At 37.6% G+C, this 561696-nt stretch overlaps 20 protein-coding genes and 4 long non-coding RNA genes across 70 annotated transcripts; 15 read left to right on the top strand and 9 right to left on the bottom strand.

Annotated features, from left to right (window-relative positions):
• Positions 1 to 2290: 2290 nt before the first annotated feature.
• On the bottom strand, positions 2291 to 3938 carry iscua (iron-sulfur cluster assembly enzyme a). The gene is made up of 5 exons (XM_039658796.2): positions 3804 to 3938; positions 3118 to 3231; positions 2898 to 3008; positions 2701 to 2779; positions 2291 to 2591 (listed from the first exon to the last, which is right to left on the bottom strand). The coding sequence occupies exons 1-5, from the start codon at positions 3909 to 3911 to the stop codon at positions 2500 to 2502; spliced, it is 504 nt and encodes a 167-aa protein (XP_039514730.2). The 5' UTR covers positions 3912 to 3938; the 3' UTR covers positions 2291 to 2499.
• A 1558-nt stretch (positions 3939 to 5496) lies between these two features.
• sart3 (spliceosome associated factor 3, U4/U6 recycling protein) lies at positions 5497 to 20569 on the top strand. Its single transcript, XM_039658795.2, has 19 exons — positions 5497 to 5829; positions 9366 to 9492; positions 9893 to 9997; positions 10221 to 10405; positions 10608 to 10713; positions 11481 to 11605; positions 12597 to 12752; positions 14689 to 14827; positions 15091 to 15198; positions 15322 to 15399; positions 15483 to 15541; positions 15658 to 15767; positions 17334 to 17446; positions 17532 to 17608; positions 17742 to 17910; positions 18004 to 18470; positions 18609 to 18761; positions 18939 to 19126; positions 20135 to 20569. The coding sequence occupies exons 1-19, from the start codon at positions 5632 to 5634 to the stop codon at positions 20343 to 20345; spliced, it is 2874 nt and encodes a 957-aa protein (XP_039514729.2). The 5' UTR covers positions 5497 to 5631; the 3' UTR covers positions 20346 to 20569.
• Positions 20570 to 64772: 44203 nt separating this feature from the next.
• Positions 64773 to 67904, top strand: LOC148981744 (uncharacterized). Its single transcript, XR_016168366.1, has 5 exons — positions 64773 to 65085; positions 65334 to 65393; positions 66724 to 66793; positions 66905 to 67071; positions 67772 to 67904. It is a non-coding gene; the product is annotated as an uncharacterized LOC148981744 (long non-coding RNA).
• Positions 67905 to 76701: 8797 nt separating this feature from the next.
• On the bottom strand, positions 76702 to 80401 carry ficd (FIC domain protein adenylyltransferase). Of its 2 annotated transcripts, none has more exons than XM_039659639.2 (3): positions 80272 to 80401; positions 79286 to 79617; positions 76702 to 77874 (listed from the first exon to the last, which is right to left on the bottom strand). In XM_039659639.2, exons 2-3 carry the CDS (start codon positions 79554 to 79556, stop codon positions 76799 to 76801), a joined length of 1347 nt encoding a protein of 448 aa, XP_039515573.1. In that variant the 5' UTR covers positions 79557 to 79617; positions 80272 to 80401; the 3' UTR covers positions 76702 to 76798. The 2 variants fall into 2 exon arrangements, with proteins under 2 accessions (XP_039515573.1, XP_039515575.1); XM_039659641.2 differs by having other exon boundaries at positions 79286 to 79634; positions 80272 to 80385.
• A 3417-nt stretch (positions 80402 to 83818) lies between these two features.
• Positions 83819 to 94873, top strand: LOC120470075 (chemerin-like receptor 1). Of its 5 annotated transcripts, none has more exons than XM_039659489.2 (3): positions 89193 to 89675; positions 92091 to 92138; positions 92895 to 94873. In XM_039659489.2, the coding sequence occupies exon 3, from the start codon at positions 92905 to 92907 to the stop codon at positions 93883 to 93885; it is 981 nt and encodes a 326-aa protein (XP_039515423.2). In that variant the 5' UTR covers positions 89193 to 89675; positions 92091 to 92138; positions 92895 to 92904; the 3' UTR covers positions 93886 to 94873. The 5 variants fall into 5 exon arrangements, with proteins under 5 accessions (XP_088986620.1, XP_039515423.2, XP_039515424.2 ...); XM_039659490.2 differs by having other exon boundaries at positions 92091 to 92166; XM_039659488.2 differs by having other exon boundaries at positions 92091 to 92176.
• Positions 94874 to 103766: 8893 nt separating this feature from the next.
• On the top strand, positions 103767 to 109910 carry cmklr1 (chemokine-like receptor 1). Of its 6 annotated transcripts, none has more exons than XM_039658219.2 (2): positions 103767 to 104067; positions 108153 to 109910. In XM_039658219.2, the coding sequence occupies exon 2, from the start codon at positions 108172 to 108174 to the stop codon at positions 109231 to 109233; it is 1062 nt and encodes a 353-aa protein (XP_039514153.2). In that variant the 5' UTR covers positions 103767 to 104067; positions 108153 to 108171; the 3' UTR covers positions 109234 to 109910. The 6 variants fall into 6 exon arrangements, with proteins under 6 accessions (XP_039514153.2, XP_039514152.2, XP_088986619.1 ...); XM_039658218.2 differs by lacking the exon at positions 103767 to 104067 and adding an exon at positions 104421 to 104794; XM_089130493.1 differs by lacking the exon at positions 103767 to 104067 and adding an exon at positions 107395 to 107528.
• An 808-nt stretch (positions 109911 to 110718) lies between these two features.
• Positions 110719 to 113697, top strand: LOC120469309 (chemerin-like receptor 1). Its single transcript, XM_039658221.2, has 2 exons — positions 110719 to 110946; positions 111734 to 113697. The coding sequence occupies exon 2, from the start codon at positions 111749 to 111751 to the stop codon at positions 112787 to 112789; it is 1041 nt and encodes a 346-aa protein (XP_039514155.2). The 5' UTR covers positions 110719 to 110946; positions 111734 to 111748; the 3' UTR covers positions 112790 to 113697.
• Positions 113698 to 116369: 2672 nt separating this feature from the next.
• On the top strand, positions 116370 to 121382 carry LOC120469308 (chemerin-like receptor 1). Its single transcript, XM_039658220.2, has 2 exons — positions 116370 to 116645; positions 119045 to 121382. Exon 2 carries the CDS (start codon positions 119060 to 119062, stop codon positions 120074 to 120076), a length of 1017 nt encoding a protein of 338 aa, XP_039514154.2. The 5' UTR covers positions 116370 to 116645; positions 119045 to 119059; the 3' UTR covers positions 120077 to 121382.
• A 3413-nt stretch (positions 121383 to 124795) lies between these two features.
• wscd2 (WSC domain sialate O sulfotransferase 2) lies at positions 124796 to 193975 on the bottom strand. 6 transcript variants are annotated; one of them, XM_089130488.1, is made up of 10 exons: positions 193951 to 193975; positions 153697 to 153811; positions 151706 to 152586; positions 144312 to 144426; positions 136896 to 137080; positions 132966 to 133087; positions 132699 to 132873; positions 130694 to 130858; positions 130400 to 130600; positions 124796 to 126910 (listed from the first exon to the last, which is right to left on the bottom strand). In XM_089130488.1, the coding sequence occupies exons 3-10, from the start codon at positions 152130 to 152132 to the stop codon at positions 126558 to 126560; spliced, it is 1743 nt and encodes a 580-aa protein (XP_088986614.1). In that variant the 5' UTR covers positions 152133 to 152586; positions 153697 to 153811; positions 193951 to 193975; the 3' UTR covers positions 124796 to 126557. The 6 variants fall into 6 exon arrangements, with proteins under 6 accessions (XP_088986614.1, XP_039514145.1, XP_039514144.1 ...); XM_039658211.2 differs by lacking the exon at positions 193951 to 193975 and adding an exon at positions 182787 to 182926; XM_039658210.2 differs by lacking the exon at positions 193951 to 193975 and adding an exon at positions 179497 to 180039.
• Positions 193976 to 196937: 2962 nt separating this feature from the next.
• Positions 196938 to 222678, bottom strand: LOC120469766 (sodium- and chloride-dependent GABA transporter ine). Of its 2 annotated transcripts, none has more exons than XM_039658929.2 (13): positions 222023 to 222678; positions 220379 to 220513; positions 209697 to 209907; positions 208039 to 208171; positions 207593 to 207727; positions 206862 to 206965; positions 206560 to 206684; positions 202546 to 202658; positions 201523 to 201663; positions 200818 to 200917; positions 200578 to 200678; positions 197994 to 198164; positions 196938 to 197904 (listed from the first exon to the last, which is right to left on the bottom strand). In XM_039658929.2, exons 1-13 carry the CDS (start codon positions 222264 to 222266, stop codon positions 197812 to 197814), a joined length of 1806 nt encoding a protein of 601 aa, XP_039514863.2. In that variant the 5' UTR covers positions 222267 to 222678; the 3' UTR covers positions 196938 to 197811. The 2 variants fall into 2 exon arrangements, with proteins under 2 accessions (XP_039514863.2, XP_088986612.1); XM_089130486.1 differs by lacking the exon at positions 222023 to 222678 and adding an exon at positions 214662 to 214757 and having other exon boundaries at positions 220379 to 220515.
• Positions 222679 to 235222: 12544 nt separating this feature from the next.
• Positions 235223 to 261797, top strand: limk2 (LIM domain kinase 2). The gene is made up of 16 exons (XM_039659181.2): positions 235223 to 235510; positions 236648 to 236744; positions 243958 to 244093; positions 247871 to 247980; positions 249262 to 249453; positions 249850 to 249955; positions 253702 to 253910; positions 254105 to 254291; positions 254689 to 254775; positions 255087 to 255218; positions 255866 to 255922; positions 257434 to 257499; positions 258074 to 258251; positions 258516 to 258571; positions 258845 to 259002; positions 260180 to 261797. The coding sequence occupies exons 1-16, from the start codon at positions 235495 to 235497 to the stop codon at positions 260340 to 260342; spliced, it is 1950 nt and encodes a 649-aa protein (XP_039515115.2). The 5' UTR covers positions 235223 to 235494; the 3' UTR covers positions 260343 to 261797.
• A 2665-nt stretch (positions 261798 to 264462) lies between these two features.
• On the bottom strand, positions 264463 to 274231 carry pik3ip1 (phosphoinositide-3-kinase interacting protein 1). 2 transcript variants are annotated; one of them, XM_039659554.2, is made up of 6 exons: positions 273812 to 274231; positions 273383 to 273496; positions 272873 to 272989; positions 270376 to 270570; positions 270205 to 270283; positions 264463 to 265857 (listed from the first exon to the last, which is right to left on the bottom strand). In XM_039659554.2, the coding sequence occupies exons 1-6, from the start codon at positions 273879 to 273881 to the stop codon at positions 265641 to 265643; spliced, it is 792 nt and encodes a 263-aa protein (XP_039515488.2). In that variant the 5' UTR covers positions 273882 to 274231; the 3' UTR covers positions 264463 to 265640. The 2 variants fall into 2 exon arrangements, with proteins under 2 accessions (XP_039515488.2, XP_039515487.2); XM_039659553.2 differs by having other exon boundaries at positions 272873 to 272992; positions 273812 to 274108.
• A 133-nt stretch (positions 274232 to 274364) lies between these two features.
• LOC120474276 (uncharacterized) lies at positions 274365 to 276719 on the top strand. Of its 2 annotated transcripts, none has more exons than XR_016168365.1 (3): positions 274365 to 274917; positions 274982 to 275065; positions 275901 to 276719. It is a non-coding gene; the product is annotated as an uncharacterized LOC120474276 (long non-coding RNA). The 2 variants fall into 2 exon arrangements; XR_016168364.1 differs by having other exon boundaries at positions 274373 to 274917; positions 274997 to 275065.
• A 7612-nt stretch (positions 276720 to 284331) lies between these two features.
• Positions 284332 to 304039, bottom strand: LOC120470258 (tRNA (32-2'-O)-methyltransferase regulator THADA). 2 transcript variants are annotated; one of them, XM_089130478.1, is made up of 31 exons: positions 303831 to 304039; positions 302759 to 302939; positions 302566 to 302652; positions 302459 to 302486; positions 302209 to 302357; positions 301993 to 302115; positions 301780 to 301900; positions 300458 to 300600; positions 300288 to 300372; positions 300060 to 300187; positions 299611 to 299808; positions 298352 to 299069; positions 296925 to 297077; positions 296604 to 296713; positions 295928 to 296088; positions 295253 to 295386; positions 294984 to 295142; positions 294729 to 294886; positions 294043 to 294177; positions 293808 to 293912; positions 293256 to 293456; positions 291374 to 291524; positions 291038 to 291275; positions 290628 to 290867; positions 290253 to 290454; positions 289994 to 290176; positions 287667 to 287920; positions 286591 to 286761; positions 286142 to 286408; positions 285324 to 285526; positions 284332 to 285117 (listed from the first exon to the last, which is right to left on the bottom strand). In XM_089130478.1, exons 1-31 carry the CDS (start codon positions 303959 to 303961, stop codon positions 284879 to 284881), a joined length of 5556 nt encoding a protein of 1851 aa, XP_088986604.1. In that variant the 5' UTR covers positions 303962 to 304039; the 3' UTR covers positions 284332 to 284878. The 2 variants fall into 2 exon arrangements, with proteins under 2 accessions (XP_088986604.1, XP_088986605.1); XM_089130479.1 differs by having other exon boundaries at positions 290253 to 290451.
• Positions 304040 to 304076: 37 nt separating this feature from the next.
• On the top strand, positions 304077 to 309420 carry LOC120469385 (retinol dehydrogenase 11). Its single transcript, XM_039658334.2, has 4 exons — positions 304077 to 304277; positions 304543 to 304785; positions 305911 to 306213; positions 306309 to 309420. The coding sequence occupies exons 1-4, from the start codon at positions 304157 to 304159 to the stop codon at positions 306566 to 306568; spliced, it is 927 nt and encodes a 308-aa protein (XP_039514268.2). The 5' UTR covers positions 304077 to 304156; the 3' UTR covers positions 306569 to 309420.
• camk2b1 (calcium/calmodulin dependent protein kinase II beta 1) lies at positions 306985 to 379591 on the bottom strand. Of its 22 annotated transcripts, XM_089130492.1 has the most exons (25): positions 379308 to 379591; positions 375873 to 375967; positions 361802 to 361861; positions 361628 to 361682; positions 358865 to 358930; positions 348113 to 348185; positions 341781 to 341883; positions 341538 to 341621; positions 340008 to 340102; positions 338708 to 338830; positions 338515 to 338598; positions 338383 to 338425; positions 336181 to 336276; positions 330606 to 330643; positions 327386 to 327418; positions 324288 to 324356; positions 320466 to 320510; positions 317499 to 317547; positions 314429 to 314521; positions 313682 to 313822; positions 313328 to 313495; positions 311857 to 311932; positions 311659 to 311753; positions 311334 to 311568; positions 306985 to 310026 (listed from the first exon to the last, which is right to left on the bottom strand). In XM_089130492.1, the coding sequence occupies exons 1-24, from the start codon at positions 379367 to 379369 to the stop codon at positions 311336 to 311338; spliced, it is 2079 nt and encodes a 692-aa protein (XP_088986618.1). In that variant the 5' UTR covers positions 379370 to 379591; the 3' UTR covers positions 306985 to 310026; positions 311334 to 311335. The 22 variants fall into 22 exon arrangements, with proteins under 22 accessions (XP_088986618.1, XP_039514115.1, XP_088986615.1 ...); XM_039658181.2 differs by lacking the exons at positions 313328 to 313495; positions 313682 to 313822; positions 314429 to 314521; positions 320466 to 320510; positions 348113 to 348185 and adding an exon at positions 354074 to 354146 and having other exon boundaries at positions 379308 to 379588; XM_089130489.1 differs by lacking the exons at positions 313328 to 313495; positions 313682 to 313822; positions 314429 to 314521; positions 320466 to 320510; positions 348113 to 348185 and adding an exon at positions 354074 to 354146 and having other exon boundaries at positions 330606 to 330640; positions 379308 to 379588.
• Positions 379592 to 382133: 2542 nt separating this feature from the next.
• LOC120470447 (protein transport protein Sec24C) lies at positions 382134 to 397760 on the bottom strand. 5 transcript variants are annotated; one of them, XM_089130484.1, is made up of 23 exons: positions 397291 to 397760; positions 397147 to 397199; positions 397034 to 397074; positions 396490 to 396754; positions 396330 to 396409; positions 395037 to 395105; positions 394811 to 394922; positions 393594 to 393721; positions 393239 to 393374; positions 393039 to 393142; positions 392179 to 392291; positions 391852 to 392043; positions 391678 to 391771; positions 391464 to 391568; positions 391194 to 391361; positions 390002 to 390098; positions 389675 to 389823; positions 389015 to 389153; positions 386209 to 386330; positions 385544 to 385723; positions 384326 to 384523; positions 382885 to 382974; positions 382134 to 382651 (listed from the first exon to the last, which is right to left on the bottom strand). In XM_089130484.1, the coding sequence occupies exons 4-23, from the start codon at positions 396731 to 396733 to the stop codon at positions 382514 to 382516; spliced, it is 2658 nt and encodes an 885-aa protein (XP_088986610.1). In that variant the 5' UTR covers positions 396734 to 396754; positions 397034 to 397074; positions 397147 to 397199; positions 397291 to 397760; the 3' UTR covers positions 382134 to 382513. The 5 variants fall into 5 exon arrangements, with proteins under 5 accessions (XP_088986610.1, XP_088986611.1, XP_039515965.2 ...); XM_089130485.1 differs by having other exon boundaries at positions 396902 to 397074; positions 397158 to 397199; XM_039660031.2 differs by having other exon boundaries at positions 396902 to 397074; positions 397147 to 397760.
• Positions 397761 to 406213: 8453 nt separating this feature from the next.
• On the bottom strand, positions 406214 to 412346 carry LOC120470410 (uncharacterized). The gene is made up of 3 exons (XR_005620513.2): positions 411688 to 412346; positions 411547 to 411603; positions 406214 to 407187 (listed from the first exon to the last, which is right to left on the bottom strand). It is a non-coding gene; the product is annotated as an uncharacterized LOC120470410 (long non-coding RNA).
• A 1679-nt stretch (positions 412347 to 414025) lies between these two features.
• Positions 414026 to 431882, top strand: hs3st1l2 (heparan sulfate (glucosamine) 3-O-sulfotransferase 1-like 2). The gene is made up of 2 exons (XM_039659843.2): positions 414026 to 414602; positions 429869 to 431882. Exon 2 carries the CDS (start codon positions 429946 to 429948, stop codon positions 430855 to 430857), a length of 912 nt encoding a protein of 303 aa, XP_039515777.2. The 5' UTR covers positions 414026 to 414602; positions 429869 to 429945; the 3' UTR covers positions 430858 to 431882.
• Positions 431883 to 433656: 1774 nt separating this feature from the next.
• Positions 433657 to 456390, top strand: cds2 (CDP-diacylglycerol synthase (phosphatidate cytidylyltransferase) 2). The gene is made up of 13 exons (XM_039659613.2): positions 433657 to 433824; positions 438697 to 438836; positions 439074 to 439170; positions 441346 to 441443; positions 442510 to 442649; positions 444876 to 444934; positions 446261 to 446343; positions 446506 to 446593; positions 450231 to 450299; positions 451724 to 451876; positions 452225 to 452344; positions 452442 to 452545; positions 453339 to 456390. The coding sequence occupies exons 1-13, from the start codon at positions 433759 to 433761 to the stop codon at positions 453469 to 453471; spliced, it is 1350 nt and encodes a 449-aa protein (XP_039515547.1). The 5' UTR covers positions 433657 to 433758; the 3' UTR covers positions 453472 to 456390.
• Positions 456391 to 456553: 163 nt separating this feature from the next.
• On the top strand, positions 456554 to 474249 carry arhgap25 (Rho GTPase activating protein 25). The gene is made up of 11 exons (XM_039659614.2): positions 456554 to 457085; positions 461166 to 461365; positions 461760 to 461841; positions 462025 to 462138; positions 464538 to 464742; positions 467191 to 467323; positions 467401 to 467474; positions 467564 to 467685; positions 468501 to 468661; positions 469405 to 469988; positions 471171 to 474249. The coding sequence occupies exons 1-11, from the start codon at positions 457022 to 457024 to the stop codon at positions 471370 to 471372; spliced, it is 1941 nt and encodes a 646-aa protein (XP_039515548.1). The 5' UTR covers positions 456554 to 457021; the 3' UTR covers positions 471373 to 474249.
• Positions 474250 to 475663: 1414 nt separating this feature from the next.
• bmp10 (bone morphogenetic protein 10) lies at positions 475664 to 479834 on the top strand. Its single transcript, XM_039658542.2, has 2 exons — positions 475664 to 476430; positions 476984 to 479834. Exons 1-2 carry the CDS (start codon positions 476031 to 476033, stop codon positions 478063 to 478065), a joined length of 1482 nt encoding a protein of 493 aa, XP_039514476.2. The 5' UTR covers positions 475664 to 476030; the 3' UTR covers positions 478066 to 479834.
• Positions 479835 to 482972: 3138 nt separating this feature from the next.
• Positions 482973 to 495584, top strand: LOC120470208 (NLR family CARD domain-containing protein 3). 3 transcript variants are annotated; one of them, XM_089130481.1, is made up of 12 exons: positions 483076 to 483542; positions 483711 to 483863; positions 484570 to 484716; positions 485170 to 487176; positions 487946 to 488119; positions 488830 to 489003; positions 489429 to 489596; positions 489800 to 489973; positions 490213 to 490386; positions 492255 to 492428; positions 493456 to 493502; positions 493595 to 495584. In XM_089130481.1, the coding sequence occupies exons 1-12, from the start codon at positions 483292 to 483294 to the stop codon at positions 494200 to 494202; spliced, it is 4251 nt and encodes a 1416-aa protein (XP_088986607.1). In that variant the 5' UTR covers positions 483076 to 483291; the 3' UTR covers positions 494203 to 495584. The 3 variants fall into 3 exon arrangements, with proteins under 3 accessions (XP_088986609.1, XP_088986607.1, XP_088986608.1); XM_089130482.1 differs by having other exon boundaries at positions 483077 to 483542; positions 483720 to 483863; XM_089130483.1 differs by lacking the exons at positions 487946 to 488119; positions 488830 to 489003; positions 489429 to 489596; ... (3 more) ...; positions 493456 to 493502; positions 493595 to 495584 and having other exon boundaries at positions 482973 to 483542; positions 485170 to 487180.
• Positions 495396 to 551591, top strand: LOC148981743 (uncharacterized). Its single transcript, XR_016168363.1, has 4 exons — positions 495396 to 495510; positions 495618 to 495697; positions 550732 to 550821; positions 550906 to 551591. It is a non-coding gene; the product is annotated as an uncharacterized LOC148981743 (long non-coding RNA).
• Positions 551592 to 561696: the final 10105 nt, after the last annotated feature.

Below are 561696 nucleotides of genomic sequence, written 5' to 3'. Positions count from 1 at the left end.
CCTTGTTTAAGAGAGATGAATTTTCCTCTTCCAGAATGTGAGAAGCTTTCTCTTCCGTGTGAGAAAAGAGAATGCCGTTGAAATGAGAGGGTTTTAATGTGAATTGCAATCTGTAACCCTGCATTATTGTACGCATAACCCACTCGGGAGCCGAAACGGTTCGCCAAGCCGCTTCGTGACTCGCGAGTGTCCCCGCTCGGGACAGAGCAGAGCTGTGTCTTGAGACCAACAGAATTATTTGTGATGCAATGGCGCCATCTCGTGGGCACACTAGAGGCGACATGCGGGGGTTCGGAGGGGTTTCCTCTCTCTGCAGTGAGAAGGTTCTCTCTGCGGAAAGAGGTTTTTCCTCCGAAACGAATTTGTTAGATTCGTTATTATTTGTGTTTGTGTGTTTTGTGTTGGGCAAACACTGCGTGAACTGGGCAAACATAGTGTGGTGTACACTGTGCTAAACTTTACCCACAAGGAGCCCCTTGAAATTGGGGGGAAAAACACACATCTCCTGAACACATGAACTGGGCAGTCTCAAGTGCAGGCAGAAAATACTATCCATTTTTAAGGATATATAAGAATAGTTTGTTTAAACGTGTATTTAGTTATGTGTTGGGAAACACAATGACCAAGCCTTCCACACACACAACGTGCACTAGAAACACATGGCTTGCAGCCGCAACTGAGCTGTGCGAGCCCAGCTGGTTGATTTGTGAGGCAATGGCGCCATCTTGAGGGTAGACTCGGGGCGACATGCAAGGGATCAGAGAGATTTGCTCTCTATGTTGACACAGATATAAAAATCTGCACGAATTCATTTGATTCGTTTAATAATAGTTTGTGTTATGTGTTGGGAAACACTGGGGCAAGCCTTTAATAACTGGGTGAGGGAACCAAGTGTGTGCGGTGTGGTAACACTGCTTATGTACTTTCCCTCACAACAGCCCCCCTGTGGCTTGGTAGCCACGAGACCACGTCCCGACCGTCCGAGGGAGACCCCGTGTCTTTCGGACAAGGGTTCCGGGACCGGGAGAATACGGAGGGCTCGTGGCCCGTGAACGCGGGCTGGAGGCTCCCATGGTGGAACAGCAGGCGGGCTGCTAGCGTTCAGGGCCGCCTTCCTACTCATCAAGGCCCGTGAGACAGTGTTAACAGTCTAGCGGGAGGCTCTAGGCGCGCTTGAGAGCTTCGCGAACACTGGAAAAAACGTTGAAGAGTTGTTTCCTCAGGCTGGGCGGTGGTACCCGCGTTTACCCGTCGTAAATATTCCTATCCTGGTCGGTGGCGCTCTATGGAGCTGGCCACACAATGTTGAGACGAACGGCCGCTCGCTCACAAACTTCCAGGAGGATCGACTGAGGCAAAACCGCGTGAGCGCTAGCTTAGGGTAACGTTAAAAAGACCGCGTCATCCTCGTCGCCGGAACCGTACCGGTTCGTCAACGAGAGTGAGGTTTTCCCGCGAAGATGTCCTCTTCAGGGAATGCGGATTGGGCTGAATACCGCCCAAATATTTTATCTGTGGCGCTCCGGGAGTCCCCCGGTAGCGCGTCATCATCACCGTGTCCCCCATCCGAGTAAGAAATGCCAAGCACGGTGCGCTGGATAGTGCAACTAAAGCCGGCTTTGTAAAAAGCTACATGGGCAGCAATTACAATGACCGCAATTCTCCGGGTTCTCCTAAGCTTCTTGAGCGTGCTAAGCCCAAGCGGACCGCGCAGAACGAGAGGGTCCTTAGCGGCGATGAGAGCACCACACGCGGCCGGGCAGGCTCGTCGTGATGGACTGTTCCCCAGGGGAAGCGGCTGTTTAGACGGTCACATAGCCATGGGTGGGCCAGCGGTGAAGAACTCGGAAAATACGTGGCGGGCAGCCATGTAAGGAGGAGCAGGTGAAGGACAGTGAGAGCTCGGCGGCTCCGGATGCAAAAAACACAGCGGATAGGCTGAAGAAAAACGACTGTCACTCACGTCTGGCGGAGGCTGATCTGGCGATATGTCCTCCTGTAGACTCGAAAGTGGACAGCGTAACGTTAATCCAACCGAACTGTGTCAGTGCAGAGGTCGCGAGAAGCGAATGTCAACTGAGGAATAGCAGCGCGCCCAGATGTTATATGCCCGTGGGTGAGGGGTGTGATAAGATTTTTTTTCAAAATCCATACTATCCTTTTTATAAAGTGTATGAGAATACATTTACAAGCATTTTAGTAGTATACATATAATATTTGAGTATGAGGGCCGTATCTTGAGTATCTTCTGGAAATAAAGTTTATAGCGAATGTGCGTGATTCAGAGAGATACAGAAAACAAACTTTAATCCAAAGATCCCCAAAGTCTGTCAATGCAAACCACTTCAAACCATAAATGCTAAGGCAGAACACATATAGTAGTAATGATAGATTACACTGGCTATTATGTTAATTGCAACCTCAGTCAGGAAATTAAACGACACCATTTTTGAGTTACGACAAGAGTGGGTAACAGTGATTCATTGGTGAATTAGGACATTAATTTCGAGCCTCTGCCAACGTCTCCTTGTTGTCCTTCTGTTTGAGCCTGTAGTCTGCTAATGCAGCCTTAATTGCATCTTCTGCAAGCACTGCCAGAAAAAAATAATAATAATGAAATTATAAAAACAGCATTTGAGTCTTTATTTTGATAACATCAATATATTTGCAAGCTGAAAAAAAACATTTAAATACACTTACTGGAACAATGTAGTTTGACTGGTGGTAGACAAAGTTCTTTGGCAATCTCAGTGTTTTTGATTTTCAGGGCTTCATCAATCTGAACAAGGAAAACTGGTCATTACAATTGTAGGAACATTTGAGGAAAAAAAAAAAAAAACATGGAGCACAATGAGATAATCTGATCACACTGTAAATGTTGAGTCACAATGACTCACCGATTTCCCCTTCATCCACTCAGTGGCCAGTGAGCTGGAAGCAATGGCTGAGCCACAGCCAAATGTTTTGAATCTGGCATCTGTTATCTTTCCATTCTCATCCACCTGAACCTGTATAATAAAGAGTCAAGTCAATTATGTAAATGTAATACATTTATATAATTCAATATTTTAAAATGTTTAAATAATAACTAAAAATTTAAAAGAAAAAAGGTCTTACCTGTAGTTTCATTACATCCCCACATGCAGGAGCACCCACCAAACCAGTGCCCACATTCTTGGCATTCTTGTCCAGGGAACCAACATTTCTAGGGTTTTCATAGTGGTCCACCACCTTCAGAAAAATACATGATCACATCCTGGTCATATTTAACAATCAAAAACAATTCATCTGAGGACTGGTGAGAAGAATGACAATTTACATCAAATGAGAAAAAAGTCCCCTTGGCAGATAATGACAGTGACCTTCACAACATAACATAACAGATTATTGATATTTATTGGTAATTATTTTGTGTACTTAAAAAAGCTAATAATACACAGGCTTATTAACCTGTGGCACAGTTAAGATACTGAACGACATCACCGATGAGTCTGTAGGAGAGTTACACAAGTGGATTATGAAACTATCTGTAAATAAATATGCATAAATGTAATTTTAACTCAGTCAAAAATACATAAAACAGCCGATGACATGATTCCTATACTCAAACATACTGCTGAATACCTTTAACGTACAATGTTCTGCTGGTTTGTTTACATGCGCAGTTATCTGACATTAGCTAGCCTAGCTAGCAACCACGCTGAAACTAAGTTGTTTTCCTCAAACATTAGGGACTACAAATGAATAAATCCTAGTTAAAGTATCAATTGATGGTCAGTCGTTAGACAAGAAGTGATACTTACCTTTTTATGATAAAAGTAGGCGGATTTGAGTTCTGGTAATGACAATGATCTTGTGAAAAGTGCAGAGGCTGCAGAGCGCTTGGCTGCTGCTGCTGCTGCTAACGCCATGATGACTGACTGACTACTGATGCTGCATACAACTCACTGACAGGGGGCGCGCTTTACATGCGAAAAACACATTATACAATTGTGAAATATGTTACACAAGTTATTTTTAAAACTGTATATATTATACATTTTACCTTTATATAATTTCTGCCTTATAATTGATTTCACTGTTGTTTTGCACAGCACTCAACAAACATATGCAACCATATTCACTGCATTGCTCATATTCATGTTTTTGTTTGTGTACATAAGTAAGTAATATTCAAACCTTTATATTTCTACATTATAGATTTTGAGCTGTCATTATAGAGCTGGACTAGGGGCCGGTTTCACAAAAGATAGACTTTGACTATGGCTTAGAATAGATATAGTAACTGTTAGATAGACAGATTTCAGATAGACATCTAAATCAGACCGTTGCACAGAGCACAGAGACTCCGACTATCTTAACTAGGACTACATTGCAATGCATTCTGGGTAAAATAAGACACTTAAAAAAAACATGGCGGATCGAGTATGCGCATCCAACCCACAGACAGATCCAACCATAGATATCTATGGATCCAACCGCTCAGTGCAGTTTACCCCAGCGCATGTGTTTGTTGCCATTTTACTAGTGAAATTTAGCGGAAAATTTAGTTACATGAAGAAATGTTTCATTTGGAAAAAGATTGCTCCGACAGTTAACAACGTTAATCCGACCGTTAAAGATGCACAGAAAAGATACAAAACATGGTACAAGTTATGTGGTCCCTAAAAACCTTTTCCCTTCTTCTCATAGCTGTCTCCATAACGTCGTCAGCAAACCACAAATTATGAGCCATTTTCCCTTATCTTTAGCTGTTTGTTTAAAGTAACTGATTGTTTTTTGCTGGTTTGCCAAGGTAACAGAGAACCTAGCCTGGGGGTCAAGATGTCTATTTTTTTTTTTTTTGGTCTAAATTAAGTCAGACTTTATTTTTGTGAAACAGTCTAACTTACATTAGACAAGTCTAGCTAATTTTAGACTTGTCTAACACCATAGACCGGTCTAAAATAGCTTTGTGAAACAGGTGTTGTGCCGAATTTCGACCCCCGCCAAATTATTACCCCCCTAGTATTGGTAGGTTTAGGATTAGTTGTGGGGGAGGGGTTAAGATTAGGGGCGGGGTTGGGATTAGGCAATCAGGTACTGACTTCAACGAGGGGGGTAATAATTTGGCAGGGGGTCGAAATTAGGCACAACACCGGCCCTAGTCTAGCTCTAACCTTGATGTCTAGAGAGGTGGAGCTAGATGTCATTTGACTTTGTTTTTTCCTTTCACGGAACCAGCAGGGGGAAGCGATTTTACCCTGTACTTAATCATATAATTTATAAATATAATATTTAGCATGTTTAAATGAGTAATAATATTACATGTTTTATATTAAGCATGCATACTATATGTGGATATTTTTTAATTTCAATTTATTACCGCTGTCTGCTGCATTGGTCAAAGGCGTGACAAACATTTAATGTTGACAAACGAAGAGAGTTTCTCAATCCACCTCAAAGAATTTAGTTGGAAAGTTGGAACTACAGCATCTGACAGGGGCCAGTGCCAGTAGGTGGGGCCGGACGCGCCCCCATTTTTTCCCTCGAGCCCCGCCTTCTGGTTGAACGAGCCCCCTTGTTTTTCGCGCGAGCTCTTGTGTTGTGTGCGCGAGCCCTGCCCCTGTTTCCAGGCAGATAAGACTCAACATGGCGGAGACTGGTAACGAAGAACAGACGTTGTTGCCAGATATCGAAGAGGAGGCTGAGGGCATGGAGCGAGAGATGGAGTCGGAAGAGGAGGAAGAAGAAGGGATGGGAGTTGAGCATTCCGAGGAGGAAGATGAAGAGAACACGTCCGAGGACGAGCGGGAGAATGAAGCAGAGATCCAGCGGCTGGAGGAGCAGGTGAGAGGAATGAATGAGGCTAACGACTCTCCTCACATACGCAGCTCTCAAAACACGGCACGAATGACTCTGCTGGGGAGTTTCACTACATATATTTACCAGAACCCGTTTATTAGAGAGCTCACACATGCTCAACATACCAAATACATGACCAGGAGTAAAAATACAGAAATGCTTAACGTTATCTGTTCCTGAGGAATGTGCCTAGCAAAGGCTTAGTGAGCTAGCGAGCACTTGTGCCATAAACGTTAATCCCTCCAAACTACCCCTTCCTTTTGCCTCTTTGCTTGTTTTCCACCCATATGCAGTCCCAAATGTGTCTATGGAGCTTTGTGCCCTTGCATGTCTAAAGACTTTATGTAAAATTTATAAGAATAAAGTTTATGTTGGAGTGTTTTGATGACGCGTGCTGTGCGCACGGAGTTCAAACACGCGCCATAGAGCTCATGTAGAGGGAGCTGTATGCAACCGAGTTGTCAAGAGAGACGCCTTTTAGATGCTGTGATGGTTTTAGACTTGAATCATGATTATTACACATTAGTTTTGGGTTGCAGACCACATGCTGTAGCAGGAGGTTTCCATGAGGGTGAACATACTGTCGCACAGTTGTCATGTCCACGTGTTTGGTTTGAGATTCTTTGTGTTGATCTGGTCTCTTGGGGGTTTGACTTCTGTTCTGGAGTGGATGGTGATTTTCTGATTTGACGAACTGATGAAAACACCAGTGTGGCTCAATAGCGGGGCTTTTTATGTTGCTAGCACTGCATGTTTCTTTTAAAAACTTACTAGCACGGTCATGGGTTTGATTTTCAAGGAAAGTATGACCTGATCAAATGTAACTTAACATTACACCTTTGATGCAGTGCAAGTTGCTTATGATAAAAGCAACTTCCAAATGCATAGCATACAACTGTTCTTCAGCTAGTTTTCTAGCTTGAAAGTATCCAAATGCCCTCTTGATATATGACTGACCAGGTTAGAAGATCAGAAAACTAGCTTAGACTGGTTTAAAATGGGTTTTTTTCAGCATAAGTGTCAGCTTTCTATGTGATCCTGTAAGGGGTGTATAGATCATGAATGTCACACGTCGATACATATCACGGTACTGAATTCACGATACGATATTATTGCGATACTCCAAGATATGGTAAATGTACTGTTGATTACAATACTAACTTTGATATTACATTGTGGGTTTAAATGAATTTGGATTTGCTGCTTGTAACCCAAGGACAATGGTGACACCAGAATAAAAATATTCATGATTCTGAAGCTGAAAATACAGAATTATTGTAGACGAATGTTCTTGCACTCTTTCACTGACTAGATACATTTAAAATAATGTCGGCCACTTTTTACTGGTAACATAAGACATTTGACATTATCAGAACCCACATATTCCCCCATTGCATTATAATCAAGATTATAGTAGTTTAATGTAGTACTACTGGCACTAAAACTCCAGTAGTAAAAATCTAATTTTTTCTCACACAGTATTTTTTTATTTTCTGGGAACTATCCACGATACGTATTGTTGAATTTTTGTATTGCGATATATTGTGGCATGATTTATTGTTACACCCCTATTTGTTTCCATGAATAATGCACAGGTTTGAGTCACTATGACCTTGCATTGAATTTTTCCATTCTGAATTAATTTCTGACCATCATAAATGGATGAAAGACGGTGATTTGCATGGAACAGCAGTCAAGAAAGTCCCTGTTCAACAACAACTACTGGTATGCAACAGCTGCAATGCCAAATTTGCCAAGTGTGTCTGATTTCTACACACCATCAGCCAGTTTCTGTTTTGTTATAATACTTAAGAAAGCCTAGATCAAAGTTTAGCTTGTTCCCTGCAAAATATAGTGGATCAAGAACCAGTCATATTTTCTGATTTGTTTTTATGTCCTACAGATATTTGCTCTCCGTGGGAAGTGGAACTGTTCCAGTGTCTCCCACTCTTGTGTGATAGACTACAGATGAATCTTTAGCCATCCCACCCAACCAAAATATATTGGTTAAATGTTTGGGAAAAATAAACCAAGAATCTGTGCTGATGAAGTAATGCAGTTTAGAAGACATTTAGTTCATACCTTGCATACTCCCTTTAGCGTTGCATTCATGCTTTCCATTTAAGCATTTTCTTTGAGAAATGTAATTTAATATTGATTATTTTTTATTCTGAAGGATTTTAACATGTTTACTGATATTAAACTTTTGTAGAACTTATGCAGGATACTTTTAGGGGCTTTAAATGTATTTAAACACACTAAATGCATAAAACATTAATTTGTAAAGCACCATGAGGTTTTTGTGCACTATATGCCAAGGTTTCTGAGCCATTCAATAGCTTAATGTGAGGTACTAATGAATATTTAAGTCATTGAGTTAAAGTTAATGGAAATGTATCTCTCCTCAGTCATTCGCCGTCCAAACAGCATGTCACGTTCGGGTATGACAGTCAACACGGTGAAACTCACTCCAAGATCAATGTTCCTGTTTTTACTTGTAGAAAAAGGTCTTTTGTTTTTTTCATAAAAGTACTGAGTTTATTTCTGTTTCTAAAACATGAGTCTTTCTCCCGGGTGTCTGTTAGATCACACTGGAGTAAAGAGCACTATGAATTGTTCTTTAAGCACACAGTAAATTACATTTACAACTGTTAAAAGAAAAGGCTCAATAAACTGTTGCATAGATATGATACACTAAGCATCAATACATCTTCCCCTTGTTTTCTGCATTTTTCAGTTCGAAACGCTGCACGCAATGATTCAGTGTTGCTTCAAGCGCATCATTCTGTGCACAGGATGCACAAATTAGGCCTATAAAACTTTTGGGTAAGGTTCAATGGGAATCACCCATGGGTGATGCCCTCTCCCCTGTCCCCTGTGGAATTAGGCCTGGCATAACAGCTGGAAAAATTCCTAGAGGAAACACTGGATTGCTGCTCTGCCTTTATAAAGCAACATGAACCTCAATTCCACTGTATCTTTCTCTCTTCAGATTGTTTTTCTAACTTACTGTTATATTTTTCAATGGGCCAAAGGCATTAATCTTTTGCAGGTGTTTTCATTGCAAGTTGTTCAGTTGAAAAAAATCTTACTGTTTTTAGTGCAATTATTTGGTTTTCAAAGGTGGTGGTGTCGGTGCCAGATTTTTTTTGTGACCAAAAATATTTCAGGACCAAACCACTGATGTAAACTGTTTGCATGGCTTTTTGAAAAATGCCGGGTGCCATTGTTTTACATGTTTGTCCAATCAGTATTCACTTGCGTCACTGGTAGTTCCTATTGTGCTGGGTTAGACCCTACTCTGAAGTAGGAGCTAATTCAGTCCCCCCAAAAGTTCCTGCGATGCAAACACACCAAAAAGCGAGTACTTCCGCCAGTAGTTATAGAAACAATGAATACGTTCCTCTGGTGCGAAAGCCCCCTTTTGTGAATCAAGATTGCAGTTGTATGATATTTTGTAAATACCATGTGAATCTCAGAAAGCAGAAGTCAACAACATGTCATGTGTCCCATTTCTACAGCTGTCGATCAACGCATTTGATTACAACTGCCATGTGGACCTGATCAAACTTCTGCGGCAGGAAGGGAAACTTCACAGACTGCGTAAGGCCAGGCAGAAGATGAGTGAACTCTTTCCTCTCACTGAAGGTTGGACATCCTTATTTTGTTTTCTGTTCTCTCTGTGTGCCTTGTGTGGTAGCCAGAGTTTTAGTGAAAGGACAACTAGTGTTTATGGAGTTCTGGCTATTTTGTGAATTTGTTCTTAAGTAGTGAATACACATCACTCCCCAGGAAAGTTGCTTTCCAGAAACAGGACTGAGCAACCTTGCAGATAACAATTCATTTAAATTGTGATAGTGATTCATATTGATTTACTGGACATGATAATGAGAGTGTGTTAAAAGCACTGGGCAGCAATTTTAAAATGATTTTATTTTAAAAGTGCATGTATTTATTTACAGACTATAAATGCATGTGTATGTATTACAAACAAGTGATGATATGGCTATTGCGTGCTATGTTTGACTGAATATGTTTGGTGGAACAGAGATTTGGCTGGACTGGCTTAAGGATGAAATTCGCCTGACAGAAGACGAATCGGAACGCGAGAAAGTCTACGAGCTGTTTGAGAGGGCCGTCAACGATTATGTGTGTAAGTGTGGCTTATGTTCGTAATCTTCAGTTCTTAGAAAACATTGCAAAATTTGACCAAATTAAACCCATTTCTAAGTGTAATATTTGAGTGTTTGACTATAAAACGCATTCCGTTACCACCAATAATCTGAACAAACGTGTAATTACTTCTGAATTGTTTTGAGATAAACCTGTGCTGGGGGATAGAAAAAAGCTGCTGTTAAAATTTAACCCATTCACAGGTCCAGAGATCTGGTTGGAATATGTGCAGTTCTCGATCGGGGGAATGGGAGCTCAGGGAGGGATTGAACGTGTTCGATCCATCTTTGAAAGGGCACTGACTGCAGTGGGTGTACACGTGACTAAAGGAGCTTCAATCTGGGAGGCCTACAGGGAGTTTGAGATTGTTATTCTCTCAACAGTACAGGTATGTACTCGGGGTTCCTACTTAGATTCATTACAGAATATCAGCGTGGCATTAAGTGGCTGTCAAAATTGCCAAACTGAAATGCTTGTTATGAAATCACATGAATAGTAATGAGAAGTATGAATTTGTTTAAATATCTTGAACGATTGCAGTGTTTTGTTTTGTACTGTATTGGTGATTTAACCCCCTCTTTTATGTTCAGCCTCCTCCCGGCAGCGTTCCATCACGGGAGCAGCAGGAGCTGTTGAATGCCCAGCTCGACCGCATACACACACTCTTCAGGCGGCAGCTCGCTGTACCTCTAATGGGTGAGAGCTGCTCTGTTTCTCTCCTCTCACTCCTTCAGTCCACCACTTTCTCATTCTTTCTTGTCTCTTTCTCTTTCCAACGTTGGAATGTATAATCGGAAAAACTTATCCACAGGCCGAAAGGTTCGGGAGAACGGATGCTGAAAGAATTTAGACTATGAATATAAGATTGCGCAATTTGGCAGAAATAAAATAAATTGAGAATAACATGTCTAGACTGAAGTGAAATCTGCTCAGATGGTATTGATTAAGTCTTGAGTTACAAATAAAATTGACCGTTGCATGTGGTTTCCTTTCATGTACGCTTCTGAAAGCCAAGTAGTATAGGTTCTGTGAAGTAGACACCAGTGTCGCCAGATACTGTAACACAGGCTAGAGACAGGAGACCCAGGAGCTGCCTGCAGATAGCCAGATGGTCTGGTTTTGTGCGCATTTTTTTATTTTTTTTTTCCTTGCCGGCTGCTTTTGGCACCGGAGATGCGGTGGAGAAAGCGATGATCACATCCCACTCAGCTAAGAGAGCCAGATTACAGATTGGGCTTTCGTACAGCACGGCTCATGTTTCTATTACCCTATTTCTGTGTCATAAAATTGCCTTGTAGTGGTGATTGACATAGGTGAGAAGTGCAGTAGTAACAGAAAGACCATTTCAAAGCGTCTTTGAAACAGAACAGATGCTGTTTTCCAGTAACAGTGAATTTTTTTTAAAGCTGACATACCTGGATGCTTTGTTTCTCATGTTTATGTGTTAACATTGTGTTGTGTAGATATGGAGGGAACGTATGCGGAGTACTCTGACTGGGCTGATGATGGCGTACCTGAGACGGTCACACAACAGTACAGACGGGCCCTGAAACAGATGGAGAAATGCAAACCTTACGAGGAGGCTTTGGTAACTATGCGCTTGTCTCATTGCTTAAGAGACCCTTTGGCTTTCTGATTTTCTATCATAATTTAATGCAAAAGGAATGGTTGTGATTTTACAATCATTTATTGCAGTAACCCTCTTACAGGCAAAATCAGTCTTCACAAGTGTCATTTAGAGATTCTGAATGAATAAACCATCTGTGGTAATGAAAGCTCTTTGTCCACAAACATATGCTAATCAACACTATACTTTCTCCTATTCAGGAGAAGTCAACCTGACATCTCAGTTTAATCTTACTGACTTTCTTATTACACATTTTTTTTTGTTTTTTTGGTTTCTTCTTTTAAGTCTTTCATCGAACACCAAAGGCTTAAACCATCTCTGAGACAATTTCCTTTTTGGCTGACATCACTAAGGCTGCTTTACCAAATTGGTATTGACGCAGTCCTCCATAATTGACTGCAAAACCTGAACACTTTTCACTATTTAATTAATTCCCAGTGGACACAATCAAGTCATGCTCTACCTTTTTTTTCCCTTTTTTTCTTGGACATTTAGCACATTGGAGAAAGAAAATGGCTAAGACTGACTTTAAAGCTTCTAGACCTCAACTTGACAAATACATCAACTAATGAGTGACCCTATTTGTGTAGCAGTGAAGGATTAACATGTTATGTAGATGCTATTATTTATACTGTGCAGATTTTCATATTCAACAAATAATTCACTCAAGTTACAAGAGGAACTGAAATCAGAAAACAAATTCAACCTAACTAGTGCTGTTTGCTGTAGAAAGTGGTGAATGTACCATGCTCTCAGAAAGTAGAAGTAATTTTAAATCGTGAACAGAATTGCACTGCACTTATTTTAAATTAAAGCACCCAGTCACTAATTATAATTAAACTCTACAATAATCTTTTAATTACAACAGATGAAATTTCCCTGTTTTTTCTGTTAAATTCAAACTGTTGTTTCTTCTTTGTCCTTTCTAATGCTGTTCTTTTTGATGTTCTAGCTGGTCTCTGAAACTCCAAAGCTGGCAGAGTATCAAGCGTACATAGATTTTGAGATGAAGGAAGGGGATCCGGCCCGTGTCCAGATTATATTTGAGCGAGCACTGGCGGAGAACTGCCTTGTGCCAGACCTGTGGATCAAATACAACACGTATCTGGTGAGTGACTTGCATAAGCACACATCCCCCTTTACCCAACAGCCCTTCGTACAGCTCACAAAATGAATGTGCATCTGCACATGTGCCAGCCCCACACCTCCCTCTGTTTATTCAGGAACATATTAATTGCTTTAATGGGATGGTAATGAGATGCACAAGCCACTAACGCGTAACAGCGCAGTTGCAGCTGAGAACACATTAGAGAGCCGGCACCTCACCAGATGGATGGAGAGAGGGAGAGGGGAAAATGTGAGTTAACAAGACAGAAAGAGAGATGGTGGAAGGCACGTAGGGGGAGAAAAATAAGAACGAGAAGGGGAGAGAATGACTCCTCCCCATATTAGCAGCCACAGCTTCTGTCCATTTGGGCTTTCTGATTCAACGGCTGAAATTAATGAACTTCTGCATTAAGGGATATGGGCTGGAGTGTGTTAGTGAAACTCATTCAGGCAGTTGAATTCCTGGCAGCTATGGATGTGTGAAGTAATTAAATCAAGTCTCCATACTTGTACTCTCTTAGGTGATTAAATTGAGATGCTATTTAACTAAATTATATGCACCCCACACTGTGAGTCACAGAGCTGATCTGCCTAATGGATATATAGGGGGTCATTACTTGGTTTTACAAAGTGCTGTATTGTATCCAAAGCCTTCTACCTAACCAATGACCTGCACCACTTTAGGAACGAGTGTTGGATCTGTTTCCATAGTGGAATGGAATCTTAATTTCTTTCTCATTAATATCCATGCACCGTCTATTAAGAGTATTCGGCTATCGTTTTATCTGTGGAGTCTCGTATGCATCAAAGAACGTTGCTACCGTTATTGATACTTCAACAGATATCCACATTCAGTTTTGATGAAACAAAAACAGAAGGGCAGTGAGCAGTTGAGTTGCTTCAACCCTGATCAAACACACCAGAGCAAGCTAATCAAGGTCTTCAGGATCACTAGAAACTCAAAGGTAGGTGTGTTTGATCAGGGTTGGAGGTAATGTCTGCAGGACAGTGGCCCTCCAGGAACGAGTTTGAGAAACCCTGGTGTAGGGTGTGCAAAGCAGGGATTTTATTAATCTCTCCCGTTTTTAAAGCCATTTTTGCATTTTACTGAATGGTTATTGATGTAAGGCAATTTCCCACAGACCAAATTGTCTTGGCTGTGGATTAAACCTCTTTTACAACAGAGTGATTCCCTGCTGAATGTCTTCTTTAGCCTGATGCCACATGTAATTTTTGAGCAGCAGACGTGCTTGTAAATGGGTTGGCAGGAGAATAGCAGTGGTGGATTGGACAGGGAATTATGATCATTACTCACTACTCATCACACTCGCCACCTGCTCTTTCTGAAGCATATTCATTGGGTTTGGTGTGGAAGGCAAAAAGGCTGAAGACCTTTTCTGTACAAGCAATGCTGTGTTAATATCTTGATTTTACATATCGATAAATCTGAATTTTGGTTGTATTTTGACTTCAATTGTGTAACATGTTTCTGAGCGAAACAGAATATTCAGGTGTGAATTTGCTCTTCATCCGTCCTGAATCTGATGTCTAGTTGTTTCAATCTCTGCAATTCTTTTAAGATGTAAAAATCAGTCATTCAACCTAAATTTACAGTCATGTTTGTAAAACAAAATTATAGTTTTTCTCATTTCGTCTGCATTTGTTTGAAACAAGTGTATATTTTTACCTATTACATCCATGATATGTTATTAAAAATGACATCTTTGAAACTGATTTTGAACTTTCCCATTTGGTATCTATATTTTTTAAATGTTCAGTTGAAAATGTTTAAAATTGACAGGCAGAAAGTGTTAAACCATCATTTTTGTGTGAGTCAAATAGCTGCTCTTGGTGGATGTTGCTTGGTCATTCACACCTACTCTCTACACCTACTGCAAAAAAAATATATATTAAAAAAAATGTCTGTTCTACCTCAGGATCGTCAGTTGAAAATAAAAGATCTAGTGTTATCTGCTCATGAGCGAGCCGTCAGGAACTGTCCCTGGACCATGGGCCTGTGGAAGAGCTATCTTTTGGCTTTAGAGCGGCATGGGGCAGATCATCAGACCGTGACAGGTACTCGTTTCAATCATTTCTGCGTCATCAAATGTTGTGATTTAGAACAGGATTCCTATTGTCATGGAAAAGATCTATATATAGTGAATATAACTTTCTTAGATTATGCTCAGTTCTAAATATAAAATAATACATTTTGTGTGCAATCTCTATGAAATAATGACAAAAGGTGTGGGAACACTGTAATGTTGAATCAATGTATGAATGAGAAAAACCTTTAGCAGGAATAGAAGCATTTTTAACGTGCAAAAATATGTCCTTAGATGTGTTTGAAAAGGCCCTAAATGCAGGATTCATCCAGGCGACTGATTATGTAGAAATCTGGCAATCTTATTTGGATTACTTGAGGAGACGTGTTGATTTCAGCAAAGGCAAGACCATATGATTTTCTTTCTTTCTGCCCCTTTTTCTGATCTATTCTTACATTCAAGTTTTGGTCCACAGTCACAGCTGATATCAGATTAGTGAATCTGGTGATTTGTTGATCATTGCAGAGTGGAGCAGGGAGTTGGACGAGCTGCGGGCAGCTTTTGCACGCTCCCTTGATTACCTGAAACAGGATGTAGAAGAGAGTAAGTATCTTGTCTGCTTTTATGAGGTATGAGTGCAGACTTGGTAGAAAGAAATATTTAACTACCGTCCCACTTCTTCTCAGGGTTCAGTGAAAGTGGAGATCTGTCCTGCACAATAATGCAGATCTGGGCAAAGATAGAGGTGAGGAAACACTATACCATTGCATCTGTCGATCCTCCATTAAGTAATGTCATTCTGCTGACTACAGTCTGTCCGCAATTGTTACAGTGCTGCTTGTGTCTGTTTGCTCCAAACAGGCTTTACACTGTAAGAACATGCAGAAGGCCCGTGAACTGTGGGACAGCATAATGACAAAAGGGAATGCAAAATATGCCAACATGTGGTTGGAATATTACAACCTGGAAAGGTCAGTAATTTTCATCTGTTTGTGCAACAAGTCATATGTTTTTGCTTCTGTTGAAGAACAAGATTCTCTTTGAATAATTCTCAAATCATGCTGGATAAGTGATCAGCAGGTTTTACACAAACTTGTGGGATTTATGCAGCTTGCTGTGATTGAGGCAAAAGGGGGTCAACCCAAATACTAAAACATTCTGAATTTCACTTTCATTTGAGGGGGAACAAATGTGTACAGTCTTAGACTTTTGAAGGGGTGGGGGTGGTTTAATAGTTTATGAATAACCTAGTGTTTTCGGAGTCAGTGTCGTCTGCAAAGATTAAGTTGACGACATTGACTCATTGTCTCCTCCATAAAAATGCATCTTTCATATAGTATTTGTTTTCTATTTGAATGGGTTCATTTAAAATGAGTTATTTCATGCTTTCTATAGATATATTTGTCATGTCTGTGTGGCAAGTAGCCTTTACCAAAACTTGGTTCATTTTTGTGACGCACTCCATTTCACAGAGAAAGCAGATCCTGTTTGTTTTCTTTACAAAGACACCCTATGTTTTCTTGATGTTGTGAGTTTACAAAAATAAAAGTAGACCCTTTAGTTACCCTTGAATTACACAAACACTTGGATATGCGCCTAATAATAGCACACATTTATCTAGGTTAAAGGGATTGTTCACCCAAGAATGAAAATTAGCCCATGATTTACTCACCCTGAAGCCATCCTAGGTGTATATAACATTCTTCTTTCAGATCAAATCAATTGGAGTTATATTATGTCAAAAAATTATGAAGATAAAGTCGGAGGATTTCTATATATTATAGGAAGAGCTTGAGTTTGTTGCACACCCCTATTTGTTTAAACCGTGCTAAAGTTTACGATGCTCCTACATACTTGCGTAGTATGCGTACAGTCGTCTGGCTGAAGCTAGTTATTTTAAATTATAAAGTTATAAATATGGGTATTTTTCTTATAGAAACTCATGACTTCTCTTCAGAAGGCCTTTATTAACCCCTTGGAGCCATGTGGAGCACTTTGTATGATGATTTGATGTACTTTTATGGACGTCAAAACAGAAATGGCCATTCACTGCCATTATAAAGCTTGGAAGTGTCAGTACATTTTTAATTTTAATTTTTTTTTAAATAAATTATTGTAAAATATAAATATAACATATTTATAATATAAAAAATATAAATACTGATATTGTATTTGTCTGAAAGAATAATGTTATCATATACACCCATGATGACTTGAAGGTGAGTAAATCATGGGCTAATTTTCATTTTTGGGTGAACTATCCCTTTAATGTTTCAAATGATAAGTCATATTTGAGGTCGATGGATAATAGGGATGAACGTTTGGATATCCTTCCCAGTATATTATTTACCACAAATAACGAATGTTTAGGATCTGTCCCTCATGGACTACGTGACTTGATTAAATTTTATGAAAACAAACGTTTGTTTTGTTTTATCAGAATAATGTGTGCTAATAGGGCTTCCCCTGACTTAGCCTTAGCTAATAAGTTGAGGTTATTTTAATTTATTTTAATTGTTTGTATGCTTGTTGATCAGGTCCTATGGAGATACTATTCACTGCAGGAAGGCTCTTCACAGAGCTGTACAATGTACATCAGACTACCCTGAGCATGTGTGTGATGTCCTGCTCAACTTTGAAAGAGTGGAGGGTGAGTTTGATTCATGTGTATATATATACTGCTGTTTATGCAGGTGTCTTGCTTTGAGTGTTTATGTGGGTGTTGTCTCTCACAGGCTCTCTGGAAGACTGGGATGCTGCAGTCCAAAAAACAGGGACCAAACTCAACAGGGTCAATGAGCAGAGAGCAAGAGTCAGTCCTATAACTAGTCTTTTTGGAATTTTCCACAAACTTATTATGTTTGATGCATCTGCCAAAAAGCTCACCATGTAGACATGTCATTTTTAATGTTTAGAAATGAGCCATCAGTATGCTGTTTCTGCAGGTGGCTATAAAAGAGTCTAACCTAGCCAGACAAGAGGAGGAGAAAGCTGAGCAAAGGAGGAAAGCCAAGGCAGAGAAAAAAGGCCAAAAGAAGAGCCAGAAAGCAAACAGAACTGGGGATAAACGGAAAGCTGAAGACGATGGCGAGGAGGAATGGGGAGAGGAAGCAGGTATGGATGGAGGGAGAAATTGAGAAATTGAAGCTTATTTCCATTTGTGAAAGCTAACACTTTGGCTGTAATGACAATATCAAACATGTGCAGAGCTGCCATCCAAGAGGCTCCGAGGGGAAGGGGACTTTGGCAGCACGGCCACAGAGGAACTCATGGAGACGGAAAGCGGGCTTTTCGGCCGACGAGCTCCACCACCGCGTAAAACCGAGCCCCCTGGTTTCCGGAAGAACCAGCAGAGAGCGCCCGAAGCACAGCGAGAACCCCAGGACGTGTCAAAGGAGCAACGCAAAGAAGAAAACAGTGTGTTTGTCAGTAACTTGGCCTTTAATCTGGAAGACCCCGAGGGCAAGCTGCGAACATTGTTTAAGGGTTGTGGGACAGTAGAGCAGGTGCGGCTCGTGTATACGCCAAAAGGTGTGTTTAGAGGCTATTGCTACGTGCAGTTTGAGGACCGGCTTGCTGTACCTGAGGCACTGAAACTAGACAGACATGAGTTGGATGGACGGCCCATGTATGTGTCTCCTTGTGTGGACAAGAACAAGAATCCTGATTTCAAGGTATGTAGACTGTATACTACTGTTTTTTTTGTTTACACATCATCCCTATGTTCAAGTGAACAATTATTACATTTTCTTTGAACTTTGGTTGGCTTTTTTATAATGTTAATTATTTTTATTACAATGTCTGCCTTGCAGGTTTTTAAGTACAACACGTCATTGGAGAAGCACAAGATCTTTATCTCGGGCCTTCCGTACTCCTGCACTAAAGAGACACTGGAGGACCTCTTTAAAGAACACGGCACAATCAAAGCCGTCCGGATAGTCACCAACCGTTCAGGCAAACCCAAGGTGTGTAGGTCTCTGTCACCAACGTGAATACAAAACATATACTGTCCCAGTATACCTGAAAAAAGTAATCTCCAAGCTGATATTACTCGTGTCTAAAAGTAAAAAGCAAACATTTTAAACAAAAACTTAAAGGAATAGGTTGTTTTCTCTCCACAGTAATTTATGTGTGCTCTGTAGGGTTTAGCATATGTGGAATATGAGAACGAAGCACAGGCTTCACAGGCTGTGCTGAAGATGGACGGCACCATGTTGGAGAACTTCACTCTCTCTGTTGCTATTAGCAACCCCCCAAGAAGGAACATGGAAGAGAAAGCAGCACCTAGTCGAATCCTGGGGGCAACAATGCAAAGGCAACCTCAGGGAGCGTAAGTACTTGATGCGGCAGGTCACGTGTTGGATTTCTGCTTGTTAAGCCCAAGACACAGTTTTTCTCAAAATAATTACTAACATTCACAAAGCCCCATGTCTGCAGGGAAAATACTTTTGTTGTTGTTTGTAATATTTGATCTGGGTAAGAAAAAGAGGTTTCAGGGTTGGTGATTTTCACGATTATGAAGTGAGTCAAATCTGACGGTTTGTAACATAACCGTGGTGGGGGAGGGGGTGGGGCGTTGCAACAATTTGATTAGCTACTTGCTCTACGTTTATTTAAAATAAACAGCTAGACAACTAGCAGTGGATGTGTTTTCCATTAAATGAATCACACACAACAAATTAAAAAAAAAAAAAAAAGTAGTGCGGTGGTGATGTGTTCATGTAAAATGGGTGCAGCTGCCAATAAAGCAGCTAAAAGTTGTCACAAAGAACCGGCAAAAAAGTGTTTTCTTTGTCAGTGTCGGCCAAAGATGAAGTTGACGATGCTGACTCGCGATCTTAAGTGTAGGCTTATAATAGACCCTATACTTAAAATCACCTTTTTTCCTTCTTGGACAACCAACCAATCACAGTCTTCAAAAGATTGTGTCATACATGGCAACGGGGTCAGCCCCGCCTCCTCACTAAGATGAAAGTTTTTGTCTTTTCCTTACTCAGAGTTGCTCTCAGATCGGTCCCGAATCGCTTTCATGAGAGGACTCTTAGAATCTTTATGAATACGGGCCCTGTTTATACTCTTACAGTGAAATATTACAATACAAATTTATTTTATTTTATATTTAATAATAATAAAATAAATAATTATTATTTAATGTATATTTAAAAAAAATTGTCGACTTTTCAGCCACACAAAAAGGTTTTTTTTTTTTTCAGAAAACCCATTGATAAATTGATCAGCCCTAACGTCATGTGACAACAGTTTTCCAATTTTCTTTCCACAGTCCTGATTTACTGAAAACTTCAGTTCTTTCTGTTTAAACATTATTATTTATTTTCAGAAGGGGAAAAGGACGCACTCAGGTCTCTCTGCTGCCACGCTCTCTGTACCGACAGAGTGCTCCAGATGCCAAAGCGGAGAACGGGACCATTTCTGTACCACATGCCACAGTGACAGACGGGGTGCACGGAGGATCTGGTACCACAAGCCTGGACGCTCAAACCAAGTCTCTGTCCAATGAGGACTTTGCCAGGATGCTGCTCAAAAAGTGAAATTGTATGCAGATTACACAAGAGGAATACCTGCCTTCTGACAGAAAGCCATGCTGTGTCCTTACAAAGTCCAGTGGAGAAACAGCGTTTTAATTTAGCCAACTTTCTGTAAATACGTGACCACCTTAGATATATAATTAAACTATTTTAACACCTAATCAATGGAGATGTGAGCTTCTTGTTTTCTTTAAATTCTTAGTAATAAAGAAAGGGGTCAGATTTCAGATTTTGTCAGCAAGTATTTTTTTAACAGGGTGTTAAAACGGATGAGGTGAACCATTGTTTTAAAAGGTATATGCAAGAACATTTAATATGAAAATACATGATGTATCACAAGTTTCAGCAGTACAGCTTCATTTCTCAATAGGTCCCTTTGGGGCAGCTGATCTGTAGATGCGTCCTGCACCGTTGCCTTGTCAAAGCAAACAAAAATAGAAAGATCAAAACGTTTATTTTCTATAATATCTGAACTGCATGTTGTATAAATAATTTATTTGCAGTACCATTTGAAACAACTATTTTGCATGTGTAGATTTAATGTCTTCATAAAAGCTCTAAATTAATATTTATTAGGGTAAAAGATGATCTTGTCGGCAAATAAAATCCAGCACCTTGCCAACAACACATTTGTGTCTAAGCGGTTCAACTTTAGTGTTTATTAGACTGCAGCGCTTGATTTAAAAGCTGCGTCCTGTCCTGGAAATTAGCCGATTCTATTTGCAAAGTTTTGTTCTGCGTTTTTGTATTTTCTCCAAGCGCTGCCCTAGAATCTGGTTTAACTGTTAACACAGCTTGTAAACCTGCCTTACCTTGTGTACTCAATAATGGTCTGAAGGTTAAAGCTTGCGCTCTACAGCCAGATTCAATTCAACACACAGTGTAGAACCTTAGATTTCACATGCGTACGTGGTCATATTCAAAGGGCTGGCTGAGCACGATAGTATTACAACCTAGTTGGACCTTTCCTGAAGTCGAAACTATGCAGCTGTATATCGCTAGAACCTTCCACTACGAGTTCACCTGATTGTGAACCCATCATATACTGTGTAGTGTGTATATATACACCACATATATCATCTTAAATGTCCTGGATATTAGTATTATTTACTGGTTTTGATGGCAATGATGGACTTGTGTATTTCATCCACTATTAAACGTTAAGCTGATGTATTTCTTTAAATTGCAGTGTTCAACACTAGGCAGTTCCCTCCTGCATTGTTCTTTTGATTGTGTTTGATTCTTGTTCAACCCGTCAATGGTTGACCATAGTTTTGTAAAACATTTGTATATTTTGAACAAAGTAAAAAAAATCAAATAAAAAAAGTAGCTCTATATATTTGCGTTTGATCACCACAGTGGCCTAAAGTAGTAATTGAGAGAGAAAAAAGTGCTGTTGCAATGTCTTGTTCCACACTAAAAATAATTAAAACATAGTATACGTGTAATAAATTGTGCACTTGATTTGGTTAACTCTCTTTTATTTGATTATAGATTGGTTATTTTTATTTACCACGACAGTGTCATCTTTAGGCACTCAATAATTTCTAATGATGCTCTTCTTGTATTTCCTGTGTTGCTCAAGTTGTGTGTAGTTCTATGGTATCATTTTATTTGATCCTTTTTGTTTTAAGGCCTAAATTGTTTAATGAAGCAATTAAATGTATGTGGTTGTCAAATATATGACTTGTGTGATATTTATGCTCTCATTGATTGACAAAAGATCAAACTTATGTGTTTGTTTTTAAAAAGCACATCTGACATTTTTCTGTTTTTCAGCAGGTCATATTTCACAACAGTACATATGAAATGTCGAAAGGAAATTTAAGTACAAGAAAGACACGAAAAATTGCAAAATAATTTATTGCACATAATAATAAAATATCTTTTTAGAAGTAGTACTTTAAATTAAACCTGTTTAAATAGATCAAACTAAAGTGCTTGAAAATGGTGGCAAACCACAAATTAATAAAATTATCTTTTAAGATACTGATGGTTCACACTGTGAATAAAACTTTTCAACAATATTCCAGTAATCAAGTATAATATCCCTTGCATCATACATCACTGAATAATAATTTTCATATCGTAGAAAAGAAGAAAATGTACTTCAGTTACATTTAAAAATGAATGACCTTTTAAAATTAACCTAAAGAAACTTGTGATGTAAAACTAAATCTAGTTAATGGCAAAGGTTTAAGTTTTGAACATGATATTTCCTTGCTGTCGCCTGGTAGCTAGTCTTATATACAGGGTGGCTACAGGTATAAACAATTTAAATTTAAGACTTTTTAATACCACTTCTAAATTAAATTTAAGACCAAACTTACAATGGAAATGTAAATATACAGTAATATTTCCAAGTAAACACACTGTCCAAAAATATGGTGAAATGACAATAACAAAGTGTCAATTCCGTACGTGCAGTCGCATGTGGTGGAATACAGTGGAGTGAAAAGAAATATAGAAGACATTTTTATAAATGTCTTAAAAATAATAAAGTATATTAATAAAGACTTAGATTTAATTTACTAATAAAGGCATAGAAACAGTTTATTTGTAGTGTACTGATAATAGTTTCATATAATATGTTTTTTGTTAATTAAACTAATAATTATAAATATTTGATTTCCGTATAAAATAATACTAAAAACCCTTAAAATAAACAGATTAGTGCCCTGTTTTGAGGACAAGAAATGAAAACCAATGCGGTATGATGAATGTCCAAAAGATGGAACTCTGTAATGGCCACCTAGTGTTCAGTAGTGTTCATGACATGTTGATATGCCTTTAAGATTACTTCTTCTATGGAGTTCGTTATTGTATGCATAATGTATTGTTATGTAAAATGGAGGCTCTAGACCCTTCCAGAGCTGAGATCTTGAGATTTTTATGATGGCATAAATGTTACGTGGGATCTCAATATCTCAGCTCTGGAAGGGTCTAGAGACTCCTATTTTGCACTCAGGTCTAAGTCTCATGGCCCTCTATCAGAATCCAGATTTTTGAGAAGATTGGAGAAACTCATTTTTTTGCACCGAAAAAAAAAAACAAAAAAACGACAGGGGTACCACTGGGTCGAAATTTTGAGTTTCTCTGATCTTCTTGAAACTCTGGATTCCGATAGAGGGCCAAGAGACTTAGACCTGAGTGCAAAAATGGAGGCTCTAGACCCTTCCAGAGCTGAGATATTGAGATATTTATAATGGCATAAATGCTACATGGGATCTCAATATCTCAGCTCTGGAAGGGACTAGAGACTCCATTTTTGCACTCAGGTCTAATTATCATGGCCCTCTATCAGAATCCAGAGTTTTGAGAAGATTGGAGAAACTTATTTTTTCACACCGAAAAAAAACCCCGAAAGGGGTACCACTGTCGGTTTTTTTTTTGGGTCGAAATTTTGAGTTTCTCTGATCTTCTTGAAACTCTGGATTCTGATAGAGGGCCATGAGACTTAGACCTGAGTGCAAAAATGGATGCTCTAGTCTAGACCCTTCCAGAGCTGAGATATTGAGATATTTATAATGGCATAAATGCTACGTGGGATCTCAATATCTCAGCTCTGGAAGGGTCTAGAGACTCCATTGTTGCATTCAGGTCTCAGTCTCATGGCCCTCTATCATAATCCAGAGTTTTGAGAAGATTGGGGAAACTTTCGCCCCCCCCAAAAAACGTAAGGGGTAACACTGTCGTTTTTTTTTTCTGGTCGTAATTTTGAGTTTCGATATCTCAGCTCTGGAAGGGTCTAGAGCCTCCATTGTTGCACTCAGGTGTAAGTCTCATGGCCCTCTATCAGAATCCAGAGTTTTGAGAAGATTGGGGAAACGTAATTTTTCGCCCAAAAAAAAAAAAAAAGTAAGGGGTAACACTGTCGTTTTTTTTTTCGGGTCAAAATTTTGAGTTTCGATATCTCAGCTCTGGAAGGGTCTAAAGCCTCCATTTTTGCACTCAGGTGTAAGTCTCATGGCCCTCTATCAGAATCCAGAGTTTTGAGAAGATTGGGGAAACTTAATTTTTCGCCCAAAAAAAAAAAACAAACGTAAGGGGTATCACTGTCGTTTTTTTTTTTTCTGGTCGAAATTTTGATTTTCGATATCTCAGCTCTGGAAGGGTCTAGAGCCTCCATTGTTGCATTCAGGTCTCAGTCTCATGGCCTTCTATCAGAATCCAGAGTTTTGAAAAGATTGGGGAAATTAAATTTTTCACCCAAAAAAAAAAAAAAAACGTAAGGGGTAACACTGTCGTTTTTTTTTTCTGGTCGAAATTTTGAGTTTCGATATCTCAACTCTGGAAGGGTCTAAAGCCTCCATTGTTGCACTCAGGTCTAAGTCTCATGGCCCTCTATCAGAATCCAGAGTTTTGAGAAGATTGGGGAAACTTAATTTTCCGCCCCAAAAAAAAAAAAACGTAAGGGGTAACACTGTCGTTTTTTTTTCTGGTCGAAATTTTGAGTTTCGATATCTCAGCTCTGGAAGGGTCTAAAGCCTCCATTTTTGCACTCAGGTCTAAGTCTCATGGCCCTCTATCAGAATCCAGAGTTTTGAGAAGATTGGGGAAACTTAATTTTTCGCCCAAAAAAAAATAAATGTAAGGGGTAACACTGTCATTTTTTTTTCTGGTCGAAATTTTGAGTGTCGATATCTCAGCTCTGGAAGGGTCTAGAGCCTCCATTGTTGCACTCAGGTGTAAGTATCATGTCCCTCTATCAGAATCCAGAGTTTTGAGAAGATTGGGGAAACTTAATTTTCCGCCCAAAAAAAAAAAAACGTAAGGGGTAACACTGTCATTTTTTTTTTCTGGTCGAAATTTCGAGTTTCGATATCTCAGCTCTGGAAGGGTCTAAAGCCTCCATTTTTGCACTCAGGTCTAAGTCTCATGGCCCTCTATCAGAATCCAGAGTTTTGAGAAGATTGGGGAAACTTAATTTTTCTCCCAAAAAAAAAAAAAAAACGTAAGGGGTAACACTGTCGTTTTTTTTTCTGGTCGAAATTTTGAGTTTCGATATCTCAGCTCTGGAAGGGTCTAGAGCCTCCATTGTTGCACTCATGTCTAAGTCTCATGGCCCTCTATCAGAATCCAGAGTTTTGAGAAGATTGGGGAAACTTAATTTTTCGCCCAAAAAAAAAAAACGTAAGGGGTAACACAGTCGTTTTTTTTTCTGGTCGAAATTTTGAGTTTCGATATCTCAGCTCTGGAAGGGTCTAGAGCCTCCATTGTTGCACTCAGGTCTAAGTCTCATGGCCCTCTATCAGAATCCAGAGTTTTCAGAAGATTGGGGAAACTTAATTTTTCACGCAAAAAAAAAAAACGTAAGGGGTAACACTGTCGTTTTTTTTTCTGGTCGAAATTTTGAGTTTCGATATCTCAGCTCTGGAAGGGTCTAAAGCCTCCATTTTTGCACTCAGGTCTAAGTCTCATGGCCCTCTATCAGAATCCACAGTTTTGAGAAGATTGGGGAAACTAAATTTTTCGCCCAAAAAAAAAAACGTAAGGGGTAACACTGTCGTTTTTTTTTTCTGGTCGAAATTTTGAGTTTCGATATCTCAGCTCTGGAAGGGTCTAAAGCCTCCATTTTTGCACTCAGGTCTAAGTCTCATGGCCCTCTATCAGAATCCAGAGTTTTGAGAAGATTAAGGAAACGTAATTTTTCGCCCAAAAAAAAACAAAAAACGTAAGGGGTAACACTGTCGTTTTTTTTTTCTGGTCGAAATTTTGATTTTCGATATCTCAGCTCTGGAAGGGTCTAGAGCCTCCATTGTTGCCCTCAGGTCTAAGTCTCATGGCCCTCTATCAGAATCCAGAGTTTTGAGAAGATTGGGGAAACTTAATTTTTCACCCCCCCTCAAAAAACGTAAGGGGTAACACTGTCGTTTTTTTTTCAGGTCGAAATTTTGAGTTTCGATATCTCAGCTCTGGAAGGGTCTAGAGCCTCCATTGTTGCACTCAGGTGTAAGTCTCATGTCCCTCTATCAGAATCCACAGTTTTGAGAAGATTGGGGAAACTTAATTTTTCGCCCAAAAAAAAAAAAGTAAGGGGTAACACTGTCGTTTTTTTTCTGGTCGAAATTTTGAGTTTCGATATCTCAGCTCTGGAAGGGTCTAAAGCCTCCATTTTTGCACTCAGGTGTAAGTCTCATGTCCCTCTATCAGAATCCAGAGTTTTAAGAAGATTGGGGAAACGTAATTTTTCGCCCCCCCCCCCCAAAAAAACGTAAGGGGTAACACTGTGTTTTTTTTTCTGGTCGAAATTTTGAGTTTCGATATCTCAGCTCTGGAAGGGTCTAAAGCCTCCATTTTTGCACTCAGGTCTAAGTCTCATGGCCCTCTATCAGAATCCAGAGTTTTCAGAAGATTGGGGAAACTTAATTTTTCACCCAAAAAAAAAAACGTAAGGGGTAACACTGTCGTTTTTTTTTCTGGTCGAAATTTTGAGTTTCGATATCTCAGCTCTGGAAGGGTCTAAAGCCTCCATTTTTGCACTCAGGTCTAAGTCTCATGGCCCTCTATCAGAATCCAGAGTTTTCAGAAGATTGGGGAAACTTAATTTTCCGCCCAAAAAAAAAAAACGTAAGGGGTAACACTGTCGTTTTTTTTTCTGGTCGAAATTTTGAGTTTCGATATCTCAGCTCTGGAAGGGTCTAGAGCCTCCATTTTTGCACTCAGGTCTAAGTCTCATGGCCCTCTATCAGAATCCAGAGTTTTGAGAAGATTGGGGAAACTTAATTTTTCGCCCAAAAAAAAAAAATGTAAGGGGTAACACTGTCGTTTTTTTTTCTGGTCGAAATTTTGAGTTTCGATATCTCAGCTCTGGAAGGGTCTAGAGCCTCCATTGTTGCACTCAGGTGTAAGACTCATGTCCCTCTATCAGAATCCAGAGTTTTGAGAAGATTGGGGAAACTTAATTTTCCGCCCAAAAAAAAAAAACGTAAGGGGTAACACTGTCATTTTTTTTTTCTGGTCGAAATTTCGAGTTTCGATATCTCAGCTCTGGAAGGGTCTAAAGCCTCAATTTTTGCACTCAGGTCTAAGTCTCATGGCCCTCTATCAGAATCCAGAGTTTTGAGAAGATTGGGAAAACTTAATTTTCCGCCCAAAAAAAAAAAAACGTAAGGGGTAACACTGTCGTTTTTTTTTTTTGGTCGAAATTTTGAGTTTCAATATCTCAGCTCTGGAAGGGTCTAGAGCCTCCATTGTTGCACTCAGGTGTAAGTCTCATGGCCCTCTATCAGAATCCAGAGTTTTGAGAAGATTGGGGAAACTTAATTTTTCGCCCAAAAAAAAAAATGTAAGGGGTAACACTGTCGTTTTTTTTTCTGGTCGAAATTTTGAGTTTCGATATCTCAGCTCTGAAAGGGTCTAGAGCCTCCATTGTTGCACTCAAGTGTAAGTCTCATGTCCCTCTATCAGAATCCAGAGTTTTGAGAAGATTGGGGAAACTTAATTTACCGCCCCAAAAAAAAAAACGTAAGGGGTACTGTCATTTTTTTTTTCTGGTCGAAATTTCGAGTTTCGATATCTCAGCTCTGGAAGGGTCTAAAGCCTCCATTTTTGCACTCAGGTCTAAGTCTCATGGCCCTCTATCAGAATCCAGAGTTTTGAGAAGATTGGGGAAACTTAATTTTTCTCCCAAAAAAAAAAAAAACGTAAGGGGTAACACTGTCGTTTTTTTTTCTGGTCGAAATTTTGAGTTTCGATATCTCAGCTCTGGACGGGTCTAGAGCCTCCATTGTTGCACTCAGGTCTAAGTCTCATGGCCCTCTATCAGAATCCAGAGTTTTGAGAAGATTGGGGAAACTTAATTTTTCGCCCAAAAAAAAAAAACGTAAGGGGTAACACTGTCGTTTTTTTTTCTGGTCGAAATTTTGAGTTTCGATATCTCAGCTCTGGAAGGGTCTAGAGCCTCCATTGTTGCACTCAGGTCTAAGTCTCATGGCCCTCTATCAGAATCCAGAGTTTTCAGAAGATTGGGGAAACTTAATTTTCCGCCCAAAAAAAAAAAACGTAAGGGGTAACACTGTCGTTTTTTTTTTTGGTCGAAATTTTGAGTTTCGATATCCCAGCTCTGGAAGGGTCTAGAGCCTCCATTGTTGCACTCAGGTGTAAGACTCATGTCCCTCTATCTGAATCCAGAGTTTTGAGAAGATTGGGGAAACTTAATTTTCCGCCCAAAAAAAAAAAAAAACGTAAGGGGTAACACTGTCATTTTTTTTTCTGGTCGAAATTTCGAGTTTCGATATCTCAGCTCTGGAAGGGTCTAAAGCCTCAATTTTTGCACTCAGGTCTAAGTCTCATGGCCCTCTATCAGAATCCAGAGTTTTGAGAAGATTGGGGAAACTTAATTTTCCGCCCAAAAAAAAAAAACGTAAGGGGTAACACTGTCATTTTTTTTTTTGGTCGAAATTTTGAGTTTCAATATCTCAGCTCTGGAAGGGTCTAGAGCCTCCATTGTTGCACTCAGGTCTAAGTCTCATGGCCCTCTATCAGAATCCAGAGTTTTCAGAAGATTGGGGAAACTTAATTTTCCGCCCAAAAAAAAAAAACGTAAGGGGTAACACTGTCGTTTTTTTTCTGGTCGAAATTTTGAGTTTCGATATCTCAGCTCTGGAAGGGTCTAGAGCCTCCATTTTTGCACTCAGGTCTAAGTCTCATGGCCCTCTATCAGAATCCAGAGTTTTGAGAAGATTGGGGAAACTTAATTTTTCGCCCAAAAAAAAAAAATGTAAGGGGTAACACTGTCGTTTTTTTTTCTGGTCGAAATTTTGAGTTTCGATATCTCAGCTCTGGAAGGGTCTAGAGCCTCCATTGTTGCACTCAGGTGTAAGACTCATGTCCCTCTATCAGAATCCAGAGTTTTGAGAAGATTGGGGAAACTTAATTTTCCGCCCAAAAAAAAAAAACGTAAGGGGTAACACTGTCATTTTTTTTTTCTGGTCGAAATTTCGAGTTTCGATATCTCAGCTCTGGAAGGGTCTAAAGCCTCAATTTTTGCACTCAGGTCTAAGTCTCATGGCCCTCTATCAGAATCCAGAGTTTTGAGAAGATTGGGGAAACTTAATTTTCCGCCCAAAAAAAAAAAAACGTAAGGGGTAACACTGTCGTTTTTTTTTTTTTTGGTCGAAATTTTGAGTTTCAATATCTCAGCTCTGGAAGGGTCTAGAGCCTCCATTGTTGCACTCAGGTGTAAGTCTCATGGCCCTCTATCAGAATCCAGAGTTTTGAGAAGATTGGGGAAACTTAATTTTCCGCCCCCAAAAAAAAAAACGTAAGGGGTAACACTGTCGTTTTTTTTTCTGGTCGAAATTTTGAGTTTCGATATCTCAGCTCTGAAAGGGTCTAAAGCCTCCATTTTTGCACTCAAGTGTAAGTCTCATGTCCCTCTATCAGAATCCAGAGTTTTGAGAAGATTGGGGAAACTTAATTTTTCGCCCCAAAAAAAAAATGTAAGGGGTAACACTGTCGTTTTTTTTTCTGGTCGAAATTTTGAGTTTCGATATCTCAGCTCTGAAAGGGTCTAGAGCCTCCATTGTTGCACTCAAGTGTAAGTCTCATGTCCCTCTATCAGAATCCAGAGTTTTGAGAAGATTGGGGAAACTTAATTTTCCGCCCAAAAAAAAAAAACGTAAGGGGTACTGTCATTTTTTTTTTCTGGTCGAAATTTCGAGTTTCGATATCTCAGCTCTGGAAGGGTCTAAAGCCTCCATTTTTGCACTCAGGTCTAAGTCTCATGGCCCTCTATCAGAATCCAGAGTTTTGAGAAGATTGGGGAAACTTAATTTTTCTCCCAAAAAAAAAAAAAAACGTAAGGGGTAACACTGTCGTTTTTTTTTCTGGTCGAAATTTTGAGTTTCGATATCTCAGCTCTGGACGGGTCTAGAGCCTCCATTGTTGCACTCAGGTCTAAGTCTCATGGCCCTCTATCAGAATCCAGAGTTTTGAGAAGATTGGGGAAACTTAATTTTTCGCCCAAAAAAAAAAAACGTAAGGGGTAACACTGTCGTTTTTTTTTCTGGTCGAAATTTTGAGTTTCGATATCTCAGCTCTGGAAGGGTCTAGAGCCTCCATTGTTGCACTCAGGTCTAAGTCTCATGGCCCTCTATCAGAATCCAGAGTTTTCAGAAGATTGGGGAAACTTAATTTTCCGCCCAAAAAAAAAAAACGTAAGGGGTAACACTGTCGTTTTTTTTTTTGGTCGAAATTTTGAGTTTCGATATCCCAGCTCTGGAAGGGTCTAGAGCCTCCATTGTTGCACTCAGGTGTAAGACTCATGTCCCTCTATCAGAATCCAGAGTTTTGAGAAGATTGGGGAAACTTAATTTTCCGCCCAAAAAAAAAAAAAAACGTAAGGGGTAACACTGTCATTTTTTTTTTCTGGTCGAAATTTCGAGTTTCGATATCTCAGCTCTGGAAGGGTCTAAAGCCTCAATTTTTGCACTCAGGTCTAAGTCTCATGGCCCTCTATCAGAATCCAGAGTTTTGAGAAGATTGGGGAAACTTAATTTTCCGCCCAAAAAAAAAAAACGTAAGGGGTAACACTGTCATTTTTTTTTTTGGTCGAAATTTTGAGTTTCAATATCTCAGCTCTGGAAGGGTCTAGAGCCTCCATTGTTGCACTCAGGTCTAAGTCTCATGGCCCTCTATCAGAATCCAGAGTTTTGAGAAGATTGGGGAAACTTAATTTTCCGCCCCCAAAAAAAAAAACGTAAGGGGTAACACTGTCGTTTTTTTTTCTGGTCGAAATTTTGAGTTTCGATATCTCAGCTCTGGAAGGGTCTAAAGCCTCAATTTTTGCACTCAGGTCTAAGTCTCATGGCCCTCTATCAGAATCCAGAGTTTTCAGAAGATTGGGGAAACTTAATTTTTCACCCAAAAAAAAAAAAAACGTAAGGGGTAACACTGTCGTTTTTTTTCTGGTCGAAATTTTGAGTTTCGATATCTCAGCTCTGGAAGGGTCTAGAGCCTCCATTGTTGCACTCAGGTCTAAGTCTCATGGCCCTCTATCAGAATCCAGAGTTTTCAGAAGATTGGGGAAACTTAATTTTTCACCCAAAAAAAAAAAAACGTAAGGGGTAACACTGTCGTTTTTTTTTCTGGTCGAAATTTTGAGTTTCGATATCTCAGCTCTGGAAGGGTCTAAAGCCTCCATTTTTGCACTCAGGTCTAAGTCTCATGGCCCTCTATCAGAATCCAGAGTTTTGAGAAGATTGGAGAAACTTAATTTTTTTGCACCGAAAAAAAAAAACGACAGGGGTACCACTGTCGTTTTTTTTTTTTTGGGGTCGAAATTTTGAGTTTCTCTGATCTTCTTGAAACTCTGGATTCTGATAGAGGGCCACAAGACTTAGACCTGAGTGCAAAAATGGAGGCTCTAGACCCTTCCAGAGCTGAGATATTGAGATATTTATAATGGCATAAATGCTACATTGGATCTCAATATCTCAGCTCTGGAAGGGCCTAGAGACTCCATTTTTGCACTCAGGTCTAATTATCATGGCCCTCTATCAGAATCCAGAGTTTTGAGAAGATTGGAGAAGCTTATTTTTTCGCACAGAAAAAAAAACGACAGGGGTACCACTGTCGTTTTTTTTTTTTTGGGTGGAAATTTTGAGTTTCTCTGATCTTCTTGAAACTCTGGATTCCGATAGAGGGCCAAGAGACGTAGACCTGAGTGCAAAAATGGAGGCTCTAGACCCTTCCAGAGCTGAGATAGAGGCTGCGTTCCAAACCGCATGCTTAATGAGTAGGTACTTAATTTCGATAAGTACTTACTCAACGAGCGCTAAAAGAGTAGGTACTTTATAACCAAATCTCGTTGAGTATGAATGAGAACCGGACATCTGCCATGTTGACGTTATCATGTGACCTACTAAGCGTTAGCACAAGCGCAACAACTTAAAATATATGAAGGATAGGCTACGTTTAATTCAACTATCTATAAATATCTTGACATTGATGAAACTTGCTCATTTTGTTGTGGTATTGATGAACAAACAGCTTCCCATTTATTTTTTAATACATTTAAGGTTGATTTAAGTTGTTATATTTTAAACCCTACTAATGTGACCCACAGTGTTATTCTTATAGCGATATTTTTTTAATTAAGAAACCCCAAAATCGTCTTCTCTTGAATATGTTGTTAATTTCTTTATTTAATGCCCAAAAAAGTTTCTCCTTAAAGTTTTCCTCTTTTTCTTGATGAATTTACCTCGTTTCATCCCTCAGACTTATAACAACAACATATTTTTTTCAATGTATTATGAAGAACTATTATGAAGACATTTAGCCTTGTTATTGTTTTTTCCTGTGTATAAATATAATTTTATGATGTCACATTATGATGTACACAAACCAATGATCCTTATATTTTCTGTTTTGTCATTATGATTGTTACATACAACTATGGTATCTTTCCATGATCTTGTATGTAATAAGTTTAAAATATATATGCAACAGGTGCACTAACACTTCATAACATCAGTAACTCGAAAGCACAACCTAGAACAGCTTTCCTCTGCGTTTGTAATGTCTCCACAAAGGAGATGGGCAGCTGCTCGAAGATCTCTTTTGGAGAAAACTGTTGATTTTATCCTCGAAAAAATGTAAGTATCACTCCTTAAAAATTAATATGACCTCAGAAAGACTTTCATTTTTAGCCCACCCCAAAACTTAAACACAACAATAATATTAAATGCTGACCAATACTTAATTATAAAACTTTTTTTACATACTAAATATATCATTTAATAAAACAAGCAAAATGAAATTTGTTTTGTCATATCAGTTATTCGTGAATACATTTGCTAAATGCAGTGAAACATCTCAATTGTCAGTCAATCAATGACTTAATGCATACATTAATTAAATAATTATATTTTATATACTGACAACAATAAGAAACATGAATAAATGAGTAAAAGAACAAATTAAAGTAACCATCACAATAAACAAATGCATATACAAGTCAACAACACATGAAACAAAGCTTTATTCAAACTACAAGCATGTATGTACAGGGCTGAACACCACATCCTAATGCCGACTCAACACAGCGGTTCCCATTCTGCAGCTTTATTCTGACGAATTCACCAGAGGGAACTGGGCCTTCATCCCAGAGCTTGTTGCTGTGCTGCGCTTCACAATCTGAGGCATTAAGGGCAGGTGGAGCGATAGAGGGACTCATAAGGGCAGATGGAGAGATGGAGAGATGGAGGGTATCATAAGGGCAGGTGGAGAGATGGAGGGTCTCATCCATGGGACCACTTCCAGGATTCAGCTCTGGGCTCCTCATCCTCAGTGCTCACACCAGTCTGCAGACATTTCAGATCCTAGTAAAAAAATGCACAAACATTACACAAAAGCAGTCATTTTAACAGCACAATGTCATTTGATTTATGTATTAAAAATCCCCAAAACTTTTTTCCCCAAACAAATACTGCCACCATCTTTCCTTGCAGGTCCTGCTCCACCACAAAAGCTCTGCAGAAAATGCACAGAAATTAAGACTCAGAAAAATGAGGCTCTAGACCCTTCCAGAGCTGAGATATTGAGATATTTATAATGGCATAAATGCTACGTGGGATCTCAATATCCCCGCTCGGGAAGGGTGTAGCGCCTCCATTTTTGCACTCAGGTCTAAGTCTCATGGCCCTCTATCAGAATCCAGAGTTTTGAGAAGATTGGGGAAACTTAATTTTTCGCCCCCCAAAAAAAAACGTAAGGGGTAACACTGTCGTTTTTTTTTCTGGTCGAAATTTTGATTTTCGATATCTCAGCTCTGGAAGGGTCTAGAGCCTTCATTGTTGCACTCAGGTGTAAGTCTCATGTCCCTCTATCGGAATCCACAGTTTTGAGAAGATTGGGGAAACTTAATTTTTCGCCAAAAAAAAAAAAAACGTAAGGGGTAACACTGTCATTTTTTTTTCTGGTCGAAATTTTGAGTTTCGATATCTCAGCTCTGGAAGGGTCTAAAGCCTCCATTTTTGCACTCAGGTGTAAGTCTCATGTCCCTCTATCAGAATCCAGAGTTTTAAGAAGATTGGGGAAACTTAATTTTTCGCCCCAAAAAAAAAACGTAAGGGGTAACACTGTCGTTTTTTTTCTGGTCGAAATTTTGAGTTTCGATATCTCAGCTCTGGAAGGGTCTAAAGCCTCCATTTTTGCACTCAGGTGTAAGTCTCATGGCCCTCTATCAGAATCCACAGTTTTGAGAAGATTGGGGAAACTTAATTTTTCGCCCCCCAAAAAAAACGTAAGGGGTAACACTGTCGTTTTTTTTTCTGGTCGAAATTTTGAGTTTCGATATCTCAGCTCTGGAAGGGTCTAGAGCCTCCATTGTTGCACTCAGGTGTAAGTCTCATGTCCCTCTATCAGAATCCAGAGTTTTGAGAAGATTGGGGAAACTTAATTTTTCGCCCCAAAAAAAAAAAACGTAAGGGGTAACACTGTCGTTTTTTTTTCTGGTCGAAATTTTGAGTTTCGATATCTCAGCTCTGGAAGGGTCTAAAGCCTCCATTTTTGCACTCAGGTCTAAGTCTCATGGCCCTCTATCAGAATCCAGAGATTTGAGAAGATTGGGGAAACTTAATTTTTCGGCCCCCCAAAAAAAAACGTAAGGGGTAACACTGTCGTTTTTTTTTCTGGTCGAAATTTTGATTTTCGATATCTCAGCTCTGGAAGGGTCTAGAGCCTCCATTGTTGCACTCAGGTCTCAGTCTCATGGCCCTCTATCAGAATCCAGAGTTTTGAGAAGATTGGGGAAACTTAATTTTTCGCCCCCCCCAAAAAAACGTAAGGGGTAACACTGTCGTTTTTTTTTCTGGTCGAAATTTTGAGTTTCGATATCTCAGCTCTGGAAGGGTCTAGAGCCTCCATTGTTGCACTCAGGTGTAAGTCTCATGTCCCTCTATCAGAATCCAGAGTTTTGAGAAGATTGGGGAAACTTAATTTTTCGCCCAAAAAAAAAAAAAACGTAAGGGGTAACACTGTCGTTTTTTTTTCTGGTCGAAATTTTGAGTTTCGATATCTCAGCTCTGGAAGGGTCTAAAGCCTCCATTTTTGCACTCAGGTCTAAGTCTCATGGCCCTCTATCAGAATCCAGAGTTTTGAGAAGATTGGGGAAACTTAATTTTTCGCCCCCCAAAAAAAAAACGTAAGGGGTAACACTGTCGTTTTTTTTTCTGGTCGAAATTTTGAGTTTCGATATCTCAGCTCTGGAAGGGTCTAAAGCCTCCATTTTTGCACTCAGGTCTAAGTCTCATGGCCCTCTATCAGAATCCAGAGTTTTGAGAAGATTGGGGAAACTTAATTTTTCGCCCAAAAAAAAAAAAAACGTAAGGGGTAACACTGTCGTTTTTTTTCTGGTCGAAATTTTGATTTTCGATATCTCAGCTCTGGAAGGGTCTAGAGCCTCCATTGTTGCCCTCAGGTCTAAGTCTCATGGCCCTCTATCAGAATCCAGAGTTTTGAGAAGATTGGGGAAACTTAATTTTTCACCCCCCCTCAAAAAACGTAAGGGGTAACACTGTCGTTTTTTTTTTTCAGGTCGAAATTTTGAGTTTCGATATCTCAGCTCTGAAAGGGTCTAAAGCCTCAGTTTTTGCACTCAGGTGTAAGTCTCATGTCCCTCTATCAAAATCCAGAGTTTAAAGAAGATTGGGGAAACTTAATTTTTCGCCCAAAAAAAAAAACGTAAGGGGTAACACTGTTGTTTTTTTTTCTGGTCGACATTTTGAGTTTCGATATCTCAGCTCTGAAAGGGTCTAAAGCCTCCATTTTTGCACTCAGGTGTAAGTCTCATGTCCCTCTATCAAAATCCAGAGTTTAAAGAAGATTGGGGAAACTAAATTTTTCGCCCAAAAAAAAAAAAACGTAAGGGGTAACACTGTCGTTTTTTTTCTGGTCGAAATTTTGAGTTTCGATATCTCAGCTCTGGAAGGGTCTAAAGCCTCCATTTTTGCACTCAGGTCTAAGTCTCATGGCCCTCTATCAGAATCCAGAGATTTGAGAAGATTGGGGAAACTTAATTTTTCGGCCCCCAAAAAAAACGTAAGGGGTAACACTGTCGTTTTTTTTTCTGGTCGAAATTTTGATTTTCGATATCTCAGCTCTGGAAGGGTCTAGAGCCTCCATTGTTGCACTCAGGTCTCAGTCTCATGGCCCTCTATCAGAATCCAGAGTTTTGAGAAGATTGGGGAAACTTAATTTTTCGCCCCCCAAAAAAAACGTAAGGGGTAACACTGTCGTTTTTTTTTCTGGTCTAAATTTTGAGTTTCGATATCTCAGCTCTGGAAGGGTCTAGAGCCTCCATTGTTGCACTCAGGTGTAAGTCTCATGTCCCTCTATCAGAATCCAGAGTTTTGAGAAGATTGGGGAAACTTAATTTTTCGCCCAAAAAAAAAAACCGTAAGGGGTAACACTGTCGTTTTTTTTTTCTGGTCGAAATTTTGAGTTTCGATATCTCAGCTCTGGAAGGGTCTAAAGCCTCCATTTTTGCACTCAGGTCTAAGTCTCATGGCCCTCTATCAGAATCCAGAGTTTTGAGAAGATTGGGGAAACTTAATTTTTCGCCCCCCAAAAAAAACGTAAGGGGTAACACAGTCGTTTTTTTTTCTGGTCGAAATTTTGAGTTTCGATATCTCAGCTCTGGAAGGGTCTAAAGCCTCCATTTTTGCACTCAGGTCTAAGTCTCATGGCCCTCTATCAGAATCCAGAGTTTTGAGAAGATTGGGGAAACTTAATTTTTCGCCCAAAAAAAAAAACGTAAGGGGTAACACTGTCGTTTTTTTTTCGGGTCAAAATTTTGAGTTTTGATATCTCAGCTCTGGAAGGGTCTAAAGCCTCCATTTTTGCACTCAGGTCTAAGTCTCATGGCCCTCTATCAGAATCCAGAGTTTTGAGAAGATTGGGGAAACTTAATTTTTCGCCCAAAAAAAAAAACCGTAAGGGGTGACACTGTCGTTTTTTTTTCTGGTCGAAATTTTTATTTTCGATATCTCAGCTCTGGAAGGGTCTAGAGCCTCCATTGTTGCCCTCAGGTCTAAGTCTCATGGCCCTCTATCAGAATCCAGAGTTTTGAGAAGATTGGGGAAACTTAATTTTTCACCCCCCCTCAAAAAACGTAAGGGGTAACACTGTCGTTTTTTTTTCAGGTCGAAATTTTGAGTTTCGATATCTCGGCTCTGGAAGGGTCTAAAGCCTCCATTTTTGCACTCAGGTCTAAGTCTCATGGCCCTCTATCAGAATCCAGAGTTTTGAGAAGATTGGGAAAACTTAATTTTTCGCCCAAAAAAAAAAAACGTAAGGGGTAACACTGTCGTTTTTTTTCTGGTCGAAATTTTGAGTTTCGATATCTCAGCTCTGGAAGGGTCTAAAGCCTCCATTTTTGCACTCAGGTCTAAGTCTCATGGCCCTCTATCAGAATCCAGAGTTTTGAGAAGATTGGGGAAACTTAATTTTTCGCCCCCAAAAAAAAAACGTGAGGGGTAACACTGTCGTTTTTTTTTCTGGTCGAAATTTTGAGTTTCGATATCTCAGCTCTGGAAGGTTCTAAAGCCTCCATTTTTGCACTCAGGTCTAAGTCTCATGGCCCTCTATCAGAATCCAGAGTTTTGAGAAGATTGGGGAAACTTAATTTTTCGCCCAAAAAAAAAAAAACGTAAGGGGTAACACTGTCGTTTTTTTTCTGGTCGAAATTTTGATTTTCGATATCTCAGCTCTGGAAGGGTCTAGAGCCTCCATTGTTGCCCTCACGTCTAAGTCTCATGGCCCTCTATCAGAATCCAGAGTTTTGAGAAGATTGGGGAAACTTAATTTTTCACCCCCCCTCAAAAAACGTAAGGGGTAACACTGTCGTTTTTTTTTTCAGGTCGAAATTTTGAGTTTCGATATCTCAGCTCTGAAAGGGTCTAAAGCCTCCATTTTTGCACTCAGGTGTAAGTCTCATGTCCCTCTATCAAAATCCAGAGTTTAAAGAAGATTGGGGAAACTAAATTTTTCGCCCCAAAAAAAAAAAACGTAAGGGGTAACACTGTCGTTTTTTTTCTGTTCGAAATTTTGAGTTTCGATATCTCAGCTCTGGAAGGGTCTAAAGCCTCCATTTTTGCACTCAGGTCTAAGTCTCATGGCCCTCTATCAGAATCCAGAGATTTGAGAAGATTGGGGAAACTTAATTTTTCGGCCCCCAAAAAAAACGTAAGGGGTAACACTGTCGTTTTTTTTTCTGGTCTAAATTTTGAGTTTCGATATCTCAGCTCTGGAAGGGTCTAGAGCCTCCATTGTTGCACTCAGGTGTAAGTCTCATGTCCCTCTATCAGAATCCAGAGTTTTGAGAAGATTGGGGAAACTTAATTTTTCGCCCAAAAAAAAAAACCGTAAGGGGTAACACTGTCATTTTTTTTTTTGGTCGAAATTTTTATTTTCGATATCTCAGCTCTGGAAGGGTCTAGAGCCTCCATTGTTGCCCTCAGGTCTAAGTCTCATGGCCCTCTATCAGAATCCAGAGTTTTGAGAAGATTGGGGAAACTTAATTTTTCACCCCCCCTCAAAAAACGTAAGGGGTAACACTGTCGTTTTTTTTTCAGGTCGAAATTTTGAGTTTCGATATCTCGGCTCTGGAAGGGTCTAAAGCCTCCATTTTTGCACTCAGGTCTAAGTCTCATGGCCCTCTATCAGAATCCAGAGTTTTGAGAAGATTGGGAAAACTTAATTTTTCGCCCAAAAAAAAAAAACGTAAGGGGTAACACTGTCGTTTTTTTTCTGGTCGAAATTTTGAGTTTCGATATCTCAGCTCTGGAAGGGTCTAAAGCCTCCATTTTTGCACTCAGGTCTAAGTCTCATGGCCCTCTATCAGAATCCAGAGTTTTGAGAAGATTGGGGAAACTTAATTTTTCGCCCCCCAAAAAAAAACGTAAGGGGTAACACTGTCGTTTTTTTTTCTGGTCGAAATTTTGAGTTTCGATATCTCAGCTCTGGAAGGTTCTAAAGCCTCCATTTTTGCACTCAGGTCTAAGTCTCATGGCCCTCTATCAGAATCCAGAGTTTTGAGAAGATTGGGGAAACTTAATTTTTCGCCCAAAAAAAAAAAAACGTAAGGGGTAACACTGTCGTTTTTTTTCTGGTCGAAATTTTGATTTTCGATATCTCAGCTCTGGAAGGGTCTAGAGCCTCCATTGTTGCCCTCACGTCTAAGTCTCATGGCCCTCTATCAGAATCCAGAGTTTTGAGAAGATTGGGGAAACTTAATTTTTCACCCCCCCTCAAAAAACGTAAGGGGTAACACTGTCGTTTTTTTTTTCAGGTCGAAATTTTGAGTTTCGATATCTCAGCTCTGAAAGGGTCTAAAGCCTCCATTTTTGCACTCAGGTGTAAGTCTCATGTCCCTCTATCAAAATCCAGAGTTTAAAGAAGATTGGGGAAACTAAATTTTTCGCCCCAAAAAAAAAAAAACGTAAGGGGTAACACTGTCGTTTTTTTTCTGTTCGAAATTTTGAGTTTCGATATCTCAGCTCTGGAAGGGTCTAAAGCCTCCATTTTTGCACTCAGGTCTAAGTCTCATGGCCCTCTATCAGAATCCAGAGATTTGAGAAGATTGGGGAAACTTAATTTTTCGGCCCCCAAAAAAAACGTAAGGGGTAACACTGTCGTTTTTTTTTCTGGTCTAAATTTTGAGTTTCGATATCTCAGCTCTGGAAGGGTCTAGAGCCTCCATTGTTGCACTCAGGTGTAAGTCTCATGTCCCTCTATCAGAATCCAGAGTTTTGAGAAGATTGGGGAAACTTAATTTTTCGCCCAAAAAAAAAACCGTAAGGGGTAACACTGTCGTTTTTTTTTCTGGTCGAAATTTTGAGTTTCGATATCTCAGCTCTGGAAGGGTCTAAAGCCTCCATTTTTGCACTCAGGTCTAAGTCTCATGGCCCTCTATCAGAATCCAGAGTTTTAAGAAGATTGGGGAAACTTAATTTTTCGCCCCCCAAAAAAAACGTAAGGGGTAACACTGTCGTTTTTTTTTCTGGTCGAAATTTTGAGTTTCGATATCTCAGCTCTGGAAGGGTCTAAAGCCTCCATTTTTGCACTCAGGTCTAAGTCTCATGGCCCTCTATCAGAATCCAGAGTTTTGAGAAGATTGGGGAAACTTAATTTTTCGCCCAAAAAAAAAAACGTAAGGGGTAACACTGTCGTTTTTTTTTCGGGTCGAAATTTTGAGTTTTGATATCTCAGCTCTGGAAGGGTCTAAAGCCTCCATTTTTGCACTCAGGTCTAAGTCTCATGGCCCTCTATCAGAATCCAGAGTTTTGAGAAGATTGGGGAAACTTAATTTTTCGCCCAAAAAAAAAAAACCGTAAGGGGTGACACTGTCGTTTTTTTTTCTGGTCGAAATTTTGATTTTCGATATCTCAGCTCTGGAAGGGTCTAGAGCCTCCATTGTTGCCCTCAGGTCTAAGTCTCATGGCCCTCTATCAGAATCCAGAGTTTTGAGAAGATTGGGGAAACTTAATTTTTCACCCCCCCTCAAAAAACGTAAGGGGTAACACTGTCGTTTTTTTTTTCAGGTCGAAATTTTGAGTTTCGATATCTCAGCTCTGGAAGGGTCTAAAGCCTCCATTTTTGCACTCAGGTCTAAGTCTCATGGCCCTCTATCAGAATCCAGAGTTTTGAGAAGATTGGGGAAACTTAATTTTTCGCCCAAAAAAAAAAAACGTAAGGGGTAACACTGTCGTTTTTTTTCTGGTCGAAATTTTGAGTTTCGATATCTCAGCTCTGGAAGGGTTTAAAGCCTCCATTTTTGCACTCAGGTCTAAGTCTCATGGCCCTCTATCAGAATCCAGAGATTTGAGAAGATTGGGGAAACTTAATTTTTCGGCCCCCAAAAAAACCGTAAGGGGTAACACTGTCGTTTTTTTTTCTGCTCGAAATTTTGATTTTCGATATCTCAGCTCTGGAAGGGTCTAGAGCATCCACTGTTGCACTCAGGTCTCAGTCTCATGGCCCTCTATCAGAATCAAGAGTTTTGAGAAGATTGGGGAAACTTAATTTTTCGCCCAAAAAAAAAAAAAACGTAAGGGGTAACACTGTCGTTTTTTTTTTCTGGTCGAAATTTTTATTTTCGATATCTCAGCTCTGGAAGGGTCTAGAGCCTCCATTGTTGCCCTCAGGTCTAAGTCTCATGGCCCTCTATCAGAATCCAGAGTTTTGAGAAGATTGGGGAAACTTAATTTTTCACCCCCCCTCAAAAAACGTAAGGGGTAACACTGTCGTTTTTTTTTCAGGTCGAAATTTTGAGTTTCGATATCTCGGCTCTGGAAGGGTCTAAAGCCTCCATTTTTGCACTCAGGTCTAAGTCTCATGGCCCTCTATCAGAATCCAGAGTTTTGAGAAGATTGGGGAAACTTAATTTTTCGCCCCCAAAAAAAAAACGTAAGGGGTAACACTGTCGTTTTTTTTTCTGGTCGAAATTTTGAGTTTCGATATCTCAGCTCTGGAAGGTTCTAAAGCCTCCATTTTTGCACTCAGGTCTAAGTCTCATGGCCCTCTATCAGAATCCAGAGTTTTGAGAAGATTGGGGAAACTTAATTTTTCGCCCAAAAAAAAAAAAACGTAAGGGGTAACACTGTCGTTTTTTTTCTGGTCGAAATTTTGATTTTCGATATCTCAGCTCTGGAAGGGTCTAGAGCCTCCATTGTTGCCCTCACGTCTAAGTCTCATGGCCCTCTATCAGAATCCAGAGTTTTGAGAAGATTGGGGAAACTTAATTTTTCACCCCCCCTCAAAAAACGTAAGGGGTAACACTGTCGTTTTTTTTTTCTGGTCGAAATTTTGAGTTTCGATATCTCAGCTCTGAAAGGGTCTAAAGCCTCCATTTTTGCACTCAGGTGTAAGTCTCATGTCCCTCTATCAAAATCCAGAGTTTAAAGAAGATTGTGGAAACTTAATTTTTCGCCCCAAAAAAAAAAAAACGTAAGGGGTAACACTGTCGTTTTTTTTCTGTTCGAAATTTTGAGTTTCGATATCTCAGCTCTGGAAGGGTCTAAAGCCTCCATTTTTGCACTCAGGTCTAAGTCTCATGGCCATCTATCAGAATCCAGAGATTTGAGAAGATTGGGGAAACTTAATTTTTCGGCCCCCAAAAAAAACGTAAGGGGTAACACTGTCGTTTTTTTTTCTGGTCGAAATTTTGAGTTTCGATATCTCAGCTCTGGAAGGGTCTAGAGCCTCCATTGTTGCACTCAGGTGTAAGTCTCATGTCCCTCTATCAGAATCCAGAGTTTTGAGAAGATTGGGGAAACTTAATTTTTCGCCCAAAAAAAAAAAACCGTAAGGGGTAACACTGTCGTTTTTTTTTCTGGTCGAAATTTTGAGTTTCGATATCTCAGCTCTGGAAGGGTCTAGAGCCTCCATTGTTGCCCTCAGGTCTAAGTCTCATGGCCCTCTATCAGAATCCAGAGTTTTGAGAAGATTGGGGAAACTTAATTTTTCACCCCCCCTCAAAAAACGTAAGGGGTAACACTGTCGTTTTTTTTTTCAGGTCGAAATTTTGAGTTTCGATATCTCAGCTCTGGAAGGGTCTAAAGCCTCCATTTTTGCACTCAGGTCTAAGTCTCATGGCCCTCTATCAGAATCCAGAGTTTTGAGAAGATTGGGGAAACTTAATTTTTCGCCCAAAAAAAAAAACGTAAGGGGTAACACTGTCGTTTTTTTTTCTGGTCGAAATTTTGAGTTTCGATATCTCAGCTCTGGAAGGGTTTAAAGCCTCCATTTTTGCACTCAGGTCTAAGTCTCATGGCCCTCTATCAGAATCCAGAGATTTGAGAAGATTGGGGAAACTTAATTTTTCGGCCCCCAAAAAAAACGTAAGGGGTAACACTGTCGTTTTTTTTTCTGCTCGAAATTTTGATTTTCGATATCTCAGCTCTGGAAGGGTCTAGAGCATCCACTGTTGCACTCAGGTCTCAGTCTCATGGCCCTCTATCAGAATCCAGAGATTTGAGAAGATTGGGGAAACTTAATTTTTCACCCCCCCTCAAAAAACGTAAGGGGTAACACTGTCGTTTTTTTTTTCAGGTCGAAATTTTGATTTTCGATATCTCAGCTCTGGAAGGGTCTAAAGCCTCCATTTTTGCACTCAGGTCTAAGTCTCATGGCCCTCTATCAGAATCCAGAGTTTTGAGAAGATTGGGGAAACTTAATTTTTCGCCCAAAAAAAAAAACGTAAGGGGTAACACTGTCGTTTTTTTTTCTGGTCGAAATTTTGATTTTCGATATCTCAGCTCTGGAAGGGTCTAGAGCCTCCATTGTTGCCCTCAGGTCTAAGTCTCATGGCCCTCTATCAGAATCCAGAGTTTTGAGAAGATTGGGAAAACTTAATTTTTCACCCCCCCTCAAAAAACGTAAGGGGTAACACTGTCGTTTTTTTTTCAGGTCGAAATTTTGAGTTTCGATATCTCAGCTCTGAAAGGGTCTAAAGCCTCCATTTTTGCACTCAAGTGTAAGTCTCATGTCCCTCTATCAAAATCCAGAGTTTAAAGAAGATTGGGGAAACTTAATTTTTCACCCAAAAAAAAAAAAACGTAAGGGGTAACACTGTCGTTTTTTTTTTCTGGTCGACATTTTGAGTTTCGATATCTCAGCTCTGAAAGGGTCTAAAGCCTCCATTTTTGCACTCAGGTGTAAGTCTCATGTCCCTCTATCAAAATCCAGAGTTTAAAGAAGATTGGGGAAACTTAATTTTTCGCCCAAAAAAAAAAAAACGTAAGGGGTAACACTGTCGTTTTTTTTTTCTGGTCGAAATTTTGATTTTCGATATCTCAGCTCTGGAAGGGTCTAGAGCCTCCATTGTTGCACTCAGGTCTCAGTCTTATGGCCCTCTATCAGAATCCAGAGTTTTGAGAAGATTGGGGAAACTTAATTTTTCGGCCCCCAAAAAAAACGTAAGGGGTAACACTGTGGGTTTTTTTTCTGGTCGAAATTTTGATTTTCGATATCTCAGCTCTGGAAGGGTCTAGAGCCTCCATTGTTGCACTCAGGTCTCAGTCTCATGGCCCTCTATCAGAATCCAGAGTTTTGAGAAGATTGGGGAAACTTAATTTTTCGCCCCCCAAAAAAAACGTAAGGGGTAACACTGTCGGTTTTTTTTCTGGTCGAAATTTTGAGTTTCGATATCTCAGCTCTGGAAGGGTCTAGAGCCTCCATTGTTGCACTCAGGTGTAAGTCTCATGGCCCTCTATCAGAATCAAGAGTTTTGAGAAGATTGGGGAAACTTAATTTTTCGCCCAAAAAAAAAAAACGTAAGGGGTAACACTGTCGTTTTTTTTTTTCTGGTCGAAATTTTGAGTTTCGATATCTCAGCTCTGAAAGGGTCTAAAGCCTCCATTTTTGCACTCAGGTGTAAGTCTCATGTCCCTCTATCAAAATCCAGAGTTTAAAGAAGATTGTGGAAACTTAATTTTTCGCCCCAAAAAAAAAAAAACGTAAGGGGTAACACTGTCGTTTTTTTTCTGGTCGAAATTTTGAGTTTCGATATCTCAGCTCTGGAAGGGTCTAAAGCCTCCATTTTTGCACTCAGGTCTAAGTCTCATGGCCCTCTATCAGAATCCAGAGATTTGAGAAGATTGGGGAAACTTAATTTTTCGGCCCCCCAAAAAAACGTAAGGGGTAACACTGTCGTTTTTTTTTCTGGTCGAAATTTTGATTTTCGATATCTCAGCTCTGGAAGGGTCTAGAGCATCCACTGTTGCACTCAGGTCTCAGTCTCATGGCCCTCTATCAGAATCCAGAGTTTTGAGATGATTGGGGAAACTTAATTTTTCGCCCCCCCAAAAAAAACGTAAGGGGTAACACTGTCGTTTTTTTTCTGGTCGAAATTTTGAGTTTCGATATCTCAGCTCTGGAAGGGTCTAAAGCCTCCATTTTTGCACTCAGGTCTAAGTCTCATGGCCCTCTATCAGAATCCAGAGATTTGAGAAGATTGGGGAAACTTAATTTTTCGGCCCCCCAAAAAAACGTAAGGGGTAACACTGTCGTTTTTTTTTCTGGTCGAAATTTTGATTTTCGATATCTCAGCTCTGGAAGGGTCTAGAGCATCCACTGTTGCACTCAGGTCTCAGTCTCATGGCCCTCTATCAGAATCCAGAGTTTTGAGATGATTGGGGAAACTTAATTTTTCGCCCCCCAAAAAAAAACGTAAGGGGTAACACTGTCGGTTTCTTTTCTGGTCGAAATTTTGAGTTTCGATATCTCAGCTCTGAAAGGGTCTAAAGCCTCCATTTTTGCACTCAAGTGTAAGTCTCATGTCCCTCTATCAAAATCCAGAGTTTAAAGAAGATTGGGGAAACTTAATTTTTCGCCCAAAAAAAAAAAACGTAAGGGGTAACACTGTCGTTTTTTTTTTCTGGTCGACATTTTGAGTTTCGATATCTCAGCTCTGAAAGGGTCTAAAGCCTCCATTTTTGCACTCAGGTGTAAGTCTCATGTCCCTCTATCAAAATCCAGAGTTTAAAGAAGATTGGGGAAACTTAATTTTTCGCCCAAAAAAAAAAAACGTAAGGGGTAACACTGTCGTTTTTTTTTTCTGGTCGAAATTTTGATTTTCGATATCTCAGCTCTGGAAGGGTCTAGAGCCTCCATTGTTGCACTCAGGTCTCAGTCTTATGGCCCTCTATCAGAATCCAGAGTTTTGAGAAGATTGGGGAAACTTAATTTTTCGGCCCCCAAAAAAAACGTAAGGGGTAACACTGTGGGTTTTTTTTCTGGTCGAAATTTTGATTTTCGATATCTCAGCTCTGGAAGGGTCTAGAGCCTCCATTGTTGCACTCAGGTCTCAGTCTCATGGCCCTCTATCAGAATCCAGAGTTTTGAGAAGATTGGGGAAACTTAATTTTTCGCCCCCCAAAAAAAACGTAAGGGGTAACACTGTCAGTTTTTTTTCTGGTCGAAATTTTGAGTTTCGATATCTCAGCTCTGGAAGGGTCTAGAGCCTCCATTGTTGCACTCAGGTGTAAGTCTCATGTCCCTCTATCAGAATCCAGAGTTTTGAGAAGATTGGGGAAACTTAATTTTTCGCCCAAAAAAAAAAAACGTAAGGGGTAACACTGTCGTTTTTTTTTTCTGGTCGAAATTTTGAGTTTCGATATCTCAGCTCTGGAAGGGTCTAAAGCCTCCATTTTTGCACTCAGGTCTAAGTCTCATGGCCCTCTATCAGAATCCAGAGTTTTAAGAAGATTGGGGAAACTTAATTTTTCGCCCCCCAAAAAAAACGTAAGGGGTAACACTGTCGTTTTTTTTTCTGGTCGAAATTTTGAGTTTCGATATCTCAGCTCTGGAAGGGTCTAAAGCCTCCATTTTTGCACTCAGGTCTAAGTCTCATGGCCCTCTATCAGAATCCAGAGTTTTGAGAAGATTGGGGAAACTTAATTTTTCGCCCAAAAAAAAAAACGTAAGGGGTAACACTGTCGTTTTTTTTTCGGGTCGAAATTTTGAGTTTTGATATCTCAGCTCTGGAAGGGTCTAAAGCCTCCATTTTTGCACTCAGGTCTAAGTCTCATGGCCCTCTATCAGAATCCAGAGTTTTGAGAAGATTGGGGAAACTTAATTTTTCGCCCAAAAAAAAAAACCGTAAGGGGTGACACTGTCGTTTTTTTTTCTGGTCGAAATTTTGATTTTCGATATCTCAGCTCTGGAAGGGTCTAGAGCCTCCATTGTTGCCCTCAGGTCTAAGTCTCATGGCCCTCTATCAGAATCCAGAGTTTTGAGAAGATTGGGGAAACTTACTTTTTCACCCCCCCTCAAAAAACGTAAGGGGTAACACTGTCGTTTTTTTTTTCAGGTCGAAATTTTGAGTTTCGATATCTCAGCTCTGGAAGGGTCTAAAGCCTCCATTTTTGCACTCAGGTCTAAGTCTCATGGCCCTCTATCAGAATCCAGAGTTTTGAGAAGATTGGGGAAACTTAATTTTTCGCCCAAAAAAAAAAAACGTAAGGGGTAACACTGTCGTTTTTTTTCTGGTCGAAATTTTGAGTTTCGATATCTCAGCTCTGGAAGGGTTTAAAGCCTCCATTTTTGCACTCAGGTCTAAGTCTCATGGCCCTCTATCAGAATCCAGAGATTTGAGAAGATTGGGGAAACTTAATTTTTCGGCCCCCAAAAAAAACGTAAGGGGTAACACTGTCGTTTTTTTTTCTGCTCGAAATTTTGATTTTCGATATCTCAGCTCTGGAAGGGTCTAGAGCATCCACTGTTGCACTCAGGTCTCAGTCTCATGGCCCTCTATCAGAATCAAGAGTTTTGAGAAGATTGGGGAAACTTAATTTTTCGCCCAAAAAAAAAAAAACGTAAGGGGTAACACTGTCGTTTTTTTTTCTGGTCGAAATTTTGAGTTTCGATATCTCAGCTCTGAAAGGGTCTAAAGCCTCCATTTTTGCACTCAGGTGTAAGTCTCATGTCCCTCTATCAAAATCCAGAGTTTAAAGAAGATTGTGGAAACTTAATTTTTCGCCCCAAAAAAAAAAAACGTAAGGGGTAACACTGTCGTTTTTTTTCTGGTCGAAATTTTGAGTTTCGATATCTCAGCTCTGGAAGGGTCTAAAGCCTCCATTTTTGCACTCAGGTCTAAGTCTCATGGCCCTCTATCAGAATCCAGAGATTTGAGAAGATTGGGGAAACTTAATTTTTCGGCCCCCCAAAAAAAACGTAAGGGGTAACACTGTCGGTTTCTTTTCTGGTCGAAATTTTGATTTTCGATATCTCAGCTCTGGAAGGGTCTAGAGCCTCCATTGTTGCACTCAGGTGTAAGTCTCATGTCCCTCTATCGGAATCCACAGTTTTGAGAAGATTGGGGAAACTTAATTTTTCGCCAAAAAAAAAAAAAAACGTAAGGGGTAACACTGTCATTTTTTTTCTGGTCGAAATTTTGAGTTTCGATATCTCAGCTCTGGAAGGGTCTAAAGCCTCCATTTTTGCACTCAGGTGTAAGTCTCATGTCCCTCTATCAGAATCCAGAGTTTTAAGAAGATTGGGGAAACTTAATTTTTCGCCCAAAAAAAAAAACGTAAGGGTAACACTGTCGTTTTTTTTCTGGTCGAAATTTTGAGTTTCGATGTCTCAGCTCTGGAAGGGTCTAAAGCGTCCATTTTTGCACTCAGGTGTAAGTCTCATGGCCCTCTATCAGAATCCAGAGATTTGAGAAGATTGGGGAAACTTAATTTTTCGGCCCCCCAAAAAAACGTAAGGGGTAACACTGTCGTTTTTTTTTCTGGTCGAAATTTTGAGTTTCGATATCTCAGCTCTGGAAGGGTCTAGAGCCTCCATTGTTGCACTCAGGTGTAAGTCTCATGGCCCTCTATCAGAATCCAGAGTTTTGAGAAGATTGGGGAAACTTAATTTTTCGCCCCCCAAAAAAAACGTAAGGGGTAACACTGTCGTTTTTTTTTCTGGTCGAAATTTTGAGTTTCGATATCTCAGCTCTGGAAGGGTCTAGAGCCTCCATTGTTGCACTCAGGTGTAAGTCTCATGTCCCTCTATCAGAATCCAGAGTTTTGAGAAGATTGGGGAAACTTTATTTTTTGCCCAAAAAAAAAAAAAAACGTAAGGGGTAACACTGTCGTTTTTTTTTCTGATCGAAATTTTGAGTTTCGATATCTCAGCTCTGGAAGGGTCTAAAGCTTCCATTTTTGCACTCAGGTGTAAGTCTCATGGCCCTCTATCAGAATCCAGAGATTTGAGAAGATTGGGGAAACTTAATTTTTCGGCCCCCCCAAAAAACGTAAGGGGTAACACTGTCGTTTTTTTTTCTGGTCGAAATTTTGATTTTCGATATCTCAGCTCTGGAAGGGTCTAGAGCCTCCATTGTTGCACTCAGGTCTCAGTCTCATGGCCCTCTATCAGAATCCAGAGTTTTGAGAAGATTGGGGAAACTTAATTTTTCGCCCCCCAAAAAAAACGTAAGGGGTAACACTGTCGTTTTTTTTTCTGGTCGAAATTTTGAGTTTCGATATCTCAGCTCTGGAAGGGTCTAGAGCCTCCATTGTTGCACTCAGGTGTAAGTCTCATGTCCCTCTATCAGAATCCAGAGTTTTGAGAAGATTGGGGAAACTTAATTTTTCGCCCAAAAAAAAAAAACGTAAGGGGTAACACTGTCGTTTTTTTTTCTGGTCGAAATTTTGAGTTTCGATATCTCAGCTCTGGAAGGGTCTAAAGCCTCCATTTTTGCACTCAGGTCTAAGTCTCATGGCCCTCTATCAGAATCCAGAGTTTTGAGAAGATTGGGGAAACTTAATTTTTCGCCCAAAAAAAAAAAAACGTAAGGGGTAACACTGTCGTTTTTTTTTCTGGTCGAAATTTTGATTTTCGATATCTCAGCTCTGGAAGGGTCTAGAGCCTCCATTGTTGCCCTCAGGTCTAAGTCTCATGGCCCTCTATCAGAATCCAGAGTTTTGAGAAGATATGGAAAACTTAATTTTTCACCCCCCCTCAAAAAACGTAAGGGGTAACACTGTCGTTTTTTTTTCAGGTCGAAATTTTGAGTTTCGATATCTCAGCTCTGAAAGGGTCTAAAGCCTCCATTTTTGCACTCAAGTGTAAGTCTCATGTCCCTCTATCAAAATCCAGAGTTTAAAGAAGATTGGGGAAACTTAATTTTTCGCCCAAAAAAAAAAAACGTAAGGGGTAACACTGTCGTTTTTTTTTCTGGTCGACATTTTGAGTTTCGATATCTCAGCTCTGAAAGGGTCTAAAGCCTCCATTTTTGCACTCAGGTGTAAGTCTCATGTCCCTCTATCAAAATCCAGAGTTTAAAGAAGATTGGGGAAACTTAATTTTTCGCCCAAAAAAAAAAAAACCGTAAGGGGTAACACTGTCGTTTTTTTTTCTGGTCGAAATTTTGATTTTCGATATCTCAGCTCTGGAAGGGTCTAGAGCCTCCATTGTTGCCCTCAGGTCTAAGTCTCATGGCCCTCTATCAGAATCCAGAGTTTTGAGAAGATTGGGAAAACTTAATTTTTCACCCCCCCTCAAAAAACGTAAGGGGTAACACTGTCGTTTTTTTTTTCAGGTCGAAATTTTGATTTTCGATATCTCAGCTCTGGAAGGGTCTAAAGCCTCCATTTTTGCACTCAGGTCTAAGTCTCATGGCCCTCTATCAGAATCCAGAGTTTTGAGAAGATTGGGGAAACTTAATTTTTCGCCCAAAAAAAAAAAAACGTAAGGGGTAACACTGTCGTTTTTTTTTCTGGTCGAAATTTTGATTTTCGATATCTCAGCTCTGGAAGGGTCTAGAGCCTCCATTGTTGCCCTCAGGTCTAAGTCTCATGGCCCTCTATCAGAATCCAGAGTTTTGAGAAGATTGGGAAAACTTAATTTTTCACCCCCCCTCAAAAAACGTAAGGGGTAACACTGTCGTTTTTTTTTCAGGTCGAAATTTTGAGTTTCGATATCTCAGCTCTGAAAGGGTCTAAAGCCTCCATTTTTGCACTCAAGTGTAAGTCTCATGTCCCTCTATCAAAATCCAGAGTTTAAAGAAGATTGGGGAAACTTAATTTTTCGCCCAAAAAAAAAAAAACGTAAGGGGTAACACTGTCGTTTTTTTTTTCTGGTCGACATTTTGAGTTTCGATATCTCAGCTCTGAAAGGGTCTAAAGCCTCCATTTTTGCACTCAGGTGTAAGTCTCATGTCCCTCTATCAAAATCCAGAGTTTAAAGAAGATTGGGGAAACTTAATTTTTCGCCCAAAAAAAAAAAAACGTAAGGGGTAACACTGTCGTTTTTTTTTTCTGGTCGACATTTTGAGTTTCGATATCTCAGCTCTGAAAGGGTCTAAAGCCTCCATTTTTGCACTCAGGTGTAAGTCTCATGTCCCTCTATCAAAATCCAGAGTTTAAAGAAGATTGGGGAAACTTAATTTTTCGCCCAAAAAAAAAAAAACGTAAGGGGTAACACTGTCGTTTTTTTTTTCTGGTCGAAATTTTGATTTTCGATACCTCAGCTCTGGAAGGGTCTAGAGCCTCCATTGTTGCACTCAGGTCTCAGTCTCATGGCCCTCTATCAGAATCCAGAGTTTTGAGAAGATTGGGGAAACTTAATTTTTCGCCCCCCAAAAAAAACGTAAGGGGTAACACTGTCGGTTTTTTTTCTGGTCGAAATTTTGAGTTTCGATATCTCAGCTCTGGAAGGGTCTAGAGCCTCCATTGTTGCACTCAGGTGTAAGTCTCATGTCCCTCTATCAGAATCCAGAGTTTTGAGAAGATTGGGGAAACTTAATTTTTCGCCCAAAAAAAAAAAAACGTAAGGGGTAACACTGTCGTTTTTTTTTTCTGGTCGAAATTTTGAGTTTCGATATCTCAGCTCTGGAAGGGTCTAAAGCCTCCATTTTTGCACTCAGGTCTAAGTCTCATGGCCCTCTATCAGAATCCAGAGTTTTAAGAAGATTGGGGAAACTTAATTTTTCGCCCCCCAAAAAAAACGTAAGGGGTAACACTGTCGTTTTTTTTTCTGGTCGAAATTTTGAGTTTCGATATCTCAGCTCTGGAAGGGTCTAAAGCCTCCATTTTTGCACTCAGGTCTAAGTCTCATGGCCCTCTATCAGAATCCAGAGTTTTGAGAAGATTGGGGAAACTTAATTTTTCGCCCAAAAAAAAAAACGTAAGGGGTAACACTGTCGTTTTTTTTTCGGGTCGAAATTTTGAGTTTTGATATCTCAGCTCTGGAAGGGTCTAAAGCCTCCATTTTTGCACTCAGGTCTAAGTCTCATGGCCCTCTATCAGAATCCAGAGTTTTGAGAAGATTGGGGAAACTTAATTTTTCGCCCAAAAAAAAAAACGTAAGGGGTGACACTGTCGTTTTTTTTTCTGGTCGAAATTTTGATTTTCGATATCTCAGCTCTGGAAGGGTCTAGAGCCTCCATTGTTGCCCTCAGGTCTAAGTCTCATGGCCCTCTATCAGAATCCAGAGTTTTGAGAAGATTGGGGAAACTTAATTTTTCACCCCCCCTCAAAAAACGTAAGGGGTAACACTGTCGTTTTTTTTTCAGGTCGAAATTTTGAGTTTCGATATCTCAGCTCTGGAAGGGTCTAAAGCCTCCATTTTTGCACTCAGGTCTAAGTCTCATGGCCCTCTATCAGAATCCAGAGTTTTGAGAAGATTGGGGAAACTTAATTTTTCGCCCAAAAAAAAAAAACGTAAGGGGTAACACTGTCGTTTTTTTTCTGGTCGAAATTTTGAGTTTCGATATCTCAGCTCTGGAAGGGTTTAAAGCCTCCATTTTTGCACTCAGGTCTAAGTCTCATGGCCCTCTATCAGAATCCAGAGATTTGAGAAGATTGGGGAAACTTAATTTTTCGGCCCCCAAAAAAAACGTAAGGGGTAACACTGTCGTTTTTTTTTCTGCTCGAAATTTTGATTTTCGATATCTCAGCTCTGGAAGGGTCTAGAGCATCCACTGTTGCACTCAGGTCTCAGTCTCATGGCCCTCTATCAGAATCAAGAGTTTTGAGAAGATTGGGGAAACTTAATTTTTCGCCCAAAAAAAAAAAAAACGTAAGGGGTAACACTGTCGTTTTTTTTTCTGGTCGAAATTTTGAGTTTCGATATCTCAGCTCTGAAAGGGTCTAAAGCCTCCATTTTTGCACTCAGGTGTAAGTCTCATGTCCCTCTATCAAAATCCAGAGTTTAAAGAAGATTGTGGAAACTTAATTTTTCGCCCCAAAAAAAAAAAACGTAAGGGGTAACACTGTCGTTTTTTTTCTGGTCGAAATTTTGAGTTTCGATATCTCAGCTCTGGAAGGGTCTAAAGCCTCCATTTTTGCACTCAGGTCTAAGTCTCATGGCCCTCTATCAGAATCCAGAGATTTGAGAAGATTGGGGAAACTTAATTTTTCGGCCCCCCAAAAAAAACGTAAGGGGTAACACTGTCGGTTTCTTTTCTGGTCGAAATTTTGATTTTCGATATCTCAGCTCTGGAAGGGTCTAGAGCCTCCATTGTTGCACTCAGGTGTAAGTCTCATGTCCCTCTATCGGAATCCACAGTTTTGAGAAGATTGGGGAAACTTAATTTTTTGCCAAAAAAAAAAAAAAACGTAAGGGGTAACACTGTCATTTTTTTTCTGGTCGAAATTTTGAGTTTCGATATCTCAGCTCTGGAAGGGTCTAAAGCCTCCATTTTTGCACTCAGGTGTAAGTCTCATGTCCCTCTATCAGAATCCAGAGTTTTAAGAAGATTGGGGAAACTTAATTTTTCGCCCAAAAAAAAAAACGTAAGGGTAACACTGTCGTTTTTTTTCTGGTCGAAATTTTGAGTTTCGATGTCTCAGCTCTGGAAGGGTCTAAAGCGTCCATTTTTGCACTCAGGTGTAAGTCTCATGGCCCTCTATCAGAATCCAGAGATTTGAGAAGATTGGGGAAACTTAATTTTTCGGCCCCCCAAAAAAACGTAAGGGGTAACACTGTCGTTTTTTTTTCTGGTCGAAATTTTGAGTTTCGATATCTCAGCTCTGGAAGGGTCTAGAGCCTCCATTGTTGCACTCAGGTGTAAGTCTCATGGCCCTCTATCAGAATCCAGAGTTTTGAGAAGATTGGGGAAACTTAATTTTTCGCCCCCCAAAAAAAACGTAAGGGGTAACACTGTCGTTTTTTTTTCTGGTCGAAATTTTGAGTTTCGATATCTCAGCTCTGGAAGGGTCTAGAGCCTCCATTGTTGCACTCAGGTGTAAGTCTCATGTCCCTCTATCAGAATCCAGAGTTTTGAGAAGATTGGGGAAACTTTATTTTTTGCCCAAAAAAAAAAAAAACGTAAGGGGTAACACTGTCGTTTTTTTTTCTGATCGAAATTTTGAGTTTCGATATCTCAGCTCTGGAAGGGTCTAAAGCTTCCATTTTTGCACTCAGGTGTAAGTCTCATGGCCCTCTATCAGAATCCAGAGATTTGAGAAGATTGGGGAAACTTAATTTTTCGGCCCCCCCAAAAAACGTAAGGGGTAACACTGTCGTTTTTTTTTCTGGTCGAAATTTTGATTTTCGATATCTCAGCTCTGGAAGGGTCTAGAGCCTCCATTGTTGCACTCAGGTCTCAGTCTCATGGCCCTCTATCAGAATCCAGAGTTTTGAGAAGATTGGGGAAACTTAATTTTTCGCCCCCCAAAAAAAACGTAAGGGGTAACACTGTCGTTTTTTTTTTCTGGTCGAAATTTTGAGTTTCGATATCTCAGCTCTGGAAGGGTCTAGAGCCTCCATTGTTGCACTCAGGTGTAAGTCTCATGTCCCTCTATCAGAATCCAGAGTTTTGAGAAGATTGGGGAAACTTAATTTTTCGCCCAAAAAAAAAAAACGTAAGGGGTAACACTGTCGTTTTTTTTTCTGGTCGAAATTTTGAGTTTCGATATCTCAGCTCTGGAAGGGTCTAAAGCCTCCATTTTTGCACTCAGGTCTAAGTCTCATGGCCCTCTATCAGAATCCAGAGTTTTGAGAAGATTGGGGAAACTTAATTTTTCGCCCAAAAAAAAAAAAACGTAAGGGGTAACACTGTCGTTTTTTTTTCTGGTCGAAATTTTGATTTTCGATATCTCAGCTCTGGAAGGGTCTAGAGCCTCCATTGTTGCCCTCAGGTCTAAGTCTCATGGCCCTCTATCAGAATCCAGAGTTTTGAGAAGATATGGAAAACTTAATTTTTCACCCCCCCTCAAAAAACGTAAGGGGTAACACTGTCGTTTTTTTTTCAGGTCGAAATTTTGAGTTTCGATATCTCAGCTCTGAAAGGGTCTAAAGCCTCCATTTTTGCACTCAAGTGTAAGTCTCATGTCCCTCTATCAAAATCCAGAGTTTAAAGAAGATTGGGGAAACTTAATTTTTCGCCCAAAAAAAAAAAACGTAAGGGGTAACACTGTCGTTTTTTTTTCTGGTCGACATTTTGAGTTTCGATATCTCAGCTCTGAAAGGGTCTAAAGCCTCCATTTTTGCACTCAGGTGTAAGTCTCATGTCCCTCTATCAAAATCCAGAGTTTAAAGAAGATTGGGGAAACTTAATTTTTCGCCCAAAAAAAAAAAACCGTAAGGGGTAACACTGTCGTTTTTTTTTCTGGTCGAAATTTTGATTTTCGATATCTCAGCTCTGGAAGGGTCTAGAGCCTCCATTGTTGCCCTCAGGTCTAAGTCTCATGGCCCTCTATCAGAATCCAGAGTTTTGAGAAGATTGGGAAAACTTAATTTTTCACCCCCCCTCAAAAAACGTAAGGGGTAACACTGTCGTTTTTTTTTTCAGGTCGAAATTTTGATTTTCGATATCTCAGCTCTGGAAGGGTCTAAAGCCTCCATTTTTGCACTCAGGTCTAAGTCTCATGGCCCTCTATCAGAATCCAGAGTTTTGAGAAGATTGGGGAAACTTAATTTTTCGCCCAAAAAAAAAAAAAACGTAAGGGGTAACACTGTCGTTTTTTTTTCTGGTCGAAATTTTGATTTTCGATATCTCAGCTCTGGAAGGGTCTAGAGCCTCCATTGTTGCCCTCAGGTCTAAGTCTCATGGCCCTCTATCAGAATCCAGAGTTTTGAGAAGATTGGGAAAACTTAATTTTTCACCCCCCCTCAAAAAACGTAAGGGGTAACACTGTCGTTTTTTTTTCAGGTCGAAATTTTGAGTTTCGATATCTCAGCTCTGAAAGGGTCTAAAGCCTCCATTTTTGCACTCAAGTGTAAGTCTCATGTCCCTCTATCAAAATCCAGAGTTTAAAGAAGATTGGGGAAACTTAATTTTTCGCCCAAAAAAAAAAAAACGTAAGGGGTAACACTGTCGTTTTTTTTTTCTGGTCGACATTTTGAGTTTCGATATCTCAGCTCTGAAAGGGTCTAAAGCCTCCATTTTTGCACTCAGGTGTAAGTCTCATGTCCCTCTATCAAAATCCAGAGTTTAAAGAAGATTGGGGAAACTTAATTTTTCGCCCAAAAAAAAAAAAACGTAAGGGGTAACACTGTCGTTTTTTTTTTCTGGTCGACATTTTGAGTTTCGATATCTCAGCTCTGAAAGGGTCTAAAGCCTCCATTTTTGCACTCAGGTGTAAGTCTCATGTCCCTCTATCAAAATCCAGAGTTTAAAGAAGATTGGGGAAACTTAATTTTTCGCCCAAAAAAAAAAAACGTAAGGGGTAACACTGTCGTTTTTTTTTTCTGGTCGAAATTTTGATTTTCGATATCTCAGCTCTGGAAGGGTCTAGAGCCTCCATTGTTGCACTCAGGTCTCAGTCTTATGGCCCTCTATCAGAATCCAGAGTTTTGAGAAGATTGGGGAAACTTAATTTTTCGGCCCCCAAAAAAAACGTAAGGGGTAACACTGTGGGTTTTTTTTCTGGTCGAAATTTTGATTTTCGATATCTCAGCTCTGGAAGGGTCTAGAGCCTCCATTGTTGCACTCAGGTCTCAGTCTCATGGCCCTCTATCAGAATCCAGAGTTTTGAGAAGATTGGGGAAACTTAATTTTTCGCCCCCCAAAAAAAACGTAAGGGGTAACACTGTCGGTTTTTTTTCTGGTCGAAATTTTGAGTTTCGATATCTCAGCTCTGGAAGGGTCTAGAGCCTCCATTGTTGCACTCAGGTGTAAGTCTCATGGCCCTCTATCAGAATCAAGAGTTTTGAGAAGATTGGGGAAACTTAATTTTTCGCCCAAAAAAAAAAAAACGTAAGCGGTAACACTGTCGTTTTTTTTTTCTGGTCGAAATTTTGAGTTTCGATATCTCAGCTCTGAAAGGGTCTAAAGCCTCCATTTTTGCACTCAGGTGTAAGTCTCATGTCCCTCTATCAAAATCCAGAGTTTAAAGAAGATTGTGGAAACTTAATTTTTCGCCCCAAAAAAAAAAAAACGTAAGGGGTAACACTGTCGTTTTTTTTCTGGTCGAAATTTTGAGTTTCGATATCTCAGCTCTGGAAGGGTCTAAAGCCTCCATTTTTGCACTCAGGTCTAAGTCTCATGGCCCTCTATCAGAATCCAGAGATTTGAGAAGATTGGGGAAACTTAATTTTTCGGCCCCCCAAAAAAACGTAAGGGGTAACACTGTCGTTTTTTTTTCTGGTCGAAATTTTGATTTTCGATATCTCAGCTCTGGAAGGGTCTAGAGCATCCACTGTTGCACTCAGGTCTCAGTCTCATGGCCCTCTATCAGAATCCAGAGTTTTGAGATGATTGGGGAAACTTAATTTTTCGCCCCCCAAAAAAAAACGTAAGGGGTAACACTGTCGTTTTTTTTCTGGTCGAAATTTTGAGTTTCGATATCTCAGCTCTGGAAGGGTCTAAAGCCTCCATTTTTGCACTCAGGTCTAAGTCTCATGGCCCTCTATCAGAATCCAGAGATTTGAGAAGATTGGGGAAACTTAATTTTTCGGCCCCCCAAAAAAACGTAAGGGGTAACACTGTCGTTTTTTTTTCTGGTCGAAATTTTGATTTTCGATATCTCAGCTCTGGAAGGGTCTAGAGCATCCACTGTTGCACTCAGGTCTCAGTCTCATGGCCCTCTATCAGAATCCAGAGTTTTGAGATGATTGGGGAAACTTAATTTTTCGCCCCCCAAAAAAAACCGCAAGGGGTAACACTGTCGGTTTCTTTTCTGGTCGAAATTTTGATTTTCGATATCTCAGCTCTGGAAGGGTCTAGAGCCTCCATTGTTGCACTCAGGTGTAAGTCTCATGTCCCTCTATCGGAATCCACAGTTTTGAGAAGATTGGGGAAACTTAATTTTTCGCCAAAAAAAAAAAAACGTAAGGGGTAACACTGTCGTTTTTTTTTCTGGTCGAAATTTTGAGTTTCGATATCTCAGCTCTGAAAGGGTCTAAAGCCTCCATTTTTGCACTCAGGTGTAAGTCTCATGTCCCTCTATCAAAATCCAGAGTTTAAAGAAGATTGTGGAAACTTAATTTTTCGCCCCAAAAAAAAAAAACGTAAGGGGTAACACTGTCGTTTTTTTTTCTGGTCGAAATTTTGAGTTTCGATATCTCAGCTCTGGAAGGGTCTAAAGCCTCCATTTTTGCACTCAGGTCTAAGTCTCATGGCCCTCTATCAGAATCCAGAGATTTGAGAAGATTGGGGAAACTTAATTTTTCGGCCCCCCAAAAAAACGTAAGGGGTAACACTGTCGTTTTTTTTTCTGGTCGAAATTTTGATTTTCGATATCTCAGCTCTGGAAGGGTCTAGAGCATCCACTGTTGCACTCAGGTCTCAGTCTCATGGCCCTCTATCAGAATCCAGAGTTTTGAGATGATTGGGGAAACTTAATTTTTCGCCCCCCAAAAAAAAACGTAAGGGGTAACACTGTCGTTTTTTTTCTGGTCGAAATTTTGAGTTTCGATATCTCAGCTCTGGAAGGGTCTAAAGCCTCCATTTTTGCACTCAGGTCTAAGTCTCATGGCCCTCTATCAGAATCCAGAGATTTGAGAAGATTGGGGAAACTTAATTTTTCGGCCCCCCAAAAAAACGTAAGGGGTAACACTGTCGTTTTTTTTTCTGGTCGAAATTTTGATTTTCGATATCTCAGCTCTGGAAGGGTCTAGAGCATCCACTGTTGCACTCAGGTCTCAGTCTCATGGCCCTCTATCAGAATCCAGAGTTTTGAGATGATTGGGGAAACTTAATTTTTCGCCCCCCAAAAAAAAACGTAAGGGGTAACACTGTCGGTTTCTTTTCTGGTCGAAATTTTGATTTTCGATATCTCAGCTCTGGAAGGGTCTAGAGCCTCCATTGTTGCACTCAGGTGTAAGTCTCATGTCCCTCTATCGGAATCCACAGTTTTGAGAAGATTGGGGAAACTTAATTTTTCGCCAAAAAAAAAAAAAACGTAAGGGGTAACACTGTCATTTTTTTTCTGGTCGAAATTTTGAGTTTCGATATCTCAGCTCTGGAAGGGTTTAAAGCCTCCATTTTTGCACTCAGGTGTAAGTCTCATGTCCCTCTATCAGAATCCAGAGTTTTAAGAAGATTGGGGAAACTTAATTTTTCGCCCAAAAAAAAAAAACGTAAGGGTAACACTGTCGTTTTTTTTCTGGTCGAAATTTTGAGTTTCGATGTCTCAGCTCTGGAAGGGTCTAAAGCCTCCATTTTTGCACTCAGGTGTAAGTCTCATGGCCCTCTATCAGAATCCAGAGATTTGAGAAGATTGGGGAAACTTAATTTTTCGGCCCCCCAAAAAAACGTAAGGGGTAACACTGTCGTTTTTTTTTCTGGTCGAAATTTTGAGTTTCGATATCTCAGCTCTGGAAGGGTCTAGAGCCTCCATTGTTGCACTCAGGTGTAAGTCTCATGGCCCTCTATCAGAATCCAGAGTTTTGAGAAGATTGGGGAAACTTAATTTTTCGCCCAAAAAAAAAAAAAAACGTAAGGGGTAACACTGTCGTTTTTTTTTCTGGTCGAAATTTTGAGTTTCGATATCTCAGCTCTGGAAGGGTCTAAAGCTTCCATTTTTGCACTCAGGTGTAAGTCTCATGTCCCTCTATCAAAATCCAGAGTTTAAAGAAGATTGGGGAAACTTAATTTTTCGCCCAAAAAAAAAAAACCGTAAGGGGTAACACTGTCGTTTTTTTTTCTGGTCGAAATGTTGATTTTCGATATCTCAGCTCTGGAAGGGTCTAGAGCCTCCATTGTTGCCCTCAGGTCTAAGTCTCATGGCCCTCTATCAGAATCCAGAGTTTTGAGAAGATTGGGAAAACTTAATTTTTCACCCCCCCTCAAAAAACGTAAGGGGTAACACTGTCGTTTTTTTTTTCAGGTCGAAATTTTGATTTTCGATATCTCAGCTCTGGAAGGGTCTAAAGCCTCCATTTTTGCACTCAGGTCTAAGTCTCATGGCCCTCTATCAGAATCCAGAGTTTTGAGAAGATTGGGGAAACTTAATTTTTCGCCCAAAAAAAAAAAACGTAAGGGGTAACACTGTCGTTTTTTTTTTCTGGTCGAAATTTTGATTTTCGATATCTCAGCTCTGGAAGGGTCTAGAGCCTCCATTGTTGCCCTCAGGTCTAAGTCTCATGGCCCTCTATCAGAATCCAGAGTTTTGAGAAGATTGGGAAAACTTAATTTTTCACCCCCCCTCAAAAAACGTAAGGGGTAACACTGTCGTTTTTTTTCAGGTCGAAATTTTGAGTTTCGATATCTCAGCTCTGAAAGGGTCTAAAGCCTCCATTTTTGCACTCAAGTGTAAGTCTCATGTCCCTCTATCAAAATCCAGAGTTTAAAGAAGATTGGGGAAACTTAATTTTTCGCCCAAAAAAAAAAAAACGTAAGGGGTAACACTGTCGTTTTTTTTTTCTGGTCGACATTTTGAGTTTCGATATATCAGCTCTGAAAGGGTCTAAAGCCTCCATTTTTGCACTCAGGTGTAAGTCTCATGTCCCTCTATCAAAATCCAGAGTTTAAAGAAGATTGGGGAAACTTAATTTTTCGCCCAAAAAAAAAAAACGTAAGGGGTAACACTGTCGTTTTTTTTTTCTGGTCGAAATTTTGATTTTCGATATCTCAGCTCTGGAAGGGTCTAGAGCCTCCATTGTTGCACTCAGGTCTCAGTCTTATGGCCCTCTATCAGAATCCAGAGTTTTGAGAAGATTGGGGAAACTTAATTTTTCGGCCCCCAAAAAAAACGTAAGGGGTAACACTGTGGGTTTTTTTTCTGGTCGAAATTTTGATTTTCGATATCTCAGCTCTGGAAGGGTCTAGAGCCTCCATTGTTGCACTCAGGTCTCAGTCTCATGGCCCTCTATCAGAATCCAGAGTTTTGAGAAGATTGGGGAAACTTAATTTTTCGCCCCCCAAAAAAAACGTAAGGGGTAACACTGTCGGTTTTTTTTCTGGTCGAAATTTTGAGTTTCGATATCTCAGCTCTGGAAGGGTCTAGAGCCTCCATTGTTGCACTCAGGTGTAAGTCTCATGGCCCTCTATCAGAATCAAGAGTTTTGAGAAGATTGGGGAAACTTAATTTTTCGCCCAAAAAAAAAAAACGTAAGGGGTAACACTGTCGTTTTTTTTTTCTGGTCGAAATTTTGAGTTTCGATATCTCAGCTCTGAAAGGGTCTAAAGCCTCCATTTTTGCACTCAGGTGTAAGTCTCATGTCCCTCTATCAAAATCCAGAGTTTAAAGAAGATTGTGGAAACTTAATTTTTCGCCCCCAAAAAAAAAAAACGTAAGGGGTAACACTGTCGTTTTTTTTCTGGTCGAAATTTTGAGTTTCGATATCTCAGCTCTGGAAGGGTCTAAAGCCTCCATTTTTGCACTCAGGTCTAAGTCTCATGGCCCTCTATCAGAATCCAGAGATTTGAGAAGATTGGGGAAACTTAATTTTTCGGCCCCCCAAAAAAACGTAAGGGGTAACACTGTCGTTTTTTTTTCTGGTCGAAATTTTGATTTTCGATATCTCAGCTCTGGAAGGGTCTAGAGCATCCACTGTTGCACTCAGGTCTCAGTCTCATGGCCCTCTATCAGAATCCAGAGTTTTGAGATGATTGGGGAAACTTAATTTTTCGCCCCCCAAAAAAAAACGTAAGGGGTAACACTGTCGTTTTTTTTCTGGTCGAAATTTTGAGTTTCGATATCTCAGCTCTGGAAGGGTCTAAAGCCTCCATTTTTGCACTCAGGTCTAAGTCTCATGGCCCTCTATCAGAATCCAGAGATTTGAGAAGATTGGGGAAACTTAATTTTTCGGCCCCCCAAAAAAACGTAAGGGGTAACACTGTCGTTTTTTTTTCTGGTCGAAATTTTGATTTTCGATATCTCAGCTCTGGAAGGGTCTAGAGCATCCACTGTTGCACTCAGGTCTCAGTCTCATGGCCCTCTATCAGAATCCAGAGTTTTGAGATGATTGGGGAAACTTAATTTTTCGCCCCCCCAAAAAAAACGTAAGGGGTAACACTGTCGGTTTCTTTTCTGGTCGAAATTTTGATTTTCGATATCTCAGCTCTGGAAGGGTCTAGAGCCTCCATTGTTGCACTCAGGTGTAAGTCTCATGTCCCTCTATCGGAATCCACAGTTTTGAGAAGATTGGGGAAACTTAATTTTTCGCCAAAAAAAAAAAAAACGTAAGGGGTAACACTGTCATTTTTTTTCTGGTCGAAATTTTAAGTTTCGATATCTCAGCTCTGGAAGGGTTTAAAGCCTCCATTTTTGCACTCAGGTGTAAGTCTCATGTCCCTCTATCAGAATCCAGAGTTTTAAGAAGATTGGGGAAACTTAATTTTTCGCCCAAAAAAAAAAACGTAAGGGTAACACTGTCGTTTTTTTTCTGGTCGAAATTTTGAGTTTCGATGTCTCAGCTCTGGAAGGGTCTAAAGCCTCCATTTTTGCACTCAGGTGTAAGTCTCATGGCCCTCTATCAGAATCCAGAGATTTGAGAAGATTGGGGAAACTTAATTTTTCGGCCCCCCAAAAAAACGTAAGGGGTAACACTGTCGTTTTTTTTTCTGGTCGAAATTTTGAGTTTCGATATCTCAGCTCTGGAAGGGTCTAGAGCCTCCATTGTTGCACTCAGGTGTAAGTCTCATGGCCCTCTATCAGAATCCAGAGTTTTGAGAAGATTGGGGAAACTTAATTTTTCGCCCCCCAAAAAAAACGTAAGGGGTAACACTGTCGTTTTTTTTTCTGAGTCGAAATTTTGAGTTTCGATATCTCAGCTCTGGAAGGGTCTAGAGCCTCCATTGTTGCACTCAGGTGTAAGTCTCATGTCCCTCTATCAGAATCCAGAGTTTTGAGAAGATTGGGGAAACTTAATTTTTCGCCCAAAAAAAAAAAAAAAACGTAAGGGGTAACACTGTCGTTTTTTTTTCTGGTCGAAATTTTGAGTTTCGATATCTCAGCTCTGGAAGGGTCTAAAGCTTCCATTTTTGCACTCAGGTGTAAGTCTCATGGCCCTCTATCAGAATCCAGAGATTTGAGAAGATTGGGGAAACTTAATTTTTCGGCCCCCCCAAAAAACGTAAGGGGTAACACTGTCGTTTTTTTTTCTGGTCGAAATTTTGATTTTCGATATCTCAGCTCTGGAAGGGTCTAGAGCCTCCATTGTTGCACTCAGGTCTCAGTCTCATGGCCCTCTATCAGAATCCAGAGTTTTGAGAAGATTGGGGAAACTTAATTTTTCGCCCCCCAAAAAAAACGTAAGGGGTAACACTGTCGTTTTTTTTTCTGGTCGAAATTTTGAGTTTCGATATCTCAGCTCTGGAAGGGTCTAGAGCCTCCATTGTTGCACTCAGGTGTAAGTCTCATGTCCCTCTATCAGAATCCAGAGTTTTGACAAGATTGGGGAAACTTAATTTTTCGCCCCAAAAAAAAAAAAAAACGTAAGGGGTAACACTGTCGTTTTTTTTTCTGGTCGAAATTTTGAGTTTCGATATCTCAGCTCTGGAAGGGTCTAAAGCCTCCATTTTTGCACTCAGGTCTAAGTCTCATGGCCCTCTATCAGAATCCAGAGTTTTGAGAAGATTGGGGAAACTTAATTTTTCGTCCAAAAAAAAAAAACGTAAGGGGTAACACTGTCGTTTTTTTTTCTGGTCGAAATTTTGATTTTCGATATCTCAGCTCTGGAAGGGTCTAGAGCCTCCATTGTTGCCCTCAGGTCTAAGTCTCATGGCCCTCTATCAGAATCCAGAGTTTTGAGAAGATATGGAAAACTTAATTTTTCACCCCCCCTCAAAAAACGTAAGGGGTAACACTGTCGTTTTTTTTCAGGTCGAAATTTTGAGTTTCGATATCTCAGCTCTGAAAGGGTCTAAAGCCTCCATTTTTGCACTCAGGTGTAAGTCTCATGTCCCTCTATCAAAATCCAGAGTTTAAAGAAGATTGGGGAAACTTAATTTTTCGCCCAAAAAAAAAAAAAACGTAAGGGGTAACACTGTCGTTTTTTTCTGGTCGAAATTTTGAGTTTCGATATCTCAGCTCTGGAGGGGTCTAGAGCCTCCATTGTTGCACTCAGGTGTAAGTCTCATGTCCCTCTATCAGAATCCAGAGTTTTGAGAAGATTGGGGAAACTTAATTTTTCGCCCAAAAAAAAAAAAAACGTAAGGGGTAACACTGTCGTTTTTTTTTTTCTGGTCGAAATTTTGAGTTTCGATATCTCAGCTCTGGAAGGGTCTAAAGCCTCCATTTTTGCACTCAGGTCTAAGTCTCATGGCCCTCTATCAGAATCCAGAGTTTTGAGAAGATTGGGGAAACTTAATTTTTCGCCCAAAAAAAAACGTAAGGGGTAACACTGTCGTTTTTTTTTCGGGTCGAAATTTTGAGTTTTGATATCTCAGCTCTGGAAGGGTCTAAAGCCTCCATTTTTGCACTCAGGTCTAAGTCTCATGGCCCTCTATCAGAATCCAGAGTTTTGAGAAGATTGGGGAAACTTAATTTTTCGCCCAAAAAAAAAACCGTAAGGGGTAACACTGTCGTTTTTTTTTCTGGTCGAAATTTTGATTTTCGATATCTCAGCTCTGGAAGGGTCTAGAGCCTCCATTGTTGCACTGTAAAAAATTGCTGTAGATTCTACAGCAAAATTCTACAGAAATTTATTGTTTTATCATTTTACAAGTTATTACTGTAATTCGCAATGCATTATGGGTCAAAATGAGTATTACAGTTGTTTACTGTATATTTCCCTGTCAACTGTAAATTGATTTACAGGTAAGAGGTGTTTTCACTGTAGTTCATACGTTTTACAACAATTTACTGTGACGTGGCATTATGGGATTGCGCGGGCTGAATACATTTGAAATCTGGTGGACTGGAGCAGGGCAGGATCGAGTTGAAGATAAAAGGCACTATTTACTCAATTTTTGGTAAGTTAACTTAAATTTACGTCCATAAATATTTACAATCTAATGTATTACTTAATGAGCGATTCATATTTTGAACAGAATTCATAACATCGGCATGTCATATCATGCAATTATTGATCGACTTGTTAACAACTGCGTGTTATCAGGACATTTAGTGTGATGTAAAAGTGTTTGATTCCTATATTTTCCATCGAAACGGATTTATTTAGTAAAGCAATGTGTCTTTAATTTTAAATTTCTTGTTTCAGGCGAGGCAATCGCGACGGCGCGCGCTCAGTGGTGAGGCGATCTGAACTTACAAGCACAAGGTAAAACTATCTTACATGTTATGGACGAATGCTGCCGTTTGTTACAGTTTTATTTGAATTTGCTCTCAAGAGAGTATTTTAGAGCATTGGAGTTTGCAAGACGACAGATCGGATCCACTTAAGTCTTGGTGAGAGTTAGCTTTCTTGACGAAAACATTGGAATAGGCTATATTAACATCGTTGGATGCTGCTATTTTCTCATTTATTTTACCAGTTTTGATTTCGTTTGATTTCGATTTTCGTATGAGAGCATGTAAAACCAGTGTTTAATAAAGGCCTGCATCATAACTATTTAACGCAAATCAATTTGCAGCGCACAATAGGTGCGTTCCATTCGACCGTAAGTGGACTGCGAAGTGGACTTCACAGGGTATTTAGCCATCTTAGGTGAGATTCCATTTGAAAGGGAACGAACATTTTCAGTTCGAAGGGCACTGCAAACGGCATAGGGAATAAGGGAACATTGGTACATCACTTCACAGGAAGTCAGTGAAGTCCACTTCAACTGATATACCGTGTTCAGGGAGTAGGGAGCAGTGAACACTGCGTAGGGACCCTGTCGAATGGAACGCACCTAATGATAGTAACAGGCCTATGCCTGTTCGTCATGCTCTCCAGAGAGTATTTTTTCGAGCATTTGCAGTTTGGAAAACAAGGCATTCTGAAGTGCTGTTGAGACAGAACGTAAATACGCACGTGCAGTTAGCTTTGCTGATGAAAACATTAGAATATGATTTTAACATCGTTGCATGATGCTGCTATTTTATCATTTATTTCACTAGTTTGGATTTATTATTGAGAGCAAGTAAACAGTGTTTAACAAATCCCTGCGTCATAACTAAATTCAAAATGACTGGCAAAAGATTTGAAAGTTAATTTTATTTTCTGTTCAAAGTTCCCATATTTATCGTTTTCTTAATATAACTTGAACCTAAATCTAAATGAGAAATGTATCACTGTAAATTGTCAATATGATAGCAATATCATTGTAGGTCACATTAATGTTCTAAACTGCTGTTTTACCTGTGGTGTAACGTTACCTGACTTTTCACGTGCATTTAAAAATGTGCAGCTTTTAAGTTTCATTTATAGAGACCATACAGGTTATCAGAAGTCTTGTAAAGGTGCTAGATTTGACCAGACACAACACTGATTTGCAAGATTGGATACCATCATTTCACATGCATGTACAACTCTGAATTACTTAATTAGGCATTTTAAAATGCCATATTGATGAGGGCTGGGAAATCTGTCTGTACTGCATTTACTGCATATACTGCACTTAATTACATTACATTTTTTTTCCTTTTATTATTTTTTTTTATTGTAGATGTCAGCAACAGCAGCTGAAGTGGAAAAAAGTTCTACACTTCCAGACTCTCTGAGACTGATTGTCTTAGGTAATGTACGTTCCAGAATCTTTAAATTACTTAATACATTTTGCCTGTTGTATTTAAGCATACATTTTTATAAACTGTTTTCTTTTTTCTCTTCATTTGTTTTATTTTTAGGTGAAATTCTCACTGCAACCCAGTGGATGCTGAGTATTGAGGGTCAAGTGGTTCTGAATCAACACCCCAATTTCATGGCTGAATTTGCTGCTTTGTTTTTCAACTTACTACAACTTTAATCTGGTGTACCAGCACGAGGCATCCTGCACACTTGAATTTGTTCAAAGGTAACAGATTACTGAAATATAAATTTGTATATGTTAAAGGATTAGTTCATCTAAAAATTAATGTTAGTTCACCTGTCATTAATTAACTACTGGCCTTCGTTCATTTTCGGAACACAAATTAAGATATTTTTGATGAAATCTTACAGGGTTTCTGAACCACACATAGGTCACAAAATCATTGCAACTTCCAAGGTCCAGAAAAGCAGTTAAGACAATGTTAAAATATACCATGTGACTACACTGGATCAACCTTAATGTTATGAAGCCACAAAATCTCTTCTCTTCTGTGTCAATCTCTGACGCTGTAGTAAACAGTGCATCACTTCCAGGTTCTACGTTAGAAGAAAAAGTATTCTCATCACTTTATAACATTGAGGTTGATCCACTGAAGTTACATGGACTACTTTAATGAGGTTTTCACTACCTTTCTGGGCCCCGGAGGTTGTAATGACGTTGTGGTCTATGTGTGGTTCAGATACCTCTCTGATTTCATCAAACACATCTTAATGTGTGTTCCTGAAAATGAATGAAGGTCAGTAGTGACAGATTAACGAGTAATTAATTACAGAAATGTCATTTTGTGGTGAACAAATCCTTTTTAGTAGTGCAAATAATGCTTATTGTAAAGTGGTATATTTTCATAAGTCTGCACATGATCCTAAAGCTTCTGCTTGTATTTTTCTGACTGATTTTTGAGCAGATGTTTACCAAGAACATCAATGAAAGTGGAAAGACCTCAGAGAAGAGGAACAACACAGTCAATCCTCATGTGTCTACTCTTCTCATTAGGCTACCCTGTGGACCTTGAGTGGTTAAGCATGTGAGTTGTCAAATGTATATATGAAACAAAAAACTGAGATGTCTATAATTACACAAAATGTAAAAAAGTACTTTGAAACAAAAATAATAGTAATAATAATAGAAAAGCAGAAATTTGAGTTAACAAGAGATGCGAGTTAACAATTTTGCCATTCTGTTGTTTGAGCTTAAAGGGATAGTTTACTTTGAAATTAATTTTTGATATGTTTGATCTTACCTCAAGGGCATCCAAGATGTAGGTGTCTTTGTTTCCACAGTATTTTCAATTTTGACATTTTTCAGTCAAACCGTTGTTGTCCATCAGTCATACACTGGAGGCTAAGGGGGTCCACCAAAAAGCATGCACAGAGAAGTCAAAATTAAACATGATTTAATGACTCGTAAATGTAAGTAAACATTGATGGCCTAAGACCCGAAACGAGCGGTTTGTGTGAGAAAACCAACAGTATTTGTATCGTTTTTACCTCGTGTAATCACAGTGACGTCCAAGTGACCTGAATCAGTTGTTCAATGTCCAACTGAACCGAACTGAATCAGTTCAATGTTACGTCGGAAGTGATCGCTTGCGTTTGACGTCACTCAATATTTACACGGAGATTTCGGAAGTTTTACCTTTTACTAAACATATTTAGATATACCGAAATCATCTTCCATTGCGGTTTCCCGTATATCTAAATATGTTTAGTGAAAGGTAAAACTTCCGAAATCTCTGTATAAACCAAGGGGGTAATCCATCGACCGGAAGTTGAAGCCTCGCGGGAGCTGACATCTTGTAGCAGAACTTCACTTGCGTTAGCATTCCCATTGACTCCCATCCGTGTTGGCGTCACTTTGACAGCGAATAACTTTACATCTGAGGCGTTTGAAGACCCCATTTGTCCTTTATTTATTTCTAAAGAAACACGACAATGTATAAATAGCTCCATTACCTTGTAGCTTATGTTATGGCCCCGTAGATGCAGTTTTAGTGAAAGTAGGCTAACGATTGCGTCATACCCACGCAACTCTCTGTCGCACAGGAAAGAGATTACCGTATGTACAGGAGGAGAAGCTCGCGCCCAATCGGGGAAACGTGGAGGCAAAAAGACAAAATAATTAATCAGAATACCTAGCAAAAGTGTCTCCTGCTCCACTTCCAGCGCTTGCGCAGACCGAAGCACCCGTGCCGGCAGATCATTTTGTCATGGCTATGATTACAAGAGGTTAAAACTATATAAATCCTGTTCGTTTTCTCACACAAACCGCTTGTTTCGTGTCTTAGGCCATCAATGTGTACTTGCATGTACGAGTCATTAAATCATGTTTAATTTGGACTTCTGTGCTGCTCTTTGGTGGACCCCCTTAGCCTCCAGTGTATGACTGACAGACAACAACGGTTTGACCAAAAAATGTCAAAATTGAAAATGCTGTGGAAACAAAGACACCTACATCTTGGATCCCCTTGAGGTAAGATAAAACATATCAAAAATTAATTTCAAAGTGAACTATCACCCAAAAATGGAAAATCATTCACCATTTCCTCACCCCCATGTTGTTAAAAACCTGTATGAGTTTCGTTCTTCTGCTGAACTTAGTAAATGGCTACCACCAACTGTTTGATTACCAACATTCTTCAAAATATCTTTCAATTGTCTGGTTACCAAAATTCTAGATATCATCTTTTGTGTTCAACAAAGAAAGAAACTCATACAGATTTGGAACAACTTGAGGGTGAGTAAATGATGACAGAATTTTCATTTTTGGATGAACTATCCCTTTAACTTTTATTGAACCCAGTATCTTGGTGTTAAGTCTTATTTGTAGTTATTTTGTGACTGATTTTGAAAAGATTTTCTGTACTTGAAAAAGTAAAATTGTTGTTACCAGTCTTGTAGTAATTTGCTGATTATTTTAATAAATATTTTTCTACAACAGCTTTGACTTTGTGTTTGTTTTTTTAAATGTTTATTTTAATGCATCTACATCAATATAATGGTAAATAATAGAGTACAGTTTACTGTTAAAATGATTCTTTTCAGCTTTTTAAATGTTAAACTATTACAGCATCTACTTGAATTTTGGGGGTATTTACAGGATTTTATTGGCAACTTTATTGCCAGGTAAATACTGTACTTTAGTGAAATTACAAAATATTGCTGTAAAATAAAATACAGGTTTAATTCAATGTTACTGTAAAAAACCCTATAAATTACTGTATACCTATAAATTTCATATACAACAATTAACTGTAAATTGCTTTACAGTATTACACTGTAATCAATTTTACAGCAATGTCCAACATTTTTACAGGATTTTATTGGCAACTTTTTTGCCAGTAAATTCCTGTAAATTCTACAGGAAATTTTTTACAGTGTGCCCTCAGGTCTAAGTCTCATGGCCCTCTATCAGAATCCAGAGTTTTGAGAAGATTGGGGAAACTTAATTTTTCGCCCAAAAAAAAAAAAAAAACGTAAGGGGTAACACTGTCGTTTTTTTTTTCTGGTCGAAATTTTGAGTTTCGATATCTCAGCTCTGGAAGGGTCTAAAGCCTCCATTTTTGCACTCAGGTCTAAGTCTCATGGCCCTCTATCAGAATCCAGAGTTTTGAGAAGATTGGGGAAACTTAATTTTTCGCCCAAAAAAAAACGTAAGGGGTAACACTGTCGTTTTTTTTTCGGGTCGAAATTTTGAGTTTTGATATCTCAGCTCTGGAAGGGTCTAAAGCCTCCATTTTTGCACTCAGGTCTAAGTCTCATGGCCCTCTATCAGAATCCAGAGTTTTGAGAAGATTGGGGAAACTTAATTTTTCGCCCAAAAAAAAAACCGTAAGGGGTAACACTGTCGTTTTTTTTTCTGGTCGAAATTTTGATTTTCGATATCTCAGCTCTGGAAGGGTCTAGAGCCTCCATTGTTGCCCTCAGGTCTAAGTCTCATGGCCCTCTATCAGAATCCAGAGTTTTGAGAAGATTGGGGAAACTTAATTTTTCGCCCAAAAAAAAAAAAACGTAAGGGGTAACACTGTCGTTTTTTTTTTCTGGTCGACATTTTGAGTTTCGATATCTCAGCTCTGAAAGGGTCTAAAGCCTCCATTTTTGCACTCAGGTGTAAGTCTCATGTCCCTCTATCAAAATCCAGAGTTTAAAGAAGATTGGGGAAACTTAATTTTTCGCCCAAAAAAAAAAAAAAAAAACGTAAGGGGTAACACTGTCGTTTTTTTTTTCTGGTCGAAATTTTGATTTTCGATATCTCAGCTCTGGAAGGGTCTAGAGCCTCCATTGTTGCACTCAGGTCTCAGTCTTATGGCCCTCTATCAGAATCCAGAGTTTTGAGAAGATTGGGGAAACTTAATTTTTCGGCCCCCAAAAAAAACGTAAGGGGTAACACTGTGGGTTTTTTTTCTGGTCGAAATTTTGATTTTCGATATCTCAGCTCTGGAAGGGTCTAGAGCCTCCATTGTTGCACTCAGGTCTCAGTCTCATGGCCCTCTATCAGAATCCAGAGTTTTGAGAAGATTGGGGAAACTTAATTTTTCGCCCCCCAAAAAAAACGTAAGGGGTAACACTGTCGGTTTTTTTTCTGGTCGAAATTTTGAGTTTCGATATCTCAGCTCTGGATGGGTCTAGAGCCTCCATTGTTGCACTCAGGTGTAAGTCTCATGGCCCTCTATCAGAATCAAGAGTTTTGAGAAGATTGGGGAAACTTAATTTTTCGCCCAAAAAAAAAAAACGTAAGGGGTAACACTGTCGTTTTTTTTTTCTGGTCGAAATTTTGATTTTCGATATCTCAGCTCTGAAAGGGTCTAAAGCCTCCATTTTTGCACTCAGGTGTAAGTCTCATGTCCCTCTATCAAAATCCAGAGTTTAAAGAAGATTGTGGAAACTTAATTTTTCGCCCCAAAAAAAAAAAAACGTAAGGGGTAACACTGTCGTTTTTTTTCTGGTCGAAATTTTGAGTTTCGATATCTCAGCTCTGGAAGGGTCTAAAGCCTCCATTTTTGCACTCAGGTCTAAGTCTCATGCCCCTCTCCAGAGATTTGAGAAGATTGGGGAAACTTAATTTTTCGGCCCCCCAAAAAAACGTAAGGGGTAACACTGTCGTTTTTTTTTCTGGTCGAAATTTTGAGTTTCGATATCTCAGCTCTGGAAGGGTCTAAAGCTTCAATTTTTGCACTCAGGTGTAAGTCTCATGGCCCTCTATCAGAATCCAGAGATTTGAGAAGATTGGGGAAACTTAATTTTTCGGCCCCCCCAAAAAACGTAAGGGGTAACACTGTCGGTTTTTTTTCTGGTCGAAATTTTGATTTTCGATATCTCAGCTCTGGAAGGGTCTAGAGCCTCCATTGTTGCACTCAGGTCTCAGTCTCATGGCCCTCTATCAGAATCCGGAGTTTTGAGAAGATTGGGGAAACTTAATTTTTCGCCCCCCAAAAAAAAACGTAAGGGGTAACACTGTCGTTTTTTTTTTCTGGTCGAAATTTTGAGTTTCGATATCTCAGCTCTGGAAGGGTCTAAAGCCTTCATTTTTGCACTCAGGTCTAAGTCTCATGGCCCTCTATCAGAATCCAGAGTTTTGAGAAGATTGGGGAAACTTTCGCCCCCCCAAAAAAACGTAAGGGGTAACACTGTCGTTTTTTTTTCTGGTCGTAATTTTGAGTTTCGATATCTCAGCTCTGGAAGGGTCTAGAGCCTCCATTGTTGCACTCAGGTGTAAGTCTCATGGCCCTCTATCAGAATCCAGAGTTTTGAGAAGATTGGGGAAACTTAATTTTTCGCCCAAAAAAAAAAAACCGTAAGGGGTAACACTGTCGTTTTTTTTTTCAGGTCGAAATTTTGAGTTTCGATATCTCAGCTCTGAAAGGGTCTAAAGCCTCCATTTTTGCACTCAAGTGTAAGTCTCATGTCCCTCTATCAAAATCCAGAGTTTAAAGAAGATTGGGGAAACTTAATTTTTTGCCCAAAAAAAAAAACGTAAGGGGTAACACTGTCGTTTTTTTTTTTCTGGTCGACATTTTGAGTTTCGATATCTCAGCTCTGAAAGGGTCTAAAGCCTCCATTTTTGCACTCAGGTGTAAGTCTCATGTCCCTCTATCAAAATCCAGAGTTTAAAGAAGATTGGGGAAACTTAATTTTTCGCCCAAAAAAAAAAAAAAACGTAAGGGGTAACACTGTCGTTTTTTTCTGGTCGAAATTTTGAGTTTCGATATCTCAGCTCTGGAAGGGTCTAAAGCCTCCATTTTTGCACTCAGGTCTAAGTCTCATGGCCCTCTATCAGAATCCAGAGATTTGAGAAGATTGGGGAAACTTAATTTTTCGGCCCTCAAAAAAAACGTAAGGGGTAACACTGTCGTTTTTTTTTTCTGGTCGAAATTTTGATTTTCGATATCTCAGCTCTGGAAGGGTCTAGAGCCTCCATTGTTGCACTCAGGTCTCAGTCTCATGGCCCTCTATCAGAATCCAGAGTTTTGAGAAGATTGGGGAAACTTAATTTTTCGCCCCCCAAAAAAAACGTAAGGGGTAACACTGTCGTTTTTTTTTCTGGTCGAAATTTTGAGTGTCGATATCTCAGCTCTGGAAGGGTCTAGAGCCTCCATTGTTGCACTCAGGTGTAAGTCTCATGTCCCTCTATCAGAATCCAGAGTTTTGAAAAGATTGGGGAAACTTAATTTTTCACCCCAAAAAAAAAAACGTAAGGGGGTAACACTGTCGTTTTTTTTTTCTGGTCGAAATTTTGAGTTTCGATATCTCAGCTCTGGAAGGGTCTCAGTCTCATGGCCCTCTATCAGAATCCAGAGTTTTGAGAAGATTGGGGAAACTTAATTTTTCGCACTGAAAAAAAAAAAAAAAACGACAGGGGTACCACTGTCGTTTTTTTTTTTTGGGTCGAAATTTTGAGTTTCTCTGATCTTCTTGCAACTCTGGATTCTGATAGAGGGCCATGAGACTTAGACCTGAGTGCAAAAAAGGGCTCTAGACCCTTCCAGAGCTGAGATATTGAGATATTTATAATGGCATAAATGCTAAGTGGGATCTTAAAATCCCAGCTCTGGAAGGGCCTAGAGACTCCATTTTTGCACTCAGGTCTAAGTCTCATGGTCCTCAATCAGAATCCAGAGTTTTGAGAAGATTGAAGAAACTTATTTTTTCGCACCGAAAAAAATACGACAAGGGTATCACTGTCGTTTTTTTTTTGGTCGAAATTTTGAGTTTCTCTGATCTTCTTGAAACTCTGGATTCTGATAGAGGGTCATGAGACTTAGACCTGAGTGCAAAAATGGAGGATCTAGACCCTTCCAGAGCTGAGATATTGAGATCCCATGCAGCATTTATGCCATTATAAATATCTCAATATCTCAGCTCTGGAAGGGTCTAGAGACTCCATTTTTGCACTCAGGTTTAAGTCTCATGGCCCTCTATCAGAATCCAGAGTTTTGAGAAGATTGGAGAAACTTATTTTTTCGCATCGAAAAAAAAAAAAACGACAGGGGTAGCACTGTTTTTTTTTTTTGGGTCGAAATTTTAAGTTTCTCTGATCTTCTTGAAACTCTGGATTCCGATAGAGGGGCAAGAGACTTAGACCTGAGTGCAAAAATGGAGGCTCTAGACCCTTCCAGGGCTGAGATATTGAGATATTTATAATGGCATAAATGCTACGTGGGATCTCAATATCTCAGCTCTGGAAGGGCCTAGAGACTCCATTTTTGCACTCAGGTCTAAGTCTCGTGGCCCTCTATCAGAATCCAGAGTATTGAGAAGATTGGAGAAACTTATTTTTTCGCACTGAAAAAAAAAAACGACAGGGGTACCACTGTCGTTTTTTTCTTTGGGTCGAATTTTTGAGTTTCTCTGATCTTCTTGAAACTCTGGATTCTGATTGAGGGCCACGAGACTTAGACCTGAGTGCAAAAATGGAGGATCTAGACCCTTCCAGAGCTGAGATATTGAGATCCCACGTAGCATTTATGCCATTATAAATATCTTAATATCTAACAGCAGGTGATAGTACGCTACAATGGCGGCCCCCGGAGGCAGCTTGGATTACCCTCTTGGTAGGATTCTGCAGTAGCGCGCAGTGGGCTTTATGCCCAGCTGAACTACTTCCTGAACTTCAGCCAGCTTCTTGTTTCCTGTCTGCCATAATTGGCCAAATTGATTAATTCAGGTGTACCTGACCTCAGTAGTCATGGCAACAATAATCAGACACACCTGAATTAATCATTTTGGCCAATAATGGCAGACAGGAAACAAGGAGCTGGCTGAAGTTCAGGAAGTAGGGCATAAAGCCAGTTGCTCTCCACCGACTGCGCTGATCAAAAGCATGATGGGAAACTACTTGCTGACGACACAGCATAATGTTCATTGGTTTAAACAACCGTGATGTATTTTTCTCTTTTAACATGTTTAATTTTAAAACTCTGATATCATGTTTTATGTGTATGCATATTTGTTATGGGTGAATACACTCTCTGACAATGCCACATGGGTTATTATGTGATTTCAAATATGATATTTTTATAAACATTATATTTTTATTAAAAAACAATATATAAAAACACATATCTGTATTAAAGAAAAAAATATTGATAAACACATATTTGGAATATAATTAAATAACAAGTACTTTTGTCTTGTTCATTATATTTCTTTTCATATAAAAGCAACAGGTCAGAAACCTAACGTTACATCCAGTTTATTAGCAACACATGCACGAGCGTGAATCCCGCGATATCAGACTTTGATCTCACAGGTGTCAGACCCACTTCGAGAACCGAGATTTGTCCGTCTTGCCTGCGCTTTTTTTCACTCCTCTCACTGCAGCCGCCTACTCTCGATTACATTGCAGGCTAGGCGAGGCGCATCTCAAAACACTCGCGCAAAGAGGAAGACGATGACCGATCTATCGCGGGATGTTGTTTTGCGTTTACTTCCACTTTGATTTGCAGCGTTTTACAGAGTGTTTTCTTTAACCTGTTATCATCCGCTCTTTCGACATGTATGTGAAGAGTGTGCTTAACAAAGAAAGCAACTATAAAAGGACTCGTGGAACAACCAGTTCGTTTGCACTGTCTTTCCTATTCTTCTTCTGGGACCTCAAACTCTGACAGACGTTACAACACAGACTGTTTCAAACAGGGGTTGGATACATATGTTTTGCTTTTAAAAGTGTGTTTTAATGCGAGTATAGGCCTACACAAATACAAGTAAACACTTTGCAGACTGAATGTTGTCCTGAACAAAATGAAGGATGTTTTTCATGACTCCACTGTATGATCGCACCCGCATGTCTCACAAACAGGTTACGTTACTTGTAGAAAATATTTGACCTGGCTGGCAGAACAATTACCTTTGCCTGCATCTTTGCGGTGACATGACTAACATATTTATGACCTATCCAATCTGAATTTAAGACAATGTAATACTTTTTAAGGCCTTATTTTTAGGAAAATTGATTTAAGACTTTTTAATACTTTTTAATGACCCGCGGCCACCCTGTATATAAAGAGAGAAAAATGTTCAACAAGTTCACAATAAATGTACTTCAGCTGACAAAGCATCTGAAAACCAAAACAAACCAAATTAAATGGACCTGCAATCTTTCAAAATTTCACAGACCTGTTCTTTTTCCAAGGAAAATGCTTTTCTTTCATTTCTAATTAAAACTGACTACAAAGCTGTAGCGGTAAAAGGGTCAAAAAACAAACAGGATTTGTAACAAATATAGCTACTGTACACATTAAATACACACACACACACACACACACACACACACACACAAAAAAAAACTTAAAATGGATCCACAATTGGTCCATGTTCTGTAGGACCCAAGCTAGCAGTATAAGGTTAGACAATGATTTATTTCAGAGGCTGATTTGGACCATATGGCACTTCAATTACATGGATGTGCGACCTTATCCCATCTACCAACACATCTTTCAGCTATGCACAGGTATGGTGCGTTTACAGTCAGGGCAGGCGTGATTACTTGACCCAGGCAGCCCAACAGCATGCTCGGTTGTGGCTATCAGTAGCGTGTCAAGTGTAATTTCCGTGCATTTCGCAATGAATCGAATAAAGGGCCTAACGTCACCCTCGTTGGCTGTATCCAGGGCGGCGTAATACTCTACCCTCTGCTCTTTCCGAATGGTGATCGGTGGATAACTAGCTTGCATTAGAATTAAATTCATGAGCAGGCGGGACGTCCGTCCGTTGCCATCCACAAACGGATGCACGTAAACCAGTTTATAGTGCGCGAGAGCTGCAAACTCCACCGGGTGTAGATGCAACGCTTCCTCAGTGTTCAACCACTGGACCAGCTCCTGCATGTGTCTGTCTAAGTCCTGCGGGTGCGGTGGGATGTGATGTCCCACGAACACCTGGCTAGAACGAAATCGCCCGGCTTCCACGGGATCGGCGTAGCCTAGAACCCGCCGGTGGATCTCGAGGATGTCATTTACAGTGATCGCTCCAGCACGGGACAGCAAGGTGGTGTTAATGTACTTCATGGCTACATCTACACCAATTGCCTCATTCTGTTCTTGAAGACTCTTACCTGGAACAGCGTATCTGGTCTCAATAATATGGCGAATCTCCGATAGCGTGAGCGTGTTGCCTTCGATAGCAACAGTGTGGTAAATATGATGGTAGTAGGTCTCCTCCATGACCCGACGCAAGGCAGAGTTGCCCTTGGGGATGGACATGAGACGTCGCACCTTTCCATCGATGATCCCAAAGTGGCGTTGATCTATTTCCTCTACTAAAGGGAGAGTGCGATCCCTGCTTACCAGGGCCTTCTCGTTACAGGGCGAGATAGCGAGGGCCTTGGTGTAGAGGTGGTCAGCTTGGACAACATCTTTTTCCTCCAGAATAGTTCCCAGTTCAGTGAGCGCATCCACAAACTCAGGGTTCATGTTGAGTGCGTGAACTAGCAGCTTATGAGCTTTCTCTCTTTTTCCATTTTTCTTCATCTCCAAAGCCTGCTGGAGAGCCGCCTTTGCCTCCAACCGAGTCTCTGTAAACAAGCAGTTGGTGAGCGTCACACAATGCGACATTCCAGCTGAGAGACGCATAATCAAAAAGCACTATCACTAATCTTGATCTATATATTTGATCTGAATTTATTACACAGTAAATTGCTTTTAAAACTGGACAAACATTCAAAAGCTAGATGAGACAAAAAAAAATGGAAATTCAACAATAAAATTGACAGTCATGAAAAAATGGGTGTTACCGGGAACAGTGTTGTTATTGTTAACTAAAATAAAACATTTTAAAACTGAAATATACTAAAATACTTTGATACTACTACTAATAAATGTTTCTTGAGCACCAAATCAGCACTTTGGAATGATTTCTGAAGAATCATGCGACACTGAAGATTCAGCTTTGCATTACAGGAATAAGTTACATTTTAAAAACTATTAAAAGCTGTTAAAGAATATTAAAAGTTCGTAGTTTTTCCTCTCTACCACCATCTCTGTTCGAAATATGCAATTGCAGTTATTTGCGGAGTAATCAACTTTATGTGGGTTGTGCCTCGGCACGGCACAGTGTGGTTCTACTTTTTGGAAGTATGACCAACATAAGAATTTTCATTGGAAAATGTAATCTGAACAAGTAACACCCACTTTTGTTCTGACCAATGAAGGGGAAAAAAGCATTGCAGTAAATCGTGCATGACTTTTAAAATGCCCTTTTTTTAAAGCATTGCATGACTATATTTAATGCCCTTCATATTTATCCTCGTTTTCGCATTTGTCTCTTTTTTCTGTAGCCACTCCGAAGTCCAAAGTCTTTTGCATTTTACAACGGGTGAATCTCCTGTTGTAAACATTCTGGATATTAAATTAATCAAATTAATAAGTTTAATTATAACAAGTGCTGTGAGAAAAGGCTATAAATCTCCACCTCAAACATCTTCACATGCAATATAGTCAACTAGCAGAGACTCTTCTTTATGTGTACAGATGTGATGTAATGATGCAAAAAAAACATTAACATTATAAAAACATTATTACAAGCTTACTGTTTTGAATCGAGCTAAGGCAAGCAGAGAGTTTTGAACACTGGCTGGTTATGTACTTGCTCAAAAAAATTATAATGGATCATTTTAACCCAAAGAAGTTCCGGACTGCAGCTTTAAATAGAAGACAGTTTCAGACTGGAAAAAGACATTGCAATTATAAGACACTGAACCACGGCATCTGAAATATATATAATTAAAATTATTAATAATAGATTTAGAGTAGGACTAGCAGGAAGACTAATTTCAGAGGAAAAACCTATTTAATTTTTTTTTTTTGAAAGATTACGAAGATGTTTCATTTGGAATAACATAAATTATTCATCAAAATATTATGCACAATAAGTCCAGGGACATGCCTTAAAAACGTAAATAGAGCCAGCAGCATCTTCAACTGTACCTTTGCTGGGCTTGAGTTTTTGTGGCAGCAGGTCTAGCGCTGTGAAGGGGACCGTCAGGCTGGTTGTGTGGACCACAGGCCGCTGGACACCCCCCCACAGCTGGCAGCGCAAAAGAGCAATACCCTTCAGTGTGGCACAGCATCGCTCCTCTATGCCCACTAAAGGCAGCAACAGAATACATACTGATCCCAGGAGGACAAACAGAACGGGTCCCCAACTCCAGAGCAGAGGACTGCTGCTGGCATGGCGAAATACTGCCAGAGCCGCCATCAGTCAAGGAATCCAGATTTCCCAGGCCACATATCCGACATTCTAGCATGAAACTGAAAACCTGCGAGAATGGAAAACCTGTGAGAGAGAAGGTTAAGACAAAAAAAAAAAAGTTAAATAAGATTCCCCTTACAGTAAAATGTGAGTCAGGTGGATCTTGGGAATATTTACAGTTTATGAAATAGTCTAAATTTTGTCTGAATAATAGTCTGAATGCTTCCTTCTTATGTCCAGTGATTTCTTACCACACTTAAAATCATGCTCTTTGGTAGTCCAATAATAAGAGAAAATGTACTTATGGTCAAGAGTAACTTAGCCACAAATAACGTTAGAGTAATTAATATATTTTAAAGCACCACCAGGATTTAAAATGTATACTCAACCCTACCCGTCTTATGCTGTTTTAAACACACTGACATTTTAACTGACAAACTCTGACGTTTTTTCTAATACCAGAGTGTAAATAACGTTAACGTTACTTATAATATTGTAGAACAATATATTTCCACATCTGGCACCTGAAAGATCACCCGATGGTAGACACATTAAGTTAATATAAACAGTCCATGACTAATACAGCAGTTCATGACAAGTCATTACATCATTCATGCATTTGATTTCTACAGAAAGACTTTATCCCATTCCCAACCCTATAAACAGCGGCTAGTTACGTACTTTATAAAATGTAAAACAAGATGCAAATGTTCAGACATACCTTCTAGGTTATAGACGTGTTATTTTCAATATAAATGAAGGACATGATCAGAAATGTTTGCCCTGCTGTTAGCAACGTCAACTTCCGCGAAAAGAGTATCGCGTACTTGTAAGGTTAAAATTGATTGGTTGATTTTACCAAGTATGCGTTCAGTGATTGGTCAGATATTTGCCACACACCCTTGTGCACCAACACATTTTTCAGATCGTGATCCTACATGATTGGACAAGATGGATCCGTTGGTATGTAACGTTATTTACTCTAGTTAATCTAATAAGCATGTTTTGCCTGTTACAATATTATTTCAGCAGAGATATGTTTTTACGTATATTATATTTGTTAAATTACTTATACACAATAAAGACATTATTATTGTATTGTTCTTTTTTGAGTAAAGATTTTATTGTCGTTGTTGTAAATGTATCAAATGTAGCCTAAATTATACAATGTCAATATATATATATATATATATATATATATATATATATATATATATAAACGTTAGGTATTTGCTTTTATTTCAAATATTTATCCTAGGCTAATTACCTGGCTTCTGCCCATAGATACACATCTATGGCCTCTGGTTGCCAGTGTAAACACTAGGGGTCAGTATTGCCTAAATAAAATAATGACAGCTCTTTTAAAAAAATTATTATTATTCCTTGTTTTTGTTCCTTCACATCTGTGACATTCGTTATGATATGATTATGTTGCATTGAGTAAGACTTGGCTCTTATCTCACAAATAAGTTACAAATAATAAACCCAAGACCTTAGTAATTCAAATTCTTGTCTAAAATGATGTGGATGCTGTTCGCTTCTGCACACTAATCAATTTCTTCTTTTCAGTATGAAATTACTTCAATGCAGTTAGCATGTATACATTCATACAATAACTTCAAGTCAAGTCACCTTTATTATATATAGCGCTTTTTACAATACAGATTGTATTAAAGCAGCTTCACAGAGATAACATGAAATTAATACAACAAAGTTTCCAGAAGAAAATTGTGTCATCGTCCACCTTAAGTCAGGCAGATCAATAATATAGCTGCCTGAATTTAAATGTCCCCAACTATGACAGCCAAAAAGCCAAGACAACAGTGGCAGGGAACCAAAATTCCATCAGGGTGACAGAATGGAGGAAAAAACCTTGGGAGTTGGGAGAAACCTTCTCCTCTGGCCAACGAGTGAACAGTGTTTTTTTTATTAAAGCCTAGTTTTTGTTTCAATTCCTTCCTGCTCTGTGCTTTGCTCTCTTACTTTTGTATTTTATCTCCTAACTTCAGCAAATCAGCACAGTGCTCAAACAATAAAGCTTTTGTGCCAACCAAAAAATTAGAAACATTCGAGACTGGAATTTTTATCCAACCATCCTCCATGCAGTTTCTATTCCTGAGAGGAAACACCATGCTGCTTTTATTTAGACAAAAAGGCTTCCATCTGGTTCTTAAATATATATCTAGCCATGAACTTCTAAGATTATTCTTCTTATAATAAAGTTACTTGTGGTTGTGCCAGAACACACAAGAAATTTACCCTGATATTCGGAAAGAGCAGTCAGAACTCCTTAAAGGGATAATTCGCCCCCAAATCCCCAAATTCTGTCATCATTTACTACCTCAATACCTTTAAGCTTTTGCAAAAGATTTATGGGTGTCTTTCTTCTGTTGAACACAAAATAAGCTACTTTTTGGAGTATGTTGGTAACCAGACAGATGACGGAAGCCATTGACTTACATGGTATTTTTTTCTCCCACTAGGAGGTCAATGGCCATCAGGTGTCTGGTTACCAATTTCTTCAAAGTAGCTTCTTTCGTGTTCAAAAAAAAATAAATAAATAAATAAATCATATAAATTTGGAACAACATATGCGTGAGTAAATTATAACTTTCATAGTTGGGGGAACTATCCCTTTAACTGTACATGCACGGTGTAGAACTCTTTTTTTGTGTCTACATTGCACAATAAATGCAATTTGTGCTATAGATATGCACTTTCGTGAGATCAGGCTGAAAATGGTGTAAACACCGGAACCAACCATTCTCATCTTTTGCTGCCAGCCCTCAGATATCAATAGGAAATAGAAAGTCTATAACGCCCTCTTAAATAGTACAAACTCATCTAATCTGCTGCATATTAAACTTCAAAATTGCTGTGGGGACAAAAACTACTATGAAGTTAGCACTTTTAAACATCTGCTCACCTAAAAATAAACTTTTTTTTCTTTTTCTTTTTTCAAAAATCGAATGGGTACGTTTATGTGTATAGAGTTAGTGTATGGGAATATACGTAATATAGCCTACATTTTACATGTTGCCAAGCATGACAATAACTGAGCAGTGATTTATGATTTCAGCCCTAAAGCTATAGCCAGATGCGGATAGTGAAGACACACACTCATTTTCATACACACCAAGAGGAGAGAGACAGACTCCATGTATCACCAGACCCTTCACTGAGTCACTAAACGCATTAAATGTGTCCTTTATAGAATTTGATGCATATCTGCATAAAAAAAAACCTGCAGAGAGGCGCCGAGAGACTCTATAATGATGTTTTCACTGAAATTGCATTTGTAATAATCTCAATCATGATTTTACACCAGAGGTTCATGGGGCCACCACCAGCAGAAATTAAGTATATGAATCACAGCATATAATGAGAGCAGTGTGCCTCATTCCTCTGTAAAGCAATAACCATCAGGGTAGCAATGGGAAATCTTGAATACATTTTGTTGTTATTGATTTATTTTTCATTATTTGTTTTCCACACTAACATTCGTGCCTTTAGGCTCCTATGGAGTATTTCAGGGCATCATACATTGCTGCTCGTGTTACATTGCACATTATGGATCCAACAAATCAACTGTGTGAACTTTCATTGATAGTATTAAAAACCTTACACAACGCCTCTCCCTTTATAAATTAAAGTTGGGAATATGTCTGAGAATGTGAGAGCCAGAGAGGAAAGAACATTTCTCATTTCATAATTCACCAATACTTCTATGAAACAAACAAAGAAGGAAAAAAAAGTCATATGTTTGTGTCTGTACAGATACGTGGAGACTTTCAGAGGAACGTATGACACTGATTTAACTAAATGCTGGAGGTTTTGCATAGACATTTTCACTCTGATCTGTGAGAATATTATTTTTAATAATTGTTATTCTTTAGAAAGATTCATTAAATATACATAAAACAATGTCTAACAGGAGATATATAAACAATGAATGTTTCACTCTGACAAACAGAATTGGAGCGCTTCCCTGCACGGTCAGAGAAAACAGCAGGAAGGGAGGATAAGCATAGTTTGTGTTGGGTGTGAGAGAACCAAGAGGGAAATAGATTGATTGAGTTTGTCCAAGAGAGAAATAAACCGGTTGTGGAATTATTTGCCCTTGGTCATTATGGGGTCTCTTATGAAAAATAAATTTAATCAAGTGTGTTATTTGTATACCTCTTTTAAACTAAAAATAACAAAGTATACTTTCAGTCTACGTTTTATGCACTTCTCAGAAATATACTTTATGTACGTCTCAGAAATAGGCTATAGTTAAAATTCCACTAGGTTTACTGACAGACAAGTCTAAGTATATTTGGCCTATACTTGTAGGTCTCAGCTTTTAAAATTTAGTTTAAAATGTTGCTTTTTTATTGTGACTAAATGAATGAAGAAACTGCATGAAGTTTTTAAGTATAAAAATGTAATGCCTGAATAAGAACGTAGAAAGCTGGCCGTGGCTAGCAACCTTAATTTTGTTGCTATGTGAAAAAAATATCCATCAAATCGCGCCGGCGCATTTGTCTACACCAGAGGGTTAAAAAGCCTAATAGGAAGGACCATAAATTGTGATTAAATATATACCCACTCACATCATGACGCCTCTGCGGTGGTGGAGTCTATATGCAGGAAGGGCAGCGTTTGGTGCATAATTTCCAAGTCTAATGGGAAGTTATGCAGTCCAGCAGTGCTGTTGCAACCAGCAACATCCTAACCACTTTACTAAATACAAATAAAGCTAATGATAAAAATGTACGCTATTCTAACTGATGCAATATACTAAACGAATGCTTCTAACAATACTAACAACACTACAACAATGCTAATTAACAACCTATAGCTACCTATACTACACAAAATAATCTAAATAACTACATAAAATATGCCAATTAGATGCTAATGTACACTACCCTGATCGTTTTCAATACTCGTAATTCCAACTCCTGACTTGCTACAGTGGTTTTGACGGAACCAGATGTTTGCAGAGGCGTGACAGAGTAGTGTCATGACTACCCCACGTCACAGAGTACCCCTACTTCAGGAGCTTTCTGTTTAACCACGTCGACGTTTTTACACCATGTATTTGAAAATGAAAACACTTTATACCCAAATGTCAAAAAATGGCATGGAAGTAGTTAACTATGGAACCAATAAAGCCATTTCCCACGCATGGGACCACCAGCAAAGAAGTAGTCCAAAGGTGAGGAAGTAAGTTGTACAAAACACTTAATGCACAACAGTTACCTCAGTGTTGGTACATCCTTAATTCGTATGCAGAGTGTTGGTACATCCTTAATTCGTATGCAGTTGGCACGCCACCTAAACTATTTCGTTTCTGTTTGCCCCCCAGGTAAAACAGTCAGCTCAGTTCTCACATGAATTAGAAGGGGACAGAGCAAAAACATAAAAGGTAGGTTGCTTTTAATTCATTATATTTGAGCTGGACTTTTTAAGACTTCAGCCTCTGGTAAAGTGCTCTTGAAAATGTAACTTTAGTGAAGCTACCAGAAAATATATTTTTTTCAAGATAATCTGGTGGAGCTGTTGCTGTTAACAACATGTGGCAACTTGTTAAGAAAGTGATAGTCTCTCTTTTAAACTTAGAACCACGGACTCAGATGTCAAATTTTAGCATAAATGGCATGACATTTTAAATATGGTTATTTAGAAGAATAAAACTTATTTTTCCACATGCGGCTGTGTAACAACAAATCCCTGTAAGACCCAAATATAGAAAAAAAGGGTGAAAAAATTGTTTCACCTGTCAGATGTTGTTGTAGAAGGCCTCTGATGTAAATAATGAAGGATTTTTTAAAAATACATGTTTTAGTAAGTTTTTAAGGAAATGTAATATTGCAACGTTGTAATATTGCAACGTTCTTCCAAAATGTGCAAATTCATGAATGCAAATTACCTATTTATGTTAGCGAATTGTCAATTTTTACCGCCAGTAAGTATAACAAAGTAAATTTCCACTGTAAACTCATGTTTACATATGAGAGGTCTGGCTATATAATGAAATGCAACTAGAGATCAGGGCCTTTTCCGAATCTCAGATCAGCCCATGAATGCGGAGTCGCCGAGACTCATCGAGACTGAGTGCTTGATGACTCATCATCGGTGTCTCAATTATTAATGAGACATTCTTAGTTAGGTACATTATACTTTTGAAAGGACAATAATAAGGTGTCAGTGTATTTCATAAGACTTTAACTTTGCCAGCTATATAAAAAGATCTATCATTTCCTCACGTTTTACCACTGCTTTTTAGTGACCGATATGCTTGGGACATTGGCGATAACAAGGATTGTTTGAAATGTATGTGAGAGTAGGCGTCTGCAGTGAGAGGAGTGAAGAAAAAAAAAAAAAAAAAAAAAAAAAAAAATCGCAGGCAAGACGGACGGATCTCTCTTCTCGCAGTGGGTCTGACACCTGTGTGAGATCAAAGACTGATTTCACGGGATTCACTGGATTCACCCTTGTGCACGGTGTTGCTAATAAACTGGATGTAATTTTAGGCTTGTTTGAGATGCGCCGTGCTTCGCTTGAAATGTAGTCGAGAGTAGGCGGCTGTAGTGAGGGGAGGAGTGAAAAAAGTGCAGGCAAGCCGGACAGATCTCTCTTCTCGCAGTGGGTTTGACCCCTGTGAGATCAAAGACTGATTTCACGGGATTCACGCTCATGTATGGTGTTGCTAATAAACTGGATGCAATTTAAGATCTGTTGCTATTAGGCTATATGAAAATAAATATAATGAACAAGACACCCAAAGTAGACCTACTTGTTATTTAATTACATTCGAAATATCAATCATTTTTCTTTAATACAGACATGTGTTTTTTTATTGTTTTAATAAAAATGTCATCACATAATAACCCATATCGCACTGTCAGAGAGTTTATTCATCCATAACAAATGTAGGTATAGGCTACACATAAAACATGATATCAGAGTTTCAAAATCAAACATTTTTAAACAGAACAATACATCACGGTAATTTAAACCAATGAGCGTTAAGCTGTGTCATCAGCAAGTCGTTTCCCATCGTGCTTTTGATCAGCGCAGTCGGTGGAGATGCGCTCGCTAGAGTTTTCTCTTTTGTTGACATACGTCGGAATGACATCAGAGCCAGGCGGACCGCTCTCTGACGTTTCTAAACATGCATTTCGCGCTAATCACCGGCAGGGGCGTAGCACCAAATTCTGGGCCCTGTACACTCTCAATGTCAGTGGGCCCCCTACACATGGCATTGTACGATGCTTGTTAGCAAAATTAAAATTCAATTTTGAATGAAATGTATTTTTTAAATTATTTGAATATAAACAAGTATAAACAGTATTTAAATCTATAATAAAATCAGATTATAGTAATGACTGGTTCTTTCATTTACCACCTGAATTGATGCATTTGGCTATACTGATGCAAGTTTTAAATGAAAAACATTTATTTTTGAATAGGAGAACACGAGAGACAACTGTACCCTCAGAAACCAGGTTAAACTGATATGCTACCAACTTTCTCAGTTGGTCGCACCAGCATTTGATTTCGTCGCGTTTTTTTTTTTTTTTTTTTTTTTGCTACATGCCATGGGATTAATCAATGCATGCCGATGAATAGTGGTTTTAATGGACCAAAGCTAGCAAAGGCTTAGCATAAATACCTGTAATATATTAATTATCATTGCCAAATTTCAGGATTTTCATGGATTTTGGACAGTAATTTTAATCTGTAATTTTAAGAATTTTACATTTGAATTACATTCAATCTATCTATTTACATTTTAATCATCTTCTGTGTCTGTCATTTTTCTATTAGCATCATATTTCTATCTTTTAAAAATCATTAAACATTCAAATGTATGCATTACATTTTAAAAGATTAGAGTAGGCTATTACAACAAGCTAAAACAGATTTTTCGTTATCAAATTTTATAAGTTAGTTCAAAAATCAGAAATCTCACACTCCTTACCTCCTGCATTTTGTAATAATTTGTTTCCTGAGACATTTTCATTTTTATATTTTTATTCATGAATTCGTAATTGGCGCGTTCCACCAGTGTGCAATGCGCGCGTAACGTCTATGTGTCTTGCGGAAGAACACTGTTGCCGGAGCTACTTCGCCGCCTTCACGCCGCCTTCACACTGGCAGTTGAAATCAGCTCCGATGCGGCTGCGAAACGACCGGAAGTCATTCATTTCCTATGGAGATTCGCAGACCGCATGCGAATGGGTCCGAAACGGGTCCGACCGAGTGCGGTGCGAAGAAAATCGTGTCCGTTGGTCATCCGGATGCGTTCAAAAATTTGAACTCTTGCGAAAAGCTACGGACGGTTCCTATCCGACAATTCCAGCGGAAGTTGAGCGTTGCATGGTACTGATAAACAAACCTGAATTATTAACTTTTAATAAAATAAATATTGATTTTATAACGATAATTTGTGATGTCATTTTTTATTTTCATGACTTTCTAACGTTTATAAGGGCAGTTAATACAATTAAATTGAAGGTAGACACTAGACATTGAACTATTGACCACTATATCACATTTTTTAGCCGACCTGACATGTCAACGTCCTGAGCAACTTTCCTCACGCAGCATAGCTCTCATCAGAGAGATCATACAGAACTGACAGAATCAAACTTTAATCTCTCCGCCATTTTTGTTATACCCGCGTCCGACGCTTTTCACTGTGTAGTACGACGTCCGTTGGGAACGTATTGCGTATTACTGAGCTGATTTCAACTGCCAGTGTGATATGTCTATGGCGAGTCACGCAGTCACTGGGCAACTTCGCATCCGAGTCAACCCCGGGAATCCGGGATAAAAAAAATAGTCCGAATATAAACACTTATAACAGGCGTACTGTAGTGATTCAGGATAAGTCAAAAACACGGTTTGGAAAATGGATTCATGATGTAGCCTACTCGTTCGTTTTGAACATAAGTTACGGACTGCAGTCTGCAGCAGCAGCTGATACAACGGTCGGTGTTCTTTTGCGCGAGCGTCCACTCGCACATACGCGACGCGACCACATACAATTTTAACTCGCACAATCACATTCTCAAAAAATGGTCGCATATGAGACCAATTTGGTCGCAGTCTGGAACCCTGCATTAGCAGCAGCTGTCTGGAGTTGACTACGTTAACTTTAATTGGATGTAACGTTAGGTGCATAACAAGCAAACTCAGTTCACCTTTTGGGAAGAAAGCAGTCATCAGCTGCTTCCCCGCATTCTGCCTCCTATCTTTTTCTTTCCTCTCTTTCATTTTTTGAAAGCCCGATTTGTGCTTTTTTGCACAGCATGATCAGATCAGACTCCAGTTACAGGCTCAGTCTAGACCATAGACTGTAAAAAATAGACTAGACTCACTGCGTCTAGACTAGGTCTAGACTCACTGCGTTATTACTATTTTGCCGCCCGCTGCGTCTATGGACTAAACCATTTGGAAGGGGGTCCAGATGTCTGACACTGAGTTCATTTTGGTCAATATTTTTTTAAATGATTATTCATCACATCAATTGGAGGGCCCAATTAATTCTAATTAGGTTAAAAAAAAATATTTTTTTTTGATGGGGTTTCAAAGGGCCCTCTCCCCTAGACGGGGCCCTGGGTAGTCAGGTCCACTCTTCCCCCCCACTAACACGCCCATGATCACCGGTGATGGTTCTGCGCAGATTTTGCTCATCTCAAACAAGCCTAGTGACGGCACTCCCTGTCCCCTCTCTTCTTCTCACAGCTATCCAAGGCCATTTAAGTTGCATTTTCCAAAAAGATTGTGAGCTTGACTTGAGTTGAAAGAGGGGGGTTTCATGAAAAAAAAAATGCAGATCTGTTTTGGAAGAGCTAAAATTGATGATGTAATTTTACTATATCACGGGTCTTGCAGGGTTAATTCAGACACCGACTTTGTCCAAAAATATACGGCAGTTCAAATTGCAACTGACGAAATCAGAACGAAGCCGTCGAAGAGAAACTTAAATAGGCTATTCAGTGAGAAACTTAAATAGGCTATTCAGTGTAGGCTATTACATTTACTCTCAGAGTTCTCTCAGATGGACACACTCTTCTGATTTTTCTCATTCTGCACTGTTGCTGCCATTCTGCACTGTTGCTGCCAAAGGTAAGAATGTTTTGCAGAAAGTAAGCAGATCAAAGAATTTAAAGATTTTTTTTAACATGCATGGAGTGTTGCTTTGCAGATATCGGTTTTTTTTGTAACTGGGTGATGATATTTCTATTTGTTATGGAAATGCTTTGTAAATGTTTTCATCCATAATATTACATTTTGCATTGTTTTATGTGTGTGATATTTGATTTACTAGGTTTTGCAGTTTTTCTGTTGACATTTTAATCTAGCCTAATATGTTTTCCCCTGATTATAATATATAAGGCATTTAAATGCGTTCATCACTGATCAAAGTATATACGTATTTCAGTGACATTGACAAGACATAAGATATTTCTATAATATAAGATGATATTGTATCCTTGAAGATAGTATAGAACATGAGCATTCCATGCTTTCATACTGCGTCATTTGGACAAAGAAACACGTTTTACTCCTCCTTAAAGGAACAGTTCACTCAAAAGCGAAACAAAAAGTCAATTCATATCACCACTTGTAAAGCTTTTTTGTCTGCATTATTCTTTTAAGAATCTTCTTATATAATAAATGTAAAAAATGGACAACATTAAATTAAATACTCAAATAACGACATCAAATTAACAGATCAGATGGACTTGTAACACGAAAACAACAATAGTTTATCAACATTAAAGGAATAGTTCATCCAAAAATTAAAACGGTCATCATTTAGGCTACTCATCCTCAAGTTGTTTTAAACCTGAATGAGATTCTTTCTTCTGTTGAACATAAAAGTTATTTTGAAGAATATGGTTACTAGCCAAATAGTTGCTGGTCCCCATTGACTTTCATAAGATCATTTTTCCTACTATGGAAGTCAATGGGACACAGCAGCTGTCTGGTGGTTACCCACATTCTCCAATATATCTTCTTTTGCGTTTATCACAAAAAATAAATAAATAATACAGACTTGAAACAACATGAGTGATTAATTTTCATTTTTGGGTGAATCCCTTTAAGGACAAGGCGCGGAGCATGTTTACAAGTCTGCTCTGTGACCGCGCTCCGGGTGTTCGCACCAAGTAAAAGCGCGTGTCAGAGCAGGAGGACACGAATAATGCAGGCGAGGCTTATTGGTAGGGCGGGGCCAGAACATGTTGCGCTGTAAAAAAAAAAAAAAAAAAAAAAAAAAAAGCAGCTGCTTACGGTGGGCGAGTGGGCGTATAGCCTAGCCAACTGTGCGATTTCAGCAAGATTACCTCACTCACTGTTCGAGTAATTAGATCGCAAACGATTTTTTGGAAAGAGTTATAGCTAAGTTTTTAAAGAATATGATAAGATGATATGACCTTTGAAATATGATAAGAACCCATTTATAGGCTATTCTACAACCGTGAGCAGAGACGTGCACAGGCATTTTGAGGGGCAGGGGCTCAAGTGAAAAAAATGGCACTTCTCATAATTACGTTTTATTTATAAAGTTTTTTTTAATTAAATATATATATATATATATATATATATATATATATATATATATATATACATACATAGTCTTTTCTATACATATACATACCCCATATATATATATATATGTATACATGTATACATATACATACATATATGTATATGTATACATACCCCAGTCCAGCTTGGGGCCCCAAGCAATTGCTTGGTTTGCCTGTACTGTCGCGACGGGCCTGAAAGCAGTAAAGGAAACATGCCACAATGTGCATGTTTTCTTCTTTGCTACTAGTTTAAATCACATATTTGATACACCTGATGCTGACACTTATTTTCACATTTCAGGGAGGACTGTATAATCATCATCAAATAAAACCTTCAAAATCCACACTTAGATGGAGTTTGTTTTAAACCTACTGTAGTAACGCAGATGGTTTCATTTGTCTGTTTCTGACGCGTGCTTATGTCTTGAATCAAATAAATAAATGTCCATACCTTCAGAATCAATTTCAGATAAGCCACATCCTTTTATTGTCCATTTGGCATTGCAAATAACAAAATAAATTGAAAATAAAACATTGACCCAACATTTCTGATTCAAACATCCTGTTAGGCATGAGCACAATCCAACTCTCCACATAGCACAGCACAGTCAATAAGTTTGTTGACCTTGACCTTCCATCAGCGCACCTGTAACTCATTATCACCACACTTAAATATACTCAAAATACTAATACGCCCTCTAGTGTCACAAACAAAAAATGCACTTCAAAATAATGACTCCAACACCTACTATATAGCCTCCATCTGTTTACATCTATAGATTTCTTCTAAATTCACCAATTTAGATTTCTTAATTTCAGGGGGAAAGACTCTTGATGTATGCAAATTATTTACTTTAATAATAAGAATTTTAGGCCATAAAAAGTCCTAAAACATAGAGAAGACATGACTGCATCAACTCACAACACTTTTCACTCTTTTTTCAAGGGTGGATTTGGGAACACACCATGTCCCGGCCAAATAAAAAGAAACCAGGTTCCTAGCCTGCCTCCAGTCTTATCCTGTACTCATTGGTTGTCCTTTTTATTCTTTGTACTTCTCTTATTTGGCTGACATGTTTTTTTCTTGTTCCTCTGACTTTGTGACATTTTATGAAAAACAAAACTTTTCACATTAAGACATTTATTATATTTTATTTTATAGGATGTCCCACTTTAGCTGAATGCTACTGTCCCATTTTATCTAACATGTTAAGGGAAACTGGGACTGTAACAAAACTTTATTTTTTTTTAAAAAAAATGGAACAAATAAATTTGCACATCATTGCATAAAATGTTATAATCACATGAACATATTATGTAATAAAAATGTAGCCCTATATTGTATATTGAAATACACACGAAAAAGCTTATTTGTCCCAATTTTGCTGACTTTACCCTACTTCTCTTCTCTTTTTTCATTACGTATGTTTATTGATTAACCCCTATAGTTGTATTTGCGGGAATATGTGCCGAAATCTTACTTTTCACTTGTTGGTGACTTCTTCACCAGCATAACTCATGCAAAGTTTGCATTGCTTGTGTTGTGTGATATCCACTTATGGTTTAAAACGAATAGTCCAATTGGCTAGCCATAACATTTTTTCATAATTGCCAAATGATTTACAACAAAATTCTGAAAACAGAAATTCTGAACAAAAGTCTGAATTCGGCTCAAAATCGCACCGTGTTAATTCGCTTGCCTTGGGCCAGCTCTATTACCAGTGAAATAATCTATTTCATTTTGTTTCAGGATTTACAAGATGTCGGCAGAAAACAGCAAAGGGACCGATGTAGACTATGATGCTATCATTCAAGAATTGAAAACAGTAGGAACAAATTCAAGCAGTAATGAGTACAAAACTCAAATCTGGATGACCTACTTCATTACATATTGTATTGTTCTCATCCTTGGCGTCACCCTCAACTTCACTGTTGTTGTCATCAGCTGCCGGAAAAACAAGAGTTTTCAGGAGGTTGCCATTTGGATTACGGCATTGGCTGTGACACATTTAGTCTCCTGTACATCAGTTGTGTTTCAGCTCCTGTATGCTTACAATAACTTTCAATGGAATTACGGAAATGCAACTTGCAAGCTGTCATCCTATATCCTCTACGGCAGTATGTTCTTCACGGCAGCCATGCTGAGTCTCTGGAGCATTAAATCTACTTTTTCAAAGAGCAGGTGCACACAAAAGATGAAGAATTGTAACATCATTCTGATTTCATTCTCTTGGACTATTGCAGCAGTCTTGGCATGTCCTTCACTGTTTTCCAGAGAGGTCCAATATTTTCAGTGCATTGATGACTATGACTGGGAAGACACCAAAACAACTCAAGAAGGCACTAGAAGGCTGAAGGCTGTCGTTGTCATGCGATTTCTCCTCGGGCTATTGGTGCCAGCTTTGGTAATGTTTCTAAGCTGCTGTTTGACATTCTCTCACAAAACATGTGAATCTTGCAGGAAGAAGGCACAAATCATCTGCGCTATAAAGATGGTCTACTTTGTGTGCTGGGGCCCTCAAATCTTCTTAACTATGCTTCAGGCCACTGTAAGCGGCAGCCTGGGTGAAAACATTTTAAAATATGGACTTCCAGCTTCTACCGTACTGGCCGTAAGCCACCCCTTTACCAGTCCACTCATCTTTCTGTTACTGGGACGCAGTTTTAAAATGAAGTGGATGGAGCATGACCCAGATCACATTGGGATTCACATTGATGAGAGGGAAATGGAGCCCTTATAGAGGCAGTAAAGGGACATCTTTAAGCTGTAGAAAATGTAGAGAATGTGGAGTCTGCCAGGTGGGGCTCTCTCAACCTCACAGCTGAAAAACTTGAGAAAAGACTTGGGCTGAGTTTCCCGATAACGTTGTCTCTTAACTTACAGAAGGTATACTTAACTAAGAACGTTTCAGGAAACACGTATTAACGATAAGGTACAGCTTAAGGTGTAACTTAAGAATGACGTAGCGTTAAGAAGGTTTCGGGAAACTCAGCCTGAACATTGTTCACGCACACACAGGGGTGCAAGCTTCAAAAAAAAAATCGCTTTCACCTCAGAGAGGAATTCAACAAAGTTCCTTCCACCACACACACACACACACACACACACATTTAGCTGTTATGCATTAAGATGTAGATTTGTATTCCGGTTATGTGTGTATATTCTCTGCTTGGTACCATTTTAATTCTCACGGTCCAGCTGAATAGTTGAGACATAGGTACAGTTGAGACACCTTAAATAACTTGCGCGCGCAGCCAGCACAAGTTGTGATTTTTGCTGTGCACATGCGTATTAGTGTCCTCTTTGATCGTGGGAAATTTGTCAATGGACGCATCTCCGATCCGAGGATATCTGCAAAAGTTATTTTTGTAAGGGAAGACATTCACTTCACCATGCACACTCCACAATGAATAGCTTATTATCATTTAGTGACATAACTGGTATTATCACAAACGTTATTCTGTGCCCTAAAAACGGGCATATTTCATGGTATTGTGTCACGCATGGTCATTGCAAAATTTAGAGAAATGCGAGTGCTGGCCATCACACGCTTTGTTGTTCAGTGTTATGATAACAGGTTAAATGTCATAATTAGCCATCATAAGCCACAAATTAAATAAAAATTTGGTATTTGTGATAATTAAACAGTGTATTATTAATGAACATATAAAATATATTGTTTCTGTTTTATAAAATTTAACTAAAATTAATGAATTTGAATGGATGAATAAACAAACATGTTGCCCAATTGTTATTTTTTTATTTGTCTTTATTTATTATATTTTCAATGAACGATTAGTTACCAACTGTACCATGGTACCCACATATGAGTACAGCTGAGACAAAAAAACACCTTATTTTTTTGAGCTAATTGTGGAAAATATAAACCACTTATGAGTAGTATCTTAGTATCTTATTGATAGTATCTTAGTCTACAAGCTAATGAAATCTAATGTGGCATGTCATGTGGAAATTCACGTCTTTTCAGTATCTATTTTTGTATGAAAAATCAAAACGCAAAGTGTCTCAACTGTACCCAGTCTACCCTAATCAGATACAGGAGATTACAGTAGCTAAAATGTAATGCATGATTCTATGTGCACTAGCTTTTTGGGACAGGACCAAAACTAACATCATTTCCAGAGCCTGGTGTTTCTTGGATAACGTTTACGACCAAGGAATATTCAGATAAGCATTGGCTCTCTCTGAATTCTAACCAAGGAGGAGAAATAATTCCTGTAGTCATAGGCTTTATATATTCTATTATATATCCACTTGAGAATTGTATGAACAATGTATCTAATCTCCCTAGCTCATGATTTTCCTCTGTTGTTTGGTCTATGTTGTTTGAAAACTCTACTGGGATAATGTTCCAGATACTCCCCCCTTCTCTCTCGCTCTCCTGTCGTGTCTTCGTCCGCCTTCATCATGTAAGTTAGCCAAACTGTGATTTCCCCCTCTGGAATTTTTTGGTTTTGTTTAAAAGTTTTGCATTTCTTTTAAGTCTTTCATACCGAGTTCATTTCACAGAAAAAGAAGTGAACTTAGCCGAACTATTGGCAATTTTACCTCAAAGACTTTTAACCTTTGTTCAACACGCGCGCAGGACCACACTGACGGGACGACATGACGCCCCAACGGAACAACACACAAAGAGACATGAACCATGCAAGTAGCTATATTTGGGTTACCAAACGCTCAGGGCATTAAGAGCTTGTTGAGCATTAAGCATTTTCCGTGTTGTTGTCGGGTATGCAGACCTAATTGATATATTAATGGTTAATTATAATTTGATTTGATTAGATATTGATATAAAATTGAGCTAATTTTTACCTGTCTGTAGCACTTAAACTATGCAAACAGGTAGGCTACTGTAATCAATTTGTGTTTGGTTGCCGAGATACACATGCATCAGATGCAGGTAACATATTATCCCTTATTGGGAGATTTAATAACATGTAAGGCTGATCTGACCCAAACCTGTCCTGCATGAATAATGATTAATTATCAATTATTAATTATTATATGCAAATTCCCCATGCCGGTCCGAGTCTTTACAAAAATTATACTCTGGAATGTCAAAACCAAGATTCTCTTTGGCCCCCTGTATTCTCCAATTTCATTCTTTGTTATGAACCAGATCATGCTGCTGAACAACATTGTATGTATATACACTTACATAACCATTATCTTTATTGGGTTCATTCATTCAATAAGAATTGCTATGAGATGCTATAAACCCAACATATAATTCTATTGTATATGAAAGTTATATAGCAAAATTTTTGCCATTGTTTTTCTATAGAGTTTTTATTTTTTCTATATTGGTTCTGTATTATAATATTGTTTATGCCATAATACTTGTATCAATGTATCTTATATATACCGAGTATAAATGTAACCATTTATAAATCTGTTTACAGTGTAATTAATAAAATCTAAATGAATATACGTTTGTCTGTCTGTCTGTTTTTTTTTTTTTCCAGAAAGAGAGAATATACGTGATCCAAAGTTGAGAATATGTTTGTGTGCATTGGACCTTATTTATAAGACGTGTGTAGACTGATTTTATGTAAGAGTAGATTTAAATATGATTTACAGAAGATTTCATTTTGCATGCATGCACAAAGTCCATGATCCAAGATGCAGACAGAGCAACTGTCAACATGCAGTAGCTCTTAACATGCATGGAAAAAGTGTTTCAAATCATTCAATAGATTGTGACAATTCATCGGTCAATCATCAGAGCACTTCAGAGTACTACATTATTTAAAATATATAACATAGGCTATGTAACATGTCTGCTGGGCGATATGGCCAAAAAAAAAATTATCACAATAAATTTTTTTTTATATCAGTCGATATCGATAACTATCATGATAAATGTCAAATCTTTATTTCTATCAAGTTTAAAGGCAGATTTTTGCTCCTAAGTGAAAGTTGTATAAACCAGAGCGTTAATTGTGGTTTTAAACTTTATTGTCAGACTCAGAAGTTGAACATATCATTACAAACACTTGCCAAACAGGTGAACATTTCACAAATATGAGGTAGAACATTCAAACATTTTTCCTTAAAATAAATATTTGAATAGAGCTGGTAAGTCCCGCCCATCCGTAAAACTTCAAGTGGACCTCTAGGTTGAAAAAGCGTCAATGCTAGTGAGTGAGAGAAAATAATTATTTTCTGATCCCGTTTGAATTGTGCCATGAATGTGACATATGTTGTCTGTGATTTTTTTATATAATTTCTCATGTAACGAGATTGACAGTATATTGTATGATTCTTTGGCTAGCAGTTGTGGAATAGACATAACGAGAAAGACTACACGTCGCATATGTGACGTCGCCGCATAACACATTTTCCCTCCACAAATCATGGTTTTCACCACACTCAACTAGTTTGTCCTCTCCCTGAAAGAAGGCGGTGAAGTGCACCAAAGACACAGGCATATTTAGCGGGATCCGTGTGCTAGTGGGGTGATTAATATCAAACACGTCGAAAGAGTTGTAGTCCACAAAGTGCTCTCACACAAAGTCTAACCGTATGAAAATTCTACCCGCTAAATTGTAGCATTCTTTACACGAAACATTATAAACAAAAAATTCACAGACAACATGTTACATTCATTGCACAATTCAAAAGGGATTAGAAAATAATTATTTTATCTCATTCACTTGCATTGACGGTTTTCAACCTAGAGGTCCAGCGGGGCTAGCTGAAGGGGAGGGACTTACCAGCTCTATAGAAAAATATTTCTTCAGCACAGTTTGGATTGCAGGTTTTGGTTCCTTGTCACTGGGATTGCATCTCACCTACCTCTCTGGCGTCGTGCGCGGTTAGGAGCTCAACCTCTGTCTCGCGTGCATGCTCGCTCTAGATAAGATTACAGGATATTTTAACTATATGCGGTAAAACTAGTGGATCGCCAGTGCCTCAACAGATAGACCTATAGATAAACTCATCTTTCAGGCTTAACACATCATCGTGAGAAATCAGGAGTGTGGCGTGAGAGCGTGAGAATCTGCTCAATTGCGTGAGTCTCACGCTGAATGCGTGAGAGTTGGCAGCCCTGAATTCAATATGTATATCCCACATTTCATGGTGCAGTTAAAGGGGACATATCATGCAAAATCCACTTTTTTAGCCCTTAAATGCATTTTGTTGTATATTTGGAGTGTTTATAAGTACAGAAAAGATGAAATTATTCTCTTCAGGTGCTTCGTTTATATCTTTATATTCTGTTTGTCATATTTTTCAACCTGTTCAGATTTTTCTGTTTTCTATGACGCTTTTTGAACTACAGCGTCACCGTATTTGCAGCGGAACTGCCAAATAAAGACATTGACTACCGGTCCAACACTTCGAGCAATCCGCTATTATTATTTCTCGCTCCGATTTTGTAGTCCGAGCTCAATGATGCAGAAGTTACGAGAGGGCAAGTCAAAATGTTCGGTTTTTGGATGTAGTGACCTGAAGCACTTCAAGGATTCCCACTTTAACAACCTCCGCCAGTAACGTTATACAGAAGGGTTTGCCGATTGACTTCGTCTGAATGAGAGGTAACGTTAAATTCCTTCTATCCTTGGAGACGACGAACAGAGCATTTTGATAAGCTGTAAATATCGTTAATAATAAATAAAGTACTTTACTTTCTTAAAACACATGGTGGTCATGGTTTAGCAGTACCTTTGTCTTTCTTTGTTTTTGTTTTGAAGTAACGTTACACGTCTGCAGTATTAATTGTTCTTGAGTTTAATCAATGGTCATTTAGCTGCTTTTCTGATGCTTTTCTAAATGTATCATATTGTCAATACAGATTGTTTGTGGTAAGATTAGACCGTAGTCATTTATCTTGTCAGTGTGCTTGTTTTACCACAAGAGAAATAGTCGACTTTCACTAATAATAACGCAAAACAGTTAACTCACATACCAATACATCCATATGATGAAGAGGTTGTTCTGCAGGTTCGTCGTCGTCTTTATCAACTCGCTCGCTCTGGCTCGAATAGGTAAGGCTTGATGGACAAGTCTTCTGTATAATCGTATATCTCTAATCAAACTACAATAATGGCCGAACGTGGGGAGTTGACCTGACCGTGAACTCAGCGACCTGCGAGCGGGCGGGGTGTGACGCATCTCCTTTTTATTTAAAGGGGACACTTTGAAACGGGTCGCTCAAAGACGCACATCAGAAAAGGGGTAGAAAAGTGGCTTGTGGAGCTATAATAATGAGGAATTCAGACCCAAACATTGCAGTTATGTTTTATATAGACCACAACGGTATGATTTATATGTAAAAATGAATTATTTAAAAGCATGATATGTACCCTTTAATATTACTAGGTTAAGCCATGGGTTAACCTTACAGTAAATACATGGTAAGCTAAATGGATTCAGTATCAATTCAGATTCTGACTATAGCATTGAACGCAGCTGTTTCTCCTTTTTGTCAGCGGTGTTTCATCTGCATTTAAACTGGTTTAAGCTTGATATTTGTGTTCTTCACTGAACTCAAGCACTTCTCACTGGATCTCGTGAGCGAGACGATCGGAGTAAGCGCGTCTGCCTGAGCTCGCTGACTTTGAGCCGAGCGGATAAATGCTCAGTGTGGCGCGCGCAGGTTCAACTGAGTTTCGTTCCGCTTTTGGCGCATAAACATTATCAAACATTTATCAACCTCTTCATTTTATCGAGAAAAAATATTTTGCGATAATTATCGTTATTATTTTATCGCCCAGCCCTATAGCTGGCATTAAATTAAATCCCATATGCTGAATAATTGCATATGATTAAAGCAATAGCAAAAAGTGTGTTTCACCTGCACCATGTTCTGAGTACAACATTTCTGTCAAGGCTGAACTTTTTTCCACTGCTATTATTAGCTTGTGGTTTGTGCAAAGTGTAGAATACAATGCTGAATTTGTATTTTAAAGGGTTAGTTCACCCAAAAATATAAATTATTCCAGAATTTACTCACCCTCTACCCTCAAGTTTTACAGTACACTACTTTCTTCTATCAGCTAAACACAATCGAGTTTTTTTAAAGGGGTCATATAATTAAATTTTTGTACAAGTTAATATAAATCTTTATGGTCTAAATGAAAACTATAAAACTATTGCTATAATATACTTTTATTAAAGGGGTGATGAACTGAGAAATCAAATTTTCCTTGAGCTTCTGACATCTAAGTCATCATATTAAAACCATTAATTATCAGCATGCATTGATTAATCCAATGGCATGTAGCAAAAAAAAAGTTCTCAAAATTGCCTTAAAAAATAAAAATTCGAAGTTCACTTTGATTCAGTGAAATTTCAAAGCAGATCCTGTTCTGCCCCTGCTGTGTTAGATCGAGGGTTCATCTGAGGGTTCGCTGTTCATCTTAAAAGCATTTGTATAAATCCATGTTGAATTATGGTGAGTGAAAAGTAAGCTAAAATCAGTTCAAAATTACAAATAATAGATGTATGACAATGAGGGTGTAGCACAGATATTTGCAATTGTATTTAGATAAATTGGCTCAATAGATTTTTTTGGGAGATTTTGATTTATGTACTGGCTCAGATCGGTTAAAGACCATATTTTAAATCAGATATGGGAGCTCCAAGAGTTTAATAGATAAATTCATAAATAGTACAATATGAATTGAATGTCAAAGTTACAGTTTTGAAGGTTATCCTTTTATCTATAGACGTCAGAAATGTGTACTCGTTATCCCTGAGAGAGTTCAAATTTGACCATTTCGGTATGTGAAAAATAATTTCTGCATTGTGTTGAACAAGATTGTGTGACTAATTTAAAACAGAAGTTTTGAGCTCAATATAAAAAGGGATATTTTTTTAATTTAGCTATCAACTTTTATTTACTATAACTACATTGAGATAGAAGTCTGAACGTATAATACGTACTATAATAATCTTAGAACTGCCAGATGAATTTGAGAAAAGTATGCACAACTGACTGATGATATAAGCAAGGTTTTCTAGCTCTTCCCTCGTGTGCAGGTACTATATATCCAGGGAGCACTATAGAGACTGCCAGAGACTGATTCGATTCGTCACATCAATTTGTGACTTGATTATTCACTGTCTCATCGCAGTTCTTTGCCTTTTGATAAACTAACAACACTCTACTCGCTTTTGATATGGCACCAGTCCAACCTTATAGAAATAAGCTGTGTTTGATCTGATTCATCAATCAGCTAAAACAGGGACTGGACTTAGTATAGTGAGGATATATTCCATACTAATCAGGGGTAAACTATTTTAGATCATCGGTGATGCTGTGAAGAGAGAGTCTATAAAGAGGTTTTAGACTCTGCTCTCAATATAGAGCTTCCTTCAAAGCTGATAAGTATATTACAGAGTTGTCTTACATAAAAAAGAGGGATAATAAAGAAATAAAATATTCTAACAGCATATATTCAAAAACAAAAACACACACATATATATATACACCACATAAACATATGTTTATGTGGTGTATATATATGTGTGTGTTTTTGAATTTGTTGAAAGGATGGCCCTTATTCTGTTTGTGTTTTTAGGACGACCTAAAAACACACCCATTTTTAGGACGACCTGAATGCTCAACCTGCCCCCCACACCCACAAATAGGGTGACCACCATCAAACAAACCAAATGTGGGACGATACGCCTTATTCACGGCAGCGCCATCTTTGATTTTTAATGAGAATGAAAGCGAGGCTGTGAGGGATAAACTTGCATCTCTTCAATGGGCTGTACTGTTATTTAATGTGTTTTCGGATTTTTCTGCTCATGAAACACTTGAAAAATGTCTTTCCAAGAAATTTCAGTTGACAAAAAACTCCCGACAATGTAAGCTGTGGAAAATTGTAAGTAATCTTGCAGCTTTATTCAGCTTTTTACAGCGGATTCCATTGGAAACACGGTACATCTATCCCTCACAGCCTCACTTTCATACCTGTCATGGCGCTGCTCTGAATAAGGTCTATTAGCCTAGAAGTTTGTATGGGACAATGTGAGACTTGTTACCAACACTAAAACATACCCTTAATAAAAACATTTGTATTCTGCCATTCAGCTGATAAAATTCTTTGTTCTTTAGTCCCTTCCAGAAAAAAAAAAACATCTTTATTTAAACTCAATGTAACTCAATGAGCAATATTTTTCCTTCTACATATTAAATGATTTGAATGACTTCTGCACCTCTCACTGAGAGAAAAAACATGTTACATTTTAGTATTTTGTGTTTTTGTGAAATTTACAAATTGAGTTTATATTCTCTGATAGGCTGGTCCAACAGACTCTCGTACATTTCATTTGTACAGAGAGTCTGGCCTCTCTCCATCTCACATAGCAAATTTTTTTCTGGCCCAGCTCCGGCCTACACAATCACTTTTCCCTCAGCCCAAGTAGCGCAAAGAATGACAGCCCTGAAGTGGCCCAGAACTGGATTAAAGACAAGGGTCACACATGGGCCATAACTGGCTCGAATCTCAGCCAGTTAATCACCCTTAACTGGCCCTGAATTGGGCCAAAACATGTTTTATTATTGGTACCAATTCTAAGTTAACCATATCAACACCACCCTTTCAAACCCCAAAACTGAGCCATATCCCAGCCTAATCTTACCCAAACCATGTGAACAAATAAGTCACAGAAAAATTCTATATTTTATTTAATTTAAATTTTATTTAACAATAATACCAAAAATAAATATTACATCTAGAATTGTGTAACAGTGTGAAGGCTATTTTATTTTGTACATTCCAAGTGTAACATCTTATTACAACCTGTAAAAGCCTTTCTTCTCACATTGCTCCTCTCATTGTAACTCCAATTACCAGCCATACCAACAGTATGTCAAGTTTTCTTGCCCAACCAAAAAAAAAAAAAAAACTAACATTGAATATGCCTCAACTATTCCAGATTTACCAATATAGGGTACTAATGTAGCTCTAAAACTTGTATTAATCATTTTGTCAGATCATGGAAAGTGAGTGCCTTTAAGCCAGAGTTTCCCATCTTTTTTAATTTCTTTGTTTTTATCAATCAATTTATATCCTGAAGTAGAACCTGTAATTGAAGATGTGAAATTCTCCAACAAATGTCCTAAATTGCCTTCCCTTGAGGATTTATATATAACACAAAGGACTGATAAATATGAAATGTTTATGGACGATCTTTTAGTTGCCCAGCTCCAGAAGAAACACGCCAAAGTCCTGCACAAAGCTAAGAAGAGGGAAAAACGGAAGAAGTCGTCGATCGTTGACCTTGCAACACGACCTGATCTACCAGAGCAGGAAAATGATAACAACCGTTCGGAAAATGGAACAACTGAATAAACGACTGATGCATGTTGTAAAGAAGTTTGTGTTAATGAGTCAACTTAAGTGTCCCAGATGTGAAATGTTAGATGTGCAGGAGAAGGTCGTATCTCTGTAGAGATTCCACTTTGCCCTGCCGTCTAGAGTGTTATTTTTAGTTTGCATTTTACTTTCCTTTGCCGTTGTTATTGCATAAGCTACGCAAGTGTTGCAACTGTGACCTTTTAGCATAAGCCGCTTTCCGACCAAGTAGTTACAGGAACTTAGTTATAGGAACTGTCAACTTCTAAACAGTTCTAAGAACAACTCTCCCCCAAACTCGGTTTTGCTGCTTGCGTTCGCACTGGCCAAGTAGCTATGGGAACTGTAGGACGCAAGCACGGCGACGGTCTTACAAACCAGCATGGAGGAGGCTATTGCAATGTTCCTGGTTCCTGTTCTGCCTTGCCGGGACCTTAATAACGGAGAACGAAAGGCGGCGTTTAAAGATTATGCTTGAGTTCTGTACAGAGAAACACAGAAGACGAAGGTTCCAGTGTAATATGATATTAAGTAATATGATGGAAGAAGATAAAATAGCAGAGCGCAGAAGGCAAACAAAACGATGGGTAAGTTTAGCTATTATTAGCAATCAGCTGGTTGAATGCGTTATGTTTGTCTTAATCCTCGTTGTAATGTTTTGCAAAAACACACAGCGTACGGCAGACAGCGCGCTACAAGTTCCGTGTTGACAGTGGGCATGACTTATAAGTTGTTGAACCAATCAACGTAGACCTAGGAAAAGGGAACTAAAAAAGTCCTGGCTCTAGACTAGGTACTGAAAGAGTGTGTGGTTTTCAGACCTGCAGGTAAGAAAAACCAGTAGAATAGCATCTAGCTCGTGTGTGTAGAGCCTTAGAAGATTCACGGTTTCTTTTGCTCAACAACTAGTGCAAATGTTTCCCGCTTTTGTATACCTTATAAGGAATTATTGCTGAATTAGGACTGCCCCCCCAATGCTTAAAGACGGCCCCAATTTAGTCATATAAAAGATTATGTTTCCTGTTCTTCGGGGCCGCAACTTTTCGAGGTGAAGACTATGTACGCTTTTCTTTTAATTTTTCTGTTTTTTGAATTTATTGTCTTTGTAACATTCTGAAGTTTTTTGAGTAAAACGAAACCATATGTTTGGTGATTCGAAAACCTTTTGAACTCTGACTCAGAGTGATTTTTTCCAAACAAATATCTTTATATGAATTGAGATATTTTATACTAAGCAAAGAGCCTTATGACACGAGCCCAGGACTGAGCTGGGACGGACACCGCCGAGGGTCTTATTCCACCTCTCAACGTCAGGTAAGATTGAACACGATGAGATGTGATTTTTAGTACATGTAAATGATATATAGGGGGAAGGTTGATAAGGATTACAGCGGTATAGAAACACAACAATCCGCATCTAAATATTTTATATTTAATTATTTTAACCATAATGATTACATTCCCTTTAATTTCATAGGATAGCCCCTTGTATGGTTGTTCTTCTGGTACAGTTTTTTTTTGTGATCATGTGATCAACTCTTTATTTAAAAGTAAAATAACATTCACTCAAACAAACAGACAGGGAAGGGGAGCAACAGACATATCATCAATAATTAAACAATATGAAAGAAGGGGAATAAAAGAAAACTTTATATAGTAATTCCTTTATATAGCCCAAATGTGCATCAATGGTAGGTTTAGCTCCTGGTTCAGTTTTGCAATTAGTGGTCAATTGTTTATTGCATGTAGATGTGACCTCTAAACATTACCCAGGTTGAGAACTAGTGTTTTAGACAACAACAAAAAAATCTGATCAATTTCATTCTTTCAATGAAGATATTTTAATAGTACAGTATAATTATTTTCTCTCAATCGCCTAGGAATATGGCACACATGGGAATGAAATGACTAGCAATCCGAGCAATAAAGTTATGACTAGCTAAAGGACATAAGCAGGCCTCTGATCACAAATAAAAAACATGGAGCATGTCCTTTTCATGTGAAACAATGATTAATCTAGATTTGATTCAATATGACTGATGCAAGATGCTAATATATATATATATATATATATATATATATATATATATATATATATATATATAAAGGCTTTCTTATTGTTTTAAGAATGTTTAGCTAAAACAAAAGTAGTCTAATCTTTAAGTAAACGATTAGATTTAGATACAACCACTGAATCACTTTCAGCTTTATAAGTCAATTGCTGTTACTGAATTTGTTGTTTTCTTCCAATCATTTTAACAGCATTAACGTTACATTGTTCCGCACACATGACATGAAGCACTGCGCCTCGGACATTCCGCAGGCCAGGTCTATCGCACCCCGTTGATTGAATCAGCTATAATATATGCAAAAGTTCACTTCAATAAAGAAAAAAGTGGCATCCGAGTTTGAAATCGGGTATTTAAAAAGCGCCAAAAAAGAGAGTGAACTTCACTTAGCCTACCTGTACACCGGTTGTCTGAGATGTCTCCTTCAGCATGCGTTCATGTGCTATGGTAATTATGGTAAATACCAAAAGCCGACGTGGAAAATGCACATGAACACTCCCTCACGTGGTATTATTTTCCACTGGGCAACTCGTAGAATATTTTGATGGACGAGTTGCCGACAGGTTGCCGAGATGAGATAACCTTTGATCTTTTAAAAATGGCGGAGAGTCACGAGAGTCGTGAATGCATGGCACCACTGTTGCTGCCGCTAACAGCTTCCTAAACCCTGTTTTGTATGTCTTTATGGGCAATGACTTCAGGAATAAGTTCAGGAGCTCCATCTTATCAAAGATCGTGAATGCTTATGATAAACAACATTACAATGCTCATGATAACTAATGAGTAAATCCACTTCACCAGCTAATTACTCCTCGACAGCGATGCCATAGAAATATACAGAGTGAGTGACAGTGAACGCAAAAACGGAAGTTCAAAGACAATATTCTAAAGATGACGGCGCCCACGTTTCTCTGGTGCATACACTTATTTAAAAAAATATATATATAGATATTACATTTTAACATGATTTTGTGGTGCTTAAAAAAGTGGAAATGGAAAACATAGACTTGTATGTGGATTAGTTTTTTTTATTACAAATTTATAAAAACAAATTCAAATAAACAATAATAGGCCTACTTAAAAAAAACTAAATTATCATGTTAGTAAATATATATTTTTTTAATTATTACTGAATTTTGTGAACATTGCTGAAAACCAAATACTATATTTATTCATTATTAATAATTTTTTAATTGATTAATATTAATATTTATAAGTCAATTAATATTATTATTAAGTATTAAAATCTTTAGCCTACATCTATTTCAGAAGGGGGGGGGGAGGTAGCAGCCGCATGGCCCATAATCGCTACATTGATCTGGGCCACACACCTCCCATCCACAAACGGCCCAAAAGTTGTCTGCCGTCGTGCACACATATAGGAGTTTTCATATTTTTCACGCTTATGATATTTTAGAGTGATTTTGTTTCAGAAAATACACTCTAAAAATTGCTGGGTTGTTTTAACCCAACTTTGGGTCAAATATGTACTAACCCAGCCATTGGGTTACATTTTTATTATAATATTTTTGACCCAACGTTTGGGTTTGTCCATTTAAAAAACAAAATCACTCTAAAATATCATAATCGTGAAAAATATAAAAACACTTAGCTCATGGCCAGAGTCTGCCATTTTGGATTTTGATACAAAATAAATGTTTGGAATGTTAGCATAAAGTCACATGACCTGATTACATGACCCATCACCCCATCAGTGTTTTTCATCAACTGCAACCACATAATGCCCCTCCCCCCATAGCCCCTCCCCCTACAGCCTGTTAAATAACTGTATCCCCCAAGATACAGAAACTCTATTCAACAATATTATTGATCTGTGTTGTATTATTTTCATGTTATCACTGTGAAGCTGCTTTGATACAATCTGTATTGTAAAAAGCACTATATACATAAAGTTGACTTGACTTGACTATATACGAAGTGACCGTTCTTGAAAAGGAACTTCTATTATAACAACGGAGGTATGTGGATATATTTAAATTAAATGACTAAAATGACTTTAAATTTATGTCTGTGCGTGCTGTGACCAGGCTGATCTCATCACTGAATTACGTCAGATCTGGCCAACAAGAAGAACAAAATCAAGAAGTGAAAGTAGGGGATCTTGTTGATGAGGAAAACAAAAACAGTTTAGGAAGTGTTTTGTGGAAGTGCAGTCATGCAAAATATTGCTCAAGAGAAGGATAGAACAGCAGTACTTTATAAATGCAAAAGTGACACAGTTGCCAGATGTCTATGTGAGGTAATGCTGGAGACACCGTTTCTTGGGTGAGGTGAGAAAATGCTGGTTATAATTAAACATTTACTCCAAACCACACTGAAGTGGTTACCTTTAAACGTTTCTGTCCACTGAGGTACTTATACTTATTTTAATATTTATATATTGAATCTATTTTTATTTACATGGTTGTTTTTTTCACTAAATGTTCACTAAATGAATTTTCATTAATTTACATTGAACTTTTAGGTTGAATTGACATCGCCGATCAATATTAATATGGCAGCAGTGACTATGTGATATTACTGATATTAATGCTTGAAGAGCAATTTAACTAACAAAATATCTTTTTGTTGTCTGCTTTCAGGGTATCAACGAAAATTACAATGGATTCAACAGATTTTCAATTGAACTATGATTCAACTATGGATTATTATAATTACATAGACTATAACTCCAGTAATATATCTTACGATGGACTTACTTTCCACACGACAGTCCACACCAAATGTTTCACTCAAGTTCTTTGTCTGGTGTTGCTGGTGATCAATGTGATCATCTGTTTGCTGGGCCTTGGGGGAAATGCAGTGGTTATCTGGATTGCAGGGTTTGGCATGAAGAAGTCAGTCAATACTACCTGGTACTTGAGCCTGGCTCTATCCGACTTTATATTCTGTGCCTGTTTGCCTTTCAACATCGCCTACAGTGTCACCGCGGACTGGATCTTTGGCCTCTTCATGTGCAAGTTCACGTCCTTTGTCATGTTCCTCAACATGTTCAGCAGCATCTTCCTCCTCGTCATCATCAGCATGGATCGCTGCATTGCCGTCATGTTTCCTGTTTGGGCACAGAATCATCGCACTGTCGGAAAAGCATCTGTGTTAATCGTACTCGCATGGATCATCTCTGCCGCTTTAAGTATCCCATCTATTGTATTCCGTGATGTCCAGAATCACCTAGGCACAAATCGATGCATGAACAACTACACGTCCAGCCAGTATAGCCACAAAATCATCGCAACAAGCCGCTTTGTTTTTGGATTTGTATTGCCTTTCATCCTCATTATCTTTTGTTATACTGTCATCATCCTCAGACTGAGATCCACCCAGATGGCAAAGTCCAACAAACCGTTTAAGATTATGACGGCTCTCATCATGACCTTCTTCCTGTGCTGGCTGCCGTACCACACATTTGTGCTAATCGAACAAAACGAGACCTTCAACAGTGAGATCATTGCTCTCGGACTGACCATTGGCACCTCTGTTGCTGCCGCCAACAGCTTCCTAAACCCAGTTTTGTACGTCTTCATGGGCAATGACTTCAGGAAGAAGTTCAGGAGCTCCATCTTATCAAAGATCGAGAACGCTATTGGAGAAGAAGGCCGAACGATCAGTCGCTACCTGTCTCGTTCTAGCTCAATGGATGCCAGGGCATCTACTCATATCTAAAAAATAAACTACAGAAGATCGTTATTTTGCATTAGGGCTGCCGATTTAATGCAGGGATGTCAAACGAGGGCTACTGTCCTGCAGAGTTCAGTTCGAACCATAATTAAACATACTTGAACCAACTAATCAAGGTCTTTAGGATTACTTGAAACTTTAAGTCAGGTGATTTGGAGCTTGATACATTTGATTGAATGCATTTATTTAGTATTATTAATTGTAAAAACATTTGCACACACAAGGACTTTGTTTTGGTGACAGAAGAAGCTTCCAGTAAACAGACACAATAGGTAAAATAAATACTTGGAATAAGAAATAGCCTAGATATAAGAGTTATTGCACTGGAGTGTTGTCATTAATGTTAAAGTTAAACATTTAACATTTTGGTGTTTTGGTGCTCGGTGCTCTGTAGCGCTGATTAGAAGGCAAAGGTTCAAAGAGATTGTGGCTTGGATGTGAGGGATCCAGGTTATTTTCTGACCTTTTCCCTCATGTATATAGTTCTTGAAGGGTGGGCAGAGGAGCACCAATATTCCTCTCAGCTGTCCGATCCCTCTGAAGTCTTCTTATGTGGGATTTTGTAGCTGAGATAAACCAGATAGTTAATGAAGTGCAGAGGACAGACACAATGACGGCTGAGTAGAACTGCATCAGCAGCTTCTGTGAGCAAGTTGAACTTCCTGAGCTGGCAAAAAAAGTATAACCTTTACTGGGCTTGTTTTTCCACTATGGAGTCAATGTGATTGTCACACTTTAGGTCCTGAGAGATGATTTAACCCTAAAAACAAAACATAATGAAATGCATAATTTTGAATACAGCTAAAACATCTGTGAAAAATGAACAAATGAAGCGAAAATGAAATTAAATGCGGAATGATTTCGAGATGCGTTTTTACCAACTGCTTTTAACTTGACACATAATATTAAAATGTGCTGCAACAACAAAAAACATCTGACCAAAGTCACATGTAGACGAAATGTAATGCAATAACCCTTCTTGTGTGACAGACTAACATGATTTTAGGTCAGTCATGTGCCTATTGTAAATTACATGGAAATACCGGTAAATATACTGACTTCTGACGCCAAATTATATATATATATATATGATTTACATGTTTGCCACAATAATGCAATGTCTTTGAATTAGCTTTATTTGAGGCTTTGCAGTAAATTTAAGTGATTTACAGTCCTAATTTTGTAATGAGTTAGTAAGTAAGTGAATTAGTAAGTAAATGAAACCATCATCAAGCACAATGCAAATGGATTCCTGATGTAAAGAATATGATTCTTTAACCTTTATAACCAGTTGTATAATGACTTAACTGAACTTTTCTGTGACTAATAAACACTTTTGTTGGACTGCAATTATTGTGCATGTGAGCTTCACAAGCTACCCAACTTCAGCATCCTCCCACAATGTAAAAGCCGCAGTTTGTCTCGTGTTGGCCTGCTCACTGAAATGGTGCTTCGCGGGTTTAAACCTCAAACCAGCCAATCTTGAACAGATGATCACAGCTGCTTTGAATAGGGTACTGGTGTGGCCGTCAACAGTCTCAGTTCTCAGAAACTGTTTTTTGCATCTTACAGAGGAACTAGGTGTTAAGATATTTGGCCAATAGCTCAGTCTGCACTTATCAGATTAGAAAACAACCCAGTAGTAGAGGTACATATCTGAAGCATTGTAAACGGCATTGTGCAGGCTTTCTTTGTGAGGTAAGATATTTTTTTGTCATATAAGCAAATGCATCAAAGATAAATAAGATTCACTTCACTATCTGTATTTGATCTTGCGATGAACACTTGTTTTATGTACCATTTCTGAAGACAGAGAGCCGTAAAGGAAGTAAGATGCATGTGACTAATTCTATGCTGCAACAGAATCAACTAAGATACTTTAAAAAATCAGGATTGCAAACATATTTACAGGTTGTAGATATCAGATATGATACAAAAAAAAAGAAAACATTACATTAGCTTCTCACTTACCAAAGATGCTTGTCAGTCATAAGTTTGTCTGTGAAGTGAGCCAGTTGCATTTAAAATTCAAATGAGAACAACATGCCTCTTGTGTAAATTGTGTTTCTGTGTGGTTTAAAAACTGAACTAGCTTTTTAAGTAAAAAAAATTAGCAATTTCATTCATACAAATAACCATTCGGAGGTAATTTAAAGTCACAAGGATAAACAGAAAGTGAACAAAAGTTTACATGAAAAAAATAAAAAAAATAAGGGAAGTGATGGGAGAATTCTGGAGGTGCTGTGCTTATAATTGGCCTGCCAGTTTTGCCTGTCAGAAAAGGACTGGTAAAAAAAATAACCCTTTAATATCCCTCAAGTAACCTGATGGAAATTATGGGAAAGGCAGTTAATTGCAAATCAAGTGTCATGGTGTTTTTGCTCAACAACTGCATTCATTTTTAGAAATATGCAAAATGGCTTTACTTCATATATTTGGATAAATTGCCTAGTGTTTTCATTACAGAACTCTACTTTCTTTTCAGTTCTAACAAGGCATAATGACTTCAAGTTATTCAGAAGATGACTACAGTGGTTTTATAAAAGAGTTGACAAACGTCAACGTCTCAGAAGAAAAAGCAGCTTCTGTGCATTTACATGCAGGATACTGCAGGGATGCAGGATGTGTAATCACAGTTATTTTTAATGTGATCATATTCCTGCTTGGCATCATTGGAAATGGTGCTGTGATCTGGATTACTGGTTTTAAGATGAAGAAGTCTGTGAACACCACCTGGTACCTGAGCCTGGCTTTGTCTGACTTCATTTTCTGCGCTACTCTCCCCGTCCTCATTAGCTACATAGTTACTGCCAACTGGACTTTTGGGCTCTTCATGTGCAAGTTCAACTCTTTTGTCATGACCCTCAACATGTACAGCAGCATTTTCATCCTGGTCATCATTAGTGTGGATCGCTGCATCACTGTCAAGTTTCCAGTCTGGGCCCAAAATCAACGCACTGCAAAGAAAGCTTCTTTAGTCGTTGTGATGGCTTGGTTCGTGTCTGCTTTGCTTAGCATTCCATCTGCCAAATTCAGAGATACTGCAAATCATTCATCAACAATCATATGTTATAGCAACTATGAGCATCACCACGGAACTGTTGTGTACATGCGCTTTACTTTTGGCTTTTTAATTCCGTTCCTGACCATTTCCACCTGTTACTCCATCCTGATCTGTAAACTTAAAGCAAACCAAATGTCCAAATCCACCAAGCCCTACAAGATCATGACATTACTAATTACAACTTTTTTTTTCTGTTGGTTGCCATTTCACATTATATCTATTATAGAGTTGAACAAATCTAAAGATACTCCACACGATCCCATCTTTCACACGGCCCAACAATTAGCTGCAACTCTTGCCACTGCGAACAGCTTTATAAACCCATTCCTCTATGCATTCATGGCCAAGGATTTGAAGAAGAAATGCTATTCCTTCCTGTCGAAGATTGAGAGCGCCATTGATGAGGAGACCCGAAGCGCTTTCCAAAGAACGTCCATTACCAATTCTGTGGATAACAGACTTTCCACTGCTGTCTGAAATTTTGAATAACAATTCTTGGACAAAAGATATTTCTCTTTATTCTCTTCCAAGTCTGACTGGCCTATGGAAAAGACTGAACATTTACAAGTTTTACAATCGTTTATCTGTTGCATTTTGGAGTTCAGAAATGTATAACTAACACAGCTGAAAGGTCAAGAACAATTTAATGCAAAAAGGTTCGACCAAAGTTTTGTATATTACAATGTCATTTTGCTTAACGTGTTTGAAGAATTCTTTGATTACTATTAAATCTTCACTGTTTTCATCTTATCTTTTGTGCAAGTGTCATGTATGCAGGTAGCACTCACAAGATTACATTACATTGAGGACAACCACAGAGAACTGAACATTACCAGGATTATAAATACACAGGACGTAAAAAGAGAGCTGCATTAGACATTGGTGGCGATAATCAGTAACTAAGGGTAGCTGCGTTTACAACAATGATGTAGCTACTTAAAATGGAAATGTTTTTCCTTAGTTTGCATATTTCATGTATCCGAAACGAAAACAAATGATCCCAGTTTCTTACGGATCTGAGAAAATGACTAAAAACTCTTCTGCTGCCAGGTCAGTTTCGATGTCACTTTGTAAAGAAACACTTTGTGCCTATTGACTGAACATGTAATAAGCATGAGCATGACGTCACCGTCCTCACAAATTCACGTTTTTGTTGTTTACATAGAGAATAACTGTATCGTTACACTGTAAAAAATGTTACGCTATTTAACCCTCATGTGGTGTTCGGGTCAATTTGACCCGGAGAAGATTTTCTTTTTCCTGAAAATACTAGTTAATGTTATCGCTTTGGACTGAAACTTAGTGACTTTGTTCCCAAGCGGTATAACTATATCTCATTTGTTTTTTGAACATTTTCGTTTTTTTTTTTGTGGGAGTTCTGTTACCTTGTTACACTTGTGGTGTTCCTGGTCAAAAATGACCGGTCTATAAAAAATAGCTTATAAATCACTCATTATACCATATTTTCACCCAATCTTGGATTCAATCTTTTTGTCAACTTGTTCTCTTTCAATTAGGACTGGTTTTACATTTCTGTTTGCATCTGATTAATCGTGGGCCTCGTTTGTCTGAGAGTAGGCATCTCATTTTTTGAGTAAAAAATAAATAATTTATGAATAAATTTGGAAATATGAATTTTTTTTTTGAAAAAAATAGCTACTGTTCATCACACTAGTCTACTCTAATGTTTTACCAGGAATTTTGTTTTGAAACTTTTGTTTTGTAAAAAATATGAAACAGTCACACTTGCTAAAAAATCGCCAAAAACGGGCTTCAATCCTCTCAATGGAGTTCCAATGAGATCGCTCTGTCCATTTCTTTTACTGTCTGTCTATGGTTCCGCCTGGCCCTGATGTCATGCCGATGTATATAAAGCACCTGTCATGCCGCACCTGTCGGTTTCTGCAGTCGCAAGCACGATGAGAAACGACTTGCTGACGACACAGTTTAATGTTCATTGGTTTAAACAACCGTGATGTATTGGTCTCGTTTAAAATGTTTGATTTTAAAACTGATATCATGTTTTATATGTATACATAGGCTATGGGTGCATAAACTCTCAGACAGTGCCATATGGGTTATTATGTGATGTCATTTTTATTAAAACAATATATAAAAACACGTCTGTATTAAAGAAAAAATTATTGATAAACACACATTTGGAATGTAATTAAATAACAAGTACTTTGGGTGTCTTGTTCATTATATTTATTTTCATATAAAAGCAACAGAACTTAAATCACATCCAGTTTATTGGCAACACGTGCACGAGCGTGAATCCCGTGAATCTCGCGATATCAGACTTTGATCTCACAGGTGTCTATGGCAAGCCGTTTTAGCTTAAATTGTACCCTGCCTTACTCGTCATTATTGCATTTTTACCAGTAACAATTCAATTAGTGAGCTTTATAATTTAATTCCTAGTAGCAATTACAATTATAGAGCTCTCTAATTAAATTCTTACTAATAACAATTACGATTAGAGAGCTCTCTAATTCGATGGTAAGAATGCAATTACAGAGCTCTTTAATTGAATTGCCAACGCATTCTCATCCTTTAACGTCATATAGCACGCTATATGCAAAAACTGCGCTATAATACGCACATGGCACCCGTTATCATTAATATAACACGGGCTGTGAGGGCTAAGTTTAGGTGTGGGGTAGGGTCTGCGTGTCACATTCACGCTAAAGGATTTATGACTTCTTGGGTTCATGTATTATATTAACGATAAAGGGTGCCATGTGCGTAGTATAGTGCCGTTTTTGCATATAGCGTTCTATATGACGTTAAAGGATGAGAACGGGCTGGAATTGCAGAGCTCTGCAATTCCATTCTTACTAGTAAGAATTAGCCTACAGAGAGCTCTCTTAATCAGTTTTCACTAGTAAGAATTACATTAAGAGAGCTCTTTAATGCAATTATTAATAGTAAAAACTGATTTAGAGAGCTCTGCAATTCAATTAGAGAGCTCTACATTTCAATTCGTAGCAGTTACAATTAGAGAGCTCTCTAACTCAATTCATATTAGTGAAAATACAATTTCAGAGCTCTCTAATTCAATTATTACTATAAATACAATTGCAGAGCTCTCCAATTCAGTTCTTACTGGTAACAATTACAATTAGAGAGCTCAATAAATTAATTTTTACAAGTCATATGTCTCCATTGACTTACATTCATTTTTAATTACAGAGCTCTCTAATTGAATTGCTACTGGTAATAATTACAATTAGAGAGCTCAATTGAATTAAAGAGCTCTGCAATCTTAGTAGCAAATCATTTAGAGAGCTCTCTAATGCAGTTGTTACTAGTAAGAATTAATATTATTGAGCTCTCTAATTTAATTCTTACTAGTAACAACTCAATAGTAGAGCTCTTTAATTCAATTAGAGAGCTCTCGAATTTAATTGTTACTAGTAAGAATGCAATTACAGAGCTCTCGAATTCAATTCTTACTAGTATATAATTAGAGAGCTCTCTAATTCAGTTTTTACTAAGAATGCAATTACAGAGCTCTTTAATTCAGTTAGAGCTCTGCAATTGACATATCTTTAATTCGTTTTTTACAAGTAAAAATTTAATAAGAGCTCTGCAATTGCATTCTTACTAGTAACAATTCAATTCGAGAGCTCTCCAATTATAATTGTTACTAGTAAGAATTGAATTAGAGAGCTCTAATTGTAATTCTTACTAGTAATTGAATTAGAGAGCTCTCTACTTGTTATTCTTACTAGTAACAATTCAGTTGTAGAGCTCTCTAATTAATTCTTACTAACAATTCAATTGTAGAGCTCTCTAATTAAAAATGAATGGAAGTCAATGGATACATATAGTAAAAATCCATTTGTAGAGCTCTCTAATTGCAATTGTTAGTAAGAATTGAATTAGAGAGCTCTGTAATTGTAATTCTTACTAATAATTGAATTAGAGAGCTCTCTGATTGTAATTCTTACTAGTAATAATTAAATTAGAGAGCTGGGTACAATTTAAGCTAAAACGGCTTGCCATGTCTGAATCTGATCCAAAGCGTCTATTTTCGAATACTATTTAGGACGGATATGCGAATTGGGACGCAGATTTGTCTGGCTTTCCTGCGCTTTTTTCATTCCTCCTCTCACTGCAGCCGCCTACTCTCGACTTTCAGGCGAGGCAAGGCGCATCTCAAACAAGCCTATTGTGGACGAAGATGAATTCTAATACGCAGATAAAACGCTGGTGTGGACGGAGATCGTATTCGCATTAATTCTCCGTTTTTAAACGAAAACGCAGTAGCCTAGTGTGGACGAGGCCTGAAGCATTGTAAACGGCATTGTGAGGCTTTCTTTGTGAGGTAAGTTATTTGTTTTGTTATATAAGCCAGTGCATCAAAGACAAATAAGATAGCCTACACTTCACTATCTGTATTTGATCATGCGATGAACACTTGTTTTCTGTACCATTTCTGAAGACAGAGAGCCGTAAAAGAAGTAAGATGCATGTGACTAATTCTAAGCTGCAAGAATCAACTAAGATACTTTAAAGATTCAGGATGCAAACATCTTTACAGGTTGTATCAGATATGGTACAAAAAAAAGAAACATTACACCCTTCTCACTTAAAGGAACACTCCGACTTGTTGGGACTTTAGCTAGGACTTTTATCCCCCAGAGTTAGATAAGTCCATGCATAACTTTTTCCATCTCCGTGCGTGCTCTGTCTGACGCACCCACCGCTAGCCTAGCTTAGCACAAAGACTGGATGTAAATGGTTAGCCTGACTTCGTCATACTGGGCGGAGTTCGGGCTGGCATCCAGGCTAGTAAATATGGTTGCAGCTGGCATACTAATCCAAATGAGTGACAACATAATGCAAACATTTTCCTATTTACGTGTTGTGGTTTGTATAATCACAGACTGTACAAATAACAAGACCATATGAGACACAGACGTCTTTTAACCGTATAAATACTGGGAACTATATATTTCTGAAGGAAGCAGCTACTTGGGCTGAGTGATAACCGCATCACCTGAGACGCACTGTGACGAGGAGCAGAGAGTTCGTTCAGAGTTGGAGTATTAGCATAATTGTATGAGCTGTGACAATAAACAGGGGAGACCAGGTAATACCATGATGTTTCATTGAATTCCAACCAAAAACGCATCCTGATTTATAAATATCACAGGACATGAATAAAGAATTATTATTACAGAAATCAATGTATTTTAAATGCAATTTATTAGCTTAACCAAATGTATTCAACATCAGCATATAGGCTAGGCCTATAATTGCATTAGGCTACAATAGGCTAGAATAAGGGGAAAGTAATAGCACAAGGCAAATGTTTTTTGCACAATGAACCCACAGCCTAACGTACCCGTACTAGACAAGGTCAGTGTTTCTTAAAAAAAATAAATAAAAATAAAAACTCAGATTCATTAGCAAGGTGAAGGCTACAGTCCTCTCATTTGTTACTGGGGCGACAGAGCGCATTCGTGATAAAACAATACTAACATTAGGGCCTGCTCACATATCGCGTTTTTTGCGCGCTCAAGTTCGTTATTTCAAATGTAGGAAGCGCAGGGTGAAACGTGCTTATTTTTTCCAAGCGCGTCCGGCCGCATCAAGATAAAAACATATTCATACCCTATATATATAATGGTGTCACTAACGTTACATTAGATCTGGCTAATGACACTGTTAGGTCATCTAAAAACATAACGGAACACTTACCTCAGCCGCAGGTTATCCACTTTGTCCAGTCTGTGCTATAGATGGGATGGCTGGCCATCGGTATCATTCAGCACACGTTTGGTCCGTGTTGCAAATTCCATTTTTTCAAAATAGTCGTCCTCATTGAAATGTACCGAGCAAACATAATGTCCGATAATCTCTTTAGGTGTGTTTGGAGCAATATTCCGAGGCCAGTAACCATCTGGTCAGAGTTTTTAGTTGGAATTCTGTGAAACATCATGGTATTACAATACAGCGAAAACCCATGACTGTAAACTACGCTTTTACTATTTATAAATTGCTGACTTTGTTATCCAAACTCTGAACGAACTCTCTGCTCCTCGTCACGGTGCGTCTCAAGTGATGCGGTCACTCCGTCAAAGTGCTTCGCCTTCAGAGAATAGTTCCCAGTAATTATACGTTAAGATGTCTGTGTGTCATTTGACTTTGTTTTTTGTACACTCTGTGACTATACAAATCACAACATGTAAATAGAAAAACGTTTGCGTTATTTTGTCACTCATTCGGATTAGTATGCCAGCAACCATTTACATCCAGTCTGTGTGCTAAGCTAGGCTAGCGGTAGGTGCGTCAAACATAGCACGCACGGAGATGAAAAAGGTATGTATGGACTTATCTAACTCTGGGTGAATAGGCTAAAGTCCCCAAAAGTCAGAGTGTTCCTTTAAAGTCACAAGGATAAACAGAAAGTGAAAAAAAGTTTACATGAAAAAATAAAAAAATAAGTGATGGGAGAATTCTGGAGGTGCTGTGCTTTTTATTGGCCTGCCAGTTTTGCCTGTCAGAAAAGGACTGGTAAAACAAAATAACCCAGTCTCTGTAATATCCCCCAAGTAACCTGATGGAAATTATGGGAAAGGCAGTTAATTGCAAATCAAGTGTCATGGTGTTTTTGCTCAACAACTGCATTTATTTTTAGAAATATGCAAAATGGCTTTACTTCATATATTTGGATAAATTGCCTAGTGTTTTCATTACGGAACTCTACTTTCTTTTCAGTTCTAACAAGGCATAATGACTTCAAGTTATTCAGAAGATTACTACATTTATGATTTGGAAGAGTTTTCAAACGTCCCAAAAGAAAATGCTGGATACTGCAGGGAAGCAGGATGTGTAATCACAGTTATTTTTAATGTGATCATATTCCTGCTTGGCATCATTGGAAATGGTGCTGTGATCTGGATTACTGGTTTTAAGATGAAGAAGTCTGTGAACACCACCTGGTACCTGAGCCTGGCTTTGTCTGACTTCATTTTCTGCGCTACTCTCCCCGTCCTCATTAGCTACATAGTTACTGCCAGCTGGACTTTTGGGCTCTTCATGTGCAAGTTCAACTCTTTTGTCATGACCCTCAACATGTACAGCAGCATTTTCATCCTGGTCATCATTAGTGTGGATCGCTGCATCACTGTCAAGTTTCCAGTCTGGGCCCAAAATCAACGCACTGCAAAGAAAGCTTCTTTAGTCGTTGTGATGGCTTGGTTCGTGTCTGCTTTGCTTAGCATTCCATCTGCCAAATTCAGAGATACTGTAAATCATTCATCAACAACAGTCATATGTTATAGCAACTATGAGCATCACCACGGAACTGTTGTGTACATGCGCTTTACTTTTGGCCTTTTAATTCCGTTCCTGACCATTTCCACCGGTTACTCCATCCTGATCTGTAAACTTAAAGCAAACCAAATGTCCAAATTTACCAAGCCCTACAAGATCATGACATTACTGATTACAACTTATTTTTTCTGTTGGTTGCCATTTCACATTATATCTATTATAGAGTTGAACAAATCTAAAGATACTCCACACGATCCCATCTTTCACACGGCCCAACAATTAGCTGCAACTCTTGCCACTGCGAACAGCTTTATAAACCCATTCCTCTATGCATTCATGGCCAAGGATTTGAAGAAGAAATGCTATTCCTTCCTGTCGAAGATTGAGAGCGCCATTGATGAGGAGACCCAAAGCGCTTTCGAAAGAACGTCCATTACCAATTCTGTGGATAACAGACTTTCCACTGCCATCTGAAATTTTAAAGGTGCTTTTTTTATTTGCATGATTGTGTTTATAGGGTGCAATATAACATGTATTCGTGTTTTTTCTTTTTTTAAAAGTCTTATTTTTCATAAACTTCACCTTAATTGTCAGCTGCGCTCTCCTCTGTCCTCGAACGAGCGGCTGACTTCCTGATTCTATGAAACCACTCCCTCAGAAACAGGCAGTGGGTTCCGATTGGTTAAATTGGCCTGGGGTGTTGTGATTGGCTAAACTGTCGCTCACGCTGTCCGGAAGGTTAGCGCCCATTACCTTTACGGGCGAAACGTGCATGTCATGAGCTCCGGTCCAGATGTAAATATGTGTCGAACTGCAGTTTATCAGTTTGAGGCAGAATCAGACAGAGAAAGCGGCGATGAAGAGAGTCAAACAGAACCTCACGATACACGGCTCTTACTAAACGTTTCTGAATTTGCTACATTTTTTTTTTACTTTATACACGTTTGTTTTACACAATAGCAACTGACTGGCTACAGACAGCGTTGACAAGTTTACATTCTTGATCAAATCGAAAATAACGTCATAAAGCATATATACATGAAAAATACATTTACAACATTAGTACTTATACAAAATTCAGGTCCATAATGTTTGTACGCGTTTGCCATAGACACAAAATAGCATAACTAGTAGCCATGAAGCCAGCACTGGCATGCAAATACATTTAAAATGATGAAGTATTAGCCTACTTACAGGTTGTGGCCCAACAACGGCTGCCTCTGGTTTTAAAGTTGGATCTGCTTCATGTTTTAGTAACAGTTTCTTGTTAAATCCGGTGTTGAACTCGTGGAGATTCTGGAAGCTGTCTTCAGTAAAATGCGCAGCACAGAGAGCTAGATTATGATCGTCATTTTCAGGAACATTATCAAACATAAATTGTATCCATTGTTGACGAAGTACAGCGTCCGTGGGAAGCCTGAATACAGAAGACCTGACAGCAGGATGAACACAACACACTCGACGTGCCGCAGAAATATGCGCATGCCCTTTTTTGCATACAGTATTCCGGAGGGAGGGTTGATGCAAATCTATGGGTTAGTGACGTCTAAAACCCAGCTGTAGTCCCAATAGAGTCGTTTTTGTAGGCATTCAACTTCCTGAATTTTAAAAGACGATATCTCTGTTTAGATGAGAGATATTAGACGATATCTCTTAGTTTAGATAACACTAAACTTTCAGCGCTTCAACTTTGCAGATACTGTTCATGCACCAACAGCAACATTACACACTATTTAAAATGAAAAAAGTGAAATCGCAGTCAACCCCCCCCCCCCCCCCTCCCCCCTTAATAACAATTCAATAACAATTATAGAAACTGAACTGACTGAACATTAACAAGTTTTACAATTGTTTGTCTGTTGCATTTTGGAGTTGTATGGAGCAGAAATGTATAAGTAACAGCTTTTTTTTCATATAAAAAGTTTTGTATATTAAAATGTCATTTTGCTTAACGTGTTTGCAGAATTTTTTGATTACTATTAAATCTTTACTGTTTTCATCTTATCTTTTGTGCTAGTGTCATGTATGCAGGTAGGGGCGGAGCTACATGGTGGCCAGGGGGGGCCACGGCCACCATTGGTCAAGGCTCGGCCCCCCTGCCGGCCCCCCCTCCCAACCTCACGGGAAAATAAATTTAATAATAATAAAAAATAAAAATAAAAACTCCAGTAACGGTCTAAAAAGGAAGCTGAAATGTATGCATTTTTTAATCAAGTCATTGATTTGTCACTTGTTGGGTCTCGCCCCCATCAACAGTGCGAGACATAACCTGCATTCTGACAGCGCTTGGGCTGTTTACACCTGGCCACTTCGCGTTTTCTCAGATCGGATAGCTATCTGATTTATCAAAACGATTCCACCTGGTCACATAAATGTGTTTTTGCAAAATGGATATAAATCCGATCTTCAATCCCCGCGTTATATACAGATTTAATGAAGTGCACGTCACCGAAAGCAACAGATGAGTTGGATTTTATTGATCATCGGCTAATTTCAAAATCAGCAAAGACGGTGATAAGAGAGAGCGGCAACAGAACTGGTAAGATCATTTCGTTTCTTTACTTTTAATGAAGATGGTAGTGTTAATCGTCTGCGACTTACTTTCACTTTGATTTGCGATAGATTGCGGCGCGTTGTCTTGCGTTCAGCCGCTCATCTGATCTGAGGTGATGATGCGCGTCGCAGTAGCGTCGTCATATCTGACTAAAATAGCATGACATGTAGCCTGTAACACGCTCTCACGCGTTTCTTTTCTTTTTTTTTTTTTTTAGCATTTTTGGGAGTATTAACATTTACATATGTGGTTTCAAGAACAAGATGCATTTACACTTGTCCAGTTTCGTCTGGAATGCGGCCCAGACCACCTCCTGAAGTGGTTTGAGTGATCGGATTCAAATCCGTCTCAAATGCGTTTCGGGGGGCATTTACACCAGGTCTTTTCACGATCTGATAGCTATCCGATCACAGAAAACGCATGAAGTGGCCAGGTGTAAACGGCCCATAGGGTTCTTTAATCAACTCCGAAGAACATTTTATGCTAAAAAAGGTTCAAAACTGACAAGAAAGAACCCCTTTGGCTCAAAGGTTTTTTAAAGGCTATTATTCATTAATATATTACATTATTCTGCAACATTTGTAGTTGTTATTAAATTATTGTTTATTAAACTGTTGTAGTAACTTAATATCACATTTTAATCATGCAGATTTTTAGAGGATAAAAAGTGAAATGGCACTCTTCGTCTGATATTGATTAATTACATTTTTTAACCACCATATATTGAATTTTGTGATCATTCACATGTAGGCTATTGCATTTTAAGGGTTCCAAATACGTAACGCTTTAGAACCTTTTAAGGTTCTATATTGAACCTTTTCTTCTAAGAGTGTAATTGTTACAGCAGACACAAAGCGAACAGAACATTTCAGGGTAACACTTTAGAATACGGTTCCTTCGTTAATGAATAACTACACAAGAACTAATGAGTAACACAATATTAACGATCTTGTAACTATTATTAACTAACAAGAAACTCTGATTAACAAACTAGTAAGTAATAGCGCACAGATGAAAGTGGTAGTTCACTATTAAGTAATCAATAACTTCTATTTTTTTAATACTTCCCAGAGAACTACTGAAAAAGTTTATTTACAATCTAGTAACTATTAACTAAAATAAACTCTTATTAACGAATTAGTAAGTAATAGCTCACAGATGAAAGTGTTACTAGATACTTCTGTGGGAGTTACTAATTATTTGGATTCGTATTATAAAGTGAAGATCATTGGAACTAACTAGTAATGACTCAAGTGTTACTAAAGACATTTTCTAAAAGTATACTAAAGTTCACCAAAAATCTCAAACGGTTGCACAAATCATGACTAGATCATGTAGTAACACTTGAGTCATTACTAGTTAGTTCCAATGATCTTCACTTTATAATACAGATCCAAATAATTAGTAAGTAATAGCTCACAGATGAAAGTGTTACTAGATACTTCTGTGGGAATTACTAATTATTTGGATCCGTATTATAAAGTGAAGATCATTGGAACTAACTAATGACTCAAGTGTTACTACATGATCTAGTCATGATTTGTGCAACCGTTGTAACTTGTTGTATTATCACAAATAAATTGGATGTTGCACTTAAAATGCAATGGTTTACCTAAATAAATTATCGCCTAATATGACAATTCATATTGTGTCTTTTTGTCATTTGCACTAAAAACATCCCTGTCTCATGTTAAGGTCCCTAACCCCTCACATAATGATGACACATTGCACTCGCACATTTATCAATTAGACATTATTAGTGTCATAAGGGAGTTCAATCCATTGTTTATGGCCTGACGAGCCGCGTGTGAGTTTTAGTAGTAGTTTTTGACAATCAAGTGCCACCCCAAATAAAAGACTGGCACAAGCTGGCCCCCCCAGAAATAATGTCCTGGCTACGCCCCTGGCAGGTAGCACTCACAAGATTACATTACATTGAGGACAACCACAGAGAACTGAACATTACCAGGATTATAAATACACAGGAGGTAAAAAGAGAGCTGCATTAGACATGTGTGGCAATAATCAGTAACTAAGGGTAGCTGCGTTTAAACAACAATGATGTAGCTACTTAAAATGGAAATGTTTTTCCTTTGCATATTTCATGTATCCGAAACGAAAACAAATGATCCCAGTTTCTTACGGATCTGAGAAAATGACTAAAAACTCTTCTGCTGCCAGGTCAGTTTCGATGTCACTTTGTAAAGAAACACTTTGTGCCTATTGACTGAACATGTAATAAGCATGAGCATGACGTCACCGTCCTCACAAATTCACGTTTTTGTTGTTTACATAGAGAATAACTGTATCGTTCCACTGTAAACAATGTTATGCTATTTAATTAAAAAAAGCATGGTAACAATATTACACAATGTTTTTGAGTAGTTATGGCTACCCTTGATTTCTTTCATGGAATCTAACTGATTAAATCATAGGAAGTTGCAAAACAACCAGCATTTAAAATAAAAGCATACACTGAGCTGCAAAGAGATATTTAAAGTTGAAGCATGCAATTTTTGCACCATCAGCAACCAACAGAATTCTAAAAAGTATGTTTTGGGGTTCGTTTTCCAGACGGTTTATACTAAACCTATAAATCAGCAAAATAAATATATAAATGAATGTTGGGCCTCTGAGAATTTGGGGCTTTACAATTTATTGACCAGGACATATGCATCAAGCATTAAACAAGAGAAAAGTCTTTCCTCATCTCCACAGTTCTCTCAACTTACAATTATAATAAAACCTTTAATTTCCTTTGCACTGCTGGTAATCACCCTCTGATTATTTGGTAGAAATACCTTACATTCATTCCATACAAAATACATTCAGAAAGACACTTCAGGTTTGTTCCTCTTTTTAAATGAAAAGCATGTAATGCTCAAATTTAAAAGCCTTTTTCAAAAATAGAGGTGTTTTGAAAGTAATTCTCCATGTGAGCATTACAAAAATATATATGTGTATTTACATATATCGAATGTTATTTGTTAGGACTTTAGCTGAAAAGCTGAAGTTTACCCATGAGGTGCTTTCTTTGTCTCTTTTTATCACATTGCTTCATACTCACTTTCACCCCTGAATTCTAGATTATTTTATAGATTATAATGTTGATTTTCTGTTTTGAATAACAAGAAAAAAAATCTTCTGTAATTAAAACACTCAAAACAAAGAACAATTCTGAACATTTCTAAAGGGAACAAGTTTACAATTGCATCCAAAATCTGACTTAATTTGGAAATTATTTGGTTTTTGGGTCTTCTCAGGTGTCAAAAAAATGGGTTTCAATGCACGGTACTGTACTGCAACTATACTCGGAACATAAACTGGTGAAAAAATGGGGTTTTGCTTAAAGGGATAGATCATCCAAAAATGAAAAAAAAAAAAAAGTCTTCATTTACTCTCCTTCTTGTTGTTCCAAATGTTTTAAGAATCGATACGCAACTCTTTGGTAGAACAACAGCATCCCTTTTAAGGATAACTATAATTGTGTTGGAGAAAAGGAATAAAGGGTCAGTCAATGTATTATTTTAAACAATTTACAAGAAGACACCATTTCTTTTACTTTGTGAACACAAGAAGAATTGTTTTTTTTGATTGCCCACTGCAAATATATTTTAAAACCTCAGTGAAAATCGAAAGGTAAATCATTTAATTTGAAGAAATGATCTCAACATAAAAGTGCTCTAAACACACAGCAGAAACAGAAGAACTTGGTTGCTTGCATCTAATTCAAAAGTGATTCAATCACTGAAGGCAGGTACCAGACAACATATTTCTTGAGTTGTCCATGCATTTATCTAATCCACGTGGTATAGCTTGAGGATTTTTGTTGTCCATATATCATTTCTACTGATCTGTTTTAAGAAGCATCATATTCTGAAGGCCCACATATTTTTGGGAACAGGAATCTGGGGTTCCGATGTAAAACATTAAATCGCTGTCCATATATTCCCAATGATACTTGACTGCTTAATGGATCATATCATAGTAGTGGCAGGAAAAGCAAATTCAATGAAAAACAGATGTGATGTGTCCATCTAAATGGTTGACCCGGATGTCTTGGTGGCAACAGACATTTTCATCAAAAGCATGAAAAGTCATTGCCCGTGGTGACAAACTGAATTTGTGGTTACGGCACACTTAAATTGGCCTAAAGAAGATGGATCCATGGTGGTTAAACTTCAGCCAACTGGAGCCAAATTGTTGCACAAGCCCATGTCTTACTAGTGTATCTTTAGATTCTTCGTGATAGGACGAACAGTTTTTTAGCAGTACTTTTGTGCAAACTGAATGGAAGATGACGATAAACAATTTTATATTCTAGGGGGGAAAAGTGTATAGCTAAAAAAAAAAGGAAAAAAAAAACGTGTGTGAAAAAAAGCAAATGTCAGAAGATGAGTATCATCTGGGCATGTACTCCTCAGGTACACCAGACAGGTTTCTCTTTCTGAGTGCCGTGTCCACAGTCTTAATAAGCCCGTCAATGGTGGCACGCATTTCAGGCGTGTAAGGGTCATAATCCAGCTTTCTGAGCCCAGAACGTTTAAAGTTCCCGTCTTTCTGTCCTTCCACACACAGCAGGCGGTCCTCTGACACTTCCAGGCCCAGAAAGATGACCATGCTTTTTAAGTGAGAGAAAAGGTCCCGTTTTAAATCCTCAAAGTGCACTACTTGAACTTTCTTCCCATATTTCAGCCAGTCTAGTGTGTGGGATGCCCACCATGGAGCGTAGTTCTTCACAAACTCTGGCCACTCTGAGAGAGAGAGAGAGAGAGAGAGCGAGAGAGAGTTTAACTTCTTGAATTTAACTTCTTACAGTAACATGCTGTCCCATGGTGCCTAAGATTTAGGCCCCGTCCACACTACTGCGTTTTCGTTTAAAAACGGAGACCTTTTGCTACGTTTGCACCTCCCGTCCACACTAAAACGGGAAAAACGAAGACCTAAAACGGAGAAGTTTAGAAACGCTGCAGCTGCGTTTTGCGTTTTGAATCTCCGGAGGGCGTTTTAGTGTGGACGAGACAAAACGGAGGAGTTTACAAACGATGACGCAGAGGCTCACGCTCGGCTCTATGATTGGGTGTCATCAGTCATGACGTATCTTTCCCTGATTCGCCAACCACTGTTTACACCGGCGCGCACATGCCCAGTGTTGGTGAATGGTCACGTGATCCACGTTTTCAGTCGTTTTAGTGTGGACGGAGATAAATTCTAATACGCAGGTAAAAAGCTAGTGTGGACGGAGATCGTTTTCGTTTTAATTCTCCGTTTTTAAACGAAAACGCAGTAGTGTGGACGGGGCCTTAGTGTATTAGCATCGACAAACACAACTTGATGGTTTTGTGAAGGCTGGAATAGTGGAACGGCATAATCATAGTTCTAATCACTGATAGCACTTTTCTGAAATGACACATTAAGCAAAAGTCTTGGAATACATGGAATTCATGCACTTAATCATTTTCATGTAATAGTCATTTTCTGCTGCTTTTCTGCAGTGGAGAAAAAGAAATAGCTAATAAAGAGCTAATGTCTTTTTTCACAGTGATTAACATAATCATAACCATAAAACAGTATAAAGGAAGAAGCAAAAAATGCTGATTTTATTTTTTTGATGCTTCTGCATTTCGGTTAGTGTGACGTATTGTATCAGAAAGGCACGTCAACAAGAACAGGGAAAGGCGTTTTTAAAAAAAGACGATAAACACAAAACACTTGTCATTAAAATGTCAGAAACCTAATCAAAAATGAAACAAATACAGAATGACAAAGTCCACATTTCGAAAAAACAAGACACCAAAATGTCACAAGCATCTGCTTCTCTCTGGGAAAAAAAATATTGTACAGAAGCAGAACAAGCAGCAAATGTTGCTTAAAAATGGACTTTGTTGGGATAGAGGAAACTTTGCACAATCTATTCACTGATTGTACCACTGCTCTCAAACAAATGCAGCATCATTTTTGTAAAATTATTTTAATGCAAGAAAAATGTGTCTTCTTGGTTTAATAGTTATAACTATAATTAACCATTAAAGGGGTGAACTGAGAAATCAAATTTTCCTTGAGCTTTTGACATCTAAGAGGTCATCTTATTATAAGAATATCCTGTAAGTTTCAGAACTGAAAACATCCTTGTTAGTCCAATAAAAGCTTTTATTGACACCAGCCTCAGCAAACGACTCGTTTTTCAAAGTGGGGAACTATGACGTCAAAGAGGATAAAACACCACCCCCACAGACGAGGATAAACGCCTACTTCAACACAGCCGGTTTAGCCCCGCCTACCCATTCGCGCATTAATATAGATGCCTACCTCGTGATGACAAACCGGATCGAGCTACCGAGCAATACAAAATATTGTGCAGTGCCTGGTTGTGGAAGAAGACAGTCACTGAATAAGCTTCCTCTGGATTCCAATAGGACTGCATAGATAAACTTTATTTTTAACGACGTTCCAGTTGATGAGGTAAAACATTGTCCGTCTGTTCGCTTCATTTCAGTGAGGATTGTTTTGTAAACAAGACTGGATTTGCAGACGATTAAGAGTAAAGAACGGTGCTGTGCCGTCTATATTGGATCTTTCAGGAATTGTGCAACACACGGACTCTGGGTCGAACATGTATGGGCGAATCATTCCGGTTGCCATTTTACAACATTGGACGTTTCAAAACAGTTTCCCCCAAGTGCATCGACGGGTGAGTTGAAACTCATTATAATATGCAAAACTGTTATCGACTCACAGCAGTGGGCGTTTACTTCCAAGTCTTCAGTGCGAGACGCCCATAAAAACCAAGCGTTTTTCAGCTAGGCTCAAAAGTAGGGTACAAAATAGCCTATTACGTATTCATTTTGATGTTTTTGAATGCAAAAACCAAGCGAACGTCATAAGTTGACCTCAGACAACAATAAAATAACATTTAAAAAGCCAGTTCATGACCCCTTTAAAAAAGTAACATGTATTTGGTGCCTAGTAAAAGACTCATGTACCTAAAAATAAGCATCAGTTTTGTGGAGGTTTCAGAGTTAAAAAGGGAAGAAATTCTCAACAAAACCACATTAAACAGAGTCATGGCTGTTTGTGTCTGATGAGTTCATGCTTCTGACCACAACAGCAGATTTACCCTCAAATTGACGTCAACGTCAAGAACAAAGCAGAAGTTCTTTTGATCATTTACCCCAATGATAATTTTCCCAAACTAAACTAAGACACAGATCATTTCTCATGTTCACAAGTTCACACTTACGTATAATAAATACAGTAAAGGTTATAGGAATTTGCCGTGCTGTCTGAGGGGTCTCTAAGCTCGGAATATGCCAATATGCCAAGATTTTAAAATACATATGTTGTGGTCGAAGGATATTGGGTTTTTGATGGCTGATGCCGATATCTTAGAGAGTATGTGGCTGATGGCAGATATAAAGCCAATATATATATATATATATATATATATATATATTTGGGCTGTGCAAAAATTAATTGCGATTAATCGCATCCAAAATAAAAGTCTGTGCTTACATAATATATTTGTGTGTGCTGTATATAATTATTTTGTATATATAAATACACACACATGCATGTATATATTTAAGAATATGTGTTATTAATATATAAAATATGTATATTTATATAATATAGATTATGTAATTATATATATATATATATATATATATATATATATATATACAGAATTTAAGTGCAAATAATTCTTAAATATATACATGCATGCATAGGTATTTATACAAAATAACTATATACAGCACACACAAATATATTATGTAAACACAGACTTTTATTTTGGATGCGATTAATCGCAATTAATTTTTGCACAGCCCTAATATATATATATATATATATATATACTGTATATTACTTAAACTTTTTTATTTATTTTTTAAATAACTGATTGTTTCGCTATAGATAAGACCCTTATTCATCGTCTGGTGTCGTTTAAAGCCCTTTGAAGCTGCACTAAAACTCTCATTTGGATCTTGAACCGTTTGGTTCCCATTGAAGTCCATTACATGGGGAAAATCCTGGAATGTTTTCATCAAAAACCTTAATTTCTTTTCGACTAAAGAAAGAAAGACATGGACATCTTGGATGACGTGGGTGAGTAAATTATCATCAAAAGTTTTTTTTTTCAAAGTAAACTACTCCTTTAATAACACCAGTTAACATGGTTTTATGTGAGTAGCACTGTATGTCTTGCACACTAAATAGAGCGATCACAAGCTTTAATTCCTCACCTTTCCCCCTCCAGTGAGCTTGAGAGGCAAATCCAATATGGCCGCCATACTTTCGGTTAAATTCAGCCATGAGCGCTTTATAAGGGTTCCGGATCATAAGGATGCTAGCGTCAAAGGTGTCAATCTCCTTCCTGCCGCTCTCATGGGTCTTGATACATATGGTTCTACCGCTGCGCCAGTGATCTCTCTCCCCTTTGAATCCTGCATATTCAAAGAGTTCAGCAAGAGAGGAAGACCATGAGCAAGCAAGAGAGAAATCAAATGGCTTTATGGAGAACTAAAAGATAAATGAACCTTTGTTGTACAGTGAGCCATCAAAGTAGTAGCTCCCGGTGTAGTGCCCCGTGGCCAGTTCAATAAGGTGACGGGCCCAGGTATTCCCCGCTCCTGGGAAACTAGCTAGTGCTATTAGATGCTTGGAACGAGTGGGTAAAAAGCGCCGGTCCATACAGCGATTATCTGTACAGATAAAGGAGGACACACATCAGACCAAACATGAGATATTTTGGTGAAAAATATCCTTAGTCTCATTAAAGTTTCCTTAAAACTGCTCGACAAGCAAGTATACTAGCATATGTACTTAAAACTAACATGGATTAAAACCACAAAAATGATGGTCTTTAATCACAGAATCATTCTGTAAAAGACAGGTAAAATGTCTCCATCAGGTTTGAGTGGTTTGATAAACAGTGGGAAGGCTTATAATGCACACATTACCATGAACATATGCTGCTATTTTGATGAAGTGGGACAAAAACATTTTGATTCAGTCTTTTCAAATGTTGTCTTGCTTAGTTTTCAATTTCGGGTTTGAACCAGTTCATGATGAGCATTCAGAATTTGAACCACAGATGACAATCAGTCTGAGGAGGAAATGAAATGAGTTTGTACTTTGATTGTTTAGACGGGCCAGATATTATGGGGTGAAAGTTGGGAATGATTAAACCCCATTAATCCCCATAATTTTTTTTTTTTTTTTTTTTAACCTTTATTTATCCAGGTAACATGTTTGAGAACCACTTCTCATTTTCAAACATGACCTGGCCAAGAGGCTACAGGAAAAAATAAGAACATAATGTACAGCTGTACATCGTCAAACACATAACACTTAGAACAAGCAGCTAAATAAAAATAAAAAAGACAACAAAGAGGAAAAAGAAAACGAATAGAGTGCTTAAATAAGTGTGTAAATATGGTTCATGATTGTCAGCAGGAACAAGAGTCAACTATGTAATTTTCGAGGTTTTGCTTAAAGGTGGAGATTGGGATCAGAGATGTAAGTTGTAAATGAAAAAATGAAGGCCCACAATGATTATACTATTTAATTTAGTATTTAATTTAATGTATTTTAAGCCAAATACCTCATACCTCATAATTGGTTTGTGTTGTTTCAACATTATAAATACCATAATATATTATATAATATTTAAAAGTTAGGTTAATACTTTAAATATTTTCATTCTGTAAATATATGAATACAATGCATAGAAAGGGGCCAGTCTATAAATGTCAAAATACACAGTATTAAAAGTATAGCTACAAAATGCAAACATTATGTGTGGTAACATGATTTTAGAGTGATAAAATAGCTTACTAACCTTATCTGTGTAAAGTTATCTAAGTAATATCTTATATTACAAGGACAATATTTGTTGCCATTTTGCCTTAGTGGTTATAAACTTACACAGATAAAGTTTATCAACAGTATGCTCCAAAAGCTTAATTTTTATTGAACCAGGAACTCTTTAAAAATTGGAATTTCTTCCTCCCTTAAAGTGAACCAAGTGTGTGTGTGTCTATGTTTGTTTGCTTTTTTTGGCTGAGTGCATGTTTGAGTTTCGGAAGAAGGCTCTGCTTGCATAGCAGAGCAGTTGCATCATGCAAGTGCGCATTTATTGAAATGATATCATGCATATATATATATATATATAGAGAGAGAGAGAGAGAGAGAGATATCTGCAATCGATTTAATGTCATATTTACATGTGGGATCGTCAACTTTGACCACTCTTGAAAAAAAGCAAACTGTAATAAAGGAGTCACATTTTTTGTGCAAACTGTGACAGCGAACTAAGAGAAAAGGAAGAAGAAGTGTGAATTTTGCAAACGTGAGGGTCGGTTTGTTCACAAGTGATAAGAAGCCTCAAAAGCAGTACAGGAAGGGCAATGTTTGTGTTTCTGTGAACTGACATGTTTGTGCTTGTGCTAAACAGTCAAACCCGTATGGTAATAAAATCCTTGTGTGCTGCCTTTGCGTTAGCCTGAGCCCACTGTTTTAGTGCAAACAAGGTCACGCTACCTTGCACTTGGGTCTGGTACACTACAAAGAAGTCCTTATTTCCGCAGCTCTCAAAGTCTTCCCCAAAACATCGCTGGAGACACAGTTCCTCATCCTCACGCTCATGCAGAGTGAAGAGAGGAGTTGGAAAACCACAGTGACATTGTTCACCACCCAAAGCAGCCAGAGAGAATTCCTATGCCAGGCAAAGGAAGAGATCATTTAACACACTCGCATAAACACTGTAGTATGAGAGACACCAGATGCATATCATGCACGCATACTCACTTTCTCAGTGCACAAGTCAACACACTTGTCCACTGACATGTTCTGAATAACAGCACTAACAGGAAGCGCCAGGGTCACGTTCTCTGGCCTCTTGAAACATCCCTTGAAGATGGCACTTCCATCTTAAGAGCAAAATAAACAAGTGCATGATTTTTTTTAAATGTAAAAACAACAAAAACAATTACATTTTAGTATTTTCTCAAGGAAATATGAGTGTTGCTTGCTCGAGAAAATCTCACTCGCATGGTGCCAGGTTGTCCTAGGTAGTTTCCAGAAGGACACTATGCAGTTGCTATTGAGGTTTTATAGCAGTGTGATACTTTGTAAATACTTTCTGCCAAGACTGCCAGATAGCATCAAACACTACTTAAACTTAGTGCAAAATACTGTTTTGGTATTTAAACAGTGTAAAATACCATCTAACACTACTTAGTCTTTGCCTTTAATAAAACCGCGGTGGTCCCAAGGACTTCTTGACCTAACTGATCAAAGTTGTTCCTGCACAACTATTGCATTTGTTGTTTATCAGACAACCTCTCCCACACATCCTGTCATATGACAAAAGTGCTAAATCAGGACAAACAGGATGGAAAGTCACAAGTTTCTGCCTGATGTGCTTGATGAAACATGACGCATGAAGGATGAAGATTGTGCCATAAAGAACAGGAAATAGATAAGGAATTGTATTCATTGGTTATTTTAAAATCGAATGCCATGAGAAACAATACTGGGAAACGCCTAGTTTTTAAAACTATAATAAACATACATGCAAATGAATGAGAATGGGAAAACTTCGAATAGGCATCCGAGAAATCGAATCTTTCCTCAACCACTGAAGGACAAAGAGTAGAAATCATTAAAAAAACCCAGTCCATTCCACTGAGAGATTAATAGTGGGGAGTCATTTGCCCTTTGCTAACCTGCTCTGATTATTAAAGGGGTGGTTGTTTATGATTTAACTTTTTTTTTAACTTTCGTTAATGTGTAATGTTAGTCTGGGTTTCCCCATACTGCCTTGCGCAGCTAATTAAAAATTTGATCTGACGTTTTCGGAGTTGTGAGATCCAGTCTTTCTCAGCTCTCATGTACCCCGCCTGGAACAGCCTTACCGATCGACTAGTGCTTCTGATGTTTGCCGCTGGCTCTGATGTCTCTAGTCTAGTGGTTAAACGTGAGATACAATTCGTCTTGTGTATATCTAACGAGCGATCTTTGGTCTCATTAATCTATCATTTCTTCCCTGGCAAATTATTTTGGCTAAGGGCAAAGTGAAGTTTCATAACTTTATATTTTGGCTATTTTAACCCCTTAACTGTCACCGTCCCGGTACCGGGACGCCTAACTTTACTTCACTATATTTCTATTAAATCCTAATCTAATTATGACAAATTATATATTGTTGGAAAGGTCTAAGACTTCTAAATAGATATTCTACCCCTGTTTTGTGTTAAAATGTATGTAGGAAGAGTAATTGATGAATTTATGACAAGAGTGCACCTCAAAAAATCTGCATCATAACAGGAGTTTTGACCTTTGTCACAAAAAGTTGATGAACCCACTTTTAATCATTGAAACTTCTGTTTTTATGCTAAAAGTTCATGATAAACATATAATCTAGTATTTTTTAATAAAAAATAAAAAATTATAGTACAATATTATCCTCTAAAAATGATAATATTTATATTTATTATCCTCTAAAATATAATATTATTTTTTATCGCCTTTTTTATTATATCACATATTTTAGTAGTTATCATAAATTAGGTATCATTTGAAAGCTTATAAACTCAGAATTCATCATGTGAAAACTGTTTTATAATTGAAAGTTGCGTTACCATAGAAACGGTACTTATTTTATCAGGCTCCTCCTCTTTTGGGCATCATTATATTTCATAATTTATTGTCAAAACCTTTTCTAATCTTGACAAAACTGATATTGTCAGAAAGGTCAGAGTCTCAAGGTTCCAAATTTTGTGACAGAATTGATATTTGGACAGAAATGTATTAATTTGTTAAGGCAGAATGTATACAACTAAATTCAATGGAATTCAATGGCACCCGGTGGCTATTTTTGGTACTACGCCTAAACAAAATCTCATGGGAACTTCAATTTTTGTGATATCAACTTCAAATTTGGAACATAACTTGATAAGATGTATGGCTTTGATTTTATAGAAATTCTAGTGTAAAAAATATTTTATAAAATATATATTTTATATAAAATAAAAAATATATAGTAAAGTATATTTAATTTACTGTAAATTTAAACTTCCATAACTTTTTCATATTTTCATTTTTTAAAGTGTTTTCACTTCAGCAATATTCTGCTGAGTGTTTTCTTTAAAACAAGACCAAACTTGGGTATATATTCCAAAGCATTCTTAAATTACAACCATTTAAGTTTGAATAGTGCATTTTAAACCCCATCCTCAAATAGGGGGGTGACAGCTAAGGGGTTAAAGGGTTAGTGCACCCAGAAATGAAAAATCTGTCAGTATTTACTCACCCTCATGTTGTTCCAAACCTGTAAGACCTTTGTTAATCTTCGGAACACAAATTAAGATATGTTTGATGAAATCTGAGAGCTGGATCACTCCTCCATACTAATCCATAGGCTTCTTGAGGAATTGAAACTTGCCGGCCTCGAAAAGTTATTAAAGACATCGTTAAAATAGTCCAAGTGACTTCAGAGGCTCAATCTTAACTTTATAAAGCGACGAAGAGAATACTTTTTGTGCGCAAAAACAAACAAAAATAATGACTTTATTTCAACTATTCACTTCCTTCTCTATGGGCCTCTAGTCAGTTAACGTAGTGTGATAGCATAGAGCTAGGCTCACCATTGGCCGACGCTGGTCGTGTGTGATGCGCGTGACGTACAATAACAGAAGCTTATACTATAAAACTAGTAACCCGACTCGAGGCAGAGAGAGAAGTAAATGAATAGTTGAAATAAAGTCATTATTTTTGTTGTTTTTTCCGCACAAATGTGTTCTCGTCGTTTGATAAAGTTAAGATTGGGCCACTGAAGTCACTTGGACTATTTTAACGATGTCTTTAATAACTTTTCGAGGCCGGCAAGTTTCAATTCCTCAAGAAGCCTATGGACTAGTGATCCAGCTCTCAGAATTCATCAAACATATCTTAATTTGTGTTGCGAAGATGAACGAAGGTCTTACAGGATTGGAACAACATGAGGGTGAGTAAATACTGACAGAATTTTCATTTTTGGGTGAACTAACCCTTTAACGTTGTATCCTGCTGTATGTTTGTTTGAATCGTTTACTTTATTTCTTGTATTATATAACTTCTTATACAGTTTAGGGTACTTATACTGTTATAATGTCTATTACTGATAAATAAAGTATTTTGAGCTAAAACTTCACATAAACACTCAAGGGATATCAGCTTGTGGGACTTATTTTACAGCTTGTGAAAAGGGCATTATACCACCCCTTTAAAGCAGCTTGAAGTTTTAACTTTACAATAAGGTTTCATTTGTTAACATTAATTGACTAAATTAGTTGACATTTAGTAACAATGAACGATACTTCTGCAGTATTTATTCACCTTAATATTAATTTCAACACTTACTAATGTTGTTAACATTGGTTATTGCCCCGTGTCCACAACTTGATTTTAAAAATGAATTAGTAAGTGTTGAAATTAATATTAAGGTGAATAAATACTGTAGAAGTATTGTTCATTGTTACTTCATGCCAACTAATTTTGTAAATGAATGTGAACAAATGAAACCTTATTGTAAAGTTTTAGTTGATCTTATCAATAAAAGCAGATAAACTGTGCGTTTCTGCTTTCCTGAGAGTGACAATAAAGTGTCGAGCCAGGCACAGAGCCTGTCTAAATGTGTGAATGTAAACTTGCTGATGCGCATGTGTAAAAGTATCTGTGTTACTTAAGTATGCTCACATCGGCGGGCCGACTCCTGGCTCAGCTCCAGTCTGTATATGGACAGTCGATTAGGTCCTCCACAGAGGTTACTCTTCTCCCCTTTACACTCCATATTGCATTCACTCTCTGACACGTTGGCCGCCTGGATCTTATGGCCACAGTAGCACTCAGCTCCAAACTCCAGACCCGCATAGAGATAACCCCTAATAACACAGGATGAAGGAAAAACATCTTTATTTTGCATTTAGTTGCTATTATGCATTATTGCTGCTACTGCTGCTGTATATTGTTGCGGTTGTTGTAGTTTATTGCTGCTGTTGCATATACATACATATATATATAGACCATTTTGTAAGATGTAAACAACACTGGTCCAGAAGCACTTCCTGTTTCAGTTTTTTAACACTACATAAAAGTTGGGATAAAATACAACCAACAAAACATATAAAACTGAATCAAAAAGTTAAACAAACATCTTTAAGATGTTTTCTTTACATGTATGTGAAATAAAGAAAACAGTTAAAACTGAAATAGGAAGTGTTTCTGGACCAGTGTTGTTTACATCTTGCAAAATGGTCTATATATAAATATATATATATATATATATATGTTGTGACCCTGGATCACGAAACCATTCACAAGTCACACGGGTATTTGTGACAATAGCCAACAATACATTATATGGGTCAAAATGATTGATTTCTCTTTTATGCCAAATACCATTAAGATTTTAAGTAATGATCATGTTCCGTGAAGATGTTTTCTAAATGTCCTACCATAAATATAGAAACGTATATTCTGTTTAGATTGCGTGAGCGCAGACCTCCCTGGTGATTTATGTAAGAGACTGTTTCTGTGTTGTTGTCCACCCACACTAGGACATGACAGCCTCTCAACAGGAGGAGAAAGAATTTCAAGGCCAGAAATACAGCTATCAACTCAAGGCAGTTGATGTGCCAATCGAGCTGATGACCCTCCCATTCCGCTCCCCAGCCCATCAGGGACGTGTCTGTTGTCTGTTGTTAGCAATCTGCAACAACAAGGCACCCGTAGAGTGGGATCCAAGGCAAGGAACCGGGGTCTGAGCCACAGAGATAGTGTATCTTTAAGGTTTAAGCCTTTTTACTGTGTTTGGGGGGCTTTTGTTCGTGAGGCCAGTCAGGCTGTAATCTGGCCACCATGCGAGTACCACCTCGAGTAATTCCTCGAGTAATTCCTAAGCAGCGCAGCATCGATTGTAGCTTTTCAAAGGGAACTAAGCATATCTTTTCTTCCATATTCTGACATATAGGGTAGACTGGGTACAGTTGAGACACTTTTTGCGTTTTGATTTTTCCACACAAAAATAGATACTGAAAAGACGTGAATTTCCACATGACATGCCACATGACATTTCATTAGCTTGTAGACTGAGATATTATCAATCAATATTACTCATAAGTAGTTTATATTTTCCACAATTAGCTCATGAAAATAAGGTGCTTTTTGTTTCAACTTTGTCTCAACTGTACCCAAATGTGGTACAGTTGAGACAGTACCATGGTACAGTTGAGACACCCATTTTTAATGATGTAAAGGTAATTAATCGTTCATTGAAAATATAATAAATAAAGACATATAAAAAATAACAATTGGGCAACATGTTTGTTTATTCATCCATTCAAATTCATTAATTTTATCTTAATTAGAACTGGTTAAATTTTATAAAACAGAAACAATATATTTTACATGTTAATTAATAATACACAGTTTAATGATCACAAATACCAAATTTTTTTTTTTTCATTTGCGGCTTATGCTGGCTAATTATGACATTTAACCTGTTATCATAACACTGAACAACAAAACAGTGTGTTTCCAGTGTGTTTTCCTAAACTTTATCGGGGGTACAGTTGAGACAGTGTTGTTTCAAATGTACCCCGCTGGCCACCTCACACATTTCTCTAGATATTGCAATGACCATGATGACACATGAAATATGCCTGTTTTTAGGGCACAGAATAACGTTTATGATTATACCAGTTACGTTTAACAGTCACATAAGGATAATACAGCTCATTGTGGAGTGTGCATGGTGAAGTGAAGGTCTTACATTAGAAAAAAAAACTTTTGCCAATATCTTTGGATCGGAGATGCGTCCATTGATCAAATTTCCCACGATCAAAGAGGACACTAATACACATGTGCACAGCAAGTTATTTAAGGTGTCTCAACTGTACCTATGTCTCAACTGTACCCGTCCTACCCTATGATGGAAATGTATTATATTTTTTTTTTTAAAGAAGGAAAAAAAGAAAGTAGGACAAGACAGGAACTTATGCATCGGTTGTTTACTGGAATTTGATATGTTGCTGTTGAACTGTTGGCGGGTTTAAATGACTAAACGATCAGAGAAGTTCCGCATATGTCACCAGAGAGAAGAGAGAAGTCTGTTGTTTTGACCAGATTAAATATTACATAATATTAACTGAAAAGTTGTAGGTTCAAAAAGGGGTGTTTCATGAACTACAGTATCACATTTGAGCCTTTTAGCAGGAACTTTTCAAGGGAAAATGTAATACGTGCTCCACAGTTTCCTTCATACGGATGAATTCAGTTGTGCACATGGGCGTGTATGTGTAGCTTTTGAAAACAGCAGAAATAATGTGGTCTATTGTTCTGACACTTTGACCAATTCCCAGCCATGTTAACCTCCCTCATACTGTTTTGCATGAAATGGTTTTGATACAGCGAATGAACTGTGTAGAGAGTATCATTTCCGAGCACTCACGGAAAAAACTGTTTTTTTGTCACTGTTTTTGCCAGGCTGTTGGCTAGCAAAATGGTGTATAGTGGTTCTGGACCTGACTAATACAAGCGGCCTTCAGACTGACGGCCAACGTTACATGGCCGTGACGTCTGAGGCTGAGACTAAAACAAGCATAACTACAGTCAGTGTTGTGCCTGAAGGCTATCAATGAACGATAGTTCATGAACTTGTTTATATTTTGGGCGAACGTGAACTGAAAATACTGTATTAGTGCCTGATGAACGTTACTGTGAACTCGTTCATTCTGGTGTCTGTGAACGCACGCTCTCTCAGTTTAACTTCGTTCAATATGGTGCCAGATTTCTATAGAGCCTAGAGATTTCTATTCATGTAGAACTAGTTCATAGTATGAACTATGAACTGAACTTTGAAGTTAATGGCTATAAAATGTACTTTCCCTACACTGACTACAGTAGGCTGAGATAAAAAAAAGTAAGCTGAACAGAAGCATTGCTTGTGTGAACATGAAATTCCATGGTTCAAAAGCTCTTTTATTGGAACCATCATTTTAATGTGCTCTCCACCCCTCAAATACTTCCTCAATGCAGTTATTTTTTCAGCTGGGCCCCCAGTTTAAAAGATTCCATTGTCAATGTCAACAGAGCCCTTCCTTTTAAACATGCCCTTATGAAAAAGAAATATAAGAAATATACTTCAAGTTCATTTTATGAAGTATACTTAAGTAATGTTCAAGTATATTTGAAGAGTTCAGATGCAAAAGCCTCTAAGTGCCATTTGAAATTTTCTTCTAACATGATCATTTTTATCAAGCTTGTAAATTTAAGTTCAGTAATTTCACTTAAATGGGAATGAAGATTACCTATTAATTGTCATTTAAGTGAAATTACTGAACTTAAATATACAAGCTTGATAAAAATGGTCATTTTAGAAGAAAATTTCAAATGGCATTTAGAGGCTTTTGCATCTGAACTCTTCATTTTTAAGTATACTTTAAGTAGAAATCCCATTTGTGTCAAAGACTACGCCTTCAAAACACAGATGGAGTAGATCAAGTCCAACACCCCAAAGCCCCAGGTGAAAATAAAGTGTATTTGAGTGCACTAAAAAACCATTTAAATACAAGAAAGTACATTTGTAGTACATTCTTTCTTTTTGTGCTAAAAAAACTGTAAAAAATTATACACTATAAATATACTAATTAAAAGTATATCTCTATGTGTAATTATGAAATAGTATTAACTACAATTGATATTTAAAATGTATTTTAATGCATAAAAAAAGATATACCATTGAAAAAATACAGTTTTTCAAAGAAGAGTTTTATTATTGTATTTATTACAAGAACATTTTAACGCATTAAAAATAGTTCATTGTTAGTGGACTTTTAGATGGCTATCATAAGTTTAAATTAAATTGATTTTACTTAAAATATATTCAAAATGTAATTGTCAAAAAATTACATTTTCCAAAATGTGGTATTTAATTACACTTTAAAAAAATAAACTAAATATTACTAATTCATAAATCGATTTTAAGCTATTCAGATAAGTCCACTGCACAATGGTGGACAATTACCAATATTCAAATTTTAACAGTATAAGTTTAGCATAAATGAGGCAGAAAATGCTACTGATGATAGTAATAGTGTACTTGACTACTTTTTTGACTACTGGGCTGTTAGTCGAAGTGCTCCCAAGCACTTGCTGTGGTATTCCGCCATACAATAGTTATCCATTTACATGCTAAGAAAAACGCAACGTTTTATCAACGTTTACCATCCTAGGTCGAGTTACACTGCCAGAGTAACTGTATTTATAGGGAAAACGTGGAGGTGTTTGGTCGCTTCTCTGCTTGCCCCATATTGAATGAACTGGGCTAGTTAAGTGCTAACAAAGTGTCTCGCGCGCCAGCGATTGAGTACACGCACTGAGACGAGAGAGGTATGCATCAAGTCGTCTCAATTAAGGGAATAACATAGTTTAGTATGAAAAAAACGGTGAAATATCCCTTTAAGAAGTACTAAAGAAAAACTTTTAGTATATTAAGTATAAAGTTAGTGTGTGAAAATTGAGCACTTTAAGTACATTGTGGAAGAATACTTTAATAAAATGTATTTTAGTGCACTTTTTAACCTAGGAAAACATTATAAGTATAATTTGTATATATTTATTATATATTTTAAATAATTTATTATTGCATTTAAAATGCATTTAGCGTCAAAATAACACGCACAGAGCTTTGTTCGGTTATGGGTAGATTTAGTTCTGGGGCAGGGTTGGGGTTAATTTGGGTGTAATTTGAAGTATATTTCAAAGAAATACATAAAGTATATTTTTGAGAAGTATATAAAATGTTGACTGAAAGCATGCTTTCTTATTTTTAGTTTAAAAGCTGTATACTAATGGCACACTTGAATAAACTTCTTTTTCGTAAGGACAAAAGTAAACTTTCTCTTGACTCGTGATCAATCAACACTCACTTTTGTCAATGTTAAAGCTTCTCTTGAAATTTTAGAGGAGAAAAAGGAAAAAACTCAGAGGAGAGAAAATAAAGGATCATCTGTCTCCTGTTTCTGGCTCATACGCAAGACCACTATGGCAAGACGTGCTGTTCATGTTGGATCTGAATTGACACTCATTCCTGATGCCAAATTTTCAAAAAAGAAAATATTTTTCCTTTTAGTTTTCTCCCTTTCTCTCTTTCTGTGACTTTGCAAGCCACAGACTGATGTGATTCAGTGTATTGGTGTTAATGGGTACGCAGTGTTAAGAAACATTGGAAAGCTGGTAGGGTAGAAGAACCGAGGAAAGAGGAAGGAAGCAAGAGTGCTAACAAGATGGAAAGTAAAAAAGGCAACATTACCAGTTCAACCAAAAATGAACTTGAATTTACCCTAATGTTGTTCCAAATCTGTGTCAAAACTGGAGCAATTTTGAATAAATTCTCCCTCTCTACAAAACCTGGATATACTGTATGAGTAAGTCTAATTTTAAAAGTGAGATTTCAAGACTTCATGTAAAAATCATGTAAATTAATACAATATTAAAGTGCTTAGGGCATTTTTAATATAAATATTATTTTTTTCTGCCAGATCTACAATATTTTATGAGGTAGATTGTAAGTAAAGATATTTTAAAAAATCCAGTATAACAAAACGACTGAAAATTTTATGAAATAAATTCATTGGTTAAAAAAAGTGTGGGATCCCTGAAAACATTCGGCTCTCATAAATTATTGAATCATTCATTATTTTACATGAACTAGGAGTGTCCACAGATTAAAATATGCTTTTAAAGCAAAACTATAGGGCTAGGGGCTTGAGGTCCCCTTGAAAACGATGTCACATCTCAAGGGGTTTGCCTCTCAACAATAAATTTACTTTACTTGGGCTTTCGAACATTGTTCTTGGACAACAGGGGTGGGTGACCAATCAATTCATTTAAAAGGTCAGATATATAAGTGAATAATGAATTAAAATTCAACCTGTCCCTTTAATAAAGCTATCATATGGCTACTGAAAAACTGGGAAAAAAGTGCATGAGTCGTACTGAGCACATTTACTCTCATGCTTTTTTTCTTTCTTTTTGAATCACTGTTGATTGAAAAGAGCGATCGACACAGTTCTTCAGTATTTCCCCTTTTGTGTTCCAAAGAAAAATAATAATAATTCAGGTTTGTAAAGACATCTGTATAGCCTAAGTGAGTGATGATGCCTATTTTGGGTGATGAATTCATAATTACTATTAATTACTGGTGAGTACATATCTTGAACATGAATGAGAGTGCATGTTAAAGCACAAATCTTTGTGACCATCAGAGGATCATCAGAGGAAACAGCACATCTGATAACTCCTTCCCCTATCTGAGTTAATTATAGGTAAGGGAAACAAGATAACTCAAGGAATTAGATTAGTGTGCATGTAATTAGATGTAATGTTTATGTATGTGTTCTTAATAACATGCATGTTTGTTTTTGTGGGTTTTTGGGGAGTGTACTGTGTAGGTGTGGAAATTGTTTCTTAAAAGAATAATAAAACTTGAAATCACTTGCATTATGGGAGACAGATATCATGCTAATCAAGAAAACTGCTTCATAAACATACCATATAATGTATTAAAGGAGTAGTTCACTTTTAAAAAAATGTAAAAAAAAAAAAAGTTTAAAAAAAAAACTTTTGCTGATAATTTACTCACCCCCACGTCATCCAAGATGTCCATGTCTTTCTTTCTTTAGTTGAAAAGAAATTAAGGTTTTTGATGAAAACATTCCAGGATTTTCTCCATATAATGGACTACATTGTGAACCAAACGGTTCAAGATCCAAATGAGACTTTCAGTGCAGCTTCAAAGGGCTTTAAACGACACCAGACGATGAATAAGGGTCTGGAATGTTTTCATCAAAAACCTTAATTTCTTTTCGACTGAAGAAAGAAAGACAAGGACATCTTGGATGACATGGGGGTGAGTAAATTATCAGCAAAAGTATTTTTTTTTTAAAGTGAACTACTCCTTTAATGAAAGGATTCTGTCATGGTATTTTGAGGTTTCAGCACAGAAAATTACCCGAATATAAACTATAGAAGTCAAAAGAAATGTGTCTTGTGATGCAAATGTGAGCATACTCATGTACATGGAGATAAAAAGTTTCAGTCGACATACTGTACCTCTCAGCGCAGTTGTCCTGGCAACGGAAGACGGTCATTTTTTTGTAGTCAAAAAAGGACACCCCTCTAAGAGCCCGTTTCTGTGTGTCATCAACATAGCAGCCGGTGTACTTTGCTGAAGAGAAATATATTGAAAACATCATTAATTCCAGTACCAAGAAATAAAAAAATTGAATCTTCTTGATCAGTAAATACTCAAGAAACATTCAAGGTTGTAAAGCACATTTTCATAATCACTAAAGTTGAAACTCAGCACCATCTAGTGGCCAAATCGTGAAATCATAGCCATATGACTGTTTTGGGAATAGAGAATTTTGAATATTAATTCAAGGCATTTTCATACATGCTGAAATCGTATTACAACATTTTTATAAATGAGAATGATGTTGGATATGTTTCTTAATATAAACTTTAGTAGGCCTATTATTTAAGATTTTGTGTTTTTTAAGTTATTAAATGGTTTATACTTCACACATAATATGCAAGTCTGTAATAATTAAATAGCTTTCATTTGTGTGTATTGAAAACTGAGGGAAGAGTCAAAGGGGGATAATCAACATTCTTTTAGAGCTTAATTTGCTTAAAATATTAAATTAAAAATCCTTTGAAAATGGAATGATTTTTCATTTTAACAAGTCCTAACAGTCTGCCATCACATATTGTGATTAGCAACCATATAGAGAATGCTATTCCATATATTACACAACATTAAAACACATCTACAGTTTGGATATGGTCACATTGTTGTGGAAATTTTTGTTCTGAAAACATTTACAGTCCGATGCACAGATGCATCATCTGCTCCATCAATCTCATCATTTGTGACACACACACACACACACAAATGACCCAAAATGCCCTGTTGCATGGCATCCGTTCTTTCTCTGTAATCTCATCTCTCCCCATTAGGACTGAATGTATTTTCTAATAGCAGAGATGAGCTGGCGAAGGGAGGGTTTGGACATATACACATATGAACCAGTACAACATTATAGTAATTGCAATTGTCTAAAAAGCAGCGAGCGTGATGGTGAGTTAATCGTATTGGCAGGCACAGAGGGCAAGCTCACTAATCTGCTTTATCTACAAGTCAAGCTCCATTCACTCAACACTGTATTGCCATTCTGTGAAGCAACTAAGTGCTTGGATGAAACTCTCACTAGGCAGCACGACTACAGAGTTAATGATGCTCGCTGTACTCACATGATGAGCTCTCTGCATGAACCGTTTGCTCTGGATATTTGAAGAATAATGAGGAGGGGAACAGGGAGTTATAAAAGTTTCACTTCAATATATTAGAAGAATAAACCTCAATATCATAGCCTATCAAATTAAAATCAAATTTTCTGTTTTTACACTTTTAAACTCTTGCTTCTATATTTTTTGTTTTCTTAACCGACAGGTTAAAGCTTTGTAACTATTAAAGAAAAGATAAAAAAGAAGAAAAAAACGCTAATATTTTTTATTTAATGTAGAAAGGATATGCCTTTTTTTTGCTTTTGCATCTTTTGTATTTGACTATTGTATTAATAACATCTAATTTATTTGATATTATTAACATTTAACTTTTTTTTGTACAGCTTTGAGCTACTAAGTGTTCTTTGAATTTACATTATTATTATTATTATTAATTGAGTTAATTAGTTAAGCACTGTCAAAATATATATTGGATTAAAAGTTTGCTCTAGTCTCCTAATATTATTATGAAAGCTTATTTCAGTCACAAACAGTGTAAAAGTGTCCTGAAGGAGGCAGAGTAGAGACAGGGACCACACATGGAAGAGTAAAATGAAACATGACACCAAAATTGCCCCCCTTCACTTTAATAATACATGTCTCTCTTCACAATGATTCAACAGTGAATGTGAATAAAAAAATCTAAATATAATAAATATATTATATGAATATTGACCAAATATAACCTCCTCTAGTTACTTTAAATCAATTTCACCCAAAATTAAAATGGGTTGTAAAAGTTAACTTCCACATGTGTTACAATAAGTATTTCTATTAAAAACCGGAAACTTCACACTTCCTTTCCATTTATTCTTCTCTTTTTTTGTGTGTGGAAAAGTGACTCTGTGAGACTTCATTCTTCAGATTTACTTCATTTTTTGAAATGATGCAATTGTCTGACATAGGTCAGACATACTAACTGAGCCAGTGAGCCAAAAGACAGTGACAGTCGTGCATTTCCAACTCTGTTACGTACTGCCACACCATCTGGTGCCGATATCACAGACATCGTAGACTACAGTGAGGGATGTTGGGGGCCTGAGCTCATGTTTCTGTCCTTGACATCCTTTGAGATTCATTAATTGGATGTGTGCCTTTACAACCATGAAGATACAATCTCCATAATTACAATACAGTGGCTTTCTCCTTATCAGAGAGGTTGATTGCTAAAGTCATGCAACATATGACTGTCAAAAGTGACACATGCAGTGTTTTATTAGAGGGTTACACTTTTTTCAAGAGCCCACTTGACAACCATCTGTTCAAACCTCACTATGGATAAAGGTGATGACCCGAGACTCACATAATCCACTAATTGGCTTTCCTTTGGCTTTTTGTGGGGTTTTGTGTGAACTAGTGATTTCACACAGGGTACTGTGGTGGGACTTTTCTGAATGTAGTCCATATTTCAAAGAGAATATGGTTTCATTTGAAAGGGGCCCATTCTGTTTCTTGGTGTAATGTTCACCATGATTTAAGTAACTTGCAAAATGCATCCTGTAAACTAAACTAATCATGACTAAAGTCTTTCAGATTTTACTTTGGACTGCACAGCACACCATGAACTATAACTATAACATTTTAATTTTCAAAATAATGGCAGTTTTCATAAATGATTGTGTGTGGACACTAATATACACTTTTTTTTATAAAAAGAAATTTATACTTATATTCAGCAAGGATTGTTTCCAAAATATGCTGGGTTTTCTTCTATTCATCAAAGAATATTGAAATAAAATCATGGTTTCCACACAAATAATAACACAAATGTTTTACAACAATGATAATAAGAAATGTTTCTTAAGCACCAAATTAGCAATTATTATAATGATTTCTGAAGGAGCATGCGTCACTGAAAGCTTAAGTAATCGCTGCTGAAAATTCAGCTTTGCCATCACAGGAATAAATTACATTTTAAAATATACTAAAATAGAAAAATAGTTATTTAAATTTGTAATAATTAGGGCCGTCAAACGATTAATCGCAATTAATCGCATCCAAAATAAAAGTTTGTGTTTACATTATATACATGGGTGCACTGTGTATAATTATTTTCTATAGATATAAATACACACATGCATGTATATTTAAGAAAAACATATATTTATATTTGTATATAATATAAATTGTATATAAATCTATATACAGTATATACATGAAAATATTTCTTAAATATACACAAGCATGTGTGTGTATTTATATATATAAAATAATTATACACAGTGCACCCACATATATAATGTAAACACAAACTTTTATTTTGGATGCGATTAATCGTTTGAGAGCCCTAGTAATAATATTTCCCAATATTATTGTTTTTACTGTTTTTATATTGTATTTTAATGCAGCCTTCCTTAGTGAAAAATAAATAGGCTACAATGTATTTGAAATACATTTATTTTATACTAAAAATACATTTACATACTATTACCCCTGCAATTGCACTTTTAGTGCACTAAATTGATATACTTATAGTCTAATAAATTGGAACAACTAATTTTGCACTTCATGCACTTATTCAAAATAAATGCTGAGGACCAACTAAAGATATACTCAGTATTTGATTGTGCTGAAATGGAACTACAGCAAGTATACTTCAGGTACACTTTAAATATCTTGTATTTAAAGACTGATATATACAGAGATCATACTACGCTTACTAATGGTGATATTAAAACACTTAGGCTTAATATTAATAAATATGCATTGTGCAGTAAAGAAATGCTCCAAATAAAGTTGAATCATAATATTTATATCAGTAATTCTCAAGCATATGTCAGTAAATATGTTAATGGATTTGTAGTACACTTATGAAATACATGTGTTTAAAATCCATTTTGGTATAGATTTTTTTTTCACTAAGGTTAGTCAGGCTTCTTTCAAAAGCATTTTAAAAAATGTTTTACCAACCCCAAACTTTAGAATAGTACAGGTAGTGTAGTTGTCATAATAGTTATTGTTACGTTATAGTTTTCGTCAACGGACATATAGGAATGATAACATCAAATGTTGATTTAAAAGTGATACTTGGAGTCTGTTAGCAAAAAACATAGCATTGTATACATAGCTGGCATGTTTCAGCTTTCTACGTCTAAGACCTTCAGCAAACACCATCAAACACACTTTCCTACTAAACCATGATGGAGGTCACATCATGTATATTTAATGATATCACCTAAAAGAAGAAGCTTTTAGTTCAAAGAATGATTCTCATTTGCACATGGCTAACCCATAAATGTGAATATTGTTAAACTTATTTAGGATAACCAAAAATTCTTTCATTGGAATCACTCAAATTGGGTTTTATTAAATGTATCAATGACATTTTTTGTCTTCATTATAAAAACATGCTTCTGCTTTTTCCATTAAAAAACAGATTTTAAGACTCGTGCCTACTGTTCAGCAAAAAAAATATTTTTAGGAGAGATGAAGCATCTGCCAAAGGCTATGAACTAACAACAGTTCTCAAATGTGTTACTCTAGCGTTAGAAGAAGAAACACACACACACGCATTCATTATTTACTTCAACAGTCACCAAAACGGCCAGCTTAGCATTTTAAGGCGGTTTACCATACTCCACTGAGCTTCAACCATGGCCTTCAATCCATGACTGTCTGTGACAACAACTGACCAATGACACGCATCTTGAAGGGCCAATCAGCTCGTTCTAATCAATAGCTGCGTTCTGCTTCACAGGGCACACAGTGTTCACTACACCCCGAGCACTTCTGAAATGCTAATCTGAAACGCCATATAGCACTTGAGTCATAAAGATTAGCATGATGATATAATATATGCAAGTAAATAATTATAAATCATAATTAATCTTTTATATACGTGTATATGCGTGTGTTCTTCATGAAGTTTGACTAAAATAAATAGGATTTTTTTTCAGCTAAATTCACCTCAGGTATGCTTTCAGTTTCTATGCTTCTGTTTGCAGTTATAAAGCACAATGTGATTAATTAAATGTAGCCTACTAAATATATAATAAATGATTTCTTATTAAATCGTATTATTATTTTCTGAGGTGGTGTGCAATAATTGATGGGTAAATTTCACCATTTTGATGAAATTCATCAAATCCGCCATCAAATTGATACCGTAAGTTTAATTATATCAAGTGCTGTGAGAAAAGGCTATAAATCTCTACCTCCAACATCCTCACACTCAATATAGTCAACTAACCGAGACTCTTCTTTATGTGTACAGATGTGTCTGTACAGATGTGATGTAATGATTCAATATCATATAGTCAACTAACCGAGACTCTTCTTTATGTGTACAGATGTGTGTTTACAGATGTGACGTAATGACTCATATAGTCCACAATATGCTCGAATCTCCCGAAAACATTTTTAACCCCAAAAAAGCTGATTTGAAGCAGCTTTAAGACATTCAATTAAGACTCTTTCTCCACTGAGAGTGTCTGAGGTTCCTATCATTGCAAGGAGAACTGTGGTTTGTGGTTTGCATCATGACAGAAGTGCAACATTAATCACTTTCTTTTTACACACACAACCACATGTGTCATGTCTGTGTGAGAAAGTGTGGTATTCTGTTAAATGAGGCAATCCTGTGTATGAAAAGACCAGCATTGACAGCAGTGTGGAAAATGCTTAAGCAGAATTACATCCATGGTCAGTCAGCTTTACCAGAGAGACTGCACTTATAAATTAGCTTCACTCACTTTGGCAGGTGAGTGTCTTGGCTATGGTGGTGCAAAAAAAAAAAAAAAATTGGTTGGGTAAACTGCTTTGGTAAAGTCTAAAACCAAGACTTAATTTTTCTTCTCAAATAAATGTATCTTGTTTAAAAGGGGTCATGACATGTATTGTGAAGCTTTGGGGGTGTTGGTGTTACTCCATCTGTGTTTTGATCATCGTTCTGAATCTGATCAAGGCGTAGTCTTTTGACACAAATGAGCTTTTCTCAACTTTTTGTGTTTAAAATGTTGGCTTTCTTTATGAAACTTACCAACATTCAAGTGTTGTTCTAATTAAAAGGTACAATGTGTAGGATTTTTGCAGTAAAATATCCAAAAACCACAAGGCTAATGTTATATATTTTACGAGGATAATTGTCAGAGGTATTTGTACACCACTGAGGACATATTTATGAATAAAAATATTTATTTTAGATAACAAATTACATAAAAAGTCCCTTTAAGGCTCGTCAGTAAACGGCCATTGTTATTTTGTTATGATTGGCTAACATCATTGCGTAGGAAACGGCATCAACGCCCACTCAATATTGAATGCGTAAGTATTTTAAAAACATTATCCATATAAAACCTTATTTACAGAAAATGCACTATGAAATAATTTACTTATGGTTTGTGATACAGTTGCAGTCAGATCCAATACAGCTGACTGCTTTATCCTTCAACAAATGTTTATTTCCAAAGTGTTTCAAGTGACTGAATGCCAGTGGGCGGAGCCTATAGTGTGACGATATATATACCTATTCATCAATGTCATGCTCTGGGGCAGTCAAATACAAATGCATTTAACCCGTGTTTAACCCGTGTTTTTAGGATGTTATAAGCTATGAAACTTGCAGGATTTTTTAATGGAACAAAGACCTTTCATATTAGGTAAAGATTAAGGCAAATTTGATTTCTCATGTCATGACCACTTTAAAGGGATACTCCACTTTTTTTGGAAATAGGCTCATTTTACAACTCCCCCAGAGTTAAACAGTTGGGTTTTACCGTTTTTGAATCTATTCAGCCGATTTTCTGATATTTAGAAGAATATCAGTAACCAGACAGTTTCTGGTCTCATTGACTTCCATAGTAGGAAAAAAATATACTATGGAAGTCAATGAGACCAGAAACTGTGTGGTTACTGATATTCTTCTAAAAAAATCATAAAATCAGGCTATTAAAGACGTCGAATTATTTTTTACTGAAAACAAGACAAAGATACTGATAGTGAAAATTATTTTTTTTGTAGTGTAGAATTAACCAGGTTGGACTAGAATGGAAATACATTGGTACTGGTTTGTCCAAAAGTCTTTCTATACATTGTTCTCTAAGTTTTCAGGTCATTATCAGGTCATTATCTACCACAATAACCGGTCAGGATGGTCTGTCTATTTCAGAAGTTAAACAGATGTTACATTTTTGGTGCCATGGTGAGGGAAATGTTCCTACCTCTCCCATCATCCATCTCTTTGGTGGTTCTTCCTTTGGCTCCATGGCTCCAACTGCTGGTGTGATCGACTCCTCTTCTGGCCCACTCCGGTGCATCCTGTGCTCTATTTTCCTTCATCCACGGTGGTCCAAATCTCCGGGGGGCTCTCCGTGTCTCCTTAAACACCCTCCCCAGGAGCACCAGACCATCAGAGGTAGAGCTCCCACCACCTGTGCCGCCCCCACCTTCGGATATAAGTGGGTCACGTCCGCTTCCAGAGGCGCTAGTGGTGGAAGTATCGCTGGAGAAGCCGGAGTGGAGAAAAACAAGGCTGCCAGCGGTGAGGTAGAGGAGGATGAAGGTGAAAAAGCGTACCGGTTTACGCCGGAAATAGCGGTGGATCTTCAGCAGCGTTTTGGCCATGATGGGCTCTCGAGCCACACGCATTGGCCTTTAATGTTGCACAGAAACATATAAAATCAGAGACAGCACCTTCCTAAAACGTCCATTGTACCGCGAGTACCTTTGAACCACTAAAACGATTACCTAACTAGGAAACAGTCGTTGTAAAGGTGAAGGTACTGATGATTAACACAGTTTGTCCATCTGCTACGGACCCGAAAACACTTCCCCAGCTTTCCTCTGCGGCAGTATCCAGGAACGCTGTGTGTCCGGTGTCTTTCTATGTCCTCGAAGACACAGCGATAGAGGAGACCGGTGCCACAGCAGGGGCCATGTTGTGAAAGACGAGTGGCAGTGAAGACTGAAAGATGATATTGCTGGGGGGACGCTTTCACTCCTGTTATCGGACTCTCGCTCTCCAGAGGCCTTGTTTCTCACCGAGCTGTCCGTCAATCAAAAGCAGCGCTGATTCATTCCTGACTCAGTCCTCACTCACAGACTGAAAAACATAACATGACAGTTAATGGAAACCAAGTAATTACTGATGAGGTCTCTGAGCAAAGAAAAGCACTATATCTGAGAGCGATTAAGGGCATAGAGTTGGAATTCAATAACACCATGCAGCAGATTGATGAACACCCAAACCATCAAACACAGAAGCGAGACACTTTTAAGTGCCCGGCTCTGGAGTGAGCAGAAATGTGCCAATAAGAGCCTGTACACGTTTACGCAACAGCTACACTGAAAAAGACAGGCTGGTCATGTCTTAATTATGTCCAAAAGCTGTGTTGGCTTGAGGATGTTTGTCTTTTTACAGACATTTCCAGACGATAAGGCTGATATTTATTATAAAAACGTTCATCTTGTGATTTGATCTTTAAGACATTAAAAGATTCATTTAAAATGCATTTGTTTTTCTGTTTAGCTCATATTTTCTTGAAACAAATCTACATCAACATCACATCACTCAGGGATACACAGTGCCAAAAACTCATTCATTTGCTTCACAGAATGATGTCATTATCTTATTTTTCGTGTAGCTTTGCGAACACTGCAATTTTCCTAAATATTTTTCTAATTTTCCAGTAAAATATCAAAACATCCTTAAAATAAGATTAATTCGCCTGAGAAAAAAATGCAAATGATGCGTATTCAGATCGTAATAATGTATATCAAGTCTATTTTTTAAGCATAAATCTCACAAAAACTGTTAAGACTTCCTGTGTCCATTTGTGAATTTTATAAAATATCTACAGTATCTTGTTTAAATCCGTTTGAAAAATATTTGTACCAGAAATCTGAATGCAGTCAAAAACACTGAGGAAACTGGTAACTAAAAGTCTTATTATCTGACACATTTTTTTTTCTTCATTGGTAAAGTAAGTAGTTTATTTTTTTTGGAAGTAGTCCATTTCAGTTTTCTCAAAGACTCCAGTGTCCACAGTGGGGGAAAAAAACATTCAGGCAGAGTGTTTAAACAAGCAGTCATAATCAGCCTTATTCTGAGGGTAACGGAAATTTCCGTAGCTAACATCTCACTACAGACTACGTGAATGTGCATGTGAGAGTGTGTGTGTTTGGGCTCACAATGACCCAATGTCACCGTTACCTGACCCTTGGGCTCCCACCTGCTGCAGTCAGAGCGGAGTCATGCTGATGTTATCGTGACAACATTCTAAACCAGCAGCACACAGACTTCATTCAGTGTAGATATAGCTCAGTTCCTACAGAGAGGGGAGGGAAAGAGAGGGAAAATTCATTTAAATTCATGCTGCACACCAGGGTGTCAAGGATTTCACTTAGTGTAAGCTATTTTTTTTTATTATTTGCCTTAAGCACATGTTTTTAACTTTGTAGATCCAGGCATGCGTGTGTGTGTGTGTTTCTTGTGGTAAAACTCATTGCTGCTTGGAGACATTGTGTTTGTTAGTGTAACATAGTAATGAGTGCAGATCAATTAAAATAAAGACACTAATATTAAACTATTAAATCTACAATCAAAAGCATTGAGGCCCCAGATATACTGTAAAGTCACAGTTAAGTGTATGAATGTTATTGCATTCAGTATCAAAATCTCAAAACAAATGCCATTTATTTTAAAGCGAGGTACTGTAATTAAAAGCAGGCACACTTTTCAAAAAATGATTTCACAAAAAATAAATGTGTTAGGTTTTATTGTAAATTACAAAACAGATACACTAATATAAAAAACAAAGACAAAAATATTTAAACATAAATGGAGCGGGTGTGGTGCGGGTAAAGATAAGGCTGAGGCAAAAAGCTCCAAATCAAAGATTTAGGCCACGTTTACAGAAAGCCGGGTGTTTAGCGAAACAAATATTTTAAATATAACATCATGCACACACCTGCATAAATACGCCGTCGAGCGCCATCATAACTATGCCAAACCTATTGGCGGCAGTGTAGGGAGAAGGATAAAGCCATGCAAGCCAATAAGAATTCTCAGAATCGACAAGAGAGAACCTAAATCTCCACTTTGGCCGGAGTTTTTAGAAATAATCGTTTTCTGTGATAAAAACGGGGTTTTCGTGTAAACGAGAGGCCAAACTGCAGGGGAAATATCTGCGTTTTCCCTTCGTGTAAACGGGGCCTAACTTTTACAAACAAAGAACTGAAACAGGTCAAGGCAGGTAAACGGGAAGACGATCAGCAAAACACTTCGTAACATATACATCAATCAACAAACACATACTGAACAGAAGCAAACCAGAGCCCGTCTAACGGAGAGCCTTGGCACTTCCTATTAGCCCTATAGTGTATCATTTTGGTTGCAGTTCCATTAGAATTCCACTGGAGGTGATCGCGGGCGAGTGCAGAATGAATGGGAGTCTATGGGGCTAAACGGCTAAATGTGTCTCTTTCACCTGCTATTCGTTAAATCAGCATAGATTTTATTGTTGATTCCGCAAGTTCAATATAGATTATAGGCCAAAAGTCGAATGAACGAGTACTTATGTCCTTTCGATGTCTTACAGGTTAGGCCGTTGTTGGCCGGAACACGCTAGCATTCTGCTATTGTGTGACGTCATCACATTTTTGAACGGATTTTTAGAACAGATAAATGAACTTAAAAATGCAATTTTCAGCTGAGTGTATTATCTTAGCCCTCCCTTTTGAATGCAACTGTCAAATTACTTGACAAAAAATTACATCCTGAGAAAAGTGGATTTCTGGGGGTGAAACCCCATTGACTCCCATTCATTCTGCACTCGACCGCGAGCGCCCCCGCATGGATAGAGACGTGTTACTGCAGCCAGCCCAGAAACCGGAAGTAACCAGCCAGTGCCAGTTCTCTTCAATAGGCTTTATGCCGTGCGTCACGTGACCAAACCGGAAAACGGGTCTCATCGCATCCGCTTGTCAGAGAAAGTGTTAACGGCCGTAAGAACTGACTACGATATCTATGGATATTTAAGGTAATCAGCTAACCTACCTAGTTCACTTTGTTATTGGCGTTTTATTACATTTAAATATCTAAACGTTACTGTGAAGAATAAAAAATATAAAACGTTTAAATATCAATCTGCACATGTGAGGGATATTGGTTATGCTAATCTTTGTTCGCTCCTTTTAAGTTATCTTGAGTAAAACCGCAAAAAATTTCATGAAGCACATACAAAAGACCTGGACCGGAAGCGATGCGACCTGTTTTACAGAGAATGCGGAAGTAAGTTGTGCATAAAGCCTATTAGACATTCTCTGAGCAAACTAAATACAGACACTAACGAACCAAACCAGGTGATACAGAAGAAGGTGATCAACAAGACACAGGTGATGAAGATAAACTGATGATGGTCGACATGGAAATCGATGAGCGGTGGGAAAACAGAACAGGACTAAACCAAAATACTAGAAAACGGGGAAACAAAGAGTCAAACTGTTTCACAGTGGTAATTCTTAACACTGATATCTTCACACAGCGTTATTCACTCGGAGGACGTTCTCAGGGTAGCAGGATATTTAAAAATAGACAAAAGTGGTTTGACCAGATTGGCATTCTTTGATGGATGTTTTTCACATTCACACCAAATAAGTTGAAAAAGGTTCAGTAGGAGAGACTCATGGGCCAACCATGTCAGAATTAATCTTGGCTGCTTGAGTTAAGGGCCATGACCTCAGGTTACAGTCCACAGGCTTTTCCATAAATACCCACTCCATTACTGCTAGAGGAGGCAAGCCACTGCGCATCAGCACACAGAGCGCCACAGTGCCATTACAGGCCCTTTCCTGCACATGCCCAACTGTAAATAAAAAATACCACAGCTCCTGTGGGACCACCCACGCTGTCACCATTGCATTCAGACTGTAAACCTTGGCAATATATCATTTGTCCAGTACATCTTATCAAATCAACACTCTAGATGAGACTTTTGCAAAGCACCACTCACATTCACCAGAAAACATCGACATTTAGTTTTATGCTATTGCTGTCATAAATCATTAAATAAATTTTATTCATTTTAAAATCATTGTATTTTCGGGTACAGGAAATTGTCTTGCCGAAATAACAATCATGACTTACAACAGAAGCTGATTCTTCTGACTGACAGAAGGAAAATTTATTTGTTTAGGATTTATTTTGTAGTAGAGATTACCATTATTCTGAGCACACATGAAACTATCTTTAGTTGAGTAAAAAGCATTCCCCAATCCCTGCCAAAAGTTCAGAGCGGGACCTCATGTAGTGTGTTAAAAATGACAGCATCAGCATTTCCCCATTTAAGGGCCATGACCCCAGAACCACAGGGGCCGTTCTCTCTGTCTCTCCCTCACTCTGCCTCCTCATGTTTTCTTTGTTCAGCAGCGACGGCTTTCACTTCAGATTAAAGGCTGAATTCCACAGCTACCGTAATGATGTTTACATTAGAATCTACAGGCCACAAGATCTTGCCATGGACCAGCATTTTTTAAACTTTGACATTGACAAGCACTTACATTTGCAATGAATGCCCAAGTGATCTACTAAATATTGACTTTGTGTATTTAGACTCTGGTTTACTGTCACATTTCAACATACCAGACCATATTTTACTTACTATATGTCATTTTATTTGATATACCACAAATGCACCATGCCTTCGCCTACACAGGTGAAATTGTCAGCTCATCAGCACAATGAGTGTTTATATACTGTAAGCATGTATTTTGTGCACAGAATAAAAACATCCAAACATTTCTTATGTTCTAGATATTGGCTTAAGGAGTTTACTTTATGCATATGTTCAACAATTAAAAGTTTAAAATGTATATTTTACCAATAGGACAAATAACTAAAACTAGGGCAAACTGCTTTTTCTCGAAGATTCATCAGATATTTTCTCCATAGTGTGGCCTTAAGTTACAGAAAACAGTGCACAGAAAATTCGTACGAGCAAAATACGCCACATATAAACATTCAGACAATAGTGTGCAAGATGGCTTCCCTGGTTACTCTTTATTAATTAACTAATTATACATTAAAAATACATTTACTTTAATAGAAAGTACTTCTTTACTTTGTTAGGAACATATATCCCAACCTACACCCATGAACTGCACTTGACATCATATCTCTTTACTGGATAAGTTACATGGCTAAAGCCTGTTTTAGGCACACAAAAGCTGCCCCACCCTGCTGTTTTCATGCCAGTCATTTTAATTAGAGGGATGTCTGATCTCTTAGCATGTGTCTGTTACTGGCTCTATGCCCAACTGCAATTAATTACTGGTGTGCCTGCTCAAACGACCTGGCAGCCACATAACAATTTCTCAGAGAGAATCTGCAGGGATTTCCTCTCCTCCATTTGATCCTGCTACTAGGGTTTACACACCACTTAAGGACATTTTCCTTGATGTAGCAGGTGAGAGAAGTGGGCTATCTGAGCGCTCAAGACAACCTCTTTGAGATATTGACAAGTGTGTCTTTTCCCAATACCGTAAATGAACTGCTTGTGTGCACTTGAGTTCAGAAAATGGTTTAATACTCTGATGTGAGACTTGGTTTCCAACAAGCAATTTTGCATTTAAAAGGCGTCTAATAGCCGTCCAAAAACAGCCCAGATGTCTAGGCTATAACAAGGCAAAATTTGTGCTGTCAGTGAAAATTTAATAGATGTCTAACCATAGCTCAAGAATAGACACAAATATGTCAAAGAAATGAAACCAAACACCTTATAATCACTGTTGACTTTGCTTACATTATGGAATATCATTCATCTCACATTTTATTTTTGGCAAAAATGACATGTATCCAAATTCAAGGTCATTTTTAGAAGTGGGTTACTAATAGCCGGACAATATCGGGTCTATAGTTAAAGGTGCAGTCTGTAAGAATGACAGCTAGTGGTCGAAATCGGTACAGCAGTACAAATTCAAAATATTGGAGATCGTTGCTTTCCCGCCCCCTCCTCTTCAGAGTCGACGCTCAAGCGGGTTGCCAGTTTAAGGACACGCAACAGGAACAAGCACAATTGACAATGAAAGCTGAGGAGACTAACACACTGTAAGTTGATTAGTTGATTTATTTGTGTGCTCTCATTCATAGAGATTTTTTGATGGATACTGAGGCTTTTAAGGTTTGATAGAATCTGCAATCTCTGACCCAGTTTGTTTGCTGGCTGCAATAATCTGTTTCCTGCCAACTGGCATCGAAACACTATTGGGTGAACTGGCAGTGGGTGAGATCCCACAGACAAAAACATAAACAGACATTCCAACACAGAACGCACATTTCAAAGTAAAATAACTGGCTGTAGAAGTGTTTTTCAGGGAAAAAAAACGAGTATGAACTCAGCATGTTTCCTAGGCTGGTTAAAACCAGACCATTCTCAGTTGTAAGTGAGTTAAGGCCATTGCACACTGAGTACGTAATTTTCGTATGCGTTTTTTCGTGATCGCCAGACTAAAAAAATCGTCACGCATTGAAACCTTGTACACTGAATCCGATGCGTATTTATTAAACCTTTGCGGGAAAAAACGCACAAAAATACAAAATGGATTTGTCAAGCAGTGGGGATGATTTTGTTGCGCTCCCTCTTATTGAAAAGAGAAGAAAGACAAAATATTGGGTCCATCCAATCCTGAAATTGCGCAAATTACTCCTTATCAAGGAGTTGCGAACTTATCCCTAGCGATTCAAAATTTACTTCAGAATGTCAGTGGAACAGTTTGATGCTTTGCTTGCGATTCTGGAGCCTAAATAATACATTAGTTATCGAATTGGCTGCTCAATCACCTCATTCTTATTTGATCTGAAATTTCGATCCAATTAAAAGGGGAGGTTTATTCCTTTTCTAATCTGATCGAGAGAACATAATAAACACTTGATTGAATTGAAAACTGAAACCGAAAGGACTGCGCATGTGCAGTGATGTGCGGAACGAGCTCCCCCCCGTTCCTGAACTGTCAAAAAACCTCTCAATATGTTGACTGTGGATGCGAAAAACGCAGAAAATCGAACCCCATCCAAATTTTTTTATGACGGACGAAAGTTTCAGAAGCGGTGTACAAGCGTAATTGACATAACGTGAGGTCGAATTTTTTTTAAGTGCAAAATTTTCGGATGTGAATTTCGGAATCAGTGTGCAATGGCCTTTATGGTCTGGCAAAGCTTCATAGACAAATCATTTCCAAAGGGGCGTCACCAACGGATGTGGCTCAAATGCCTCTGGACACAATTGGATAGACCTAAAGCCAATCAGAGCGACGAAGGAGATGACGTATGCAGAGCGTTCGTCTGTTGCTCTACGTTCATTTAAAATTAACAGCAAGACAACTAGAAGTGAATGTGCTTTCCATTAAATAAATCACACACAGTAAACAAAACCTTAACAAAAAAAAACGTTGCAAATTAGACGCGCAAACTGGGTACTGGTGTGGTGATGAGACGTACATGCTCGGGTAGATTCGGCTTGAAGTCGTTCATCCTCGGACTCGACTCCGCGCGCGCTGTTGATTTAAAAACAGCCGTGCACACAGCCAAGCGAAATAGGGTCTTGACAGTCTTGCGCACCAAACGCGTCATTTTTGTCGCATACACCTTTGTGCTCGTGCATCGTGCAACATTCTCTATGATTAAAAAATGTTTGTGAAAAAAATATTTTAATAACATGGTTTGTGTTTATAGAGTTCTAATGACGTGTATAACCGTCATACCCCGAGTTCCTCAGCAGCATCCATCTTTGTAAATGTACAAAATCTGCTTCACCTTCACTGTGCTGTCATCATTGTGTAAAGCCCGCCCCAACATTTCTGATTGGTGCCACGATTTTGACGGATTAGAAATGGGTTCAAATGAGCTCTTTACCAGACTAACTTGCAGAGCAAATCTAAATTTGCCGGAAATTGTCTGGGTTTTCACAGGCTACATGTTTCCTAGATATCTGCAAACATATTATGGTATTTTTTGCTTTAGTAGAGTGAAAAAGTTACATACAGCACCTTAAACGGTGAAATGATGACTATTGCTAGCTGGGTCAGGTGTACACCAAAACTAAAAAATGATAAATGTTTTAATTATCTAAATAGATTTTCTATTGCACTTAACAGCCTTCTGAAAATACATTAAGCTTGAAACAAAACCTAAAAATTACAGTGACATACAGTAAATGTCATGAAAATATGGCATTAAAACTGCATGGTAGGAAATGAGATATACTGTAGCTGTTTAAACCCTAAAAATAGGTATCTAGACAAAAAGGGGAAATATATATTTAGAATGTATTAGACTGCAAAGGTAAGGGAATATCTATGTCTAATCGTATCTCCATTGTGCTGACACTAGAAGCTATTTCAATTAAAATGTCTAATATCAGCTAATAGTGACTGTAATGCTTCTATGGACAGCACAATAAGACCATCGGGTTTTACAGGGAAGCTTAAACTGAGGGATTGGAGAGAAGTGCCTCATTGTAATCTTTATAATATTACATAGTCCATTACCCTCAATCCTCATGCTTTTATTCATCTGGGGAAACAGAAGGAGGTATGGAGAGCGAAAGGGAGCCAACAAAAATAGGTTGAAAGAACAGTTAGTAATCCCATCACATACAGTATGTGCTGCACATTACAATAGAATTGTTCTTGAGCATGATATTCCATACTACTGTATGTGCATTTGGCAATGCTTGTTTTTCCTCAGATCCCCTTACCAATCCTTACTGGATTATGAGTCCTGCATCTTGTATTAAAACGGGAGGATTCACTGCACAGCTTTTTTTTACAGCTTTCTAAAAAAAAAAAACATTTCTATCTATAGCCACATCTACAAAAAGATACACTGAACAAGCCAATGTGCTAAAGCAACTATATTTGGCTAGCATTATGTTACTAAAAATATAGGACAATTTATTTGAACTGCTAGAAGAGGACTTTAAGAATTGGAGACATTTTTATTGGAATATTGTTCTCATATCACATTTGTATCTTAATTTTTTTCTGCTACATAGCTTTAAAATGTTTGTTTGTTTTATTAAAAAATGAAGGATACATTAAAACAGATTTATAATATTACAACAACAACAAAAAAAATCCATCCTGAAAGAAAATGCATCACGATTTCCAAATAAATATTTAAGAGTATAACTGTTTTCAATGTTGCTAATAAGAGTGTTTATTATGTTTCTTAATTGATGCTTCCTGATTAATGTTTCTTGATCCAAATCATTATCAGAATGATTTCTGAAGGATCATATGACAATAAAGACTGGAATAATGGCTGCTGAAAATTGAGCTTTGTCATCACAGGAATCTTTTATAAAATATAATTTAAAAAAAAGTTATTTTAAATTGTAAAATTGTGTCATACTGTCACGAGTTGTTGTACACAAGTAAGCGCACAAAGACGAATACGTAAGGTCTTTAATTCAAAAGCACTCATGGAAACGAACTTCAAACAATACCACAACATTGATTTAGACAGGACAAACAACAGAAAGCGGTTATACACAGGGACAAATGAGTTAATTGTCAACAGGGGGTTTGTTTCCATCGTTAGCCAACTATGGTAGTAATTTCTATTGAATTGTGTTGGTAATGACAGAACTTGTGACCATAGTTAGCTTCAGGGAACGCACCCCAGAATGATAATCTGAGAAACTGAGTCAAACAGGCAGACAAGGAAGACAAAAGCAAAACACAAAAAAACATGACCAAAACAGAACATACCTCTTGACACAGTCATGCAAGGTGAACTTTATCAATCTAAAAAGCAAATAGAGCTTTTAATGCTTTTATTTCTTAGACGTCTACAAGCAGAAAAGTAATGGAATCAATCTAGAAATGTCTGACTCATTGCATGATTGCTATGCATTCAAGTAATAGCTGTATTTCAAAAATTACTGACCTGAAACTCTCAAGCTATTCCAATCAAGATAATGAGCATTGAACTGATTAGATATTTTTCTGTTATTCTCACTAAACCCCATACATTAAATAACGTCTTATATAAGCATGGACTGGCCTTAAAGGTAACACTTTACTATTAGGTCTCATTTGGTAACATAGTTGGTTAACTATGACTTCTTTATACTCATATTCTAGTCAATGTGTGTCTGATAGTCCTTAGGGCTTTAATTATGAGGCGTGCCTCAACCTTTTTTATAGAATATGGTCTTAAGTTTAACCACTTCCTCAATCCTCAATACAACTATAGGGAAAACCCGTAACGCCAAAGATGGCGGTTGTATGAACATGCCCCGCCCCTCCTGCTGGAAAGCCAATCATCTGCTTTTAACAGTCAAGCCGGGAAACATGCAAGCCTATCGTCTGTTTCCACTGACGCATGCGCACAGTTGATGTCTGCGACAACGGAGACGAGAACCATTGCGTATGCGTAGTAAACCTAGCCTATAACCTGAGAAAAGAACTTTTAAACATTTTGGGGCAAAGTCATCAAATATTTTCAGCGATTTTTATCACATTTTACTGCTGTTTCTATACAAGCAGTTTTTATGCCCCGGTAACCACTGAAAGTGCAGTTCTGACTCTCTGCCCATTCATTTAGATAGGAGTCTGGTCTTGTTAGTCCAAAACAGCTACCCGGAGGTGTTGCCAAGATGGCCGCTGAGTGGCATGACTTGCCTAAAAGGACTTTGTCTTAACCGAACCAGGAAAAAAAAGGTCCCACTCTATATTAAGTGGCTTTAAGTATTATGAACTTACATTGAATTTAATATTTTAATACAATGAAATTATTGTGTATATACAGTTTTTCATAATATTTTAAAAATACCATCATGTAAACAGAATTGTCCCTTGGCTTACACCTTAACCTACCCTTATACCTACCCACACCTGCCCCTAACCTTACCCATATCACATCTCAAGAGCAGCAAAAGTGTTGTACAATACAACATGAACACAATAAGCATATTTACTTATTTTTTGATGTAAGTACATACTAAAAGCCGCTTAATACTTTGTAAAGTGGGACCAAAAAAACCCTCAATCAATCAATCAATCAATTGGACCTACAACGAATCAGAGCAATGCAGTAAGTGACGTATGTTGAGCTACGCATAGTTGTCAACAGAACTCAACTGTATGGAAGAAGTAGTAAAATAATGAGGTTTTCATTGCGTTCCATCTTCTTAGCGACCATCAGAGCCAGCGAATCCTGTAGGAAGGACGGCTGATTTACTTTCTGATTTACAAATGCCTTGATTGCGGCTCTCTGTTCGCCTTTTAAAATTAACGCACTGTCGATTTATTTTACAACAGACGATTACAATTCTAACAAAATGAAACACTATTGTAAAGTATTAACACCTTAAACACTTTATAACGACTCCCAGAGGACAGTTTTTTAGCCTATATTACTGCAATTCATATCAGTCATACAACACATTTAGCTCTTAGAACAAACATTGTTTTTATTACAGAGATTGATGCAAGCTGATTTGATGCACTAAAAAATATCAAGAGATAAGAATAAGGCAACTCAAGCAGTAACAGTCACATGCACACACTCAGCAGAGTTCACTACGGCAGTGTTTCCTGTGTCACCTTCGGTCAACAACGTCATTAATTAACTTAGAGGAACAGTCTGTTTTTCCACACTATAGCCAAGCCGGAAAAACGCTTCACTCATCTTTCCTCAGAGGAGTGTGGCTTTCCCTTCCTGGATGCTCTTCCCAAACCCTGGCGATTCCCCGCTTTTTAATGGCTTAACAAAAGCTCACTTGGGTGTCATTTGGACCTCATATAATTAGGAATAATAAACCCTTGGGACACAGAGATAACAGAAAAATCATGAATACAAACACACAAGCCTGTCTATCTTAAATCTGCCACGCGCTGACCTCAGCTTATCTGAGCAAAAGAGATAGAGTTATTTTCATAACATGAAAATATTTTTGAGCCTGGCCAAGTCAAGTTCAACTTATCAACTAAATTACTTAAAAAACATACTTATATATATATATATATATATATATATATATAAATATTTATATTCAATTTGTCCCACAGTCATACCTGCTGCATAGGAAATTTTATTACAGAAAAAAACTTGATTCAGATAAAAAGGTATTTCTATGCATATAATATATATATATATATATATATATATATATATATATACATACATACATAAATTATTATTTAAAATGATATAAATAGATAAAATACAAATATTACTAAATTAATATTAGTAAAAAAAAACAAAATAAAGATGAGACATTAGGTCTGAACAACTAAGTATGTAAATCATTTTTATATTATGTAATTGGTTTATCATGATACATGACACGCATGGTACATAATTATCTGCTTACATTTAAATGGTACTGTAAATGAACATAAGACATAAAGAAATCAAATGTGACATCTAAACTTTTCAGTTACCTGACTGAGACACTATAATCCTGTCTGTCTTTTGCTACTAAAGCCTCTTAGTCTAGACTGAGTCCTCTCAACAGACGAGAGAAAACCAAACTCAACCCTGATAAAGTACATAACAAAATCCCCCCAAGCAAATGATGAAGATAGTAATTTTGAAGAGAAGAGAAGAGAAGAGAAGATTGGCTTGCTGAATAAGTATTTAAGTGCAATCCCATTCATTCAGCTACAGCTCTAGTTAGAGTTGGGTTAGTCTGATTACAAGCAATGGGACAGCAGGAAGAACAGACAATTGTGTCTCAGGAGAGCACTGTCTTTCAAATCCTTCCTGAGTTGAGACACAAGGAGAGAGAGAGAGACAGAGAACAAAGAAACAAATAAAGAAGGTTTTACTGACTCTTTCCATGTTACAGGGATAGTTCACCCAAAAGGACACAAAAACACTATAAAGATATCATAAAAGTGGTCTATATGAAAGCCATATGATAGTTTTGTGTGTCATTGTTCACTGAAAATCAGATGACATTGCTCTTACATCACGGTCTTTTGGACCGTGAACCATTTGGTTCCCAGTAAAGTGCATTATATGGAGAAAAATCCTGGAATGTTTTCATCAAAAACCTTAATTTCTTTTCGGCTGAAGAAAGAAAGACATGGACATCTTGGATGACATGGGGGTGAGTAAATTATCAGCAAAAGTTTTTTTAAAAGTGAACTACTCCTTTACCTTAACTTGCTAGTTGGGTGTCTCCAAGGGGGGAAAATTAATCAATAAACAGGTAACAAGAAGGGAGGGGCTAGACAATCATCAAGAGAGCGTATGGCAACAAGCCATGTGCTCACACCAAACATGAAAAATCACAAGCCATGTGCCCACACAAAACGAGACATGAACACGCAGCCAATGAGAACTCATATGCCGCGCGCTCACATAAAACATGACAACAGAAAAGCATAAAGTGAAATCAAAAGCTGCGTGCTACACAGCACAAGACAAAACATGACATGAAAGTACATGAAACAAGTCAGACAAGACAAAACGGTGTCAGGGCTCTCTCACAAAACCAAGAAAATAGACTAGACAGAAGTGACAGAACCCTGATAAAGAACCAATGTGGTTCATGCTCATGTGTTAAGCATGAGCTTCTGTTTATGTTCACTGATCGATGTTTAAAAGTGAATAAAAGACTAATTTAAATATGTTTATCATATAAAGCGATTGTGTCTCTTCAGAAAATTTAGAACTAAATCTCTCAATTCATAAGGATTAGCTTTACGATATGTCAAAGTGGTAGTTTTATAGGTGTGTATGGAGGGACAGAAGGCTCAGATTTCATCAAGAAAATTTTATCTTCATTTGTGTTCAGAAGATGAACGAAAGCCTTATGGGACGAAAGTCTAATGTATGAAAGAGTTTTCGTTTTTGGGTGAACTATCTCTTTAAGCCCTCAACCTAAGGATGAGCTGATGTGGCTTAGAAATACCGTTCAATTTTCAATTTTAACCTATTTTGAAACTTGAAATCACCCAATTCATTTTATCTGCATGGGAAAGAGCGACCAGCACATTCTTTAGAATTTCCATTTTGTATTCCACAGAAAAAAAAGGGCATCAAACAGATTTGAAATGACATGAGGGTGATATAATTATTTAGTCAATTATCCCTTTAATGCAATTGATGAAGAGTCAGGGAAAGAAAATCAGTGCTCGAAGGCTACATGTGGCTTGCGTACATGCACACAAAAAGGCGTCTGTCAGCGCCTGTGAGTGGGTATGTGCTGCAAATGTCCTTGTTGCTGAGCGCCCGCATGCACCACTGAAGTTTCCGTTCTTCCTTTCAGAAACCATTCTGAATATGAATAAAAAATGAGCTGAGAGTGCAAGAGAAAAATAGACTACGAAAGAGAGCGAGAGCAAGACAAAGAGCTGGTGAGTCTTGAGAGAGTGGGCGGAAGATAAATTGCAGAAGTAGGGTGAACTACGAGTTGAACGAAAGAACACAAACGGGAGGGGCGAACAAGAGAAAGAAATGACTGTGGGTTCCTTTGAGAAATGTGGCAGTAAGGCTTGTCGTCGCTAAAATGCTATTATACAAAATAATCTGCTGCAGAAATGTATTAGGACATTAGCTGGGGGAAGGGAAGAGAAGTTGTCAGATCAGACCTGTATGAAGAAGACTGGCCATTTTGACTGATTCCATGGTCTATATCCTGAGCTGTGTTCATTCAGCAGGTTTTTAAACAATGGTGAAAGGATAAGAATCCTTTGTTGACAGAATAATTATTGCAAATCACAATCATTCGTACCCATTACGTCACTAAAAGTCCCCCAGCACCACCTGATGTGCAGGAATAGATGTTGACATTGCCTGAAAGCATTGTTTAAGCTCTCATCTTTGGCAGGAGCAAAGTGTTTGATGATTTGTCCAGAGTAAACGCATTCTACAGAGATATGAGAAATGCCTCATACCAGTGTAAGCGAAGACTCATTAAACCACAGACGCACTGCCACCACAGAGGTTTACATTTTTTTGTAGTCTCAATAGTGTAAATCTAAAATCCTGTTTATAAAACACTGTGTTAATGCCGTTAAACAGACTGCTACTGACTGTTATTTGTACATGGTGACATGGGATGAAACAAGCAGGATGAGCTGTGCCGGATGATTTTATTATTTACCTTCAATCTTAATGTAGCCCTTATTAATGAATAAGGACTGTTAATGCCAAGGGCAAATTTGGGGGGCTTAAAGGGATAGTTCACCCAAAAATGAAAATTAGCCCATGATTTACTCACCCTGGCCAGAAGCCATTCTAGGTGTATATGACATTCTTCTTTCAGACGAATACAATCGGAGTCATATAAGAAAATGTTCTGGCTCATCCAAGCCTTATAATGGGAGTCAATGGATATATTTTTTTTGGAAGTCCACCAAACCCAATCCATCCGTGATAAAACTAAAATAACTAGCTTCCAGCAAACTCTCTCAGCCTTTATTAACCCCCACCTATGAAAATTCAGTCATTATTTATCATCATGTCCTCATATGGTTCCAAACCCATGAGACTTTCATTCATCTTTGGAATACAAAAATGAAGATCTTTTTTAATAAAATCTGAGAGCTTTCGGTCCCTCCATTTACAGCTACGCAACTGACGACACTTTCATGCTTCAAATAAGAGAACCTAAAACTAATCCAAATCCAAATTTTCTAAAGAGACACGAACTTTTTATATGATGAACTTAGGCTGAATTTAGGCTTTTGTTCACATTAACATTCATTAACTCAGATCTAATAAACGGAAGCTCAAGCATGTTTGCTTAACTTGGTAGTTTTATAGGTGTCTATGGAGGGACAAAAAGCTTAGATTTCATCAAAAAGATCTTCATTTGTGTTCAGAAGATGAACGAAAGTCTTATGGGCTTGGAACGTCATGAGGGTAAGTAATGAATGAAAGAATTTTTGTTTTTGGGTGAACTATCTCTTTAAGCCCTCACCTAAGGATGAGCTGATGTGGCTTAGAAATGCCGTTCAATTTTAGGGTCAGTAAGTAAAACTTTTTTACCAAGATGAATGATATACCAACTAAATAGGGTCTTGCAACCTATTTTTGACACTGTTTCAAAACTAAAGTGAATCTGAACAAAAGCAGTATTCATGTCAAGTCAGCAAAACAAGTAAGTCAAAGCATTCTTGCTTATGTATGCAAATGAATTTAACATTTGTAAAAGCAAAAATGACCTTAAGGACGTTGGGAACAGTTTACATTATCCAAATCACTCAATGTTTTGTGCCGCCCCCCGTTAAAAGCGACCGACAACCTCCCAATAATGCTCTTACTCTCAGTCTAAATGACATTTAGTTAACAGGGTTGATTATTTTCAGTGTTTTTGGTTTGGATTTGATCCTGCACCATTAGCAGGTAATTACCATGAGTATAATGACTCCATTACTAAAACAAACACAGCATAGCCCTACGGAGGAAAAAAAGACAGAGGAAAGCCTAAAACAGCAGCAGTCTGTTTATCTTTCCCGTTCACCCTCACTGATCATCTCCCTCAGAGTGCATTAATTACCAGAAAAATAATTAATTCAAGGAATTAAGCATAATACGGCTAGATTCCACGGACCGAGAGAGTTGTGTGGTGCATTACAATGCGAGCAGATCTTACCGTCCTTCCTGTCTCCTTTATTTCATTCAATTCCCTCCATTGCATTCTATTGTTACACATAATGTGTTCCACACTATTCTATTTCATTCCATTATACAGAGTGCCATTCCAAGCAATTTACTTCCATTCATTTTCATTCTGTTCTATTCCATTCCATTGGTGAAAGTTGATCTCACATTGCCACCATTGTGACTGGTAATTTCATCCGACATCCTGATTGGATTGAAAGTGGGAGTGAACATTGGCAGGACCCCAGAGTGTGGTGGCCCTGTGTACGGCCACCCTCTCAGGTTCACACACACCCACAAAGGCCGTCCTTTGAGGTGACTGAAGAGTTCACTGTTGAACAAGCACAGGTCTGCCATTCCCAGTGGGTAATTATTGCTTGCTGCAAGCCTACTGACATGGTGAATGTTATCTCAAGACCACTTTTAAGTCCCTATTATTCTCGTTCCCTCTCCCTTTCAGGAGCGTCTTTCTCAGGGTCTTCTGTGTCTCTTCACACACATAATCAGTTCATTATCCCGGGGCACATTCAGTAACCAGTCTACCCTTCAATAAAGAGACTGAAAAATAGTGTGAAATGGATGCCTCGAAGCATATCTAGGGAATCGATGGTTTGAATGAATTAGTTAATGAATCTATTTCAGTTCATCAAATGAATGATTCAGTCATTGATTAATATCAGCCACTAGTTTCTCAAACAAAACAGGATGCCTCCATCTTTTTTTACATTGCTCTATATCATAGATACAGACTTCTTTATAACTGTCTCTTTGGATACGTGTTTTTTTCCTTATACAGTCCTTGAAACCCTTTGCTGGAAAAATGACACTTTTCTCTTCCATTTGCTAAACCACATGAACCATTCAAGATCATTACAAGGCCCCTGTGGAAGCTGTCTGCCTTAGTCAGGTCTCCATAATGAAAAGCAGACCAACAGACCGACCTTGAATAATACCCATGTCACCATTAATGTACCATTATAAATCTCAAACTGTCAGCAGCCAGCCTCTTTATCTTGGTTATGTGCGATAAAGTCAAAAGGCCTATAATTATCCTGGCCAATGGTCCCATTAATTCCACTTTGAACATCTATACATAGCTTGTTTTGTCTTCTCCAATTCCAAAAATTAACTATATTGTGATGTATACCATTACGTTAACATTAAAAGGCTGATAATGTGATGTTTTGGTCACACTGCCCACCCCTAGATCTTTACAGGGTCTTATTAGTTCCAGTTTGAACGTTCTGAACCACTATACATACCTCATTTTGTTTTCTGCAAGTCCCTGTATTAACTATATTGTGATACACTCTTAAATGTATATAAAATGACTAAGAATTTGATACTTTGCTCATATGGTATCATACCTGCCCTATATCTTTATATGGCCGTCTACTTTTAGTCTCACTTCTTAAAGGAGTAGTTCACTTTTGAAAAAACTTTTGCTGATAATTTACTCACCTCCATGTCATCCATGATGTCCATGTCTTTCTTTCTTCAGTTGAAAAGAAATTAAGGTTTTTGTTGAAAACATTCCAGGATTTTTCTCCATATAATGGACTTCAGTGGGAACCAAACAGTTCAAGGTCCAAAAGACAGTTTCAGTGCAAACTGCAAACCGTTCAAAGGACTTTAAACGATTCCAGACGATGAATAAGTGTCTTATCAAGCGAAACAATCGCTCATTTAAAAAATAAATAACAAAGTTTAAGTTTTATAAGCTCAAATGGTCGCCTTGCTCTGTTCTGTGATGCGCGTTCGTGACTCTCCTCGAACTCGTTCATCAAAATGAATGAACCTTTTTCTGAGTCATTTGATTCATTCAACAAACAAAACGAACGAATTGACTCGGAAAAAGATTCGTTAATTTTGATGAACGAGTTCGAACAGGAGAGTAACGAATGCGCATCACAGAACAGAGCAAGGCGAGCATTTGAGCTTATAAAACTTAAACTTTGTTTTTTGTTTTTTTTAAATGAGCGATCGATCATTTCACTTGATAAGACCCTTATTCATCGTCTGGAATCGTTTAAAGCCCTTTGAACAGTTTGCAGTTTGTACTAAAAGAGTCTTTTGGACCTTGAACTGTTTGGTGTCCAGAAAAGTGCATTATATGGAGAAAAATCCTGGAATGTTTTCATCAAAAACCTTCATTTATTTTCGACTCAAGAAAGAAAGACATGGACATCTTGGATGACATGGGGGTGAGTAAATTATCAGCAAAAGTTTTTTCAAAAGTGAACTACTCCTATAACTACAACCTCCAGTGAAACAAACTATTCTCTATTTTGATCAAAAATGGCAAGATTATTGCTTTAACATGGTTATTAATCAAACCGACCTAAGGTTCATCATCCATGCAGTAAAACATGTTGTCATGGCTTAGAGCTGTAAAAGGTTGACAAAACAGAAGCATCTGGAGGACAGTGTTCAAACACCCCCTGCTCACACCTTCACAAGAACTGACACAAACCTCTCCAGACTGCATCCTGTAGTTCATTCCAGTGGGCATGTGAAAGTTCTTCGTATCAGTCACAGAGGATTTAAAACATCTGGCCAGTCTCATTTGTTTAACAGAAGCTAATTAAGAAGCAAATCATTAGAACAACTGACCTGACAGCCAACTGATTGATTCAAAAAACGTTATGAAAATTAAGCTATATCATTCATAACATTTTTTTGCATTTTGATCACTTACCACTTTATTTTTTGCAATAATGATGGGTTGACTTGACTGTTTGACTCACTTACCAAATGTAATTTAATATGTGGCCAATGAGCGCTATGAGAGATATAAAAAATAAAAGATTTCTATGCAACAAGTTGGTTAGCAGGGACAACTGTCTAATATATATCAATTTAAAAAACAATGCTCTGTTCTCTCATATCCCACCACCTGTCCAAACAGCGATTACTTGAGTATTATTTACTGAAAAAGCCCAGTGTTGTTGATAATCCGGGACTAAGCTGAAAATCTGGCTGAGATGTATATGGCTGCTCTGCACTCAACCCATTCTTCAGGCTTTCCTTGTAACAGATCAAAAAAGCTCAATGGTTTATCTTTCCTCTGTTAATGAAGAGATATAAAATACCATAAAGTCTTATTTTGAGCCCTAAATGTTAGTCGATAATGCTGTCAGAAATGAGTGAGTATATGGTGAGTAACATCTATTGTTATTAGCGAAGTGAGCCATTTTCGTATCACTAGCATCAATTGGAAAAAAAAAAAACTCAAACCATTTGAAGTCGATTTTGATATGCTGTGATTGTCAGGATTCTCAAAAAAACAAGCCATAGTGTGTGTATACTGTTTGGGTATCAACCTACAAATGGTTTACTTAGATTAGTCTTTGCATATTTAGTTGGAATAGGACAACGTATTTTACCATCTGAAAAACACACTTTCTGGAGTTTTTGGATGGCCAGTAAACTCAATCAGTGCTAAAAGTGCCGTAAAGCTGTTGAATTTTTAAATAAAAACCCATTTTCTGAGCCAAGCATTAACAACAGATTTATGTGTATGCTGGCATGACTGCACATATCTGAAAGCCCAGGCATCTTAAATGCAAACACCGCTTACTGGGACTCAAGAGTTCAACTCAAAGAGCTTATCTTCCTCAGGATCATTTCATCTCGCACTGATGCTGGGCCTCAGCGACTGGTCAAGCAGAGGACAGGGATGATTAAAGAAAGATAATACACACAAACCTTTCGTACAACTGAACAAAAAGAAAAATTAACACATCCACCACCCCTCTCTTGAACTTTGATGATACGATAAATGCAATATCTGAAGTTATCCATGTAACAATTACAAATGAAGCTCTGTTCTAAAACAGAGTGAGTATCATATGCACAATCCCACCATTGTGTAAATGGTGTTTTCTACTATGGAAGTCCATTCGTTCTTCAAAATATCTTCCTTTGTGATCAGCAGAAAAAAGAAAATCATAGGTTTGCCACAACTTGAGGGTGAGTAAATGATGACAGACTTTTCATTTTTGGGTGGAGTATCTCTTTAAGTAAGATAATCTCATGATGAAATATCTTTAAGACATGCATATTTGTATATAGGCCAAGACACACATCTGCAGCCAGCAATGCAATCAACTTAAACTCTGCCAAGGTCAAGAAGAGAGTTCAGGGATAGACGGTAAGTCTTCAACTCAACACACAGGATAACAGGAAATTAAGAGTAAAGTGATGACTACAGTACAACCAAAGCCATAAAGGATAAATCAAGGAGAAAATCATAGAGCTCCAGGGACAATTGTTAAAAACAAAATACATGATCTTTTATTATTTTTCAATTTTTTTGCAGAGACTTGCTGTTGTTGGAAAAAAAAAAATTAACGTCAGTCTCGGATGGCGCGATTAGCTAGTGGTCAGCACTAAATTACAGGTGTAAATGGCCTTGAAAACTATTTGTCAGTCCTGAAGATTTTTTATTTGAACGACTTTTTTTAATGGATGGCAACTAGTTGAAATTCCAACGTTAGACGAAACATTGAAAACTCAGATGTGACATGTCTACCCATGAAATATTAATTATAATCAGTCCAATTGGTAAACAATGTGAAATGATGGTAAATAAATGCTAGATGCATCATGATGGTGTAGCCCTGTCTGTTCCACATTTGGCTTCAGACATAATGGATAAAGTTCAATATGACATTCAATGTGCACTCAGCAATTTCAACCCCCCAGGAAAAACGAAATTGATTTCCTCTACCGGATTGTTAAATTCTAGTTTAGTTCTCTATCTGACTGAGCAACAGCAAAGATTTGACACTTTTAGGACAGATTTACTAGATTATACAGCTGAATAATACATTTTCTGAATAGCAGTTCAGCTTAGGCAAAGAACTGCAATACAGGCAACAGCAGTTGATCACAAATTAAAATAAAATGCTGCAGTGTCATATTTAACATCATGGCTGGTAATTAAAGTATTTAGTTGACTGCTTTACATTAATTAACCACCCTTGATTAATTAAGAGTACCTGATGTATTAAAACATTACATGAGATTGCATGTCTATTTTACCTAAATGTCCAAGTATGAAGATAACAGACAAATCTTTAGATGTTGGAATACAATTCTGAAATTGTAAGTATTGATAATATTAAATGTGCAGTTTCTGAATGGAAGGAATCTTAGATAAAAATGTAGTGCTCTACTTTGAAAATAGAGCACCCAGTTTATGACAGAAGGTCTTAAAGTCTCACTGATCTGGTGATTGAAATGACATCAAATATGTCCTAAAGACTCCGGTAAATCTGGCGCTTTGTGTCTGAAAGCAAGTCACATGGAACACGGCCTCCGATCAGAGGAGTTTCATAACTCTCAGACATACAGACTAATTAATCTCACACACCACTGAACGCATAAAAAATAACAGCCTAGAGCACCGAATATATGATGAAAACAACCGATTGACACGACGCAGCCTTGTAGCTGGTCCGTAAATAATCATAATTAAAAAACATATACTAAATTGTAATCTACTTATGCAATAAGGAAATTGCAAAATTCCAGAAAAGCATTATTGAAATGCATAGGAAACAAGCTCATGTAAAGCGTGTTTGTTCTCTTATGCAAACTAAAACAACCTCCAGCTGTTTGAAGGGTCATGTCGGCTTCATTACTTCTCTTCGTTTTATCTTTGCTGGTTTGGTTTGGCAATCCTTTAGAGCATGAAAAAGTTCTCTTAAACAATAGTCTGAATAGAAAATGGTTTTTAGAAATGTGCTTATTAATTATAGATGTGGTTTAGCACTCAAATGGAATTAGAAATGGAATGTCAGACTTGCATCTTAACGTTAACAAAACAGTCTGTATGTTCTTTTCCAAGAAATCCAAAGCACAGGTGGCTGCGGTTTTTATTGAAGGAGAAAAACGTATGGTTGTGTCCGAATTTAAATAAATACCTCTGCATTATTTTAGATTTTAACTTCACTGTTAAAAAGCATGTTAAAAAGGAGGCTAATGCCGTCAGATATAATTTGGCTAACTTTACAAACATAAGGCCATACCTCACCACAGAGGCGGCCAAACTTTTTATGCATGCCATGATTTTTTCTCACATATCATACTGTATCACAAGCAGTGTTGGGAGTAACGCATTACAAAAGTAATACATTACAGTAACATATTACTTTTTGCTGTAACGCAGTAGTGTAAGACATTACTAATCAATTTTCAGTAATATTTTACTCGTTACATGTTCAGTGAGGCTTGTATTACAGTTGTATTACAGTGTATTGTCTGCTTTTACTTCTTAAAGGCAACAGACTGTGTGAAAGTTTTAAAGCAGTCTTTTAGTGCCAGTTCAGAGCGGTCGCGTCAGTAACATTGTTTTTTCCTCATTCATGCAAACACGAAAACTAAAATAAAATGAATATTTTAAGTTCTATGGAGACTGGAGAGCCAACCCTTCCTCATCCGATTTGCGCAGTGTAATTAACAGAATTACAAAAAATATATTTTACCTCCTATTTTTTTGTCACGCATGAATGTGTGTCTTTTCCCTAATATTAAAAATAAAACATAGACTGATATTTGTCTAATGTCTGGAGTCCTTTAGGGAAGTAGCCTATATACGTTTCAATACATGTATTTTCTGAGAATTTTTATTTCAAGTTTTGACTGCAAATGTCATCATGTCCATAATGCTGGACTTCCCCAATTTTAAATAATTTATCCTCAACTAGTTTTGTGGTGTAGGTCTACGTATTTTATAATGTTAACTTCAAATAATACTAATAGCCTAATTTAAAGATAAGGCAGCATTGGATCTGGACGGTAAGGAGAATAACGCTGGAGTTGGAAGAGGTTTGTCGCGATTCTGTAGGTTCGTTGATCGAGTCGTGTGGCGAATTGCGATTTCGGTTTCATATTGCATATCGTTACAGCCCAAAAGTTAAGTTCTACTTAGTTATTTTGGTGAAAGTAACTCAAAAGTAATACATGAGTAATGTAACGCATTACAATTCTGGGACAGTAATATTGTAAGGTAATGAATTACTTTTAAATAACAGTAACTAGTAATACCTAATGTATTACAGTTTGGAAGTAACTTGCACAACACTGATCACAAGCTGGTCACAAGCAAACATTTCAACTCTTAAACCAATAGAAACCCTTTATTAAAAAAACTTTAAAAATATTAGATCAAAACCAATCAACTATCACCACTGCCATATCACTACTAAATACAAACTATTCAATTTTAACAGTTTCTTACATTATCTAGATGCCTGCCGCATTTTTAAAATATTATTTGGGCTTGCACCTCCACCACTGGAGAATTTATACAACAGAAGAACAGCAGTGGCAGGGCAACCAGGGCAGCTACTACACTGTAAAAAATATTTTCAAGATTTGTTATCACAACATATTTTATTTTGTCAAATCAACTTTATAATATTTTATTTAGTTGAGATAACTTATTATTTTGAGTTTCTGATGGTTAAATTAATCTCCTTCATTATATTAACTCACTTTTTCCAGTTCAATCAAATTAAAATTTTAAGGCAACCCAGGTTACTTACTTTTTTAAGTTAAACCAACAAATTTTTTTTACAGTGTAGTAATCACAATATTTTTTCTTTTGACAAATCAACTTAAATAATTTATTTCGTTCAGATAACATATAATTTTGAGTTTCTGATGGTTAAATTAATCTCCATTGTATTAACTCACTTTTTCCAGTTCAATGAACTTAAAATTTTAAGGCAACCCAGGTTACTTATTTTTTTAAAGTTAAACCATCAGTATTTTTTTTACAGTGTAGGGGAGACATGTGTTGTACCGTTTAGACGTAGTACACTCTACAAAACTGGTTGTTTCAACCCAAATTTGGGTCAAATATGGACAAACCCAAATGTTGGGTTAAAATTTTAACTAAAAAATGTATAGTTGAAAGTGAAAGTTTTTAAATTACATATTTAAAACAACATTTGGGTTTGTCCATATTTGACCCAAGTTTGGGTTGAAACAACCCATCAGTTTTTAGAGTGTAAGTTTGGCCAAACTGTCTTAGTACAGGCCGCAAATTATTGGAACAGTCTTCCTAATGAACTAAGAGAAAGCACCAGCTATCTATCATTTAAATTAACATTAAAAATAATTAAAACTGCAATCACCAATAGTTGGTTTACCATATCCCACCCAGGCATTGCCCTTCTTTGTACTGTACTTATTTAATTATTCTATTTGCTTCTTTCTCTTTTATCTCCTTTTTTTCTTCTATCTTAAAGGGGCTATGTGTAGGGTTTTACTTAAATAAATCTTTAAGATGGAGTTTTTATTTGTACATTTATGAGCCAACCATAATGTAATAGAAAGAATGACACCTTGACTGTCCACCACGGTTGCCTCTGTCAGCCTGTAGGGTCAATTGTTTGTCGAGGAGTCTGGTTCGAATTGGCGCGAAAATTCACAAAATGTGACATCATGCGCATTCTCGTCTGGGCTTACATCCGTACGGCAGGCATTACTGCTAGCGATTGCCACTGCTTGTTTCAAATGGACTCTGCGGACGGAAAGAAGCGACCAGCCTACAGCACAATCCAGACACCCATGGAAACTCCTCGTAAGTAAAAAAAAAAAAACCTTATCTAGTGCGGCCAAAATTGAGAGTTACCGGCGTCGGGCAAAGACAAGAGTCAACATCGGAGCGGCATTAGATTCTTGGAGGGATCTCTGGTCAGCGCTGGGTATATGATGAGCACTCTTGATGAGCCGTTTGTGGTTGCTGCGGCAACTCTGGTTGCTGTGGTCGTTCAGAACTTACGCAATGCTCCTTTAATTGTTTTATTTCTCATGTATTCTTTTTTTTATTGGCCTGCCAAGGGACTACAGATGAAAATTAGCTTTTCAGCTAACTTTGGTGCATTTACATTTTGATTGTAAACAAAAAAATATCAATTGACATCCCTTTTAAATAAATAATAAATAAAAAAAATATAATAAAAAGAAAGAAGGTATGGCAGAGAGGCTGAAAGAGAGGAGAATCATCTTACATTTCGGTAAAAAAGATTAAAAAAATAAATAACTCAATGTTCTAGCAGAATCTGGGAATGTGTGGAGACTGAAGAGAGAAACTCACTATAACAACTGCATCTCAGTGAGTAAGAATGAACAGAATCATAAAACACGCACTGCTGCTCAATTTGCAGAGAAGCATTTCAGACAGTAGTGAGTTATTCAACCTTGTTACAAGTCAAGCTCGACACAAGCGCTCTCAAATTAGTTACAGACACACGCAAGACATCCAGACACTTGTAAATGTGGAAGGGCCCACTTGCTTTTGTAGTTGAGAACTCTCTATGATATGTATTTCGTTTGGAAGTTCTGTTTGATGTGCAAAACTGGCTCTTGAGAATATTTAACACCAATAATAGGTTCACAAGACTCAAAGAGATGAACTCCTGAACATTCCACAGCTTTAGAGTACCTGATGATAAAGGATTTTTTTCAACAAACATCATTCAAAGTAGCACTGATATCAAAACCGATCCTGTTACAAAGATTAATGAAGTATGTCATTATAAATAAGCACATTTATGTCAGTACAATGCATAATCTGCATAATGGGTTGAGTGTCAGATCAAAGGATGTGTAAAAAGTTCCTCTGAAACATAAGTTAGGATAAAAGCAACAGTGAAATCAACGTTTAAGCTCAGATATATGCTGATAATGAGAGTGAAAATGGTCAGAATTAATCCAAATAAGCCATAATGTGAAATAATCTGATATGCTAGTTCTACAGTTTTTGGGACCCTGTTGTTACATCATCAAAAAATTATTTTTGTATTATATCATGCAATACTGGGGCTGTTAGCGATTATTTTCAGATATTTTGGCAACGACCATTTCAGTTCTTCGGAACTATAGCTAAAAAAAAAAATCACTTAATTTACAACAAAAATTTTTTAATGGCTTGACATACATTTATTATTTTAATGTATGTATTTAATGCATCTATTAAAAAGTTTCTTTGGAATAGGCTAATTAGCGTTGTAAAAAAAAAATCACAAGCACTAAAAACCTAACATGTTATATGAATATAACACACATCTGTCAGTGGTGTCCTGCATTGTGACTTCCTAGCTAATTCATCAAAAACTCTATTCAACATTTTCTAATATTATTGTAGCCTATCACTCTGTGCATACAGATTGCAAGGGCTGTTAAAATGAAGAAAAATAAGATTTTCTCTACTAATCAAAAAACAGAAGAGTTGACGGTGCAACATAGCTGACATATGAACTCTGTGTAGATGCGGACTCCAATTTACTTTGCTCCTAAAACGTCACTCTCAATCGGTAGGCTTACTCGTGTCGTCTGGCGGCTTGATAAACTTGTATATTTATATTGACGGCTTACCTGCCTGTAAGGTCTATCCAGATGATTTGAATTGAGCAGGGCAGAAACTATGGAATCACTTGCAGCGAAAACCTTGAGTGTAAATTCGCATTCAATGCACTGTCTCTCTCTTCCAGTGGTCGATCGAAGAACGGGGCGCATGGAGGCGCACACAATGAATACGTCTACAAATGACTGTCTGGTTGATTATTTGCTCAGTGATCAGCGTGGTTTTCAATGCCCCGCTGAGTTTTCCCAATCACAGTTATCCCCGATCACAACTGCCGCAGAATCCGTACGCGCTGCCTTTTACATCGTCGCGCGCTCAGAGCCGCACGCAGGCACCCACAACGCGGCCACATAGTACCTGCTCCTCGCCTCCTGTTTTACACTGAATCAGGTCAGAGGAGTGTCCTGTCCTTTTGATGTTGTCAGGGGACCTGTCTGTCTCTTCTCTCGTACACGGCGCGTTTCTCACATCCCTGCGGTTCACAGCAACAGCAGTAGCCGCGCGTCAGCTTGTGCTCCGAGTCCGCGCGCCGCCCGACAGCACTGCCTAGAGTTCTCACCCAGACACAGCATGACACACATTATTAAATAATACATCTTATGGTATGAATAAAACGCGAGTCGCGACTGCTCGAACTGTAAATTCTGCTCTTTTGTCGAAACTGTGACAGGAAATCTAAAATAGGCTACTTTTGACTGATTTAATTCACATATGGAAGACAGTAGGATGTGTAATTTCTGACTAATCATTTTAGTAACTGATTTATAAACTTAATGTTAAATTGACTTTTATTTTTGTATTAGGCTACTTATGTTTTTCATATATATATATATATATATATATATATGAAGAGTTCAGATGCAAAAGCCTTGAAATTTTCTTCTTTATTGATGATTTTTATCAAACTTGTATATTTAAGTTCAGTAATTTCACTTAAATGGCAATGATAATTACCTATTAATTGTTATTTAAGTGAAATTACTGAACCTAAATATACAAGTTTGATAAAAATCATCATTAAAGAAGAAAATTTTCTTTTCTTCTTTAATGACTGTAAAGTAAAAAAATTAGAATATCGTGCAAAAATTCATTTATTTCAGTAATTCAACTTAAAAGGTGAATCATAAGTCATTACATGCAAAGTGAGATATTTCAATTTTTATTTGTCATAATTTTGATGATTATGGCATATAGCTAAAAACTTTTCACAATATTCTACTTTTGAATTTGGGGTAACAAAAATAAAGTATTATAACAGTATTTTTTTATTATAAAAAAAAATATTATAACAAATAAAGGCTTGAAATATCTCACTTTGCATGTTACGAGTCTATATAACACATCAGTTTCACCTTTTAAGTTGAATTACTGAAATAAATGAACATTTGCACAATATTCAAATTTTTCGAGTCACCTGTATATGCAAATCTTCTAAAATAGCTATCCCAGCATGTAGTATTATGCAGCCAGTTCTGAGTTGATTAGCTACTTAGTGTTGTAAATTACTGAGTACAAATAATATGATACAAACTGTAGTTAGGAAATCTATAACATTAGGCCTACACCTTTTAGACAATATAATATGACTACTTTTAGATTAGGCTACTTATGACCTAATTTGATTATAATATTCAATTGAATAGTAGAATCTAGCCTACAATTTTGGTAAAAAAACAAAAAAAACAAAGAGAAAGGAAAATTATTACATTTTTTATCAACTTCATTAAGTCCTACAAGTTAAGGCCTACATAGCTTACGTCAGCTGATCTGACACATCGCCAAATTGCTCGCCACTGTCTTCACTCCCATATAGTCGATACACATTAAGTCGATCCGCTTTTACATAAAGTTACAGAGTTCGTCGAGTTGCTGACACACAGGTGTTCTTTCTGAGTGTTGCTGTTGCTCATGAGCTCAGTCAGTTTGAGCTGGCGGTGAACGAAGCTTCCACGGCCTTGTGATGTCAGATTCGTAGTTGAATCTTTTCAAGGCATCTCTTCTGAATTACTTGAACCAGTTTGAAATTCCGCCAAAATCTGAATACGTTCCAGTGGTTCTTCGCACATCCTAAACCACGACTCATTTAAGTTTATTCATGTATCAGATGCTTTTATAAATCGACGAATAAATGTGGCAGGCATCATCTACTCCCAGTGTCACTGAACAGTTTGTTTATACAATTATTTGACTATTTATAATTGCATGAATATGTGGAATTAGGCCTATTTATGATATTCCTTATCATTTAAACAGGGTTGCTCCTCCAGAACCGAGAACCTTTTGTTCTGATTCATAATAAGTTAATAACCAGTAAGTCAGCTGATAGTACTTGGAGTGAACCAAACATTTGAATGATGGGACGATATTAGCATGTACGTTTTTATACCGGTCTACCGATTGTTTCAAAGCAGCTTTACAGTGATCAACATGCATACGTACAGAGTTAATTTTGGCTGTAAAGCATCTCTAAAAAGAAGAACGTGTCACCGTTCAGCTGAAGTCAGCTCAGTTTTGCTGATTCAGTTCTGTTGCAAGACCATCAATTATTAAATTAGTTCAATTCAGCTATGAAGCAGCTCTGCAGAAAACAGTGACATCATCGCCCAGCTCAGTTCAGTTTTCATCCAATAGTGTCAGTGCAGTCAGATGAGTTATATTGTGTAATATTAAGCGTCTCAAACCAAACAAGCCAAAAGGCAACAGTGGCAAGGAACCCAAACCGCAGGTGATAGAACGGAGAAAAAGAAATCCTTGGGAGAAACCAGTCTTAGTGGAGGGGAGCAGTTCTCCTCTGGCCAAACGAAGCAACATGGAGTGGTTTAATTCCAGGCTGCATCACAAATCTGCAGTCAGAATGTGGTGGTCTTCTTTGTATCAGCATCTGATTGAGGATTCAAATTCACATGCTAAGTGTTCCCCTGCCAGCACATTGGAATTAATGAAACTTTATCGCTTCTGATCCAAAGCTGATCTCATCCTTCTGAAGACATTTCTTGCCCACATACCCCCGACTCAAAGGGGAATACAGAGAGTTCATGCCATACTTCCTCTATAAGCCCTATTCATACCCTGGACTGAATAACGCTTCTGTCTGGTTGATCCATTTGTGTGTTGTGCTGTATGACTAATTTGGTGAGTGTCCATTTCTGACAATGATCAGATAATAATGGATTTCAACTGACAATAAACACAGATTGTCATTTTTTGAATGTAGTTTACATGTAAATCTTCCTGAAATACATGCATGCACATGCGTCTTTCAGTGATATCTGAAGCGGAATAATAATAAAAATGTTCTTACCAGTTGTTTATGTATCACCTAACGACTGAACAGCTATCCCTTCTTGTAAAGTGATGATTCATGCTGATCAGACATTTTGCTGACCCTCTGTACTGCTTCAGGACAGTAAAATGCAGTGTAGGGTACAGGGCTATTTTGGAGGATGAATAATCCTCCTGGTAAGTGTAGAAGCAAAGCAAATTCACAATCAGGAAGGGGGTGGACTCGGAGAGAGGGTTAGAGGTTGGTTTCTTCTGGCTGTTGGGCCCCAGTGACTGTCAGGTCTAATCACTGTCCTGCACTTTTAATGGTCAGAAAAAAAGTGAACCCAACCTGCAGGCCAGAGATGGTGTCTCTCTGCTCTTCTAAAGTTAAAAAAAAATGAATCCTGGCCAGACAGAGGCCTTTCCCTCCCTCAAACCATGTTGAATAGAGTCTAATTGTGGAGTCACTGGTTTGTCGATTGTTGTGGAATTTTTTGATTTTCATTGATTTCCAGTGGACGTTACAAATGAATGTCACGTGGTTTTTATTATTTGCAGTCTGATGTGAGGAGGAGGAACTTCTCTGTGATCTATGTATGTTTATACACCTGAAGTGCAGGAGCGAGACACTCTAGAACCAGATGGGCAAGGACTTCTGACATCTGAGGTTTAGTGATAAATCAAAGCTAGAAGTGAAGGGCAACTACTGGGAAGCTCTGCAGGTAAAAAGACCTTGAAAGAACAGTAAAAAATTTGCCCAAATCTGTGTCTCAGTGTCTCACTCACTCCACAGGGTCACTGCTGTGTTGGCTTCCTGCATTAATAAATGCTTCTCTTTTATAAATTTGATTCCGAGTCTCTTATGCAGTGATTTCTGCCAAAACACAATCTAACATGTAAAATGTGGAAATGTGGAACACGACGCATGCGCAAGAACTACGTTATTTTTCGACTACTTCTAGTTCAGTTCTCGCGCATGCGTCGTGGAAATCTCTCGAACTCTCGTCTCAGGCCCAGAAGGAAGAAAAGGAAAGTCGTTATTTTGTTTTAAAACAGTTTTTCCTCGCACAAAAAGTATTCTCATCGCTTGATAAACTTATACTTGAGCCACTGTATTCACATGATGGAATATTTACATATTTTCTTCAATGACTTTCTGGGCCGTCAAGCTTCGATCCCTAAGGCCCCGTCCACACTACTGCGTTTTCGTTTAAAAACGGAGACCTTTTGCTACGTTTGCACCTCCCGTCCAGAGTAAAACGGGAAAAACGAAGACCTAAAACGGAGAACTTTAGAAACGCTGCAGCTCCGTTTTGCGTTTTGAATCTCCGGAGGGCGTTTTAGTGAAGACGGGACAAAACGGAGGACTTCAGAAACGCTGATGCTCAGCTCTATGATTGGGTGTTATCAGTCATGAGTCATAACGTGTCCATCCCTGATTTGTCAATCACTGTTTACACCGGCACGCGCATGCCCAGTGTTGGTGAATGGTCACGTGATCCGCGTTTTCAGTCGTTTTAATGTGGACGGAGATCATTTCTAATACTCAGATAAAACGCTGGTGTGTGGATTGAAATCGTATTCGTTTTAATTCGTTTATAAACGAAAACGCAGTAGTGTGGACGGGGCCTTAGCCAGCCTATGTAGCAGTGATCCACCTCTCAAAATTTAATCAAAAATATCTTCATTTGTGTTCTGAAGATGAACTAAGGTCTTGCGGGGTTGGTACAGAGTAATTAATGACTTAATTTGGATTTTTGGGTGAACTAACCCTTTAAAGGGGTGTAACGGAGGCCAGCTAGTAATTGCTGTGCGAGTAAACCTCACTCCCCGATCTCAATAGGCGCTCTAGCGACCTGACTCTCATGCCGAAGACCCGGGTTCGAGGCCCGCTCGGAGCGGGGCGAGTAGGACCCGGGTGTGAGGGGTTACATTGGTGCCGTGACCCGGATGAGAGTGAGGTTTAGGGGGGTGAGTGTAACGGAGGCCAGCTAGTAATTGCTGTGCGAGTAAACCTCACTCCCCGATCTCAATAGGCGCTCTAGCGACAGACGCTAGAGGCTGCAGTCTTTAGCCTCCTTGTTAGCGCGCCTGACTCTCATGCCGAAGACCCGGGTTCGAGGCCCGCTCGGAGCGGGGCGAGTAGGACCTGGGTGTGAGGGGTTACAGGGGCACTTGGCAACTATAGTCATTTCTTCGCTGATTTTCACTTTTGTTGTCGCATGTTTTCTCATCGAGCTCCCCCTACAGCTGTGCGCGTATATCACTCACTTGCGGCACCTTCCTCCTGCTTTCTACCGCTTCCCCTTAAATAAAAAAAGAAAGATATTTTTGTACATTTTGGCAATAACAATCAACATTTATTACAGCTAGAAAAATCTGTTGGGAGAAATTTTTCATCTTGGCACGAAAAAAAAAAAATAGAGTGTGAATTATTGAAGACACATGCTGAATTAATTAGCTGTCAGATGAATAAATAACATGATTTATTTTAAACTCGCCCTTAATCCAAAGGACCCCACCCCGGTATAGAAATATCCAGTATGTGATTTCTATCAGGCAGTGGAGGAGTTTTAGTTCTGGAATGCAGATCTCAATTTCAGAAATGCAAATGCTCATTGTTTGGCCCACAGAACCAGATCAGCTTTTATTCGGCAAATCATTCAGTGATGGCTATGGATTCATTCCACAAGGAATTGTAACCTGGCGTGTCAAGTTTCTAGTCAGCACTTTACTCCTTCCTCTCTTCAGATATTGTAAACTCTCTTGAGATTAAACACTTCAGTTGAAGTGATTATTGCAGTGACCTAAATAGTTGAATACTAAAAAGTGAGGGCTTTATAATAATTTTTTCTAAAAAATTGTCCACATGCTGACAATGTTTCTATTTCCTCTAGGTTTAAAAGCTTCAAACATTGAGCCCCGTTCATGTAAACGAGCAGAACTAATTTCTGTGTAAATTACTCGTAAAACCATTCTAACACGACTTGCTGCATTCAATTCAATGTGGAGGTTTACATATTTGTTTTTTGCTCAAAAATTTCATGAATAAGGGCCATTGACAGTCAGCCACACTTATCTATGCCTCTTTATTTCAACACATAGGCTAATACTTCAAGTTCCCGCTGGGCACATAATTTATAAAAACGGTCACTTCAATTATTATTGACTGACTACAGGGTATTAAGGATAACTGATAACTGACTAGATAACTTTGTCATTTCAGGCCAAGACCCTCAAGGGCACCAGTCTATTATGGAAGAACAAAGGCCAATATTGGTTTAAAGACTCAAAAAGGATTATTTTAATAAGAAATCCTACACCACTAAACTATTAATCGTCCATTTATTTGTGAATAGACAATAGAATCCATAGTGAGAGAGTATGATCATCATGTGTAAATGCCCTCAATCAAGCTAAAAGGTTGCCACAGTTTAAAAAAAACTGTCATATGCAAATTCATATCGATCGTCCAGTTTCGTAAGGTGAGTTATTAGACGTACTGTATACTTGCCTTGCACTTCTGAAATTAATACTTTTATTCAGCAAGGACACATCAAGTTGATCAAAGTGACCATAAAGACATTTATAATGCTACAAAAGATTTCTGTTTCAAATAAATTCTGTACTTTTGCACTTTCTATATAAGAAACCTGAAAAAAATGTATCACTGCTTCCACCAAATATATTAAAGGGTTCATGACCAGTGTTGGGTAAGTTACTCTAAAAAAGTAATTAATTACTAGTTACTAATAACCTCTTCAACAGTGTAATTAGATTACTGTACTAATTACTCTCACTAAAAAGTATTTAATTACTTTTAATTACTAATTACTTTCAAAATCCCATATCAAACTCAACCAGCTGAATAATACAAGGATAGACATGAATCTGTTTTAATTCTTTCAAATAAATACTATAAAATTGCATGAATTATCCTTAAACTGACCAAGGTGGAGAAGATTACATTATAAAAACATACTTTTTAGCATCAGACAATAGGCTACATTTTGATGTTAAAGTCCCCGTGAACCGGAAGTTGCAAACGATTTTTCTCCAGTGCTGTGACGTATTTCCAAGTGAAACGGAATATTGAACAGAGGGCAGGGTTTTACTCTAGCGCTCCTCCTCTCCATCTCTCGCTCATAGCAAACTAACGGTTTGAGGGGAGTGGTTAAGCGTTTCCCTACCCAAACTGTGAAACCTACGTCATCAGAAAAAGAAACCGTTCCAGACCGGAAGTAACTTTTCAGATTTTGATTAAAGATTACTAAGGTAAAACATTTTTTTAATATATATTCACTTGCACGGATTAATTGTTCACCACAAGACTAGTAATATGCGCTAAAAAAAAGGAAATAGGTTCAATTTTGATTTCACGGGGACTTTAAACTTAACCCACAATTGTTTTATGTCTGATCTCATGACATTTCACACTTTTTTCATACATATTTTACAATAATTCATACGAATTTGTACGAGTGCGGTCATAATATTTAGATTCCTCATAAAATGCATATGGATCGCTGTGAGATCGGATTGGACCTCAATTACATCAGAAGTAACTGTAATTAAATTACAGATAAATGAAGAGTAATCCCTTACTTTACATTTTCAAGGGAAAAGTAATGAAATTACAGTTGGGTTACACAACACTGTTCATGACAAGTGAAATCAAATTTACCTTGATTGTCTTTGCACCATTAAAACATTCTGGAAGTTTCATAGCTTAAAACATCATCCTCGTTATAAAACAAATGATTTTTAATCAAGGTTCAAAGCTTGTTCAGCTATTGCGGGATATGTGATGTCACACTGGTACATTTGTATACAGTATGACTGCCCACAGAGCAAAACGTTGACAAATAGGTATACATTACAATATAGGCCCCGCCCACTGGCATTCAGTCACTTAGCGACCGACTTTTCCCAAACACCGGATCTGAGCATTGCTTTTTGTCTAAAACAAATATCCCATTATAATCCCTGACGGTGTTTACACTGGATACAGAAGCGCGATCATTTTCTGACATACCACATGCTTGAGTCTGTAGACAGGACAAATATTACAAATAGAACAACGCTTTTCTGTACTTGGTTGCATTGCGAGTATTTGCAGCACGTGTTGTCAAACTGATGATGTTTTCTTAGTTTGCAGGTGTTTTTATTATTTGCATGCGTTTTCTTCAGTTGTCACTAGCTGTTTTTTTTCTTCGATTGGTTTAAAAAGTAATTCTCCTTTCATTTTGAATGTTGAATGGAAAGAATCACAGCATACCGCTTTTGAACAACACAAACGAGTGTGAGTGAAAAATTAGCTTCTAGTGAGCTTTTTTGCAAACTGTTCCTTTAAATACTACACTTTACATTGTCTGATTATGAGAGAGTCAATTCAGGTTAAATTACACTAAGCCTTTCTGAATTTACTGAATTGAATCATGGGAGCATGACAGCTCTTATATTCACTGCACACACGCTCCATATCACAGCTCATTTTCAGGAATATAAAAACATGAATTTACCCATCTCACATTTAAATCAAGGCTGACAAATCAAATCATTATCTCACATTCAAATCAAGGCCATTATCTCACATTTAAATCAAGGCTGACAAATGCTAATCGATTTGGGGTCATGCAGTCATGAATGAAATGTGTCTAACATGTTCATGTTAGCTCGTTGTTTGACAAACAAATGTCTCATTTGCCATTTATTTTTTTCATTACAATTGCATAAGATTCAGAAGATTCAGACTTTCTCTGTATCTTCACAACTTCTCGACATTCAGTTGAAAATCTCAAGAGAACTGCGGTGAACTCATAACCAAGTCTCTTATGATTTGAAACCACATATTAAAGCCTGCGCCGGTTTCATATAACATGTTACCATTGAGCCAATTATATACCGTAGCCTATATAAATAGCCTACAGTAGGTACAGTGCAAAACAGTCTATTTTTTTTTTTATTATTGGAAACTGCTGGATTTGGAGGGAGGAAAACATGCTTTTACATAAAATGAATAATAAAAAGTATTTTGATTCAGATCTCCAGATCAATAATATAATGTAATACTATGTTTTACTCCTTTGTAGAGAGTCAGACGTTTCTTCCATTAAAGCAAAAGATCCTCTGTGGATCATTATCAAATCATGCTAGAGAATGTGATCATCAGGTTTTACACACACTTGTGGAGTTCATTTCAAATAAATAAATAAAGGAACATAAAATCTTCGGAAAATCCTCCACCACAGCAGACAGTAAAAAGTTTGTCTTGTTTAAAGGGAGCTGAAACTCTATACATGTGAATTCAGAGATCTCATTCCCTGGCAGCACATCTTGATAAGTTCAACAAGTTTAGTTCATCACATTTCACTTGGGCCCTGACACTGGATCAGGAGGAGATATTTAATCTGAGGCCAGTCCAACAAAAGGAACTCTAAAGTATGAGAGTTATCCCACAAATATGTTGTAATTCAGAGAGAAAAGAAAATGAAAGACAAGTGTTATGAAGTTAAATAGTACTCATTGAAAACATGCAAGGAACATGGAATCAATCCGAGAAATAATTTACTGTAAACTTGCAGATAATATAAATATCAAGGTTTCATAAGAGCTTGTTAAATTAATGCCACCAGTTATAAAACAAAGATATAAATAACCTCACACTGTTCTTCTGCCTGTAGCTGCAGACTCTCCATCATTCACTCAGCCTTCGGTCACCAGAGTAGCCTACTCACCATGCACACCTGCCACTCATCATCAGCCCACATCACACCAGCACTGCTAAAGCACAAACACACCCCACCCCCATCACAGGTTCTCTGGCCTCGGCTAGAGAAGACAGACGCGTGTCAGAAATGGCCCCCCTATTGCCTCATTCACTATTCCTTACATTACCTGACTAATAGTCCAGACTAGGCAAGACAAGGAGTACTGTAAATAAAAAAAGAGATCGAATTCGGACCCCTTTTGTGCTTAATGTTTAATAATTATTTGAAACTTTGCAAACAAATTATCCATCTCTCCTGATTGTGTTACTGCTTGATTTAAGAAAATTTACCAATTTGTTATTACTCAAACTCTGACATCATCATTGTTCAAGCCATTCTATTTCAGCCATAGGCCTGCGTAACTGAATTAACTTTTAACTTAAGTTTTTTTTAATATGAACTTGTGACATTTGCAGTGTTTTTCCAGAGGTGAGCAAAAATAATTTTCTAGATGTAGGTGTGCAGCACCAAGATGAAGCAGCTCACATTACAATGACTGTGCTGGGATATTGGCTCATGGCTCAGAGACGATGAGGTCAGTCCAGTATCTGCATTGCAGACAGGAAATAAGGGCTTACATCTCAACTGGGCAGTTAAAAGACTGAAAATGATAGAATCAAAAGCAACAACCTATTTCATGGTTATTTAAAAAGCAAAATATTCTGAAATGGATGACCTCAGAAGTGTCATGCTCAAATAAAGTGACAAAGAAAGCAATGCTTTTGAAAGTTTACAATGTTTACAATAATTAATAACTGCTTAGTAATGGCAAACTTTCACAACAACAACAAAAAATACTACAGCTTGTATTTAAACTGTAATATGGCTGTGAAAAACTTTAAAGATTGTATACATCAATTTATTTTATGGGTATGAATCACTTAAACATGAAATATATTTACACACTGAATCTTAAATTAGTTTATCTGAAAAAGAAAGTATTATTTTTTTTAAGGCTATTGCATCCAATACAAATAAATATCATGTTAAATTGATTTCATGTTTTATTTGTATTTTGTTCAAATTTTGATACAAGTATGTCTTATATAATTTGATGACTAGTTAAAACATTTAGTTTTATCAATACTTTTATGTGAGGATCAATCCTCTCTATAGCATTAATTAGAGCTAGACCAATTTATCGGCAGGCCGATATCATCGGCCGATATTAGGCATTTTCCAAACTATCGGTATCGGTAGTTATAATGGCCGATAAATGAATATTTCAAAAATAAAATAAAAACAGACCAAACACGCTTCAACCATGTCATGAGTGTTGGAGTTGTATAGTTTGTCCACCAGAAGGCATTCTACACCGTTCCTGTTGGCAACACTGGTGTATAACACACCACACATCCAGCAACCTGCTGATCCTAAGTTGCAGATAGCTTGTAAGGCAATGTAGGGACTAATTATTATTTTCTTATTTATCATAATTTTAATATATTTTGATGTTTCTCTGTTCTGTTGTGACAATAAAAGAAACAAGTTTCTTTTTAAAATGCATTATCATATTATTTTAGTTAAAAGTCATAAATAACTACAAATAACTAATGTTAGGGGAATCTGTTAATGTTTTGTTGCGCGTTTCTGAAAAAAAAAAAAAAATATCGGCCGATATATCGGAATATCGGATTTTAAAACCTACAAATATTTGTATCAGTATCGGCCTTCAAAATCCTTTATCGGTCGGGCTCTAGCATTAATATCACAATTATCGATTAGTTCTATCACTACCTGCGTGACTTAATCTTTGGCATTCTCTCCAAGCACAAAACTAATGGCATACAGAAGTGTTATTCAGAAGTGTTATTTTTTTGTTATTAAAATGAAAAGTAAAGTGAAAATGCTTTGCTCTACTCTTGCTGACTTAATTGAGGAATAAAGGATTGCATTCATTTGGTGATTTCCTGTAAGCAGAAAAGGTCAGAGGTCTGCCAGAAGTATTGTTGCTTCCCAAGACAGAGACAAATAACACAACCCACACTCTCACAAGACTGTGGCAAACAATAAACTTGTTATGCAGAATGGGAGGAGAAACGTATCCAAAAAAATTACACAGGATACAATTAGCTGACTAGAGGCTAAAACTTAAAGATCTGCACTCAGCTAAAATCATGTGAATAGAGGAGTCACACAAATATGCACACTTTAGGCAAGCTCTATTTTAGGAGTGCAGAGCCTGGTTTGTAATCTGTACACACACAAAACACCCAACACAAATGTTCTTTGCAGAGACACCATTTTATCCAAAGGTCACATCTGCATGTTTACTGCTCACAAACATTTTACACTAATGTAACTAATGTAAAAAGCAGGGTTTTTTTCTACACTGGGTTCTGCACAATGCAGCAGATTTGGAGGAAGAGGCCAAATAAAACTCAAAAATTCACACATTATACTCTCAGTACAAAATGATGGTTCTCTGAGATCCGTTTGAGTACATTCAACCAGCAATGTCTATGGTACCAGATCAAGGCTCTGACCTCTAATCCACCTCCAGTCAAATATAGTCAACAGAGACACATATCAGGCTGTCCCACAGAGACTTGTATTTCTATTCAGAGGGTTGATTTTTATTTTATTTTATTAAAAGTATAGATTTTTCTTTTTAATATTTGAAGGTCACATCATTATTATCATCATCATACACACACAAACGTGTATATACTGTTGTAATCTAAATTTACAGACTTTCAGCTGTTTGCAATAAACAAATCAAACACAAGTAATTGAAATGCAACTTTTAAAGGAGAACTTTGGTTTAATAAAACATTGGTACCTAGTCAACCGTTCTCTGAGATTTGTTTTCATGATAATCAAATGTAAAGAGTTTTATCTCTAAAAACTGTTTAGTGTATATAAAGCTAGTAATTGGGGGCATATAATAAGTAAAAAAGAAATCGCTAGTTAATACCACTAACAAGGCTCAAAATAGCCCCACAATCACAGTAACATAATGAGGGTCCCTAAATACAAAACGAAGCATTGACAACTTTGTAAGTGTACAGACCGTTTAATAAGATCTGAGAAGGACACAGACAAACACTGGCACCAGACTGAAAGGTAAGAGTAAAGGTGACTGAGTGAGTGTGTATTCTTAGCTTTATTTCTCTGTCCTTTGCGCTGCTCTGATTCATCCTTATCGTAGTTTTCAGACACACAGCTTCCCTACACAAACATACAGACCTTCTTCATGCAGCAAACTCAAATACAGGCACAAATACACAGATTGGCAGACTGTGTACACTCAGCTGTTAACACTTACACAGCTGCCCCTTCATTCCCTAATGGGAATCCACAGTAAGAGCCTTGTTTGTTTAAACATTAAATTTTCATTCATTTTATCATTTGCTTGTAGTTTTACATAATCTTAGTCATTGCTATCTTTCCTGATTAGCAGTGCAGAGAAAATATTTACTGTTCAAAATAAATATTGCTTTATATTTTTTCATAAATCAAGAGTACCAAATCTTGGTTCTTCAATTTTTTCCAGAAAGCAACTATAAATTTGGTTACTGTGCCACGCGTAACCGGTCCCACTTCGAGCAGGATGCCTCTTGAGGCTCGCACTGACCTTTGTCTGTTACATATGTTCAGTGAACAATTATAAATGGTTGAACATTGCATTAGATGCAATATTACCATAAAATACTGTCAAGTAAAAACTGAATACTACAAAGTCATTTCCAGAAGTCCTCGCTTAGTTAATGTTTAGGCCTATTGCATTGTTTTAGTGTCATGAATGTTAGCATGGTTAAGTACATTTTAAGCTGAAAAAGCAGATTTTGAAAGTTATATATATATAAGCATTGTCACCATATTTTTACTGTGAATTTTTCTGTAACAGGAAATTTTCACAGTAAATACGATCATTTTTATCTTGAAATAATAGGCTATCTGACTTTTGATAGCAAATTGGCAAATACGAGCACAATGTGAGACATATTTGAGATCTCTTCTGAAATGCAAAACATGAAAATAGCCTACTGGAATCATTTGCTCAGACGGAAAGAAATTAAAAAGAAAGATAATTGTGTAATTTTTAGACTGTTAAAATGCCTTCTATAAACATTTACCATTTACTCAACCAATGAAAAACACAGAAATAGCTGATGTTCCTAAATTTGAACCGCTGAAGACACAGTGGCTGAGTTTTGTTTACTATGGGAATATTTCGACCACGATCAACGTCAATGCGTTCATATTTGCGCGATTATTTTGTAGTAAAGTTTCATTACCCTTTATATTGTTTTTTGCAAATCGTGGGAAAAAGTTTTTCATGAGGTTTAGTTTTAACATTATCAGTCAATGAACTACGCACACATCAGTAAACACACAGAGTTTGTATCTCACATTACTCTACGCTGCCAGTGCATACAAAGATAGATCAAAGTGACATCACACGTTGACCAACCATTCTGAAACTACCTGTTCGAGCCTTAATTGTCGAACTTCTTTGCGGCCGTCATCTTGTTCCGGGTGCGACTCCGGTTCAGGTTCAAACTGATACGATTGCACAGATGTGTCCTCAGATACTCCCGCTGCCATTTTTCTTCTCCAATGCGCTCTATGCACTTTCTTTTACTGTCTATCTATGTCTATGCACGGCAGTATTTCCGGTGAAGGTGTAAGGATGCTCGATAACTTCCGCCGATCGTAGAGTCCAATGCAATGTGATAGTAACTTACGTCCCAAAGCTTGCCTACTCTTTTGCTACACACTCAAAAGTATGTAAATTTTCTTCACAAAAAGAGTACATACTTTTAGGGCGTAGTATAAGTAAGCGAATTGGGACGCAGGGCAACTGTTCCCTCAACTGTTGTCGCCTGCAGAACAGAGGGGCGGGGTTATTTAAAGATATATGCACTGAAACGGCGTGCTGAAAACGGAGCTGATTTTGACCAGGTAAAATGAGTGTTTTCTTAAAATACTAATGAGAATTTTTAATAAAAGTATATTACAAAGTTTTCATTTAGACCCTAAACATTTCATATTAACTTGTACAAAAATGGCATTATATGACCCTAAGACAAACAGTTGAGATATTACAAAAAGATTATCCAGGATCAGCTAAAACTTGAGCTAAAACTGGACAACTGTGAAAGTAATTACAGTTATTATTACTGGAAGCCAAAGCAAATGCTGAAATGTCCCCTCCAATCAGCACAGCCCGTTTCTGTGTGTGTGTGTGTGTGTGTGTAAGGAAAAGAGGGACATCATGTGTCTTCATTTCCCTTTATGCCTGATTTCCTCTTTCACTGAATGTGAACCCTCCCCTGCAGCTACACTGAGTGTGATACAGCGCACCTGCGCTCTCCCACGCCAGGGAAGAGAAAGAGAAGGCCGATTTGGCTGGAGTTCATTAGCAAAGTAACCCCACAGGTCAGCTAGGGGTCAGCCAGAGATCACAGAAAGGTTGGCCAAGACCTAGGGCAGCTCTCCAAAGACCTGCGCACCTCCCAGAGCTCCTCTCTCGTTGCATTCGGTCCTGTCAGGTCACAAAGATATCACTTCCCAATGCCACACAGATCCAATGCCTACACACTCTGCTTCCTATACAAACATTCATGTGTTAGACACAAACATCCAAATGTCCTCTGCTTGTTTGAGCCGAGCTAACAGCAGTGTGGCACATCTCTCTCTCCCACTGAGGCACTGCTCCATCGCAGGCTGCAGCGTATTGATCTGCTCATAACTGAGCCGCTGTGGTGGCATCCTGCCTGCTTTTGCACTGAGCGAGGCTATTGATCTGCCATCCCAACTGCAGTCTCAACTGACTTCTATTAGTGCTTCCGCTTTTCGGGTTACATAGTGCACAGACACAGGGAAAGCAATTGATCTGTTCTAGAGGAAGAAGTCAATCCCTAGCCCACATTGCAATGTGTCTAATAATAAATGCACATTAAAATCGTTTGCTAAACTTGTGGATTATCAACAAAATCATCTTTAATTCAATACAATTTTATTATATTGTTAATTATAACTTATACATTTTAATTACACGTATGTGCTAATAAATAATAATAATAATATATATATATATATCTATATATATATAACCATAAATTATTAATTAATATTATATAATTGGAAAAAATATTACATAACTATATGAGGCCAGCAGGGGGTGCTCAACCAGTAGTCTGTGTGGGTCATAACACCCCACTGTCAAAAAAACAAACAAACAAAAAAACAAACGTTAAACTTACTCTTTTTGGTCACAAAAATCCCAGGATGAAAAGGAGTAGGGGTATAACCCCAGCATCCTGGCCACATTTTTCCATTGGTCTCTATGTATCATGATGGCCTCCTAATCATCTCCATATACTGAGGAGATTCCCCCCTTCCACATGTAAAGCATTTTGAGTACCTCGAAAAAAAAAAAAACCTATGTAAATTATTATTATATTATATAAATGATACAAGTCACTTAGGTGTTTGTGACAAATGAATGATGTGAGTAGTTAATTGAGCTGGAGTGACATCGTGTGGTGAAACGGCAGTATTACACGTCATAATATGGAACTGCACAAAATGAGCAAAAAAAAAAAAAAAAAAAACTGAAACGGAGCAATGCCATTTATTTTGATCAGATCACTTGCATATAAAACTGCCAGTCATAACATAAAAATGACACTTTAAATGTATAAAAAGGTTTCAAAAGTCTGTCGACAAAATAGAGAACTGTTTGAATATGAATGATTATCCTGTGGTTTTCGTTCTGAGGTAACACAAACTATATGACATATGACAATGATAAACATACGTTACAAAATAACAGCAGTGCTAAGGTTTGGTACAACTAATCAAGACAATTTGCACAGATTATTACTAATTATTACTGATTACTAATTATATTGCATCCTTCATTCTTTATCAATTGGAACATTGCACATTTAAAACAAACTATTTTATTTCTAAATATGCGTTCCTCTAATGTAAGTGTCAAGGATAATTTGATTTAAACTTTGGCTCACTTCAAATTTCCCCCCCTCCAAAAGGTACTTTTTACACTAAATCGTAAAACAGTGAATACTAAAATAAATTTAAAAAAAAACAGTAAACATGAATGTTTTTTTTCTATCTATATCAGAATGCATAGGCCTTACAGGTGACATCAGAAAGTGCTTATTAAAAAGGGCACACACATTTTAACTTACAACCTTTCTTAGTTTCCTATTTTTTTTCCTGTAAACTTGGGCTAAGTTTTTCTGCCATTCGACCATTTACATATGAAGAGTTCAGATGCAAAAGCCTCTAAGTGCCATTTGAAATTTTCTTCTAGAATGATCGTTTTTATCAAGCATGTATATTTAAGTTCAGTAATTTCAGTTAAATTGCAATGAGGATTACCTATTAATTGTCATTTAAGTGAAATTACTGAACTTGAATATATAAGCTTGACAAAAATGATCATTTTAGAAGAAAATTTCAAATGGCATTTAGAGGCTTTTGCATCTGAACTCTTCATATGCTTTAGGATATGTGCCAGAGTTCAAGTTACAAAGTAGAGGGCAAAACCTGCATGCGTCATAAGCAGCTGTAAATGTGGTGTTCAATTTACGTAACCTTAGTCCTCAGCGAACACAAAGGCATCTGAAAACAGCTCTTTTTCTATGATCTCTGTGCTAAAGCCTATGAGAGTGAATGTTGATGTACCCATAATAAAGTGATGCTGACATTTAAAGAACTGCATGGAATTTAAGTTTCATGAAAACATTTTGTGCAGGTGTTTGCTAGTGCAGTTTTTGAATTTTGAAATAATGTGTAAAATCAAGTATGTCGTCCCTAACATTCTAAATATAATTTCAAGGTTGTGTCAGTCCTTTAAATCAGTGTATATACAATTCAACAATGCTTAAAGGTCAATGGTTAATCATTTTAAATCTTAATAACGGAGAAAACCAACCAAAATCTTGTCATTTCCCTCTCATTACAACATCATATATTTTCCACTTCTTTACTCGAAGAAAAATATGCATGAAATGTATAATGTCTGACATTAAGTTTTCTTTTTTACATTATTCAAAGCTTTCAAATAATCAAATAAACACATGTAAAAAAGTAATTAAATAATAATAATAAAAAAAACAGATCTCATCAATATCAATGCCATATTGTAAATCTGGGAATATTTTGATGTTTGACGTACTTTACAACATTAATTTCAGACGCAATAAACAGAATATAAATACGAGTAAAAACATAAAATGCGATTTTTCAGTTTAAGCAGAACTATGCACTTCAAATGAGTAAACATTGAGGACACACACACACACACGCATGTGTCTAAGGAGCGGTAAACATCGCAATGGACTCGGAAGATGATTTCTCTGAAACAAACTCCAGATCTATAGCTGGAGTTATGGACTTTTTCAACCTCTGCAACAGAGATGGAGAAATGCACTGGGTTCATTTTGAGAGAAACACAACAAATATTGATATAGGGAGTGTTTGTGCACTGTACATACCTGAAGCAGAGACCCTTCGGTGATCCAAAGCTCATGTAGCGCCCCAAGTGGAATCCAGATGATGGAGGCGAGAGAGATGACCCAGCCGACCACCTCTGCCCAGAGCGGGTACGTGTAGGACTTACCGTATCGAGCTGGAGTATACTGAATTATACTGGAGATCAGAATACCCTGCAGAGAGAGAGAGAGAGACAGGAAAGAGGTCATTGTTATTAAAGGGATAGTTCACCCAAAAATAAAAATTCTTCATTTCCTCATCCTCAAGTTGTTCTTGAAGAATGTTAGTAACCAAACAGTTTCTAGTCCTCATTGACTTCCATAGTATATATATATATATATATTTTTTTTTTTCATTCCATGGAAGTCAATAGGGACCAGCAATTTTTTGATTACCAACATTCATCAAAATATCTCCTTACAAATCTCCACATGGTTTAGCTCCTCAGAACTTGAGCAAGCTCTTATTGCATCATATTCCTTCATGTTTATTGCTGGTCTGAAAATGATGGAATATCATTTATCAACATCGAATATCAAAATCGATAGTGGGTGGTAGATGCTTTTCCCATTAATCAATAAATCTAGATTAAATCCATCTTTTTAACCTAGCATACCCATAACACACTATCACATGTCTGTAATTCAAATCCACTAAAGGATTATTAGGCTGCATAAATTAGATCAACCGGAACCGGGAACACTTCCCATAACATCCGATGTACATCTTGGCATCTACGCTTGTATTAAAGGGATAGTTCACTTTGAAATTGATATGTTTTAGCTTACCTCAAGGGCATCCAAGATGTAGGTGTCTTTGTTTCCACAGTATTTTCAATTTTGATAGTTTTAGGCCAAACCATTCTTCTCTGTCAGTCATATAATGGAGGTCTATGGGGTCCACCTCAAAGAGCATGCACAGAGAAGTCCAAATTAAACATGATTTAATGACTCGTAAATGTAAGTACACATTGATGGCCTAAGACACGAAACGAGCGGTTTGTGTGAGCAAACAAACAGTATTTATATTGTTTTTACCTCTTGTAACCACAGCCACGTCCAACTGATCTGAAGCAACGGGTGCTTCGGTCTGCGCCGGAAGTTATCTCTTGCGCGGTTTGCGAAAAAAAAAAAATCAACGTTGTCTGTTTATGTATCGTAATCGTCGTCCATTGCAATTTCCTGTATATCTAAATATGTTTAGATCTTCACAGTGAAGGATAACACTTCTGAAATCTCTGTGTAAACAAAACAGTTCGTTTTCTCACACAAACCGCTCATTTCGTGTCTTAGGCCATCAATGTGTACTTACGTTTACGAGTCATTAAATCGTGTTTAATTTGGACTTCTCTGTGCATGTTCTTTGAGGTGGTGACCATAGACCTCCATTATATGACTGACAGACAAGAACGGTTTGACCTAAAAATATCAAAATTGAAAATACTGTGGAAACAAAGACAACTACATCTTGGATGCCCTTGAGGTAAGCTAAAACATATCAAAACTTAAAATCAAAGTGAACTATCCCTTTAAGTCTCTGTTCATCCTTATCCCGAGATCACAGCAGTCAGCTGAATTTGGCCCGTTTGCAGATCAGATGGTGGACCTGCATCTGGATGACCACAACTGCCCTGAATGTCAGCGGAGACCATGACAAGACAAGCCCTAGAGCCAGATCCCCTGTGAAGACCTCGGCGATACAACAGCCATCGGCACAGATCCTCACTGGAGACCATGAGAACCAGACCTCTGCACTGACCCTATGGCCAGCTTTGACTCCTCCCCACCAAATGTGGACATAATGAATCCCGATCTTCAAGCAGAAGGAACTGGATGAAGTATTTTAAATGATCAATCCACAATTGGGTTTCTTGAGTTTGGGTTTCTTGCCACTGTCCCCTTTTGGCTTGCTTACTTGGGGACACTTAAAATTGTTGAACGAAACTGAATCAACACTGAATTGACCTCAGTTAAACAATGACACTATTTTCTGTTTAGAGTTGCTTTACAGAAGAACTGAATTCTGTTTGCATCATTGAATCAAAATCACTGCTTTAAAACATCTCCATTGTATAAAGCGCTATATAAATGAAGGTGACTCACAGAGCAAAGAAAGTTTTTTAGAGACAATACTGACAGAATTTTCATTTTTTGGTGAACTATCCCTTTAATTCAAAGCAAAGCATTATACCTCACCCAACCTCTCAGATCTGCACTTCAACAAACACACATCGGGATCCACTTTATAAATATCTATTATCAACAAATGTACTCTTTTTCAATTCTATTTAAGATTTTAAAGACTTTTTAATGTCCTTAAATTTTAAAATTTGTATTTATGGGAAGATAAGGGCATTTATGATGCCCGGATTCCCTGTAAAAATATGTGTGCACAATACAGTCTCATTAAAACTGAGTTTTGTCATTGTTTTGTCACTTCACTGATTCACTAGGAAAAAAAGGTCTTGTTGGGAATAAAAGTGTAGTATTTTAAAACCATCTGCACTCTGAAGCTATTTACTCTGAAACGCAGATGAATGTAGTTGTCAATTATCAAATATAGAGAATCCCATCATTTTTTCCTCACCAGCACAAGCATGGGTGAAAGGTACTGCCAGCAGACACGGAAGTAGAGGTTTGGTTTCTTTCCCAGCATTTTCTCCACCATTAAACTGAGCCGTCTCACTCCTGAATGTGTTTGAGAGAGAGAGAGCGATGTGGAAGAGAGCAAGAAAGAAGTGAGATGGAAAAGCATGAACCATCAAATCTCCACATCTGATCTGAGTTTCTATAGTCTGAAGTGCATACTGAAGGTAGTGATATTCACCAAATATGAGAGTGACGGCGAGCACCTCGAAGAAGGCCAGAAACATTAGAGAGACCACAGCTGTGTAGTGATCCATCAACTGAAACACATATATCCCACCCTGCACACATACAATATTACATCATTAGTATTGAAATCAGGGTAAGGTGACTATATATATATATATATATAATATATATATATATATATATATATATATATATATATAGTTTTTGTTTGTTGGCCAGTTACTTTTCATTTACTGTATGAGAGCATTAGGATGCATATTTTTATGATGTCTTTAATGTCTACATTTCAGTTGTCCATTTCAATTAATTCACTCTGAATTTTTTTTATTAAAAATACAGTATATACAAAAGGCCTAGATATTGCCTTTTGTTATTTTTATCGTTAAACCGGTGCACAAATAAAAATTAGATCAAATAATATCCTTCCCTCCACTTTTGTTCTGTTCATTTTCACATTAATTTATTAAAACTTAGATTTACAGTATTGAACTTTTTGAATTTTAATAAAATTAAAAAAATGAATATAGTGATTGAGAATAGATATCTCTAAATCAAATCTACTGAAACTAAAATTATGTTTAGTTCAGGAACAGTTCCAGAAACAGTTGTATAAAAATCCAAATGATCCAAGTATAACAAAATCTCAAAAAATAAGAATACATTATTTGTTTGTAATATGAAACTAGAGCATATTTACCCTGGAAATGTGAGGAATCCCCAGCAGAAAGCCAACGCTGCAGACTGCCAGAACAATCAGCTCCTTCCTCTTAAAAACTCGCAATGCTTTCTTGCCAAAGCCGTCCATGATGAAAGTTACAGCCACTTCCACCATGGCAAACTGCACAGATAAACATATGTACATTCACACAAACAATAGTCCAAAATGTTCAAATGTGAATGTACAAATTGCACACGCATATAGCTCTATTATAATACCTGGTGAGCTAGGCACTTTACTGATCACCTTTCCATTCACAAGAATGAGACATTTTCATCTATTATAATTAAACTGCACTCAAATTTCTCATCTTGCTTACAAGATGCTGACATTGACTCTCATACAGTTGTGCCTTTCCGGTGTGTGCAATGAGGAAACAGCTTTACAGTTTACACAGCTCAAAGAGAAAATAAGAATCCTGTGATCTTAACAATAAAAGCAGATGATAAATATAATCTTTTTTTTTTTTGCTCTATGAGATTCACTGAATTTCCTGCTCATCAACAAACCTTGAGAACACTCAAGGACATGGGAAGACTGGGCCTACTGCTGCAGAAACTGATAATACAGAAGAAAGAACATGAAATGAGCACATTAGCCATCTGTGGCCTACTAACATTTACCAAGGCCACATCATGTTTATCCTTTGTAAGGAAGATAACTGCAGAATTGCATTATAGAATTGAATAGGAAAATTCTGACTGACAAAATTGATCCAATATGTTGCACAGAATGCAAAGAATGGCAGATTATAAAAACATTTACACAAGTATTTAAGTATATGATGCTGAAAAAGCAGTGAGATCCATTACAAAAGTTAAGTTTAGCGCATGTTCACAGAGAAAACAATTGAAAAACAATTGTGTCCTGTGCAAATTGCTTAATAGAAGGAACATGTTTGCTGTATGTAGGTTTCAGACAGAAAGGTAGCTTTCTGAGGTTTAGAACAGAGCTAGTTTGTGCAATGTACATGCTTGAACTATGAGGCCTCTTCTCTTCTACCTGACTGTCCAGTCCAAGGCAGAGTAACATGATGAAAAACAGAGGTGCCCAGAGCTGAGAGATCGGCATGGTGGAAAACACTTCAGGATATACCACAAACACCAGACCAGGTCCTGCAGAAAAACACATAAACACAAAAATCACACCGATTAAGAGAAAGATGACACCAGTTGACTAGTTGTTATGCCAACGCAAACATTAGCAACAACGGTCTTGGCCATCAAGAAGAACCAGATCTGTCGCACAGTACTTTAAATGTTTAGTAATGCTTCGCCTAACACGATTACCCTTTTTTTTTTGTTGTTCTCCAACATTCAAAAAAATGCAGATTATACATTACTACAGTACTAAAACCCCAAAATAAGATATTGTAGAAAAGAAGAGAAGGAGTCTAAATAGAATGGAAAGGCTTGGAAAAGTGCAGCTGTCTTATTTTTGATTTTAAAGAGCAACTAAACCCTAAACAAACTTTTTTTAGTTAACGATCTGTAAGTATGGATCTTTATTAATACCAGTCATTGATTCGAGTAACTTTTTTGACATTTGTGTATAAAGTGTTTTATTTCTACAATATATGGTGTAAATAACGTCTTAGCGCTGCCCTCTTCAGGTTGAACGGTGGCTACTGCAGTTGAATTTGCCTATTGGATGTTAGCGGTTCTTCGCACATTTCAGCTCACCACGCTCTTGGCACGAGCTACGCCCTTGGCAGTATAAAAACCAGCTTGTTTCGTCAAAACCACAGTAGCTAGTCAGGAGTTTGAATTGCGAATATTGAAAATGATCAGGATAGAGTGTTTTAGCATCTATTTCGTCCCCTCCATCTCCGCTGGGGTCTGCCCACTTTTTCAGCATTTTCAAATATTGCCAGTGGGTGGAGTCAGGCTCTGACCAGGGGTTTAGTTACCCTTTAAGGTCTTTCAAAGAGAAAACAAGACATTAGAACAAGACATCAGAGACATTAGATAATCCGCCGTTTTTTCATACTGTATTAAACTATGTTATTCCCTTAACTAAGATGACTTTACACACTATAAGTGTGTAAAGTGGATGACTATATTGTATGGCGGAATACGTCAGCAAGTGCTTGGGAGCACTTCGACTCGGCACATATTTATCTATGGACTCGGCGCAGTAATATCATCACTCCGGAGAGTGAGAGGGGGGTGAGGACTTTTCACGAGTGATGATATTACTGCGCCGAGTCGAAGTGCTCCCAAGCACTTGCTGTGTAGTACAATATAGTTTTCCACTTTACACACTAAGAAAAGCGCAACGTTTTATTTGTGTCACCGTCCTAGGTCGAGTTACACTACTCGTGTAACTGTATTTAAATGGGAAAACATGGAGGTGTTCGGTCGCTTCTCTGCTTGGCCCATATTGAATGAACTAGGCTAGTTAAGTGGGATCAAAGTGTCTCGCGCACCAGAGCGAATGAGTGCACGCACTGAGACGAGAGAGGTACGCATCAACTCGTCTTAGTTAAGGGAATAACAGTTTTAATATGAAGAAGAAAAAAAAACGGTGGAGTATCCCTTTAAACCATTTATTATGATGAGGAAATGCTCAGCAAAGCTGCTGAACAGCAAAACTATAATTGCATTGCTCAGAAAAAAAAGATCCGCCTGCTGTTCTGAGAGATGCCTCCTCAAAAAATGAGTATGAGAAAACACACACACAAAAAAAAAAATATATAAAATTACAAAATAAAACAAAACAAACCTATCAAACATTGTGCAAACTAATAATTTTCTGAAGTACTGTATAACTGCCAAGGTTTCATTGCTTTAACTGGTATAAATTGATGGACTTGAATGACAACATCATATAAACTGTAATGTAATATAAACACAAACATTATGGTATTGTAAACTGCTGTGAAGTTCTCCTGAGGGCAGCTCAAATCTCAAGGACATTCTTTTATTATTGTTTTTTCTTTACTTATCTACCCATTTCTCCCATGAATGGTCTCTTTTATTCACTTTCTCTGGCATAATCCTATTCACCCTTCACCTCCTCTCATGCTTATCCTCTCTAGTGGTACAGAACAAGACCGTTTCATTTATCATCCCACTTCATTTTAACGTTTGAAGCTGGAATTTTCCCCACAGCGTTCTCATTTCCTTTGCTTGCGAGGTGTTGATATTGACTTCCCAAGGGCTGTTTCACACACAAAACCAGCACATATTTATATCAACGTTCACATTAATAGGTTACAGCAGTATTTACATTGCCAGTGCCCGGTTCTGTGTAGATTAATTAGGACTTGGTTGTAAATGTGATTGCTTTACTCATGTACAGTGCATTAGATTTCACACCCATCACAAGAGCACAACAGAAAAGAGCACATAAGAAAAATAACAGATCCTGTGTGCAGTGGTGGATACAGAAAGTGGATGATGGGTGGGCCAATAAAAGTGTAGGTGGTCTGGAATAATTCACATCCCCCATGTTTTTCAATCGGCTTCTATACTGTATATATCACTGTATATACACCCATGACTTAAAGGTGAAGTATGTACGGTCCAAGATTAAACAGATAATGAACACATCAAAATGAACAAGGTACACTGAACGCTTCAATACATCATCATAAACCTGTTCAGAAAGACAAATGTTCCCGTTTATAAAGTTTCATTTGATGTGCCCAGTCCGTGTGAACAGCCTCAATTGTCAAAAAGAATTGCCAGGTGCAGATCTGTTGGATGGATTTATTTTAAGCCAAACGCTTGTGTTAGACAGAGTGTTAGCCTTGCTTCATGACACAAAGCAACACAGCTTAAAGTATTCCTCATATGTTGGACCTTGGATCGAATTTAGTCTACTTTTGCCTTTAAAGACATGCTATTACAAGCATTCGTAAGAGCTGTGTTTGTGATGAAGGGCCATTTGCAAGCTTGCTTTACACTAGGTGCCACTAGTGTTGCAGATACATACCTTTGAACACCCACTCAGATTGTGCAGTGCGATCAAGTGTGAGCGGCCAACAGGTAAAAAAACAAAAAAACAAACAAAAGCAAAGCAGGAAAGAGAGAGATCCAACCTGATAACAACTACAGTATATCACAAAGAGAAATTACAATGAGTCCTGTATCGACAACCAACCATGGCTGATACAGTGCACACATGAGACCTATGTACAGTTCAGAAAACCTATTAAATGCAAATATCGTAAAACCAATGCCAGACTAAATATCTACCCAATTAACAAATTTCTCCGGTTAGAAAAGCAGTGCATTCACAAACTTTCTAGCCATATACCCTTTCAACAATTCCTCAAAAAGACCGTCTATACTTTCTTTGCTGGCCTTAGAGTCTGAAGTGGTTAACGGTTTGGATTTTTTTTTTAGGATGTCAATAACCAGTTTGCATTGAAAGAAACAAAATAGAAAGTTTTGTCAGTTTTGGCGCAGGCAAATAAAACTCAACCTGCTTGCATTCACATCATTGTCTGTAGGGCACAGCTGATTGGTTCCTGCTGTATCAGTAGCCAATTAGCTCACATGCTCAACACTTGGTTGTGTGTAATAGATAGCTGTTTAGCCATTTTTTGTAATAACATAAAAATGTTATTAGGGCTCTGCTAGTTGGCGTGAAGAACATAGAGTAACTGAAGAGACCCATTAGCATATTCTTATTAAGATTAGGATATGATATAGTTCTAATGCATGACAAATCAAATCTCATTTAAAAATAATTATATTTAATTCATTAATTAATTTATATTTAATTAATAATTATAATATTGAAGAACTGTAAATTGTATTATAAAAAAAAGATGCATTTCCCTGGTTCTGACAGCGTGTCTGTAGCTACGCCCTACGCCCCCTGGTCCTTGAAACTGAGCTGTGATTCATGGCTGGATGAAGACAGCAATTAAAGATAACAGGAAATGTGGTTCAAGCGATTCAATGTATTTAATGTTTGTGAACAAACCTTGAAAAACACAAGGACATGGGAGGACTAGTTTTACAGCAGCAGAAACTGATAAAACCCCCCCAAAAAAACACTTACCATCTGTGGCAATGTCATCTACAGGTAGGTTGTGAATGTGAGCCATGTACCCGATGGCAGAAAAAATAACAAAGCCTGCTACGATACTAGTGGCTGAATTTGCCAGAGAGATGATAAATGTGTCCCTGTAAAATAAAAGGCAATCGTGATGAGGAGAATCATGCATTTCTTGAAGATAACAGACCCTTTAGCTCTGATTAAACTTGAAAACACTTAGATGCATTTATTTAATTTTAATGTAAAAATATGTTTTTTTTTCCCCCTAACTTGTATTTTAAATTTTTCATTTCCATATCGCTTACTTGAGGATGTTGTTGTTGTACTTGTTGTAACTGGCCATAGATATCATAGAACCAAAGGAGATGCCGATGGAGTTAAAGATCTGAGCAGCAGCATTGACCCACACCTGGAACATAAGATTAACAAAGACATATAAGAGCAGGGTTTCATTCTTGTCTTTTTGTCCATTTTTTAAAATTTGTAAATAAAGCATCAACAGGAATCATATTTAACGTTTGCATACTTCTATGGGCATGAAAGTCCTGTCAATCGATCTAAATGTTTAAACTCAATTTAATCACAACATTTTTGTAGTTAACACATTCAGACTCAATAAGATCCTTTTTAAAAAAGGAAACAATATAATGTGTATTTATTGGGTTCGGCAATGTACATAAGCATAATTTATACAAGCAACACAAACAGAAATAGGGAAAACATAAATCTAAAATAAATAAAACCTGCCATTCATTCAGTCAGTGACCTGGTTTATACATGATACACAGGTGTTTTCAAAGAATTGACAGTGTTAAAGTTATTTCAAACCTACTCTAGACCTGTTGATTAACTTAATCCAGTGTAAATTATACGTTAAATGGTAAACAGCCACAATTCCCACAACAATGCTGATGTTTATCAGTGGTACTACAGTAATGATATGGTAGCATGCAAGCTGTAATGTAATGTTGACTGGTAGGTTGTAGTTTGTTTTTACCACCACTTGACTCATGTATTTTTATTCAAATGATCTCACCTGGACTTCCAAGAGTTTACTCCAGTTTGGCATGAGGAAGAAGAGGATACCATCTTTTGCTCCAGGCAACTGGACATTATTGATCAGCAATGCAATTAGTATGAAATAAGGGAATGTGGCAGTGAAGTACACAACCTATGGACAGAGTCAACAGAGGGATTTTTATTTTTGATAAGGGCAAAAGTACAAATATATATATATATATATATATATATATATATATATATATAAAAAATGTAGTTTCTTTAACAACTAGGTTAAAATTTATTGAGGTTTATTCACCTGAACAAATATAGATACAATAACAGTTAACACATTATTCATATTTTTACGAAGACATAACCACTAACTATCAAGCTGTAGCTTAAATATTCTATTTTGCCTTCGTTTAGAAAATTAAAACACAACGAATCTATTCACAAATGACGTGAGCTTTGAATTCTGACCTTTCCAGTGGATTTCACCCCTTTAAAGATACAGAAATAAACAATGGCCCAGGCCAGTATTAGGAGGCCAAAGAGTTCCCAGCGAATCCCTCCAGCGTGCTCAATCCCTCTGGTCATTTCTAAGACCTTATGACTATTAAAAAACAAAACAAAAAACAACACATTTCAATTAGATGGATGGATGGATTGAACTTTTCCCAATTTTCCATTTACATTACAGGAAATGAATACTAGTTCCTCAATATACAGTAGTGTGACGTAACATACACAATTATGTATTATTATACCCTATTATACCCTCAGTATTGTCTTATTTTCCGTGCATTTCCCTTCACCCTCTTTCCCCCCCATCTCTTCTCTCCCCATGAGGAGATAGCCTGAAATTCACCCCAAAATCTATATGGTTTATTGTGAAAAATTACCACACAACACTATACATGTCTGGTATCATTTGAAATGTCTCAGTGCGACTGGTACAAATGTCTCATTCTCAAAGAAGTAAACCAAGAGGTAATAACGTTTTTAAGAGTTTAGAGGTATCTTGCTTACAGAGGACGGTGGGTCTTTCATGCAAATTACTTTTTTATCTTCAAAAGGTGTAAACTCCCTAGGCTTATGACCCTAGTCAATGCAGATTCCAATTGTAAGTCCATGACTCACATTGGGTAATGTTTGGTCTTGGTCTGGGTATATAAATAATGCTGAAAAAGCTATATTTTTCCTAATGTGAGATATGCATCTTTTACTCTTTATTCCAGAGCATTTTATGTTTTGTATTGATTGTCTTTGAATTTATGTAATTGGCATGATACATTTACCTTAATAATAATAAATTGTTACATTTTAATTTATTCTGACTTACAATGAAATTATTTTCTCAAGTAGATTAAGTGAAGGCTGATATTACTGCAAATCTGTGTCAGCTTAGTAACAGACTAAAGACAAGTTTTGAGTGGAGCACAGGGCACAACAACTGCGCTTTTAGAGCTCCAGCTAACACTTGGCACTAGTTCAAGTGTACTTGGATTGTAAAGGCTAAAAAGAGAATTTCCGTTTAGGACAACAAAATGTTGATCAGCCAACCAAAATAGGGTGAGCCTTACCTCTGCTTTAATGAAATAATACTAAAACTAAGTGTACGTGGGAAACCATGCCATGACCAAACCAAAGCTACTATCAGAGAAGTAATGTTGGTGTACTATCTGTAGTAGTGGTCATGACCTCTGACTAGAGATAGTGTTACTTTAATTCAAGTGTATACAGATCTTTGGGGACTAAACAAAATACTTTTAGATAGAGAAAGCATGAAGGTGGCCTTCTAAACAGTATAGTTAAGTCTGGGGAGTTTGTGATCGCGAGTCCTGAGTTAAACAGCCGGCACGAGGCTCTCTGTGCACTTTAGACTCCCAATGAACGAGTAAAATATAAAGTAAAGAGTTAAATAGAATAATCAAATGTCTAGATACAGTATCATATAAATGATCAATTACCAAATGCCATTCCAACCTAAATTCAAGATTGCATTAAAATGGAGTTAAATAAAAGAAAATTGGAATTAAGACAGAACGTGCATAAAACCTTCCCCAGCTTATCGGAAAACGGTAGTTTGACCGATTGGGCGGGCCATACATAGTAAAAAAATTAGATCTGTCACTCACTCAAAGAACTGTTGACTGGCTGATTGCAGATGCGTGGCATTGCCAGGAAAACCAGTGGAACAGTTGCCAACTGCATTCCACGTGTTGTTGCAGGATTGCCATGGCAATGAGGGGCTGAACGAATGAAGCAGGTAGTAGAGAGCCCAGGTCATGAGCACGTTGTAGTAGGTGCAGAGCACGTAAGAAATCACTACCGTTGCAAGCCCCACACCTGAGGACAGACAAAGAAACAGTGAGACACCAGAAAATGACGACACTTCCTGCCACCATTTCCGAGTCTTTCACTGCCGAACAGACTCATATTGGAACAGCACTTAGGGCTCCTCAGATGCACTGAAATGTTTAGAATTAAGTTTTTATTTAAAAAAAGAATGAAACCGTTGACCTCCAGATGTACATTTCTAGGTTGGCATACAAGTTTCAAAAGAGCAAATTTTCATGACAGCTGTTTTCATTTCACTTAAGGTCAAATTATATTAAGATAACTCTTATCTAACAACATTTCTAAACATACGTTAAAAAAAGAAAATCTAGTTTCCCAGGATTCTTCTGTTATTCTTTCTTAGTGAATATTTTGGTGGTTGACCAGGACACCAGGGGTTTCTTATGGCTCCAGATACCTTATGCAAGAGTTTAAGGAGATTTAAATCAGAAAGTCTATTTTTTTTATTGAGGATTGAATGAATAAATCCAGTAAGGCTGTTCAATGTTATGCTGTAGCTTAGATTTCAAAAGACCTCAGGCACACACAATTCTGAAGAGCTGAAAAAATATTTGAACCCTGCTTACATGTGATTCCAATTGGATTGATATTGTGGGGTATTAAATGTGTTGTTGGAACAAGTAGTCTCATAATCTTAATCATATGAAAACTTAAGCTTCAAATAGCTTTTTACCACTTATTTGTAGCTTACAATGGTTCTTAACTGGTTCTACAGTGGATATCAATTGGTGACCTAAATTGTACAAAAACATATATACAAAAAACTTTCCCAAATATATTGTGCCAAACAGCTTATTTAACAACCTCTCATGCTGCCAATTTTGAATGGGGGGACTTCACGAAACCTGTGCATCATGTAGGTATTTGCCTTTCATGAAGTGACTAATACAACTTAATATCATAGAGTCTTTAACGTCAACAACAAAAGTTGAGAACCACTGGCTTACACAACAGTATTTCTGTTTCCCAATGATTTCATGTATTAAAGGTGCTCTAAGACAGTGTTTCCCAACCCTGTTCCTGGCGGCATACAAACACTGCGCGTATTCTTTGTCTCCCTTATCAAACACACCTGATTCAACTCATTAGCTCATAATTACATGCATTAAAGGATTAGTTCACTTTTGAAAAAACTTTTGCTGATAATTTACTCACCCCCATGTCATCCAAGATGTCCATGTCTTCCTTTCCTCAGTCGAAAAGTAATTAAGGTTTTTGATGAAAACATTCCAGGATTTTTCTCCATATAATGGACTTACATGGGAACCAGACAGTCCAAGGTCCAAACGACAGTTAATAACAGTTTCAGATGCAGCTTCAAATGTCTTTAAACGACACCAGACGATGAATAAGGGTCTTATCATTCGAAACGATCGGTTATTTCAAAACTTATTCCAAAAATTTAACTTTTCTAAGGACAAATGCTAGCATTGCTCCATTCTGTGAGGCGCGTTTGTAACGTCACGTAATTACGTTCAAAAGGTCACGGGCGACGTAGCCGGAAGTACAGAATCAAAATCGTCCGACATCGTTGTTTTACCTTTTAATTCCTTTTTTGTAAACGGCGTTGGAGTTAGTTTGCACGTTCAACCTATGCGTTCAACTTGTAAACACTCTGACTCTGTACTTCTGGCTACGTCGCCCGTGACCTTTTGAACGTAATTACGTATTATGTGACGTTACAAACGCGCCTCACAGAATAGAGCAAGGCTAGCATTTGTCCTTAGAAAAGTTACATTTTTGGAATAAGCTTTGAAATAACCGATCGTTTCGCATGATACGACCCTTATTCATCGTCTGGTGTCGTTTAAAGACATTTGAAACTGCATCTGAAACTGTTATTAACTGTCGTTTGGACCTCCGACCGTCTGGTTCCCATGTAAGTCCATTATATGGAGAAAAATCCTGCAATGTTTTCATCAAAAACCTTAATTTCTTTTCGACTGAAGAAAGAAAGACATGGACATCCTGGATGACATGGGGGTGAGTAAATTATCAGCAAAAGTTTTTTTCAAAAGTGAACTAATCCTTTAATGAGCTGATGAGTTGAATCAGGTGTGTTTGATTCGGGAGACAAAGATTACGTGTTGGGGTGCCGCCAGGAACAGGGTTGGGAAACACTGCTCTAAGCGATGCTACGCATTTTTTAGGCTGAAACATTTTTAGCCACATACAGAAAACAACATCTCACTTTACGCAAGATGCCTGTCCCCTGGACACACTGTAAAAACACACGGCCTCTGTAGACACCCCAGGCTCCAAATGGCAGCAAAAACAAACTGGTCCAACCTGGACCACAAAACAAAACAAACAGTGTTCCAGCCAATAACCAACAAGAATGATTTGGGGGTGGGGGTTGGGGGGTTAGTGCGCATGCAACGGAAGGGAGGGGACGGGATGAGGAGGAGGGAGGGTCAAACTAGCCTTCGTTTTTTCTAACAATAGTTTGAACATTAACAAGAAGTGACGTCACCCAACATCGCTTAGATCACCTTTAATTGTATCCTGAGAAAACAGAGAAACAGAACTCTTAGCACACAACACAATATGCTTTTCTTTATAAAGAGATTCAATGGCCAGGAGTAAACTTAATACTCTTCTTTTGTGCTGACGCATCACTGAAATTCTGATGCAGAACAGACTTGCTTTATACGGTTTTGATTCATTACTGCCCAACTGTAATCAGCATTGAAATCTCATATAAGTGAAACAGAATTAGATTTAGAAATGGACATCAGGAAGATGTTTAAGAATTAATTGTCAAATAATAACAAAAACATTCCCATCCAGTCATCATCAGAGTTCTTAAAGCTGAAGTCCGCAGGTTTTCATCTTCGTCGCCATCTCGGTCCGAAATCTGCAATTGCAGTTATTCGCGGAATTATCAACTTTACGTGAGCTGTACTTCGACACGGCACAGCGCAGATTAACACAATGTTTTGAGGAGAGTGTGTGTGTGTCGTTCACCGAACTCTTAGTCCAAAATCATTGCATTTTACAGCGGGTGAATCTGTTGTCACTGGTGATTGTCGTTTGAGCCTTTTTGGATCCGCCATATATCAGGTGCTGTGAGAAAAGGCTATAAATCTCCACCTCCAGAATCCTCACACGCAATACTCTACAAGCCGAGACTCTTCTTTATGTGTACAGATGTGATGTAATGACGCAAAGACATGTTCGAATCTCCCGCGGAAATCCACCAGTACCACTGAAATTAAAAACATTATTACAAGCTTACTGTTTTGAATCGAGCTAAGGCAAGCAGAAAATTTAACTCTAGCTAGTTATGTACTTGCTCAAATTATTTTGGATAATTTTTAACCCAAAAAAAGTTACGGACTGGAGCTTTAAAATAAGCTTTTGCCATTAAAAAAACGGAAAAAAATTATATTAGCCATTCCTAGTGGTCCATTTATGATTTACTTGCCAAACCAAACAGTTTGAACAGTTTTGAATTCAATATAAACATGTCTATTCAACATGACTTGGTAGGACATGGTAGGAGGATGATTTTAGTTTTTACCATGCTTTGATGCCAGCTATAAGTCCTAGGATTAGCTATCATCACTCTCTACGGATCTTGGCATTGTTTTGTGTATTCCCACCACCTAAATGGAATGTTCATTAGTTGTTTCAGGCCTGAATGGTAGAAAGCACTAAAAAACGGAATGTTGTTGTTGTTGGCACATCCTGTGGTGCCTTCTGAGGTAATATAAACTCCCCCAGAGCATTTTGTTCTCCTGAGCTTGAGCCTAAATTATTCCACTGCTTAACAATAATATAGACGAAGGGCATTGTGGGATTATTGGATGCTCTACTTGGAAATCCAAAATTAACATTTAGTCTATGATGAGATCCATTGCATGTAAGATTATTGTAAACGTTGTGTTAAAATTGAGGTTGTTGAAAGGTTGTAAGCATTTTTAATTGAGAACAAGTTTGTTTAAGAACAAGTTTGAAGCTAAAAATACCATCACATATTAGTAAAGGAGAAAACACAATACTTGACATTTTAACATATATTATCTTTCAAAGAGTAAATAAACCCCTACATCCATATTGTTATCTTATGGAGAACAGCTGGGCCTCCCAATATTTTTTTTTTTTTTTTGTGACAAATATTATTGCCTGCAGGTATATAAAGGCCCTATGGGTTTCTTCCATACTTTATTCCAAACTTTATCGAGACAGAAAGATACTTTTTGTTTTCTAAGAAAAGCTCATCAACTATATTTTTCATCGGTTTTCTTGTTCAGAAACAAACCCTAGAATGTATCCTCTCCCAGGTCCCATATGAAATCCTAGTACAAGTTCCACAATTTTGTATAACATTAGTGCTGTATAACTGAACATAAAAGTATGAACACACTCTCTTTTTCCTGTTTAGTGCACAGTAGTTCATTGTTTTTGTGATTGTGGGCATTTACACCTTAGGAACCTTGTTAAATCATGCAACCCTGAGGTCAACGACTGTTGAAGGCTATGATTACTCCAGAGACAGAAAGGACTTAGGAGTAAGGTTACTTTTCTGACCATACCCAAGATATAACCAATAAATAAAAGTCCCGAAAGATATTACAAAAGTAAAAGGAGGAGAGCTATTATGGAGAGCTATTAGGAGGAGAGCCATAGAGAATTACCCTTTACTCACTTTTTTTCTGGTGGATCGTCTGTAACATCAAAAATAATGTGACAAAAAGAGTACATTTCAGTTAAAAGAATATACAGAAAGAACTACCTACTTCAGTCCCTCTGCTAGCAAGGAGCCATAATCGGCTGAAATGAGCCCTATATCAAGGGATGGACCCAAAAGATTTGACCGGGTAGACTATCTCTGTCTTTGAGGAGAGAAGCCTTTAGTTAGCAGGTGAAAGAGTCAAATTTAAAAAAAGTAAGAAAGAAAGAAAGGAAAGAAAAGAAACTCAAATGATGAACAGCGATGGCTGAGCTTGGTGTTGACAGTCACTTTAGCCATTTAATTGTATTTTATATTTATATCTTTAATTACATGAATATTTTAAATACATTTGTGATATTTTGTAATATTTATGATATATAACACTTAAACATGAAATACTGTTGTTTTCACACAATGTTGTATGTATGTTTTCATAAAAGTAAGAGTTCAGGTTCAGAACACAGGACGAACACAAGAGATCAGCCATCACCAGGTCATCAGATACTGTATGAAGTGCCATATTTACAGGTCCACACATTTTTACAGGGAAAATCCAACACAAGGGTGAGAAGAAACTCTGTATCCATGCTTGAACTGTCATGTCAATACAGATATGGGTTGATACAATAAACATAGTCCAGCAAAATGATAATGGGTCATTGACATGACATGCGTATTTTTGTGTCCAAGTGTATTATTTCTTTTTAAAATAATTTGATAACTTCATGACATGTATCACTTTATTAAAAACACTTAGTTTGAATATATTTTCAGAACATTCAAATAATAAATAGGCCTATTATTTTATTTTATGTTTTGGTATCTTAAACCTCAACCTTTTGTAAAAAAGTAATTACAGTAAGCATGATAATGCATTATCCAGAAGATCCCAATCGATTCTTTGTGGCTGAGGGAAAAGACTGTAGATCTCTCTCAGGTCCTGTTTACACCTGCTATTAAGATGCATTTTGGTCAATCAGATCACAAGCGGACGACGCTAAACACAGGGGGGTCTAAAAAGTTTTGAGCTTGTCCACTTTCGACCACTTCCAGAGGTAGACGAAAATGCATTTGTAGTGTTAACACTCATGCTGTCGAATGTGTTTAAAAAGCTGCAAAAGCTCGCCTACTCTCTGCCAACTGGTTTAACGTGTAAACATTAAGGGAAGCACGCTAGCCAGACAGGATTTAAGGAAAAGCTTACCAAGCACAATGTTCTCTCACCATTTTTGATTCTAACAGTCACTTCAGCGCAGTCTTGCGGCTATCAGAGCAGAAACGAAAGCTGCTGCTCTCCATGTTTTTCCGTCGTCTCCGGGTGCGTTTACTGTATATGTAAATCGTGCAAGCTTATTTCGTCTATTGAAAGATCTAAAAAAACACATACATTTACACATAGACCCCTGATAAAAAAAAAATCAGGACAGAAGTGGTTTAAAGTGGACAAAAGACATGGGATTAAAATAACAGGTGTAAACAAGTATGTGTCTCCCTCGTTAACTTGTGATCCAATCGACCAAAACGCATCTTAATACAGGGCCTAAGTTGCAACAGGTGATACAACCGTAATAATGAATGTCCATTTATGAAATAAAAATAAAAAAAAACACATTATTTAAGCTAAATAAACAATACATTTAAGCTAGGCTTCTCTAATTATAAAAATTTTAGTTTTAAGTTACAATTGTTACACTTCGAAGTATTTTCATGATAACCATTTTTTATATCATTTTAAAGAAAAAATGGTCACATTTTATATTAGGTGTCTTTAACTACTATTTACTTACATCAAAAATTGTTAGGTATGATGTTGTTCATGTTGTTTTGCAAAATACTTGTGCTGCTATTGAGGTGGGATATGGGTAAGATTACGGACAGGTTTGCTTGTATGGGGTCAGTTTAAAGGGGGGTTAAGGGGTAAGGGAAGGCTCAACAGTTGTAGATGTCACCACAGAAATTAATTACAGATGTAATATGCAGGTATTTAAAAAAAATAGGTACAATGTAAAATCATGCATGTACACAATCAGTACATTCTATCATATGATTCATCTAAATGTTAGTATATAGTAGTTAAAAGTATAGTTAAGTGGGACTTGCAAATGTCTTCCATTTCTTGTAAAAAGAAAAGAGAGGTGATGAATCTTGTTTAGTAGTTATTATATAGTGTCCCATTCAAGCTGCTATGCATTTAATGTTTTAAACATCTTGATTAATACATTTTTTATGCTGTAAACTTAATGCACACTTAAGCTGATGATTATTTTTGTATCAATTTAAAACAACTTTATTAAATCACAATTGATTACGGTTTATCTACCCAATCTTTTGCATTGTAGCCTATTCCAGTAACTATGTTCTGAATATGGTCATGATTTATTCTGTTTTTGATCAGTTTACTACTTTTACTTTTACCTTTGTTGACACAGTAACAAAGAACAAAGAATAGGCTTGTTCCATAAAATACGCTAAGAAAATTGGGGATTACAGTCCAAAACCTGACTTGAATTAAATTAACAAATCAGTCGGAGCTGAACGGGTTCCATAAGAGAAATTTATGTTGACGCAATACCACTTATTTAACCCTGGTTTAATGAGGCAAAATCATTTGATATGCACACTATTCTTAAGCAGCGCTATAGCTCCACTATAGCAAATAGCATATTTTGTGCTGTGTTGCTTGTTGCTTTCCTCAGTGCATAATGTACATATCACACGTATATTCTCCATCTGTATATGTCGCCTTGCTTTTGGCTTGCTCAGTTGGGGTTATTTAGTGTTTAGCAATAGTATTGATCTGTGTTGTACTACTTTCATGTTATCACTGTGAAGCTGCTTTGATACAATCTGTATTGTGAAAAGCGCTATATAAATTAAATGTGACTTGACTTGACTTGACTTGTATATGTTAGAAAGTCATGCAAATATTTCCATTTCGCGGTCAAGTGTATTTTTAAGATGGCAGTAACTGTTAAGGGACTACTGTTATGGGGTAAATCCAATATAGGCCTAATTATTACCTCAGATGCGTGTTCCTCTTACCAGTTAAAATTGAGTCTGTGAATTTTATTTTCATTTTTAATTGAGTGATTTTAACATCTGCTTTAAAATGTTTTTGTTTTTTTTGTATTAAAAAGTTCTAATGGGCGGCGGCATGGTGGATCGGAGGGTATAGCAAGGAAATCACCGGTTATAGAGCCCAGGCTGAGAAAGAGAAAGAGAGAGAGAGGGAGAGGATGTTCAAATGTCCTATTAACCATAAAAGGAACTATAGGTGCCATAAACAAAACCAAAGTGAAATGTATTCATATATTTTAATTTATCATTGGGCACTATACATTCAAACAGTCATTAAGAAAAGAAAACCTGTAAGTTTTTACTCTGTAGGTGGTCACTCTGGCAACTTTGCTTTATGGAACCAAATCAACTAACAATGAGTCAGACTAACAAAAAAAGTAAAAAGTATAAAGGTATAAGAATAATACTTGATATTACACAATATAATTGAACATGGTTTTAGATCTATATTGTATGATTTATAATTGTAGTCTAGCCAATACATGTGATTTATTATTTACGTTGATTTTCTGTATAGTATATATTCATTTTTAGACTGATAGTGGTTAATGAAGTCAAATAATGGTATGCCAGAGAGTCAGTGGTAATTGTGTTCCTGTCAGTCAGTGATATAGGAACTCTGCAACAACTTAGGCTTAGCCTGTTAGCCTGTTTAACAGTTAGCCTGTCCTTGACCAGGTTAGTTTACCAGCATAAGATCCCAGTGTGACTGAGCTTGAGCTATGTTCAGTTTGCTTTATGGAACCAAATCAACTGACAATGAGTTAGACCAGTGTTTCCCTACCCTGTTCCTGGCGGCACACCAACACTACGCATATTCTTTTGCTGCGTCCCAATTCGCTTACTTATACGCCCCCTAAAAGTATGTACTCTTTTTGTGAGAAAAAAGTACATACTTTTGAGTGTGTAGCAAAAGAGTAGGCAAGCTTTGGGACATACTATCACGTCATCTTTAACGGACAGCTCTGTCGCGTGCTGCGTGCATCCTGTCACTGTAAACTGCCCTGTCAATCATCTTGTCACAGTTAAAATCCTCCATTCTATCTAATTTTATTTCCTACCGTTTCGGAGAGCACGTTCATCTGCCAGTTGTGGGTCTTTCATGCTCTCCTCGTGTTTGCAATTTGAATATAATGATGCATTTAAAACGTAATGGCTAAACGTGTCTTTACAAAAGTTCACAATGCTGCTGCAAATGCAATATAATGTGGACAACATTGAATACATTTATTTCCGTCAGTTCAGATACTGATAATTAATCACCCAAAGCTCTTTATCTAAACCTCTCTACACAACCGCGGGGACTCGCGCGTCCTCCGTATCGACTACGTGTCTGTAGTTTTTTTAACACTTTTTACTCGTGTTTGTAGTTCTAACCGAATCCTCGTCCAACACGCAATGGTTTGTGGGCAATATCAGCCGTTAGAGTGTGCAATGTGCATCGATCTACACTTCGGATTCTGACCGGAAAAAGTAGACCATGCGAGACTCTTTGAAACACTCATTTCAACATACTACGATTTGGGACGCGCTAATTCTATTTTCGAATACTATTTAGGACGGATAGTATGCGAATTGGGACGCAGCACTAGTCTCCCTTATCAAACACACCTGATTCAACTCATCAGCTCATAATCAGATGGGTTAATGAGCTGATGAGTTGAATCAGGTGTGTTTGATTAGGGAGACAAAAAAAATACGTGCAGTGTTGGACCGTTACTCAATATGCCTTCTTGTCTGTACTTGTGTTCTTGTGGACTTGTGAAACGTCATCAGTCGTGGCCCAAGTACTGTCCCAATACACAAGTTTGCATTTAGGCAAGAATGGTTAAAAATCCCGGATGTGTTCTTGACACTCCCATTTTACCGAGGATGCATCGTTTGGTAACTTGTGTGAACTTGACGGCAGAAATATCCCATAATTCATTTCGGCATTCGCGGAAGGAGCGGGAAGCAGAGAGAGGCAGGTCAAAAGTTACCTGAATATTACCGGCGTTTTTTCCCGCCGTTGGCTAGTGATGTACACAAACAAGCAACAGAAGTAGAATTAAAATGAGACAGGTGTTGCTTTATTGTTATGACTATACATTACATTGTAGTGCATGTAGAGCAATCCCTTAGGCTTGGGCGATAATGCCTGGCTGTATAATAATTCTCGTTATGTTTGGGCACTGCAGACGGTGTCTGTGCAGGTACTATTGCACAATACCAGCAAGAAGAACACATCGTCTCAAACTGTCAGCAGCGTTCTGTATGCTCGTCATCTCGTGAGTCTGTTCTTTGCATTCTTGGATTAGAGAAACAGCCTTGGTATGCCAACAGGAGCAGAGTTGGGAAACACTGAGTTAAATTACCGGAAAAAAATCATGGCTTATTTGATAAACTTGTTTTATGGAACAAGCCTCCGGACATACAATGCGACAAGGTGCACCGCAGGCAAAGTCGTCTAGAGATTTTACGAGAAATATATCTTTATATAATTTATTTATAAAACATATTCCTTTAAACTCATCTGATGTCAAATCATAATTCAACAGACTTGAACACAGTTGAAAGTTGAACAGTCTGCCATTAGTTTGACTGAAATGCCAGAATGTCCAATACAACATAGAAATCAATAAGACTTCCCATTTGCTGTACTATGTTTGGATGGTAGAATAGAACCCAGGAGATGTGAGTGATTGGGACACTTGATCCACTCACCTTTGAAGAGGGGACATATTTTAGCCAGAGCATGGACCGGCCCCAGATGAGTGTACTGCCCAACAGTGAACTCCATGAAAAGCAGTGGGATACCACAGAGAAACAACATGATGAAGTAGGGAATCAAGAAAGCACCTGGAACGTGTGAAAGATTGAAAAACAAAACACGAGACAAAATAATGAATAAGTAATTAAAATAAATGAATGATTAAATATTTTATAAATATTTTGTTATTCTTCAATGGTCACAAATGTTTTCTTTTTGTTTTCTTCTTAATGTTCAAATAGTCCTGTAATTATATTTTCCACCACTTAATTTGTCTTTTTTCCACATCATTCTGTGAGGTTAAGTCTATTTTCTTGCAACTCATGTTAATGCAAATTGGGAGGGAAATATGTTTTTTTGACATGCTCCGTAGATGAAAAGACCATAAATGTATTCCCTCTGATTTAAAAATAATAATAATTTGGAAATTGGACATTTTTAGATGGAAAAAAAAAAATCAAGAATCTGAGGTTGTGAATGGTCTATGACAACACAGGTGAAAAAAGCAAACAATCATCTGAACAATATGGATGTTCGCTAAAATAACTATATGGTTCTATACAAACAGGAGGCAGGATTATCTGCTGTGAACTTTGTGACAGCAGCTGACCTATATAACTTATAGGTTTTTATTTATCCTATAATATCACAGATCACAGAAATTGAGTTTTATTGATTGTCATTCTTGGGACAGTATATTGCGTTTTATTTTTTAACAATGATTTTTTTTATTGTTACAATAATTTTTAGAATGATTTGAAAAGCAACATAGACTGGCGTGAGAAAACAAGATATCCAATGTTACACAATCCTGTCCTGGATCTACAGTTACATCTTATAGTTACACAACAGACACAAAATTAACTTCTAATAAATAATTTAAACACTGATAAAATAAACAGAATGGCCATAAAAATGTAGTTTGCAAACATGTGCCAAATGTAATCTTTTGTATTTACGCAAGTCCTGAATATTTTTGTTATACAGTTAACAAAGATTTGGATTTTTTTTACTCTAAAGGTGGTAGAGCCAAAAAAAGTATTTTTTTTTTTATTTACTCCAAAAAGAGTAAAAAAGTATTAAAATGCTTTCATTACAACATAAGTGTACACAGCTTGAATGTATGTTAAAAAAAATTGCCTATCAAGAAATTTCCAAAGCTTTACTCTATTTGACCTGAACACAAAACACAAAAGAGCCTTTTCCCTAAAAGGTCAGTTATGTGATATATATATGTAATTTATGACCTTGAATTGGCATAGGTTACAAAAGGGGTCCTCTTGTGATATGTTGTTTGTCACATGACAACAAAATGCAAAATGGCTTCCTGCATGTTTACAATGTGCTACATTGTGTTGACTTTTGATACTTATATTTTGCATAAAAAGGCCACAATGTTTTCCTTTAATATATTTTTTATTCTCAGTCATATAATTTGTCATCTCTGGACACTCAAAATGCCCGTATAGCAATTATTAACTGTAATACATAATTCATCTTTTGAGGAAAACTATGTTTACCATGGCGATGAGCATATCGGAATGGCTACAGACTCTGGTGATTCATCATGAGAGAAGAGCAGGAGTCTCGTCACTCACCTCCTCCGCTCCTGTAGCATAGGTACGGGAAGCGCCACACGTTCCCCAGACCCACCGCATAACCGATGGAGGCGAGCACGAACTCCAGACGTCGACCCCAAGTTTCTCTAGGTTCCGTTATCTGGTGTTCAGTCTTTGTCAGCCTCATGGCCTCATCTACCTCCTCTTTTCCCTCTCCAAGCTGCTGCAATGCATACTTACTAGACAAGGTCGTAGTCTTGTTATCAGTTCCAACTCCCATCATTACAAACGTTTAGCAGTACAGCGCAAAAAAGGTATTATTATTAGTGCTTAAAATATAAATATTAGCGCATTAGAAATAGTGCTTTTTAATATGGGCAAATAAGGATGCATCAGCACTTCAAAATGAATTAGCTTGACACTGTTGCTCTTTGCCGGTATCAAATGTCACTATCACCGCTCTGTATTACAAGATAGGTGGTCAGCATTTGGCTAACTAAATCTACCCCTATAAAAAAACGAGTTACCGCACCATCTTTTAACTGTTCCGAATGCATAATATGCACAAGTGGTCACCTGCTTATATAGCTCAGTTACACAATGTTTTAAGACCAGCCCCCTAAAAAGTATAGTTTCGGAAAATTCGCATGTTACATAGCTGTCTTCCTTCGGCTCCGCCCATTGAGTGACGTCAGTCGCCTACGAATGCGCGCTCTCGCTGTCATTGGTCACGGTCAGAGCCATCACGGTGCGTAACCATAGATATCTATGGGTGTGTAACGGCCACTTTGTGTTTTATGATGGTGTTATGGCAATCTGAGTTAAAAATTAGAAGTGCGCATGTGCGTAGAATGTCAGTTAGATTTGTGAAGCTGGAGTAGTATGAAGCTGCAGGAGTTGTGAGGAGAGGAGATAACTAAGCGCTCTGCCGACTCCCATTGTATTTTTTCTTTAATTTCTTTTTGTGACCAGAGTTGGATGTTTGTGACTTTGTGTATTTAATTTTCTCGCTCGATCCCCATGAATGGGGACGAGCGTGACGTTTGAGAGGTTTTATTAAACGCGGGGAAAATATGACAATCGTCTCTCCTGCATATTTTCAGCTGGATAGTAGTGTTTTTCTCTCTGGGCAACATCTCTCAACTTTCCGTTTCAACCGGCGACCTTAAAATCGAGTCAAATAACCAGCATGCACGTGTAGTGTTTTTTTTTTTTTTTACTTCGTGCACAATTAATGTAACATATTCCCGAATTGAAACATTATACTGATTGTGAAAAGCTTTTAAACGTGATAACGTTTGATTAATCAATGTTGAGAAGGGTTTGGTAATACTGTAGACTAGCCCACTACAAATTTTAGGATTTAAATTGACCATATTTTAGACCAGTAGCTATGTAAGTAATTTAATTCAAATTCAGTATGAACAAAGTTTACATGTAACATCTTCCCTTTCACGTATCGAGTAAAGGCATTCTATCCATAGTATATAAAGGCTAGATGTGTTACGGCCATAGGTTACGGCGGAGTTTCCATCGTCATCACCGGCGGCCATCTTGTCACAGACAAGCTGATGTAAGATGAGTGGTCAGCACGAACACAAATACTCTTATCTCGTTGAAATCTTGACGGATTTACAAACGGTTTGGTTTCTTACAAACGTTATTAACGTGGCTATAATTATCTGGATGATTATTTATTTATACACTTTTTATTCATAAGTATGCAGTGTCATAACTACATCTCTGACGTTTATAACAAAACAAACCGTTTGAAAATCGGTATAAAATTGAGCAAGTTATGGTCATTTAAATAGTACATGTACCATTAACACAATGTTACGAGTGAGCGAGCTACCTGTGACAAGATGGCCGCCAGGTGCAGACGTCGACCTCCATTGGCCAGCAGCGTGGACGACACATCTAGCCTGCCCTTCATATCTATGATTCTATCCACCTTTTTCTGCGACCGTTCTATTTCCCATGATTCATAGCGGGTTCAACTGACTGGACGGTTTTCTATGGAGCGAAGTATGTGCCTAAACCTCACACACAAACAAAACGTGTTTTACTCACACCCAATGATTCACAAACAAACTCAGTGTGGTTTGTAAATACAAAACATCACTCACAAACTAATGCATATTGTTCTGCAAATAAAAAACGTACCTATCAAACAAATACAGTATGTTTTACATATACATAGAAACGTATTTCTTCAATGACCAAAATATCCTGCAAGTACAAACTAAAATCTTTAAAAAAGTACAAAACAAAATTCTACACGTACAAAACAAAATTCTACAAGTACAAAGCAAAATTATACAAGTACAAAGCAAAATTATACAACTACAAAACAGAATTCTACAACTACAAAACAGAATTCTACAAGTACGAAAAACTGTCACGTGACTTTTGGCACTATTTTTCCGCGTCCAGGCAGAATCAGATTTTCTCACAAATACAGTGGAACAACTTCCTCTTCTAGAACAGTAGATGGCGCTAAGATAAGGGATCAATTTGCTCGCCTTTGCCCATGGGAAAATGAGCGGTGAACAGGTGTGTTTCTGTCTAACTTTATCTATAATTAACCTTATTGAGGTTTTGGAAAATGTTTATTATATAGACAGAAATCCACATTAGCACTTAGTAGTAACGAACTCCACTCTAGGATAAGGGAATCTATAAGCTGAAAGCTGCCATCATGTTGCTTTTACTTTTTGTAAAAATGTTTCATTTACTGAATGACTCTATTTTTTTCGTTCTCCGTAAATTAATGAGAATTAATTTCATTTAATTGAAAGGGTCCCACTTATTCATTAATTTTGTTGGAATTCAGTCAGCGTAACTGTTAATGTAATAAAATAATGAATGAACAAAACAATATAGGCCTACAGTTGTTTCTTCCTTGTGATGTATTGTCCAAATTATTATTTTGGACAGACAAATGAAACCCTCCTTTCAATTAAATTAAATGGTCTCATTAATGTATGGAGAACGAAAGTAATAGATTCGTTCAGTGAACATAATCACTAATTTAGTCATTTCACACGCGTCTTATGTAGATTATTAGCCTAATATTATTTTTTAAAGCAACATATGACATAGATTTCAGCCTAGATTCCCCTAGAGAGAGTGAAGTGCTAATAGCGGTAATATGGATTTTTGTCAAGAAATAATTAACATTTTGCAAAAGAAAACCTCAATAAGGTTAATTATATAAAGTAATACAGAAACACACCGTTCACCGCTCATTTTCCTCAGCTGTAGTAGGCAGTGTTGGGAAAACGTATTTCGTTACAGAATAAATGCCCCAAAATGTCATTTGTAACGTATTCCATTACATTAGCTACTCAATCTGAGGGATTACATCCGCATTGAATTGCCTTTTAGAAGTGTAAGAATTGTGGCCATCTAATTCTGTTTACTAAACTGGGCTATTCTGGTGGGTGCGGTGATGCGGTGGTGACGCGTGTAACATGTAGGGTGGCACTGCCAATAAAGCACCTTAAAGCTGTCACAAAGATTATGAATAGGCTATGTAAAATATAGCAAGAAGATATTTTAATTGTTTATTAATAAACAAGTGTATCTTTGTCAGTGTGTCGGCTGAAAACATGAAGTTGACAATGCTCACTCGCGATCTTCGCCGCGCCAGGATTAAAGCCTACAAGACGCGTGTGAAATGACTAAAGTAGTGATTATGTATAGCCTACACTGAACGAATCTACTTTCGTTTCGTTCTTAATAATGAAAACATTTAATTTAATTGAAAGGAGGGTTTCATTTGTCTGACCAAAATAATAATTTGGACAATACATCACAGAAACAACTGTATATTGTTTGATTTGTTCATTCATTATTTTATTACATTAACAGTTACGCTGACTGAATTCCAACAAAATTAATGAATAAGTGGGACCCTTTCAATTAAATGAAATTAATTCTCATTAATTTACGGAGAACGAAAAAAATAGAGTCATTCAGTAAATGAAACATTTTTACAAAAAGTAAAAGCAACATGATGGCAGCTTTCAGCTTATAGATTCCCTTATCCTAGAGTGGAGTTCGTTACTACTAAGTGCTAATGTGGATTTCTGTCTATATAATAAACATTTTCCAAAACCTCAATAAGGTTAATTATAGATAAAGTTAGACAGAAACACACCTGTTCACCGCTCATTTTCCCATGGGCAAAGGCGAGCAAATTGATCCCTTATCTTAGCGCCATCTACTGTTCTAGAAGAGGAAGTTGTTCCACTGTATTTGTGAGAAAATCTGATTCTGCCTGGACGCGGAAAAATAGTGCCAAAAGTCACGTGACAGTTTTTCGTACTTGTAGAATTCTGTTTTGTAGTTGTAGAATTCTGTTTTGTAGTTGTATAATTTTGCTTTGTACTTGTATAATTTTGCTTTGTACTTGTAGAATTTTGTTTTGTACGTGTAGAATTTTGTTTTGTACTTTCAAAGATTTTAGTTTGTACTTGCAGGATATTTTGGTCATTGAAGAAATACGTTTCTATGTATATGTAAAACATACTGTATTTGTTTGATAGGTACGTTTTTTATTTGCAGAACAATATGCATTAGTTTGTGAGTGATGTTTTGTATTTACAAACCACACTGAGTTTGTTTGTGAATCATTGGGTGTGAGTAAAACACGTTTTGTTTGTGTGTGAGGTTTAGGCACATACTTCGCTCCATAGTTTTCTACTTCCTACTGTCACAAATTGTTTGTATCTTAATTTCAATCAATGTTTCATCAACCAATTGCCTAGTTTTATTAAATAAGAAGTATATAGTAAACAACAGATGATCATGACGGAGGCGACAGCGCGCAGACTGGACTTTGGTCTCATGAATGAAACTCGGCGTAACGTTATGCCTAAACCTCACAGGTCTGAGAAATATATAGACTATGCATATTTGAAAGCAAAGACAGGAGTCAATGACTAACCAGCCTAACCTAATAGTACTGTTATTCTGCAGCAGTCGGGGTGATAGAGACTGTCGGATGTTTGTTGGATTAGGGAGATCGTGCAGGCATGCATCAGCTATCTTTTTGAAGTTATGAAGCAAAGAAAGACGTTCATTTTGTTTTTATCTGTGATTTAATAAAAATAACGTGATCAGATCACATTTGATGAATGTTTTTTTTTTCGATTTAGTTTAGCGATGTGGGGATGACACAATCTAAAACACATATGGCAAAAAAGCATGGACCAGACTCGAGCCGGAAGTTGACAACCGGCATCGTCGTCATGGCAGCGCGCATTGTTTAAAGCAGAAAAAGGGAGATATATCCAGCTGCAGACCCGCAGCACCACCAGTTTCAGAACCCCAGCGCCAGAACCGGAAGTGAAGGAGGGGCGGAATTATTATTATTGCATTATAATTATTTTAGCAAGCATGTAAGGACAAACCGGGCCTTGAGTTCCTCATTTGATACATTGTAAGTTAAATGTAAACAAAATTGTTGTGATAAAACAGGCCTAGCTTGGGTTGAATTGGTCCTTTTGTATAGATTTTTAACAAAATAATGCCGAATTTTCTCTTTTTTTAGATTTTTACATTATTTTACACGAAAAATGCATGCTGCACATGTTCTTGTGAAAAAAAATATATTATATAAAAAATAACCATGCTTTTTTTTATTTTTTTTTTTATTAAACAATCAAAATCATCTTACAAATACATCTTCAATATCAAAACAATTTAAGATTTTTGTAAACACAATAAATAAATAAATAAATAGAACATAAAATATCACAGAGGTCTAATGAGTTATCAGATTGCGTATAATTTTGAAAACCTCCAATGATTGTCTTGTTTTATATCTTTCAAAGCTTTATTATACAAAGTTAACTCCTTCATAAAAACCAAAACCAGGTTGAACCAGGCTACATTAAAATGCCCATAAGTTTCAAGTATTATTTTTTTCACCATCATGATCAGGAAGTAACTCGTAATACAATGAAACGAATAACTGAAACTGTATACAATTATTTTACACAAAATCAATGTTTTAAAATGCTTATTGTACAGTAATCTATAGCATCATAACATTACGTAGAGAGTAGGACGTTTCTTGTTCAATAAAAACTGTTTCATGTGTAAAATACCCTCCAAATTACGTTAGGTGGCGTTATTAGGTTTCAAATCTAAGCTCCGCCCCTCAATTACGTTCCTTGCGCTGGTTTTGGTTAGAATCTAACGCCGCCCCTCACTTCCGGTTCTGGCGCTGGGGTTCTGAAACTGGTGGTGCTGCGGGTCTGCAGCTGGATACTATAGGAAAAAGGTGGAATGTATTGCCGACTCATCATGAGTTGCAGATAAGGGAAGGGAAGGGCGATCGCTACCACCTATGGTTACCACCCATGGGAAAAGGCGAGATCAGAACTTGCAGGCGTTATATGGGGTGCTTCTTATTTCTCATTTCATTTGTGAATCCTCGTTTCCTTTCCTTGCTTCCTTTCCTTGCGCCTCAGCTCCACCCCCTGTAGGACGCAAGGGAAGGAAGCGAGGAAAGGAAAGGAGGACAGAGGAATCGAATAAAAGCTTTTTTATATACATTGGAATACTTGATCACTGGTGTCACTCCACAGTGTCATCAGCAGCGCTAAAAGGATCTGCCCTTATGTTGTTGAAGTTTGGTTATTTAATAAATTCATAATAAATAATAATAAAGATAGGCTATACTGTTGAAATATCTGAGATGTGTGGTTTATATAAACTGCAAAGAGCGAGGAGGGATATTGAGAAGCACCCATGCCCTGCATAACTTAAGTACCTGGCATTTGCTGCGTGCTTCTGTCTGTCTAGCCAGACTTGTGCAATAGGCTATGCACGATCGCTTCCATGTTTTGTCTTAGCCCGCCCAGTTACATCCGGTGCTGCATCGGAAGCCGTTTTTGCATTAGGTGAAGATAATGGCAAATTACACTCACTGATTACAAGAACTTCAAGCGGTTAACGTGAATGATGATAACAATATTGTGAGGCAGTAGCAGTCACTCATAAGAGCAAGAAAGAGAAAGGCATTAAATTATGTATTTCGAGCTACATCGACAACTTTGAGAGTGAGTAATCTTTCATGAAAGAGAACTCATACAGATTCGGAACAAATTGAGGGTGTGTAAATTATGATTTTTATTTTTTTATTTTGGGTGAACTATCCCTTTAAAAACAATGTGGGGATCATTGAAGGCAACAATAGTGTCAACAAGCATGCCAACAAGCAAGCAAATCCATTATGTGTCCCAGACCACGACTCACAGGGTACAGACTCAGTGGGTATAGGTGTAAATCGGACAGTTTAAGTATTAAATGTTTAATTTTTTTTTTTTTAGCAAAAGCAGATAACTCCAAAAGTCATTTTTTTGTTGTTGTTGTTTGTGATCTGTGATCTGTCAGTGATCTCTACGATCAGCTCATGATGCTTTTGAAAAATTAAGCCCAGGCTGTTTTCAGGCCTTTCAAGCTGTGTGTAAACAAAGCAACAGCATAATTGCAATTATCACTATTACATTGCTGCAAGCTACTGCATTGAGTGCTTTATTATTAGAGGTCATCATTAGCTGGCTTGGTCGTTAACTGTTCATGCCAAAAATAGGGTAGGATCTGAAACTCTATGATTGAAGTTCTGATTATGTGGGCATTGTGCCTGCTTAAATCTTGGCAGTGAAATGAAAAATATACTGCTCAACTTTTGTATAGATGTGAATACATGTGTGCAACAGGCCTCAGCGTGTAGATAAGCACATCTTAAGGTATGTAGTACATATTTATCGTGACATGAACAATCCAGTTTCTCATACCTTTGGGATGGTCTAAGTCTTAAAGGGTTAGTTCACCCAAAAATGAAAATCCTGTCAGCATTTACTCCCCCTCATGATGTTCCAACCCTGTAAGATTTTGTTTATCTTCAGAACACAAATTAAGATATTTTTGATTAAATCTGAGAGCTGTCTCACTCCTCCATAGGCTTCTTAAGGACTGGCCAGCCCAAAGGTAAGATTTTTGTTTGTTTTTTTGCACACAAAAAGTATTCTCTTCACTTGATAAACTTAAGATTGAGCCACTGTAGTCACTCAGACTATTTTAACGATGTCTTTAATAACTTTTGGGCCGGCCAGTTTTGATCTCCGATTTAATCAAAAATATCTCAATTTTTTGGTCCGAAGATGAGCAATAGTCTTGCGTGGTTGGAACAACATGAGGGTGAGTAATTACTGACAGAATTTTCATTTTTGGGTGAACTAACCCTTTAAAGTGCAGTGGAAATACTGCAATCTGTATTCTGTCCTATTCTGATCCAACATGGCCAGACCTCTGAGAAAGCATCCTTTGACCTGTTTCCAAACTTTATGGATTATGGACATTGTCTATGGACAATGGACAATCTATGGAAAATGGACATTCTCATCCCCATTTTTGCAGTCTCATTCTGACATTCAATTTGAAAGGATGGCAAACCAGAAAAGCCTCTTGACCTTTCAGACACATTTACTTTTTTTACATTTAGTCAAATACACTGGGAGGGGTTGGGTGTGCTAAGTGGACTATGCTGCTCAGATTCTTAGTTTAACAAAGTCGATAGGTGCAGTAGAAGGCGTCACCATAAATGCAACTCATCCAATGACTTAGGAAAATTGCAATCATTTAAGCATGATTTTGCAAGATGTAAACAACACTGGTAGAAACACTTCCTGTTTCAGTTTGTAACTGTTTTCTTTATTTCACATGGAAAGAAAAAATCTTAAAGATGTTTGTTTAACTTTTTGACTCAGTTTTATATGTTCTGTTGGTTGTATTTTATCCCAGCTTTTATGTAGTGTTAAACAGGAAGTGCTTCTTGACCAGTTTTGTTTACATCTTGCAAAATGGTCTATAGACACGAGTTGTTCTTTTTGTGGTGCCTCTAATGAAACTGTTCTTTATATGTTCTGGGTATATCCTCACAAAGCTATTTTGGAACATTTTCTAATTTTATTAACCGCAATGTGCTTCCGGGTTTCTCTTTGTTGTAATGTTTTGTTTTTTTTAATATACAAAAATCTAAATTTAATGAATACTTTATAATTAATCTATTATTGCTCCTTGCAAAATTTCACATTTACCGCAGTAAATTCACTCATCAAAATCCCTTATTCATTGTTTTAAGAAGAGCGGTTCAACAGTCCATTCAAACTATTTCATTATCTAAGAATCTTAGAACTCTTAAAAACTTGTTTCAACTTTTTAATTAATTTTTTTATTTTTTTATTTGACAGGGACAGCGCACAATTTAAAACAATTCCACCAGAGTTAGCTAATAGTTAATTTGTGTCTGTTGTCCCTGGGCAGGTAGACAAAACACAACAAAAGACACAAAGCAACCACTGAAACAACCAATGCACTACATAAATGTACAAATGACATTTTATCCATCAATTTAAAATTGATAAAAAAACATTTTGATAAATACACCAGATACAGAATACAGAAAATACAATGCAATTAATGGCGACACTCTTGTGCTGATTTTAGATAAATGTTGAGGCTGGCTTTAAATACTGCAAAACTTCCTGAGTTTCTAATGTTGGTGGGTATTGAATTCCACTTCCCCACTACTTTGACGGAGTAGGCAGATTGATCAAAGGTTGACTTTCTAAGAGGCGGCACCAAATCACCCCTAGTTGATGCTCTAGTTTTACCGGCACTGCCACAAAAAACTAAGCATCCTCTAAGAGGAGGGGGTGCAAGTTCATGAACAACTTTAAACATTAGGCATGTGTCTGAATAAAAAAAAAAATAAATAAAAAACCGAGAAGATTATATTTTTTAAGAATATTACAATGATGGTAATCCTTATGTTTTTTGTCTAATACTTTTAAAATTTGTTTGTAAAGTGGGGAAAAATCATTGTGTGTACAAAAAGTTTTGCAGCAGACAATGACAAATGATGTCTGATACTCTTAAAGTTGTTCAAAATTAAATTTAACAGTCTTGATTACCATACTGACTTGTTTTTTAAAAGTCAGATTTGCATCAATTATAATGCCTAAATATTTAACATGCGTCACAGATGTAATAACTTCATCATTAATTAAAATATCAGGGTTAACTGAATTATTAATCCTGGCTGTAAAATACATACAAACTGTTTTACTTAAATTAAGGGTCAAACATGAATTTGCCAGCCAATCCGAAACCTTATTCATCAAAGCAGTCAGTTTAGCTGCAACGTATTCTTTAGATCTTGCATGAGTAAAAATCACAACGTCATCAGCATACATTTGGATGTTAACATCCGGACATGCTTGAGGGAGATCATTTATATATATATATATGTATATATACTGAATAATAGAGGTCCTAAAATAGACCCTTGAGGGACCCCTGAAATACAGTTAGCAAATGAGGAACACTTATCACTCTTGTGCATTGTTTTCTGTTATTCAAATAGGATTCCATCCAGGTCATGATATTAGCAGATAAATTAAATTTAGAAAGTTTCGAGAGTAAAACGCTATGATTAACGGTAATAAATGCCTTCTTAAAATCTAAAAACACAGATCCGACAACACCGCCTTTATCAAGTAGACTTTTGATTTGTTTTCAAAGAAAAAACAAATTGCTGTTTCTGTTGAGTGATGCTTTCGAAGAGAGAGAGAGAGAGAGAGAGAGAGAGAGAGAGAGAGAGAGAGAGAGAGAGAGAGAGAGAGAGAAAGAGAGAGAGAGAAAACAGGGAAGTCAGTATTTACCAATTGAAGTACTCTTGGTCTTGGACCAAAATTCTTGACCAGACACTGGTCTTTTTTTTTTTTTGCTCTGCTTTTCTTTTTTTTTTACATAGCCTATTACTACATAATAGGCTATAATATGTAACTTATGTATAAATTATGCTTTGCTTTCATTGTTATTTAACTGTCATTTTTATATTTTGGATATCTAAGTTGGGATTAATAATAAATATATTTAAAAAATCCCCCTCTGTCAAGTTCTAGGTTATCACATGAGCGCCCTCTACTGCTCAACTGGCTGCTTCACTGAAACATAAAAACTCCCCTGACTAGAGTAGAATTCAATTAAAACAGTAAATCCAAAAAAAAGTAACTAGTAACCACCATACACATTGTGTATTGTACATAACAACATATAAAATTAGCTAAACTTTTATTTAACAGAATATGTATTTAATATTTTTCTCTTGGTTCCGGTAATAAAATTTGAAATTGCGACAGAGTGTATAATTTGTTGGAAATTATGAGATGTTTCATGAGAAAAGAAATTACATGCTTGAAGATTGTTGGTTATGGTTTGAGAGAGAGAGAGAGAGAGAGAGAGAGAGAGAGAGAGAGAGAGAGAGAGAGAGAGAGAGAGAGATAGAGAGAGAGAGAGAGAGAGAGAGAGATAGAGAGAGAGAGAGAGAGAGAGAGAGACTTTTGCATAACTTTGAACATTTAATACCAGTGGTTTACCACTGGATTTTAAGAATGATACCCTGGCCAAACCCTTTTGAGGGTGCCTCAAATATTTAATTGTGTGCTTACAGTACAATACCAGTCAAAAGTTTGCAAACATTACTATTTTTATTGTTTTTAAAAGAAGTATTTTATTCTCATTAAATCTTATATATATATATATATATATATATATATATATGGATATATATGTGTGTGTGTGTGTGTGTGTGTGTGTGTGTCTGCTCTAACACTGAGAGCAGCATGGTTGTTCACTCAAGAATAGTCTTTACTAAGCCTGAGACAAACAACTAAAAACTGGTTAGTGGGCAGTGCATTCACGCATCAATGTTGCTCATAGATCAGCAGGAGAGATGTGAAACAGCTGGTACATTTTACGAAGTGATCATATAGTGGAATTAAACTCAAAATAAGACATACATTAAAGAAATAAGGTACAAATCACTGTCTCTGTTCTCATTTCTCATCAATTTACAATTGCAGACAGACAATAAATTTAAGCAACCTTAATTTTATATTTTTGGTATAAAATGGAATACAGAAAGAAAAGAACAGCCACCTAAAATGGCACCGACAACCTGAGACATAACAACCAACCAAAAACTGGTTAGTGGGCAGTGCATTCACGCATCAATGTTGCTCATAGATCTTAAATGGAATCAACAGAGAATCGGAGTTCACAAGCAGATTAACATACACAGTCATCTTATTTCATCATCGCAAATAACATATTTGACTTGACTGATAAAAACATGAAGTAAACTTGTGTGCAGTATTAAAGTCCAATAGTCCATTCTTGCATTTTAAAACATAAACTCCGTTTTTAATGACGCAGTACTTTTTGATGCGACTTACCAGCAGGAGAGATGTGAAACTTTCCTGGTGGTGACGTAACTCCACAATCAAGCACGCAAATGCGAGTGACGCAACAGCCAATTGCAAGTTTGCCCATTTAAAGCATGAATTTATAAACATTATTTTAAACTCCTTTATATATATAAATACAGAAAAAAGAGTAATATTGTGAATTATTACAATTTCAAATAATGCTTTCTATTGTTATATGCTTTAAAATATAATTTTTTTCTGTAATGCAAAGCTGAATTTTCATCATCCATTACTCCAGTCTTCAGCGTCACATGATCCTTCAGAAATCATTTTGCTGATGCCCAGTTATCATCGATGTTGGAAACACTTGTGCTCATATGCGGTTTAATATCTTTTGGAACCTGTAATACTTTTTTCAGGATTCATTGATGAATAAAAAGTTGAAAATAATTGTATTTATTCAAAATAGAAATATTTTCTCACAATATTATCTTATATTTTTACTATCACTTTTTTTATCAATTTAAAATCCTTGCTATTAATTTCTTTCTTTTTTTTACTTTTAATATCCTACATAAAAAGATGGTATGAAAGAACTTACCACAGTTCATTTCTATGAGTACATGCTTTGCTTAAGAATTTTCACTTGTGCTCGGGGACATTGTCGTGCTGGAACAGAACATTTGAAATAGAAAATCATCTTTTAAATGTTGTAACAAAGTTACAAACTTACATTCTCAGGAATAGTGATATATTCTATGTGTAGGCTATGGGATGAACAATAGCCTGGGCTACTACACTGAAAAAATATATAGAGAGCAAGAATTGTGAAACAAAGAAAAGCACTGGATTCTGTACGCTTCGTTCCTTTAGAGCTAGATGTCGCTGCGCTATCATTGGACGTGGTCCGGCTTTGTCGCGCAGTCTGTTGCAAACGCTCCTGTTTCAGGTGATTCTGTTTGATCCTTTCCGGTCTCCGTACATTTCTATGTTATGACGTCATCTGGTCAGACGAGCGAGAGAAAGAGAGAGAAGCTTTGAACTTGCTAGGAAGCTTTATGAAACATTGTTTCTTCCTTTAAGTTTCTGCTGGATTTTCTCTGTGGGTCTTACACATGGATCAGAAAAGGAGCATCGCTGATATGCGGCGTGTGAACTTCAGACTTTTCTGGACCAGCATGTGAGCTTGAACAAATATCATTAAATCAGAACAGGGAGGTCATGGACGAACGAGAAGGTAAGGATTACGCGAACAATATTTACTTTTGTGCCCGAAAATGTTTGCTTGAGCTCCATACATAGTCTACTACTAAATATTATTTGTGTTGACTTTGTCGCAGTTCATAGACACTAACTTAAACCCAAAATATTTCAGATCAGATGCAGCAGAAAATAGCATGTAGGAATTTGCTCGTTCGATTGCTTTTTTTTTTTGTAACTAGTTGACGTTTGCCGAGAAACAACACTCTGTTATACTAGCTGTCAGAATGAATTCAATCTGTAGGCCTTTTATATAATTTCTAAATATTTAAATGTTTGCTCATAATAAAAGTTCACAACTGCTTTGTTTACGGTTTTTAATCACACAACAGCCTGCTTTTCATTTCAAAGGAATTGGAGACTTTAAAGCAGTGTTGGTTAGAGAAGATCCATTACATTTAGAAGTTTTAATGGTAAAATGCTAATAAATGGTCTAAATATAATAAATCAGTCGCTAGAATAGATTTTGCAGCGCGAGCGAGATACATAATAGCTAATACTTCAGCTCGTGTTCACACAAGTTTTAAAACGCAAAATGTACCACATCGTGTTAAAGTTAAAGCAACACTAAGTAAGATTTTTACTTAAAATATTGAATTTGACCTTAAAATAATGTTTCCAAAATCAGTGGTCCAGTAAGTCATATCAGGGAAAGGGATGAATTGAAAGGCACTTATGGATTCGCATTGCGGTCCTATCCCACCACGGTTGCTAGATCGGGTCTCATTTTTGTAGTTCTAATGAGACATAAGAAAACTTCACATTTGACTTGCTTTATGTCAAGCGTTAGCCATTATTTTGTTTTTCTTTGTTTCTGATGTCACAATAGCCTACATATACTTTCATTGAAATCATGCAACATAGCCTACTCTACCTTGTCTGTGGACGGACATTGTTCATTCCAAAGCCGGAGCTGGATAAACAACAATAGACTGTGGTAGGCTAAATTATTTACGACATCGATAATGGACAGATCTGCTTCCAACCTATAGGGCGACCGCAGACGAAAAGTTACTTGGTGTTGCTTTAAATGGCGTGGGCTTTCCCATGAAAACAAACAAGGTCTGTGTATAAGGTGCTAGTTCTGAAAGTTCCTCTGATGTTTGATTGACAGATGTGACGGAGTGCGCGTGCACGGGCTGTGGCGGGACGATTCAGGACGGGTTTCATGTGAAGGTTCTTCAAGATGCCTGGCACAACTCATGCTTTCAGTGGGTCTTTACTTGATTTCTCTTTTAAACTGAGCCAGACTGGCTAGGGATGGAGCGAAATAAACAAAATGTGTTTAATTGCTTTCCTTGAATTTTTACTCTTACTCTTCTGAAAAAGCATTTAAAATCAGCCTAACATGGTTTTATAGTTTTAAATGTTTTCCCAGCCTTATATGTTGGCTGGTTTTAGAGGGATGTCCAACTGAGCACAAGCCTAAGTTGTCAGCCTGTAGTAGACCAAGCTTAAACCAGAGAAAAATATCCAGACTAATGCATTCAAATGAAAGCATTCTGCATTGTTTTCTTTCCCCCTTACACACATGTAGGCCTATTATGGGCTGCTTAGTTCAATTCATCTTGTCAACAACTATTGGGACTGGGAATGCTTAGAACTTTCAGCTTAGATGCTTTGTTTATGTAAATGCTTGAGAGAGAAACATTTGTGTTAAAAAAAAAAAAAACGTGAAATGATAAAAAGTTAAAATGAGATTATGAAATGACTAAAGTTGTCCTCCCCTTTTCTATCTCTCATAAGGCATCTTGATATAGTGTAAAGGTCATTTTTAAAGAAAAAGCTAATGATCTAAAACTCTTAAATTCTAAATCGCCAGTTCTCGGCTAGATTAATGTGTCATTGAAATAGTTTCATCCCTAGTTAAAAATCTGCTTGCCAGAGTCCATACTGTCTGTATTTCTAAGGGCAGCTCTTTATTGTAGGCTACTTGTGACCATTGTTGCGTAAAGGACATCAGTTAACAACTCACCTCAGGAAACATTTGTCAAGTCACCTTTGTTTATATAGCACTTTCTACAATACAGATTTATTCAATGCAGCTTTACAGTGATTACATGAAAATTATTTAATGATGGGATCATGTGAACAGCTGTAAAGCAGTTTTAAAAAAGTAAAAAAAAAATAGTGTCATTGTTTTGCTGAAGTCAGTTCAGTGTTGATTCAGTTCTGTTGTAAAGATAATCAATGAATAAATTGATATAAAGCAATTCTGCAGAAAACAGTGATGTCATCGTCCAGCTCAGTTCAACTATATTGTTTGTTATTAAGCGTTACCGTGAATGAAAGTGAAAGCTTTTGGGGGCCTGTTTTATCCTTAATCTGAGTTTTACACTCATTGAAAGTGACTTGAAAGACAAGTTTGACCATATCATCTGTGGGTGAAACCCCAATGGCGTTAAAGCTGTCTGAGAGGTAGGAAAAAAACCCATTCATTTCAAAAGTTCAGAGCCAAGGTTTATGGAACAATTTTGTCATCATGACCGAATCTGTCTTGTGCTGGGAGACTTCGGACCATATGGAGGTTCCATAATGAGGGCAGAAATGACTCCAGGGCCCACAACATTTTATGCAATCTGGAACAAGCGTACAGCTTAGGGATTTTTTCACCAGTTGATTTTTTTTTTTTTTCTTGGTTGGATAAATTTGAGTTTCCCAATTAAATCTTAAGACATAACAGGCTTAATACCATCACAGGGTTTATTGCTATAGTTAAGTGCTTTATTACACATTTAGTGATTAACTTCTTTCAATGGTATAGCTTAATTGATTATGACTCCTTGTTCCTCTGTGGAATCCCTCATATGTTGTTTTTCTATGAGCAGTTGCAGTGCAGGTTGAATCTCCTCTCTGGTTGATAATTATGGGAGGGGCTGTAATGTTTTCTGAATGCTTCTTGGATCTGAATTTCCCTATTTCCTTGAATTAACTAGTGATTAAAATGTGATTTATGTTGCATGGAGTTTATATTGTAATCGCCAAAGTTTGTTGATACCTCCTTAACTGTGTCGCCACATTTTGTTTTGTTGTTGTTATCTGTCAGCTTTCCCTAATTAAATTGTATTTATGTGAAAGTATCTGCAGATAGCACTTTTTTTCTTTCATTTTTATGGTATCGATTGAATCTAGGCATAGCTGTTTTGACCAAATCCAGATTTAAAATAATCTGTGGCATCTTTAAACACCAGGATTTGTTTTAACTAATTCAAATTAATGATGTGATGTGATTATAATACCATAATAAGACTAGTTGCGGGCAGCATAATGTTTCTTTGTTAATGTGAATGCAAGTATAATGAAGGAAGTGAAGAACCGTTTGTTCTGTTCTGCTCTGTCTGTACTGTTTGTCTTGAGTATATGTCAAGGTTTGAATAATTTCTTTTGTTTCACGTGCTGTGAAGCCTTTTATTTTTCCTCTGGGTGTAAACTGGAACAGGAACGAGAAGTGAAAGAGAGAGATATTTCTTGAAATACCTGGTCATCTAAAAGGGTGTTACAGAGGTTCAGTGTGTGCGTTGTTTACAATGATAGAATTGTAGGTCATTGTGATAATAATTAAAATGTCCCAATAGAAATCGGTTGTTATCTTCTCTGCCTATGATTATGATGTCAAATATCTCTTTCTATTTTAATATATATTAAAAATATAATTTATTCCTAATATGGCAAAGCTGAATTTTCAGTAGCCATTTGTCCACGGCCATTTAAAAAAAAAATATTACAAACTATTAAACATATTTACTGACATATCGATTGAGACAAGCAATATTAAATATTGTAATTTATTAATTTTGAGTAATACTTTATTGCACAATGCATATTTCTTAATGTTAAGCTTCAAATAAGGAACTTCTAGTAACCCAATCAGTGCTTGCAAATAAAATATAAGATATTTAGTACACCTACCATGTAAAAGTATACTTGCAACAGTTCCATTTTAGCACATCAAATATACTTAAGTATATTTGTTCTCATATTATGTTCAAACTTGTAATATGTACTTCAATGAGCTATACATTGAAGTAAGGGGTTTGTTAGTACATTTCTGAAATGCATAACTCGGACACAGTCACCTCTTATAACAAATCACTCTAAATTTTAATGTAGACACATGCATTTTCAATAAATCTTCTTTGAATTAATATGTATAATGAAAACTGTTATACAAATAAATGTGAATTGATCTGAATAGTTATAGTCTTCAGTTATCCGGAAGAACTGCTGACGCTCAGCTAAAGTTTATTAAGTACAAAATTAGTTGCTCCAATTTAGCAGACTTTAAATATATCAATTTAATATATTGAAAGTACTATTCCAAGGTATTTATGTTTAGTACATAAATATCTAAATGTATTAATACTTAGCATAAAATAAATGTTTTCAAATACATTTTAGTATATTTATATTTCACTAGGGATCGTCCATCAGAAAATAATCTAATATTTAGAATTTATGCTATTTTTACATTCAGATTACCATTGCTTTAACCAAATGCTCACTTTATGTTGATCTTTAAGAACATGAATAATTTAATAACACTATTTAATGTAATCTCTAGCAAACACGGTACGGTAGCAAGTTTGTACGGTTTATTTATATTACAATACTGCTATGTCTAAATTCCTTGAAGTGCTATTATAAGCATAGCTAAGATCTGTGCACTGCATTGGTATTCTCCATTTGGAACATGTCAGACATGTTTTGAAATTAGTAGCCAAAATGTACCAGTCGCATTTGGCGCACAGGTGAAAGTTTGTCATGCGTGCACACCTGCTTAGCCTTTGGAGTGTCCTCACAGATGTTTTCCTGAGGATGATTCACAAACATTTGCATCTGCTATGATGTCACTTTCGGATCACGGTTGCCTAACTTGTGAGCTGGTTTCACCCCACAGGCACACAAATGGTGTTCCTAGACTGGATGACAAGGTTCTACCCTCTCTGCGTGGGTGACTGACTTATTGTGTCTGCCTCTAGAAACAAGATCTTGTCAACATTCCTCCAAACAAAGGCAACAATCGGGCTTATGGCCAAAATCTGTCCATTCTGTCGACAGGCTTGAGGGTTTGCTGGCCTTCTCACACTAATGTGATCATTATCAGAACGTCTCAGCACTATGCTGCTTTTCCACATCCTCCCCACGTTCATTCCATTGAGTGGATTTTTTCCCCCCCTATTTCTTTCCCTCTATTTCCCTTTTTTGGCACATGGTGTTCCAGAGAGAACAGCCTTCAGCAGAACATAGCATGCCAGACACTTCCCTTTGGCACTTTGTGTTGTTGGATTTGTCAGAGAGTTGGTTTCGAGTGATAGTTGGCCTTCAGTGTGCAGGCCTTGATTTGGATGCGAAAACAATCTGCAACGCATAGCTCTAAATTTAAACACCGAGTTCTAAAATGACTAGATTGCTAGAACTCACTGTTATGTTGATAAATTTCCATTCATACCGCACACCAAGCCATTCATGCTGTGTGCCAAATCAATTTTAATAGGGTATTTAAAAAGATGAATTATTAATACCTTCAGCATTGGAGAGTATTTGTGTTTTCCTCATTGTGGAAATAAAGCTCATTGAACTTCTGGAACATGGCCTGGAGATGATTTCCTGCCTGGATGCTTGGACTTTGCTTTGGTTCAGACCTGGTGGCTGTCTACCTCCTTTCCTGACCAGAGTCTCATAAAATAAAAGTAACTGATTTTCAAACAACTTGGCTGATTTTTTTTTTTACAATTGTCTGAGAGTTTATTATTGCCATTTTACCATAGTGGCTAAGATGTTTTACTTTTCTCGCTTTTACCACAGTGGAAAATTGGGCCAGATTCACTCCTTACAAAATTGTTTTATCTGCTACAGTTCTTTCTTAATTGACTTAGAGTTAGTTCACCCAAAAAGGAAAATTCTCTGATTAATTACTCACCCCCACGTGGTTCCAAACCCATAAGACTTTCATTCATCGGTTTGAAAAAATCTGAGAGTATTTTGTATATACGCAACTGAGACTTTGAATGTTCAAAAAGTGAATTAAGAGATCGTGAATAAAGAGATTAAACCAAATGTATTGAGCAGTTTAGTCAATTTTGATCACTTTAAGATTTTCATCACTTTATATGATAAACAGATTGAATTTAGTCTTTTATTCACAATATTAACATTGATCATCAGACAAACAGAAGCTTTACCGAACCGGCTTGATGTGCGAGAGGACAAACGCACTATGTGCACAAATGCACAAAAGTGCTGCGTAAAACATGAAAATACCTCATTGGTTCTTTGCAATAAAAGATGCGCTGCATAACACACGACAATGAACCTTATTGGTTCTCGCACATCGAGCAAACATGCTTGAGCTTCTGTTTACCAGATCTGATTTGTGAGTTGATGAATGTTTATGTGAATAAATGACTAAACTCTAGAGTTGCTCCAGAGGTGTGCAACCTCTGACATATATAGCAATTGTAAGTCCCTTTGGATAAAAGCATCAGCTAAATATAAATGTAAAATGTGAATAAAATCTGTTCATCAGATATAAAGACATTTTTGGACTAAACCATTCAATTCATATGGATTGGTTTTACGATCTCTTTTTGAATCGTCAACGTGTTCGTTGCGTTGCGGTCTATGGAGGGACCGGAAGCTCTCAGATTTAATCAAAAAGGTCTTCATTTGTTTTCAGAAGATGAATGAAAGTCTTACAGGTTTGGAATCGGATTGGAACGACATGAGGGTGGGTAAATTCTGTTCATTTTATTTTAGAAGAACTAACCATTTAAGCTTATTGTGATAAATAATCATTCAGGAACAGTGTTGTGATAACTACATAAAAATAGCATGAATAACTAACTACACAGTACACAGGTTTAATAAATTATGCAGTATATTCATATTATCAATCAATTGCCAATGGGTAGTCATGTAAGATAAAACAGTCCAACTATTTAGCAAGAAAAGAACAAACAATTTGTATTGAAAATTGTGTGGGCAGTTGCCAGGGCATTCCTATGTGCTATGTTCAGCTGTTTTGAGCTATCATTTATATCTTTACAAGGATAAGTAGCATAGAAAAATCTAATACTATTGACTGATTATGTATGTATTTATACATGTATGTTTTTTTTTTTGTCCAATAACTATCTTGCAGAACTTTTTTTTCTTTCTTATTTTGGTTTTACTAAGAATCACTAGAACGAGAATCACTGATACAACAGCACACATATACTGTTCAATGACTTTATGAGCAGGTCTGGGTGTGTATTTAGCAGAAATATTTTGGGCATCCATCATGGCACTGCCATTTGCCTCTAAGGCAGTACTTTAAAGTTATGCACCCATTAGGTGTTTCACATCTGATGTAGGTCCCAGTTGCCCCCCACCTCACCTCACCTAGTCTGGCAAAACAAGCTGTGGCATGTAAAGAGGAACTTTTTGCTTTTCACTCATCCTTCCTTGTCTCACCTCAACAAATGATCCTTTAATGTCTCAAAAAGCCTCAAGGTGCAAGTGCTCTGCTGTTCAAAGTCTTTAATTAGATGAATTTTTCTTTCTCGTAGGAAGTAGATAATAGCTTAAAGTGGCATAGCTTGTATCCCAACATCAGGTTTCAATTGTAGGTAGGGTGGCTGAGAGAAGGGTGTATGAGAGAATTTCATGACTTGTTTTGGCTCACATCCCAAATTCCTTAACTATAGTGTTCGTGTGTGTTGACCGGTTGGACTTTGTCTCGGCCATGATTGAAAGAATGTCTTTGTACATACTTGAATGTGTCTCCTTTGACATAATTGACCACTGCTTTAGCTTGATACTAAAAAAATATGTTTTAAAAATAGAATGTACAATGTGAGTTATGCTATTTTCAGATGCATGGCTGAAACACTATAAACATTTATTAACTTATGTTTTTTCAATTTTCAATTTTCACTTTGATGGACCATCTGTTGGAGCCAAATGTTTGGTAAATGTTAAAGTTCAACTAACAGTAAAAATAGTTTACTCATCTTCATGTCATTCCAAACCTGTGTGACATTCTTTTTGGCTGTGAAACACAAAAGGAGAAATATTAAAGAATAATATTGAGCACTCTTTTGCATGTAACAAAGGTAAATTGGACTGTCAAGCTCCAAAAAGAGGATAAGAGGAGTACATTCTTCAATATTGCACCTCCTTGTATTTTACTGAATAATGTCCTGTGGCCTTGGAACAGATTGATGGAGAGTAAATGAATGTTGGGTAAAATATTTATGTAAAAAATAGGCGCGAAATTCCCAATGACATGGTGAACATGTTGCATACCTCGACTACCTCACTTGCTAAACATTTCAGTCAATCAGGTTTCCATTCTCTCCTAGAGAGCTGAATGTTTAAAGGAACGTCTGCGAACAGAATGTTTCACTTAGACTTTTCCGCTCTTTTTTTTCCCCCCCACAGGTGTTCTGTGTGCTTTGATCTCCTGACAAACTGGTACTTTGAGAAAGAAGGGAGGCTGTACTGTCACAAACACTACTGCGAGAAGTTTGGGGAGTTGTGCCATGGCTGCTCGCTGCTTATGACGGGACCTGCTATGGTAAGAAAAGCCATGTGAACTTGTCCGAATTGCAAAAAAAAAAAAAAAAAAACAGAGTGAGAGAGTAAAGAAACTGACTTTCAGTCGGAAGGTCTTAAGAAGATCATTTCAGAAGGATCTGCTAACCTGCGCAAGAAGCGCTTAGATAACACACCATTGTCTCATTCAGCAAATATTTACATGGCTAAATAGCTCTAAAGAAAGCAGGTAAAGTCAATAAATGCAGATGTTTTTCGTAGTCCTGAAGAGGTCACTGATAAGGTAAAGTGTGGTGGACGGGCTTTAAACTCTCTTTCCCACTCCTATTGTGAGCAGTGAATCACATTTGAGTGATGCTTTTGGCAGGAATTACAGAGTTGTATTCTTGTGCCGAGATCTGTCATTAATTGTTTTGCAGCCTTAATGGGATAGTTCACCCTAAAATGAAAGTTCTATCATCATTTATCCATCCTCACGTTGTTTTGCAAAACACAAATTGATAAATTGAAGAATTTTTCTATTGATTTATGGTAATACTTTACAATTAGTTTCCATCAGTAAGGTTAGTTAATGCATTGACTAATATTAACTAACAATGAGAAATATATTTGTTACAGTGATATTAATCTTTAACAACATTAATAAAATATAATCTAAAAAACATGTTAGTTCTTGTTAATTAACCAATCTTAACTGATACAACTATTGATTTTGATCATGTATTAGTTAATGTTGAGATTAACATTACCTGAGATTAATTAATGCTTTAGAAATATTTTTCATTGTTTGTTCATTTTAACTAATCTAGTTAACTGATATGAACTTATAAACCTCATTGTAAAGTGTTACTGATTATTCCTTCTATGAAAGTTAATTTAATCTAATACTTTCAAGCTCCAAAAAGGACATAAAGACAAACCTTAAACATAAACTGACTTCAAACATCATTGGTTCTCACACGTCACATGACCAAACGTTTGAGCATCACCATATTTGATGTCAAATATAGTTTGGATTTGAGAGTAAATAAAGGCTTACATTTCAATCTGTTCCTCATACATTACAAAGTAAGTTGTTTAGAGTAATTTCATGCGATCTTACTGTTCTTTTTTGGCGCTTATAAGGAGTCTAATTCTGTAACTTTCTTCAAATATCTTTTGTTTCTTTGTTCTTATTCTATGACGTGGTAGTTTTCTCATTTGTCTCAAGAATATAAATGAATCACATTTCTGATGAGATCTCAAATTCTCAATTATAAATGATCTCATTCCTGTGATCTGAAGGCTGGAATGGCCACAGTGTTGTGTGCTGTTTCATCATGCGTCTGGAATGCCTTTGCATGGGCTTCAATGAGGAGCTTTGTAATCCTAACGCTAATGGAAGCTGTATCAATGTGCGAGAGACTTACAAATCCATCTCTAATGTACACAAATCACTGCTCACAAAAACAGGTAGTTTTTAAATGGGTTAAGAGAGAAAGGGGCAGAAAGAGGAGAATTTGGCAGAGAGCAAACTGCATAATAGGCCTTTTCTGTTTGGGCTTTGATTAATGGATGCCAAGTATTTCTGGTCGGGGTGTGTTGCCAGTTGTGGGCTCAGAAGCTCAAGCAGCGGGGTGTCAACCTTTGAAAGATACAGGCAGGAAGAAATCACATCCTCACAGTTGAAGTGCTTGTATGAACATGTTTGTTGATTTGTTCATTGACCATCCATGATGATAAATTATTTTCTTTAGTTGTCTGAAAGTTCCTCATTGTTCAGTTTTGCCCTATTTTTTTTCTACCTTCATCTTCAAATTATTTTTTTATGTCCAAGGCAGCTGTACTGGTTCTTTTTATGAGAAATGAACTCGACTAAATTAGTTTTATCTCTCTCTTTTTTTTCATCTGTTCAGTTAGCTGTGGTGTTCAGTTACCATATTCATGTTAGCAGTGGTGATGTGACTCCATGAGTCCTTAGGGAGGGGTGGCTCTTTTACAATGTACTTCTGGGAAAAAGTCTCTCAAATGCACATTCACACTCTACTGTAAAACAGGTGGGTATGACGTTTATGAGTCATGTAAGCACAAAAAAGATTTGAGACATGCTTACTCACAGGTTGAACCAAGTGTCAAGCAGGTCAACTAACTGCCCTTGAGCAAAGCACTGAAAATGTGGACTGTGAAATATATATTTAATTATTATTTTATATTGTATTATATAAAATACATTTACTATTAACATTGTATAATTATTATTGTTATTTCTCTCCATGCTATGTCTATTATTATTATTATTATTTAGTGTTATGGTAGAAAATCTATTGTAACGGGGAAATGCATTTCTGTTTAATGCTAGAATAAGTGAGAACAAAAGCAAGTAGGCATACGATCCTCGAATTGCCTGTCTGCATGTTCTACACTCTGATTGTTGAATAGTGTAGACTGCATGAGGAGGTGTGGCTTACCCAGCCGACAAATTACCCAAGAATTTAGTTAGTCAAACCCTGGGACCGTTGATTCACAGCTCGGTAAACATAACTGCTAATCTGTCTTTTGTGGTTCACATTAAATGAAACCTCAGCGTGACCTCATACTTTCTCCATTCAGCCAGAAAGAAAGGAAGAGCCAGAGGATTATTGGTTAAATCATTTTCCATTCACAATAAGAGAATAAAAGTCTGTTTCTGTTCCATAACCCTTGTTGATTAGCAGTTCTTTTATATTGAAGATATCAATTTGTGTGCCTTAATGAAGAGCTGCAGACTGTGTGTAGTTTCTTTCTAAGGAGTGAGATGGAAAGCTACTAAGATTTTGGCACTGACACTTTGTTTAATTTGAAAATCAAAGTAATGAATGTGAGTTTTATTTGGCGTTTATTTGGAGATAAATGTGTCCTTAGAAATTGACTAAATCCCACAAAAATTCCCTTTGGTGAGATCCTCAAATGTAATAAAATTATTAATAAACACTTATTAATGTTAAAAGTGCAAGATGTTTTCTTAGGGAATTAGATTTGATTTTGGTTAGTTTTGGTCTGAATTAGTAGAATGTGCTATATATCAAAACGGTATAACTGTAAAAGAAAGGGATTTGGGGTATTTAATTGCTTACAAGATTAATAAATGATTTAATTTATGCAAATGAATTCTTTGGAATTGTAATTAGTTAATGGATGTTTATGGTTAATGTATTTAAAGTAAACGGGTTAAAATGTTGTGTAGTTACATATTTTAAGTTCTTTTTTTTCGGTTTAATAATTCCTCAGGGTAAAATGTCAACGAAAGTGAAATGAGAAAATAAAGCTTGCCCCAAACATTTCTGAAAACGGTTTCTTTTTGTAAATGTGTATTTTCTAAGATTTATGAAAGGGAGGTCAAAGAGATAGCCTGCGTTAGATAGAGGTAGGAGGTGTTAAACAGAGACTGACACACATTATGTGTGATGTAAGAGCATGGGATCATGGTTATAGGAAGGATCTGGGAGCCTTATGTCACTTATGATAACAGACAGGACCCGACACTTGCAGGTGTTAAGGAAAAAGATAGAACGCATGCTTACGTCACTGCCAAAGAACGCAGACTGAAGGAAGACCATACACAAAGCAGATGAAGCACAATGAAAGCATGATCCACTACACCTGGGCTTGGCAGAGATAGCAGTGAGCATATACTAAGCATACAGGAGTATTCCTGAAAGATTGTATCTGGACCACTGTCAGGGCTGGTGTTGCTGGCACTTAGGATGTGGGCTTTTGGTGTGAAATCATGAGGCATCTGATGTTCTGAACTTCATCTACGCTGGGTGTTCGTGTGTTTCAGGTGGCAGGAGACTATAAATATCACCCTGAATGCTTCGTGTGTTTGAGCTGTAGGGTGGTGATTGAGGATCAGGATACCTATGCCTTAGTGGAACGTACCAAACTTTACTGGTGAGTAACTTCACACTTTTCAACTCCAAACGGTACTAATTGTTGACTGTACTGGTGCAGAAATCAACTTTACTTTAGCTCCAAACTTAAGTATTGAGTATTAATTCCACTGTGTGGATTTTACATATCTTAGCTGGAACTATCAGATATCCTGATTTTACAAGGGGGGTGTCCTGACAATTCATTAAACAAAAATGTAAATGTAAATATGTATCGGTTTCCATATTAGGCTCACTGAATTTAAATTAAGTATCTTCAGTGTGATTTTATCTGCAGTCTGTGGTACCATTTGAGGTGCTCAATAGGTTGACCTTGCAGAGACGCAAAGCTGTTTTGGTAACACTTTACAATAAGGTTCGTTAGTTAACATTAGTTAACTACATTAGTTAATATGAACTAATAATGAATAGCACATATACAGCATTTGTTAATCTTTGTTAATGTTATTTTCAACATTTACTAATACTTGATTAAAATCTTGTTAACATTAGTTAATGCACCGTGAACTAACATGAACAAACAATGAACAGCTGTATTTTCATGAACTAACATTAACAAAGATGAACAAATGCAGTAACAGATGTATTGCTCATGGTTAGTGCATGTTAGTAAATACATTAACTAATGTTAACTAATGAACCTTATTGTAAAGTGTTACCGCTGTTTTTGAAAGCCAAACTGAACAAAATCTAAGAATTTCTTTGTTCAACACTTGGAATTATGCAGTGTTTTGTTAGGGGCTCAGCTTACATTTTTGCAATTAAATTGGCATTGCAGATGACCAAGTAAATTTGCATTTCTGTTATTACTTTATATAATGATAGGTGGACCCTTCCCATGAAAAAACAGTCCAGATTCCCCCCACCCCCATTTGTCTAAGTTGTATTTGCAAATTTTACCGAGAAAACATCACATGAATTAATTAAATTGAAAGTTGTCCGTGGGAGGTGTTATTACATTAAATTCAAACTCTGGGAACTTGCATCCAAACAGTACTGTTAAACGGCAACTAATATTTAATATGATAAATCATCTCCTAATTCTTTATCAAAAAAGGCTTTTTAATGGATTTCTTAACTTGCGGTTTGTGTGGATTCAATTTGCTATTTTGTTTGGTGTTTCTCTTCATTTGTTGTTTTCAGTAAAGCACGGGCAGGTTGATACACATCTGAGTGTTTCATAACATGTCTGGTGGTGACTTGCTCTTGTCAGGTCTTGTTCTAAAAGTTCAGGTCCTAAAAATACTCTAGTGATGCTTATCAACTTCTCTAACTCACACAGTGGTAAATGCTACAAGCAGGAGGTCCTGACACCAATGTTGGAAAAGCGCGGTTTGGCCGACTCTCCAACAGACCTGCTCCCTCACACAGTAACTTTGGTATCCATGCCTTCTGCCACCAATGGAAAAAGGGGCTTCTCTGTCAGCGTTATTAGAGACTGCACCAGTGCCACTGCCAGTGTCCAGGTCAAAGAGTAAGTGAAGACATGCAGAATAAACATGTAAAAAAAATCTTGATGCACCCCCTACTTGCCTTACTTGAGGTAGTAGTTTGGGATCTGGATAAGCAAGGAGTCTGATTATGATGAATATGCTGTGAAACATTTGGAATAATAGAGACTTGAAGTTATTTATCACCTCAGAGATTCACCACAATGCCACCACACCCTATGCCAGAGACACTGTTAATGCCACATGGAATGTGTTGCGTAATTGTGGCAATATCACAGCTCATGTTGGTTTAAAGGCACAGACTGCCATTTTGTTTTTGTGTTCTTTGGATGCAAACCCATAACTGAAAGTAATGAGGTTTCCCTCATCATTCCCCATCAGTCTTTTGACGAAAACCTCCCAAAACCTTATCCTTACAGGGTCAGAGGGATGCATATTAGTCCAGAGGTTCGCAACGCCATCCATGTTGGGGACCGAATCCTGGAGATCAATGGACTCCCGGTGACGGCTTTGATGGAGGAAGAGGTACTTTCCATTTTTTACTGCTACCATGCTTGATATTAGCTTTGAGGTGCGGTGAAATTGTGCCAACGCTAACGTGTTGAAGCAATGTGACAATACAGAGGAACGGCATGATAAACATTTGAAATACAAACTGTCATACCATAGCTTGTCCCAGCACATACAATGACACTCCTTTCATACCTCGGTAATAACTTTAACCTGGTCGTGCACTGAATTTACATTACTCCCTAGTAACACACTGTTTGTTATATGGCTTTGATGCGTGTTATTATTATCCATATTACACTTGGCACATCTGTTGTGTTTTGTTGGTGTTAATGTTGCAGACACAATATTTAGTTTTCTTAAGAATAAAATGTAAGGAGTCATGCATGGGTTTAACCCATGTAATGCATACCTGTGTTGGGAGGTTTGTGTTTAGACTATAGTACTAAAGTGACTTGTCAACTCCTGTTTAAATGCTTTGCATTCTCGTAGTGCATTTGTAAATGTGATTTCATTTTCCCACCACATCTCCTTAACATTTGAATTCCACTTCTTCTCTCTGTTGTGGATTTGTGCCTTAATTTAATCTTGTACCATTGAGGTTTTAGGACTGACTTTGTTTGGCAGCCATCTGCAAGGTATAATAAGCTTCCTGAGGTTCCCTTAATCCTAAAAAATGTAAAAATGTAAAGTCCTGAAATTAGGGCTGGAACTAACGATTATTTTTTCAATCGATTAAATTTACTGATTAACCCCCGGTTAATCCGTTGTTTATTTTCTGAATAGCCTATTAATCATGTGGTTAATTTACAAATAAATACTAACCATAAACAAACTATGTATGAACTTCACATAATGATACTACACTGAACAAAATCATAAATGCAACACTTTTGTTTTTGTCCCCCCTTTTCATGAGCTGGACTCAAAGATCTTCAAAAGACTTTTTCTATGTATATACAAAAGGCCTATTTCTCTCAAATATTGTTCACAAATCTGTTTAAGTCAGTGTTAGTGACCACTTATCCTTTGCCAAGATAATCCATCCACCTCACAGGTGTGGGGGTTCAGGTGTGACCGCCATTTGCCTCACGCAGTGCAACACATCTTTGCATACAGTAGATCAGGTTGTTGATTGCGGCCTGTGGGATGTTGGTCCACTCCTCTTCAATGGCTGTGTGAAGTTGCTGGATATTTGCTGGACCTGGAAAACGCTGTTGTATACCCTGAACCAAAGCATCCCAAACATGCTCATGCTGACTGGTGAGTAAGCTGGCCATGCAAGAACTGGGATGTTTTCAGCTTCCAGGAATTGTGTTCAGATCCTTGCAACATGGGGCCGTGCATTATCATGCTGCAACATGAGGTGATGGTCGTGAATGAATGGCACAACAATGGGCCTCAGGATCTCGTCACAGTATCTCTGTGCATTCAAAATGTCATCAATAAAATGCACCTGTGTTCATCGTCCATAACATACGCCTGCCCATACCATAACTAACACCATGGGCCACTCGATCCACAACGTTGACGTCAGCAAACCACTCAACTACACGATGCCATACACACTGTCTGCCATCTGCCCTGTACAGTGAAAACCGGGATTCATCCATGAAGAGAACACCTCTCCAACGTGTCAGACACCATCGAATGTGAGTATTTGCCCACTCAAGTCAGTTACGATGGTGAACTGCAGTCAGGTAGAGACCCCGATGAGGGCGACAAGCATGCAGATGAGCTTCCCTGAGACGGTTTCTGACAGTTTGTGCAGAAATTCTTTGGTTATGTTAACCGATTGTTGCAGCAGCTGTCCGGCTGGCTGGTCTCAGACGCTCTTGGAGGTGAAGATGCTGTATGTGGAGGTACTGGGCTGGTGGGGTTACACGTAGTCTGCGGTTTTGAGGCCGGTTGGATTTACTGCTAAATTCTCTGAAACGCCCTTTGGAGACGGCTTATGGTAGAGAAATGAACATTCAATTCACGGGCAAGAGCTCTGGTGGACATTCTTGCAATCACCATGCCAATTGCATGCTCCCTCAAAACTTGCGACATCTGTGGCATTGTGCTGTGTGATAAGGCCACTCTAAAATGTGCAGTTTTTTCATTGTGGCCAGCCTAAGGTACACCTGTGCAATAATCATGCCGTCTAATCAGCATCTTGATATTCCACTCCTGGAGGTGAATGGATTATCTTGGCAAAGAAGTGCTCACTAACACAGATTTAAACAGATTTGTGAACAATATTTGAGAGAAATAGGCCTTTTGTGTACATAGAAAAAGTCTTAGACATTGAGGTCAGCTCATGAAAAATGGGGGCAAAAACAAAAGTGTTCCGTTTATAATTTTGTTCATTGTATTTATATGAAAAGATAAGGTTTATGCATTGTAGGCCCAATTAGGAAAGGTGTTTACTTTTGCTGCGTTCAGTTATTTTTTGGGGATTTAAAGCAGCAATTGTTTTACAATTGTGAATCCTGAAATGATTTGTTTATTTAGAAGATTAAAGTAGCTGCTTGAATATGTTCATTCAGCTGTACGATCAAACAGCTTAAGTTACTACCGCATTCTAACCATAGCAAACCGTATTAAACATGGCGGTTTCCATAAACCGTGAAGTTTTGCCACAACTGACAGCACATAATTAAATAAATGAGTGGTCTGGGTGTCGTTCAAAACTTTTCGATACCAATACCTTGACTTCTATACTGATTCCTAAACTATACCTTTTTTTGTTACCAATTTTATGAAATCTGTTTTAACAAGATTACGTTACCTAAAAAAAAAAAACGTTATTTTTTCAGTTTGTTAACTTTATTTATTTTTTTTTTTTACAGACTCAGACTTATATAGGCCACTGGAAGGTGATATATATGCCTCGTGCTGAAGCGCAAGCATAGAGCTTGCCTCAAAGCATTGGCAAAAGTAGCCTAATGATTATGAATGTGTCGGAAAAAAATAGCATGGAGACATTTTGACTATTTCTAAACGAGTGTTTTCTGAGTCAGTGCCGGCTGCAAAGATGAAGTTGACGTTGCTTACTGATCATCTCTGCAGTATAGTGAATGTGCATGCATGACCCTATAGAAAGAAATGCAACTTTCATTTGGATAACACGATCAGAGTGTTTTCGATTCAAATTGGTTCTTTTAAAAGTAGACATTTTAAGCTTTCTATATGTCTATCTCACGTCTGAGAGGCAAGTAGCCTATACGCGGAGTTAATTTATGTGACGCACTCCAGTTATTTTTGCAGTTAAAGACGGAGCAACTTTCTACTCTTAAGTTTGATTTTAAGGCCGATTTTCAGCATGCCCAGGAGCTGCCATCATTGTGGAACATAAACAGTGCAACGAATCGGCACATTACTCGCAAATCGACTAATTTGCATAATGAATGTAATCAATAATGTTGAGGTGTCATTCTAGGCTTACAGAAAGCTGTTAGATGTCTTCATTTTTGGATGTCCAGATTTGACCTGAAAATATTGAATCTCAAATGTATTCCACTGTTCCTGTGTATTTCACAATCTTAAATTTAGTGTTGGTATTGAGTGTTTATCTTTTGGCAAGACCTTTTGTGTGGCACCAGCTTTGACTGGGAGGAAAATCAATGTTATCAATGTGAACAGCACCAGTGCACAATGCTCAAGTTTTATGACCAAATGCTGTCCTCTAGCTTTTATTATTGTTGTGACGCACTGGTGCTCATCAAAAAAGACCAGGAGTTTTTTGTGACCTTCTGAATTCTGATTGGTCATTCTAGGTGGAGGACCTCATTCATAGGACCAGTCAGACACTGCAGCTGTTGATGGAATATGATCCAGTCAGACAGCGTCTGGAAAAACTTCGCCTGGGCTCTTCCCACAATCAGCTGGGTGTCCCCGCGGCCTCCCGCATGCGTCTGTCCTCAAATGCTGAGACTGAGCGGAGTGACACAGTGGACAATAGGACGTTAAAGAGGAGGACCCTCAGGTAACTTATCCAATCAGTTTTCAGCACGGGGCTTGTGTAGGTATAGCATTTCAAACTGGAGCACAATTTGTTTTTTCCACAAGTGGATGTGGTACAGATAGGGTGCAAAGCAAATGCACTACACACTTGTTTCTCCTTTCCTAATTGCTTTTTGGGCTTATACAGAATCAATACTTTTCATTTGTGTGTTGTAGACGTAGCAACAGCACCTGCAAGTCTCCAGTCTCTCCATCTCCTAAGGACCCTCCAGTTCTGACTCGAGATATCGGGCGCTCTGAATCCCTCCGCTCTCCTTCTAGCTGGTCCCACCGTATCTTCCGTCCCTGTGACCTCATCCATGGAGAAATCCTTGGAAAAGGCTTCTTTGGACAGGCCATCAAGGTTTGCATATGTTGAATAACATATCTCATATTCTGTATAATGCAGTGTATAGGTGGTCACTGGTTCCCCAAAGTTATCTAGAAGAGTTTTATCACTGCATTGAATAAGCTTAGTTCAGTGTTGAAGGACAGGTTCTGTACAGGAATCATAAGGAATTTTGGTTCTGATTCCACAGTTCCATATTGCGCTTCCTTACTGATTTGCGTTTTCAAATTTTACAACTTGACTGAAGAAATTTCTATTGCTTTGGGATGCCGCAGTGCAGGATTATAGTTTCATTCACAACTGAAGAATGAAGAATGCAGGTGTTCGATAAACCTAGTTCATTAAAACAATTTGGATTCAATGTTTTTGAAGAACTAGAATCACTTTTATGATTTCCAACCCTCTTCTCTAGGTGACCCATAAAGCCACAGGTGAGGTTATGGTCATGAAGGAGCTGATCCGCTGTGATGAAGAGACACAGAAAACGTTCCTAAAGGAGGTATGAAGATCCCTTTCTTTCCCCGCAAGTCCTCCATCTGATTACCTCTTAATTTTTTTCTTCATCTCCCTGTATCCACTTGTATTCCTTCCATCCCTTTGTTGTCTGCTCTGGGTCAGTATCAGAGTGTGATTTAAACCGCAGATAAAATGGATCCATGTGGCGCCGGGATACAAGTGTTGCTGTAGGGTTTGTGATTTTCTTTAGAGGAAAAGAGACTCAGTCTTAGATTTATCCAGTCTGTATTTAGTATGAATAACTTTAAGAATCTCAGCAATTAATTGTTTTCTCTCTCTTTCTCTCTTTTCCAGGTAAAAGTGATGAGAAGTCTTGATCACCCTCACGTTTTGAAGTTCATTGGGGTTTTGTACAAGGACAAGCGGCTTAATCTGATAACGGAGTTCATTGAGGGAGGCACCCTAAAGGATTTTATCCGTGACAAGGTGCGTCCTGATTTTAAAATCCCTTTTTTCCCTTTCCTCTTGCTTCTAGGAAGGGTCGTACATCATCAGTTAGTGTTTTAGTCTTTGTCTCTGTTCACCTGAGATGAACTTTGCAAGTAGAAAGGGAGAGGGACAGGGAATAGGGACTGAAAACACAAACACACTCTGAGAAATTAAAGGGAGAGAATGCAGTTGTTCGGTTGCATCGGGTGAGAGATAAAGGAGGTATGAAGTGTTTCCAGGTGAGGGATTCGTGTGGGAATGTTTTCCAGATCACCCACTGTGTTTACTTCAAATATGGGTTTCAACACCAAACATAAGGATAACAGATGATATACCTCTCTCATTCAGTCTTTCATTGTGTCTATAATGCACTATAATGTTTTCAATAAAATTGTTTGTGTGGTTATTTGTGTCTGTAATGAGCGGCTGCTATTATGTAACAATTTCCTCTCGATTTTACGGACAGCATAGCGTGCTGTCAGACTGGGCTGTATTATAGTGTGGTTATAAACTAGGCCAGCAATTCATCTCTCTCTCTCTCTCTCTCTCTCTCTCTCTCTCTCTCTCTCTCTCTCTCTCTCTCTCTCTCTCTCTCTCTCTCTCTCTCTCTCTCTCTCTCTCTCTCTCTCTCTCTCTCCCAACAGGACTCATTCCCATGGGAACAGAGAGTTAGTTTTGCAAAGAGCATTGCATCTGGAATGGTGAGTGGGCTTCTGGGTCTGCACACTTATAGCATTGCAAAACAATATAAGCTATTGTTGTACAATATTTGAGACACTTTTGGATCATAGCTGACATATTTATGTATATATATTTTTATGGAAATCATGAGAACATTTAAATGGATTTTGTGGCCTGTTTTAAAGGGATACGCCACTTTTTTTGGAAATAGGCTCATTTTACAACTCCCTCAGAGTTAAACAGTTGAGTTTTACCGTTTTCGAATAATTTTCTGATATTTAGAAGAAAATCAGTAACCAGACTGTTTCTGGTCTCATTGACTTCCATAGTAGGAAAAAATATATACCATGCTAGACAATGAGACCAGAAATTGTCGGCTGAATGGATTCGAAAATGGTAAAAATCAACTGTTTAACTCTGAGGGAGTTGTTAAATTAGCCTATTTCCAAAAAAGTGGAGTATTCCGTTAAGTAGCTTTTGTTAATGTTAAAAAACAAAAATCCATCTTAGATTAATATACAAACACTGCTAGACTTCCGTAGGTTGATTGAAGTGTAAACACTGTGCCTCTGGTACTATCAAAACGTCGTTGTTGTTGTATTTTTAGTGTCCCAAACAGTGTGGTTCAGCTACACTGGCTCCACTGATGGCATGAGTTTTGTCAACAGATAGCAAATAAAGCCTATTTCATATTTTTGGATTACATTTGATGTCATTAGAGGAGCAAAAGTACTAGTATCAACACAAGCCCAAATTTATTAGTCCTGTTAAAAGAAGAATCTGTGACATCTCCATGGAGTAACATTTCAGTAATGGCATGTCATTTGATTTCTATTTCAGAAGTCCCAGGCCCCAGCCACTGTAAAAAGTGATCGGTTCAAGACGTCTATACATTAAATATGTTTTAATGATGCAAATATATCTGCGCCATATTGTTTATCAACCTATATCAGTATCTTTTATATTTATTGCCATCATCCATTATTGGCTATTTATCCGTTAATGTTGGATATTTAAGCGTTTTTTGTCTATTTTAAAATTTAGATCATCACCTGGCTCTAATTAAGGGAGACTGATAGATAAGACAAAAATGTTTTCTAATAGGTTCCTAAACAAGGTTTCTAATAGTTCCTAAACTAATATGTGTGTGTGCTGCTTAAAAGCAAATATTGTCTGGGAATTCTGTGTTGTTATAAGCCTACTCAGAATGACCGCGGTTGTATTGTGCCATGCAATATTTGCACACACATTACTTGCTACAAAAAAACTTGTAAAATTACACCTGGTTAGGACAGGTGGTTTTACCTTCCTCTCCAGGAGCATAGTTGAGGAGACAGAGAAGCAACTTCCTGTTTTGTTGTGTCCTGTTGCCTAGCGCTGCTGTGATGCACAACTTCAGATTTTGTTTTAGTTCTGGTTGTTGTAGTGATGATCAAGTGTCTAATGCATTTCTGTCTTTCCTCATTCTGCTCAGACACAACCTCTTTTTCTTTCTTCTCTGATTGGTTTTGTTCTTTTCTTATTCTTTCAGGCATATCTGCATTCAATGAGCATCATACATCGAGACCTAAACTCTCACAACTGCCTGGTCAAACTGGTACGGGAGGTGTTTTACCCATTTCACATCAGTCTAAATTGCTTGGGGAGCCCAGGTCCCAGAATAGCCGACAGGCTTGTGTCAGCACAAATAGAAAGGCTAAAGTAGACAAGCACCCAAAAACAAGTTACGTAAGAACACTTGAGCAGGAGAGAGAAAATGCAGCGAAGGGAGAAGAATCGTTCACAATCTTGAGGATTGTTTAGTTTAATGGTTGCCCGCTTGTTGAGTTAGTGGTTAAGAAGATAAGTCAGGAAATGCTGTCATTCACATATCCTGAGTGAATCACTTCTGACAAGCTATTTAAAGAACCAAGAGAACAAACATGCCTTTGGGACCTAAACATTTACACATGCAATAAGAGTTTAAAGCTAGGCCTGACTTCTGGTGTTTTGACTCTACTTTTTAATTATTTTGTCAATTTTACATTATTATTATGATGATTATATTATCATTTTTTTTTACATGTTGTTCCTTTATACTCATAGAAATGTTCATCTAATTCTGTCATAAGCATTTTTGCACATTAAGCATAAATATGTTCGTCTTTGCTCTACTTGTCTGACCCCTGCAGGACAACACGGTTGTGGTGGCAGATTTCGGTCTGTCTCGTCTAATCATGGATGAAAAGGTCAAGCAGCCACCCCCCGACAAACCGACCAATAAGAAAAGGCTGTTTAGACGCATTGACCGTAAGAAACGCTACACTGTGGTGGGGAACCCTTACTGGATGGCCCCAGAAATGCTCAATGGTGAGAAGAGAGATTTAAACTTAATCATAAACTTAAATATCCATGCTGAGCCTGAAAGATTTAAAAATATCAGTAAACAGTTTAATTTATGGGACTACTTTTTATAAACTGCTTACTGGATGGACATTAATGTCTGAGAATATTTTGTTCATGTTTTTTCTATTCTTCCAGGTAATTGCCATCATCTGATATAAAGGTGTTTGTGAGTTGTGTTTTGTAAGCTTGTTTTTCTTGATGGAGCTCTTTTTTTTTCTGTGTGAACAGGTAAACGCTATGATGAGAAGGTGGATATTTTCTCCTTTGGCATTGTGCTTTGTGAGGTAAGAGTCTTTAGTAGTGGTAAACATCTCAAAGATTATATGGCATGTTTTTATGAAGACAGCATGAGCTCTTAAATCTAACGGTCATTTATGTAAGCACTTGCTCGGAATGTCGGAATGCCGAAAGCAAACGTTACGCTTAAATGATTTGAGTCAAAATGGATACATTTCATTCTCGGTTATGTAAGAGGACGCTTGACAGTTTCATTGTCTATTTTTCTTCCATTTGTCCTTATTCATTCTTCTTTCTTTTTTTCTTTTTTTTGGTAATAGATTATTGGTCAGGTTTATGCAGATCCCGAGTGTCTTCCGAGAACGCTGGATTTTGGGCTCAATGTGCGAAAATTCATCGAGAAATTTCTACCTGAGCACTGTCCTCCTGCTTTCTTTGCATTGGCTGTGGCTTGTTGTGACCTCGCCCCTGACAACCGGTAAGTGCCACTGTGTTTTGTCACAAGTGCCCTTCTTTTAGTAATATTGAAGGTGAGATTGAAATGTTAACAATAGTTTTTTTTTTTTTCTCACCACAGTGTGAGAAAAAAAATTATCATTTAAAATCATTTTTTAAATAATTTAAATTATCATTTAAATTATCATTTAAAAATGTTAAATGATAATTTCCCTGAGGTGTTTTATTCATAAAAATGTTCAACTGACACTGTAACTGCTTGAAATGTCATGTCAGCTACCCATGTGTATTAAAAAATCCTTAAAGGGGTCATGAACTGGCTTTTTAAATTTTATTATATTGTTGTCTGAGGTCAACTAATGACGTTCGCTTGGTTTTTGCATTCAAAAACATCAAAATGAATAAGTAATAGGCTATTTTGTACCCTAGTTTTGAAAAACGCTCTGTTTCAACGAGTCGTTTGCAGAGGCTGGTGTCAATAAAAGCTTTTATTGGACTAATAAGGACGTTTTCAGTTCTGAAACTTACAGGATATTCTTATAATATGATGACCTCTTAGATGTCAAAAGCTCAAGGAAAATTTGATTTCTCAGTTTATCAACCCTTTAAAAAGAACCTGCACTACCATTCAAAAGTTTGGTGTCTGCATGTTATTTATTTTTTTTGTTAGATAAATACTTCTATTCAACATAGATTCATTAAAGAATTATTTTAAATAAATGCTGTTCTTTTGAACTTTCTATCAATCAGAGAATCCTGCTGAAACTGTATCAGTTTCCAGAAAAATATGGTTTTCAACACCGTTAATAAGAAATGTTTCTTGAGCAGCAAACCATCATATTAGAACGATTTCTAAAGGATCGTGTGACACTGAGAGTGGAGTAATGGCTGCCGAAAATTAAAGAAAACAAAATGCTACTTCACAATCACGGAAATAAATTATATTTGAGAACGGCTATTTTGAATTGTAATAACATTTCACAATATATCTGTGTATTTTGTTTAGTTAAAAGCAGCCTTGGTGAGCAATGAGCATAAAAGAATTATTTTGAGGAAAAAAAAAACTTTACATCTTACCAACCCTAAGCTTTTGAACAGTAGTGTATCTGGCTATAGTTGAACCATGGTGATTAACATTACCCTGTATTGGACGGAAAGACTTCCAGCTCTTACCTCTTTCTTGTTCCTGTCTTCTTCAGGCCTGCTTTTCAGAAGTTGGAGGACTGCTTTGAGGCATTGACTCTCAATCAAGAGTTGAATATCCCTCTGCCTGCTGAACTGGATGAACTTCAACAGGAGTTTTTAAGGACTTATGGACCCAATGATATTGCCTCTGAAAACCAGGAAAACAACAGGAACTAATCCCATGGCAGGAAAGGCTGAGATATGGGCTGGATATATATATATATATATTTTTTTTTTTTACTTTTTTTTTTTACAGAGTTTACAGAACTGAATTGGAGCATTTACCTTGGGTTTGCATACTGGGTACATGCTCAAGTGTTCTTTGGAGAGATCCGTCACGACATGCAGAACTTTGAGGGCATTCTAGAACTGCAAAGGGTTCCAAGCTGAGTTCTGTTGAGGGAACAGAAACATTTCAGTGACCATGAGCTTCTTTTTGCTTCTGTCTAATTTGGATGGCTTAGGCCTAGTTATGATTTAACCATGTAGCTCAAACCTTTAAGCCTACCACTAGTTTATCATAGATCTCCCTGATGAAGTTTTCCATTAATGTCAGATTAATGAAAAATCATAGAAGTAGCATCCATTACATTGACTTTTTTTTGTTAATCACCGTAATTATAAAAGTGTGGTTGGGTGAATCTCATGAAGCCTGTTAAGAACATGTCTGGGTCATATTTCAGCCCACATTAAAAAGGAATTTATCCCTTTCTTTTTAAGTTTTAGACCACTTCTAAATGAATGCACAATACAGAAATGTGGAGAAAATGTGCTTAATTGTCATGGAAATGTCACAGTAAGAGTGTTACAAATAAGGTAAAATGTGACATCAACATATTTTTAAATTATAAAAAATATGGAAAGTTCTATTGACTCATTGAAACTACCTGAACTCTAGGAATGTGTGTAACTCAAGCATTGTTGGAGCACACCACCTCCTGCAGGTTGTTGTGCTTATGTACACTCAATCCCTTGGTTGTTTCTGTACCACTAGCACTTGAGGTCCTGACCTCTAACTCAAAAAAGACAGTGATAAACATTTCTGAGTTTTGATTTGTGTGGTTTCTTGGAAATGCTTCTTATATTGTAGTTAATTCCTGGTACATCAGCTATTTGGAAACTGGAGTTGTCTTTTCCGCTGTCATGGACTCACCTTGTAAATATATCATGACAGGGCAAGAACTTTTTTTTTTCTGTATCTAAACCTGATGGAGTTGTATTCTCCAAGTGAAATGATAAGTGAGATCATAATGCTGGATCTTGACCGGCCGTTTCTCGTGAAATAGCCTGTAATAATAAAAATGTCTGCAATCGCAGAATTTAACAAGTGACTGTTTGTGAGGATGTTTTATAATGAATGTCATCATCACTTTGATCACAAATGTTTAAATTAAAACTGGATATATTTTTCATCTTTGTATAGATTTGATGTCATGTTGGGATCATGTGGATTTGTAGTTTGCATATGTTTGTAGAATGTGAAAAGCTGTATAAGAGCATTTGTTTTCTCTAGTCTTTTGTCAACGGTACTGACATGTATAAAATTATAACCACTACTTGTACGCCACAGGTTTCTTACACTAATGTTTAATGAATAAAGATGTAATAAAGTATTGGCTATAGATACATTCATTCACGTTTTTAATTGTATAATTTTTGTAAGCGTTTCATCAGCCACGAAGGGGCGCTGTTGTGTAGTATATGGAGCTGACATATTAAATGTCATGTCACTATTTCTGCAATATTCTCAATAGCCTGGTTTCACAGACAGGGTTTAAATTAAGACCGGATTAGGCTTTAGTTGACTTAGGACATATAAGTAACTTTTATAAATGTTCCTAATAAACAAACATTACTGGTGTGCATCTTAAAACACTAAAACAGCGCGTTTTTCTGAGCCCCCAAAAAATGACAATTTAAACATCCTGTAAAAAAAATTATCTGTTCGGGTATTTTGAGCTGAAACTTCACATAAAGTTACACATTCTGGGGACATCAGAGACTTATTTTACATCTTGTGAAAAGGGGCATAATACGGGACCTTTAATACAACATTGATTAAAACATTAACGATTCATTTACACAAATATACGACTTTACATACATGGCTAAATACCGGTTGGATATGCTAAGAATTTGTCAAGAGTTACCAGTAATTAGCTAGCAAACTAATAAGCAACATTTTCGATTTTGTCAGCGATCACTTGTGCTGCCTAACCTAACGTTAAACGTTACACGTACACAAAAATACACGTTACACAAAAATAATCTTTATAACTAACAGTTAGTTAGCTAACATTTTAGCTACATACCACTTTGTTCTGATGACTTGGATGACCAGTGAAGGCACCACAAGATTTCAGCCTCCTAAGGAGTCCTTTGCTGGTGTTTGCTCGGCTTCATACGAGTAGCGTGCTTCTTGCTGTCTGCGTGGTTCACCCATATTGATATAGCTCAATAGTAGTTTTACAAACTTTACATTCTGTCGTCTACTTTTAACACCCAGTCTTTCAACTGTTCATTTTGTAGCCAAAGCTCTTGAAATTTACATTTTCCTGGCATGTTTGCCTTAGTCGAATGCAGTCACCCACACCTGTTCAGTGTTCACTAAGTGATTTCCAATTGAGCGGGATGGGAACAAATATGGCGCTCAAACTAGCCTAAGCACAACAATACAGAAAGACGTGTGAAACGGCGCGATAAAAAAAAACGGTATAGAAAAATTACATTTTGAGAAATAGAAACTAAAATTTAAAGCAACAAACTAAATTCCCTTATATTCCATCACTTGGACAAAAAATATATAAAATTCCCTGTCTTTCAATGTCTGGAATAGACCTTTTAAAATTCCATGACATTCCAGATCAATTTGCTCCCTTTTGGGACCGACCTCTAGCGGATTTTCGATGTATTGGAGTTTTTCGCACTTCCGGGTAGGCTTCATGTCCATGTCTTTCTTTCTTCATTCGAAAAGAAATTAAGGTTATTGATGAAAACATTCCAGGATTTTTCTCCATATAATGCACTTTACTGGGCACCAAACGGTCCAAGGTCCAAAAGACAGTGTCAGTGCAAACTGCAAACTGTTCAAAGGGCTTTAAACGATTCCAGACAATGAATAAGGGTCTTATCAAGCTAAACGATCGCTTATTTAAAAAAAAAAAATAACAAAGCTTAAGTTTTATAAGCTCAAATGGTCGCCTTGCTGTGATGCACATTCGTGACTCTCCTGTTCGAACTCGTTTATCAAAATGAACAAATCTTTTTCTGAGTCAATTCCTTAATTTCGTTCGTTGAATGAACCAAATGACAAGAAAAAAGATTCGTTCATTTGGATGAACGAGTTTGAACAGGTTCAAAAGTGAACTAGTGTCATCTCATCACCGGCCCACCAGTGAGCCCAAATCCATAACATTTTTAATGAATGATTGATTTTCAAATAAATAACAGAGGAGCTGTAATTTATCAATTTGCAACAAGAATATTTTTTCATATACTCCTAAGGCATGTTCTGACCTTTAATTTGAAATAATGATGAACATGAAAAATCATGAAAGAAGGGTAGAAACCTGAGTTTGTTTTCATTGCATGATGGCCAAAGTGTTCAAAAGATAGCATCCAATCAATTATTTTAGAAAAAAAGGTCTGAATTTTTTTTACATATAGCCTAAAGAAAAAATTAGATACACCATTTGTGATGTGGCAGCGAGCTACACGCACATACTTGTTCTTTTTATGTGTTTATTAGAGGTTGAATTCATATCAAAACCTGCCAAACTTGTATTATTTCTGAATAGAATGTCTCCTTCATAAATTGTATGAAAATTGTGGAAATAATGGTTCATATCACTCAAAATGCATATGGAAATGGAGCGCCCTTATATGGGCAGTAATGGAGTCTGGTTGTTATCTGGTGAAAAAGTTTGGTACTACGCCAAAAACAAAATCTCACTGAAAGCTCATTATTTGAGATATCAACCTAAATTTTGAAACATAACTTGTTCAGATTTTTGGCTTTAAGTTTTTATTTTTTGAAGTTTTAGAGTGGCCCAGGTTTTGAAAATATATATTTTAAATAAAATATGAATAATTACATTTATTACATTGTACATTTTCGTAAACTCAAACTTCTATAACTTTTCTATTTCACTTTCTTAATTTATTTCACTTCTACATAAATCTGCCAAATGTCTTCTTTGCAAGTATGCAAGTCCTCTACTCCTACAAGTGATACATAGAATAAGCCATGAATGTGTAAACTATTACAAGATCATGTCCAAAAAGAAGTATGACAATATAATTTCAAACATTTATTTCACAGCAGGAAAAAAACTGCCAAAAATAAAAATACAATATTTTCTGGAACTTTAAACAGTTGTACAGTCTAATAAACCATGGAAAAACAAATGTATACATAAAGTCCCATTTCATAAACTACAATCTCTGCAAAATCCCTATATTATTTTAATCGTCATCTTGCACTCTCTTTCAGTCTTTGAATTCTATTGCCTTAATGGAATATCATACTCTTATGCGATCCCATTCTCAGCTTTTGCCCATTGTCTTATTTCAGCTCATCTGTATGGTCAGGAACATGATATGAGCATTGATATGATGAAAAATGTAACCAGACCACAAATCAGACCCATTCTGATTGGTTTGCTATGAGAGCACTCACTTGCTCGTTGTCAGATTTTGGCCACAGAAGCAATAATACATTCAAATGTAATTTACCAAGGGAAGATCTCTGGAAAGCTTTCCTCTTCATTTAGTCAAAACCTTCACCGGGCTTAGCTCTAGTGTCCCAGGCAACATGATCTGCCTATTCAATATGAATTTCTGGGAAAGAGCCATCAAATGCAATGAAGTCAATTAGCTCTAACTGTGAACCAAAGCTCCCTATAGAGTGAACAGCCCAGCTGTGGCGCAACAGATTGTTACACATTTACAATTTCAGTTTCAACTCCACCACAACAGCATTTAGGGACAAAATCAAAGAAAAAGGCAAGACAGAAGATTAGAATGGATTGTCTTCTCTTTCAAAACACCAAAACATCAGATAATCTGATCCACCGCCACTTCCCAAGAGGACACAGAGCAGTCGCCCTCTCATTGGAGTTTTAACAAGCAGGGATTATTCATGCCCTGTGATGATCTGCACAAAATGTTCTTGCAATTTTTTCTCCAGGTGAATCCCTGACATGCATATTTATACAAAACCACCATTTCACCATTTCCAATGTATCCCCACATGTCCTACTTTCCCCAACAGCTTCGTTGAGGAAATAAGGACACAGTCTGGGATCCCAAAAAATCTTTCCACCGCTCTCTCGGGGCACGTGCCCAACCCTAACCGTGAAACCGTGCTGTAAAGGCAAGGTAAAGAGAAAAGAGACGACAGGCAGAGGGAGGTGGACGTGGAGTTTTGTCCTTTGAGATTCTGCAGTGCATCGAGGCACTCATCCTGTTCCTCCATCAGGCACCAGGGGTCCCCGCTGTCCCCATGAGAGGGTCGGCCCCGTCTGCGGGCTCCTGAGTGGGGGTGAGGTTGTTCGCCTCAGCCGTGATGACGATGGTGTTCTCGTCCACCAGCTCGCAGGTGGGATTGGCGAAGGCAGAGAGAGGAAGAGTGATGCGATGCATCTCACGCTCGTAAACCCGTTGCTCGTGCTGTTTCTTGAGGTCACGACCCCTACGGGATTAAAAACAAGCATTTTACTTCAACCATTGCCACACACAAATGTATATGCAATCTAGAGTTTATCCACTCGTCAACTGATCAAATAAGGTTACGTTCACACTCTGCCGGTGCGAGTCTCAAAATGTCCCGTTTACAGACAGCAATTTACTGTCTGTATGAACGTGCAAAGAGAGACTAGCCCGTATTGTCTTACTGGTAACCAGAGTGACCAAAGTGATATCAAAGATGCAACTGCAAACTCTTATCACAACAGAATCCAAATGAGCTGCAAGTTTATCCATCCAATCTTCATTAACTGACAGCAGCTTCTACATAATCGTGCTAGTCGGACACCTTAAACAGTTGCACTCCTTTGCAGCGTACATGATTCGGCATTTGAGTCACGCATATGATATAACACAAAACTGATGGAAACCAATCTGGTGGAAAACAGTGACTGGATCTAAAACCTTCAGATGACACAGCTCATATCTCCCTCGCTGGAAGTTACCAAACATGAAACCACACACGAAAACCCTCAGCAGAGTGGCTTTCTCCCACTGTATGACGTGACAGACAACTAGTTATTTCATTCAAAATTCATTTGCGAATTTTCCAAGAATGCGGTTGTGAGTCCTGAAAAAAGTAGTTTGGTTATCGAATGCGTTTGTGTGAACGAAACCAAAACGTAACTCAAAAACAGGACTGACAACCGTATAGAATGGGGTCTAAAAGTCAGAGACCACCAGCGAAAATGAATTCTTTAAAAATAAAAAATGTTATTTAAAACAACAAACGGCTAATTACCGCAAGTATTTTTGCCATTTGTGCAGTAATGCTCAAATGTTCATCCTGTGTAAACTGTTCTATTCGAATGAATCATTAAGAGCCTGTTTTTCTTTTTGACTAAATGACTGAATGACTTATTCTGCAGTGGTTCCGCTTCATTTTCTCGGAATATTTTGAAGATTATTTCCATGTCTAAAATTATACATTTCTGTAATATTTAACAGTGACGCACGCACTCCTGGACAGAAGGAGTGATTGGTCTCCAATATCGCCTATTTTTAGCGTCAAGTTATAAATGTGCAACTGTAGAGAGAGAGAGAGAGAGAGAGAGAGAGAGAGAGAGAGAGAGAGAGAGAGAGAGAGAGAGGTATAATTCCTCATTGGCTGACAAGCAAGAGACGGATCCCAATGATCACATTCCAATTCCTAGAAGAGGACGAGATCATGAGAGCTGAATGCTGGAGAAGCGTCATATCACTGGACACACTCCTGTCTATCCTTCCTTTTACTCCATCTCTCTCTGTGCACGGCAGGCCTGCGGCATGTTATGCAATCCTCCTACACTTCCCCAACACTGCGTCTGAAATGAACTCTGCTTTATCACAACTGAACTGATTGCTACCATCTTCATCTTCTTAAAGGGATAGTTCCCCCAAAAATGAAAATGATGTCATCATTTACTGATTTTCCAAACCTGTATGAATTTCTTTCAGCTGCTAAATACAAAATAAGTTATTGTGAAGAATGTCAGTATGTAACCAAACAGTTGATGGACCCAACTGACTTCCATTGTATTTTTTTCCCATCGACTGGTTACCCATATTCTTCAAAATATATTATTTTGTGTTCAGTAGAAGATAGAAATTAATACAGGTTGGAACACCTTGAGGGTGAGTAAATGATGACAGTTTTGAGATCCATGTGCTGTTACATCATAACATATTTCCTGTAGGTGACATTGTCCCTAAACCCTTATCTCATCTCAACAACCTGCCTCTGCTTATTAATACTGAGCCAATTAAGCTAGAAATATGATGACAAGCACACATAATCAGCTGACGCACGAGCACATGCTGCCTAAGGCTATTGGGTAATCCAAGCTCCTTACAAAACAGAGAGGAGAATATACTCAAGTTTTAGATCCTCAACACCCACTGCTAAATATCTAAACAACCCCCTAAATATAGACAGTCAAGATGCCTCCAATATCTACATGCACTCACTACTCATTATCTCTCTCTCATGTGTCTAATGGCATTAAAGGGATACCGACACTGATGTTAGAAGACCATGGTATGTGTTTCCAGGTAATACCTTGCCTTTCTGACCCATGGCATTTTATTCCCATGAAAGCATGTAACAAACCCAATGACATAATTTATCTCTGTTCTACAGCCAGCACCTTTGAGCTAGATCAAAACCAACAAACATCTCAAAAACTGTCAAATCAAACTCTATCCCAAGCAACTATGCTCTCCAGCAAAGAGAAACTACAATTATTATGAATTCTACATGAAGTATATTAAGTATGAGAGAAAGAGCCGCCGATTTTGTCTTTTGACCTTCCCCTTTGATAATATATATTGTCTATTCTCTGTTCTTAAAGGCACACACTCAAGTGCCTTGACACGTGCAGCATATGTAAGGGTTAATGCCCGACGAGGTGTCCATTGTCAGGTTTTAATGGACGACGGCGAGGCGTAAACCGGCCGACGCGCAGCGGAGGACTTCTTGCCTCCGCCGAAGTCCATTAAAACCTGACAATGGACACCTCGGAGGGCATTAACCCGCTTTTACCATGGTCACTTGCCAAATAAAACATTTTTAAAACATTAGTTTATATTTTAATTAGGCTAAATCTAGTTTTTACAAATAATAACTTGCCTTGCCTGACTGTTTATTTAGCAACCGGAGATATTTAGCCTATAGTCCGCTTAGCTCGTATCCCTTCAGGTTCACAAATGCATTTTTTTTTTCATGAAACACAAAGGTAGGAATAGTTTTTTTTATTTATTACACATAAAACAATTAATCAAACAACAATAAAAAAACAATTATCTCTGAGCTCCAGCGATTTGCGCTTAACGTTATAGAGGGCAATAAATTAATCAGATCAAAGAGAGGGTCATTTGCCTCAGGTTCCTTAGGCTTGAAGCGCTGTAACGTTCAGCCTTCTCCTGCCTTGGTTGTCTGGACAGCTTGATTCAGCTTCATTCAGGGGTGCGTTTCCCGAAAGCATCGTTATCCAACTATGGTTGCAAGTTACGTCGTTACCAATAGAGTTCAATGGAGCGGAGCAGCAGCGGTGTAATTTTCTCCGTTTTATTTACATTTTTTCTTTCTTCAGCAGCATACCAGTCGTCAAAGTTGCCATATTCTCCATAAATGTTAAAAGAAATAGCACGAAGTCGCTCATTGTTGTATTAGGCTATAATATCTAACGTTAGATGATAGAGCATGTGACTGCCTGTTGCTATGGTTACTCACAGCCGTTGTAGGCAGCACACTTATTTATTAATTTCGAATGGTAAACAGGCAGTTTCACCAGAACTACTTTACTAGGTGTCCTCTATCACTTTTTAACGGACACCCTGCAGCCAATCAGAATCGAGTATTCACCCAGACCATGGTATAAGTTGATATAATGTCCACTGAAACAGGAAGACAGCACGGGACATATCGAACAGCACCTCCTTTTTTTAAAATAGCCAATAGCGGTTAGTTTATATCACAGCTCGGCCAGAGCGGTTTCTCTGCATCTCCTCCCTATCCCTATAGCTATCCTATATGCTAAAATATAGCATTCTGTGCAGAATTCAAAGGGGTTCAATACGTTTTCTGGTATATGCCGACTCGTACATATGATCCGCTCTGTGCTATAGTGTCTATGGACTGGAGCAGGCTGTGTGCGCACTGAGGCGGTTCATGCGATACTAACGTGAAACCAGACTTCATTCGCCCCAATGGAATGTATATTTACACTGTCTGAATCGTTCCCTCTCCCCTATAGTGCAGTATGTGCCACAGCTTTAGCGTCTATTTATAATGTAGGGGGAGGAATGCTTTAGATTCTAGAGAGCATTTGATTGGACGGAAAATATGCAGAGAAGCTGAAGTGAAGAGTGATGTCATCAAAATCATTGATCCATATTGGCAAAAGTGAGAGACTGTAGGTTTTGAATGCTTTGATTTTCTAAATGCAAATTTTGTCATTGTTTTTTGGAGCGCCCTATCTAATAGATAACAGTTAGGCGAACATATGAAGAGTTCAGATGCAAAAGCCTCTAAATGCCATTTGAAATTTTCTTCTTTAATGATGATTTTTATCAAGCTTGTATATTTAAGTTCAGTAATTTCACTTAAATAACAATTAATAGGTAATTATCATCGCCATTTAAGTGAAATCACTGGACTTAAATATACAAGCTTGATAAAAATGATCATTCTGGAAGAAAATTTCAAATGGCATTTAGAGGCTTTTGCATCTGAACTCTTTATATACTAAAAGCCAAAAAACATTTTGATTTCATGTGGACTTTTAGTGCACACTGTGTTTCAGGTTATACTGACCGTTTGTAGAAGTATCCCATCGTGATTCCACCTCCAAGTAGGATGATAATGGCCATCATGAAGACGGCGAGAACATAACCTGCCAAGGCAGGAAAGATAATCAATATTAGCATGAACATCTTGGTTTTCCGATTTAGTTTGAGGTATTAATCATCTAATCCTAAGACCTACCAAGAGTCCCGAGATCTTTTTTCTTCTTAGGTTCACTCCTGGCCAGCTGGCGCACTCCCTTCACGGGCTGCACCGCTGCACCCTCCACCTGTGAGGGGAAGGAGTTTACGGGTTCAAAGGTCTCCACCATCCTTGGGGTGAGTCCCTGAGTGGGGACAGACACTTCTGGAGGCGTAGATTCTGTGGAGTTTTGGTCTGTGGGGTGACAGAATGAACCAGATATGAGTGTTTTTCTGTTTCTTTCTCAATCTGCACTGCTAATGCAAGTCATCTTAGCACTCCCATCAATTAACAAGCCCAGTGGCATCAAACCATTGTACTAACAGTTTTACTGTGGTCTGGGATTGAGTGCTCTCAACGGACAATTGTGTCCTCTGTTTTTTTTTACAAATATGTAGTGTTACAATGAAACATAGGCAAGAACAGATCTTTCACTGCATATAGACCATTTTGCAAGATGTAAACAACACTGGTCCAGAAACACTTCCTGTTTCAGTTTGTAACCGTTTTCTTTATTTCACATGTAAAGAAAAAATCTTAAAGATGTTTGTTTATCTTTTTGATTCAGTTTTAAATGTTCTGTTGGTTGTATTTTATCCCAGCTTTTATGTTGTGTTAAAAAACTGAAACAGAAAGTGCTTCTGGACCAGTTTTGTTTACATCTTGCAAAATGGTCTATTGCAGTGTACATCCGAAAGAAATGGATTATATAAAAAAAAAAAAAAAAGCCCTTTCACACCAAAGACGATAACTATTAAGATAACGATAAAGATATAGTTTTTATTAACAATATAATGATATGAACAATAACGATAAAAATCGTTCTCAGAATAGCAGAGTTCAAGAACTAATTATAACAGCACAGAGAAATGATATTGTTGGAATCAATATCAGAACTGTTTTTTCCAGCTGATTAACGATAAAAACATAGAGAGCCAATTAGAATTCCCCTGGTTGTACAGGTTGTGCGTGTTGTGGCTTCACAAATGCTCTATTGTAACGAATGGTTATTTCAGTCAAAGTTGCTCTTCCATCAGCTTGAATCAGTTCTCCTCTGACCTCTAGCAATCAACAAGGCATTTTCGCCCACAGGACTGCCGCATAAAATGATTGTCTAAAGGGGCAGGATGTAAACGGACTAAATGGAGTAAGCCACCAAAGTGAAGAGCAAAGTTTGATTTTGGAAATTATAAGGTCAAATTTTTCCTTTAAAATAAAATATACAAATGGATGAATCATTCACAATAAGATCAATAACATGCATTTTTGAAAATAGGGTGAAATTTCATTTCATGCCAGCTTTAAAACAACTAAAAAAACAAAAGATTTTGTCCCAAAAAATTGCTCTTCTGCAGTATGTAAACACAAACACTCATTATAATTGCTTATTATGTTAAGAGTTGAGTCAGAATGCAATTAACAGAACACAGATATAACACACCAGGCGAATACTAGGCCACTTTGCATTTTTTTTCTTTTCTTTTTGAAGCATGTGTAATGAGATAAAGTTTGGCTATTTTTATTTAAATAGGACATCAGTTGGACGTGATGTATTCCGAAGGTCTCAAAGGAAGAACTCACGGGCCGGCTGAGAACATTATCATGTGCCTGAGTTGCTGTGGTCCAGCCCTCTGGATTTTTTCCACCACCCTCTACTCTAAAAAAGTTGTTTACACACTCCAACAGTTAAAGAACATGAGGTCACAGCTCAGCTAGCCAATCAGTATCTGTCGCCATGGTGAGCATGTTCCTCTGGGCCAATTGGAATCACAGAGGGCGAGGCCTAAAGTAGACCTTCAGCAGCAGAACAAGTTTTATTGTTTGTTACATTGCCTGTCCCAACTGAAGAAGCCTGAAGGCTGATGATGAGTCTAGACTCATGTTATTGTTTAACTTTTTCTGTCCTTGCAGCATGTTAAGTCAAAAGATAATTCTAGGAAACTGCATCAGTGTGGATTAAAACTGACCAGCTGGCCTAGTGGTCTCAATAAGATATTTTCTTTAAAGGAGGAAACAACACACTGCCATATTGTTGTTTTTGTTTGTTAATGAACCAAATAAAAGACATCTGGCCTGGCTTATCGAAAAATGATTCACAGCAAAATAAAAGTAACTTCAGCTGTAGTGTTGTTTTTCCCAGAAAAAGTAAGATTGCACATTTTTGCACTACGTAAATATTTTTAAATCAGTTTCCTCTAGATTCTAGGAAGAAAGTAAGACTAGAAGTTTGAGATTGTAGAAACAGAGTAAGACCCAGTTGTGAAATGCCAGAGAAAGAGACTCTGGCAAGTGATATAAATCATAATCTAATTTTGTGCAGCAGTTTTTTTGTTTTTTTTTTTCAAATACACCAAGTTATTTGTGAGCTTATTTTCAAGAAAAAGGTTTAATTTAAATGTCAAGAATTGAAACTAAATTTTTATGAATTTATAAGTGCTGCTATGATTTAGAGAGAGAGAGTATGTGAGAAATGATTTTTTAGAGAGAAAATGGCTACCTTGGCATATCTTAATATCACATGCTTCTTTTCTGGTTTCTCCACTGGACCCAGAGACGTAGCACCAAGGCTTCTCTGAACCATCTGGGTTACGACAGAAATTGTGATTCCCAACATCTTCTGAAAAGAAGAAAACAACAATTAAAACCTTTTATATGAGTTTAATACTAAACTTTATTTTTCTCTCAAAACATTTCTATGTTTGTGTGAGTATGTGTTTTTGAGTTGTAGTGAGTGTGTCCCAGACTTGCCCTCTTCTGGGTATAAGGCAATTGTGATTGCACAGCTTTTTTGAGTTAGGGCTCATAATATCATCTGGGCAGCATGCCCTCTTCATAAATAACCATAATTTACAAAATGTATAATCAGCAACATTGACAGTTTGCATTTGTCTGATTGTAAATGCATTAATGTACATTTCTTACATAGCTTGATTTCCTCAAATATAATGTTTTGGGGTATTGTACAGTAAAAATGCACAAATAGATGAAGAAACGTAAAAACAGTTACCCGTCTGTGAGTCTGTGAACTTCAGGTTTAGACTCCTCCAGTTGAGGCATATATTCCCCGAGGATGTCTTCTGTTGCATTCCCCTGTACTTCTCGCCATTAAACACTATACAATCTGTGGGGAAAATAAATGAAATTCATGCGATTTGGATGATTGGTTTTAAATCAGTTCAAATTAGAATAAATTTGATAATTTTTCATGTTTAAATTACAGCAAATTCATCATTTAATATACTAAACAATCATACTTTTACAATAAAAAAAAACAATGCATTATGATTAACTTAGATGGACTGATAACGTGTAAAATGCAAAATGGTGAGGAAAATGAATATACCCTCAAGCATAATTTGCTTTTTTTAAATTACTTCAAATAAGCTTTAGTTATTTTATTTTTTAGAAAGCTATTGCAAGCTAATTGAAATCTTACCTTCAACAACAGACAAGCAGCTCACCAAACCATAGTTCAGCAGTAGCACAAAGTAAAGCAGTCGAAACATTTTTTCTATTCGTCGATGTTATTAACAACAAGAACACTTTTTATTCTCGACGAGTCGGCACAAAACCGCTCCGTTTTAATCGAAGAGCCTGTGGTGAATAGAGCCACACTGCTCTCCAAACAAACACACTGCAGTCGTGCTGTTGTTTTGGGCTCTGAACTGGTAAACAGCCTGAATGGACTGAACGCTGAAACTCCCTTTGCAGTGTGTCCGCCTCCTCCGGGTCCTAGAAACAGCAGCTTATATGATACATGGATCAGAATCTTCCAGCAGACAATCGATCGTGTTTGTGTATTTTATAAAACCAAACGCATGTTTTACTAATGGTTATTAAAAATATATATTTCTATTAATTTATCATTAATTATTTACACGTACACACACACAGCGGCTCAGTAGCAGCAGCACTTTTTGTGTGGAGTTTGCATGTTCTCCCTGTGTCTGCGTGGGTTTACTCCGGTTTCTATCGAATTAATTTTGAGCCAATAAAAATATACGTAACTTTTCAAGAAACGAATGAAAATATAAATTGAAACTGAATAAAATATCTTTGAAACTGAAAAAGAATGAACCGCAAGCATTTTTTTTGACTTTGTTTTTAATACACTACATGTTTTGCTAACTATTCCTCATATTTCGTTTACTGATCTACACTTACAAATGCGCTTCCAGAGTTTTCATTTACGCTTCTGAAGTTTTCGTTTACACTCCCTGAGTTTGCGTTCGCTGTTCTGACACAAATCTCTCGTGGGGGCGGGGCTAGTAGAAGTCTATTCTCATTGGCTACTGAGTTTTTGATTGACAGCTTCTTGACCTGGAAGTGAAGACGTCAGTGAGTGTTGTGTTTACACGTTTGGATGTGAGCGTCTGTAAGCGTAGCTTTCTATTTCATTTAGGTGATATTAAGTTTATTTCTTTATTTATTTACTGCTACACTATATTGTTGATATGATTTCTTATAGAAGGAATAGTACAGACAAATGATATAATTTGTCATCGTCGATATCAGAATACTGGATAGCATAGGCTACTCGTGGTAAGTCTGATTGTTTTTATTTTTTTTATTAATTAATACTAAACTAATACTAATTATAATACAGTTCTTGCTTTTTCAGGTGGAGAGGCATATTAGAGCTCAGTGAGAGCCCATAACATTATACAGCAGTGTTGTCTTGATTTAATTGGTAAGTTGTTAGCCCAATCATTACATGTCTTGTTTATCTAACGTTACATACGGTTACAGTCTTCGATTAGATCATATTTGCTTCAATTAGATCATATTTCCCCTCTGCCACCCCAAACAACATTGTGCTAGAGTACTGTACAGTATCTGTAGCCTACAGTACAAAATGTACTGTATCAGACAATGACCGATGCCATTGGACCAGAGCCCTGTCAATCACTGCCCGGTTCAACTTTGGCAATGTAAAGCCAATTGCTGATTAATTTGTGATGCAGAGTTTTTAAAAGAAGAGAGAGAGTACTTGACCATTTTCCACGTCTCCATTCATAATATGTAAACACTCATTTGTTCCCAAGTATAACCCTGGGCGCAATATTTATTCTGCAAAAGGCAACAAAATGCTTTTTCTGTATCCATATTTTAGTAATAATTATGTTAAAAAAAAAAACATTTTGGAGAAAAATGTTGAATTTTTAATAGTCTTTAATAATTTATATATATATATATATATATATATATATATATATATATATATCCAAATTCAAAACCTAATACATGCAAGTAATTATGACTGAAAAAATCCAGCAACTAGGGAGTAGACGCTACACAGCCATGGATAAATGTTTATTGGGCTATAGAGCCATCTACTGGTTATACAATAGTATTACAGATGATAAATGGTGTGTGAGTAAACATTTGGTACTGTAAAATCCCTTAAAACATTTATATAATTTGTTTGAAATAATTATTTTAAGTCTGCAAATGGTTACTGCATGTGGGAGTTCAAAGCAGTTTGTATTGTTAGATTATAATATATTTCCTTTCTCATTTTCCAGGGATTTGAGCAACTTTTCCACAAACAAAATTCTGATGCTGACACAGAGGATGGAGTGATAATACCAGAGATCAGCTGTCTCCATCAGACAATAATGTTACTTTGTTCAGACATATCACCTTTGAATGACTGGGATCCTTATCTTCAGACACCTGTTGTATTTTATTTTAATATTATAAAATAACAAATATTTTAATTTCTTTGGAGCTCTAGATTAAAACAAACACAGTACACAAGAGGTTGCAGTTTATTCTTATTAGTCTCTGCTGATCATTGATTAGCATACCAACAGCATATGAATGGAATAGTTCATCCAAAAATAAAATTCTCACTTATTTTACTCACCCTCATGCTGTCCCAGATGCATTTTACTTTCTTTCTACAGATAAATACGAATTAAGATTTTAAGGAAAGTAATCCATCTCTGCAAGTCCTAAAGATGCTTTAAAAACCACACACAGTGACCGTGATGTCCATGTGACCTCAGTGGATGAATCAATTCTGAAGTGAAACAATAGAATAAAAAAAAAATACTAATAATGTAAACTGTTTTAACTATTAAAAATCATTTCCGACCAACTGCCATACATGGGTAAAATCCACTTGTGTTATGTGGACTCACAGAGATGTATTATTTCATTAAAAATCTTTGTGAGATTATACATTTTATTATCTATATTATGAGAATACTGTGCATTACATGTATAGTATGCAGTTAATGTTTTGTGGATTCTGGTCTTTCCTGTCATAACTGCATCCAAGACTTTCACTTTGGTACTTGTGTATATGCTGTAGTGACAATAAAGAATGAATAAATTTATTAGATTTTTTTATTTAAATTCATTTAACTGATTTTATAAGTCATAATTGAACCTGTTGATGATTGTTCAAATATATTTACCATTTTAAAGGTTAGAAAATAATATTAACAAAATGAAATAAATAAAATTATCAGCATGATTAAAAAAATACCAACAAAAATATTCTTTGTGTGAAATATGTAATGAAATGCCCTTTGAGGTCTGTATCATCTGACAGCAACCCACGATTGTAATTTTCATATAGTTTAAATTCCTCTTATTTAAGTGATCATACATGATCATTTGATGGTGTAAATGCATATGGTAACAATGAGAAATTTGATGGCCATGGTTGCCAACCTTGATTACCTGGTTGAAGTGAAACTTTCTTGACTGCTGAATATATAACACACGTATACTAGTAGGCTATTCTCTTTATATTGTAATAGCACAACCTATTCAGAGCCTAACATGCAAACGAATCATCAAGAATAAACAAATATTCTCCTAAAACATTGGACAAAATATTTTAAGTAGTTACATACAGTGGGCGTACTTTGATGTACAATTACACCTGAATAGACTGATCTCTTGTGAACCTAAAAGCTTCTGTTGACAAAGTAATCGCAGCAGAAGGTAAATACAGATAAAATTAAAAAACAAACATAACTTAATATTACTAAAATTAAATAGAAAGCTGCGCTTACAGACGCTCACATCCACACGTGTAAACACAACTCTGACGTCTTCACTTCCAGGTCAAGAAGCTGTCAATCAAAAGCTCAGTAGCCAATGAGAATACACTTCTACTAGCCCCGCCCCCACGAGAGATTTGTGTCAGAACAGCGAACGCAAACTCAGGGAGTGTAAACGAAAACTTCAGAAGAGTAAATGAAAACTCTGGAAGCGTATTTGTAAGTGTAGATCAGTAAACGAAATATGAGGAATAGTTAGCAAAACATGTAGTCTATTAAAAACAAAGTCAAAAAAATTGCTTGCGGTTCATTCTTTTTCAGTTTCAAAGATATTTTATTCAGTTTCAATTTATATTTTCATTCGTTTCTTGAAAAGTTACGTTCATTTTTATTGGCTCAAAATTAATTCCATAGGTTTCCCCCACAATCCAAAAACATGTCAGTAGGTGTGGATCCATGCGTGTTGTGAGTCAGAACTAAAGCCATGGGAGGGTTGGTTTGGGAAAGATAAAGCCACACACTTGTTTATGAATTATGAAGACTTTTATAGGCTATAATACATAAAATAATTTAATAATAAATAATATATAATAATTGAATTATAATTTCAAATGATATCACATACACATATTCAAATTATATTTTAATACAATATTTTCTTACAAATTTGTTTTTTTATAATGTATCAAAATCTAGTATTTCTATTATTGTATACTGTATAATAAATTATAATACATTTACTACTATTATGATAAGTAATATTTTTTTGTAAGTAATTATATACATTTTAGTACAGTGAATTCATTGTCACGTTCAAGAAACCAATTTGAAATGATTCGAGCTTTGTGACATGGTGCATTATCCTGCTGGAAATAGCCATCAGAGGATATATGGACATAGTCAGAAACAATGCTCAGGTAGGCCGTGTCATTTAAACGATGCCCAATTGGCACTAAGGGGCCTAAAGTGTGCCAAGAAAACATGTCCAACACCATTACACCACCACCTCCAGCCTGCACAGTGGTAACAAGGCATGATGGATCCATGTTCTCATTGTGTTTACGGCAAATTCTGAATCTACCATCTGAATGTAACAACAGAAATCGAGATTTATCAGACCAGGCAGCATTTTTACAAACATTTTTGGTGAGCTCTTTCAAATTGTAGCCTCTTTTTCCTATTTGTAGTGGAGGTGAGTGGTACCCAGTGGGATCTTCTGCTGTTGTAGCCCATCTGGCTCAAGGTTGTGCGTGTTGTGGCTTCACAAATGCTTTGCTGCATACCTCGGTTGTAACGAGTGGTTATTTCAGTCAAAGTTGCTCTTCTATCAGCTTGAACCAGTCGACCCATTCTCCTCTGACCTCTAGCATCAACAAGGCGTTTTCGCCCACAGGACTGCCCCATTCTGGATTTTTTTCCCCTTTTCACACCATTCTTTGTAAACCCTAGAAATGGTTGTGCGTGAAAAACCCAGTAACTGAGCAGATTGTGAAATATTCAGACGTCTGGCACCAACAACCATGCCACGCTCAAAATTGCTTAAATAGCCTTTCTTTCCCATTCTGACATTCAGTTTGGAGTTCAGGAGATTGTCTTGACCAGGACCACACGCCTAAATGCGTTGAAGCAACTGCCATGTGATTGGTTGATTAGATAATTGCATTAATTAATTGAACAGGAATTGAACAGGTGCTCCTAATAATCGTTTAGGTGAGTGAGACCATCTATGAATATTATAATGTTTTACACAACCAGACGTCTTTCAGACATTTGCTTTGCGTGGCAAATTACAATTTGAAAAAGTCATAGCATCTTTTTTTTCTTTTTTTTTTACGAAAGCTGTGCCAGAATGAGCTTTCACTCAACATGGGTTTGCAAAGAATTATAGGCCAAAACCTGCATAAAAATTCATCATTACAGCACCATCAATTCTTTCACATCATCCATCCTTGTTAAATAAATCTGAGAACAGAACTTCATTAGGAGATCAGGGACCATTAATGAGCGAAGCGCCCCTATTACAAGAAAACAGAGGGTCCCTCGAGGAGACACTATTAAAAGGATGACAACAGTGTTGATCAGTTATGACACAATCGGTGTAAGCTATGCAGCTGACCTCTCAGAATAGATGAAAGACACGCATATACACACCTGTTTAGTTCATAGTCATGCTCTTTTTGTTACATTCTGGACAACTCTGGCCTTTTCCATTGTTTTAAGTGCATTCCCTTTAACTATAATAAATTCAGCTGTCTGTTTTCAATAGTTCTGCACAGTAGTCTTTAAACACTTTTCTGGGCTGGCAAGTTTCAATCCCTTAGAAGCCTATGGAGGAGTGATCCAACTCTCAGATTTAATCAAAAATATCTTAATTTGTGTTTCGAAGATGAAGGAAAGTCTTACAGGGTTGGAACAACATGAGGGTGAGTAATTACTGTCAGAATTTTTTATTTTTGGGTGAACTACCCCTTTAAACTCTAAGTACATCTTGTCTTCTTGTATCAGACCAGAATTTATGAAACCTTGGAAATTATGTCAAGGTTTTCATGGCATTTTGAAGCATTGAAGCACACAATCAGATTTAATTAGACCAGAGTTTACTTCCTTTCCATGGTACCGGTTAACTGACCCACTTTTATTTTCCAAAGTAATTACACAAAGTTTCCAAAGTAAAATTGGAGCCAGGTTGGCAGCTTTTGGGGGGAGTTGTGCACCCTAACAGAAGAGTGTGAGAGAGATTCAATAACTACAGTGTTTCTGTTTTAAAGTTTGTTGATTATGTCTTTGTCATTTTTGACGCCCAGCCATCACTCATGTTTAAACTGGGAAATCAACCTGTTATGAACTCCTGTTTGACTGGTTTTCTTTAAAAAAAAGAAAAAAAAAAGAAAGTGAACACATTTTGAAAGCTTTCAGAATACAGCACACACGCATAGTCATAAAGAGTACAGTGAATAAACATGATCATAAACATCATCCTGCTTAGAACTAGGGACAAACATGATTCATAATTCATGAGCATTATTCATGTTCTGTCCAAAGCTTCATGAACATCAAATTGCAATGATTAAAATAAATGACTAAACCAGCATCATTTCTTTGTTCAATGCTGCTGCTCCATGTAAGGTTAAACAGGAAGGGAAACGTGGGTTTGTTTGGCAAAGACGGCAGATAATGAGTGGAAAAAGCCCAGACAAACAGATTCCTCTAGCTGTTGAGTCCTGTGAAAAGACTTCCATATAATTCATTCGCACATAGAGACATCCCACATTAAACAACCCTATTATAAAATACACGAAATTGATAAGAAAACAGAAATGATGAGCTCTTGTTTTTTTTTTTAATGGCTAAAGTGGAGGAAAAAACATATCCTACAAAACTTAAGCATTAAAATGTTTTTCAAAAATTATACTATAGATAGTAGAATTTTTGAAAAACATTTTAGTACTTAAGTCTGGACCAGTGTTGTTTACATCTTGCATTTTGCAAGATGTTAACAACACTGGTCCAGAAACACTTCCTGTTTCAGTTTGTACCTGTTTTCTTTATTTCACATGTAAAGAAACAATCTTAAAGATGTTTGTTTAACTTTTTGATTCAGTTTTATATGTTCTGTTGGTTGTATTTTTATCCCAGCTTTTATGTAGTGTTAAAAAATGGAAACAGGAAGTGCTTCTGGACCAGTGTTGTTTACATCTTGCAAAATGGTCTATAAAATGGATATTTTCCATTCCATTTATATTATAAAATGGATATTTTCTTAAATTACAAAACAAAGGCTTTAACACAAACATTTTAAAATGGCCCCTCCAAGAAATCCACCTGATTTTCCTCTAGACTCTAAAATAATCAATACTGTACGTCATTTACAATACAATAAAAGCACTCATATAAGAGAGTAGCCGCGTTTCCACTGCCGGGCTAGGGCCGGGCCAGAGCTAACAGCGAGCCGAGCCGAGCTAGTGGCCTCGGGCCTCAAGCACCGGGCTTGCGTTTCCACTGCCGGGCCAGTAGCCCCACAGCGCTGCCCCAGACCCCACCTCTAACACGCCTTTCTGGATCAAACGTCATAAAACCCAACCCATTTCAGCGGGTATTATGAATGAATTTATTTTTTAAATTAGGAAGATAGCATGTATATTAACTCACCTGCCCAATAGTGTCCCGAGACCAGTAGGCCTTACAGGCGATTCTCCATTTCAAGCAGCGATTTTTTGCGCGATATAACAAGTAGGGCTGCGGGCACGTTTTCAAGTTATTCATTAACCGTTAACCGAGGCCCATCGGTTAATATTCGGTGCATAGTGTGCGCGCCGCAACCTCGAGATACAGAGTTAATTTTTTAACACCTTTAATAACTTATTGGACCCCATTTGAAACGAAATTAATTTATAGAAATAAAACGCAGCAAGTAGGCTACGGAGCAGTTAAAGCCCCATTTCCATCACCCTTCAAACTGAAATTGCCAATTGAAAATAAGCAAAACGTCCATTTCACAAAAACTCTGTGTCTGCAAATAATAATAATAATAATACTAATAATAACCATCATCATCATTAGGCTATTGTAACATTTTATTAGGCTGCATATGTAGAAGACGCCTTTATCCAAAAAAAGATAGAGCACAAATAAACACAATATTTTTGACGCATATCCAGTGTGTGTGGAGCACGCACTGATGGCTGCGAGACGCCCATGTGAACACTTGCAGTTTCATTGCATTACTTTCAGTGGAAACAACTTAAAATACTCTTTCATTTCTGGTCATACAGAAAATAATAATACATTATTCGCAAATACATTTATTTGCGTAAACTCACAATAACAAGAAAACGTTGTGCTTTAACAATTAATCAAGGCGCGCTTCATGATCTCCGTGAACTGAAGCGCGATCTGAAACAGCACCGCATTCGAATTTGTTCGTTTTAAATTGGACATTTAAAGCTTTAGTCTACAGGGGTTATAAAGCTTTAAATGTCCAATTTAAAACGAACAAATTCGAATCGAAAGCCAATATCTTCCGACTATGTAGCTAATTAATTTCTCTCTAAAAGTGCATCCGGAGATGGAGATATTTTAGCCGAAAATCATTTAGAAAACAATAGTTTATTAATAAACAATTAATGCCTCGTTATTTTATATTATTTTATTATCTGACACATTTATTATAGCCTATAAATCACCTATAGCTAAATCCCCTTTCTGTAGGCTGCGGTTACGCCTCTTCTCATTCAGCACTGCGGGGAAAATATCATTTCCAGGTTCTAATTTGGCCTCAGAAAACCAGTAAAATATATATATTTTTTTATATTAATTTGTCAAATATTTTAAATGTTTAAGGGGCAAAAAAATCAAACAAATATCTGAAAATTCGTCGATATGTAGGCTAGCCTATATATTTTTGCGCAGATTTTGGCATACAGTTCAAATTAAAATGTTATGCAATTTTAAACGGTTAATCGGTTAAACATGGACACCCCTGTGCATCTTGCTTTAGATCATAACCTTCCATAACACCGATAAACTCCGCCTTTTACCTTGAGCACGCCTCTAGCCCGAGCTGGCCCCCTCTGGCCCAAGGTATTCGACGGGCCAGAAATCCTGGCCGTTGGCCCTGAGGAAGCCCCGATCAAGCCCCGGAAGTGACAGTGGAAACGCGACTGGCCCTGGCACGCACTAGCACGGCCCGGCCCTGGCCCGGCAGTGGAAACGCGGCTAATGAATCTCTTCAGTGTTCGCTGTAAAATCAGACCATCTGTTCCCCTGATGGCTACTGGGATACCCAGCTGCGTCCTAACACTGTCCTGTGACACGCAGGCGTGTTGCACAGCAACTGAGTACATATTCCAGACATGAATCGTCAACTAGCCGTATGCTGAGGGCAGAAAATGGACACTTAACCTGGGAGACGAGCCTCTAATGTGGCATAAAGCAGGCACTATTCCCCAGCTAATATGGTAGGGCAACTCTACTGTTGCCGCAAAAGCCATTACATCACTGTTTGATGCATTTACCCCTGCAGTGGAAACCTGAGTAGAAGTGGCTTACGCAAAGAGAAGATGAAGATGAGAAAGGGGGTACAGACTGAGAAAGAAAGATGTCAAACAAAACCAAAACAGTGAACTATTAAATATGTATTGGACATAAAAGAAAGGATAAGGCACCGCAGGAAAAAAAGTGAATAGTGAACACTGTCAGTCTAAATCATTTGCGCATTTGATTGGAATCTGATCTAAATGATTGACTCTCCAGATGAGATTTATGTCTCCCATGGCACTCTTTTGTTTTTCAGAATAACTGTATTGGTTTCTATGGCAAGGGTGTTATGTTGGTAGGTACACACCTCCCAAAAAAACAAAAAACTAAAAAAACAAAACAAAAAAAAAAACAACAGTAACATGGGGGGGTTTGAAAAATGTGTTGTCTTATTGACTGGACTATGTCTTCTGAGACAGCAACAGAATTTAAAATTCTTTCAAATAAATAAATAGCATTTCATGGGATTTTATATGATCTAAATCCAACTAAATATGATCGGATATGGACACAAATCGGATTTTGGACTGACAGTCTAAGACCAACTTCAGACTGTCAGTGCAAATCTGATTTTTGTGCATATTCATTTAGTGTAAACTGCACAAAAAAAATTAAATACGAATCCGTTTCAAGCTACTTTCACATGTGGTTTGAAATCGTATTCAGTTCGCATTTCTAGAAATCCGTTTCAGTCTGACTGCTATGATTGGATTTAGTTTGGTTTATGTGACTTTCTCACGCCACCTTAAAATGTAAACATGTCAAATGATGTTATCTCGGCTGTCGCACAACTCTGAACGAAATTCTATGACGTCAAGGCAAGGCAATGATTGAATCCTTTTGTGTTATCACTGTAAAACTGCTTTAATACAATCCATATTGTAGAATAAATAAAGGTGACTTAACTAAAAATAATTCAATCTTTATTTATTAAATATATAAAACACATCAATATACACGCATAAATCATACAGTACATGATCAAGAATGCCTACATGTATATATACCATCAGGGTGTTGCAGTCAAACCCATACACATGAACATGCATCCACATTCACAGAGACAAACACATGCTCGCTGATTCTTTGTGGCGCTGCTCTCTGTCCCCACTAGCAGTGTGCTCTACTTCAGAAATCACCAGTCATCCAGAAACAATGGCGTCTTTCAGCCGTTTCAGATTTAGATGCGTTACACTTCCAGAGCTACTGTCATCGACAATTATCTGGAGTTGGTGTTTCATTTTGGCTGGTAAAGTAGACAAGAAAAGGTTTTCTTTATTGTCTCTCTTGTATTGCACAACAAAAGACTGCTGTTCATTTGAATAGCTGGCACTCAACATGGTGATGAAGAGCCAGATTTTCCAGATCAATAACGATGACTCTGTTTTTTTGGGCTTAATTAAGCCTGCAACTGCAATAATGCAACCCTGATCTGTGAAGGCACTAGATTAATCTGTCCTTAGTCCATCAATGAACACCTGAGGTAGGAAGACTCCATTTAGGACAAACCGTCTCTGAACATCCTGCAGGTCGGTAGATAAACTCAAAGGGTCAAGTAGGGGTCGTAAGGAATCACACTTCTTGAGCAGCTGGAGTAGTACAATCGCCCTACTGAACAGGCCATAAAGAGCGCCATGGAAACGGGGATCTATTAGCAAACTCAGCCAATCGGGATTCAGGACATTCCCTAGGCAGCAAATGAGACATAATGACATAATTAACGTGCGTAAACGAACAACAACGACTACATACAAACCAGAAATAAATATAACAGATCAAATCAATTGTAATTACAAAGTTTTGGATTCAATTATAAAAGAGCACCAGGATGTTAAATATTGATAATTAATTGAAGACCAAGGAAAATAAACAGGTAAATCTTACTGTACATACCTAATTGAAGTTGCATACAAATTGTGAGATTCTCGTTGACAATGGCTGCAGTGTTTCGAGCCCAGTGCTCAAGGCTCTTGGTGAGAGTGGAGGATTCTGGGTAATGTTTAACTAGATGCAATAGGTATGGCAACAGGCACTCTGAGATCACAGATGGCTCTGCATACACATTTGCTTCATCGCGCTCATACAGACTGCGGCATCTGACCAACAGAAAACACAAAAATGCATTTCCTTCGTGAAAGCTATTTACCGTAAGATGTTAAAAGTATTTTTTTTGTTGTTGTTGAAAGAAGCACATTAGGCTCAACAAGGCTGCATTTATTTGATCACAAATACAGTTAAAAGTAATGTTAAGATTTTTTATCTTTCTATTTTCATATATTTTAAAATCTTGTTAATTCCTGTGATGGCAAAGCTGAATAATCCAGTCTTCAGTGTCGCATGACCCTTCAGAAATCAATCTAATATGATAATTTGGTGCTCAAGAAACATTTCTTCTTATTATCAATATTAAAACAGTTGTGCTACTAAATATTTGTGTGGAAACAGTGACACTTTGATGATATTAGTTTATTGACGGAACATTCAAAATAATTTATTAGAAATAGAAATGTTGACTTGTAGTAACTTTTGATCAATTAGATGCATCCTTGCTGAATAAAAGTATTAATTTCTGTCAAAAGGTGGTAGTGTATATTTAATAAAAACACTCAAACTGAAGAAAAAAACAAAAACAAAAAACATACAATAATATACACAAATAGCACTAATGACTGGCCAAAAAAATGATCATTTCTGAATGTGGATTGACATACTGTGTCTCTTTGGTCTCCTTCAGCAAGACATTCAGATCACAGTCAGGTAAATGGCACACTAAGGCCTCCAAAGCACCACTTGAATCCCAGAATTCCTCCAAAAGCAGGTCCAGCAGTGAGCGCAAAGCCTGGTTCACCTGCATGTAGAAGCATCTGCAGGGAGCTTCAGGCCGTCGAGAACCGCAGAGCAGAGAGGCGAAGACGGCCGCCTTTGCTCTTACCTGTGGACTCTCATCCTGAAGCAGGTAGATACCTGTGCTGATCAAGCTTCAAAATAGAGAGGTGACAATTTCAGATAGTAAACATATCTAAAACCAAAGCCTGGTCTGTTTTGAGTGTTAAATAAAGCTTAGCAGCAACCAGATGCACAAAACACAAAACTAATCAATGTCAATCTTACTTGCTCCCCAAACTGGATGAGTTATCAAAGCACATGATCTTTGGTATACCTGGTGCTGAGCTCTGCGAGCATGAGGCTGTCCGTCAGGCTCCTGGTTACCACAGAGACGCCACACAGACACAGGGCCCGTGCACAGGATATTCTGAGGGCCTCAGGAGCTTCAGGACATCTGTGCTTCTCTAATAACTTACACCAGCGCAGGAGCAAAGACAAGTCCACACTGAGAGAGAGAGAGAGAGAGAGAGCAAATAAAGTAAAGAGTGTGAGCTCCAGGAAATCAATGAGCCACCTGTACAGTCTCTTAAGGCTTTCTCAGAAACATCAGTAAGTCGACAAAATGAAACACACAACTTTATCTATTTAGAAATTTGTCCCTTCTGAAACAATGTCAGCACCCACTTTTGAAGTTAATGAAGCCTCACAACATACACTACTAGGGTTGGGTATCGAGAATCGAGTATCGATTGGAACCGAGACTAACTTTTAGTTTTTCCCGGAATCGTTCAAAGTTAAAATTTCAATTCGTAGTTTCAATATTAACAGTCCGCCGAGCGGAAGAAGAAACCGCTGAACAACACCAACGAAGAAGCGTCTACCGGAAGTGTTGGCATAACCACGCGAGTCGAACATGAGTACCTTACGTCGGCGATCCAAAGTGTGGCTTCACTTTTCTAAAAATAACGAAATCAACAAAAGGAGTATTTTTACAGAAGGAGTATTTCCTTCAGAAAGGCCGTTGGTTAGCAAGGTTAGCTAAACTTTTTTGACCCTGCCTCTTATCGGAATCGAGAATCGTTAGGAACCGGAATCGAAACAAGGAATCGGAATCAGAATCGTTCAAATTCAAACAATACCCAACCCTATACACTACCGATCAAAAGTTTGAGTCAGTTCGATTTCCCTTGCGAAACAAGAAAGTAGTTTCAGAGGCGAAGCAAGATATTACATTTTGATGAAAGATTACCAAGTTAAACATTTATTTCTTTAGAATAACATGATGAATCATGCACAGTAAGTAAGTAAATTAGATCAATTTTGATGTAATGTTGACTTTGACTAAAAGGAAAACACATCAAGAATATCTAATAGCATCAAGTTAAACATATTAATGGTTGACGTGTGTACCTCTGGGAGAGGAGCAGGCTGACTGCACATAGAGCTGTGGAGATCAGCACAGGTCCTCCTCTATCTGACTCCAGATCAGTAAACAGAACCTCCACACACTCCTGCAGCCATTTCTCCTCGTGCTTTGGACGACTGGTATGGGGCAGGGCAGAACTTTCTTCATCTGGGGCCATAACCTCAACAAACGCGGTCAAGAATTCTCCCCTGTACTCCACGTTCTGCTCCAACAGCGCCTTCTTCAGGTTGGCCTGCAGGTGATGGACACTGTTATACAAGTGCACCCTTTCCTGACATTATATATATATATATAAAACACACCTATCTACTATTCTTGCAATCATGATATTTTCTTTTCTTCCGTATGAAGGGATTTAAAAGATCATGGTATATTTCATCTCATAACATGTAGAGCAGCTCCATTGACCTCACATGAGGGCTGGGCGGAAATCCTGGCCAAGTCCAAACCCAGTCTGTTTTTAAAGATTACTGAATACAATGACTAACACACCCTCTTCACACAAGAAAATGAACAGTGTAATAAGATATACAACCTGATTTAAGGGCAGTGTTTTAAACAGCTCTTGATTGTTTTAATTTCCTACAGTTGTATCTAGCTGACATTTGGGACTGGCTACTAGCCAGTGATAGAAAGAAACACTTCAGCAGTAGGATCAGGAAAAAACCCTATTTAAATAATATCAATAAATAAATACCAATGACCTGTACGGTACTACAAGCAATGCAACAAAACAACCAAAACTTTCTGAAAGCAGGCAACATAGAATACGTAAAAGGACTTTCATAGTCAGAGCACCAATCAACTGAACAGATTGCAGGGGTTTTAAGACGTTTAAATAGCGCACATGACATGATGCAGAGGTTCATCTACCTAATTTTATGTACAAATAAATGGTCGCTGGACTGTCTTGCTGACCAACAAAAATCGGTGCAGATGGATGGCAAGAATGCATCCTGAGTGAATTTAGTGAACTATGTCCTAACATAAGCCTTAAGTCCAAAGAAATCCATTTTACATTTATGTTACAATATATTCTTCTTGAGCCACTTTTTTGTAAAAAAAAAAAAGCAAATATTGATACACCACTGCTTGGGTCAGTCAGATTTAAAACAAATGTTTTTTTAAACAAGTCTCTTAAACTCACCAAGGCTGCATTTATTTGATCAAAAATGAAGTAAACCAGCAATATTGCAAAATATTATTACAATAAAAAAACATGATCCTTCAGAACTCTTTCTAATATGGTGATTTGGTGCTCAAGAAACATTTCTTATTATTATCAATGTTGAAAACAGTTGTGTTGCTGATTATTTTTGTGGAAACCGTGACAGATTTGTTCAGAAACTTTCATGAATAGAAAGTTCAAAATAACAGAATTGATTGAAATGGGAATATTTTGTATGTCTTTACTGTCACATTTATCAATTGAATGGGTCCTTGCTAAATTAAAGGAGTAGTTCACTTTAAAAAAACAAAAAAACTTTTGTTGATAATTCACTCACCCCCATGTCACCCAAGATGTCCATGTCTTTCCTTCTTCAGTCGAAAAGAAATTAAGGTTTTTGATGAAAACATTCCAGGATTTTCTCCATATAATGGACTTCAATGGGAACCAAACGGTTCAAGGTCCAAATGAGAGTTACAGTGCAGCTTCAAAGGGCTTAAAACGACACCAGACGATGAATACGGGTCTTATCTAGCGAAACGATCGCTCATTTAAAAAATAAATAAAAAGGTTTAAGTTTTATAAGCACAAATTGTCACCTTGCTGTGTTCTGTGATGAGCGTTCGTGACTCTCCTGTTCAAACACGTTCATCAAAATGAACAAATCTTTTTTCGAGTCATGACTCGAAGGGTCCTAGATAACACCCTTATTCATCGTCTGGTGTCGTTTAAAGCCCTTTGAAGCTGCACTGAAACTCTCATTTGGACCTTGAACTGTCTGGTTCCCATTGAAATCCATTATATGGAATGTTTTCATCAAAAACCTTAATTTCTTTTCAACTGAAGAAAGAAAGACGTGGACATCTTGGGTGACAAAAGGGTGAGTAAATTAAAAAAGGTTTTTTTAAAAGTGAACTACTTTAATTTCCTTTTTTAAAAAATCATACAGACTTCAAACTTTTGAACGGTAGCATAAACGCAATTAATTCTCACATGATAAAAAAGGCTACATATTTGATGTGTTATAATTGTGAATCTTTACATTAAAGTGTCATTCTACAATAATAACATCTAAATCAACTGACCAAATAGAGATGCAGTGCAGTAGTAAAAGTGAAGTGCTATAGCATTACTAACCTGCAGTGCTCTCTCAATAACCTCCTGCAGGGCTGTTCCTCTCCAGCCACGCCCCTCTATTGCAGACTTGACCAATGAGAGCCTTACTACAGCGTTCCCATCAGCCAGACTCTGCCACACTTGACACGCCCACTCAGGATCCCCACACAGGAAATTCACTGCACTTTGGTGGAATGCAGCAGAGCCAACCTAAAAAAACAACATGTTACATTCACAATCAACACTACATTTCACTTGCTGTGTGGAACAGGACATGAAGGTTCACCTCTAGTATGTTTGGAGTCCTGTGGATCTCCTGCAGTAGTTGAGAGGACAGCTGAGTGAGGAAAGCACCAGAGCAGTGGCCTCTCATCAGCCTCACTATATCCACATATGCCAGCCGCACCAGCGGGCACCGTTGCCTTGAAGATGCCAACCACAGCCTGGACTCAAACCTTGTCACTACCTCACTGAGAGATGATTGACTGCTAAACAAAAAGACTCAGATTAAATGTTATAATCACTGATTATGACTACTGCTTTTAATATTTATGAAAACATTTTTGTGCATTCAGTGAGACAACAAACTAATGACAAAAAGTGTCAAAATATTAAGCTTTTAGTGGCATTTCCTTCATCAGATACACTCCTTTACTCTTACGTGTTAGTTTGCAGTGCCCTGGTCAGTACGGCTTCTATCTGTAGGAGTTGACCGTGCACTCTGTTGTGACAGCACGCAACATCTTGTGATTCCGGCAGCTTTTCAACTAACTGCAGGACAGTTGCCAGATATTCACTTAGAGGAACCATAGCAACTAGGGCTCTTGATGACATCACTCGTACACCATAGACTGGGCTGGTAGCTAGGAGGAACAGCGGAGGCAGAAATTCTGACAGAGCCCTGAGGAAAACACAAAGACACCGTGCAAATTGGATATGAATGATTCATCAAGAAGCTGGATTCGAATATCCAAACTTTTGGGAAATATAATACATCATATAAAAATCTTTAATATAATTTAAAATTTTTTTTGATGTACGGATTGTTTGCTTGACTGTGCACCATCGTACCGTGTCTGTTCTTCAGCACCAGGCTGTAGTTTGGCAAGCAGAGTGAGCACAGGGTAGAGTTCGGGATGTAGGAGAAGAGTAGAGTCATGCAGGTCTTTAGCTGCACTTTCCAGCGCCCCCTGGAGGAAGGGCTGTAGGGCTGGGTAGAGGTTAAAGAAGGAAGGAGAAGACATGCCAGAATGAGTGGAGCCCTCTCCTCCAGCTGGCTGTTGACCTAACATTCTGGTGCAGAGAGAACCTATGACAAGTCAAAAGTGAAGATGAGGTCAAAGATGGACATGCGACAACTTCGCGATGGTTGAAATAAGAACAATAGTGAGTGTGATTGGCTCGTACTGTAGAGCTGCAGGGCTGCGTTCCTCATGGCCCAGCATGGCGAGCTGAGGAGTGTGAGCGACAGAACGGCCACCACGGGGGTGTACTGTAGAACAGCTACACCAAGACTGGAGCCCTTCACGAGCGCTTGAAGGGTGTGAACGGCACAAACCTGTGAGAGAAGCGTATTTTAAGGACACTTTTTTTTATTTAAAGCTACACTGTGTGATTTTTACCCCCATCTAGCGGTGAAAAGGTATATGACCATCCAGTGAATATTAGTTTGTGTTCCTCTCAATTCCGATTTTGTTTTAACTCCTACGGTGGCCAATGTAGTCCAAGATTAACATGGCTTCCAGTTCGACCTCGTCCATGAGTGTTAACTCAAACGTAAACGCGAAAGGCGAAGCTTGAATTAACGGGTATGTCCCTCTTTGGCTAATGTACTTTCAAGATGGAGGGGCAACATGGCGACCGACATTAGAACCCCTTACCCGTATGTATTTACACTCACGAGAATACTTTATTACTTGAACGAAGTAAATATACATTAATGAGCACGTGTATTTTTGAAAGAACTAAGTGTTTTTAGCTAATAATAAACTAAAAGAGTTACACAGTGTAGCTTTAACATGTTTGATCCAGAATAATTTTGGTATCAGGTTTTATTTTAAAGAAATTTTACTTATAAAGGAAAGATACCTTAAATTGATCAAAAAGTGACAGTAAATATTTTTACATTTTTATGGCTCGACAATAAGGACTGCATGGGGCCATCGTGAATGATACTTGGGAAGTTGAAAGACGTGTCGGGCCAGGGCTGCATCATCACAAAAGTCTATCGTTCCCACGTGTTTCTAAGCCTTGCCAGTTTTAAATATTCGAACGCATGAAGATGCGAAAAAGAGCTCAGTTTGGTATTCGTGCGCTTTGTGAGAAGTTTCGTTTGCACCCACATAAAGCACACACCCAGAAAACCAGATCTCAGACAACTCACAAATACTGATTGGAGTTCTCTTTTATGTTTTCTTGCACTTCAATGGATCTGTCTTGTCAAAATACCTGTCTTGTAGTTATGTCTTAAGTAAACATAAACAGTTGAGAATTGAAATAAAATTGTAACACTGTATCTGATCCAGGCTTTGTGTCTTAAAGTGGCAACAGCCTAATAAACCTGCTTCTGTCTGTGTTTTTAACGTTAATCAAACAACAAAGGACACAGGGCAAAAATCACTCACTGCTCTTGACTGAATAACTTCTGTATCTTCAATAAGAATTAATCTATTTAATTTGCGGTGTTATTTTACATTTGATTACTTTATTCAGGTTCTCTACCTGAAAACTACCGTTAGAATAGAGTGAAAATCTTTAACCGTTTATTTAATTTGTTCTCTTTTGTGCTATTGCTATTATTTATTCTTATTTTATTACCGAATGTTTACTTGTCTAATAGTATTTGAAATTTATATTAGTTAGGCAAGTAGTTTTTGTTTTGGTATCAAAATTGGAATCAAGAATTGTGAAATTTCACAGGTATCTGAAATTTGCTGTCATAACCTTATTTAGTAAGGTTGCATGTGTCAAACACAATGAAAACAATAAGAATTTTAATTTATTCATTTAATATTTGTGGAGAGGCCAGTGAAAATTTTGTCAAGGCAAGTACATCCTTAGTAAAAAATCCTTAGTATTGAGCGCTGAAAATTCATCTTTGACATCACAGGAATAGATTACATTTTAAAATACATTAAAATAGAAAACAGTTTCTTTAAATTGTAATTTTCTGTATATTTTTGAACAAATAAATGCAGCCTTGGTGAGCATAAGAGACTTTTGTAAACATTACCATCGCTTCAAAGTTTTTGAACTGTAGTGTATTTACTGGGTAGATCACTGACTGTACCTGTGGTAGGTCGAGGGTTTGGTCCCAGTCCTTGGGCAGAGGTGCTTTGGCTGTGTTCAGAAGGGTGTTAATAGTGCAGGCCAAAAGAGGGCGAGATTTGCTAGAGTCCTCAGCAGCTAAGACACCCAAAATCAGCATGGGTAAACCAGCAGCACGCCGTGTCACTGACGTACTACGGGGCGACTGGAGAACAGAAAGGCCCTAGAGGGGGAGAGAAAGAGGCTTTTGTTTCTTTGACTTTTGTGTCCTTTTGGTCTACCTTTGATTCAGTAAAATCAAGTAAAATAAAATACTGAATGTTTACTTGAATACATACAAGTATGCAATATTTTGATATTTGCGTTCTTTGGTCTAAAAAAAAATACAAATATATATTTCATGGCTATTTAACAAATAAACAAGAACCGGTATACAATATAATAGTATTATAATGATTAATATAATTAACAGTACAATGTATATCACTAAATAATAATTTACTAAGTAATAATTTTCACAAGTAAATTGTCTCATGAATCCCAAGTTGAGAATGAAGCCTTCACTCTATTCTACCTGTTGTAATATGAGGGGAGGGATCTCCTTGATCTCTGGATCAGAGCTGCACAGGAGAGCCCTGCAGAATTTAGTGAAGCCAATACAGCAGCCCTCTACTGCCCCCTAATGGAAAAAGAGAGGAAAGGTCAGAACAAGATCACAAACAGACATGACATCACTGTGAAAAAAAGGTGTTTTGGACATCAGCGTGAAAAGAGCAAATCTGAATTATTTATGCATGAATTGTGCATACCCAGTGTCTACATTTCAGAATGATGTCTTTAAACACTTTGGAAGCCATTCTGAGTTCCCCCTCAGTCAATGCCAGTTCTTTACAGTCGAGTGACAGGATTCTCTCCACCAGGGAGCCCAGAAAAATACCAATTTCCTACCAGGAAAATAGAGGATCACACATTATATCTTAGTTACACATAATAATAATCTTTGTAAGCCACAGCTCAAAAAATGTAATTAATTAAATGCTTAAATAAATAGGCAGTACATGCACCAGTGTGATTTTAATTTATTTTTTTTAGTAGGGAAATTTCTTTTTCTTTTCTTCTAAAAGTTTATTTTTATATATATTACATTATTTCAGTTAACATTCATTTTATTTCAAGTAACATGCAAGTAATTTTTTTAGTTTTAGTTATTATAATAACCTTGACACGCAAAACTTTAACTTTTGCGTAATGTATCTCCATCCTTAAAATAACATTAAATAATATATATATATATATATATATATATATTCATAGCTACTTTTGCTTCCTGTCGACTTACAATAAAATTAAATAATATAAATAAAATATTTAATGTTTACTTACATTAATAAAAAGGGACATAATACTTGTCTTCCTTTTGGTATATCTTTAATAAAATAATATGAAATAAAATAAAGGCTGATGTTCTTTTATTCTTGTAGATGAGCAGCTTTACCTTCAAGGAGACCCAGCAGCAGGTCAGCACCAGACTATGTTCCTCAGAGAGCAACACATTCTCCTCTCCATCCTCATCAAGTCCCGCCCCCTCAACCCCACCCTGACCAATTAGAGAACTGATTGCATTCCCCATGTCACAGAACGATGGAAGCACATCTGTGACAAAAAAAGAAAGTGTCCTCTGATCATAACATCTCTTCAGGGATATTGTTTCATAATAACTTGATAGATCACATCTGCAGTTTCCGCATACCTTTCTCCTCAGTGTCCTGGTCTCCATACAGCACACCTAGCAGCAGGAGAGTGAGCTTTTCTAGTAAAGAAACAATGTCTACTGCAATGCTGTGGGTTATTGACTCCACTAGGACCCCTGGCACCTCCAGCAAGCCCCTCTGCAGAGCGCTTACAATGCCTGAAGAGATAAAATACACTATGGATTATTCTTCTTTGAGCATATATTTTTAGATATATGAGTAATGTGTGATCAGATCTCTAAGTTCAGCTGGTTTTATTTGCTTCTACCGTGAATAGGTGTTGTGCGAGCTGCAAGCAACATGTCACTCCTGGCGGTGAGGTAATGGTGCTCCAGTTTGGACAGAAGGAACGTGATCAGTTTTACTGACTGTTTCTCCCCCTGTTCAAATGCTCTATCCACCCTATGATACAGAAATGCACACACACACACAAATATAATAAATATTCAAAGTATGTGTGAAAACAGATTTCACCCAATAATAGAATATAATTAAGAGCAATAAACAAAAATTAAATTCAAATTAAATTCTTTCAACTGTGATAATAATAAGAAATGTTTCTTGAGCAGCAAATCAGCATATCAGAATGATTTCTGAAGGATCATGTGACTAAATTCTGGAGTAATGATCCTGGAAAATTTAAAATGTATTAATACATTTTAAAATGTATATATAAATGTTAAAAATAAATACATTTTAAATAAATATAAAAAAATAAAAATAAATTTTATACTGGAAATTTTAAAATGTATTAAAATAAAAAAAATAGTTATTTGAAACAGTAATAATATTTCATAAGTCTTGGTGTTTTTAGTCTATTTTTTATCAAATAAATGCAGAGTGGTGAGTATAAGAGAAAAAAATTGAAGGCATCAAACTTTTGAATGGCAGTATGTGCGTATGTTCTCATAACCCAATACAGAGATAAGCGATGTGTGCTCACTTCTGCAGTAGCAGTTTGATCATCAGTGCCCCCATCTGGGCCTCCTGGACCCGTGGGCTCTGGAGCAGCCGTTCTGCCCGGCTAAACAGCACAGCTGTGACATCATCAGGGAGAGATGGGGGGAAAAATCGGAGAAGTAGCTCCGCAGACAGCTCTCGGATCTACAGTACAGGGACAACATGTCAGGCAATCATATCATATTATATTACAGAACAACTGTGGCAAGGAGTTCAACTGTGCATTCAAAGGTTTGGGGTTGTTTACCAAGGTTGCATTTTATGTTAAAAAATACTATAAAACTGTAATATTGGGAAAAATATATTGATTTTTTATAATCTATTTAAAAATGTATTTTATTCCTGTGACGACAAAGCTGAATTTACAGCAGCAGCCATTATTCTAGTCTTTAGTGTCACATGATCCTTCAGAAATCATTCTAATAAGATCATTTGAAGGTCAATTTGTTATTTTTATCAATGTTGAAAACAGTTGCTTAATATTTTGGTGATTGTTTCTTTGAAGAATTTAAAGCATTTACGTGAAACAGAAAGTTTGTGTAACATTGCAAGTGTCTGATCAGTTTATAGACCCTACTGAATAAAGGTATTCATTTATTTATTTTTAAACTTAGTGACCCCAAACTTTTGAATGTTAGTGTATATTCATTTAGATTTACCTCATTGGTTGAATCCTCCAAACATCCAATCAGGACCAGCAGGTTTGACTTTGAGAAGAAATCCCAATTTCCTCTTACTTTAGCCCAGTTTATAAGAGTAGACATATTGGCTGAAAGAAGCCAAACACATCCATCCCTCATATCATATAGTTTCATTGTATTTAGCAATGAACATAAAATATCAATTTGAAGTTAGTGATCAGTAATAGGTAAAATATCAAGAATTCCACAAAATGTATTCAAAGACACTTCAAAAACATTACCAAAAAAAAACATGCTATTACCACAGCAAGTTTTTGTAAGTGTAGTTTGTTTTATTACCAGGTGGTTGCCCCTTCTTTCTGTCTGGACTCCAGGTGTCTGTGCATGTTTCCAGCACTGCAGACATCAGGAGCAAAACAGTCTTCTTCCTCTGGTAGCTGCTGTCAGGACTCAAATAGACCAATGAAAGCTTGTAGAGCCAGTCAACAAACTCTTGAGGGAAAACACACACACACAAAAAATCCAATTTTAATTCTGTTTTACTGATTAAAAGTGCCCTACATGTTATTTCTAATACCTTTATACCTAAACATAACAAAAGCAATGGTACTTCTGACAAATGTTTAAAATTGTATTTATTACACATATAGGGGACCCTCCACATATGGTGGCGGCCATTTTGAGATCAGGTGAATACATCGGACTTAAAGGGGTTGTGACATGAGAAATAGTAATTTTCTTGATCTTTTGGCATATAATAGTTATTTGTACCATTAAAACATCCTAAGAGTTTCAAAGCTTAAAACATCCTCCTCATTATAAACAGCATTTATTTAACCAAACTCCAAAAATGGTTCATTTGGACATTGTAGGATCCTTGACATCACATGGGCAAAAACATTTGCATATGAATGCCTCTAGAGCAAGACATTGATGAATAGTTTCATCTCACCAAAAACCCCGCCACTTAACAGCTAACACTACTAAAACGGATCATTACAGGTGATGAAGAGGTGAGGGTTGAAAATAATCCTTTTTCTACATATGTATTTGCTTTTTGTGCAAAAAGCCTTATGAAGATTATAAGGGAACCTCAAGGCACATATTAAAGGAGAACTCCGGCACAAAATGAATCTTTGGTCTAATAACACATTGATACCTAGTCAACCGTTCTCTGACATTTGTTTTCATGATAACTAGCGATTTCGTTTTACTTATTAAATGCCCCCATATACTAGCATTATAATCTAAATAGTTTTAAGAGATAACACTCTTTACATTAGATTAATACCACTAACAAGGCTCAATTATTACTTATTAAATGACCCCATATAATAGCATTAAAATCTAAACAGTTTTATCATCGATTATCATGAAAACAAATCTCAGAGAACAGTTGACTAGGTACCAATGTGTTATTAGACTAAAGATTCATTTTGCGCCGGAGTTCTCCTCTAAAACATGTCATGACCCCTTTAAATATCAGTAACCAATCATGGGTGAAGAATATACCTACAAACTTCTTTAACAGCACAAAAAATGTTTATCCACATTCCACACCGATAGGTGACAGTATTAGGTCAAAGACCGTCATCATTTTGGTTATTTAGGAAGACACGTAAGGCAGTAAAAATTAAATAAAAAAAATGTACCTATAAAATACCGGTGAAATCAAATATAAAAATACACATCATATCTGTCTCTTTATTTTTTTAAAAAAATAGAAGAACAGATAAACATCACATTTTCATTTCAAAAGTTCTTACCAACTCCTTCTTTAAGCTTCGCATCCTCTTCCTCTGTGAGCCCTTTTTTACTAGTATGACCCTTAACGCTTGCCATGCAACTGTCTCTTATTCTCACCAAGAATTTCCTCAGTGCTGCCTGAAGATGCTGACGGAACGGCGACGATTCGCTGTTGAGATTGAGTGGGATGAAGTCTCTGAGAGAGGAATACTCCACTTGTGATGGGGCTTCTTTAGTCTTTGGACTGCAGCAGAGGAGGTTCAGAGCTGCGAGCCGAACACTGTCATCCAGAGAGGAGAGGGCAAGATGGAGAGTGTTGAGAGCATGAGGGCTGCCTGCACCCCAGAGGGAATGTCCACTTGTGACCCGCTGGGCGCTCATGACACAGGCCCAAGCGTGAAGGTGACCAGGAGCTGTGGGATCCAGAGCTGACAGCAGACTGTTAAAAGCACCTGGAAACACGCGTAGGGTTGATGGCAGAAGATGGCAAGAGGCATTATTTTGAAGTAGAGATAATTCTGAAGTCAAAGCCTCCAGGATAACTGGTTGCCATCGCAGAGCCCATTGATTGGCTAAGTCTTGGTCAGTAGGCGGGGGTTCTTGGGATGCATTTATAAAAAGATCACGTTTCTGTTCCTGAAGGAGGAATTTGTAGACTTCCGAGGCACACGGAGAAAGGTGATTGTTGGAGAGGCATTTTAGGATGTGAGAGGGAAGGGCTGGATACAGATCCAGAACCTTTGAAATAAGAGAAATTGCATTTTAGTAACATTTATTTACATTTTATACTGAACTGAGGCTTATAAGACTCTCAGGAAGATAAAAAAGCATGTAGTATTTGCCTAAAATTTTTACTAAAATGTCTAATATAATTTTTCTAATGTATAATTTATATGATTTATTTTATATATATAAATGCATTTAGGCCTAAACATTTTTAATAAACATAAATGTGGCCATAAATCGAAACTTTTAGGTTGATATCTTATGAATCAATCTTATAAATGAGCTTTCAGTAATATTTTGTTTGGGCGCAGTACCAAAGTTTCCATTAGATGAAATTGGCTTCCCATTCATCCCATTGGCTGCCGTTGTGAACAGCACAAGTATGACTATTTTTTTTCAGGAGCATTTAACCTTTTCGAATCAAGTCTGTGTTTTCACATAGCAAGCCTCAAAACCTTTCAAGTTTCATACCAAAACAAAATGTAAAATGATTTGCTCAAAAATGATCAAACAGCACCAGAGGATTAAACAAAAATGTCCAAGTTCTTCTTACCTTATCCGTTCCTGTGTATGGTATAACTGCTGTAAGTAGTAAATACTTTGCCTTGGATTCCCAAGGTAGTTCTGATATCCTGTTCAGTAACTCCACATAAAGTCTTTTTTCTGTATTCCCAAAGTGCGAACAATCCTTCTCATATATCTCCATAAGGAGACAGAAAGCACTGCGAGCCACCTCTGCAACACCATCCAACTACAATAAAAAATAATAAAGAAAATACAGCTGTTTTTCTGTTGTGGCTGATTGTATGATTTATTATAGATTTTTGTTTTTTAAAGAAAATATGAGTGCTTCTTCCCCGTGCTAAACTGCTGAGACGTTTTAACACACGGCCCTAGTAAAAAAAAAGCTAATCTAACCCAATACTTTGTGTTAGTGGTTTGTTCAAACCCATATACCTTAAAACAAAGAATATTCTGTTTCATAGTACACAAAAGGCTTACCGGGCTCTCAGCATTGCTCCAGATGATTTGTGTAAGATGCTGTTGGAGGTCTGAATCTAAAGGAGCACCAGTAACTTCCCAAACCTCACTGAGACACTCTTTCAGCCTCTTCAGCCAGATAGAAAACACTACAAAACACATATTCATACAAACAATGACCAATGTCTCTGCGGTCAAGCACAGACCCAGCAATCCGCAGAATGACGCATGATGACAGAGAGCTTGTACCTTGAAAAACATAGTAATGACAGTCAAGCTTTTCTTCACAAAGTGCTGAGATGAAGGGGAACAACCCATTCAAGAGAAAACAAGTCTGATAAAACAAAAGAAAAAGTCATTAATTATACGCTCCACTTTGGATCCTTGTTGGTGAAAGCAGTGTGTGTGAGATTTCATACCCCCTGGTTGCCATGGCGACTGACGAGAATGTCATTTCTGCAGCAAGTTAACAACCCCCTGCATACAGCCAGTCTGTCCACTCCATCTTGACGTCTGGGACGGCAGTCCACCTGTAGCTCACCTACTGTCCATCTCCACGGTTCTGAGATGCAAAAGATTCAAATATTATGAGAAATATACACAAACCTAAAGGATTATTAGGAACACCATACTAATACTGTGTTTGACCCCATTTCGCCTTCAGAACTGCCTTAATTCTACGTGGCATTGATTCAACGAGGTGCTGAAAGCATTCTTTAGAAATGTTGGCCCATATTGATAGGATAGCATCAAAGATGCTCTATTGGGTTGAGATCTGGTGACTGTGGGGTCATTTTAGTACAGTGAACTCATTGTCATGTTCAAGAAATCCACCACCAGCCTGCACAGTGGTAACAAGGCATGATGGATCCATGTTCTCATTATGTTTACACCAAATTCTGACTACTAGAATATTTTGAAATATTATTACAATATAAATGAGTGATTTTCTATTTTAATATGCTTTCAAATTAAAATTTATTTCTGTGATGCAAAGCTGAATTTTTATCAGTTATAACTCTTCTTCAATCTCACATGATCTTTAAGAAATCATTCTAACATGCTGGTTTATTATCAATGTTGGAAACAGTTGTGCTGCTTGGTATTTTTTATTTCCATTTTTCAGGATTCTTTGATTAATACAAAGTTTTTTTAAAAACAGAAATCTTTTGTATATACTCTGCCATTCAAAAGTTTGGGGTCAGTCATTTGTTTTTTCTTTTCTTTTTTTGAAAGAAAGAAATTGATACTTTTATTCATCCAATATGTTAAATTGATAAAAAGTGATAGTAAAGGCTTACATTGTTAGAAAATATTTCTGCTTTGAATAAAAGCTGTTCTTTTTAACTTTTTATTCATCAATAAATCCTGAAAAAAGTATCACAGGTTCCAGAAAATATTAAGCAGCACAGCTGTTTCCAACATTGATTTCTGAAGGATCATGTGACACTGAAGACTGGCGTAATGGATGAGGAAAATTAAGCTTTGCATCTCAGAAATAAATTATATTTTAAAGTATATTAAAATAGAAAACCATTCTTTTAAATTCTTTTAGATCAAATAAATTCAGCTCTGATGAGCATAAGAGATTTCTTTCAAAAACATAAAAATATAATCATATTTCTCAAAATTACAATTTGAACTACAGTATATTTCTGATAAAAAAAAACACTTCTTTCAAAAAACATTACCAAGCCCGTTTTTAACAGTAAAAAACAAAAAACAAACAACTATATCTCACTTGTGTTGGTGATTTGCAGCAGACTCCAGGCAGCTGATCCTGCACACTGACTGTCTGACAGCGTGCCGAGTAGCATTGCAACCGCAGTGCCTGCCAACAACCGCGAGTCTCTGCTGGACACCTGAGAGACACCATTAAATGACACAAAATTAGATGGCTAGACACACTAACTTTAGTTTTTCCAAAAATATAGTTGCGACCGCAAACACAAACCTCTCCTAAGATAATGCTCATCAAGAACTCCAAAATCTCTCTCACACTCATATTTACACTGTCCTTACTGTAGACCAACAGGGCCACCTGCCTTGGAAGCAGCTGAAACACCTGCAAACAAACCTGAGAACAACACAACATGTCCTAGATCAACTATTGTTTCATTACTGCAGTAAAGCTTCAAAAATGTGGGTGTTACAATAACTAGATTTTCACCTTGACAGTCTGGTAGCACAACGGTTCATTTCTGGCTTCTTCTTCTGACATAACAACAGGAATCAGCTCAGCGACTTTACCAAGCAGGGTGAAGCATTCTGTCTTCAGAACCGCTCGTCCCATAGTGCTGTCCTCCAAGAACATGCAGGCTGTCGTGGGACACACACAACTATTACAACACAACACATACTGTATATCTACATATAAAAAGCTCTGTAAAATAGAATGAGAGAACTAAAGCACACATTACCTATCTGAAGATCTTTTAATGTAAACAGCTGCAAAACAAGTGTGTGTGTGTTTATATATCAAAATTAATTGCTTTAATATTTGTTAATTGTATATATTATTTCATACCTGTTTTTGGTGCAAAAAGTTCTGCAGGTATTGTTTGATTTCTTTAAAGAAAATGGAGTAGTTTATTTCAGCCAAGACCAACAGAATCTGTAAAACAGAGTTAAGAGGTGTTGTTTTAAGGGGAATACAAATGTTGTAAACAAATGGGAATAAAAAGAAAAGTATGTCCTATTAAAGTGAAGGTGGAAATTACTTGGTCTAATTTGCGACAGGCAGATGAAACGGTCACTGCCTCTAACTGTAAGGCCAAAAGAAGCTGAGCAAATTGGTGAAGAGCAGCAGACTGTAAGGAATCAAGTGCTTCTTTTGGGATCTTCTGTAGGATCTGTAAAGCCTCCTCCAGTGAGCGCTCTCTGCTTCGTTTGCCTGTACTCCTGCCAATAAAAATACCATCTCTCATCATACACTGTACAGTGCATTACAATAAAATATTTTAACTATAGGCTCTTTTTTTGCATTGTGATTAATGGCATCTAGGACATTCTGGTCTTGCTAATGCTGATTTCATAATACTGTTGCTTTTAATTATATTGACTGTAAGTAATATCAAATCAAATCTATATATATATATAGTATTGGGCAAAAGTTTGAAAACATTACTATTTGTAATGTTTTTGAAAGTCCTTATTCTCATCAAGCATTTATTTGAAAAAATAAAAAATAAATAAAACAGTAACATTGTGAAATATTTTTACAATTTCAAATAATGGTTTTCTATTATTATATACTTTAAAATGTACTTCATATCTGTAATGCAAGACTGAAATTTCTTCAGCCATGACTTTAGCCTTTAGTCTCAGATGACCCATCAAAAATATATTCGAATATGCTGATTTGACACTCAGTTATTATCAATGTGGGAAATATTTGGAAACCATGTATTTTTCATGATTTTAATGACATAAATCTTTACTACCATTTTTCTAAATCAATTGAACACATCCTGTCTGAATAAAAGTATTTTTCTATTTCAAAAAATAATAATTTTGACCCCAAACTTTTGAACGGTAGTGTATTGAATACAATACAATACAATACAATACAATACAATACAATACAATACAATACAATACAGTGTATTGAATACACTTCCAGTAATATTTCACAATATTACTGTTTATTTTCTCCTGTATTTTAGATCAAATTAATGCAGGCTTGGTGAGCATAATAGACTTCTTTTAAAAACATTAAAAATAGTATTGTTTCCAAACTTTTGACTGGAATGTATGTATGCATATATCATCACTCTACCAATAGCTCCCTACCTGGCATTTTCTGTAAGCTTCTGCAAGAAAACCCTTAGCGTGTCTTTGACATCAGGTGATATTTGATCCTCTAAAACGATAGATTTCATAACAGCATCAGCTTGCCCCAAAGAAAGGTTTATAATCGTCATAGTTCCCAGTATCAGACTTGTCAACTCAAAGCGGTTTGTGCACTTCCATGTGTAAATTCACTCTACAGTGAGATCCAGGATCATATGACATGATTATTGCACGCTTGCGCCCCCTACCGTCATGACTGTATGGTAAACCTAACGTGCGTAGCTAATGGCTACACTGTTGCCTTTTGCTGGCTTAGCTAACAGAGCATGTATCTGTTATATACTATAATATCCGCACTTTTGTGCTTTTTGATATTGAAATGGATGAAACGGAGGAGGTATTGTATGGATGTGAAGAGATTAGATGGAAAAACGGTTCTTATAACAGGTAAGAGTACTTTTGGCTTCATATCTATGGCTATAAGAGTAGCATCTCATTGTTACATGATTGACAGTAAAGTGAATGAATGTTGATACAGGTCATACAGGTAATATTTTAATAAAAATATTTTAAAAAGCCACACCTTCAGGTAAAGCTAAATCACATTGGTATGAATCATGTCACGCTGTGTTATTCTGGAATCTGTATTGTCCTGTAAGGGAGAGCCATTCTTTCCTATTATGACTGAGATGTTTGAGACTGTATGTTTCAGGTGGAAACTGCGGTATTGGGAAGGAGACTGCTGTGGCATTGGCTTTACGAGGTGCTCGTGTGATCATCGCCTGCAGAGATGAGGAGAAAGCGAGAAAGGCCGTTCGAGAAATCAAAGGCAGGAGCCACAACATGAATGTGCTATATATGGAGGTCGACCTGGCCAATATGAGGTCCATACGAGAGTTCTGCAAAACATTCCTACAAAAGGAGAAGCGGCTGGATATTCTGATCAATAATGCAGGTGATAATTGATGATTTTATATAGGCTATATATACACACACACACAGTACTGTGCAAAAGTCTTAGGCATGTTAGTATTTTCACCCCAAATAAATGGTTTTGAGCCAATGAAATATATTTTGTTGTAGTGTGTCAGTAGGAAATATCGGTTTACATTTCCAAACATTCCTTTTGTCATTCATTTTTATAATCCAGTGAGATTTTTGTATGCACAAGGAGTCTGACAACAGCCAGTGCTCCATACAGAGATCTGATCTCACCATCATCGAGTCCATCTGGGATTACATGTAGAAACAGAAAAAAAAAAAAAAACAGAGACTAAAGAACAGTTCCAGAAGAAATGTGGCAACATCTCCAAGATGCCTGAAGAAAATATGCAAACAAAAATCTCACTGGATTATTACAAAATAATGGCAAAAGCAATGATTTTATAAATTAAAACTTTTGCACAGACTGTATATAAACATTTTCACTGTATAAATTAAGTCTTTATGCATCAATATATAACCGTCCCTCACACAAATATCATCATTTTTCATTATATGTGGCATCTAAGGGTGTTTTCATTCTTGTAGTTAGGTTCACTTGACTTGTTTCATCCGGACCAAAAAAAAAAAAAACTTTTAGTCCTTCTCATTGGCATTTTTAACATCAAACCTAAAGGCCCAGGGATATAATCAAAACCTGATTGGTCAGCTTTTATGATGTATATTTTGTGAGTGAACTTACCACTCGCTGTATGTGCGTAGCCTACATATGATGGTATTTTGACCAGCTGAGATCTCGTGAGGGCTTACTTAATGTGTGAAGGAGTCAAAACAGCGGCATGAATCCCTCCGTCACACAAATCTGCTGTGAGGAGAGACACGGTTCTGACGCCTGTACCTATGTAACTATGATGAGAAAAATTGGTACGCTTGCGCATTCTGTCCTTTTTAGGGTCGCATCTTGTGACATCATGTCCCGTTTTTGGTTCGTTTACATGTCTTTGGCCCATGTTCCATTCATATTTCATTCGAACCGAGTTAATTTGGAAGCGTACCTTTCAGCGGCCTCGGCCCGCTTGTTTGGTGGAGGTTTGAAAGCCTCTAGTCTGAAAGACTCAAAATCGCTATTTCCCCTCAGGTATGCCCAGCGTTCTCGACTGGACCGATGACAACTTCTCCATGTGCTTTGGCGTGAACCACCTGGGCCACTTCTTACTGACGAACCTTCTTCTCCTGCGACTGAAAGAGAGCGGCCCGAGCAGAGTGATCAATCTCACCTGCTCCAGCTACAAGTACCAGAGGCTGGACTTCCAAGATCTCAACTACAACCTGTTCCCGTTCTTCACTTACTGCCGCAGCAAGCTGGCCAACATTTACTTCACACAGGAGCTGGCTCGCATGATGGAGGGGAAAGGAGTGACTGCGTTTGCCGTTCACCCTGGTGAGATCTAAAATATCGACGGACTTTCTCATTTTCCAACTGTGAAAAAGGTTGCTACAGTAGGAACTGATCATTGTGTCTTTTGTCTCTTACAGGTTACGTTCAAAGTAGCTGGACCAGTCATTACTCGATTCTGTACCGGATCCTTGTGCAGGTGGTGATGTTCATGTTTTTTGTCTCGTGTGAGGCTGGGGCGCAGACGGTGGTCTATTGCGCTGTCTCAGACGAGGTGCTCCCACACAACGGAGGATATTTCACCGACTGTCAGCCGGCTCCTCTGCGAGCCTTCGCTAGAGATTCTGGAGTAGCAAAAAAACTCTGGGAGGCCAGTGAGAGACTAGTTAAACTGGCATGATAACGATTTATAACTAAGATATTAGAATGCCTTTTTTTTGTTGTTTTCCTGTTTTATAAGCAGACTGTTTATGTTATTTATGGAGTTGACTGTGTGTGTGTTTTTTACAGCATAATTTATTTGGTTGTGACTGATGTGGTTATTAAACATGCAATATTGAAAAGGACCCATTTCACATTTCTGGATTCTCAGAAGCGGAGGGTGGTGATGGCACAGTGGATGAGACACATGCCTTTGGTGTGAGAGACCCTGGTTGTGAGGCACCAATGTGTCCCTGAGCAAGACACGTAACCCCTAGTTGCTCCAGAGGCGTGCGACCTCTGACATTTATAGCAATTGTAAGTCGCTTTGGATAAAAGCGTCAGCTAAATGAATAAATGTAAGTCGTCATCAATATTCAAGAAACATGCACACGATTCTTCAGTATTTAAATCATCTCATTTATTTATATCTTTTGAACACATTTGCTTAAGTTAGGGAATACACAGAGCATGTTTGAGAACAGAGCAATAACAAGAGTAAGAATCATCAGAAATCAAAGAGAACATTATCTTATACAGAAAAACAAAACTAACAGAGGGTTACTGTGAGAAAACTTAACTTCAGAGAAACTATCCAGTACTGTTTCCAATCAGAAAAAATGACGTGACGGGTGGAATGGAAACAGTCCTGTGCTAAAAGACGGACAGTGTTGTTGGTGCAGGTGGAAATACTCTGGATCTCTGTTATCTACCGAGCAGTAATTGTTAAGTTAGTCATAAAAGACTGATAAAAGTCAGAAACAATTGGCCATTCAGGTTTGGTGAGCATCCGCAAAGCACAAATAGCAGAACGATATAAATTTAGCTTAAAGTGATTTTGAAAAACCCATGCATATTTAGCTAATATTGCAAGTGCTTCTCTGAAGTCAAGCAGTCTCATACTAATAAATAATCTTATAGTCGTTAATATAAACATCAGTCACCCAGCATTGACAACAATGAGCTTAATACAAAAGCATGCCGTAGAAATATCACCATTTCCATAATCTTAATATCATCGACATTTCGTAGCTATGGTATTCGTCATTTACACTGCCATTGTCAGCATCATTTTGGGACAAAAATATTATATATATATATATATATATATATATATGCACTTAACAAAGCTGTTAAAACAGATAAGAGAAAGGTTTAGGTAAACCAGCATTCAATAGAAAAATGAAATCAAAAAAACAAATACCACCAAACCTAGTGTTCAAGTGACTATCATGCAAAGAAATTCCAGCTGAAATGCAAGTAAACTGCAGTTTCAATACTGTGTGTCCTGTTTTAATAGTGATGTGCACTTTCATTCGTTAACATGTTTATTTCATTGCTAATCACACAGAGAACAGTACACTTTGTACATGCCGTTTTATTTATTTTTTTCCTCATTTTGTCTTTTTTTAAGGGAGTTGACAGGTGTGATACTTATATAAACACAAGTGAAGTCTTGCATGAGATAAATGCATCCAAGAATGAGACGCAACTGTAACAGAAGCAGGACACCGGAGCACAAACACACGTACACGTGCCTCACGGGGGTCGCTTTGTTTTGAAGAAGCCTTTTGATTGGATTTGAAAAATTCCGTCTTTTTATCCTTGTGAAAAGCGTTTCAGACTATTTCTTTCAAATAACACACACACACAAAAAAAGATCAGTAGTCATCATCGATATGACACGTGGCTCAAAAATAGTGAGTTTGAACATGAAGCAAAGTGTGCGACGCACACAAAATTAAGAATCGCGTAGAAAGTTGCGGTAATATGATCAAATAAATAAATACAACCTGAGGACACAATTAGTATACGAGTCTATATAAGGTCAATAAACTAGTCACATGACCACTGACCCGTCCGTTCACCATGATTACAAGCCTTCAAAAACAGACTGAAACCAGCGTGTGACGTACACTTCATAAACTGTTTCTTACCATCTTCTGATTTATAAAACTATTGCTGCCGAATTTGACTATGAACCTTTGCATCATTCTTGAACACTTTGCCCATCCAAAGGGTAAACAATCTTTAAAAAGATAACAGGTCCAAGGTAACAAATTTCACTCTCCTTAAAAGTCAATATATATATAAACTCTCAAAAATAGAATGAGTAATATTGATAATAGTGTGTACACCATATGTTGCAAAAAATATAAATGAAGAAACACAAAAGCAAATAAAGTATGCAACTCTGTACGCTTAAACCTACCAAATTCTTCTGCGTTTACCAAATTTTACGAATTCATTGAACCAGCTGGTTTTTAATGGCCTCTAATAACTCTAAACCTACACTAAAACCAGCATAGAGATACAATACCCACTTTGAGAACAAACTGAATGATGTGATTGGACTGAGAACACTTGAGTGATATTGGTATGATATTGGCATGTTTAGCTGAGGTACGCTTTTTATTCAGGTTTGATTCAGTCCATCCAACTGTACAGGTGCTTTTCTAATACCGCTGGTTCAGCTGAAAAAAATATTTTTTAAAATTGCTAACATCTAATACTAATTTAATGTCACATGTGACCTAAAGCATGACTGTGGCTTTCTGAAAACCAGGAATTGCTCTTTCAATATAAAGTACGCCAACTGAAATCTGATGAATTACTTCAAATCTGTGCTAATGATGCGAGAAATAAAGCTGGAAGACCCCGAACGTCACGCCGTTCTCGATTAGGCTCTGGTGGGATCTGCCCCAAAACAGACACACGTACCAACGTTCGAACACACATGGACAGACCGACGCATCGGTTGGATGTGAATCACATTGAGAAGCCTGTACAGAAACGCAGACCATCATTTCTCCATATCACCACGGAAATGGTTCATGGTTCAAAAAATTCATGCTCTCTAAAAATGTTTAGAAAAGAAAAGTCTTACATAAATTAAAAATCATTGGCATTCAGAACATGATTGGTATAAGTGACAATTGTTTTTGTATTTAATACTAATAACAACAGTAAGAACAATAGTAGTAATAATAATAATAACAACAATTATATCGAAAATCTACACTAAGTGAGGACGGCGATTCAGTGTAACGTTATTCACACTGGGAAGATGCGACGGAAAGCGTGGTGTTTCACAGACGACTCGCTGAGGCCTTATTATCCGTACTAATCAAAGACTGTCCAACTCCACACAGCACATGTGCACAACAGGGGGAGTCTCTGCGCAGGTGTAAAGATACAGGGCAGGGAGGGAGGGGGTCAAGTGGAAGGTAAGACAGAAGACGACGCACAAAAGTGATTGGCAGGTGAGGTGATTGACAGGCGAGGGGGCCGGACCCAGTGTGCAGACTCACAGACACCCAGCACGGGGCTCCCTTTCCTTTCTCCCTCTCTCTCTCTTCAACTTCCCCCCTCCCTCACTCTTGCACTCTCCGTTTCTGGCTGGACACTCTTGTTAGATGTGGCTACAATGAGCTCAACCTGTGGAAAAGAAAACGTGTAAACTCACCGTGTCTTTAGTTTGAACAACAACAAAATTGTTTCCGAGATATGGAGCTAGTTGTCATAAGAGTTTCCGAGGTTTAATGTGATCTTCATAAAACAAAAAGTTATTTTTATTATTAATATATATTCATATATAAATTATACATGAAATATGCAAGTTTTTTGTACATTTTTTTAAAAATGAAAAAGGATGCATTACAATTACCAAAATTGATAGGAAAGAAATTCAAATGTCACAGAAAATTATATTTCAAATAAATGTTTTTTTTTTTTACTTTCTATTGATCAAAGATTCATGGGAAAAAAGTATCACAGTTTCCACGAAAATACAAAACAACAAAACTGTTTTAAAAATTGATAATAATAAGAAATGTTTCTTGAGCAGAAAACCATAATATTAAAATGATTTCTTGAGGATCATGTGACACTGAAGACTGGAGTAATGATGCTGAAAATTCAGCGTTCCCATCACAGGAACAAATTTATATATATATATATATATATATATATATATATATATATTTTTTTTTTTTACACTTTTACTGTAATCAAATAAATACAGATTTGGAAGCCGTAAGATACGTCTTTCCAATACATTAAAAAAATCGTACAAAACTTTTAACAGTAGTGTTTATATATTTTCTATTAATCAGTTATTTTAATAAAATTACCCTAATTGAGAAACTTATTCTTTTGACTTTTTCTCAGTAATGAAAAAAAAAAAAAAAAAAACTATGGTAAATAATAACATTCAAGGGACAAGACAACTACTGAATATAATGAAGATTTTAAGTTTGTTTGAAGATTTTAAAGTTGTCACACATGCTTAACATTTTATTTTATGTTTACTTTTGTTTGAAAGCAATTTGAATTTATTATTTAAACTTTTTCATTTGTGCCATCTCATGAATTCCTTTGTTTCATAGCTGTTAAATTGCAGAAATGGCATTAACATTCAATCAACACATTTTTATGATAATTATGTATAATTTACATTTAAAATAAATGTGGCTATAAATGACATATTTAGTCAAAAACAGATGGTACACACTATGACAACATGCTCTGCTACAGGCGTGTTTCTGGATTTGGTTGTGTTGTGAAAATGATGAAGATGTTTTATTCATTTGCGGGTGTTTATCTGTAACTTGAATCAAATCCACCCTGATTGAGAAACTTTTTCGTTTATCTTTGTTTGTGCTTTATCAACGTGTAGTAACACTAGTGAGAGACTCTCCACTTCATAATACACAAGTGAGACCCATGTTATTGCCCAGGCGTACCTTCACTGGAGAGGGGCGGCCGGAGCTCCCGAACAGTGGAAATGGACATTTTGCCATTTGGAGTCCCGGCGATGCCACACCCTCGTCTCTTCTGATTGGCTGCTGCGCGGCCGGCCCTGCCCGTCCACATATTGTGTGAGGCGGATATAGGCAATGCAAGCGGCCTCCTCTCCAATCAGGTGCACGTGAGGGTTCAGGATGGTGGTGTGGATAGGCTTACTGTTCTTAGACAGCACTGACAGAGCATAAAAACAGCCACACTTTAGAACATACCGTACTTCATGACCAACTGGGTAAAGGTGAACAGCAGTACGACTCAACTTACAGTTCTCGAAGTAAAATCTGTGGAAGTCCATCCCCTCCACCAGGTTTCCCAAGGCCTCCGGTTCAAAGCAGGTGAGTCCAGGGTCGCAGATCTTACTGAAAGGAATTAAAAATACTTCCAGTGCTATAACATTTTGTATTTACGGTCATTTGTGGCTAAATAAAAATCTAAAATACACCTCACACACAAGCAACTTACGCATAGGCTTCAAAGTCGCCATTGTTGATGGCCTCAATAAGCTGTTCTGTGATTTTGATGATCTCCTGTTTGCGTACTGTAGGAGGAGGAAGTCAAGTGTCAGGTTTGAGAGGAACTTCTCAAAATTCTCTTGTACGAGCATTATTTGGAAGCAAAGTTGCATCTTTTAAAACACACCAACATATATTCCACGGGTTTCCTCTAATTCTTTCAGCAGACTCGTTTTTAATCAGTCTTGTTGCATCAGTACACACACAAGCTGCTGTGTTAAACAAGGCAGAAGCACACACATAAAAAACAGGTTGTCTGAAAATCCACCCAAACAGATTTCAGCCACCTACACTACATGATTTCACACACACCATTTCCTTTCCAGCTCTGTTAGTCACAGGACTAAAACAACTAAATAGGACAGCTCAGATAACTGAAGGTTAAAATAACACTCAATCACTACAGGCACAGTTAAAAGACTCTCGGTATAACGGTTTACATCTGATATTAAGATCAGTCTCAGATGGTCCGATCACAATTTGTCAATGGGTTTGTTTAAAATTGAGATATTTTGCATATAATGGAGAGAAGGAAAGAAGCAAAAATAAATAGCATGTTAAAAAGGTTTAATGTGATCTTCACAAAACAAAATGCTATTTTATTATTATTAATCAATCAATATATTCATATAAACTATTCATTAAATATGCACTATTTTTTTTGCATTTTTAAAATTGTATTTAAAAAGGATGTATTCAAATTTCCAAAAGTGATAGGAAAGACAATTAAAACATGTCACAGAAAATTATATTTCAAATAAATGTTTTACTTTCTATTGATCAAAGATTCATAAAAAAAAGTTTCCATGAAAATACAGTATGAAGCTACAAAACTGTTTTTCAAAATTGATAATAATAAGAAATGTTTCTTGATCAGAAAACCATAATATTAAAATGATTTCTTGAGGATCATGTGACACTGAAGACTGGAGTAATGATGCTGAAAATTCAGTGTTGCCATCACAGGAACAAATTTTATTTTAAAATATTTCAAAATGTAACTTTCTTTCTTTTTCTTTTTTTTTTTTTACACTTTTACCGTATCAAATAAATACAGATTTGGAAGCTGTACGATACGTCTTTCAAATACAATTAAAAAATCTTACAAACCTTTGAACTGTAGTGTTTATATATTTTCTATTAATCAGTAATTTTAATAAAACAACCTAATTGAGAAACTTTTGTCTTTTGTGCTTTATCAACATGCAATAACACTAGTGAGAGACTCAAAAGTGCCATATTTAAGACCCATGTTCTTGCCCAGGTGTGAGCGATGTGATCGAATGACCAGAGACATCAACACTGTGTGCATGTTAGTCCACTAGCATCATTGCTGCCTTTTTACACTCCCAGGAAATAAAAAAAACCCTCATGCTGCTGTGCCAGTGATGCCAGCACAGACACTGACACCACATACTCACAATGCACTGACGGCAGGGGGCTCGAGGGCGGTTGGGCAGGGGACGGGGAGGGGTGTGATGGGACAGATACTGGGGCAGTGAGGGCTCTGCTGGCTGCTGATGGCTCACTGTCTGTCTGGGGGGCTGTAGGTCTGCGCACACTGCTCACTAGATCAGTCAAACGTGACACTGGAGTTTGCCGATGCATTATTGCCAAAGGCAGATGACAGAAAAAGAACATGCGTAAACAAGCTAGTTGCTAGAAAACATGATGAATTAAATATACATTGAGTGACAAGTTTGCAATGAAAACCAGACTCGGCAACTTCCTTAGTACAACCTATCTGCAGACTGGCCCATCAGGGAGGGACTTACTCTGTGTGGGAATGTTTGGGGTCTGGGGAGTGGAGGGGGCAGAAACTACAGCTGGAGTGATAGTGTTTCCCCCCTCAACATCAGATGTGGGCACCGAGCCCCGACGTACCACACCCAGCAGATCAGTGAACCTAGTGGCGGCTGTGGGCCCAGACAGGGCAGGACAGAAATAACAGTGGAGAATGGAGATGAGCTTAGAAGAGGAGAAAAGAAACGTTCACCTAAAATTGAAATCTATTTCATCATTTACATACGCGTCATTTCAAACATTCAAAACTTTTTGGGTAAGATTTTCAGTGAATAATGACATATCAGTCTTTCCCTCACACAAATCTACCACATGGCTTCATTAAACCTAAAACATAATTTATCATATGGATTGCTTTCATGATATCTTTATTGTGTTTTTTAAATCTTTTTTGGAGCAAGGATGACAGAATTTTCTGTTTCTTTCTCTGTCTCTCTTTTTAATTGAACTATACCTTTAAATAAATCAGGAGAAACCTGAAATTGATTAAACGATCAGAACACCGAAAACGATTAGATTAGGCTTGATTAAAAACAATTAAGTATCATGTTTACCAATAAAGAACAGAAAGTAATAATCCTCACTGGTACTAATGGGTGAATAATATGACAATAATACTTAACGGCACTGATTTACTTTTTACTTTTATCTGTCTCACACACATGCACAAGGAGATGATGGGAAAGTGGGTGATGTCACTGCAGTCAGAGGGCACTTACTGAAGACAGCGGGGGAGGGGCCTGGAGGTGTTTGGGCGGAGTCAGGCTGGGTGCTGGGGTTTGACTGAACTGAACTGTTATCTACAGCCTTTCCTGTGACACGCCCCCCCAAACAATGCACATGAGACACAGAAAGCATGGGTCAAATTTATATCAATAAGGTTTTTGCAGCCATTCCCAAATCCATTGCCAGAGGAGCCAGATCCCTTCATGTCACGGGTGGCGATTCCAGCCAAGTGTTACTTCAGTGTAGATGACAGACAATTGAAATGCAATACAAAGATTGGTAACACTTTATTTTGATGGTCCCCTTTGAACATTCTGTTGACTATAAGTAACTTTGCAACTACATGTCAATTAACTCTCACTAGAGTATTAGTAGACTGCTTAATATCTGCCAATTGTGATACTCCTCCAACAGACAATTATACTGACTTTAAGTAACTTTCTAACTACTTAATCAAGCCCTAACCCTACCAGTTTACTAATACTCTACTAACACTCGATGTAGGTGCAACATTACTTATAGTCAACTGAATGTGTTAAAGGGACCATAAAGTGAAACCCAAAGATCCTATTCTTAATCCGTGTCTTTTTCTGGCAAAAATCAAAAGATTCTTAAAGAAATAAGTCACTCAAAAAATGAAAATGTTAAAAAGTGGTTACGAGACACTTTCCAATTTACCCGAGAAGCAAGTTGGACATAATATTAAGACTTGGTTCTAGATAATATATCTTGAATATGACTGTACTATATTTGGTCTTGTTGAAAACTGCTTGTTAACTAAGAAAGACTGAGCAAAAGATGACCACCCAAAATGAATCAAGCAGTACACTGAATTATATTGAAACATAATATATTAACACAACAAAGCTTTACAAGATCAAAACAATATACATGAGGACCATAAAGAGCATGCTAGCAGGTAGCAGATATCAAGATGTTGCTTCAGAGAACATATTCAGAGTTTGAAAATGCTTATTTACAGTCATAATAAATCGACTAAACTGTTATTCAAACAGATATTCCTTACAGTCAAGCTAGCATAGATGTTATAAAGCAAACCTCTCACAGCTGCGCCATAATTCATCACTCAACTATTGCAGCCAGATATTTCCCAACGCTATCTACAAGTAACACACACACACACCCTTCTCACCGTCTCTTTTGTGTGATCTCGAAAACAAGACATCACACTCCTGTCATGCACCCTGTCTGCCCAGAAATTTGGCGGCAAGTTTTCTCCTCATACACACATGCTCACACACATGCTCTGAAATAGCCAGGGTCTCTGTTTCCCACTGAGGTTAATTATAGCACAAGGTGCCCTTGTCTTGTTCTGGGGCAGAGAGAGCTGACACAGACGCTGAAAGTAGGAGCGACACCAACACAGAAGTGAGCACTGAAAGAGCTCAGCCTAAAACTGTTCACTATGTGGCAGTCTAACATTAATGAACAATCAAGTGAATCTAAAATGTTTAGACTTTCGTTCATCTTCTTCATTACACTACCATTTAAAAGTTTGGGTGCAGTAAGATTTTTATGATTTTTAAGTCTCTAATGCTCACCAAGACTGCAAATATTTGATCAAAAATACAGTAAAAGCAGTAATATTGTGAAATATTATTACAATTTAAAATAACTTTTTTCTGTTTTAATATATTTTGAAATGTATTTATTGGCAAACCTTATTTTTTTACTCTTCACTAGCTATCTACCCATTTTTATGTGCATTTCAGGATACTGCATTAAAAAAAAAATGGATGGAAAGGTCAAGATACAGTACGTATACATTCTAAAAATGTGCATAAAAACGTATGCACATAATTGAGGCCAAACTACGATGGAAACACATTTACTGTATACATCTCTTGATGAGCAACAAAAACCTCACTTGACTTTGCTTCAACAGAGGATGTGATTGGATAGACTAAGCAGCGGATCAATGTCACTGCACAGCATCTCAAATGCTGGTTTGGTGATCCTGAAATGTCATCTGATTTGGTTTAATTCCCATCTCATATGACTGCGCTCCCAGACACCGGACATCCGATCACAAGATAACATGGCAGCATTATTTCATTTCGTCTGCCAGTTTATAGTGTTTAGGTGCAAGTATGATGTTCTCTTGAACAGATCGGATGGAAAACACAGCTTTATTTGCAAATGTTTTATGTGCTATTCCAATTCTGAAAAAGTTAATTTTGCAACTTTGAATGCAAACATAGCTAGTGTCACATGATACTTCAAAAATCGTTCTAATATGGTAATTTTGTTTCTCAAGAAAATTATCATTATCTTCAATGTGGTCATATTTTTTTAAATAGGTTTTTAAAGAATCGAAAGTTTTAAACTAGATTTGAAATATAATTCTACATGCCTTTACTGTCACTTTAGTTTAATTTAATGAATCCTTGTCAAATAGAAGTGTTAATTTCTTAAAAAAATCTTTCTGACCCAAAACTTGTATGGTAGAGTAAATCTGATTGGTTACTCAAATCTGATCTTTAGGACTGACTGTTTGCACTGTAATTATGCAAAATCTGATTTTGAGTTTGTTCCAACGGTGTAGACAATACCCCTATCTACATTGGTTGCCATAGCAACGATTTAAAGGGATAGTTCAACCAAAAAATTAAAATTCAGAAATGATGTACTCACCCTCATGTACTTTCAATCTACGACTTTGTTTCTTCTGCATACCACAAACTCACAAAAGAAGATATTCTAAAAAATGTTTAAGTGTTTTTTGTCTATAATGTCAATGGAATGCAATGTTGTTTTGGTCACAACAAACTTTCATTGTATGAACAGTTCAAAATCTCTTTTTTGTGTGCGTGTTCTGCCGAAGTAAGCAAGCCATACAGTTTTCGAACAGCATGAGGGTAAGTAAATGATTACAGAATTAATTTTTTTAAGTGAACTATCCCTTTCACATCAGCACAATGTGAAAAGACATAAGAAAGCAGACTGAACAAAAATCATGTCATTTTTGCAGTTCAAACTACAAATAACTAATCAGAATTTTGCTGCCTGTCTGAATAAAACCATCGAACTGTTGTGTCTTACCTTTCATTTCCTCGTCCTCCACTGTGGCATTACTGCTGTCCGACGACTCCTGTGACATTCAGACACAGAGCACAAATCAGTTTAGCAATATATTAACATTTTTCATAATGAATACCGACTAGTGCCAAAGTCCACACTCTCGTTGCCATACACACACACACCATAAATTAATATAAACTGCAGAACTCTGGAGAATCACACGATTAACCAATCAATGATGCATGACAATGTCAGCACGACTGTTAGAAAAAGCTTGTTATTATAATTGTTATAATCCTAGTCACATACAAGGATATTATACAAGCCACGCCTCTACTGAGAATAAAAGTAATGAACTCAATACTCTTTTCCTAATTTCATAACATCCTGTAATGAAATCTGAGAGATGGGTTGCGCTAATGAGATGAATACTGAAAATTCTTGCACTATCAGCATGGGTATGAGGAAGAGACAGTAATACAAAAACAACACATTCTTGGCCTCCAGCAGTCTTCTTTACTGCATACTGAATACACATTTATTCTGCATCATGTGAATTCATGTTCATTTGAGTAAATATGATTTGTAGGGTCTTACTTTAAAAAAAAAAAAAAACACACAAAGCGTGGATATGAAAATGCACTATTACTAGGGAAGGTTGCATGATGTTCTAATCCTCGAAAGCCATGAAAAAAAAAATATAACTACAAAGGTAAAAGGAAAAACACCTGAGACATTACATAAGGCTTCACTTGCAGTGAGTATAAATCAGTGTTATTATTGTTAACTAAAACTATTAAAACATTTTGGCAATTGAAAAAAAAAATCTTAAAAATGAAAAAAAAAAAAAAAAATCCAGATTCAGCCTGTCATGTAAATAATAATGTATACTGTTGGACTATGCAGTTTATTGTATCACTAAATTACTATGTTCACTAGATGATTGTATGATAAAAATATTGGGTCACCACTTGAAAGTCCTAATGCTAGGACTCATAACATCTGTCAAGGAAAAAAACGTTTAAATATGTCATTTTGGTGATCAAAGATGAGTTTTCTGAATATATTTTAATTAGTTTTACCACAGAAAGAAGGCACTGGAGGTCATGAAGTCACAGCTGAGAGATGCAACAACACCTTGAAGCAGCAAGTGTTTACACACACTACTGCACATTCTCTCGTATATCTCATTGCTCAATTGAATGCATCGACAGAATAATGTCTCAATAGGAAACAAGGAGGAGGGCATGGTCACCTGAGAAACGGGACCATGCACCTGTCACAGCGTAACCGTGACGATCACCAAGGACACCAACTCCTGCTGTAAATAGGCCATCAGTATGTGGGCCGATATATTTAGGCGCTCCTGAAAAGACTTTTGTTCTCTCATTCCGTCATTTACACTGCACTACAGACCTTGTGACACCTGTACAAAGAAAGTGGCGAACGTGGAGATTGTGGACAGCTTACCATGCACAGCTCAGATTAAGCCCAATTCAGAAAACACACAGAGCAGCAAGCAACCGCTGACAGAACAACCCAGATCTAGACTTTACTACTGCCACCTGGGAAACTCAAAGTCCTAGTGTTGACTATGTGGACATGTGACATCATCACATTTGATTCTACATCCACTTGCCTCAGAAAAATCTGCACATTTGAATCTTTCTAAAAGTTTTTCTCCTAATAACAATGTGTTAAATTAATATAACCTCAGCATAATATTTTCTTTGCTGTCGAAATACAGGCACAAATCAACATTTACATTGTATTGATTGATAGTTAAACTTATAAACTGATTAATTATTATAAGGGATAGTTCACCCAAAAATTTGAAATCATTTACTGACCCACAAGTTGTTACAAATCTGTATAAATTTCTCTTTTCTGTTGAATTTTTGAATAATATGGGTAACCAAACAGTCAGCGGTCCCTATTGTCTTCCATAGTACGTAAAATAATCAGTCAATGCTGCCCATCGACTGTTTGGATACCCATATTCTTCAAAATATCTTGTTTTGTGCTAAGCACAAGAGAGAAATGCATACAGGTTTTGAACAACTCAAAAGTGAGTAAATGATGACAGAATTGACATTTTTGGGTGAACTATCCCTTTAAATAAAATAATTGTTATTCTTCTCAGCACAAACTTGCCTCTTTCAATTTTATTTTATTAAAATTGAGTAATCAGAAGGCACAATTCATAGTGTATTCACAGACCACTCACTTTAAAAGAATAAAAATACCCCAAAAATAGCAATTTCCACGGACACATTAAACATGTTCCATTTTATATTTTTCAAAATTTCTCTACCACTTAAAGTACAAAATGCATTAAAAAAAATTACTTTTTATGTCAAATATATATATATATATATATATATATATATATATATATATATATATATACTGTATATATATATATATATATATATATATATATATATATATATTTATTTTTTTTTTTTGTTTCACAACTTGCACTTTCAATGTCTACCACAAGAGGTCTCTACGTCACACAGTCCGAATCACAGCCACATAGACCTGAGACAGCAGGTTTAATATTCTTATCATGACACAGATTTCCAACTGTTGCTTTTCAGATTCATACTGCAAACATCTGATGTATCAAGAGTCATTTCCCATCATCACGATAGTTAATAAAAAACAATTAAACAAACACGTTAATTTATCTCAAAACTGGCACATACAGAAAGGAGCGTCACACAAACAAATCTACAGTTCAACATGTCATGCGTTTCATTAGGGGAACACGCATACTCATGTGCATACGTTTAGTTAAAACGTGAAACGTTTATATAGAGTACAAGTGCAAGTACACATTAAACTTCAAAAGGGTCGGCCAACAGGCAAACACACGCTCGGATGATGTTATAGTCTGTAGACACATTAGCAGAAATGCATTGTGGGGATGCAGATCAAACAGAGGGCGGATGGTGGGAAGGAAAGATGGTGGCGGTGGGGTACCTTAATCCCATCCACTGCATTATGGATGACAGTGGCCTGTGCCTCCTACAGAGAGACAGGGGAGGAGGGGGTGGAAAAACATGAGGAGAAAAAAGAATGAGAGAGAGAGAGAGAGAGAGGCCGTGTGTGGGTGGATGGGTGTTTGTGATTGCCAACCCAGTAAAAATTAACAAACAAAATATGCATGAAAAGCCACCAGAGGCTCAACAACAGAGAGCTTCTGTCTTCATAAAACCAATGACTGCACATGTTAGGCTATGCTATTTCAAAAACACCAACTACGAAGTCAAATTAGCAACGTAACCTATCGCTTTCTCACTGAAAGTGAAACAGCGTGATTTTAACAGAACTACTGCGGATGCTTTCACAGCTTCGAAAAACATGTTTATTTTATGCCGTCTTTTAGCTAGCTAGATACACACCACACTGCATAAATCTGTAATGCACATTTCTCTCTAGCAGGAAGTAACATTCCCTCACTGTCCAATCAGCACCCTGCATTCCCCATCATTATGAGGTATTCATTGCCATGACAACCACTGCCCAGTGCAATAGGCAACACAGAATCTGCAAATGCGAACAAACGACTACTATCATAAAAATAATTCAAAATTGCCAATTCATATCCGGGTATATATAGCCTTACGACAAATGGTATTTTAACGGTGTATCTGATTCAATACAATAATAGCGGTGTTATCGTAAGTACAGCCCTTTTCAAACTCAACACAATGGTTTATCTGTCATCATTAAATATACATTTTTTCTAAATATTAAAACATTTTAGCAAAATAATCTAAATATATATTTTTTATATTGAATCATAAATAAAAAGATTATATATATTTCATCATACATTCAGTGAAATCCTTTGTCTCAATAATCAAAATGTAAAATAAAATTATTATTATCATTAATAACCAATAATAATTATTATTAATGATTTTTTAGATCTCACATTTAACATTGTGAATGTCCTTGGTTGTTTGGTTAAAATAATGGCTAAATAATAGACATATCACCTATCCCTGCATAATTGTACAGTTAAAAGTAAAGCTAGAGGGGAAGCCATGAAACAAAGCACTAAGGCTAAAGTCTTTACAGACCATAAACACCTCCTCACTTCACTTCAAGGTTGAGTAACTATATCTGCACCATAAAACAGGACGGACACACACACACACACAGGCAGCATTAAAGGGCAACTATGAGGGATCCTAAAATATGTTGATGTATTAGGCCACGTGTTGCAATAGCTGTATAAGTTGGAACGCATGTAATGTTTCTATTAGGAGCTTCCTTCTTCCATACTCAGGGTTCACTCGAAAACCTATTTACTGAGCTTTTACAAACCACAAACATCCACTAAAGTCTCCTCAGAACACAGACTATCTATCTGTTTCACTTAAGCATGTCATTTAACCACAGCCCTTGTATAATGACATACTGTTTTATTAGGTTTCCTGCCAGCTCCATGTAGTAAACAACCTTCATCATTCACAGATCTAAGGAGACACTGAAAAGCAAAGTGGCATTATGCAATCAAATAAACAACCCCATAAGTACGTGCTTAGAGAGTATAGTGATATATCAGAGTGACAGAGCACAACTGGATAAACAGAGCTTAACTGGGTCCATGGACCGATCCATTAAACATACTGTATAGGGCTGAATCAGGAATAGTGTGGCGCCTTTAAGTATTTAAAGGGGTCAGGAACTACATTTTGTTCAATTTTCTCTGAGGTCCACTTATGTTATCTGAAAACATAAAAATTTAGAAGAAACAAGCTATTTTCTATCCTGTGTATCTTCCAAACACTTCATTTCGAAGAGTGCCGCATTCAAGACTCGGAAGTTAACGCCCACTGCTCTGATTGGGTCACAGATTTGCATATTCAAATAATTTCAACGTCCACGCCATTTTACATGTGTGGAATTGTTTTGAAAAGTTCTGATGAAAAATATCTCGTTACATAGTAACAACATTCGCCAACAATGTGAAATATTTATGGATATTAAATAACTATTGGTTGAGGCAAATTAAATTTTTACTTTTTAGTTTCCACAGTTTTTTTTTTTTTAAAGAATGACTTACGGTGTTTCGTTTAAACAGAATTGTGAATGAATGTACTGTTGTTTTTTTTAGGCTATTCAGTTCATTCTTTTAGATTAAGCGAAAAATGTATAGATTGCCATTTGCAGTGGCGTGTTTTAAATAAAATAAAAAGTGTTGTAATATAATTACTGATGAAAAAATACTTGGCATGTCTTGTAATCTTGTAAAAATCTTGTAATCCTCAGAACCATCTGTATCGTTTTGTTGCTGGAGTGTGTTTGCACCAGTCTCATTTATAACATGAAAAAAGTCATTTTCTGAGCTTAGTTTCAATAAAAGCTAGAATAATAAGATTGAGATGTGAAATTTACAGGATATTTGTATAGTACAAAGACCTTTATAGAAAATATGATTTCTCAATTCATGACCCCTTTAAATAAAGTCGCTGATATTTCACTTGGTGCAATTAGCATTGGTTAAAAAGAATTTTATAAGAGATACTTGTCAATAAAATGAATGATAGTGTAATCGACAGGCATTAGACATTTAAAATGCTACATTTAGAAAACTTCTATTTCAAATAAATGCTGCACATGTACACATGGGAACTGTACTATCGCAACCCAGGACTGTTAACATTCAACTCAACTGACATCAACACTAGGCCCAGTGGGTTTAAGCGAGGAATGCCATTAAGGATCTCAGTGAACCAGACAACATCCACTTCTCAGCACTGCGGCCAGTAAGAACAGTTTAAAGGCTGATTCTTAGAGCCCCAAGAGGAGCTTCTATCCCCAAACCAATCCAGATCCTGTTGATAATGCTGCGAAGGAGAAGCATCATCGTAAAATCACAAAAATAATACCACACTGCGACCTTTATCAGTGTAGTGAGTGACCCCAAAAGTACAATTGATATGCAAGAATGTCATCGCATTAGATAATTAAAGTGCCATGAAATGCCACGAGGTTTAGAAAAAAAGCATTGTTTTTCACAAATACTTTTGTTAGGTTTTAAACTGATATTCTACTCAAAATGAATGCATATGGACAGCGTTCATCATTAATGTGAATGACATTCATCATTCTAATATAAACCAAGACCAAGTCCTATCGTACATCAGCCTGTTCTCACGTAAATGCATCTCTATTGTGTATTGTCGTGTAATTTATACGCGAAAATTAGTTTTTACGTGCATATGAGACGCAGTTTTTCGCATCCATTTGATACGCAGTTCATTTGCGTGTAATACACATCCACTCCACACCACTAATTCTACCCAAACGTATAATACACACACACCCCACCTCACACCTAAACCTATCCAAACCAACCAATGCGTATCATATGCACGTAAAAACTCACTTTAGAGTATAAATTACACGACAATACACATGCGCGCCATAAAGACGCATTTGAGATCTGGTTGCGTACATATAACACCAGATCATAACACTCCAAAATAAACATTAATACATAATTTCCATGTTAGATTATTCAAATCATATTCTTCATTAGTGTTTATATTATCATTTCTATCCATTCCATGTTTTTACTAGCGTTAAATTTCACAAATTATTATTATTTTTTTACACAAAAGCTTAAATAGGTGAGTAGCTAAATAATAATAATTAAAAAAAAAAAAACAGACAAAACAATGTAAGAAAACTAAAATATTCACAATGTACTAAAGAATGCAGGTACAGTCACAGACAGAGGGGGGAAAGCATGGAGAGGAAGAAAAGAAAAGGATTAGAGGTAAATACCAGAGCAGGAGAGGGGAGGTTTCCTTTGGGACTGGTGACTATGCTGTTTTTGGTGCTGTTTGTCTGGGGCTGTGCAGGGAAACACAACATACGTCCAAGTTAAGAAGGGGTCAGGTTAAAAAGGAACGAGGGAGAGATCAGCATGCACAAATCACACACTCACACAAACACAAGAGGTAGGGTATGGTATGGTCATTATCTATTTTCTAAGGCAACTGATTGATGTAGAAAAACTGTCTTTTACACGAAAACAGCATTATTCTTTGAGACCCAATGTTCTCTAGCGGCGAGAGGAAAGGGAGGGTCATTATTAAAGTCCATAAAATGTTTTTCACCAATTAGGCTTCGTAACTGATCTATTATACCAATTAGCCTCATTACATGCAGAGGCGGATTAGATATGGGTGTTTATTTATACTCGGGGTCCCTCAGGTCTCGTGTCTATGGGCCTTTAGTGGTTTAGAGGTAGTTAACGGTCCTCTTTCCCTCACACAGCTCAGGCACTCATGCGAGAAGTGTCATTAGTACAGTATGTGCCTATGTGTGTGAGGTATGGACAAGGGAGATGAATGAGCAGCAGCTCACAACTACTGAACCCTCACAGACAACAAATAAACCCACATACACAAGCACAAACACGTCATTAAGTGACTTTGACACTACTATACACATTCAAATACATACTGTTCCTGACAAGAGGATCACTTGATGGCTAGCAGAATTCCTTAACAATTCCCAAATACTTATTGCAGTAGGTCATGGATCATCTCCATGGAAGTCCAACTTTATCCAAGAAAACGGGATATCTCCAGGAATGTTATCCTCTTACGGGACCCACTCATAAGACAGAAAACAATACTGAGCACCAAAAAATATGAGCGTCAATCCTGCAAATAAATATTAGGTGGGGAATCAAGCAGACACTGGATGAGGGTTTGGTGCAGTCAAACCCCTGGGATGTGCACAAATAGGATCTTCAGACATTTGTAAGAAGGAACTAGGAAAAGAGAGGGTGTTATTCTGCATGTTTATTCCACTGCCTACCTGTGTATGAACAGAAAGGCCCGTCCTAAACATGCTTCGGAAAGCTTTCAGAGTGGTCAGTATTAAACAAAATACATCCGAATACCAACATGCAGAATGAGACCTAGGAGGTACAGTAAGTGGTGTCCATGGGAGTTGGCTAAAATCATTCAAAGTAAAGAACAGGAGGAAGAAGGAAAAAAGCGTTGATCAGAAAAGACTAAACAAGAAAGTGGGACACATTTACAACGGTCCATGTGGTCTCATAAAGCCTGGCCTCTAACTAAACTGCAACAAGTCTTGTCCACAGTTTGTTCAGGCCAAGAACCGCCCACTTAGAAATTCAGAGACTGCCTGATTGACATGTAAAGCAATCTCTGTTCATTTAGTTTTTATGTGCCAATCAAGATTGCATGTGGCCCATCCACACCAAAGATGATAACTGTAACAATAAGTCAGTCATTTCAGGCCAAAACAAAGTTTGTTTGCAGTTTGAAACAGATTGCCAAAGCAAACTTTCCAAAAAAGTTATTTTCATATCTATTGCTGTAAAGCTGCTTGCTTTTAATGAAACCTATTGTATGAAGTGCTATAAAAATAAACCTGACACCACTTGACTAGAGTGCCAAATTGTAGAGCTAGTGAAAACAGATCCACATCAAATGTTTTTAAATGCTGTTTGCAAACGTCTTTTTAGCCCTAAGTGAAGAAAAATAATTTTGCAGTGAGAATATCAGAGCCTTAACTATATAGCTTCAATAACCTTTCTACATTTATGAAAATAGCAAAGTCCACATTACAGCTATTATGATAACATCATTGGAATCACTTTCAGAACAAATTTTTTCCAGCTGATGAACAATGAAAACATTTAGAGCCAATCAGAATCCAGTCAGCTTTAAAGGAGTAGTTCACTTTTCAAAAATTTTTTGCTGATAATTTACTCACCCCCATGTCATCCAAGATGTCATGTCTGTCTTTCTTCAGTCGAAAATAAATGAAGGTTTTTTTATGAAAACATTCCAGGATTTTTCTCCATATAATGCACTTCAGTGGGAACCAAACGGTTCAAGGTCAACCAAACGATCGCTCATTTAAAAAAAAAAAAACTAAGTTTAAGTTTTATAAGCTCAAATGGTCGCCTTGCTCTGTACTGCGATGCACGTTCGTGACTCTCCTGTTTGAACTCGTTCATCAAAATGAACGAATCTTTTTCCGAATCAATTCGTTAGTTTCGTTCGTTGAATGAACCAAATGACTCGGAAAAAGATTCGTTCATTTTGATGAACGAGTTCGAACAGGAGAATCACAAACGTGCGTCACAGAACAGAGCAAGGCGAGCATTTGAGCTTATAAAACTTAAACTTCGTTATTTATTTACTAAATTGATTTCGCTTGATAAGACCCTTATTCATCGTCTGGAATCGTTTAAAGCCTTTTGAACAGTTCACAGTTTGTACTGAAAAGTGTCTTTTGGACCTTGAACCGTTTGGTTCCCACTGAAGTCCATTATATGGAGAAAAATGCTGGAATGTTTTCATGAAAAACCTTAATTTCTTTTCGACTGAAGAAAGAAAGACATGGACATCTTGGATGACATGGGGGTGAGTAAATTATTAGCAAAAGTTTTTTTCAAAAGTGAACTACTCCTTTAAAGATCTCTTATAATAAACAACATTATCATCCGTTGGTGTGCACACTAATATAGTTATGGTAATTCTTGGTGTGAATGGACCTCTTCCCTTGAAAGCTGCTTAAGTTAGCTGCTCAGATCATATGAATCAGGTGCTCAGTGGATTAAGTGTGGGCAGTCTGTAAGGCTGAGACTTCGATCCAAGATTTGTTGATCAGTAATAAACAAGCTAAAAAGAAGCATTTGTTTAAAATAGAACCATAAAGTACCTGAAAACTGAGAACATTTTAAACTGGCCATCACTGCATTATGTCCAACAGAAATGCAGGATCTGAAGTACGAATTTAGAGGGAAGTGTTGCACATTATCAGGTAGGTGGAGGTACAAGTGGAGAGGAAGATGAAAGAAAAATAGGAAGGTGTAAATTAAACAAGATTCTCACCATGTACTGAATGGTAGAGCTCGACTTCCGCTTCTAGAGAGAGAATGAGAGGGAAAGAAGTGTGAAAAATGGACTGTGAGACGATATATAAAAGAGTAGCCTGTTTGATAGCAGTTTTCATCTGGGGTTCGGATAAAAGCATCAGATGCAGCCAGGGCCGAGTATACCAGCCAAAGAAAACAATCTGGGGTGTAGGTGAAGGTTTGGGTTTAGAGCAAGACAATGTGTAGACCTCTTCTGTAGTACAACAGGACATTTGTAGAAAGAGGAACAAGGAAGGGGTGGGTCAAGTGAAGGAAAAAGGAGAGAGAAACATGCAACTAGCAGAAGAACTAGTGCACTTGAGGAATGATCAGTGTAAGCAAAGTTAACTGATCCAGGGTCACTTGTTCGAGAGATATTCGAGATAGTTTCCGTTCGGCGATAATCTGGTCCTAAACCAGGAGCAGGGAAAACTTAGGAGCCACACAAAGTAGGAATTGATGTGCAAGGACAGACAGGGATGCTGAGAGAGGAAGCGAGCACAGTCTGTGCGGTTCAGTGATATTTTTTGTCCTAAAAAAAAAAGGGCAGCCAAGAACGAGTTATATTAAGCACAGAATGTTCTCAGAAGCGCTTTGGTTGAAAATGCAGCAGTGCAACTTCCAATCGCTGCAACTGCCTTATTAAAAAAAAAAAAAAAAAAAAAAACGCCTCCAATTCTAAAGCAGAATTACATAACCAGCATTACTGCAAAGATTTAGACACAGAGCAAGGAAGTCAGCTTCAGTTATTTTGAAAAAATAGCGAGAGAAACTAAATAAAGAGCAGCTCAACATGATATTTGGAGACGGAGCATAAAGGTGAAGGAATGTGAGATTAAAGTAATCATGAAAAGGAGAGAAGAAATCTTTTAAAATGGTTGGAGGACGTGGGGGAGCCTGTTGCTAGGCGATGAGAGGAGCGATGTGCTGCTATTTTCGTCTCAGAGTTTCCAGGGTTTCAGAATCACGGCTATTCCTGGAACCAGAGTCACATTCCCTGCTGAACTATTTCTCCACTCACACACACACACACACACACGGAGATAGCAGGTGTGAGTCACAGAGGTGGGTTGTGGGGTGACGATAAAGTAGAAACAGGTAGGAATGTGTGCGAGTGTGTGTCTACAATCACTCTCATAAGTGTTAAGGGCAGTTCATCTCTGAAAATCCTGTTTCATGAATCAAATTATGCTGGCTCTTGTGGAAGATTCCATAGATTCCTCAATGACATCACAGCCGCCATCGTTATATCGTTCTCCTCAACGTCTCCCATACGTCCACAGGTGCTGACGGAAATAAAACATTCATTTCGTCTCATCTTTCGGTGGTATCGCTGGCTCCATGACCGGATAGAGCTTGTTACGGTGTTTGGTAACACTCTTATGACTTCTAGAGAGCCCAGCAAATTCACTACAATATTCATCATGAGGTTCATTGCATAATCCGCATGCTATTTTTACATTTTTTGCGCAAATGTGTGCAACCCTGTGGGATGAATTGAAATATGGGGAAATGTGTTAAAGGTAGCTCTTCTTGGTAGCTAAATAAATGTATATTTTCATGTTCTAATGACTGCTAAAGAGTCCAGCAAATTCAGTGAAATAATCAATGCAAAAGCTCATTTTAATCCAAATGCTATTTATACCCTTTCACAGTAATAAGTGGAACCCTGAGGGATGGATTGAAATATGGGGAACTGTGTTAAGGCGGCTAATATGGTAACATATTACCTTTAACTCAGGGATATTTACCTTTTTACATTTTGTTTAATTTTTAATTTTTTTTTTGGAACCACAAAAGATGATCTCCAAGCTGCTCTTTTGCTTACAATGAATGTGGATGGTGACTATTGGCTGTCAAAGCTGAAAAAGATACAAAATTATCTAAAGTCCATAAATGAGCTAAATTACAAGTCTTCTGAAGAACTGGCAGACAGGCTTTGGAAGAGTAGTAATATAGTTTACAAGTCATATGATTGACAGTCATTGGTCACCATCCGCTTTTGATTATATAGAAAAGTGCAGTTTCAAGATTAGCTAATTTAAACTCTTTTGGGGCTGGTTTCACATACAGGGTTTAGATTAAACCAGGATTAAGCCTTAGTTCAATTAGGACATTTAAGTAGATTTTTACATTTTTCTTTAGAAAAAACATTACTGATGTGCATCTTGAGATAAAAAAAATGGCACTGACATATTTTAAGATAAGTTTATTTCAGTTAAAACAGCTCAATAATGCATTAGCCGAGTCCCAAATAGACGCATGTCTCTTTTACACGCCTGGTGTGACTCCAGGTTTCGGCAAATAAAAGCCGGTCTCAAATAGAGGGTCTGTTTTTTTTAGTTTCGGGTTGTTCATTTTCTAAAACCGTCAGATCGTCCGCTTTTTGGCGGCCGCCAAAGCAAATTTTTGTCCCGCAAAGCCTATTTTGATCGGTGACAGGGTGCATAACGAGCAGAGAGAGAGAGAGAGAGCCACGCCCGCACTCTCACGTCTTCAAACACCACAAGCGCTGTCTTGTTGTCTCTCCCTCGCGCATATTAATCAAATCAATTAACATGATGGTAAAAGGTGGGAAGACCGCAGTTTCACGTGGAGCATTTGGAGATTTTTAGAGACTCAATGAACAACATCAACACTAAATTATAAAGGCCGGTCTCATATAGACGCCAGTCTCAAATACAAGTCGGTGTAGTTCAACGATTTGGGAAAATAAAAGCCCTATAATTTTGTTTTACGGTAAGCCTTGTTTGTGAAACCGGGGGTTAGTGTTTAATGGAAAAATAGAAACAACATATGAAGTCAACCCTAAATCCTACCCTTTTAAAACAGATCTCTAAATATTTGTGATATTTTGGAATCTATCAGTAAGATGAAATCAGTTTTGAGGAGAGGTTGACTAGATTTAATTTGAACAGTATTTAAATACAGTTTAATGAGGTGATTTTAGGTGTCAGTGGTCATGTTTTCAGACATTCTTGACATTCTAACACACATACACTTCGAACTGACAACACTAACGTATGAAAACAACACAATCATGCAACAAAGAAGACACTCTAAACACACACAGCAAGCACTGACAGATTAGCCAGTAAAATAGCAGGACGGAAAGACTGAGTAGTGAGTGATGGTGCTAAGAAACCATAAGGTCATGTCTGGGTCACAGAGGTCAGAAGTTCAACAGATCTTCTTACCTTAACGTCTGCTTTTTTGTTCAACAAGCTCTTGGCTGCTACAATGGGAAGAAATGAGAGAGAGAAGTTAAATCAGCAACACCATATTACATATTACAAAATGTCAATTAACCCGCCGGACAGGCAATTTACCCAGGGCTGTATTTCCTAAAAAACAAACAGAACACTGGAGATATGAATCATACTAATAATTTTGAACAGCATAACTAGGCCCAGACAGAATCTTTTTTTTTTTTTCTTGGTTCTGCACTTATTTTTGATTTTGAAGTTGGGAGTTGTATGGAATGGGTTTAAACATGGTAAGCCATTATTAATAACTAAAAAAATTAGCCAAAACGTTATAAACAAGCTCAAGAGAGCCTGGAGATTTTCAAAATTTTGTGAATGATAGGCATTCAACTTTCAGCAAGTGTAGATTCTGTGTTAGCCTACTCAGAACTCTACTCCAGATTTCTATCAATGACACTTTATAATAAACATCATTAGTGAGTCTTTAACAATACATATAATTCTAACTAGCATATTTCATGTTCAATGTTTCATGATAGCGATTAATTGTCCAAAAACTAATTTAATAAGTGTTACATAAAATGAATAAAGATTTTTAAAGATTAAGATTTATTATAAAGCGTTTCCCATGGCTGCTTTGAGTGAACTGTTCCTCATGGTCTAATTAATAAAACATTTTCATCATGTTTATGCTCTTTGTAAGACTTACAGAAAAGATTGTGGCACAGAAATTCACTAACCTATACTGGACATTTACATCCGCTTCCTAATCACAGAAGCAACTAACATTTTAATATTTGCTTTTTTAGGTTCAGCCAAACAGTACCTAAACAGAATAGTTGACCAAGGAACTTTTCAATCAAATTAATTATGAAAATTGCTAAACAAAAGTCAGTGCTTTTATGTTAGTGTTGTTCACCATGATGCTGTAAAAACATCTGACACAATCATTGTCATTATTGGTTCTTGTACCATTTTATATTCAAAATACATTTGCATACAAAAATACACAGACCCTCTCGAGCAACTGTGCATGCAGCTTTAAAGCAGTCCATTTAAATAGCTTCTGCTTTTTTAGTAATTAACCACAATAACACCATTGCATTCACATCAAACTCATTCGGCATGTCTGTTTCCTCAAAGAATCACACATCCAGAGTTGGTTAGACTATTAATAAAGCAGCACTTCAGCACTCTTAAACATGGGGATGGGCCTTTTTGATAATTTTCTATTATGAGTACTCATACTCATACTAAAAAAAACATGATGCCTTTGGTTCGTTTGTGTATAGCTGTCACTGGATTTCAATCACAGTGAAACGTCTTCAAATCGAAGTTCAATCAAATCGAGTTCCAAGAAAGAAAAAAAAAGGTTTCATTTCTAAACACTTGTGTACTTGCATGGTTGCACCCATCCCAACTACTAATTTTAAAGGGTGTCTTAGCACTTCTGAGGATAAGACTACTGATCTAGATAGTGTTCATCCGATCAGTTCAGCAAAAAAGATTCTGTATTTCTGTAAAAAAGGATCCAACCGATTCAGCTTCGTCACCAATAAGACTGTTCAGTGGATGACATGGGCTGACATTATGCAATTACAGAGTATTTATGACCAGAGTATTTCTGGTCATAAATCGAAGAACAGGGTCATTCAAGGTTGGAATTTGACACAGATCCTCCTAGAACGGTATCTGGGCCACCAATCCATGGCCCAAAGAGATCATCAGTGAGAAGAAATGAGCATGCGTCCCTGTAGAAAGAGCAGGAGTGGTGAAGTAACATTTAATACTCTAGAGTGAGCGGAACTCCTTACCTTGCCATTAACACAGAGAGCAAGAGCAAGAGAGAATGGAGAGAAAAAGAGAGAGCAGTGGAGAAGAGGTCAAATAACCAAAGTCTCGTGTGTTGTTTCTATGTACGGTGAAGCTAAAAAACTGTCTGTGGAGCTGTATATGGGGCTCAAGAAAAAAAAAAAGTAGTATGTCAACTTATTTTCAGTACAGTCATCATTTTTTGCAGAGTTTTTATACTTTGTAGGGTCAGAGTCAGCACAAACAGGGTAAAAAAAAAAAAGGCAGGCAGATACGTTTGTGCCAAGATGTTTTTGTATAAGCAGTTTCACTACTTTAAAACCTAGTCCTTTTTGAAAAATGTAACATTATATGTTTTGATTAAAAACATTTATTAATCATGACAGCATTAATATAATATTTACATTAAATAAAGAATATTATCTTAATACAACAGAATTTAAATGCATCTTGTGTTATGTATAATAGACGCACAAGGAACACTGACCATTAAAAGTTTTTCACTATAAAACATAAAAAAATAAAATAAAAAAGTAGACATTTATATGCAGTTGATCCCCCTTTGCTGTTAGAACAGCTTCCACTGACACAGTCAAGCTAGTTAACTAGAAGCGGGAGTTCGCATACTTGTATAATACAAATGCATTCTCTTATATGCAATGTTTTAAAGTCAAATCAGAGGATTCGGAATGATCCAGATATCAGTATATGTAGTGTAACTGCCTATAGCGCAGGAGTCTGTTTGCTCAGGCTTAGGGTAGTTGAAGGACAACAGAGAGAGGCAGCACTACATAAATATTTGATTGCAGGCATGTGGAGGGAGCATCAAATATGAAGCACAGCCTTCACATTGAGCCACAGCGCACGCTCAATGTACCAGCTCAACCCTTCTACCTCACTCATGATGCATAAAGTAAAACAGGAAAAGGAAAGCTGAAAAAAACATTTAAACCTGAATCATTTTCTGCACTCTCATGAAGGTAAATGGCAAAACAATGGTTCTGGCTTCTCCTCCAGAACAGCTGTTTGGATAAATGAAGATATTCTAATTCATCTCTAAGCTTAAATGTCAATGGCTGTTTGGTCAAAAAGATTCTTCCACTGACAGAAAAACATTTTTTGAAACCATTTCCGAGCAAATAAATACACATCGAGATATATACTGAAACTGAACATCAACAAAAAGCTAAAAAAAATAATAATCTACAATTGTTTTAGCAACGATATACAGGTCAGTCCTACTCATCAAAAAATCCAGTAAAATGTCTTGACAAAATTCACACCCAAAATTATAACTTAAAAAAACGATAATAACTTATATTAGCGTCCACACAAATTAAGTATTGTGTTTATTATACGCATGCTATGAAGCAACACAAATTTAATGTGTGGGAATAACACAGTGAGTAAGAAAACGTTTAACAAATCAAAACTATCATGAATTTGTCTTTTGCTTTTCCTTCACTGTGACTGTGACTGACAACAAAGGCAATGCTGTCAATTGTTCAAACAGTCTACATTTTAGTCTAGACAACAAATAGTCTACATAATTACATAGATAAAACACACTTAAGGTAAAAATAAGACCTTAAAATGACTACATTGGGCTGTTTGAGCAGATTGCTCAGAAACTGATATAGTTTGGTTTTGTGATTGATATTCTAGCTATCAGTTCTGGAGGAGATGCAATGAACAAAGACTTGTTGAAATAAGGAGCAAGAAAAAGATTCCAAATTAAATGTTCTTGATTAAACTACAACTATAAATGTTTAATTATAGGTATGAATGCCCAAGATTAACTGTGATAAATTGTACACATACAGTAGTGTAGTGTAGTGCTCTAGGCTAAACCCTACAAAATAATCTACTGCAACTGTATACTCACTATGGCACCAATATGGAACAAAATGATATTGTTTTCATGTGTTTTCCCTCATATTGTGGATCCAGTATTTCAAATTAATGTTAATAGAAGTTCTACATAATTATAGATCCTTTCGATACAAGTGTATATGAAATGCTGGTTAAAAAATTATATTTTTTAGAAGAAAAAAAATAAATAAAAACATTTTGATATAGTGAGTACAGTTGTCAAGAAGCTTTGACCATGCACAAGTGCACAAGATCCATTCAGCCCATCACACCCCCAAGTTAGTGAACATGCATTAGTCCAACCTCCCATGCAGCATTCAGCACAACAGCAGGCAGACTGTTCCACCCCCGGAAACAGGGGTAAACTTCAACTTCACAGACCATATTAAAAGACAGAGTTAAGGAAGGAAGGAGGAATACAAAGGATGGAAGTGAAGATGGCTTATGGGGTGTCAGATAAAAATGGCAAAGAAAAGGGATGAGGAGGATAAGAATAAACCAGAAAAAGTCAAAGGCACTGATTTATGGCAAATATGAAAAGAATAAATGATGGAGAGAACAGGACTCAAAAAGGATAGTGGGAAGGAAAAATGAATTCATCATGCAGGGTGTAGCTCCTCTATGAAATAAATAAAAGATGAATGGAATGATGATGACAGTGATGATGACAGACAGCTTAGAGGACCAATAAGTGCTACGTATGATAGACATGAACTGCAAAAATGAAGTGAATAATGACACAGGGGTGTGGAGGACAAGAAAGAATGGAAAGAAACAGCAGGAAAGACAGGTAGAGGGTGAGTCATCATGCACACCTTTAGCCCCATGCAGAGACAATCATGGACTAGTGAGTGACAGAGAGGAAATAAGAGGATGATAATGATGTGTAGTTCAAAAAAATGATGAAAGAAACGAAAAATTAAACAGAAAATGAATTCATCAAACAAGGAAACCAAAAAAGAAAATGGAAAGGGAAAGAAAATGTCTATAGGAAATGATATGGAAATCATAAACTGAAAGGAAGCGGAAAGAAAGGAAGAGGAAAGGAAACTGAAAGGAAGCGGAAAGAAAGGAAAAAAAGGAATTGAGAAAGGATAGAGAAAATTAAATTGTAGAAAAAAAATGGGAAATAAAAAAGGAAAAGAGAAAGGAAATGCAAAAGAAAGAGAACAGGAAATTAATGAAATTCATTAAAAGGAAACGAAAGGGGAAATGGAAAGAAAGGTAACAGAAAGATTGAAACAGAGAGGAAAAGGAAACTTATATGGGAAGTGAAAAGGAAATGGGAAATGAAAAAGGGAACACTAAAAGAAAGAGAACATGAAATTAAAGGAAAACAAAGGAAAAGTGAAAGAAAAAAGAAAAAGGACATGGTAAGGGTATGGAAAAGTAAAACGGAATGGAAGGAAAGGGAAAGGAAATTCATTAAAAGGAAAGGAAAGAGGAAATACAAAGAAAGGTAATAGAAAGAAAAGAAACTTTGAAACAGAAAGGGAAAGGAAAATTATATGGGAAGTGAAAAGGAAATGGGAAATGAAAAAGGAAACACTAAAAGAAAAAGAACAGGAAATTTAAATAAAAACAAAGGAAAAAAGAAAAAAAATGGAACTGGAATGTGTAAGGAATTGGGAAAGAAAAGAAAAGAAATTGAAAAGGAAACAAAAAAAGATGTTGGAAAAAGAGAAAAGAGAAAGGAAAATGTAAAAGACAAATAACAGGAAATGAAAAGGAAACTTAAAAGTACTGTATATGTTAAAGAAAAATGAAAATGAGAGGGAAAAGAAAAGGTAAAAACCGTGGTGTGTCTATAGAGAATAAAGGGATGGGAGGAGTGTTCAGACAGAGAGTGTCAGAGGAATTAAGCCCAGCAGGGCGGCGCTACCTTGTTCCACCAGCCCTGCTGTGGTGCCTGCAGCCGCGGCTACAGCAGCCGCAGCCGCAGTGACCGAGGCGGGAGCCGTGGTCTGCCTGCTACCCACTATCACACGCACCCACACACAATCACAAACAAATTCAGAGGAGGAACAAAGAGAGAGAGAGAGAAAGAGAGAGGGAAGAGGAAAGGGGGCAGAGTGAAAGAGAACCATTTATTAGTCTATGGGAGAAGAAACTGTCAGTTATAAGAACACATCAAACCATTTACTTCTTTGAGAGACAGGTGGCTCGTAACAAAATAATACCCACTTAAACAGGAGCCATACTGACATCTGACTCAGAGAGAATCATCCCTCCTAACACTCAAAATCACACATATTTATCAACGTCCTCTGTTGGACCATCATCTGAAGCGGTTAAAAGCAGAGCCCTGGCATCACAGATGAGATCAGAAGGCAGAATTTGCTACTATTAACTACTTGAATTTCCATTAAGGAGATCAAATAAAAGCAAAACTGACAGAGAGAGACATGCTATTTTGTATTATGCATGATATCTGTGAGGTCAGAGCTACATGAAAACCGCAAGCTGCGAGATGGAGAGGAAATGATAGTAAGTAGATGGTGGGCAGAGAGTAAATGTATAAAGACAGTGGTCACAAAAAGTATGTGGACACTTAAACCACACTTAAAAATGTGTCTATACACACTAGTTAATGGGCTAAGTGGCACTTATTAGCATTACAGATAAGTGGTAATTTAAACTAGTCAAAATTTGTTTCATTTGTATTATTTTACTATCATATTTGATCTATTCTAATAGTAGTTTATTTTTTGTTTTTAAGGACTTTTTTTACTTGCATTAGTTAGCATTACGAGCTCTGATATCAAAATTAGTTAATAGAATTGTGAAATTTCACTGGTACCTAAAATTTAGACGTCATAGCAGCAACCGTATTTCCAGCAAACATATACTTAATATTGTTCTCGCTATTGTTAAATAAATTACTCATAAGGTTTTGGTCATATGGCCCACTCATAATTATAAAGTAATCATGATTACAATACTGGCCAAATAGTCATAATTATTTTGGTAAACATAATATCAAAAAAATTAAGTTAGTTCTGAGAAACACTCTAGCAATTCCAAAAATGATTTCACAACTGAATTAAATAAAATAGAAATGTGCGATCACAAATTCTGTGGTGTTAATTTCCAGAATTTTGTGTATGCATGATATACAATAGTAATGCATGACAGATAAAAATGCAGAAGGCTTGTTTATTTTTGTTTTAACAAACTTTCAGCCATTTTTACACAAATTTGTGTGCATTTGGCTATTTAAGCATGTGTGACATGCATCACTAATGTGTCAATAGCTTTAAGCAGTTCTATGCTTCTTGTGATCATTTTGCTGTTAAATGGCAAATAATGCTAGGCTGGATGGCATTCGAACTTAGCCCCGCCCACAACATTTGAGGATCCGTTGGGAAGCAAGTATGCCCGAACCAAAGCTGTTTGGACCAATCAAATTGTCAGGGCGGGCTTTATTTGATGATGGAAAGATGATCAACCGTAATCATCCACGTCACCGAAGAGCGCTTGGGTTCAAAGAATGGCTGTCGCTGGAGAATTGAGATGTGTAGATTCAGCCATCGCGTCTGTTACAGAAGATGTAGACAGCGCATTCATTTTTAAAAGAGGAACAGAGAACCGCGATCAAGGTTCGCCGATCCAAATTAATGCAGAGGCGTTTTCTTTCCTGGTTCAGTTGAAACGCCCCATAATCACAGCCTAATGGAGCAGTATCATTCTCACATTCTGACTAGGACGACATCAGGCAAAAATCACGCAAGAATGCAAAACGTAATTTTGTTGATTTTGGATGGTGTTCAACAATTACAATCAATCTGGAGGGACTGTCTGCATCATTTGTTTTCAGGTGCCATTTGTTTTGACATATATTTTAATTGCAATCGAAGTATCAGGATAATTTTTAGTACCCTGTATCACATTGACAGTCTTGCCCACAAGTCACTTTTATTGAGACCAAGAGACTTGGGACATTTCTTTGGCAGACAGCAGTCAACAAAGCACATCAAGACGTGATCATACACTGAAAAGACTAATCAGAAAACACACAGATCCGTCAACTCGGCTATCTCTCAAAAGAGTTAATAACCAGCTTCATCAAACCCGAGTAACTTACCAGAGAAGTTTCGTGACACAAGCATGGTGGTGAGGATGGCCCCCTGTGACGAGAGGGAGGATATTTAACCTTTTGTGTAAAATTAAAATTGAGTGAGCAATGAGCATGTTTGTGTGTTACTATGAAACACACCTTGAGTTTCCTCCTGGCGTTGAACTTCTTCAGGCATTCCACAGTCTCTTGTCTGTGCATCATGGAAGCCACAGTAGAGCGTTGCTATGGAAACAAACAGGGAAAAGATTTAGACTGTATCTAGACCTGCATGTTGCTGTATTTCTATATAAGTGTTCTATATGTCTGCATGCGCATATCGGAGAATACATACGCAGACCCATGGGTGTTTGAGAGCTTCCTGTGCAGTGATTCTTTTGCCAGGGTTTATGGTCAGCATTTGATTGATGAGGTTTTTGGCTTCAGGAGTAACTGTGTCCCATTCTGGAGATGGAAACTACCAGAAAAATATACATTATTGCATTATTCAGATGTATTCATAAGCTACAGCGGCAAATCTTTGTTGATCAAATAAACTACCAGTTGGAATATGCAGTTTCTATAACTTGTGCATCTTTAATTTGCAGAAATAAACCACCAGTTAAAGTCCCATTTTCTGAATTTAATGTATTGGCAATATGCAGATACAATATATGAGTCAATTTTGCCCTTTGAAAAACCCACATCGGCAAAAACAAGTATGAATCAATGCTCCCAAATAAAAACGGATAAACATTCTTAATGTGATATTCTGACTGTGTGATGGTGATAAAGTGTTTTTATAATGTGAAAATCAATACAGATTTATCACATTCTCTTAAAGGTGCATTAAGAGATTTCTGAGAAATGCTGTTGAAAGTGGATCGGACCGAGCACTAGGCATGTGCTGGTATCAAAATTTCATGCTGCGATTAATTGATTGAGCTTCTATCACGGTCTCATCAAAATATTTTAATTGCACAAGTGAAAAGGATGGATTGGGGGGGAGGGGATGTAAAAAAAACAACAACTTGCATCACAATAGGTGTAATTGTGATTGTCAAAACATTTGGTAATTCATCAGTAGTGATGCTCCGATTGATCGGCTGCCGACCTATATCGACATAAATTACTCACATTACCGAATACCGGCACATGTCTGTCGAGCATCAAAACACACTTGTAGCCCATCAGTAGTAAAGGGGATATACTCATTAGGGGGGAGGATCCTGTGTTGAAGTTGTTTGTGAATTTGGGAGCGAATTTGTTTATTTTGGTGATTTTAAAAATCAACAGCATTTCTCAGAAATCGCCCACTGTACCTTTAAATACAGTATTCTAAATATAATTTCTGCATTCACAATAAAAAAAAAAAGAATGATTAAATATATCTTATGAACCCTCCTGCCTACTTAACACATTTATCAGACAAACATGTTGCACAAGCTAGATGGAGTGGGAACATCGAAATGTCATGAGTACATCAGATGGGACACGTGTCAGAAAAGCTAGAAACTGCTGTAGGACTGTATTGAAGTGCATACTTGCATCAATGAGGACAAATGGTCTTAGGGATTCTCACTGATCTTCTATCAGAAGAATAAGAGGTTGTGATAAAAAAAGGGAAAGAGAGGGTGGGGAGGTGTAAAACGTACATCATAAGCTCCAGCTTTGATCTGTTGGTAAAGTTTGTGCTGATCCTCATCCCAGAAAGGTGGATATCCAACCAGCAGAATGTACAGAATCACACCTGAATAGAAAACAAGAAAACAAATGAATGATTCTGTTCCAAGTGCATACATAAGCAACATTTTTTAGGTTGTTCCATAAAATATATGTCAGGTAATATAACTTATACTGTACTCAAAAGTATTAAAAAATACAGGGGTTGGACAATGAAACTGAAACACCTGGCTTTCGAACATAATAATTTATTAATATGATGTAGGGCCTCTTTTTGCAGTCAATAAAGCATCAGTTCGTCTAGGGAATGACAGATAAAAGTTGGCACCAATGAAACTGACATTTGGCATTGGCACGAGTGACCAAAGGTTTGGCTATAGCAGCCTGACTATGAATATTAACTCTGTGGAGCCACCGACAAACTGTTTTGGTGGAAGCAGGAGAGTTGAGGAACGCATTAAATTCAGTACATGTTAGTACATATACATCCTTTCAGAGAGCTTCCTCTTGCACTGACAATTACTTCTTTTGGATGTGGTTTGTCCTATGTAGTGGTATGCCGACATTAGAGTCTCTGTGCTGTTGTTTGCTAGTAGCTTTAATTAGTGTTGTGTAGGTCGACTAGAAATCCCCAACTCGCATCAAAAATGAATGACTCCCAGTCTCTGTCACTGAAAATCACTGTATTTGTGAATATCCCTTTGGGACCCTGCTGAAAAAAAAACAAACTAAGCAAACCAGCCTAGAATCGTTTTCCTAGTTTGCTTTATCACCTATCCTGGCCAAACTGGTTATCCTGGCAGGCCATAAAAAGAAGTGCCCCCCCAACAACCAGCAAATCAGACCAGCTCGAACAGGATTGGATACCAGCTAAGGCCCCCGACCCGACCTTTTGCTACGTTTGCACCTCCCCTCCAGACTAAAACGGAAAAAACGAATACCTAAAACGGAGAAGTTTAGAAACGCTGCAGCTCCGTTTTGCGTTTTGAATCTCCGGAGGGCGTTTTAGTGAAGACGGGACGAAACGGAGGACTTTAGAAATGATGACGCAGAGGCTCACGCTCTGCTCTATGATTGGGTGTCATCAGTCATGACGTGTCCTTCTCTGATTCGTCAGCCACCCATCCCATGACCCGTCCCCGGAAGAAAACAGACAAAAACATCCTGGACTACGCAACATAGATACATAGATAACGAAGCGGTATTAACCGTACATGGAGCGTCGGTTTTGGGTTTACACCGGCACGCGCATGTTCAGAGTTGGTCAGGTGAATGGTCACGTGATCCGTATTTGTTTTAATTATCCGTTTTTAAACGAAAACGGAGTAGTTTGGACGGGGCTAAAGAACAGGAAACCCTCTTGGGCTGGTTTAGGTTTTTTTTTTTTTTTTCAGCAGGGAAGGTAGACAGCAAGCCAGCTCACTTAGTTTTGAAGCACAGCACAGAAAATCTCTTTGTCTCTTCAAAATTAGCACGTGCTTGTCTGTATTGAGTTTAATTACCACAGGCCCAGATGTCCACCGGTTTGCCATATGCCTCCTTCCTCAACACCTCAGGTGACAGGTAACCTGGTGTCCCTGCAAATCCTGTAAAACATAGTTAAGCACACAGTCTTTCAGATACTCCTCTGCACCAGTAAAAAGTAGCAAGCACACACAAGATAAAGAATCCAAAAAGTGAGTCGTGTGGGCGTGTCTCAAAAATCAAACGTATAAGTTTGCATTGCTATGGCAACGATTACATACCAAACCATGCCTGCTGGTCTCCCTGCACTTCAATGGCCAGTCCAAAGTCAGCCAGCTTCACTGCAGCGTTCTTGCACTTGCTGGCCAAGAGCAGATTCTCTGGCTGTGGGGGGAATCAAGACAACATTTCTCCTGCCTTAACACACAACTTAAACACACACAATCACAATAACAACACACTGTGCATGCTTACACCCACACTACACAACAATAATATATAGTCAGATATCCATCACATGTTCAAATTTAGCATTGCATACAAAAAACTCTCACAATCTGATTCTTAGAAATAGTAGTTGAATGTTGAGTTTGGTTGACGTACTTTCTAAATGAAGGATGCGGAAAATACATTTGTCTTCACTGGCAATAAGAGCGTGTGCACGTATGTGTGCGTGTTTTTTCTCCTGACTGACCCAGATTATCTAGCCTCATTATTCTCTGCCACTGATGGATGCTAATAATGTGATATCCCCTCTAGTGCCTCGTGATTCTTCTGCTAGCACACACACACACACACACACACACACACATAACACTATCTTATAAATCATAATGCTAGCAACCAAATACACAGTCACACACACCTTCACAAGCACTGCACCAGATAGTCAAATCTCAAGCAGCTTTTCCTGCATTGCAGTATCTGGTGGATCTAGCATCCACTTCCTTCACTCTTTGATTCACAATAAAGACTGCAACTAAACGGTTTAAAACTGTAAAAATAAAATTATACACTAACATTTAAAAGTTTGGGGTCAATAAGATGATTTTAAAATAATAACAATACATTTACAGAAAAATACATTTATAATGTTACAAAAGATTTTTATTCCAAATAACCGCTGTACTAACTTCTGAAAATTTAGCGTTGCCATGACAGGAATAAATTACATTTTAATATATATATATATATATATATATTATATATGTATATAAAGGGGGTTATTAAATTGCAGTAATATTTCACAATGTTAGCGTTTTAACTATATTTTATATCCGATACATGCAGCTTTGGTGAATAGACTTCTTTCAAATATAAAAAAAAAAAGGTTAGTGAGACCCCCTTCTTTTAAGTAGAGATATATGAAAGACTGATTCAAGCCAATAGCATATGCAGAATGATCTAACATTAATGGTAAACAAAATCCTATGAAAATCATCTGCTGAAGTCTATATAGATCTAGCTATTAGCAGACACAGTCAAATTGGTCTCAAGTGTTCACAGAATGACTTAGTCTTACGTACAGCAGCCCATCTGCGTATACTTAATATTCAACAATATTATTGATCTGACTGTACTGCCACTGCTGTATGAGAACTGAACTGAGCTGGACGATGACTTCATTTTTTGCAGAACTGCTTTATAGATTAAATTAACTAATTAAATAATTGATGATCTTTACAACATAAATGAGTTAATACGGAACTGACTTCAGCTGAACAACCATAGATATCTATATAAAGGCTAGATGTAGATGCAGAGTTTCTATCGTCATCACCATTAACACAGAGCTACGAGTGAGCGAGCTGCCTGTGACAAGATGGCCGCCAGGTGCAAACGTCGACCTCCATTGGCCAGCAGCGTGGACGAGATATCAAGCCTTTATATAGATATCTATGTGAACAACAGCCGAAATTCATAATTTTCCTGTAATAACCTTAAAGCTGCTTTGAAACAATCTGTATTGTGTAAAGCGTTATATAAATAAAGGTGACTTGACTATACACATCTATGGACGTTAAAGCTATTAAGAAAATGTGGCTTCTAAATGTTTCATTAAGAGCCAGTGGATATCTATTTTTTTACATTGATATCCTTGTTCCATAACGCTCATTATCACATCATTATCACCATCCCTTCATTAAAATTTCCTAGATTTTGTCTCCATCCTCAGAAGAACTCGTACAGAATGGCTAATAGAGACTACTCCCTCCCCAAAAAGAGGTTAAACATGCACACTGCTGAGGGCTGGAACACCAGGAGCTAATCCCAGCCTTAAATCTCAGTAGTGGGAGGAATTTTGATGAACAGCACCCTGAGAACAAATCTAGCAAAGAAGATCTGCCAAAAATCACTCTCCAACGCTTTCACGAGTGTATAACCTCTGCAGAGAAATCCATGACTTGACTTCCTAGCAAAAATCTCATCAGCATGGGCACAGCTAAGAAAAAAAAAACTACATACAGTATATATATGCACACACACACACTGCTGGGTGCACTGGTTAAATTGGCTTGAGTTGGTTACGTATTCTTGTTTAGCACAGTAAAATCTAAAAAAAAAGCATAGGTGTGGATATACGTGTCCTGTGCTGTGTGCAAGATCGCTGCTCTTTTCTGCAGTGGCATTCCTGTCATGTCCACTCAAAAGTCCCGCTGTGGAGGAGCGCGTGCCCCGGGCTTCCATTCAAAAGGGCACTCCAGTGTGGGTAGACACAGATAGCGTTAAACCAGAGTGCTGGTACTGTCAAGAGTAGAGTATGGAGCTGATCGTAGCAACACCATTTTTAGCTTGTACCTTTTTTACTTTTTCTGGATACTGCTATACTGAAACTGAAGCATGAACCTAAACCTACACAGGTAAAATCTAGTGATGCACTGAAAATTGTATCTTTCGTCATTAGGCGGCTCTGAATTGTCAAAACCTCTCTCAAAATGCTCGCTTATGGATGAGAAAAACGCAGAAAATCGAACCTGATCCAAATTTTCTTATGACGGACGAAAGTTTCTGAGGCAGTGATTCTTGACATAGCGTGAGGTTGAATTTCTTTTTTAACGTGCAAACTCATTTCGGGTGCTTTTCCATCAAGTTGTTCGAGCGGATGACATAGTGACTACCTTGTAACCAACAGTAAATAAAACAAGGCCTCCATAGAAAATGGAGACAGGACTGCAATAGTTATTAGGCAGAGTTAAACATTTAGGCCTTCTAGCAGTGCAGCGTGCAATCGCCGAATGCTACGCACAGAAGAAGAAATGTAGAATTTTTGATGAAGGAACTAGCAGCAAGAGCATTATAACAACGTCGAGCCCCATACATATGGGAAAGACAATTTTAGCAGGATTTTTGGGAGGCATTTTACTCGGAGACCAAATTTGAAACGTTATGCAACATCATTGACACCATCAGTGGAAACAATTTGTGGCAATTTGTCACGTAGGTTTAATGTTCGCTACATCAGAAGTTATTCAGCAAATGCGTTTACTTTGCAACTCCCATTTTTCGCAATCGCATTAACTCTTTTTTTGCACAAGTCAAAAACCACCAAATTAATTTATTTTTACATTAGCCGTTTCCATCGCATGTTTCTGATGCGATACTTCCATATGCGCATAACAACAGGGTGATGGAAACATAGCTAGCGATGTTTCCTGATGATTACGAAATTAAAACTTGAACTTATTGATATACATCGGTCAAAGCACAAAGTGCACCGTTTTAGTCTTTGTATGACTGCGTTTTTTTTTTTTTTTTTCAAATTTACGATTTGTGCACTTTGAACAAAACCTGCAGATAAATGGGTATTTATAAAATCACATTACAAATATACAGTAGTCACAAGTCACAATCAAACCACTTATACGTGCATACGAGACAAGCAAACCAGTGCAAGAACTATTTATGAGATTATAAACGACAGAAACACATGCAGCATGCATCCCGAAACCGTTTCTAAGCATCATCCTCTCCACCGACAAACCCCAAAGCGTTGAATATGTGTTTACAGAAGGCATGGGAGCTTTTTGGCAGCTAAGATAAGCATCCTAGGCCATATTTTAACAGTAAGCCAACTGCAAAGCATGCTAGATAGTGTGACACTAGTGGAATTATTTCTAAGAACAACGTCTCGTGAAGCACACTGTGTTTTAGAGAAGGTCAAGGGTCACAAGGGAGCAGTTAAATGTCAGTGAACTCAAAACTGGACATGACGACCGGTCTGGGACCCACATTAACTCTCTGGGCAATAAGAGTAATCTAGAAGGTTAGATGTACGTTGTCGTGGTTTATTATATTTGGTCTATTATTAGTAGTACTACAGACTAGGGGTGTAACGGTACATGTATTCGTATTGAACCATTTTGGTTCGAGGCTTCCGGTTCGGTACACATACAAACCGAACCATTCCTTGGACCATTTTTCCTGCCGACAAAATTCGCGCTTGCACAGCCAACACAATGTTGCGCAACATCAAATGGCAAGCGTAAAGAAAGCGGAACGAAACTGCACTACTCATTGTGTGCTTCACGGATCGTTTATCAATTCGGACCAGAAACGAGCCGCGCGAGCCGATCTCGATCAAGCGACAATGTTACTACACAGCGCTAAGAGATCCGGTAAAGAAAACATTTGAATTCGCCAATGAAATAATAACATCGTGGCGCGATCAAGTGAGAAGCATTCACATTTCTCTGTTATTAAAGCCACAATATGTATTTTTTCTGCATTAAAAATAGCACAAATAATTGTATCTATGTTATATATTTCTGTTAGATGTGTACTTACATAATCCCGACAGTTTCCACCAAATTTCAAATACGGAGAAATTTATAGTTTAATTCGAAGACACGGGCCGTTTCTTTATTTCCGTTTCGTCGCCCGTCTATGGCGTCATATAACCTTTGACTCCTCTATTTTCCCTAACTTCCTTGCGGAACCCGGCGAAACCCGCCAAACACAAAGGGGAACACTGGACTACCGCCAATAAAGCAAAGAAAATGACGAAGAAAAAAAAGTAGTACGTATTTTTATGTGAGTAAATCACGTGCCCGCTCACGAGCGCTCACTCTTAACAGACACAATGTCCCCGGTGCTGCTCGCACATAAAGCGCTCCCCGTTCACAGTAACCGTGTCGTCTCATTCAAAACAGCCAACTGTAGCTGTTAGCGAGCCGCGCACATTGAATACTCATATGAGTCAGGCTGCGAATGTACGTGCCCGCTTCAGCGCGCTCATGCTTACCAAATAAACGCCTCACCTCCGGCGCCGCGCACTTACTACATTCCCTTTAGCCTTTAGCACATAGTGGATGAATAACGCAAACCCAGTCAAACGTTTGACTGCAGTATCTTATGTGCTTTATAATCCGGTGCGCTCTATATATGAAAAATGTTCTAAAATAGGTCATTCACTGAAGTAGCGTAATATTAATATTTATATTCGTCTGTATTATAGTTATGGACCACGATTACGCTTTGCCTGCACGTTCTGCTGCTACAGCCAGCTCATTAGCTAAAGCTCAAACGTACCTGAAAAATATGACCCGAGAAGGGTTTGGGACAGGAGAAGCATGACACAGGTAAACATTGGGGTTGCATTTAAAGCTTCTTGACAAGCCAAATCTACAGAGAGATGCCGTATATCCGTATATTTTGTGAAACGTTGATGTCATGTCATGAGCTGAGCTGGTTGTCATTGACAGCGACATCAACTCCCGTGAGCCCACGCTCTTTCCCGACGTCATCAAAGTACGTCTTTTGTTATTATTTTAAACGAGTGACCCCTGGTGGCCAAAAATTGCATACTGTACGTTTAACCGTAGCTCTCCATTAGATCAAAAAGCGCTGACGTGGAAACCAGGACAAACATTGTGCCGTGAACGAACTAGTAATACTTTACATGCACAGACCAGCAACATTCACCATGGATTTAATATAGTAACACTAACTGTAACCAGTTTGGCTGAAATAGTGAAATGCTTTCAAGTATTTCACACATCTTTTTCCAGCACTTCAAAACTCAAATTTTATATAAATTAATACATATTTAAATGTTATTTTTAATGTGATGACCAAAACATTATTTGTTCATCCTTCAATGATGACTCCCATTTATAAACCTGAAAGTTTCAAGATGTAGGAAAACTCAAACTTATTTAAAGATATTTTTTCTTTTAACAAAAATTTTACTGGCATTTCTTTCTGCTGTATCAAAAACGTAACCGTGACTTTAAAACCGAGGTATGTACCGAACCGTGATTTTTGCGTACCGTTACACCCCTACTACAGACGTATTAGTGCTTGATAGATAAATAAAAATCAGTGTCGCTCTTTAAGTCAGGCCAATCAGCGCAGTCTTACCTGAACATTCATGAAAGTGAATTTATCACCAGCAACACGAACACACATAGCGCACTATCACTGTGTGAGATCAGACTGATTTCTATTGCATTTCTAAGTCTTTTTACTCAATTTCACAGAAAGACCAAAAGCTGATATTAGCAATAACGTCAGTCATCTTCAAATCGACACAGCGATAGGCACAGATTTCTACATAACGTACCAACCTTTATGGGCACATGCACATTCATCAAACATCACAATCGGCACTTACCTTCAGGTCTCGGTGCACCACGCCCATTTGATGGCAGTGAAGCACCGCCTCCAGGATCTGCTGGATGCAGTGACTGCATGCAAACAGCAGGGGGCGGAGGTTAGTCTGAGCAGCACTACAGTCCCGTGCACAGGCCAGGGGCGAGGGGGATTTGGGGCAGGTAAAAATCTAAATGGTAGGGGGCAGGGCACCTCTCTAGACTCAAGCCTTGCCTCCATGTAGCTAAATATAAGCATATAATAATTGACTATATATTAATTGAAAATATATATTTTATAATATACAATTGCGATATATCTACAATTAAGACATGGAAGCACCGCTTTGTGCCTATTGAGAGTTCAAGAATATTTCTTTTGTCAACATAATTAGGACCTGTTCTATTAAATCACTGCAAAATACAAGTTCACAAAAGTTTCCTATTGCTTTTCCAGCCAGCCTACTATGTACCTTGAACAGTTTTAATTTTTAGAAAAAAAATATATTCTCAAGAACTGATCTCAAAATGGATTTGAGATCAGCTCATTTAAAAAAAAAAGTCAAAAATATAACAAAACTGCATTATCATACACTATCATTCAAAAGTTTGGAGACTTCTTTTAAAGAAATTAATACTTTTATTCAGCAAGGATGCATAAAATGATCAAAAATAAAGTTAAGACTTGTGTATTAACAATTATATTTAATATCAATAGTAAATCAACATATTAGAAGGAACATGTGCTACTGAAAACTGGGGGTCTGAAAATTTAGCTTTGCCATTTCACAGGAATAAACTATTAAAAAATGTAACCGTTATTTTAAATTGTAATACTATTTCAAAATATTGCTGTATTTTACTGTATTTTTGATCCAATAATTGCAGCCTCGGTGAGTATAAGAGACTATAAGAAAATATTACCAACCCCAAACTTTTAAACTGTAGTTTAAGAAAAAAAAACTGTTTAATGTGCCCGACAAGTGAACACATTAAAAAAGCCTTCAAAAATGCAAAGCAAAATTTAGGTAATAGCCCAAAACCTGTGTGCCAAATTTTGCTATTTTTTCACGTTTACATAACCCAGCATAGTCATGTATGTACACATATTAAATATAGAATCGCAATATATTAGATAAAAGTCAACCACACAAAAACGTTGAGATATTAAACATTAAATTATTTCAATTACAAGTCCATTTAATCTACAACATTGCGGCAGATTTCTATACCCACTGGATTCTGCTAATTGCTGCTTGCAGCTCTACTCTTCTCCTTCTCCCAATAGGGAAGTAAAAGAGGCTCTTAGAAATCAAACCTTTATAAGGTGAATCATACAGAGTAGCACAGCAGAATATCTATGCAGTCTTTGATCAAATATAGTGACATGAGAGTGTAATGTGTGAGTGTTAAGAAGTGTAGGATATCAGCAACACGTGCACGCACACACACACACGGACCCCTACATGTTGCTATGCACAGGTGCAGCCTACGCCTGGGCGAGACCGAATGATGGTTTTGGGATTTAAGTTAACAGCCCAAACCCAGATCCGACATCCAAGTGATAATACACTAAGGGTCACTGAGGTTGGCTCGTAGAGGAAAAGGCTAAATCAATTACGTAAATCAATTAATATTGTAAATGTCTCTCTAGGTCAAAGCTATTCCAATATACAGCACATGCCCTGAGTCCAATCTTTCAATTCTGGAAGAAAAATCCCAAAGATGGGAGTGTTCTAGCTGTTCTGGAATCACACACATGGAAGGTGGACATTAAGAGCGTTTGCAAGCTAAAGTTACAGAAAGCAGTGTGTGTTTGAAGGTCATGTGATATGGCGCAACTGTGAATGACTAAAGCTACAAATTTACTCTACACTGGCATTTAAAAGATTAGGGTCAGTTAGTTGTTGTTTTTTTTCTACATAAATTAAAATACTTTTTTTTTTTTTCAACAAGGACACATTAAATTGTTCAAAAGTGACAGTAAAGTCATTTATAATGTTACAAAATATTTGTATTATTATTTTTTTTTATATACATCAAATAACCCTGACAAGTCATGGCTCCTGAAAATGCAGATTTGTCATCAAAGGAATAAATTACATTTAAAACTATATTACGGTTAAAAGCTTATTTTAGATTGCAATAATATTTCACAGAATTCCTCTTTTCTGTGTTTTTTAACAACTAAATGCAGCCTATGAGCATAAAAGACTCCTTTCAAAAACATTTAAGAATCTGACCTCAAACTTTTGAAAGATTGTGTATTACGGCATCAATACAAGTATTTCAATAGAATTATTATTTATTTATTTTTCTGAAAACACCTATTAAAATGCCTTTCAGCTCATTAATGTCAACGTTCGCATGAGAAGCAAATGTACATAAAGATTTTTTCTTTTTTCTTAAGAAATCTAATCGCAATATAAGGATGCAATATATTTGCGGTCTGGCTTCAGAGATTGTGCCATTAAAAGGCATAAAAGCTATAAGACTTTTCATTTAGATTCAAGATTTGCTTCTGACAAAGTCAATTTAGTCATTCCAATTAGTATTAAGACCCTTTTATCTAAAATGATTAGCAAATTTACCATCAAATTTAAAGACTGTAATACATTAAAATTAAAAAAAAAAAAAATCTGCAAAAAACCGACACATACTCGAAGATGATTTTGTCATTCTGTTCTGCCCTACAAAGCCAAAACAGTGTAAATTATTACAATTACATAAAACTATTTAAAGCAATCTATTCTTAATGACCACATTTAATCTTTAATACAGCACTTTGAGATTCTTGATAGGGTCAGTGCTGCATAAATAACGTTATAGCTGTGATTATTATTATCCATGTGCAGTGTGCACTGCATGAGTTTTCTGGCATGGCAGTAAAGTTCAGGGCTGTAAATTAAAGTGCTGCATTTGCTTTCTAAATGTCTCCCATTAAAAGACCACAGAGCATGACATATGGTCATGGCAAGTGTAAGACAGAATGTCGCTGAAAAAAGCGAGTGAATCTGCCTATAAACGTATGAGCGCATATATGGACATGTTAAATATCCATATATGTGTGCCTTCATCATAGTGTGTTCATGTGTGTGTGTGTTTCTTCACACCTCCCCCTGTGTCAGCTGCTGATCATAGCTGGTCTGCAAGAGAAGATTTGTGTGTGTGTGTGTGTGTTAGGGTGAGACAGGAAGTGTCACTGTGTTTCAGCAAAAAATCTCCACTCGAAAGAACTGCTGTGGACATTAAAACGTCTAAAAATGTACTAAACTCACTGTGCTGCCCTTTCTAATATAGGGATGGGACGATAACCGGTTTCACGATAAACCGTGATAAAATGTACTGACGGTTAGTATTATCGTTTAAAATTTTATTATCATTAAAACCGTGTTTGATTATCGTGATTTTAATAACTAACTGAATCCTGTCGGCCAGTCTGACGCAGGCGCGCAGCACGCAATATTTTTTTAAATTACTATTCGAGAAGGAATGGTGGAAGGCAGTGACCGTGCTCATGAGATTTTTCAGCCTTTTATGAGGACCAAATCTGAGGTGTGGTCATTTTGGGTTTTACAAAAAACTATTAAAAATAACTTTTGGAAATAACAATCACAGTCCTAGACAGTGAGTGAGCTTACACATTAAGATAATATCGGATTTTCTCCAGTCATTGTTAAAAAACAAGCTAACAATCCTTGCTAACTAGCGTTAGTGAAGCGGCCAGACGGATCTTTCTGCCTCCACCTAAGCTCCGCCCACAAAAAAACGTCACCATGTTTACCAACTGTAAAAGGGTCTATAGAATCTTGCTTAAAAACTGCATAGAGAGGCTTGTTTTATTTGTTGTTTGTTGATTTTCAATTATAAAACTTGTTGAAATGTTTTCAGTTCTTTTTGAGCACTTTCATAAATTTTTAACAAAACCGTGATAATATTGATAATCACGATTATTTTGGACACTATAATCGTGATATGAAATTTTCATACCGTCCCATCCCTATTCTAATATTAGCTTTATTTCCTGTACTAACATCAGCATTAAAGTATTTGAGTCTCTTCTCCTACGCTGCATAAGAAGCAATTTAAACTGCTAACTTTTTTTGCAAGAATCTACACTAAGACGCAAAATAACAAATCTAAAAAAATTATATTTGCAAAATTTCATTAAAACCTAGCATTGTTTCATCAATGACTGGTAGTTCATGATGACACAGTTTATCTTTCAAGTACTAATAAGACTAATGCAACTGAACTCTGGGATACTAGTGTGGCAATAAAACAAGATCAGCTGCTATAATGTCTTGTGCTGAGCGCATGCAGACTAGTGCAATGTGGAAAACGAGGATGGAATCACAAAATCCAGTCATAAAAATTTAATTTAATGCATCACATGGAATTTTATGGAATTTGGAAAGAAATTATGAATAAATCAGAAGTAGGGCTGTGCACTTAATCAAATTGCAATATTACTAGTGTCTGTGAATATTAAAGTGCAAAAATGCCGTACGTGTCTGTGTGAATAAGCGGACCGGTGCAGTTTCGTCTAGTTCTAGTACACAGGTTTAAGGAATATCACACAATATTGCATGTTTTAATTTAAAACACTAAACCTCTGTTGTGCAGCGCTTCATTTGCCCAAAAATATGGAAGGAATTGTTCATTACATTTTAAACGATTAATTAAATTGATAAAGTTTGCAATGCATTTACTTAATTACAACCTTTTTTTAAATAAATTGTTAAAAATGTAATAAAATTATTAAATCGTTAATAGCTGGATTTCAGTCACGTGATTATGATGACGCGCGAAATTCAGATGGAGGGCAGGGAGTGAAGAGCGCAATGGACGAGATGGAGGAAAGTCCGTACTGTACTACAAGAGAAAGATATAAACAAAAATCAAATGTTGGATGTGATCCTTATTTTATGAAGAGGAGTGATTTTTCAACTGAATTGAGATTTTCCTGCCATCGAGGCAGGAAAGTTCGGAAACTGGTACGTTACACAAACAAAGCCACTTAAATTGAATAAACTCACCTTTGACGAAGTGATCACTGCACAAACAGGCATTTTCTCATTCGGCTCCCCCTGAACGCAGACGTATGTTTGCAAGCTGTTTTTACAGAGTTTTTCAGACAATTTCTTGCATTTTCCCCCCTTATGAACAACAACTTTTGGTACACGATTAAAAACTCCACGTGGTTTGATCGATTTAAGTAACCATAAACTATGCAAAACATAGGCATTTTGAGTTTGTTATAGTGCTTTCTAAATACAGCAAATCACTTCCTGCCCTCCATTTGCATTTCACGCCATGGCGTGACGTCATATGAAACCCAGCTATTGACACCGGAAAAATAAGATGAAATTTATAAAAAAATAAAAAAAATAAAACTGATTTCATAGGGCTCTACGACCTCAATCAAATGTTGGCCTGGCGTTTCTGACACAGAAAACATGGTACATAACGAATATTATAACACAGTGATTTAAGGATGTTTATACAAAGAACCACTATGAATCTTTAAATACACAGTATCAGAATGAAAATATCATTTAAGGGATAGTTCTGTTATCATTTACTCACCCTTATGTCCTTCCAAATCTGTTTGACTTACTTTCTTCTGCGGACATGTAAAGAAATGCATACAGGTTTGGACCAACATAAGGGTGAGTAAAGTATGACAGAATTTGTATGTGTGGGTGAACTATCCCTTTAACAAAGAAATAAAAACAAGTAAAAATCTCATAAGCAAAAAAACACCTTCTGATCATCTGAACAACAGCATCAAGCTAAAGACCAAGCGCAAGAAGTAGGGATTCGGGAGGTTTGGGAAGGCAGTCAGTGGATTAGGGGAAGCCCATGATGCCATACACACAGACAAACGGACAAGACAGCCTACAACTACAGACACACAGACAGGAGCAAGCAGGGACAAACAAACGGGCCATATACAGGCAGTGTGTGAGCTACATACTGACCTTCAGGTCCCTGTGCACTATGTCATGTTGGTGAATATGATGGACACTGTCTAGAATCTGATGGATACAGTGACTGTGAAGACAAAACGGAAGAAAAGAAAAAGGAGAGTGGGGAGAGGGAGGGGAAATGTGAGGATGGATAGAGTGAAATCAAACGATTGATGAAGTGATGGCAGTGCATTGAAACAAAAGGAGCAGGGATGATAGAGAAAGCAAGGTGATGGGTTCAATGATCGATATACAAGAGATGGGAAGAGTGATGTAAACAGGAGAGGGAAGAAAGGGAAGTGAATGATGGAAGTGAAGAGACAAAACCATTTAGACATGAGACACAACTGTCAACAACAAGAACACAATCAGAGAGAGAAAGAGAGAGAGTAGGAGAAGGGATGTGAGAAGAAACAGGTGCAGTGAGAGTGTGTGTGAGAATGTGTGTGAGAATAAATGCTGGTGTGGGATTTACAACAATATAGTGTCTTTGAAGAAGAGCAATTACACACACAAACACCATACACACATCAGTAAGATTTTGTCATTTTTAAAGAAGTCTCTTATGCTCACCATGGCTGCATTTATGTGATCAAAAATACAGTAAATATTTAATCAATTAAAAACTATTTTTTTCTATTTTAATGTTTCAAAATAGTATTTACTTCTGTGATGGCGAAACCATTTCTTTAGTCTTCAGTGTCATGATCCTTCAGAAGTCATCCTAATGATTTGGTGCTCAAGAAATATTTACATTTAATAATTTAGCTGAAGCGACATATAAATGAGAAGAATAGAAGCCATCAGACCAACAACAGGGCAACTATATGCAAGAGATTCGACAAGACATATATATGTATATATGTACCTGAGCCAACATAATTGTTCCAGTGGGATAGAAATACAAACTGTAATGTATTTAATCATTCATGTATGTGGTTTTTGTCCACCTGCTCAGGGGAGTAACTGTAGTACTGTAAAAATTGTAAAAAATAAATAAATAAATAAATAAATAAATAAATAAATAAATAAAAATAAAATAGGGAAAATTCAACCAACAATGTACTAGGCACAATGAGTTTTATTGAGACTATTGAGATTTTATAGTGGGCAGAGCTAATCAGCACAATGCTACAGAAATATGTTGAGTGTGTGTGTGTATATATGAGACAGTTTTTATAAATTACCCCAAATTTCAAATTAATTCCCTTAGATTCCCATAATTCTCAGAAAGTTTACAACTTGGAATATTTCCAAAATTCCCCAACAAAATTCTGGAAAGTTTCCAAAAAATTTACCGGCCATTTTCCGCTCCTTTAAAACCCTAGTTATGACAAAAACATATGATTTAAAGCTACACTGTGTGATTTTTACCCCATCTAGCGGTGAAAAGGTATATGACCATCTAGTGAATATTAGTTTCTGTTCCTCTCAATTCCGATTTTGTTTTAACTCCTACGGTGGCCAATGTAGTCCAAGATTAACATGGCTTCCAGTTCAACCTCGTCCATGAGTGTTAAATCAAACGTAAACGCGAAAGGCAAAACTTGAATAAACGGGTATGTCCCTCTTTGGCTAATGTACTTTAAAGATGGAGGGGCAACATGGCGAACATTAGAACCCCTTACCCATATGTATTTTCAATGGCATATTATACACTCACGAGAATACTTTATTACTTGAACGAAATAAATATACATTAATGAGCAAATATATTTTTGAAAGAACTACATTTTTTTAGCTAAGAATAAACTAAAAGAGTTACACAGTGTAGCTTTAAATAAAGAACATCATGTTACAAAACTTAATCTCTGTATTCAGTTTTGCAAGGATATAATTCTTAAATCTAAATTGTAAAGAGTGTGTGTGTATACTATACACATATACTGTATATATGTATGCAAAACTACAAATATTTGAATAGACAAGCTTGACAAATACTATGAATAAGAGATGTTTAGTAAAGTCCTTTCGCTGATTTAAATCACTAAAGCTTGGGCCCGTTTCCATTTACATTTGCGTCACACTCACTTTCTGTCACACATCCAACAACAAGAGCCACAACACAGTGGAGAAAGTGTCAGTGACACCATCACACAGAATGAAAGAGCTAGAATATCTGAATAAAAGACAGAAGGCAGACAGAAAGAGAAAGAGAAAGAGAGACAGGTGGAGAATGGGAGGAGGGGAGAAAATTGAGGCCCTAATTACGTGTGATAATTGGAGCCCTAGTTTCTCCCTCTCTCTGAGGAGGCAGGGCAGCGAACGACTGCAGGGCTTCACAAGAAGAGGGGCGTTTAGAGTGAAAGAGAGAAGAACAGAGATGGAAAGAGAGCAAGAGGAGGGACAGACAGCAGGTGTCTGGAAGCAGGTCAGCAGGAGACGAGCACTAGAGAAGAAGCTGAGATGTTTCCCTGCATCCTCCACTCCAACAAACGTTTCATTTCGCTGTCAACTTCACAACTTTCTAATGATTATAGTGGTAATGATAAATAACTTCCAACTGAAATTTCTAATATTCATTTTTGTAAAAAAAAAATATTTGTATTATAATTTTCCATACTAAATAATATTTGCATAAATAAAATAATTAATATTTATAAATAAATGGAATAATTATTTCATATAAAAACAATGCTGTTTATTTTATATAATAATAAAATAATAGCCTAATAATTATTTTTGTTTATAATTATTATTATTATTGATGATGTTGTTGCATAAAGCAATATCATCCTCAAAATTGTGCTTGATAACCTGCACTTTGTTTGACAAGGATATCTAGGGAATGGAAGCTAGCACTTGATTCAAACAGACAGTTATCGCCCTATAATTTCATCTCAAGAGGCCTCTCTGGGCATTATAGAAACCGAGCCCCTGTGCAATATAGTACATGTAATTGCAGTAATTACAGTGTAAACACATCATACAAGTACACTTTAAAAGAGTAAACTGCCCTTTAGCTCATCTAAAGTGTAATATGGTAGCTAACAGCCGGGTCATGGGCACAAATACACATTGCTCAACTTTAATAGTGGTGACAGATCAAGACAGGGAGGCTCAGCAACTGTGGTTTATATATTTTAAACACTCAAGACTGAACCTGCTGCAACCCTTGAAATCAACCCGGATCATAGTATAATATAATCAGACACCTGTATTAGGGATGTGCACAAGTAATCAACTAGTACTCGTTCTGCAAAGACCAGTTGACCATTAAATGCTGTATTTAATTAGCAAAAAAATAAAAAAAAAACAAATATTCGCTTTTGCTTACACAGAAATTTAAGTATTCATTTTGTGCATTTTATTTGTATCAAACCTCAAATCTTTTTTTATTTTTTATATTGTTATTATATACACTACTGTTCAAAATTTTGGGTTCATACTTTTAATACTTTTATTCAGCAAGGTCACATTAAATTGATCAAAAATGACTGTAAAGGCTTTCACATTACAAAAACTATTTTAAATAAATGCTGTTGTTGTTTTAACTTTCTATTCATCAAAAAAAATGAATGTATCACATTATTCACAAAATATTAAGCAGCACATCTATTTTCAACACTGATAGTAATAAGAAATGTTTCTTTGAAATGTTATGAGAAATGTTTCTTTCTTTATTTGAAATGTTTCAAATGATTTTTGAAGGATCATGTGACACTGAAGACTGGAGTATTGACGCAGCTTTGCCATCACAGGAATATATATATATATATATATATAAATATATATAAAATCACTAATATTACAGAAGTTAATTTAAATTGTAATAACTTTTCACAATATTAGAGGTTTTACTGTATTTTTTTTATCAAATAAAAGCAGACTTAAATCAGGTCTTGTATTTAGATGAATTAAAAAAATATATTTATACTATATTTACACACCCAAATGTCACACATCTAAAAGAAACCGAGGTTTAGTGTCAAGGGCAAAATAGTGGCAGTTTATGCATCATCTCTTTCAGGGTTTAAACTTTTACCACTTTTACCAGTTACCAGTCTAGGCTTTAACTGCTATGCCACATCCACCATGCTAACAATACCATGGCACAAGCACTGGGTGAAAAAAACAAACAAACATAAGAGAGACTGCCCAAATGAACGTGTTACATACACCCACAGGATGTACACAAGGAAGTCAGCATGAATTGCATACTATATGGGCTGCACTACAGAGGTGATAATGCTCAGGACTAACACCTTTAACTACATACACCAAACCCTGGCAAATAGCACATAACCACACACTCACACACTGTGGAAAGGGATCTGTAGAGGATAGCCAAAGAATTGCCAGCAAAAAGGCTGTGTCTGTGTTTGTTTGAGCAGGTGTGTGTGTGTGTGTGTGTGTGTGTATGAGAAAGAGAGACATAATGCATGATGAAAGGACAGAGATAGATCAGTGGAAAAAGACATATCTAGACAAAACACACAACAACAACACTCTAGAATTGTTCGAATCTAGTGTGTTGAACAAAGGCACTTTATATAGTTCACATAAAGCACCTGAACTACACACAACAACATCGTACAGTTAATTTCCTCAAACAATGTTAGTGTGTAGTTCTGTCTTGCCATCTTTTCAGGCTAAAGGCCACATTTCATCCTAGAGTGTGTGCTGGAAAAAGAGCAAGATCTGTGTGTTGCACTGTGGAAGATGGCATTTCATATAGCATCTCCAAATGCAAAACAAACTAACAGTGAACGCGTATGTGGTGGTGCCGGGTGCAACAAGCTAGGGCCAATGAGAGAGAAGAAAGGGAAGAAGAGAGGAAAACATTAAGAAAAGCATTCATACCTGGCATCTGCTTCACTGTAGTACTCTCTGGCTACAATGTCCTCAAAGAGTTCACCTCCAGTCACCCTAAAACACAGGAAACAAGTTCACCCAAGGTATTTGCTAATTCAAACAGAATTCCTGTTCTAGTGCAAGTCTCTTCCTCAAGCTCAGTTTCCATGGAGACGAGAATCCAATGAAAAAAGTCCCAGGAAAGATGGCATGATTTTTGATTTTAGCTCATCTGATATCCCTGCACGTTTAATACAAAGAATTAAAACTTTATAATTTATACGAATTAAGGATGCACGAATGTTTTTGTTGATTTTACCATTTTCACTATCGTCATCTAACCGATTGTATATCAACAGCTGAAGATCAGGGCCGATTATTACATATCTGTCAAAACAGTGCAAGTTTGCAACTCACTGTAATTCGTGTCAAAGTTAAGAGGACAATTACTTGAAAAAAATATATGTCAAAATAGAATCTATTTGACCCTGTAAATCACCTATAGACAGTTCAAGCTTAGGTTGCCAGGTCCATGGTTTATCCCCTACACCTAACATTTTTGTAGCGCATCTCCTATACAGTAATCAAAAGAGCTTTGTGCTTTGATACTTTGATAAGAAACAAAGTCTCAGCTTTCAAATTCTCTCCATTTTATCACAAAATTCAAACAAAAAATGGCATTTGATTCTCTTAAATGTGACAGATCATTGTAGCGCCTCAGTTCAAACGTCCAGCCTCAGAGCGGAGTGCAAGTCTTTTTTTCCGACTTTAATACAATGACAGTGTGAAAAAACATGCAAAGTTATGTTGAAATATAAAACACAATTTACCGAAATGAATCATGTCTCCTAATCGCTCAATCAGTGTTTTAACAGCTGAAAGACTTCGATTAAAGCACCACTATGCAGTTTTTTTTTTTACTTTAACTGAATAACTTCGGAGTTATTGCAATGGTTATACCACTATTTTCGGGTTGAATATTGGTTGTCTCGCCCCTGCGTTTCGACCGCAGTGACCAGGGTCTTAATGATGTTGCGGGTATGAAATTTTCAAGGCAATACTATTTTTTAAAGTTCAGGACCTTTTGGGGGTTGGACTTGGGCGCTGAACATGCTGATTGGTTGGTTTCATGCAGCATTTTATTTCAAACACCATTTTTTAAAGTCTGTTGCTCTGCGTGAAGTAAGAGTTGTTTGCTATTCGAATCAAGAATAGAGTTTAAAAAATACGACTACACGACGATGAGGTTCAGGCTTTATTAAGCGGGAACTGGAAAGTCGCTTACAGTCCTGGACTAATTTGCCTATTCGTGGTACTTTAGACCGCGATGGAAATGCAGACAGCAACAGGTCTGGGGGAAAAAACATTCCTGGGACAAATTGTTCCGGCTAATTTCGGTGGAATCGCGGCTTAAAGGGTTAGTTCACCCAAAAATGAAAATTAAGTCATTAATTACTCACCCCCATGCTGTACCAACCCCGTAAGACCTTCGTTCGTCTTCGGAACACAAATGAAGATATTTTTGATTAAATTTGAGAGCTGTATAACTACCACATTGGCTCCTAAGGGACTGCCTCTTGACGGCCCAAAAAGTCAATGAAGAAAATGTTTAAATATCCCAAGTGACTACCGTGGCTCAACTATATGTTTATCAAGCGACGCGAATAATTTTTGTGCGAAAAAACAAACAAAAATAACGAGTTTATTCGACTATTTCTTTTCTTCCTTGTAGGCCAGAACTAGACTTCCTTATAGATTTCCACGACGCATGCGCGAGAATTGCGATCTAAAGTAGTGTAAGCTGGCGTAAGCAGATCGCAAATCTCGCGCATGCGTCGTGGAAATCTATAAGGAAGTCTAGTTCTGGCCTACAAGGAAGAAAAGAAATAGTCGAATAAACTCGTTATTTTTTTGTTTTTTCGCACAAAAAGTATTCGCGTCGCTTGATAAACATATAGTTGAGCCACGGTAGTCACTTGGGATATTTAAACATTTTCTTCATTGACTTTCTGGGCCGTCAAGAGGCAGTCCCTCAGGAGCCAATGTGGTAGTTATACAGCTCTCAAATTTAATCAAAAATATCTTCATTTGTGTTCCGAAGACGAACGAAGGTCTTACGGGGTTGGTACAGCATGGGGGTGAGTAATTAATGACTTAATTTTCATTTTTGGGTGAACTAACCCTTTAAGTTCAAGGTGAAAAGCTAAAATGAAATCAAATCAGAAAATTAAAAGCTGAAAATTAAAAGTGAACATATAAAATATAAAAGCTAGTTCAAAATATTAGTAAATACTATAACAGTTTACTATAAATAATACTGAAGTTACACAGCAAAGCCACTGGTTACTATCCACTTTCATCAGAACAGCAGAAACTGATTTAGAAAAATCATAATTACAACATGATGTACATTGTACAGCAATTCTGGTCATAAAATTAATGTGTTAGCCAATTTTAACAACTTACTATGATCAATAACAATTTGTGGGGTGCATTTGTGCTCATCACATAAATACGATCCAACGTGACTTGAAGGTAGAAGTACTCTTTTTGCATTCATATAGTGTCGTGAGCAAGAGCAGATGATGACAGCATTTTTTTATTTTTGCGTGAATTATCCTTTTAACAGTGCAGAAAAACAGAATAAAAGGCTTCAGAGGCACATAGCATATGAGGGATGACTCATATTAAGATGCGCTGTTCCTCACGTCGAAGCTCGTTTGATGACGGGAAACGGAGGAATATTCTGACAGGAAGTATACTGACACTTACAAATCAAACAGTAGGTAGTGGAAGCCCTCCTCTGATATACTGTCATGCAGACGAACTAAAACAGAAAAAGAGAAAGGAAATGAGGTTCATGTGGCTGTAGGGAAATGAATCACACAACATCCACCTATTTAATGTACATTTTTTTATTGTAATTGGAGCGGGTAAAAAGCTCACCGATATTGGAGTGTTTCAGCAGACGACAGATTCGAGCTTCTCGTTCGAGCTTCTGATGGTCTGAGGGTCAAAGACAGAAGCACACAGGAAGTGTTGAGCAGAAATGATAAAACACTGAGCAGTGTGATATTAGCTGTAAAGAACCAGCCCAGTGAGGATCCACTATTAGTGAAATGCTGGTGGACACTGATAAGCTTTATTTTATACTTATTTCTATGTCATAGCTGCATATACTAAAATATAAAAAAAGACAACAATTTTAATATTGTGTAAACATTACATTTTTTAAAAACATTTTTTAAATAGATATTTATTTTGAGATCTGTAAAATCTAACCTAAATATAAAAATATGCAAAAATGAACACCCATTAATAAAATTTACAATATCTGTCGAATACATATCTAATACTGACTATTAAAATAATAAAAACTACTACATAGTCTATAACTTACATGGTACCAATATGCATCCATACCAAAGAGCAATTCACATACTGTGAATTTAGCGCAAAAACATGAGAGTTGGCAGCAATCACAAACAATAAGCTTGTCACGGTTGGTCTAAATGTCCCAGATGTCATTCTGTCTTGATAAAAATCTATATTTTTCTAATCTATATTTCTCCTGACCAGTCACCTAAGCCTGAGGAGCTCAAGCATCTATGCAACATACATATATATCCGCACACACACACACATACACATATACATACATATATACATGCATACATACATATCTCTTGATATAAACCCTGATTATTGAAGAGCGCCCAACTGGCACATCTGGACAAAGAACGCACTGCCTATGATAATGCTTACAATAATGAGGACGCTAATGATGATGATGTGCTACTGAAAATGGAATAAATGCTCCATGCTTGAGAAATCAACAGAATCAACAGAAACAGCACTAAAACCCCATCAAGCCCCAGATGGATAAGGGCAATACAAAACATATGTCTCTTAAGTGTAATGATTCACTCAGTAAAAGGCTGTCTAATGTCTCACCAAACTGATTGCAGCAGAAAATGCCTCAAGACGCATCAGTGAAATTAAAGCCAACAGCAACACATGCAATTAAAAATCAGCTTTCCTTAATGACAGACACGGCTGAAGGCGACATCAACAATTTAAATCGTTAAATGTTAAAATGTTTTTAACAGCAGTTTCTAGTATCTGTATATATTGTGAAACACTAACTGGGGGATAATTTGGATAATTTGCAAACTTGCACTGCTGGGCATTAAGGTTTGCAAAATTTCACAACTAATTTTTTGAAGTAGTAAGTGAAAGTTTTATAACCAGTTAGGATATAGTCATGAAAAATTCATGAAAAATTCCACTATTTGACCATTCAAATACTATAATAAACATGAATATTAAGGTATACATTTTTTAAATATAAATGTTTCATTTTATTACCAATTAATCTAAAAATATACATTAAATATAATATATAATATTACATTTACAGATTCACTATAGTTCAGAAAATCTAGGTTGGATATACAGTGGTCGCAAACAATTATCTGGAAAATTATGAATTGTGTCTTATGAATGTCATTGCATGATTGCATGAAATATCAAACCAAGTGGCAAATAAATGATTGCTTTTCCAAGAACTAATTTCATCATATTGAAACATTTTTCTGGTGACTTCACTGTTGTTTGACAACCACAAATATCTATATACACATTCACATATTATATAGATACAAATATCAATCTATTCTGCTAAAAAAAAAAAAAAAAAAAAAAAAAAAACCTTTTACTTAAAAAAATGTGCCTGTGCCATCTTTAAGATAAATGACACTTGGATTGATCCTTTGTTATGTAATGCAAAAACACTCATCCTTTTTTCCATTTGATCACATTCCACCTTTGTATACTGTTCAATATTTAGTTGTCCCTATTCTCAGCCTTGCCATATTTTATGATTTAATGGCTTGGCACTGCCTCATCTTACTCATACTAACCCCCATCACCGAGATGGGCTACAATATTGGCTATTAGCCGGGTCTGGAATCCCACCCCTTTGTCTGACGCTGATGTGCGTTGACCTTAGGCTCAGCTGCTGGCCATTCTCAGAGTTACGTATACACATCCTCATGAAGCTGTCCCAACACTAGAACGCCAGCACCAAACACCGTCAACCCAGCTACGGAGATCTGCTCTAGCTAATGAGTTCCCTCCAACTAAAATGATCTTTCTGTATCAAATTTAAATAAAAACTTTGCATCACAACACTCTTCATATCCAAGACCAAGTATCTATACTTCAAGCTGAAAGCGATGTCTTGCTAGTTAAACATTTTGATGGTTTGGTGGTTTATTTATGTGCAAAAATAGATATTCAAAATGAAGTCAAAGAAATTTGTCTTAAAGTTGGCATGAAATGGCTGATTTCTAAATGTGTAATGTAAGAGCCACATAGGGACTAGTTCATCTGAAATAATAATTAAGTGTAAAAAACAGTAAATTCATGAAAATTCATAAGAAATGTATTGGTTTAAAATGCATGATTTGGTAATGTTCAGATCTGATAACATATCAGTATTTTGAACTTCTAGTCAGATAGCACTACATCATAGTGTAAGCGATGTTTAGTTTGAAGTTAGAGACGTTGGAAGCAACACCGTGCGTACAAAAAAAATTAGAATTTTATGTTTTGGAAGTAAACATTTAAAAGGAAGACCTCTGTTTGCTCGTGTTTCAAATGCTGGTTGTAGTTAGACTTCAAAAAGTGGTACAGAAGAATTAGAAGTAACTGGGTGCCACTATAGGCTACATGTTATTGATCTTACAGTGAACAACAGAACTGCCTCCATCCAATCAACAATGGACGGATTAAACCAAGTCACCGCCCAACATTTATTCTTTTTGACAATTCGTTTCACTCGAGTGAACGTCACAAAAGATCTGACTTTAAGGAAGCTTGATTTGACATGTTTCTCATGTCTACATAAGATGCGTTCCTTTAACGCTAGTGACAATAGTCTCAAACAACAACATGATTGAAACATGATTGTTGTGGACATGAAAGAGTTAATGGTTTTTTGTTTTGTTTTTATTGTCACCTGATCCTGGTGGCGGGTCACGTGATTACATGTGAATGTGAATATTAGTCACCTGTTCACTGATTATGTCAGGTGAGAGGGGGTGAGCAGGGGCAATGTATTCTATGTTGACCAGCAAACTTTGAGCAGTAAACTTTGACCAGCAAACTTTGAGCAGCAAACCTTGTACAATCAATATACATCAGCCAGCAATAAAGAATTGCTAGTAAAAAATCATTTGCCTCATCGATATGTGTTTCTGTGTCAGTCAGTTGCAAACAGTCCCTGTCTCAGTCTCTCAGCGGTAACATCATTGGATTCAAGCCGCTACAATTTGTCAACATAGAACATTCTCAGCGGACGCGCAAGAACGGATTAAGTGCACATCGCAGACGGAGGATATGATTCTGTTCATTTAAAAGGAAAGGAATTTTCAGCCATCGCAGAAGTTGAATCACCAGCGAGTCTGGACCAGCAAAGCTCCGAAGAGAAGCATGCAAACAATCACCGAATAGGTAAGCCTGTTGGGCTTTGTTCTAATCCGCTGTGCAGTATTGGATTGCGCGCAGATTGAATTGTGTTCGTCGTTGTCTATCCATTGGGGATGGTCACGCGGCTGTGTGATTGTTTGTTGTTTGGCTAGTCTATTTTTGCACAGAGCTCTGGTGTTTAAAGCTTGTTGTTGGCGATCCGTTTGTGTTGAAAAATAGTGTCGCGATGTTGACGGCGTTTGTTTACGTGCTGCTGACGCTGTGATGTTGGAGGATTTGAGTTATACGAACATTGGTTTCTTTTGAGAACTCAAGCATGAGTGAAGTGAGTGTTGATGGCGTCACTGGCTTTGAAAATGATTGCGGTAAAAGAGAAACTAAACTTACTGCAAAGGCCTTGGCGAACAAAATTGAAAGTTTGCAAATGAAACGGAAATCAAATGTAAACAAAATTAAGAGCCAGATACCAGAGATGAAAAATCTTATGAAGAGAAAGGAAAATGCCTCCCAAATGCAAATTCAGTTTAAAACTCTTGTTCAGCTTTGTGAAAATGCCAGCAAAATGCACGACATGGTGATTCCTTTACTTCCTAAAGATGAACAGGAAAAACAAAATGAATGGTTTCAGAGTATTATGAAATACAGCAACACATTCAAAGAAGCTGTTCAACATTGGTTGAGTGAACCAGATGGATCATTGGAGAACGCTATGTCTGTTCAGTCGTGTGCTGGGGCAATACAGGAAGAGTTTCCCAATCCTCAAGTGCTAGATCATGCATCGTTTTTACAAGATGACATCCAACCAACTGACAGTGTATCAAACGTGGGGAGTATATTATCAAAAGTTCAAAGCTCAACAACAGAAAAAAGATCTGTGGCATCATCTACTTCTTCTGTACGTCTTAAAGCAGAGGCTGAGTTGGCAGCATTAAGGGCACAACAACAATTCTTGAAGGATAAGCATGAGCTGGAGGATCAAGAAGAACAGTTACGGAAAAAGAAAGAACAACTTAATTTGCATGGAGAAATTGCTATTCAAATGGCCAAACTGAATGTTTTGAAATCTCAGAGTGTGTCAAGCAGTAAATCTGATCGTTCAGGAAGGAAACATTCCAAGTTAGAGAATGAACAAAAGAAAACACAAAGTCTTAATGCCAGTGCTAAATCATTTGTTCCTCCAAAGTTTCTAAGAGAAAAAAGATCAATGCATGAGTGTTTGGAATCAGGTGCAAGGCCTAAAGAGACAATGGTACAACAACCAGTATTTTCACAGCCTCATCCTGTGAGCCAACACCTGTCTAGATACCAAACAGTGGATCAGATATCACAAGGAAATGTCTTAAATTCTCATGATGAATCCAACGATGGAGAGCAAAACCACATATTCGGAATAATGAGAAAGCAAAATGAAATAACAACACTATTGTTAAAACAGCAATGTTTATCATCCTTGCCCAAGAAAGATCTTAACGTGTTCGATGGTGATCCCTTACAGTACCATGCATTCATGAGAGCTTTCAAAAATAACGTTGAAAGTAAGATAGATAACGACAGTGATTGCCTGTACTATCTTGAACAGTATACTGTCGGTTTTCCAAGGGAGTTGATACAGAGTTGTCAGCATATTGATCCACAAAGAGGATACATTAGGGCCAAAACTTTGTTGCATGAACATTTTGGCAATGAACAGAAGGTTGCATTTGCTTATATTAATAAAGTGCTCTCATGGCCTCAAATTAAAGCTGAAGATGTGAATGCTTTACAAGAATTCAGTCTTTTTCTTAGAGGCTGTAGTAACGTCATGGAGGAAGTGCAGTACATGCACGATTTGGACATGCCTGCTAACATGATGATAATCATAAAGAAATTGCCCTACAGACTCCGGGATAAATGGAGAACGGTGGTTTGTGAACTACAAGAAAGACACCGACACAGAGTTTCCTTTATTGATATCGTTCATTTTTTAGAACATCAAGTCAAAATTCTAACTGACCCAGTATTTGGAAACATACAGGACATTACTTTGTCAACTAATAAGGATGTGAAAAGACCAAAATCGCAATTTCGGCCTGGAATAAAAGGTACCAGCTTTGCCACCACAGTGGTCGCTGCAAGCAAAGAAAATGAATCTGAAAATACAGCACAGAAAAAGGCTGGATTTGATATGAAAGAATGTTACCACTGTAGAGGTGCACACACATTGGGTATGTGTCCTCAGTTGGGAAAACAATCCCAAAAAGAGAAGATTGGCTTCTTAAAAGAAAGTGGAATTTGTTTTGGGTGCTTGTGTATGGGGCACATAAGCAAAGAGTGCAAAAAACGTCTTTATTGTGATGTTTGTGGTCTTAAACATCCTACTTTGCTGCATATCTTTCCCAAAGTAAAGGGAACTGAAAAGAAAGCAAAAATGGCAGTGGATGATGTCTTAGTATCTAGTGGTCTTACTGGGGCTGGTGATCGTGATTGTAAACTCCCGATTGTCCCTGTACAAATCAAGGCCAAAAAAGGCAGCAAAATAGTCACCACTTATGCTTTTTTAGATCAAGGGAGCACTGCTGTGTTTTGTACGGAGAGTTTAATGAGAAGACTCAACCTCACAGGAAACAAAGTGCGGATACTTCTACGAACTATGGGGCAAGAAAAGGTTGTAAATAGTCATGTTTTATCTGGACTGGAGGTAGCTGGCTTGAATGGTCGCAACTTTTGTGAATTAAATCAAGTTTATACACAGGAAAGTATGCCTGTGCATAAAGGGAATATACCTAGAGGAAAAGATCTTCGCAGATGGCCCCATTTAAAGAGTGTTCATTTACCTGAGATTGAGGCAGGGATTGAGCTGCTGATAGGGACAAATGTTCCGAAAGCTTTGGAACCATTGGAGGTAATCCGCAGCGTAAATGATGGACCCTATGCAATCAGGACAATGTTGGGATGGACTGTGAATGGACCACTCTCTGGAAACAGCGATAACCAAATGGATTGTGCTCAGCCAGAAGTCACTGTCAACAGAATTTCAGTAATGAATTTGGAAGACCTATGGCAACAGCAGTTTAAAATGGACTTCCCAGAATGTAGCCAAGATGAACAAACAGGCAATTCAAAAGAAGATCAAAAATTCATGGAAATGGTGACTCATTCGATCAAACTTGTTGATGGGCATTATGAAATAGGTTTACCTCTGAGAAAGAGAGTACAAATGCCAAACAATCGAAAAGTTGTGGAACAACGTGCCTTTCATCTAAAGAAGAGACTTCAAAGAGATTCAGGTTTCTGTGCTGACTATAAAGCTTTTGTCAAGGATATGGTATCCAAAGGTTATGCAGAGCGAGTACCAGCGAAGGATATGACACGTAATGATGGAAAGATCTGGTACATCCCACATCATGGTGTCTACCATCCTACTAAGAAAAAAATCCGTGTGGTATTTGATTGTGGAGCAAGTTTTCAGCGAACATCACTTAATGCTCAACTCTTGCAAGGACCAGACCTTACCAGCTCACTCATTGGAGTGATAACAAGATTTCGAAAGGAACCAGTGGTGATCATGGCCGATGTTGAATCAATGTTTCATCAAGTAAGAGTGCCAGCTGATGATGTTGATTTGTTGAGGTTTCTTTGGTGGCCAGATGGGGACTTAAGTCAAGATCCAGTTGACTTTAGGATGCGAGTACACCTCTTCGGAGCAACATCGTCTCCTAGCTGCGCAAACTTTGCGCTTAGGAAATGTGCACAAGATAATAAAAGGCAGTTTAACAGTGAAACAGTGGATACAATCTTACATTCCTTTTATGTTGATGATTGTTTGGTCTCCGTCAGTTCCGTTGAACAAGCGATAACTTTACATCAGGAGCTTGTATCCATATGTGCCAAGGGTGGATTTAAGCTCGTAAAATGGATGAGCAACAGGCGTCAAGTGCTAGACGAAATACCGGAGGATCAAAGAGCAAAGACAGTGAAAGACTTGAGTATGGATCGGGACACTCCATCAGTTGAGAGAGTGTTGGGAGTGCAGTGGTGCATTCAGTCTGACGTTTTTAAATTCAAGATTGTAGTAAAAGACAGACCTCTAACCAGAAGAGGAATCCTTTCCATGATTGGTTCCATCTACGATCCGTTGGGAATTGTGAGTCCTGTTGTGTTGTCTGCAAAAAAGATCTTGCAAGATATCTGTAAAGGAGATTCAGGTTGGGATGATGTCTTGCCTGAATTGGTTGTAAAAAAATGGACCACATGGCTGCAAGAACTTCACCATCTGGAAAGTTTTGTGCTTCCCAGATGTTTAAAACCTCCAAACTTTGGTGACATCACGAATGCACAGTTGCATCATTTTTCTGATGCGAGCCAGGATGGATATGGAACGGTGACATACTTGCTTTTACAAAACAAGCATTCTCAAGTACACTGTGCTTTTATCATGGGAAAATCAAGAGTAGCACCAATTAAGTCTGTTACCATCCCTCGTATGGAGCTCATTGCTGCTACCATGGCAAGCCGCATGGATGTGTTATGGAAGAAAGAACTGCATCTGCAGCTTCAAGATTCTGTCTTTTGGACGGACAGTGCATCTGTTCTCAAATACATCAAGAACGAGACCTCACGATTTCGAATATTTGTAGCCAATCGAGTGACTGAAATTCTCAAGGCCTCTCAAGCTTCACAATGGAGATATGTAGAAACAGCAAGCAACCCAGCAGATGTTGCTTCCAGAGGATCAACTGTCAATGTGTTTCTCAAGAACAAGACATGGATCTCTGGTCCTGCCTTTCTTTGTCTTCATGAAAGTAAGTGGCCTGCTAATCTCAAAGAACTTGAGAAGCTTGAAGTGGATGATCCTGAGGTCAAGGCAAGTGTTGAGGTTAACTCTGTACAGCTTAAAGAAGAGGATGATGTGCTTTCACGTTTTATCCATCACTTTTCTTCTTGGTTCCGTTTAAAGAAAGCATTCGCTTGGATTATGAGGTTTAAGAAGCTGCTCTTGTCTTTTAGTGAGAAGAGAAAACAACTGAGACTTGATTTTTCTTGTTCTGATTCAAATGAACAACTAATCTCTGTGGAAAGAGAAATGGAGATTTTCAAAGGTCAATTTGAACGATCTCACCTTTCAACAGAAGAACTTGAGACCGCAGAATTAGAGATTATTAGACTCTCACAAGAAAAGACATTTCCTGATGAGCTTGCTAGTCTAAAAAGAGGTGAAAGAGTAAAGAAAAGTAGTTGCATTCATGGACTTTGCCCTGTTCTTGATGATGTCTTGAGGGTTGGTGGACGATTAAGTAGGGCATCAATGCCTGAACAATCCAAACATCCAGTCATTTTAGCCAAGAATTCTCACATCTCTGATATCCTCCTGCGACACATCCATCAGGAGGTAGGACATGCTGGTCGTAATCATATGTTGTCTAAATTACGACAAAAGTATTGGATTACTGGTGTAAGTACAGCAATAAGAAGAGTATTGTCTAAATGTGTCATCTGTCGAAGACTGAATTCACTTCCAGGATGCCAAAAGATGGCAGATTTGCCATCAGAAAGAGTTACTCCGAATGAACCTCCATTTACCCGTGTTGGGGTAGATTATTTTGGACCTTTTGAGGTAAAGAGTAGAAGAAGCGTTGTGAAAAGGTATGGAGTAATCTTCACCTGTTTGGCCATACGAGCCATACATATTGAAGTGGCACCTTCATTGGACACTGATTCTTTCATCAACGCACTGCGACGTTTCATTGCTAGACGTGGACAAGTCCAGGAACTTCGATCGGATAATGGAAAGAACTTTGTTGGAGCAGAACGTGAGTTAAGAGTCTCCATAAAGGAATGGAATCAGTGTAAGATCAATGATGTCCTTCTTCAGAAAGGAATTAAATGGACGTTTAACCCCCCAACTGGATCACATTATGGAGGGGCATGGGAGAGGTTAATTAGATCTGTACGTAAAGTTCTGAATTCTACGTTAAAAGTGCAGAATCTGGATGAGGAAGGCCTACACACCGTTCTTTGTGAAGTGGAAGCAATTATTAATGGTCGTCCAATAACCTTAGCATCCACAGACTCCAGTGACTTGGAAGCATTAACACCAAATCACCTGTTGCTTTTGAGGACTTCACCATCTTTACCACCCGGAGAATTCAAAAAGGATGATGTTTATGCTCGTAAACGATGGAAACAAGTCCAGTACATGTCAGATTTGTTCTGGAAGAGATGGGTTCAGGAGTATTTACCGCAGCTTCAGGAACGTCAGAAATGGTCAAGAGTCAAACGCAATTTTAAATCAGGAGACATCGTGCTTATAGTGGATAACACAGCACCTCGAAACTCTTGGCTTCTGGGACGCATAATTCAAACTTTTCCAGACAGAAAAGGATTTGTGCGTCATGTGCAAATTAAGACTAAAAGCAGCTGTCTGGACAGGCCGATAACCAAGGTCTGTCTTTTACAAGAAGCAGAAGATGGATAACTTCACTTGTTGCCTGACTTTATGAACATTATGACTACGAACACTTTTTTGATTATTTTTTTTTCAGGATTTTTTCCTTTTTTGTGAGAAGAAATGGACACCAGCCTTTATGATGTTGCTAATGCATTGGTGATTTGAAAAATTCATGTTTCTAGTGAAATTGTAATAATTATTTGATAATAATTAGGGGCTGGAATGTTGTGGACATGAAAGAGTTAATGGTTTTTTGTTTTGTTTTTATTGTCACCTGATCCTGGTGGCGGGTCACGTGATTACATGTGAATGTGAATATTAGTCACCTGTTCACTGATTATGTCAGGTGAGAGGGGGTGAGCAGGGGCAATGTATTCTATGTTGACCAGCAAACTTTGAGCAGTAAACTTTGACCAGCAAACTTTGAGCAGCAAACCTTGTACAATCAATATACATCAGCCAGCAATAAAGAATTGCTAGTAAAAAATCATTTGCCTCATCGATATGTGTTTCTGTGTCAGTCAGTTGCAAACAGTCCCTGTCTCAGTCTCTCAGCGGTAACATCATTGGATTCAAGCCGCTACAATGATTTAGACGATTACGGCCATCTGCATTTGTATGGATATAGCTGTGATACTTAGTTTAAAGGGAAAAAACGCTACTATTGTGCCTAACTTAAAGACGATTGTACAGTGCAAAGTGTGCAAAATTTACAAGCAAAACGACATGCTAAAAATACAAAAACTACTTGTGGAAAAGTCAAGATAAACGAATAGGCTCATCGCTGTAATAAGTATATATAATAATAAGTTCATCGCTGGACGACTAGACCATTATTAACATATAACGCGATGGGTCTTACTTCAATTCACATCTCATGAACATATTTGTGCATTTTGCAAGGGTCATGACCATCTCTATGGATCAGATGAGAGTCTCGTGCTCCAGGCATGTAACTACTCCCTCTCTTATGCACGCGCACACACACATACACACACAGCTGCCAAGTGCCAAAGGTGCCTTCACTGTCAGCCCTCTCTTTATGTCTTTCTTTCTCTCCAAGTCATTCATGATGATTCCTTCACTCTCTCTCCCACTCATTCTCTTTCTGTATATCTAGGTCACATTTCCTCTCTCATGCCCATCCTCCTTCTAACCCCTTGACGGATCATATTGTTTCTCTCTCCTCAGAGTAACTCTCAGCCTAAAGACAGTCACTCCTCATCTACATGACCCACCGCAGCACCTTCTTTTGTCATCCTTCACTTGCTTTTTGTGACAATATGCTACAATAACACAAATCTACAATAAAAGGGCTAGGTTGACCTGTCGGGAATGTCAATATTGAAAATAAGAAAAAATAAGAAGAAAAGCACACCAAATCAATATATTGGAATAGAGTTAAAACAGTGATTTTAAATTATAATAATATTTCACAATTTTATGTTTTTACCTGTATTTTTACTGGACTGTACCAAATTAATTCAATAGGTGACACTTTAATATTTTTAAAACTTACCAACCCCAAACTTTTTTAAAGTTAGTGTATATAAAAACACACACACAAATAATTAGGTTTGTTGTTTATTATTTTTATGATTTGGTGATAAAATATGACCTGGTTTTATGATGTTATTAAAGTGTTATCATTAAGAAAGATAACAATCCAAAGCCATATTGACAAAGATGTCTTTCCTTCAAAAAAATTAATTAATTCTACATTCCCAACCTTGATTTGATTTCCTCTAAGCACACAATTAGACAGCAGTGCGTTTCTCCACACGAGCTGTATTTAGAAGGTTATTGGGCCTATTTTTAAATGGTTTTCAGCGTCTGTGGAATCAAATACATGTCAAGTGCTTGTTCTCCACATTACACATTCTCGCCACAATGACCACACAGCCAATGGAGGACACGATGAGGATGACACTTTGGCAAAGCAACTGCTGGCTTCAAGTTTCAGAAGGGAGGACAGAAGGGTGTAAAAAGATTCATACCCCTCAGTCAACAGTGGGATGTCGTAAAAACTGAAAATCTGTCATTTCACTGGTATAGTTTCTCTCTCATTGACATGGGGTTTGAATATACCTTTGGCAATGACAGTAAGTTTTCAGCATGCTGTGGAATTTTAAATGTCCGTTGAACGTACTAGGATTGTATTTCTGAGCGTTTACAATTTGGTACTGACAAGGTTTTTTGGACGTGGTACCATGATATCTTTCGAAATATGCGCTATGTCAATACTGCAGTACATTAAAAATGTTAATTATTCAGTACAATATATCATATCAAAGTACCTCAAAGTACATCACTACATATGGTCAAAGTCCCTTTAAGATGTTTAAGTGTTATTCTATAGTCTTTAATAGGGTGCTGCCACAAGTTGGCATTAAAATTGGAAATACATCATCTATTATCTAAAATTATCATATTACCTCAATTATCATATTATGAACAATTCATCCATTCAAGCACATTTTAATATTCCACGTTTTTTGTTGACCTCGTACTTTTTTAATCGAAATGGATAGAAACTGATGGAGAAAAGTCCCTGTCCTAAAAACATGTATTTTTCAATAATCTGTTTCTCTTGGATGTTTGTCACAATGACATTATGCAGCTTCCACTATATTGTGACTTTAAATTACTATGTTGTATATGTTCACACTTAGGGCTGCAAAAAACTTTCTATGGAAATTAACGGGAATATATGGAAATAAATGGGAATCAACTGGAAATTTGAAAAATCGGAGGTTAGCCATATTCCCATATTTCATTGGGAATTGCTTATTCAATATTCATACTTTTTGGTCAATGACAGTATCGGACTCACGAACAAATGAACGTTTTTTTTTTTTAAATATTAATAATATATTAATTTGCATGCATATCAACTTACAACCAAACAAAATGTTTATATATATTAGGGGTGTAACGGTACACAAAAATCACGGTTCGGTACGTGCCTCGGTTTTAAAGTCACGGTTCGGTACGTTTTCGATACAGCAAAAAGAAAGAAATGCCAGAGAAATTTCCTATTTGTTTAAAGAAAAAATATTTTTAAATAAGTGTGAGTTTTCCTAGATCTTGAAACTTTCAGGTTTATAAATGGGGGTCATCTTTGAAGGATGAACAAATAATGTTTTGGTCATCACATTAAAAATAACATTTAAATATATGTTTATTTATATAATATTTGAATTTTGAAGTGCTGCAAAAAGATGTGTGAAGTACTTGAAAGCATTTCACCATTCCAGCCAAACTGGTTCCAGTTAGTGTTAGTATAGTAAATCCATGGTGAATGTTGCTGGTCTGTGGACGAAAGTATTACTAGTTCATTCACGGCACAATGTTTCTCCTGGTTTCCATGACAGCGCTGAGATCTACGGTTAATAACGGAGAAATGTGAATGCTTCTCACTAGATCTCGCAGCGATGTTATTACCTCAGTGGCGAATTCAAATGTTTTCTTTACCGGATCTCTTAGCGCGGTGTGGTAACAGTGTTGCTTGATCGAGATCGGCTCGCGCTGCACAGATGTTGCTGGTCCGAACTGATAAACGATCCATGAAGCACATAACGAGTAGCGCAGTTTCGTTCTGCTTTCATTACGCTTGCCATTGATGTTGCGCAACGTTGTGTTGGCCGCGTCAGCACGAATTTTGCCGGCAGGAAAAATGGTCCAAGCAACCGTTCGGTTTGTATGCGTACCGAACCGGAAGCCTCGAACCGAAACGGTTCAATACGAATACATGTACCGTTACACCCCTAATATATATATATATATATATATACATACACATTTTGTTTGGTCGTAAGTAGACATGCACGCAAATTAATATATATATATATATATATATATATATATATATATATTTGTATCTGATACAGTTAAATTTCCAATCTTAAATGTCCAAATACTTCCTGTAAATTCCCATTAAGTTTCCAACTTGGAATATTTCCAAAATTCCCCAGCTTATCTTCCCATGGAAAATTACAAAATAAATATTTTGCCCGTTTGCAACCCTATTCACACTTAGTTGTAAAATTGTTCCTAGAATTAAAACCCATCTGTTGCATTCACCCATCATTGACTCACCTCTCGCGGACAGTTTTTTGGTGTTGATGATTTTGGCGGCATATTCTTGGCCTGTGCTCAACTTCACACATCGTCGCACCACTGAAAAAGCTCCCCTGGAGGGAAAAAAAAATTATTGAGAATATAAGTATAAGGTTCTGACAGTACAATAGCAGAACTGCCATAATAATGCTACGTCTTGACAGTGAATTTACTGCTGTATAAAAATTAAAAGGCAAAACATCAAAAAGACTGCCTTAAACCCTGGCAGCTTGTTTGGGGTTTGTTTTTACTCTTTCAGGAGGGAAAAAAACAGAAGCAAAGAGAGTGAAATTATGGCCCTCCTTGTTAGACACAGCAGTTTACTTCTTTATCGTAAATGTCCTTACATCACGCTGTCGAACTCTTTTGCAGCAGTGGCTGTTCGACTGTGAAGACTGACGTCACTAAAACGAGAACTAATTCTGGAAGCCTGTATTAATAAAATATACTCGACTGGGTTTGTGTTGCATGAATAAAATATAGTACAGTAGGTTTGTCTTGATAAGTTCAAACAACTTGCTGAGTCAGAAAATCATAATCATAATGAAGTCTGGGCCTTAAAAAACGTCTACATTTACGCAATAACGCAAACACTGTGGTATAGCAGGTTTGCATGTCAGCACACTCAACATATGTTATTATGGCAAAGTTTATCATACATGGGTTGATTTTAACATTTTCAGTCAGTAATAAAAATAATAATTTTACAAATTAAAAATAAATAAATAAATGAATAATAATTAAAAATATTAACAAAACTTATGTTTTGCTGTAAACGTTAAAAAATCTAGTATTTAAGAAAAACAGTAATAGTAACTAACAGTAAATAACTAATTAACAATTAATATTTCTTTTCAAATGTTATATCATCAATGAATTTAACATGCCAGAGTTATCATTATCAATGAAACCTGTTTTTGTCAGGACAGTTCAAGACCTTAGTGATTTATAAGGGCTGGATGTGTGTTTGTGTGTGTGGGGCTTTGGGTCAATGTGACACAAAGACTCTAGTTCCACCTCCACCTCTCTCTACATTACTGGGATGACTGGAGGTACTGGGTAAAAAAAGAGAGACAAACACACAGGTCACAAGTGATTGTGTACTGCAATGGGCTGCCACGTTCAACAATCTGCATATTTGCGCTGGTTTGAGCACAAAATTGACATTTGTTTTCTGCTAAACCTCAGGCCCGAGGGGTGACAAGACCCCCATCAAATGCTCCTGCCCCTTCAGATCTGCGAAAGCATCACTATGTCTCGTCTCATTATCGTTGCTGTTCATTTTCTCTTCCTGCCTCCCCATTCATTGTTCATGCAATACTGATTCCCAGAGGGGATTTACATTACCTCTAAATTCAATCCCATATCGGAAACTGTGAAATTCAAAAGTCGACTAATGGGTAGTTTAAACTAAAGAGATGGTCAAACCTGGGCTGCTATGCTCTTACACACACACAAAGCACCCATGCACTGTCCAAACTCAGATTAAAGCAACTATTTCTGCACATAAACAATGTGCGTGTGTCTGCTAAACCAGCCTTGCGAAGAATGACTTTTCTGAATAAATGTTATACGCAGTAATAATAAATAATAATATGCTGATTTGAGAGAGATCATCATAGTAGAGATGGAAAGTCATTTTCCTTTTATTAAGCCTGATAGAATCGTTATTTTAAAACGGTTCTTTGAAATTCCAGAGTGGATTAATTTATTACATGTGCAAAAAGATTTCAACAAAGCCATATCTTACCACATATTGATCTTTATTATATTCTTCTATTTGAATGTTTTATTAATAACAGTATAACATTAATCAATTTAGGTATTAGTTTGATGCAGGCCATGAACATTGACCTCATAAAATAGTATATTTTAGCACATAAAAGTTATTTTTTTTAATATATATTTTGAATTTGAGGTATACAATCTTTAAATTCGAATTTAAAGGGATAATTTAGTCGCTATATGATTAACAGATTTTATTTAGGCTTATTATTCACATATAAACATTGATCAGAATAAAAACAGAAGCTCAACCAAACATGCTTGACACAAGAATAAACTTAAAGCTGCAAGCCACAGTTTTCCCTCTTTGTCGCCATCTCTGTTCGAAATCTGCAATTGCAGTCATTCATGGAATTATCAACTTTACGTGAGCTGTACTTCGACACTGCACAGCACGGATGAACACAACGTTTTACTGCAATGTGTCAGACATTGCAGTAAATCGCGCTGATTAAAACAATCGCTTATCAAATCATGCAAAACCGAACAAATTATACTTTGTTCTCAAATTGTTCATGTTAACAATGTCAGCATTGCGTGACTACATGTAATGTCTTCCAATAGGATACCTTGTTTTCGCATGGGTCCGGTTGCAGTCTCTTTTTTTCAGTAGCCACTTCGAAATCCGAACAAAGTCTTTTGCATTTTACAGCGGGTGAATCTCTAGTTGTCACTGGTGATTGTCGTTTTAACCTTTCTGGATCCGCAATCAAATTAATAACTTTAGTCAAATGCTGTGAGAAAAGGCTATAATCTCCACCTCCAGCACCCTTTCACTCAATATCGTCTACCAACCTTTATGTTTACAGATGTGTGTGTACAGATGTGACGTAATGATATAGCCTACTAGCCGAGACTCCTTCTTTATGTGTATGTGACGTAATGACGCAAAAACTACGGACTGTCGCTTTAATTTTTCTTTAATTTGTTCTCGCATGTCAAGCGAACAGCTTCAGTTTACTATAACTGATGTGTGCGATTATATGTGAATAAAAGCCTAAATTCAGCCTGTTCATCATATAAAGCGATCGTATCTCTATGCATTTTATGACTAAACCACTCAATTTTCACTTTTAGGTGAGCTATCCCTTTAATTGCACATCTTGGCAAAAAAAGCTTGAATAAAATGCCATTTCGAATCTGTTACTGCATGTATTATGACTTGACTGTATGTCATTAGTAATACTGTGTTACTAATGACATACAGTCAAGTCGCAAACATATTTCCAGAACGTTTTAATTGTTGATATTTTTGCCATCCGGTTACTGATGTGCTGATGGGAAAAAAAAAACTTCAATCAGTTCAGATAAAGCATCATGTTATTAAAGTAACTTATGTCAAATACAACCCAGTTTTACTTTTACATTTGAACATGAAAAATCAGCTTGCACTGCACTAACTTAATCAACATTTCTAAGGGTCTGAGTGATGGTCAGGTCAACGGATCTCTTGGCAGGACTTGCTTGTATCTAACATTATCTCCTCCCTCTGTGACAGCACGTTTATCGGGGCACCACCACGCCTCGAGTCTGCTGTCGGTTTGATCTCCCAACCCCAAAAATATCACCATGCAATGTTCGTGCAGGACAGTTCCACACATGCACAATCGTTAACCGCGTGATACTCACTTGCCCAGCTCCTCGTACAGCTGATATTCATCCGTGAAGCGCGTACATGTAGTCGTGGCCATGTCTTCCCGTCACGGACTCGGACACGCTTTAAAAATTAAAAATGTCCTAGATTCGGCGAGCTAGAGCGTCCGGGATATTCACCTCGATATTGCGCTCAAAAAAAGCCTGATATGTCTTGAAATGACAGGTTAATGGTATGTTGGGTAGCGTGTATGCTGACAGCGGGCGTCCTCACCCCCGCGCTTTGCTCCAATCGCCTGCCTTCAAAATAGACTGCGAGAACGCGCTGACAGCTGACTCACTCTCGCCACCTGTCGGCGGACAGCAGAACTGGCGTGCGTGGGCGCGCTGCTGGTTTACTGTTATCGTAACTCCAAATAGGGGCAAACCATGAGGGGGGCTATTTGTATTTCTATGAGCTCTTACGTAATCGTGAAAGTGTCCTGTAAAGAAAAAGAAACACTGACTCAAAAAAGGCACCGAAGATAGACGAAAATAAAATATTAAATACATACAAACAAATGTAGGCATATTTAGCGTTTCGAAATTCGTATATAAACACTGAATTGTATTTTATTTACTCTGTAGTAGCCTAATTTGTGAAACACTTTGAGCTTCATTGTGTAAGTCACTTTACAAATAAAATGTAATATTATTATTAATCTTATGTGCATGACAGATCGGATTAAATGCTGTCTTTTGCATGCACAAGGATACTTGAATAAATGCTTTTTCCACAGGTTATTATTTTGAATGGGTGTTGACTGACATGCTTTTTGTTGGCTTCCTCTGACCTTTCAGATGTAGGCCTAAATGCAGTACACAAAGTCATCATCTTGTGCCTTCAATTCTACTCCTTCTGTTAGGAAACTGTTATTATTAAAATGGCCAAATGCATTAAAATTTTGTTTTGGCTAATGGTTCCATCATGCTTACCCATTACACATGCTCATTTGGATGTGTGTGTATGTATTTTCAACCATTAGATAAAGAACATGGACACCCACTCGGATATTTCATATTCAGCTTAATGTCAACATCATTAAACCCAATTATACTAATTAGATTTGGTATCTGACTCATTATGAGTGTTTCTAGCTCTTTTTCAGCTCTCTGTGGGGGAGGAGCAGATATTCACAAGAACATACATTGGAAAGAAGATCAATGCTAAAGAGATTCAGCTGAGCCTGAGAATGATTCCGGGCCAAGCACAAATTTACACTAATTTATTCATTTTTGGAGAGAAAAGTATTTTCTTCAAACAAAACAAATAAATTATTAAAACTGTAGAAAATGCTAAAAAATACTGGAAAAAATACTGAGCATGTGTTCTACGACATCTCCGCATTAATATTATCCAAATAATATTACAGTCAGCTATTTTCATAATCTTTACTGTTAACAGAGTTTTGATTATAATTTATTTTTCAGTATTGTTGATCTGGGATATTCGTAGCTAAACATGCCAGCCAAACGTCGTAAAGATGTGGATCAGATTCAGGCCGTGTCCACCTCGGACTCTGCTACAGAATATGCGCTCAATCAAATCGGATATAGGGGAGATAACAGACTCCTAGATTGAAAACCTTGCTGTCTCTATACGAGGAGAGATAACGGCATTACAACATGAGGCAAGTTCAGCGATTTCGGCTGTTCTGCGAAATCAAAGTGGATGAGCATGATTCTAAACATGCAAGCTTGGAAACTAAAGCTTCCACTTCTTCGGATACAGTAACCAAGCTTGAACAAGAAGTGGGACACTTAAAGCAGGTGGTGATCGTGCCGTTGAGCCCTCAAAACCTACATTACAAGCAGAAATCGATGCCATAGACCTTAATCGTAAAAAAGGACCTGCTCTTATCCATAAGGTCTTGAAGGAAACACAAAACATCAGGAACTGTGCACTGATATGATGTGAGACCATGCCCAACACACCACCCTTCGAACACTTGTCACTTACAGCCATACAAGGGCCAGGCATTCTGTGTAGTAGCAACCACACATGGGGGAAGCCCTAGTGCGCTTAGGTTCGTCCTCTTACGGGCCAGGCCCAGAGACCCACCCTGTCCAGATGTGGGTGATAAATCTCCCTGTTCGCTTGTGACGTGCCACGGCTAGCCATATAACAGAGGGATCACCTCTGTCAATCATAGTGCTTTGGGCCACCTGTGTGCTATCAGAATGAGAGAGAGGCTCTGATCACTCGCCCTGGCCAGTGTGGGAATTATCAGGCACAGGGGAGGAAAAGCATATCAGTACGTTGAGTCATGGGTGGGCCAGTGCATCTATCCCGGGGGGCGCGCCCCCCAAGAAGTTACTCCTGTTGTTCTGGAAGAAAAAGGTTATAATCAAGTTATGGCTTGGAGAGATGTCTTTTACTTTACATTTGGAACAAAATAGATACTGTTTGAAGGGAAAATTTGAGCAGTTTGACAAAATCTGGCATCTTGATGGAAACCATGTGGATTAACGCATCATTTTGTTAATGTAACATTTTAACATTTCTTCATCATGCCTTTTCAAGTCAATGTAAACAGGACGGGTATAGGATGGTTTGTTTATGTTTTTAATTATTGGAAAGAGGCATCTGTATGATTGTAAATGTATCTTTTTTTATTGTCCTCCAATAAAACTTACTTGACCAAAAAAAAAAAAAAAAAAAAAAAACAACTGTAATGTTAGGATCACATGCTGGTGGCCCATAGAAAAATATCAGTGACAAAATCAAAAATTAAATATTCAGCTGCAACAAAAACAAAATTCAATGAATATATTATTGCTTAAAATATTAATATGTACATTCTAACTCACCGCCAGTTGGTAAAATTCATGAATTTAATTCAGAGTGCAAAATTCATGACTCAAGAGCAATAATAAATATAAATAATAAACCACACTTGAAATACAGAATAATTAATCACTGAGTCTTTGATAGGAGTTCAAACAGTATTCAGTCATTCTGAGCCCTTGAAAATGAAAGGACTAGTCTTAGTATTCGCCGTTTCTCTTGGTCATAATGAATGTGAATTTACTACACTCAAAAAATGTAGGTATTTCAGAGGTAAATGTTTGAAGACAGAATTCATGTTTCTCGTTGATTTAAGAATGGCAGCAATGGCTAGGTAAAAGGTAGCAGTGGAGCTGAACTATCACAAAATGCATTACAAATATTCCAAGACAGCCTTGGCCATAACAAGAGACTCTCAAACAATAAGACGCAATGCATTGACATGAAGATGAAAAAGGAAATCGGCGTATGAAGCTCCACCGTTAGGACTCTTGTCTTCCACCAGGAGGCGCTGCAGAGACTCCTCCTCACAGCCCTCGCGGACCAATTTCAGCTGAACAGAAAGAAACACACTTTATATAAATCAAACTACAGTATATAATATATATATAACTATATAAATGAACTATGAACACAATTAAACATATTTCAAAGCCACAATTGAAAGTGTAAGGAAAACTGGTTTTAGCTGTGCCGATTTTTTAGTCGCAATAAATTAATTCTGTGTCAACATCCTGTCAGTTTCTGAAAGAAACATTCTGCAAATGAGTGGTGTGAGTCATTCACCTGGAGAGTAACAGCTTCCGAAGACTGCAGAGCGCATACGAGAGCTCTGGTGCTGATGGAGAGGGAGTTCTCAAGCACTGGAAGATTGATCTACAGAGAACATACGACACACACACATGTACAACACTAAAGTGAAGTCAAAGCACTCAAAATCACAAGTGTGTCCTAAGGCGAGACATGCTGTACTACACCTAAAACCACTTTAAACTTTTCACTAATTCTTGTTAAATTACTACAAAACAAACTTTACTTTACAATACGCCTTATTCACGGCAGCGCCATCTTTGATTTTTAATGAGAATGAAAGCGAGGCTGTGAGGGATAGTCATACATCTCTTCAATGGGCTGTACTGTTATTTGATGTGTTTTCGGATTGTTCTGCTCATGAAACACTGGAAAAATGTCTTTCCAAGAAATGTCAGTTGACAAAAAACTCCCGACAATGTAAGCTGTGGAAAATTGTAAGTAATCTTGCAGCTTTATTCAGCTTTTTACAGCGGATGCCATTGGAAACACGGTAAGTCTATCCCTCACAGCCTCACTTTCATACCTGTCATGGCGCTGCTCTGAATAAGGTCTATAAGGTTCATAAGTTAACATTAGTTACTAATGATAACAATGAGCAATACATTTCTTACAGTGTTTATTAATCTTTGTAAATGTTATTTAATAAAAAATCCAGCTGGTCATTGTTGGCTCATATTGGTTGAAAGCGTTAATTTTTTTTCTAATAGCAACTGAATCGAGATTATATATTTTTGCATATATTTTTTGCATTTTTTTTTTTTTTTTACCTTTATTTAACTAGGAAAGTCACATTGAGGTTAAAACCTCTTTTACAAGTGAGACCTAGTCAAGACAGGGTCAGATAGCATATATATATAGATATATTTTGTATATATAATATATTTATATATTATATTTTGACTTATAAAAATCTGTCACTCAAAGTGAACTGAACTGATTTTCACTTAAAACCAACATTACACACAACTGTGTAAAAGTTTAGGACCATATAAATTGTAAAAAATGTTTTACTAATACTTTTATTCATCAAGGATGCATTTAATTTATCAAAAGTCAAAATAAATACATTTACTATAATGCTTCAAAATATTTATATTTCAAATAAATGCTGTTCTTTTGAACTTTCTATTCATAAAAGAATTCTGAAAAAATCATGGATCATGTGACACTGACGACTGGAGTCATAATGCTGAAAATTCAGCTTTGCCATCACAGGAATAAATATCATTTTAAAATATATTAAAATACAATAAAAATTTGGTGCCAATAATAGACTTGATGAGCAAGAAAGACTTCTTTCATTCAGATTCTCCCCCAGACGAATTGGTTAATTTTGATCCATCAGTCACTTTGAAAAAAGTGCTAAAAAAATAAATGAAAATGTAAATGCCAACTCAACGTGTCCTTTTCTCACCTCTCCAGATGTGAGGTAGGAGAAGGAGCTGGTGTTGAAAAGCTGTAGAAGAGTATGAGGAGGCACACAGCTGCCCACCCAAAGGAGCAGTGCCAGTGGGCAGTAGATCAGATACAGACCCCCTGGATCCAGACTAGACACAGTGCAGCGCACGGCTTCCCCTAATGATGGCATGTTGGCATTATCAGCAGAGACAGACTGCAGGGGTGAGAAGAGAAAACACAGAGACTTTGGCGTCATCATACTTCGGAAGTGAAAGCATTTATATTTAAGGTGGAAGTTTGTTTTGGATATAAATGTGACATGGCTTTTCCTTGCTTTTTAAAGTTTGATATACTTCAGTAGACCTTAGCAAAACTTTTGACAGGTAATATATGCAGACAAACTTTCATGGCACAAAGTTCCCATTTTAGCCCAACAAGAACATTTATTATAGAATTGTTCTACAAAAAGTGCTCTTATAGGTATAGTTTTACTCTTGTTAGATACTGAATATTAATCACACAAACCCCTTTATCTAAACCTCTCTACACTCTACGGACTTGAATATCAGCCGTGTTTGCAGTTTTTAAACACTTTGTAGTCCTACTCGAATTTTCGTCCAATGCCCAATGGGTTGTGGGCAAAATTAGCCGTTTGAGCGTGTACCGTTCTTTTCTCTTTTGTAATGTCTCTCAGCCATCTCCCTTTCTACAGTCTCTTTCTTGCTTTCTCGCCTCCACCATCATAATTGGACAGTGTTGTGGTGATCTACTTTCAAAAGCGTTTCTCAGAAATGACTTACTGCACCTTTAAGTTGAGCATTAGATGACAGCAAAGGTAATTTAAAACTACAAATGTACAATTAAATATACAATATTGGCTATAAATCCAATAGCGATCATACAGTTTATTGATAAGTTATACTGATAAATTGCAAGAAATCTATATCAGTTAACATTAAAAAGGTACTAATATATTGTGCATAACCAATTCAAACTGTCTTTGGTGCCAGAAATCTTGACACAATAAGCAAGAAATGCTATAAATAGAGAAAGAGGGAGAGAGTACAGTAGATTTATTGATTTATTGCTAGTGCCGTGAAGAGTGTGACATCTCTTAATCCCGCCATGTGCATAACGATCCAACTGAGAATTACAAATTCTTACAGACAAGGAAACGGTCTCATTTCCCTGACTAATTTGGATGAACAGAATGTTCTAGATGTCTGTCTCTCACCAAAGGCAGAATAAGTGGGTAGAACTGAGAAGCAGTGCTCCGCGTGTCCATGGAGACAATGAGGCTACGCAGTTGTAGACGCTGATGTACAGAGCTACGCAGCCCAGGCAGCAGCACTTCACTCTTACGCAGACTGTTAATGTAGGCAGGTACGGCTTTCAGAAACTGAGGAATCACCAGCTGACAGAAAAAAAAAGACACACAGAGAGATGAGAATGACATTCAAGACTCCATTATCCAAATGAAATAGGATTCACTTAGAATGGCTTCTCAGTAATAGTGTCTGTGCCTTCACCAGTAATAAGGCTTAATGAATGGTAAAGTTAATTGAGTAAGAATATAACAGTATAGAAGACTGTCTGTCATCTCCTAAACACACACACAAAAAAAGAAGAAGACTTCATGGGTCTAAAATATCTGATTAAGCTGTAACTACACAAAAAAGACAATGTGACAAAAAAGGTGACCATTCGTTTAAGCAAACATCCCAAAAATTGGAATGAAAACAGCAGGAGCTTGTTTTTTTTTATTGGTATCACATATCATGGTTTAATATTTGACAAAAAAAATATTGCTCAATCTGAAAGTGTATGATAGATCTCTAGAGATGTGTTGGTCCAGTAACTTATGAAACAGATAATATGTGAAATATGTGAATAACTAACCTGTCCTGGGGACACAGAGGATGTGCAGCTGTGTTTCCTAAAGCAAGCCAGCATCTCAGTAACCTCCGTCTGTAACTCCTCCCGCAGGGTCTGCAGTGGAATCTCCAGTGCTAACGAATACACTGACTCACACACACATTGACAAAATAAAGTTAACCAAATTCAATTAGAATCAAGAAGACTGGGCTTTGTGAAAATAAAAATTGATTACACATGGCTAATTTATCTATAAAGTGAATTTCTATACGATATTCATGTATTATGAATCATTTCATACACTACTGTTCAAAATTTTGGAGTTAGTAAAAAAATAAAGTAAAAAAAAAAATACAGTAAAAACTATAATATTGTGAAATATTTTAAGAATTTAAAAAACTACCAGTATTACATTTTAAAGGGTAACTAAACACCAAAACAACTTTTTTTAGTTAATGATCTGTAAGAATGGAGCTTCATAAATGCTGTTCATTGATTCGAGTACATTTTTTGACAATTGAGTATAAAGTGTTTTGATTTTCAAATATATGGTGTAAAAACGTCTGAGTGCTGCCCTCTTCAGGTTAAACGGAAAGCTCCTGCAGTAGGGGTACTTGCTGACGTAGCGAACTCTCAGACGCACTCTGTCACACCCTTGGTGCGAGCTCACCACGCCCTTGGCAGCCCCTGGTATAAAAGCATCTGGTTCCGTCAAAACTACTGTAGCGAGTCAGGAGTTGGATTTATGAATATTGAAAACGATCAGGATACTATAGCATATAATAGCATCTAGTTAGCATAGCATTTATATAGTTATTTAGATTATTTTTGAAAACGACCAGGATAGAGTATTGTTGCATCTATTTAGCATAGCATTATATAGATAATTTAGATTATTTTGTGTAGCTAGTAGCATAGTACAGTTAGGATAGCTTCAAGTTAGCATAGATTTATCAGTGTTTAGTACAGTGATCAGGATAGTAACGGAATAGAGGTGGACATGGGCTTCTCCACACAGCTGCACACGCAGTGCCAAACACTGCTCGTCCTGCATGGACTCCTCCACCGCAGCGGCGTCTTGATGTGAGTGATCATGGATATTTTAATCACAATTTATGGTTAGGATAAAGTTAATCCTCTAGGGTCGACAAACGAGCCGGTGCATTTTGCTGGATTTTTTCATATAGCGGCATAATATCAATAGCGTGCGCTTATTGAGATCAACCCGACGACATAACTCATCAGATGCCGGTCGCGATGCGGGAGTTAAGACCGCAGTTTGAGCCAGCAGCTCGAATGGATTTGGCCCTGTGTATACATACAATTCACCCTCATCCACTTCAGGTGAAGGTGAAGCTGAGGGAGAAAAGTCCTCGGCTTCAAATGGCCGCTCTGTTGCAAAGGCAGCTATTGAGTCACTCCAGACTAGTCTCGCTCTATTTTAGAGTCTGACAGCAGCTGTCACTCACGGCGGGTCTCAGGTGCACGCCCCCTAGCCCCGCTGGGGTCTGCCCATTTTTTCGAGATGGTCCTCACTGCGGAACATGAAATCCATGGGGAGGAGTCGGATCCAGATCCAACTCCTCCCACCTTCCATACACCTAAACCTAACCAACTCCGCCCCCTGATCCCTAAACCCACCCCTAATCCCTAAACCCAACCCTAATCCTAACCATCTCCACCCCTTGGATCGTGATCCGACTCCTCCCCGTGGATCTCATGTTCTGCATTGAGGTGCTACTGATTTTTTCAGCATTTTTCAAATATTGCTAGTGGGTGGAGTCAGGCTCTGACCAGGGGTTTAGTTACCCTTTAATATATTTTAAAATGTAATTTATTCCTGTGAAGTCAAAGCTGAATTTTCAGCATCATTACTTCAGTCTTCAGTGTCACATGATCCTTCAGAAATCACTATATTATGCCGATTTGCTGCTCAAGAAACATTTCTTATTATTATCAATGTTGAAAACAGATGTGCTGCTTAACATTTTCGTTGAAACTGTGATATTTATTTATTTTATTTATTTTTTGATGAACAAAGTTTGATTTTTTTTTATCTTATTTTTATGCCTTTTTGTCAGTCTTTCAATTTAATGCATCCTTACTGAATAAAAGTATTATTTCTTTAAAAAACAAATAATTTTGACCCCAATAAATTCATAAGTCAGCACTATTGCTGAGTATTTTCTCCATTAAACAAGGTTTGAAATCCCTGGTGTCTTATGTCACAAACTACCTTGTAAAAAATTCTGGAGTCTCAAAGCAGTGGAGTCTCAAGAGAATCCAGATTATCCCGGTTTATTATTCTGATGAAATGGAAATTGGGTACTTCAAGCAATGTAGCTGGGAAATTATGTATATTATGGTGTTATGATGATATATGCCTTTCTCACTGTCATTCAAAGCGTTTCTAAGGATACTGTCTGACATGGTTTGTGAAACATTAGCAACACATTATTAGCTGTCATATAACAGTCAAGCAAAAGGCTAATGATATTATTAACTGTTATGTGTCCAACCTTGTAAAGAGGGATACCATTGCGCAGAATTTACTACAGTAACTTGACTGAAGTTGACCGAGTGGATCTCTAAACTAGTGTGAGTGAGTGGAGGTGGGACTAATTTGCATATTCATTGACCTGCATATATTAAATGAAGCAAGGGTGTAGAGTTACACTCAAGCTATTTTAAGGCATGAATCCTTTTTTTCACAGGAAAAAACATTTAAATATATAATTTTGGTGATCAAAGATGAGTTTTAAGGGATAAAATGATTGACTACAGGGGAATTTTGAAGGCAGATTAGTCACAGCAAACACTGTTTTTATACTTTTCTTGCAGTAGAATGTGAGGAGCGTCTCAGCTTGGGTGCTTCTAAAGGTATCCAGCAGTTGATGGGAAGCGGACAGAATTACGGTGTGTATCCGAGTCCTGTTCTCTCCAGAGGAACTAATGTATGACAGCACAAACTGAAAAGGGAATCAAACAAATGAATAACAATAAATATAACAGTTGAACAACACACCAAATTATTTATCATATCCACAACTCTCAGATACAGTAAGTATATTATATTAAGGGTGTTTTCATACTTGGTCCTTTTCAGGGGTCTCTTAAACTGTTTAGAAGCTGTCGAAGTGTACATTGTGAATTAATAATTTTAAAATAATACTGAACAGTGAATTTGTACAGAGACACAGCAGTGAATGAACAGTGAATTTGTACTGATGATCAAACTAGAAACTACACTGGAATTTGCAAATGGAAAAATCAAGTGAGCCCGGACTGATATGTGTTCACAATGGACTTTTTAGCCAACCGTACCGTTATCTGAAAGCGAACTGTATTGAGACCAAGGGGTTTTAAGGGGTCTGAGATTGTTTGGAGTGTTCACATATGGGCCAAAATTCACTCGAACTGCACTCAGACTAAAAATGGCCAAGTGTGAAAACACCATATGATCTATCCAATGACATTCCATCAATCCAACCTGTATAGCTACACCCCTTGTTTCATCCAAAGATTTGTTGTGAGTGAACTCAAATGCCAGAGCTGAGCGGCAATCAAACGCTGCTATGGAAACACAGCAGGAGTCGGGACCGGCGATGATGGAGCCATAGCAACCAGATATGCGCATCTCTGCAGAGAAATGGCGATTGAGATGTTAAGAGACCCACCAGCTATTTATGAATTACATCTGAAATTCATGCAATTGTGACTATCGAGTATTGAAATGATTGGATCCTGTACAAAACTACAGTCTAAATTACATTTAGTTGTTCACACAGTTCCTCTCTGTCTTGGCCCCTTTGGTTACCTTTACTGACAAAAACTCTGAGTTGAACTTTGAAGGCCATCTGCATGTTCACACATCTGCTCAGATCAGTTCGGAAGCGTTCCTGTTCCATCTCTGACTGCAAAAGAAAAGTACACGGAAAGATTTATGAAATGACACCGTTTGGGCATGTTCACACTGCATTAAATATGGTTGTCACTACTCTTCCGATTGATTAATCGTGTTCTCTTCACACAGTTTAGTTATTTACAGGAGTGCCAACTGCATTCTGACCAAGAAAAATCCAGGTGGTGATAACTGTAAATACAGTGTACAGTCTGCATAGTGTACAGAACCAAGCTGAATGACTAGTTGCTAACACAGTGATGCCACACACTTTTAGTCACTGGCAGGTTGTAAGAGACACTAGAAAGTTACAGAAATTGAGGTACACTTACACAACCATTTATAAGGTTATTCATTTTATCAAGAAATTAATACTTTTACTGTATTTTAATAAATCCAGCTTTGGTATTGACTCATTTATTCCATACATACATATAATTATGATTTTAAGGATTCACTTTCACATTTAAATGTGAAAGTCAAAAGCACATACTGTAAATGTTTTAGAAAACCTAAACATGAATACTTGATTTGTTTATGAGAAAAAAGAAATAAGAGAAAACAAAGAGATAAGAGAATATATAACAATGTAAAAATATCACATTACAAATAGGAATTATAATAAACAAGAGTATAATACTGTGTACTATACACTATATACAGTATTAAAAATACTATAATGAAAGATAACTAGGATTTCTATAGGAAAGAGCTTGATGATTCAAGACATTTCCAGTGAATCTTAAATCTGTATTATCTGGTTACTTGTCATTTGGCAGACATTTTACATTTAATACAAAAGTACACTAACTGCACTAACTGTCCTCTTGAAGCAGTAAACTATAGAGCCCAGAAACCCTAGCGGCACACTTTCTTCCCGGTTATTGGCCTCTAAAAAACTTTGTAGCAGCAGAGACTTTTAACAAGTACCAACCATTATGACATTCCAGGCTAATTCTCGAGGCAGCCATTGGGTTGTTTGGAACGTTCAAATCTGTGCCGCAGTTTTAGAGTAATTGGGCTCTAAGGTTTTCAGAGAAGCTTCTTCTGACATAATCGGTCACAAGGGTGTAGTGGATGTCAACAAAGTGCACATGGCATTTATTACCTGTAGACTGTCATAGGAGATGAGCCCACCCCCTGTGAGAAAGGGAATGTGCCCCGGCCAAGCTCCGCCCACTTCTTGATGGGAGAACACAAACATGTGCACGCAGCAGCCTTGATTGACACACTCTTTAGCCAATGAAGTCGACGAATCGGGTCCTTGGAAAATGGACTGATATAAAACCAAGAACAAGCAGAGAAAGAAAACACTATTTGATAAACCTCAAAACTAATGAGATGGATTTTAATAATAATTGCATGTTCTTTAATTCACCTTCACTTTGCTAGAGCTGAAGAATCCAGAGGAGCTTTTCTGATTTGTGCCTTCAGAAAAAGGTGAGGAATGAAATATCAATAATTTGCCAGGGGACCCAGCAGCCTATTGAAATGAGAGATGAGAGATTAATAAAACAACATCTGCTGCACCAACATTGAATTTTTCAGCAAGGGCATGAGCATGTATTTAAGAATCACGTCAAGACTCTTGCCTGAAGAATCTTCAGTCCTGCAGAAACAGGAAGCTCTTGTGAACTGGATCTGTTTTCCGATTCAGGATTGAAAAGCACAATTTCCTGTAGAACTCTGTCCAAGAAGAAGGTATCAAGGTTTGACTTTTGTATTAACATTTCATTTTATTAGTAGAACAACTGCTATGTGAAAACCTCTCAGCTATGTGTATGCAGTCTTTCAGTGGCACCAGAAGGCCCTCCACCACAGGAAGTTCCAGCTCCTCACAGTCAGTGATGACCATCATGTGGGGGCGGGACAGAGCTGGGCTCAGGTTATACAGATGGATCCGGCTGTCATAGGTCATCAACCCCACTCGAAGAGCTGATTGGTCAGTTTCATCGGGCCTAAAACAATGAGACAAAATTCACATGCCATTTTACTTCCATAATGAGTTTAGATGTAAATTAAAATGTAGAGAGTGACTAGATTTTAAACTACTGGACTAGATGGTGAAAATTTTAAATGTTAATGTCCCTTACCCATTTAAAGCTTGCAATTGAGAACTAATCTGCTGACAAATGTGGTCTAGCTGTCCCGTTCTCATTGCACTGGCAGAAATATCTATCGCCATCAGCAACACAGCAGCTTTACCCTGTTTAGAAAAGAAAATGATAAACTAAGAAAAAATTTATGTGGATATGTCAGATAAAACTTTGTATGTGCATTACTGTTTAAAAGTCAAAAAGTTCGGTAAGATATTTTTTGATGAGAGTTTTTAATGCTCATGCAGGCTGCATGAGCATTAAATAAATAAAACAGTGATATTGTGAAATACTATCACAATTTAAAATAACTCCTTTGTATTAATATATTTTAAAATGTAATTTATTCCTATGATGGCAAATCTGAATTCTCAGCATCATTACTCCAGTCTCAGCGTCACATGATCCTTCAGAAATCATTCTAATACGCTGATTTGGTTGTGTAACAGTTGTGCTGCTTAATATTTTTGATGAAACCATACTTTTTATCAGGAGAATTGTTCAAAAGAAAGTTCAAAAGAACAGGATTCGTTTCAAATAGAAATATTTTGTAATGCTATAAATGTCAATTTAATACATTTGCAGAATAAATGTAATAATTTCTTTAAAAACAAAAAAATATTATTGACTGTATATATCTGATAATACATGATCATGCTTTGAACAAGTGGTTTGTATTAATCCTGACTATGACTTTTTGAACTCCTGTTGCAAAATATCCTTTCCTTTGTGTGAGATCACGACAACATTCAAATATGATGATGTGTAACAGAGCAAAAGCAGTAACATATTACAATACAATAAATTACAATTAAAGTAGAATGTAACAGAGAAGAAATAACAAATCCATTGCTGACCATCTGTTTCTCCAGGATCTCATATGAGCCAAGACTGAGCTCAGGTTTTTTTTCCCAGTCAACGCGACGGCCCTGATTAGTGGGCTGATAGGACCGCCATGACACTATGAGAAAAGCACATGTTTGAGCCAAGATTGGAGCACATTTGTGCACAGCTTTAACCGAAAACTGATAATGACTGTAGGTCAAACAAGACATACCTTCGGTGAGTTTGTCACAGAAAGGACAGTAGAATCTTTGTCCGCAGTCCTGCCAGCTCATAGCAGGGCTCATGAAGGCCCCGCAGTGCACACAGCCCTTAACACAATCTCCTGCCTCACACACTGGCACATCACGCTGTGGAAAACATTCACAAAACACATGTAATAGAGTCTTATTTAAGTGACCTGGGCAACACTGAGGACCATGTGAATGTGGCAGCATGACTCAAATCAACCCAAACTCAACATTCTGGCAAATAAGACAAATAGAAGTGACATTTTCTTTAGGATATCTTATTCATTTTGAACACCACTAAATAAATGTTTTTGGTTTCGTTTTTTTTCCCATACATACTTGTCCTCTCTCAGGCCTGGCCAGCGGACACACGATTGCACCCAACGGGAGGTGACACTTCTGAGCTGACTGAGCCTCCACAGGGAAGCTGTAGGACGTACAGCGGATAAAACGAGATGTTGCATTACCTGTGAAGCAAAAAAAAAAAAAGAAAAAAAAAAGGTGAGTATACATTGTGTTGTAAAAGAATAAAATCTTGTTTTCACTTATAACAACCAAAGGTTTTGTTAATGAGTAGGTTTTAAAAATGTACAGTATAACAATTTCTGCCTATTTTGCCATTTATTACATATAAAAGTGAATCTTTTTTTTCTTTAAATTGGTGCTTCATGACTAGAGAAAATGGGCTGTGGTGTTCCAATTAAACCCCCATAATGCACTGGGCTAAATCGGGTCGCCCAAAAATGAGGCTATTGACTCTGACAGGGCTTAAGTTAGGACAGCTGCAGAAATAAACATGGATAACTCGGTGCAGGTAACATGGAAAAAGATTGAACATTGTTCATAAACTACTGACACTGTAACAATACAAAGCTGGTTGAAAATCAAATTCAAAACATTTAATTTTCCCCATATAAATTTGAATACTTTTTTCTAATTCTACAAAAAAAAAAATGAAGAAAAAAAGATTGAAACTTTTTTAAAATATCAATGGACAGTGATGCTTTTTGGTGTTGGTCGAACAGAGACAAACAACACTAAATGTTTTTAATTTAAATGATTAACATTGGTATTAGTAGTCATAATAGTAGTATATAATAATAATTATTATTATTATTATTGTGCTTCAGTAATATAATAATAATTACACTAAACAGCTAATTTAAGGATTTAATAATCACTCATTATAACTTCAGACTAATTAAAAAAAGAACAGTAGAGCTGTGATGGAAATGGAAAGCACATTGCGTGTTTGTCCTAGTGTCAGAAAGACTCCATCATTAATGTGCTTCTGTATTTATGAGATTGAAAAACAGCATCTGTGTTTGAGATTATAATGCCTGTTTATAGGAGCAACAGCTGTCAATATTTTTGTTACCTTTGTGTGTCTGGCTCCATCATTGTCTGAAAGCAAGTTAAAGTCAATATAATTTCAACAAAGATACAACAAAAGCTGTTGTGATAAGAAAGGAAACCAGGTGCATCACATTTATTTTTTATGTGAATTTGGGAATGAAGTCAAAAGATGTGGATATATTTGGCAGGAGTGACAGTACCTCTGTCCTCCAAGGTGCATTGTGTAGAGGAGAGAGGAGGAACTGAGGATTTGGGCTCTGAAACAAACACTTTCCCTTCCCACTGGATCTTGTCCTCTTTAATCACCTGAACCTGTACATTTAGGAGACATGGGATACATACAGAGACAAAACAACAGTGGTGTCATCAAACCTGAGCTGTCTTGATGGAGGAAGCATCACAGAATAAGAGGGACAGTTCATTTACCACACTGGGTAGAAGCTGAGGATCCAGGCCGTACCGAGACTCTGGCTTAGAATTTGACACTGGACTCGTCTGACAAAAGAAAGGAAATGAAAGTGATCCTTCGGGAATTTCAGTAAAGATGCTTCTATAATAGAGGAGACTGAGAAAATTAAAACAGTGCAAATGTAATACTAAATATCCTTAACCACATACAACGCTATACTATTAACACTGTTCAGCCATTTGTAACTTTTGAAACATTGAAACTTTTCTTTTTCAAACTGAGTAATTAAAGTGATTTCTTTTAATTTTTCAGAAAAGTTCTTATGTTATGATGCCTTTTTAAAAATTAATTCAATTCATATATTTTTATTAAGCTCTAAATTTGTGACAAAAGTTTAAACAGACGCTTACACTGTCGCTGGCAGAAACATTAATTAGTTTTTCCACTTATATTTTAAAATATTTAATTACTGTATGTAAAAATATATGTTAATATATCTTAAAAGCATCTACTTAAACACCGTCCAACATATTTTACTAAGAAGATTTTTTTTTAATACAATGTAAAATTGCAGTGATAATTTTGGTTTAAATGCATATTATTCTAAAAAAAAAGTGAAAATTCATTTGAAATCCATCCTGAAAAATGATCACAGGTTCCAAAAAAATATTAAGCATCTCAACTGTTTCCAACTTTGATAATAACGGAGTAGCCTATTAAATCAGGATATTGGAGATTTTTCTGAAAGATCACGTGACACTGAAGATTGGAGTAATGGCCGATGGAAATTCATCTTTGCATCACAGAAATAAATTATATTTTAAGGCATATTAAAATAGAAACCATTATTTTAAATTGTACAAATATTTCACAATATATGAAGAGTTCAGATGCAAAAGCCTCTAAATGCCATTTGAAATTTTCTTCTTTAATGATGATTTTTATCAAACTTGTATATTTAAGTTCAGTAATTTCACTTAAATAACAATTAATAGGTAATTATCATTGCCATTTAAGTGAAATCACTGAATTAAATATACAAGTTTGATAAAAATCATAATTAAAGAAGAAATTTTTAAATGGCGTTTAGAGGCTTTTGCATCTGAACTCTTCATATATATATTTTTTTTTCCCCTATTTTTAAGAGACTTCTTTCAAAAACATTAAAAATAGTAATGTTTCCAAACTTTTGACCAGTATGATGAGTATAATAATTGAATTACTAAGCGAGTTATGAATAAATTATAAAAAAATAAATAAATAAAGTGGTACAGTATCCCCCAATCTCCCCTACATTGTCATGCTCTCACTGGTAATGAGTCTGAGTAGCTTCTCTGAGGCATCCCTTGAGTCGTCATGTTTGTGATCTCAGGAACAGGCTTAAACACATCTGTGACAAGAGAAGATCAAACATTATTGAAATGTAAAAATATATATTAAAAAATAAATATTTATAAAAATGATGCTTACCCTGGTGGCTTTGCTGTGAGGGGTCCCAGTATAGTGACTGAGGCCGATGGCCTGTGGTAACTGTTGCATTGGCCATCGGGGTCACGCTCACTGCTGCACTCCGGGGATCTGGGTTAAGGTTTGGGTAGTGATATGGAGGAGGTGGACAGCTGGCTGGAGGCATGGTTGGGGTCCTGTGGCTCTGTCCGGCCCATGGCTGCGGTGGTGGATGGGTAAAGCTCTGGTTTACTGCAGGAACCTCCATTCCATGACCAATTCAGTCAACCTTAAATATCAAAACCAACATTATAGCAAAGTCATTCGGTTTCATGAACATCCCATATTAAGCCCTAAACTACAGTGTGTAGTATTTCTGGGATGGCACAATTGAAGCCTCTCAAAAAAGCTATATATTTATATTCTATTTACATACTGTAGCCATGTCAGACAGTGATCAGCTGACCGTCCTCATCACACCAGTACGAATGTGCTCCTCCCCCGTCGCTCGTATTCAAGCACTTGCCTATTTATTTGATTGCTGGGTACTGAGAAAATTAAAATTTACCGTGTTATGAGCCAGGTTAGGAGATTTCAGCACGAGTTGCCCTGTAATTGAAGGAGATAGAGTGTTAATACGGAAATACGGGTACTGATGCAGAAGTCAGTCGCCTGGGTTACCTTCAGCTCACATTAATGTTTCGGTCTTCTGTCTCTGCTTCGATGGTAGAAATCTCAAAACGCATAGAAACATTATGAACACTGCATTTCAGTGGTTTAAAATGCCGTATTAAAAAAACCGTATCATCCGTACTAAAAGCATACCGTATTCAGTCTGTCCTACGCGCACAGTGAATAGCTAATGTACGTCTCTTATCCAAATTGTCGTTGCAGTATCTTCATTATCCCCTCAAGGTGGCAGCACTGCGCCACCAATCTTCAAAGACAGTGGACTTCCCATTGATTTGTATGGGCCAATGACAAAAAAGGACTAAAATACTTATTTAATATTTCAAATTTTGACTAAAATGAATATGATCAACATCAATAGACTTTTTTCACCGAATCTACAAATCTACAAACGGTCAAACAGATTTAGCCTATGTTGTTTAAGTTGATGAAAAGTAAGTAACAATTTCTAAAATTGGTTCAAAAACAACCCATATTGTTTTTAATTCAGCTGCTGTTTAAATATATTACAGAACCCAGCACAATGGCTTGATTATATCAGTTCATTTTTACAAATCAATATTTTTTAAACCTCCAGATGAACCTCAATTCTTCCAGATAGACCTTACACAACTCAACCATTGTGTTTACATAATTATGGTTTACCTTTAGTTTATAATGCTGTATATGTGGTTAGTGTGCAAGCAAACTAATGGCTGGTGATAAGTAGTATGTGCAGTTTCCTACAAACAGTGTTCCTCTGTGCAGCACAGTCACAGTCACAGCCAGTTGTGTTTTAATATATATAAATTCAGTGCAGAGGTTATGAATCCTGTTCTTTAATTGGCAAGGTCCGTATGATAAGTAATGAATAAAATAACAAAATATAACAAAATTCAATTGCATTATTTTCTATTCGATCCTAATCAACATATTTTGCATATGGGCAATCTGAGGTAGGCCTATGTATTAATAATTTGCAGAATGTAGGCTACTTGAATTTGAGGGTTAATGTGCACATAAATGCCTGCTAATTTATACAGCGGTTCATCATTTGGAACAACACTAGTCTAAAACAAGAGAGGAGGTGGAGGTGGTAGTAAATATTTCATCTGATCTTCTGCATGCCCTCAGTCCACTGATGTAATATTCATGAGGTCAAGAGGGCTGAAGGCTAGACTCAACAATTCACCTGCTTAACATGTTCAGATATGCACGCACACATACACACATGCACACACACACACACAGGTTTCCATGTTTTATGGGGACTTTCATTAGACATAATGAATACTTTAAAAACATATTACAGTATATCTACTAACCTTATCCCTAAACTTATCCATCACAGAAAAATGTCTGCATTTTTACATTTTCAGATCATAAAACTTCATTTTGTATGATCTAGAAGCTGTTTTTCTCATGGGGACCAAAACATTATTACTATCTCCTTGTGGGGGCATTTGGTCCCCATAATGTTGGGAGTACCAGTTACACACACAGACAGACACACACACAAATCACACCACCAAGCATAAATATACATTTTTAACAATGAGCCTTATACTTATTTTATACCTTTTGCTAATAAGAGTCTTGGTGGCACACACACACACACAAGCAAACACACAAACTAGGCCCCAAGAAGAGGGACTGCCATGATCCTTGTAGTTATATTACAGCACTTAACCTCCCACCTGCAATTAGAGGACGCATCTCTCAGAGCGAAGCTATTGACTCTGTGCCATCATCTTCACACACACTCATCATAGTGAAGAGGAGGACTTAGACATAAATGCCACATGATTTACTGCCATCATAAAAATATAGCCTATGGTACAGTCCAGTGATTCTTTCAACAACAGTAAATCTGTGTATACAGGTCCTTTTCTTAAAAGAAGCAAGAGTAATCAACTTGCATAACTCTGTAGCTTCATACCCTATAGATTTGTATGTTGCCACTAAAATAATTTTCATTCTTGAAACCAAAAAGTGTGACCTGGTCAGTTTTATATTCCACAAACGTTTATATTCTACAAAAAGTTACTAATAGACATCGACCTCTACTGATTGCAAATGCACATGTGAAGTGAATGAAAGACTCAACTAGATTTCCATTAGCATACTGTAGGATGCTAAGCTGCCATAATACTGTAATGAACACACAAACAATATATAGGACACAAATATTGAGTGAAATAACAATAGGCTATTCATATTTTTCAGTACTGAAATACTATTTTGTGTGCAGTAATGAAATAAATATTATTATAATCTGAATTCTCTGTACCATGGTGTCCATGTTTACATTTAATTTAAAGGAACACTGTGTAACTTTTTGTCCAAAATTAACAAAATAATAATTAAAAAAAACGAGTCAAAACATCATCAATCTTTATTGTCTTACCCTGAGTCAAAATGGTAAACCTATTATACCCGTTATATTTTAGACTTGTTAGGATGGTTTTCGCAGAATATTGCGTATAGCTACTGTACATAAATCACTCGCCCATCCGCGTGTCGTCATATCAGTAAATATAGAAAAGTTGCTCTGTCTACTTTGATGCATGTGTTGTGTGGGAGTGGCATACTGTAGTTTAGTTGTCACAAAGAAAGTTTGACAAGGAACCCGCTAAATCTCAAACCTCCGGTGAATCACCTATTAAAAAAAAAAACACAAAACAAAGGAGAGTCTGCTGGCAGACAGAGAACGAGAAAGAGCAATAAATGAGAATCAACATTGGCTTTGCTTTTCGGAGATGGCAAGAACAGAGGGATTTGAAATGTTGCAAAAGTGACGTGCTCTATGTTTTAATCACATATTTTTATTACTCAACAGGTGAGTAAGGTTTTTTTTTTTAGCTCTTTAATATATGGATGCCACATAGCTTCACTGTAAAGCATTATCTATTCGAAGTGTCATATCCATCCGCACAGTCATATAGAGCCGAAGCACAACTAAAACACTGTTCTTCCGCAAAATGTAAGTGTCGCGGGTGTGGTGGAAGTGCAGGTGGATGAAGAAGACAGATGAGCCAGAAACTCCAATGCAAACACTTTACTTAAACTTGACACATCCAATGGACCGGAACAGACTGGAATACACTCTCACAGACTATATAAGTACAACGATCGACAAAGACTGAAGGAAACTGAGGGAACTAAATACACAGATGAATCAAACATAATGGAGTGAAAACAGTGAAACAGATGATCAAAACGAGGAACAGGTGGCTGATGAGGGAGTGAGTTCAGGAGAGGAGACAAGAGGATCCTGGGAAGTGTAGTGAAGATGACGAAGACAGACTGGTGCAGACGACAGGCTGTGACAGTAAGCAATTTTGTATTTTTAACTGCATAGTGAAAAAAGGGTTCATTGGGGTTTTATATATGACTCAACTCCAAAGAACGTTTTATGCTAAAAAGGTTCTATAATGACAAGAAAGAACCCTTTTGGCACAAAGGTTCTTTATAGGCTATTATTCATTCATATATTACATTATTCTGCAACATTTTATAGTTGTAATTAAATTATTTTTATTAAACTGTTGTAGTAACTTAATATCACATTTTAATCATGCTGATTTTACATAACACAACTACATAAAATGATATATACATTTTCTAACATCTAACCCCCATATCTTGAATTTTGTGATCGTTCACATGCATTCATAAATACATATTAGGGTCTTGATGTTTGTCCATAATATGAAAATCCAGAAAGGACAAAACAGATGATAGGCCTAATGAATGAACCCAAAAGGTTCCATATTGTGACGATCTGCGGCTGGAGTGCCCGCTTGAGCCTCTGGGGGGCACTCCTTCCTAGTTTATTGTTTCATTCATGTTTTACCCTGGCTGATTATGGTTTATTTCATGCACCTGTGTTTTATTATCTTGTTGAGTGCACCTGTCTTAAGCCTGAGTTTGCCCTTTGTTCGGGGCTCAGTATTGTGTATAGTGTCTGACTGCTTCGAGTGTTTTCCTAGCTAGTTTCCTTAGTATGTCCTAGTTTCACGGTTCCGTATCTGGTCTTCCCGTTTGTCTAATCCCTGCATTGTTTGATCGCTGATCTGGACTGCTTACCTGGTTTTGACCCCTGCCTGTTTCCTTGTACCGGTCTCTGGATTCTCCTCTTTAATAAAGCCTGCGTTTGGATCACCTCTGTCCATGTTCCATGTGCAGTTTCATGACACATATAGAATCATTTTCCTGGTTACAAAGAACCCTAAAGGGTTCTTATTATTGAATCCTTAAAAAGGGTTCTGTATAGAACCTTTTAGGGGTTCCAAATACATAGCGTTGATAGAACCTTTTCTTCTAAGAGTGTACCTAAAAAAATATGAACACATATGACATACATTTTTATAAAGAAATAAATTCTAAAATTTGTAAATCTTTAAAAGGGCTTACAATTTTTTTTATTATTTTCTTTAGTGTATAAATAAACTTATTTCCTACAAAAAAAAGCACAAAAAAATGGATAGAGAACAATGAAAATCAGACCATTATGGTAAATCTCCCGAATGTAACTGAATAATTCAGTAGTGTGCGCTTAGGTACACTGGGAGTTCTAAACAAAGGCCATCACAAATTTCCTTCAGTAACACAGGCAGTAATGCTGCTTTTGGGATGACGGTGTTCTCAAAGCACTTTTGCAGCATTTACTGTGATTTGAACAGATTAGGCTTTGTAAAATTATTAAAGTGCTCTAGTCTAGAAAACTTGAAGTACGCACTCACAATTAGTGTCAAGGGTCTCTACTTGTTTTAAAACGTGGTTGTAAACAGTTGTGAGGGAAATGCATGTGTGGGTTATGATGAATTACACTAGGTTTGGGGTCGGTAGAATATTTTTGAAAGGCGTCTCTAATGCTCACTAAGCCTGCATTTATTTGTCACAATTACTAGTGTCAAACTCAACTGGACATTTAGGGCCTATTTACACTTGTCACTTCCTGCATTTATGTATTATACACATCCCTACCACAAGAGATTTCAGAAGTGGTGGGAACAAAATCAGCATTAAGGCAAGGGCCGTGTGAAGTTATGATGTCGGATGAAATAAAGATCTTTAACCGTATAGAGAAAGCTTGTTCCTCTGAAGCTGTGCTGTTTGTGTGAAGCCGAGGTGAAAGTAACAGAGATCATGTTGTGAGAGTTGTCTGGAGAGATATACAGAATGACAGATGCACCAAGCAAACAACAGCTTTCACCACGAGGGACCACCGTCCAGGACCTGACAATTATGAAACGGAAAACCCACACAAACACACACTAAAAGCACAAAGACATAAACACACAATGACATGCACTTTCAGTTAAATCACAATAAAGGTATTTATAAGAAAGCATCAGCCAAGAAGCAAACGCAAATGGAAACTTAAAACGCTCAGAGGAGCACACAGGTATAATCAAACACACACATGCAAATGCATTATCAAAAGGCTCATGCCTCACACACGCACATGTGATGACAGAGACAGACTCCCTGCTGACTGTGGTGCTTGACAACGGCTCCAAGCTCAGTCCCAAAAGACTTCAGTAAACCTACCCTTTACTCTAACGGACCAGGGGATCCCAATGGTCCAATAGTTCAACAGAGAGCTTCTAGCCTAATAGTGTAATTCAACTCTAAAATGAGTTTTAGGACAGTAAGCTGCTACATATGTTGGTTAGTTTTAGTCAGCTAACCACGTCAGATTAGTTACATTGCAAGTATTTTAATGTTCTTGTTCATTTGCCAAATACGATGACTGATCACAAATCAGAGAACTCATTAACACCTTTAATTTAATTAGAAAATAATCACTCTTTAGTTTTTTTTGTTGTTGTTACGTGACTGAATATTTATAAAAGGATCATCATATTGAACCGCTACCTGACTGAGAGATGTGCATGAGAAAATACTTATATTCAAATATATTTTGTCAAGCCAGTTTGTCAGTTCTAAAAATATATTTCATACATGAATTTCTAAATGAACCATATTTTTTTTTGTGGCAAAAATAGTTTGAAATTGATTTGTTAAATTAATAATTTTATTAAAATTGGTTCACTCATGTGACATTTAAATATTTTGAATATTAAATCTTTTCTGGTTTGCAAATTAACACTTTGGAATAGGATGGAAAAATGTGTACTATATATATATATATATAGTATGTGTGTCTATATATGTCTATATATAACTAATAATCCTACAGTATTCAAGTTAAGAACATTATTTAATATAATCAAAACAATCAACTACATACACCAAAGTCAATTTTAAGGGCCAGATCAGGCAGGAATTTAGCTCCTTAAAATAAAAATGGCAAAGTTTCACTTTTTAGTGTTAAAATACAGAAACAACAAAGACATACAGTATGATATTTTCCATTAGTAGAAACAGGTTGGTCTTTCATACCCCAAAATATGGCCGCCAAGTGAACCGACTTTCCTCGAAAGGGACTTTGGCGACCCAATAAACGCTTTGAATTTGTCTGACTGCCCTAAATCACTAGACTGTGACAACATGTGAGGGTTTTGCATTGAATGGATGTACAGTTTTACCTGTGGGGAGATTTGAGCAATGACACATCTGGGCCAAGGACAAATCTATTGTTCTAAAAGTGGGTACTTAAACAGTACATTTTGTTCTCTCTCTCACCTCAAGAGGACTTAGGCAACAGTAAACAGAGTTCTACATAATGCAATTCTAAGTTAATTCTTGCAAGACTCCCTATGTGCCATGAAGGACCAGAAAGCAACATTTCAACTTAAACTCAACAATCCTAGAGTGGTTGCCTGACGATTACCATATGATAGCATTCTGAGAGACTGTTAGCACATTGATTTGTGTTTGTTAGCGTATATCAGTGCCTTTCAAATCCCTTACCAGTGCACATTTCGGATCTCTCTCTTAACACCCATTTTTGGATTTACAGTCTCTAATGAGTTGAACCAGGTCCAAAATGTGCAGTGGTGGGGGGACAGATTTGAGAATCCCAAGACGTCATATAACTGACGTCTTGGGACGTCTTTTGACCATACGTCAACATCCGCCTTTTTAGGGTACCCTTAAACGTTGGTTAGATGATGTTATCGGATCCTAACCCTACCAGAGACCTAAAAAAATTGCCAATTCTTAGGTCAGTCAAAATGTCTCAGTCTGAATATGGGTCTCTCTCTTTCTATCCCTGTAAAGTCTCATGTTAGAAAATGATTGCATGGCATACTCCCCCCACTCCTTCCCAAAAAAAATAAATAAATAAATAATAATAATAATCTTCAAGGGAAGGATGGCGTATGAGACACATGCTTATATTCCTTTATCTAAACCAGACTCTCTCTCTCTCTCTCTCTCTCTCTCTCTCTCATCTGTCTGTCTGTCTGTCTGTCTGACTTTATTATACATATGCAAAACCACACACATCGACACAAGCTGTGGGTTGTTTATGTGGTTGCCAGGGATTTCTGAAAACCTTTGATGGTTGGGAGAGAGAATTTATGATTCGGTGACTTGGGGATTGCATTAGCATTTTTTTTCTACCACATCAGTTGTTTTAAACAGTTATGTAGCTTCTTCTCAGAAAAAAAACATCCAAAAGGACATAAATACGCATGCATGAAAATATGCCTGCTTGCACACTCTAACAGGATTGTAGCATGATGGATCTAATCCTGCCTTTTCCATTACTCACATACACACACATTCACACCTTTCCCAGTAGACCTGTTCCTGCGTGGGGCCAGGTCCTTGTAGGGGCTCCAAAATGACGTCCATAAGAGGTCTAGGGGCTTCAGTGTGAAGCTCTAAAGTAACCAGAGAAACAGAGGAGGACTGAGATGACTGATTTCAACACAAACACGCACAGTCTTCTAATCAAATCTCCTAAAAATGAAACAATGAGTGAGATGATTGATGAAACCTCATTAGAAATTAGCTGTAAGGGGAAAGAAGCCCATTAGCATTACACAACGATGCTCTTGACAATTCCCTCTCTTTCATTCTCAAGTGATCTTTCTTTTTCTTATACATGTCTTTTTTTCCTCACAAAAGGACTGTAACAAAACTTATTATTATGATCAAATTAAAAATATTAAAACTGTTTTGTTTATTAAATCTGAAATAAATTGATTGATGATAAGTATAAATGTTCCTTGAGCAGAAAATCAGCACATTAGAACGATTTCTGAAGGATCATGTGACACTGAAGACTGGCATAATGATGCTGAAAGTTCAGCTTTATATACACAATATATATAAATACACAATCAGTAATATTGTGAACTACTACTATTACAATTTAAAATTTAAGAGAGAGAGAGAGAGAGAGAGAGAGAGAGATGACATTTGAATTTTTTTTTTTTTACATTTTTGATCAAATAAATACAGCCTTGGTGAGCATAAGAGACTTTTTAAAAACATTTAAAAAATCTTACCGATCCCAAACTTTTGAACAGCAGTGTATGTGAAATGTATTAAATATATTAAACACTTATTACATAACACTATATTAAACTTAATTATAATATATAATAAAAAATTGAAAACTTCAAACCATTGCTTTGGCCAATAATGAACTGCATAGAATTATAACATTTAAAACAATTATGACAACCTCAAATTTATAAACAATTCACAATTGAGTTTGAACCTTTTTTTGTTACCATACCATACCAACTTTATTTGTTTAGCACTTTACAACAACCTAAGTTGACCAAAGTGCTGTACAGAAAACAAAACATAACAACCCGGTCTCACCCCAAGACGTCATATAACTGACGTTTTGGGACGTCTTTTGACCATACGTCAATATTCGCCTTTTTAGGGCCCCCTTAAACGTCGGTAGATGAGGTTATGGGATCCTAACTCTACCCCATACCTAAACCTAACCCTAAACCTACCCCATCACCTAACTGACGTTAAAGGTAAAGCGTCAGTTGTATGACGGCCCGGGATCGCCATCTTCCGACGTTTAAGGGGGCCCTAAAAAGGCTGATATTGACGTATGGTCAAAATACGTCCCAAAACGTCAGTTATATGACTTTTTGGGATGAGACTGTGTTAAACATAACAACCCTACATTCATCATTAGTAACAAAAAACAAACAAACAAAAAAAAAAAAATGTTGTTTTTGTTGTTTTTTACGTCGTTGTAGGCCTACACAGATATAATACTTGTGACAACTTCCCAGTGTGAAAACAAGCCCCGCTGTCCCCTGGACCCATTTCACATTTTTCCACATTTCATATTTTTCACAAAATCATTTTTTTTTAATATGAAAAACTGAAATAAACTGCCATTCCGTCAGTTCCGCCCAATTCCCTGAAGCAAAATGGTAGCGCATACAGGTAAGAAAGCTGTTGCCATATTTTTCCCATATTTCCCATAATACTGTTTAAAGAGTAGACGAAGTAGGGTACAATTTTAGTAATAAACCTATGCTGTAACTGCTTTGTTAATAACCCTCTGTCGATCTGACAGTCGGAAGTCTGTAGTTTTCATGAAAGCTGTGGTGCGTTTTGCGTCATCTGGTGGACTTTTGCTGACAAATAAACATGAATTTCTTGGTCCAGGTAACACGGAGAACGAGTAAACATTGTTCATTTACATATTCTACTGACACTGAAACAATACAAAGTGGGTTGAAAATCGTCGAGTTACACTTCAACATATACACATTCAATAATTTACATTTCCCATAAATTAACATCATGGTGCTACCGGGACAGGTCCAAATGACTTTGGCATCACCACGTTACCAAAAACCATGTCTAAAAACACAGGACTACCATAGAGCTTTTTAGAATTTTTTTGTTACTGCTATTGCTTTCGGCAAATGTATCTGGCAGAAACTGTCATTGACAGGACATTGCATGTATCACCTTTGCACCAACCCAGAAATAGAGCCACAGTAAAGTGTGGCGCTCCAGGCCACTTCTGATTGAGGTGATGCCGTGTGAGTTGTGGTAATTGTCCAGCGCCCCTGCAGTGCCCACGCTCTGGCCCCAGTGACAGATCAGCCGAACACACGCTCCTCTGTCCAAATGACTTTTTTTCTCCTGAGTAAGAAACCACAGACTCTCACACATACATGGTAATTAGTCACATTTGCACACAGGTTTGCAAGTCTACCCTTTTCCTGCTTAGCACAACCTGTTAATAGCACATGATAGCCGCATGTGTCTAGTGCAGAGACTAGAAGCTACGTATACACTACAGCAAAACATTCAGCTCAAGAAGTGAACATATGGAAGTTAAGCCCTTGTTATTGGATGTCTTATTGAAGAAACTATTAGCCTAGCTTCCTATTAGCTTATTGTCCATTGATTGCCCTGGGGCCTGTTCATCTGAGGACCAGCCCTGGGCACGTGGCTGCAACTTGATGCAATAACAACCTCAGCATGACGTTCTCCAGAGAAGAGATCACTTTAGGTTTACAAACACTTCCGCAGTCTCCCTCACCACATATATATTGTTAATTAAAACTCACTCAAATGGCATGACTTGAACGTTAAAATGTAAAATGGATGAAATAATAAATAAAATGTAAAGGTACCTATAATTATAAACATCAAGATATAATTTTTTTGTTCCCACAGAAGAAACTATGCAACCATTCTACATTAGGTATACAGTTTTATGCAAAAGTTTGTGCATTATAATTTCAGTTTATAATCTGCTGGGCTTTCAAAGCAGCAACTGCATTTGGATATCATTTATACCTTATGGAAACACTACAGTAAGATTTCAGTTCTGAAATAAAATGTATTGAATCAACAGAAACAACACAATGAGAGTCATAACAGACAGGTCCAAAAATGTGGGCACCCCAATGGAATTACCACATCAATATTTAGTAAAGCCTCCTTTTGCTGAAATAACAGCCTAGTCGCTTCTTATAGCTATTGATAAGTCTCTGAATTATGGCTGCAGGAATTTTGAACCATTCTTCCTTGCAAAATGTCTCCAGTTCAGTATGGTTTGATGATTTCGGAGTGTGGACAGCCCTCTTCAAATCATTCCATAGATTTAGGACTGTGATGACCTCTCTAGGACATTGTATGTGTGTCTGTGGATGAATTTATTGGTAGATTTGGAACAGTGCTTTGGATCATTGTGCGTCTGAAACAACCAACCCCGGCGTAACTTCAACCTCTTGACTGATTCTAGAACATTGTTCTTAAGAATCTGCTGATACTGGGAGAAATCCATGCAACCCTCAACTTTGACAAGGTTTCCAGTACATGTCCTTGCCACAGTGCCCCATAGCATGATGGACCTTCCACCAAATTTTACAGTAGGGAGCAGGTTCTTCGTTCTTTTTCCTCCAAACAAATCGCTTCTGGATGTGACCAAATAATATCTTAGTTTCATCTGTCCACAGCACATTATTCCAAAATATTTCTGGCTTGTGTCCAGATGAGCCTTTGCATACCTCAAAGACTCTGCTTGTCGGCAGTACGCAGAAAAGGCTTTTTCCGCATCACGCTTCCATTGAGCTGTATTGAGAGCACATCCAGGGGAACAATGTACAATGTACAAGATGTTCGTGGAGCTCCTTGGGGTCTGTGGATTGTCTGTGACCATTCTTCACCTTTGCCTTTTAGATATTTTTCTTGGCCTATACATCTTTCCTTCACAAGGACTATTCCTTTTTCGAACTATTAATGTGACTGTGGAGACAGAGACCGTAAACCTTTGTGATAACTTTTTGTACCCTTCTCCTAATTCATGTTGATTCATTATCCTATGTTTTTAAGTCATTATAGAGTTGTTTTGAGGTCCCCATGTTGTACTTAAAGAGAAACACAACTAGCAATTACCTTGAATGTCCTTTTTCATGACCTGTGTTTTCAGTCTACTGTTCATTTAGAAAATTAAATGAATTATGCTATTAATTATGTTGCAATCAATCAGCATTCAGTGACCAGTTATTCAAATCAATACAATTGAAAGGGTGGCCAAACTTTTGCACAGCCTATTTGATTTTATTTCATACAACTCAATACTGTTACACTAATTTGTCTGAAAAACATCACATTATCCAGCTTTCTCTAGAAACTGAATGGCATATCACTACAATCTTTTTTTGAAAACAGAGCAAATTATCATGCAACAGAGGGGTGCCCAAACTTGTGCATAAAACTGCATATGCAAAAGACAACATGGAGAACTCACTAAGAATTACATTGGTGTTAAAAAGTGGCGTTAAACAATCAAGTTCCCAATCTTGTGGGTCGTGTCAGGTTGTAAAAAATGAATATCCTGATCTGGATTTGCTTGAATGGACTGCACAGTATCACTGAACCTCTGCAGCCGAGACACCTGAATCAGCGCTCTGATGTGCCAAATGTCCTCTTGTCTACACTGAGTGTCTGGATGTGTGCCCATGTTATGATGCTCCTCTCTCACTTTTGATGGATTACTGCTGCTATGATCAATAGAAAACATACACAGACACCTCTTTTAAATAAAATTAGTTTTACAGCATCTGGTTGGTTAATTGCATCAGGTAAATATTTAAAACATGAAAAATTACATTGACAATCATGAGATGACTTCAATGATAAATAAACTGAAAACAGTTCTTGAAAAAGTTCGTTAGCTTTTTAGAGTAACGCGTTTAAAAAATGACCTCACTTTTAATTAAGTTAAGTCAACTGAACACTTTTTACAACAATGCAATTATTGTGTGTAAATTTAACCTGAACTGTTGTTTTAAAAATACCTATGTAATTAAACCTGTAACTAATTTATAGTTAAAGATACCTAATATAAAGTGTGAACAAATGGGGTAAAACATTAATTCACTCATTAATATAAAACTAAAGCACATAATGTGTATCTTTAATTACATGTAATCATATGAACAAGCAGCAAGTAATTCAAGCCTCATAGTTCAGTTGGATGAATTTGATTCACTTTAAGAACCTAGAGTAATTCGTTCGAGAATCGGATTACTCTTGTTACACTGTGTTTCTGATTCATTAAAAAAAGTTCATATAGAGTCATTATTTCAGGACTGGACTGCACTGGTTCAAGCTGTCTAGTAGAGGTGTCAGAGTAAATAAAACTTATATCACATTAACAATAAATAACTGCGTTCGCAGTTTAAACCCTCTGAATGAATTAGCCAAATTCTTGAGGATTATTTGAGGGACAATGTAGTGTCCAATGACTTTTTTATTTTAAACATTTGTATCAAATTCTTTTAGAAATACTTCAGACCAATCAGAAGTCATCAATGTGATATAGTGAGCAGAAAGGGTCCTTTCTGAGTCAGCGATCCAGACATTATTGTCCTTTGAAAAAGAAATTTAAGTATGTTTGCAAGTTTGTTCAGTCATATTATTTACGAGGCCCAATGTCTCGTAAGAAAGTCAACTGTACCGCATTGAGTATTTTCTTATTGTTGCCCGGCACATTTGGCCGGCAGTGCAATGTAAGCAGAGATTTTACGACTATAGTCATCTAATGTACAGCAGGCAGTAAAAGAGCAGCACATCCTCTTTAAACCAAGCAGATACCAGAAATCTCAAAGTGATTTGCTATGTATAATGTATGTTTGATGATCACTACAATGCCTGAGCAAAGAGATACCTGTTTTACTGTTCCCCTTTTGCAGGTCTCCTGCTTTTATTTTCATATGCCATAAATTGCTGTTGACACTGAAAATAACCATGCATCTCAAAGTGCTGCTAGCACTACACCGCTCAACAACACACAAACCATTAATCATACAAATCACAGAATTTCTTGCATGCCATCTCTTTAGTAGAATCGAAAGATTACTCTCTCATGTATATGTGCTTATTTATCTGTACCCGCACCTGAAAGCTTCAAAGCTACCAGCTAAATGTAAACACATATTTACATTTCATTTCCATTACGCATCTAAAGGGTGTTCATGACAGTATGTATTCTTATACAAAAAATGAGCAAATAAATGTAATTCTTTTAATAATTAATTACAAGTCCAGGTTTTAGATTGTGTATTTGTGAGGTTTCATTTCTGTCTGGAATCTGTCTGTACTTTTAGTACCTTTCTTGGTTATTTGGGCATTGAAGAGGACATGTTGTTGCGAGGAGGATGTTTCCCGACTTGCATTTTTAATCAATTTTTTCAGTCAACCTGATGTTGACACTCCCACACAGTCTGGGACCCCGAAATTACATTCACACATATTTAATGACATGTCAGACGTCATTTTTATAAAAAAATGGAATTCTCATGTGCCTATAATGTGCCACAACACAGCGAAATTCAAATATGCACATATTAAAGTTGCAAAAATTAAGATTTGACATATTCAACAACTTAAATCAGTCTGTTCCTTACATAAAGACTTGAAAAAGTAAGCGTTTGGTAACCGTTCAGTTTCATTGAATACAAAAGAGTTAAGTAACATCTTTCTTACCTAACATCTCCTTTTGTGTTCGATGGAAGCAAGACAATCAAACACTTTTGGAAGGTCCTGAGGGTGAGTAAATGATTTTCATTCTGGGTTGAACAATCCCTCATTTTTAATGGAAAGCAAACTTGCAAAATAAAAACTCACTCATCTGAGAACTGTCTGCAGGAAAGTGCGTACTTGACCTCAATGGCATCAAATCCTTGCACTCCACTGCTCTACTGGTGGAATAAAAATCATTCTGATTTGAAAAATTCATATACTGTATGAAAAATGGTCGATCAAGAGAACTGAATGAAAAGAATAAAACAGGCAGAATAGAGTGAAAATTGATCTGACAGCCATGTAATGCTATTTTGAGATCTCAGGCCTGCCTTCTAATCTTCAGACACCCAGGCCAAGATGGACGTGCAAAAGATTCATAAGTGGAACATTGTGGGACGCCACAAACAATCGCTCTATTTGAAGGCTAAACCTGAGAATGGCCACCCTCTGAGTATGTGGTCTGACCCCCCTCTGATTCTTCCAAAAACCAGCCTGCAGAGGAGAAACAAAAAGAAAATTTAATGAAGGAAGAGGAATGGAACTCAGAATCCATGGGACATAGCCTTAGCATCTCACTTAAAGGAAGAAATGTCGCCCCTGGATGAACGTCGGCAAGGATGAAGATTATGATGCCGCAGAGGCAGACAGAAAATGTTGTGGAGTGTTCTCTATACAGAAAGACAGATATAAAAAAGAGTCGAAGGAATTGTGAAAAAAATATGAAAGACGACTGTGATCACAGCTGACGCTAGGTTCTATGGAGCAACACTAAAAGTGCAAAAAAAAAAAGTGTGAGACACAGAGAAAGGGCCAAGTCAGACATTCTCACTAACAAGGCTGGGGGTTAGAGACGCCCCTGGATGTCTCAAAGGAGGAAGAAGAGAACAGGAGGCAAACTCGCCCCCCTCGTGGTGCGACATCACAGGGTACCGTTTTTTCCCCCTAACTACCTCCCCCCCCAGGTCTAGAAGCAGAGATGCAGGAACACAAATGTGGAGAGTGAGGGAGAAGGGGGTGTGCGTTCTGAGATCTTAACCAGCGGGAGGTCTTCATTTAAACTCTCAACCCCTTCCCTTCACACTACATTACTGCTCATGTGGGTGAGGGAGATAATAAAACTCCGTAGTAATCCATAATCCGACAGAGACCTCAGCGAAAGTGAAGGAAGGTGTAGTCAGACGCAGGCTGGGAGGTATTGCAGTCATTTCAGAGAAATTGTTTTAAATATAGCATTACTTAGTAAGTCACTTAACTCCTTACTGTCACTAATAAGGCAATTCTTAAAGGAAAAATGACATATACACTAAATATTAAGTGAGTAAAATAACAGATTTGTATTTTGACCTGTATAGTAAAGATAGTTGAAAAAGGTTGGAAATTGAAATGCATAAATGAAACTGTAAATGTAATATTACAGTTTCTGCTCACACTTTAATGTAATAAAGTTCAAAACTCCCAAACCAACTAGATAGTTTCCTGCTAAGCTTAAAAGGATATTCCATCATACAATTTTTAATTGAAATTTATAGCATTCATATTTTTTTATTTATATTAAATTAAAAAAACAATAACACCTCATTTAAGTTTGGTAAATTATATACATTTTTGAATATTTAATAATTAATATGTTACAATGATCTGAAAACAATATAGAGAAAATAGAACTAAATATAGAAATACATAATATATAATTAATGTTTAAAATATACTATTAAAATGCATGAAAAATGTTCTAAACAGAGAGTGTGTGTGTGTGTGTGTATATATATATATATATATATATATATATATATATGATTTTTTTTTTTACATTACAATTTTTAAATATAGTCAAGCATAAAAACAGTGAAAAAAACAACAAGGAAAGATTACCAGTCTCAGAACCTAATATAAACACTTTTTTTTATAAATTCATATAAACCGAAAATCTTGATGTTGATTAAAAGCTCATGCTAAGTATCCATGCACTAGCAAAATATTTTCTGTGGCTCAAGCTTATAGAACAGCCAAAAAGTAATTTCATGATTTATTTACAACACATGAAGTACAGAGAAAAATTACTTCTTTTAAAAAATCCAAACGTTCTTTTAAAAAAATCCAAACGGTAATGTATCATCACACAATAAATGTGTGCTGCGCGTTTGGAGATTTACAGATACACTGGAGCTACATTACGTGCTGCCCATTTATTTGTGCCCTGTGTGTTTGAGCCAGAACCCTGTAAGTTATTCATGATTTTGGGGATTTTTCGGGGCAAATACAATCCAAAGCTCTTGAACAGAAACACAGAGAGCTGGTAAAACAACAGGCTGTTCTGAAAGTGGGATATGAGGAGGGGGGAAAAGACATTTGGTGACAAAGTGAAGAATGAGTTCATGTATTTGGATGAGAAAAGGCGATGAAACGCAAATCAAAAGATATGAGGAAGAAGAGTGAGAGAGAGAGAGAGAGAGAGAGAGAGAGAGAGAGAGAGAGAGAGAGGCTGGGAGAAGAGGCAGAGCAATAGTATGATAGGAAGGGGCTAGAAACAGAGAGATAGAGAGAGATCGAGAGAGAGAGAGATCGAGAGAGGGAGGGAGGGAGGGAGGAATTTCCCTCAGGGGCGATGTGTTTGTGCTCTCTCTCTCTCTCTGCCTCTCTCTGTCTGTTGTTCATTCACTCATACACACACTCCATGCACACATTGACAGACACACGCAGCATGTAGACAGACTTTCTAATTCATTCACATTCCTCACTCAGACACACGGTTTCTTTTTACAACCTTGAGTTTTATTTCACCTTTATAGCTTGGAGAAGAAGCTACGCCACCGCAACTTCAAAACTGCCGTTAGAGAGAACAAGAGACAGAGAGAAGGAAAGAGACAGGGAGAACAGAACAAAACAAAAAAGAGGCTGGAGATGCACTGAAGGGCTCAGAAGGATGGTATAGAGAAGAATGAAAGTCCCCGAAAACATCAGGACGAAGCAGTTCGACCCACTTCAAGAGAGAAGCTGACTGAAAAGACAAAGTTCAGGTAAGCTCTCATCTGGTTTTCTTTCTCAGTTTCATTACCCCCAGGTTTGCTGGCGTGTTGGGTCAGAGAAAGTCTGTGAACTGAAACATTTCTGTGTTCCTCAGGAATGGCTGAATTTAAACCAGAACTTTGAACTGTACTTAAGATTAAATTAAAAAAAATCACATGTGTATGGTTGCTTACAGAATGTCTGAATTAAAATGTGCTTTAAAAAATGAATACATCTTTAGTCAATAGCAGGACTGTCGACACTACAGACCTGATGTTTGCTATTGTACTTATAAATAAGAACAATATAGGATCTCAAATCTCCTGAAAAACACTTTTATTCTTTTGGATTTTTCAAAAATATAAATATTTGCTCAAAATTTCACTTCATTTCGCATGTTTTATATATGTTATACACACTTGCTATGTACAGTATATGAATAATATAGAATAGAAAAAAAGCTTTTTGTGCACTTAAAAGGCCAAATATTAATTAAATACACACTGTTTAAGTAAATAACATATGTGGATTTTATTTGAAGTTTTTCTTAATGAGAAAGTTCATCAGTTTAGAGATTTACATTTACAGTATGGATATGTATGCAAGTCAGTGGTTTCTAGAAGGTTGTAAGGTCAAATAGGTTAAAAGGGCTAAAATGTTGTGTGCTTCACACATGACACAAAAATTACTGTATCAAATCACTAAATGCAGCATGTGACTTCACACTCGGATTGAGAGCTGATGTATAATGAAAAGGGAAAATCTGATGGTCACTCAAAATCCAATAATAAAACCCTCTGAAATATAATTCACCTCACTAATACATGTAACCAAATATTCAGATTGATCCAAAAATTCATAGTCTAAATCCCATCCCAAACTATAACCTACCACTAAAATCAGATAGATAATATTGATGTTGTTCAAGCCGTAGGTCTAACCCCAAACCTAAAATCTGATTGGTTGAAAATAATGTTTTTTTCAAGCAACAAGGATGTTGATCTAGAAACATGTCTTGGCGAAATCGCAGTAAGCTGCTTTCCTTTACATAAACATTTGATTAAGATGTTCAGTGCAAGATGTTGACAAACGAACGGGAACAAAACAGATGGATCTGGATATGAGCGATTCTCTTGACACTGACTCTGATATTAGACTGTCACCTCTGAGCAAGGAGGACTTCATGGGGGCATAAAATGTTGGAGCATTAGTGATAGAGGAAGATGTGAATAATAGATATCATATTTTATGAGCGCAGAACTGCTCTACTAAGTGCAATGAACCCTACATAAAGAAAGAGAGAGAGATGAGAGGAAAACAGTTGCCTATATTCTTTTCTCCATTGGGTCACCTGATGGAGTTTTAGGACACCATTAGGTCACTTGAAGGAGTTTTTCGATTCCTTGCCACTGTTGCCTTTAGCTTGCTCAATTGGGGATAGTCTAATTAACCAATTAGTAATAGCCTACCATTGATCAGCTCTATACCAAACATGGATATTTTTCCACTTAGAACGAACATTGTTATATATTTTGATTGATACTGTGAAACTGCTTTGATGCAATCTACATTGTGAAAAGCGCTATATAAACATACTTGACTTGACAATCTCAGTATAAAAGTTCAGAACATGATCAAACAGGTTCACTCCACAGCAAATACATCAGTACAATTACCTCAAACAAAAGGCTTCTTTTATCATAACGCACATCTAGAACGTGGAATACAAATCCAAGAATATATACAGTATATATATATATATATATATATATATATATATATATATATACAAATACATGTAAAATATGTCTGAATGCAGCCCGTTCTCATCCCCCTTTTGACCATGTGTCAACATCTGACGCGTCGGGTCTAACCCTAACCCTACCCCAGACCTAAACCTACCCGCGTCATCTAACTGACGCTAAAGGTTGCCATGCGTTGGATTTAGACGCATGGTCAAAAGCGTTAGATGACGCCCTAGGATGAGAATGTGTTGCAGAATGAGATGTAGTTCATTCATAGTGTTTGATAGTCAGTCAAAATGCTTGGACTATTTCAAAAATCAGCCCCATTTCAGCATTAAAAATAGAGGTTATTAAACTATGTGCATATTACACAAGCAATAGAGGACAAAATAACCTGGACATCTGCCAGAAGTAGAAAAGAAATAAAAAGCAGAATAAAGCAGAAAAGAAATCTAGTATTAAACGATCCTCCTGAATATCTATTTAATTTAAATAAAAGAACCTGAGATTAAATAAATTGAACTGTTTTATTAGTCTAATCTGTCATTTAAAGCACACAATACAACGACACATACTCTAATATTATTGTACTTTTAGAGTATCAGAGATACTCTACAGAAATAGCTCATTAGTTTATGGATAACTAAATGACATTTTTCTGTCAATGAGTCACTTGCTATTGTATTTTAAACCATGTACACCAAAACAAACACTCACACACCAGGAATATATAGCTGAAAGGCCCATTAACTTGACAGCTTGGAAACCCCATTGATTGACAGATGGCCAAATATGGTGTATTGTTCCCTATTCAAACTGAAAGATGGATACTGTAGTAGTCAACTTGTAGTAGAAAGTCATATAAACAGTTTTTAACAAACTAAACTCACCTAGGCCTGCATTTTTTTGGATTGTGTCTCCTTTTTTATCTGACTTTAAGTACTTTAGTTGAGACCCCGTGATATGCATTTAATGTCCTAACTCATCTTGTGATAAAGTGAGCGACCTCAGGCCATATACGGATAAGAGTGAAGGTCACGCTGTGGCACAGAGGTCATTATTTATGTCAGAGGGAATGTACTGCAGACAAAATTGCTCTGTTCTCAGGGGGAAAAAAATCCCTATAAAGTCGATGAAAACAAACCAGTTGATCCTTTTAATATTAGATTGGCGTATCCTTGGATAAGCAGACAGGGATTTGTATGTCTGTGTATGTTTATATGTATGAGTGTGTGTGTGTTTGTAGGCTGTCTTCTTGGTTTGTTTCTTGGGTCATTAGTACTGACAGTTTTAGTCCATTAGGATGACAGGCTACTGCTCTTCTTCTGACCACCCTTCACGCAATGCTCTCCCCTGCAGTTTCACGGGCCCGAACCACAACACAAAAAAGAAAACAGGGAAAAATGCAACCACAAAACTCAGCAACACGGATCCACACAACAACACAGCGCATTACCACAGGCCCGAGAACATCCCAGAGGAAATTGTTATTGCTTAGAAGTTCTTTCATAGCTCAGGAAGCGTACAGCTATGCTTCATTTAGTTCTGAGATCTCAGTAATGCTTCATTTGAGTATCAGCTTATACTTTGAATTATGTTCAACTATAATGCAAATAACTTAAGACAATTATTTACTTAGAGACAAGACAACGCACAGTAAAAAAAGATATGTTTCCCAGATGAGCAGAGCAGTCAGTTTTAAAAGTACAGCATTGCTACTGTAGTAACTAGCTATTATTCAGAAGTGTTTTGCCTCTGAATGCTGACTTGTCAATTAAATCTAGCTAGAAACAGTTAACATCACAGCCTTTATGAACCCATCCTACAAGGGGATATATTCATACATTTGTTGCATTCATTTCATTCCATTCCATTCAATGAAACATGAAACAAATGTCTGTGCAGTGTTCAGGATAATGCCAATAGAACTAATGTAATGCTACAAAAATGGATTTATTCACACTATAGTATCACATAGCCAGAGATCTATAATGAAATATACTTTATAATCAAACTTTCAGTGTAATTTTAATTACCATAATGCAAGTGAATTGTAGAGCTTATATCCACATCACTACGATCAGATGCTTTCTAAACGGCTGTTTTCTCACCTCTGTCAATGTGGTGTGTACAGTTTTTGTTATTGAGAGCAAAGCATGCAATAGCCTACACACACGTCCATCTAAACATTGGGATGTTAATTAACAGTATACAATTGCAAAGGTATTTCCAACTTCTTTTGAAGCGAAGAAAGAAAAGTAACTGATATGTCAGGGCATTGAATCAGCTATAACCACCCCCTTTAACCGCATCGATCCGGCACGTCTGTGGAAATTCCCAGTCCTAATTTATTCCCCTGATCCAGTTCCATTGCAAAGCATGCTGGGAACTAGAAATCCTCTGCCCAGTTTCTGTTAAAATTATTCACATTTACTCGTTAAAGGGATACTCCACTTTTTTTGGAAATAGGCTAATTTTACAACTCCTCCAGAGTTAAACGGTTGGGTTTTACCGTATTCGAATCCTTTCAGCCGATTTTCTGATATTTAGAAGAATATCAGTAACCAGACAGTTTCTGGTCTCATTGACTTCCATAGTAGGAAAAAAATATACTATGGAAGTCAATGAGACCAGAAACTGTCTCGAATGGATTCGAATACGGTAAAACCCAACTGTAACTTGGAGTTGTAAAATTAGCCTATTTCCCAAAAAAGTGGAGAATTCCTTTAAAATAAAGGTCCAGGCATTGATGGTTCCATAGAGAACCTTTAACATCCAACTTTTCCATTCCACAAATTGTTCTTTGGATTTTCAAAATGTTCTTCACACTAAAAACTGTCTTTGGGGGAAAACAAAACAAAACAATGGTTCTTCTATGGCATCACGGCAAACCCCCTCTTTTATAACCTTTTTAAGAGTGTAGTCCCACCACAAATGGAAGGATATGGTGGTATTGCTGCTCAGATAATAGTTAGACGATGATAAATATTTAAGTTCATACTGAAATCGCAGTGTGTCATTGTTGAGATCTCTTTTAAAACTCTAGAGGAGATATATTAGAGTCTTTTGTCAGGAGAAAAGCAGAAGTCTTCATTCACGTTCCATTTAATCTCATCATCACAGTCTAAGAAATAACTGAGGCATCAAATATATCTTTCCAATGGGACAAAAGAATTGCTACCATATCAAATTCGACAGCATCTTTGAACCCACCATAGTGTATCCTGATACAGAATTATACATTAGATGAACCCCTCACACTACAGTGGAGGTCTCTACTCCCAAGTCCCCATAAATGTGAAAAACCAACACACTACAAAACAAGAAAAATATCATGTCCCAAATGTCTCACAAAGTGCATAACACAGCAGGGCCCGACGAGACCCCCTTCTTGTCCATACACACACACACAAATCATACCACTGCTCACAATATAGAAGAAAAACAACAGCCATGTGATGCAGAAATCTCCCTGCACAACACATCCATTCACTGCAAGCATATTCACATAGCTGGTGCTCAAGGCCCTTTCAACGTGTAAGCGGTTAAAGAATTACAAAGATGTTTTTCACTGTCCTTTGAATGTGAGGGGATTTAAGGACGAATAAAAAACAGCAACCTGGCGTGGAAATGCGAGCAAAAGAAAAGACAAAGAGCAGAACCAAAGACGTTACTTCTGAGATTTCAGAGCGACTGAAAGACGGCAAGCTCGCACGCAGACGCACAACCACCTGCTCTGAGACTGACAGATCCATTCAGATGGCCTCTAAACAACTTCTTCCTTTCCAGGGATTAATTGCCAATTGCCAAGACAAATCTCGAAAAACACTTTTTTTTGGCACAATTTCATTCTCACCCTCTTGCTGTTTGTTTTGTAGAAATAGGCTACATTCTGTCAGCCCATTTTGGGATTCACTAGACAAATGGAATCAAATTAACAAGACTGAGAACCACCTCTAGTTAATGCATACTTTTACACCTCACAGCTAACAGGACATAGCTGGTTAATACATTTTATACCTACCGTAAAAAGGTATGCTCCCATAAAGTCACCCCCATGAAATCAAAAGTGACTATTCCATATTTTATTATAAAATTATTTATCCGTACTCATCCCTTTTTGGTAACACTTTACTTGAAGGGGTGTGCACAAGACTAACATGACAGTGACACCTTCATAATCATGACATGACGTATGTTTTGAATATGAAGGACGTTTTATGCATGTTTGTGACAGCTGTCATTATGTGTCATTCGCTCAGTTATGACATTTTTAATGCAAATATGACATCGTTTGAGATGTTTTTGTTATGACACCTTGACATAAACCAATACATCATAACCTGTCAGTGTCTTTGTCAGGACAACTTGACATTACTAAGACATCACAACCGGTCATAAACATGACATAGAAGATTACTTATCAAACTTAAGAAACCACTTAGCTTTATTGGTTAACATTACATTAAACTATCAGGTGGTTGGTTTTGACATTTGATATAATGAAGCCATTTTAACTTTTTAATGACATATTCAATTAGTACCACTGATGAGGTCATGAAAAATATTCATGACAAAGTTATAATGGCCTCATGACAGCCAATGTCAAAGCCAACCACATGACAGTTTAACTTAATTTTATGTCAAGTTGTCATGACAAAGGCACTGACAGGTTATGATGTTAAGGTTTATGTCAAGATGTCACAACAAAGACAACAATGTCATATTTGCATTCAAAATGTTAATGACAGTTGTCAAACATGCATAAACCTTAATTCATATTCAAGACATACATGTCATTCATGCACACCCCTTCAAGTAAAGTGTTACCCATTTTTTCATTATTATTCATGTTTCAGAATATCTCCCCTCTCTATTACATCAACATCTCTTGCCTTCCCTAATGGCATGTTTACTGCAGGGCCGGATGCCCTGTCACTCACATGACATCGCAGCAATAGGAAACAACTATTTAATTATCCATGCAATTCCTAATAGACAAAATCAAGTCCTTTCCTACATGTTTTCTTGTTCAGGAAGCTGTTTCACTCGAAAATATGTCACAATAGAATGAAGAAAAGACTATTGCAACTTCCTTTTCATGCAGACTTCACAATTTCTGAAATTAGTTGTTTATCACGAAATTGTCACTTACTCACGTTTGACATGGAACAGATAAGAAGAAGTTTAGCACAATGTAAAGGGTTAATGGTGCTGTCAAACTAAACAAAAAGCACAATATAGTACAATAAAAGTAGTCCATTCAACTTGTGCACTATATTTTTAAGTCTTTTGAAGACATGCAATAGTTTTATGTAAGGAACAGGTGGATTACTTGGGATGATCTGCTAAACTTCTTTTGTGTTTCATAGAGGAAAGTCATCATGTTTGGAATGGCAAGAGGGTGATTAAATGATGACAGAATAAAACATTTTTGGTGAGCTGCCCCTTTAAGAATCATAAGACTTGTTTCCCATTTGAATAAGAATTAGCATATTGCATTATCTGCAGTTAATCCTATATTAATTCAGACATTCATCAAAAACTAAGCAATACTGAAGTAAACTGGTGTAGATGCATTTTAACTGACACGTTTAAATTTTAACTGACACGTTTAAACACGTTTTTAATTATTGCAATTTTTTTTTAGTCTGTACATACCCTTCAGAGGTCAGGTCAGCAAGATTTTTAAACAAGAAATTATTACTTTTATTAATCAATATATATATATATATATATATATATATATATATATATATATATATATATATATATATATATATTAAATAAATGCAGTTCTTAGAACTTTCTGAAAAGAAATCATAGAAAAAAAGCAACACAACTATTCTTCTTAACTTTGAAAATAACATGTTTCTTGAGCACCAAATCAACATTTTAGACTGATTTCTAAAGTGTGACTAAAGTCTGCAGTATGTTGAAATTCAGCTTTGCCATCACAGGAAATGACCTTTTAAAATATAATAACAAAATACAACATTATTTTCAGGTGTGCCACAATCACAAAATTGTGTTTCAATATGTCACACAATATTACTGTATTTCTGATCAAATAAAAGCAGCCTTTGAGCATAAGAGACTCAAAAACATTTAAAAAACTTTACCTACTCCAAAATTTTTAACAGCTTTAGCACTTGCCCTAACAGAACATGTTATGTTGTTGATTTCATCTGTCCCTTTTCATTAGATTGCTTTCAGTCTACAACATGAAATCATTAAATGTGTCATTTCAGCCCTCATGCCAGGCGTGACCCTGCAGTAGCTGTCGGGTCCACATGCTCAGTTCAGTTGTGGTGGTTAGTTGTATTGAGCAGAACAGCCTAACCTCCATCTGTCTACCCACCCCTACAGAGAGACAGATTACCTCTGACGTGACCATTGACTCTCAATATTTACCCCTTCCTTCCAAATCTACAATATTGATATTGCCACACACACATGCATACACAGGGAATAGATAGATTATTTCCCCTGTTGTGAAAGGCAAACATGAATGACTTGACATGTACTACTAACCCGATCTCTGCCCCCTGTGGCTCAGTCCAGACTGCTAATCGTTGAATTATTTGCTTGTCCTACCGATTTGATAGCTGAAAGCAAACAATAATTTTAGCTAATGTATTTTAAATACATAATGAGATAACATAATTCAGTCAACAGCCTTTGAGCTATCAAAATGATAGGGCAGAGAGAAACATTTACTGGCAACATAAATTCTCATAAGGGGATAGTTATTGCTAACCCAAAAGGCAAATTTTCCACTAGAATTTCTAATGGGTTTTTAGAATAGTTTTGTGGAGTGTGCTTTTTGAATTCAAGTTACCAACAAGTTGAACGTTGCTAATTAAGAAAAGTACTAGTGGTAGTAACATATTATGTTATCAACTTACATTTTAAACCACATAACTGTTTAACCTCAGAAAATACTGTTCTAATTAACAAAAAAACGTCAAATAAACAAATTGAAAGAACCTAAGAATTCTCAAGACTTTAAGAATAATAGCACACGATCTATGATTTCTTGACAAAAGCAAAACTAAACATGACTATAGACTACTAAACCAAACTTCTCCATCATCCTGATTTCAACTTTTGCTCTCTTAAAGGGATATTCCACTTTTTTTGGAAATATGCTAATTTTACCACTCGGGTTTTACCGTTTTCGAATGTATTCAGACAATTCTTTTTATATTTAGAAGAAGACCAGTAACCAGACGGTTTCTGGTCTCATTGACTTCCATAGTATATTTTTTTCCTACTATGGAAGTCAATGAGACCAGAAACGGTCTGGTTACTGATCTTCTTCTAAATATCAGAAAATCGGCTGAATGGATTTGAAAACTCAACTGTTTAACTCTGGGAGAGTGGTAAAATGAGCCTATTTCCAAAACAAAGTGGAGTATCCCTTTAACTTTTATCAACTTACTGTATCACACACGAAACGATTGCTAGACAGGAGGATCTGTAAAACCTGACCAGACTCAGACACATTTCCATGCCAATAATGTTGCCATGTTCTCCATGCCAACAACCTCTTTAATTAGAGTGAAGCCCCCTCATACTTCCCCTCCTCCCCTATGCTGGTACCAACCCATATTCAAAGCAAACACCACAACGCTCTCCCCTAACACACACACACTCCTCATTATCAATGCGAGGAACATGCAGACCAGAGGGGCCTGTAGAGTGTGTGATTCGATTGACCCAGATCTTCAAGTGCAAATGAGAGCGCAAACGAGGGAGAAGAGAGAGGGATGGAGAGAGATGGAAGTGAGGAAGAGCGAGAGGCTGGTGGGGTGCGGGGAGGTTCATGAAGAGACTAATTTGAGGCTTAGTGGGGCGTCCGTGTGCTAAAAACTGAGCAGATTTGCTGAAGGACAATGTCTATTGGACAGATTGAATGAGATCTTTCAGAAGCATCCAAAGGGACAGTTTCTGCACAGTTATCCTAGTTTCTTTCAGTCCGACGACAGAAACAATCAGATCCTCTCAGACGCCGTTTAATCCTGTCGTTCATTCTCCATTTGCATTCACTTGCGAGGAAGAGGAGGAAATCTAGGCGGAATCTTAAAAGTCATTCGGCTTTTTCCCATGTACGTGTGTGAGAGACAAATCAGCTTATCACCTATAACAGATGAATCTATTCATTTTTTACAATACACATCCACATGTTTCACACATCTGGAAAATTAGTTTTCTTTCTAAATGTCTAAAAAAACATGACTGATTTAGGACTTTTTTTGTAAACTCACTTCAAACGGGTTTTTATTTCCCGAGTAAAAGACCTCGGAACTCTAAAAGTGCCATCAAATGTTTTTGCAGGGTTCAACTTCTATTCCCGAATGCCACATCTGCCAAACACAACAAAAATGAAACCATTTGCACTGTTGCACAAGGTAACATGCTCTGCATCTGTAAACACAAAGCTGTGAAGATCTGTAAACATTTAACATTGACGTGTAATTTTACTGTAAATTCCTTATTTTTGTTTTTTATGAGTAAAATTATGAATTATAATTTAGAGTGGGAGGACATTCCCATAAGTCCCTGCATGCGTGACATCAAATATGAATATATATTCAAATTCATTTTAATTTAGTATCTCAATATTTGTGTTACACTCTAAAAAAAGTTTCAACCCAAATTTGGGTACAATATGGACAATCCCAAATGTTGGGTTAAAAATGTAATTAAAAAAATTACAGTTGAAATAAAAGTTGAAGTTGGGTTAAAATTTTAAATAACATTTTTTAACCCAAGTTTGGGTTAAAACAATCCAGCATTGTTTAGAGTCTATCAATAAAGTAGATTGTTGCATTTCCTGCATTTATTTACTTAATTGAATTGCATTATATTAGTTCCATGTGTGACCCAACCCGGGAATTCGTCCGAATTTTACGAGGTGGCTAATTCGTAACAATTCATACGACCTCACTCGTACAAATTAGTACGATTTGTGCAAAAACATTCTTATTTTACGAATTGACCAATTCGTATGAATTCGTACGAATAACCTACCCCTGACCCTAAACCTACCCATCACGTGGGTTTAGACAAATCGTACGAGTGAGGTCGTATGAATTAGTAGGAATTAGTCACTTTTTAATCATTCGTACGAATTGGTCGTGAGATACAGTAGGTTAGGTAGATTACAGTAGGTCTTATATGCAACTATTGGCAATACACAGTTGTAAAATCATCGTAAAATATACAGGCATCAATGTCATCCATAATACCTGAAACATTGTGACCATTTTTTGTAACCCTATAGCTGCTGTTTTTTTCTTAATCATACATTTATAAGGAGTTGAAAAATAAAAAAAAATTATATTGAATATTCAGACTGTTCTTTTTCAGTTTTATTATTGTAAGATATAAGTAAGATAAGATTATGTTAAAGAAGTTGGAGATCAGATATGATCACTTCTGAAAACACAGCTTTAGTTCGGTTCACAAAAAATAAACATTTTCTAAGACATCAAGGAAAGGCGACTAATGTGCATCGGTCATGCATGAAGCAATAAAGTGTTCTAAACAATCGAGTCAGATCAGGAACTGAGATAAAATGGTAATATATGTGACAGAAAGTTCTTTGATCCCATTCCCCGCAGGTCCTCTTTTTGTCTTTTACGATAGACCAACACTGTTGTAGTGCATGCATGCATGTGTGTGTGAGTGTGTGCGGTTGACTTGTGTTCACGAGCGAGTCTGCTGGGTGCATATACGGCCGTGTGCAGGATTACTGTGCGCTGGAAACAGAAGAGAGACTAAGTTTGCACTAAGCTGAGGAGCCTAAATGCAAAAAAATGTGTACGAAAATCTACAGAGGTTTGTGTGTGTGCGCGCGCATCACTGGGTTTTCTTTTAGTGTGAAATGGCATTCAGGAAAGAGGATTATATCGCACAGTATGAGGTGACAGTGGAGGGTGCTTATATTAGGGATGCCTTTTTTTATTCACAGCTTCAGAGTTTGTCTGTGAGAGAGAAAGGGAGAGACTAGCTTTGCTTGCTTGAGAGTGAATGAACTGAAAGTCTGACTCAATCAGTAGGTCTGTGAGTCCCTGATAAAGATGAAACACACACACACACACACACACACAGAGAGAGAGTGACACACTATATAAGACGATTTGGGTGTCCATCAGGAGTGTTTTTTCCAACATAATGAATTGGTTGCACATTTCAATTTTCAATTTTAATAAATTGGTAGCACATTCATATATGACTTTGAACAACCTAATTTGTAGGCTACATCAAGTTAAATTAAGGATTGGACCATCATGGTGAAGCTTAACCAACAAATCATACTTTTTTGTACGAGTCACATCAGGTACTTGAGGCAGTTGCAAATGCCGCAAGTCACTGTGGTTATCCTGTCAATCTGATAAAGTCAGCATGTCATGTTCACAAACTGTCCACAAATCAACCTGAATAAGTAAAATGGTGAAAACAGAATAAAGAGCTCACCCATTACTTTTACATCATCAATACTAATCACTTTTCCTAATCAATCAAGTCTAAAATTAAAATTAAAATGAACATGAAATAATACAAATGTGGTGCTAGTTGTGACGTGCTTTGAGTCCAATCCATGACATCTAAATCCATTCATTCTTTCTCTCTTCAATAACTTAATGTCACTTCCATGCCTCATATTCAATGAAAGTGGAAACAGGCCAATTAAAAATGATTCACAACAGAGGAATCACAAGATAATGGACCCTCTTCACAAAGTTCCCAAATAGCTTCGTCTTCATTTAACATTTTGTAAAACATTTTCTCTCTCAATATACTTCATTCAATTTTTACATTTTACGACTAGATGGAAATATATCCTTCATTATTATCACTGACCTCAAACTTTTATTTTTTGACAGAAATCAATACTTATATTCAGCAATAAAGCATTAAGTTGATTTAAAGTGACGTTATACATTTATAACGTTACAAAATAAATAATGTTCTTTTAAAAATTGTATCTCGCATCAGAAGCAGCACAACTGTTTTTAACCTGGACAATAATAATAAAAAAATTGTTTATTTTTGTTTATTTTAAGGTGTCCGTGTTACAGTGTAATTATACATTTAAGTACTGAGTAATAATAATGAACTATAGGGTTAGGTGGGTTAGTTCCATAGCACAATTTATAGTAATTACTATAGTAACTATATGTAATGTGTAACAAACACTGTAAAATAAAGTGTTACCAAAATCTTATATCATTAGAATGGATTATGTGACACTGGAGAGTGGAGTAATGGCTGATGAAAAACTCCACACCATAACAAAAATAAATTACATTTTAAAATATATTAAAATTGAAAACGTGATTTTAAATTTGAGTAATATTTTACTCAAAAATGACTGTTTTTATGGTAACATTTTACAATAAGTTTCATTACTTAACATTAATTACTAGTTACAATGAACTAAGAATAAACAATACTTATACAGCATTTATTAATCTTAGTTCATATTAATTTCAAAATGTACAAATACATTATTTAAATCAAAGGTTGTGTTTGTTAACCTTGGCTGTGAACTAACATGAACAGCTGGATTTTTATTAACAAAGATTAAATACAGTAAAAAATGTATTGATCATTATTAATTCATGTTCGATAATACATTAACTAATGTTAACTAATAGACCTTATAATACAGTGTTACCGTTTTTACTATATTTATCAAATTAATGCAAACCCCCCCCCCCCCCCACAATAATATATAAAATACACACTCAAGTCCAAACAGACATGCAGCTTTTCACTTAGTTTCTGAAAAACAGACACTGCTGGCTTACTGTTAATACACAATCCAGAATATAACACTACAGATACCAATACTGAAAATCTCCTGGTAAATGTATTCTTTTCTTATGTTATTTGGCTAAATTTGTCACCACCAACATATAACATAACCTGGGAAACAGGAGCAGCACATTCTGAGGATTAAAGCTGCGAGATGAGGGAATAAAGTGCGAGATATTAGACAGACACTCAGGCCCGTAATGGTAGAGTTGATGAGGCTTAGCAGCAATGATGACGCTGATGCTAGAGCAGGAGAGGCAAGACCACAGGGCTCAACACTTACTCCCAACTGTGTAATTATACAGCATACAGAGCAACACCATAGCTCGTTTACAAAGGCTGACTGCTCAAAACTAAACGAGAAGCAGATTAATAACCCGTGACTCCTCCGGCAGCAGCAGGGCACAATAACATCACAACTGTGAGATGTCTAAACACGGCAGTCAAGTCATTTTAAAGGAGTATAGAGGTCAGAAATAATCCTAATCAGCCTGTTATTGTACCCCTTTAGTTTAGTCATTTTCACTTGTATTCAAAAAAGAAAATCCAGTCATTATTTACAAACCTGCATGACTTTCTTTCTTGCTTTGAACACAATTTTTTTTTAACAGAATGTCTGAGCTCAAACCATCCATTTAATGAAAGTGGATGGGTACCATGGGACGCCGAACTCCAAAAGGACAAAAAAAAAACAAAAAAAAACATAAAAGGATCATAAAAATAGTGAACACTACATTCCAAGTCTTTTGAAGCCATGCGACAGCTTTGTGTGAGGAAAAGTCTTTGACAGCCATGGTCACCACTCACTTTCATTGTAAGAAAAAGAGCAGATTGGATGTTCTGCCAAAAATAAGCACATTTTAATTATGGTTAAATATGAGGGTGGGTAAATTATGACAGAATTGTATTTCTTTTTGATATTCTACATTGATCATTTTAAGAGATATTTAAAAATTTTGAAGAATTTTCATGATAAATTGCTTCAAAAAGCATTGTTTTTTCAATCATGGCTATACGACGAACAACTGCAGCTTTGTTCCATCAGAAGAAAACATTATCCCTCAGTTTCACAGGCAAATGTTAAATGTAACCCCTGTCTGTGAAACCAGGCCTATATCTCATTTGTGATTTGAGATTTGCCCTACACACAAATACAATGTGAAATACATAAACAGTGGAGGAAGCGCTCTTTGCATTTATACTACTAAACTTTGGAACTCAATCATTTCTTAGTATATCAGAATATTAACCTTTCTATCTTTTACATTCATGCTTACTGCAGTGCGCATCTCATCTAGCTCAACTGGAATGACTCAGTATCAGATCAATCCTCAAAAATCTCTCCTGACCACTAGAGGACAGCAGTGAGACTGTAGTGGGATTGCTATAAGTACATTTCTCCAGAGAGATTCCTGAGGCACTATTGTTCATGAATGTTTAATGTGTTTCTTCTCTCTGTGTTTTAATAATTCTGTTAATTAAATCACACCGAGGAAGTACATTCCTGCCCTGCTGTTGTTGTCTTTGAACATATGTTTCACATTTGTCGTATTACTAACTAGAATTTGCCTGACAATGAATCGCTTGATATCTTTTAGGATTTTCGACGTGCGATTATTGTTCTGAATAATTAATACTTTCCAGTGGGCCTTACTAGTTATTTTCTCTGAAAGAAGTTAATTGCTGTGCATGTTTGTTTTCAGAAATTGACTTCAGCCAAATCAACAGCAGCTGTGCGTGTTTGTTTGTGTGCCGCCCTTGACCCGACTCTACTGACGCCATGCTGTGGACGCTCCTCCTGGCTTTAATTCTACTGCTGTTGCTCCAGGCACAGCTGCTTGTTTGTCTACATGAACTCCGAGCCTCTTTGACCTCAGTGACATCTGCGATCCCTTCTGGAGCTTCCAATGCCTCGACTTTGCAACGTCTGCCAGGAGCCATCATCATCGGGGTGCGCAAGGGAGGCACCAGGGCCCTGCTGGAGATGCTCAACCTCCATCCAGATGTGGAAGTAGCCAAGACCGAGATCCACTACTTCAACCTGGACGAAAACTTTCGGAAGGGACTGGACTGGTACCGTGCCCAGATGCCCATCACCCTCTCTGGGCAGCTGACGGTGGAAAAGACCCCTGGCTACTTCACAGCACCACCGGCCCCAAGGAGGATACGGGCCATGAATCCAGCCGTGAAACTTCTGCTGATCGTTCGTGACCCTGCAGAGAGACTCGTGTCAGACTACACACAAGTTCTCCACAACCGAATTCAGCAGAACAAGCCATACCAGCCACTCGAAGAGATGCTACTATCAAACGGACACATCAACACCAAATACAAGGCCCTTCAGAGGAGTTTTTACTACCAGCACCTGGCCAGATGGTTGGAGCTTTTTCCCAGGGAGCAGATTCACATTGTGGATGGAGAAGCACTGATTGGGAATCCGTTCCCCGAGCTGCAGAAGGCGGAGAAGTTCTTGGAACTTCCACCTCGGATAAAGACGGACAATTTCTATTTTAACGTCACTAAGGGCTTTTACTGTATGATGTCTGCGGGACACGACAAGTGCCTGGATGAATCTAAAGGAAGACCACATGCACCACTAAGCAACGAGGCTTTCCAGAAGCTTTGCCGCTACCTGCGAATCCCCAATCAAATCTTTTTCAAAATGGTGGGACAGAGGTTTGCCTGGTGCTAAAGACAGACAAAAAATGACTGAGCTCTCACAGAGACTGAGAAGTGCATTCAAAATACTATTGGCAACCCACTTTTGTGAAAATGTTGTCAAAGAAATATGGTTGAAAATGCCTTGCTAAAACTAGTTTGCAAGAGGGCTAAACATGGAAGTCAGCGCCAAAAACTGTTCTGAACACTAGTCTTCTGTGAAACATCTACAGGACTTCATGTGCTTTAAAAGACTCTTTGGACCAGTCTTACCTTCAAAAGTCTCAGTTTAAACAGACTGTTGATATGGAAATGAGGTTAAAAACATTGGCAATGCCCAGTTAGTGAAGAGACTGAACTTGAAAACTTGATTTTCTGTAATAATAAACAAAGACAGAATGTGGATAGACATCAAGACTTGCATATAATAAGAAAAATTACAAATAAAATGTTACTGCAGTGGCACTTGAAGCATTTATCAAAAATACTGCTTTGTCATCTGTATAATTGTAGTCTGATCATTTAATTCTCATGTTTAATATACTAATTTGTACGTGAATATTTTATTTACTTTTTTTAAATAGAAATGTCTATTTTTTAAAACAATTGGTTCTTTAAATTGAGATATTTCATAATATCATAAGTTCATGCACGGCAAAATTCTGTTTTCTTTTCAATAAATATACATGTACATAAAACATCTCACATCTACTCATCTAAAACGCTGACAATATTTTGCACAACTCAGTCAACAACAAATTGTAACATTTGTCAAATGTATGTATTAACTTATTCTGTTTTATATAAAAATGTCTAAACCTTTATTTCAGATGGCCTTTAGACAATAAGACATCTTAAGTGAAATGAAATGAAGGTGCGCTAAGCTATTTTCATTTATATTTTATGTCTTATCATAATTGAGTGTATATTTCCAATAAGCAGGTGAAGGTTTCTTTTCAGCATGGCAAAGTAATTTAATTACCTCTTTGTTTCATCTGACTCCAAAAATTAAAAAGGTTTAATTGATGTTTGTAAATCATTAAATTTAGGTGAATGTTTGATTATTCTATTTAACTCTTTATTGAAATTACACTGGTTCATCTGGATTCCAAAAACACGTTGAGTCTCCTCACACTGGCCAGGTATACAATCTCATAACTACAAGCTCGTCAGTCTCGGTCATTAGACAGAGGCGATTGACTAATATCCTAAGCTATACTCCACTTTGTTCATCGTATAAAATATTATTTAGTCCCCATAGATCCCAAGAACACACTTAATTGAGATTATATCTTCACTCTGTGTGTGTTGAGACAAGTGGCAGTATGTGTATGTGATGTCCAATCTCAGGATATCAAAGTATCTGAGGTTATGTTTGTCTTACAGTATCGCAATATTTTTAAGCACTCATGACTTCAGGGGTAAAACGGATAGTTAAATGGATAATTCACCCAAAAATGAAAATTCTGTCACTTACTCACTCACGTTGTTCCAAACCTGTAGGATAAGGCTCTTTCTTCTGTTAAACACATAAGAGAATATTAAAAAATATTGGAAACCAGATAGTTGACGACGGTAGCTAAAACGATCAATGCCTGTTTAATTACCAACATTCTTACATATATTTTGTGCTCAACAGAAGAAAGAAACTTATTGACAACTATGTTATAAATAGAAGACGCTCGTGGCATGATACTTACATTAGTAGTACATCTTAAAAGAAGTGTGACTACTTGAATTCCTCGCCTCGTGAACAAGCAGGTAAAGAAAGATCCTGTAGATGTCGTTTACACACACGTCCGGTAGATGGCAGTGTCTCTGTTCTGCAGAACTGAGGAGGGCAGGGAAAATATCCCAAATATGGGAAAACAGCATTACATACTTGTGATGTGAGCATAGACTGTAAAAAAGGATCTGAGCCGAAACTTTAATGAAAACTAAACCTAAAGGAAGTCGTTTCCCTCTCTTAAAACAGCTTCACATCTACAGTAGCCTATTTAATAGATTGAATGTTTAAAACAAGAGGCTTAGATAAATATATTTGACAGTCTCTGGTGGTCCTTATTTTGAGGTCACATGTCCAACCAATCACGTTACAACGGAAGCCTAAAAGGCATGCATCACCAATGTGCATCACAGTTCTTCTCTTTGGAAAAGGAGCGTTTAAGCATTAATGATAAAATGATTGTAACTTAAATTACAAGGTGTGCATTTAGCTGGTTGAGTATATTTTATATACAATTTACATTTACAATAATATTAAATAAATGGAAATAGTACCTAATGTTTTTTTGTGCAATAAATAAATAAATAACGAAAAGACATCTTGCCCCACTACTTGGGTACAAATAGAAATACATTATTCTCAAATAAATAAATTCTCAAATCTCTCTCTCTCTCTCTTTTTAAGAGTTAAGATAAAAAGGGATTCAACTGAAAGGCCAGCTTAGGTCTATATGTATAATTGAAGTGAAGTCAACAGTAGACTATTAATTCTACTCAGTTAACCTGTAGGTTATGATGACTAATAAAGATGTCTGAAATGTATATTCAAATAAATCCTTGAATTAAATCAAAGTTATTCATTTGCATAATAACTTTTTACTTCGAAATAAAAACAAATACTTTACTCTGCAAATCTAAATTAATTCATTACAATCCACAACAAATCTGCCATTAATAAACAGACAAAAAAAAAATAATATCCATAAATGTGTATCGTTCAGTTTAATCCATCCCATTCATATATCTGCATATTTTCCCAAAACTGGCCACTAGATGGCGCGCCTCCAGACTCTCCCTTTGGCTCACGCATGCGCAATCGCGCCCTCTAGTCTCCACTCTCCAGTCCCAATAACAATCATTGAAAACGAACAGCAACCCCCCGAAGATTGCTACTTCATCGGGCCTTTATTTTCAACAAACCGAGCCCACCATGACAGACTTACGACACCGAGGAGCGACGGAAAAAGAGCTGCAGCATCAACACTCGGAGGATAAGGTTAGTTACCAAATAAAGAGACAGATGTGGAGAGCTGTGTGTTGTTGTGGTGGCTATCATATGAGCTACATGCTGTCATACATGGAGAAAAAAAACGGTTAACTTACTCGTTATGTTCCTGGATCCCCCGTGCTAGTGTCATGTCACAGCACGAAAGCAACCTATAATGCTCTGTTTTGACTAATACTGTATATTCTAGCGTTCAAGAGTCTGTGTGTAATATAGCAGATTAGAGCTCGTGTAGGTTAGATAATCTAAGCATCTTCAGGGGTCTCGAGGTTTCCTGCTTGTGTCTCAGAAACAAAACACATCACCTATATAAGGCCCCAGTGTGTTTCTTGCACTGCTATGTTTCTAAAATGAAGTTAAGTGACATGAACAATCCCTGCACTGTTCAGTTTAGGACAGGGAGGTTAAACCCTTCTGGAAAAGCTTTTCTTTCAGCAGAGATAGTGGATATCTGGAGTGAATGGACAGTTCTTACTGTGTGGACATTTTAAGGTCGAAAACATGGAGAATGAGAGAGACGTGGGCAGATGGGTGAGTCAACATTCATGTGTCAAAAGTCCTTAGGCATGGGCTCAACACTTACAGAAAGATCACAGTCTATAGAAGACTCATTTGAGTGACTAATACTAAGTTAATAGTAAATATTTGTGGATACTTTGCTAATCCTGTGTATTTATTTTTGTATTGAGTATTGAAGGGCAGGTTTTGTCAGTAGGATGTGATAAGGTTATTGAAAGAACTAGGCTACAATCTAAGGAATTCTGGGGTAAACTAAAACTGTCTTGAACTGGCTTGTGTCCTTGGTCAGTACAGTTTCCTTTGTCATTGGGTTTGTGTGGTTCACCATATTGCTTCCCCCTGTTGTATTTCTGTAATACTTTTATTTCAAAGGCGAAATGAGCACAACAGCCCATTCTATCTTTAGGGCTGCCAACACGGTGGGAGTTGGAGTTGACAGAAAAACCTAAGCGTGTGTAATTATAACTTTGCTTGCTAGGTTAGTGACCGGGTCTGTCTCTATCATGCTAAAATTAATAATTCATTTTTCATGTGGAGCACTGAGACTAAGATACTGGATCATGCAAATGAAACCTTGTGCTGCCAGCATTCGTATATCAGCAGTCAGGCAAATCTATAGGCTAACCATATCTTTTTTTTCTGTCTATTTGTTTTTTGAAGACAGCATGAAAGTTTGCAACCTATTTTTATCTAACATTACATAGTCTTCTTGATAATTGTCCCACTTCTCAGATTTTGATTTAATTTCAAAAGGATATCTTTCCTAAAATTTTAAATTATTTAATACTTTTCTCACCCATATTGTTCTAAACTTCTATGACTTACTTTCTTCTGTGGAACACAATAGAAACTATATGAAAGAATTTTTGTGATGACCAAACAGTTGTATGAATAATAAAACTATCCCTTTCACTATAAAGTATTAATCAATTTGATCATGAAATAATTGTGATATGGTCGGTCGAACACACCTGTGCATCCAATCAAAATTACTATTTTTTTCTTTCTTTTTTTGTTGCATTGATAATTTTTGAAACTCATTTCCCTGGTTTTTACACAGATATGTATTTGTGTAGCTGTGAGAGTTCAAGAATTTTAAGAATTCATTTGAGATGTGAGAGAGGCCTGCTGAGTTTATTACATTAGACCAAACTATGCCATTGTAATGAAACAGAGAAAGCCACTGTGATTCCCTGTTGAGTTCAGGATGAAGTATATTACAGGGGCAAAAATGGGGACACATCCCCCGTATGCGCATGTCTTGATTAATATTTCATTTCAAAACCATGGCTGTTAATAGTTAATTTGCTGCTGCAACAGCTTCTCTTTTGTCAGCTGCCATACCAATTCATCTGTTGGGTTCAGATTTGGTATTTGTGCACAGTAGTCAAATTCTTTCACAGCAGACCAAATATTTTTACTAATGGTTGTACAATGACAGTGCCATGTTAAAAATCACTGAGCTCTTTAGTGAGGCCCATTCTAATGTTAATTGTTTGCTTAGGGCATGTTCGGTGGCTGTGCACCTGTTAAACAAGAATGTCGCTGGAATTAGAAGGATGTCCTGGTGTTATATTGTACAAGGAAGTTAAAGCTGCTGTCTGTAGTTTTTTTTTTTTGGTTAAAAATTATCCAAAATACATATTTGAGAAAATACATAACCAGCCAGTGTTCAAAACTCTCAGCTTGCCTTAGCTCGATTCAAAGCGGTAAGCTTGTAATAATGTTTTTAATTCCAGTGGTACTGGTAGATTTCCACTGGAGATTCGAGCATGTCTTTGAATCATTACGTCACATCTGTACACATAAAGAAGAAGTCACAGCTAGTAGGCCATATTGAGTCATTACGTCATATCTGTACACAGACATCTGTACTCAAAGGAGTCACGGCTAGTAGGCTATATTGAGTGTGAGGATGCTGGAGGTGGAGATTTATAGCCTTTTCTCACAGCACTTGATATAATTCAATTTATTAATTTGATTGCGGATCCTAAAAGGTTCAAATGACAACAGGTTCACCCGCTGTAAAATGCAAAAGACTTTGTTTGCACTACAGAAAAAAAGACAATGCAAGCAGACCCATGCGAAAACAAGGATTTGTCTGTCTGACCCAGAACAAAAGTGGATGTTTCTTACTAGTTCAGGTGACATTTTGTGGAAAAAATTCTTATGTTGGTCTGACATGATCTGTGATTTCGAACAGATCCACATCGGCGCGGTGACCCGGTGTTCATCATTCATCGAGGGTCTTGAAGTACAACTCACGTAAAGTTGATAATTTCACAAATGACTGCAATTGCAGATTTCGAACAGAGATGGCGACAAAGAGGAAAAACACCTGACTGCAGCTCTAAGCTGCGAAAAACAACTCGTTTTGGGACTCGCGCTGTCTTGTACCCGAAGCGTGCGCACAGAAAGGCGCCTCTCAGATACCGTGCAATCCCCAATTCAGTTCTCTTTCATGGCTTATTGCACTCGAACGGTCACAGTTATGTCAAAATGCATGACTTGTCGAGTATTCGTGTTCATGTAATGTAAAGACAGTCGGTTATGTCTTAAGTGAACGTAAACAGTTGGGAAAGAACTTTCTTGGATAGAGAAGCTCCAAAAACAAAAAATATTGTTGGATTTGTGACGTCACATGGGCAAATACATTTGCATATGCCTGTGAGCTGTATTGTATCTGACAACAGCTACATCCCAAACTGCAAGTAAATGTGTGGTTGTTATAAATAATTACTTTATATTTAATGAATTATTTATGTTGATTATGCAGCTTTTGTTTTGTGTGGATGTATTCATACATTAATTTTACCGCTGCGAATTTGGTTAACAGCTGCTTTGCGGCCAATTTAAAAAGTTCAGTGCAGCCGCCACTAGGGGCAAAATGCAGCCATAATATCCAATGTCGGAGATAGTGAAAAGCCAATTTGATACCGTCACACATTATGTTTTGAATGAATGTGACTCATTTAACACACGCTTACATCAGTCTTACTTGATGTTATGTTTGTCAGGGAATTCCACATTTCCAGATGGCTAAGACTGCTGTCTTTTTCTTCGAAGTGTTGCTCATACTCTGAGATGAGCAAGGGCCCGATTTGGCAGGAAGACTGAAAATGTCTCTCTTAGGAAGTGTGGGATGTCCTCAGTTCCTGATGAGTTATTTGCAGACGGTGGGAGAGTTTGAGAGGAGGAGGAGGGCGGAAAGAGGGAGGGTATTTTTAACTCTGGCATCTTGAATATCAGGATGTAGCCCATCTCCATGGAAACCCTGAATCCTTTTGTAGCTCTTGCTGTCAGTTGAGTGTCAGCCGTATATGTATGTGTCTGTTAGCTTTATTTTGCTTTTAGCAACCAGATCCAAATTAGTTATGTCAGGCAGAGATAAAGAGGTTTCTGGAACAATCGCAACAGCTCGAGCAACAGATGCCCCATCTGATGATGACACTCTGTTTCTATGGTGATGAAGGCAGGCAATTTGTCATTGTGCATGTGCACGCAGGCTAGTTAGATACAGATGCTGCCTTATATAACCTAAACATTAAATGGGGTCTGTGTTTATATTTAATTGATGCTTAGAAACTAATTTTGTAATGGCCTCAGTTTTATTAGGCCCAATAAAAATGGCCTCAGTTTTATTGGGCCATTCACCCAATAAAACTGAGGCCATTACAAAAGTTGTTTGCTCATCAACCATCAGCTAACCCTGATTCAGAAAAAAAAACACAGATCCATCGATGAGAGTAAGAGTGCATCCTGTGTGCTTCATAAACTCAAATGTTTAGGGTCGGTCAATACGTTTTTTTTTTTTTAAATGATTTTGAAATAAGTCTTTTATGCTTAGAGAGGCTGCTTTATTTTAACAAAAATGTAGTAAAAACAGTAATATTGTGGAATTTTTTTATATAGCATATTTAAAATGTATTCCTGTGATGGCAAAGCTGAATTTTCAACATACTCCAGTCTTCAGTGTCGCATGATCCCTCAGAAATCATTTTAATATGCCGATTTGCTGCTCAAGAAACATTTCTTATTATTTAAATGTACTTATTGTTGCGAATTTGCTGCATAATATTTTTTTTGTGTAGACAGTGATACATTTCGATTCTTTGATGAATACTAGAAAGTTCAGAAGAATATTTATTTGAAATGGAGATTTTAACAATGTAAACGTCTTTACTGTCACTTTTGTCCAGTTTAAAGCATACTTGCAAAATAAAAGTATTTAAAAACTTACGGACCCCAAATTTTTGAACTGCGATTGCGAGATTGTTTGCTAATGAACAAATAATGAATTAATCTGTTCTTTATTCGTTTTGTTTTCTCTCCAACCATTTCCAGGGCTCTGAGACTGAGGGCAAGGAGAGAGATGGAGCCTCAGACAACGAGACCAAATCAGATTCTGGGGTTCCTGAGGTTCCTGTTTCTGCCGATGACACACCAGAGGTTCTCAACAAAGCCCTCTCAGGCCTTTCCTCACGGTAAACGTCTCTAAATCAACAATTGAAATAAAATTAACATGCCTCTTTAGTAAATTACAATGCATTTGCATGGCATGTAATATAAAAAGTGTCTTACTCCAGAGTGGATTATTGGTAGGTTGTTGTGAACACCAGATGATTCATTCAACCAAAAGGCCAGAGCTTTTAGTCCTTGCATTAGGAAGATTATATTTCCACCCAATATGCTTTGCGCTAATGTGTTTGTCTCGCTTGCAGATGGAAGAACTGGTGGGTGAGGGGCATCCTTACTCTGGCTATGATCTCCTTCTTCTTTTTCATCATTTATTTGGGCCCGATAGTGCTGATGATGATTGTGAGTATCTTCTTTACCTGTTGTTGTAGATACCAAGGGACATGGCCACTTAAGAAAAACAAGCTGCTCAGATGCCATATTTTTAGAGAAGAAAAAAAAAACACGTTTGGTGTTTTATTTTCAAATGGCTAATTTTTGTCTAGTCTCAACTGCCTCCTGCCGATTGTCAAATCTCTTTTGTGTATTACTTGTCTGATAAACCGTATTAGCATGAAACAGACAAATTGCCAAGGATAAAGGAAGTCTATGGTGCACATGCAAACAGAGAGACATTTATAATAGATTATAGGGAGCATCTTAAGACAGTTCTGCTGGTAATTTCTAAAATCACCAACCATTTTTCTGGAGTCATGTATGGTCTTCTAGAGTTGATGAGAAAATCGTATAAGCAGATGCTTGACTACTTGCATCATCAGCTTACGACCTGCCTTGGGAGCAATTAGTGCTTCGCCAGTGCAAAGTTTGTATAATTGAAGCCAATGAACCTTCTCTTCAAAACAGACGATTGAAGCTCTCACTCCAATATGCTGTCAAGATAAAAGCAAATAAAACCAATCCAGCCTATTCTACAGTCTTCAACCCACAATTTACTCACTTGAATGAGAACAAACCTAAAAGATCCTTCAGTATTCGTATTAAACCACATTTGTAGAACTTAAATATAACATTTTTGAATATTTTAAACCAAAGACAATTTAATTCTAATGAATTAAATGAATTAAATAATTCCAAATGAATTAAATTCAATTTAATTTAATTAATTGATGTTGATTATTTGGTTAACATTATTAAACATTATTACTCTGCTGAGCTGCGGAATCCGGCCTGCAGATGTGCTTATGAGGCCTCTCTGAATAATAAGTGTCCACTTTGATTCACGATCTGGCTGTTACAGATATAATAGCTGATATGATTTTTTTATGTTATAGCTGCTATTAAAATCTATTAAACCTATTAAAATCTATACTATCATGTATAGACTCAAATTAATTTTCCTTTTTTAATGTCAAATCAATGCTGTGATGCTTAAGAGAATTTAGCCTTCACATCATTTTAATCAATACAATAAAATATTTATAATTATTAATTTTTAGGCGAGTACTTTACTAATTCAAATAGTTGGGACCCCCGTTTTAAGCAAGCAAGTACTCTTTAATAAATCTTTTCTTACCATTTAAATATATCATTTTATTATTATTAAATAGTATTTTTTTTATATATTTATAAAATATGTACATATTAGATGAAAAACCTTAAAAGTGAAAATATAAAAGTGTTAAATATTATAAACTAAATAAATAAATATTATAAATACCACTGTACTAGCTCTAGTTGGTGCAACATAATCTAAAATAGGACTAAAATAGGTGGAAAAGATTATTCACAATTATACCATGGTCTGGGTGAATACTCGATTCTGATTGGCTGCAGGGTGTTCATTAAAAAGTTATAGAGGACACCTACAGTAGTAAAGGAGTTCAGGTGAAACTTACTGTTTAACATTCAAAATTAATAAATAAATGCGCTGGCTACATCAGCTGTGAGTAACCATAGCAACAGGCAGTCAAAGTATTTGTTTACAATTTATTGTATCAAAAAAAACATCTAGTTAGCCGTTATACTGTGCCTGCCTGTGTTTAAATTAAAGATTAAAAAAAGAAAAAAAGAAAGTGTAACGCCCATGGCTAGACAAGCCTGACTTGCATGAAAAAAAAAAACATGTTAACTTTCTACGATGTTAATGTTAATGGTTCTATGAGCTGAGCGGACTATGAATATCTCCGGTTGCTAAATAAACCGTCAGGCGTAACCAGGGAAACCAAAGTTATTGTTTGTAAAAACTTTTTATTTTAAAAATGTGTTATTTGGCAAGTGACCACTTATAAATTAACTCCTTTATAAGCGTGTTAATGCCCTTCGAGGTGTCTGACATACCTGACATACTTAATTATCCAAATTTAACAGACAATGCATATGCATGATGATGTTTAATTTTGAATAATGGCTTATAAATGATATGGGCCTGTATATCATATTTGCAATAAGCTTTATTTACTGCCAATTAAAGCCTTATTTACACACACAGGTTGCATTCTTGCTTTCAAAAGGTTAGACAGTAAACACCGAGTAGGTTGTCTGTTGTTTTTTTATTCTTGTCCTCTGTGTCTTCCACAGGTGATGTGTGTTCAGATTAAGTGCTTCCAGGAGATCATCACAATTGGTTACAGTGTGTATCACTCTTACCACCTGCCCTGGTTCAGAACACTAAGCTGGTGAGACCTGCGACACACACCTGCCACCTTCATTTTCACACTTCATTGTCTCTCCCTCTCTCCCTGTTCTCATTATCTGTCACTCCAGATCTCTCTCTCTCTGTCTCTCCCACTGCGCACTGCCTGCAATTAGAGGGCATCACTTTCTTCTTATCATATTATGGCTCTGTCTTATGTCTTACAAGTTCTTTCATTTTTTTGTGTTGAATTAGTAACCACTGCGCTTGTTTATTCACCCAGCTATACATGCTATCACCAGCTGTATAGAGGTATGAGAAATTCACTCTGGTATAGGCCGCATTTAAACTAGTCTAGTTTGTTTTTTAAATGTTGCAGGATAGACTCACCATGTTTTACTAATGTGAAAATCCCACTGAACACCTTTTAAAAATGGCAAAATACAGGGTTGTGTTGGGTTGAAACATTTTTTTGAAGCAAAATGTCAGTTTTAAAGTCATTTACTCACCCTCAGGTTGTTCCAAACCTGTATGATTATGTATAGAACCAATTCATACAGGTTTGGAACAACCTGAGGTTTGAACTAAGGACTTTACTTGTATATAGCTTTATTTTATTTTATTTTATTGGATTACGGAAAATTGAAGAAGGGATGCATGCTTAATATCTATTAAAATTTTACAATGTAATGCAAAAAAAAAAAAAAAAAACCAACCTAAACCTAGTCTTTAATTTCTTTATGTAAAATATCTTATTTCTATTTTGGGGTAAATTCTGAAATTTGTGTGATTCTTCCTGTTTCAAAGACTGGTGAACTTTTCTTTGTAGATTAGTTATCTGGCATGTCAGATATAAGTAGAACCATTACATTTCTCTCTGCTGTGTGTAACCGAACACACACCATTCTTCCATGTGGTCACAATCCTAGTCAGCTGATGATCAGCTAAACTTTGACCATGTCCTACAGTACATCTTCTATTGCTATCCAATGGGCACATTAAAATTGCTTTTACGAGCATTAGAAACACTTTGATTAATGGTTGCATGTGAAAGGCCTTTGTCATAATGATAATGGTGCCTAACTGTGGATTGTAACGGTTTTTGCCAGGTACTTCCTGTTGTGTGTGAACTACTTCTTCTATGGGGAAACGGTGACGGATTATTTCTTCAGTCTGGTGCAGAGGGAGGAGCCTCTACGCATCCTCAGCAAATACCATCGCTTCATTTCCTTCGCCCTGTACCTCACAGGTCAGAAACTTCTCTGTTACACAAGCACGCTACTTCATTTCACCATTGGTGGTTCTGGAGGCTTAAAGGCCTTTGGAAACTTTTAGAAGTAATAGTTATCACAGTTACTTCTCAGCCTTTACACACAAAGTGCTGAAGGCAAAGTCAGATGCAGACATGCTTTATATTACCAGTTGGAATGCAGATATGGTGATTTACTTGCGTTTTCTGGAGCGTATTTCTTTTTCTTTTCATAGGTAGGAAGTTCATGTCATCCAGGATGTGGTTAGGCTCTCTGCTTGTCTGTGCACCCCTCGCTCATTTTCTATTACGAAAAGATGCAAAACACCAGATTTCCTCCTGAGCTAAAACCTTACCTCATACATTTTAGATATAAAAACATTTAGTTAAAAATAACAATTTAAACAGGCAATCAAACAATGCTTATTGAAGCAGGAAAAACAGTACTAATGAGTGTTTGATTTGATTTGATTTAAATTAAATTCAGGCTTGAAATATATGGATGGAAAATAGGGATGGGCAACGATTAATCGCGATTAATCGCATCCAAAATAAAAGTTTGTGTTTACGTAATAAATGTGTGGGTGGCGTGTATAATTATTTTGTATAATACACACACATACATGTATATATTTAAGAAATATTTGTATGTATATACTTTATATATTTATACATAATTAATAGGGCTGGGTATTGAGACTTCGATTTCGATTCGATTCAATATCGATTATTTTGGAAATCAGTTACAATAAATGGCCATTTTTCTTAAGGAAATCAAATCTCTTAACTAATGCTGTAAACTATGGGAGTCTAGTTGTAGCCTACTAGGCTTCATTAGCCTAATATGAAGGTAATAATGAATGAATCACTTAAATTACACTTTTATTTATTTTTACAATAAGAAGATTATATGAAATATAAACATTTAAATGGTGGCTGACATAAAAACTTGCCAGATTTATTCAAATATGCATTAAATATTGAAGAATATTAAGATTATAATGCATATGTAATATGGTGTATATATTTAGCAAAATGCTCCTCTCTGGAGTTATTTTTTCTAGCTGACTAACTAGTTTATGTGGGTTTTCTGAGGTAAATATGACGATACATGACATTGATTACAAGCTGTTTAACTGACGTCTTTCCACGGTTGAAACGCTGATTGAGCGAATCAATGTGACATGATACCGATTTCGATAAGTTGTACTCTATCTTTAACACACTTTCAGATGCTCATTCATGTTTATTTGGCGCTGTGAAGAGAGATCAGCGCCGCTGCTTCTCCAGAGCGATCTCACGCCACAGCGCCAAAACCTTATTTATGTTTTTGAATTTCTAAAGAAAATGCACGTAATTTGAAAATTGAGACTTTGTTTCATATCAATAGTAACAAAGGACAAAGATTATTGCGATTTTTTTTTGGATGCGCGCAGCCACGACACAATGTCCCATTCATTCAAATGAAACAGGATGACTAATCGATTCTTGAGACTTAAGAATCGATATCGGTTCGTAAAAATGAGAATAATCAATATTTATTACCCAGCCCTAATAATTAATATTATATATAAATATTTGATATATTAAGAACACATTTTTCTTAAATATATACATATATAATATGTATAATATATATGCATCTGTTAGTATTTATATATACAAAATAATTATACACACCACACACACATCATGTAAACACAAACTATTTGATTAATCGTTGCCCATCCCTAATGGAAAATCACCTTCTAAAACAGCTTTATTCATAAATAGCCCTGATCTCCTTGTGGAACATCACTTCAGTTGCTTTTATGTATTGCTTGGTTTTAGATGCTCTGTATATGGCATTTTGTTGCATAATGCCCTGTACAAATGAATACATAATGTGCTGTATTCATTTGTAATAGCTAAACAGTGCTTACCCCTGCTTGAGACAAATAATGTCTTATCTTGCCATAAATGGTCCAAATGTAAGACGAATAATCAAAGTTCCTTTTATCAATTTGTACAGAGTGTTAAAAAATGTATAACCCTTCCATGTACTTCAGATTCTTCATTTATGTAGTTTCAGATTGCCTTTTTAGCGTGGTCGGTTTTATACTAGCTGTTTCCTTTCAAACAGGGCATAATTAGTAACAGTGTGACTGGCCAAAAATAGTTGCTTAGACATGTGGTGATGGCATTGGTGAAACTGTCTGTTTTAACAGATGTTTGTTTCTTTTCCAGGGTTCTGTATGTTTGTTCTGAGCCTGGTGAAAAAACACTATCGCCTGCAGTTCTACATGGTGAGTGAGTGTGTTGATGTGTACAGGTTTGACTCCTTAGACTTCCTTGGGTGTTTTCACACCTATAGATCTTTGTTTTGTTCCAAATAGGGCTGTTCCAGTAAACTTGACAACAGTAGCACTGCAAAAACTTTTTTTTTTTTGTACGTGAATGCTGTTTAAGTGAATACTGACATGATGAGTAAAGCTCAAAGCTTTATTTAGAAAAGAAATAATAGGTTAGCAATTAAATGTTGCATTGCAGGCATGGAAACATTTGAATATGTGCCGAATGAAAGAGGTAGGCTCCGTCACGTGAGCCCATACATTTAAGCTTCGTCTGATTTGTATTATGTTTTGCGAATGCGATCTGGTCACTCGATTATCAGCCAATTTAACAGTATTCCAAAAATGTGAATAATAGGCCTGATACCTTTTTGCTTGCACATTAAAGGGATCGCTCACTTTGAAGTAAATTTTTGATATGTTTTAGCTTACCTCAAGGGCATCCAAGATGTAGGTGTCTTTGTTTCCGCAGTAGTTTCAATTTTGATATTTTTAGATCAAACCGTTCTTGTCTGTCAGTCATATAATGGAGGTATATGGGGTCCACCTCAAAGAGCATGCACAGAGAAGTCCAAATTAAACATGATTTAATGACTCGTAAATGCAAGTACACTTTGATGGCCTAAGACACGAAACGATCTTTTGGACGTTCACAGTCACGTCCAAGTACACTGAGGGTGAGGGTACTTCTGTCTGTGCTCGCTTCTGTCATGCTCGCTCTGGATCTCCCAGCATTCTTGCACGGAGAAGTACAATTACACAACATTTTACGATGAAGAGGTGCTCTTTTGGTTTTCAACAGTGACAACTAATGTGCTCACTCACATAATCAGTCACTACTGGTATTTATATAGCACATTTGCCATTATGAATTATAATACCATTTGGTTTGTTGGGTTTGGATTGCTTTCACACCTCAACCGAACTGCCATAGTTCATTTGCAATCGGTCCAATTGTTTTTGTGCGGATTTGAGCGCGATTGCCGTGTTCACATATGCCTGAACGAACCGAACCAAGGGAGAAAACGTACCAGATTTTGAAACAAACGCTCATGTTTGAAAGCACCTTTAGTGGAAATTCAGTGTACTTTTTTTTTTGCATTTACATGGGTTACAAATGTATTCGTCATGCACGTCAGCCTGTATGACATGTTTGCTGATATTAATTGTGGCCACAGACCCTACACGTTTCCTATCTTTTCCTTGTTATACTGTAGAACTGCCTTTTGTCCCAGATTTGAAGTGAATCGAGCTATTCATCCCGTCTTTCTCTCTCCCCAGTTCGGTTGGACTCATGTGACCCTGCTGATCGTGGTGACTCAGTCCCACTTAATCATTCATAACCTGTTTGAGGGGATGATCTGGTAAGATGATGCCTCCTGTTTTACCACTACCACTAGCAAACACCATTTTACAAATTTAAACATTTAAATTTTGTGATCATATGACATCCTAAAATATTGGGAACAGTACAGTTGATATCTGGTGATCTGTTTGAATAACGTCATCTGTTTCTGTGTGCGCAGGTTTATTGTTCCCATCTCCTGTGTTATCTGTAATGACATCATGGCTTATATGTTTGGCTTCTTTTTCGGTCGCACACCTCTCATAAAGGTTTGTGTTTTTGACTTCCCAATTTAACTATCCCATATTATTTAAAAATCAAATATTTATTATATCTTAATTATAATAAAATGGCTGTTTAATATCTACACTACCTTTTTTTTTAAATGCAACAACTCTACATTTATTTGATTAAAAATACACTAAAACAGTAATAGTATGAAATATTATTACAATTTAAAATAATAATAATATATAATATAATATATTTTAAAATGTAATTTATTCCTGTCATGGCAAAGCTAAATTTTCAGTATCATTACTCCAGTCTTCAGTGTCGCATGAGCCGTCAGAAATCATTCTGATATTTTTATTTTGGTGCTCAAGAATTTTTTTAATGCTTAATATTATTGTGTAAAATGTTATCTTTTTATGAATAGAATAAGTATTTAATGCCTCTTGATCAATTTAATGCACCATTCCACTTAACTGTCACCGTCCCACAGGTGGGACGTTTGCCACTATATTTTTAAAACAATAATATCTTAGTAAATACCTTAAATAATATTGACAAACTATATATCATTTGAAAGCTTACAATCTCTAGTTTCCATATTCGGTGACTGATTTTCAAAATATATTACAGAGGAGCCATAATTTATCAATATAAAACAAGAATATTTTCATACTCATAATGCGTGTTCAGACCTTAATTTTAAAATAGCAGTAAACATGAAAAATCATAAAAAATGGTAGATACCTCAGTTTGTTTTCATGCCAAAAGTTCAAAAGATAGAATCCATTCAATTATTTTGGAAAAAAAAGGTCTGAAAAGTTTGAAATATCAAGAAAAAAATAATAAATTCACCATTTGTGACGTGGCAGCAAGCTATGACTTACATGCGTGTTCTTTGTATGTGTTTCTTAGAGGTTCAATTCATATCAAAATCTGCCAAACTTCCCATGCTACTTCTGAATAGGATCTCTACTTCAGAAATTGTATGAAAATTGTGAAAATAATGGTTCATATCACTCAAAACACGAATGGAAATGCAGACGCCCTTATATGGGCAGTAATGGAGTCTGATTGTGCGTGCCCTAGTGAAAAAGTTTGGTACTGCGCTCAAACAAAATCTTACTGAAAGCTCATTTTTTGAGATATCAACCTAAAATTTGAAACACAACATGTTCAGATTTTTGGCTTTGATCTTTCTGCCATTTTAGAGTAGCCCAGGTTTTGAAAATATATATTTTATGTAAAATATGAATAATTCATATTTTTACATTGTACATTTCCATAAACTCAAACTTCTATAACTTTTTTCTGTTTTACTTTCTTAATTTATTTCACTTCTACAAAAATCTGCCAAATGTCTTCTTTAAAACAAGACCAATCATATGTCTATATTCCAAAGCATTCTTGAATTACAACCATTTAAGTTCGAAACACAGTTACAGGGGGTGACAGTTAACAGGTTAAAAAAAAGTGTTAACTATTTAAAAATATATAGTGTAGTGACCCCAAACCTTTAAACAGTAGTGTATTAAAATTGTATTTAAACCCTTAAGCCATACAATTTTAGCAATTGTTCTTAATGAACTAGTCTTTTTATTGGATGTTCACACACTGGTGTCCTAGCAGGTGTAATTCATCACATTAACTATAAATACCCCAGTGTTTCCGCTACATTCATTCTCCTGTGGCGGGCCGCCACACTTAAAATCCTCCCGCCACGGCTGCAGCTTTTCAGTGACATCCGACATTCTGCATAGTATGTTATTTTGTTAAGCCCCACTAAAGGCATAAAAAAAACTTTGTAAAGCACAATCAAGTTTTCACACTATATTCCAAGACTTCTAAAGTCATTCAATAGCATAATGTGTGGTAAAATTAATATTTTAGTCTCTAAGTTAAAGTTAACGGAAAGTCATCTCGCCTCAGTCATTCTCCATTCAGCAATCACACAGCGCGTCGCGTTCGGTTGCGACAGTAACACGACGACACTCTCTTCAAGATCAATGTTCCCGATATTATACTTTATTTTGTAGATAAAGCATAAAGGTCTATGATTTGCCTAAAATGACTATCTTGCTGGAGTGGAGTTTATTGCCCTTTAGAATACACTAAGCATTAGTGCTGCACATAGCCTATCGCAGTCGTAATAGCGAACTCAAACCTATGCAATTATATAACGCAAAATGCCGCGATTTTATATGAAATAAACAAATTAGGGCTATTAACGCAGCATCTCTTCTTTTTTGTCATCCTTTGACAAGTGTTACAAGATCCCCCTCTTATTGGTGCAAATGCCTTTTCGCATTTTGCACGACAAGAAGTGAAAAGCTGCCTTTGAGTGCCCTAGAACAGATGAGACTCGCATAATGCGCATGCACTGACCGCGTGCCAGAATAAACATTTCTCTTTCGAGCTTGAACGAACAATAGCACACACAATTATGCCAAAATGTCGTTTTGTCTAGTATCTTCATAACATAAGAAAAGTCTATGGATGAAAAGAGTTGTGCTATGAGGCGCGTGTGAGATCCGCGTGACCGCGTCTCGGCAACGGGTGCTCTTAAAGGGCCAGCAGCGAATAAAACGTTCTGTCAGTAAAGTTAAAAGAACAAAGGGAAATTAGAAAATTACTTACTGATCTTGACTAAAGAACTTTTGTAGCTTTAATAAGGATTATTCTATATATAATTTATGATTCATGCAGCGCAAACTGTTTGATAACTTTATTCAATTTCTGTACCTGTTAAGACAGGAAGGGCACAGGTAATTATGTTTTTTATTAGGCTATGGGTTTATGTGGGGATTATTTGAAGTTCACTTAATTTAAAAGCTGTTATATATATATTTTTTAAGCCTAATAATTTTTTTAAAAGTTGATAGCTTTCAATTGTAATGATGGAATCACTGTAATGTTGGTTTGATTGATGGTTTATTGATCATTATAGGTGTTATCAATCATTTATTGTTGTTGTTTTTAGTTTGAGTTGAGAAATAAACATTAATCTGTGTGTGCATTTTACTTTAGAACCAAGCAAGTTGGACTCATGAAACCATTTTATTATATCGGAGTCGCAAATCGCAATTGCAATATTGGCTCAATAATGGCAATATGACATTTTCCCCAAATCGTGCAGCCCTACTAAGCATAGATTATAGATATCATCCCTTCGCTATGTTCTTTTCAATGTGAAGCGTTGCCTGCTGTGACTTGGTGTTGCTTCAAGTGCATCATTCTCCACACGGGATGCGCATGATCGCTTATAATACTTTGGGGAGACAAGGGGGCGTGGCCTAAGGGAATAGCACTCGTGGGCCACGCCCCCCCCACCCCCCTCGGGGAAATGGGCCTGCCCCCACAGCTTGAAAAAATCCTAGAGGAAACACTGATACCCAATACTGTCTGACAATCAGAGAGTGTCCAAATACATAAGTTTGAACAGCATATGGGCAGTTTTATTATGTAAAAACCAACAAACTTCTCTTTCTGAAATGTTTTGCCTGAAAAGTGTGCTTTTAAAAAAAATACCAGTTGCCTTTATTTATTTTTTATTTGTGTCTAGTGAAGTAACATGATTCATGCATTTATGAGTGTGGCTTAAATATTTTATCTGTCTTCTGTGCAATGTACATTTATTGTTAGTGCAGGTCTCTTAATGCTGATGTTTATTTTCAGTTGTCTCCTAAGAAGACGTGGGAGGGGTTTATCGGTGGCTTCTTCGCCACTATTGTTTTTGGAATCTTAGTGAGTAATAACCTTCTTCCTGTTTTTATTCTGGTCTTTTCTGAATGCTTTATGTTGATTTGGTAACCTTGGTGATGTAAGATTGAAAATTGCCTTTATTGATACCTTGGAATAGGCTGGTGAAGTTTCTCCTTTACCTTTGTACTTAAAGGTGGGGTAAGCGATATTTGAAAAACACTGTTTGAAAGTTGGTTAGACCGACACAACAACAAACGTGTAGCCAATCAACATTAAGGGGCGTATGAAAGTGGAGGAGAGAGAACCGGCAAGAGCGAAAACACAAAACAGAACACAAAATCACAACGTAAAATCAGGCCTGTTCCTCTCTCCACTGTCGTCTCCTTTATTCTTCCGCCCCTCCGTGAGAGATACGAGACCGGTGCGTCTCACAGGTGTCGTTCGTTATCATTCACGCCACCGGCCTTGCGCTGCACATCATCCTGCTTGCCACAACATTATTTCAGTAACATGACAAGCCAGTGAATTAGCAGGTTTTCCAAACTTGAGTTTGGTTTGAACGATGGTACGAGGCGAGCTGTGCAAGAGAGGGGTGTGATCAGCGCGTACACGATTATGATTGATTGACACTGCTAAGCTCTGATTGGTTGTTTCTGACCGGGAGTGGTGTATTTCTGCAAATGCCAATAGGACCACTGGGAGGAGCCAGAGGAGCTTGATTTTTTTTTTTGTCTCGTATTTTACTGTCAGGACATAATGATAGTTTTAACAAATATGTAAAAATTATTTTTTTTACAAAAGTTACCTACTGCAGCTTTAATCGTGCAGCCCTAGCTGAGAGACATTACAAAAGAGAAAAGCTCAAAAGAATATCACTGGTAAATGAAGGGTTATTATCAGGAGAGAGCTTTAGGACCCAATTTAACATTAGAAAAGCTTTTCAGCACTGAAGAGAGCTAAGCGGGAAGCCCTGAAAACAGACAGTTGCTTTGATTCTGCTCCCAATGTGAGTAACATCGAGTTTGAGTGTCATTGTTTGCCTGGAGCTGCTGTGCTGTTGGCAACGAACAACAAACTCTTGTTTCTATACTCGTTGTGTATGTTATTTTTTTGTGCTTCCTTGTCGTTCGTTCATCATCTTCTCTTTATTTTTTGTGAAGTATTATTTTGTGCTTCTGCTACGATAAATATACATCCACTCTTGCATTGGGTGTGTATCAGAGCCAGCTTGTGAGAGTTGTGCAGGCTTATGACTGCTAGAGAATGCAGTGTTTACTGTTTTGCGTCATTGTTAGTGAACTCGCCTCGAGACCTACTCTGAGCAGGGTGGTTGGGATTGGAGGGGGAGCAATGAAAAAAGGGGTGTGTTTGTTTGGATTGATTTCAAATATTAACAATGTTCAAAGCGACTTTGAGAAACTGAGATGCATTTGAAAAATAACAAATACCTTTCTCCCCTTCTCCAGCTGTCGTATGTGATGGCGGGTTATAGCTACTTCGTTTGCCCGGTTGAGTTTAACAACGACTCCAACAGTTTCACAGTGGACTGTGAGCCATCTGAACTCTTCCAGCTCCAGAGCTACGGCCTGCCGACTGTACTTCAGTCCATCACGGGCTGGGTAAAACACGCACTCACAAGTACACGAGACACTTTAACACTTTAAGTGTTAGACACTTACTCCTCATGTCTCTTATTTGGTCTGTCCTCTCCTTCTCTCGCTCTCTCTCTCTCTCTCTCTTTTTTGTGCTTGTGTTTACCAGTTGCTCAGATAGCCATCTGCTGACTCTCCACTCAATCTGGAGAGTCTGAATCTGTCACAGCTCTGCTTCACTATTATTTGGACCACAAAAACACAATGTTTTAAACAAAAGCAACTGAAATCCTTCAAGTGTTACTTATTTTGAAAATGCATACAAGTAAAATCAGTGTATAACACATTTCCATCTCTCTCCCATTTTCTTTTTAGACCACAGTAAAGCTGTACCCTTTCCAAATCCACAGCATCGCCCTGTCTAGCTTTGCCTCCATCATGGGACCTTTTGGAGGCTTTTTCGCCAGCGGCTTCAAAAGGGCCTTCAAAATCAAGGTGGGTGTAATTTTTCAACCCACAGATCATACAGATCTGAAACTGGTTCAGTCTTAAAACAATTTTTTTTCTTGTCCTGTGTTGTCCATCTGTGCAGGACTTTGCAAACACCATTCCTGGTCATGGAGGAATCATGGACCGATTCGACTGTCAGTACCTCATGGCTACATTTGTAAATGTTTACATCGCCAGCTTTATCAGGTAGGACCGCTATTATATACACTACTAATCGTTTTTAAATCGTTTTTTTTTTTTTAAAGAAGTCTCTTATGCTCACCCATGCATAAAAACAGTCAAATTGTAAAATAAGATTACAACTTCAATAATTGCTTTTTATTTTAATATATTTTAAAATGTACTTTATTGCTTTGATGCAAAGCTCAATTTTCAGCATCATTACTCCAGTGTTCAGTGACACATGATCCTTAAAAAAAATCCCTATATTATGCTGATTTGCTGCTCAAGAAACATTTCTTCTTATTATTATCAGTGTTGAAAGCAGTTGTGCTGCTTAATATTTTTGAGGAAAGTGAAAAAATACATTACCCATGATGCTATACAGAAAATTCCACCAATCAGAGTCTGAGCGAACAAATCTCACTTTAAAAAGCTAATGATATAATTTTGATGCTGTCAAAATATGTTTTGTCTGATTTTTGAAATACCTTTTTGCTTTAAATGAAAATGTTTGTATTGTTGTGATTGACCACATACCTGGTTGGCTTAGTTCATGGCTTATAATGCTTTAACAAAGACTTGTTTCAATCCCTATGGGAAAAAAAGAATGGAAAAAATTCTTCTGGAACCAACACAGCTAAAAAAGTGGGCATACTCTATCATTCTATCAAGCAAGTTCCTTGTTGGGTTCAGTTTTTGTTTTTCAAAGACTAATATAATCATGCATTGTTATTTACAATCAGAGTAATATGTAATCATGTCTGTGTTGCCAGAGCATACGTGTTTCAAATTTGCTTTGAAATTTCCTCTCTTTTAGAGGGCCAAACCCCTCTAAAGTCATCCAACAGCTTCTTGCTCTGAGACTAGACCAACAGCTCCACATCTTCAACTCGCTCAAGACTCATCTGACAGAGAAAGGCCTGCTTCCTGCCCTAGAAGAAGCAGCCTAACTTTTCGGACCACCCTAGGGACATCCCACCGTAGTGAGCCATAGATGGAGGGAGGAGAGTGCAACGGAAACAGATCCAGGAGTGAATGCAAGTGGGAGATGAGACGAGTAACATAGGAAGGGAAACAACGGGAAACTGAACTACAACCTTGGGTCATTCCATTTTCAGTGCGTTTGCGGGAAAGAGTGAGTGAATGAGTGCGTGTACAAATCAGTGTTTTTGCTTGTCATTTCAATTTTTTTTGTGTGTGTGAACGTTTTATGTTTATCTTTTATGCCACAAAAGAATATTATATATATATTGAGAAGTTGACATTTATTGTTACAGTCGTACAATTCCACTTGTGTACAAATGTTCCGTAATTATGATTGTCTGAATATTTTATAATGTTTATGTTTTATTTGTTTTAATGCACTGTTCATCACACTGTCATTTCAACCTCAGGCTAGCCTTTGTTCATTTTGTTGTTGTTGTGCTAACAGGTGTTTCCATGCTCCATCATAAGTTTGTATTTCCACTGCAGCGTGCCGTAAATCCATGTTTCTTATCCCTGATCTTGGGTTTTGACATTGTTATAACATTATATTTAAAAGCAATATGGTCATTGATATCAAAGATGTGCTTCAGCCCAATAGGTGGTGACTGTTACAGTTCAGATGTGTGGGACTATACGTACCTTTCTGAAGGTGCAGTACGGAGAAGATTACGATTTCATTATTCAGTGTTTGACTGGATGTTGAAGAATTGTTCATTTCTAGCTTCTCACCCCTAATGTTCAATTGTCACTAAGCAGTTACTAGCTAATCTTTGTCAAGCCTAAAAGATTTTTCTGTGTGTTGATTTGTGAACTGTTACATACTAAAAGCTAAGGATCAAGTTGGGCCATCAAATCTCAATGACTGTTTTGGTTTTAAATAAATTTCATATGAACCATTTTCTACCATTTTCACTGCATTAAGTCTATTTCTGTTCCATCTGTTTGGTTTTTATCTTCACCTACTGTGTAAACTCATGGATAAAGGGTCAGAACTATTCTGTGTCTTTCTTAAGGTATTTTATTCTGCGATTATACATGTTGATCATTAACATGTGCCATAACCAATATTTATTTACCTTTAAAAGGAAACCTCAATGGGTGTCATTGAGCAGCTTTTAAAAAAGTAGTGCACAGTAGTATTACAGTAACATGTATGAGGTTGTAATGGGCTCAGGTTAGTCTGTATGTGCGGTCCACTGATATCATCAGTAAAGGTACGTGAGCACATACTTTCAGACCTGATAAGATGGATACACTATTTAAACTTGTGATGGGCAAGTCATACTTGAGGTATTTTAATCTTATTTTTCAGTTTAAAACGAATTTCTATACCCACAGGTTTTGAGAGATAAATAGGCAGCTTATCTGAGTGTGATAACTACCTTTTCCTCTTTCAATAGAAGACATTCAGAATCAATGTCTTGCTTTTGTTTGATGGACAACCCAAGCCATATACGAGTCTTTTTGAGTAAGTCTTTTATAGCAGGTTTGAATTTTATGTTGCTTTTCACTGCTGACGTAACAACAAGCACATCAAGCAGTGAATAGCCTACTTCCGGTATTTGAATCCCCTCCATATCCCCATACACCAAATGCATGTTATTTTTTATTTTTTATTTATTTATTTTATTTTGATTCAGTACAAAAAACACACTAAAGTTGTGATATTCATCTGTTATGTAGTGCCGATTTTTTAAATTTTTTTCTTTCATGTTGTATTAGTTCAGCTCGATGTCTTGATTTTATCAAATTATTAGATACTGAGTTTATCAGAATTGCATACATTGTTATTGTATATGATTATATAGTATATAGACGGTACATGTTTAACATGGAGATGATTCTATTCTTATCTTTACTGTGTTTAAATGGTCCTCTAAACCAGTCTGTGCTCTGTGTCTATATAGGCCCCTGTGCTGAAACATATGCGTACAAACAAGTCCAGACATTAGCAGAGCAATTTCAGTGTTTTCTAGTCAACACAACAGAGTTTACAGACCAGTGATGTTACTGTGCAACTAACCACTGATGTCAGGAGTGCGTTTGTGTGCTGTGACCATAAATATTTATAAAGAGATGGAGTTATGAAAGTCTTAAGTGCACGTTTTAAAAAAAAATCTGTCTCGTATCGTTTCTGTGATTAGTATTTTTTTCACGTGTGCCATTCATAGCCAATAGAGGGCGCTAAACCTCATGTGTGGTTAACACTAGCGAAACGAGGCGTGCTTTTTTATTTGAAACATTGATTCCGTTTCCCTAAACGCTGCCGTGACATTTTATACTTCTTAGAAATTATGCGAATGTTGCGGTCTCTTGTAGAGTCAAAGAGAAACTGACTGCAGTGCAGTTGTTTTCTGTTTCTGGCGATTTATTCATTACCATTTACATTATAGTAAGGTTATGGTTAACTAGGCCTACATAAATTAATCTTACTTCATGTTAATTTCATACATTATCAAATCAAAGTGAAATTTTATTTCATGGACCTGAATTAAAAGAGAACAATTATAGGCTATATTTAACTAACGTTAACAAACATTAATCAATGCTCTAACAAATGTATTGCTCATTCATGTTCATGTTAGTTAATGCACTATGAGACCTTATTGTGAAGTGTTAACTGAAAATAGAAATCCCATTCTTTATTTTAGTTTGCTTGTAAGAAGAAAACAAAACTCCTCTCTGTTGAACAAATGAACAACAACAAGTCAATACGTTGTTATTGTCATTGAGTAGCCTATGGTCTGTAATTCTGATGTATTTTATTTTGTAATTTTTGATAAAGCAGATAAATGTGCTTTCCCTGCCGCTTTGTGTACAGTGGTTTGCTAATTGTAAATGGTTAATAAAGAGGAAAGCTCAGCATATATATAAATACACTATCCATGCTTGATCTTTTCCTCCTTCTGTTTGAACTTCCTTTTCATGTCAGATGCAGTTTTTTTTTTATGATGACAGTTTTGTGTGTCCGTTTTAGATGTTAACATACTATCAGAGGATCTACATGGTGCATCTCTTCAAGAGAATAATGAAAAATGTCTGAGATGAAGTTGGCCTCCTTGATTGAGGTACATCCTGTACAACCTGCATGTTCGCCTGTGTGAAAATTCATTCTTTTTCTGTGGTTTTCTTGCATTTGCCACTCACTTCCTCAGCACAAGAAGATTGTGGGGAGGATGGTGGCAGTGCTTCTCATTTATTTCTGTACTGCCTGACAGACAATCTGGATGTAATAACTTAAAAATAACTTGGTTTGGACACAAAATACACAGGCAAGCAGAGGGGCAAGATTCAACGTGTTTGGAAGTTAAAAAAAAGAAGCAGCATCACATCAGCAGAGGAAGGAGGAAGTAAAGAGGAGAAGAGGGGCTGACTGGAAAGAATGTACTCTTAGAATTCACTGTGTGTTTTGTGTTTGTTTGTTTGTGTGTGTGTGTGCGCGTGTGAACGAGAGAATGTGTGCGCGTGTGTCTCTGTGTGTGTAACCCTAACCTTTAGTCTAAAATTGAAGAAATGTCTCTGAGACTACCTCGCAACTGGGACTTCAGCACATTCAGAGCTGAAACCGCCAAGATAGGTGAGTGGCACTATGCGTTTAGCTGTGTGGTCAAAGGTCAAAGTCTTTTCCGTGTTTTAGGAATTTCACTTGGCCAAGTGGGTAGATTCCTGAGTGTGATCCTTTGTATTGATTGACAACAGCACGCCGCCTGTCACTAGGAACTAGAGGTTTGCTCTACACTGGCTCATGTAATGTGTGACTTATTTTATGATAAATGTAATTAACTGGGCCGTTATGGCCAGATGCGTTAGTGTAATTTGGATTTTTACAGTATCTGTAAATCACAGAAATAAGCGGCATAGTGATTGTTGATTGTCCACCCTTAGGCTATATAATTCTCTTGAGCATTTCTAATCTGCTACACGCATGTGTTTCCTTGTAATTCGGTTGAATCCCATAACCGCCTTTTGATTTGTTGGGTATTTAGGTGTGTTGTGACAAGATTGTGTACTTGACTAGCCTAATTTACTAATATTTTACTACAAGTAATGTACTGATTTGACTACATGTTCTCATTTATCTCCAGGCTGTTTAAAATATAAGTTATACTTAATATAAGTACATTGTTCTTATAGCCTTACTATAAAGTTAGGGTTAGTGTTTGTTTTAGGGTTAGTTGCTTGTAATTTACTGTTACTATTACTATAGTAAGTACGCAGTAACAGCCAACTACGTCACCTTAAAATAAAGTGTAACTTAAATCTATTGCTAAGAGTTAAAGCATGTCTTTCACCAGTTTTATGGAGCAATGGAGTATACACGAGGCAGTTTTATGGTTGAATGTGGTGGTGACTCGTGGTGTGTCTCTGCTCTGTCTGGTGGAGATGCAAAGCATTGGCCTATGTGATTTCCTCTGTTTAATCTTCATGCAGGCAGGAAGACACTGCAACACTCTCTTTTGTCTGAGAAACATGCTCATTCTCAGCTCAAAATGTCAGCATGTTATTAGATGCTATTGTAATGATCTATTATGCAGCCCATACAAGGTGTTTGGTTAATGTTCTCTGCAGTGTCCTATCTGCAATGGAGGACACAGGCGTTGTATTATAATCTAGGTCAGTTTATGAGAGCGAGTGTGGCTTTTGGAGGCTTTACATTTTTTTTGTTATTGCTGTATTGTAGCTTGATATTTAGCAGACATATCAGTTTTAGGCAGGCATTCATTATTATTTTATCATTTTATTTTTGAATCAGTCACTGCTTTATATCAGTTGTTGTTGGATATTTAAATGTGCATTATCGTTTCCCATATAATGTTAAAATATGAACAATATTAATTACACTTATAATTATATTAATACAATTTAACTATTTAAAATTTTCTCAAAATGAATATCTGAACATTCTAATGCTGTGATGTCTAAATTCACGTGTAGCATTTAAAATTATTGATTTAAGTTACGGGTATTAATTACTGATTTGTTTTGTTTTTTTATATATATATATTTTTACTTTTATTAGTTATTTAAACTATTTAGATTTTTTAATACTATTTAGAAATTTAATATCAGCCATTTACCAGTTACCGGCTATAAGATAATTTTTTTTACTGTGTTAATATTTATTCAAACTATTTTGAAATTGTATATACCAGCCAAAAAAAAAACCTTTCATATTTTGTTATTGTGCATCTGAAATTTACAACCCATTTTACTTCAGTAATATTATGTATTGGTGAAACAGTATTTAATTAAAAAAAGACGGGTCTCGACTTTATCCATCAGAAATTGGTATAGGGAAATAAAAAAGCTGGAGGATAGTGATAATTAGTTGAAAGTTGTTTCAGGAGTGGAGTAAGATCTTTTATTGAAAGATTATATACATTTTTCTTTGGAATAACATGCACTGATGAATTATCATTTTAAAATGTGTATTTTATTTGAATGTTGATTTTAGCTGCTATAGTCTGTTAAATGATGCATCTCAGCCAGAGACAATAGAAGGAGTATCTGAGCTGCTGAATGTGAATGATCAAAAATCCCTTTTCACTAATGTCACACACTTAAGCTTGACGCAGAACAGCTCGGCCTGACGCAAACAGCTTCTTGCATCTCTGCTATGATCTCCCTGGTAATTCATAGGGAGTTTCAACCTACTCTTTTCCCTTCCCCACCATAAAAGCTCCCCTGATCCCAGCGTGTGTCATAGACATGGGTGAGGTCAATGTGTGTGGGCCCGTGGTCCAGGAGAGAGAACAGTGCTCCGTGCTCTCCATCAGGCAAGATCTTCTCTAAATAGACCAAAGAAGCTGATGCTACGTGGGGATCTTTCAAAAACTCTACTTCCTGTAGCTGATGAGCCAGTAACTTCCTGTTTATCTTAGTTCTCTCTCTTCTGCCCTTTCCTCTGTTCTCAATGGGTTATAGCGAATCTGACTACAAAAACTCCAAGCTGCTTAAATCAGTGTGACACCATCTATTGTAAATTAGATAATGGCTGATTGATTGCTATTTAGAGATGTATTTATTGTAGATGCTTTCTTATTCTTATCAAAGAGTTTCATGTGAAGTCAAGTGTTTTTTTGGCTTCCCTACACAGCTTTCACTATGATGAATGCTGATTGCAATGCTCGTACGATATTCTCTAATTTTCTACCACCCTGGGGTGCGTTTCCCGAAAGCATCGTTACTTAGCCAACTATGGTCGCAAGTTCCTTCGTTATCAGCAGAGTTCAACGAGTCGGTGTTTCCCGAAACAATCGTTCTAACGAACATTAGCAAACAGCGTAATAAATCCTTATCTTGAGCAAAATAAGCAAGCTGACATTCAGTACAACCGGTTAGAATACATACAAATGTAATTTGCTTCTTTTAGTTTTTCAAAAGATTTAAAGTAACCTACCGATTTTGAAGAGTGCGCATGTGCGAACGTGCTCCACTATGTAAGAACGAGCCAAATATTGAGTCTGGTAATAAATCAAAATAACTGAGAACAATTATAAATAGTCCTCAGATGACATGTCTGTAATTTATAAAAAAATCTAGCGTTAATTGGATCTCAAGCTGTTTCAGTTTCAAGTAGTGCGAAACCAACGTGGTTTGAACAGCCGTGACCATAGAAAGTATATACACTAGATGTCACCTTGGGGTTCTAACTATGCGTCAAAACCGCCGCCATCTTGGAACAGGGGTCTTATCATAGGACTTGGCTAGGTATCACATGGGTCTCTACCTATCCCAACCCTCTCTTTGCCATGGGCTATCCCGTCAGAAAGTACAATTACAAATTAGATGTCTTTAGTCTCTTAGGCTAGTTGTCTCTTCCAGACACCAATGGGCTTAAATTAAGCACTGAAAATTGTTTAACACTATTCTCAAGTGTACAAAGATATTTGAAATTAAATCTGCAATTAAACTCCAGTGACTATTTCAATGAAAAAAATATGAACTTTGGTATTCACTGATTTAAGCTGGTTTTGCCTAGCAGCCATCTGATCTCTGTTCTTGACCAGTGGAAAACCGCTCTAAAAACCAGCAGACCAGTTTGACCTCTCTGGGAAACCTACTTAAGCCAGCAAACCAGATATGTATTTGTGTTATTCTGTTTTTTTCAGAACCAATTTTTCTGAGCTTTGTACTCTTATTGTATGTCAACCAGTATGTCAAATATTAGCAGAAGGTTGATTCTTGAGTGAAACATAACCGAGAACTTCATTAGGTTTCTCAAGGTAAAAAAAGGGCAATCTTTGAACAATGAAATGTTTCACTTTGATGTTTCAGTTCTCAAAACCCATGTGAGAAAGAGTCAAAATCCAATAATACCCTTTTGACCTACAGTAGGCTAAAACAATCTATTGCACAGTAACATCGACAGTGCATGGCATTGTTCCAGGCAGAGCTGTCCTTTTACATTTGTGATGGTCCTAAAGTTACAGCAGGACATTTTCTACAGCACTTGGATAATACAGCCAGTCTGCAAATGGTTGTCATGCAGGAAGCTGCTGGGTTACCACTCACATTCACCACACAAGGTGTTTTCATGATATAAAAATAGACTCACTAAATTATTTCAGTCAAAGGCGATTTCACTTTCTGCAAGTCTCGGACTCCTCTGCATATTCGTTTCTTATTCTCTGCCTACTTGTTGGTTTCCACTCAGCACGCTCCAAGAGTGTTATACCTGGGGAAGTGAGCCCTGGATCCACTCACACTGGATTTAAGAAATCAATGGAGAAACCTCTGAAAACAGGCTGGCTGAAAAAGCAGAGATCCATAGTGAAGAACTGGCAGCTGCGCTTCTTTGTGCTGAGAGGAAACGTTCTCACATACCATAAGGACGACAGAGAGAGCGCTCTCCAGGTAGGAGGCATGCATAAGTAATAAGTGACTGAGACTTTTATATTATTATTATTATTATTATTTTGTAATGCATATTTCTATTTCTTAATTAAATAAAGTTCCTAATTTTATGCAATGTTTTTTTCATGCAATGCCATTCCTTTCAGTCAAATAACTGAACTAAAACGAATTATTTCATCTGCTTTTCAAATTTTTTTAAAATGAAAAGTTCAATTTAAATATTATGATATGACACTTTTGAGTGTCGCTATGTTACCAAAACGTTGCCAAACTAATATTGATATTCAAAAATTAATATGAAACAAAAGCTTTCTAACAAAATAATATTGATTATATGATATTTATATATATTAACTGTCTGTAACTATTCCCTTTTGTCTCATTTTGATCTCAGGGAACCATACCTTTGTTCTCATGCCAAGTTAATGAGCTGCCATCAAATGCAGATGATAAATTCTTGTTTGAGATTATCCCAGGTGAGAATATATATATATATATATATATATATATATATATATACTGTATATATACTTTTGTAGCACTGTGTGTCACAGGCCTGTTATTTATGCTAGTTGTTTACAGTGTATAAGATGATCTCATGGCTATATGTGTTGGAAGGCAATATCATAAAGTTTTTTCTTGTGTGCCTGATGCCACAGGTTGCAGTACAGATCGGGAGCGAGATGCCTATGTTCTCATGGCGACCAGTCAGAGCGAGATGGAAGAGTGGGTGCGCTCAATCCGCAAGGCCATTGGATCACGGTCCAATGGAGGTATCTATTGTTATACCATACATACGTATTTGTCTATAAAGTTAATGATAGATTGAGGAGGTTCTAATATACACTAATTTTCTTCCACACTGTAAGAAAAGATCTGTGGAAGAACAGAAAAGCTTTTCATTTGCTGCCAAAAGATTATTTGTTACATTTGTACAGACATTTCCTTTATCCCTAAAACATGATAATGTGGTTTTGTTTACAGCATGTTTAGGTTGATTCAGAGGGACTGTCTCTATATTTTTCCCAGTAAAATATACACATTAGTCACTTTGGATGAAAGAATTAACTAAATGACTGACTAAATCTTGCAAACAGAGACCGTGCAAGGCAGAGCCAGTCCACTCATATATACAATGTATATGAATGGCACAACATTGGCTGGACCAGCCTAATTTAATTTTTATTTTTATTTCAGCTTAAAGGTTTAGTTCATCCAAAAATGAAAATTCTGTCATCATTTACTCTCATGTCGTTCCAAAGACTTTCGTTCATCTTCGGAACACAATTGAAGATCTTTTTGATGAAATTTGAGAGCTTTCTTATTTTCCTTTAACAGCTAGTACTACTTTGATGAGAAAAATTCATAAAGAGATAATAAAATTAATCCATATGAATTGAGCGGTTTAGTCCAAGTTTTCTGTAGAGATTACTGTAGATCGCTTTATGTGATGAAAAGATGAATTTAGTCTTTTATTAACATATTGATCAGGAAACATAAACAGAAGGTCAACCGAACATGTTTGACACGTGAGAACAAACCTCATTGGTTTTTGCAGAACTAAAACATGCTGCTTAACACGAGAATGAGCCTCATTGGTTCTTGCAGAAGCAAAAACATGCTGCTTAACACACGAGAATGAACCTTCACAACAAGTCAAGTCAAGTCACATTTACTTATATAGCACTTTTTACAATACAGATTGTTTGGGATCAGCTTTACAGAGATAACGGGAAAATAATGCAAAAAAAAAATGTTTCCAGGAGAAAATAGCATCACAGTCCACAAGTTCGAAGTCATGCCGGTATGAGATGGGTTTGTTGAGGATCAGTGCTGATGGCTGGGTAACACTTTATTTGAAGGGGTGTGCATAAGACTGAGATGACAATGTCATAAACATGACATGACACCTTTCATGAACATGAAGTAGTCTTTATAAATGTTTATGACTGTTGTCATGAAGTGTCATTCGGTAAATTATGACACTTTTAATGCTTAACACAAAGTTGACTTTGTTTAAATTTTCTTTGTTATGACAACTTGACATTAACCAAGACAAAAAAAAATGTCTTGATTATGACAACTTGACATTAACCAAGAAATCATAACCTGTCAACCTGACATCTTTATAACTAGTCCAACGTGTTCCACTTTACTTGAGGTAAGGGGAAATTTTAATGACACTGTTGTTAAAGCATTTGACAGTGTAATAACCCTAATGACATCTTTATAACTAGTACAATGTGTTCCACTTTACTTGAGGACAAGTAAAATATTCATGTCACAGTTATAATGGTGTCATGACGGCCAAAGTCAAAACCAACCACATATGACAGGGTAATGCAATGTTAACGCAAATCTAAATAACTTCTTTAAGTTTGATAATTAGACCTGTTATGACATATTTGTGACAGGTTGTGATTTCTTGGTTAATGTCAAGTTGTCATAACAAAGACATTTCTGTCTGTGTTAATGTCAAGTTGTCATAACAAAGACATTTTAAACAATGTCAACTTTGCATTAGAAGTGTCATAATTTACCAAATGACACTTAATGACAACAGTCATAAACATTCATAAAGACTCCTTCATGTTCATGACAGGTGTTATGTCATGTTTATGACAGTGTCATGTCAGTCTTATGCACACCCCTTCAAAAGTGTTACCCATTCTTCTTATGATGTAACGGGTATACATCGAGTGTCATGGGACAACCGAACGTGCTTGAGCTTCCACTAATAACTAATATGTGAGTCGGTGAATAAAAGCCTAAATTCAATCTGTTCATCATATTACCTAAAGCAATAGTGTCTCTTCAAAAAAATTGGACTAAACCGCTCAATTCATATGGATTAGTTTTACGATCTCTTTGTGAACTTTTTGAAGCGTCAAAGTGGTAGTTGCATCTGTCATTGGAGGGACAGAAAGCTCTTCGCAAATTCATGTGTTTCAATAATTCATCGAAAGTCTTGTAGGTTTGTAACGAAATGAATGGCAGAATTGTTTGGGGTGAACTATCCCTTAAAGAAGCACAATTTATAATCATTTGCCTCCTGTTTACCATATCCTGTGTGTCTAATGTATAATGTCCAAAGGGTGATCTATTCATAATGATATGAATCCATAGACTGCCACTGCTATGCAATAAAAGAGTTATGTTTCTTTCTTCAAAGTATTTGGAAAGAGCCTTTCAGACATCATGGTGTATGAGAAGAAATTTGGGCATCGACAGGTGCCCATCCTGGTGGAGAAGTGTGCCGAATTCATCAGAGAGCATGGTTTAATTGAGGAGGGCATCTTTCGCCTGCCAGGACAGGACAACCAGGTCAAGCAGTTCAGAGAGGCCTTCGATGCTGGAGAAAGACCCTCTTTCCCCAGGTAAACTTTCACATCTCTAGAACAGTAGACAACTGATTTGAATAAAGCACATGTTTACAAAAAAGTATTATGGTGGTACCACCATAGGCCAGTAATGGTATGCAATGGTAACATTACAATATGGAGCACCTAAAGATAACCAGAGGCCCCTGGCTACAAAAATGAATGTAACTTACATTGAGTCATTTAGCAGACGCTTTTATCCAAAGCGTCTTACAACTGAGGACTAAACCATGTGAGTCATCGTGAAGAGGCAAAAACAACGCAAGAAGTGCTCAAAATACAAAGTTCAGACATTTCTTTTTATGTTAAGTGCTCGAAGAGATGAGTTTTCAGTTGTCTTTTGAATGAAAGACAAAACACAAAGACTTTTCAATTTGTATGCTAATATGAATGAATTCAAATGACATAGCTTTAGAAATGTGTCTTCCTTGTTTTGTTTTTTTTTGCTAAAAAATCCTTGATGATACCAGCAAAATCCTTTTTGTCTTTTACCATGGACAGTTTTGAGTATGATTTGAGTATTTAAGAGTCAAAATGTCTTGTTCACACAGCAGCTTACAACACTGTATCTATGAACGTGCAATTGTATCTATCAACTGTGATCATAGTGACAGTGGCTAAAGGAATTGCAAAGATGGCGGCATAAATAAAACTGTAAAGTCTTATCACAGTTGAAGTGACAAAAAGTCGATGCGCTCGTTCATCTGTCAAGTTAACTGACAGCGGCTTTAGTGCCTGAGTGAAAAAGGAGCATTTGCGTCTTGCTCAGATCACAAAACTGACAAGGACCTTCAGATGACACACAGATTATATCCACATCTTTGTAAGTTATCAAACTCGTATTCAGCAAAGAATGGCTCTCTTGCACTGTATAATCTTACAGAAAACTAGTTGTCCAGTCCGGTTTTATTTACACAGCAGAGCTTTGTCACTGCTGTAAACTCCCATATATATAAAAAAATATTTAAATTTATTTTTTTTTTATATATATATTTGTGCAGCTAGTAGGCAGTGTAGGCCTTTGGGTTTCACCTCATGGAATCCAGTGAGGCCTTATTATACCATTTTACTGAATAATTATTGTAAGCTATTCGCGTACCATGGCATTTACTAGGTACTTTAAAGGATACCATGATATTACCATAGTACACTACTTTTCAAACTTTTGGGGTTGGGTTCATATATATATATATATATATATATATATATATATATATATATATATATATATATATATATATATATATTTATTTATTTATTTTTTGAATATACTTACAATTTAAAATAACTGTTTTAATATATTTTAAAATGTAATTTATTCCTGTGATCATGTGACACTGGAGACTTGTATCATTAAGCAAGTTTTCAATGTAACACGATCTTTCAGAAATTATTCTGATATGCTGATTTACTGCTCAAGAAATATTTTTTCTTATTATACAGTACATGTTAAAAACAGTTAACAGTTAATATTTTAGAGTTGATGAATAGGAAGTTCAAAAGAGCAGCATATATTTGAAATATGAATCTATTGTAATGTCTTTACCTAATTGAATGCATCCTTATTGCAACCTCAAAAAAATATTATTTAAGACAATATTTTGTAACATTATAAATGTCTTGTCTTTACTGTCACTTTCAATCTGGGTCCTTGCTGAATAAATGAATTAATTTCATTGTGAATGATTGTGTATATGTTAAAAACTTAATGTATTTTTATTATTATTATATATATATTTTGAAATTACATCAGGTTACTTTGAAGAGATAATGAAATAAATCGAATGATTAAATAAATGTCCAACAATAAAGAACTTCTAAAAATATTCGAAATAGATTGCATAATAAATGTAAATGTACATAATAAATGTTACATAAATAAATCTACTAAAATGTTTCGTTTTCATATGATTTTTGTACCTGTGTCAGATGACCATTGGTTTCCAGACTTCTATTTTTGCAGTGTTCTTTAAAGTATGCATGCGAATGGGGCTTTTATGTGGATAACCACACTCTGCATGACCATTTATGGTGAAACACAGCACTATAGTCTTCACAGACTTTTGAGGAAGTTGCATAGGTAAAGGGTTTGACCCAGAAAGTTTTAACTAGATCTGATAGAGAGAGAGAGAGAGAGAGAGAGAGAGAGAGAGAGAGAGAGAGAGAGAGAGAGAGAGATGTGCAAAAGCATGAGTTAGAGTGACAGTAGCACAGTATTTCAGAGGAACCTGGCACACATTGATGATCTGTGGCTGAGCCACATCCTGTCCTGACTAACAGAGATCTTGCCGTTCAACACACGCACATACACATTCGACAAGTAACTTTTTTTTCACTTTTTAAAGCACAAAAAAATGTTCTGTCTGAAAACAAGAATGGTTGACTGTAATAATGACAAAAAGGTCAAAAAAAAGGTCAAACTTTATTTATATCTTCTCCTTGCAGTGACACTGATGTCCACACGGTGGGGTCCTTACTCAAGTTGTACCTCAGAGAGCTTCCTGAACCTGTTGTGCCATGGACCCAGTATCAGGACTTCCTTGACAGCACTCTGATGCTGGATGCCACCACTGCAGCTGTGAGAATCACATTCACAAAGACAGTATAGCAGACGAGTAAGGATTATTTGACTAATTGCAATCTAATCAATTCCAGGGCGTAGAAAAGTTGGAGAAACAAATCAGCCTTCTGCCAAAAGTGAACTACAACCTCCTTAGTTACATCTGCAGGTACTGTATGAGCTAATATAATAGTGTAAAAACAGATAAACGGAAAAAATTGGTGAAATGCTGACATATATCCATATTTGTTAATGCAGATTCCTTTTTGAGGTCCAGCAAAACTCAAAGGTGAACAAGATGAGTGTAGAGAATCTGGCCACAGTGATGGGGGTAAACCTGTTCAAACCGCAAGTGGAGGACGCCATCAGTATGATGAAGGGTCAGTTGCCATACCAAGACTTATAAAACATTGTTTTTAAAATAACCAATTAATCAAATATAAAATATATATTTACCAGATATAAATGGTAAATGGAAATGCATTTATATAGCGCTTTCACAGAACCAATGGCACATATTGCCTCACATTGATTCACCCATTCATTCATACACCGGCAGCGGTGTCAGCCATGCAAGGCATCTGGGGTTAGGTGTCTTGCTCATGGACACCTCGACACTTGGTCAGGTGTCGCCAACCTTCCAATTTGTAGACAACCTACATGAACCACTGAGCCACTGCCGCCCCATGCTCTTTTGGCCGCCCCCCGGTTCTGGTTAGAGGTTGGCGACCCCTGGTGGCGAAAAATTCCTACATTTTATACCTTTAACACCTCGACTGCAATGAGATAACAAGTACGGTGTTATTGGTTGACACATTGCAGTGGTAATGTTCCGTGTTCACCTCTTGCTCACATACAAAAGCGCTCCCATGGTACAGAAGGTAATGACGGTTATGATCAGACTCCATGAGCGTCTTTTCCCACCCTCCAAAGATAAGCAGCTTTGGAAGGTTGCTCTTCCCAGCAAGAAAAACAAAAGCAAGAAGACCAGTGACCCACTTAATGCTTTGCGTCATCGAAATACGTCTTTATTATTGTTAGACGTTAGAGGTTTCCCAGTGGAGAAAAATCCTACATATTGTACCTTTAACAACTCGACTGCAACGAGTAAGAATAAGATAACAAGTATGGTGTAATTGGTTAACACATTGCAATGGTAAGGTTCTGTGTTCTCACTTCTTGCTCACACACACAGGCACTCCCATGATACAGAAGGTAATGACGGTTATGATCAGACACCATGAGCGTCTTTTCCCACCCTCCAAAGATAAGCAGCCGTCTCCACTTCCCAGCAAGAAAAACAAAAGCAAGAAGACCAGTAACCCTCGCAGCTTTGTGGGCTGGGAGTCTGCAGAGGTACCGATCACATTATCTAACATATAGATGGAAAACTAAGAAATATCAGGCAATTTCCGAATTGTGATTTGTAGTCCTGTAAAATTAATAAATAATGAAAGATTTTAAATATACACTACTGTTAATTTGTTTGAAAAATAGTAATATTGTTTATTTTATTTTATTATTATTAATATTATTATTATTGTTTTGATATATTAAAAATTAATAATATTAATAATTAATATTAATAATTTTAAAATATAATTTAATTGTTTAATTATTTTTTTTTATTATTTATTTATATTTATTCTATTTATTTATTTATTTTATTTCTTTTAAATTGAATGTCCTTGCTGAGTAAAAATATTAATTTCTTACTCGTTGAACTAGTGTATACAAGTTCTATATAGAATTATTATTATGCTTGGAAATAACAGGCAATTTCAACATTTTAAAATATTTAACCAGTTCTAAAATATTCAGCTAGAAATTGCTCTTTGAAACAATTTTCACTTTTAAGCAGTTAGATATTACAATGTATATAAAGTAATTTATTAAAATAAATAAAAATAAAACAAAAGCCATAAAAATGGTTGGAAATGTTTGTTTTTTTTTGTCTGTAGGAATGAAATTTAGATTAACAATTTATTCATATTTAAGAAAACATACATTTCTGGTTACATTTTTTTTTTTTGGGAGATTTCACATAATTACTTTCACACCTGTACCTCTTAAATGATCGCACCATTCTTTTCTCAAAGTGTGATGTGTCCTCCCTGTCTGAATCTCCGGAGGAAGAGGAAGTAGACACACCCGAGGACGAGAAGAGGGACGAGTGGTCATCTGAAGCAGGGTCAGAAGACACACCTCTTTCTCCTTCCTCTTCATTTTCGCCCTCAATAGACGTGTGGCCCGACAGCCCCAGAAAGCGGACCCAAACTCTACCCAGCTTGGGCTGTCCAGCAGTGGTAAAAACAGGCCGCGAGCCTTGGGATCGTTGGAGCAGGTTCCAGGAGAGCTTTAATGAGAATGACGAGAAAACATTCTCAGAGGACATCTTTAAGTTACTCGACCTGCAGAAAGTGACACTATTTTCAGGCGAGAAAAGTGAAAAGGAAAAAGTGGATGGACAAAAGGACACAGAGTACGATGTTGTAGTCAACCAGATAGACGCTCCAAAAACACAGGCACAGGGCACATCCCCTCTGCCCAAACCTCAGCCGAGAAACAACGAGAGAGTGGTGGCTTTGAGCAGAGACAAACCAGCAGCACCAGTCGACCCTGCTCTACAGAAAAGCAACGCAGCACAGCAAGAAAACACAGACACAACCAACATCATCAGCAGGTATAGCACAGTCCTTACCTGTTCATTAATTGCCTCACAGTAAATAGCAGTGTTTGCTCAGAATCAGGGATTTGAACAAACATCCTTCAGACATAGATTTTTGCACGCCAGACAAAATAATGACATGTAAGGGCCAGAATGTCAGAGACTTGGGAATGAGCTCTTTCTATGTGGCCCAGTAAGTAAGTACACTACCTAGAAACCATATAGCAACCAAACAGAACACTATTGTTGAATTTTGTAATAAATAAAATATTATAGGCCTATATTAATAATAATAATTTAATAATAAACATTTAAAGAGCACTTTTCATTTATTTCATATATTTTAAGTTCGCAATATCATGAAAAAATCTATAAAAATAACAAACAAAAAAAACTTATACACAACTTCACATAATATTGTTTTACTGATAAGCAACTTTAAAAAGGTATGTCTTGACCTGACTTTTAAAATATGAATGCTAGTAGCCTCTTTCACTTCATTTGGTAAAAAAATTCCAAAATTTTTTTTTGGAGCATAGTGACTAAAAGATGCACCACCTGATCGTATATGATTAACTGTATAAAGTTAGAAGATTACCATTAGAAGATCTTAATCTACGATTTGGATCATATCTCGACAGATCGTCTGAAATATATAAAGGGGTCAGATTGTGCTGAGTTTTATAAACTAATAAAAGAACCTTAAAATTAATCTTTTGGTGAACTGGTAGCCAATGTAATTCCATTAAAACCGGTGTAATATGTTCTCTCCTTTTTAATTTCATTAATACTCTGGCTGCTGCATTTTGTTTCAATTGTAGCTTTGCAATAGAGCCCTTAGGCCAGTGTAAATAGCATTATAATCAAGATGAGAGGAGATAAAAGCATGAATGAGTCTCTAGCATCATCCAAAGACAAAAACGAATGTATCTTGGCTATATTTCTCAGAGCCACCGTCCTGCAGAGTTTAGCTCCAACCCTGACAAAAACTCTTTAGTAATCCTGAAAACATTGATTAGCTTGTTCAAGTGTGTTAAATTAGGGTTGGAGCTAAACTCTGCAGGACAGTGGCCCTCCAGGACTGAAGTTTAACATCCCATGATCCTTCAGGAATCGTTCTAATATACTGATTTAGAACAATTATTATTAATGTTGATAATATATAAATGTATATTGTGTGTGTGTTTGTACCTTTAGTCTCCAGCAGAAGAACAAAGAGCTGAGCGCTACAGTGGTAGAGTTGCAGGCAGCACTAGAGGCAGAGAGCCGCCGCAGCGCTGGATTAGAGATCTTACTGCGCAACACAGAACGCAGCAGGGACGAAGCTCTCACGCGCAATGAGCAGCTCAACAGAGAGATTCAGGAGTTCCTCAACAGACCCACTGGTGGACCATCTTAGTGACGCCATCAAACAAACAAGGTTCAAGCTTAGTCCTGTCTAGCTTCTCACTGGAGTGCAAGACGAGCTATTTGGACAAATCCAAATGTGTGTTACACCTTGAACTGCTGTGAATAATGTCTTCGAAATAAGACCTGTGGTAATGTCCGTGATTTTACTAAAGTAAATCCTCTACAATGTTTGACACCTTATGTACAGAAATTATAGATATGATCTAGTTATTTGGTTTCACATCGGGATCGGGATTTGTAACATGACAAGTGAACTCTGAAATTATGCAGTATTGGACTGAACAGATTCATCGTTATAGAGATTTATAAAGACTATTTAATTATTTCCGTTGAAATGTGCATAGTATTTTCTAAGAGATCTCAAACAATAACCCCCCTCAAAAATATACCTGACAGCTGGTTAGTCTGGAAGACCATATAATTATCCAGCTAAAAGAAAATGTTATCAGAACTTTGACTCAGAACATTTTGGCAAGGATTTGAACAAAAATTCCTCAAAGATATCTGGTGTTTAATAACATTATCAAAACATTAGCACATTTATAGATTAAGGTTTACTCTTTAACATTCACATAACCAAGAAGAAATATTTTTAAAACACATTTTTTTTTTACAAAACTGGACGTTTTGAACGTTCTAAAAACGTTCAGAAATAAATTTTTCATTACCTAATTTGAACATTAGTTAAAAGTTCTAGAAAAGCATCTTAAGTTTAAGCCATTTTTTTTCAACAGAGAGAAAATATTTTCCACCTTTAATTATAAATAATAAATGAAAGAACTATTGTGTGCTTTTTAAAAAAAAAAATTTAATTTTTAAAATTAAAATTATTATTATTTATGTGATCGCTAGACTGCATTAGACTCCATTAGTGTCTGTGAACAATTTGGTGAAAAGGACAAAAAAAAAATTGGATTACTGTCAGTAAGTAAACATTTTTTTATCTGGCTTTTCTTTCCTACACCTTCACTTCTGTTGTCTGGTTGCAGTCAGAAAGAGATAGTGTGTCAGAGGAGATAAAATGTGACAGAGTGTGAGAGAGCAATGAGAAGAATGCTTTTTTAGATCTGAATTCACACAAGAGACCACATGTGTGTTTTCAAGGAAGGGGTAAAAAGACACTAGGCATTACGTAAGGAAGAGACCAGATAGCATTGTGTCTGTCAGCTGTCATAATTAAATGATAGGGGAGGAATTTCCTATTTCCGACTGGATTATACGGACAATGTGCTGCTCAAAATCAACAAAATGCTGATTATATGAATATATGTTGCTCAGAGTCATTCATGTGGTAGATTCCAGTTTGTTCTGTGATTGACATTTCTTCAGTTGTTTTTCTTGTACACTTTGATCTCATCATAGCAGAACAATAGTTTCAAAGATAAACAACACTGTGATCAAGTGTGTACTACACAAGAAAGATTATCTTAAGAGGAAGAGAGTGCGGGTGAGCTTTATACAACAGGTTACTGGGTCAACATTTCATGCACATAACCCTAATTAAGGTACGCTTGCTTCTTTTTGTTTAAAATGTACAATGAGCGAGTACACCATGAATCCATCTTCCAAACTGTTTTGTCTCATCACTACGGTTACGTTCTCCTATAATAATTTTAGAATGAGAGGGGCACAAACCTCTGCGGAGTAGCCCAGTACCTGCGTGACTCAGGAGAATTTGCTCCGGCTACAATGTTCTTCCACAAAACGCATGCAGTTTTGGTTTATTCACCACTAGAGCACCAAAAGTTACTTAGGGCTGTATCCAAAATCACAATAATATATACAGTAGGGCTGATACGTGAAAAACAGTTCAATTCAATTCAAATTTATTCGTATAGCACTTTTCTCAATTCAGTACATATGGTTTTAAAGCACCTTTACAGAAAGTGCATTTCAGAAATAGCAAGTTAGTTAATCATGTAAGGGCATAATAAACAACAAAACAAATTACAGAAAAAAACCCTAAAATAAATTAACAGTATTTAACAGTATTCAGGTACAGGGACAGTAAAGAAATTGAATGTTTCATTGAATAAATTAAATAAAACTAAATTCTTCTCACTCTCTTTTTTTGTTTGATTAATGACACAGACAGCAGCAGGAATTTTTGGCTGTTACTTTAAGAGCTGATGTACAGATTAACATACTGATACACTCAACTGTTTACATTGATACGTTCACGTCAATACCTGCGTTTATGTACCCACCTAGACAGGCATTTTGACAATTGTGTCCGTTTCGGACCGTTTAAGTGCAATAATCTGTGAAATAGGTTGCTGTTTTGGTAATTCATCCTTTCATCTCTTTCCTTCTGAAAAAGCATAGTTCCTAAAGTCTAATTATAATAAGCTAAAACAACTAATTATCAAGATATTTCTTCATCATCAATAACTCTTTGGGGACCTTGGAGTAAAAAATGGCCAGTTTAGAGGGATTAAATCTTGGATCAGATAGGCTGAAATTGATCTCTAGGAAGTATTGGAAGTAGTTACTCTGAATGAAGCATTCCTCTGATAATTACCAATAAAGCAATGGTAATCTGATAATGTGATAATCTGGTAATCTGATAATCTGATAATTACCAATAGGGTAGGGAATGGGATATGCCCCTGTATGAAGTCCCTCTATTGGGTACTTGACATCTTGAGCTTCTGGAGATGTTTTCCAACCAATTAGTTCAGTTTACTTAATTTTATTACGCAAACTCGTTGCCTTAATTTCATCAAGTAAACATAACTTAATCGCATCAAGTTACTCTTACTTAATCCATTTAAGTGTTTTGTCAACTTAATTCTATCTGTGATCTGAGGAAGTGTCCTCCCAGAATGCATTGTGGCATGAATAAATTAATTGCTTTGTTTTTCTATTTTTGGCTTTATTTTACCATTGCAATTTTATTCGCTATCGTTATATTGGGGTTATACTTACAAGAGGCCGCAAAAAAAAAAAAAAAAATCCTTTGTAATCAAATAATTGTGATTTCATGTTGCATCACTGCAATCAAATGGAAGAGAATTACAAAAATATAAATTAAGTTCCAAGTGCCCAACTAAAGGGAACGTTAAACACAATAATGGTGAGAAAAGGGAAATCAACAAGTCAACTAAAGAATTTTGATGCTCTCCCCAAATTTGTTGGTGTTTTGACTATAATATTCAAGATTGACTGTTTCAAGATGAATAAGAAAAATGATGACTGCAGAAGTGGAAGAAATTAGTGAAAAGTCTATTAAGAATTGCCCTGCCTCATAAACCATTTGTCCCGCCAATGGCAATGTGTGGGGAGGGGGCAAAATGGTACTCAAACCATTCAAGTAATGTTTACAAGGTTTTTCTGAGTAACGAAGGCATAGCATGCAAACAGTACAGATTACTAAGACATTTTTAGTAAGTTAAACAAATTATTGGACATTAAGTAAAGTTAACAAAAAAATTCTTAGTAAGAACAATATTAGATTTTACAGTACAGAGCTGTGTCAGCCCCAGAGTATACGAGTGATAAGGGCTTCACTCCACTTCCGAATGAGTGGTTTGTTTTGCCTATGAGTGCAGAAGCTCTTCACCAGGCACCCTGTGTCTCACCCTACAGATGATAAGATGCTCCAGAAGTCAGTGGAAATACAAACAAAAAACTATTCACATGCATAGAATGCTAAGTACAGTAGTATGTGTTGTTTTTAGTGTTAGAAAAAGAGTTATAGTCATCTGTCCACAGTTTGAATGTTTTGTTTAAGGAAGTATTTCATTTTCAAGTACTGCAAACTCATTTCATCGTAATTGATGCTTGTCAAATGCTTAAAAACCTCTCAGAGAGACACACCAATTCTCAGATAACAGCATTGTAATGGCAGAAAGTGGTTGCTTTCAGTCTATCCTGCAACCTCTTACACCTCATTTCATTTCAATTTCCGTCACGACAGATATTCATCCTCTCTTGTTCAAAGATACGGAGGCAGTCTTCAGACGTTTGTCAAAAAGAAATGCTCAATAAACATGGCTCCCAACGCTCATAGGAAATCATAGGAAAAACAAATAAACACTAGGCCCAAAATCTGGCCTGGCTCACCCACCCAAACAAAGGAAGGGCCTTCTGCACATATCAGAGCAATGTTTACAGAATCCTCATTAAGGAAACGAAAGCAGATAACGGTTCATACACACACACACACACACGTTGGGACACTATGAACACTAGAAATGCAGAGCTTCCTAGTTTGTAGATAAGGGAAAGTAGGCAGAGCAATAGTCAGAGAGAGAGAGAGAGAGTGAAAGAGAGAGAGAAAGAGAGAGAGAGAGGAAAAAACATTTGAAAAGAGATGCCACAGGGGGACATCTATTTCACGTAGTGAAACCACCCTCAAGCCCGAACTTTTCAGACATCAAAAGGTGAGAAGAAGAATAAATGCTCAGAGCTCAGGAATAGAGGCACTTTAATGCAGTGATCAGTGTGCAGCTACGTTCAAAAACCAAAACGGCTCAGGACGGCTCTTCTTTCCTACATTCTGCAGAGCAGCGACAATTGACCTTCTATCCAGAAGCAAGAGTTGAGCACTTCAAATTAAGGGTATTTGTCTCTGGATCGGCAGATCCAAATTTCACTCCTGTGCAACTTTGCACCTTTTGCTGATACACACAACATTTGCCTCACATGGCTGGAACCAGGATTTACTTCTGGATTATGTGTTCATCCACCAAGTCTGTTTCATTGGTCTTTTCCCTGCTTTTCTGGGGGCCTTTCAGTGCACAAAGTAACCCTATTGGCTCTCCAGAAAGGCTTCGGATCGCTCCAGGGTTGGATGACGGACATGGAGGGGTTCTGGATCCTTCACTCCTGGAGCAGGACAGTGAGGTGGACATGCAGAGCTTGCTGGAAACCCTGAAGGGACAGTTTCTACATACCTTTAACCTGACACGTCCTGGTTCCCATGTGCTGCCAGGGGCCACTCGCGTAGAGCCTCCAGAGTACATGCTGGAGCTCTACAACCGCTTTGCCAATGACCGGACAGCAATGCCTTCTGCAAACATAGTACGCAGCTTTAAAAATGAAGGTAAATGTGTGTTGTTGTTTTATTCATTTATTTATTTGTTTTTTGTAAAAACTGGTGATAGCAGTAAAACATTTTTTCTACTGTGTGTACATGTATACAATACTGATACCTAAATATTTTCATAATATTATATTATAACAATTTTGTTTTGGATAAAGCCATACAATTGTGGGAAAGGGAAATTCTTCTACAAAGAATTTTTTTTTTTTTGGTTGAGAACTTTTTTTTTTTAAATGAATGCGCATTGATTCAAATTGAACACTTATGATGCAGAATTATCAAGAAACATTAGATAAATATTGTGTTTTTGATGTGCGCCATTTTATCTGAAAGTTTATGTTGTTTATACATGCATGCAAAAAGTTTGACCTCAATTTCAAACAGTTACTTATCAGTATTAGTTAAATGGCCCAGTTTCGTATTAGTTAAACGGCCTTTCCCAAATGCACTCATACTATATATATATATATATATATATATATATATATATATATGAATTCATTAATGAAAATATGAGAATTTGAATCCCTAATTTTAGTTTTGCTCTTTTCAGACTCCTCCCCTTCCAGCATGGGACCTGATGGAGTGAGACTACACCCACTTCTCTTCAACGTGTCAATTCCACATCACGAGAGAGTCACTACAGCTGAGCTCCGACTGTACACTCTGGTCCAAACGGACCGCAACAAATACGCTGGTGTTGACAGAAAAGTGACCATATATGAGGTCAAACAGCATGAAACAAACAGCAGTCAGCAAATAAGAGGCGACAATTTTGAGGAAGGAAATCAAACCAGGCAAGAGGAAGAAACCGAACTAGTGGAGTTGGCGTCTCGGCAGGTTTATGGTACAGATGACGGGTGGGAATCCTTTGACATGACCGCTGCGGTGCACCTTTGGCGGAAATCAGACTATGGCACCACCCACAGGCTGGAGGTTCACATAGCCAGTTTGAACTCTCAGAGTGTGGTGGCATCTGAAGGTGGGAATGAAAGCAATGCCATAGGAGGGGACATGGACATTGACACAAGCCCTGAGGACAAACACAAACCCTTAATGATCGTGTTCTCTGATGACCAGAGCGGAGACCACCGCGGAGACAAACGCGAGCTGAATGAGCTGATCCAGCATGAGACGGCTGGGCCAGGCATTCAGGACAACTTTGAGCTGGAGTTGACAGGCCTTTGGGATGACCTAGGAATTATGGGACAAAAAAATGGGAAAGAGGAAGAGGAGCAGAGCGAGGAAGCTCTACTACAGATGCGCTCCAACCTCATCTATGACACAGCATCTAGAATTCGGCGCAATGCCAAAGCCAACCAGTGTAAAAAGAGCTCCCTCTATGTAGACTTCAAAGACATCGGCTGGGACAGCTGGATTCTGGCACCCACCGGGTATGAAGCCTTCGAGTGTACAGGGATATGCACGTACCCTTTGACCAAACATGTGACACCTACAAAACATGCCATTGTACAAACTTTGGTCAATCTGAAAAGTCCACAAAAAGTGTCCAGGGCTTGTTGCGTACCCACCGAACTAGAACCGATCTCCTTACTCTACCTAGATGATGCAGGTGTGGTGACATATCAGTATAAATTCGAAGGTATGGTGGTGGCACAGTGTGGATGCAGATAGTATTTAATACACGGGGAAGTGGGGTGAAGCTGGGCCAAAAGCTTAGAGGTTGGATTGAAAGGAGACTAAAAGACATTCACTGTCTACAACCTTAATGTCAATTTTCTTCCAAACAGCAGTGGTTGGGCTCTTACTACCAACCCTACAACGTTAGCAGGAGTCATCAGTTGTGGAATCAGAGAGCTCTGAAGCCATGTGACAAGGGGCCACAATGCAAGACTTAGTGGGCCATTTCATCCCCACTGAATAAGGATTGGGTGGAACATAAGACAATAATTGAACCACTGACACGCCTCAAGATCAGCCGTGATAAATTAGATGCTCTTATCAGTAAAGACTGAAGTTTAAGTCAGAGATTATATCAACTCCAACTCGTTACATACTTGCCCATATCATTTGCGTCAGCAGAGTCCTCGCTAAGTGGGTGTTTTGTAGAGATGGCAGTGAACTCAAGCACCACAGGGTCAGTCCAGTGACCCTACCAGAGACAAGAAGCCTGTGAAACGGTCTGTTTCCAGTTTCCACAAAGCACAGTATCGTATCTGACACGACAACACCGAGTCAATACACAGTTTCCTGCCTAACAGAATGCATTTGATATGAACTGCCCAAGTTAAAGTGAAATTGTTATCAGTAGAGTCGTAGAGAAGGGGAAGGCGTAAAACAGACCAGAGCGGACCAATCTGCACTTTCGAATGAGTCTGAGAACAACTCCTAATCTGGATTTTCACAGTTAGCAGTCAGTATTGCAAAAACACAATCAGGACAATGGCTCTCATTCACTAGTCTATGTACACGCAAATTAATGAGTGAAATCTGCATACAATCTGCAGAAACACACAAATAATGATTTTCCAATAACTTTTGAACTAAAATACATTTTACAACTGAAACCACATATATTCAAAAATTACATTCCGGGTGGAAGATTCAATTTTATATATTGATATTTCATGTTATATTTCATCATATATAGTCAAAGAGTAAGACAAGGTAGCCATTTACATTTGTTCATATAGCGCTTTTCACAATAGACTTTATAGAAAATACTTGATTTTAAAGGAGAACTCTGGTCAATTTTAACATTGAGCTCTTTTTTTGTACATTTGGAGTGCTGTCAGTACAGACAAAAACGACACAAATCGGTGTTGCCTACACCGTGTTATCGTCTTTTTAAAATTGGCACCCTGTTGACTTCAATGGGGCATGTTCTAAACCTGCTTTCAGCCTCTTTACATCCTTGATTTGTCATTATGAGTGCACAGCCATGTGAGTGGTGTTGTTGACCACGGTCAATCTGACAGCAGTAGATGTGAGAAAGGTATGAATAAAAATAATGTTAATTCAGCCAGCTCACATACCTGTTTTCTTACTTCCTGTTTTCGGTCGAAGCCCACAGTAGTCGATTGTCGAGTTCATGCGCGCGATCTTTGGTGAATGTCATCTCAACACTCATTGTGTGCTGTTCTGAGAAAATCAGCTCAAATGGATAGTTCATACGAATCAGATGTTGAACACATGAGGTTTGAGATGATATTCACCAATGATCGCGCATGTGAGATCGACGGTCGACTACTGTGGGCTTTGACCGAAAACAGGAAGCAAATAGAGGTATGTGAGCTGGCTGAATTAAAATCATTTTTATTCATATCTTTCACATCTGCTGCAGTCAGATTGACCGTGGTCACTCTTAATGACACCATTCACATGGCTGTGCACTCGTAATGACTAATCAAGGATGTTAAGAGGCTAAAGCAGGTTTAGAACATGCCCCATTGAAGTCAACATTGTGCGAATTTTAAATAGATGATAACACGATGTTGGCAACACCGATCTTTGTTGTTTTTGTCTGTACTGACAGCACTCCAAATGTACAAAAAAATGAGCTCAATGTTAAAATTGACCGGAGTTCTCCTTTAATGTGACAAGTTATGATATGATGCTATCAGTCAGAGGTGAGCGTGTCAAAGTAATATCTATTAGACTACTTCATGTTCATCATTATTGGAACGGAGTTAAGAACAAATTAAGAACAAATGTACATAGACACGTGGTGAATTAGGCTGAACATTTTTTGTAAAAAGTTCTCCTGTGAGTATAAATATGAAATAATCCACACAGTTAAGTGAATGAGACCCAATATTTCAGTACAAAAACAAGACCATAAAAGAGAGACATTTAAAAAGAATGATACGACCTTCTGAAAAATGTCTCAAACCATCTAGAATTAAGCTGTTATGAAATTACATTTCCCTGGGCCAATTAATCCTGACCTTTTCCTTTCTCCAGTACCATTTTTTTTGTAGGCTACTGAAATCTCATCTGCATTTGATCATGGAATTACCTCACAAATCAGCATGTCACTGCTGAGATATGAGAATGGGATGGTTGACAAAGGATGCACAGGTCGCACAGCTTGGTCCGTCCACTTTTTCGATTAGCGACAGACGGCATCATCACCTCCTCCTGCTCCAAATGCCGTGCAAGCTGCGCTCCCACCTCTAAGCAGGGCTGTGATAAGAAGGTGTCAGGACTGAATAACTCGTGTGAGGACCAAAGACAATTCCAAGCTGCACGGAGGGTGGGAGACAGTTGTTTGAGTGAGAGGACAGTTGGCAGTTATCATATCAACTTTTTGACCCCAATCTACCCAAAAGCGAAGACACATTATTTACTCCCCATCACTCTTCTTAGTGTCACTTTTCTCCTCCTTTTGGAGCCTTATCACCATTAAGACAGGAGGATGAATGGAAACTGTCTTGACTCTTGACGCAAGGTCATGCCACCCACAGATTTCCTTCACAAGACATTTCAGTCTGATAACCTTGGCCAGGATTATTCCCATGCCTGACGCATACTTTGCATTTCTGACTTTATATTACTAACTTCATGTTGTTGAAATACAAGTTATGTTCTGCTGCTTTGATTTATTATAAAGCTTATTTATTGATTAATTTATTTGTTTTTTATTAGTATTTTGGTGACTTTAGCAATACTGTACATGACTGCATACACTATACAGAGTACATGATATGACATTGTGCAAAGAATATGGGTATACAAGCATATAAATTAATTTAAAATAAAATGATTAGTTGTAATAATTTATCCTTTTCTCATGTATGTGTTAAAATACTCAACGATGTTGTACATGCTTTAATCAATCACTTTTCAAGCACTGACGTCTTGTTAGGATTTGTATATATCTTTAAATAGTTTGTTGATCCTCTTGCCCCTTGCACCCAGATACTCCATAACTTCTTAACAAGATATATTTAGCCACAATCAGTCCAGAGCTCGCTGTTTAGACATTGGGTGTGGGAGCGATTAATAAATCTATCTTTCCATTGAAGACCAGCAGCTCAAAGGCCCATAGTTTACATGTGTCAAACAAATCACGTCCATGGGAAGCTGACTGGAAAAACCAATGACCACACAGGCTCATCTGCTCTGCGGCTTGAGACTGTGCAGATATATTTGTTTCTTTTCTTTTTTGGGGGGTGGTTAGGGGTTGAGGGCTTAAGAAGTGTTTCACTATGTATTTAAGATGGTATTTAAAATTGGTAATTGCCAGTTGCCATTATAAAACAATGTATTTTGCCATGTACAAACGCACAGAACATGTAAATAAAATGATATTTTGAAGAAACTGCCTGTGTGACCCAACTATGTAAACATTTTCAGTTTTTTTCTTCCGTTTTTCGTAAAAAAAAGTATTTATTAACAAATTTTACTTTGACCAAACTTAATATAGTCCTTGACCTTTATGCTCAACAAGCTGTTAATCTCCAATTGAAAACTTGATGGTCATTGTCTCATTTATGTTGCCACAAAAGCCATGACTGGAAAGTTAGACCAGGATGGGAAACAATGTTGACCATCCAATGTGTTTATTGAGCTTGAATGATGACCGTTCAGGACCTTCTGACCAATTACTGAAGCATTTGTGTCTGGATATTGTCATCTAATTCCGGGTATTCATTTGTTGTGTTGACAGAGGAAGTTATTAGCATGTGCTTATGATAACAGACATGCCAATGTTAATAAATACAATAAAAAGGAAATTCTTCAGACATTCTAATGGTATTTATTCCAAGTATTATGGTGTCAAGCTTTATGTGTAAAACAGACTGAAATTGTAGTTATGTGTTACAAGCTTAAAAGCTAGTGTGCGAAGATTCCTTAAAGGTAAGTATTGTAGCCATCATGCTGTTCGTTGCTCAGTCAATTGGCTTAAAAAAAGTGATGCTTTATCTGTATCAAGACTCCACTGATGTTCTCTCTCTCTCTGTCTGAAGAAGAAATCAGTCCTTTTTATGGCTACTTATTTTTTTTGTAGTAGCTACTGGATGATTAGCTAAATGAGAACTTTGAACTGAACTTTCATGACAGTAATACAGCTATGACAGCAATACCTATTTACAGGTTTGTACTTGCCATATCCTCCTCAATACAAAGTCTAATATACCAATAAACTTTGTTTTAGGTTTTCTTCCCAAATGGTTTTGATAGAAAATTCCCTTCATGTGATGGTACATGTTTAGACAGACACCATATTCACCTAAACTATTTCATTTCCATTCTGTGGTGGAAATAGTTTGGGAATGAAATTGTTGATTCCTGCTAGACCACACACACACACACACACACACACACACACACACACACACACACACACACACACACACACACACACACAAAATGCTAAGTTATGTTTCTATAACTATATTTCCTATCATTCGAGTAGGTTTTGTGAAGTGTGAGATTACAAACACTGTTCGAAAGGTTAAAGGTAACGTTAATTATTAACAGTGTTGTCAATACTTTCACTTTAAAGTGAAAAGACTTTGAACCAAATAATTTAAAATCAATGGGATTAAATCCACTATTTTCTGAAGGCTGATTTCGTAGGCTGTCTAATCTGCACATTTTGTATCTGTTTTTATGTAGTGATTGGTCCAAAGTTTCAACTTAAAAGAGATACGTTAATCTAAGTTAATTGTGTAATGAAGCAGCGTGATAAAAACTGCATAAAGATATTCGATCAGTAGCCTGTCGTCAATATGATTAGCCTATAACGTTACATAATTAAAATGCGGAGACGGGACTTTTATTTTGAACTGCTCTGAAGATATTTAGTAGGCTAGTGTTCAACTCATAGGTTCAACTGTGCTTTATTTACGTAGGCTACTTTTTTTCCACGGAGTTTGACATTCGTTGCTTATTATGGAGGAAGAACAATCCATTCCGCCAAAGCCAAGTGTTTATCTGGAAAGAGAGGAAGGGAATGCTAACTTTAAAATTGTTTTTTATGATGAGAGAAATGAAGAGAGTGAAGTTCATCATCTGTTGCGTGAAGTTCATTATCCGTTACAGAGAGCAGCATCTCCAGTTCTAAGCTATGTGTCTTTGAAAAGTGACAGATCCATGGCTGAGCCTCCTAAATTCAGTGATAAAGCAGTAAACTTTCAACCCAGGTAACGTTAAGTCAGCTGCATACACTTGATAAAAATAAAATTGTAATCTTGTGATCAAAAAGTTTTGTAAGATCATGGCCTGCTTTCACGGACAGGGTCTAACATGGTTCGCCTCGAGCATAGCATGGAATATATAACGTTAACGTTAGTCTTCTTAATTAATTTCAGCATTTTCAGTCTTTCAGGGGGAAATGAGGATTTTGCTGTTCACTGCCAGTTCCAGGGAGCAGCATCTCTATCGAGTTGTGTGTCTTTGAAGAGTGACAGATCCATGGCTGAGCCTCCTAAATTTAGTGATAATGTAGGACACTTGCAGGCCAGGTGAGTGTATTCTTGAATATAGTCGTATTATTCTTGATTCTTTATGATGCACTGATCATGATTTTTGCTGGCCAAACTGGCCTTAAATAAACAAAAAATCTGTAGCCATTTACATAGAGCCAAACTGGATTTTAATCACAATATAAACAAAAACGCTACACACATGTAGCATGAGCAACTTTTTTTTGAATTAGACTATAATTTGAAGCAAACATTTGTGAAATTATGCTACATAAGTCACCTCAGGTGACTATTACTATTAATTAAGTCTGTCTGCTGTTTTTGTTTAATGCAGACCTGCATTAAACAAAAACAGCAGACAGACTTAATTAATATGTAAATTCACTCTCTGACAGTAGGTCTTATTACAGACTTTGTAATATTTCCCCACAAATTACATTTTGGGAAATGATGGCAATTGCTGTTTGTGTGCAAGTCCAGAAAAGAGATCAGCTAAAAAAAATAATAATAATAATAAAAAAAAACTGTTGCTGATCATGTGTTTGGAAAAGAAACACCCAGATTTATGGCCTAAGTCATGTAGATTGTACAAATTACATGAGTGCACTTTAATGTCAAATGCTACAGGTTTAAATGACTCCATTGATAGTTTCCAGCAGTGTGACATACATGTAAAACTACTTTAAACAGCATTTTGTAAGGTATATATTAAGCTTAAATCTCAAGGTAATTTTGGTATTTTCAGTCTTTCAGAGAAAATGGAGGACTATGCTGTTCACCACCAGTTCCAAAAAGAGGCATCTTCGCTACCAAGTTGTGTGTCTTTGAAGAGTGACAGATCCATGGCTGAGCCTCCTAAATTCAGTGATAATGTAGGAAACTTGCAGGCCAGGTGAGAGCACTGATCACGATTTTTCATGGCTGATTTTTTTTTTTTTCAAATTTATTTGTTGTGTATTTGCTCTATAACAGGCAAACTGGCCTTAAATAAACAAAAAAAATCTGTAGCCAATCACAATATAAACAAAAATGCTACACACATGTAGCATGAGCAACTTTTTTTATTTTGAATTAGACTTTATAATTTAAAGCAAACATTTGTGAAATTACGCTACATACGTCACCTGCATAAAACAAAAACAGCAGACAGACTTAATAAATATGTAAATTCACTCTCTTACAGTAGGTCTTGTTACAGACTTTGTAATATTTCCCCACAAATTATGTTTTGAGAAATGATGGCAATTTTTGTTTGTGTGCAAGTCTGAAAAAGAGAAAAAAAACTGTTGCTGATCATGTGTTTGGAAAAAAAACTGTAAATTTTTTTTTGTCTTTTTTTCTGCAGTGGGAAAAAGAAACAGGTGGGTCAAGATCAGTCTATGTGCCTGTCTGGAGATGTTGCCTGCGTTCAGTGCAGAAAAGGATCTGACATTTTTCCTGATATACACCCACACATGAGAAGGTCCGGTCCTGCTGAAGAGCAGCTGAACTCTTACCAACCAGTAGATGGCATCATACAGCGTATCAAAAATAGTCACAAAACCAGCATGAAGAACAAATATGAGAGTTTGTGTGAAGGAATCGATATACAAGAGAACAAAACTCTCCTGAACAAGATTTATACACAGGTTTATATAATAGAGGGAGAAAGTAAAGGAGTAAATGAAGAACATGAGGTTGTACAAATAGAGAAAGCCAAAACTGAACGCTTACAAGGCACTCCAATCAACTGCAATGACATTTTCCAGCCCATACCTGAACCAATTTATGAGGGAAAAGAAGAAAAAGAAAACATAAAGATCGTTCTTACCAAAGGCATTGCTGGAATTGGAAAAACAGTCTCTGTGCAAAAGTTCATTCTAGATTGGGCTGAGGGCAAAGCTAATCAAGATATTGATTTTCTCTTCGTTCTTCCATTTCGGGAACTCAACTTGGTTAAAAATGATCAGTACAGCCTTCACAGACTTCTGCTTGACTTCCACCCAGAGCTTCCTGACTTTGATGCAAAGATGATATATGATTTGTACAAAGTCTTATTCATCTTTGATGGACTGGATGAAAGTAGAATTATGTTGACATTTCTGGACTGTGAGAAAGTTTCTGATGTATTTACAACATCATCAATGGGCATGTTGGTGTCAAGTCTCATTAAAGGAGAGCTGCTGCCCTCTGCTCTCATCTGGATCACATCCAGACCTGCAGCATGCAGTCAGATCCCCTCTCATTACATCAGTCGTGTGACAGAGGTACAGGGATTCAATGACCTTCAGAAGGAGGAATATTTCGGGAAGAGGATCAGAGATCAACATCAAGCCAGCAGAATCATCTCACACGTAAGAACAACAAGAAGCCTTCACATCATGTGTCACATACCGGTCTTCTGCTGGATCTCTGCCACTGTTCTTCAGAACATCCTGAAACAAGACCACCGTGGAGAAATCCCCAAAACACTAACTGAAATGTACATACATTTTCTGATCATTCAAACCGATATGAAGAGGCAGAAGTATGGTGAGAGAGATGAGAGAAATGGGAAAGATCCAAAGTTGCTACTGCAGTCAGAAAGAGATGTGATTTTGAAACTTGCTGAACTGGCTTTCAAAGCTCTGATGAATGGTTGTGTCCTATTTTATGAGGAGGACCTGAAAGAGTGTGGCATAGATGTCAATGAGGCCTTGGTGTATTCTGGGATTTGCACTGAGATCTTTAAGCAGGAATCTGTGATGCATTCAAGAAAGGTGTTCTGCTTTGTTCATCTGAGCTTTCAAGAGTTTTTTGCGGCGGTTTTTCTGTTCTCCAACTATTTAAACAAGAACAGTGATGTTCTGAAGATGTTCCAGAAGAAGAAAGGGAGAGGGAAGTTCAAACCGCAGACCAATGAAGTTTCACTTGATGTGTTTCTGAACGGTGTCATTGATGAAGCACTGAAAAGTGATAACGGACATCTGGATCTTCTCCTTCGATTTCTTCATGGCATCTCATTGGAGTCAAATCAGAGACTTCTCCAAGGTCTGTTCACACACATTGAGGACAACCCTGAAACCATGAAGAAAGTGACAAAAAACCTCCAACAAAGTCAAAAGCAGAATGTTAGTCCAGAAAGATGGATTAATCTCTCTCACTGCTTGATTGAAATGAAAGATACTTCTATTCCTGAATACATTCAGGCTTTCTTTAAAGCTGAAGGAAAAAGAAGACTATATCTGTCTTCTTCCCACTGTTCAGCTATGGCTAACATGCTTCTGATGGCAGAGGATGTTCAGGAAGAGCTAAACCTCAAGAAATACAGCACAACGTCCATAGCGGCCCAAAGAAGACTGCTACCAGCTGTGAGGAACTGTCGAAAAGCACTGTGAGTTTTGATGTTAATCAAGTTGATAAGATAAAGAACTAGAGCCCGACCGATAAAGGATTTTGAAGGATCGATACCGATACAAATATTTTTCGGTTTTAAAATCCGATATTCTGATATATCGGCCGATTTTTTTTTTGATTTTTTTTTATTTTTTATTAAGTATTGTTTGATTTCACAAACGTGTAAAAGAAAATCGAACTTTTCTGCACAAGATACGTTTGATACTTTTTCTCTATGTCTAAATGTTCACTTCTCGCAAGTATAACTTACATTTTACAATGCAGGGACTGTAACTAGAGATATGCTAGTTATAAATACAGTAATCATTACTTTATTTAGGTAGAAAAAGTTCATTGTGGTTTCCAAGCTCATTAATGTTAACGTTAGCGGTCTTCCACTGATGATAGTGGCATTAGCTTGCTTTGTGGTTAGCTAGTCTATGATGAGCCATAATTTAGCAATAGATAACATCATACTGCAAATTGTAAAACATACATTTTCAATATAACAGGCCAAGGAGAGATGATTGAAGCGTGTTTCATTCGTTTTTATTTTATTTTTTAAATATTCATTTATCGGCCATTATAACTGCCGATACCGATATTTTGGAAAATGCCTAATATCGGCCGACCGATGTATCGGTCTGGCTCTATAAAGAACGCCTTAAACAAACATTGAGTTGAGTTGAAGTTTTGATCTGCAAAGGACTAGAACAGCCACTTGTTGTTACCTTTAATAGTTCTTACATTATCTTCTTTCATTTCAGATTGGCAGGCTGTAATCTCACTGAACAATCGTGTGAAATTGTGGCATCAGCTCTACAGGCAGCAAACTCCCCTGTGAGAGAGTTGGACATGAGTAACAATGACCTGCAGGACTCAGGTGTGAAGCTCATTTCTGTTGGACTGAAGAGTTCACACTGTAAACTGGAGACACTGAGGTCAGTTACAGGTTGTTATCACTCAAATATACTGAAGTAATATCATCATCATTTGTAAAGATTGCGTAGCAAAAGGGCAGTAGGAAAGTATACAGATCATCTTGGTAATGAAATCGAGTTTTGTCAAATATAAATATGACCGGTTTATGCATGACTTAAGCGCTGTTCCCCACTAAATAATTTGTCTTACTGTGCGGTGCGCTAAAAAGTATTTTTAAAATTGTATTTTTTTATGTCTTTTTCCATTTATGGTCGACTCAACTCGACTCTTTCTTGCAAGAAAACGACATCTATGAAAAGTTTCAGTCTGGGTTCAGGCCACATCATAGCACTGAAACTGCGCTTGTTAGAATCACAAATGATCTACTTCTAGCTTCGGACCAAGGCTGTATCTCAATACTAGTTTCACTTGATCTTACCGCTGCGTTCGATACTATAGATCACACAATACTCTTAGAACGACTATAGAACTGGTGTTCAAGGACAAGCATTAAGCTGGTTCAGGTCATACTTATCTGACCGCTACCATTTCGTCTACTTAAATGGAGAAAAATCGATCATAACTTCGGCAAACTATGGAGTGCCGCAGGGATGTGTGTTAGGCCCTCTATCATTGATGGTATGTTTATATAAAATGTAAAAATATCATTTCAGGTGCTTTATTGTAATATTCAGCACAATAATACATTTGTAATATTTCTTTTTTATAGATTGAAATGCTGTAAACTCACCATACAGTCCTGTGAATCTGTGGCTTCAGCTCTGTTATCAGCAAATTCATGCCTGAGAGAGCTGAACCTCAGTAACAATGACCTGCAGGATTCAGGAGTGGAGAGGCTCGCTGCTGGATTGAAAAGTCCATACTGTAAACTGGAGTTATTGAGGTCAGCTACATATAATTTAAAAACATAACAATGTCAACAAAAAACAAACAAGCAGATTGCAGATTTTTTTTGTCTAATCATTTAAAAAAAAGAGGTAATATTAAATGATAAACACCCAAAAAGACATTAGTAGTATTGAATACACAAAGTATTATTTTTACTATATTATTTTTGAAGCAGTGTAAAAAAAATGTGTGAACACACATAAACTTGATGAGACTTTAAATAAATAAAAAATGTAAGCCTGTATGCCTTTAATCTGGAAATTGTATAAACATTAAGTGGAAACATGAATAGACATCTGACTATGTAAAACCTTATGCAAACACTAATTGAAGAACTGAATGTTAAAAGAAAAAAAACAAACATACGTAAGCACGTTACCCAAGGCTGCTATTGGTGTAAGAAATGCTTTTGTTTTGTAGTTTGTCTGGCTCTAAACTTACCGACCAGTCCTGTGAAACTCTGGCCTCAGTGCTACAGTCAACGGACTCCTGCTTGAGAGAGTTGAACCTCAGTAATAACAACCTGCAGGATTCAGGGCTGGAGTTGCTCTCTGCTGGACTAAATAGCTGTAAACTGGTAAAACTAAGGTTTGTGAAACAGTGTCTGAATGTGTACCTTCAAATCCTGACAGTATTAGACATGCATAAAAGCTTGATTTTGATCTTCGACCAGATTTTTTAATTTTGGGAATGGATTGTATTGTTGTTAATATCATCAGGATGTTACATATTATTATTATTATTATTATTACCTCATATGAAATCTAACTAATTTGCTCTATTTATTTTAGACTGGACAGCTGTAACCTCACTGGTCAGTCCTGTAAAGTGATTTCTTCAACTCTACAGTCAGTAAACTGTCTTCTGAAGGAGTTGGACCTGAGTAACAATGACGTGCAGGATTTAGGAGTGGAGATTTTGTCAGCTGGGCTGAAAAGTTCACACTGTAAACTGGAGATACTGAGGTTTGTGTTTCAGATCAGTTTCATTGATATACTAGTACTATGACTGTCGAATAATATATTTTGAAATGAATGTTTATGCACAAAGAGTATGTTCTCTTTGTATTTTAATGTTCAAAAATCAAAATAGTTTGATTAGCTGTCTTTGTTATTTAAGAAAATGGCTGCAATATTGGAGTATACAGTTTACCTACTATGCATTTTAGTGTTTTTATTATAATTATTATTATTGTTTTGAACAGAATGTCCATTTGTAATCTCACTGACCGATCCTGTGCAAACGTGGCCTCAGTTTTACAATCAGCGAACTGCCCCTTGAGAGAGCTGAACCTTAGCAAAAATGACATGCAGGACTCAGGAGTGGAGATGATCTCAGATGGACTGAAGAGTTCACACTGTAAACTGGAGATACTGAGGTTTTTCACTTGGTCACATTTCACTATCAATGGAAGTTTACACTGTATGAATTTAAACACACTATTATATAAAATCTATAAGTAAATCCAGACACTGTACTATGACAACAGAAGGTACGAGAGGACCATATGTTGTACCATTTCTTTTCTAAAACAAACTCTCTCTCTCTTTTACAGTATATAGAACGCTGGAGGGTGGTTTCACTTTTTTTCGCGTTTTTAAGCCCCCAAAACGTTGTCGCCATGTAAACAAAAGGCACATCCAATAAAATATTTTTACGTTTTCAGCTGCGAGCATTCTCGTGTAAACAGGGCCTATCTCTACAGGGTCTATTTCTCCTCACATCTTTCAGTTCTAGTTCTTGAGTTATCTTGAGAAGCATACTAATTAAGTGAGGTTCTTTCCCATTTATATCCAATCCAAAATTAGTGGTACAATTCCAATATCCTCCCATTTCCATTTATTTTCTAATTACACTGTTCAGCTTTTCAAATAATTCCATCCTTTGTGAACCTATATTTAGAGCATATACATTAATAAATAAATAAATACAACTCTTTAATTCCTACTATAGCTTTTAAAACTTCACCTTTTTCTAATTCAATAGTGGATTGGATCTTTAGATCCAAATGTTTAGAAAAGATAATTGCTACCCCTGTGCCCAAATTTGTTCACTGACTTGGAATACATACACTTTCCCACCATCTATATACAATTCAATTTCATTTTGGTTATCTGAATGAGTTTCCTGTAAAAACATAACATTGATATCCTTGAGATTATCATTGCTCTCTTATTCCTATATCTCCCTCAATTAATGTTTAAAGATCCAATTTTCAAAATATCATTAAAAAGATATAAGGAGAGAAAACATTTAATTTCAGAAACTGAAAATTCTCGGGCCAGCAGCTTGTGTCCAAATTTCAATCTTAACCTTTCTATTTCATCAGAAATCTTAAAACAGGGCTTTAAGTGTAAAATACCGAACTTGTCCTTCAAAAACATGCATACGTGCCACCTAAACCATTTTGATTCCACTAGAAAGCTCAATATCAAGGTGGTGATGGTGCAGTAGATAAGACACATGCCTTTGGTGTGAGAGATCCGGCTTCGAATCCACTGTGAGACACCAATGTGTCCCTGAGCAAGACACTTAACCCCAAGTTGATCCAGAGGCGTGCGACCTCTGACATATATTGCACTTGTAAGTCGCTTTGGATAAAAGCGTCAGCTAAATAAATGTAAATATCATCATTAGGGATGAACAGCGAAACATTGGAAATTGTCACTTTATTTGTTGGTGTTACTAACGGGTGAACATGAATAAAAGCACGACTGAAATCCTGCTTTCGATCAAACGACTCACTAGTTTTTCGTCCTTAAGAAAAAACACCACCGCTTTGTTCATTCGGGACGCAGAAACAATGTTGTCGTGACTGACGTGTTCAGCTACAACCAACGGCACGTCTTCCACAGACTCTCCAGCATTCGTGACACACCTGATGCCATGATGGAGCGTCAGAGACGACGCCACACTCCTGTGCGAGGCCATCTCCGTCCCTGACATGACAATACAAGACTATTACACGAACAAAAAATCTGATATAACAGACTGAAACCAAACTAGTTTTGCAAAAGTAAATGCATAGATATCCTTTCAAAAAGCTCTTAATAGAATAGTTTAGAAAAAAAAGTTTAGAATTTCCCTCCCACACATGACCATTACCCAGCATAGAGAGAGAAAGAGAGAGAAAGAGAGAGAGAGTAAATGTGCTGGATCCTTCAAATGAACTGATAAAAGTTATACAGAAGAAAGAGAGTTCTTTCAACATCTTATGTGTTCAACATCTCATGTCTGCCTTTGTAGACTGTCTAGCTGCTTCATCTCAGAGAAAGGCTGTTCTGTTCTGGCATCATCTCTGACTTCAAACCCCTCACACCTGAGCGAGCTGGACCTCAGCTGCAATTATCCAGGAGAATTAGGTGGTCGGGTTCTCTTGGCTTTAGTGAATGATCCAACCTGCAAATTGGAGATACTCAAGTATGTTGTACAATAAGACTTTTCTTGTCATGCGTATGTAATTATATGCATGTATTTAGTTATGTGTATACTAAGTATTTGTTTTAGATACTGAGATGCATCAAATCAGCATAGATCAGTCAAACTTTGTCAGTAAAGTTTTTATCTGAAATCTGTTTGTCTTTTTCCTATAATTTTAAAGGTTGTCTGAGCGATCCTGGGTGTGGTGTTGACGTTCGGAATATTTTCAAACAAATCGGAGGCTAGCTAGACCCTCCCTCCTCTGCATCTCATCTCCTCCCCCTCCCTTCCGTCCTTCCTGAAATAATTGTGAACATGCATAGTTCTAGCTAATTATATCCTTGTGTGGGTTTGGCGAACATAAGCGTCAATTTAGAAGAAAAAAAAACAATTTAACGTTACCCACCTGTCCAGCAAAAACAGAGCAACCTGAATGTCGGACTGGAAGCCCTTCTGCCGCCGGAGTTCTCGCCATCGTTCAAAAGCTTTGCTGCTACCGATGTAAATTCAGAACTTCGCACGTTCTTTATCCGACTCCTTCTTCTTTTTAATTTGTTCCTCGGAACGACCTCTCTTTGGTCGTGTTTCGGCCATTTTTCAAACTTCTCTCTCCTTCACACACACACACCCTTCATGTGCATGCGCACTAACCCCCCAGACCCACCCTCAAATACTTCTTGCCAGTGATTGGCTGGAACACTGTTTGTTAGGTTTCGTGGTCCGGGTGAGACATGATTGTTTTTGTTGCCGTTTGTGGAGCCTGTGGTGTCTACAGAGAGAGACCGCGTTTTTTTACAGTGTGTTTAGGGGACAGGCAGCTAGCCGATAGTGAGGAGACGTTTGATGTATGTGACAAAAAATGTTTTGGCCCCACATCGCTTAGAGAACCTTTAAACGTATCTGTTGCAGGAAGAAGTCAATTGATTTAACTACAGATGCACATATGTACATATGTGTTTGTTATAAATTGGCAGAAATTAACTTCTTTTTTTATTGGCAGAAATTAACTTCTTTTTTTTATTCACAGTTTGGAACATGAGGGCAAATTTAGGATTACAGCTGGATTACGAAGATGTATGTTTTTACACACACACACAATACTTTTTTTCTACATTTATTGTGTTGTATATTATCTTTCTCTGATCTCTGTTCCTGTCTCAATACAGATGCCTGTGAGCTCACAATGGACCCAAACACTGCACACACACATCTGTGTCTGTCTGAGGGGAGGAGAACTGTAACACATGTAGAAGAGGCACAGTCATATCCAGATCACCCTGAGAGATTCAAGTGCTATCCTCAGGTTCTGTGCAGAGAGAGTCTGTCTGGACGCTGTTACTGGGAGGTTGAGTGGAGTGGGAAGGACGGAGTCTATGTTTCAGTGTCATATAAAGGTATCAGGAGGAAAGAAGAGAGTAATGACTGTGAGTTTGGCTCCAATGAGAAGTCCTGGAGGCTCATCTGCTCTGATAACAGTTTATCAGCCTGGCACAATAATGAGAAGACTAAAATACGTCCACCGTCATCCTCAACTCGTTCTAAAAGGGTAGGGGTGTATTTGGACTGGCCGGCTGGCACTCTCTCGTTCTACAGCATTTCTGACACAAACAGAGTCATACACTTGCACACATTCCACTCCACGTTCTCAGAGCCTCTCTACGCAGGGTTTGGCCTTTATTCTGGCTCCTCTGTGTCTGTGTGTCAGATTGAGACATCTCTTGTTGGTCAGAATGCAAACAACTGTGGGAATGATATAAATATAACAAACACGTAGAGCAGAACTGTTATGTTTGTTCAACAAGCGCATAAAAGCAAACTTTTTTTAAACTGATAATAAAAAAACAGTTTTTTTAAATGAACAAATTAATGATTGCACATTTATTACCATTTCATTTATATACTTTTGAAGATCAATGTTTTTCAACTCTAGTTAGTGTTAAATAATAATTTGTAAATTACTAGATGTAAATTTATAACTATTTTCATTTATATAGAGCATAATGTTTAGTGTGATATATATTGTCCTCACTTGAAGGGGTATAATGTAACACACACACACACACACACACACACAGAAAATAATTGTGAGAGGGTCCCTCTGACTTAGAGGATTCAGAGTGGTCTAAAGTAATTTATTGCCATTTCTTACACAGAGACACATAGACACACACACACACACACACACACACACACACACACCACTCCGCCATGCATGGGGGAGAGAGAATCACAGGGAAATCTTCACAACTTTAAACTCATCTTTTACATCTTTTGTAAACCATCCATGTATTGTATAGACATCCAGACTGATCTCATGAAGTAGCATGTGTATGACACGCCAATTCGTATTTCCATTTTTGGCGTGCTATCAAGACGCATAATCGCCTTTCAGCGTGTTCATGAACGCCGTTGACTTAACGTTATATAAATATATGACTTACCTCAACCCCGTCCCTAAACCTAACCGTCACTGGGGTTAATGGCATTTATGACTGTTCCCTTACCATCCTAGGTAAAAAAAAGATATGACTTACCTTAACCCCATCCCTAAACTTAACCGTCACTGGGGTTAATGGCATTTATGACTGGAGATTTGACTGCGTGTTCGGACACGCGGAATGACGCGGACGTTAATGGCGTGGACATATACGCATACACGCGGATAGCACAAAATGCGTGGAGAAAACACGCCACCTGACTCGAAAGTGGCATATATGTTTACGCAAAAGTCATGATGTCATGTTGGGACATCTTAGCTGGAAAACGTAAGATGGCTTTTATTTTTGATAGACTGTTAGTCAACTTATAATCTATAAAACATGTTGTTTTATTTTACAATGAATGATAAAACACTTTTTATATTCTTTTAAATGATCCATGGTTTCAACTTTAGCTAGTGAGAAAAAGTTTGAACTTTTTTCTGTTTCAGCAGAGGATGCAGTAATGTAATGCAGTCACAGACGCACACACACACACACACACACACACACACACACACAGACAGAAAAACATACGCTCACAGATGCTGCTGTTGATGAGAGGGAGAGAGGTTTTTCACATCTTTATGGAAATGACTGATAAAGTAAGATGCTTTTTTCACATCATATTTAAATCTAAATGTTTTCCTTATAATCTATAAAACACGGTTTAATTTTTTAGCTTGTGTAAGATTTTTTTCTCTGGGTGAAGGAATGTTCAGCCATCTCACACAGCCACTGTCACAGGGCCGAAGGCCGGTGAGAGAATCTGAAGGGATCATCAGCACTCAAGTAAGCCGCTTTTATTTTACAGACCATATTTATATGTGATATATGTGATTTTCTAAAAATATTAGAAAATTATTCCATCAATGCAACAGCAGGATGGGATGGGGAATTCTGTAGAACAGAGACCATCCATTTTATAGACGGGTTTCTGGTATGGGAGGGGGTATCACGGCTACATAAATGATAAAACCAGACATCAGGTCAAAGAGTCAACCGGGGTCAACCTGTCCATTTTGATTGATCGCTTCCTGGGGTCACTAAGGGAGCAAAACCACAGATGTTCACACACATGTTTTTTGGATTAGAAAAGGTCATCGGGTCAAAACCAGAATGTTCCCACACATGTTCTCGATTAGAAATGGTTAAAGGTTAAACGATATTACAGAGATAGAATGCAAAAGGTCAACGGGTCAACAACCGCCTGTCCATTTGATTGATCGTTAGGTCAAAGGTTAATCGATATCCCAGACATGGAATTCAAAAGGTCAAAGGTTTATGACTGCTTCAAAGATGGAATCTTGAAGGTCAAAGGTCAGCCCCGCCCCCTGTCAATCAAAAAGCAATAAATCATTTTGACACATGCCGCCCTATTAGAACTACTTTTGTGTTTTGGGGAACATAATTTATAATATAGGGTGTATACAATTAGCTACATAACTTTTTGAAGGTAAAATATTGTAGTGGAACTACTGTAGTCTTAAGCTGTTATGGAGGTATTTGCATCTTATGTATGGATCTATTATCCAGATCTGGGATCTACTCTAACCTTCTCAGCTCATCTAAGATTTACACATATGTAAGATCTCTATAGTTATGTGAGAAAGGGGAAAGATAGGTGAAATATAAATTAAAGGAAACCAGACTGTGATTAGTTAAAAATTGTTCTAAGTCTAAGTCTCTTGGCCCTCTATCGGAATCCAGAGTTTCAAGAAGATCAGAGAAGCTCAAAATTTCGACCCCCCCCCCCCCCCAAAAAAAAAAAAAAACGACTGTGGTATCCCTATCGTTTTTTTTTTTGTTTTGTTTTTTCGGTGCAAAAAAATAAGTTTCTCCAATGTTCTCAAAACTCTGGATTCTGATAGAGGGCCATGAGACTTACACCTGAGTGCAAAAATGGAGTCTCTAGGCCCTTCCAGAGCTGAAACATTAAGATCCCACGTAGCATTTATGCCATTATAAATATCTCAATATCTCAGCTGTGGAAGGGTCTAGAGCCTCCATTTTTTCACTCAGGTCTACGTCTCTTGGCCCTCTATCAGAATCCAGAGTTTCAAGAAGATCAGTGAAACTCAAAAATTCGACCCAAAAAAAAAAAACGACTGGTACCCCTGTCGTTTTTTTTCCGTTGTGAAAAAATAAGTTTCTCCAATCTTCTCAAAACTCTGGATTCTGATAGAGGGCCATGAGACTTAGACCTGAGTGCAAAAATGGAGGCTCTAGACCCTTCCAGAGCTGAGATATTGAGATCCCACGTAGCATTTATGCCATTATAAATATCTCAATATCTCAGCTCTGGAAGGGTCTAGAGCCTCCATTTTTGCACTCAGGTCTAAATCTCATGGCCGTCTATCAGAATCCAGAGTTTCAAGAAGATCAGAGAAACTCAAAATTTCGACCCCAAAAAAAAAACGACAGTGTTACCCCTTACGTTTTTTTTTGGGCGAAAAATTAAGTTTCCCCAATCTTCTCATAACTCTGGATTCTGATAGAGGGACATGAGACTTACACCTGAGTGCAACAATGGAGGCTCTAGACCCTTCCAGAGCTGAGATATCGAAACTCAAAATTTCGACCAGAAAAAAAAACGACAGTGTTACCCCTTACGTTTGTTTTTTGGGTGAAAAATTAAGTTTCCCCAATCTTCTCAAAACTCTGGATTCTGATAGAGGGACATGAGACTTACACCTGAGTGCAACAATGGAGGCTCTAGACCCTTCCAGAGCTGGGATACCGAAACTCAAAATTTCGACCAGAAAAAAACCCCACAGTGTTACCCCTTACGTTTTTTTGGGGGGGGCGAAAAATTAAGTTTCCCCAATCTTCTGAAAACTCTGGATTCTGATAGAGGGCCATGAGACTTAGACCTGAGTGGAAAAATGGAGGCTCTAGAACCTTCCAGAACTGAGATATCGAAACTCAAAATTTCGACCAGAAAAAAAAACGACAGTGTTACCCCTTACGTTTTTTTTTTTTTTTTGGGCGAAAAATTAAGTTTCCCCAATCTTCTCAAAACTCTGGATTCTGATAGAGGGACATGAGACTTACACCTGAGTGCAACAATGGAGGCTCTAGACCCTTCCAGAGCTGAGATACCGAAACTCAAAATTTCGACCGGAAAAAAAAAACCCACAGTGTTACCCCTTACGTTTTTTTTGGGAGGGCGAAAAATTTAGTTTCCCCAATCTTCTGAAAACTCTGGATTCTGATAGAGGGCCATGAGACTTAGACCTGAGTGCAAAAATGGAGGCATTAGACCCTTCCAGAGCTGAGATATCGAAACTCAAAATTTCAACCAGAAAAAAAAAGGACAGTGTTACCCCTTACGTTTTTTTTGGGGGGCAAAAAATTAAGTTTCCCCAATCTTCTCAAAACTCTGGATTCTGATAGAGGGCCATGAGACTTAGACCTGAGTGCAAAAATGGAGGCTTTAGACCCTTCCAGAGCTGAGATATCGAAACTCAAAATTTTAACCAGAAAAAAAAAACGACAGTGTTACCCCTTACGTTTTTTTTTTTTGGGCGAAAAATTAAGTTTCCCCAATCTTCTCAAAACTCTGGATTCTGATAGAGGGACATGAGACTTACACCTGAGTGCAACAATGGAGACTCTAGACCCTTCCAGAGCGGAGATATCTAACTCAAAATTTCGACCAGAAAAAAAACCGACAGTGTTACCCCTTACGTTTTTTTTTGGGCCGAAAAATTAAGTTTCCCCAATCTTCTCAAAACTCTGGATTCTGATAGAGGGCCATGAGACTTAGACCTGAGTGCAACAATGGAGGCTCTAGAGCCTTCCAGAGCTGAGATATCGAAAATCAAAATTTCGACCAGAAAAAAAAACGACAGTGTTACTTACCCCTTACGGTTTTTTTTTGGGCGAAAAATTAAGTTTCCCCAATCTTCTCAAAACTCTGGATTCTGATAGAGGGACATGAGACTTACAGCTGAGTGCAACAATTGTGTCTCTACACCCTTCCAGAGCTGAGATATCAAAACTCAAAATTTCGACCAGAAAAAAAACCGACAGTGTTACCCCTTACGTTTTTTTTTGGGCGAAAAATTAAGTTTCCCCAATCTTCTCAAAACTCTGGATTCTGATAGAGGGACATGAGACTTACAGCTGAGTGCAACAATTGTGTCTCTACACCCTTCCAGAGCTAAAATATCGAAACTCAAAATTTCGACCAGAAAAAAAACCAACAGTGTTACCCCTTACGTTTTTTTTGGGGGGGCGAAAAATTAAGTTTCCCCAATCTTCTCAAAACTCTGGATTCTGATAGAGGGCCATGAGACTTAGACCTGAGTGCAAAAATGGAGGCTTTAGACCCTTCCAGAGCTGAGATATCGAAACTCAAAGTTTCGACCAGAAAAAAAAACGACAGTGTTACCCCTTACGGTTTTTTTTTTTTGGGCGAAAAATTAAGTTTCCCCAATCTTCTCAAAACTCTGGATTCTGATAGAGGGCCATGAGACTTAGACCTGAGTGCAACAATGGAGGCTCTAGACCCTTCCAGAGCTGAGATATCGAAACTCAAATTTTCAACCAGAAAAAAAAACGACAGTGTTCCCCCTTACGTTTTTTTTTTTTTGGGCGAAAAATTAAGTTTCCCCAATCTTCTCAAAACTCTGGATTCTGATAGAGGGACATGAGACTTACACCTGAGTGCAACAATGGAGCTTCTACACCCTTCCAGAGCTGAGATATCAAAACTCAAAATTTCGACCAGAAAAAAAAAACGACAGTGTTACCCCTTACGTTTTTTTTTTTTGGGCGAAAAATTAAGTTTCCCCAATCTTCTCAAAACTCTGGATTCTGATAGAGGGACATGAGACTTACACCTGAGTGCAACAATGGAGGCTCTAGACCCTTCCAGAGCTGAGATATCGAAAATCAAAATTTCGACCAGAAAAAAAACCGACAGTGTTACCCCTTACGTTTTTTTTTTTGGGTGAAAAATTAAGTTTCCCCAATCTTCTCAAAACTCTGGATTCTGATAGAGGGACATGAGACTTACACCTGAGTGCAACAATGGAGGCTCTAGACCCTTCCAGAGCTGAGATATCGAAACTCAAAATTTCGACCAGAAAAAAAAAAGACAGTGTTACCCCTTACGTTTTTTTTTTTTGGGCGAAAAATTAAGTTTCCCCAATCTTCTCAAAACTCTGGATTCTGATAGAGGGACATGAGACTTACACCTGAGTGCAACAATGGAGGCTCTAGACCCTTCCAGAGCTGAGATATCGAAAATCAAAATTTCGACCAGAAAAAAACGACAGTGTTACCCCTTACGTTTTTTTTTTTTTGGGTGAAAAATTAAGTTTCCCCAATCTTCTCAAAACTCTGGATTCTGATAGAGGGCCATGAGACTTAGACCTGAGTGCAACAATGGAGGCTCTAGACCCTTCCAGAGCTGAGATAACGAAAATCAAAATTTCGACCAGAAAAAAAAACGACAGTGTTACCCCTTACGTTTTTTTTTTTGGGTGAAAAATTAAGTTTCCCCAATCTTCTCAAAACTCTGGATTCTGATAGAGGGACATGAGACTTACACCTGAGTGCAACGCTCTAGACCCTTCCAGAGCTGAGATATCGAAAATCAAAATTTCGACCAGAAAAAAAAAACGACAGTGTTACCCCTTACATTTTTTTGTTTTTGGGTGAAAAATTAAGTTTCCCCAATCTTCTCAAAACTCTGGATTCTGATAGAGGGACATGAGACTTACACCTGAGTGCAACAATGGAGGCTCTAGACCCTTCCAGAGCTGAGATATCGAAACTCAAAATTTCGACCAGAAAAAAAAACGACAGTGTTACCCCTTACGTTTTTTTTTTGGGGCGAAAAATTAAGTTTCCCCAATCTTCTCAAAACTCTGGATTCTGGTAGAGGGACATGAGACTTACACCTGAGTGCAACAATGGAGACTCTAGACCCTTCCAGAGCGGAGATATCGAAACTCAAAATTTCGACCAGAAAAAAAACCGACAGTGTTACCCCTTACGTTTTTTTTGGGGGCCGAAAAATTAAGTTTCCCCAATCTTCTGAAAACTCTGGATTCTGATAGAGGGCCATGAGACTTAGACCTGAGTGCAACAATGGAGGCTCTAGACCCTTCCAGAGCTGAGATATCGAAACTCAAATTTTCAACCAGAAAAAAAAACGACAGTGTTACCCCTTACGTTTTTTTTTTTTGGCGAAAAATTAAGTTTCCCCAATCTTCTCAAAACTCTGGATTCTGATAGAGGGCCATGAGACTTAGACCTGAGTGCAAAAATGGAGGCTTTAGACCCTTCCAGAGCTGAGATATCGAAACTCAAAATTTCGACCAGAAAAAAAAAACGACAGTGTTACCCCTTACGTTTTTTTTGGGGGCCGAAAAATTAAGTTTCCCCAATCTTCTCAAAACTCTGGATTCTGATAGAGGGACATGAGACTTAGACCTGAGTGCAACAATGGAGACTCTAGACCCTTCCAGAGCGGAGATATCGAAACTCAAAATTTCGACCAGAAAAAAAAAACGACAGTGTTACCCCTTACGTTTTTTTTGGGGGCCGAAAAATTAAGTTTCCCCAATCTTCTGAAAACTCTGGATTCTGATAGAGGGCCATGAGACTTAGACCTGAGTGCAACAATGGAGGCTCTAGACCCTTCCAGAGCTGAGATATCGAAACTCAAATTTTCAACCAGAAAAAAAAACGACAGTGTTACCCCTTACGTTTTTTTTTTTTTTTTGGGCGAAAAATTAAGTTTCCCCAATCTTCTCAAAACTCTGGATTCTGATAGAGGGACATGAGACTTACACCTGAGTGCAACAATGGAGCCTCTACACCCTTCCAGAGCTGAGATATCAAAACTCAAAATTTCAACCAGAAAAAAAAAACGACAGTGTTACCCCTTACGTTTTTTTTTTGGGCGAAAAATTAAGTTTCCCCAATCTTCTCAAAACTCTGGATTCTGATAGAGGGACATGAGACTTACACCTGAGTGCAACAATGGAGACTCTAGACCCTTCCAGAGCGGAGATATCGAAACTCAAAATTTCGACCAGAAAAAAAAACGACAGTGTTACCCCTTACGTTTTTTTTGGGGGCCGAAAAATTAAGTTTCCCCAATCTTCTGAAAACTCTGGATTCTGATAGAGGGCCATGAGACTTAGACCTGAATGCAACAATGGAGGCTCTAGACCCTTCCAGAGCTGAGATATCGAAACTCAAATTTTCAACCAGAAAAAAAAACGACAGTGTTACCCCTTACGTTTTTTTTTTTTGGGCGAAAAATTAAGTTTCCCCAATCTTCTCAAAACTCTGGATTCTGATAGAGGGACATGAGACTTACACCTGAGTGCAACAATGGAGCCTCTACACCCTTCCAGAGCTGAGATATCAAAACTCAAAATTTCAACCAGAAAAAAAAAAAACGACAGTGTTACCCCTTACGTTTTTTTTTTTGGGCGAAAAATTAAGTTTCCCCAATCTTCTCAAAACTCTGGATTCTGATAGAGGGACATGAGACTTACACCTGAGTGCAACAATGGAGGCTCTAGACCCTTCCAGAGCTGAGATATCGAAACTCAAAATTTCGACCAGAAAAAAAAACGACAGTGTTACCCCTTACGTTTGTTTTTTGGGTGAAAAATTAAGTTTCCCCAATCTTCTCAAAACTCTGGATTCTGATAGAGGGACATGAGACTTACACCTGAGTGCAACAATGGAGGCTCTAGACCCTTCCAGAGCTGGGATACCGAAACTCAAAATTTCGACCAGAAAAAAACCCCACAGTGTTACCCCTTACGTTTTTTTTGGGGGGGCGAAAAATTAAGTTTCCCCAATCTTCTGAAAACTCTGGATTCTGATAGAGGGCCATGAGACTTAGACCTGAGTGGAAAAATGGAGGCTCTAGAACCTTCCAGAACTGAGATATCGAAACTCAAAATTTCGACCAGAAAAAAAAACGACAGTGTTACCCCTTACGTTTTTTTTTTTTTTTGGGCGAAAAATTAAGTTTCCCCAATCTTCTCAAAACTCTGGATTCTGATAGAGGGACATGAGACTTACACCTGAGTGCAACAATGGAGGCTCTAGACCCTTCCAGAGCTGAGATACCGAAACTCAAAATTTCGACCGGAAAAAAAAAACCCACAGTGTTACCCCTTACGTTTTTTTTGGGGGGGCGAAAAATTTAGTTTCCCCAATCTTCTGAAAACTCTGGATTCTGATAGAGGGCCATGAGACTTAGACCTGAGTGCAAGAATGGAGGCATTAGACCCTTCCAGAGCTGAGATATCGAAACTCAAAATTTCAACCAGAAAAAAAAAACGACAGTGTTACCCCTTACGTTTTTTTGGAGGGGCAAAAAATTAAGTTTCCCCAATCTTGGGTAAAAAATTAAGTTTCCCCAATCTTCTCAAAACTCTGGATTCTGATAGAGGGACATGAGACTTAGACCTGAGTGCAACAATGGAGGCTCTAGACCCTTCCAGAGCTGAGATATCGAAACTAAAATTTTCAACCAGAAAAAAAAACGACAGTGTTACCCCTTACGTTTTTTTTTTTTGGGTGAAAAATTAAGTTTCCCCAATCTTCTCAAAACTCTGGATTCTGATAGAGGGACATGAGACTTACACCTGAGTGCAACAATGGAGGCTCTAGACCCTTCCAGAGCTGAGATATCGAAAATCAAAATTTCGACCAGAAAAAAAAAACGACAGTGTTACCCCTTACGTTTTTTTTTTTTGGGTGAAAAATTAAGTTTCCCCAATCTTCTCAAAACTCTGGATTCTGATAGAGGGCCATGAGACTTAGACCTGAGTGCAACAATGGAGGCTCTAGACCCTTCCAGAGCTGAGATATCGAAACTCAAAATTTCGACCAGAAAAAAAAACGACAGTGTTACCCCTTACGTTTTTTTTTTGGGGCGAAAAATTAAGTTTCCCCAATCTTCTCAAAACTCTGGATTCTGATAGAGGGACATGAGACTTACACCTGAGTGCAACAATGGAGACTCTAGACCCTTCCAGAGCGGAGATATCGAAACTCAAAATTTCGACCAGAAAAAAAACCGACAGTGTTACCCCTTACGTTTTTTTTGGGGGCCGAAAAATTAAGTTTCCCCAATCTTCTGAAAACTCTGGATTCTGATAGAGGGCCATGAGACTTAGACCTGAGTGCAACAATGGAGGCTCTAGACCCTTCCAGAGCTGAGATATCGAAACTCAAATTTTCAACCAGAAAAAAAAAAATGACAGTGTTACCCCTTACGTTTTTTTTTTTTTTGGGTGAAAAATTAAGTTTCCCCAATCTTCTCAAAACTCTGGATTCTGATAGAGGGACATGAGACTTACACCTGAGTGCAACAATGGAGACTCTAGACCCTTCCAGAGCGGAGATATCAAAACTCAAAATTTCGACCAGAAAAAAAAACGACAGTGTTACCCCTTACGGTTTTTTTTTGGGGTGAAAAATTAAGTTTCCCCAATCTTCTCAAAACTATGGATTCTGATAGAGGGCCATGAGACTTAGACCTGAGTGCAACAATGGAGGCTCTAGACCCTTCCAGAGCTGAGATATCGAAACTCAAAATTACGACCAGAAAAAAAAACGACAGTGTTACCCCTTACGTTTTTTTTTTTGGGGTGAAAAATTAAGTTTCCCCAATCTTCTCAAAACTCTGGATTCTGATAGAGGGCCATGAGACTTAGACCTGAGTGCAACAATGAAGGCTCTAGACCCTTCCAGAGCTGAGATATCGAAACTCAAAATTTCGACCAGAAAAAAAACGACAGTGTTACCCCTTACGTTTTTTTTTGGGGGCCGAAAAATTAAGTTTCCCCAATCTTCTGAAAACTCTGGATTCTGATAGAGAGCCATGAGACTTAGACCTGAGTGCAACAATGGAGGCTCTAGACCCTTCAAGAGCTGAGATATCGAAAATCAAAATTTCGACCAGAAAAAAAAAAACGACAGTGTTACCCCTTACGTTTTTTTTTGGGGGTGAAAAATTAAGTTTCCCCAATCTTCTCAAAACTCTGGATTCTGACAGAGGGCCATGAGACTTAGACCTGAGTGCAACAATGGAGGCTCTAGACCCTTCCAGACCTGAGATATCGAAAATCAAAATTTCGACCAGAAAAAAAAACGACTGTTACCCCTTACGTTTTTTTTTTTGGGTGAAAAATTAAGTTTCCCCAATCTTCTCAAAACTCTGGATTCTGATAGAGGGACATGAGACTTACACCTGAGTGCAACAATGGAGGCTCTAGACCCTTCCAGAGCTGAGATATCGAAAATCAAAATTTCGACCAGAAAAAAAAACGACAGTGTTACCCCTTACGTTTTTTTTTTTTTTGGGTGAAAAATTAAGTTTCCCCAATCTTCTCAAAACTCTGGATTCTGATAGAGGGACATGAGACTTACACCTGAGTGCAACAATGGAGACTCTAGACCCTTCCAGAGCGGAGATATCAAAACTCAAAATTTCGACCAGAAAAAAAAACGACAGTGTTACCCCTTACGGTTTTTTTTTGGGGTGAAAAATTAAGTTTCCCCAATCTTCTCAAAACTATGGATTCTGATAGAGGGCCATGAGACTTAGACCTGAGTGCAACAATGGAGGCTCTAGACCCTTCCAGAGCTGAGATATCGAAACTCAAAATTACGACCAGAAAAAAAAACGACAGTGTTACCCCTTACGTTTTTTTTTTTGGGGTGAAAAATTAAGTTTCCCCAATCTTCTCAAAACTCTGGATTCTGATAGAGGGCCATGAGACTTAGACCTGAGTGCAACAATGAAGGCTCTAGACCCTTCCAGAGCTGAGATATCGAAACTCAAAATTTCGACCAGAAAAAAAACGACAGTGTTACCCCTTACGTTTTTTTTTGGGGGCCGAAAAATTAAGTTTCCCCAATCTTCTGAAAACTCTGGATTCTGATAGAGAGCCATGAGACTTAGACCTGAGTGCAACAATGGAGGCTCTAGACCCTTCAAGAGCTGAGATATCGAAAATCAAAATTTCGACCAGAAAAAAAAAAACGACAGTGTTACCCCTTACGTTTTTTTTTGGGGGTGAAAAATTAAGTTTCCCCAATCTTCTCAAAACTCTGGATTCTGACAGAGGGCCATGAGACTTAGACCTGAGTGCAACAATGGAGGCTCTAGACCCTTCCAGACCTGAGATATCGAAAATCAAAATTTCGACCAGAAAAAAAAACGACTGTTACCCCTTACGTTTTTTTTTTTGGGTGAAAAATTAAGTTTCCCCAATCTTCTCAAAACTCTGGATTCTGATAGAGGGACATGAGACTTACACCTGAGTGCAACAATGGAGGCTCTAGACCCTTCCAGAGCTGAGATATCGAAAATCAAAATTTCGACCAGAAAAAAAAACGACAGTGTTACCCCTTACGTTTTTTTTTTTTGGGGTGAAAAATTAAGTTTCCCCAATCTTCTCAAAACTCTGGATTCTGATAGAGGGCCATGAGACTTAGACCTGAGTGCAACAATGGAGGCTCTAGACCCTTCCAGAGCTGAGATATCGAAACTCAAAATTTCAACCAGAAAAAAAAAACGACAGTGTTACCCCTTACGTTTTTTTTTTTTGGGTGAAAAATTAAGTTACCCCAATCTTCTCAAAACTCTGGATTCTGATAGAGGGACATGAGACTTACACCTGAGTGCAACAATGGAGGCTCTAGACCCTTCCAGAGCTGAGATATCGAAAATCAAAATTTCGACCAGAAAAAAAAAAAACGACAGTGTTACCCCTTACGTTTTTTTTGGGGGCCGAAAAATTAAGTTTCCCCAATCTTCTGAAAACTCTGGATTCTGATAGAGGGCCATGAGACTTAGACCTGAGTGCAACAATGGAGGCTCTAGACCCTTCAAGAGCTGAGATATCGAAAATCAAAATTTCGACCAGAAAAAAAAAACGACAGTGTTACCCCTTACGTTTTTTTTGGGGGGGTGAAAAATTAAGTTTCCCCAATCTTCTCAAAACTCTGGATTCTGACAGAGGGCCATGAGACTTAGACCTGAGTGCAACAATGGAGGCTCTAGACCCTTCCAGACCTGAGATATCGAAAATAAAAATTTCGACCGGAAAAAAAAACGACTGTTACCCCTTACGTTTTTTTTTTTTGGGTGAAAAATTAAGTTTCCCCAATCTTCTCAAAACTCTGGATTCTGATAGAGGGACATGAGACTTACACCTGAGTGCAACAATGGAGGCTCTAGACCCTTCCAGAGCTGAGATATCGAAAATCAAAATTTCGACCAGAAAAAAAAACGACAGTGTTACCCCTTACGTTTTTTTTTTTGGGGTGAAAAATTAAGTTTCCCCAATCTTCTCAAAACTCTGGATTCTGATAGAGGGCCATGAGACTTAGACCTGAGTGCAACAATGGAGGCTCTAGACCCTTCCAGAGCTGAGATATCGAAACTCAAAATTTCGACCAGAAAAAAAAAGACAGTGTTACCCCTTACGTTTTTTTTTTTTTTGGGTGAAAAATTAAGTTACCCCAATCTTCTCAAAACTCTGGATTCTGATAGAGGGACATGAGACTTACACCTGAGTGCAACAATGGAGGCTCTAGACCCTTCCAGAGCTGAGATATCGAAAATCAAAATTTCGACCAGAAAAAAAAAACGACAGTGTTACCCCTTACGTTTTTTTGGGGGGCCGAAAAATTAAGTTTCCCCAATCTTCTGAAAACTCTGGATTCTGATAGAGGGCCATGAGACTTAGACCTGAGTGCAACAATGGAGGCTCTAGACCCTTCCAGAGCTGAGATATCGAAAATCAAAATTTCGACCAGAAAATAAAACGACAGTGTTACCCCTTACGGTTTTTTTTTTTTGGGTGAAAAATTAAGTTTCCCCAATCTTCTCAAAACTCTGGATTCTGATAGAGGGCCATGAGACTTAGACTTGGGTGCAACAATGGAGGCTCTAGACCCTTCCAGAGCTGAGATATCGAAAATCAAAATTTCGACCAGAAAAAAAACCGACAGTGTTACCCCTTACGTTTTTTTTTTTGGGTGAAAAAATAAGTTTCCCCAATCTTCTCAAAACTCTGGATTCTGATAGGGGGACATGAGACTTACACCTGAGTGCAACAATGGAGGCTCTAGACCCTTCCAGAGCTGAGATATCGAAAATCAAAATTTCGACCAGAAAAAAAAAACGACAGTGTTACCCCTTACGTTTTTTTGTTTTTGGGTGAAAAATTAAGTTTCCCCAATCTTCTCAAAACTCTGGATTCTGATAGAGGGACATGAGACTTACACCTGAGTGCAACAATGGAGGCTCTAGACCCTTCCAGAGCTGAGATATCGAAACTCAAAATTTCGACCAGAAAAAAACCCGACAGTGTTACCCCTTACGTTTTTTTTTTTTGGGCGAAAAATTAAGTTTCCCCAATCTTCTCAAAAGTCTGGATTCTGATAGAGGGACATGAGACTTACACCTGAGTGCAACAATGGAGACTCTAGACCCTTCCAGAGCGGAGATATCGAAACTCAAAATTTCGACCAGAAAAAAAACCGACAGTGTTACCCCTTACGTTTTTTTTGGGGGCCGAAAAATTAAGTTTCCCCAATCTTCTGAAAACTCTGGATTCTGATAGAGGGCCATGAGACTTAGACTTGAGTGCAACAATGGAGGCTCTAGACCCTTCCAGAGCTGAGATATTGAAACTCAAAATTTCAACCAGAAAAAAAACGACAGTGTTACCCCTTACGTTTTTTTGGGGGGGGCGAAAAATTAAGTTTCCCCAATCTTCTCAAAACTCTGGATTCTGATAGAGGGCCATGAGACTTAGACATGAGTGCAAAAATGGAGGCTTTAGACCTTTCCAGAGCTGAGATATCGAAACTCAAAATTTCGACCAGAAAAAAACGACAGTGTTACCCCTTACGTTTTTTTTGGGGGGGGCGAAAAATTAAGTTTCCCCAATCTTCTCAAAACTCTGGATTCTGATAGAGGGCCATGAGACTTAGACATGAGTGCAAAAATGGAGGCTTTAGACCTTTCCAGAGCTGAGATATCGAAACTCAAAATTTCGACCAGAAAAAAAAACGACAGTGTTACCCCTTACGTTTTTTTTTTTGGGGCGAAAAATTAAGTTTCCCCAATCTTCTCAAAACTCTGGATTCTGATAGAGGGACATGAGACTTACATCTGAGTGCAACAATGGAGAATCTAGACCCTTCCAGAGCGGAGATATCGAAACTCAAAATTTCGACCAGAAAAAAAACCGACAGTGTTACCCCTTACGTTTTTTTTGGGGGCCGAAAAATTAAGTTTCCCCAATCTTCTGAAAACTCTGGATTCTGATAGAGGGCCATGAGACTTAGACCTGAGTGCAACAATGGAGGCTCTAGACCCTTCCAGCGCTGAGATATCGAAAATCAAAATTTCGACCAGAAAAAAAAAACGACAGTGTTACCCCTTACGTTTTTTTTTTTTTTTGGGTGAAAAATTAAGTTTCCCCAATCTTCTCAAAACTCTGGATTCTGATAGAGGGACATGAGACTTACACCTGAGTGCAACAATGGAGGCTCTAGACCCTTCCAGAGCTGAGATATCGAAACTCAAAATTTCGACCAGAAAAAAAACCGACAGTGTTACCCCTTACGTTTTTTTGGGGGGGCCGAAAAATTAAGTTTCCCCAATCTTCTGAAAACTCTGGATTCTGATAGAGGGCCATGAGACTTAGACCTGAGTGCAACAATGGAGGCTCTAGACCCTTCCAGAGCTGAGATATCGAAAATCAAAATTTCGACCAGAAAAAAAAAACGACAGTGTTACCCCTTACGTTTTTTTTTTTTTTTTGGGTGAAAAATTAAGTTTCCCCAATCTTCTCAAAACTCTGGATTCTGATAGAGGGCCATTAGACTTAGACCTGAGTGCAACAATGGAGGCTCTAGACCCTTCCAGAGCTGAGATATCGAAACTCAAAATTTCGACCAGAAAAAAAAAAGACAGTGTTACCCCTTACGTTTTTTTTTGGGGGCCGAAAAATTAAGTTTCCCCAATCTTCTGAAAACTCTGGATTCTGATAGAGGGCCATGAGACTTAGACCTGAGTGCAACAATGGAGGCTCTAGACCCTTCCAGAGCTGAGATATCGAAAATCAAAATTTCGACCAGAAAAAAAAACGACAGTGTTACCCCTTACGTTTTTTTTTTTTGGGTGAAAAATTAAGTTTCCCCAATCTTCTCAAAACTCTGCATTCTAATAGAGGGCCATGAGACTTAGACCTGAGTGCAACAATGGAGGCTCTAGACCCTTCCAGAGCTGAGATATCGAAACTCAAAATTTCGACCAGAAAAAAAAACGACAGTGTTACCCCTTACGTTTTTTTTTTGGGGCGAAAAATTAAGTTTCCCCAATCTTCTCAAAACTCTGGATTCTGATAGAGGGACATGAGACTTACACCTGAGTGCAACAATGGAGACTCTAGACCCTTCCAGAGCGGAGATATCGAAACTCAAAATTTCGACCAGAAAAAAAACCGACAGTGTTACCCCTTACGTTTTTTTTGGGGGCCGAAAAATTAAGTTTCCCCAATCTTCTGAAAACTCTGGATTCTGATAGAGGGCCATGAGACTTAGACCTGAGTGCAACAATGGAGGCTCTAGACCCTTCCAGAGCTGAGATATCGAAACTCAAATTTTCAACCAGAAAAAAAAAATGACAGTGTTACCCCTTACGTTTTTTTTGGGGGGGCGAAAAATTAAGTTTCCCCAATCTTCTCAAAACTCTGGATTCTGATAGAGGGCCATGAGACTTAGACCTGAGTGCAAAAATGGAGGCTTTAGACCCTTCCAGAGCTGAGATATCGAAACTCAAAATATCGACCAGAAAAAAAAACGACAGTGTTACCCCTTACGGTTTTTTTTTTTTTGGGTGAAAAATTAAGTTTCCCCAATCTTCTCAAAACTCTGGATTCTGATAGAGGGACATGAGACTTACACCTGAGTGCAACAATGGAGACTCTAGACCCTTCCAGAGCGGAGATATCAAAACTCAAAATTTCGACCAGAAAAAAAAACGACAGTGTTACCCCTTACGGTTTTTTTTTGGGGTGAAAAATTAAGTTTCCCCAATCTTCTCAAAACTATGGATTCTGATAGAGGGCCATGAGACTTAGACCTGAGTGCAACAATGGAGGCTCTAGACCCTTCCAGAGCTGAGATATCGAAACTCAAAATTACGACCAGAAAAAAAACCGACAGTGTTACCCCTTACGTTTTTTTTTTTGGGGTGAAAAATTAAGTTTCCCCAATCTTCTCAAAACTCTGGATTCTGATAGAGGGCCATGAGACTTAGACCTGAGTGCAACAATGAAGGCTCTAGACCCTTCCAGAGCTGAGATATCGAAACTCAAAATTTCGACCAGAAAAAAAACGACAGTGTTACCCCTTACGTTTTTTTTTTGGGGGCCGAAAAATTAAGTTTCCCCAATCTTCTGAAAACTCTGGATTCTGATAGAGAGCCATGAGACTTAGACCTGAGTGCAACAATGGAGGCTCTAGACCCTTCAAGAGCTGAGATATCGAAAATCAAAATTTCGACCAGAAAAAAAAAAACGACAGTGTTACCCCTTACGTTTTTTTTTGGGGGTGAAAAATTAAGTTTCCCCAATCTTCTCAAAACTCTGGATTCTGACAGAGGGCCATGAGACTTAGACCTGAGTGCAACAATGGAGGCTCTAGACCCTTCCAGACCTGAGATATCGAAAATCAAAATTTCGACCAGAAAAAAAAACGACTGTTACCCCTTACGTTTTTTTTTTTGGGTGAAAAATTAAGTTTCCCCAATCTTCTCAAAACTCTGGATTCTGATAGAGGGACATGAGACTTACACCTGAGTGCAACAATGGAGGCTCTAGACCCTTCCAGAGCTGAGATATCGAAAATCAAAATTTCGACCAGAAAAAAAAACGACAGTGTTACCCCTTACGTTTTTTTTTTTTTGGGTGAAAAATTAAGTTTCCCCAATCTTCTCAAAACTCTGGATTCTGATAGAGGGCCATGAGACTTAGACCTGAGTGCAACAATGGAGGCTCTAGACCCTTCCAGAGCTGAGATATCGAAACTCAAAATTTCAACCAGAAAAAAAAAACGACAGTGTTACCCCTTACGTTTTTTTTTTTTGGGTGAAAAATTAAGTTACCCCAATCTTCTCAAAACTCTGGATTCTGATAGAGGGACATGAGACTTACACCTGAGTGCAACAATGGAGGCTCTAGACCCTTCCAGAGCTGAGATATCGAAAATCAAAATTTCGACCAGAAAAAAAAAAACGACAGTGTTACCCCTTACGTTTTTTTTGGGGGCCGAAAAATTAAGTTTCCCCAATCTTCTGAAAACTCTGGATTCTGATAGAGGGCCATGAGACTTAGACCTGAGTGCAACAATGGAGGCTCTAGACCCTTCAAGAGCTGAGATATCGAAAATCAAAATTTCGACCAGAAAAAAAAAACGACAGTGTTACCCCTTACGTTTTTTTTGGGGGGGTGAAAAATTAAGTTTCCCCAATCTTCTCAAAACTCTGGATTCTGACAGAGGGCCATGAGACTTAGACCTGAGTGCAACAATGGAGGCTCTAGACCCTTCCAGACCTGAGATATCGAAAATAAAAATTTCGACCGGAAAAAAAAACGACTGTTACCCCTTACGTTTTTTTTTTTTGGGTGAAAAATTAAGTTTCCCCAATCTTCTCAAAACTCTGGATTCTGATAGAGGGACATGAGACTTACACCTGAGTGCAACAATGGAGGCTCTAGACCCTTCCAGAGCTGAGATATCGAAAATCAAAATTTCGACCAGAAAAAAAAACGACAGTGTTACCCCTTACGTTTTTTTTTTTGGGGTGAAAAATTAAGTTTCCCCAATCTTCTCAAAACTCTGGATTCTGATAGAGGGCCATGAGACTTAGACCTGAGTGCAACAATGGAGGCTCTAGACCCTTCCAGAGCTGAGATATCGAAACTCAAAATTTCGACCAGAAAAAAAAAGACAGTGTTACCCCTTACGTTTTTTTTTTTTTGGGTGAAAAATTAAGTTACCCCAATCTTCTCAAAACTCTGGATTCTGATAGAGGGACATGAGACTTACACCTGAGTGCAACAATGGAGGCTCTAGACCCTTCCAGAGCTGAGATATCGAAAATCAAAATTTCGACCAGAAAAAAAAAACGACAGTGTTACCCCTTACGTTTTTTTGGGGGGCCGAAAAATTAAGTTTCCCCAATCTTCTGAAAACTCTGGATTCTGATAGAGGGCCATGAGACTTAGACCTGAGTGCAACAATGGAGGCTCTAGACCCTTCCAGAGCTGAGATATCGAAAATCAAAATTTCGACCAGAAAATAAAACGACAGTGTTACCCCTTACGGTTTTTTTTTTTTGGGTGAAAAATTAAGTTTCCCCAATCTTCTCAAAACTCTGGATTCTGATAGAGGGCCATGAGACTTAGACCTGGGTGCAACAATGGAGGCTCTAGACCCTTCCAGAGCTGAGATATCGAAAATCAAAATTTCGACCAGAAAAAAAACCGACAGTGTTACCCCTTACGTTTTTTTTTTTGGGTGAAAAAATAAGTTTCCCCAATCTTCTCAAAACTCTGGATTCTGATAGAGGGACATGAGACTTACACCTGAGTGCAACAATGGAGGCTCTAGACCCTTCCAGAGCTGAGATATCGAAAATCAAAATTTCGACCAGAAAAAAAAAACGACAGTGTTACCCCTTACGTTTTTTTGTTTTTGGGTGAAAAATTAAGTTTCCCCAATCTTCTCAAAACTCTGGATTCTGATAGAGGGACATGAGACTTACACCTGAGTGCAACAATGGAGGCTCTAGACCCTTCCAGAGCTGAGATATCGAAACTCAAAATTTCGACCAGAAAAAAACCCGACAGTGTTACCCCTTACGTTTTTTTTTTTTGGGCGAAAAATTAAGTTTCCCCAATCTTCTCAAAAGTCTGGATTCTGATAGAGGGACATGAGACTTACACCTGAGTGCAACAATGGAGACTCTAGACCCTTCCAGAGCGGAGATATCGAAACTCAAAATTTCGACCAGAAAAAAAACCGACAGTGTTACCCCTTACGTTTTTTTTGGGGGCCGAAAAATTAAGTTTCCCCAATCTTCTGAAAACTCTGGATTCTGATAGAGGGCCATGAGACTTAGACTTGAGTGCAACAATGGAGGCTCTAGACCCTTCCAGAGCTGAGATATTGAAACTCAAAATTTCAACCAGAAAAAAAACGACAGTGTTACCCCTTACGTTTTTTTGGGGGGGGCGAAAAATTAAGTTTCCCCAATCTTCTCAAAACTCTGGATTCTGATAGAGGGCCATGAGACTTAGACATGAGTGCAAAAATGGAGGCTTTAGACCTTTCCAGAGCTGAGATATCGAAACTCAAAATTTCGACCAGAAAAAAAACGACAGTGTTACCCCTTACGTTTTTTTGGGGGGGGCGAAAAATTAAGTTTCCCCAATCTTCTCAAAACTCTGGATTCTGATAGAGGGCCATGAGACTTAGACATGAGTGCAAAAATGGAGGCTTTAGACCTTTCCAGAGCTGAGATATCGAAACTCAAAATTTCGACCAGAAAAAAAAACGACAGTGTTACCCCTTACGTTTTTTTTTTTGGGGCGAAAAATTAAGTTTCCCCAATCTTCTCAAAACTCTGGATTCTGATAGAGGGACATGAGACTTACACCTGAGTGCAACAATGGAGAATCTAGACCCTTCCAGAGCGGAGATATCGAAACTCAAAATTTCGACCAGAAAAAAAACCGACAGTGTTACCCCTTACGTTTTTTTTGGGGGCCGAAAAATTAAGTTTCCCCAATCTTCTGAAAACTCTGGATTCTGATAGAGGGCCATGAGACTTAGACCTGAGTGCAACAATGGAGGCTCTAGACCCTTCCAGCGCTGAGATATCGAAAATCAAAATTTCGACCAGAAAAAAAAAACGACAGTGTTACCCCTTACGTTTTTTTTTTTTTTTTGGGTGAAAAATTAAGTTTCCCCAATCTTCTCAAAACTCTGGATTCTGATAGAGGGACATGAGACTTACACCTGAGTGCAACAATGGAGGCTCTAGACCCTTCCAGAGCTGAGATATCGAAACTCAAAATTTCGACCAGAAAAAAAACCGACAGTGTTACCCCTTACGTTTTTTTGGGGGGGCCGAAAAATTAAGTTTCCCCAATCTTCTGAAAACTCTGGATTCTGATAGAGGGCCATGAGACTTAGACCTGAGTGCAACAATGGAGGCTCTAGACCCTTCCAGAGCTGAGATATCGAAAATCAAAATTTCGACCAGAAAAAAAAAACGACAGTGTTACCCCTTACGTTTTTTTTTTTTTTTGGGTGAAAAATTAAGTTTCCCCAATCTTCTCAAAACTCTGGATTCTGATAGAGGGCCATTAGACTTAGACCTGAGTGCAACAATGGAGGCTCTAGACCCTTCCAGAGCTGAGATATCGAAACTCAAAATTTCGACCAGAAAAAAAAAAGACAGTGTTACCCCTTACGTTTTTTTTTGGGGGCCGAAAAATTAAGTTTCCCCAATCTTCTGAAAACTCTGGATTCTGATAGAGGGCCATGAGACTTAGACCTGAGTGCAACAATGGAGGCTCTAGACCCTTCCAGAGCTGAGATATCGAAAATCAAAATTTCGACCAGAAAAAAAAACGACAGTGTTACCCCTTACGTTTTTTTTTTTTGGGTGAAAAATTAAGTTTCCCCAATCTTCTCAAAACTCTGCATTCTAATAGAGGGCCATGAGACTTAGACCTGAGTGCAACAATGGAGGCTCTAGACCCTTCCAGAGCTGAGATATCGAAAATCAAAATTTCGACCAGAAAAAAAAACGATAGTGTTACCCCTTACGTTTTTTTTTTGGGTGAAAAATTAAGTTTCCCCAATCTTCTCAAAACTCTGGATTCTGATAGAGGGACATGAGACTTACACCTGAGTGCAACAATGGAGGCTCTAGACCCTTCAAGAGCTGAGACATCGAAAATCTAAATTTCGACCAGAAAAAAAAACGACAGTGTTACCCCTTACGTTTTTTTGTTTTTGGGTGAAAAATTAAGTTTCCCCAATCTTCTCAAAACTCTGGATTCTGATAGAGGGCCATGAGACTTAGACCTGAGTGCAACAATGGAGGCTCTAGACCCTTCCAGAGCTGAGATATCGAAAATCAAAATTTCGACCAGAAAAAAAAACGACAGTGTTACCCCTTACGTTTTTTTTTTTGGGGTGAAAAATTAAGTTTCCCCAATCTTCTCAAAACTCTGGATTCTGATAGAGGGCCATGAGACTTAGACCTGAGTGCAACAATGGAGGCTCTAGACCCTTCCAGAGCTGAGATATCGAAACTCAAAATTTCGACCAGAAAAAAAAAGACAGTGTTACCCCTTACGTTTTTTTTTTTTTTGGGTGAAAAATTAAGTTACCCCAATCTTCTCAAAACTCTGGATTCTGATAGAGGGACATGAGACTTACACCTGAGTGCAACAATGGAGGCTCTAGACCCTTCCAGAGCTGAGATATCGAAAATCAAAATTTCGACCAGAAAAAAAAAACGACAGTGTTACCCCTTACGTTTTTTTGGGGGGCCGAAAAATTAAGTTTCCCCAATCTTCTGAAAACTCTGGATTCTGATAGAGGGCCATGAGACTTAGACCTGAGTGCAACAATGGAGGCTCTAGACCCTTCCAGAGCTGAGATATCGAAAATCAAAATTTCGACCAGAAAATAAAACGACAGTGTTACCCCTTACGGTTTTTTTTTTTTGGGTGAAAAATTAAGTTTCCCCAATCTTCTCAAAACTCTGGATTCTGATAGAGGGCCATGAGACTTAGACCTGGGTGCAACAATGGAGGCTCTAGACCCTTCCAGAGCTGAGATATCGAAAATCAAAATTTCGACCAGAAAAAAAACCGACAGTGTTACCCCTTACGTTTTTTTTTTGGGTGAAAAAATAAGTTTCCCCAATCTTCTCAAAACTCTGGATTCTGATAGGGGGACATGAGACTTACACCTGAGTGCAACAATGGAGGCTCTAGACCCTTCCAGAGCTGAGATATCGAAAATCAAAATTTCGACCAGAAAAAAAAAACGACAGTGTTACCCCTTACGTTTTTTTGTTTTTGGGTGAAAAATTAAGTTTCCCCAATCTTCTCAAAACTCTGGATTCTGATAGAGGGACATGAGACTTACACCTGAGTGCAACAATGGAGGCTCTAGACCCTTCCAGAGCTGAGATATCGAAACTCAAAATTTCGACCAGAAAAAAACCCGACAGTGTTACCCCTTACGTTTTTTTTTTTTGGGCGAAAAATTAAGTTTCCCCAATCTTCTCAAAAGTCTGGATTCTGATAGAGGGACATGAGACTTACACCTGAGTGCAACAATGGAGACTCTAGACCCTTCCAGAGCGGAGATATCGAAACTCAAAATTTCGACCAGAAAAAAAACCGACAGTGTTACCCCTTACGTTTTTTTTGGGGGCCGAAAAATTAAGTTTCCCCAATCTTCTGAAAACTCTGGATTCTGATAGAGGGCCATGAGACTTAGACTTGAGTGCAACAATGGAGGCTCTAGACCCTTCCAGAGCTGAGATATTGAAACTCAAAATTTCAACCAGAAAAAAAACGACAGTGTTACCCCTTACGTTTTTTTGGGGGGGGCGAAAAATTAAGTTTCCCCAATCTTCTCAAAACTCTGGATTCTGATAGAGGGCCATGAGACTTAGACATGAGTGCAAAAATGGAGGCTTTAGACCTTTCCAGAGCTGAGATATCGAAACTCAAAATTTCGACCAGAAAAAAACGACAGTGTTACCCCTTACGTTTTTTTTGGGGGGGGCGAAAAATTAAGTTTCCCCAATCTTCTCAAAACTCTGGATTCTGATAGAGGGCCATGAGACTTAGACATGAGTGCAAAAATGGAGGCTTTAGACCTTTCCAGAGCTGAGATATCGAAACTCAAAATTTCGACCAGAAAAAAAAACGACAGTGTTACCCCTTACGTTTTTTTTTTTGGGGCGAAAAATTAAGTTTCCCCAATCTTCTCAAAACTCTGGATTCTGATAGAGGGACATGAGACTTACATCTGAGTGCAACAATGGAGAATCTAGACCCTTCCAGAGCGGAGATATCGAAACTCAAAATTTCGACCAGAAAAAAAACCGACAGTGTTACCCCTTACGTTTTTTTTGGGGGCCGAAAAATTAAGTTTCCCCAATCTTCTGAAAACTCTGGATTCTGATAGAGGGCCATGAGACTTAGACCTGAGTGCAACAATGGAGGCTCTAGACCCTTCCAGCGCTGAGATATCGAAAATCAAAATTTCGACCAGAAAAAAAAAACGACAGTGTTACCCCTTACGTTTTTTTTTTTTTTTTGGGTGAAAAATTAAGTTTCCCCAATCTTCTCAAAACTCTGGATTCTGATAGAGGGACATGAGACTTACACCTGAGTGCAACAATGGAGGCTCTAGACCCTTCCAGAGCTGAGATATCGAAACTCAAAATTTCGACCAGAAAAAAAACCGACAGTGTTACCCCTTACGTTTTTTTGGGGGGGCCGAAAAATTAAGTTTCCCCAATCTTCTGAAAACTCTGGATTCTGATAGAGGGCCATGAGACTTAGACCTGAGTGCAACAATGGAGGCTCTAGACCCTTCCAGAGCTGAGATATCGAAAATCAAAATTTCGACCAGAAAAAAAAAACGACAGTGTTACCCCTTACGTTTTTTTTTTTTTTTTGGGTGAAAAATTAAGTTTCCCCAATCTTCTCAAAACTCTGGATTCTGATAGAGGGCCATTAGACTTAGACCTGAGTGCAACAATGGAGGCTCTAGACCCTTCCAGAGCTGAGATATCGAAACTCAAAATTTCGACCAGAAAAAAAAAAGACAGTGTTACCCCTTACGTTTTTTTTTGGGGGCCGAAAAATTAAGTTTCCCCAATCTTCTGAAAACTCTGGATTCTGATAGAGGGCCATGAGACTTAGACCTGAGTGCAACAATGGAGGCTCTAGACCCTTCCAGAGCTGAGATATCGAAAATCAAAATTTCGACCAGAAAAAAAAACGACAGTGTTACCCCTTACGTTTTTTTTTTTTGGGTGAAAAATTAAGTTTCCCCAATCTTCTCAAAACTCTGCATTCTAATAGAGGGCCATGAGACTTAGACCTGAGTGCAACAATGGAGGCTCTAGACCCTTCCAGAGCTGAGATATCGAAACTCAAAATTTCGACCAGAAAAAAAAACGACAGTGTTACCCCTTACGTTTTTTTTTTGGGGCGAAAAATTAAGTTTCCCCAATCTTCTCAAAACTCTGGATTCTGATAGAGGGACATGAGACTTACACCTGAGTGCAACAATGGAGACTCTAGACCCTTCCAGAGCGGAGATATCGAAACTCAAAATTTCGACCAGAAAAAAAACCGACAGTGTTACCCCTTACGTTTTTTTTGGGGGCCGAAAAATTAAGTTTCCCCAATCTTCTGAAAACTCTGGATTCTGATAGAGGGCCATGAGACTTAGACCTGAGTGCAACAATGGAGGCTCTAGACCCTTCCAGAGCTGAGATATCGAAACTCAAATTTTCAACCAGAAAAAAAAAATGACAGTGTTACCCCTTACGTTTTTTTTGGGGGGGCGAAAAATTAAGTTTCCCCAATCTTCTCAAAACTCTGGATTCTGATAGAGGGCCATGAGACTTAGACCTGAGTGCAAAAATGGAGGCTTTAGACCCTTCCAGAGCTGAGATATCGAAACTCAAAATATCGACCAGAAAAAAAAACGACAGTGTTACCCCTTACGGTTTTTTTTTTTTGGGTGAAAAATTAAGTTTCCCCAATCTTCTCAAAACTCTGGATTCTGATAGAGGGACATGAGACTTACACCTGAGTGCAACAATGGAGACTCTAGACCCTTCCAGAGCGGAGATATCAAAACTCAAAATTTCGACCAGAAAAAAAAACGACAGTGTTACCCCTTACGGTTTTTTTTTGGGGTGAAAAATTAAGTTTCCCCAATCTTCTCAAAACTATGGATTCTGATAGAGGGCCATGAGACTTAGACCTGAGTGCAACAATGGAGGCTCTAGACCCTTCCAGAGCTGAGATATCGAAACTCAAAATTACGACCAGAAAAAAAACCGACAGTGTTACCCCTTACGTTTTTTTTTTGGGGTGAAAAATTAAGTTTCCCCAATCTTCTCAAAACTCTGGATTCTGATAGAGGGCCATGAGACTTAGACCTGAGTGCAACAATGAAGGCTCTAGACCCTTCCAGAGCTGAGATATCGAAACTCAAAATTTCGACCAGAAAAAAAACGACAGTGTTACCCCTTACGTTTTTTTTTTGGGGGCCGAAAAATTAAGTTTCCCCAATCTTCTGAAAACTCTGGATTCTGATAGAGAGCCATGAGACTTAGACCTGAGTGCAACAATGGAGGCTCTAGACCCTTCAAGAGCTGAGATATCGAAAATCAAAATTTCGACCAGAAAAAAAAAAACGACAGTGTTACCCCTTACGTTTTTTTTTGGGGGTGAAAAATTAAGTTTCCCCAATCTTCTCAAAACTCTGGATTCTGACAGAGGGCCATGAGACTTAGACCTGAGTGCAACAATGGAGGCTCTAGACCCTTCCAGACCTGAGATATCGAAAATCAAAATTTCGACCAGAAAAAAAAACGACTGTTACCCCTTACGTTTTTTTTTTTGGGTGAAAAATTAAGTTTCCCCAATCTTCTCAAAACTCTGGATTCTGATAGAGGGACATGAGACTTACACCTGAGTGCAACAATGGAGGCTCTAGACCCTTCCAGAGCTGAGATATCGAAAATCAAAATTTCGACCAGAAAAAAAAACGACAGTGTTACCCCTTACGTTTTTTTTTTTTTGGGTGAAAAATTAAGTTTCCCCAATCTTCTCAAAACTCTGGATTCTGATAGAGGGCCATGAGACTTAGACCTGAGTGCAACAATGGAGGCTCTAGACCCTTCCAGAGCTGAGATATCGAAACTCAAAATTTCAACCAGAAAAAAAAAACGACAGTGTTACCCCTTACGTTTTTTTTTTTTGGGTGAAAAATTAAGTTACCCCAATCTTCTCAAAACTCTGGATTCTGATAGAGGGACATGAGACTTACACCTGAGTGCAACAATGGAGGCTCTAGACCCTTCCAGAGCTGAGATATCGAAAATCAAAATTTCGACCAGAAAAAAAAAAACGACAGTGTTACCCCTTACGTTTTTTTTGGGGGCCGAAAAATTAAGTTTCCCCAATCTTCTGAAAACTCTGGATTCTGATAGAGGGCCATGAGACTTAGACCTGAGTGCAACAATGGAGGCTCTAGACCCTTCAAGAGCTGAGATATCGAAAATCAAAATTTCGACCAGAAAAAAAAAACGACAGTGTTACCCCTTACGTTTTTTTTGGGGGGGTGAAAAATTAAGTTTCCCCAATCTTCTCAAAACTCTGGATTCTGACAGAGGGCCATGAGACTTAGACCTGAGTGCAACAATGGAGGCTCTAGACCCTTCCAGACCTGAGATATCGAAAATAAAAATTTCTACCGGAAAAAAAAACGACTGTTACCCCTTACGTTTTTTTTTTTTGGGTGAAAAATTAAGTTTCCCCAATCTTCTCAAAACTCTGGATTCTGATAGAGGGACATGAGACTTACACCTGAGTGCAACAATGGAGGCTCTAGACCCTTCCAGAGCTGAGATATCGAAAATCAAAATTTCGACCAGAAAAAAAAACGACAGTGTTACCCCTTACGTTTTTTTTTTTGGGGTGAAAAATTAAGTTTCCCCAATCTTCTCAAAACTCTGGATTCTGATAGAGGGCCATGAGACTTAGACCTGAGTGCAACAATGGAGGCTCTAGACCCTTCCAGAGCTGAGATATCGAAACTCAAAATTTCGACCAGAAAAAAAAAGACAGTGTTACCCCTTACGTTTTTTTTTTTTTGGGTGAAAAATTAAGTTACCCCAATCTTCTCAAAACTCTGGATTCTGATAGAGGGACATGAGACTTACACCTGAGTGCAACAATGGAGGCTCTAGACCCTTCCAGAGCTGAGATATCGAAAATCAAAATTTCGACCAGAAAAAAAAAACGACAGTGTTACCCCTTACGTTTTTTTGGGGGGCCGAAAAATTAAGTTTCCCCAATCTTCTGAAAACTCTGGATTCTGATAGAGGGCCATGAGACTTAGACCTGAGTGCAACAATGGAGGCTCTAGACCCTTCCAGAGCTGAGATATCGAAAATCAAAATTTCGACCAGAAAATAAAACGACAGTGTTACCCCTTACGGTTTTTTTTTTTTGGGTGAAAAATTAAGTTTCCCCAATCTTCTCAAAACTCTGGATTCTGATAGAGGGCCATGAGACTTAGACCTGGGTGCAACAATGGAGGCTCTAGACCCTTCCAGAGCTGAGATATCGAAAATCAAAATTTCGACCAGAAAAAAAACCGACAGTGTTACCCCTTACGTTTTTTTTTTTGGGTGAAAAAATAAGTTTCCCCAATCTTCTCAAAACTCTGGATTCTGATAGAGGGACATGAGACTTACACCTGAGTGCAACAATGGAGGCTCTAGACCCTTCCAGAGCTGAGATATCGAAAATCAAAATTTCGACCAGAAAAAAAAAACGACAGTGTTACCCCTTACGTTTTTTTGTTTTTGGGTGAAAAATTAAGTTTCCCCAATCTTCTCAAAACTCTGGATTCTGATAGAGGGACATGAGACTTACACCTGAGTGCAACAATGGAGGCTCTAGACCCTTCCAGAGCTGAGATATCGAAACTCAAAATTTCGACCAGAAAAAAACCCGACAGTGTTACCCCTTACGTTTTTTTTTTTTGGGCGAAAAATTAAGTTTCCCCAATCTTCTCAAAAGTCTGGATTCTGATAGAGGGACATGAGACTTACACCTGAGTGCAACAATGGAGACTCTAGACCCTTCCAGAGCGGAGATATCGAAACTCAAAATTTCGACCAGAAAAAAAACCGACAGTGTTACCCCTTACGTTTTTTTTGGGGGCCGAAAAATTAAGTTTCCCCAATCTTCTGAAAACTCTGGATTCTGATAGAGGGCCATGAGACTTAGACTTGAGTGCAACAATGGAGGCTCTAGACCCTTCCAGAGCTGAGATATTGAAACTCAAAATTTCAACCAGAAAAAAAACGACAGTGTTACCCCTTACGTTTTTTTGGGGGGGGCGAAAAATTAAGTTTCCCCAATCTTCTCAAAACTCTGGATTCTGATAGAGGGCCATGAGACTTAGACATGAGTGCAAAAATGGAGGCTTTAGACCTTTCCAGAGCTGAGATATCGAAACTCAAAATTTCGACCAGAAAAAAAACGACAGTGTTACCCCTTACGTTTTTTTGGGGGGGGCGAAAAATTAAGTTTCCCCAATCTTCTCAAAACTCTGGATTCTGATAGAGGGCCATGAGACTTAGACATGAGTGCAAAAATGGAGGCTTTAGACCTTTCCAGAGCTGAGATATCGAAACTCAAAATTTCGACCAGAAAAAAAAACGACAGTGTTACCCCTTACGTTTTTTTTTTTGGGGCGAAAAATTAAGTTTCCCCAATCTTCTCAAAACTCTGGATTCTGATAGAGGGACATGAGACTTACACCTGAGTGCAACAATGGAGAATCTAGACCCTTCCAGAGCGGAGATATCGAAACTCAAAATTTCGACCAGAAAAAAAACCGACAGTGTTACCCCTTACGTTTTTTTTGGGGGCCGAAAAATTAAGTTTCCCCAATCTTCTGAAAACTCTGGATTCTGATAGAGGGCCATGAGACTTAGACCTGAGTGCAACAATGGAGGCTCTAGACCCTTCCAGCGCTGAGATATCGAAAATCAAAATTTCGACCAGAAAAAAAAAACGACAGTGTTACCCCTTACGTTTTTTTTTTTTTTTTGGGTGAAAAATTAAGTTTCCCCAATCTTCTCAAAACTCTGGATTCTGATAGAGGGACATGAGACTTACACCTGAGTGCAACAATGGAGGCTCTAGACCCTTCCAGAGCTGAGATATCGAAACTCAAAATTTCGACCAGAAAAAAAACCGACAGTGTTACCCCTTACGTTTTTTTGGGGGGGCCGAAAAATTAAGTTTCCCCAATCTTCTGAAAACTCTGGATTCTGATAGAGGGCCATGAGACTTAGACCTGAGTGCAACAATGGAGGCTCTAGACCCTTCCAGAGCTGAGATATCGAAAATCAAAATTTCGACCAGAAAAAAAAAACGACAGTGTTACCCCTTACGTTTTTTTTTTTTTTTGGGTGAAAAATTAAGTTTCCCCAATCTTCTCAAAACTCTGGATTCTGATAGAGGGCCATTAGACTTAGACCTGAGTGCAACAATGGAGGCTCTAGACCCTTCCAGAGCTGAGATATCGAAACTCAAAATTTCGACCAGAAAAAAAAAAGACAGTGTTACCCCTTACGTTTTTTTTTGGGGGCCGAAAAATTAAGTTTCCCCAATCTTCTGAAAACTCTGGATTCTGATAGAGGGCCATGAGACTTAGACCTGAGTGCAACAATGGAGGCTCTAGACCCTTCCAGAGCTGAGATATCGAAAATCAAAATTTCGACCAGAAAAAAAAACGACAGTGTTACCCCTTACGTTTTTTTTTTTTGGGTGAAAAATTAAGTTTCCCCAATCTTCTCAAAACTCTGCATTCTAATAGAGGGCCATGAGACTTAGACCTGAGTGCAACAATGGAGGCTCTAGACCCTTCCAGAGCTGAGATATCGAAAATCAAAATTTCGACCAGAAAAAAAAACGATAGTGTTACCCCTTACGTTTTTTTTTTGGGTGAAAAATTAAGTTTCCCCAATCTTCTCAAAACTCTGGATTCTGATAGAGGGACATGAGACTTACACCTGAGTGCAACAATGGAGGCTCTAGACCCTTCAAGAGCTGAGACATCGAAAATCTAAATTTCGACCAGAAAAAAAAACGACAGTGTTACCCCTTACGTTTTTTTGTTTTTGGGTGAAAAATTAAGTTTCCCCAATCTTCTCAAAACTCTGGATTCTGATAGAGGGCCATGAGACTTAGACCTGAGTGCAACAATGGAGGCTCTAGACCCTTCCAGAGCTGAGATATCGAAAATCAAAATTTCGACCAGAAAAAAAAAACGACAGTGTTACCCCTTACGTTTTTTTTTTTTGGGTGAAAAATTAAGTTTCCCCAATCTTCTCAAATCTCTGGATTCTGATAGGGGGACATGAGACTTACACCTGAGTGCAACAATGGAGGCTCTAGGCCCTTCCAGAGCTGAGATATCAAAAATCAAAATTTCGACCAGAAAAAAAAACGACAGTGTTACCCCTTACGTTTTTTTTTTGGGTGAAAAATTAAGTTTCACCAATCTTCTGAAAACTCTGGATTCTGATAGAGGGCCATGGGACTTAGACCTGAGTGCAACAATGGAGGCTCTAGACCCTTCCAGAGCTGAGATATCGAAACTCAAAATTTCGACCAGAAAAAAAAACGACAGTGTTACCCCTTACGTTTTTTGGGGGGGGGGGGCCAAAAATTAAGTTTCCCCAATCTTCTCAAAACTCTGGATTCTGATAGAGGGCCATGAGACTTAGACCTGAGTGCAACAATGGAGGCTCTAGACCCTTCCAGAGCTGAGATATCGAAAATCAAAATTTCGACCAGAAAAAAAAAAACGACAGTGTTACCCCTTACGTTTTTTTTTTTGGGTGAAAAATTAAGTTTCCCCAATCTTCTCAAATCTCTGGATTCTGATAGGGGGACATGAGACTTACACCTGAGTGCAACAATGGAGGCTCTAGGCCCTTCCAGAGCTGAGATATCAAAAATCAAAATTTCGACCAGAAAAAAAAACGACAGTGTTACCCCTTACGTTTTTTTTTTGGGTGAAAAATTAAGTTTCCCCAATCTTCTGAAAACTCTGAATTCTGATAGAGGGCCATGGGACTTAGACCTGAGTGCAACAATGGAGGCTCTAGACCCTTCCAGAGCTGAGATATCGAAACTCAAAATTTCGACCAGAAAAAAAAACGACAGTGTTACCCCTTACGTTTTTTTTTTTTGGGTGAAAAATTAAGTTTCCCCAATCTTCTCAAAACTCTGCATTCTGATAGAGGGCCATGAGACTTAGACCTGAATGCAACAATGGAGGCTCTAGACCCTTCCAGAGCTGAGATTTCGAAAATCAAAATTTCGACCAGAAAAAAAAACGACAGTGTTACCCCTTATGTTTTTTTTTTGGGTGAAAAATTAAGTTTCCCCAATCTTCTCAAAACTCTGGATTCTGATAGAGGGACATGAGACTTACACCTGAGGGCAACAATGGAGGCTCTAGACCCTTCCAGAGCTGAGATATCGAAAATCAAAATTTCGACCAGAAAAAAAAAACGACAGTGATTCGTTTTTTTTTAAATTTCGACCCTTACGTTTTTTTTTTTTGGGTGAAAAATTAAGTTTCCCCAATCTTCTCAAATCTCTGGATTCTGATAGGGGGACATGAGACTTACACCTAAGTGCAACAATGGAGGCTCTAGGCCCTTCCAGAGCTGAGATATCAAAAATCAAAATTTCGACCAGAAAAAAAAAACGACAGTGTTACCCCTTACGTTTTTTTTTTTGGGTGAAAAATTAAGTTTCCCCAATCTTCTGAAAACTCTGGATTCTGATAGAGGGCAATGGGACTTAGACCTGAGTGCAACAATGGAGGCTCTAGACCCTTCCAGAGCTGAGATATCGAAACTCAAAATTTCGACCAGAAAAAAAAAACGACAGTGTTACCCCTTACGTTTTTTTTGGGGGCCGAAAAATTAAGTTTCCCCAATCTTCTCAAAACTCTGGATTCTGATAGAGGGACATGAGACTTACACCTGAGTGCAACAATGGAGGCTCTAGACCCTTCCAGAGCTGAGATATCGAAACTCAAAATTTCGACCAGAAAAAAAAACGACAGTGTTACCCCTTACGGGTTTTTTTTGGGGTAAAAAATTATGTTTCCCCAATCTTCTCAAAACTCTGGATTCTGGTAGAGGGACATGAGACTTACACCTGAGTGCAACAATGGAGGCTCTAGACCCTTCCAGAGCTGAGATATCGAAAATCAAAATTTCGACCAGAAAAAAAAACCGACAGTGTTACCCCTTACGTTTTTTTGGGGGGGCCGAAAAATTAAGTTTCCCCAATCTTCTGAAAACTCTGGATTCTGATAGAGGGCCATGAGACTTAGACCTGAGTGCAACAATGGAGGCTCTAGACCCTTCCAGAGCTGAGATATCGAAAATCAAAATTTCGACCAGAAAAAAAAAACGACAGTGTTACCCCTTACGTTTTTTTTTTTTTTGGGTGAAAAATTAAGTTTCCCCAATCTTCTCAAAACTCTGGATTCTGATAGAGGGCCATTAGACTTAGACCTGAGTGCAACAATGGAGGCTCTAGACCCTTCCAGAGCTGAGATATCGAAACTCAAAATTTCGACCAGAAAAAAAAAAGACCGTGTTACCCCTTACGTTTTTTTTGGGGGCCGAAAAATTAAGTTTCCCCAATCTTCTGAAAACTCTGGATTCTGATAGAGGGCCATGAGACTTAGACCTGAGTGCAACAATGGAGGCTCTAGACCCTTCCAGAGCTGAGATATCGAAAATCAAAATTTCGACCAGAAAAAAAAACGACAGTGTTACCCCTTACGTTTTTATTTTTTGGGTGAAAAATTAAGTTTCCCCAATCTTCTCAAAACTCTGCATTCTAATAGAGGGCCATGAGACTTAGACCTGAGTGCAACAATGGAGGCTCTAGACCCTTCCAGAGCTGAGATATCGAAAATCAAAATTTCGACCAGAAAAAAAAACGATAGTGTTACCCCTTACGTTTTTTTTTTGGGTGAAAAATTAAGTTTCCCCAATCTTCTCAAAACTCTGGATTCTGATAGAGGGACATGAGACTTACACCTGAGTGCAACAATGGAGGCTCTAGACCCTTCAAGAGCTGAGACATCGAAAATCTAAATTTCGACCAGAAAAAAAAAACGACAGTGTTACCCCTTACGTTTTTTGTTTTTGGGTGAAAAATTAAGTTTCCCCAATCTTCTCAAAACTCTGGATTCTGATAGAGGGCCATGAGACTTAGACCTGAGTGCAACAATGGAGGCTCTAGACCCTTCCAGAGCTGAGATATCGAAAATCAAAATTTCGACCAGAAAAAAAAAACGACAGTGTTACCCCTTACGTTTTTTTTTTTTGGGTGAAAAATTAAGTTTCCCCAATCTTCTCAAATCTCTGGATTCTGATAGGGGGACATGAGACTTACACCTGAGTGCAACAATGGAGGCTCTAGGCCCTTCCAGAGCTGAGATATCAAAAATCAAAATTTCGACCAGAAAAAAAAACGACAGTGTTACCCCTTACGTTTTTTTTTTGGGTGAAAAATTAAGTTTCACCAATCTTCTGAAAACTCTGGATTCTGATAGAGGGCCATGGGACTTAGACCTGAGTGCAACAATGGAGGCTCTAGACCCTTCCAGAGCTGAGATATCGAAACTCAAAATTTCGACCAGAAAAAAAAACGACAGTGTTACCCCTTACGTTTTTTGGGGGGGGGGGGGGCAAAAATTAAGTTTCCCCAATCTTCTCAAAACTCTGGATTCTGATAGAGGGCCATGAGACTTAGACCTGAGTGCAACAATGGAGGCTCTAGACCCTTCCAGAGCTGAGATATCGAAAATCAAAATTTCGACCAGAAAAAAAAAAAACGACAGTGTTACCCCTTACGTTTTTTTTTTTGGGTGAAAAATTAAGTTTCCCCAATCTTCTCAAATCTCTGGATTCTGATAGGGGGACATGAGACTTACACCTGAGTGCAACAATGGAGGCTCTAGGCCCTTCCAGAGCTGAGATATCAAAAATCAAAATTTCGACCAGAAAAAAAAACGACAGTGTTACCCCTTACGTTTTTTTTTTGGGTGAAAAATTAAGTTTCCCCAATCTTCTGAAAACTCTGAATTCTGATAGAGGGCCATGGGACTTAGACCTGAGTGCAACAATGGAGGCTCTAGACCCTTCCAGAGCTGAGATATCGAAACTCAAAATTTCGACCAGAAAAAAAAACGACAGTGTTACCCCTTACGTTTTTTTTTTTTGGGTGAAAAATTAAGTTTCCCCAATCTTCTCAAAACTCTGCATTCTGATAGAGGGCCATGAGACTTAGACCTGAATGCAACAATGGAGGCTCTAGACCCTTCCAGAGCTGAGATTTCGAAAATCAAAATTTCGACCAGAAAAAAAAACGACAGTGTTACCCCTTATGTTTTTTTTTTGGGTGAAAAATTAAGTTTCCCCAATCTTCTCAAAACTCTGGATTCTGATAGAGGGACATGAGACTTACACCTGAGGGCAACAATGGAGGCTCTAGACCCTTCCAGAGCTGAGATATCGAAAATCAAAATTTCGACCAGAAAAAAAAAACGACAGTGATTCGTTTTTTTAAAATTTCGACCCTTACGTTTTTTTTTTTTGGGTGAAAAATTAAGTTTCCCCAATCTTCTCAAATCTCTGGATTCTGATAGGGGGACATGAGACTTACACCTAAGTGCAACAATGGAGGCTCTAGGCCCTTCCAGAGCTGAGATATCAAAAATCAAAATTTCGACCAGAAAAAAAAAACGACAGTGTTACCCCTTACGTTTTTTTTTTGGGTGAAAAATTAAGTTTCCCCAATCTTCTGAAAACTCTGGATTCTGATAGAGGGCAATGGGACTTAGACCTGAGTGCAACAATGGAGGCTCTAGACCCTTCCAGAGCTGAGATATCGAAACTCAAAATTTCGACCAGAAAAAAAAAACGACAGTGTTACCCCTTACGTTTTTTTTGGGGGCCGAAAAATTAAGTTTCCCCAATCTTCTCAAAACTCTGGATTCTGATAGAGGGACATGAGACTTACACCTGAGTGCAACAATGGAGGCTCTAGACCCTTCCAGAGCTGAGATATCGAAACTCAAAATTTCGACCAGAAAAAAAAACGACAGTGTTACCCCTTACGGGTTTTTTTTGGGGTAAAAAATTATGTTTCCCCAATCTTCTCAAAACTCTGGATTCTGGTAGAGGGACATGAGACTTACACCTGAGTGCAACAATGGAGGCTCTAGACCCTTCCAGAGCTGAGATATCGAAAATCAAAATTTCGACCAGAAAAAAAAACCGACAGTGTTACCCCTTACGTTTTTTTGGGGGGGCCGAAAAATTAAGTTTCCCCAATCTTCTGAAAACTCTGGATTCTGATAGAGGGCCATGAGACTTAGACCTGAGTGCAACAATGGAGGCTCTAGACCCTTCCAGAGCTGAGATATCGAAAATCAAAATTTCGACCAGAAAAAAAAAACGACAGTGTTACCCCTTACGTTTTTTTTTTTTTTTGGGTGAAAAATTAAGTTTCCCCAATCTTCTCAAAACTCTGGATTCTGATAGAGGGCCATTAGACTTAGACCTGAGTGCAACAATGGAGGCTCTAGACCCTTCCAGAGCTGAGATATCGAAACTCAAAATTTCGACCAGAAAAAAAAAAGACAGTGTTACCCCTTACGTTTTTTTTGGGGGCCGAAAAATTAAGTTTCCCCAATCTTCTGAAAACTCTGGATTCTGATAGAGGGCCATGAGACTTAGACCTGAGTGCAACAATGGAGGCTCTAGACCCTTCCAGAGCTGAGATATCGAAAATCAAAATTTCGACCAGAAAAAAAAACGACAGTGTTACCCCTTACGTTTTTTTTTTTTGGGTGAAAATTAAGTTTCCCCAATCTTCTCAAAACTCTGCATTCTAATAGAGGGCCATGAGACTTAGACCTGAGTGCAACAATGGAGGCTCTAGACCCTTCCAGAGCTGAGATATCGAAAATCAAAATTTCGACCAGAAAAAAAAACGATAGTGTTACCCCTTACGTTTTTTTTTTGGTTGAAAAATTAAGTTTCCCCAATCTTCTCAAAACTCTGGATTCTGATAGAGGGACATGAGACTTACACCTGAGTGCAACAATGGAGGCTCTAGACCCTTCAAGAGCTGAGACATCGAAAATCTAAATTTCGACCAGAAAAAAAAACGACAGTGTTACCCCTTACGTTTTTTTGTTTTTGGGTGAAAAATTAAGTTTCCCCAATCTTCTCAAAACTCTGGATTCTGATAGAGGGCCATGAGACTTAGACCTGAGTGCAACAATGGAGGCTCTAGACCCTTCCAGAGCTGAGATATCGAAAATCAAAATTTCGACCAGAAAAAAAAAACGACAGTGTTACCCCTTACGTTTTTTTTTTTTGGGTGAAAAATTAAGTTTCCCCAATCTTCTCAAATCTCTGGATTCTGATAGGGGGACATGAGACTTACACCTGAGTGCAACAATGGAGGCTCTAGGCCCTTCCAGAGCTGAGATATCAAAAATCAAAATTTCGACCAGAAAAAAAAACGACAGTGTTACCCCTTACGTTTTTTTTTTGGGTGAAAAATTAAGTTTCACCAATCTTCTGAAAACTCTGGATTCTGATAGAGGGCCATGGGACTTAGACCTGAGTGCAACAATGGAGGCTCTAGACCCTTCCAGAGCTGAGATATCGAAACTCAAAATTTCGACCAGAAAAAAAAACGACAGTGTTACCCCTTACGTTTTTTGGGGGGGGGGGGGGCAAAAATTAAGTTTCCCCAATCTTCTCAAAACTCTGGATTCTGATAGAGGGCCATGAGACTTAGACCTGAGTGCAACAATGGAGGCTCTAGACCCTTCCAGAGCTGAGATATCGAAAATCAAAATTTCGACCAGAAAAAAAAAAACGACAGTGTTACCCCTTACGTTTTTTTTTTTGGGTGAAAAATTAAGTTTCCCCAATCTTCTCAAATCTCTGGATTCTGATAGGGGGACATGAGACTTACACCTGAGTGCAACAATGGAGGCTCTAGGCCCTTCCAGAGCTGAGATATCAAAAATCAAAATTTCGACCAGAAAAAAAAACGACAGTGTTACCCCTTACGTTTTTTTTTTGGGTGAAAAATTAAGTTTCCCCAATCTTCTGAAAACTCTGAATTCTGATAGAGGGCCATGGGACTTAGACCTGAGTGCAACAATGGAGGCTCTAGACCCTTCCAGAGCTGAGATATCGAAACTCAAAATTTCGACCAGAAAAAAAAACGACAGTGTTACCCCTTACGTTTTTTTTTTTTGGGTGAAAAATTAAGTTTCCCCAATCTTCTCAAAACTCTGCATTCTGATAGAGGGCCATGAGACTTAGACCTGAATGCAACAATGGAGGCTCTAGACCCTTCCAGAGCTGAGATTTCGAAAATCAAAATTTCGACCAGAAAAAAAAACGACAGTGTTACCCCTTATGTTTTTTTTTTGGGTGAAAAATTAAGTTTCCCCAATCTTCTCAAAACTCTGGATTCTGATAGAGGGACATGAGACTTACACCTGAGGGCAACAATGGAGGCTCTAGACCCTTCCAGAGCTGAGATATCGAAAATCAAAATTTCGACCAGAAAAAAAAAACGACAGTGTTACCCCTTACGTTTTTTTTTTTTGGGTGAAAAATTAAGTTTCCCCAATCTTCTCAAATCTCTGGATTCTGATAGGGGGACATGAGACTTACACCTAAGTGCAACAATGGAGGCTCTAGGCCCTTCCAGAGCTGAGATATCAAAAATCAAAATTTCGACCAGAAAAAAAAAACGACAGTGTTACCCCTTACGTTTTTTTTTTTGGGTGAAAAATTAAGTTTCCCCAATCTTCTGAAAACTCTGGATTCTGATAGAGGGCAATGGGACTTAGACCTGAGTGCAACAATGGAGGCTCTAGACCCTTCCAGAGCTGAGATATCGAAACTCAAAATTTCGACCAGAAAAAAAAAACGACAGTGTTACCCCTTACGTTTTTTTTGGGGGCCGAAAAATTAAGTTTCCCCAATCTTCTCAAAACTCTGGATTCTGATAGAGGGACATGAGACTTACACCTGAGTGCAACAATGGAGGCTCTAGACCCTTCCAGAGCTGAGATATCGAAACTCAAAATTTCGACCAGAAAAAAAAACGACAGTGTTACCCCTTACGGGTTTTTTTTGGGGTAAAAAATTATGTTTCCCCAATCTTCTCAAAACTCTGGATTCTGGTAGAGGGACATGAGACTTACACCTGAGTGCAACAATGGAGGCTCTAGACCCTTCCAGAGCTGAGATATCGAAAATCAAAATTTCGACCAGAAAAAAAAACCGACAGTGTTACCCCTTACGTTTTTTTGGGGGGGCCGAAAAATTAAGTTTCCCCAATCTTCTGAAAACTCTGGATTCTGATAGAGGGCCATGAGACTTAGACCTGAGTGCAACAATGGAGGCTCTAGACCCTTCCAGAGCTGAGATATCGAAAATCAAAATTTCGACCAGAAAAAAAAACGACAGTGTTACCCCTTACGTTTTTTTTGGGTGAAAAATTAAGTTTCCCCAATCTTCTCAAATCTCTGGATTCTGATAGGGGGACATGAGACTTACACCTGAGTGCAACAATGGAGGCTCTAAGCCCTTCCAGAGCTGAGATATCAAAAATCTAAATTTCGACCAGAAAAAAAAACGACAGTGTTACCCCTTACGTTTTTTTTTGGGTGAAAAATTAAGTTTCCCCAATCTTCTGAAAACTCTGGATTCTGATAGAGGGCCATGGGACTTAGACCTGAGTGCAACAATGGAGGCTCTAGACCCTTCCAGAGCTGAGATATCGAAACTCAAAATTTCGACCAGAAAAAAAAACGACAGTGTTACCCCTTACGTTTTTTTGGGGGGGGGGGGCCAAAAATTAAGTTTCCCCAATCTTCTCAAAACTCTGGATTCTGATAGAGGGCCATGAGACTTAGACCTGAGTGCAAAAATTGAGGCTTTAGACCCTTCCAGAGCTGAGATATCGAAACTCAAACTTTCGACCAGAAAAAAAAACGACAGTGTTACCCCTTACGTTTTTTTTTTTGGGCGAAAAATTAAGTTTCCCCAATCTTCTTAAAACTCTGGATTCTGATAGAGGGACATGAGACTTACACCTGAGTGCAACAATGGAGACTCTAGACCCTTCCAGAGCTGAGATATCGAAACTCAAAATTTCGACCAGAAAAAAAACCGACAGTGTTACCCCTTACGTTTTTTTTGGGGGCCGAAAAATTAAGTTTCCCCAATCTTCTCAAAACTCTGGATTCTGATAGAGGGCCATGAGACTTAGACCTGAGTGCAACAATGGAGGCTCTAGACCCTTCCAGAGCTGAGATATCGAAAATCAAAATTTCAACCAGAAAAAAAAAACGACAGTGTTACCCCTTACGTTTTTTTTTTTTGGGTGAAAAATTAAGTTTCCCCAATCTTCTCAAAACTCTGGATTCTGATAGAGGGCCATTAGACTTAGACCTGAGTGCAACAATGGAGGCTCTAGACCCTTCCAGAGCTGAGATATCGAAACTCAAAATTTCGACCAGAAAAAAAAAACGACAGTGTTACCCCTTACGTTTTTTTTGGGGGCCGAAAAATTAAGTTTCCCCAATCTTCTGAAAACTCTGGATTCTGATAGAGGGCCATGAGACTTAGACCTGAGTGCAACAATGGAGGCTCTAGACCCTTCCAGAGCTGAGATATCGAAAATCAAAATTTCGACCAGAAAAAAAAAACAACAGTGTTACCCCTTACGTTTTTTTTTTTTTGGGTGAAAAATTAAGTTTCCCCAATCTTCTCAAAACTCTGCATTCTGATAGAGGGCCATGAGACTTAGACCTGAGTGCAACAATGGAGGCTCTAGACCCTTCCAGAGCTGAGATATCGAAAATCAAAATTTCGACCAGAAAAAAACCCGACAGTGTTACCCCTTACGTTTTTTTTTTTTGGGCGAAAAATTAAGTTTCCCCAATCTTCTCAAAAGTCTGGATTCTGATAGAGGGACATGAGACTTACACCTGAGTGCAACAATGGAGACTCTAGACCCTTCCAGAGCGGAGATATCGAAACTCAAAATTTCGACCAGAAAAAAAACCGACAGTGTTACCCCTTACGTTTTTTTTGGGGGCCGAAAAATTAAGTTTCCCCAATCTTCTGAAAACTCTGGATTCTGATAGAGGGCCATGAGACTTAGACTTGAGTGCAACAATGGAGGCTCTAGACCCTTCCAGAGCTGAGATATTGAAACTCAAAATTTCAACCAGAAAAAAAACGACAGTGTTACCCCTTACGTTTTTTTGGGGGGGGCGAAAAATTAAGTTTCCCCAATCTTCTCAAAACTCTGGATTCTGATAGAGGGCCATGAGACTTAGACATGAGTGCAAAAATGGAGGCTTTAGACCTTTCCAGAGCTGAGATATCGAAACTCAAAATTTCGACCAGAAAAAAAACGACAGTGTTACCCCTTACGTTTTTTTTGGGGGGGCGAAAAATTAAGTTTCCCCAATCTTCTCAAAACTCTGGATTCTGATAGAGGGCCATGAGACTTAGACATGAGTGCAAAAATGGAGGCTTTAGACCTTTCCAGAGCTGAGATATCGAAACTCAAAATTTCGACCAGAAAAAAAACGACAGTGTTACCCCTTACGTTTTTTTTTTTGGGGCGAAAAATTAAGTTTCCCCAATCTTCTCAAAACTCTGGATTCTGATAGAGGGACATGAGACTTACACCTGAGTGCAACAATGGAGAATCTAGACCCTTCCAGAGCGGAGATATCGAAACTCAAAATTTCGACCAGAAAAAAAACCGACAGTGTTACCCCTTACGTTTTTTTTGGGGGCCGAAAAATTAAGTTTCCCCAATCTTCTGAAAACTCTGGATTCTGATAGAGGGCCATGAGACTTAGACCTGAGTGCAACAATGGAGGCTCTAGACCCTTCCAGCGCTGAGATATCGAAAATCAAAATTTCGACCAGAAAAAAAAAACGACAGTGTTACCCCTTACGTTTTTTTTTTTTTTTGGGTGAAAAATTAAGTTTCCCCAATCTTCTCAAAACTCTGGATTCTGATAGAGGGACATGAGACTTACACCTGAGTGCAACAATGGAGGCTCTAGACCCTTCCAGAGCTGAGATATCGAAACTCAAAATTTCGACCAGAAAAAAAACCGACAGTGTTACCCCTTACGTTTTTTTGGGGGGGCCGAAAAATTAAGTTTCCCCAATCTTCTGAAAACTCTGGATTCTGATAGAGGGCCATGAGACTTAGACCTGAGTGCAACAATGGAGGCTCTAGACCCTTCCAGAGCTGAGATATCGAAAATCAAAATTTCGACCAGAAAAAAAAAACGACAGTGATTCGTTTTTTTTAAAATTTCGACCCTTACGTTTTTTTTTTTTGGGTGAAAAATTAAGTTTCCCCAATCTTCTCAAATCTCTGGATTCTGATAGGGGGACATGAGACTTACACCTAAGTGCAACAATGGAGGCTCTAGGCCCTTCCAGAGCTGAGATATCAAAAATCAAAATTTCGACCAGAAAAAAAAAACGACAGTGTTACCCCTTACGTTTTTTTTTTTGGGTGAAAAATTAAGTTTCCCCAATCTTCTGAAAACTCTGGATTCTGATAGAGGGCAATGGGACTTAGACCTGAGTGCAACAATGGAGGCTCTAGACCCTTCCAGAGCTGAGATATCGAAACTCAAAATTTCGACCAGAAAAAAAAAACGACAGTGTTACCCCTTACGTTTTTTTTGGGGGCCGAAAAATTAAGTTTCCCCAATCTTCTCAAAACTCTGGATTCTGATAGAGGGACATGAGACTTACACCTGAGTGCAACAATGGAGGCTCTAGACCCTTCCAGAGCTGAGATATCGAAACTCAAAATTTCGACCAGAAAAAAAAACGACAGTGTTACCCCTTACGGGTTTTTTTTGGGGTAAAAAATTATGTTTCCCCAATCTTCTCAAAACTCTGGATTCTGGTAGAGGGACATGAGACTTACACCTGAGTGCAACAATGGAGGCTCTAGACCCTTCCAGAGCTGAGATATCGAAAATCAAAATTTCGACCAGAAAAAAAAACCGACAGTGTTACCCCTTACGTTTTTTTGGGGGGGCCGAAAAATTAAGTTTCCCCAATCTTCTGAAAACTCTGGATTCTGATAGAGGGCCATGAGACTTAGACCTGAGTGCAACAATGGAGGCTCTAGACCCTTCCAGAGCTGAGATATCGAAAATCAAAATTTCGACCAGAAAAAAAAAACGACAGTGTTACCCCTTACGTTTTTTTTTTTTTTGGGTGAAAAATTAAGTTTCCCCAATCTTCTCAAAACTCTGGATTCTGATAGAGGGCCATTAGACTTAGACCTGAGTGCAACAATGGAGGCTCTAGACCCTTCCAGAGCTGAGATATCGAAACTCAAAATTTCGACCAGAAAAAAAAAAGACAGTGTTACCCCTTACGTTTTTTTTGGGGGCCGAAAAATTAAGTTTCCCCAATCTTCTGAAAACTCTGGATTCTGATAGAGGGCCATGAGACTTAGACCTGAGTGCAACAATGGAGGCTCTAGACCCTTCCAGAGCTGAGATATCGAAAATCAAAATTTCGACCAGAAAAAAAAACGACAGTGTTACCCCTTACGTTTTTTTTTTTTGGGTGAAAAATTAAGTTTCCCCAATCTTCTCAAAACTCTGCATTCTAATAGAGGGCCATGAGACTTAGACCTGAGTGCAACAATGGAGGCTCTAGACCCTTCCAGAGCTGAGATATCGAAAATCAAAATTTCGACCAGAAAAAAAAACGATAGTGTTACCCCTTACGTTTTTTTTTTGGGTGAAAAATTAAGTTTCCCCAATCTTCTCAAAACTCTGGATTCTGATAGAGGGACATGAGACTTACACCTGAGTGCAACAATGGAGGCTCTAGACCCTTCAAGAGCTGAGACATCGAAAATCTAAATTTCGACCAGAAAAAAAAAACGACAGTGTTACCCCTTACGTTTTTTGTTTTTGGGTGAAAAATTAAGTTTCCCCAATCTTCTCAAAACTCTGGATTCTGATAGAGGGCCATGAGACTTAGACCTGAGTGCAACAATGGAGGCTCTAGACCCTTCCAGAGCTGAGATATCGAAAATCAAAATTTCGACCAGAAAAAAAAAACGACAGTGTTACCCCTTACGTTTTTTTTTTTTGGGTGAAAAATTAAGTTTCCCCAATCTTCTCAAATCTCTGGATTCTGATAGGGGGACATGAGACTTACACCTGAGTGCAACAATGGAGGCTCTAGGCCCTTCCAGAGCTGAGATATCAAAAATCAAAATTTCGACCAGAAAAAAAAACGACAGTGTTACCCCTTACGTTTTTTTTTTGGGTGAAAAATTAAGTTTCACCAATCTTCTGAAAACTCTGGATTCTGATAGAGGGCCATGGGACTTAGACCTGAGTGCAACAATGGAGGCTCTAGACCCTTCCAGAGCTGAGATATCGAAACTCAAAATTTCGACCAGAAAAAAAAACGACAGTGTTACCCCTTACGTTTTTTGGGGGGGGGGGGCCAAAAATTAAGTTTCCCCAATCTTCTCAAAACTCTGGATTCTGATAGAGGGCCATGAGACTTAGACCTGAGTGCAACAATGGAGGCTCTAGACCCTTCCAGAGCTGAGATATCGAAAATCAAAATTTCGACCAGAAAAAAAAAAACGACAGTGTTACCCCTTACGTTTTTTTTTTTGGGTGAAAAATTAAGTTTCCCCAATCTTCTCAAATCTCTGGATTCTGATAGGGGGACATGAGACTTACACCTGAGTGCAACAATGGAGGCTCTAGGCCCTTCCAGAGCTGAGATATCAAAAATCAAAATTTCGACCAGAAAAAAAAACGACAGTGTTACCCCTTACGTTTTTTTTTTGGGTGAAAAATTAAGTTTCCCCAATCTTCTGAAAACTCTGAATTCTGATAGAGGGCCATGGGACTTAGACCTGAGTGCAACAATGGAGGCTCTAGACCCTTCCAGAGCTGAGATATCGAAACTCAAAATTTCGACCAGAAAAAAAAACGACAGTGTTACCCCTTACGTTTTTTTTTTTTGGGTGAAAAATTAAGTTTCCCCAATCTTCTCAAAACTCTGCATTCTGATAGAGGGCCATGAGACTTAGACCTGAATGCAACAATGGAGGCTCTAGACCCTTCCAGAGCTGAGATTTCGAAAATCAAAATTTCGACCAGAAAAAAAAAACGACAGTGTTACCCCTTATGTTTTTTTTTTGGGTGAAAAATTAAGTTTCCCCAATCTTCTCAAAACTCTGGATTCTGATAGAGGGACATGAGACTTACACCTGAGGGCAACAATGGAGGCTCTAGACCCTTCCAGAGCTGAGATATCGAAAATCAAAATTTCGACCAGAAAAAAAAAACGACAGTGATTCGTTTTTTTAAAATTTCGACCCTTACGTTTTTTTTTTTTGGGTGAAAAATTAAGTTTCCCCAATCTTCTCAAATCTCTGGATTCTGATAGGGGGACATGAGACTTACACCTAAGTGCAACAATGGAGGCTCTAGGCCCTTCCAGAGCTGAGATATCAAAAATCAAAATTTCGACCAGAAAAAAAAAACGACAGTGTTACCCCTTACGTTTTTTTTTTTGGGTGAAAAATTAAGTTTCCCCAATCTTCTGAAAACTCTGGATTCTGATAGAGGGCAATGGGACTTAGACCTGAGTGCAACAATGGAGGCTCTAGACCCTTCCAGAGCTGAGATATCGAAACTCAAAATTTCGACCAGAAAAAAAAAACGACAGTGTTACCCCTTACGTTTTTTTTGGGGGCCGAAAAATTAAGTTTCCCCAATCTTCTCAAAACTCTGGATTCTGATAGAGGGACATGAGACTTACACCTGAGTGCAACAATGGAGGCTCTAGACCCTTCCAGAGCTGAGATATCGAAACTCAAAATTTCGACCAGAAAAAAAAACGACAGTGTTACCCCTTACGGGTTTTTTTTGGGGTAAAAAATTATGTTTCCCCAATCTTCTCAAAACTCTGGATTCTGGTAGAGGGACATGAGACTTACACCTGAGTGCAACAATGGAGGCTCTAGACCCTTCCAGAGCTGAGATATCGAAAATCAAAATTTCGACCAGAAAAAAAAACCGACAGTGTTACCCCTTACGTTTTTTTGGGGGGGCCGAAAAATTAAGTTTCCCCAATCTTCTGAAAACTCTGGATTCTGATAGAGGGCCATGAGACTTAGACCTGAGTGCAACAATGGAGGCTCTAGACCCTTCCAGAGCTGAGATATCGAAAATCAAAATTTCGACCAGAAAAAAAAAACGACAGTGTTACCCCTTACGTTTTTTTTTTTTTTTGGGTGAAAAATTAAGTTTCCCCAATCTTCTCAAAACTCTGGATTCTGATAGAGGGCCATTAGACTTAGACCTGAGTGCAACAATGGAGGCTCTAGACCCTTCCAGAGCTGAGATATCGAAACTCAAAATTTCGACCAGAAAAAAAAAAGACAGTGTTACCCCTTACGTTTTTTTTGGGGGCCGAAAAATTAAGTTTCCCCAATCTTCTGAAAACTCTGGATTCTGATAGAGGGCCATGAGACTTAGACCTGAGTGCAACAATGGAGGCTCTAGACCCTTCCAGAGCTGAGATATCGAAAATCAAAATTTCGACCAGAAAAAAAAACGACAGTGTTACCCCTTACGTTTTTTTTTTTTGGGTGAAAATTAAGTTTCCCCAATCTTCTCAAAACTCTGCATTCTAATAGAGGGCCATGAGACTTAGACCTGAGTGCAACAATGGAGGCTCTAGACCCTTCCAGAGCTGAGATATCGAAAATCAAAATTTCGACCAGAAAAAAAAACGATAGTGTTACCCCTTACGTTTTTTTTTTGGTTGAAAAATTAAGTTTCCCCAATCTTCTCAAAACTCTGGATTCTGATAGAGGGACATGAGACTTACACCTGAGTGCAACAATGGAGGCTCTAGACCCTTCAAGAGCTGAGACATCGAAAATCTAAATTTCGACCAGAAAAAAAAACGACAGTGTTACCCCTTACGTTTTTTTGTTTTTGGGTGAAAAATTAAGTTTCCCCAATCTTCTCAAAACTCTGGATTCTGATAGAGGGCCATGAGACTTAGACCTGAGTGCAACAATGGAGGCTCTAGACCCTTCCAGAGCTGAGATATCGAAAATCAAAATTTCGACCAGAAAAAAAAAACGACAGTGTTACCCCTTACGTTTTTTTTTTTTGGGTGAAAAATTAAGTTTCCCCAATCTTCTCAAATCTCTGGATTCTGATAGGGGGACATGAGACTTACACCTGAGTGCAACAATGGAGGCTCTAGGCCCTTCCAGAGCTGAGATATCAAAAATCAAAATTTCGACCAGAAAAAAAAACGACAGTGTTACCCCTTACGTTTTTTTTTTGGGTGAAAAATTAAGTTTCACCAATCTTCTGAAAACTCTGGATTCTGATAGAGGGCCATGGGACTTAGACCTGAGTGCAACAATGGAGGCTCTAGACCCTTCCAGAGCTGAGATATCGAAACTCAAAATTTCGACCAGAAAAAAAAACGACAGTGTTACCCCTTACGTTTTTTGGGGGGGGGGGGGCCAAAAATTAAGTTTCCCCAATCTTCTCAAAACTCTGGATTCTGATAGAGGGCCATGAGACTTAGACCTGAGTGCAACAATGGAGGCTCTAGACCCTTCCAGAGCTGAGATATCGAAAATCAAAATTTCGACCAGAAAAAAAAAAACGACAGTGTTACCCCTTACGTTTTTTTTTTTGGGTGAAAAATTAAGTTTCCCCAATCTTCTCAAATCTCTGGATTCTGATAGGGGGACATGAGACTTACACCTGAGTGCAACAATGGAGGCTCTAGGCCCTTCCAGAGCTGAGATATCAAAAATCAAAATTTCGACCAGAAAAAAAAACGACAGTGTTACCCCTTACGTTTTTTTTTTGGGTGAAAAATTAAGTTTCCCCAATCTTCTGAAAACTCTGAATTCTGATAGAGGGCCATGGGACTTAGACCTGAGTGCAACAATGGAGGCTCTAGACCCTTCCAGAGCTGAGATATCGAAACTCAAAATTTCGACCAGAAAAAAAAACGACAGTGTTACCCCTTACGTTTTTTTTTTTTGGGTGAAAAATTAAGTTTCCCCAATCTTCTCAAAACTCTGCATTCTGATAGAGGGCCATGAGACTTAGACCTGAATGCAACAATGGAGGCTCTAGACCCTTCCAGAGCTGAGATTTCGAAAATCAAAATTTCGACCAGAAAAAAAAACGACAGTGTTACCCCTTATGTTTTTTTTTTGGGTGAAAAATTAAGTTTCCCCAATCTTCTCAAAACTCTGGATTCTGATAGAGGGACATGAGACTTACACCTGAGGGCAACAATGGAGGCTCTAGACCCTTCCAGAGCTGAGATATCGAAAATCAAAATTTCGACCAGAAAAAAAAAACGACAGTGTTACCCCTTACGTTTTTTTTTTTTGGGTGAAAAATTAAGTTTCCCCAATCTTCTCAAATCTCTGGATTCTGATAGGGGGACATGAGACTTACACCTAAGTGCAACAATGGAGGCTCTAGGCCCTTCCAGAGCTGAGATATCAAAAATCAAAATTTCGACCAGAAAAAAAAAACGACAGTGTTACCCCTTACGTTTTTTTTTTTGGGTGAAAAATTAAGTTTCCCCAATCTTCTGAAAACTCTGGATTCTGATAGAGGGCAATGGGACTTAGACCTGAGTGCAACAATGGAGGCTCTAGACCCTTCCAGAGCTGAGATATCGAAACTCAAAATTTCGACCAGAAAAAAAAAACGACAGTGTTACCCCTTACGTTTTTTTTGGGGGCCGAAAAATTAAGTTTCCCCAATCTTCTCAAAACTCTGGATTCTGATAGAGGGACATGAGACTTACACCTGAGTGCAACAATGGAGGCTCTAGACCCTTCCAGAGCTGAGATATCGAAACTCAAAATTTCGACCAGAAAAAAAAACGACAGTGTTACCCCTTACGGGTTTTTTTTGGGGTAAAAAATTATGTTTCCCCAATCTTCTCAAAACTCTGGATTCTGGTAGAGGGACATGAGACTTACACCTGAGTGCAACAATGGAGGCTCTAGACCCTTCCAGAGCTGAGATATCGAAAATCAAAATTTCGACCAGAAAAAAAAACCGACAGTGTTACCCCTTACGTTTTTTTGGGGGGGCCGAAAAATTAAGTTTCCCCAATCTTCTGAAAACTCTGGATTCTGATAGAGGGCCATGAGACTTAGACCTGAGTGCAACAATGGAGGCTCTAGACCCTTCCAGAGCTGAGATATCGAAAATCAAAATTTCGACCAGAAAAAAAAACGACAGTGTTACCCCTTACGTTTTTTTTGGGTGAAAAATTAAGTTTCCCCAATCTTCTCAAATCTCTGGATTCTGATAGGGGGACATGAGACTTACACCTGAGTGCAACAATGGAGGCTCTAAGCCCTTCCAGAGCTGAGATATCAAAAATCTAAATTTCGACCAGAAAAAAAAACGACAGTGTTACCCCTTACGTTTTTTTTTGGGTGAAAAATTAAGTTTCCCCAATCTTCTGAAAACTCTGGATTCTGATAGAGGGCCATGGGACTTAGACCTGAGTGCAACAATGGAGGCTCTAGACCCTTCCAGAGCTGAGATATCGAAACTCAAAATTTCGACCAGAAAAAAAAACGACAGTGTTACCCCTTACGTTTTTTTGGGGGGGGGGGGGCCAAAAATTAAGTTTCCCCAATCTTCTCAAAACTCTGGATTCTGATAGAGGGCCATGAGACTTAGACCTGAGTGCAAAAATTGAGGCTTTAGACCCTTCCAGAGCTGAGATATCGAAACTCAAACTTTCGACCAGAAAAAAAAACGACAGTGTTACCCCTTACGTTTTTTTTTTTGGGCGAAAAATTAAGTTTCCCCAATCTTCTTAAAACTCTGGATTCTGATAGAGGGACATGAGACTTACACCTGAGTGCAACAATGGAGACTCTAGACCCTTCCAGAGCTGAGATATCGAAACTCAAAATTTCGACCAGAAAAAAAACCGACAGTGTTACCCCTTACGTTTTTTTTGGGGGCCGAAAAATTAAGTTTCCCCAATCTTCTCAAAACTCTGGATTCTGATAGAGGGCCATGAGACTTAGACCTGAGTGCAACAATGGAGGCTCTAGACCCTTCCAGAGCTGAGATATCGAAAATCAAAATTTCAACCAGAAAAAAAAAACGACAGTGTTACCCCTTACGTTTTTTTTTTTTGGGTGAAAAATTAAGTTTCCCCAATCTTCTCAAAACTCTGGATTCTGATAGAGGGCCATTAGACTTAGACCTGAGTGCAACAATGGAGGCTCTAGACCCTTCCAGAGCTGAGATATCGAAACTCAAAATTTCGACCAGAAAAAAAAAACGACAGTGTTACCCCTTACGTTTTTTTTGGGGGCCGAAAAATTAAGTTTCCCCAATCTTCTGAAAACTCTGGATTCTGATAGAGGGCCATGAGACTTAGACCTGAGTGCAACAATGGAGGCTCTAGACCCTTCCAGAGCTGAGATATCGAAAATCAAAATTTCGACCAGAAAAAAAAAACGACAGTGTTACCCCTTACGTTTTTTTTTTTGGGTGAAAAATTAAGTTTCCCCAATCTTCTCAAAAGTCTGGATTCTGATAGAGGGACATGAGACTTACACCTGAGTGCAACAATGGAGGCTCTAGACCCTTCCAGAGCTGAGATATCGAAAATCAAAATTTCGACCAGAAAAAAAAACGACAGTGTTACCCCTTACGTTTTTTTTTGGGGGGTGAAAAATTAAGTTTCCCCAATCTTCTCATAACTCTGGATTCTGATAGAGGGACATGAGACTTACACCTGAGTGCAACAATGGAGGCTCTAGACCCTTCCAGAGCTGAGATATCGAAAATCAAAATTTCGACCAGAAAAAAAAACGACAGTGTTACCCCTTACGTTTTTTTGTTTTTGGGTGAAAAATTAAGTTTCCCCAATCTTCTCAAAACTCTGGATTCTGATAGAGGGACATGAGACTTACACCTGAGTGCAACAATGGAGACTCTAGACCCTTCCAGAGCGGAGATATCGAAACTCAAAATTTCTACCAGAAAAAAAAACGACAGTGTTACCCCTTACGTTTTTTTTGGGGGCCGAAAAATTAAGTTTCCCCAATCTTCTGAAAACTCTGGATTCTGATAGAGGGCCATGAGACTTAGACCTGAGTGCAACAATGGAGGCTCTAGACCCTTCCAGAGCTGAAATATCGAAAATCAAAATTTCGACCAGAAAAAAAAAAACGACAGTGTTACCCCTTACGTTTTTTTTTTTTTGGGGTGAAAAATTAAGTTTCCCCAATCTTCTGAAAACTCTGGATTCTGATAGAGGGCCATGAGACTTAGACCTGAGTGCAACAATGGAGGCTCTAGACCCTTCCAGAGCTGAGATATCGAAAATCAAAATTTCGACCAGAAAAAAAAACGACAGTGTTACCCCTTACGTTTTTTTTTTTGGGGTGAAAAATTAAGTTTCCCCAATCTTCTCAAAACTCTGGATTCTGATAGAGGGCCATTAGACTTAGACCTGAGTGCAACAATGGAGGCTCTAGACCCTTCCAGAGCTGAGATATCGAAACTCAAAATTTCGACCAGAAAAAAAAAACGACAGTGTTACCCCTTACGTTTTTTTTGGGGGCCGAAAAATTAAGTTTCCCCAATCTTCTGAAAACTATGGATTCTGATAGAGGGCCATGAGACTTAAACCTGAGTGCAACAATGGAGGCTCTAGACCCTTCCAGAGCTGAGATATCGAAAATCAAAATTTCGACCAAAAAAAAAAAACGACAGTGTTACCCCTTACGTTTTTTTTTTTTGGGTGAAAAATTAAGTTTCCCCAATCTTCTCAAAACTCTGCATTCTGATAGAGGGCCATGAGACTTAGACCTGAGTGCAACAATGGAGGCTCTAGACCCTTCCAGAGCTGAGATATCGAAAATCAAAATTTCGACCAGAAAAAAAAACGACAGTGTTACCCCTTACGTTTTTTTTTTGGGGTGAAAAATTAAGTTTCCCCAATCTTCTCATAACTCTGGATTCTGATAGAGGGACATGAGACTTACACCTGAGTGCAACAATGGAGGCTCTAGACCCTTCCAGAGCTGAGATATCGAAAATCAAAATTTCGACCAGAAAAAAAAAAACGACAGTGTTACCCCTTACGTTTTTTTGTTTTTGGGTGAAAAATTAAGTTTCCCCAATCTTCTCAAAACTCTGGATTCTGATAGAGGGACATGAGACTTACACCTGAGTGCAACAATGGAGACTCTAGACCCTTCCAGAGCGGAGATATCGAAACTCAAAATTTCTACCAGAAAAAAAAAACGACAGTGTTACCCCTTACGTTTTTTTTGGGGGCTGAAAAATTAAGTTTCCCCAATCTTCTGAAAACTCTGGATTCTGATAGAGGGCCATGAGACTTAGACCTGAGTGCAACAATGGAGGCTCTAGACCCTTCCAGAGCTGAGATATCGAAAATCTAAATTTCGACCAGAAAAAAAAAAAACGACAGTGTTACCCCTTACGTTTTTTTTTTTTGGGGTGAAAAATTAAGTTTCCCCAATCTTCTGAAAACTCTGGATTCTGATAGAGGGCCATGAGACTTAGACCTGAGTGCAACAATGGAGGCTCTAGACCCTTCCAGAGCTGAGATATCGAAAATCAAAATTTCGACCAGAAAAAAAAAACGACAGTGTTACCCCTTACGTTTTTTTTTTTGGGTGAAAAATTAAGTTTCCCCAATCTTCTCAAAACTCTGGATTCTGATAGAGGGCCATGAGACTTAGACCTGAGTGCAAAAATGGAGGCTTTAGACCCTTCCAGAGCTGAGATATCGAAACTCAAAATTTCGACCAGAAAAAAAAACGACAGTGTTACCCCTTACGTTTTTTTTTTTGGGCGAAAAATTAAGTTTCCCCAATCTTCCCAAAACTCTGGATTCTGATAGAGGGACATGAGACTTACACCTGAGTGCAACAATGGAGGCTCTAGACCCTTCCAGAGCTGAGATATCGCAACTCAAAATTTCGACCAGAAAAAAACCCGACAGTGTTACCCCTTATGTTTTTTTTGGGGTGGGCGAAAAATTAAGTTTCCCCAATCTTCTCAAAACTCTGGATTCTGATAGAGGGCCATGATACTTAGACCTGAGTGCAAAAATGGAGGCTTTAGACCCTTCCAGAGCTGAGATATCGAAACTCAAAATTTCGACCAGAAAAAAAAAAACGACAGTGTTACCCCTTACGTTTTTTTTTTTTTGGGCGAAAAATTAAGTTTCCCCAATCTTCTCAAAACTCTGGATTCTGATAGAGGGACATGAGACTTACACCTGAGTGCAACAATGGAGACTCTAGACCCTTCCAGAGCGGAGATATCGAAACTCAAAATTTCGACCAGAAAAAAACCCGACAGTGTTACCCCTTATGTTTTTTTTGGGGGGGGCCGAAAAATTAAGTTTCCCCAATCTTCTGAAAACTCTGGATTCTGATAGAGGGCCATGAGACTTAGATCTGAGTGCAAAAATGGAGGCTTTAGACCCTTCTAGAGCTGAGATATCGAAACTCAAAATTTCGACCAGAAAAAAAAAAAACGACAGTGTTACCCCTTACGTTTTTTTTTTTGGGTGAAAAATTAAGTTTCCCCAATCTTCTCAAAACTCTGGATTCTGATAGAGGGACATGAGACTTAGACCTGAGTGCAACAATGGAGGCTCTAGACCCGTCCAGAGCTGAGATATCGAAAATCAAAATTTCGACCAGAAAAAAAAAAACGACAGTGTTACCCCTTACGTTTTTTTTTTTGGGTGAAAAATTAAGTTTCCCCAATCTTCTCAAAAGTCTGGATTCTGATAGAGGGACATGAGACTTACACCTGAGTGCAACAATGGAGGCTCTAGACCCTTCCAGAGCTGAGATATCGAAAATCAAAATTTCGACCAGAAAAAAAAAACGACAGTGTTACCCCTTACGTTTTTTTTGGGGGGCCGAAAAATTAAGTTTCCCCAATCTTCTGAAAACTCTGGATTCTGATAGAGGGCCATGAGACTTAGACCTGAGTGCAACAATGGAGGCTCTAGACCCTTCCAGAGCTGAGATATCGAAAATCAAAATTTCGACCAGAAAAAAAAACGACAGTGTTACCCCTTACGTTTTTTTTTTTTTGTGAAAAATTAAGTTTCCCCAATCTTCTCAAATCTCTGGATTCTGATAGGGGGACATGAGACTTACACCTGAGTGCAACAATGGAGGCTCTAGACCCTTCCAGAGCTGAGATATCGAAAATCAAAATTTCGACCAGAAAAAAAAAAACGACAGTGTTACCCCTTACGTTTTTTTTTTGGGGTGAAAAATTAAGTTTCCCCAATCTTCTCAAAACTCTGGATTCTGATAGAGGGCCACGAGACTTAGACCTGAGTGCAAAAATGGAGGCTTTAGACCCTTCCAGAGCTGAGATATCGAAACTCAAACTTTTGACCAGAAAAAAAAACGACAGTGTTACCCCTTACGTTTTTTTTTTTTGGGCGAAAAATTAAGTTTCCCCAATCTTCTCAAAACTCTGGATTCTGATAGAGGGACATGAGACTTACACCTGAGTGCAACAATGGAGACTCTAGACCAGGGTTCCTCAATAGGCGGCCCGTGGGCCACATCCGGCCCGCGAAAGGAAAATGTTTGGCCCGCGCTCATTTCCAGGTTGTCATGGTAACATCAGTGTAAGCAAAAATTCAAACGCAGTATCTAGGCATTCGCACGCAACGGAAATATGGCAAGTGCGAAGAAAAGAAAAGTGGACACAGAAAACAGATGATTCAAATCTGAATGGACTGAACAATTTTGTTTTATTTTGCCTGACCACCACAACGCAAAGCCAACGTGTTTGCTATGCACGCAGACCGTGGCTGTCTGTAAGTCTGACAATATCAAACACCATTTTAACATCTGCTCAAAATTTCTTGAATAAAACAGACTCGTTTGAAAAAGAAAATAATACATAAAAATAAATAAAAATAGAATAATTGGGCTATGTGGTGATTTGTGACTCTTTTTAACAAAACAACAACAACAAAAATAGCAGAGCAAACTTTGAGGTCATAACATTGTGGTTGGTGGCCCTTGGCTCTGTATTGTCAGCAGAATTTGGCCCTTGGTAAAAATTAATTGAGGAACCCTGCTCTAGACCCTTCCAGAGCTGAGATATCGAAACTCAAAATTTCGACCAGAAAAAAAAACGACAGTGTTACCCCTTACGTTTTTTTTGGGGGCCGAAAAATTAAGTTTCCCCAATCTTCTCAAAACTCTGCATTCTGATAGAGGGCCATGAGACTTAGACCTGAGTGCAACAATGGAGGCTCTAGACCCTTCCAGAGCTGAGATTTCGAAAATCAAAATTTCGACCAGAAAAAAAAACGACAGTGTTACCCCTTATGTTTTTTTTTGGGTGAAAAATTAAGTTTCCCCAATCTTCTCAAAACTCTGGATTCTGATAGGGGGACATGAGACTTACACCTAAGTGCAACAATGGAGGCTCTAGGCCCTTCCAGAGCTGAGATATCAAAAATCAAAATTTCGACCAGAAAAAAAAACGACAGTGTTACCCCTTACGTTTTTTTTTTTTGGGTGAAAAATTAAGTTTCCCCAATCTTCTCAAAACTCTGCATTCTGATAGAGGGCCATGAGACTTAGACCTGAGTGCAACAATGGAGGCTCTAGACCCTTCCAGAGCTGAGATTTCGAAAATCAAAATTTCGACCAGAAAAAAAAACGACAGTGTTACCCCTTATGTTTTTTTTTTTGGGTGAAAAATTAAGTTTCCCCAATCTTCTCAAAACTCTGGATTCTGATAGGGGGACATGAGACTTACACCTGAGGGCAACAATGGAGGCTCTAGACCCTTCCAGAGCTGAGATATCGAAAATCAAAATTTCGACCAGAAAAAAAAAAACGACAGTGTTACCCCTTACGTTTTTTTTTTTGGGTGAAAAATTAAGTTTCCCCAATCTTCTGAAAACTCTGGATTCTGATAGAGGGCAATGGGACTTAGACCTGAGTGCAACAATGGAGGCTCTAGACCCTTCCAGAGCTGAGATATCGAAACTCAAAATTTCGACCAGAAAAAAAAAACGACAGTGTTACCCCTTACGTTTTTTTTGGGGGCCGAAAAATTAAGTTTCCCCAATCTTCTCAAAACTCTGGATTCTGATAGAGGGACATGAGACTTACACCTGAGTGCAACAATGGAGGCTCTAGACCCTTCCAGAGCTGAGATATCGAAACTCAAAATTTCGACCAGAAAAAAAAACCGACAGTGTTACCCCTTACGTTTTTTTTGGGGGCCGAAAAATTAAGTTTCCCCAATCTTCTCAAAATTCTGGATTCTGATAGAGGGACATGAGACTTAGACCTGAGTGCAACAATGGAGACTCTAGACCCTTCCAGAGCTGAGATATCGAAACTCAAAATTTCGACCAGAAAAAAAAAACGACAGTGTTACCCCTTACGTTTTTTTGGGGGGGCGAAAAATTAAGTTTCCCAATCTTCTCAAAACTCTGGATTCTGATAGAGGGCCATGAGACTGAGACCTGATTGCAAAAATGGAGGCTCTAGACCCTTCCAGAGCTGAGATATTGAGATCCCAAGTAGCATTTATGCCATTATAAATATCTCAATATCTCAGCTCTGGAAGGGTCTAGAGCCTCATTTTTCTGAGTCTTAATTTCTGTGCATTTTCTGCAGAGCTTTTGTGGTGGAGCAGGACCTGCAAGGAAAGATGGTGGCAGTATGTGTTTGGGGAAAAAAGTTTTGGGGATTTTACTCAAATATAAAGTAAGGTAATTTTTAATACATAAATCAAATGCCATTGTGCTGTTAAAATGACTGCTTTTGTGTAATGTTTGTGCATTTTTGTAGGATCTGAAATGTCTGCAGACTGGTGTGAGCACTGAGGATGCGGAGCCCAGAGCTGAATCCTGGAAGTGGTCCCATGGATGAGACCCTCCATCGCTCCACCTGCCCTTATGATACCCTCCATCTCTCTATCTGCCCTTATGAGTCCCTCTATCGCTCCACCTGCCCTTATTGCCTCAGATTGTGAAGCGCAGCACAGCAACAAGCTCTGAGATGAAGGCCCAGTTCCCTCTGGTGAATTCGTCAGAATAAAGCTGCAGAATGGGAACCACTGTGTTGAGTCGGCATTAGGATGTGGTGTTCAGCCCTGTACATACATGCTTGTAGTTTGAATAAAGCTTTGTTTCATGCGTTGTTGACTTGTATATGCATTTGTTTATTGTGATGGTTACTTTTATTTGTTCTTTTACTCATTTATTCATGTTTCTTATTGTTGTCAGTATATAAAATATAATTATTTAAGTAATGTATGCATTAAGTCATCGATTGACTGACAATTGAGATGTTTCACTGCATTTAGCAATATAAATGTATTCACGAATAACTGATATGACAAAACAAATTTCATTTTGCTTGTTTTATTAAATGATATATTTAGTATGTAAAAAAAGTTTTATAATTAAGTATTGGTCAGCATTTAATATTATTGTTGTGTTTAAGTTTTGGGGTGGGCTAAAAATGAAAGTCTTTCTGAGGTCATATTAATTTTTAAGGAGTGATACATTTTTTCGAGTATAAAATCAACAGTTTTCTCCAAAAGAGATCTTTGAGCAGCTGCCCATCTCCTTTGTGGAGACATTACAAACGCAGAGGAAAACTGTTCTAGGTTGTGCTGTCGAGTTACTGATGTTATGAAGTGTTAGTGCACCTGTTGCATATATATTTTTATAACATATATCAATGGAGGCTCTAGACCCTTCCAGAGCTGAGATATTGAAACTCAAAATTTCGACCAGAAAAAAAAAACGACAGTGTTACCCCTTACTTTTTTTGGGGGGGGGCGAAAAATTAAGTTTCCCCAATCTTCTCAAAACTCTGGATTCTGATAGAGGGCCATGAGACTTAGACCTGAGTGCAAAAATGGAGGCTTTAGACCCTTCCAGAGCTGAGATATCGAAACTCAAAATTTCGACCAGAAAAAAAAACGACAGTGTTACCCCTTACGTTTTTTTTTTTTGGGCGAAAAATTAAGTTTCCCCAATCTTCCCAAAACTCTGGATTCTGATAGAGGGACATGAGATTTACACCTGAGTGCAACAATGGAGGCTCTAGACCCTTCCAGAGCTGAGATATCGCAACTCAAAATTTCGACCAGAAAAAAACCCGACAGTGTTACCCCTTATGTTTTTTTTTGGGGTGGGCGAAAAATTAAGTTTCCCCAATCTTCTCAAAACTCTGGATTCTGATAGAGGGCCATGAGACTTAGACCTGAGTGCAAAAATGGAGGCTTTAGACCCTTCCAGAGCTGAGATATCGAAACTCAAAATTTCGACCAGAAAAAAAAAAACGACAGTGTTACCCCTTACGTTTTTTTTTTTTTGGGCGAAAAATTAAGTTTCCCCAATCTTCTCAAAACTCTGGATTCTGATAGAGGGACATGAGACTTACACCTGAGTGCAACAATGGAGACTCTAGACCCTTCCAGAGCGGAGATATCGAAACTCAAAATTTCGACCAGAAAAAAAACCGACAGTGTTACCCCTTATTTTTTTTTGGGGGGGGGCGAAAAATTAAGTTTCCCCAATCTTCTGAAAACTCTGGATTCTGATAGAGGGCCATGAGACTTAGATCTGAGTGCAAAAATGGAGGCTTTAGACCCTTCTAGAGCTGAGATATCGAAACTCAAAATTTCGACCAGAAAAAAAAAAACGACAGTGTTACCCCTTACGTTTTTTTTTTTGGGTGAAAAATTAAGTTTCACCAAACTTCTCAAAACTCTGTATTCTGATAGAGGGACATGAGACTTAGACCTGAGTGCAACAATGGAGGCTCTAGACCCTTCCAGAGCTGAGATATCGAAAATCAAAATTTCGACCAGAAAAAAAAAAAACGACAGTGTTACCCCTTACGTTTTTTTTTTTGGGTGAAAAATTAAGTTTCCCCAATCTTCTCAAAACTCTGGATTCTGATAGAGGGCCATTAGACTTAGACCTGAGTGCAACAATGGAGGCTCTAGACCCTTCCAGAGCTGAGATATCGAAACTCAAAATTTCGACCAGAAAAAAAAACGACAGTGTTACCCCTTACGTTTTTTTTGGGGGCCGAAAAATTAAGTTTCCCCAATCTTCTGAAAACTCTGGATTCTGATAGAGGGCCATGAGACTTAGACCTGAGTGCAACAATGGAGGCTCTAGACCCTTCCAGAGCTGAGATATCGAAAATCAAAATTTCGACCAGAAAAAAAAACGACAGTGTTACCCCTTACGTTTTTTTTTTTTGGGTGAAAAATTAAGTTTCCCCAATCTTCTCAAAACTCTGCATTCTGATAGAGGGCCATGAGACTTAGACCTGAGTGCAACAATGGAGGCTCTAGACCCTTCCAGAGCTGAGATTTCGAAAATCAAAATTTCGACCAGAAAAAAAAACGACAGTGTTACCCCTTATGTTTTTTTTTTTGGGTGAAAAATTAAGTTTCCCCAATCTTCTCAAAACTCTGGATTCTGATAGGGGGACATGAGACTTACACCTAAGTGCAACAATGGAGGCTCTAGGCCCTTCCAGAGCTGAGATATCAAAAATCAAAATTTCGACCAGAAAAAAAAACGACAGTGTTACCCCTTACGTTTTTTTTTTTTGGGTGAAAAATTAAGTTTCCCCAATCTTCTCAAAACTCTGCATTCTGATAGAGGGCCATGAGACTTAGACCTGAGTGCAACAATGGAGGCTCTAGACCCTTCCAGAGCTGAGATTTCGAAAATCAAAATTTCGACCAGAAAAAAAAACGACAGTGTTACCCCTTATGTTTTTTTTTTGGGTGAAAAATTAAGTTTCCCCAATCTTCTCAAAACTCTGGATTCTGATAGGGGGACATGAGACTTACACCTGAGGGCAACAATGGAGGCTCTAGACCCTTCCAGAGCTGAGATATCGAAAATCAAAATTTCGACCAGAAAAAAAAAAACGACAGTGTTACCCCTTACGTTTTTTTTTTTGGGTGAAAAATTAAGTTTCCCCAATCTTCTGAAAACTCTGGATTCTGATAGAGGGCAATGGGACTTAGACCTGAGTGCAACAATGGAGGCTCTAGACCCTTCCAGAGCTGAGATATCGAAACTCAAAATTTCGACCAGAAAAAAAAAACGACAGTGTTACCCCTTACGTTTTTTTTGGGGGCCGAAAAATTAAGTTTCCCCAATCTTCTCAAAACTCTGGATTCTGATAGAGGGACATGAGACTTACACCTGAGTGCAACAATGGAGGCTCTAGACCCTTCCAGAGCTGAGATATCGAAACTCAAAATTTCGACCAGAAAAAAAAACGACAGTGTTACCCCTTACGGGGTTTTTTTGGGGTAAAAAATTATGTTTCCCCAATCTTCTCAAAACTCTGGATTCTGGTAGAGGGACATGAGACTTACACCTGAGTGCAACAATGGAGGCTCTAGACCCTTCCAGAGCTGAGATATCGAAAATCAAAATTTCGACCAGAAAAAAAAACCGACAGTGTTACCCCTTACGTTTTTTTGGGGGGGCCGAAAAATTAAGTTTCCCCAATCTTCTGAAAACTCTGGATTCTGATAGAGGGCCATGAGACTTAGACCTGAGTGCAACAATGGAGGCTCTAGACCCTTCCAGAGCTGAGATATCGAAACTCAAAATTTCGACCAGAAAAAAAAAAACGACAGTGTTACCCCTTACGTTTTTTTTGGGGGCCGAAAAATTAAGTTTCCCCAATCTTCTCAAATCTCTGGATTCTGATAGGGGGACATGAGACTTACACCTGAGTGCAACAATGGAGGCTCTAGGCCCTTCCAGAGCTGAGATATCAAAAATCTAAATTTCGACCAGAAAAAAAAACGACAGTGTTACCCCTTACGTTTTTTTTGGGAGAAAAATTAAGTTTCCCCAATCTTCTGAAAACTCTGGATTCTGATAGAGGGCCATGGGACTTAGACCTGAGTGCAACAATGGAGGCTCTAGACCCTTCCAGAGCTGAGATATCGAAACTCAAAATTTCGACCAGAAAAAAAAAACGACAGTGTTACCCCTTACGTTTTTTTGGGGGAGGCCAAAAATTAAGTTTCCCCAATCTTCTCAAAACTCTGGATTCTGATAGAGGGCCATGAGACTTAGACCTGAGTGCAAAAATTGAGGCTTTAGACCCTTCCAGAGCTGAGATATCGAAACTCAAACTTTCGACCAGAAAAAAAAACGACAGTGTTACCCCTTACGTTTTTTTTTTTTGGGCGAAAAATTAAGTTTCCCCAATCTTCTTAAAACTCTGGATTCTGATAGAGGGACATGAGACTTACACCTGAGTGCAACAATGGAGACTCTAGACCCTTCCAGAGCTGAGATATCGAAACTCAAAATTTCGACCAGAAAAAAAACCGACAGTGTTACCCCTTACGTTTTTTTTGGGGGCCGAAAAATTAAGTTTCCCCAATCTTCTCAAAACTCTGGATTCTGATAGAGGGCCATGAGACTTAGACCTGAGTGCAACAATGGAGGCTCTAGACCCTTCCAGAGCTGAGATATCGAAAATCAAAATTTCAACCAGAAAAAAAAAACGACAGTGTTACCCCTTACGTTTTTTTTTTGGATGAAAAATTAAGTTTCCCCAATCTTCTCAAAACTCTGGATTCTGATAGAGGGCCATTAGACTTAGACCTGAGTGCAACAATGGAGGCTCTAGACCCTTCCAGAGCTGAGATATCGAAACTCAAAATTTCGACCAGAAAAAAAAAAACGACAGTGTTACCCCTTACGTTTTTTTTGGGGGCCGAAAAATTAAGTTTCCCCAATCTTCTGAAAACTCTGGATTCTGATAGAGGGCCATGAGACTTAGACCTGAGTGCAACAATGGAGGCTCTAGACCCTTCCAGAGCTGAGATATCGAAAATCAAAATTTCGACCAGAAAAAAAAAACGACAGTGTTACCCCTTACGTTTTTTTTTTTTTGGGTGAAAAATTAAGTTTCCCCAATCTTCTCAAAACTCTGCATTCTGATAGAGGGCCATGAGACTTAGACCTGAGTGCAACAATGGAGGCTCTAGACCCTTCCAGAGCTGAGATATCGAAAATCAAAATTTCGACCAGAAAAAAAAACGACAGTGTTACCCCTTACGTTTTTTTTTTGGGGTGAAAAATTAAGTTTCCCCAATCTTCTCATAACTCTGGATTCTGATAGAGGGACATGAGACTTACACCTGAGTGCAACAATGGAGGCTCTAGACCCTTCCAGAGCTGAGATATCGAAAATCAAAATTTCGACCAGAAAAAAAAACGACAGTGTTACCCCTTACGTTTTTTTGTTTTTGGGTGAAAAATTAAGTTTCCCCAATCTTCTCAAAACTCTGCATTCTGATAGAGGGCCATGAGACTTAGACCTGAGTGCAACAATGGAGGCTCTAGACCCTTCCAGAGCTGAGATATCGAAAATCAAAATTTCGACCAGAAAAAAAAACGACAGTGTTACCCCTTACGTTTTTTTTTTTTGGGGTGAAAAATTAAGTTTCCCCAATCTTCTCATAACTCTGGATTCTGATAGAGGGACATGAGACTTACACCTGAGTGCAACAATGGAGGCTCTAGACCCTTCCAAAGCTGAGATATCGAAAATCAAAATTTCGACCAGAAAAAAAAAACGACAGTGTTACCCCTTACGTTTTTTTGTTTTTGGGTGAAAAATTAAGTTTCCCCAATCTTCTCAAAACTCTGGATTCTGATAGAGGGACATGAGACTTACACCTGAGTGCAACAATGGAGACTCTAGACCCTTCCAGAGCGGAGATATCGAAACTCAAAATTTCTACCAGAAAAAAAAACGACAGTGTTACCCCTTACGTTTTTTTTGGGGGCCGAAAAATTAAGTTTCCCCAATCTTCTGAAAAATCTGGATTCTGATAGAGGGCCATGAGACTTAGACCTGAGTGCAACAATGGAGGCTCTAGACCCTTCCAGAGCTGAGATATCGAAAATCTAAATTTCGACCAGAAAAAAAAAAAACGACAGTGTTACCCCTTACGTTTTTTTTTTTTGGGGTGAAAAATTAAGTTTCCCCAATCTTCTGAAAACTCTGGATTCTGATAGAGGGCCATGAGACTTAGACCTGAGTGCAACAATGGAGGCTCTAGACCCTTCCAGAGCTGAGATATCGAAAATCAAAATTTCGACCAGAAAAAAAAACGACAGTGTTACCCCTTACGTTTTTTTTTGGGGTGAAAAATTAAGTTTCCCCAATCTTCTCAAAACTCTGGATTCTGATAGAGGGCCATGAGACTTAGACCTGAGTGCAAAAATGGAGGCTTTAGACCCTTCCAGAGCTGAGATATCGAAACTCAAAATTTCGACCAGAAAAAAAAACGACAGTGTTACCCCTTACGTTTTTTTTTTTTGGGCGAAAAATTAAGTTTCCCCAATCTTCCCAAAACTCTGGATTCTGATAGAGGGACATGAGACTTACACCTGAGTGCAACAATGGAGGCTCTAGACCCTTCCAGAGCTGAGATATCGCAACTCAAAATTTCGACCAGAAAAAAACCCGACAGTGTTACCCCTTATGTTTTTTTTGGGGTGGGCGAAAAATTAAGTTTCCCCAATCTTCTCAAAACTCTGGATTCTGATAGAGGGCCATGAGACTTAGACCTGAGTGCAAAAATGGAGGCTTTAGACCCTTCCAGAGCTGAGATATCGAAACTCAAAATTTCGACCAGAAAAAAAAAATGACAGTGTTACCCCTTACGTTTTTTTTTTTTGGGCGAAAAATTAAGTTTCCCCAATCTTCTCAAAACTCTGGATTCTGATAGAGGGACATGAGACTTACACCTGAGTGCAACAATGGAGACTCTAGACCCTTCCAGAGCGGAGATATCGAAACTCAAAATTTCGACCAGAAAAAAAACCGACAGTGTTACCCCTTATGTTTTTTTGGGGGGGGGGGGCGAAAAATTAAGTTTCCCCAATCTTCTGAAAACTCTGGATTCTGATAGAGGGCCATGAGACTTAGATCTGAGTGCAAAAATGGAGGCTTTAGACCCTTCTAGAGCTGAGATATCGAAACTCAAAATTTCGACCAGAAAAAAAAAAACGACAGTGTTACCCCTTACGTTTTTTTTTTTGGGTGAAAAATTAAGTTTCCCCAATCTTCTCAAAACTCTGGATTCTGATAGAGGGACATGAGACTTAGACCTGAGTGCAACAATGGAGGCTCTAGACCCTTCCAGAGCTGAGATATCGAAAATCAAAATTTCGACCAGAAAAAAAAAACGACAGTGTTACCCCTTACGTTTTTTTTTTTGGGTGAAAAATTAAGTTTCCCCAATCTTCTCAAAAGTCTGGATTCTGATAGAGGGACATGAGACTTACACCTGAGTGCAACAATGGAGGCTCTAGACCCTTCCAGAGCTGAGATATCGAAAATCAAAATTTCGACCAGAAAAAAAAACGACAGTGTTACCCCTTACGTTTTTTTTTTTGGGGTGAAAAATTAAGTTTCCCCAATCTTCTCATAACTCTGGATTCTGATAGAGGGACATGAGACTTACACCTGAGTGCAACAATGGAGGCTCTAGACCCTTCCAGAGCTGAGATATCGAAAATAAAAATTTCGACCAGAAAAAAAAACGACAGTGTTACCCCTTACGTTTTTTTGTTTTTGGGTGAAAAATTAAGTTTCCCCAATCTTCTCAAAACTCTGGATTCTGATAGAGGGACATGAGACTTACACCTGAGTGCAACAATGGAGACTCTAGACCCTTCCAGAGCGGAGATATCGAAACTCAAAATTTCTACCAGAAAAAAAAACGACAGTGTTACCCCTTACGTTTTTTTTGGGGGCCGAAAAATTAAGTTTCCCCAATCTTCTGAAAACTCTGGATTCTGATAGAGGGCCATGAGACTTAGACCTGAGTGCAACAATGGAGGCTCTAGACCCTTCCAGAGCTGAAATATCGAAAATCAAAATTTCGACCAGAAAAAAAAACGACAGTGTTACCCCTTACATTTTTTTTTTTTGGGGTGAAAAATTAAGTTTCCCCAATCTTCTGAAAACTCTGGATTCTGATAGAGGGCCATGAGACTTAGACCTGAGTGCAACAATGGAGGCTCTAGACCCTTCCAGAGCTGAGATATCGAAAATCAAAATTTCGACCAGAAAAAAAAACGACAGTGTTACCCCTTACGTTTTTTTTTTGGGGTGAAAAATTAAGTTTCCCCAATCTTCTCAAAACTCTGGATTCTGATAGAGGGCCATTAGACTTAGACCTGAGTGCAACAATGGAGGCTCTAGACCCTTCCAGAGCTGAGATATCGAAACTCAAAATTTCGACCAGAAAAAAAAAACGACAGTGTTACCCCTTACGTTTTTTTTGGGGGCCGAAAAATTAAGTTTCCCCAATCTTCTGAAAACTCTGGATTCTGATAGAGGGCCATGAGACTTAGACCTGAGTGCAACAATGGAGGCTCTAGACCCTTCCAGAGCTGAGATATCGAAAATCAAAATTTCGACCAGAAAAAAAAACGACAGTGTTACCCCTTACGTTTTTTTTTTTTGGGTGAAAAATTAAGTTTCCCCAATCTTCTCAAAACTCTGCATTCTGATAGAGGGCCATGAGACTTAGACCTGAGTGCAACAATGGAGGCTCTAGACCCTTCCAGAGCTGAGATTTCGAAAATCAAAATTTCGACCAGAAAAAAAAACGACAGTGTTACCCCTTATGTTTTTTTTTTTGGGTGAAAAATTAAGTTTCCCCAATCTTCTCAAAACTCTGGATTCTGATAGGGGGACATGAGACTTACACCTAAGTGCAACAATGGAGGCTCTAGGCCCTTCCAGAGCTGAGATATCAAAAATCAAAATTTCGACCAGAAAAAAAAACGACAGTGTTACCCCTTACGTTTTTTTTTTTTGGGTGAAAAATTAAGTTTCCCCAATCTTCTCAAAACTCTGCATTCTGATAGAGGGCCATGAGACTTAGACCTGAGTGCAACAATGGAGGCTCTAGACCCTTCCAGAGCTGAGATTTCGAAAATCAAAATTTCGACCAGAAAAAAAAACGACAGTGTTACCCCTTATGTTTTTTTTTTTGGGTGAAAAATTAAGTTTCCCCAATCTTCTCAAAACTCTGGATTCTGATAGGGGGACATGAGACTTACACCTGAGGGCAACAATGGAGGCTCTAGACCCTTCCAGAGCTGAGATATCGAAAATCAAAATTTCGACCAGAAAAAAAAAAACGACAGTGTTACCCCTTACGTTTTTTTTTTTGGGTGAAAAATTAAGTTTCCCCAATCTTCTGAAAACTCTGGATTCTGATAGAGGGCAATGGGACTTAGACCTGAGTGCAACAATGGAGGCTCTAGACCCTTCCAGAGCTGAGATATCGAAACTCAAAATTTCGACCAGAAAAAAAAAACGACAGTGTTACCCCTTACGTTTTTTTTGGGGGCCGAAAAATTAAGTTTCCCCAATCTTCTCAAAACTCTGGATTCTGATAGAGGGACATGAGACTTACACCTGAGTGCAACAATGGAGGCTCTAGACCCTTCCAGAGCTGAGATATCGAAACTCAAAATTTCGACCAGAAAAAAAAACGACAGTGTTACCCCTTACGGGGTTTTTTTGGGGTAAAAAATTATGTTTCCCCAATCTTCTCAAAACTCTGGATTCTGGTAGAGGGACATGAGACTTACACCTGAGTGCAACAATGGAGGCTCTAGACCCTTCCAGAGCTGAGATATCGAAAATCAAAATTTCGACCAGAAAAAAAAACCGACAGTGTTACCCCTTACGTTTTTTTGGGGGGGCCGAAAAATTAAGTTTCCCCAATCTTCTGAAAACTCTGGATTCTGATAGAGGGCCATGAGACTTAGACCTGAGTGCAACAATGGAGGCTCTAGACCCTTCCAGAGCTGAGATTTCGAAAATCAAAATTTCGACCAGAAAAAAAAACGACAGTGTTACCCCTTATGTTTTTTTTTTTGGGTGAAAAATTAAGTTTCCCCAATCTTCTCAAAACTCTGGATTCTGATAGGGGGACATGAGACTTACACCTAAGTGCAACAATGGAGGCTCTAGGCCCTTCCAGAGCTGAGATATCAAAAATCAAAATTTCGACCAGAAAAAAAAACGACAGTGTTACCCCTTACGTTTTTTTTTTTTGGGTGAAAAATTAAGTTTCCCCAATCTTCTCAAAACTCTGCATTCTGATAGAGGGCCATGAGACTTAGACCTGAGTGCAACAATGGAGGCTCTAGACCCTTCCAGAGCTGAGATTTCGAAAATCAAAATTTCGACCAGAAAAAAAAACGACAGTGTTACCCCTTATGTTTTTTTTTGGGTGAAAAATTAAGTTTCCCCAATCTTCTCAAAACTCTGGATTCTGATAGGGGGACATGAGACTTACACCTGAGGGCAACAATGGAGGCTCTAGACCCTTCCAGAGCTGAGATATCGAAAATCAAAATTTCGACCAGAAAAAAAAAAACGACAGTGTTACCCCTTACGTTTTTTTTTTGGGTGAAAAATTAAGTTTCCCCAATCTTCTGAAAACTCTGGATTCTGATAGAGGGCAATGGGACTTAGACCTGAGTGCAACAATGGAGGCTCTAGACCCTTCCAGAGCTGAGATATCGA

This window comes from Pimephales promelas, chromosome 4 (assembly GCF_988280905.1).
Source record: "Pimephales promelas chromosome 4, fPimPro1.hap1.1, whole genome shotgun sequence".
Taxonomy (NCBI): domain Eukaryota; kingdom Metazoa; phylum Chordata; class Actinopteri; order Cypriniformes; family Leuciscidae; genus Pimephales; species Pimephales promelas.
Note: the sequence above shows the minus strand (reverse complement) of the source record. Positions and strands in the feature narration are given on the sequence as shown.

Coding starts and splice junctions, on each gene's coding strand:
- iscua (XM_039658796.2), bottom strand. CDS start 3,911: ATGGCGTTAGCAGCAGCAGCAGCAGCCAAGCGCTCTGCAGCCTCTGCA. Junction 2,780..2,897: donor AGTGGATGAAGGGGAAATCG/GTGAGTCATTGT, acceptor TTCCTTGTTCAG/ATTGATGAAGCCCTGAAAAT. Junction 2,592..2,700: donor AGTCAAACTACATTGTTCCA/GTAAGTGTATTT, acceptor TTTTTCTGGCAG/TGCTTGCAGAAGATGCAATT.
- sart3 (XM_039658795.2), top strand. CDS start 5,632: ATGGCGGAGACTGGTAACGAAGAACAGACGTTGTTGCCAGATATCGAA. Junction 5,830..9,365: donor TCCAGCGGCTGGAGGAGCAG/GTGAGAGGAATG, acceptor CCATTTCTACAG/CTGTCGATCAACGCATTTGA. Junction 17,447..17,531: donor CAACTTTGAAAGAGTGGAGG/GTGAGTTTGATT, acceptor TGTCTCTCACAG/GCTCTCTGGAAGACTGGGAT.
- ficd (XM_039659639.2), bottom strand. CDS start 79,556: ATGGCGGCTCTGGCAGTATTTCGCCATGCCAGCAGCAGTCCTCTGCTC. Junction 77,875..79,285: donor AAAACTCAAGCCCAGCAAAG/GTACAGTTGAAG, acceptor GCTTGTTTACAG/AGACTCGGTTGGAGGCAAAG.
- LOC120470075 (XM_089130494.1), top strand. CDS start 92,905: ATGTCGGCAGAAAACAGCAAAGGGACCGATGTAGACTATGATGCTATC.
- cmklr1 (XM_039658215.2), top strand. CDS start 107,813: ATGCTGGAGACACCGTTTCTTGG. Junction 107,836..108,152: donor CTGGAGACACCGTTTCTTGG/GTGAGGTGAGAA, acceptor GTCTGCTTTCAG/GGTATCAACGAAAATTACAA.
- LOC120469309 (XM_039658221.2), top strand. CDS start 111,749: ATGACTTCAAGTTATTCAGAAGATGACTACAGTGGTTTTATAAAAGAG.
- LOC120469308 (XM_039658220.2), top strand. CDS start 119,060: ATGACTTCAAGTTATTCAGAAGATTACTACATTTATGATTTGGAAGAG.
- wscd2 (XM_089130488.1), bottom strand. CDS start 152,132: ATGCGTGTGGCTCGAGAGCCCATCATGGCCAAAACGCTGCTGAAGATC. Junction 144,427..151,705: donor AGAGATGGATGATGGGAGAG/GTAGGAACATTT, acceptor ATTTCTCTTCAG/CAAAGTACACCGGCTGCTAT. Junction 130,601..130,693: donor TGGCTCACTGTACAACAAAG/GTTCATTTATCT, acceptor TTGAATATGCAG/GATTCAAAGGGGAGAGAGAT.
- LOC120469766 (XM_039658929.2), bottom strand. CDS start 222,266: ATGATGGGAGTTGGAACTGATAACAAGACTACGACCTTGTCTAGTAAG. Junction 201,664..202,545: donor GCCTTGGACTGGACAGTCAG/GTAGAAGAGAAG, acceptor TTATCTGTGCAG/TTTGCCATGGTGGAAGTGGC. Junction 198,165..200,577: donor TTTCACCCATGCTTGTGCTG/GTGAGGAAAAAA, acceptor CTCTCTCTGCAG/GGTATTCTGATCTCCAGTAT.
- limk2 (XM_039659181.2), top strand. Junction 253,911..254,104: donor TTAAAGAGGAGGACCCTCAG/GTAACTTATCCA, acceptor TGTGTGTTGTAG/ACGTAGCAACAGCACCTGCA. Junction 257,500..258,073: donor ACAACTGCCTGGTCAAACTG/GTACGGGAGGTG, acceptor TGACCCCTGCAG/GACAACACGGTTGTGGTGGC.
- pik3ip1 (XM_039659553.2), bottom strand. CDS start 273,881: ATGTTTCGACTGCTTTACTTTGTGCTACTGCTGAACTATGGTTTGGTG. Junction 273,497..273,811: donor CTGCTTGTCTGTTGTTGAAG/GTAAGATTTCAA, acceptor TTTTCCCCACAG/ATTGTATAGTGTTTAATGGC. Junction 270,571..272,872: donor TGATATTAAGATATGCCAAG/GTAGCCATTTTC, acceptor GTCACCCCACAG/ACCAAAACTCCACAGAATCT.
- LOC120470258 (XM_089130478.1), bottom strand. CDS start 303,961: ATGACGATTATAAACCTTTCTTTGGGGCAAGCTGATGCTGTTATGAAA. Junction 302,487..302,565: donor ACTTTTTGCACCAAAAACAG/GTATGAAATAAT, acceptor CTTGTTTTGCAG/CTGTTTACATTAAAAGATCT. Junction 286,762..287,666: donor AGCCTGCTCCTCTCCCAGAG/GTACACACGTCA, acceptor TCTCTCTCTCAG/TGTGGACTTGTCTTTGCTCC.
- LOC120469385 (XM_039658334.2), top strand. CDS start 304,157: ATGTATCTGTTATATACTATAATATCCGCACTTTTGTGCTTTTTGATA. Junction 304,278..304,542: donor AAAAACGGTTCTTATAACAG/GTAAGAGTACTT, acceptor TGTATGTTTCAG/GTGGAAACTGCGGTATTGGG. Junction 306,214..306,308: donor TGCGTTTGCCGTTCACCCTG/GTGAGATCTAAA, acceptor TGTCTCTTACAG/GTTACGTTCAAAGTAGCTGG.
- camk2b1 (XM_089130492.1), bottom strand. CDS start 379,369: ATGGCCACGACTACATGTACGCGCTTCACGGATGAATATCAGCTGTAC. Junction 330,644..336,180: donor AGCAGGGCTGGTGGAACAAG/GTAGCGCCGCCC, acceptor TTCCCATTGTAG/CAGCCAAGAGCTTGTTGAAC. Junction 311,754..311,856: donor GGCGACTTTGAAGCCTATGC/GTAAGTTGCTTG, acceptor AATTCCTTTCAG/TAAGATCTGCGACCCTGGAC.
- LOC120470447 (XM_039660031.2), bottom strand. CDS start 396,733: ATGGAGGTTCCTGCAGTAAACCAGAGCTTTACCCATCCACCACCGCAG. Junction 390,099..391,193: donor TCTCCTATGACAGTCTACAG/GTAATAAATGCC, acceptor TTTCTTTTGCAG/TCAGAGATGGAACAGGAACG. Junction 384,524..385,543: donor ACCCACTTATTCTGCCTTTG/GTGAGAGACAGA, acceptor TCACCCCTGCAG/TCTGTCTCTGCTGATAATGC.
- hs3st1l2 (XM_039659843.2), top strand. CDS start 429,946: ATGCTGTGGACGCTCCTCCTGGCTTTAATTCTACTGCTGTTGCTCCAG.
- cds2 (XM_039659613.2), top strand. CDS start 433,759: ATGACAGACTTACGACACCGAGGAGCGACGGAAAAAGAGCTGCAGCAT. Junction 446,344..446,505: donor CTGTTTGAGGGGATGATCTG/GTAAGATGATGC, acceptor CTGTGTGCGCAG/GTTTATTGTTCCCATCTCCT. Junction 451,877..452,224: donor TTCAGTCCATCACGGGCTGG/GTAAAACACGCA, acceptor TTTTCTTTTTAG/ACCACAGTAAAGCTGTACCC.
- arhgap25 (XM_039659614.2), top strand. CDS start 457,022: ATGTCTCTGAGACTACCTCGCAACTGGGACTTCAGCACATTCAGAGCT. Junction 457,086..461,165: donor AGCTGAAACCGCCAAGATAG/GTGAGTGGCACT, acceptor GTTTCCACTCAG/CACGCTCCAAGAGTGTTATA. Junction 467,686..468,500: donor CGCCATCAGTATGATGAAGG/GTCAGTTGCCAT, acceptor TCACACACACAG/GCACTCCCATGATACAGAAG.
- bmp10 (XM_039658542.2), top strand. CDS start 476,031: ATGGCTGGAACCAGGATTTACTTCTGGATTATGTGTTCATCCACCAAG. Junction 476,431..476,983: donor ACGCAGCTTTAAAAATGAAG/GTAAATGTGTGT, acceptor TGCTCTTTTCAG/ACTCCTCCCCTTCCAGCATG.
- LOC120470208 (XM_089130481.1), top strand. CDS start 483,292: ATGGAGGAAGAACAATCCATTCCGCCAAAGCCAAGTGTTTATCTGGAA. Junction 483,864..484,569: donor GTAGGACACTTGCAGGCCAG/GTGAGTGTATTC, acceptor TGGTATTTTCAG/TCTTTCAGAGAAAATGGAGG. Junction 490,387..492,254: donor TGTAAACTGGAGATACTGAG/GTTTTTCACTTG, acceptor CTGCCTTTGTAG/ACTGTCTAGCTGCTTCATCT.